The 576,716-nt window shown below is 42.0% G+C and overlaps 15 protein-coding genes, 11 non-coding genes and 1 pseudogene across 60 annotated transcripts; 9 read left to right on the top strand and 18 right to left on the bottom strand.

Moving 5' to 3' along the window:
* Window positions 1-13,337: 13,337 nt before the first annotated feature.
* SUPT4H1 (SPT4 homolog, DSIF elongation factor subunit) lies at window positions 13,338-19,181 on the bottom strand. 2 transcript variants are annotated; one of them, XM_036341711.1, is made up of 5 exons: window positions 19,023-19,181; window positions 18,413-18,519; window positions 15,060-15,115; window positions 14,411-14,464; window positions 13,338-13,733 (listed from the first exon to the last, which is right to left on the bottom strand). In XM_036341711.1, the coding sequence occupies exons 1-5, from the start codon at window positions 19,089-19,091 to the stop codon at window positions 13,666-13,668; spliced, it is 354 nt and encodes a 117-aa protein (XP_036197604.1). In that variant the 5' UTR covers window positions 19,092-19,181; the 3' UTR covers window positions 13,338-13,665. The 2 variants fall into 2 exon arrangements, with proteins under 2 accessions (XP_036197604.1, XP_036197605.1); XM_036341712.1 differs by having other exon boundaries at window positions 13,665-13,733; window positions 14,411-14,484.
* A 2,821-nt stretch (window positions 19,182-22,002) lies between these two features.
* On the bottom strand, window positions 22,003-90,269 carry RNF43 (ring finger protein 43). 5 transcript variants are annotated; one of them, XM_036341767.1, is made up of 9 exons: window positions 87,869-90,269; window positions 38,190-38,312; window positions 31,318-31,392; window positions 31,076-31,207; window positions 30,341-30,445; window positions 28,417-28,578; window positions 27,790-27,892; window positions 25,754-26,941; window positions 22,003-23,449 (listed from the first exon to the last, which is right to left on the bottom strand). In XM_036341767.1, exons 1-9 carry the CDS (start codon window positions 88,118-88,120, stop codon window positions 23,406-23,408), a joined length of 2,184 nt encoding a protein of 727 aa, XP_036197660.1. In that variant the 5' UTR covers window positions 88,121-90,269; the 3' UTR covers window positions 22,003-23,405. The 5 variants fall into 5 exon arrangements, with proteins under 5 accessions (XP_036197660.1, XP_036197659.1, XP_036197661.1 ...); XM_036341766.1 differs by having other exon boundaries at window positions 25,592-26,941; window positions 87,869-90,267; XM_036341765.1 differs by lacking the exon at window positions 22,003-23,449 and having other exon boundaries at window positions 25,164-26,941; window positions 87,869-88,510; window positions 89,562-90,269.
* An 8,037-nt stretch (window positions 90,270-98,306) lies between these two features.
* Window positions 98,307-125,328, bottom strand: HSF5 (heat shock transcription factor 5). The gene is made up of 6 exons (XM_036342122.1): window positions 124,665-125,328; window positions 119,477-119,851; window positions 112,092-112,189; window positions 108,315-108,836; window positions 106,881-107,058; window positions 98,307-100,312 (listed from the first exon to the last, which is right to left on the bottom strand). Exons 1-6 carry the CDS (start codon window positions 125,326-125,328, stop codon window positions 100,242-100,244), a joined length of 1,908 nt encoding a protein of 635 aa, XP_036198015.1. The 3' UTR covers window positions 98,307-100,241.
* A 948-nt stretch (window positions 125,329-126,276) lies between these two features.
* On the bottom strand, window positions 126,277-150,979 carry MTMR4 (myotubularin related protein 4). 9 transcript variants are annotated; one of them, XM_036340417.1, is made up of 19 exons: window positions 149,654-150,979; window positions 148,187-148,225; window positions 144,869-144,958; window positions 144,394-144,510; window positions 143,768-143,850; window positions 141,859-142,019; window positions 141,650-141,746; window positions 141,341-141,454; window positions 140,174-140,370; window positions 139,799-139,927; window positions 139,166-139,277; window positions 138,479-138,674; window positions 138,055-138,240; window positions 137,809-137,979; window positions 137,528-137,682; window positions 130,584-131,982; window positions 129,134-129,244; window positions 128,825-128,913; window positions 126,277-128,523 (listed from the first exon to the last, which is right to left on the bottom strand). In XM_036340417.1, the coding sequence occupies exons 2-19, from the start codon at window positions 148,187-148,189 to the stop codon at window positions 128,346-128,348; spliced, it is 3,588 nt and encodes a 1,195-aa protein (XP_036196310.1). In that variant the 5' UTR covers window positions 148,190-148,225; window positions 149,654-150,979; the 3' UTR covers window positions 126,277-128,345. The 9 variants fall into 9 exon arrangements, with proteins under 9 accessions (XP_036196310.1, XP_036196309.1, XP_036196312.1 ...); XM_036340416.1 differs by lacking the exon at window positions 149,654-150,979 and adding an exon at window positions 149,380-149,501; XM_036340419.1 differs by lacking the exon at window positions 149,654-150,979 and adding an exon at window positions 148,840-148,858.
* A 111-nt stretch (window positions 150,980-151,090) lies between these two features.
* On the bottom strand, window positions 151,091-162,746 carry LOC118671719 (septin-4). Of its 5 annotated transcripts, none has more exons than XM_036340425.1 (12): window positions 162,609-162,741; window positions 157,466-157,771; window positions 157,006-157,099; window positions 156,501-156,587; window positions 155,890-156,013; window positions 152,800-152,934; window positions 152,569-152,686; window positions 152,378-152,479; window positions 152,076-152,172; window positions 151,820-151,982; window positions 151,569-151,668; window positions 151,091-151,311 (listed from the first exon to the last, which is right to left on the bottom strand). In XM_036340425.1, exons 1-12 carry the CDS (start codon window positions 162,609-162,611, stop codon window positions 151,252-151,254), a joined length of 1,389 nt encoding a protein of 462 aa, XP_036196318.1. In that variant the 5' UTR covers window positions 162,612-162,741; the 3' UTR covers window positions 151,091-151,251. The 5 variants fall into 5 exon arrangements, with proteins under 5 accessions (XP_036196318.1, XP_036196316.1, XP_036196321.1 ...); XM_036340423.1 differs by lacking the exon at window positions 162,609-162,741 and adding an exon at window positions 159,881-160,048; XM_036340428.1 differs by lacking the exon at window positions 157,466-157,771 and having other exon boundaries at window positions 162,609-162,746.
* Window positions 162,747-172,174: 9,428 nt separating this feature from the next.
* Window positions 172,175-175,419, bottom strand: LOC118671444 (uncharacterized protein C17orf47 homolog). Its single transcript, XM_036339627.1, has 2 exons — window positions 172,950-175,419; window positions 172,175-172,287 (listed from the first exon to the last, which is right to left on the bottom strand). The coding sequence occupies exons 1-2, from the start codon at window positions 175,417-175,419 to the stop codon at window positions 172,175-172,177; spliced, it is 2,583 nt and encodes an 860-aa protein (XP_036195520.1).
* A 3,360-nt stretch (window positions 175,420-178,779) lies between these two features.
* On the bottom strand, window positions 178,780-248,380 carry TEX14 (testis expressed 14, intercellular bridge forming factor). Its single transcript, XM_036341816.1, has 33 exons — window positions 248,110-248,380; window positions 245,156-245,292; window positions 238,837-238,951; window positions 232,872-233,037; window positions 232,110-232,246; window positions 230,440-230,521; window positions 229,587-229,717; window positions 228,409-228,522; window positions 227,386-227,509; window positions 225,807-225,985; window positions 220,444-220,595; window positions 219,451-219,641; window positions 218,657-218,807; window positions 215,256-216,157; window positions 214,486-214,562; window positions 211,184-211,309; window positions 210,898-210,986; window positions 209,288-209,566; window positions 208,142-208,242; window positions 206,022-206,141; window positions 204,153-204,219; window positions 200,783-200,864; window positions 198,280-198,342; window positions 197,134-197,261; window positions 196,071-196,270; window positions 194,775-194,871; window positions 192,797-192,871; window positions 189,615-189,692; window positions 188,743-188,842; window positions 183,284-183,376; window positions 181,217-181,323; window positions 179,931-179,982; window positions 178,780-179,211 (listed from the first exon to the last, which is right to left on the bottom strand). Exons 2-33 carry the CDS (start codon window positions 245,289-245,291, stop codon window positions 179,175-179,177), a joined length of 4,551 nt encoding a protein of 1,516 aa, XP_036197709.1. The 5' UTR covers window position 245,292; window positions 248,110-248,380; the 3' UTR covers window positions 178,780-179,174.
* Window positions 194,127-194,224, top strand: LOC118672512 (annotated as a pseudogene).
* LOC118672250 (transcription factor BTF3 homolog 4-like) lies at window positions 239,889-240,587 on the bottom strand. The gene has a single exon (XM_036341817.1). It carries the CDS (start codon window positions 240,585-240,587, stop codon window positions 240,282-240,284), a length of 306 nt encoding a protein of 101 aa, XP_036197710.1. The 3' UTR covers window positions 239,889-240,281.
* On the bottom strand, window positions 240,859-241,072 carry LOC118672596. The gene has a single exon (XR_004973144.1). It is a non-coding gene; the product is annotated as a small nucleolar RNA U3 (small nucleolar RNA).
* LOC118672597 lies at window positions 243,384-243,597 on the bottom strand. The gene has a single exon (XR_004973145.1). It is a non-coding gene; the product is annotated as a small nucleolar RNA U3 (small nucleolar RNA).
* Window positions 248,381-248,623: 243 nt separating the features above from the next.
* LOC118672517 lies at window positions 248,624-248,787 on the bottom strand. The gene has a single exon (XR_004973084.1). It is a non-coding gene; the product is annotated as a U1 spliceosomal RNA (small nuclear RNA).
* Window positions 248,788-251,776: 2,989 nt separating this feature from the next.
* Window positions 251,777-251,940, bottom strand: LOC118672505. The gene has a single exon (XR_004973075.1). It is a non-coding gene; the product is annotated as a U1 spliceosomal RNA (small nuclear RNA).
* A 3,383-nt stretch (window positions 251,941-255,323) lies between these two features.
* On the bottom strand, window positions 255,324-255,487 carry LOC118672528. The gene has a single exon (XR_004973094.1). It is a non-coding gene; the product is annotated as a U1 spliceosomal RNA (small nuclear RNA).
* Window positions 255,488-256,691: 1,204 nt separating this feature from the next.
* LOC118672617 lies at window positions 256,692-256,855 on the bottom strand. The gene has a single exon (XR_004973158.1). It is a non-coding gene; the product is annotated as a U1 spliceosomal RNA (small nuclear RNA).
* Window positions 256,856-262,242: 5,387 nt separating this feature from the next.
* Window positions 262,243-300,353, top strand: RAD51C (RAD51 paralog C). Of its 6 annotated transcripts, none has more exons than XR_004972830.1 (10): window positions 262,243-262,437; window positions 265,464-265,713; window positions 267,327-267,493; window positions 273,237-273,370; window positions 276,662-276,793; window positions 282,938-283,004; window positions 283,724-283,784; window positions 289,470-289,608; window positions 291,812-291,872; window positions 292,810-292,864. XR_004972830.1 is itself a non-coding variant. In XM_036340406.1 (10 exons), exons 1-9 carry the CDS (start codon window positions 262,320-262,322, stop codon window positions 292,924-292,926), a joined length of 1,098 nt encoding a protein of 365 aa, XP_036196299.1. In that variant the 5' UTR covers window positions 262,249-262,319; the 3' UTR covers window positions 292,927-292,933; window positions 300,270-300,353. The 6 variants fall into 6 exon arrangements, 4 of the variants coding, with proteins under 4 accessions (XP_036196299.1, XP_036196296.1, XP_036196297.1 ...); XR_004972831.1 differs by having other exon boundaries at window positions 291,809-291,872; window positions 292,810-292,859; XM_036340406.1 differs by lacking the exon at window positions 289,470-289,608 and adding an exon at window positions 300,270-300,353 and having other exon boundaries at window positions 262,249-262,437; window positions 267,327-267,481; window positions 291,809-291,872; window positions 292,810-292,933.
* LOC118672608 lies at window positions 289,197-289,303 on the bottom strand. The gene has a single exon (XR_004973150.1). It is a non-coding gene; the product is annotated as a U6 spliceosomal RNA (small nuclear RNA).
* Window positions 300,354-311,049: 10,696 nt separating the features above from the next.
* On the top strand, window positions 311,050-404,452 carry PPM1E (protein phosphatase, Mg2+/Mn2+ dependent 1E). Its single transcript, XM_036340402.1, has 7 exons — window positions 311,050-311,669; window positions 382,866-382,984; window positions 387,210-387,409; window positions 390,951-391,139; window positions 394,929-395,072; window positions 395,292-395,385; window positions 402,409-404,452. The coding sequence occupies exons 1-7, from the start codon at window positions 311,179-311,181 to the stop codon at window positions 403,461-403,463; spliced, it is 2,292 nt and encodes a 763-aa protein (XP_036196295.1). The 5' UTR covers window positions 311,050-311,178; the 3' UTR covers window positions 403,464-404,452.
* TRIM37 (tripartite motif containing 37) lies at window positions 333,184-488,154 on the bottom strand. Of its 9 annotated transcripts, none has more exons than XM_036340397.1 (25): window positions 487,736-488,153; window positions 485,623-485,724; window positions 478,980-479,020; window positions 477,334-477,450; window positions 474,863-474,950; window positions 472,451-472,573; window positions 470,203-470,326; window positions 469,278-469,345; window positions 466,038-466,162; window positions 462,069-462,119; window positions 460,962-461,043; window positions 459,569-459,645; window positions 451,998-452,177; window positions 448,820-448,934; window positions 446,938-447,165; window positions 444,479-444,615; window positions 441,635-441,720; window positions 438,282-438,476; window positions 434,248-434,556; window positions 430,705-430,833; window positions 430,165-430,354; window positions 427,505-427,623; window positions 419,000-419,110; window positions 417,400-417,478; window positions 333,184-333,235 (listed from the first exon to the last, which is right to left on the bottom strand). In XM_036340397.1, exons 1-25 carry the CDS (start codon window positions 487,754-487,756, stop codon window positions 333,205-333,207), a joined length of 2,928 nt encoding a protein of 975 aa, XP_036196290.1. In that variant the 5' UTR covers window positions 487,757-488,153; the 3' UTR covers window positions 333,184-333,204. The 9 variants fall into 9 exon arrangements, 7 of the variants coding, with proteins under 7 accessions (XP_036196290.1, XP_036196287.1, XP_036196291.1 ...); XM_036340394.1 differs by lacking the exon at window positions 333,184-333,235 and adding an exon at window positions 383,129-383,585; XM_036340398.1 differs by lacking the exon at window positions 333,184-333,235 and adding an exon at window positions 405,356-405,420.
* Window positions 468,644-468,750, top strand: LOC118672530. The gene has a single exon (XR_004973096.1). It is a non-coding gene; the product is annotated as a U6 spliceosomal RNA (small nuclear RNA).
* LOC118672515 lies at window positions 475,700-475,806 on the top strand. Its single transcript, XR_004973082.1, has one exon. It is a non-coding gene; the product is annotated as a U6 spliceosomal RNA (small nuclear RNA).
* Window positions 488,155-492,553: 4,399 nt separating the features above from the next.
* On the bottom strand, window positions 492,554-509,230 carry SKA2 (spindle and kinetochore associated complex subunit 2). 4 transcript variants are annotated; one of them, XM_036340407.1, is made up of 5 exons: window positions 509,087-509,230; window positions 499,086-499,172; window positions 496,681-496,857; window positions 496,551-496,601; window positions 492,554-493,224 (listed from the first exon to the last, which is right to left on the bottom strand). In XM_036340407.1, the coding sequence occupies exons 1-5, from the start codon at window positions 509,117-509,119 to the stop codon at window positions 493,156-493,158; spliced, it is 417 nt and encodes a 138-aa protein (XP_036196300.1). In that variant the 5' UTR covers window positions 509,120-509,230; the 3' UTR covers window positions 492,554-493,155. The 4 variants fall into 4 exon arrangements, with proteins under 4 accessions (XP_036196300.1, XP_036196302.1, XP_036196303.1 ...); XM_036340409.1 differs by lacking the exon at window positions 496,551-496,601 and having other exon boundaries at window positions 509,087-509,228; XM_036340410.1 differs by lacking the exons at window positions 492,554-493,224; window positions 496,551-496,601 and adding an exon at window positions 494,349-494,610 and having other exon boundaries at window positions 509,087-509,228.
* LOC118672518 lies at window positions 500,171-500,277 on the top strand. Its single transcript, XR_004973085.1, has one exon. It is a non-coding gene; the product is annotated as a U6 spliceosomal RNA (small nuclear RNA).
* A 6,970-nt stretch (window positions 509,231-516,200) lies between the features above and the next one.
* On the top strand, window positions 516,201-528,954 carry PRR11 (proline rich 11). The gene is made up of 9 exons (XM_036342047.1): window positions 516,201-516,336; window positions 517,970-518,120; window positions 518,334-518,456; window positions 522,523-522,780; window positions 523,750-523,848; window positions 524,548-524,660; window positions 525,466-525,525; window positions 525,614-525,710; window positions 527,885-528,954. The coding sequence occupies exons 1-9, from the start codon at window positions 516,209-516,211 to the stop codon at window positions 527,951-527,953; spliced, it is 1,098 nt and encodes a 365-aa protein (XP_036197940.1). The 5' UTR covers window positions 516,201-516,208; the 3' UTR covers window positions 527,954-528,954.
* Window positions 528,955-530,587: 1,633 nt separating this feature from the next.
* LOC118672510 lies at window positions 530,588-530,691 on the bottom strand. Its single transcript, XR_004973079.1, has one exon. It is a non-coding gene; the product is annotated as a U6 spliceosomal RNA (small nuclear RNA).
* A 2,005-nt stretch (window positions 530,692-532,696) lies between these two features.
* On the top strand, window positions 532,697-544,002 carry SMG8 (SMG8 nonsense mediated mRNA decay factor). Of its 2 annotated transcripts, XM_036340390.1 has the most exons (6): window positions 532,697-534,480; window positions 534,826-534,971; window positions 535,226-536,098; window positions 537,847-538,008; window positions 542,668-542,732; window positions 543,836-544,002. In XM_036340390.1, exons 1-5 carry the CDS (start codon window positions 532,722-532,724, stop codon window positions 542,692-542,694), a joined length of 2,967 nt encoding a protein of 988 aa, XP_036196283.1. In that variant the 5' UTR covers window positions 532,697-532,721; the 3' UTR covers window positions 542,695-542,732; window positions 543,836-544,002. The 2 variants fall into 2 exon arrangements, with proteins under 2 accessions (XP_036196283.1, XP_036196282.1); XM_036340389.1 differs by lacking the exons at window positions 542,668-542,732; window positions 543,836-544,002 and having other exon boundaries at window positions 537,847-538,361.
* Window positions 544,003-548,025: 4,023 nt separating this feature from the next.
* LOC118671443 (leucine-rich repeat-containing protein 37A3-like) lies at window positions 548,026-574,062 on the top strand. Its single transcript, XM_036339626.1, has 11 exons — window positions 548,026-549,580; window positions 555,441-555,512; window positions 559,168-559,239; window positions 562,891-562,962; window positions 564,360-564,440; window positions 565,707-565,778; window positions 566,383-566,457; window positions 569,131-569,246; window positions 571,810-571,941; window positions 572,199-572,326; window positions 573,961-574,062. The coding sequence occupies exons 1-11, from the start codon at window positions 548,232-548,234 to the stop codon at window positions 574,060-574,062; spliced, it is 2,271 nt and encodes a 756-aa protein (XP_036195519.1). The 5' UTR covers window positions 548,026-548,231.
* The last annotated feature ends 2,654 nt before the right edge of the window (window positions 574,063-576,716 follow it).

The raw sequence follows: 576,716 nt of genomic DNA, 5'->3' as shown, positions 1-576,716 counted from the left end.
TCTGCCCACCCTCTGCCCACCTTCTGCCATCCCCACCCTTGTCTCTGGCTCTTGGCTCTTGAAGCCTTGGACCAGCTTTCTTCATCTGGGCACCAGGGGCCATTTTCTCTCCCTTGTCCAGAGGGAAGTCAAGGCCCACAACTTTAAGAAGCTGTCCCACCACGAAGGCAGTGGACCTGAGGGTTATCGCACCGCTTTGCCTAAAGCTTTGCTGGTGAGCTTTGCAGGCACCCAAGCCCCGGAAGCCCCTCCCGAAACCATCTCCACCCAGGGCTGCAGCCCAAGCCCCTCATCGCCCCTTGAGGCCCAGAGTCGATGAGTCCCCGTTGGGGCTGAGGTGAAGGGTCAGACCCCTACCTGATGTTGCAGGGCTGAGGGGAGCAAGCCCTGTGCTCCAGGCTCCCAAGTGGGGTTCCCTTCAGGGCGGGCAGGGCTTATAACCCCAAGGCCACGTGGGCCAGATCTCAGGGCGCCCAACGGTCTTGGAGCCCGCCCCCACACGGCCTCAGAGATTAGCGTGCCCCTCCCCTCCCTGGGGAGGACAGACTGACAGGAAACCAGAGACAAGGCTGGGTACTGGCAGGAGGGGGCTGAAGAGACCATCTCACACACCCTGGGCAGGTGGCTTCCGGGACCCCAGGCCTACCCATCCCCCATGGCGCCAGCCCCAGAGGTTTGTTCAAGAGTCTGGGACTGACTCAGGGCACTGGGGCTCCTGTCAGGGCAAACTCTGAATTCTGAATTCCAGCGTAAGAAAAGGACTTTTTCCCTGACCCCAGCCCAGAAAACTCCCTTCCCTTTGGGACAGCAGTGGCATTCAGACGAAGCTGTGGCTCCTCTCCAGGTGCTACCCAGAGAGACCACGGAGGAGCAGGTGCATGAAGGGGGTCTGGGCCAGCACATCACGATGCCATCCACATAATCAGGTGACCTTAGCGCCCCACAAAGCCACCCCTCCCCAGCCCCAGCCTGCAGGAGGTAAGACCTGCACCCTCAATACATATGGGGGTCACACTTGGGTCAGGCGGATCTGTTGGCCCGAGACTGGGTGTTCATGCTTCCCTCAGGGCCTGCAGGGATAGGAGGGCAGGGCAGAGCAGTGGTGAGAACAGGGTCTCAAGCAGGGCATGGGTGCCACTGGGCTTAGAGTGGAGGGAAAAAGGCTCTGAAGGGAGGTTCTCGCAGTCACCGGATGTGGGCAGGGGCCCGCCCACCTGCACGCCACCCCCGCTTTCCCCATGGGGAAGGCAGGAAGCTGCCCATCCCAGGGTCCCTAGCTGGGGGAGGGGAGCAGGGTGTGGGTATGGGTGGGGAAGAGGCCTGGGGGGGCTGGGTCTAGGCTACACATATTCTCCAAGCCTCTCAGTGGGCTTGACTCTGGAATATAGAGGAATAGATGGGGGCGGGGAGGGGGGGGGTGCAGTGTAGAATCACCCAGATTCCTTCCCAGAAGGCCATGACCTTCTTCTCTGGGTCCCCCATTCAGAGTCAGGCCCACACACACTTGAGGGAACTCTCAGATTCAAGGCCCAGAAGAGGGTTGGCACGTGCTGGGGCAGCAGGCAGGGAGATTGCCTCGGACCCTTTCCTTCAGGAAGGCTACCCTCAACCGGAAAATTGTTAACCATCCCAGGTGCCTACATGAGACAGAGAAAGGGGGACCAGGGTCTGAAGAGACGGTGGTGAGGAGGGCGGGCTGGCCAGAAATGGGACAGTGCTCCTTTAACAACCCACCACGGCTCCCGACCCGGGGTGGAGGGGAAGTGGCTGCCCCAGGCGATAAGAGGATAAGAATATCGAAGTTGTGCAGTAACCTGGGTTCCTAGACCCCCACCCTTCAGGGCCCCTCCTCCTAGAGTATCTTGCCCCCCACCCTCTGCCGACAGTGCCTCCATGGCTATCACCTCAGCAAAGGAGAGTCGCAGGCTGGGAGCCAGGGGCCTGGCTCTAGGGCCAGCTCTGCCATAGACCCCTCAGCGTGTGACCTGCGGCAAGTCAGACCTGAGGTTCCTTCTGAGGGACACACTGTTCCCTCAAGAGTCTCCATCCCAAACCCTCTCCTGTCCTGGGCAGGGTAGGGTGTTCCTGATGCCTGCTGTCCGGTGACAACAGAGCCTGCTTTCCCTTTGCGTGTCCTCAATGCCCAAAGCCAAAAAACACCATCGATTTTTAAAATGTATTTACTTAATTTCTTGAAGTGAGAGAATGAGTCCCAGCCTCTCCACTCACAGAGCTTCTGGGAACAAGAAGTTACTGGAGGGGCTGGGACTGAGGTTGAAAGGGGATGGAGCTGAGGGGGCACTCAGGGTCCCTGTTCCCTGGAATTCTCCCCACGACCAGTGATGAATCCCAGCTCTTCTGGGCCTCAAACCAGGAGAAACGGGACGGGACCAGAGACAAATCAAGGAGGAGGAAGGGCATAGTCTGAGATAAGGACACAGAGACAATGAGAACCATCTAAAGCTTTGCTAGTAAGCCCTGGCAGGAGCACTCGACTGCTCCAGGCTGGCACGATCCATAGGTGTGGTCTGTGTGACCGACTGACGGGAAGACCAGTGGGTACACACACATACACACACACACACACACACACACACGGCCCAAAAACTCCAGAAGATTCACAGTCTCCTTTACAGAGAGGCAGAGTAGGCCCGGAGCCACACAGACGCCTGTGGGTGGCACCCAGCTCAGGTCTGTAGACACACCTTGCAGAAGGCCTGCTGCACCCTCCTGGGCACACCTGCCTGCTCCCAGAAACACCCAGGAAGGCTCAGTGGGGATCTGAGGCCTGAAGGCTTAGGGATGGCTTCAGGACACAGGCACTGTCTGGAGAGCGGTGTGACTCCCACTCCCGCCTCAGCCGCCTGTTGGCTGAGTTCCCCAGGATGAGAGAAACTAAAACCCTTGAGGATGGCCAGTGGCTGAGGGAGGAGGTGGTTGAGAGGGACGCCTCCCTGGAAGAGAGTTCAAGTTGACTTTTCAAACTCCACCCCTTGGCGGTAGGATTGGGCTCAGCCAGGGACTCGCTGGGCAGCCTTAGCTCACTTGGAATCTGCTAGACAATGTCCTCCATGGTCTGGTCCACTTCTGACATCCTAAGTCCGGGAATCAGACTCATGCTCAGAGGGAGCAAAAGGGGAGGGGAGATTTGGGACCAAGATAAGAAGGAGTGGGGGTTGGGCAGTGACATCAGAAACAAACCGAGAACAGTCCTTCCCCAGATGACAGGGCTGAGTTGGCTGGAGTCTGAGCTTGGGCTCACAATTCCTCACTCCCACCCCAACCCGCTGACCTAGGAGACAGCCATCTTTGTGTGCCAAGTTGAGGTTATGAGCAGGTAAAGGTGAGCCTGAGGAGAAAAGGACAGTCTTCAGAGACTCCCAGTCTGGTAGGCAAGACACAGGCATACATGCAGGGTATGGGAGTCTTGGGTGTTGGTTTGAATGAGCAGTTGTATCTAAAGCAGGCACGAGCTTCTGGTCCGATGGGGACACTTGGCTTCTACTTGAGCAAGCGCTGAATCTGACAGTGAAGTAGAACACGAATGTACACCTCCACACGTACCCACATCCTACAAAATTAGAGCAACAGGTGCAAGTTAGTCCTGGGTGGTGTTGAGGGTCCTGTGGGACTGGACTGATGGATGCTGCAGTGGCAACCTCAGACTCACAGAGGGCCCATCAGTAAAGGCTTCCTAGAGAAAGTGAGAATGGACAGGAGAGGTTTTGGACAGGAGAGGCGTTAGAATAGAAGCTGACTGGGCGAGGAGGAAGAACATGGAGAAAATAGTCATTTGAAGGCCTAGCACCTTCACGGGAGAGCAGGCCCAAGGGTGGGAGCAATGACAGGGCATTGTCTGCAGAGAAGAAAGCCAGGCCTTCCCTCCAGCTGCATGGCCCTGGGCGCTCACTCAGCAGCAGGCAGAGATGGCAGCCCAGATAACCTGCCTGGAGAGGAGACAACAAGAGAGAAGCCACAGGATCTAACCACTCACAAACAGGAAGTCAGAAGGCAGCACAGGCCCGCCCTCAGGGGAGCTAGACTCAGGGACAGGCCTGGCCACAAAGGAGGGAAACTGAGCCCCTAGCATTGCAAAATGAGGGCAGAAGACAATTGGAGTCAACAGTCCCAAATGTTGAGACCTTTGACCACTTTCCCTGAAGGGGCCACAAAGGGAAGCAGGTGCCAAGAGAGGGACGTGCCTCAAGAGCCTAAGCCCCACCCCCCCCCCCCCCCCCGTGTTCCCTGTAAGAGGTCATCTCAGCACCTAAGGCTCATGAGTCCCCTGACTTATCTCAGAGAGGCCCCCAGCAAGGACGGTGGGAACACTCTCCCCTCTGCACTGCCTGCCCAGATGTCCTCCAGTTTAACCTCATGCTCCCCTGGCAGCTGCAGTGCACCCCAGGGGCGGGGGCGGGTGGGGGGCAGCACAGCTCTGGGACGGACTTCTGGCTCAGCTCTCTGGATCACAGTATCCAAGACTTTTTAAACAGCAGCGTCCGCGTCAGGAAACTGAGCTGCAAACCCAGAGAGAGGTCACAAAGCAAGTTAGGACCAAGTTCAAGGTTTTGTCCACAGCATCTGGGAGGAGGCAGGACAGGCTGGGTAGGAGGAAAGGGGGTGTGGGAGAAGTCCACCCTGACCACTGCTGTGGGAGTGGCCATGAAAAGAGAAGCATCCTCCACTGGAAACTCCCAGGGACGCCAGCAGGGAAATGAGAGAGAGCTCCCTCCTGGCTCCCTCCACACACACAGGTGCCTGGGCTGACTTGCAGAGCTGCACCTGCTTCTGTTTTAACGGCTCTGAATAAAGTGTGTGTGTGTGTGTGTGTGTGTGTGTGTGTGTGTGTGTGTCCAGAAACCAGCAGGAGCTGGGCAGTAAGGTCTTTCATCAGCCAAACCCCCTGCCCCCAATATCAGGATCACCAAGCAGAGGGCAAAACCAGGGGGCAGGAGATTAGGGGTCCAGTCCCCACCCTGTGACTATTTACAGTAACTTTGGGCCAGTCACCCAATCTGCCCCCGAACTCCCAGGCTTTCTGTCTTCATCTACAAAATTGAGGAGGAGGTTGACCAAGGGCCTGTTTATATAGGAAGTCCCCAAGAGCAAGTGGGCCCTGGGACCTCAGAGGAGGAAGCAGCGAGGCCTGTGTTCCAAGACCTGCCCAGCCACTGGCAGGCCGTGGATTTCCCCAGCTGGCGGGAGGGCAGATCTCCCTTAGCTCAGAGAAGGCAGGTGACTGGGAAAGGGTCTGGAGGAAAACCCTTCCCTCATGGTGGCTGGGAATGAGGGGCGTAGGATGGGTGGACTCCTCTGTCTGTCATCCTTCCTGCCAGCACCCTGTCCCCTCAGGCCAGATCCCAGGGATAGACGGAGAAGCAGAAGGTGACGGAGAAAAGAACAGAGACTGTGAGGACTGCCCCTGGACAACTCTACATTGCTTCTTCCTTCTCTTCCAGGCCCACACGCTGAGCTGGGTGTGTGGGGGAGGCAGCAGCGGAGGCAAAGCACATTCACCTGAATCTCATTTGATCATCATGCTGACCTAGTGATGTAAACGATGGTATCCCCATCTCAGAATGAGGAACCAGCAGTAAGTTCCACCTTCCTGAAAATCGGCCAACAGTCACATAGTTTCTGTCCCCCTAAGGGACTCAATTCAAAGTGCCCTGGAAAGGACCAGGCCCGGGGGACCTCGGAGGGGATACTCCGCAGACAGTGGCCATGCAGCCTACGTCTGCTCACAAACCAGGTGAAGAAGGGAGATGGAAAAAGCAGTGGTTGGAACTCAGGGCAGCCTTCCCTGCCCCCAGGCTTGTGGGTGGGGGAGGAGAGGGGTCTAAATGGGTAACCGAGTGGTCTGCACAATCTGTCCCACAGAGAATGGCCACCCCAGCCGCTGCCCTCTGAGCCTTAAGCAGTCAGATGGGGGAGGGTTGGCCATGAAGGCTGGATCCCCAGCAGCCCCAGCAGCAGCAGCAGCAGCAGCAGCTCACAGCACTAGAGCCGTTAAAAAGTGACTCAACCAGAAAGTGCGTTTGAAGCGAGGCCCGCCAGGGCCCCAGAGCCAAACCTCAAAAAGACGAAGTGAGAAAGACCAGCCTGCGGGGGCTGGGCTGGGGGTGGAGGCCTGGCTGGGAGCCGCCTGGCCAAATAAGGGCAAATGCTCCCAGGCCGGCCAATGGGGCTCAGGCAGCCATGTCATGGGGCTGTGGCTGGAAGGGGGAGGGAGGAAGGAGGTGAGAGAACTAGGGCATAATGGGGGCCGGGGCTGGGGGCAGGAGGCCCAGGCCCCCCAGGGAGGGTCCCAGAGTGAACGAGCAGAGGGAGGTATTGTGACCCTCAGCCCCCAAAGACCTTGGTGCTGAGGTTGATAGCCCTGTACCCCACTTGCAGGCTGGGGCTCAAGGGGACAAAAGGAAGACAAGGACCCCTACCCCTGCCCCAGTTAAGGGCCCTTGATCCCCAGGTGCCATGGCAGGAGGGAAGCCGTAATGACGGCTGGGTTGAAACACCACTGTAGCCTTGCCTGCCCACTGGCTTTGGGCGTGTGATGTAACTGAAACTCAGTTTTCTCATCTGTGAAAGGGGAATAGTGCCTGAAGAATGGTACTGAGTATCAAGTGCAATGATGGAGGTGGCCAGTTTTGAACCAGAAAAGGCCACACTGATATAATAGATTATTATTGTAGAAACTCTGGCCCCAGGGCTGCTTCTCCCGCAGATTCTTGCTTCCCGGTTGCTGTGCAAGATCCCTTTGCAAGGACACCATGTGGTTCTCAGTTCTGGCCTCTGGCATCTGCAATGGGGAGGCTGTGGAGGCCAGAGTGGTCCTTCCAATCTAAGCTCAGCCCCACCTGCCACAGAAGCAAACTAGACTCGCTCTTCCCAGGCTCATCCACCGGGGCCAAACCCTGGCCACCTAAACTTCCATCTCCTCTTCCCACTTGGCTCTACTGAGCTCCAGACCCCACCCCCCTCCCCTGCTCCCCTGGGGTGCAGGGCTGAGGAAGTGAGTCTATTCAGCTGCCCAGAGAAAGTGCCAGTGCCGCAGGTGCCTGCACAGGGTGGGGGCAGCTGCTGGGGTCTCCCCGAGCCTGTGTTCACTCCCTTGCCTCAGGCCTCCCCTGGGATCACAGCCCGGGAGGAAGGCTGGGCAATGGCTGCCACCCTCTTCCTCTCGGTGGAGTTCTGCTCTCTCCCAAGCGTGGATTTGCATTTCCCCCTCTGCCCTGCCTACTCAAGCCCCCAGGGAGCAGGTGACAGTTAAACCCCCTCTTCTGGCTAGTGGCCTCAGAGCACTCATTTCCTTCCAGGTATTTTCCGGGATGGGGGTCAGCATTGAAAGGGTGGCAGTTGCTGGGTTTGGGTAGGAAGGAATGAGGAGTGCATTTTGGAGAGAAGCTGGGGTCCCCCCAACCTTGGTGTCTGAAGCTGTTCTTTTCCTTCCCCCCAGTTCTCTTTGTAGCAGAGAGCTCAGCTCAGGGGAAGGAGGGTGCAGGGGCAGGAAGCAGCACATATGAGTTCTTGAAATGGGCCTGCTAGTTCCCTGACTTCTTTCAGCCCCAGGCCTCCCTGTGCTTTGGGATGGACACCCCCTTGCCCCTCTCTTCCCCCAAAAAAGCTTGGGATTAAAACTCTTCGTCCATGACCCCATAATGCCTGTCCTCCACTCTAGGGGAGCATTGAGCATAGGAGTCAAAGGTCTAGAGGGGAGGTGTTTTCTATCATATTTCTCAGAGGATCTGGCACCTTGGTGCCAGCAGCATGGGGCAGACCTTTCTCTGCACTCAGTTCCTGCCTCCTGGGATCTTAACAAAGAGAAACCCCAGCATCTGTAGGTAAAAGACGCTGAGGCAGGCAGAGTAGGACAGACAAAGCAGCATGACCCCCTCTGGAGGTCAGGCTGACCACTGTCTCTGGGACTCAGTCTTCTCACCCATGAAGTGCAGGCCTGGCCTATGTCACGGCTCTCCCAGGTCTCACCTGCTCTGTGTGATCTGCCTTCACTTTTTCTGCAGCCCCAACACTCTGGACCTCACCCTCAGTGGCGCAGGCCTCTGAGCCGAAGGCCCAGGCAGGCAGCCATGAGCTTTCTTCTTCGGTGGAAGCCTCACAGGCTCTCCCTACGGCAATGTTGACCAAGCATGGCTGTCTGTGCTTTTAGGTCAGAGGAGACTGGAAGGGGGTCAGCCACACATGAGCGGCAAAAGTGACAGCGGACACGCTGACATGAATCCAAGAGGTAGAAAACAGTCAGTCCCAGAACCATTTCACCACATGATACGAAAATGGAGGTTTGTAACAACGACTTTGAGCCAAGTAGAGGTTAAATCACACCCAGAGAACCTCATATCCAAACAGCAAGGAAGTATATATATTTTTTAAAAAACACAAAGTCATAGAAAATGAGAGAATAAAAAGAGATTTAAAAAGAAAGCCATGCACTTGAAGGAAAATGTTTCAGTTTTGCTATGTTTATGTATGATAGGTGTATTGGGACATCTATTGACCAATGATGCCAGAGAGATGACAGTCTGGCCACACTGACCTAGAACTTACCGAGAGGTGGACAATTTGGGATCATGACAGTCTCCTAGATACAGTTAGTCATCTGCAGCTCTCAAATTGCTTTTACCTAAATTAACATATTTGATCCTCATAGCTATCCTAAGACAGGCATGGCCATCTGCATCCTTAAGGGAACTTTTAAGGTATAAGGTACAAACAGAAAAGTTTGTACAACACAAATCATGCGTGTATAACTCAATACATTTTCAGAAAGTGAACCAACCTATGTAACCAGCATCCAGATCAGAAAAGACACCACAGCCAGCACCTTAGGAGCCTCATGCCATTTTCCACCCCCACCTTTCACAGGGAACCGCTATCCTGTTCCCCAACACTAGAGTTTTTTCAACTGCATTGTATCGAGAGGAAACTTTGGTTTGAAGAAGTAAAGTGACTTAGAAAAGTCAGGGCCGGTGGGTGGTGAAGGCAACAGGGCTGGGAGGCAGGGACAATGCCCCTCGTTGGATACGTGTATTTTCATCACAGAAGTCTCACTGTTCTGGTGGAGTGTGAAGGTGCCATCACTGGGCTGGAGATGGAGGGAAGTGGCAAGTAGACGAGAGCAGGAGAGGTTAGAGCAGTGATGGCGAACCTATGACACGCGTGTCAACTCATTTTTTTGGTTGATTTTTCTTTGTTAAATGGCATTTAAATATATAAAATAAATATCAAAAATATGTCTTTGTTTTACTATGGTTGCAAATATCAAAAAATTTTTATATTTGACACGGCACCAGAGTTAAGTTAGGGTTTTTCAAAATGCTGACACGCCGAGCTCAAAAGGTTCGCATCACTGGGTTAGAGGGTATGGGCGCAGATCAGTAGATACCTAGGGGCTACTGGAGTGGAAAGCATGACTCGGCCAGGAGGGAATCGGAGGACTGACCAGTGTCCCAATACTCAACACAAGTTTCCCAACACTCAAAATCCTAAGGTTTCCCTTCTTGGGCCATTTCCCCACACTGCCTCCCTATCTTTGGCTAATTTTAGACTTGGGGATGTGAGATGTAGGTGTTGGGCATAGGGTGGTTGGGGTGCTTAACGTGCAGGGACATGTAACTTTCACTCAACAAGCTAATGCCTCCCGCTGGTTCTGTGGAATGCTCATGAAGGGAGCCATCTGCTGCATTTAGGGATAACTATGTTGGAAACAGCAGCCCCAAACTGGGTGTGGGCAATGTCCTTTTTGAGCTAAGGCTCTCGTACTTGATCATAATGAAGTCACTTTAACTCTTTGAGCCTCAGTCTCTTCATCACTACACAGGGTGTTAACTATGACACGCGGGTTTTGTGAGGATCAAATAAGATAATGGACATAAAAGCCCTTTTGTCAACTGTAAAATGCTGTTTAAATGAAAGGTTTCCCAGATACTGAACCTGAACCAGACTCCCAGACAAAGCAAGATGTTGTTAGTCTGTTCTTAAACATTACCTGTCTCTTTTCTACAGCTCAGGTGTCAGGAGGGGACTTGAGGATTAAATAGCAGATTATAGTCAGGCTGGGAGTTGGAAGGTAGTGGCCATGCCCGGGGCGGTGAGGCCTCAGTCCCCAACCCTGAAGAGCCCAGTGAGGTTAGGCCTTTGTCAGCCCATCCCCTTTCCTCTTGGGAAAACTGCTCCCCTCCAAGACCAGAATGTTTCCACCCTTGTTCTATTAGCTACCCATCCCTGCCTTGGACTGGAGGCTGCATTCAGCAATGCACGGCCCCCTAAGCCCTGTTTCTGGGACCCCCTGACCCCACAGCCTGTGGTGGGTGGAGAGTGGAGAATGAGGACTGTGCGGGCAAGGGGAAGGCAGCCTGGTCGCTATTCGGTTTCTAACCTGCCTGGTTTGAGTCTGTTCTTGTTAAATTAGGGCGGAGTCTTGCCTTTCTGAGAGGTCAAACTAGAGTGAGAGACCAAAGCCCTGGGCAGACGTGGGACCCCAACTGTCAGAGTGAAGTGGAAACTTTGACAGGCACAGTGAGCAGGGCTTGTAGAATGTACCCGAAACCTCTTCCGCACAGCGCTGCTCTCTCCCAGGGAGCCCTGAAGACCCAACAGTCCGTTTCAGCTTCTTTGGGCTCCCAGCAAGGCATGCAACTGCAGAGCCTATGACCTATTTGGGCTGCTGAGTGGCACCACCAGCAGGTTCAAGCACCAGAGAGAGCGCGAGAGCAGATTGAGAAGCAGCTCCCAGGCAGAGCCCGCATGGCACAGAGTCTGTGAAATCCGGTCACTGCAACTAGCCACCCCTCCCCCACAACCACCAGCACTTGTGTCTTTCGCTTCCTGCGAGGCTGACAGTTAAGGCCCAGCGCTGTGTGGGGCCGAGGCAGCCCGAGTGTGGTTATTTGTGTGCAGCTCCTCTTGCCTCCCCTCCCCACAACTGTTTCCATTCTCACCCAGCAGCCACGTCCGGGTCAGACACGCAGGACAGCAATCGGGGATTTCCAAGGGACTTTTCGAGGAAGCCAGTGAAAGTTGGGTGTTGGCTGCACGGCCTAGGTACTCTTGCTGAAACCCGCTTCTCCCCTCTGGGGCGTAAGCTCTAGGCTGATGGGGCTGCTTCCCCCAGCTTTCACATTGATAGGACAACAGAAACCACCACTCCCGGAGCTCTTTTAATTTGCTGGGCTTGGGAAAATCCTTGAAAAATTCAGTTGGAATTAGGGTTTACAGACCATTCCCTCAGAATTTGAAGGCATCAGAGAAAATGATTTTGCTTTGAGGACCTGTGAGGGGTGAGATGAGCAGCTGGGCCAATTCCAGCATCCTTTCCATGGGCCGATGAGGACAAGGAAAGGGGGGTGTGGAGTGGGGGTCCCTTGAGTCAGCAGCTCTCCCTCCTTCTCACACTCTAGGCCACAGGTTACTAAGACACCGACTCACTAGCAACACCAGGTGGCTAAGAGACACAAAGCCCGATGCAGGCACCTCTGCTAGTGAGTCAGAGTGCACCCTGCAGTGGTGGTTCTGGGCATTTCCCTTTTTTTAAAAAAAATATATTTTTATTGATTCAGAGAGGAAGGCGGAGAGAGGCAGAGAAACATCAATGATGAGAGAGAATCATTGATTGGCTGCCTCCTGCATGCCTCCCACTGAGGATCAAGCCAGCAACCCAGGCATGTGCCCTTGACCAGAATCGAATCTGGGACCCTCCAGTCCATAGGCCGACACTCTATCCACTGGGCAAAACCAGCCAGGGCTCCCCCACTATTTTGACTGACTGCACATTTTGTTTATATTAAAGAATGGCTAATAAAAGGAGAGCCAATTAATATTCTATATAATAAAAGGCTAATATGCAAATACTTGTAGACCGAATGGCAGAACAATTGAAAACCGGTTGCTATGACGTACGCTGACCACCAGGAGACGCGCGTGGAACACGGCGGGTGTCGGGGGCAGGTGGCAGAGTGTGGAACAAGCCGGTGTCAGCCACAGCGGGTTGGTAGAGGTGAGCCAGACCAAGGTGGGGCGCTGGTTGTTGTCATCGAGGCGAGCCTCTGATGGTTACTGAAAATTCTTTGCTCCTGCATGCCACGTTCCCACCTGGCCCTCATACCCGCTGCCAGTGACGGCCCTGCTCACGGCCCCGCTAGGACCCACTGCTGGCACCGGCCCCAATCGCTCTGCACCTTCAGCAGGTGCGAGGCCAGCACCTTCAACGCGTGGGAGCGGCGGTGGCGGTGGAAGCAGGGCTGCTGGCAGACAGGGGACCGAGGGCCACAACAGGAGGGGCCGGACAGAGGTGCGGAGGATGGGCTGAGACCCATCCCTGTGCCCCCTGCAGCCTTACGGCCCACAGTTCCTTTCAAGGTGCACAAATTCGTGCACTGGGCCCCTAGTAACTTTTATAAAACAAGTTGTATAATTTCCACATTGCTTCATTTTTATAATCACAACAATCCTGAGGTAAATTGTCAGAGGAATCATTCTCATTTACAGATGGAGAACATGGAATCTAGGGAAATCAAAATGGGGACACTAACAGGATGTTTTGTAGAAATTTAAGAAATTCAGGATTTATGGTAAGTCTAATCCCAAAACAAGTAACTCATTGATAACATGGCATCATTTACGACCCCCTTCTAGGCCAGAGGAGAAAGGGAGCAGCCCCCTTCCTATGGAGGCACAAACTGCCAGGCCAGACCCAGCAGCCACCTGGGGGTCTCCGTTAGGGGAATGTGGTAGAATATGGGTAACTGGAGGCAGAGGTCATGGGTGCCACTGGCTGACCTAAGGTATAGGAAGAGCAGCAAAAAGAAAACAGACAAGGTAGGAAAGATATTAAACATGGTCAAGTGGTAAAGAATACCAACTCTCAGGATTTCTTTAAGGGACACCTGCTGTGCTAGGTCTAGGGCAGGGGTGGGCAAACTTTTTGACTCGAGGGCCACAATGCGTTCTTAAACTGGACCGGAGGGCCAGAACAAAAGCATGGATGGAGTGTTTGTGTGAACTAATATAAATTCAAAGTAAACATCATTGCATAAAAGGGTACGGTCTTTTTTTTTTTTAGTTTTATTCATTTCAAACGGGCCGGATCCGACCCGCGGGCCGTAGTTTGCCCACGGCTGGTCTAGGGGCAGGTGGCAACCCCCAGACAACAGGCCTACCAGGATGATGGGGTTGTCTAGATTCCAAACAGTGGACCTTCCAATGAAACCCAAGGAAGCACACTACAAGGCTGCAACCCTGGAGGCTCAGACAGCAGGGGCCTCTGTTGCTCTGGGAAGTGAGTTCTTACTGCGTCCAGCTAAGAAGGAGGCAAGACACATCTATCATGGGCTATGGGTTCACGTTTATTGACATTTGATACAGAGTCCTGACCATGGGCAAGGAGGCAGCCAGAGGTGTGGGTAGGAAAAAAACATCCTACTCCACATTCAATTCACTCTATTAATCCATCAACCCACACCACTCCTACCCCAACTAGAGTCCAAAGAAGATAAAATGGCCCAGGAACACGCTGTGCTGCTCTCTCATCAGTCTGTTGAGCCTCAGAATTGGAGAGTGAGGAGTATTTGAAGCTCTGTCCATTTAGTTTCACAACAATAAATAAGCAGAGGCAGGAGGCGGTGGCAAAGACACTGGCAGCCATACATCTTGCTAGGTCTTTATAGCTGTGTCTCTGGATTTGTAGGCCACTCCTCGACTTTTCAGCTCCCTCACGATTCCTGTGATAGAAAAAGAAAATGGTACTGTGAGTAAAGAAGATAGGAAAGGTCCTTCAGCTACCACTTTGGGGGCAGGGAGGAATCCCTAGACTGCTCATTGAAAGTCCTTGGCTTGTTACCACTGAAGATCCAGGCAAGTGTGTGGTAATGACTTGGTGAGAATGAGAAGAAAAAGAGACACACTGTAGGTGTCAAAAGCAAGGATTCTGGAGTCAGAATGCCTGGGTGAAAACGCTGGCTGCCCACTTACTATATGGGTAACTCTGGGCAAGTTATTTAATCAGTTGACTACCATGCATCCAAAATGAAAACCATCCCACATGCCACGATATTTTGAATTTAATTTTAAAAAATCAATTTGCAATGAATATTATAAAAATCAATATGTTACTCGCAATTCGGATGTTCTTGAGTATTTTCAACTAAAAATTCTCATGAAAAATGATTTTAAAGTTGGCCAGGGCTGCCACTTAGGGAAAACATTTTTTTTTATAGATGCGCATGGCGTGTGGGGAAGGGCTGCCGCTTGCGTCTACAGACGCTCATGGCGTACAACGGGTTAACTTCTCTGTGCCTGGATTCCCTCAGTTATGAGGACTGGAGATAAGTCACATAAAGAACTTCCACAGAGCTTGGTGCAGTAAATAAACATTGGCTTATATTATGATGATTATTACCTTGGGGCAGGCGACCAGTGACTGACACTGCATACACACCAGGCTTAAAGTTACCTGAAAGAGAAGAAAAGAGGCTGCAGTGACAGTGAGTTAAGATTAAAGACCAAATAGAGGCTTAAGCTAAAAATAAAAATAATGCTACAACTCCGAGAAAAGCAATCACTTCTTCTGGCTATAAATATTAAATGACAGGCCCTGGCAGGTGCTCAATGGTTAGAGCATTGGCCCACACACTGGAGGGTAATGAGTTACATTCCTGGTGAAGGCACATGCGGGAGGCAACCAACCAAAGTTCATTCATTCCTTCCTTCTTTCCTTTTCTTTCCCCTTCCTTCCCTCCTTCCTTCCCCTCCTTTCTCCTTCCTTCCTTCCTTTCTTTCACTCTCTCCCTCCCTCGCCCTGCCTTCCTCCTCTTCCTTCCATTCTCTCTAAAATCAATGGAAAAAACAGTCTCTGGTGAGTATTAATAACAAACAAAATATTAAATGACAGGACACAGGATACTTTCCTTGTCTGTCCTACAACCCGGTCTTTCTCACTCTTGAGGCCACTTACCCACTAATTTAAGACCAGTCCCTGCGCCGCCCCCCAACAGACCAAGAGGCAGCAACAACACTAGTTTAGGATAAGGACAAAGGGAGATACTTACTGACTCGCTGCCACTTGGAGACCCAGCTGTCCTCTGGACTCATCATTGCAATGATTCTAGGAAGAGAAAAGAAAGTCAGCCAGAGCCTCACCTACTGAAGAGAAAGACGGGAGGAACTTGCCCCCTTTACTCTGTTCCCAGCCAGCACAACAGTTCAAGGAGAGGAAGCCCAGAACCCAGGGTTGATTGAAACTTTGATTAGGTTGCTTAGTAAGTTTTGGTTTGGTGCCATGGCTTAGCAAAAGTGACTCCATTTTGGCCTGTTGGTTATTTTATTTATTTAAAATGTTTTTATTGATTTCAGAAAGAGGAAGGGAAAGACAGAAACATCAATGATGAGAATCTTTGATCAGCTGCCTCCTGCAAGCCCCCTACTGGGAGATCAAGCCCGCATCCCAGGCATGTGCCCTGACCAAGAATGGAACCGTGACCTCCTGGTTCATAGGCTGAAACTCAAGCACTGAACCCCACCAGCCAGCAGTTTATTTCTTTAATTTTATTTTTTAATATGTTTTTATTGATTTCGGAGAGGGAGAGGGAGAGAGAGAGATAGAAACATTAATGAGAATCACTGATCTGCTGCCTCCTGCACTCCCCCTACTGGGGATCGAGCCCACAACCCAGGCATGTGCCCTGACCAGGATTTTAACCCTGACCTCCTAGTTCATAGGTTGATGCTCAATCACTGAGCCATGCCAGCGGGTTATTTTTTTAAAACAGTGCTAAGAAATTAATGAAGAAACTACCTTAAAAGGAATAAAAAAGGAATGAAGTTGGTCCACCTTGAAGGAACTTTAGCAAGTACAGTGGAAGCTCATTTCTTAAACTTAATTCGTTCCAGAAGGGTGTTCGAGAAGCAATTTGTTTGAAAACTGAATCATTTTTTCCCCATTAGAAATAATGTAAATTTGAAGCCTCGTTCCTTGAACATCTCCCATCTCAAACAGTTTGGTTCTCAACCAAATTGTTCACAGAAAAAAGCTCTCAGTTGTTGACCAAAACTTCAGTTTCTACCTGACAACCCTCTCATGCTGATACCTCAGGACAAAATGTGTCTCAAAGGCTACAAGCAAAGGAGAGAATGCTTTTGTTACTCGTGAAATTGGGGATTAGCACAATTTTAAAACATAAAGAGGCCATCAAGAGTGCTAATATTGTTAAGGGTGTGAAAGTGCTCACAAAACAGCAATCACAGGCAATTGAATAGGTAGAAAAACTGTTGTTGATTGGATAAAAAAAAAAAGCAATTAGCATGGATTAACTCAATTTACATTATTTCTAAAGGGAAAAAATGATTCCGTTTTTAAACAAATTGCTTTTCAAACAGCCCTCTGAAATGAATTAAGTTCCAGAAATGAGGTTCCACTGTAAACCTTTCCAGACCCCAAATGATTCTGTTTCAACCGTTCTCATACAGTTCATGTCTAATGTATTGTTTAATTTATAAATAAACACTTATTTTCTTAAATTTATAGAACCACCCCCAACTAGCCTTAAAGGAATTTTCCATATATCACTGCCTCCGAAATGCTATCATTGGAGAACTGTTTTTCCTTCATCCAATCAACAAGTTTTTCTATTCAATTGCCTGTGATTGCTGTTGTGTGAACTTTCACACCCAGTTTGTGTGTAAACCCTTAATTGGCCTAAGGCAGAGGTTCTCAACCTGTGGGTCGAGACCCTGTTGGGGGTCGAACGACCCTTTCACAGGGGTAGCCTAAGGCCATTGGAAAACACATATATAATTACATATTGTTTTTGTGATTAATCACTATGCTTTAAATATGTTCAATTTGTAACAATGAAATTGGGGGTCACCACAACATGAGGAACTGTATTAAAGGGTCGCGGCATTAGGAAGAACCACCACTGGCCTACGGGCAAAAGAAACCATCGTACCTTCTTTTTTTTTTTTTTTTTAATATTTTTTTTATTGATTTTTTTACAGAGAGGAAGGGAGAGGGATAGAGAGTTAGAAACAACAACGAGAGAGAAACATCGATTCAGCTGCCTCTTGCACACCTCCTACTGGGGATGTGCCTGAAACCAAGGTACATGCCCTTGACTGGAATCGAACCTGGGACCCTTCAGTCCACAGGCTGATGCTCTATCCACTGAGCCAAACCAGTTAGGGCACCATAGTACCTTGTTAAACCCCAAAGAATACTGCCCTCTGGCTCCTACCTTGGGGAAGGAAAATTGAGACCTGGCTACTTAGGTTTATCTCACTTCCTGTTCTCCCCACTGGACAATTTTGACAAGAAAAACTTATATTTAAAAGTATCAGCTTTGGGGAAATATTTTACCATCACTGTACCTTCCCTCCTCTTCATTTCCAAAAAGGATCTTCATGCATTCAACAAACATTTATTAAGCATCCATAATCTTCCAGGCCTTGTGCCAGGTCCTGGTGTACAAGATAAACACAATCCCTACACTACCATCAATGAGCTCACAGTCTAATGGAGAAATGGCCAGTGAAAATATAATGGAAGTTGCACAAGTTACTTTAAATTTTCTAGTAGCCATGCTTAAAACAGAAAAGACAAAACGGTAAAACTAATTCCAATAATATATTTCAATTAACCCAATATATTCAAAGTATTATCACTTTGGCATTTAATTAATATAAAAAATAAGATATTTTACATTATCTTTCCTTGTACTAAATCTTTGAAATCAGTGTATATTTTACACTTAAAGCATATCTCAATTTGCACTAGCCATATTTCATGTGCTCAAAGCCACACACGGCTAGTGGCTACTGTACTGGACAGTGTGTCTCAAATAACTTTGTGTTTTTTTTTTTTTTTTTAAATATATTTTTTTGATTTTTTACAGAGAAGAAGGGACAGGGATAGAAAGTCAGAAACATCGATGAGAGAGATCCATCAGCTGCCTCCTGCACGCCCCCCAGTGGGGACGTGCCTGCAACCACGGTACATGCCCTTGACCGGAATCGAACCCGGGACCCTTGAGTCCGCAGGCCGACGCTCTATCCACTGAGCCAAACCGGTTCGGCTCAAATAACTTTGATATGAATCAGAATTATATCAAAAGTCTGCCCCAGCCCTGGCGGGGTGGCTAGGTTAGAGCATCCTCCTGAACCAAAAGGTTTTGGGTTCAACTCCTGGTCAAGGCACATACCTAGATTGCAGGTTCGATCCCCCGTTGGGCGCATAAAGGAGGCAACTGTTCAATGTTTCTCTCTCTCCCTTCCCCTCTCTAAAAATATCAATAAAAACATATCCTCCAGTGAGGACTAAAAAAAAAAAAAGGTCTGCCCCACATTCACTTGGTAGTGTGGTGCAGGGGTAATGTAGAAGTGAATGAAGAAATCTAAAGGGACTTACCCATCAAAGGAAGAGCTGGTGCAGTCATATACCATCTCTCGGTTACCCTTCATCTGAAGGTATGCATCACAATTGTCACAACCATCATACTCAAACTGGTCTATAGTCTATGAGGGGAGAATTTTAAGAAGAAGATAAGTGTGAACAAGACCAAAAGAAAAAGCAGCTTTCTCCACACTCTACCTGGTCAAGTATAAGACCCGCCTACACTGGCTGTCTCATCAGGTCCCCCACTCATCACTCCCACAGTCCCTAGATTCCATCCTCACATTCCTCTGCCCTTGCTCCCAACCGTGCTTTTCTATTCCTTTCCCTCGTCTCCTCACGATCAGGCGCCCTCTCCAGCTACTCCCTCTGCTCCTGATCCCACTTCTGACTCCCAGTGTCATTCGGACCCCACAGAAGTTCACTGAAGGTCTGTTAAGGGTCAGGCCTGCGCTAAGAGTTGAGGATTCAAAGGCAGGTAAGACCGCCCGTGCCTGCCTACGGCTGCAAGATCTCTTCCTCCCGATGTAAACAATGGCCTCCAGCTGCTTCCCACACCCCGTTTCACCCTCTTTCCCCCTCAGCTTGGTCTCCACTCACCAAACCACCAGGGCCCGACACATACCTTGACCAGCGAACACAACAAACAAGCCCGCAGATGCCGCAGGTCCTTGGGCACCGTCTCCAGAGCCATCCTATCGACAGGAGCAGAACAGCGAAATTCTGCCACAGAAGCCTCCCCGCCGAATATAAACAGTGAATTACCCAGAATGCCTAGCACTTCCGGTTTCTCAGACGTCCGCTTCCGGTGTAGGAGGTCGCAGGCCCCGCCTCTACCCCCGCCATAGGAAATGGTTTCTCCCGCCTGGAGGCGGGGCCGGCCGGGAGTCACCTGGGCCGGCCCGCGCCCCCGCCACCTGGGCGGGCACGAGGGCGAGGCGGGGCGGCCGTTGGACCTGTGGGCGGGGCCTGTGGGCGGGGCGGGGCCTGGGGGGAGGGCGGCGCCGCTCGCGCCTGCGCGGGAACGCGCCGCAGCGCGGGCCGTTTGATCCCGGCGCTGGCACCAGGCCGCGCGCCAGGTCTTGGAGGAGGATCCGGGGTGACAGCCGGTTTTCTTTTTTGTCCTCCCGTTTTTTAAAAGCGCAGGGCCAGAGTCCACGGCCTCCCTCTCGACGATCTCTGCAGAGAACTAAACGAAATCCAGGGACGGCCTCTCCCTCCTGTCGGCGAGCACCGTCGCTGTCCATCCGCCGTCCACAGGAATGCTGGCCTGCGAGCGGCCGGCTGGGCGGAACACTCGCCTCTTTATTTTCTGAAACTTTACGTTCGTCTCCTCGCTCAAGCTGATAATTTATGCTTTATGTAGCTTTTAGCATGTAGACAGTTCTTTTACTTCAGAACATCTGTACGAAATTAGTGGCCTTTAATTATTATTGTTCTTATTTTCATTTTACCCTGGAGGAAGCTAAATGCCTTGCTCTGTCTGTGGTTCAAGATTGGGCACCAGGCGGCCACCACCCCTACCAAGCCTTTCCCGGAGAAGCAGGGGGGATGGGATGTGCGTGTGCAGGCGGAGAGCCCTGTGGACTTCATGCCGACATGGCACCACGTAGTCCGTCTGCAGGCAGAGCAGTCATTGGTGTTTATCTGATTGGAGCTTGGGGTACAGATAGTTTCAGGCCCTGCTGTTCTGTCCGCCCAACCAGGCCTCCTAATGGAAACAGCTTCAAGGCAGGCCTGCTTGTGGGGTCCCAGGCTGTGTGCTTGTGGGGTCCCAGGCTGTGTGCTTGTGGGGTCCCAGGCTGTGTGCGGGTGGGGGTCCCAGGCTGGGTGCATGTGGGGTCCCAGGCTGTGTGCGGGTGGGGTCCCAGGCTGTGTGCGGGTGGGGTCCCAGGTTGTGTGCTTGTGGGGTCCCAGGCTGTGTGCGGGTGGGGTCCCAGGCTGTGTGCTTGTGGGGTCCCAGGCTGGGTGCTGGTGGGGTCCCAGGCTGTGTGCGGGTGGGGTCCCAGGCTGTGTGCAGGTCGGGTCCCAGGCTGTGTGCGGGTGGGGTCCCAGGTTGTGTGCTTGTGGGGTCCCAGGCTGTGTGCGGGTGGGGTCCCAGGCTGTGTCCGGGTGGGGTCCCAGGCTGTGTGCTTGTGGGGTCCCAGGCTGTGTGCTTGTGGGGTCCCAGGCTGTGTGCGGGTGGGGTCCCAGGCTGTGTGCTTGTGGGGTCCCAGGCTGTGTGCGGGTGGGGTCCCAGGTTGTGTGCTTGTGGGGTCCCAGGCTGTGTGCGGTTGGGGTCCCAGGCTGTGTACGGGTGGGGTCCCAGGCTGTGTGCGGGTAGGGTCCCAGGCTGTGTGCTTGTGGGGTCCCAGGCTGGGTGCATGTGGGGTCCCACGCTGTGTGCTTGTGGGGTCCCAGGCTGTGTGCAGGTGGGGGTCCCAGGCTGTGTGCTGGTGGGGTCCCAGGCTGTGTGCAGGTGGGGTCCCAGGCTGTGTGCTTGTGGGGTCCAGGCTGTGTGCAGGTGGGGGTCCCAGACTGTGTGCTTGTGGGGTCCCAGGCTGTGTGCTGGTGGGGTCTCAGGCTGTGTGCGGGTGGGGGTCCCAGGCTGTGTGCGGGTGGGGGTCCCAGGCTGTGTGCGGGTGGGGTCCCAGGCTGTGTGCTTGTGGGGTCCCAGGCTGTGTGCTTGTGGGGGTCCCAGGCTGTGTGCGGGTGGGGGTCCCAGGCTGTGTGCGGGTGGGGTCCCAGGCTGTGTGCTCGTGGGGGTCCCAGGCTGTGTGCTTGTGGGGGTCCCAGGCTGTGTGCTGGTGGGGTCTCAGGCTGTGTGCGGGTGGGGGTCCCAGGCTGTGTGCGGGTGGGGGTCCCAGGCTGTGTGCTCATAGGGGTTCCAGGGTGTGTGCAGTGGGGGTCCCAGGCTGTATGCTCGTAGGGGTCCCAGGGTGTGTGCTCGTGGGGGTCCCAGGCTGTGTGCTCGTGGGGTCCCAGGCTGTGTGCAGGTGGGGTCCCAGGCTGTGTGCTTGTGGGGTCCCAGGCTGTGTGCTTGTGGGGTCCCAGGCTGTGTGCAGTTGGGGTCCCAGGCTGTGTGCAGGTGGGGTCCCAGGCTGTGTGCAGGTGGGGGTCCCAGGCTGTGTGCTTGTGGGGGTCCCAGGCTGTGTGCAGTGGGCGTCCCAGGCTGTATGCAGCTGGGCTCCGGGTCCGGTTAGCATGTCCTCGATCACTGGTTACTTCCCACTTTGGAACATGCGTTCCCTCTGTTATCTCAGGGGAGCTCTGCAACAACTGTGAGTGGGCCCATTTTATGGGTGGAAAAGTGAGGCACAGAGGATTAGCCCAAGGTCACAAAGAAAGTGGCTGATGAGTCATAAATTGTGTGAAGCAAATAGCACCCCAATAATACAGACTGAACCACCGTGAGAATCCAGTCATCCTTTCTCCTTCCCTGATCTCACTGAACGGAGCGTTTAGGGGCTTATAGCCCAGTTCTCGTTGCCAGGCCCCCCATTCCACCCTGTCTTTCATGCATCAGAGCCTCGCCTCTGAAATCACAATTTATTTCTGTCGATGTGGAAGACATGGGTGTTACCCTGGGTGACAGTCATAACAGGACAAAAACCAGGAGACCAGACTGCATTTATGGATAAATATATTAGCAAATAAATACATTTCTCAACATAGTGCCTGATTCAAGCGTCTTTCTGTCTGGTTCAGATATAAATAACCATGTGGGTGCCTCGGTACCAGTCCCCACTGACTCTGCGGGAAGAACATTCCCGGGGGGGTCCTGTGCCCGCTATGCTCCCACATTCACATTCCAAATGGGATCACGCCTGAGGGGCCAGCAATGGTCAGGCTGCCCTGGGGTGAATGTCACCCCAAGGAGGCCCCTCGGCCCTTGCCCAATCAGTACCAGCTACTCAGACCAGACTTCCTGCTCCAAATCTACTCTCGCACTCACACCTCCTGTGTGTCCCTGGCCTGTATGGCTTATACTGGGAAGTGAGCCTCTGGGAACATCTAAACCCAAGGGTCCCACTCAGATGGCCCTCTGTTCTCCCCTGTTCCCTATCCCTACTCGGAGAGAAGACTCTCAGACAAGAATTCCTAGTCCTTGTTCAGCTGTCTTTCTGCCTTTTCTACGTTTATTCCATCTTCTCTCTATGCAGTCCAACAGAAACCCTCTTCTTTCCGCCCACTTTGGGACTTTGACGTGGGAGATCTCCAAGGAAGTTATTCCCTCCACTACCCCCAGCCCCAGCTCCTGGAGAAATTGGGGCTGCTGGAGTGACAAGGAAGCTTGAAGGTCAGAAGCTCCACCTCAGGGAGAGAACCCCATACTCTGGCGTCCCAGAGCCTCCCCTCTGACTTAATATCGTGTATCTGAAAATTAAGGACAAGAAGGGAAAAACATATTCCCTCATGTACTGGGGCGGGTCCTGCAGAGTCCTCCCACCCTGCCCTGCTTTTAGTGTTCAGAGGTCACCACAGCTCTTGATCCTTTTGCAAAGAAGGAAAATGATAAGAGCCAGGGTTGGTGCTGATGCAGCAGCCTTGCCAAGGGGGAGCCAAACTGGTGTGCAGGACTCACCCAGGAAAGGAGGCGAGGAGGGGTCATGAAATCGGCTGGACACATTGGCTGGTATGAACATGAGGCTTGGGATGAGGGAGACCTGCTGGGGCTGGGGGAAGGAGCAGCACCTTTATAACACCTATCTACCCATACCTAGCTTCCTGCTCTCAAAACACAGCCTTCCGGGAAACCAGCCCACACAGGCAGCAGCTGGTTCCCTGCCGGACACAGGCGTGCTGCACCGCACCTGTGTGCTGCAGACAAGCTCTGGAGCTGGGAGCAGGAAACAAGACCTCCTGCCACCCTCCATCACCGCTCCTCTTCCAGCGGTTCCAGAAAGGACGGCGAAAAGAGGGGTGTTTTCTGAGATCCTTTCTTCTCTCGGGAGCAGGCGTCTGTGCCGGGTAGGCCCTGAGTCATCCAGAGCACACTCTTGGTTGGAGGTAATTACCCCTGAACATCTCACACGGCCTGTTCACACAGCTCCTCCAGCTCCTCCTCCGAGCCTGCATTTAGAGAGAGGGGAGGAAAGAGGTCACCAAGGGTCACACAGCCCCTTGCTTATACCACCTGCAGGAGAGTACGGCTGGGAGACAACCACAGAGAGGGAGGAGTAGAGAGTGTGTCCAGAAGGGATGATTGGATTGAAAGCTGAGAGGGGCCCCAGTGGGGATACAGGGTGGAGAAAAACAAATCTAGAGAAAGAGAACACATATAGCAACCAGTGTGTTACCAATACCTACTCTTCATTCATTCTCCCTATAAATATTTATTAAGCACTCGTGAATCTGGCCTGCCAACATGTGCCATATTGAAGACCAAAATGAATAAGTATGAACCTGGCAACCCTGTAGGAGAGAAGGCTTGTGTGCAAATGGGAATAATGCCAGTGGGACAGGACTGGGGTCTTAGAGATGAATGGAATAAGGCGAGAGGTCATGTCCCAGGGGAGTAATGAGCTGGTCCTTTAGGAATAGGTAAGAATTGGAATTATGGGAATAGGAAGGCAGCAGAATATTCTGGGCTGCAAAATCCGCAACACATGTCAAACCAGTTTGGCTAAAGCATGGAGCAGGGGAAGGGAAAGGGAAGAGTGGAAAATAAGGTTGGGCAGGAAGAGGGAGGCTAGATGGTGCTAGAGCTTTGAAGGCCAAACCAGGTTGGATTTTTCTTTACTGTGGACAAAACAGGACATTTGAGGATTTCTGGATGGCTGATTCGAGGAAGATGGCCCTGGCAGCAGTACACTTAAAAGAGTAAATGAGCTTGGCGTGTGTGGTTTAGTGGTTGAGCGCCAACCCATGAACCTGGAGGTCAGGGTTCGATTCCTGGTCAGGGCACATGCCCAGGTTGTGGGCTCGATCTCCAGTAGGGGGAGTGCAGGAGGCAGCCGATCAATGATTATCTCTCATCATTGATGTTTCTACCCCTCTCCCTTCCTCTCTCTGGAGGGGGGGGAAAAAAGAGTAAATGGTTTACACTTCTCCCCAGTAAGAGGGTAAATAGCTTAAATCACCCTGCTCAGGGAGACAGATAGCAGAAATCCAATTAGTGCCATTTGCCAACCACACCCAAGGACAGATGAGATTAAGAGAATAAATCTCATTTTGGTACATCAGCATAAAGCTGATGATTATCCTATTGAAATCCTCCCCCAAGTCCTCCCCTAAACGCCCAGTCTTAAACCCCTCAAACAAAGGTCCCAGCAAGCACTCTCCTTCCCAGGAGCACCCCCTTGCCTTTCCCCTCCAGCTCCTTCTTCCCCCACAGGCATGCTTCTCCTAAACTCTAAGGGACCCCATGAGGCTTGCAACCAGGAGAGCAATGGGCAGTGGCAGTTCATCCCAGGCAAACCCCTTGAACCTGTTCCCAAGGCTCCCTTTTCTCTGACTTCTTAGTGAGCCAAAGCAGCCCAGCCTAGGCTCATTTCCTTTGTTTCACTGTCCCCAGCTTTAATAAACAGCCTCTAAAATTCACCTGGATTCCTGTTGTGAAATTTTTCTGCAGGAAGTCAAGTACTACCAGACTTGACCATACAGTACCACCAGCCCTAGGCAGACCCTCTCAGGGACAGGTCCCCTTTCTGGTAACACCCCTGCCTGGTCCATAATTTTGTTCCTCAAAATATGTCCAGGAACCGTGTCTCCCTCCTGAGGGGGTCAACTTCAGTCCAGAACAGAATTCTCACCTGGATCTGAGGTGGAAATCTGACCCTGTCTACTTGACCCTGCTCTAGCCAGAACCCAGGAACCCAAGGCCACTCCCTCCTCCCTGGAGGGCCTGGACCCATCCACACTGAGCCACACTTCCTGACCCCCGGCTCCATTCACAACTCAGGAGTCCCGAGTCCTAGCTCAGACCTTTCCAGATGCCCAAGGTCTTCCACCCCAGGTGTTTTCTAACATCTAGGCCACACTAAGACTTCCCCTGAGACCTCCTTATGATCTGTAACCAAGGAATGACACCTGGCAGAGCCAGAGCGCTCTAGCCAGCATCCTAGGCAATGGCAGTAGTTCAGTATTTTGACTGTCACACCTGTTGTACACTTCTCAGCTCCCATCAACCCCTTGTCATTGGATTTCATTTGTTCTGCAATATACAGCTCTCATCTCCTCTCCCCACCACACCCGCTTCCCCTGAAAACTCACCAGGCTGGGCTGGCAGCACCTGGCAGTGTGGGTAAGGGCACGGCCTGCCCTCTGGGGTGCCAGAACTCCATCTGGAAGGCCCTTCCCCAGGTGGGTGTGGTCCCAGGGGCTGGCGTGGAGTCAGACACAACCACACTGGCTGTGAACTTGGGTAACAGGCACCTGGGGTTTCTGGTAGCATCCTCCTTTCTAGGCCCGGAGGTCCGAAGATCAGTGGGTGGGCCTCTGGGGACCAAGGGTATGCCAGGCTGGGGTCATAATGGGTGGAAATCTGGCAAGTTAGGTGTGTAGTCAAGTCCTGGGGACGAGAGGCTGGGGTAGGTTCTGAGGGACCCCCCCGCCGTTTCCTCTGTGAGTGTCGGACAGGGAAGCCAGATTTCTGCAAGTGGAAGAGACTGCTGGGACTGGGACTGGGGCTGGAAGCATCATTTAGGTCTGGGGCTGGCTCTGTGAGGGCCCCGGGCTGTTGTGGGAGCTGCCCGGTAGGGGCTGCTGCGTTGGATCTGGCAGCTTGCTGATCACGAGAGGACGGCTCTGGCTGGGGCTGTGTCCGAGGAACAGCAGGCCGGGACTGGAGGACCCCAGTTTCAGCACCAGGCTTCCTGCCGTGCCACTGGAAGCGCTTTTTGTAGTGGTGGTGCCGATGGCGATGATAGTGGACATGGCTGGAAACCTGGGCTTCCCCTCTGGGCACCACCGAGTCCAAAGAACGGGGTCGCGAGGTCACACTGGGCTGCGTCTCCTCCCCCTGGGGATCCCCTTCAGGGCTGCAGTAGACCAAGGGGTCAAAGTCACTGCTGAGAGAGCTGCGGAAGGTAGAACTGCTGCCATGGATGCCTTGCAGGCTGATGTCTGTGCAGTTGACCATTGAGTCACTTGAAGAGCCATGACAGGGCCCCGAACTGGAGTCACTGGCTGGCCCATCTGCCAGGTAGCCGCTGCGTTCTGTGCAGTAGCTTTCTGCAGACCCACTGCTGTCATGAGGCCTGGCCCGGCGTGGGGGTGCTGGGCAAGCGGCAGTGTGCTGTGCAGTGCACTGCAGGCGGCTCAGACCCCAGCTCTGCGCAAAGGGGTGCTGGGCCACTGTCCGATGCTGCTGCTCGCCTGGAGCCAGGGGATGTGGAGCTCTGGGGAGGCGGTGGTGCCGGGGGCCCACGCCTGGCTCCTGGGCGGGTTGGAAGGGACTAGGTCGTGTGGGCCGAGCCGCTGCCGTCCGGGAAGGGCCCAGCAGGTAGGAAGCAGGGAGGTGGTAGTGGGCATGACCAGGATGCTGACGAATAAGGTGGAGTCTCCGGCCTGGTTCCTGGTAAGACCGAGAGGGTGCCAGGGACTGGGAAAATGAATCTCCCCCTGGAAGAAAGAACCAAGAGCACAGGTGTTTGCACAGACCTATGAGGGTGCATTCAGAAAGGTGTGGCTGTAGCATACCTCTCTGAGTCTGCACAGCCTTAGAGCCCAGTCAGAATCTGGGCGACCGAGGATGTTCCTAACCTGTATGTGCCCTGGGATGCCCTCGCTCCCTCCAGTCAGGTTGTCCCCTGGGGTTTCCACTCCGCATGGCAACCCCTGCTCCCCTCAGTCATGGGGGCTCCTTCGCTGCAAGCACACACTGCACCTCTGGGTGAATTCAAAAAAGGCTTTCTTTGCCTCAAGATACTTCATTTCCATCTCTTAGGAAATTGCCATAATATCCTGGTTTTGATAGCATAGGATTGTTTATTGCCAGAAAGTTGAAATAAATATACAAGTTCAGATTTAGACTCAACAAAGCTGTCATAAAAATACAAATAATTTTTAGAATAATAAAGATGTCTGCCCTGTGAAGGGCCCTCCCCCTCAGACAAGGCACTCCCGAACAGTGCGCAGCTTAGAGAACTGTTGAGGTAGTGCTGCTTCCTCCCAGCTTCAAGGCAAACCCTTCCCCACAGGGAAACCAGGTTCTAGACCAGGGATGGGGAACATCCAGTCCATGGGCCATATGAGGCCCCAAAATCATTTGGTTTGGCCCTGCCAAGGCATTAGGGGTGAGTTAATGAAATGTTTGACCCAAATAGCAGACTAATTTTAAGTTGATAATTTTGTATGGCCTGTGAATGATGTTATAAATACCCACATGGCCCTTGGCAGAAACAAGGTTCCCCACCCCTGCTCTAGACCCATCTGCCTGTACATAGGGCAGACCTTGGTCCGCCTCCTACCTACGATGTTGAACATGCAGAGGGGACAAGTCCGATGCTGATAGAGCCAGGGGTCCACACAGGCACGGTGGAATTCGTGGAGGCAGGTAATGACTCGTAGCTCCTGGAGAGAACAAGGGGCCAAACCAAAGTTATCTGTAGCTACAGGAGTGGCCAGGAACCAGAACATCCCCCTAACTTCCTCTGGCCTCTCCTTTTGGTATCACCTACTTGCAAAAGACCTCCTAGTGGAATAAGAAAGGTATGGGCTTTGGTATAAAGTAGACCTGGATTTTGCCACTTAGCTACATGACCTTGGGCAAGTTTCTTAACAGACAGTTTTCTGCTGTGCAAAAAGGATAAAAAACTAATCTACCCTCACCCCTCATGGTCATGAGACTAAAAGGAGATAATGCATCTTAAGCACCCACTGCAGGGCCTGGCACATGGTACACACTCAACAAACAATAGTTCTCTTTCCTGGAAAACAAGGAAAATAACCAAACCTCAGGGATGTCCTCTACCTCTGCACCTTGAAGGCTACAAAGGACACAGATGCAGCCAGAGCACTCACACCAGCCTCCTCCCCCAAGCTCTAGTCTCCCTCCCCAGCCTGGTCACAGAGGTGAGCCATGGTCTCTGCCTTACCTGGCCCTCAGAGAACTCCTCCAGGCAGATGGCACACACAGGGGCTGAGCTGCAGCTGCTCTCTGAGTCTGGCCACTCAGCCCGGGCCCTCCTACAGCTGGCCTGGTACCTCCTGGTGGCCAGCTGGCTGATGGCCCAGGCTGTTCGCTGCTGAAGGGAATCCTGGGAAGAAGGGTAGGGCTCAGAATGGGTAAGGAATCCTTTTCCCTCACCCCTGGGCCCCAGCTTGTACTCAATTCCTGGTCACTCTGATAGATCATGTGGTCAATTGGCTACCTTTGAAAGTCTGTCCCCTTTGAGTTCATATATGGCTCTGCCAAGCAGGCCAAGCCCTCCCACCCCACTCCCCCACTCATCAAGCTTCCCTTCCCTTGATGACCTGATAGAGAGAGTTTTTACCCAACTGCCTGCTTAACATCTCAACTTGGATATCCAATTGGCACCTCAAACTTGGTCCAGCTTCTTCCTCAAACACCCCAATGCGCCACAAACTGAATTCCCTAATCCCAATTACCCCCCCCCCACACACACACACACACCACCACCACATACCTGCCCTCCCCCAGTCTTCCCCATCTCAGTCAATGGCAATTCCATTCTTTGAATTGCTCAGGCCAAAAATCTTGGTGCCATTCTTGACTCCTCTCTCTCACACTCCATGATCACCCCACTAGTAAACCTGTAGCTCTACCTTCAGAGCATTTAACTAACTGTCACCTCTTTCCCTGCTACCTCCCTAACCCAAGCTACCATTACCGTCACCTGGATTCCTGTAAGAGCCTCTTAGCCGGTTTCTCTGTTTCCAGTCCTGCCTCCCTGTAATCTAGTCTCCTCAAAGCAGCAAGAGGGATCATATTAAAACTCAAGTCAGATCTTGGCATTTCTTCTGTTAGAAACCCTTCAATGGCTCTCATTTCACCCAGAGTGAAAACAAAATCCTGACAATGGCCTACACAGCCCAATGCAGCTGGGCCCTCATGACTCTGTCCTCGCCTCCTGCTCAGTCCTCTCACTCTCTACCTTCCAATCACAGGGCCTTCTCACTGCTCCTCAGACATCCCGCAGGCTTCCGCCTCAAGGCCTTGACTGACTGCTTTCTTCACTCAATCACTGTCCCCAGCTACCTGCACAGGTAACTTCCTCCCCCATTTAGGGTCTTTCCTGTAATGGCATCTTCTCAATGAGGCTTCCTGGCCTTACTTTTTTAAAAAAAGAAAAATTTTTCCTAGCAAAGCATCTTTCTTTCTTTCTTTTTTTATTATTTTATATATTTTTATTGATTTCAGAGAGGAAGGGAGAGGGAGAGAGAGATAGAAATATCAATGATGAGAGAGAATCATTGATCGGCTGCCTCCTCCATGCCCCCTCCTGGGGACTGAGCCCGGAAACCCAGGCATGTGCCTTTGACAGGAATTGAACCTGGGATCCTTCAGTCCACAGGGATGATGCTCTATCCACTGAGCCAAACTGGCTAGGACCCTGGCCTTACTTTTTAACTCTGTCCCCATTGCCTTGCCTCTCCTCCTTTCTATTTTATTTTTTTCCCTAGCACATATGACCATCTAAAATACTACTAGTATATATTTTACTTATTTCTTTTTTTCATTGTCTGTCTTGTCCCACTAGAATGAAAGCTCCTGAGGGAAGGGATCTGTTGTCTTTTTTGTTCCCTGTGCTACCCCCAGTCCCTGGAACAGTGCCTGGCACATATGAGGTGGCTCAGTGTATTCATCAAATGAACGAACAAATGAGCAAACCTATGGAGCAAGGCTGCTGGAACTCACCAAAGTTAAATGCCAGTATATTCAGATGTAAACTATTTCATGGGCATAAAGGCAACTTCTTTCCTCACTTTGTTTCCTGCTCCTCACCCTCCCACACACATGCACATGCCCACCTCCACCAGGGAGCCCACCCTGCTCACCGGCCTGCTGTGGCGTGGGCGGCACCGGATACGGAGCACCGAAGCCAGGATGACCACAAAGATGGTGCCCACCACCGTCAGGAGGATCCACACATCATAATCTGGCTGGGGGAGCGAACAGAGAGGGAAAGGGTCATGTTCTGGAAGGAGCTGGGTCAACCTGGCAGGAACATGGGAGCCCGGGTGACATAAAGATTGCGAAAGGTCCCCTTGAGTCTTCTAGCAGAGGGGACGGGGTGGGAAGAACCTGCAGGTGGGGTTAGGTGGTTCCTCCCTGCCCGCAGGCACTTACTTGTAGGAGAAGGTCCTCCAGGTGTCAGCTGTGAGAGGCACTATCTGAAGACCCGCGTGCTTGGGGAAAAGGGGAAAGGGACCCCTCTGAGAGGTGGGAGCTACCTAGTGAGCCGCTGGGTGAGGGTCCTAGCCAGCAGAGAAACACCAGCCAGGGTTCAGGGGGCCAGGGGGCCAGGTTTCCTTCTGGCTCTGCTACTCTGCGCCACGAAACCACAGAGCTGAAACAGCGTTAAAACTCAGCTGGGCCGACTGGCTCTTTCTGCAGATGAGGCCCAGAGAGGAAGAGAGAGCACCCGGAGACACGCAGCTGGTGGATGAAGTTGGACTAGGGGTTTCCAAAGTCTCTCCAGGGGTCTAAGGGCTTTCGGTGGGAGATGCCAGGAGACAAAGTGAGGGCAAGAGCAGGTGCTGGCGCAGGGTCTGGAGACCAGCAGTGCTTACCCAGGTCGGGGGCTCCTTCAGCTCAATCCTCACATGGGCCTTTCGGTTCTTGTACACAAACTCCATCAGCTTCTCAGCATCATTACCCCAGATCAACACCACTGGCCAAGTCAGCCCCAGCGGCTGCTGCAGCTGCAGAAGGAAAGTGCCCACAGGGCTGCTGTGTCCTGACTTCTCTGCCCCCAGTCACTTCATCTTCCTCTGGCCAGCACCACCTCCCACACCCCACTGTCCCTGGGTACCTGCTCCGCAGCAGCTCGGTCCTCGGTGATGTCAAAGAGGACGGCGCTGGCTCCTCGCTCACCCGCCATTCGGGCCTGCAGAGACACACAGCAGAGGGCCAGCTGGGTCAGAACAGGACACAGCCCATCCACACCCCACTGTACCTCCTCACACACCCACCCCTTCCCAGGGCCCTGTACACGCCGCACCCCTGCACACTCACATGTAAGGGGTCAGTGGACCTGGGGTTCCCTACCCTACTCTGAGTTCACCCAGGTCCTACTGCCTTCCAGGACAATATTCAGGCCTTCCTTTCCTAATGGGACAAACCCTTAACAAGGGTTTAGTAGGGGTCAGGCAGTGAAAAGGCTCTGAGGCTAGGGCCAAATAAGGCAGCCCCTGTCCTCAGGGTTCCACCAGTCTGCCTTCACTAAAAGAGTGAGAGCAGAGAGTAGGGAGTGGCCAGCAGCCTAGAGCCTGAGGATGACGAGTCCCCAGTACAGAGGGAGTGGGGAGAGCAGAGAGGTGGACAGCTGCTCCAGAATAGAGTCCAGCCCTGCCTGACAAGAGGAGTCTGCTGGGGATCCCCCAGTGCAGGCAAAGTTCCAAGAGCCTGGGACACTGCTCCTCCCCGAGGTCTCCGTGCAGAGCCCCAGGCTCAGCCCGCCTCATGGGCTCTCTCCCTGCCACCTCTAGTTTGCCTGCTCTTTCTCTGACTCCAGTTCAAGGACTTGCTGGAGTCCAGTGCTTTATCCCTTCATCCCCTCCCTGAGAGGTGGCACTAGAGACTCCGGTAGGGAGGGACCTGAGAGGCCGTTCCCACAGGACACAGCCATACACATGTGCACAGGCATGCTCGCCAAGGCTCCAGGAGCAAGCTTGGGGAAGCGGAATCTAGCCAGCCAGGCGGGGCAGAGAGCAGAGCCAGAAAGAACAAAAAGCAGGGATCTTGGGGCTCTGGGTGTGGGGTAAGAGAAGGGCGATAAGAGCTAAGGGTGGGGTGGAGGCACAGGGCAAAGGACCGACAAACAGACACTGTTACTGGCCTTAGTGTCAGGTCTCCCTGCCCTGCACAGCCACCTCCAGACTCCCTCCCTACAGCAAAGGTGGGGCCTTCATGCTCCTGGGGGCCTGCTGAGTCTTGGGGGCCCTCCTGCAGGTACTGAAGGAGTTAATCCTCCTGCAAGCAGTGGTGGCAGGAAGAGGAGCCAGTGCTGGGGCTTACTCACACTCTCGGAGCTTTGATCTCTGCTTCCCTCCCCGCAGAGAGCCTGTCAGGGCAGGTCTCCTGCCAGGCAGGCCCGGGGAGCGGCCACTCTCCTGCTCCCTGCACCCTGCTCCCTGCTCCCCAGGTGGCAGCAAGGCCAGGGGCCTCTCAGAACAGGCAGCCCGCAGGCAGGGGAGCCGAGCCCGGGAGACACCAAGTGGGGCCCTGTTTTGGTCAGGAGGGTAACTTTCCTCTTCTCTCCTCTCACAGGGAAGCTGGGCTGGGCCCTCTACCAGCACCCAGGCCCAGCCCAGGCCCAAGCTGCCAGGCTAATTGACTGGAAATTCACGAGACTCCGGAATGGAGTTACTAATGACGTTGAGAGGTCACAGCCTCCTACCCACTTCCGACCAGAAAGTCCACCCCACCTAGGCAACCCCAGGTAATTTTCAGAGCCCTCCAAGCTAGAGTGTGGGAGCAGCCACAGGGGAAAGGAGAGGGACTCCTACAGCTAATCTCAGAATCCAGGACTTGGCCAAGGGGCGGGGAGGTCACCCCAAGTCTTCACAGAACTGAGAGTCCCGGATCCTCCATGCTGCCAGGGCCTCAAGTTTCTTACCCCCAGAATGAGACCCTGGACCGGCCCTGCCTGGAAAAGCATGAGGGAAGGGCACAGACTCCTTTCTCTGGAGATTTTACTTCCCCACCCCTCTCTCTTTGAAGGATTGGGGTAGAAACAGTGGAAAGTAATTACCCTGCCGTTCAAACACCCCAGCCCATTACAGCCCATAATTACAAAGTTGTAAAAATGATCAAAGAGAGAAAGTTGGCCAAGAGGAGAAACAAAAAGGACTTTCAGGCAGTGGGTGCCTGTGTCTAGAGTTCTAGGAATCAAAAAGTAAGCTCACGGACCTCTTTCTGCCCATGTTCCTTCCCGTCAGTGGGAGGGAGGGAGGAGAAGCACTTCTTCGGGAACTATAATCTGAAGGCAGAGAGGAATGGGAGGCTGGGCTTTAGAAAGACAACCCAGAGACGTCTGGGTGCTGCAAAGAGTCAGCCAGCCCCCCAGAGGGAGCAAGCAAGGCTGCCCACAGCCTCCATCAACGGAGTCAATACAGTCCAGGGCTTCTACACTACCCTCTGCACTTCTCTGGGCCTTTGATCTTCCTCTCCAGACACAGTGACAGTCTCAGTACATTTTCTCCTCATCAGAGATTGACTGAACACCTACTGTGCGCAGGGCATCAAGCCAGGGAAGGGTAGGCCTCGAGACCAACTCATAATCTAGTTTTTGGTACAGGGCATATACATAAAATTATAACGCTAAAAACAAAGAAAAAACGTTATAACACTGATGACCACATTTTTTTCTCGTTTTTGTCTTGTTTTGTTTTATATGTGTGTGTGTTTTTTAAATTGATTTCAGAGAGAGGAAGGGAGAGGGAGAGAAAGATAGAAACTTCAATGATGAGAATCATTGATCGACTGCCTCCTGCATGCCCCCTACTGGGGATTGAGCCTGCATGTGCCCTGACTGAGAATCAAACTGTGACCTCCTGGCTCAAGGTCAACACTCAACCACTGAACCACACAGGCCAGGTGATAACCACATTCTTGAGCACAAATGAATAAAATAGATCAGTAGTTTCCAAACTTTTTTTTCACTACAGAGAGCCCTTCTCTCCACTACCACCCCCCCCCCCGCCACACACACACACACACACACACACACACACACACACACACAATCTGACACAATCTTCAATACATGGAACAGATAAAAGTGAGCTGAAGTTGAGGGTAGGAGTAAGAAGGGCCCTTGGTTTCTTCAATCCACAAGGCGCCTCCATGAAACCTGGTGTGGAAAGAATGGCCAGAGACCCTGGCAATGTGCCAGGAGTGAGAGATTTCTGTTCCTAGTGGGCTAGCTGGGCTGGGCCTGTCAGGAAAGATACAGTAGAAGGAAGAGGGGGGATTAATCTGGGCTTGAAAGCAAGGGGAGGAGGAAGTAGAAGGGATATGACTTTTATTGAGACCCACTCTACCCAGACTGCTTAGGTCTGAGTCCTGAATTTGCTACTAATTATTAGCTATGACACTTTAGGCAAATCACTTAACTGTTCTGTGCCTCAGTTTTCCTTTCTGTAAGCTGGGGGTAATCATAGGACCTACTTCGCAGGGTTGTTCTAAGGACTATATAACTTAATCCACGTAAAGCCTTATAATAGTGCCTGGCACTATACATTCCTTAATTATTGGTTATTATTACATCTGCTGTTACGATGTGCTTTGTGTCCATGATTTCATTTACTCCTCACAACAACTCTGTAAGATGGTCATCGGCCCCTCTTTTTTAAAAAAATATATTTGATTTTTTTACAGAGAGGAAGGGATAGGGATAGAGAGTTAGAAACATCGATGAGAGAGAAGCATCAATCAGCTGCCTCCTGCACACCCCCTACTGGGGATATGCCTGCAACCAAGGTACATGCCCTTGACCAGAATCAAACCTGGGACCCTTTAGTCCCCAGGCCGACGCTCTATCCAGTGAGCCAAACCGGCTAGGGCTCGGCCCCTCTTTTGAGTGGAGGAAACTCAGGACTTCAGCCTGGTGAGTGCCCGCTTACCAGATAGTGGTCTCTGTAGTAAGGGAGGCAGGGTTTGTGCCCATCTGCTTGCCCTCAGAGCCAGCTCCTTCCACCAGGCAAAAGGCCACTGCTCTAGTCCAGGCACGAGGTGACAAAGGCCTGGGTAATCACGAGAATGGCTGTGGAGTTGTTTATAAAGATACAGCAAGCAGTTTGGGTGACTGGATAGGGGGAGAGGGAGTGGTGGTGACAAGAATGGACGAGTCCAGAAGAATTATGATGAGGGTTTCAGAGATCAAGAGATAGTAGTGAAAGAAAAAACCGACCTCGTCACTATGAAAGCATGGGATGATGACGACAATAGTGATGCTGCAATCGTTTATTGCATGATTACTACGTGTTTAGTGTAAGGCTAAAAGCTTCCATCTGGACCATAACTACCTTCTGACGTAAGTCCCATCATTATTCCTCTTTTACAGATGAGGAAACAGAGGTTCCGAGAGGTGAGTGAGCTAAAACGTCCAGGTAACACTGAGGGACAGTGGAGACACCAGGCTTCAGGCCCAGGGCTGCCTGGTTCGAGAGCCTCAGCTGCCAGTGGTGATGGAACCACTGACACTAACCAATATGTCAGAGCAAAGTGACTGAGGTCAGTGGTTTCCAAACTTTCCTTACCAAAGACCCACCCTTTACCTATGCAACTCCCGAGCTATTTATATATATATATTTTAACCTGATTAGCTGCACCTGTATATCTATATCACATTTTCCTATGAGATAACTTGTATGAACACACTGAGCTGTTAGAATTCCAACCAAAAGCAAAAATGGAATATTTTAGTTAAGCCTATGGGACTCTAAAATATTGGAAGGAGCTCAAAGACCCACATTATTACCTTCACAGACCTCCTTTGGGCCAGAGGATCCCAGGTAGGAGCTACTCAGTCAGGTCAAAGGTTGAGACCTGAGGGAAGCCTTGTCCCTGACCAGTGGGGCAGCCTGGGGCTAGAACAGTGCCTACAAGGTTCCCACCCAGTAATGGGGAGCTGCCAGGTGAGAAGCCAAGGGAGAGTGCAGTGGGGGAAGGAGGTGGAGAAAGCATGGGCAGGGGGCTGAGAAAGATGAGGTCACAGGAGAGTGGCCACGGTGCTTCTTCTAAATCCCTAGATTTGTGTGTGTTTGTTTTAGCTCAAGCACCATTTGTTGCCTAACATACACTATTTTCATCCTCACAATAATCACTGGGGTGGGAAATAAAAGCCCCATTTTATGGTGGTGGAAACAAAGGCCCAGCAAGGTCCAGTAGCTCCAAGAGTACTGACCACGTGTTCCCTGCCTCCCGGGGTCTGTGCACAGGCCTCATTTCTGCTACAGGAGTGTGCGGAAAGGAAGCCACCGAGTGGGCACGCCCTGACAGGGTGCCAAGTATTCGCAGGCATGTGAACTCACACACTGCTCTGGGGGAACAGCCCAGCGTCTCTGAGCCCTCCTTCCCCTCTCTTACTCCCCCTCCCCCCACCTCTACACACACACACACACACACACACACACACACACACACACACACACAATCTCCATTCACATTATCACTACCTAACACCAAGCATCTTGTCTACCAAATGAATAAATGGACATTTGCCCATAAAGCAAGGGCAATGAAATGGCCCGAAGCAGGGCAGCTTCAGCCTCACACAGTCCTGCTGCCTAAGGACCCTCACAGCCGAGCAGAGCACCACTCTCTCCAGCTCCTTCAGGTGTTCCTGTTCACCTCCCCAGGAGCCCCCTCTGCATGCGCATGGCCAGGCTGGGAGACATCCTCACCTACCTGTGGGCACCACATTTAGAACCCTGCCCCCATCCCTGCCCCCGGGGGATCACATAAGAACCCCGGCTGTTTCCTTGAGACGTGTGGTTTAGGGAACAGCCCTCAAGGAGGATCAGAAAATCCTCTGGGGACCTGGGCCTGGGCACAGGACCTCGACCCCCAAGTCCTCATGACTGTGCCGCACAATCTAACCACACTCTGGCTTATGTCCCCATGAGAATCTTTTCACGTGTGTTCAGTTTTCCCAGCCAGAATGGGAGGCAACAGAGCAGAGAGAGTAAAAGCCCATGTTTGAGACCTGGACAGGGCTCAGTTCACATCTCAGCTCCACCCCTCCCAGCTGTGTCATCCTGGCAAGTTACTTAAACCTTCTGATCCTCACTCGCCTTATATGCCAACTACGGATAATAATGTCTAGCTTTCCTGATTATTGTGAAAAGTAAATGATACCATATATATAAGAATCAGTCCCACGTCCCGCCTGGCACATGGTAAGCACACAGAAAACAGTAACGAATGTTAAAGCGGGGGTCACGGATGCAAACATTTCCAGGGCCTGCTACCCACCGGGGAGCACACAACCAGACAGCGCACGTCTGGAAAGGCTGCAGCTGCTGCCAGCTGCAGCCAGCGGTGCCCGTGGAAATGTGAGGCCACCAGTTTGCAATCTGGGAGGAAGAGCAGGAACTCTCTGAAGGTGGGGCAACGGCTTCTGTTCCTGTTGTTCGTTTGCGGTGCTAGGCAAACAGCTCCAATGGACAGAAAAGCCCTCCAACCCTTTTTGCTCTGATGGCAGAGGAGGCAGCTCAGGAACTTACAGGTGATGGGGGAGGAGATGGGGTAGAGCACATGCCCTAGGTGACAGTGAAAGGTTCTGCTGGTATGGCCTTAGCCTGGCAGCTCAGTTAGTCAGAGCATCGTCCTGATACACCAAGGTTGCGAGTTCGGTGCCCGGTTAGGGCATGTACAAGAATCAACCAATGAGTGTATAAATAAAGTGGAATAACAAATTATTCCTCTGTCTCTCTCTCTCTCTCAAAAATCCATTGAAATAAATGAAATTAAAAAAAAAAATCTAATGTTCTGCTCATAGGTGGGTAGTGGGAAAGGACAGAGGCCTGAGTTCCCACCCCTCTCAGACCTGGCTTAGGGAAACCTGCCTGGGCTGGGCACACAGCACACTTAGGAGACAAGGGGCCGGGGAGCACAGGGGCCTCACAGCCCAGAGCTGGGTGACGTTCAGAGTGTACGTGGGCTCCAGTGTGAATCTACCTTGCTGGCCAGTGACAGGCAGGGGCGGGGGGCCCGTTGGGGACTCTCCAGCTTGACGATGCTGATGAATCCAGGCTCCAGATTGTCATCATCACTGGCGTTGCACAGGTACAGGGGGTGGGACTGCAGAAAGAGAGAGAGGATTGGTTAGGGAGGCTCTAGGAAACAGGAGGAAGCTGGGAGAGCCAAGCACTTCTCCATGGTTCCATGCAGGTAGCAGGCAGGGCCTTGTGCTAGGAGAGAGGGAGCATTCTCATTAGATTGCCTCATAGTAAGCTAATAAGTGTCCATTGCCATTGCCAGGGCCAAGCACATGGAGATGGGGGCTAGGAGTGGGCAGCGTCCAAAAGGGGGACCTAACTGAAGAGCCCGCTGCAAAGCAGCGCAAACAACCCTCAAGCCCTGGTTTTCCAAACAGGTCAGGGGCAAAGGGCTCTTTCCCCAGCCCTGCCTCTCCCACCTCCTAATTCCTCTACCTGCCCAAGCACCAGACTAAGCCATATCAGTGCTTCCAGATCTTGCCTTCCCTCCTTGCCCCTGCCCAGGACAGTGCTGGGTTTTGCTGGTGTCTCCTGCCCCCTTGCGATGCCCCCCGGCAGCTGTTGCCTCATAAAGTCCCATCTCTCCTGGGCTTGGGTCTTCTCACTCAGTGCTGCCTTGCTCTCCTCAGTATCCCCCTTTGCCCCTGCCTGTGACCATCTGAGATTAAGCAGGGTGCTGACAGGGAGAAGAGACTATTTGGGGGTGTGGCTTGGCTAAGAGTTAACCCTTGAACAGCACAATTCCTAGGGGCTCATCCTGTCCTCCAGGAAAAATGCAGTGGGATGGAGCCAGCTCAGCCATCGGCTCTGAAGGCTCTGAGATCTAGTCCAAGACCTGAGCCTCCAGCCCTGCTGGTGCTGAGCAATGAGCAAGGGGGAAGTGGGCCCAAAGGTGATTGTAACAGAGACCAAAGGATCCCCTCGTCACAGGGACGAGACAGCCCTTCTATGTACTCTCTTCTCATTCAAAGTGATTCAAATACCCATTTGAATATAATTTTCCCAGAGTGCTGTGAGAACAAAGTATGATTTATCTGGCCCTGGATCATCCTATGGACCAGGGGTTCCCTCATGGTGGAAACCCAATGTGTCCTGGCAAGAAACGGGATTTCCTACCAGGGAGCTGCCCTCTCTTCCCTCTCTGCTGCTGTCGAAAGGACTTCCAGAAAGGACCATCAGAGGAACCAGGGAACTTTGAATTTATGAAGATGACAATGTCAGTGATGGATTTAAAAGCACACACACAAAATAAAATAAAAGCACAGTCATTGGTGTGTGTGTGTGTGTGTGTGTGTGTGTGTGTGTGTTTTAATCCTGACCCAAGGACATTTTTCCATTGATTTTCAGAGAGAGTGAAAAGAGGGAAAAACAGACAGAAATATCAATGTGAGAGAAACAAATCGATTGGTTGCCTCCTGCATGGGCCAGGGAAGAGCCTGCAATGAGGTACACAGGCCAATGCTCTATCCACTGAGCCAAACCTGCTAGGGCAGTACAGTCATTTTTTGAAAGCACTTTAAGGCTGTGCCACCTCAGTCCCTGGAACATGGTAGGCTCTCAATAACTAGGCCCTACCTTGCTTTGAACTGTATGCTTGTGAATGAAAATCTTTGGGCAGGGGATGTTGAGATTGGAGGGAGTTCCACTCATGCTCCTAGAACTTAAGGACTAGTGGTAGTCTAGTGATCATGGTTTGTATGGGGGGAAAAAGCTTATACACCCCTCACTGCCAGAAAAAGGCTGGGGCACAGGCTGGGTGCTCTCACCTCAGTGAAGCTGCAGCCCCTGTCTCAACAAGCTCCATTGGTCTGTCTGTCTGCCCATCTGCCCAACCATGTAGCACTCATTTCTTCATTCTACCAACAAAAGTCCCCTGGTGCCAGGCACTGTACAGAACATTGAGGAGTCGAGGATGAATCAGACAGGCCCTTGCCTTAGAGAAGCTCCAATGACTAGTGTACAAACATATTGTGTTGTGATGTTATAACGCAGGTGCATGCGACGGCCTGAGGAAAGGCATAAGGCCAGGTGGGGTGGGGGTGGGGAGGACTAATGATCCCATGCAGGAGGGCAGGGACACTTCAGTGCTTCCTGGGGACTGAATAGCTATGTGTTTGCAGGGGAGAGTGCCTTCCTGGCAGAGGAAGCAGCCTGTGCCGAGGCATGGAGGCACAGTCACAGGGCTGGGAGGGACTGTGGGAAGTAGGTCTAGTGCGAAAGAGAAAGCAAGAGATTGGGTTGAAAAGGTCAGCAAGAGCCAGACCACAGAATTGCATTTGAGAAGGATCTTCCTAGTGACAGTCTGGTGTGGTGAGTTAAAAGTCAACTGCTCGAACAGAACAGATATGAGACCTTCCTTCAGGAACAAGTTGCAGCCACAAACGTCTGCTGCTTGGCTTGACCCATTCCCTCCTCCCCAACCCCATCATGCTACCCATGGTACAGCTTTCTTGAGATAACACCAAGACATCTCTCACTGACCAGAGGGTCAATTGGGAGAGGGGAGAAAGTCACTTTGGAGAAAAGCAGTTTAGAGAAGGATTTGCAAATATTTAACCACCTCTCTGCCCCCACCCCACGCCTCCATAGTGATACAATGAAGGATGCCTCTGAGGAGATGGAGGGGAAAAACTTGGTGTCAGAGTCACCAGGCTGCCCTAGTCTTGAACGACTAGGGAAGAAGGAAGGGGAGAAAATGAACCATTAGTCAATGCCTCTGGCGTGCCAGGGCCTTTAGATGTGATCTCACTATGAGGTAGGTATGATGATCCCCATTTAAAGAGGAAGAAGCTTGAGGCTCGAAGTTAAGATCAGAACCCAGCTCTGTCTGACTCCATCCTCTGGAGTCACGTAACTCCAAATGAACCACATAGTCAACCCTCCACTGTTGATGATGATGTTGATGAGAGTTTACATTTATTGAATGGACACAGTGAGCCATTGATTGTTTTGAGCACTTTTGTGCATTAACTCTTTTCATCCTCATAGCCCTATGAGGCAGAAACTATTATTGTCTCCATTTTAAGGATGAGGAAACAAAGGCAGTAAGAGGTTAAGTAACATGCCTAGGAGTATGCAGCTAAGATCAGAAGAAATGAAAAGAAGTATAGTATCAGATAGGTTACAAAAACAAACAAGCACAATTGAGAACAATTTCCATTGGATTTTGACAACATGATACCTTCCCTCAACTCATGACCAAGAAATTTTACTTTTTTAATTCCACGTTCCTAAAGCATAAGGGCCCAAACATGAGTCCTTAATATATTAGTGGTGTCTTCCAGGATTCTGTCCTAGATCCTCCTCTCTTTTCACTCTCCGTGGTGTCCCTGGGTGACCCAGACAATCCTATGGCCATGTGGTAGTTTTCCACACAGAGGCTGTTAATTACAGATATGCAGCCCAGACTTCTCTTGAGTTCTAGACTCATATGCCCGATAGGCAGAGCCTAGACGTTTCTGCCCGCAGAAGCCTCAATGTCACATGTTCAAAATGGAACTAATCATTTTGTCGCTCAAAACTCCTCTAGTGCTCCCTGTTTTAGGGATTGGAATGACTATCTTCAGATGTTGTCCCCCTGCCTCCTCTCCTTTTCAGCCCCTACCCCCACCACCAATGTGCAATGACCAAAAAATTCTAGCAGTTCTGTCTCCTCGATATTTCTCTTTCCCCAATTCTCACTATGGTTACCCTAACACAGGTCACCATCACTGCTCTTCCAATTCATTGAAATAATCTTTTAACTGGGGTCGCCTCACCCCACTCAGCTCTCTGTACTAAAGCCAAAGTGGTCAAAAATGCTAACTTGAGCATGTCACTTCCACTATTAGCTCTTTTTTTTTTTTTTTTTTTTTTTTTTTTTATTTTTTTTTTATTTATTTATTTTTTTTATTGCTTAAGGTATTACAAAGGGTATTACATAAGTGTCCATTTTATCCCCCCGCCCTAGACAATCCCCTAGCCTCCCCTATCCCCCAATGTCTTATGTCCACTGGTTATGCTTCTATGCATGCATACAAGTCCTTTAGTTGATCTCTTACCCCCCTACCTCCTGCCCCGCAACCCTCCCCGGCCTTCCTGCTGCAGTTTGACAATCTGTTTGAGGCAGCTCTGCCTCTGTATCTATTATTGTTCAAAAGTTTATAATGGTCTCTATTATCCATGAATGAGTGAGATCATGTGGTATTTTTCCTTCATTGACTGGCTTATTTCACTTAGCATAATGCTCTCCAGTTCCATCCATGACGTTGCAAATGGTAAGAGTTCCTTCCTTTTTAGAGCAGCATAGTATTCCATCGTGTAGATGTACCACAGTTTTCTAATCCATTCATCTACTGATGGGCACTTAGGCTGTTTCCAGATCTTAGCTATGGTGAATTGTGCTGCTATGAACATAGGGGTGCATATATCCTTTCTGATTGGTGTTTCTGGTTTCTTGGGATATATTCCTAGAAGTGGGATCACAGGGTCAAATGGGAGTTCCATTTTCAGTTTTTTAAGGAAACTCCATACTGTCTTCCATAGTGGCTGCACCAGTCTGCATTCCCACCAGCAGTGCACAAGTGTTCCTTTTTCTCCACATCCTCTCCAGCACTTGTCGTTTGTTGATTTGTTGATGATAGCCAGTCTGACAGGTGTGAGATGGTACCTCATTGTTGTTTTGATTTGCATCTCTCGGATGATTAGTGACTTTGAGCATGTTTTCATATGTCTCTTGGCTTTCTGAATGTCCTCTTTTGAAAGGTGTCTATTTAGGTCCTTTGCCCATTTTTTGATTGGATTGTTTATCTTCCTTTTGTTAAGTTGTATGAGTTCCCTATAAATTTTGGAGATTAGGCCCTTATCGGATATGACATTGGCAAATATGTTTTCCCACACAGTGGGTTTTCTCGTTGTTTTGTTGATGGTTTCTTTTGCTGTGCAGAAGCTTTTTATTTTGATGTAGTCCCATTTGTTCATTTTCTCTTTAGTTTCAAGTGCCCTAGGAGCTGTATCAGTGAAGAAATTGCTTCGGCATATGTCTGAGATTTTGTTGCCTTTGGATTCTTCTAGAATTTTTATAGTTTCCTGTCGTACATTTAAGTCCTTTATCCATTTTGAGTTTATTTTTGTGTATGGTGTAAGTTGGTGGTCTAGTTTCATTTTCTTGCATATATCTGTCCAATTTTCCCAGCACCATTTATTGAAGAGACTATCTTGGCTCCATTGTATGTTCTTGCCTCCTTTGTCAAATATTAATTGAGCATATTGGTTCGGGCCGATTTCTGGGCTCTCTATTCTATTCCATTGATCTATATGCCTATTCTTGTGCCAGTACCAGGCAGTTTTGAGAACAGTGGCTTTGTAATACATCTTGATATCTGGTATTGAGATCCCACCTACTTTGGTCTTTTTCAGGATTGCTGCAGCTATTCGAGGTCTTTTTTTATTCCAGATGAATTTTTGGAGAGTTCGTTCTAGATCTCTGAAGTATGCCGTTGGTATTTTAATGGGGAGTGCGTTGAATTTATAGATTGCTTTGGGTAGTATGGACATTTTAATGATGTTGATTCTACCAATCCATGAACACGGTATGTTCTTCCATCTGTTTATGTCTTCCTCTATATCTTTTTTCAACGTCCTGTAGTTTTCTGAGTAGAGGTCTTTTACCTCTTTAGTTAAGTTTATTCCTAGGTAGCTTAATTTTTTGGGTGCGATGGTAAACGGGATTGTTTTTATAATCTCTCTTTCTGAAAGTTCACTATTGGTGTATAGAAATGCCTCGGATTTCTTGGGGTTAATTTTGTATCCTGCTACATTGCCAAATTCATGTATTAAGTCCAGTAGCTTTTTGATGGAGTCTCTAGGGTTTTGTATGTATAATATCATGTCGTCTGCAAATAAGGACAGTTTTACTTCCTCTTTTCCAATTTGGATGCCTTTTATTTCTTCTTCTTGCCGAATTGCAATGGCTAACACTTCCAGTACTATGTTGAACAGGAGTGGTGAGAGGGGGCATCCCTGTCTTGTTCCTGTTCTTAGGGGAAATGGTGTTAGTTTTTGTCCATTGAGTATGATGTTGGCTGTGGGCCTGTCATATATGGCTTTTATTATGTTGAGGTATGATCCTTCTACTCCCACCTTGCTGAGAGCTTTTATCAAAAATGGGTGTTGAATTTTGTCAAATGCTTTTTCTGCATCAATTGATATGACCATGTGGTTTTTTTCTTTCAATTTGTTTATGTGATGTATCACGTTTATTGATTTGCGGATATTGTACCATCCTTGCATCCCTGGGATAAATCCTACTTGGTCATGGTGTATGATCTTTCTGATGTACTGCTGGATCCGATTTGCTAAGATTTTGTTGAGGATTTTGGCATCTATGTTCATGAGGGATATTGGCCTGTAATTCTCTTTCATTGTGTTGTCTTTACCTGGTTTGGTATTAGGGTGATGCTGGTTTCATAGAATGAGCTTGGAAGTGTTCCTTCCTCTTGAATTTTTTGTAGTAGTCTGAGGAGGATAGGTTTTAGTTCTTCCTTGAATGTTTGGTAAAACTCCCCTGTGAAGCCGTCTGGTCCTGGGCTTTTGTTTGCTGGAAGCTTTTTGATGACTGCTTCAATTTCTTCCATAGTTATTGGCCTGTTGAGATTTTTAGATTCTTCCTGATTGAGTTTGGAATGTTGTATTTTTCTAGGAATTTGTCCATTTCCTCCAGGTTGTCTAGTTTGTTGGAGTAGAGCTGTCCATAGTATTTTTTAACAATCATTTGTATTTCTGTGGGGTCTGTTGTTATTTCGCCTCTATCGTTTCTGATTTTGTTTATTTGGGTCCTCTCTCTTTGCTTCTTGGTGAGTCTGGCTAGAGGTTTGTCAATCTTGTTTATCCTTTCAAAGAACCAGCTCTTGGTTTCATTGATTTTCTGTATTGTTTTTTTGGTCTCTATGTCATTTATTTCTGCTCTAATCTTTATTATCTCCTTCCTTCTGCTCACTCTGGGGTTTTCTTGTTGCTCTCTTTCTAATTCTTTGAGTTGTAGAATTAGATGATTTACTACCATTTTTTCTTGTTTGTTGAGATAGGCCTGTAGAGCTATAAACTTCCCTCTCAGGACTGCTTTCATTGTGTCCCATAGGTTTTGGATTGTTGTGTTTTCATTGTCATTAGTTTCCAGGATGTTTCGAATTTCTTCTTTGATTTCATTGGTAACCCAATCAATATTTAATAGCATGCTATTCAGCTTCCAGGTGTTTGAGTATTTTGGGTTGTTTTTATTGTAGTTTATTTCTAATATTATGCCATCGTGGTCTGCGAAGACGCTTTTTATGATTTCAATTTTCTTGAATTTGGGGATACTTTGCTTGTGACCCAATATATGGTCTATTTTTGAATATGTCCTATGAGCATTTGAGTAGAATGTATATTCCCTGGCTTTCGGGTGAAGTGTTCTGAAGATGTCTATTAAGTCCATCTGATCTAGTGAGTCATTTAGGATTGCTATATCTTTGCTGATTATTTGTCTAGAGGACTTATCCAGTGCTGTCAGTGGTGTATTAAAGTCCCCTACTATGATTGTATTGTTGTTGATGTCTCCTTTGATATCTTCCAGGAGTTTTTTTATGAATTTGGGTGCTCCTGCATTGGGTGCATATATGTTTACCAGGATTATATCTTCTTGTTGTATTGATCCCTTTAGTATTATGAAGTGGCCTTCCTTATCTCTTGTTATGGCCTTCACTTTGAGGTCTATTTTGTCCGATATAAGTATTGCTACCCCAGCTTTCTTTTCCTTTCCATTTGCCTGAAAGATATTTTTCCATCCTTTCACTTTCAGTCTGTGTGAGTCCCTTCTAATGAGGTGGGTTTCTTGTAGACAGCAGATGTATGGGTCATGTTTTTTTATCCATTCAGCCACTCGATGTCTTTTGTTTGGAGCATTTAGTCCGTTTACGTTTAAAGTTATTATTGAAAGGTACTTGTTTGTAGGCATTTCTGTTTTTGTGTGGCTGTTTTCTTTCTGAGCTTTTTATTTCTTATTTTTATACCAGTCCCTTTAGCATTCCTTGCATTGCTGGCTTGGTGGTGATAAACTCCCTTAGCCTTTTTTTGTCTGTGAAGCTTCTTATTTCCCCTTCAAGTTTGAATGATAGCCTTGCTGGATAGAGTATTCTTGGATTCAGTCCTTTGCTTTGCATCACTTTGTAAATTTCCGTCCATTCTTTTCTGGCCTGATGTGTTTCTGTTGAGAAATCATTTGACAATCTAATGGGAGATCCCTTGTATGTAACTTTCCGTCTCTCTCTTGCAGCCTGTAAGATTCTCTCTTTGTCCTGAACATTTGCCATGGTAATTATGATGTGTCTTGGTGTGGGTCTTTTTGGGTTCACCTTGTTTGGGACTCTCTGGGCTTGTGTGACTTTTTTCTTCCCCACCTCTGGGAAGTTTTCTGATATTATTTCTTCTAATAGGTTTTCTAATCCTTGTTCATCCTTCTGTTGTTCTGGTACCCCTATTATTCGTATGTTGTTTCGTTTCATGTTGTCCCAAAGCTCCCTTAGGCTCTCCTCCTGTCTTTTCATTTTTTTCTCCAATTGCAGTACATTTTGGGTGTGTTTTGCTTCCTTGTCTTCTAAATCACTAATTCGGTCCTCCGCTTCTCCTAGTCTACTGTTGATACTTTCAATGGAGTTTTTCATTGCAGCTATATCACTCTTCATATCTTCTTGGGTCTTACTTAAGTTGTTGATTTTTTCATCTGTTTCTTCTAGCTTCTTCCATATGTTATCGATTTTTTCATCTGTTTCTTCTAGCTTCTTCCATATGTTATCGATTTTTTCATCTGTTTCTTCTTGCTTCTTGCTGAGGTTGTCGATTTTTTCCTCCATCCGGTTTATGCACTCTAGGACCCTTATTCTGAATTCTTTTTCTGTCATGTTGCATGCCTCTGTATTACTTAGCTGCTTTTCTGGAGAGTCCTCCTTCTCTTTCCTTTGGGGGTTTCTTTGTCTACCCATGTTTGATCTCACTGACATATCTAGACGTTGAGTCGTTCAGTGGCTGCTCCCTTGGTGGCAGTGACTCCTTGGTCTGCGGTTCCTCTTCGGGCGGTTGCGGTAGCAGCTGCTCTTCAGTTGGCAGCAACTCCTCTGGTGGGTGCTGTTCACAGCTGTGGTGGCTCTTCTGGCTGGTGGGCGAGGTTTCACGTACAGCTGCTGTTCCTCAGCAGAGGGTGTGGTGCTCAGGAGGTTGCTGTTGCTTGGATCTTTGATTTTTTGTTCAGTGGCCTTCTTTTGAGCAGCTTCCTTCTTTTTCTTGTCGTCTTTTTTCTTTTTCTTTTCTTCCATCAACTGTTCTTCTTCTTGCACTAAATCCCTGCTGAGACTCCTCTCCACGTCTTTGGTCGCGTTAGCTTCCAATTCTCTCATGTGTAAAGTGCACGCGCGAGTGGGGCGGGCGAGCGAGGCCGCGAGCCTCAAGCCCTGCGCAGCGCCGCGGGGACAGGCCCGAGCAGCCGCGCCAGCGCCATTTTCTACACCGACCCGCCGCCGCCGCCGCAGCTACCACCGCCGCCGCAGGCCCCAGGCCGGAAGTGAATCCACTATTAGCTCTTAAAAGGCTCCTTACAGCTCTTGGAATAAAGTCGGTGCTTTTAAACATAGCTTAAAAGGCTCTGTCTGCTCCGGGCGCGGGCGTGGCCCTTCATGGCCTGCCTGGAGGCTTACCGTCCCTTCCCACACCTCCTTCCTCCCTTGCAGCCCATGCTCCAGAAATAACTGTTTCATGGCCCCACATTTGGCATTTGTTGCTCTGTCAGGAGAGGTTAGAGGCCTCTCCTCTGGGTCGCCTCAGCACCTGTATTTCCCAATCATAGACTTACCCCATGGTATTTCAGTTGTCTGTTATGTCCCTCTCTTGCCCAGGCTGTGACTGATCTTCATCGCCCATTCGGTACCTGCTACCTGGTTTCTTCTATTAAATATTAAAGGTCTACACCCAGATTAGTGATCGCTAACTTTAAAAACAACACAATGCACACCAAGATCCTGATCATGGTGGCTTTGGAAGAGGAACCAGACAAGAGATGGTGAAAAGAGGCTCCGGTGTTTTGCGGTGAATCCTTCGATCATAGGATAATATATTAAGATACTGAGTTTTATGTTTTTGCTGTTGTAGAAGAATAAAAAAGAATGAGAACTATTTACATTCACTCTGTGTCTTTTTCCTCTTCCCATTCTAAGAAGATAGCCTCACCTTCTATTTGCCTGCCTCAGGCACATTTATTTGCCTTAAGCAAATGTTGCTAAAGACTATCTTCCTGGCTTTCCCAAAAGACTGACCTCATTGAGGAAACACAAAAGACTGAACTCTTTGAGGAAACGTGAGGATCCTGAAGGCAGAAAGCAGTGGGGGTGGCGAGGGGGCAAAGGGTTAGAGTCCCTGGAATCTGAGGGGTGGGGGGTGGGGGGGGTCCTGAGGAAGAGCGCCAAGTTGTGGGAATCTGTAGCCTGTGCCCCAAAAGGGGTAGACCTTGGGAGGCTGGACCCTGGTGAGAAAAAGATGGGCTTACGTGCAATTCAAGAGAATACTTGTGCTTGAGCACCGGCATATTTGTGTGACTAGCATGGACATATATCAGAGAGGTCCCTCAGATATTTCGGTTTGGGCTACTCTATGTGGGAAAGCACTCACAGAAACAAAAATCTCCACCCACCTAGTGGAACAGGGCCTTGAGATCAGGTTTAATTTGATAAAAAGAAAATACCGTATCTTGTATAGTCATAATTGTGGCATGAAAACCGCACTCACTACACTTCTGTATGGTTTGACTCTTTTACAATGGGAGTTTTTCAAGCTGTTTCAGGTTAAAGACACACACACAAAGTCAGGCAACCAGGGTGCTGTCCATGCCTAGCAAGGCTAAGGCATGCTAGTCTTCTGGGGTGTGTGTGTGTGTGTGTGTGTGTGTGTGTGTGTGTGTGTGTGTGTATGTGTGTGTGTAACACAGAGGCTGCCTCTGCCCTCTCCTCCCAGGAGGTTTCAGCGGGGAAGAGAGCTCCCAGGGAGAAAACAGGTCCACATGCACCTGCTTCCTCTCCTAATCATGAAGATGCACACGATTTCCACCCTGGGCCACCTACCCGCTTTCTGGCTCCAGGAGAAACGGGCTGGCCGGATTCAGGGAGGGTGGGGCTGGGGAGGCTCCCGGGAACTTCGTGGACTTAAGGATTCCTTATCTTTGTCTGCGTCTTCCTGAAAGCACAGGAGGTGTAAAGCCCTGTCCCAGAGGCTGCCACGAGGGGCAAACTAAGACGACTTGCTCTCAGGGTGCAGGCCCCTCTGGCTGAAACTCAGCTTTGCACACAAGTTTTGTACACTTTTGTAAAGACGTGCGTTCTCTCCTTCAGTGGCGTGTGATGTGTTTCATATTCTTGAGTCTGTTCTCTGTGTCTCTGTCTTCCTCCTTAAACTTACTTGTTCTGATTTTCCACCCTTCCTCCAAAACAGACCTGAGGTATAACATTCTGACTCCATTATTTACCTGTGTGACCTTGGGCAGGATACTTAGCCTTTCTGGGCCTCCTATTCCTCACTTCAGAATGGGGTACAAAATGCCTCCTGATTATCACGAGGACCAGAGATACTGGATATAAATGTCAGGCACAGAGCACGACACAACCAGCGCTCACTGACTGATGGTGTTTTTATTATTGCATTTGCAATAACATCCCTCCTGACTCCTGGAAGGGACAAAGCTCTCTCTGACTGCTCCTCCCTTGGCAATCTCAACAGTGCCTCTGAATGCCAGGGTTCCACGTTCCGCGAGGCGCAGCCAGGGACAGCTCATTGTCCACGGTCACTTCCCTCCTGCACTCGGTCCTCCAAACCCACTGAACAAGCTCTTCCAGTTCCCAGCCCGCCCCCTTCCCATGAAGGCGGCCATGTGATCTCATTACCTCCTCACAAAGGGCATTCCAGGGCTCAACTGAGCCCCGAACTTAATGCTGGGCTTACTTTATCCTTGGCATCTCCTCCTCCTCCTTGGGGGGGGGGGGTGGGGGGTGGGGGGTGGGGAGGGAGTGCTTTTGCGAGCAATTCTTTACTGTCTCCTGTTTCCCAGCCACCCGCCTCCCCCACCTCTGCTGTAATAGTCTCTTACTTCTCTGATTCCACATACAGACCTTCACCCAGGCCTTGGACAGGTAACTTTACTGCCTGCTGCAGTTTTGCCTTTGTAATCAGGAACGTTGGCCAGGCATCAAAGGCATCCTTCTCCCCATTTCCTCTTTTCCGATTTTATAATCATCCTCTCCTGTGCAGCCTCCATTACCTGAACTTAGAACTACCTAACTTTTATCTCAAGCAGCAGGACTCACCAGCAGTATAAAGTCAAGCTCCTGTGGAGAGGGGGTTGGGAGAAACCAGATTGGCCTGCAGTTGCTGCTTCCGGCTCCCAGCACCGGAACAGCCTCTGAGGCCTAGTTTGGTCACCTGGCCTTTATTTAAAGAGGTCGGTACTAATCTACAGGTTAATCCTACTGGTGATTGCTTAGGCTTGGATTTGGAAACCTCTAGACCTCATTTCCATCCTCACCTTAGCCTGTGGCTACGTCTTTGGGATCGCTGAGTTCCCTAATGAATTAAGTCAGGAAGCTAGGGAATTGTCAAGAGGATTTTCCTGTTGTCTATTTTGCTAAAAAAATTTTTTACAAGGAAAATGTAGTCCTGTTTAATGGTGTAATTTTTTTAAGATAGGAAAGAAAATAATGTTGGTGGGATGAGAGAAGCATAACCGTGGGCTACCTGATGGGAAGGTAGAGGATAGATGGCAGAGGCCTCCAGTATTTCTTACTTGATCCAGAAAACCTTCCTGGAGGGGACTGAGGCTGGTGAGCAAGAGGGCTGTCAAGTGGAACGTGCCACTGTCTAGTGGGGAACAGGGTGACAAAATCTGAGAGGGCAAACCGAGCTCATCGAAGGTCCAGTCTGGGGCTTTGCATATTGTAGGCCCTTATAAACAATACTCAGTTTAAATCCAGTTGCCATGCAGTTTATAAAAGAGATATGAATTGCTAAGAGCTGAGCCTGGTTCACACCTGTACTGGACGTTCAAAGCTTGCTTTTTAAAGATGAGGAATGCGAGACACATTACCAACTGCCCACGGTTACCCAATTAGATCAAGGGGGTTGAGGTCTCCTGAACTCAATCCCAGTGCCCTGTCTACTCCACATGCCCCCTCTCCAAGGTATGCATGCTGGGAAGTATTTTGTGTGGTACAACAAACATTAGCCCAGTATTCTAATGCATGAATCAAAGGCCTCAGGACCTCCATTTCTAGAATTTTCAAACACGAATAGTTCTTAGCAATAAGACAGGAGCAAGGTCTGTCTGCTCCTTTTCCCTCTGGGCCTAGGCTCTTTCTGCCCAGCAACCTCAGCTTCCTTCCTCTCCCCTAGGGCTTATCTCATGTCTTCTAGCCACAACAAAGGCAGCCAGACCCAGACGCTGCTCAGAAATGCCTTCCCAGTGAATAGTCCCTGTTTGTTTAGGATGAGAAAGGTGTGCCCTGAAATCAGAGGTCACAGAAGCTCAGACCCAAATAATGGTCGTTCAGTCAGACTACAATTTCCCTTACTGAATCACCCCATACTGAAGACTTCATTCTTCCATTTAAAAATTCACTTATCCTTGTCTCAGACTGTGCCCAAGCTCCATGATGTCAACTGGACCTCTTTACCTTCCGGTAGCCCCCATGGTAGGGTTTTCCTACCCTACACTCCGCTTGACGTCTTTGTGTGGTTATAGGGTCATAAGCAGAGTTATAAGAAGGAAAAAGAACGGGAGGAGAAAGAAATTAGTTGCTTTTGAAATAAATTGTATCAGAGAAGAGAACTTACTTGGCAGTAACCAGACAGAGAGAAAGAAGGAGAAAAATCTCAACCAGCCAAGAGGTAGAGCTTTTGTCCATTCCATTCCATACAGAAATAGGTCTTGTCCTGACCTCTAGTTAAAGGGGCACCAGGAAGCTATTCATGAAGTTAGGAGCAAAGGAGAGAGAGCCCATCAAGTATCATTTTAGTTGAGTCAGTGCTCTTTGGAAGGAAGGCTATGAACTAGGGTAGCAAAGTTCTGAAGCACATGAAGGTCAAGGCCTTAGAAAACACGCCAATCTTGTAGTTTGAACTCCCTCCACCAGGTGAGGAGCTCAGGGCTCCAACCACCAAGAGTCCTCTGAGGAGGCCCTGAAAGGTCATCTGAGTTCTGCCACACAGAGACCACCACCCATGGAGATCTTGCCACCTTACTGACCTTCATCCTATAGACTCTATAGTATAGAGAGCCCCACTTGAGGGACCTTGTTTAGCTGCCCGGTTCAAAGTGGTCCTCTGCAGAAAGGCTGAGGTCTTGATGCAGGTGATAGTACTGCTAGGGGTAATACCTACTCCTTACACTTGCAAGATAAGGTCTAAGAAGGCTTTTACCAGGGAGCTTCCGAAGCATGGCCACAATGAGGAAGGTAACTGGACTCTCACATTAGCCCGATGTGCTGTTTGCAAACAGCCATTTCACAGGGTGCTTTCTGATGCTACCTACTATTCTTGTTCCAGCCAAACTCATGCAAGAGATGACAAAAATTAGAAAAGTGATGGAAGCAGCAGTGTTTGTTTTTAAGTTATGATTTAGGTTATGATGTTAATGCTGAAAAAGCCAAAGACGAAACCCAGACAATCCTTGGGGGGTGGGGGGTTGGGGGGAGGACCAAAGAAATGAAACTGGAGGAGATGAGATTATTTCTTTAAATAGATCAGAGGCACAGCAGAGCTACTCAAGTGTTGCTAAGTGTGGTGATTTCAATGCAAGGGTGTGAAATGGCTAAACTCATCTGGTTATTTCACACACATTCCATGTCTTTCGGGCCTAGTCTCCTGCTCAGAGCTGGCAGGGATTTCCAGTTGCCCTGCAAACTCTGCTCCATACTGACTGCTGTCTTCCATGCCTGGCTTCTAAGCCCTTTGAGGACAGATAGTGCATCCAATATCTGTCATGTTATGTGTGGAGATGGGGTGGGGTGAAACCATGGAGTTTGCTGGGCCGATCCCCAACTCCTGGGCAGTAACACACAATATTGCATTGACATTGCAAAATGGAAAAACTATGGAACATGGAACTGAGCTTCAATAAAGAAACAATAGAAGGGATGGAGGGGGTAGTACACTTAGAATTACAGCAGGAGGAGGAGGACAAAATTATTCAAGTCACCAGCCAACTCAGATGCCCAGAGTCTCTCCTCAGAAGCCATGAGGGGTTGAGATCAGGCCAAGGAGGCTTCTGTTCAGACCAGGCAACAGTCAGGAGAGGCTTGTGTTGGAGAAAGCCCAAGGGCTCCAGCCGGACCGCTGACAGCCCTTTGACCACAGCTCTGAACCCCTGTCCATGGGGTGGCCCTGGGGAAGAGGCCTGCTTTGGGGGGACTGTTTAATGATTTGCCAGCAAAGAACAAGGCAAACAGACTTCTGGCAGCTGCCTGGATGCAACAGGAGAGTAGATTTTTATTCCCACCCACGGCGCAGCCTCCAGGCAAAGGATAAAAGAAAAAGTGAGGGTGATGCTGTGAGAGCTGGGGAGGGATTGCCATTTGGACTCAGCATTTCCCTGCGTCTCTGTGGATGGTGCCTGGATATCTTGGCATTGGTGCCACTTGGTATTTCCATCCGCTGAATATTTTAGTCATTCCTAATAGCAGCATCTCTCGAGCTCCTAGGAACTAAAGAGTAAGATCTGTGTACGTGGCCTCTTAGGGCAGAGGTCTGGGCATCACAGAGAATGAAACAACAGAAGAAAAAAACCCCACTGTCTTTGCTCTTAAGAAATCTTTTACAGAAAATGAATGAAATGGGAAAGCAGCTGGTTCTCTGCTGAATTCCTTTTACTTTCTCTCCCCGTGAGCCTTCCCTATCTCCTTGGCTCTAGAGAGGAAAAAAGCATGGCACCTCTCTGTCCCCTGTGAGCCTAAGCCTCCCCGCTCTAAATCCTGCAGCTCCCCACTTATTTTTCCCCTCAACCTCCAAGCCCAGCCTAAACTAGGTCCTTCTCTAATCCTCTGACCAGCCGTCAGCCCCCAGAACTGAACACTTTCTCCCATACAGTCCCCTAAAGTGATATATTCAAAATTATTAACTGACACTTTTACAGTTAGTTACATCAGTCAGGGTTCCACTGGGACCCACCGGCTTACCCATTCCCACTAGCAGAATGCCTGGTGCTGAGATCTTTAACAAAATATACGATTCCTTTCCTCCTCCCTGTAAAGCGCCCAGAGCCCTCTCGTATCAGGGCCTGGGTCTTATTCATCCCTCGGCAGAATGCCAGGCGCAGAGTCGGTGTGGGGAGGGGGAAAAATATGCTCAATTACCTGTTTCAATAAACAAATGTGAGATCAAATAAATAATGTGGTGGCTGCACTGTCATTTGACCAGGATATGATTATTTTCAGATTTCTGCTTTCTCTTCAGAAATCTTCTGTATAGTTTCTATAAGTTTCTGATCTCTAGGGAAGACAGAGTCCTCCTCCTCCCTTTTTACATCATGCCTAAATCTCCCCTAGAGCCCTGAACAAAACTCGATTCTTTCCAGAAACCCTCCTGCTTAATAATCTATCCCTAGTTACTCTTTTGTCCTCACTCGTATCAATGTGCTGAGCAGAGCATAATCCTTAATGGGGGAGAAAGCATCTCTCCACCAACAAATGGGAAGGGCTCCTGCTCTCAAGAGACTTGAACTGTACTGTAGGTCTATAGCGATGCATTCACATGCTCATGCACAGGGTTTTATAGCCATTTGTCAAATGACACAGAGAATACAAACGCGCAGAGCACAGCATTCACATGGTGGGAGAATGTGGACTGAATGGCCAACTTACTTACACTTGCTATACTGCTTTGGATGTATTCTTCAGTCATTTGGGGCCTTTTAGTCTATCTCGCAGATCTGATGGGAAGCTCCTCCAGGCCAGGAGCCATTTAGAAATTATTAAAAACAATTTTAATTATTTTTGTATCCCATAGAATTGACTCAACCTCTTGCCCGCCACTGGCTCTATGCCATATAGTGTTGGCTGAATTTCCTAGGTGAATGAACTTCAGTTCCTACTAGGATTTTATGAGGATTTGACCAGTGATCTGCATGGAAAAGTCTAGAAAAACTCAGACTTGATTTACTCCCAATAGTATTTCATTTTTTTTCTGAGTGGGTCTTTTTTCTTACTCTTAGTGGAATAAGAGATGAATTCTATCTTTTTTCTCCATCCATTATACCCTGAAAAACTGATGTACCTGAAGTCCAAATTTTAAAGAGTTCAGTTGAGATCTTCACCTCTCCTTTGTTTTGGCCTCCCAGCAGCGTGACCCCCTGTCCAACCTACTCTGGCTCTGAGAGTGGACGTAGGCCATATGCTCAATTATTCCAAACACCCCTGGACTTGCTCTTTGTGAACTGTGAGTTCCCTGTTACTTCCTAATTGCTCAAACCTCTTTATTTTTCTTGTTAAGTGCAGACTGTAAGAGATACAAAAAGATAATCAAAGTGCTGATAAATGGAAGAGGAATCTTCTCAGTTATCAAGTTGGCTCTGCGGAATAGCAGTTCCTGTTTGCATTTGTCAGGAGATTCAGAAGGTGCCATCACCGGACTCAGTGGGTAAGGGAAGTACTTAGAGAGCTAGGGAAGGGAGCCAGATCCCTGGGCTGAGAGTTCACAGGGCAGTGAGGATCAATAGCAGCACTTTTGATTTGCACACTGTTATCAAGGTACAGAGCAACACTACCCTTTGTCCTTTTTATTTTTACGCTGCTAATGGAACCCTTTACCCCAAATTAGGACTATTACTCAGCTCTGATGTTGTATTTTATATTAACAAAGTGCTTTATAATCCTTCATTAGCTATTTTATCCTCCCTTTATTAGTGCCACCCATTTCAGAAATTAGGTGGAAGAGACAACACAATGCATATTGGGCTTGCAGCCAGGAATCATGAATTCTGGACATGGATTTCATGTACTAAGTACAATGAAAGGAGACTTGATGGACCACAGAAAGAGTCACGGAGCAAATGAACAGAAACACCAAAATTTTAAGAGTCTCTTGGGAACTAAACCTCCAATGATTTAGAGCAAGACTTGAACATTTTCTTTATTTTGCTAGCAGGAAAACTAAAAGCCGTTACTAGCTTAAATTTAAAATGTGACCACCAAACATATCTTTAACAGGAAAACAGTTCCTTGATTGCCTGATTTCCTCCATCACAGAGAAGAGCATACAGAAAAAAGGACATACCTGCACCTAATGTGCAGGCTGTTTCCTAAGGTGATTGATGCTAAATCAAGATAAATATTCCTAAGTTAGTTTGACCTGTTGAATACCCCTTCTTGACACTCTTCTCTCTTTATCTTTGTCACAAATGCTATTTTAATTCTTTTTTTAAAATATATTTTATTGATATCTTACAGAGAGGAAGGGAGAGGGATAGAGAGTTAGAAATATCGATGAGAGAGAAACATCAATCAGCTGCCTCCTGCACACCCCCCACTGGGGATGTGCCCGCAACCAAGGTGCATGCCCTTGACTGGAATCGAACCTGGGATGCTTCAGTCCACAGGCCAACGCTCTATCCACTGAGCCAAACAGGTCAGGGCCTATTCTAATTCTTCCACTTCTCTGACTGCCCCTCTTTCTCTTCCGCTTTCTTCCTCTCATTTAAATATAAGAATATAGTCTCTGATTTTTATTATCTGTCTCTGAGGCTCTAAGTCATTCCAATCTTCCATGAGAATTCTCAACTTTGTCCAAAGCCAAGTTCTCCTGCACTTCAAAGGCCTGCAGACATTATTTCTTTGTATTCTTACTCAGATATACCAAACCTACCTATCTTCTCCTTGCACACCACCCTAAACCCATAACCCCTCTTGACCTGTTTTTGCTCATGGCACCATCATTTTCAAGAGACCCAGGCTGAGCACCTCAGGGTCATTTGATTCCTTAAACTTGCCTTTAGAAATATACCTTTTCTATATCTCTGGAGTCTGAATCATTACAGTAGACTTGTAACTATTCTCCAGTCTCTCACCATTCTAAGGCTCTTTATATGTCTCTGCAAGAACAATCTTTCTGCCCTGACCGGTTTGGCTCAGTGGATAGAGCGTCGGCCTGCGGACTGAAGGGTCCAGGGTTCAATTCCAGTCAAGGGCATGTACCTTGGTTGCGGGCACATCCCCAGTAGGGAGTGTGCAGGAGACAGCTGATCTATGTTTCTCTCTCATTGATGTTTCTAACTCTCTATCCCTCTCCTTTCCTCTCTGTAAAAAATCAATAAAATATATATTTAAAAAAAGAACAATCTTCCTAAATATAGCACTGATCATATCACTGTCCTACTTAAGTACCATCAAAAGCTCTCCACAGCCTTCTGAATTAAATTCGGCATCCTCAGCCTATCAAATCAAGGCTCTGCACTGGTGTGGAATTAGACAACTTGGTTTCACATTTCAACTCTTCCACTTACAAGTGTGATTTTGAGTGGGTGGTCTAACCTCTTGGGTCTTGGTTTCCTTGTTGGTAAAAAAAAAAAACCACAATACAATACAATACAATAAAATTTAAAATGCAGATACTACCACTGACCCAAGAAGATCATTATAGAGATGAAGTAAAGTAACATATTTAAAGTACCCATAGTTCCTGCACATAGTAGGCACTCAAAAATAATTAATTCCTTCCTCTTCCTCTCTACCTTTTCAGCTTTCTCCCCCTTCCTTCCTATTGGTACTGTACTACTTGTCCAAACCAAAGTATATTGCTCAGTATTCTCTCACTTCTCTTGGAATGTCTATTACTTGTATGCTGCCACTTTTTAAAATCCTACTTATTCTTCAAAAGCAAGTTTATATGCTACCTCTTGCATGAAGAAACTCTTCTTCGTTTGCAATGTCCCAATCAACTTGTTTGTATGTATCGTATGGCACTTTTCACCTTCTGCCTCATAGTCTTATCTACTAAACTGAGGGCAGGGATTTCTTTACATCCCACATGGCACAATGCCCTAAAATAAGGCAATCAATAAATATGTGCTGAATTAATATTGAAAGCTTGAGCTTTTGGTCTCCCCAGAGTCCGTTCATTTGTGATTCATACTTCACACTGAGAACTTTTTAGAAACAATCTCTGGCGGGATATCAGAATTTCAAACAACTTTAACAGAGAAGCTGAGTCAGTCTAGGATTAAGTTCAGTCCTAGGGCAGCCAACAGGAATTGTCTGGACCCTGTTCCTGTTTGAGATATCATAATTTGGCAACTTGTATGAGCCATGGGAGCTCATCAAAATACATTTAGATGAGAACATATTTGTCTTTGGAATAGGCCAACAAAAATGCATGATACCTATAAAAATCAACCACTGTTAGGCTGACAATGACAATGGCTTCACTGGTATAAAAAGGAGTCCCAAAAAGCCATTTGATTCCATAGGTTCGGAATGAGGTTCAGCTAAGAGGTTTAACTATAACCTTACTTTGGCTTTCATCCAATGTATTTCCTTTTGGCCCAGTTAGCAAGTGGGTAATTATATGACATCAGCCACCATGGGGTGACTGGAACACGAGGTGGTTTCATGGTGCCATATAATGTGGCACCAAGTTTCTGAATCACCAACCACAGGTGCATCAACTCTTCCCCTCACCACTACCCCCTCTCCATAAAGTCCACCTTATCTAACATTGCTGTTGACACAGTGACTATGCTTAGGTCCTGGGCACTTTCCTTTGCCTCTTCTTAGTGTTTGTTCGGGTGGGTACTTCTGTGCGGGGATGCCTACAGTGCGTACTTACGGAGCAGGAGTAATCACCCAGTCATCAGGTCATGCTTTTGCCTTAGGTAGGCTCACCTCAGAATGTAACAGTGTATCTACTTGCTACTCCCACACCTACCTGAAATGCTTCAGAGGCTGAACTCCCTTCTTAGCCAAACACCTAACCAGTGGAGTTGCTGTCAATCACTGAGTTTATTCTTAACCTGGACATTATCAGGCCTGTTTCTGGAGCCATCTTTCTCCCTAAAACAGCAGCTTCTGCATTTTCCCCCCAAATCCTTTGTAACAGAGAAAATCAATAGCTCCCAAATGTTCCTTGTCAAGATGTAGTCACTTGAGCCTTGGCCGGTATGGCTTAGTTGGTTGAGCATCATCCCAGACACCAAAAGGTCTCCCGTTCAACTCCTGGTCAGGGCACATGCCCCGGTTGTGGGTTTGGTCCCAATCAAGGTATGTATGGGAGGCAGCTGATTGATGTTTCTCTCTCTCTCTCTCTCTCTCTCTCTCATCAATGAAAACACACACACACACACACACACACACACACACACATATATATATATATATATATATATATATATATATATATATATATATATATAAAAGATGCTGATGGGTACCCATGGAGATTTCCCCATGGCACATCAGAATGGGCCTAAAATCTGACCACTTAGTTGGCCTACTGTTTGATGAAAAACCTACCTTCTTCCCAAAATTATGTTAGGTCCTTCCCAGGAGTTATAGTCTTACTGGGAGATAACATCTACATATTCACAAACAAAATGGTGGTACAAATGACTATTATCAAGTGTCACATTGTGTGATACACTCAATAGATCCTGTGGGCTTTGTGGGAGAGATGGATCTTGAGCTAGACCTTAAAGAAGAAAGAACGCAAATAGGAGAAAAATAACCACATAAGTAAAACAAGCAGGATCTGGCCCATAGGCACCTGTCAAATGGATTTTGGGAAATTCCCAGCTACAGACTTTGGAAAAAAACAAGGGGCCAAGTGAGAGAAAAAGTAGGGTTCTTGACCAGTTTCTCCCAAGTTTTCAAGGTATATGAAGACTTGTATGACTGAAAAATAGATCAGCAGAGACAGTCTGGATAATTGAGGCAGGTCAAATTCTGAAGGCCACTGAATGCCAAGATAAAAGTTAGGCCCTCAGAGCAATTTAGTACCAGAGTAGAAACTACAGAGGAATGAAAAGAAAGCTGGTGGTAGGAAAACCAGTTTGAAAGCTATTCCAGTGATCTAGTACTGGCATGATGAGAGCTTGAACTCTGGTGGTAACAGTTAAAAGGCAAAGAGATGAACTGAAGAAATTATGAAGAAAGCGTTGAAAGCACATGTGGACAGATTGAACTGTAGGCATGAATGAATTAAAGGTTCTAAATCTGAACAATTGGAGGGCGGGCGGGGGGGGGGGGGTGCATCAACCAAAAAAAAAAAAAAAGGAATATTGGGGAAAAAAGCTAATTTTGAGCAAGCAAACTTTAATTGTCTTGTGAATACTGAATTAGAGATGAACATTTAAATCCTACCGGCAATTTGAAATAAGAATTGGAGTTGAGCAAAAAGACAGGGCTGCGAATACAATTTTGCTGAACACTGTTTACATCTTCAGATATAATATTATTGATGTAACATTTTAAATGTTAAGTTTAATGCATAAAAACACTTAGAAAACATTAGAGGAGGGAACCAAGATGGCGGCATAGGTGAACGCCGGAGTTTGCTGCCTTGAACAACTACTTCAAAAGTGAAACTAAAAAACAGAACGGACATCACCCAGAACCACAGGAACGCTGGCTGAGTGGAAGTCCTGCAACTAGGAGGAAAGAGAAACGCATACGGACACTCAGAGGAGGCGCAGTGCTGAAGTCAAATTCTGAGGTGCGGAGTGCGCGGAGCGGGCTGGCGGCGGAGGGCGCGGTTGGCGTTTTCAATCGGGAGGGAGTCGCAGACTCTGAGCTCCAGATACAGGCGAGTCTTTAGGGACCCAGACTCAAACGGGAGAAGCGGGACTGTCTGGCTTTGGTCAGAGCGAGTGCAGCTTTCTCTCCGAGGTTTGCAGCGGGTGCTGGGACTCAGAGAGGCAGAGCCCCTGGGGACAGGACTGAGAGCCGACATAACTGCTCTCTCTGGCCCACCCTGTTGATCCTGTGCGACCCACCCTGCCCAAGCCCTGCATAGAGGCATTTGCCAGATAGCCTCAGGCAAACGCCAGATTAGCACCTCCCTAGAGGACAGAAGTTCTCTCACTGCAGACACAGCTGATTCTCATAGCCACTTGGCCTGGAGGTCAAACCCTCCCTGGTATTAGCTACAACAATCAAGGCTTAACTACAAGACTGCGCACAAAGACCACTGGGGGGTGCACCAAGGAAGCATAACAAAATGCGGAGACAAAGAAACAGGACAAAACTGTCAATGGAAGATATAGAGTTCAGAACCACACTTTTAAGGTCTCTCAAGAACTGTTTAGAAGCCGCCGATAAACTTAATGAGATCTACAAGAAAACTAATGAGACCCTCGATGTTATATTGGGGAACCAACTAGAAATTAAGCATACACGGACTGAAATAACGAATATTATACAGACTCCCGACAGCAGACCAGAGGAGCGCAAGAATCAAGTCAATGATTTGAAATGCAAGGAAGCAAAAAACACCCAACCGGAGGGGCGGAATGAAAAAAGAATCCAAAAATGCGAGGATAGTGTAAGGAGCCTCTGGGACAGCTTCAAGCGTACCAACATCAGAATTATAGGGGTGCCAGAAGATGAGAGAGAGCAAGATATTGAAAACCTATTTGAAGAAATAATGACAGAAAACTTCCCCCACCTGGTGAAAGAAATGGACTTACAGGTCCAAGAAGCGCGGAGAACCCCAAACAAAGGAACCCAAAGAGGACCACACCAAGACACATCATAATTAAAATGCCAAGAGCAAAAGATAAAGAGAGAATCTTAAAAACAGCAAGAGAAAGAAACTCAGTTACCTACAAGGGAATAACCATACGACTGTCAGCTGATTTCTCAATTTTGCAGGCCAGAAGGGAGTGGCAAGAAATATTCAAAGTGATGAATACCAAGAACCTACAACCAAGATTACTTTATCCAGCAAAGCTATCATTCAGAATTGAAGGTCAGATAAAGAGCTTCACAGATAAGGAAAAGCTAAAGGAGTTCATCACCACCAAACCAGGATTATATGAAATGCTGAAAGGTATCCTTTAAGAAGAGGAAGAGGAAGGAAAAGGTAAAGATACAAATTATGAACAACAAATATGCATCTATCAACAAGTGAATCTAAGAATCAAGTGAATAAATAATCTGATGAACAGAATGAACTGGTGATTATAATAGAATCAGGGACATAGAAAGGGAATGGACTGACTATTCTTGCGGGGGAAAGGGGTGTGGGAGATGCGGAAAGAGACTGGACAAAAATCGTGCACCTATGGATGAGGACAGTGGGTGGGGAGTGAGGGCGGAGGGTGGGGCGGGAACTGGGAGGAGGGGAGTTATGGGGGGAAAAAAAGAGGAACAAATGTAATAATCTGAACAATAAAGATTTAAATTAAAAAAAATAAAATAAAAATTAAAAAAAAAGAAAACATTAGAATGGCTGCATAAGTGAATCTGATTAAAACTATACTTTGTGGTTATTGCTTCACTTGAGCTGGTCCCACTATAATAAATCCAGAAGGAAGGATGCTGTGTAGCCTGCTACGCTAGAGTGAAACTCAAATCACTTAGCTTCTTAAATAAGCTAATGTACAAGGTAAAAGGTTCCATAGCTCAGGAAAGTGGAAAAAAAGAAAAATGAGAATTTCTAAAGGCAAGGAAATCTTAAAATCTTTTTTGAGGATGACATAAAAACCAATCAAAAGCATTGGTTTTATTCTCTTTATGTCATATCATTTGTTCTGTAGCCCAGCTAATAGTTGCTTTTGTGTTTTTTTTTCCCCTAAAGCAAGTTCCCACCTGCTAGCTGCTGCTTGAAAAAGTCAGTAAACCATTTGCCAGGTGCCTGTAGGTAAATTACCTACCCTTCAGGTCACTTAATCTTTGCAAGTAGGACAAATCTCTCATAATTAAGTGTTCCATTTCAGACATTAAAGCCACAGTCCCTGTGACACAAGTTGGATGCTCTGGCCATGTGAAGGCAGTCACTCTGTTAAAGTCATCGTGGTGGTAAAGTAGGCAGTACCCTTGAAGAGTGGATCTCAAAATGTGGTCCCCTGGACCTAGCAACAGCAGCTTCACCTGGGAATTTGTTAGAAATGCAAATTTTCAGGCCTCACCTCTGACTTACTAAATCAGAAATTCTGAGGGTAGGGTCCACCAAACTGTGTTTTAGCAAGCCTTCTAAAACTGATTCTGACACATGAAAATGTGTGAACCATTGATCTAGAGCAGTGGTTCTCAACCTTCCTAATGCCGCGACCCTTTAATATAGTTCCTCATATTGTGGTGACCCTCAATCATAAAATTATTTTCGTTGCTACTTCATAACTGTAATTTTGCTACTGTTATGAATCATAATGTACATATCTGATATGCAGGATGTATTTTCATTGTTACAAATTGAACATAATTAAAGCATAGTGATTAATCACAAAAACAATATGTAATTATATATGTGTTTTCCAATGGTCTTAGGCGACCCCTATGAAAGGGTCGTTCAACCCCCAAAGGAGTCGCGACCCACAGGTTGAGAACCGCTGATCTAGAGGGACTTAAATCATTCTAGGTAGCTTCCTTACTGCACGTACAAGGAAAGCAATGAGAGTGGGGAGCTAAAATTCAAGACTGATCGTTTCCCAAAAGAAAAACTATATATGCAGGTAGAAGAGCAGGGGCTTCCTCCATTATTTCCCAGTCATACTGAATCTGTAAGTGGCCTTAGAATGAACCAGGGCATTGAAATGGGTGGATCAGATAGCATGCCTCAGAGCTTCCCTGTCAAAGTACCTTCTAAATCTTGCATTTCTATAATTCTACTGTATAAATGAGATTCAACACATCCTTTCAAATAACCACCCTTCGGTTTACCACGAACAAATAATGATGCTGAGCAAATGGTAAAGGAACTTGATGTAGTTTTCTCTAGTGCCTGTTTTCTTCCATAGAATTTAATTTCTGCTCTAAAGATTGAGCTGCTTTTTTTCTGTGAAGTAGGGAAAGGTACCAGTCATCCTAGGCAAGAGAAAGGCTATGCTGGAGGGCTCACCCTTGGCCAATAAGTAAATCAGAAGCAGAGCTCGTGATGGAGCCAAGGGTGCAAATCCTCATGCCACACCTTCTCTTCTCTTTTAACCCTGCTCCTCCAGAGCTACGTTCAGAATCGGCAAAGAAAACTTGGGTTGTAAGACAGAGACCAACCCCAAAACCAAGACATGTAAAGGGAATGGAAGGGCGGCCCAGAAAGCTGAGCAAAATAGAAAACGAAACAAAGAAAACAAGCGGCATGAGATCAGAACTTTCTAACTACTAAGTTACGAGGACTCCAATCAAGCTAATTATACAGCAGGTCCTCAAATAGCATCATTTTGTTCAACGTTGTTTCCTTATAACGTTGATGAGAGAGAAAAACATCTGATTCCCAGCCAGGGCCACTGTGCGGAGTTTGCATGTTCCCCCGTGTCTGTGTAGGTTTTCTCCAGGTGTTCTTGCTTCCTCCCACATCCCAAAGATATGCACGTGAGGGTCGTTGGTGTGCCTCAATTGATCCAGTCTCAGTGTGTGTGTGTGTGTGTGTGTGTGTGTGTGTGTGTGTGTGTGTGTGTGTGTGTGTGTTTTCCCTGTGATGGAAGGGTGTCCGATCCCACCTTGCACCCTGAACTGCTGGGATAGGCTATGGCCATCTGCAACTAGAATAAGCAGCTTGGGAAAGAATGACCTTATTTGCTTTTATTCATCTTTCTTAAATGTATGGATGGCTCACATTTATTACCTGCTTAATTTAAAAGTGTCTTGGGTCTTTATTTAGAATTTTGGTGATATTTTTATAACCGGAAATATGCCATAGAAACTTAATTCTTGTTTATATCAATCAGCCTATGGTAGCATTGGTTTCGTTATAAGTTGTCTCACTTAAAGTCGCAGTTCCCAAGAACCCATCAATGACATTAAGTGAGGACTCAATGTATAAGGCAGTGTACAATACTTCCAAACTTTTTTTGGAGGAAGAGTGTCTTATGATTCTATCATTTCCTTCAGTTAAAGTAAGTGGGGTAAGTGTTAAGCTATTGTTCGTAGGGAAAAAGAGTCTAGAAGCTTTACACTTGGGATTCTGGTATAAGGAACAAAACCTGGGTCTTCGATGCTAACCTTGAATATAGTGAGTATAGGATTTTATTCCCTTGCTTATTTAAAACCTACAGCCTAGCCCTGACTGGTTTGGCTCAGGGGCTAGAGCACCGGCCTGCGGACTGAAGGGTCCCAGGTTCGATTGCAGTCAAGGGCATGTACCTTGGTTGCAGGCACATCCCCAGTAGGGGGTGTGCAGGAGGCAGCTGATCGGTGTTTCTCATCGATGATTCCACCTGTCTATCCCTCTCCCTTCTTCTCTGTAAAAAAATCAATAAAATATATTTAAAAAGATAAATGATAACTGCAACTTTAATTAGAGCTAAAGAGAAAAAGCAACTGTTAAAATAAATAAATAAATACAAATAAAACCTATGGCCTAAACTAAATTTCGCTCCTGCGCAATGTGAACAAGTGGCTTCAGCAACAGTCGCCTTCAAAGCAATCTGAACATCATTGAAAATATTCATCAACATCTGCAATTAAGATGTTTAGAATCTGTTGTGCTTGGTTTTCCTGCACCATCTTTTGGAAGCAGAATACTCAGTGGGGAGGCAGGTCTCATAACTCCACCTCAGCAAAATTCTACTCCGAAATGCTTCCATTTTCTAAGTGCCTAGAACACTCCACATGTGCCTAGCAAAATTAGCAATTTAATGAAAAAGGCAAAATAAAAGGAGTGTGAAACATGAAGGAAAAGCAGCTAATTTTTTCAGCCATTCCCCAAACCCCCTCCCATCCGGCAACCGTCAAAATGTTCTCTGTATCTATGAGTCTGTTTCTGCTGTGCTTATTCATTTATTTTGTTTTTTAGATTCAATTATTGATAGCTATGTATTTATTGCCATTTGATTTGATTGTTCCTTTTTTTTTCCTTTTTTGCTTACAGCGTCAACCAGGTACAGAACGAAGGAAATGAATGATTTAGGCGAGGTCCAAAGCTGAAAGTCTGGAATCAGTCATTCGGAGCAGGTTCCATTGTATGTCCCTGCAGGTCTTGGACCTCGCCGGCTGTGCAGAGAGTACCATGGCTTCCATGGCCACAGTGGGGGCCAATGCTGGACGCCTGGCTTCTAAGCAAGAGAGATGAAAGGCCTCTAATGTAATAACTGACCGCCTCTCAGTGCCGTTTGAACTGTTTACAGACTGAGTTAACGATTACAGGCAATGTGTATCTTGGCCAGGTGCCCAAATTTCTTACCCACCCGCCAGATATTATCAAAGAGCCCTTCCATGCCTGGCTGGAGTCCTTCCAAAGCACCTCACAGAGATGCCGACACAAAAGAAGTGTTCAGAATGTGCTCGCTCTCTCCTGAGGCCTGAGCAAGGAAGTCAGAGTATCAGGCATGAATTAGGTGCCAGGGGCTCAGTTTCCAGGGCTGCTCAGGACTGGGGAAGGGGTCAAGGTCAGCACTGGGGCCAGGAGGGCCAGATTCTTTTCTAAGCTGTTTGGAAGGTGTAGGTAAGAGTCTTCACAGCTGGCAGCTAGAGGGCGAGGGGGGAAGGAAACAAGACCCTTGAGATGAAGCAGGATTCTGCACTACCCATGACACAGAGGCCCTACCACAGCAGATCTGTAAGGCCGGGTGGATTATTTGGCGGCAGCAGACAGAGGAGGGAGGAAAGTATATTGTTTTTCCGAGCAGTGCACAAGCTGAAAGAGAACATCATCTCGAGACTAAGATAGAATAAATGACTTCAAAAATGATAGTAAATGAAGTTGGGGGAGTTAAGAGGATCCCTCTTTATTGGGGTGAGTCCCAAGAGACTGAATAATATTGGTTACAGCATTATCAAAATGTTTTTCACAGAAATACACAAGTATTAATCATGAGATTTAATGGGAAACTGGCTAGCTTACGACAGAAAAACAGACACCACCAATAATGTCAGTAAAGCTTTCTTTAAAGCAAATATTTAAAGAGCACTTCACCAGGGAGAACTGAGTCCAGTTATTATTTAATTCTGTGTTAACTTATGGACAACAAAAGGAGATAGAAATGTCTACCATTTCTTTATTAGGTACTTATTGGCCTCTGGGTACATTTGAAAGTGGAATAAAAGGCAGCTCCTAAAACTAAGTCATTATATAAGATGGTTGCATATTCACCCCAAAATTATCATTACTACAACTCTCTTGAAGGGAAACACCTGTCTTCAAAATCTAAGCAGGGGTTATATGACTTTTTTATTTCCATACATGGCTTGATGTTGAGGGAACAAATATAACTTATTACAAAAGGCTCTCATAAGAAAATCTGAAGACAGTGGCTGTAATTCATGTTCTTTTATCCATATATGAATATAGTCATCATCGTTACATTGTTTCCTTGAATTTCCTTTGCAGCATCAATTGGATATGGTTATTTTATTCTCCTGTCCTAACTTGCTGGGTAATGTTGCTATTATGGAGCAGCTGGTGACCCACCCTGTGTAGTGGGGGATAGGCCTTCATGTTCAAAGACTATTCTTCATACTATCCACCGTGAGGTGGAGATGAACATGACATCACTCTTTTAATGACAGGGTAGGTCAGGAAACTGATCAATTAGATTTTTGAGATTTATTGTAATGTTTTATATATTCTACAACAGACCACAATCCATGTGCACTTACTTGCACTATGCTTTGAATAGAAACACAATTGGATATTGTTAAGTTGCTTCATAGAAGCACTTCTAACATTTTCTAGGCTCCCATCTACCGGGGATACTCTTTTCTCCTGGAAAAAGATTAGCATTCTGTTTGATTCTTAGAAATCAAAATCTTGCTTGCACTGAAGTTGTAGAAAGGATATGAGTCAGCGATAAGCTCGAAACTACAAAAGTAAATCCTATCAGTTGATAGTGAATTTTATGAAGAAGTTCCAGATAATCCCTTAGAATTTGGTCCCACACTCTTCTAGAAATAGCCTCAAAGAGGGAAGAGAACATTTCTCCAGCTTCTCTCTATAGGTGGTTATCAATGACTTGATATCAGATAGAATGAAGAAAAATAATGCATTAGATATTGTACAAATGGAGAGAGCCAGGGCGGCGTGGCTTAGTGGTTGAGCATCAACCTATGAACCAGGAGGTGATGGTTCAATTCCTGGTCAGGGCACATGCCCGGGTTGTAGGCTCGATCCCCAGTGTAGGGCTTGCAGGAGGCAGCTGATCAATGATTCTCAATCATCATTGATGTTTCTATCTCTCTCCCTCTCCCTTCCTCTCTGAAATCAATAAAAATATTTTTAAAAATGGAGAGAAATAATTTAGAAAGCTACTAAGGAAACAGAAAAAATCAAGTGAGCAAGAACTTAGAGGGTGATGTTATTGCAGAAACACAACATTCAACAATCCAATGCACATAGCGTGGGTGAGAGAGCACGCCTGGAGTACTTACTATCCAAAGTTAGAGCCCTTACTTTGTACAAGAGATTAATACACAAGAAGTTCAAAGCAGGCCGACAAAAGGATAGGTGGACTTGAGATGATTCACTGGGAAGGGCAAGGGCCACCTAGACGGAACACTTTGAGGACAACAACCGGAAGGCTAGAGTGCAATAGCTACCTCTGCCGTGACTGGGCTAGTCCAGATGCACTGGCTCCACTGGAGCAGCAGCTGTGTCTTTGAACTTTAGGACTCTTGGGGGCGGAGAGAATGGCCCTCTTTCATCCTCCCAACTACTCTCACCTTCAGGTTGTGAAAATCTATGGACACACAATGGTTTAGCTATTTTCCAGATATTCCACCTTATCTAGGGAGCCAAAACCCTACCGCAGCATTCTCCAAAGTGGGGCATGGTGCTGCGCAGGCAAGTCTATCAAGAGGAAAACAAAGTTCCTTATCAGTTTTCCACATAATCAGTTTGCTTGCACAGATTGACAGTATATGGAAAATAGATAAGAAACCCTGATTTCCTTCTTCAGGTGATTACTACTACAACCTCTCTGTCTTCAGTACCTAACAGAACTAGCAAATATTAAACAGGATCTGGAATTCCTTTGGGGAAAAATATAAGGTGATGGCTTTGAGGCAGCCAAATGGTCTGTCAGAGCATGACCTTATCTAAAGATTATGGCAAAGGTATTGCCGATATGAGGCAGCATAATGTGACGGAAAATTCCCTAGCTGTGAACATACACGATTCAATTATTTCAGAGGTCCGAATCCATGGTAAGATCCAAACCTACTATCACAGCAGTAGCCATGAAGTTAGTCCTTCGTTAGGGCGCTACTTCATTATTATACCTACTTGAAATTGTCACAGTTCCCTGATAAGTAAATCTATCATGGCAATGAAATCAGAAAGCCATCAAGCACAAAAATCTGAAAAACATTCTTTCGCAAGGGAGATCATATAACTTAGTCCCTCATCATAAAGATCAAGTGTTAAACAAACAAACAAAAAAGATCGGACTGGTTCTGCAGCTTAAGAAAGAAAGGAAATGTGGTTTCTCTAGCTAAAAATTTTCTAGATGATCCAAGAACTGCTGCTTAGAAACTACTTTCTAAACAAATGGCCAAGGGATGAGTCTAAACATTTCATCAACATATTACAATGAAGTCCTCTAGGAAGCTGCCTTACCATTAAGGACAGAGAAAACCACAGATGCTGTGATTTCAGTTCTTCTCTTTCATTTTCTGTATTTTGTCATTTTCTTTAAAAATCTAAGCTTTCATTTGCTAGGGAGGTAAAAGGGATCTTTTTCCCATGGGAAGACACAGCTGTCAGCATGTAACCTGGCATGCACTTGCCTATTAATTCAGCCTGTAGAAAACTGTCTCCAGATGAACAATAGCAGCAACACACCCACTGACTCAACAGAATAATGGTTATTTTATGACATTTACCGAACACATGCAGCGAACACATGTACTGGTGCAGTACATGGTATAGACGGAAACAGGCCCAACCTAAGTAAGACCAACAGAATTCGGAAGATACAAAAGTGATAACTTGCCATAGTGAGAAGAGACAGTTAATTTGACAGTGGGCACAGATTTTTTTAATGACCCCAAAATGAAAATGAGAGAAAAGAAACAGAGATTCTTAAGGAGAAAAATAGCAAACTAAACTAAAGAGAGATAAATGAGCAGAGCTAAAAGGAAAGAAAAGAAACTGAGCTCCAAAATGCTGAATTTGAGACAAGGCTGAAACAGAGAGCAGGTCATTGTTTGTGAGGAGATTAGACATGATTGTTTCCTACTAGGTGAAATTCACTAAAATTACAAATACAGAGAAGGGAGCTGCCCTAAGGTTATCCATTCTGCATGTGACCATTTTCTCAATAGGTGAAATTTCAAAGGCCACATATCAATTTGGCTTCGGAGTCTCCAAAGCCAGCCATTTTCAGAGGCTGGTCCAAGGTTTGCTGAAAGGAAGTAGCTTCCCCTAAAGGTTTGAAAATAAGCATTTAGAATATATACGGCCCTAGCCAGTTTGGTTCAGTGGATACAGCGCCAGCCTTCAGACTCAAGGGTCCCAAAGTTCAATTCCGGTCCAGGGCACATGCCCAGGTTGCAGGCTCGATCCCCAGTAGGGGGCGTTCAGGAGGCAGCCAATCTATGATTCTCTCTCATCATTGATGTTTCTATCTCTCTCTCCCTCTCCCTTCTTCTCTGAAATCAATAAAAAAATATATATATTTTAAAAAGAGAATATATACATATATACTACATTCCATATTTATGGTCTACATAGAATATGAATACCATATCCTATATAATAAAAGGCTAATATACAAATCAACCCAAAGGCGGAATGAGCGGTCGCTATGACGTGCACTGACCACCAGGGGGCAGATGCTCAATGCAGGAGCTGCCCCCTGGTGGTCAGTGTGCTCCCACAGGGGGAGCCAGGCTCAAGACTGGCGAGTGCAGCAGTGGTGGCGAGAGCCTCTCCCGCCTCCGCGCAATGCTAAGGATGTCCAACTGATGGCTTAGGCCCACTACCCTTGGGGAACAGAGCAGGCCTAAGCCATCAGTCAGACATCCCCTGAGGGTTCCCGGACTGCGAGAGGGTGCAGGCTGGGCTGAAGAATCTCCCCCCAACCTGAATGCACGAATTTCATGCACCGTGCCTCTAGTATTATATATATAAGTATATATATATTATTTATAAGTACATATAGAATACTAGTGGCCCAGTGCATGAATTTGTGCACATTGAAAGGAAATTAATTAAAAGAAATATTTTAATATTGCTATTCGCCCTTTCTCTATAATAGGAGTGTCAGAGATGAAAGAAAATTAGTAAAATGTATATGAAAATAATAAATTGATTAATAAATAAACAATAACATGATATAACAACAAAGACATAATATAAAAACAACCAAATTCATGATAAACAATGACAGGTTGAAACACACGTGTGCTATTGGCGCCAGCGAGAGCTTTGTATGTATTGTGCATGCACGAGTAAACATTTATTTTTAAATTGCCAGTGCGTGTCATATGGTATGTACCAGCCAGTAGGTTGGTCGGATAGTCAGATAGGCGGACAGTCGATCACTTAGCCTTTTATATATATATAGATATTTATGTTTATATACACAGAAACACATATGTTACCATACGTAGTCTCAAGGTGGTTGCTTTTGCATGATGTTAATTTTAAATAATTTTGTATTAGTAGTTGGCATCCTTATCTTCAATTTCCTGAGCAGGGGTCCTCAAACTCTTTAAACAGGGGGCCAGTTCACTGTCCCTCAGACCGTTGGAGGGCTGGACTATAGTTTAAAAAAAAACTATGAACAAATTCCTATGCACAATGCACATATCTTATTTTGAAGTAAAAAAAACAAAATGGGAACAAATACAATATTTGTATTAGCATGTGGCCCGCGGGCCGTAGTTTGAGGACCCCTGTCCTAGAGTATTTGTTGAGTTCCTTTGGTTTTGATGAAAACTTTCAATTTTTTTTCCTACTTTACATTTATGTGGGGAAAGCTAGATTTAGAAATTTAAAAATCTGTATGTAGAGATACATAAATTAGGAATTTAAGAAGATAAACGCAACTGAAAAACTGGAGGGGAAAATATACATGTGTATAAGCAAGTTTTATTGTAGGAAAACCATTTAAAGTCTAAAGCAAATAATTCACCAACTAGGGTTATGAAAAATATGCCCTTTTTTACATAACAACATAGCAACCGCACAGAAGCATTTTCAAATACAGCTGCCAATCAGGGAATTGGATAGTCTGATTATCAAAAGTCCTTGAATATAGAAGTCACAAAATAAAAGTTTGTGATTTATTTAGCTTTCCAAGGATAAGCAGGAACTCCTTTTAAAATTTTAATCTATACTACTGAAACCCTTTCTAAAATGTATTGGTGTACTTTCTTGACTAAATACATTATACTGAAGAGAATTAACCTTTATTTGGTATCTTTGGTCTCTTATAACACTACAAGAATATCATTATGGTCATCTTTAGTATGAAATAATTTACATTCTGAAGAATAGGAGATAGGGCTGAACTTATGGTATCCCTAGAAAGTCCTTAGAAAGCTCTTGTATTATTTGTTTTTTAGATCCTTTATATCTGCTTCTTCTTTAAAATTTAGCTTTGATTCATAAGCACAGCACAGAAAAAAAAATCCCAGTTAACTTGGTATTTATTCTACTTGATAAAAATTTCTTATAAAACTCTGGTTCTAGCCCTAACCAGTTTGGCTCAGTGGATAGAGTGTTGGCCTGTGGACCGAAGGGTCCTGGGTTCGATTCCAGTCAAGGGCACCATACCTTGGTTGCAGGCTCCTTCCTGGCCCAGGTCCTGATCAGGGGGCATGAAGGAGGCAGCCAATCGATGTGTTTCTCTCACATCAATATTTCTCTGCCTTTCCCTCTCTCTTCCACTTTCTCTAAAAATCAATGGAAAAATATTCTCGGGTGAGGATTTTAAAATTTTTAATAAATAAAAAATAAAACTCTGGTTCTAAGGTAAAGAATAGAATTGGAAATAAAAATTCAAATGACCAGCTATGAAATTAACTTTGCCACCAAGGTTGCCAAATTTGAACAAGGTATCCAAAGACTGAACTATTTACCTTAAACACATTTTCAGACATTCCAACCATAAAAATGGAGGCTGGCAGTCATTCATTTTTAACACCCCACTGCTTAGGATCTCAAGACTTTGTCCAACAGCTTCAATAAATGTATAAAGATATCAAGAGGTAAAGGTCAAAAAAGGAACCATGAACATGAAACTAGGCCGCTGGAAGTGACCCAAAACATCACATGCTGGGTTTTCCTTTTTAATGATAATAACAGTGATACTGAGTGTTTATCCATGCCTTCCCTTCAAGCACTTTGCAGACTGTCTTTCACTAATTTTTATTAGGTCTTGGGAAGAAAACAGTTTTCCCCAAGAAGTACCATCAGGCAGGGAGGAAGCTTCCCAAAAGCAATAGAAGGGAAACATTTGCCTCTCTCCATCTTCCCCCATACCCACTTGTCTTCTGCCTCCCACTATGCTATCACACTCTGATTGAAATGGATTATAATACCATGCAAGTGTTGAAAAGATAATAATGGTAACTGAGTTGGTTTCTAAAAAAGCTATAAGCTCCGTGTGTTTAATCATAACAGGGAAGAGGTGAGTAGATGAGAAAACCCATAATTACCTTTATCCCATTATTTACCTATTTGGAGGGGGGGGGGGGCTTCAAATTGGTAAAGTTACAGTATGAAAAACAGATTTTCCATATTGCAGAACATTATTAGTCTCTGAAATGACTCGAGGGATGATCTTTACCTCAAAATGATTTCTGGGCCACAAATATTTGGTAGGTGTTATGACTGAAACTGCTTAGTCTCATCTTGATCTACTACTTCTCAGATGGGGAACTGGAAGTCTCAGGGGCTTGTGGGATAATTTCCAGGTAGGTTATAGAATCTTATTGGCCGAGCTTCAAAGAACTACATGTTGGGGCCAGCATAGCACGAGTATAATGAACTGGGTAAATTAGTTCCCTTCACAATCCTGAACTCCCTTCCTTTGAGCTCTTAGAAAACGGCTGCAAAGGTGGACAGGAAGCTGAAACTTCAGCATTCTGAGCAATTCTTTCAGGGTCGCAGCAATGAAAAGAAGACTCCAAAATTTCAAACTGAAAAGTTCTAGGATCCCTCTGACTCTAAGAAGTAAAATCTTAGAAAATAGCTGCTTTGTGTTGTGTCAGTGATCATGGAAGGACGAGAATGGGCTTACCATTGTAGAACAACCACTTGTACAAAGATCTAGGGAGGGCAAGTGATTCACCCTGGCACAAGCAAGGCGGTAACAGAAATTAAGTCCCACCCTAGAACCTATACACTATTAGTCATTCTCTAAGACACTAAGGCTACTTGTTACCACATTATGGCAACATTTAATCAGTCCTTTGGCCCACAAAATTTGGAATTAAATCTTTGTCTTTTTAGCTACATAAAAAATACAAGTGGTCTTGCTTCATTATTTTAAGATAATGCCAAATTGAATTCAAATAGGTTAACTGGGCCCAAATCAATAACCTCTAAACTTAGTATTTCTTACAGTAATTAGGTGGATAAGAAAGAATTCGAGTCTAATTATAATTGATAACAATAAAACCTTACCTTTGCAATTTTCAAAGACACTTCTCATACGTTATTTCATTTCACGTAGGCAGACTATTTATTATTATTATCCCCATTTTATTCATGAGGACACAGGCTCAAAGAGGTTAAGCAATTTTCCTTAAGGTCATAAAGCTAAGAAGGATCAGAGCTGACATTAAAACATGACTACTGAGAGCTCTTTTCACCGTAGGATGTTGCAACTCACTTTAGAATGCCCTTTATGCCTTATTATCATATTATATCATTATATGTGGATACTGTGCAAAGAGCACTATTTGATGGGCACATTATCTTCAATTATCTGATTGGTGATAGAAATTATGTTCTTAGGCCAGAAGGCCTCCAGTTATACATAAAGTTAGAAGATAATGAAGTAACTCTATCCTAAGGGAACCCAAGAAATACTCTGATAATTCAAAAGGAAAAACGGCCTCATTCAGGAAGTTAGATTGCTTCTGAAACAAGTGCCCAATCAGAGAACATTCAACTGGTGGCCAATAAGGGTAACTTACATTCCTGAGAAAAGGAAAAAAGCAGCAGGGACAAAGGTAGGCTCTCACTTCCAGAAATGCTGCTTGATGTTCTAACTTTGGAGATACGTCTATGGCCTCTTCTGGATTGATCATACTCTCCTCCATGTTTACTAGATATGTAAATGCACTAGGCAATTTCCAAATACTAAATTGCCAAATGTGTCATTTCCATTAATATATCTGCACACAAAAAACCTTGAAACCCGAGTGAACCAGAAATTTACATTCTCTCCATTTGATTAAACAGTAAATAATCACTGAATGCAATGCAAACACTACCTTACAAGTCAATGGAAGAGCTAGTACTAGTCATTCTGCAATGGGGATATCCAAGTTTTGGAGTATATGTACCCACTGCTTAGGTGCCAGATACTAGATAGTTTCTGGGTCGAGTTTGGCTACAGGAGAAAATCAGGTCTCCTGGCAGCACTCACAAGGCAGGTGCAGTCATATAGAACGACTTTTGATTCTATTGTCTCTGTCAGGACAGGTGGTTTGGCAGAAGTATGGAATCCTGCCAGACAGGCTCCAGCTCAAACTTCTCTTTAGAAACAAAACAATAAAAATGGAAACAAAATGCCAAATCCCATCCCATACCTTGAAGACTGATATTGTTGAAACACCAGGGCATTTTATATAATAACACTAATTTGGTTCAAGCATACATCAACTCAGGAGAAATAAGATTACAAAAATGAAAGGTCAATTGCAGGTTGGGCTCTTCCCTTATAGTTCAATTCCCTCCCTAGCCCCCTATATAAGCTGAAGGGACACTTACATTTCAGTGAAATTTACACAGAAATTCTTAGTGTAAAAAAAACTCCTCAAACTGTAATCTAAGGCCTACACAGACAAGTTAGCATTGCTGAGCGGGATAAAAACCTTTGGCAAATCCTGCCTACCCGACACATGCTCACTTACCGTCCTAGAACAAACTAGTGCATTGAAAATTTTGTAGACTTGGTCAGTTGATGATTCCATCAAAGAGACAGTCTTTCTCTAAAACAAAACTATAGCATGTTATTTCAGAACAAGAGTAACACTATGAAGGATGGCTTCTGGTGGCAAAGATAGGCAACGGACATTTTTACCAGGTCTGAATCAGAGCGAGCCTTTGTGATTAAGGATGGGGGCTCCTAGCCACCACAAGGACACCAGAGGCGGCTCTGAGGAAGAGTGCTCAAAGAATCTCTGTGGGGGCACTGTAGCTGCCACTCTTGGAAATTGTGAGCATTTTTGGTGTTCTTGGAATTCTTATTTCCAACCACTACTTTGTGGTTGCAATGAAGGGATAGGAAGAGATTGGACGTCTTTACTTTCTTCTGTTCATAATCACAGAGCCAAGATTAAAATAAGGAGAATGTACTTTGCCTGGGGCATAATTCTGCCTGCATCTGTCTTACCCATCACTTTATTTTTCCCAATTCTTGTTTTGGTTGTTGTTAATTTGCTCGAGGAAGGAAAGTTAGATCATCTATAAAGGGGTTCCAGAAAAGCTTGGAAAAATTCATGGATTCGGAGGAGGATATTTAAGAAGGAGCCATAATCTCTGAGAACAACGCCCTATAAATGTCCCAAAGTGCAAGAACCAAAATATTAAATGAATCATTGTTCTTACCCAGAAAATAATTTCTTAAAGTTACAGTCTTAATTCTCTCTAAATGACAAATGGTCTATTCAGGCCCCAAAGATGAGGCTGTGAAGCCAGTACTTAACGTGGTTGTGCCTCTTTATGCCTGACTCAATCAAACAGTTTAAATCCAAAAGTAAGTTCCTCTTTCATTTACCTGCCAAGACCTGAGTTCAGGCCCTCAGGGTGCAGAGGTTTTCCTTTGTGGGTGAAAATTACATCATCAGAGACAGTAGGGTATGCAGGGAATGTGGCTCCCAACATTGTGATATCATCAACTGCCCTGGGAGCTGAAGTACTGAAGGTTAAAAAATGTGTTTTTGTTGTTGTTGTTTCAAGCTTATTGTTAGAATCTAATGTTTCCCAATATTAGGTTTTAAAAGAGCAGGTAGAGGAAGGGTACTTCTTCCAGTAAGGACCTCAAGAACTGAACATACAGAAGTTAGGTCCAGATAGAGCTTAGGGGCAGATCTTAGGGGTGTACCCAACCGAGGAAGAGCAGAGACTTAGTTATATTGGGCTCTCTCCCAGCTCTGAGATGAGTATATTCTTCGGGGGACTTGCTAATGTTGCAAGTTTGCATTCAAAATAAATTCTAGGCACTCACATAATCCCCCAGTCTCCTCTGAACTTTCTTTGATGTCCAACAACTAAGGACAAGAATCTTTGATTATAAAACAATTTCTCTGGCTGGAAGAAAATTCTTTGCAGGGCGTAAATAGCAAGAGAAAGAAAAGATTTTTCTGAAGTGCAAACTAGTTGGAAACCCCCTGGGGAAAGAATCTGATTCCCAGTCTTTGAGAGGACCGGGCCTGCCTGTACAAGCTGCCTCTGCGGCAGGCCTCTAAGAAGACGCTTTTGTGTCTACTGTATGGCCCTCAGCAACAGCAGCAGCCCTTCGAGCTTTTTTTTCTTTCTTTATTTCTCCCCCCTCCCCCCCCCAACAGAAGTTTTCCAATTCCGGGGACAAACAATGCAAAAAGTCACGCTTTAACAACAAGCTGTAGTTCCTAATCAGATGGCCCCATTTCTACTCCTTCCAGACGCCTCCAGGTGCTTACACACTAGAGCTCTAAACCCCCAGCCACCGCACATCTACTAGCTGTTCTGAAATCTTAATTCTAATGTAATTATTCAACTTATCTCTAAAAATTCAACTTCATAAAGTATTTTAGAATCAGACGCATCCTTCTCCTTCTACTACTATGGCCCTTTCCAAAGATGCATATTCACTTAGATGTAGGTTTGTGATGGAAGTGATTGAAGTCAGTGTGGTTTGGCCAGTGGGGCAGCCTTGATGAAGGATTCAGAATAGGGGTCCTCAATCCAGTACAGATATTTTAAAATAGAAAACTCCAGAGAAACACTCCCTTTTGAGTGTGTTAACTGAATGTAAAGACAGTATAGAACCAGAGGAATAGGAGTGCAGCTGAGTCTGATGCTTAGTTTTGCTTAGTTGTGTGACTTTAAGTAGTTTGGTCAGATTCTTTTGTATCAATTACCAAACAAACTTTATCTCAGGGAAAAGAAATAAGTAAGCAAGTTACATGTCCCTTTAGTATACTACTTCTAGAAAAGCATAAGCTCTAAATGTTTAGAGTTGTTGGGGTGGTGAACACACAATACAATATACAGATGATATATTATAGAATTGTACACCTGAAACCTATATAATTTTATTAACCAATGTCATCCCAATAAATGCAATAAAAAGTTTTTTTAAATTAAAATATAAATATATAAATGTTTAGAGCTGGAAAGGATCCTAGAGATAAGCTACTTCACCAACTGGACCCCAACAGATGAAAGGTTAAGTGGCCTGCTTTTACTTTTTAATGGACAAAAATCACCTATGGACTATTCATATACCTAAAGGGGACAACTACATTCCATAATTTCATATAATCTCTAATGATAATATATATATAGTACACCATCCAGTTTACTAACTTTAGAGCAAGTAATAACCTAATGTCATAACAGATATGTACATTCTTCTTGAGTTGGTCTTTATATCCTTCATTTAATACTAAAACCAACAAATTTCAGAGAATGGGAATAACAGATATTAATGACTAAAGTCAATAATTTTAAAAAAAACACCTTGGTATTAAAAACAGATTTTGCTGAATTGAGATGACATTCATATAATCTTCACATTCTACATAGTAATCCTAGTATTTATTTCTTCCTTATACAGTTTGTGAAGAATTAAAAGCGAGTCTGTGAGATTATCAGTTCAAACAGAACTCCCAATATGTTGAATTCTATTTACAGCTCAACTTTCTTTTTTTAATTTTACTATAATTTAGCAGGAACTTCTGGTACATTTTAGAAAGTCAGTTTGCAATTTGAAAAGAAAGCCATGATGTTTAGTTATTTCAACTTCTAAAGAAAATGCTACAGATGAGTATTATACATACAGGAATATTCATGCAGGCAATATTATAACCTCTATTTAATTGGTAACAGAGAAAATTAGAAGGTCTGACTGTTTGGGTTTAGTTGTCCTCTAGCTTTAAGTTGCCTGGGTTAAAAATTTATATTTTGGGGGGTTTTTCTAGTCATTGGGGATACCTTGAGACAGAATTACCAAAGGCATTTGAATGATTCCTTAGAAAATGAAAATCAGCATTCTAATGTGTCTATGCCTGCACCCCTCATTTGGCAGTCATCACATACCACCTTCTGCTGTTTAAGTTGAATCTCCTCCATTGGGCTGGGCTAGGGGGTTGTTCTTTGTGTTCCTATAGGACCTGCCACAGCATGTGGTACAGAGTAAGAGACCCACGTTATAAGACATGGAGAGACTCCAGTGCAGTCCCCACAGTCAGTAAGATTCCCAGCCTACACTTCATAGACTCTATTGCTGTGCAGTGATTCTATGGCAGAATAAATCGCAGGTGTACCACATAAAGTAACGCTTAAGTTGCAGCAAGGTACTTTTTGTTCGCTTGTTTTAAAGTATACCTTCTAATCTGACTAGGGGTCAAAGAGGAAAGAGACCCTATGGCAGTCTATAATATCTTCTTAATGGAATGTTCAGGAGAGAAATATCTGCTGGCATCTGCTTTTTAATCTCCCTGCAATGACCCAAGACAATTTAAAATAAATAAATAAGGTTTACTGAAAATACTGGCCAGTAAGATATGGCAGTAGATTGGCAGTTCTTTGACCGGCAAACCACTAATATCTCCGAGTCTATGTCTTCCTCTGTACAATGAAATGATTGAATTAGGTGTTTCTTCTAGTTTGAAATTAGATGATTATATTTTACAAATGGAATAGCCCATCCCTCTATCCCTCAACTCCTTCCCTGCCAAAAACCTGTATTTGACCCTTGGAATGGAAAACTGAATAGGACTTAATTCCAACATAAGGCCAATAAAGTCCTTCACAAAGTTTTAAGAAAAATACTTGACCACAAGAATTTTAAAGTCTGATAACCAATATGATTCTAAGTAGAAGATATATAAATAAATAAAAACCATGAACCCTGAATCATGCAAAAAAAAATTTTTTTGCAGTGGATAACACATAAGACTGTAGAAATGGCTTAGGGGAGAAATAATGGGAATCTGTAATCATTATTTGGGAAATACCAAGATTAATAGGCATAAAATTTAAGGCTTTCAGTTTCATCCAAATTTTCACTTAATATTTGGAGAGCACATTTTTTTAAATACACATAAGTCGATCTTTGTCAGATACCAATGTTTACATCTAAGATGATCTTAGTTCAAGCTAGTCTTATAGTTCCATCATAATATTGTCTGTCTGACTTTAAATAATGTATACAAATACTTTTTAATTAAGTAAACTGACAGTAAATTAGTTCTGAGAATTTGGTTTCATTTCTTGAAATAATTGGGATTATTCTAGGATAGCAGCTTTTATTCTGGTGCCCTCAAATCTCTACACCTGTTTCAGAGATTCTCAACTCACTGAGATTTTATGTACAATTGTATGTTAAGTACATATGGCCAATAACTTTCATCACATTCTCACAAATCTTTCATCACAAGTCTTTCTTGGAAAATCAAAATTTCCTAAAAAGCAAGGGTTGAACTCTTAACCCAAATAAATGCTGTATAAAAATACTGTATAAAAGAGCACCTCAAACATATTGTTTACAATTTGGAAATAACAATCAGGGAGACACTGTTGGTAAGATAGAGGAGCAAATGAATAGAGCATGCTATATCAAACCCAAAGCACTCAAAATAATTGTTCTCATGGTCTACTTAAAATATGATGAGGTAAATACATCCGCTTCATCCTCAAGTTATCCCTCAACTATCAGTTAGCACCATCATAATGTTCCTTATTTTCATTTAATAAATATTTCTTAAGTACCTACTATGTTTCAGGCACTAAGTATATACTAAGGCACTAGTCCCAAGAATACAGCTCTGAACTAAAGAGACAAAAATCCCTGCTTCACAGAGCTCATAATCTATGAGGGAAGACTATAGAAGTAAAACATTACAGTATGTCACATGGCAATAAAGAAAAATAAAGCGGGGGAAAAGAATACGACTTAGGGGGTTGTAGGAATAGGATGGTCTAAACAAACCTCATTAAGAAGGAATATTTGACACTTGGGGGTGACATTGGAAAGACTAAGAAGAAAATAACTGGGTATGATTGGGACTAGCAGTAGAAAGGCCCTGAGGTGGAAGTATGCCAGGTTTAATTGAAGGACAACAAAGAGGTCAGAGTGGCTGGCATAGAGTGAAGGAGAGAGCAGGGGAAAGGTAGGGGTGCCAGGCCAGATCCTAAAGAGGCCTACAGCTCACTGTAAAGACTTTGGCTTTTACTCTAATTACAATTCTCAAAAGAACAATGAATGCAGGTCAGAGCATTAGCTCATAGGGTTTTTTGAGACATAAAGTTGGCAAACAGCTTCACCAATACTTTTTTGACTGAATTATCACATTGAGCAACATATGTCCAAATAGAGGAGATCTTAGCCACTGACAATATTTTAGCTTTTTAGGGTTCTCACTCAGGAGAATTGATCCCTGAGCATTCCACATCCTCAGATACATTGTAGATTGGATTACTCATCTACTTCCCACAAAGCAGACTGGGTCCATCTCTGTGCAGCTTTGTTCTTGGATAATTTACTTGCTTTCTCTTCCCCATTATATTTTCCTTTCTGTAAACTGAAGTAAATACCACCTGTTCTTATCTGGCTTGCACATATTAGTGAATCATTTTAAGCTTCTTGGAAGAAAATATAAATTCGATGGAACATCATTATCACATTCTTCTCTAATAATATCCTGTTACCGAGTCTGGTTCTTGACAAGACATTTATAATAGTAGATTGGTCATTGTAACATCTTTTTCCTCTACTGTACTTAGCAATTTGAAGGGAATAAGAGAGAAAAAACAAAACAAAATAAAAGTTCCCAAAAAACACTTTCCAGTGAAAAAAATATAAAGACAAAACCTATTAAAAACAAACAAACCCAACCATATGCCCCAGGAATATCCTTAATACTGTATTATAAGTAAACTATGGCTAATTTTTATAAAGAAAAGGACAACATACACTTTACAAAAAAAAAAAAAAAAAAAAAGAGGCAATGCCTACCCCCAGAGTCAGCTGACTGAACACCAAATAGACTGAGAGAGACAATAACCAGGGACACAGCTCATTCATTACCCACAACTGACCACAGAAATTTACAAATTTGAACTCACAAAATTTTTGCGGCAATCGACATGAAGTGTGAAACTATTATCTATACAAATCTGTTTAATGGTTGCTTACAAATGAAATATCTTCTCAACTTGAAAAATTCATTACAAATATCCTGCAGCTTCCTTCTCTCCTCTGGGTGCCAAGCCAAGAAGGCTCTGAGCTGGCACTGCAGAAGGCAAGTGCCTAAGATTGTTTGTGCATACAGAGGAATTACGTCTGTTGGTGTACTTCTGACTATGTTCCAAAGTCAATTATAAATTAAGTGGATTATCTGCACCTCAATTAACATAAATAACTGAGAGTTGACTATACCTTGAATATGAATACTTCTTTTAAAGGCTGGTCTCAAAGCGAAATCACAGAACCTTTGAGATCTCTGCTTCCAAGGAACTCTAACTTGAATAATGACAGTTAAATGCATGCTGTTTCAAAGTTTATATGTCAGGTTCCTATACTATATACTTTACCACAGACTGTTATAAAATGAAGAGAAAGACAATGAAAGGTGTTAAATTAAAACAGAGATACTGAGTAAATAAACATTCTGCTTTACAAATACCTTTGCAAATGAAACACAAATGGGAGAATAGAAGAAATACAGAGGTTATTAGAAGTTAGCAGGATATTATGTTTTCTGGATCAATCTCAGAGAATAATGTTCATCATTTTCATTCCTTTCTATTGTAGAAAGGAATTAATCATTTATATAAAGCCTACCCTGGTGTTCTGTTCATCTATGGCATTCTTAGATGTATAGAGTTTTAGCGCTGGAAAAGTACCGGCTCTAGGGTTCAAGTTCCAACTATGCCACCTACTAACTATGGCCATGACCTTGGCAGATACTAACAGTTCGGGCCTCGGTTTCCTTATCTGTAAAATGTGAAAAATAAAGTACTGCATGAAGTTATTATGAAGAGTAAACAAGCTAATACTTGTAAAGTTCAAAGCACAAGTTGGTTACACACTGTTATACTGCAATCCCTCAATCTTACAGATACAGAACCTAAAGCCTGGAAAGGTGAAAATCATTTTGTCCCAAATCACCCAGCTACTCAGTGGCAGAGTCAGAACTGAAAGTCAGTCCCTTGAGTCACAGTTTAGTCACTTTATCAACTACAGTTTTTCCGTATAGCATTCTCTCCCTGGTTTTGTCCAGAACTTTATAATAATAAAGTTTTCTCTCCCTCCTCAAATAATTCATTTCAGGACCCAACTACAAATAAAGTAAAAAGTGCAAAGTTGGGATAAGTAGGTGCTGACTACTAGGTCAATTAAGGGGCAAGCGGAGACATCGTGCAAGGGGGAGTGTGTGCAGGAGGTGCTCACGGCTGCTGCCCAGATGCTAAACACCACAGCTCCATTGTAGTGCTGAAGCCTCAGGGCAGTACATTCTAATCTTGATCATCACTTGATCCTGAGTCTAAGAAAATCCACGACAACCAGCTGAGCAGGAAGAGTGTGATAGCTGAACTGGTGACCTCTCTATGCTACACTAAGATCCTCTAGCACTTTTGCTTTTTTTTTTTTAATCGTGCTTTTATTTTCCAATTACAGTTAACATACATTATTGTATTAGTTTCAGGTGTACACCCCAGTGAAAGATTAATTTTGAGTTGTCCCTCTAATTAATAACATTTATGAATAAGGAACAAAAATTGAAAAAGAAGATAGGACGGTAATTGTTTTTACAAGTGGTAGCAACCATATTACTAGAAATAATACAAACAAGCCTTGAAAAGAGGTAAACAAACTAAAAACTGGACAATTAGACAATGCATAAGCTCCAGCACATTTCCCATCTACAGTGGTATAAACCAGGAGAAGAACATATTCAAATGAAAAATAAAAACTGTAAGAAGTAATAACCACTATTAGTCTTCTTTATCAGTCACTGCCAAGTAATTAGGAAATCTGAAAAGTTTCCTTGAAATTGATTTTTTTGGTCTCCCACTTTCTGTCTCTCTTTTTTAATTGAGATATAGTTAACATATAACTTTATATTAATTTTAGGTATACAACATCATTTGATACAGGTATACATTGTGAAATAATTCCCACAATAAGTTTAGTTAACATCCATCACTACACAGAGTTACAAATATTTTTTGACATGGATTGGTGGTGGCTACTTAGAAAAATACTGATTAGAATAGCAGTGGAAGGTTATCCTAAATATAAAAATAAAGTGGAAATACAGACAGAAAAGTAGAAAGAAACTAGAAGAAAGGAAGAGACAATAATTGTGGCAAATGCAGGGCCAACATAAGAAGTAGACACTAGAGACAATGGCAAACACGCACAGAGATGTGTAATGATATGGTAATGCAAAGAGGCAGCTCTTGGGCAAAAAAGAAAGAAAGAAAATTAATTTGGTCAGGGCTAAGACGAAGAGTTATGAAATAGAAGAAAATAGCAAAGGCAACATTTCCTTTTCTATTTTGACTTTCTTCTAGTACTCCAACAAGAATATTACAATTTAAAACTTTAAACATATCTTGGATATTACTGTTGGTAAAAAGAAACTCAAGCATAAAGGATCAGGAAAAAAATTTACGAAGGCCTGGCCTTCAATGTCCTTGTACTAGTATATGCAGCCTCAGATGAAATTGAGACAAGCAAACTTATTTCAGAGAAAATTCTATGGTTCAGCTACAATAATTCATTCATAGGTAGAAGGATACATAGAATTATCCCTTTGGATTTGTGACACCAGGGTACAGCTGTCCACCAAGAAAGCTAATGTGCAGCAAAGCACACCTCAAGGAGACACAAACGGAACTCCAGTTCAATGGAAGGCTTGGCTAACCACAGCTGAGTAATACTGAGTTGCAGTGTAATCTGATAAGGAAGGAACAGCGTGGATTCTAGAGGTGTAAAACCATGTGTCCCCAATACACTGGAGTTCTCTGAAAGAATTCATCAAATACTGGATAAAGAACAACTGACGCTTATCATTCAAAAGGTTGTCTTTGTGTTTTCATAAGCGACTATTCAGAAAATTTAGTAAATAGTGTGGATTAAAAATTGATTAATAGACAACAAACCAGAAGCAATAGTGAAAGTCTCCAGAGACTAATACTAGGCAAGCTTACAAGTTTATTAATGACCTAGAAGAAGCTTACGTGGACAGAAAAGGTAAAGACCGAAAATTGCCAATGATGCAAACCATCTACCGTAAAGCCTGAAAGACCTTGCTAAATAACAGATACAATGAACTTCCCTCTTCACAAAATGAGGAACCAATACTTAAGAGTATACTAATAGGCCCAACATTAACAGTTGAAAAAATTAGCAAATTTCACCAGGGTGAGAAAAAGAGAAGCTATAATAAATATTGACAAAATAATGAATGGCAAAGAGAATGCCAGCTAGTGCTTCTTATATACTTTTTCCTTTGTGAATACACAGAAACTTTATGTAGAGCTTTATGACAGAAGACAAAAAAGTTTAAAATAAAAAGGACACTATTTTATGCAGTATATAATTAACCTACTGAACATGCTGCTGCCACAGGACATTAATAAGGCACAAACCTTCGTACGTCTCCCAAACACCTCAGAGATTAAAATATATTTTTCTACAATAAAAAAAGCTTAGGGTAAAAAATTAAAATGGAGCGCATACTTCATGATTCAGAGTATTAACTAGGCAAGTCAGAAAGGAAGTTTCCTTTCCAATTGCTCCAATTGTTGTATTCAAAATGATTTATGTTTCAACTTTAAAATGTGCCTAATTCCATTCTAGAGTTCAAATTAAATGATTATAATCTTATCCAAAAATTATTATGCCATTTTTCCAGATACATTCTCTTCCCCAGTTTATTTTTCTAAATAGCAGGGCCGTCCATTTCACCCAATTCTTCTTCCATTTCACTTATCCCAGCTACAAAATAGTTATTGCCTAACAGTCATGAAAAACCACTAAATCATATATGTAGAATTGCATGTTTGGAAAAGAGAGTTCTATAATTTGTTAAATTATCTCACCTTCTCTCTCAAAATAGATCAGAATTTAAATTCCTATAATACTTTGGTTCTGTTCATATCACAAAATAAAAATCTGAGCTTGGGTACTGAGATAAATCATATTTAATGACATTTTAATTTGTGTCCAAGATCTACAGCAAGAGACAAATAAAATTTAACCAATAAACAACATCACTTTATGGAATTAGACACTGGACAGACACATTAAAAAGGTACAGCCCTCTGGGCTCTGTCTTCACATGGGGAATGAGCAATTCCCCTGTGAAATGCTATGGCCCCGGTCGGTTCATAAATTCAACACATAAAGAGTTATTTTGTCTATGAATGAGTTATAGGCAAAATTCACAGCCTGAAAGCCTGAGAAGCTGTGTCCAAAAAACTTTGTGGGTCAATAAAAAACATATTAAAATTTTAAATTTTGAAAATAATAAAACTATGTGGAGACAAGACCGAAGTGACCAGGAGGCAAGTTGGCCCCTTGTGTCCATTTTGTAATCTAGTCCTCTCCATTTTGGGCTTAGCAATAGGGTGCCACACGTGGTAGAAAGCCAGCCAGAGCATTCAAGCTTGACTGAATTTTAAAAGTGACACAGTGATCCAATATGCTCCAGGGTGCTGCTGGCCATTAAAAGCAACCTTCTGAGTGCTCACTTCAAATTCAAACATTGTTATAAAGTACCATCCTCAATTAAATACAAGCCCATTTATTTCATCTATCAAAAAATTGTGTCCAGAATGTAACACTTGCAAAGAAAGGTCTTATTGTGCATCTTAAAAGGCAATGTAATAGCAGAGCTAAAAATAGCAGGTGATCTTCTAAAATGTAGGATTTATATGTTTCTTCTTGAGTATAAAATAAGAATTTGCTTTAGAATGCCAATGAGGCAACATCACTGAAAGATGGAACAAATAAAAAAGTTAAGCAGTAGAAGCCCTTGAATAGTATTTGGTTTGGGAGACAAAAGAAGAAAGGCATATTCCAAACAGATGGAAAGTGAAATAGAAGAAAGGTATCCTTACCTGCATTAATTTTCCTTCTGCTGGAGTTATTTCAGCAACACCAGCAAACACACCTTCCAAGGTGAGATTCAGTTTTCCTGTGGGGTCCATTTTCAAGGGGATCACTCTGATAATAGCTTTCTGCTCTGCTGATCTTTCAGACTCCACCGCTGCTGCCAGTACCAGTCCTGTGCGTCCGAAGCCTGCCTGCAGGGTAGCCATCAGCAGCCAGGGCCAGAGGGCAGCCAGCTGCAGCTGGTGGCCACCACTCATGCTACCAGCTGCAGCAATGCACTTCGGCCATACATACTGCTTCCACTAGCTAATTCCAAACGCAGGTTCTCAGATCCAGACAATTGGAGGACGAGAGAATTTATGCTTTAGTTTCAGAAACCCAAGTCATAGTTTTGGCCCTTCCTTTTTCTAAAGTATATTCCCAAGAACAGGTGGCATTCCTGATCTGGCGAGAAGAGGGTGTTTTCAGCCCACTTCTGCTGCAGGTATGTCATTTTCTCCCATCTTCACTATTATTAGTAAGATATCACCACTTCTCTGTGGAATTTCCAACTTTGCTTGAGACTGAATGTCACATTCTGAATTTTTTTTTTTTAATGTCAGATCTCTTGCTGCTGGTCTTCCATATGCATCAAAGTTGTAGAGCCACTAAACCCAATGTTAATGAACAAAACAAGGCAAAGTAAACACTAAGGCCATGCATTAAAGGTGAGAGTGAAAAACTCCAGCGTAAAAAATGAAGACATGGCCCTTTTTAAGCGACATAATTTGTCAGTGGTAAAAGGCTAAAGATCACAGAGAATTTTTATTTTAAACAGGGAAGGAGAGAGAAAATTTCAGGTCACACCTGGAGAAATATCCAAAGATGCTAGCTACAACATGTATTCATAAAAGTTTGTACACTGAACTGTATTTCGACGTGGCCAAAGTTCTAGGCCCGTTAAATTTAGAATATTTTTCATGAACTTAAAATATACTATAACTTTTAAATGTTCTACCAAATTTGCCTGTAAAATAGGTGGTAATTTGTATGTCTTCTCATATACAGGATAATCCTGAACTTCACAACCTTTTCCAACTTTCAAATGAGAAGACTATTTGAAAAGGTTAGCTTTCCAATTATTTTCCCCAGTTAAAAACTGTATTTCTATCTTTATTTTTCTTTCTCTCTGAGGGATTCCAGCTTGTATTCTCCTGCTTGAGAATGCCAAGCACTTTGATTTCCCATGAGATGCTTTTGGAAACTACTTTATTATCCCGATTTTATAATCTGTAATTTTCTAGGTTCATAAGTAAAACAAAGGACTATTCCTAACACGTTTTTAAATTCCTTGAGGGGGTGGGGTATAAAAGATAGGGGGAGTAAGGAGGTGATTAGTCTACAGGCTCTAAGTAGAATGCCCTGGAAAAGTAAAAAGCCAGAGCAGGGTAGATCTGTGCAATTTCTAAGCACACTTCAGAATCAGGGTCTTTGTACAAACAAAAATCTTATTCTAAGATTTTAAAATGTGCACCCTTAAGTAAATATAAATGCACTCCAACCACAAAGCCCACTGTGGTCAGAGGTCAAATTTTTAAAATCTTATACAGTCTTCAGAATAAGTGCTGAAGAGCCAAGCAATTGAACATGAACCTGTTATACAGATTCTTTTGCTGAAGCAGAGGGAGGAAAAAAGAATTTCAAAAGAAATCTGCAAACCTGTTGCGCTGTCGGGCCCACTGGAATCCACGGGGGTGAAACAAATTCAATTATGCTTTTATAGATCCTGCTCAAAAAAGATTTCAACAGTTTAACCAAGTACAGCTCATTCTTCCACCTTCTTACTCGGCAACCAAACCAAGTGCCCCACACTGCAGGTAAGTGCTGAGAAATTCCACAGCCTGAAAAGATAATCCATGCAGGTCAAAGGCAGAAACTTACTCCAGGGTTAGAGCTACTGTCCCCAGGAATTCTAAAACACTTATAGAGGATCCAAAGTCATTTCTGAAATCTCCTTTCTAACAAAAGTTCTTTCTCTCCCCGAACAGCATATAAAATGATCAAATCTTGAAAGAGAAGAGAAGCAAAGCAACAATTCACTACCAGGAACACAGAAAATCCCAGAGGGAGAAGGCAATATCTCTGAATCATGGATGGACTTGGAAAGTTCAGAAGGATTCGAGTGCTTCTCTTCCAGAACGACAATTCTGGATCAACTCCCTAGAGGAGGAAGCCTGTGGTTTGTAATTGGTGTTCTAGCTCGGCCTCCCTCCCCTGAGACTGCAATCACGCTCTCTACCTGCTGACACAAAGTGAGGGTGGAGCAGCCAGAGGCAACCACCCCTCGTCCAGCCCCTCCTCCTCTGGCTGGCTAGGGCCCGGGCTTGGGCGCGCACACTGAACCAGACACGTTCTTTGGCTTTTTCTCTCAGCTCCTCTGCTCCCTCTATTGAACCGCAGCCAAACTGCATCCAATTCAATCCTCAATTCCTTTCTCTGGGTAAACCAGCTACCACATGTAAATCACGGCCACTCAAACAGATACCTAAGCAGATTCTGCACCTAAGAGAGCATGATGGTATGAGGAAAAAAAGAGAAAGAAATAGAAAAAAAGAAAGAACAGCAGAACATAAAAAGAATAGACACAGTCCTAGCCGTTTTGGCTCAATGGATAGAGCATCTGCCTGCTGACGAAAGGGTCCCGGGTTCGATTCCGGTTAAGGGCACATGCCTGGGTTGCGGGGCTCGATCCCCAGTAGGGGGCGTGCAGGAGGCAGCTGGTCAATGATTCTCATCATTGATGTTTCTATTTCTCCCTCTCCCTTCCTCTCTGAAATCAATAAAAATACATTTCATACTAATAATAAATGAACTAAGGGTTTTTGCAAACATAAGTTCTAAGAGATCTCTGCTCTTTCTGGGTTTTAGTGTCTATAAATGGCACAAAGCCAGAATAAAGTGAGCCTGTGCTTTAATGCTTACTGACTTATTGTTCTCATGTCTACTACCCTGGCAAGAACTCTATTTTATGCATAGTTTTTCTTCAGCTCTTACTAATTTAAATTTAATAGCTCGTTTCTAACCCGTGCCTCAATGGAACTTTTAGATCAGGTTGATGTCAGAGGTCTGGAATCTGTCATTTTCTCACATCTTTGGGAGGTGCAATAATACTATGGACCAGATCTATGCCCTCAATGTAAGGCTGCAAGTAAGTCTATGTCATGAGTACAAGCAAAGGGGTAAAATATATATGCCTAAAAAAAAGAAAACTAATTTTCAGCTAATTATCACATTCATGAACTAATACCTTTCCAGGAACCTTGTCATTAGAAATAATGCATTTCTAATATGTTTCTAAAATTTGAGTCTTCAAATCTACCAGATTATTTTTAACTGTGGCTAGACATTTTCTGACCTATTGCCAGTAATCTTTCCAAATTGTACAAATGTACAATGATGCGAATGTGGTTAACACTACTGTACACTTAAAACAGGTTCTTATGCTATGTGCTTCTTTAAATTGTGGTGAGAAGCACATAACATCAATCTTAAAAGATTTTTTTAAATTGTGCAAATGAATTATACAAATTGATCATTTGTAAAATATGGATAATAATTGCATTGTAGGCTTATCATAAAGATTAAATGACATAATGCCTCTGAAAATAAAAAATTATGAGTGGCCTATTCACCTTGAGCATTTTTTCCCTAAGGAAGGTTTTTGGGGAGCCCAGCTAGTGTGGCTCAGTGATTGAGCATCAACCTGTGAACCAGGAGGTCACGATTCGATTCCCAATCAGGGCACATGCCTGAGTTGTGGGCTCAATGCCCAGTGTGGGGCATGGGAGAGGTAGCCAATTAATAATGTTCCTCTCTCATTGATGTTTCTATCTCTCTATTCCTCTCCTTTCCTCTCTCTCTAAAAATCAATAAAAAAATTTTTTTAAAGGTTTATGGGGATAGTTTTGACATTTTAGGCCTAACAAAGCTAACCCTAAAGCAGAGAGATAAATTCTAATGTAAATTCTTAGCTTAGCACTTTTTCTTCATTGGTTGGACATTAAGAACATAATGCAAGTAGAGACCTCTATAGCTCCTTTCTAAAGAATAGAAATAGATCTAATTCTTCTAGAGAGAAATTTTTAAAAGTCTGTTAGGGGCCCAATGCTGCCAATTTAATGGTTTGATAGCTACCTCCTTTTACCAAAACAAGATGGTCACCTTTGGGAGGAACATCTCAGTGTTTAAATCTCCCTTTAAAGTAGAAGATAGATTCAAGCTTCCAGAATTGAAACTAATTTGTTTAGATATTTTCAGGCTGGTGAATGTTGTTAGACATTTCTTACATAGTGCCACCAATGATCTTTTTATCTTTCACTTCCTTGCAAGGCCAGGTGGCAGCTACATACACCTGTACAACACTTTGGGAGCCTGTTGTCAAGGTAACCTCCAATTCACGAGGCAGGTAGCCTTAGAAAGTGTCGTATCTTAATCAGTCAGTATCATGTCAGCTAACTGGAGGCATAAAATGAGGAAAAGTAAGATGGCAGCAAAGATATCTCTCCTTATGCTTATTTTGGTTGTCCTGCAGTAGATTAAGTTGACTACTCTGTCCTTAGATGCAATAATTAATGTAACACTAAAAAGGATGTTTGACTAAAAGAAGAAGAGGTAGAGGAGAACCAAGATGGCGGCATAGGTGAACGCCGGAGTTTGCTGCCTTGAACAACTACTTCAAAAGTGAAACTAAAAAACGGAACGGACATCACCCAGAACCACAGGAACGCTGGCTGAGTGGAAGTCCTACAACTAGGAGGAAAGAGAAACGCATACGGACACTCAGAGGAGGCGCAGTGCTGAAGTCAAATTCTGAGGTGCGGAGTGCGCGGAGCGGGCTGGCAGCAGAGGGCGCGGTTGGCGTTTTCAATCGGGAGGGAGTCGCAGACTCTGAGCTCCAGATACAGGCGAGTCTTTAGGGACCCAGACTCAAACGGGAGAAGCGGGACTGTCTGGCTTCGGTCAGAGCGAGTGCAGCTTTCTCTCCGAGCTTTGCAGCTGGTGCTGGGACTCAGAGAGGCAGAGCCCCTGGGGACAGGACTGAGAGCAACCATAACTGCTCTCTCCAGCCCACCCTGTTGATCCTGTGCGACCCGCCCTGCCCAAGCCCTGCACAGAGGCATTTGCCGGATAGCCTCAGGCAAACGCCAGATTAGCACCTCCCTAGAGGACAGAAGTTCTCTCACTGCAGACACAGCTGATTTTCATAGCCACTTGGCCTGGAGGTCAAACCCTCCCTGGTATTAGCTACAACAATCAAGGTTTAACTATAAGACTGCAAACAAAGACCACTAGGGGGTGCACCAAGGAAGCATAACAAAATGCGGAGACAAAGAAACAGGACAAAATTGTCAATGGAAGATATAGAGTTCAGAACCACACTTTTAAGGTCTCTCAAGAACTGTGTAGAAGCCGCTGATAAACTTAATGAGATCTACAAGAAAACTAATGAGACCCTCGATGTTATATTGGGGAACCAACTAGAAATTAAGCATACACGGACTGAAATAACGAATATTATACAGACTCCCGACAGCAGACCAGAGGAGCGCAAGAATCAAGTCAATGATTTGAAATGCGAGGAAGCAAAAAACACCCAACCGGAGGGGCGGAATGAAAAAAGAATCCAAAAATGCGAGGATAGTGTAAGGAGCCTCTGGGACAGCTTCAAGCGTACCAACATCAGAATTACAGGGGTGCCAGAAGATGAGAGAGAGCAAGATATTGAAAACCTATTTGAAGAAATAATGACAGAAAACTTTCCCCCACCTGGTGAAAGAAATGGACTTACAGGTCCAAGAAGCGCGGAGAACCCCAAACAAAAGGAACCCAAAGAGGACCACACCAAGACACATCATAATTAAAATGCCAAGAGCAAAAGATAAAGAGAGAATCTTAAAAACAGCAAGAGAAAGAAACTCAGTTACCTACAAGGGAATACCCATACGACTGTCAGCTGATTTCTCAACAGAAACTTTGCAGGCCAGAAGGGAGTGGCAAGAAATATTCAAAGTGATGAATACCAAGAACCTACAACCAAGATTACTTTATCCAGCAAAGCTATCATTCAGAATTGAAGGTCAGATAAAGAGCTTCACAGATAAGGAAAAGCTAAAGGAGTTCATCACCACCAAACCAGGATTATATGAAATGCTGAAAGGTATCCTTTAAGAAGAGGAAGAGGAAGGAAAAGGTAAAGATACAAATTATGAACAACAAATATGCATCTATCAACAAGTGAATCTAAGAATCAAGTGAATAAATAATCTGATGAACAGAATGAACTGGTGATTATAATAGAATCAGGGACATAGAAAGGGAATGGACTGACTATTCTTGGGGGGAAAGGGGTGTGGGAGATGCGGGAAGAGACTGGACAAAAATCGTGCACCTATGGATGAGGACAGTGGGTGGGGAGTGAGGGCGGAGGGTGGGGCGGGAACTGGGAGGAGGGGAGTTATGGGGGGGAAAAAAGAGGAACAAATGTAATAATCTGAACAATAAAGATTTAATTTAAAAAAAAAGAAAATAAATAAATAAATAAAAGAAGAAGAGGTAGCAAGTTTGGGAGTCTGTAATTGAGGAGCCCATTTGTTATTGGAGAAAATCTTTTGTTAAAGGATTTGAAGGACATGAACACAAGATTTGGAGTTACTATTCCCAATATGTATATTAACTTTGCTAGTGACCCATACTGCCCTAGACAGTACTGCTATTTAACCTTTGCTTTCTAAGGACTTTCCAACTGATATTTGGGGACTTAAAAAAAATGTTTTAATGAAAATCAAAGAGAACAGAATTTGCTTTTATATTTGTAATTCTTTAGAGCATCCTTTCTCAAATCCGGGGAGAGGTGTCTCAATTCTTGAGGGTACTCTGGGCAAAAAGTATTTTTAGGTACAGGATGGAGTTTAAATAAAATCAGAAGTTTCAGTGGGGGAAGCATCTAAAATTTACTTTCTCTTTACAAGGGAATAATTTGCTTTAAAAAGTAAGTCATGCTAGGCTAAGATTATGGACGACTACTTGTTAATCTTAAGGGAATGTGAAGTATGGAATACACTGGCATTTGGACTTTTAAGAACAAGAATTTTAAAGTAAATTTGATGGAGATAGTTGAGATGTGTTTAAGAATAGTGTTTCTGGAATTTGAATGTTAGACTTTGAAATGTTGAACCTAAAAAATGACAACAAAAAATTAAACTATAGATCTTATATTCACACATTCAGTTCTCAAGAATCCAAGACACCTTAAATTTAGTATCTTGGCTTGTTTTTACTGGATTTGGCCTGACACTTTTTCATGCTTGAGGATGGCTGCTTGCAGCTCTGATTCCTCAGCCCTGTTTTGTTTAAAGCTATATATTGATTATGCAGCAGCAGACAAGGCTTTAAAATTTTTTAAAACATTTTTATTGGTCTTTTACTTTACTTTTAAAAAAATCTTTGTTGAAAGTATTATATATGCCCTCCTTCTTCCCCATTGACCTCTCTTAGCCCTCCCCTGACCCCTACATCAGGCCTTCACCACCCTATTGCCTGTGTCCACGGGTTATGCATATATGCATACAAGTTCATTGGTTTATCTCTTCCCACCCACTCACCCTCCCCTGCCTTACCTCAAGACTTTTTTTTAAACCAAACATCTGTATTTGCAGTCATCACTGGGGCCATTTCTTGCTGCCTATTTGTTTACTGGCCTGCTCTTCCAGCTGCAGAGCTGAGAAGTGCTTGGCTTGCTGGGCCAGGGCAAGCTCCGCCTTGTTCACAAAGGTCTCCAGATCATAGTCTGGCTACTCTGTCATCTTGGAGAGCTCAAGCCAACCTGGTCCTTGCTGTTTAATCTCCTTGAGCTCTCCCATGGTCCTCTCCTCCAGCTCCTTTATTAACGTTTTTGAAAAGCAGAAGGTTAAATTCAGACAAATCACACTGCCCTAAGCATAGAAAGTGGTGGGTGTTTCAAGGAAGACTCGTTTAATCCTAACAGAGCAATATTTAGTATGAAGACATTGTTTATTTTCAGAATTCTGCCAAGTAAAATAAAAACTACCAATAAAATAATCAGTATTAAAAAAATGCCATGCAATCTTCTGGCAATCTTCTCTATTTCTGAGAAACAGGCACTTAAATGTCTGTGATCCAAATGCTTTGCCAGATGCAGAGATACAGAGATGAAAGAGAATGCCTGTCCTTGAGGGGGTCCCATTCTAGGGGTGGCATTACAGAATTCATTAGTGTGCCCATTATTAGTTTAACCTACGTCAACATATTTTGGTATTCCTACTGGTGATTATAGACCAGCCTTTGGGCACTTTAAAGAGCAAAGTATGCTATACCTTCTTTTATTCTTTTAAAGTAAGAAGTTAATGTTTCCCAAGATTATAGTCTTATCAGTATAACTTTTCAAGCATGCAAAGTAATGGGATGTTTTTCCTCTTTACTTTCCCCTGGATGAAGGCACTTTCACTGTCTGTCATTGATTAGCAGATACTGATTTGCTGCCATTAAGTAAACTTGATTTATTTGTGCTCTATAAAGATTTTCTGTATTTTTTTTCTTGGTGTTATTTTTTCATTGACTTAAAAATAAATTTAATGTATGTAATTGTCTATGCATTTTAAGTTAAACTGCCTAAAATATGATTTGAGACATATACATTTGTTTGTATTATGAACTGTAAGCAATGTGTTTGAGACTTTAGGTCTTACCACCTGCTGCTGTATTTGTAAAAAAAGACAAATGTTGCTTTAAGAAGTAATTATAATTAGGACTAGACCAGTGGTCGGCAAACTGCGGCTCGCGAGCCACATGTGGCTCTTTGGCCCCTTGAGTGTGGCTCTTCCACAAAATACCGACTTCTGCGCATGGGCCACAAAGTTTCAATCTCACTGTACATGCGCGCCCGCACATGGTATTTTGTGGAAGAGCCACACTCAAGGGGCCAAAGAGCTGCATGTGGCTTGTGAACCACAGTTTGCCGACCACTGGGCTAGACTATGGCTGTGATACTTGATATTTTTAAAGATAAACTTTTTTGCTTTTGTGTATGATACATGAAAACTTTAAAAATACAAAATAAAGTCTGTTATGGTTTAATATTTTTATTTTATGTATGCCATGTAATAGTAAAGCATAAATAATGCAAATTAAACATTACTATATATGACATATGCCAAATTATACTGAAAGTTAACTAAACAAAAAGGAAGCTACTAATGGGCTTTGCCTAACTTATTCCTACTTGAATCTTACAAAGGAATTAAGAAAATCAAGCCTAAGAGTTCAGACATACACTTAGTTGAAAGAAGAAAAAAATATAAATGTGGTTGCCCTCTTTTAAGGAAACTCCAAGATCTTGGAATGATGATAATATGTATCATGAGCCTGGGTACGCTGAGATACTCCGAATCAAACCAAACAGCTCTACGTGATTTAGTTCACTAATATACTGTATTTATGTCACCAAAATTGACAAGCAATATAAATTATTCTTTGGCTTTAAAGTTTTGGAGTTATCTCTCAGGGGTTGACATACCACAACCTTCACAGAGATGCCCTCACTGTGGTGGTGAACCGCCCACCTCCCTGACATCTACCACCCAGTCTCACAAGTCATCCCTCGGGATCTACTTTCACATTTGGATGGGTTACAGTTACTGAAGACCATACATCCTCTTCCAAAAAACTAGGTTTCTAAAAACATGGCCAAGAATTGTCCTTATCCTTGCCTGGCTGGCATGTCTCAGTGGTTGAGCGTCAACCTATGAACCAGGAGGTCACAGTTCAATTCTCAGTCAGGGCACATGCCCAGGTTTCAGGCTCCATCCTTAGTGGGGGGCATGCAGGAGGCAGCCAATCAATGATTCTCTCATCATCACTGATGTTTCTATCTCTTTCTCTCCCTTCCTCTCTGAAATCAATAAAAAATATTTTTTAAAAAAAGAATTGTCCTTATTCTTAGTGGAATTTTAAAAATCTCTATTCAAGTGCAAATTTAAAAATTAGAAAGCCAGTACACATTTTCTGAAAAAGTCAGATTCTTTAAAAAAGAGTACATTCTCTTTTGAACTTTATTATTATGATTAAAAATCATAATGACTGAGGTTTCTAATAATCACCAATTGTAAAAACAATCAAGACACAAGTCAAGTTGAAACACTCACTTTATTGTTGACTGATTGAAATTTATCATGCTAAAGGTGCTGAAACACTGAGGTGCTAGTCAGGAACCTTTTTAGTAGGCGCCAGACCCTACTGCCTAATTCACACAAAGATTTTATTTTATCTTTTTCCATTTTACCGAAGTCTGTGACGATAGCTTTAGTTGATAGGCAGCAGGCATATGAGAACAGTGGGAGATTTAGCTCCTTGGTCTTTGTATTCATATACAGAAAAAAGTTTGGAAAGTTGATAAAAACATTTCATTTTATTAAGCCTTAAAACCACTGAAACCAAATCCATGCCAAGGTTCCTACTTGACACATGTTCCTCAAAAGATATTATTTCCTTCAACATATACAAAGGTAAGAAAGGCATATTTAAGGGAAGAAATATCACCACGGTATATTGGCTTTTCAACATGACAGAGAAAAAGTAAACTTCCTTCATTTAGAAATTGGGTCTCCTCTTCACATACTCTGCCAAAAGACAGAGTCTGGCCAAAAGATGTAGGAGTCTGATAATCTGTTCATCTTTTAAACCTTGCTAATAAAGTTGAATAAATGCCCATTACATAGATATCAACTTATAGAATCAGATGGACCAAACAGATTACTTTTCAGAACCTACTTTCATATCACACTGAGTCACCATACAGAGCTCATCCTCTAAAAAACACAAACAAAAACCTACTATCTCTGTAACACTTCTAGGTTTTGACATCATTGGGAAGGCACAATGCAATTTAATGAATTGTTATACCCACAATGTTAACACAGTACTCTTATCATATCACCAAGTGCATTTTCTTTTTAATTACTTTCATATTCCTAGCCTTTCCTTTTGTTTCTGCAGTGCTTATTAGGAAAAGTAAGCAGAATTCAGTAAGAAAGTTCTAGTGAATTTCAAAGACGTTAAATCAGAGTTTCCTGCTGTCCTTGGATGAACAATTGTGGGATCAAACACAGAAAGTGGACAACCAAGATACCTAGTCTATTAAAAACCAGTCCCACAATCCTACTCGAATCTAGAATCCTACAGAGGGAACAAGATAAAAATGTTATAATATATCCCACTATCCAAAATTCTCTCAGAAGCTTAAAACAAACATAAACTATTAAAAATATCAGCGGTAAAGCTTCTATTAACTGACTTCTAATCAGTTTCTCCCAAAATTTGCACACAATATCTTATATAGGTGATAATTTATACTTACAGGATGTAAAAAAATCTAAAATAAGAAAGCACTGTGTTAAATCTCTTAATGTTTTTGTGCGCACATTGCACATTTCCCCCTCAAAGTAAAAATATTACACATGCATCCTTTATCCTTCTATCTTGAAATATTAATAAAAATATAAAGCTTTAAAACGTTAAAAATCTACCAGCATTTATAAATATATTAAACCAGTTGAATACTTTTCTTTAGGAGACATTTAAATAAGTGATATATTAACAAAACCTTATCATTTATAATAATGTACCATTTAAAATTAAAGAAAGATATGAAAATAGAAGAATGCTCCCATAAATATAAAATAATTAGAAGCTGTTAAGTGTGATGGATGGTCCAAGTCCGATGCCTTGCTCTTGAAACAGAATGCTGGGTTAGAAAGTTAAGATCATTTCCTAGTTAATCACTTAGAAAATCAGCTCTTTCCCAGAGTTTCTTCCCTGGAATTCCTGAACCATTTAGACCTGCGGTCTTGGTGACCTTACATGCCTTTGTGTCTCACACAAACGTCTCTAAAAGAATCACACTGTGACTTGAAACAGATAGAATGAAGTCCCCACTGGAGTTGTGCTGACCATAATTTGAGAGGGGCAAGATAACAAACCAGCACACATCCACACACACATTATCCTCCAGTACCATAGATGCAGCAGTTTTTAGATGCTTCTTGATTGTAACAGAAGGCCAGGACTTTTCATTTGAAAGGGATCCGAGCAGCAAAAAAACAAACAAAAAAATGGCTGCTAGATGTTTAGTAGTTTGTCAAGGTAAATAATCTGAACTGAACAGTTGTAATAAATACCAAATTTCCAATTAACCAAATTCTCAATTAACAAAACAAAAATATATTTTTCCTTAACAGAACTGAAAAAATCCCAACAGTGTGTCATGTGCAAGGCTAGTCTGCTTCCAGCTACAGCTAGTGCACAATGTCACGTGTCATCCATGCCTCACTCTTTTAATTCTTCCTCCTTTGGAAAGTGCTCTTGCTTGCAGGCCACATCCACCAGCAGATGAAGATCTAGAAAGAAAGGTTTGTTTACTTACTCTTAGCCTCTCAGACTGTAGGGTTCAATAGACAAGTCTTCAGACAAGAAGAACAAGTTGCTTATGTGTCTGAAATCATTATCTTATCAGATTCTCCATGTAAGGGCATCCCTGTACCTCTAAAGCACACAGATGCAGCCCATTTGTTAACCCAACAAGACCAACAAAGTTTAAAATTTCTATCCCTTTAGTGATGTGGCCAAGCCTTTTTTCATTTAAAATGCCTTTAATTCTAAGTGAAAAGTTAAGTGTCAAAGGAATCAATTGAAAAATAGACATGAAAATTCATTTTTTTGATGCTTTAAGAATAGGTGGGTGGGTTGTGGGAATATGAAAAAGTAATACCTTCAGAAATACAATATTAAAATAGGTAATCACTACTTTTCCAAGTTACATGCCCCATCAATTTTTCACTTATTGACTAACATAGCTGATCTCTTATAAAAACATCTATCTGAACTTGTCTGTTAAAAAAAGCATACCCTCCTGACAGAGGTCAGGAGGCAAAGAATAGTTGGTTCATTAAGAATGAAAAGAAGTGCCCTAGCCGGTTTGGCTCAGTGGATAGAGCAATGGCCTACAGATTAATGGGTCCTGGGTTCAATTCTGGTCAAGGGCACATGCCTGATTTGTGGGCTCAGTCCCCAGTGGGGGACGTGCAGGAGGCAACTGATCAATGATTCTCTCTCATCATTGATGTTCTAATCTCTCTCTCCCTTTCCCTTCCTTTCTGAAATCAATTAAAAAATAATAATTACAAATAAATAAATAAGAACTGAAAAAAGGTAAAAAACTAAGCTTTCAGCTCAGGTACGAGGTTGTGTAACACAAAAAGCTAAGACCATGTATAGACGTAGACTAAATGGCTTATGTGAGTAACAGACAGAAATAAAAGGATGCTAATGAGACTTCTAGATTCAAACTTATAAACTCATAACATGGCTAGGGAGCCTTTTTAGGTTGGTTTTGAAGCTTACAATTTTGCCCTAGTGGCATTTTAGAGTTAAACTAAAACTATACAGCACAAATCCTTTATTTCATTCTGGATAAACAGAGACTTTTGTCACTATGTTTGTAGAACACAGCCTCTGTGGGATTAGTCCACAGCCTGAGTGAGAGAGCGGATTCAATAAAATAATTCTACTACCACCTCCAAAAATCTAGAAAGCATCTGAAATAGTACATCATTTTTGCCATATTTTGTAAAAAAAACCAGTCACTAGGGGCAGGCACTCACTCATCTAGTGAAGTCCACCTATAATCGATCCATAAAGAGCAAGCAATTCATCCAGATGAGTATCTTACAGAGGAAGAATAGACCATCAGTTTAATGGTAAATTGGCTTCTTGCACATCCATGATCATGGCAGCATGATTCACAATAGACAAAAGGTGGAAGCAATCCAACTGCCCATCAACAAATGAATGGGTAAACAATAATAATTCACTGCATGTATTGCACGTAGCACATACATGCAATGGAATATTATTCAGGTTCAAATAGAAAGAGAATTCTAACACATACTACAACATGAATGAACCTTGAAGACATTACACTAATTGAAATAAGTCAGTCACAGAAGGTCAAATACTATGTGATTACACTTATATGAAGTACCAGGAGTAGTCGAATTTATAGAGACAGAAAGTAGAATGGTGGTTGCCAGGAGCTGCAGAGAAGGGAGTTACTGTGCAATGGATCCAGAGTTTCAGTTTGAAAAGATGAAAAAAAGATCTGGAGATGCTAATGGTAGTACAACAATGTGAAAGTACTTAATGCAACTGAAATGTACACATAAAAATGGTTAAAATGGTAAATTGTATATTATGTATATCTTACCACAAAATGGCTTCTTTACAGTCTAAATAATGATAATGGTACTAATACACATATATATATCACATCTTTTTTTCAAGTAACTAAAATTCACTACTATAAGGTCATCTAATTAATACGGAGGAGTAAATAGATACTCAGGGAAAGAACCATTAAGCTATATGGCTAACAAGTAAAGTCAGTGGTTTCTAAACCTTGCTGCACATTGCAATCCTTAAAAACAATACTGATGCTCATGGCTCCTACCCCATAAATTCTGATTTAGTCGGTATAAAGTGCAACCTAGGTATCAGGATTTTTTTTTAAATCCTCACCCGAGGTCATGCTTTCATTGATTTTGAGAGAGTAAGGAAGAGAGAAACATCAATGTGAGAGATAAACATTGATCAATTGCCTCATATATGCGCCCTGCACGGGGATCAAACCCTCAACCTTGGGTATGTGTCTCGACTGGGACTCAAACCCTCGACCCTTCAGTGGACAGAATGGTGCTCCAACTATCCAGAGTGACATCTTTTGAAAGCTGACCAAAAGATGTAGAAAGAGAAACACCTACTTATGATCATTCTCTGAACACCTCAGCTCCATATCAGACAAAAAGGACGGGCCATATCGTAATGGAAAATACTAACATAAGATTTTGGAATATGAATAGACCCCATTGTAACCCAACTTTGAAAGCAGAGCAGTAATTCTTGATCATGACAAAGGTAAATACTATTAAAGCAACTATGCAGTGGAGGCTGAAGGACAAAAGCAATAAACTCTATTCTTTTTTTCAGTGAACAAATGTCATTTATTTAACTACTTAAGACTCTATTATATTGATAGGTTCAAATTATGGACAAGAGCATATCACAGATAGGCATGTTTAAAATAACAGTAGATATAAGGCTCTATAAGAGCCTTGAAGTGAGTTATGTAAATTAGTGAGCAACAAACCCTCTTAATCTTAATGCTTGGCTTTAAAGTAGCATTTGGCACACAGCTTCTAATAACAAGCATCTAAACAATAATTTTATTAAAGTGAGTTTCCTTAATTAGCAAAGGAGTTAGAATCTATAGACCAATAAAAATACAAAAAGACATACACCAGCCTGGTGCTAATAGAGGTTTATATGACTTCATTCAGAAGAGAACCTTGCATACTCATCAGAGAAGGTAAGTATTTGGGAATCACAGCACCTTCGTTGGTTTGAGAGCTGAAAGGCCTTGAGGGACAAGGGCACTGTATTTATTTGGGAATGTTAATTCTTTTTAAAAAAAATATATTTTATTGATTTTTTACAGAGAGAAGAAGGGAGAGGGATAGAGAGTTAGAAACATTGATGAGAGAGAAACAGCGATCAGCTGCCTCCTGCACACTCCCTACTGGGGATGTCCCCGCAACCAAGGTACATGCCCTTGACCGGAATCGAACCTGGGACCTTTCAGTCCGCAGGCTGACGCTCTATCCACTGAGCCAAACCAGTTAGGGCTGGGAATGTTAATTCTTATTGCAAGCACTCTCCAGGGTCTTGGGGCTATTACTTTAATGAAATTTCACCCATAATCCAACAGGCACAAAATTCCTTTCTTCAGGAATGAACTGAACTCTTAAACATTCAGTTTCCCTTAACTATAAATATCCCATCAGAATATAGGATAGTGTAGCTTCCACAATAAGATTACTATTTGGGTATATTCAGTTTAGGGTAATATCATTATAGAAATTGGAGGTACATGATTGAGTCTAATTTGATTTAACTCTTGGTATTTTTAATCCATAAGTTATTTCCTTTAAGTCTACTCAAAAGCATGGCAATGCCTGATTAACAACCTCCTTCTAACAAAATGCATATCTATTGAGATCAACATGTGGATACAAATCTAACTGAAGTCACTTATTAAAAAAAGATTCAAAGAAATCTTGAAGTATGAGGAGATGCCCCTACCCTAAACAGAGCAGATTTTCAAAGTAGGTCAGTTATAGAAGGGCTCTGAATAGAAGTTCTGGAATACAGAATGCTCCTGTTCAACAGGATACTGAGCAACATAATGACATTCCCACATTTAATGGTAGAAGGAGTAGCAGAATTTGGAGCCAAAGAAGTCTTGAAGGTGGTTTCTTAAAAATATAATGTATTATGAGAGCTGGAACCTTTGTTTGTTTGTTTGTTTGTTTGTTTTTATTTTAGAGAGCAAGGAAGGGAGAAACGTTGATTTGTTGTTCCACTTCTTTATGCATTCATTGGTTGAACCTGCAACCTTGGCATATAGGGCAGTGATGGCGAACCTTTTGAGCTCGGCGTGTCAGCATTTTGAAAAACCCTAACTTAACTCTGGTGCCGTGTCACATAGAGAAATTTTTTGATATTTGCAACCATAGTAAAACAAAGATGTATATTTTTGATATTTATTTCATATATTTAAATGCCATTTAACAAAGAAAAATCAACCAAAAAAATGAGTTCGCGTGTCACCTCTGACACGCATGTCATAGGTTCGCCATCACTGATATAGGGACTACATTCTAATCAACTGAGTTACCCAGCCAGGGTGAGAGCTGGAACCTTATTGAAGCTCCACTACTATCATTACTCTTAATGATAGTGACAGTTGAAATTTTATATTTGGTTCCTATCATTTAATCATTTATCTTTGGAGTTCAGTATCTATCAAAATAAAAAACATTTGTGGTTTTGGTTTTTCAGTTAATCCTCACCTGAGGATGTTTTCTCCATTGTTTTTGTTTGTTTGTTTGTTTTTTAGAGAGAGTGAAAGGGAGGGGGAGAGACAGAGAGAAACATGGATGTGAGAGAGACACAGGGATTGGTTGCCTCTCGCACACACCCGACCAGGGCTGGGGATCGAGCCTACAACTGAGGTATGAGCCTTTGACCAGAATCAAACTTGGGACCCTTCAGACAGCCTGACACTCTATCCACTGAGCCAAACCAGCTATGGCAATAAAAAACATTTGGGCATCTACAAGAACTAAACTGAATACTAGTCCATTGTGAACCCTCTCCACAAGTACCTTCTTACTCTCTTAAGGGCTTCTCTGGTCATCAATGATCAGGGCTGTGAAAAGATCAGAAGCTAAGCACAAAGACTTTCTAATACAAGGTGCAATAAACTGAATGCCCAATTTATACGTTGAAACATAACCCCCAATGTGATGGTGTTAGAAGATGGTTCCTTTGGGAAGTAACTAGGGCATGAGGGTGGAGCCCTTATAAATGAGATTAGTACCCTTATAAAAAAAATCCCAGAGAGCTCCCTTGTCCCTTCTGCCATGAACGGACACAGTAAGAGGGTGGCCATCTATGAACCACGAACAGGGCCCTCGCCAGACAATGAATCTGTTGGTGCCTTAATCTTAGACTTCCCAGCCTCCAGAACTGTGAGAAATAAATTTCTGTTGTTTATAAGTCACCTACTCTATGGTATTTTTGTTATAGCAGCCTGAACAGAACAAGATACAGACAAGCAAACTTTTTCTGTAATGAGCTAGATATTAAATATTTTAGGCTTTGTGGGCCATATGGCTGGCCTCTATTTCAACTAATCAACTCTGCTACTGTGGTGTAAAAACAGCCATAGATAATATGCAAATGAATGCCTGCGGCTGTGTGTTCCAATTAAACTTTATTTATGAACACTGAAATTTGAATTCCGTATCGTGTGTCGTAAAATATTCTTCTTTTGATTTCCCCCCAACCATTTAAAAGGTAAAAACCATGCTTATCATGCAGGCCACATAAAAACAGGCAGATGATAGACTTGGTCTATGGGGCATAGTTTACCAACTGCTATACTTAAGAGAAATTTAACCAAAACAGGAGAAGATTTCATCAAATAAAATATTGGTATAATAGTTGTCAAAAAATTATCTTTTCTCCAAATGGTCAACAAGCACATGAGAAGATGCTCAATATAGTTAGCCATTAGGAAATACAATCAAAACCACAGTGAGAAAGCACTTCATACCCACCAGGGTGGCTACAATAATAATAAAAAGTGGAAAATATCAAGTGTTAGAGAGGATGTGGAACAATGGGAAGCTTGTATATTGTTGTTGGGAATGTAAAATGGGTCAGCTATTACAAAAAACAACACCAGTTTGGCAGTTCCCTGACCCTATTAAAATGAAAATGTAATCAGATGTCATAATATTGCCAATATTTCACAACTTTTCTGCCTAAAACAATAATTAATTCTGGGCTCCTACAAACTGCAGGAGAAGCAATCCCACTGATAGAGCCATACTTTATACTATCTTTATAATATGCTCAGGATAATGTTTTTAATGTTCATCTAATTTTTTCCTGCCATAATTTAAACACTTTCCTGCCATATTTAAGCCTGTTAATAAGAGAACAAGTACAACTATAATTACAAAGTCTATGGAATCAGAAGCAATTATGAAATCACCTTTCATCCTTGCCTTCTCCAAGTTAAATAACCCAAATTCCTTTGCTTTTACTTAATATGTACTATCTTTTTGAAAGCTCAAATTCTTACATGAAATATTCTAAAAAAAAACTTTTACATACTTTACAAGGATAATTAAGAAAAATAGTTAAAATTACAGCTATGTAAAGTAGCAATGTGATAAGTAAAATACAATTAATAAATAATAAAGATCCAGAAAAATTGTTGTTCATATATTAATTCTACACCATGGTTCTACTTCTAACATTCTAGAGCACAATAATCCTTACCAGGGGACTTTCCTTGCTGTGAGCTGCTTCTTCGCTCCCTGTATCTGACTGGAGTGGATAAATCTGTGTCTTTACTAGGCTTGCTAGCAGGCCCCATCTCTGAAATAAGGAATCCCATCTGTTCTGAAGGCAAGATATTCTCAGGTGGATTGGTCTGGCATTTTATACTGGCATCCACCTAAAATATTAAACCCACTCATTATTCTGAATTTCTATCAAATTATCAGAGGAGTTCTATTATAGAAACATGACCCAACAAATGTAAACTTCCTTATGAATGATATTACCTTTGATTTTGTTGATTTAATCTGAATATTCAGTAGTAAAATGTATATTTCCCTATACACAGACTGTTAAAATGTATGTGGAACCAAAACATTTACTTATACGAAACTTACTAAATTTTTTTTTTTTTTGGTAAAATTCACACACACAAAAATTTACAATTGGTTAAAGTTATCTTTTTCCAGTCTAGCATCCCTTTTCATCAGGTTGCCCCTCGGTTGGTTATGCTGCAGTGGCCATAGGCATAATCCTGTTGGATTATCAGTGAGGACACTTTATTCTCCTAATTCTGTATTCTTTGTCTTAAACAGGCTCTTAGTCCCTATAAAATCTAGATCTGTCCTGCTTATGAGATATGAGTTTCTTTCTTGGAGCTCCTAAGTTTTCGTTGGAATGTCAAATCCCTTTGTCAAGGTGACCGAATTCTGAAATACTCTATTTTGTGTATTTTTTTAATACTCTATTTCTTTATGAATTTATTTTAAAATAGAACTATATAATGCAATAAAGCTTATTAATTCTAAAAACGGATTTTAAATATATGTACTTTTATTTAGAATTGAAGTTTACTCATTTTCTTGTCAAAAACTAGCAGCAATAAAGAATTAGCCTCTACCTTGAGAATATATCTGTCAAACTAGAGTCAGAGTTCTGCTTTAGGAATGCCGATATTAGTAAAGAAGTTCAAACAGAGTACTCACAAGTCAATTAGAATTCAGTAATGCTGTAAGAAAGTATAAAAAGATTTCCAACCATCTCTTTATTTCCATTCTACAAATGGCTAGGAAGTCCTGATATTATCTGTCAGATAAACCATCCCTTCTGAGTAGTGGAATTTAATCAGCCAAGCATACCTAGTCCATCCAAATCAAGATAGGAAGCAAAACTCAAAGAATGCTTTTAACATGTAAATAAGTCTTAAACCACAGTGCTCAGTCAGACTGGCTGTCTAGAGGTTGACTTCAGACCACAACATCGTGAGAAGAGGCCTGCGAGTTAAGGTTACTTCTTTCTGAATCTTTTGTGCAGAACCACTGGGACAGGATCCTTCTAAAGCACAACCCAAATAAAATCTGAACAAACTCTCCACTAGAACAGCAAGAAAACTAGGTACTTAAGCTTTATTAGCACTTCTTCTTTTCCCCTTACCTGGTGTGGGCTGAACGGTAGCCCTTCCTGCACAAATACTACTGAAGGTGGAGATGGATTATGACTTAGATGCTCCTTCAGTTTGACATGAGCTTGTTGGATGGCTGCAGATTCCTGCATTGTAGTATTTTCAACAGGCTGAGCTGTGTGGATGGTATACATGTACTCAGGTGACTGTGGTAGAGAGCAGGTAATTGCTTGTTCTGTTCCGACCACAAAAGATGTAATATCTGAACCTACAGGAGTAAGTGGCTCCAGCTGGCTAGCCTGACTTGTGGAAGATGGATTGTTATTGCTTGAATTAGCTAGGATATGTTGGCCTCTGTTAGACTGAGATGTTGGGCACTGATTCTCAACAGGCTCCACCTTTACCATCTCCAATTTAGGGGAGGAATGCAATTCATCTAAGATCCGAAAAACAGCCTCTAGGTTTACTTCTGTCTTTTTATTTTCATCAGTAGTACCACAAGGCCAATTAGAAGGCAGAAACTCAACTGGATAGGAGGATGGCATTGGAGGATTCTGGGAAAAGAGAAAATAGGACTGTTTGGATAGAAAATTCAAATATGAGGTTAAGGAGGAAAGAAACAGCATATAGACTGATGAATGCTAAACATAAATAGATTAAACTTAAAGCTTATTTTAAAAAAACTTGAACACTAATCAACTTTTCAGCAGTGATAGCCTCAATTCTATTTTCAACATTTACTTAGCAACTATTATGTGTCAACCACTATACTAAGTTTAATACTGGAATGGATCAATCATTTTCAGGGCTAAAATATACAAAATCAAAAGGCTATAGTACCCCAAAACTTAATTTGCTGATAAAATGTCTATATATCAAGTTCTTCCATATAGGTTGGCAGACAAAAACATCACTTGTATCTATTATATATTTGTATCTATCATATACTACTATAGGAATGTAGTAAGGAAATTTCAAACACAAGACGCTCACAAGTCCACCAAGGCTTCTATAGATTCAGGGGGAGGTACTGTTCCAAATGATCTGAGAAAAAAATGGATGGAATATCGACTGGCCTTTGGTTCCTGAGATTATTTTTAATAATAAAACAATAGATTTAAAAATAGCTGTCACTTCTAGATTGATCTTTAAGATGTATTCTCTTATACATTGTATTTTGCACAGAGTAGGCATTCAATTACATGTTTGGTGATAAATGAACTCAAGCTATGATATGAAATACTGAAAAGTAATGATTAAATAAAATGTAATGAATTGATGTTGCCAAATGTAGAGCTTTGCACAGAACAGGCATTCAATAAAAGTTTGTTGATTATCTCAGATTATAAACCTAAAATACAGAAAAGTTATGATTAAATAAAACATGTAGTGTGTCCATGTTGCCAAATACACTAAAAAGACTGTCAATAATTTAAAGAACACTAATGCCAAATAATGTAAATTTAATGTTTAATTTTATGTCTACTTATCTTTATTTTCCTATAATAAACATGCATTGTCCTGTAGTAACAAAAAGTCTTTAAAGATGTTTTAAATTATTTAAGACAAACATAATCAAGATATGAACATTGTTAGAATATCGCCAGTATGATTCAGGGAGAGGGTTCTGGATCCACAAATAAGAGCATCCATTTTGTGTGACAGATATGTCCTTCTAGTAAAGATAAATAGATTGGACTATCATGATTGATGATATCTGCCATTAAAAATGTCCAACTAAGCCTGGCCCATGTGGCTCAGTGGTTGAGTGCTGACCTATGAAGCAGGAGGTCATGGTTCAATTCCCAGTCAGGGCACATGCCCAGGTTGTGGGCTTGATCCCCAGTGGTGTGCAGGAGATAGCCAATTAATGATTCTCTGTCATCATTGATGTTGCGCATGCACTCTCTCTCTCTTTCTCTCCCCCCTTCCTTTCGGAAATCAATAAAAATATATTAAAAAACAAAAAAGGGGACTATTTTTTTAAATGTCCAACTAAGCCCCCTGATCCACTTCTATACTCTCCAAACAACAATCTAACTATAATTTGATACCCATGTAGACTTTTTCAAAAAAAAAAAAAAGGAATGTTCTTTTGGAATGCCACTAGTAAGATATTCTCTTAAGAATGGAAGCTATTTTGGCTACATAATATCAAAGGCAAACACATAATTCCAATCTTTAAGCAATTATAGCATAAAATACAAAGCACAGAATTTAATCTTATCTAGAAATAGCAATCTAAAACAACTGTTTCTTAATAAATAATGAGAAACTAATTGAAGTAAACAAAATTTTTAAAGGGAAAGGATTTCAGATGTCATTTTGGAAATAAGTGCATAAGTTGGACTGTAGGTATTGGTGAGAGTACACAAATGGTCAGTATATTGTAATGGTCTACAACTTGGAGGCTGAAGGACCACCACTTAAATTTCTCGTTTTTTAATATCATTTTTCTTTTCTCCTTAAAAAAAAAGTAATTATCCACTCATCTGCTGATGGACACTTAGGCTGTTTCCAAATCTTAGCTATGGTGAATTGTGCTGCTACGACCATAGGGGTGCATATATCCTTTCTGATTGGTGTTTCTGGCTTCTTGGGATATATTCCTAGAAGTGGAATCACTGGGTCAAATGGGAGTTCCATTTTTAGTTTTTTGAGGAAACTCCATACTGTTCTCCACAGTGGCTGCACCAGTCCGCATTCCCACCAGCAGTGCAGAAGGATTCCTTTTTCTCCACATCCTCTCGAACACTTGCTGTTTGTTGATTTGTTGATGATAGCCATTCTGACAGGTGTGAGATAATACCGCATTGCCGTTTTGATTTGCATCTCTCATATAATTAGTGACTTTGAGCATGTTTTCCTATGTCTTTTGGCATTCTGTATGTCCTCTTTTGAAAAGTGTCTATTTAGGTCCGTTGCACATTTTTTGATTTGGAAACAGCCTAAGTGTCCATCAGCAGATGAGTGGATTAAAAAACTGTGGTACATCAACACAATGGAATACTACGCAGTAAAAAAGAAGGAATTATTGCCATTTGCAACAGCATGGATGGAACTGGAGAGCATTATGCTAAGTGAAATAAGCCAGTCAGAGAAAGATAAATACCACATGATCTCACTCATTTGTGGATTATAGAGAACAACATAGACTGATGAACAGGGACAGATCCAAAGACAGAGAAACAACGATCAGACTATCAATCCCCAGAGGGAAAGTAGGGGAGGGAGGGGGTAAGGGGAAGAGATCAACCAAAGGACTTGTATGCATGCAAATAAGCCAAACCGATGGACATGGACAACAGGGGGATGAGAGCATGAGTGGGGGGCGGGGGGGAGGTTGGGGGTTAATGGGAAATGAGGACACATTTGTAATACCTTAACCAATAAAGAAATTTAAAAAAAAAAGTACACCACCTCGAAACAATCTGTCATTTGGTGACATATATTTTAAGAGTTACCTGGTATTCATTTTGCCATGGGAGCACCAAGAATAAATGTTCCAAATAGCCTATGAGACTACAGAGCACTTGAAATGTGGTTAGTATGACTGAGGAATAAATTTAATTTAATTTTAATTTTAATAACCACGTGACTAGTGCCTACTGTATTGGACAGTGCAGGCCTAGCAGAATCCTCAGACATCATTTATGTCAACTCTCTATTTTTAAAATTGCGAAAACTGAGACCATAATCCACAGCTTACCTGTGGTTACTCATTAAGATAAAATTATACTTTGAAATTCTGTAAGGTTAATACTATTGCATCTGATACACAGAGTATGTCCATTGTTCCAAGATCTTACCTGGAAGTAGTTGCAGTGTGCATAGGTAGAGGCAGTGGGAGTGACACAACTGCTGAGAGCGTCCATGTGGGTAGAAGGAGAGCAGCACTGTAATACAGCTGCAACGAATTCAAAATACAAAGTCCATCAACCAAAATAAACCTCTATAGCAGCGGTTCTCAACCTGTGGGTCGCGACCCCTTTGGCTGTCGAACGACCCTTTCACAGGGGTCGCCTAAGACCATCCTGCATATCAGATATTTACATTATGATTCATAACAGTAGCAACATTACAGTTATGAAGTATCAACGAAAATAACTTTATGGTTGGGTCACAACATGAGGAACTGTATTTAAAGGGCCAGAAGGTTGAGAACCACTGCTCTATAGCATTCAAGGTACTCCCCTCTTTTATCTTGGAAAAGAGTACTTTCCTTTGTGGGTGCAATAAAATATATTTAGTCAGTTAGGTGCTATCGTTTGTTGAAAACATGATACAAAATTAATTTTAAAAGTCACTTAATAGTGTCATGTCTAATTTTATAAATGATTTCTTAGCACCTAAACATTTTTGTATCTTTCTAACCAAACATTAACTGTTATTAAATGTAATTTCTTTTTGTTGAAAATATCAGGACATATTTGGAATCCCAAAATAATTATTTCAATCATTTTAATAGTAGTACACACTTGGAGGAGGAGGTGTTTTTAAGGATAAAATAAGTATGAAATACTCTCCAAACAGTTCTACCATTATACAATGCATCCAGTGAAATCTATGAAAAAAAAATGTTTTAACCATGACAAGTGGTTAGGAATTCAGATCCTAGCATCAGACTGCCTAGCTTTGGACCCCAGATCCAAAATTTAAAATATGGGTTTTTTTAAATAATCAATCCCCTTATTTTTATTTATTTATTTTTAAAATATACAGTGGGGCTTTGACTTACGAGTGTCCCAACTAACAAGTTTTTTGAGATACCAGCATTGAGTTGACAGAGTAATTTGAGTTAACGAGCTCCTTAACGAGCTCCTTAACGAGCTCCTTAACGAGCTCAGTCTCAGAAGGAATTAAACTCCTAAGTCAAGGCCCCACTGTATATTTTTATTTATTTCAGAGAGGGAGAGGGAGAGAAAGATAGAAACATCAATGATGACAATCACTGATCAGCTACCTCCTGCACATCCCCTATTGGGGATCAAGCCCACAACCCGATCATGTGCCCTTGATAGGAATGGAACCCAGGACCCCTCAGTCTGCAGGCTGATGTCCACTGAGCCAAACCAACAGGCTAGAGTTATCTTTTTTAAAAATAGTATTTTTTTAAAATGTACTTTTATTGATTTCAGAGAGAGGAAGGGAGAGGAAGAGAGAGAAACATCAATGTGAGAGAGAAACATTGATTAGCTGCCTTCTGCACACCCCCTAGTGGGGACTGAGCCCACAACCCAGGTATGTGCCTTGATTAGGAATCAAACTGATGACCTGTTGGTAGATGGGACGATGGTCAACCAATTGAGCCACACCGTCCAGGGCGAGATCCAAAAATTTAATAGCTGCATAAACTTGAGCAGGTTAATCTCTTTGGCTTCAGTTTCTGCATCCCATTAGAATAGGGATGACAATAGTACCCACCTAACATGTTTGTTGTGAGGAATGAATGAGTTAATATGCATAAAGAACTTAGAATAATACTGGCATACAGTAAGCAATCAATCAATAAATAGCTAACACTGCTATTATTTTACTGAAAAAAAAAAAAACATTTTCCAAAGTTTCTCTTTATAGCAGGTTACCATGAAAAGATTGAACTCTTTATACTGGGATAGTTATACTCACAGATGCAGTCTTAAAAATAGGTTGAGTCTTCTCTTTTCCAGAGAGAGACTCTCCAAAATGAATGAAAATCAGTTATTATATCATACCTTTGGATTAAACAGAGGATGATATTTATTGAGCACCTACCATGTTGCAGGCACTGTACTAGTGCTTTACATATATTAGCTCATTTAATTCAAACAACGATTGGATGAGATATTACCACTAATTTATAAAAATAAGGAAACTAAAGCTCAGAGACATGAAATAATTTGCCAAAAGTCACAAAGTGGGTAATGATAGATGCACTGATCAAAATCCAAAATATGTTTTCTTTAATAACTCACAATACTTCCCTAATCTTCCTTCTTCCTGAAATGTACTAGAATTCTACTTGAACATTTTTAAAGTGTCTTTATTACAAGGTGCAACTCTCTTTTTATACAAATTTTTCATATTTCCAGTGCTCTAATACTATTACTAAATAGCCTGGCCAGTGTTGCTCAGTGGTTGGGCATCAATCTGTGAGCAGATGCTCACAGTTCAATTCCTGGTCAGAGCACATGCCTGGGTTGCAGGCTTGATCCCCAGTAGGGGGCATGCAGGAGGCAGCCGATCAATGATTCTCTCTCATCATTGATGTTTCTATCTCTCTCTTCCTCTCCCATCCTCTCTGAAATCAATAAAAATATATATTTTAAAATTACTAAAAAATCTCATTCTATAATCTTTGAAAGTAAATTAGCCCAAGGATTGTAAAAATGCATTGAAATGTTTTCCTATTTCTCCATTATTGACTACTGATATTTAAAATGTTATAAGTTCATAAAGGTACACTAGAAATAAATATTTTCTTATATCAATGTGCAATTTAAGACATCAAATTTTGCACATGTAAAGAAAAACTTGAAATAATGGATAGAACTCTAGTTTAGATATAGATATTGCTAAGAAGGTCACATAAAATTCAGGCTGTTGAGACCTGCTTTATCCTTGAAGGTTTTTAAAATTTACAATTAAAATGTTATGTATCTGAATTTGGTTTCCCAGAATATTTAAAGGCATTAATATCCTGAGAAATAAGTTAAACACCGAGGAGGGGTCTGCATGGTTTGCCAAAACTCTGAAAAAAATCAAGACTTTTTTCTAGTGTTTTAACAGCTAGGGAAAACCTAGCCCCCTAGCGGCAGGAAAAGAGTTAGAGGTTCAGGTTTACACCTATCAGGGCAACATTAGTGTTTCATTAAAAACATATCAATGATGTGAAGGGATTAAGAAAAAAACCCAAAACACATTATATATACACAAACAACAGTGTGGTATTAGCCAGAGGGGAAAAGGGATGTAGAGGCTAGTGGAGGTGGGCAAAGGGGAAGAAAATGGGGATAGATAGAGACTGCTTTAGGCGAAGGGCACACCAGCAGAGCACAGACGTTTTGTTGAGTCGTACACTTAAAACCTGTATGGTTTTGTGAACCAATGTCATCCCAATAAAGAAAAAAAATAAAGCGATGAAAAATTATTGGCTTTATTTTTCTGATATTGCTATATCTGACTCCATTGGTTATACATTTTAAATAGTTGTTAAACGTGTACTTTAAAATAAATTTCTTGGAGAAATAAAATAGAATATACAACAGAGAAAATATTTGTAGCTGATAACTGATTTGGTATCTAAGAAAACAGCATTATAGTGAATGTCCTTTAAGGAGTCCAGTAACAAATGAAAAGTAGAAAGTTACCTCATGAAAAAAAGGAATAGATAATCCAAAAAGATTCCTCAGTGGCTATTTCCTTACCAATGCAGTCCTACTTTGTATAGTTAACAAAACAAAACAAAGCCAGGTGCATATCAGTAAGCGTATTGAATATGAAAACCTAGCTACAGAAATGTAACTGTGTCCTTAATACACGAAAAATTAATCTAGTGTGTGTTATGAGTTTATCACTATGTCCTAAAACACATTCTTCTCTATAAAAAAACTTCCAGTGTCATCCTGAAGGCAGTATTAAGGCATTAAGTTGCATGTAGGATGAAAAGCTAAAATAATGAACAAGAGTCTATCTCAGATATAAACATGAGGTGATTACATTTTTAAAACAATCCTAGTAACTAAAAATAAACCAGATTATTAAAAATTACCTAAAGGTAAATTTTTTCAAAAAATAATAAAGGTAAAAATTTTCACTCCTACTATGAAAATAACATCATAGGGAAAAAATTGAATTCAAGAATAAGACAAACGTAAAAAGAGTCAATTGATAATGAATCTACTTTTTGTCTTTGAAGGAGTGACAAGAAGGAAAAAAATGTAAATGAGCTAGGCAGAGAAAACAGACGCTTCAAGAGAGGAATGAAAAATGTAAGGAAGATTCAGATGAGTCATTTTATGAGTCAGTCTGATGGCAATTTTTTAGTCTCAATATTTGGCTTTACTAAAGAAATTAATTTATGAAATATAACAAACTTCAAAATTTACTGGTTATGCTATAGAAAGACCAGACCCAAGTTTATTTTCAATATAAGTAATTTTTAAATGAAGTTGGATGTTGTTGTTTTTTACTAAAATTTAATTAAAACCTCCCCAAGTCATATAGCTCACTTCAAAAGTATGACCATTATTCCAAAATTAGTTACTTTATTAGGACTTAGAGAGCTGGATTTTGGAGTGATTATTATCCTGCCTCTGAGAATAATATTCTATGTAACTTTGGGAAAGTTATTTGGAATGCTCTTCATAAATACGTATTTACTAAGTTATTGGTTAAATTGCTTACTACTTTTTGCTTCCTTACCCTAAAGTTTGAAAGAATTATTTTCACAGTATTTTTATGGTATTTTCTTTTCCACAGAAGGTCTTTTATATTTAACAGTACAACTTTTTATTTATAGCGTACTTCAGAATGTTCAAAGCAGTTTTGCCTACATTATAGCATAGAACTACTCATATATTAGAAGTCATCATGAGGTCTCTTATTCTCATAACCTCAGAAACTTTATAGTCATTTCAATTATTGCTCTTAAAGAAGACAAAACAAAAATTCAGATAACAAGCCGAAACCGGTTTGGCTCTGTGGATAGAGCGTCGGCCTGCGGACTGAAAGGTCCCAGGTTCGATTCCGGTCAAGGGCATGTACCTGGGTTGCGGGCATATCCCCAGTGGGAGATGTGCAGGAGGCAGCTGATCGATGTTTCTCTCTCATCGATGTTTCTAACTCTCTATCTCTCTCCCTTCCTCTCTGTAAAAAATCAATAAAATATATTAAAAAAAAATTCTTTAAAAATTCAGATAACAAGATTCTATTTCATAAGCACCATACACATCAAAATATCAGCACTTAGTTATTTTACTTTATTTATTTATTTTTAAATATATTTTTTATTGATTTCAGAGAGGAAGGGAGAGGGAGAGAAAGACAGAAACATAAGTGATGAGAGAGAATCATTCATAGGCTGCCTTCTGCATGCCACACACCAAGGATCCAGCCCACAACCCGGGCATGTGCCCTGACCAAGAATTGAACCATGACCTCCTGGTTTATAGGTCGATGCTCAACCACTTAGCCATGCTGGCTGGGCCTTACTTGTTATTTTAATGTTTCTTTCCTAGTCCTTGCCTTGAACTCTTGGAGATAATTTTCAATTTATAAATTTATATCCAAGCTAACATAAAATATTTTTAGCCTGCAGGAGACAGATGATCAATAATTCTCTCTTATCACTGATGTTTCTCTCTCCCCCTCCCTTCCTCTGAAATCAATAAAAAAATATTTTTTTAAATATTTTAAAATAACATGTCCTAAATCATAATTTTAAAAATAATATTTCTATAATGAATGATAATAATATTAACTATTTATAGTGTTTTCTGATAAGTAATATATAACTGGTTCTCAAAAAATTTAGAACTAGGAGTTTCCAAACTGGAATTTGGAATACATTTTCCCATAGAAACATTATACAGGCTAGTTTGACTTTTCAGCCAGACTGTAACCATCTGTACCTTAAGTGTAGGAATATAGTAATAGCAATATAGAAGCTAATATCTAATATGTCCATAGAAAATGCCTCCAAAATTCCAAATTGGAAGGCCAAACACATTTCTACATCTCCCTGCTGCAGTCTTTCCAATTTTCCACTCTCCATAAGCTTTTGAGTCTCTAGTAAGTTTAATGAGGAGGGTTTGAAGGGGGTTAGGAAAGGAAAGAGAAACATTTCTTGGTAAAAGGAGAGGAGGTAGGGTTACTGTCTAGTTTATGGGCTACAGAAAATAAAGCAAGTGTATGGAAGTCACAGACTATCTCTATGTATATATTCTATGGGAATACAGGGAATGTAACCAAAATTGTAATGTAGACAGTCATGCCTAATGTGTTTATTAAAATATTAGATTAAACTCACTAATAAAAACCTGGCCCTATTTGTTGCTATACATAAGATATATAACTTAACAACATAAAATTTGTCATCTTCTGTTTTTAAAGATCACACAGATATTTTTGTTCTTCAAAGAAGTAGCTGACAATCTGGAAAAATACTAGGCCTCGTCTAGTAATTCCCTTATCTAATTTACATTCCTTCCATTTATTTTAGCTTTTGATGTCATTCTGCCTGAGAAAAATAGTCTAACAAATACTTCTAGAGATTGCTTCCAGATCTATATATCTTGAGTCAATTAATTTGCCTAGAATCTTAACTCATAGGGCAAAAAAATGCCCCCTTCTTCTCTCTGGTCTTTTCTGAAAGTCTTGACCCTTGTCTTGTTTCTATTGCCCCATTTCATCACTATGTAAAGCACACTACATGATGAAACACACACTACAGCTATGCTGCTTCTGCAAAATAGACTATACATTTGAGTACAATGGTAAGGCTATTACTCTGCAAAAATGTCTTTCCCCCTCCAAAAAACCCACCCCCCCCCCCCAAGCTAAACTGATGGTCACTATCATAAGGATTCCCAATTAGCGGTTTGAGATCTACCAGTATGTCTTCAAAACCTTTGGTTGAGTTCTAAGTCAGTTGTCATTGTCAGGTCCTCCTCTCTGCTATTCCCCAGTTCTTAGTTGGCTGGGACTGTACTGTCAAACCACACCATCACATTTTTACTAAGAGAATATAATTTAGTTTTAAGAGATGGAAAGTATGCTCTTTTATTAAATAAACTTCACTAATAAGATACTAAAATGACTTCATTATGAGGTAATCTCACCTATAAAATTAAAAATATGTAAAACATATAGTATGTGTATATTTTTAAAAAGAGAAAATAATTCTGCACCAAGGACAGAGTTATAGTAAGGTTCAGTGTACTTAATCTTAATTTCATTACTACAACAGTTTGAGGATACAAACATTTCACTAAAAATATACACCTTTATGCAAGAATGGAATTTTTACAATCCTTAAGAACACATGAAATTTTATATATTGTTTAAAAATATGTCTTGATGAGAAATCTTTGACATTTCTTAGGAGCATATTCCTAGTACTTTTGTTTAAGCATGCAGAAATGCATTTAAACATATAAATGCTCCTTAGAAAGTTGTGCTTTAAGAGAAGCCATTGAATTTGAATTTCTCATACCTGTTGGATAGTAGGCTTGGGAGTACTGTGCTGAGGGTGTGTAGTTACTGTATTTTTGGGAGGAGCTGACCATTGTTTGAGGGCCTTGCTGAACATGTACGGATGTGGCGCTGGGCTGCAGAGTATAGGTAACTTCAGTTGGAAACCTCTGCAGGACAGGAAATGGAACCCCTTTATCTGAAAAAGTGGGAGACGTTTCTACTTGTCCTGGGTGCATTCCAAGGGAGTTCTGCCATGTTCTAGGAGGAATCGGGGTCCGATCTAAACCTTTCAGAGGAAAGGTACTGTGGTTGTGGGATGAAGTTGATACGTAGGAATAAGGAGACAGACTATCACGCCGGAATGACCGATGGAATTGTCCTACAGCCACTGGTCCTGCATAAAAGAGGAAAAGCACATTTACTAATTTTAAATTACACCCTGGACATAGTAAACCAAAAGTCAAAAAATACATACTACTCTTCACCTGTGAAATGTTGAGTTTTCAGTCATCTTTAACACAACAGAAATTAAGTATTGTAAAAACAAGCTCAGAATCCAGAATATGAGGTTACACATAAAATGCTGAAAAAATAATCAAATAAACTTTTTGTTTGGTTTTCAATATGTCATAAGAGACAAAGTGACCAAACTTTTAAAATTAAATCAAGTGTAAATCAATATTCAATGTTAAAAAGCCTTTTATAAATTATTCAGTCATCTTACCTTTTACCTCAATTGATTGACCCAGATTTTTCCAATCTGTAAGTTACTTCCTAGAAGTTTTAGAAATCCCATTCTGTCTTTAAAATCATTTAGGAACCTTAATAACAGGCACGAAAATAAGCGCTCAACCATATACATAAAAGAAATAAGTGTGGAACAAATAAGAAGTATAATACAAACCAAAATAAATTTAATCTTCTTTGCCTCCTTTCAATTTTTTTTTTTTATTATAATCTTCACCCTGGCCGGTGTGGCTCAGTTGGTTGAGCATCACCCTGTGCACCGAAAGGTCACTGGTTCAATTCCTGGTCCCGGCACGTACCCAGGATTTGGGCTCAATCTCAGTCAGGCTGTGCGCAGGAGGCAGCCAATTGATGTTTCTCACATCAATGTTTCTCTCTCTAAAATCAATTTCAAAACACATACTTTAAAAATGATCATCTTTGCAGAAAAGTCAGGCTTGAAAACTTTCAGTTCTCTTTTTCATTCCTTAAATCAATCAATAATTTCCATGGTCTTTTTTTCTTCAAAGTATCTCTAGTAGTGTCCCTTCCTAGATATCAGTGGCTCTCAAAAACTGATTTACATTTGAGTCACCTAGAGTTTGTTTGTTAAAAATCCACATATGCAGACCCATAAATTCTGATTATTTGCTTTCTCTTATCTTGCAAGGTAGAAAGAAATTAAAAAGCGGATATGAGTAAGAAAAAGGGCAATACTATGTAATGAGAAAAAAAATATATGTCACAAGCTGAACTTATTTTATAGACTGAGGTTCTTGAACATAAACAAAGCTAGCCTAATTTATTCCTATGGAGGGCTTTATGTATTAAGTGGTTCACAAATGCCATTCAATTGATTTTATTTTTGAAAAATCCAGCCCTGGCCAGTGTTTCTCAGTAGTTAGAGCATCCCTCCTTGCACCGAAGAGTCTCTGGTTCCATTCTCTGTCAATGGCATGTACCTGGGTTTCAGGGTTGCTCCCCACCCCCTATTGGGGCGCATATGAGAGGCAACCAGTTGATGCATCGCTTTCACATAGATGTTTTTCTCTCTTTATTCCCCCCTCCTTCCTTTCCTCCCTTCCACTTTCTCTGAAAAGCAATGGAAAAAATATCCTCGAGTGAGGGTTTACAAAAAAAAAAAAAAAAATTCCATAAAACAGAGGGGAAGTCTAATTTATATCATACTCATCTGTTAAACTACCTAGTGAAAAATGGCACTCAAATACTTAACCTGTAAACTTATTCTACATGTTACACACTATTCATTTTATTTCTATGGTGTTTATTTCCTCTAAAGAATAAAGCATTAGAGAGTGCTTCTAACTACTCCTGGGCCTAGCACCTGGTGCTGTTTTTCCACCGCTAACAGTGCTAAAACAACATATTGCACAATGTGCAATAGCTCACTAATCATTTTTGTACCCTCTTCAGGGTTAAGCTGTTGTTGAATTTTTAGACTATCAATAATATAAGCAGCTAATTAAAGAATTCTCTATCTTGATTTCTCAATTTCTGGTTTAGGTATGAATTAAAATATAAATTCTACTCCTAGCAAGGTAAAGTCTGAGTGATGGCCAAATATCTACTTATTTTAGATGCTAACATAAGGACACTGTTAGGATTCAAAGGACATTCCTTCAAATTTGTTTTTTGAAATAAAAATCTAAAACATGTTCAGCTCTTATTTATTCTTCTGTTAAGGGATATCTCAGAGGGTTGTACTCCAACTTTACAGATCATACCTATATGTCTTCAGAATACCTTAATTTGATATATTTGGCAAAGTTTAAATCCAGAATTATAGAAATGTAAGGCAGGATGAATTTCTGTTCTTAGAAATTCTATTCCTTCTGTATAAATGAATCTAAACTAATCAATCCCCAGGAAAAATTTGTCTCTTGTCCAAAACCTGCCTCTTGAGAGTTTGGTAGCCTCAGGCAAAGACAGATTATCTACCACTCAACTTTATGTGACTTAGTTTAGAAAGTTTTAACAAATATTTTAAAAATTGCCACTAAAAACAAAATAATAAAAGTGGACAAATGAAAAAAGGAAAAACATGTGATCCTCACATTTCTTATCAAGTACATTCTCAAAAAGTATAAAGGAAGCTGGCTCAAGGATCTAGATAAGAGAACTAGATCCTAAAACAGGGGATTGTACTGTGAAAGAAAAGCTTTCAAACCCTAAATTGCAGAACACAAAAAACAAAATGGAAACTAAGAAGTAGCAGTGTAATCAGGCATTTAACCAAGACAATTCAGGCAGAATACAGGTTGGGCTAGGAAAAATAGAAGAGCCAAGGACTTATAACATGGAATTAAAGCAAAACAAAATTGGGCCAGTATTCTTGAACTTAGAATTACATTCCACCCAAACTAGTAACACAATTCCCTAGTGAACCAAGCCTATGGTGTAGGCAATCCACATGTGACATACCACCTGCACATATGAACAGGTAAAATGGTAAAAAAAAGAAACAACAAAACAGGAAATTCATGAAAACTACAATAACCTAGGTATGTATGGATTGATGTATTAGCCTGAAAAAGTATGAATTACAAGTTTTTCAACAAATAATCTTTAAAATGCTAGCCAACTGAAATAGAAGTGAAGAAAATCAGATCCTAGATAGCCCCTGTGTTTCTTTAATTAAAATGGATTCTGTCCTTAGACTACAATTGGGTTTAGGATACGGGAGGGGAAAAGAAAATCAGAGAAGAGAAAAAAGTAAGCAAGAATTGGTTCTTAGGTTTATGTACATAAGTATGTATGTATGCTTGTTTAAAGTGGTTATCCTGCCTAGCCAATTTGGCTCAGTGGATAGAACGTTGGTCTGTGGACTGAAGGGTCCTTGGTTCCATTGTAGTCCAGGGCACATGCCCAGGTGGCGGGCGTGCAGGAGGCAGCCAATCAATGATTCTCTCTCATCATTGATGTTTCTATCTCTCTCTCCCTCTCCCTTCCTCTCTGAAGTCAATTAAAGAAATAAAGTGGTTATCCTATTGCTCCTCAAGAACATATTTTTTCCCCTCTCTCTCAGATACACAACCTGAAAAACAAGTATAGATGGCAGAGATTCTGCCAAATGTCTGCCATGGTACTGTCTCCACTGCCTTTCCCCATCGGATTCCCCATCAAAAGCAATGGCCATCATATGGAAGTAGCTTAATAGTCCTTCAGAATTCCTTTGGAACACTCCTATTCCACTGCTATTTCTCCAACTTGTTGCTAGAACTCTAACCTAATTCCTTATCTTCTAAACTCCACAGACACAACCTAATCCCTTATCTTCTAAATTCCAAACGAACAAAGTGCCGCCTCATTCATAACTCCTGGCTTACATTAAGTTGAACACAGTGTTCTTTTGTTTGTATATTTTTTAAGTTTTCCAAAACTGAAAAGTAACCCAGGAAAATTTCTATGTTAACATGCTGAAAATGTTTCTATTGCTCTCTAATATTGCCGCTCTTCCTGGAACAAGAGGAAGAGCATCAGAAATCAAGTTTATAAAATAATTTTGTATCAGAGAGGATTTCTGAACTTTTAGTAAATACAGATTTATAAACACAATTTTTTTTCAAATAATGAAAGATTATATCCAATCGTGAACAATTTAAAGGTCATAATGTGAGCTTTCTAACATTCTGTGTCATTAAAACTTGACAACTGTACAGAAAATCACTTTTGCCTTCTGTGTGTCCTACCATAGCCTCTTAAAATAAGCATCCGCTCTGGGCAGCTACAACCAAAGACTGTTCAGCCAGCTCCTCCTACATAGGAATAATACCAGGTTGAATAAGGAAATATCTTTTTGCTCTTAAGATATATAAACAATGCGTTATTGTTCTACACACTAGTTGGGGCCTAACATATGATTATTGTCAGAACATGTCTCCCAACATCTCTTAGCTGTGTGTGTCAATGGGTGGAAGATGGCGTTGTCTCTTCAACGACAAACTTCCACTCTGGGGACCTTGTTCCCTTCCCCTTGGCTGGGACAAGTGGTCTAATCGGCTGTGACCGTGTTCCTTCCTACCTTCATCTTCGTCACACACGCTCACCCCGTCCAGTGTCCCCGTCCTGCTTCCCACTGGGGCAAAGGCGGCCCTGCGTTTCTTCCGGGCCCGGCGCTACCCATTCCCGCTGCTCACGGGCCGCTCGGAGGTCAATGGCTCCGGGAGGACGGCGATCAGGGGTGCAGGGAGAGGAGCGCCTGAAGCGAGGCGCCTGTGGCTGCCAGTGGGCCCGGACGGGGCTAAACGCCTGTGGGCTCTTCCCAGAGGAGGTGCTGGTAGAAAGAGGGTGCTGTCGGGAGTGAGAACCATGGCGATGGGACCTATTTCTGGGGAAGCCCGCGGGATCCGTCCAAGATGAGGACGTGCCGCCAGGTCTCGGAGGGGCGGCTGCTCCCTGAGCCCATGTGCCCTGCGGTGGGCGAGGGCACAAGAGGCCGGACGGCGGCGGGCGGGACTCACCGTGCGGATCCGGCCGGGGCCCCGCGGGCGGCGGCGGCTCCTGGTGCTGCAGCGGGGAGGTGGAGGCGGAGGCCGAGGCGGAAGCCGAGACGGAGGCGGAGGCCGAGGCGGAGGCCGAGGCGGAGGCCGACGTGATGAGGAGTCTCTGGAAGCGGTTGGGCGGGCGGCAGGGCACCTTCAGGCCGGCCGCCAGCTTGGCCTTGTTGGCGCTGGTGAGCCGCTTGAGGTGCACGAGCAGCTGGGGCTGGTCGCGGCGGAAGTGCGGGCTGTGGAAGTGGTGGAGCGGCCCGTCGCCCGCCGGCCCGCCGCCCCCCGGCCCCGGCCCGGGCCCCGCCGCGCCCGGCCCGCCCAGCACCACCTTGCGGAAGCCGTAGAGGTTAAGCTGGCGGATGAAGCTGGTGAAGTTGGTGGTTTTGAAGAGCTCCGGCTCGGCCGCCGCGCCCCCGACGCCGCCGACGCCGCCGCCCCCGGAGCTCCCGCCGCCTCCGGCTCCCGCCCCGGGCGGGCTGAGCAGTTCGGCCTCGAAGAGCGGCTGGTCGATGAGCAGCCCCTCGCCGCGGCCGTCCCAGCGAATCGAGCGGTAGCGAGGGCTGTTCACCAACCGCCACAGTTTGGCGGGGAAGTTGTTGGGGTTGATGGGGGTGGAGAGTAGCGCCTCCTCCATCGCCCCCGCCCGGGCCCTGGGCCTCGCCCCGCCGAGCCTGGCTCTGCTATCCCGTTCTCGATCCCCCCCGGCCTTCGCTTCGCCCTGCCCCCTCCTGCCGGCGCTCGGCCTTCACAGACCCGGACCGTTGGCGTCCGAGCCCCGTGGCGCCGTCCAGCGCGGCCAATGGGGCCTCGAGTTCCCACCGCGCGCCCGGAAGAGGTGCCCCCTCGGCGGGCACCGCCGACCCGCGGGACGCGCATCGCCCAGCCACGTGCCCACGCGTGGGACACGACGGGAGAAAGTCACATTCCCTCGAGCTGGGGTGGCTGCCCACCAGGTAGGGTGAAGCCCGCGAGGAAACGAGCCCAGTGACCCGCGTGGAACACCAGGGTTCGCGTCCTCACCGTCGGGCCGGCGTGCGTGCGGGGAGGTGGGATGCGGCAAGTGTGCGCTGGGCCACAGGGAGGCCACCATTCCCGAGAACAAAGGGCCCAATTCTGTCATCTCAGGATGGCAATGGAATGGCTCAGCTCTCCACAACTAAAAATGGCGACGGTGGGCTGGTATCCTGAGGAAACAAAGTCGCCGTTTAGATAGCATCTTATGTACTTTCCAGTACACACTTGGAAGCCAAGACTGTGCTCAGGAGTCTCCTCAAGGTGGGAGGGAACTGAGGCGGCGGGGAATATCGGCACAACAATCCTGTGCGCCCGATCAACCAGCGGGTGAAATCCTAGACCTTAGAGAAGTAAACCTCATGAGATGGGATAGAATTCTACTGTATCCATCAGGTAACTAACTCCCTGGGTCGAAAAGTAAGAATGTAACTGATAAAAAGTCCATAAAAAAGTGGAAAATGTTGGACAGGGTGTAACGTTTTAGTCCTTTCTCATGATCAAAGAAAAAAATGAGTATGCATTAGGTTTTCTTAGAAGTTAAAATGAATAAAAAGATCCAACAAAGCAGCACTAATATAGAGATTTTATTTAAATTGTATTGAGTTTTTACAGCACATTGCATGTTTGTCACAACGCAACTGCACAGTTTGGATTTTTGGCCACGTCATGTCACTTACACCCACAAGAGCTCTGAAAGGAGTATGTGATGCACACATCTGAGCTGAGAGCCCAGTCTCTCTCCAAGGCCATGCAGTATGTTCACTGATGGGATAGTCCCTCCAAATAGCCAAACAAGAGAGACAGATACAGTCCCCGCAAAGGTTACTAATTTTACTCCCCATGTGCAATGGAAATCAAGTTAATTAAAAAGCCACTCACAACTGGCAGTAAGTTTTAATGATTACGAAAATGCTTAGAAGAATTTTATGTGTCAGAGACAAGGGATAGTTTGTTACTTTTTCAATGATCTCAGGGATTTCCCAAACACAAAATCTCCATTATTCAACTTCATTTAAATCAAAAAGAGTTCTGCTAGGTTGACCTAAATACGCCAAAACTTTTTAGGTTACATCCATGGCAAGTATAAAAGCACAGATGCTTCTCTGTAGGATTGAAGAAAAGGTCAGGACAAATATGATTCTTGTTCAATTATTTTTCAAATAAAATTTTTTTTTTCTAGGAAGCAACATGAAAGTAGCAGACAGCTACCATAGTAGTTTTAAAACAGGATAAGCCTAAGTGTAATTTACCTTTTATACACCAACAAATTAAGAAAAATGTATAAAGGAAATTCTAGTGATTTTGTTATAGGTTAAGAAAACTGTATCTGTCTCACCCACAGTACATGGCTATATCACTGTATCTTTTGGTTAAGTGCCACTGGTACATATTAATATGAAAAAAAAATGAAAAAAAATAAAACAAGGTTTGGTCCAAATGGACACATTTTCTCTCCCAATTTTGGTATCAAGGCTTTATTCTCTTCTGTTTGGGTTCCATTGTTAAGTGCACAGAAATAAACAGCAGCATTTGTACTGAAACCCTCACATACCAAACAGCATATTCTAGGAGGTAAAAACCAAACACTAAATTCTACCCTCAAGGTGTCAAGTGTTCAGGATAAGAAGCAGTGTGACCCAGAGGAGGCAGCAGCCAAGGGAAAGACAACATGAGGAAAGTGGGCAATGGAGCAACAACAACAAAAAAACACCATGGTTTTATTTTCATGCCAGGAGAGGATCAAGGTGTAGCTCCTGTGTTAGCACCAGGACAACTAGGAAGAGTCAGGCGCAAAGGGCAGGGCACAATCAGCAAATATTTCACAAGGATAATTTATGCGTTTCCCTTCTCATTCTTCACAGTGCATACCTCAAGAGCCATCACTGAATGACACAGATGACTGCCTTTATAGCTCAAAATAACTGACTTTTGCCAGGACTGAATGAACATCAGCAGAGTTTTTTCTGCTCCCAAAAATGTCTCGCTCCCTAGAACTGTCCCCCTAAACTGAATATTCACTGATGCTGGCCGATGAGCCAAGTGAAAAATACAGCAAAACCTCCACTTGCTGAACCAGTCTTAAAACCAAACTCCACAGAAAGACAGAACTAATGCAACTAGAGGAAGTGCCTCTAAAGACTGAGCCTTCATGCACAGACACAGAGCACAGAGGTACAGGATATAGTTCATTTCAAATAGGATAGGAATTCCTATTTTATATACTATAATCTGCTTTATTTCAAGGTGGAGGAGAGATGGATCTGGTTATCACTTGGAGTTTGGTTATACATATGCCTTTCTATTGCTGTTTGGGGCACACATTACCAGGCAGTATCAATGAAATCATTATCTTGTGACTCCCAGGAGAAAGAAGCTGGAGTCACCAACTCAACGTTAAGATTCCAGACTCTGGGTCTGGGTCAGGACCATTACCCCACGGTGAGGGTCTCACCCGTAGTAGAGGACATCCTGTCAAATTGGAATTCCTCTGCTCCAGTCTCATGATACCAAGGATTTCTCAAGATGGTATCTTTGAACTCTGTGATTTCATGAGCCACACCAAGGAACCTTCAAAACTATACCAGAAGCAGATTCTCCCTTCCAACCTGCTATAATTGGATAGGTCATCTCTGGCATTCAACTGGAAGCTGTAGCAATGGGTTTCTTCAGATGTTGGCTCATAAGTTCCCTGGCACGAGATACTTGGATATGTTCGTAACATGAGTTACAGACGAGAACTGGGTCATAGAGTTGCTGATCAGGAATGGGCAACTTCAGGTGGCAGCAACCGGCACAAAATACATTCCCACAATTTCTGCCAAAGCACAAGGAGGAAAGAGTTCATCAGAAATGCCACTATGCTGAACATCTGAAACTAACACAAAATAATACTGAATGCAAACTGTAATTGAAACATTTTTTAAATAAAATAAATGCCAATACATTGAGAATGAATGATACTCTAAAAGGCATTACATGAGTAAATAAAGAGAAACATCGGAAACAAGCAAAAATAGTTCCTATAAAGATGTCTCCATTTTCAGATTAATTCAATTTCATTCATATATGTGTACCTCACTTTTTCGAGCCATATCAAATCATATAAAACACCTTACCTGCAATGGTGTCTTCGTTTGGCCAACCAGAATTCACAGTCACAGTTATAGCAATGTGATGCCATATGGTCTGGAACCCAGCGAGTCACCTAACAGAAGGGACAAGAAAAAATTCCAGGTCCTTGTCAACAAAGCAGAACAACAACATTGCAACAAGGAGAGTGTCCCAGGAGGAAAAGACAAGGCCTGTCTTTATAGTTGGCCACTATTCACCTAAAAAGAAGACACTCAGTCTAAGCACTTCACTCATCTCTGAGAAATGTGAAAACACATTGGCTTGCATAAGGACCCATATTTGCAAGGACATACCTCAGTCTCTTTCTTATCAACAGGTTCCCAGCTTGCTTCTGAAAGGCAGTCTTCACTGTGATCAGAGCCAAAATCTTCTGTATCACTTCCATCCGACTCCTTCAAACATGTCTGAAGAAAAAGCGAAGACATCAACATCATCTTCATCATCTTTAGTATTTATTATTATGCATCACATGCTGTTCTAAGTGCATTACATGTGTGTCTTCGGCTGCTTCTGCCAAGTAGCTGCAAAGGAGACTACGTGTCCCACAAAGCCTAAAGCATTTGCTATCTGGCCCTTGACCAAAAAGTTTGCTGACTCCTGTTCTAAATCATCACCCTGAATGGTAAGAAGTTGTTGGCCCTGCCCATCCCATCCCAACAAGTAGGTAGCAATGAAGAGGGAATGTCTTAACAGGAGGAAGTAAAGTGCCTGTGTAGATGACAAGATATTATGGGCAAGAAGCTGACTCCTAGAAGCTCCCCAGGGACTGTAGTGCCAGAATCTGAGGCCTCCCCCAACACAGCAAAACCTAAATGGTCCTCATTTCTCACCTGGATTATTCTGAAACATCCTAACCAGCCTCCCAAACTGAGTTTCAATTGCCTCCTCCATTTGATACACTATTGCTAGAGTAGTATTCTTTTTGTTTTGTTTTGTTTTTTTCTGTAATTTTTCTTTTTTTCTTTATTAATTAAGCTATTACATATGTGTCGTCATCGCCCCATTGCCCCCCACACACACCCCCACTCATGCCCTCACCCCTGTTGTCTGTGTCCATTGGTTAGGCTTATATGCATGCCTACCAGTCCTTTGGTTGATCTCTCCCCCTTACCACCACCCTCCCCTAGAGTAGTAGTCTTAAAATACAAATCTGATCACATTACTCACTGGTCAAAAATATTATTACCTTGAAGGTAAAATCCAAACAATAAGGGAACTCAAACTGACCTTTCTGATCCCTGTCTACTTCCCCAATATCACCTCCCACCGCACTACCCAACTGCCTCCCTTGCCATTCTAGCACAAGTATACATGTACACACACACACACACACACACACACACACACACACACACACACCATTTGTTCAAGCCATACTATTGGAATACCTATTGCCTCCATGCTTCTACAAATGGTTATTTCCTTTTCACTGTCTACCAAGCTACATATGCCACATTTTCCAGCTAAGCATTATCTTCTCAGGAATGCCTTCCCTGACCTTTCACTCTACCCCAGGCCCCAACATCTGATGCTTCCCTCAAATAGTATTAAGAAATAATAATTCTAATTGTTTGTCTCTTCCAATAGACTCTTGAGTTCCTTGAGAGAAGGTTCTATGTCTTTCATCTTATAGCCCAACCACCTTTCACAGTGGCACACAGCAAGTACCCATGAATGAATGTTGAATGGAAGGCTAATGGACAGAATAAATGAATGGATGGGTGGCAGTAGGTGAATACTTACAAAATCATCCTCATAATCCATGGGAGGTTCTGCTGGAGGGGCACAGCAGTGACGGATATCCAGTCTCATTTGCAGTTCCCGCACCTGTCGACGTAGCTGCTCCACCTCTTGCTTGTACCCTGCTTCAATTTGCCGTAGTCTATGCTGGATCACATCCGTGGGAAAGGGGAGTCCATCATCATCCAGATAGAGAGGAGGCACTGGAGAAGGGCAGCTCAGTGGAACAGGCTTTGTGCTGGAGACCTGCTTTGGGTGACCGGACAACCATATCCGGTTTTTTCCTCCTGGACCAGTACAGTGTCCATTGGAATGACTAGAACAGAGAGGTGACTTCACCCCTTCTCTCTGAACCCACTGGCCCCCAAAGCAGGGCCCTATTGGCCGCATCTGCTTACTGCTCGACCTCTTGCTACAACAACCATAGGAAAGCAGCCGCCGAGGAGTGGTCTCCCCACTTGGGAATGAAGTCACCATCCCTTGGAAACTGTCCCAGTTGGACCCTAAAAAGGAGAACTCACTGATCTGGCTCTGAGAAATTGGCTTTCGGGCCAAATCCAATGGCACTTTCCCAAAGCGAGGATTTTCCAATAACTGCCCATTCCTATTATTCCCTTTTTTGTCAGTGTCTTCCTCCCCATCAATCAGATCTGGCACAGAACTGGGATGTTCCTGGTGGGAGATACTTGCCACAGACTCTGGGGGATCTTGGTTGAGAAAGTCAGTGCTTGGGTCCGGAGGAGTTTGGCAGGTAGCACTCGGTGGGTTGCAAAGGGTGCCCAGACTGTGATCTGGAGCAGATCTGGAGGGTACACCTAGCACAGAGCCTAGCTGGGCCTGTTGGGGGGCACCTGTAAGGGAGTCCTGGGAAGACTCAGGAAAATCACAAATTCTATCACACTTGTTGGAAATTACTTTAGAGAGTGCACTAACAGCTTCTTTTTCAGGGAAATGTTCAGGTGGCTCCTCTGTGCCATCTAAAGTCCTACACAGCACCTCCTGGGCAGGAGGGTCTGGAGGTGATGCCTTGGTCTCTTCCATGACTTTAATCTCAGGATCAGAGGAGTTGCTCTTCATTTCCTGGGGCGCTGTGGCACTGAGCAGTTTGTAACTTGGAGAACAGCTTTTGTGACTCTTGAAATGTTTATTGCTCAAGTAGTCTTTCTGGCTGCTGGGCAGAGGTGAGGGAAGACCCATTTCTCCTACAGTCTGCTGAGGACCTCCTACCCCAGATTCCACGAAGGCTGTCTCTGATCCCTCGGGATTGCTATGCCAGGGCTCCAGGCCTGCTCTGGTCTCTTGACAATGGTTATTCAGGTTAGGGTCACTGGATGTGCGCGTCAGAGGGCTGCTTGTGTCACAGGCAGAAAGAAGATCATCCATAGATCTGGTTTTAGGTAATCTGGAATGACAACACAATGCCACCAGGTCATGAAATGGGAGCCACCTCCAATATACAGAATCAGATCATCAAAGCAACATCAAAGCCAGAGTTCACAAGAAATAATGGCATTTAACATTACAGATAAACAATGTTCACTACAAAAAGTGTACTCTGCAAAAAAGTACAAGAACCCTGTCCTCAAGAACCCTGTCCCAAGCTTTCATCAGTCCTCACCCTACACAATCTCCCTGGGCAATCTCAATCACTCCCATGGTTTTAACTTAGCCTTCTAGGCTGATGCCTTCTAAAGCTACTATTCCAGCCAGGACTACACCTGAGCCCAAACCTAATGTCCAACTGCCTCTATCACATATGGTAAGACAGAAAGATGGGTTTTGGAGCTAGACAATACTGGTTCTGACACTTAGTAGCTATATAAGTAAGGTATTTAACCCCTCCGACACTTGGTTTCCTCCTCTATAAAATAATAATTATAACTTACAGAGGTGCTGATTCAAAATATAGGCAACCAACCACAAATGATTAAGACTACACTTACAACTCATTTTTACAACTTTTTTTTTTATAAACTAGAGGCCCAGTGGACGAAATTCGTGCACAGCGGGCGGGGGAGGCAGTGTCCCTCAGCCTGGCCTGCGCCCTCTCACAATCTGGGACCCCTCACTCTTAACTGCCCGCCTGCTCACTCCTAACCACCCCCCTGCTCACTCCATACCGCTTGGCTCACCGCTCTTTACCACCCACCTGCTCACTCCTTACTGCCCACCTGCTGGCTCCTTACCACTTGGCTCCCAACACCGCTGCTGCGCTCGCCAGTCGTGACCTCGGCTCAGTGAGCCCGGCTTCTGGCTGAGTGGCACTCCCACTGTGGGAGCACACTGACCACCAGGGGGCAGCTCCTGCATTAAACGCCTGCCCCCTGGTGGTCAGTGCATATCATAGTGACCGGTCATTCTGGTCATTCTGCCTTAGCGGTCCCTGGGCATTCGTTCATATATATATATATATATTCCCTCTTTCACAGTAGTAACCAACACAGCTTTTTACAACAATTAAGCAACAGTGTTCTCCTGAGTCCCAAGTCATAATGGAAACTTCTCCTAGTACACAGCATTCAGAAAGTTACAAGGCATTTGTGCATGCCAGATGTGTAACATTTTCAAGAATGAGCTCCTTGATTTTTAAGACAGTTCAAAAGTCCTTAGAGCAACTAAAACTTCAGAACAATTTGCCAGGGAACAGCGGAGACATCACTGGGCTCCAATTTTCAGATACCTCTGACCAGCTCATATAGAAAAATCTCCTGAAGGCAGAATTACAATATAGCTCGAGTTTTCTAAGTGTTTGGTTTTTGAAACTTATTATGTTTTAAAGGTATGTTTGTGTTTGATTTTACTTTTGTAATCAATTTTGATTTTTTCTGTGCCATGAAATTCCAGCAAGGTGATAGCAATGGTTATGATTACAGTCTCCAAGTCCCATAGCAGGGCTTGAATCCCAACTTGGCAACTCTTTTAAGTGTTTGGTTTTTCTTAATAGGAACTTTCAAATATGCAACAGAAGTAAAGTAGACAAACGAATATAAGTAACTCCCACGTATTTTACCCAGATTCAACAATATCAACAGCTTAATTCCTATGTGCACCAAAGGCTTAATAAAATAATGCTGGTAGAGACAATAATGCCTGAGAAGTTTGGAACAAGGAGAGAACTCATATCCAGCTAAGGTGGTCAGGGAAGGCTACACACAGAGGGTATGATTTCAGCTGGGGACAGAAGAATGTGCTGGACTTTAATGGAAGAAGAGGAAAGAGGCCAAGACATTTTTGATCTAGGAAATGGTAGAACCAAAGGTACATCAGGTCAGCTTTTAGAGAAACTATTTCCTTTAAAACCTTTATACCACTTATTCTTCAAAAATCCAACTCTCTACCTTGAATTCCTACAGCTCCGCTTTACTGTCAACTAATATTTCAATCCCAACCTGCCTATATCTCCTCTTCCTCCCAGAATAGACTCCTCAACTTTACAATGTCTATAGGTGGTACTGATATCCTCCTGGTTTCTAAACTCAGGGACTTAGCAACTCCATAGCCTGCTAATGACTTCTCTACAATGTCTTTTAATTTAATTCTTATCTTTTCCCTGGATTCTTCCTCTTACATCTAAATTACAACAGTGCTAGCTGGTCTCTGGGCCTCCAACTGCCAGGCTCAGTGACTAGTTCTCCCAAAATCCCAGTGTCACCAGGTCACAATGACTTCCTACAGCGATTTACTATTGACAAGGGAATCAAAATAAACTCCTCAGTGTAATGTTCAAAGCCCTCAATTAACTATCGTATATTTATTTTTATTCCTCAAAATAGCCCCTTCCCAACCCCTGCCAGCTCCAGAGAGCTGCTTCTTTTTTTATAAAACTCTCTCATGTATCCAATTCCTTTGGACCCTCTCCACTAACCTTGCTACTAAGCTCACAACTCCCTTTACTCCATTCATTTGTTTGTTCATTTAAGCATTTACTAGAGCACCTATTATGTGCCAGGCCCTGAGCCAGATATTACAGTACAAAAGAGCCATGGTTCTTGCCTAGTCTTCCATGAGTTCTCTGAGTACATAGTCACCAAATGGCCTTTTTCTTACTTCTCATTTCTCTAACAGCTTTGAATTATACATTCTTATTTGCTTAGATGCTGACTTATAGAGTCATTCTCCAATTGTCTTATGTCTTATCTTACAGCTTTTTAAAATATCTTAAATAGGGTTAATGGTTTCTATTTCTTTGGTATAGCCCATAAAACCTAGTATAGTACCAGGCAACTTGTAGGTATTAAAACAACATTTATTGATGCAAAAAATTGTATTGATTTTAAGGCAATAATTATTCAATAGGTCACAGAACTTAGAGAATCTGATAAAAAGTTATGGCCCCTCTCTCTAGAAAAGTAAACTTATAAACCGATACCTACATTCTACATAGTCTGGGGAAAGAGAAAAATCACATAATTCCTGAAACCTATCCATGGGCTCCTGATGGACTCAGCTCCAAAATTTCTAAAACCAGTAATTTAGGAGGTTAGCCTTTTTGTTTTCCTTTATAATATTCAGCCACTTATATAAGTTATATTTTATTTTATTTATTTTTTAAAAAAATATATTTTATTGATTTTTTACAGAGAGGAAGGGAGAGAGATAGAGAGTTAGAAACATCGATGAGAGAGAAACATCGATCAGCTGCCTCCTGCACATCTCCTACTGGGGATATGCCCGCAACCCAGGTACATGCCCCTGACCGGAATCGAACCTGGGACCTTTCAGTCCGCAGGCCGACGCTCTATCCACGGAGCCAAACCGGTTTCGGCAAGTTATATTTTAATTTTAAAACTTTCTGCCAGTATACAAAGATCAAAATTTGAAATGTACATTCCTTTGAACCCATCATTTTCATCTCCAGGAATTTACCTGGCAGAAATACTGGCACAAATACAAAGGTATACATATAAGGTAACACTACTAACTGTACATTTAAAAATAGTTTTGGCCCAGTCAATGTGGCTCAGTGATTGAGTATCGACCTATAAACCAGGAGGTCATGATTTGATTCCCAGTCAGGTCACATGCCTGGGTTGCAGGTTCGATCACCAGTAGGGGGCGTGCAGGAGGCAGTCGATCAATGATTCTCAGCATTGATGTTTCTCTCCCTCTCCCTTTCTCTTTTGAAATAAATACATACCAAAAAAAAATTAAAAAGGGTTTAATGTTAAATATTGTGTATTTTACCACAATTTTTTTAAAAAGATACACATATAAGGATGTTAACTAAAACATTCCCTATAATGACAAAAAATGGAAATTACCAAAATAACCAATAGAAAACTGGTTATATAAACTGTAATATACTCTAGCCTTAAACTATTATATAGCCACTCAAAACAATAAAGCAGTTTTATATTATCATGGGGTGGTAGTCTAGCACAGAGTGGGAAAAACAATTTGCAGAACAGCATGCAAAATACGATTCTGTTTTTGTATTTATTTATCTTTTTAAATATTTTTATTAATTTTAGAGAGGAAGAGAGAGGGAGAGAGATAGAAACATCAATGAGAGATAATTATCAATCGGCTGCCTCCTGCATGCACCCCACTGGGGATTGAGCCCACAACCCAGGCATGTGCCCTTGACCAGAATCGAACCTGGGACACTTCAGTACGCAGGCTGATGCTCTATCCACTGAGCCAAACCAGCTAAGACTATTTTTGTATTTTAAAAAAATGTTTCTATATGCCAGTGTGAGTGTGGACATATCTATGTAAACAACTGGAAAGACATGCACCAAAGTGTTAGCAGTGGACACCTGTGGGGACAAGGATCGGAACGAGAGGACGTTTATTTTCTACTTTTGTATTACTTGACTTTTTCCTTTAAATAAGGGATATATATCACTCATAATTTAACCAACCTCCATTCTACTTCCCCCAAAATATTCAACAAAAAGGTAATTTTAACTTTTATGTCTCCCTTTTAATTCTGGCCTTGTTCTGAGAAAGTAATGTGAAGGTCATCCATCACCCTTCGGGGAGCCTGTTCCCTGAGAGTCAGATGCTTCTGAAAGCTAATGTCGGACACAGCAAAGGTTATTACTAAGATAACAAGCTCCCCTCACCTTCTATGAGTGAACAGAAGACCATTCCCACAAACCTACCAAAACAGACCTTCCTGTCTTGTTCTCCTCCCTGCTTGGGTATGTCACACAAGGTGATAGGAGTTCCAGGAAAGAAGGCAACCAGTCTTATCTTAAGCGAGGACCTCGAAAATGCACACAGTGTGCTCCAGGCTAGATACAAGTTCTGGCCAAGTTTATCCTTCACCCAACTCAGGAAGTTGCTTTTAGAGATCTCATTTTTTTTAAAAAGGCTAATACAACCCTAGCCCCATGGTCAGCAAACTGCGGCTCGCGAGCCACATGTGGCTCTTTGGCCCCTTGAGTGTGGCTCTTCCTAAGCCTTAGGAGTACCCTAATTAAGTTAATAACAATGTACCTACTTATATAGTTTAAGTTTAAAAAATGTGGCTCTCAAAAGAAATTGCAATCGTTGTACTGTTGATATTTGGCTCTGTTGACTAATGAGTTTGCTGACCACTGCCCTAGCCGGTTTGGCTCAGTGGATAGAGCATCAGCCTGTGGACCAATGTGTCCCGGGTTCAATTCCAGTCAAGGGCACATACCGTGGTTGCAGGTTCCTTGGCCCGGGCCCTGGTCAGGGCTCGTGCAGGAGGCAACCAATTGATGTGTTTCTCTCACATCAATGTTTCTCTCTGTCTTTCCCTCTCTCTTCCACTCTCCCTAAAAATCAATAGAAAAAGATCCTCAGGTGAGGATTAACAAAACAAGCAAACAAATAATAATAAAAAAAGACTAATACAAAATAATATTGAACGTAAACTATAATTTAAAAAAAGAGAAAGAACAACATTTAGGCAAGACACAAAGCAATTATTGCCTTCTAGTAAAGAGGAGAGAGAGTAAGAAGGGCAATCTTACCTGTCCAGAGAGCGACCAGAGAACTCCTGGCTCTGAGCCACTGGGGAAAGGTAAAGATCCATGTTCTCCTCCCCGAGTGTGCATGGAGATGATGCTGGCAAGTAAACAGCTGTCCAGAGGTGCAGGGCCCGGACGTGACACACGGGATGCAGGACCTAGGGAAGAAGGCCCACGCTAGTGCTTTGTGAGATGTTCCAGGGCCTGACATCCTCCCCACTGACTCAGCCTATTCTCCCTATAGGTCTCAAAGCAGCACCTACAGGACGAGGGTTCAGGCTTACCATGTCTGAGCCAGGTGTGTAGAGAAAGTTATGAAAGTTCTTATTGCCGGCTCGCAGGAGGGCCCACACAGAGCAGGTTCGCTTGTAGATGTTACGCTTTTCTCGTTCACAGGGGTTGTTGGCCAGGAACGTGCCGTAGAGGCAGGAGTATGTGTGCTGCACCAGTTTGACCTAGGGGGCCAAGACAGCTTGCACCTGGGGGCCCCAGCTGCCACCCCCACCCTTGTCACAGGCTTTAGATCTTACCAGGAATGCTTCGTTAAACTCAAACAGGCAAGGGAACTGCTTGAGCAGCTGATGAACAGAATCAAGCCACTGGAGGAACACAGGACACTGTTCATTTTGGTCCTCTGCATTCTCCTGGTGGCCGCAGCGATCTCCAAACTTGTGTCCAAAATCCAGCCAGTCAGACTCTACTAATACTTGGAAGCCCTGCAAAGAAGACAGAGTTCAAGCACAGGGCCTCTGTGAAAAGGCTAGTGTGATGCTTCCAAGGGGCTGCCCAAAGCAAGAAGCTGGCAGCTTTAGAGAACAGGAATGAACCTAGAAGAGGACTCAAAGCTCCAATGACCTCTACTATAAAATCCTCGATAGATGCAGAGGGCCAAACACCTCCCCATCCCCCCACCCCCTTCCCCTCTGTCCTTTCCCACCCCACCCCTCTCAATACCTCCAATGTCCTGTAATATGGGTCCAGTAGTATTTTGGCCAGGGCTACAATCTGTGGCGTCCGATCCCAGCCATCTGAGCAATGCACCAGCACAGGCCGGCCTTCCCGGTCTACTGTATTAGCCACAAGCACAGCTGCCTTTAGCATCACCGACAAGTGCTGCAGCCATTTGGTGCTCTCCAGTGCTGACAACCAGCTACACAAGAGCAGAAATCAAGTATGTCACTAACAGCACTGAGGCTACAACAGTCTTTCCACCACCATGGCCAGCCACACCTAACAAAGTCCCCAGTGAGGGCTGAAGCAAGAGCCCAGCTGATGACCCTTCTTCCAAGGGTTATCAAGCAGGAAGGTAGGGAAGACAGGACCTGAGGCGAACAAGAGACTCTGAGGATGAACAGTAGAACTAGGCAGCATCACATGCACATTTAGCCACTTTCTGTCCCCAGTTCTCTGTGTTCTTTAAATAGACAACTGACTCAAACAAAAGGAACCCAGTGTCCTATGGCCGTGCCAGAGTGTTGGCTGAGAACTAGAAGTATTCTTGGAAGTGGCTCACTGCACCCAGGCCCTCAGGTCTCCTGCACCTGCACACTTCCCATATCCCATCTAATCTTCCAATAACAAGAAGTACTGGGTGGGGGATGAGATGAGAGGAAGGATGGAATCAAAGCAGGGAACACCTACTTGCTGGGGTCTGGCATCTGGCTACACACAGCGCGGAGGTACTGGAAGCTGTTCCGGATGGCATGGATGTTGGCCATTCCCATGAACACGACCTCACAGTTGGGATAGTACTCTGTAGGCATGAAAGAGGAGAGTGGAGCATAATGGCATGTCCTGGAAACAGCATGCAGGACAAGGGCAGTCCAGTGAGCAAAGCTTCCGTAGCAGGGCGAACACTCCAGGATGGGAACTAAATATACTCTGGAAATCTCAATCACCCTTTTATCTCTGAATACTCAGATGCAAAAGACTAATAGTAGTAATAATATTAATGACAAATGATAGCCATAGTATTACTAGTAATGACAATGTAGAGTAAATTCTCAATAATAGTAGTTGCTCTGTGCCAGCAATTTTATAGATGTAACCTCTAATCATCCAACAACTCTGCAAGGTATGCATCATCCTCATTTTACAGAGAAGAAAATAAAACTTAGATTAAGGAACTGAAGCATAGTTACAGCTAATAAGTGGCAGAGTCCTGATTCCAAGCGAGGTTTGTTTGGCATCTTTTACACAGTGGGCCCCTGCTCGCTCCTCACCAAGACCACCCTGAGCACAGGCTGGCTGCAGACATTGGGAGAACAGCAATACCTTCGCATTCGCAACCTCCACCCTTAGCCCGGTTAGCCACTGCCGCAGTGTAGGACCGAGCATCCAGAATCAGTAGCTTCTGGGGAGCCGCTGTGCTCTCCACTCCAGAGCATGCAGTCAAGGAGGAATCTAAAAACACATCAGGGAAGACCCTGGGTCAGCCAGCCACCCAGCCTCACCCTACACTGGGGTACACCCTTTCAAAAGAATATACAACTTGGAACCCCTCTCACCCTACAGCCTCTCAAAAGGCAGGGACCAGGCACCCTGCATATTATCATCTTCTTCCCATCTTCTCACTGAGGACTCCCTGGAAGCCAATGAGGCCAAAGTGGGGGCCTGCTCTCCAGAGGGCCAGCACCACCCACACCTTACCGAAGTCAGTGTCACATGCCTCGCTGGCATCACTATTCCCAGTGCCGAGGGAGCCCCCAGTGGCTCTTGTCCCTGGATCGAGGGCACAGGCTTTAGCGATGGATGTGACCAGGTACTCATCGTCAGCATTGCGCCAGCCCCACCAGCTGATCTCCGGCTGGCTGCAGCGGGCGATGGCAGCCCCATTGCGTAGGTGTCTGACAGAGCAGAAAAAAACCATCATGCCCTTGGCATTCATAGCCCCCTGAGACTCCGGGGGACAGACTAAGATCTCCAAAGCCAGCAGAAGCTACTAGTTCATACAGGCCATGAAAATAGCAACCAAAAGCCCCTAGAGGGCTTTATAGTTTACAAAGCACTATCACATACATTTTTCAAATGGGCTCTATATTCCCAGGGTGACCTTGACTCATCAAACCTGCACAGCACCTGCTCCAGGTACAGACACCCAGCAGGAGAACAAGCCTGAGCCCAGAGCATGAACAACTCCACACCTCAACACCTGTCGTCTCACTCCATTTAGCTACAATGCTCTAGTCAGGGGTCGGCAAACTTTTTCGGTAAAGAACCAGACAATAAATTTTCAGCTTTGCAGGTCACAGCCCGTCTCTGTCACAAATTCTTCTTTTTAAATATATCTTTATTGATTTCAGAGAGGAGGGAGAGGGAAAGAGAGATAGAAACATCAATGATGAAAGAGAATCATTGACTGGCTGCCTCCTGCACGTCCCCTACTTTGACCAGACTCAAACCTGGGACCCTTCAGTCCGCAGGCTGACGGTATCCACTGAGCCAAACCAGCTAGGGCTGTTTTTGTTTTTAATAATTATTTAAAAATATAAAAACAATTCATAGCTCACAGGCTGCACATGAAACAGGCTTCAAGCTGGATTTGGTTCACAGGCCATTTTGCCAACCCCTGTTCTAATGCAGTATTTTATACATACATACACACATCCTCAAAAAAAAAAATGAAATTGAATAAATTCTCCAAAAGCCTCAGCCTTAGGAGAGAAGAAACTGAGACAGTTTTTGTTTTAAATTAGTTCATAGCCCCTTCCTTGCAGGGTGTCAATTCTCAGTCAACCACGCTGCTGCAAACCGCCACTTTTGATTCCTTCCTTATTGCATAAAAAAACGTCCTATTTGCAGCCCCCATTGCCTCACCTGTACACAACCACGGGGATCCGCTTCCATGAGCGGAAGGAAGCTACATTCTCCAGCTCCTTATCTGTGATCCACACAGGAACCAGCAGCTTCTGGGGATAACTTGGGCACAATCTGAGGAGAGACCAGATGGGGTCACCAAGCTTGATCTAAGACAGGTAATAACCCCCAGGGCTGGCTTTGTAGGAAAAGGGATGGGGAGCCCTTCTCCCCACAGAGCCAGGGAAGCTATGCCCACCATGCTTCATCATATGTGCAAGGGGCCTGGGTCTGGAAAGGTGTTTGGTTCCCCATCCCCTGCCCTCTCACTTGTAGTTGCTGTTGATGTGAGAGACTCTCCAGACATTCTGCAGGTCAAAGCCCATCCTCACCAGCTCAGCCTCCTGCCGACATCGTATGTGTTCTCCTGCAATACAGCCCCCACGTCTGTCAGCATCCAAGAGCACCATGTCCAGCGATGGGGGAGGGATGAGAACCAAGAGATAAGAAATCCCACAAAGAAAATAGCCTGGCCTGACCTGGCTGACACAAGTGGGTATGCTGATCCTCCTCAGTCAGCCCCAGGCACCAGGCGTGGTAGGCAAAGGCAAAGAGGTCCTCAGGCTTGGCAGGTCTCGCTGTGGCCCGGCTTAGCCGTGACAGCCACTCTTGGCACTGCTTGAAAGTGGAGAAGTGGCACCTGCCAGGCAAGAATCCACAGAGTGAGGCAAGAGGCAGGTGTGCAATGGGGCCAAAAGGGTCAAAAACGGCCAAGGAAAGCTGTGGGGAGAAGAGGCTGCAAAGCAGGCGGTAACAGAGACCCTGGGGAGGAGCAAGTACACTAACCAACACCCAAGAGAAGTTGTCTTTGTGACAATTCTTTTCCCAAGAACTCTTGTCCTTGAGACACATCTGTCTCCTCTAGTAGGGCCCCAACATTGCTCATTTCAAATCTGAAGGCTCTCACATGGCCCTGAAAATTGCTACTCTTTGTGTTCTCCCTCATGACTCCTTAACACTAACCTTCTGCTTCAGGCAGAAAGTCTTGCTCATACTATTCCTGTCTCCTTGGTTTTTTTTCACTTCTGCTCGATAATGTCTTCCCTCAGCCTAGCCACATCCTACTGATCCTTTGAAGATAGTTCCAGTCCTGACTCTTCCTTGAAACCTTCCCAGCCTACTCCATTCCACAGATTCTTCCTTTCTTATTCTTAATGTGCTAGGAGTATGAAACAGCAAGTTTTTCCACAGCATACTGCCACATGTCAAATCTTCCTTCAGAACTAGACTTTAACCTCCTTGAAGGGAAGGGCAATGTGGATTCTCCTCCTGAATCCCTATAGACTGAGCACATGGCAGGCTCTAAACTGGGCATTCTTTTAATAATCCTTGGAGTCATCCCAGACTCCTTTTTCACATATCCAATCTGTAAGCAAGTCCTGTCATCTCTGCCTTAAAAAATCTGACCGCTTCTCAGTTTTGAGAATAGTACAGCTACCGCCCTACACAGGCCAGCATGATCTCTCACCAGGGTAACTGCAATAGCTTAACTAGTTTTTCAGCTTTTGCCCTTGCTTTTGCCCCTGTCCCCTTCCAACTATTCTCAATATAGCAGCCAGCATGATTCTATAAAACATTAATCAGATCACATCACTCCTTTGCTCAGAACCCTCTAGTGGTTTTTCATTTCCCTCAAAGTAAAAGGCAGTCATATGAAAGCCTGGCACCCCCCTGACCTCTCAAGTCTTCTATCCCAGTACCCTCACCCACATGCACTCCATTCCAGCCAAGCTAACCTCCTCATCATTCTTTCAACATGCCAGGTACAAACTCACCCCAGGGCTTCTGCACTCAATTACCTCTGTTTGGCACACTCTTCCCCAAAATATCCACATGGTCACTTTCTTCAGGTCTTGACTCAAATGTCACCTTTTCATTGCAGTCTCCCAAAGCACTTTGTCTAAAGCTACAATCTTCACCCACATAGCACTCCATATCCTCTTTCCCTGCTATATCTTTTACCTTTACACTTAGCAACACGTAACATATTTTATTCACTGCTAGTATCTCCCCACTATAATATATATAAGCCCCATGAGGGCAGAAAATTTTGTCTACTTATTCCCTGTACTATCTCCAGTGCTTAGAACAGTCTGAACAAACAAATGAACCAACAATAAAGGTTATCATTCTATGTGCTTTCCTACATATTACCACATATAATCCTTATGACAACCCCATGAGCTAAGTATTATCCCCATTTCTTCAGGTCAAGATACTGTGGGTCAGAAAATTGACCACCCAACCCAAATAAGGTTTTCACCTTTTATTTCAAATTTGCAAAAGTGAGGCACTACCTTTCCTTTCTTGCTCCACAGGAAGCCTGCAGCAGAAAGGTTAGGGCAAGATTAGGGTGAGAGGACCTGAGTGAGGCCCCGTTGTTCTCACCTCACCACTTTGGAGTCCTTGCAGGCAATGTGCAACTGGAACATATCACGGCTCTCCACACTGTCAATCATCCGGAGGGGGACCTTTAGAGAGGAAGGGCAAACTGAAAGCTTAGATCCCCACTGTCCACAGCACTCTTCACCCCCCCCCCCCCCCAGCCCAGATGCTGATACATTAACAGAAGAAAGGAAACCGACATTTACTGAGTGCCTATTAAGTTCCTGCTAATTGTGCTGGGTCCTCTACATATGTGACCCCAGTTAATAATCACAAGAACCCTGCAAGGCAAGTCTTTTCACCTCATATTATTAAGAAGGCAACTGGGCCTCGGATGGGTGACTTGACCAAGGACATATAGCTGGCAAGTTGGCAAACTTCCAACAATTCCACTATGCCCCTTAGAAATCCAGCAACAGAATAAGGGGAAGAGAGAAGAGAGGAAGAGAGAATAACTGAGACAGAAGACCTATAGCTGGAAGAATGAGGCAGGAAAACAAAAAGTTAGTGGGAAAAAGAAGGGAACCCCAACTTCTTGGAGACGTGATCAAGTACAGCATTGGGGCAATTCCACATTGCACCTCACAGGGATTCTGGCTTGGTTGTGGGAGAACAAGACAGGTACTCACGTTGATGACAGAATCCTTGAATTTGATATGCAGCCGGTAGTTGGAGATGGCAATGAGGGCATCAGCTGCCCGGCCCAGGAACTCCACTCCCTCACCCTGCAGCACTGTGAAGGGCACCTGGCAAGGGGCAGAGCATCCTTCAGTCCAGATCTGAGTCACTCTTCCATTCCCCTCTCCAGCCCCTGACCTGTGGGAATCCCTCTAGAAAAGCTGGGCCGAGGCAGGACAGAAGAGTCCTCTCCATAGTAACAGTACCAGGCAACAGCTATACAGGAAAGCTGCCTTGCCTTCCCTGGGGCCAAAGGCTCCATAATGCAATGCAGACAGACTCCACAGACTGCCTTACCTTCAGAGACTGGGGAGCAGGAAGCCAGAACTCTGGTACTAGATCCCTTAGAGATACTTGGGGGGAGGGAGGGTATTTTTTAACCAGGCAGGGAGCTCCACCCACCCTGGGCCCCCAACTCCTCCTTACCTGCAGATTCTCCTCCTCTTTCACTAGTTCCTTGGGGGGGAACAGATCCTTGGCTTGGATGTACTCCAGGCTGGGGGGCCCCTCCTCACCCTGTGGGGAAGGCCTCAGTCCTAAGTCACCAGCTCCACTTGACCCCTCAGGCCTCGTTCTACTTCCTTCCCCTCAGTAAACCCACTTATAGCTCATGGACACTGATAAAGGTCCTGGTCACCAGAGGATGGAAAGGAGGCCTGGCTTGGTGAGAGGGGTAGGGTGAAGGGGGTACTCAAGCCTAGTAAGCCTCAGGGAAGAGTAAGGTCCAAAGAGAAAGGAATCTATACTCCTCAAAGGGGGGATCTCCTATAGAACCAAAATTTCCCCCGTGGAGGAGAGAAACCTAAGAAAAAGAAAGACTAACGTACAGGTAAGACAGAAGTGGGAATGGAAAGTGCTGCCCTGAGGAAAAGGAACCAGGTGTGGCAGCCGGTTAGAGACAAGAGGGAAAGCAGGCACCTAAGCCGCTGAGGCTTCAACCTGGTGGGCGAAGGAGACAAAGAGGAGTGGGCCAGGGGATTCAGTGCTGTGCCTCTAGAGGGCCGTCATGGGTGCTTTCCAAAGGAGGACATGTTTGGAGCTGAGCTTATCTTCCAGTTAGGCCCACACTGCTAAGCAGCCCCCAACACCCACCAAGCCACCTGCCCTGCCTGCTGATCAGAGGGGAATTCCTGAGGATACCCACAGCGAGCAGAAGTCACTCTCCCAACCACCAGGGAGGGGAAAGAGGGGATCCGCACACCTAGAAGACACAGGGAGACCCAAGGACAACCAGGGTAGAGAGGCCTGGCAGACACCCACAGCGGGTGAGGAGGTGAGGGTGGGAACATCTGAGAGGACAGATGGGGAAGCTGGGAAGGAGCATTAGCCAGAGGGGAGGAGGGGAGGGCTGGAAATGATGCAGAGGTACGGAGGCCTGCAGAGTCAGGGAAGATGGAGAACAGAGGCTGTCTGGGGGACAGTCAAGGAGAAAAGACTGGCGTGTTAGGTGAGGGAAGGAGTGGTGGAAGGGGGAGGGGACTGGAGCCAGGGAGACAGCTCAGACATCCTGTGTCCCCCAACCAGCCCCCTAAAATCCCAGGCAGCCTACTAGCCACATCCCACAGCCCCTAGCAAGAATGCAGCGGGTGGGACCAAGATGGAGAGGCGGAGGGAAAGGGATGTACCCCTGCAGGGCGGGGCCTGGAGATCTGCAGTCAAGGGCAGTGGCTGCGGGACCAGCACGAATCACAGAATTTCCATCCCCGGGCTTCGACAACCCCCAACACCCGAAGATCAAAGCAAATCCAAGAAAGAAAAAGAATACCCCCCTTCTCCTGCCAGAATCCTTGAGAAGGGGGATGGGCTGAAATTCAGAATCTCGAGGGCTGGCCCTGGGCGGGGCTGCGGGTGCAGCAAGCGCTGGGGCCCCGGGCCCACGCAGGCGGGCCGGCACTTACAAAGCAGCTAAGCATAGAGCAGGAGACGCGGGCGGTCAGGCTCATGGTCGCGGGAGGTCTGGGCCAGCGCACATGTCCCCGGAGCCGCTGCGCTGCCCGCCAGTCCCGGGCGCTCGCCGCATCCCGGCTGTGGGGCCCGCCAGGTGCAGCCGCGGAGGCCAGGAGGCAAGCGCGCTGGCGGCGGGGCCTCGGCGGGACTCCCGCGCGCCTCTTCCCTCCTCTCCACAATGGAGCGAGCCCAGCTCCGCCCTCCGACACGCGCGCGAAAGGGAGGGGAGCCAAGAGAGGGAAGCGCCCGAAACCGCGCGGAGGAAGGCGGGGGCGGGCCGGGTCCTCGGCCCCACCCAGATGCACAGACTCCTCCCTCCCCGCAGCCCCTCGGCGTGGGAGGGGGTCCTCCGGGATATCTAGGGGCTTTCGGGAGGCTGGGTTGCGGGGCTGTCCACAGACCGCGGGAAAGGGGAAGGCGAGACGCCTACATCTTTTCATTTCCCATCTTCCCAGGTGAGCCACCCCACATCCCTCTTGTTACAAATCCGGCCCTGTGCCCCCTCCCCCCACCACCCCACCGCTGAGTTCCCTCAATGCCTGTGAATTCCCACGATGGAGTTCACCTACATCCACCTCATGTTCTTTCCAGTTTCAAGGCTTCGTCATTTCCCTCCAAAACCACCACCCATCGGACCCCTGTCCATCAGGGTCCTCCCATCCCCCGACCTCACTAAATCCCACTCCCTTTTTTGCCCATTAAAATGGACACTGGGCTAGTGCTAGGTTGGTCATTCCACACTCCAGAAAGAGAAATTCTGTGTTTTATTCCAAGGCCTCTGCCCAGTCCTACTCATTCCGCTCCTTCTCTGCCCTGTCTCACATTCTCAGACTTCTGGGTAAGAAAGTCTTTCTTGGAAGAGAAAGGATTTCTCAGGTTGAGACAGAGAAAGGCTAGAACTGTGGACTGCAAAAACAAAACTTGAAACCCACGGGTATGGGCCTGGTGGGAGTTGGGTAGAGGGCCACGGAGCAAGGAGCAGTGATAAGAGGCTCAAAATGTCCCCAAGAGTCAAAGAAGGAGCTGGCTGGAACCCCACACTTCTTGTGCCTGGTAACTTTCAAGGTTTTAGTTTGGATTTGGGTTTGGGTTTTGGAGGAAGGGAATGGGAGAAATGGGAGAAAACCTGACATTTTATTAAGCATCTACATTTTATCTCACTAAAACCTTTCAACTCCCCAAAAAGTAAGCCTTATCTTGTTTTACTGAGAGACTTCAGGCTTAGAAGAAAGTATGCAGTTACAGTTAATAGAAAACACAAGGGAACATTATAACCACTCCCCGCGATATTCTGGGCACCCTGAGCGTGCTATCCTGCCATGTATCCAGTCACCTGTTGCCTGCAGGAGCTTAATGGACAGCAGCACCTTGGAGCTGGAGAAGCCCCACAGTTTTGGAGAGGCCACTCCTGACATAGCGCCCACAATATTCAAGGGCCCCACTAGGAAGTACAGGATCTTGAGATAAAGGAGGCCTGGCTTTTCAGACCAGAACAGAGAGCTTCTACCAGGGATCCCAGAGAAAGGCCATTGTGAAAGGCTAAGAGAGCCAGTGGTAGCGTGGTGAAGGCATAACATATGCAGAAAACGATTTCTAAAGGCTCCCTGTCCCAGTGTCGTATACCGGCTGATGTTTTACAATCTAAAGAAACTTAGTTTATCTCCTGAGCAGATGAACCTGTTTAGGGCCTGAACAGAGTAGCCTGGAGCTCAAGGTCCAGGAGGGGTGGGCAGCTTCACGGAGAAAGACACAAGGATGACAGAACACACAAATTCTGTGGGAGAAGAGAGTACTCACCATTCTACCGTGGTGAGGGTCCTGGCTGCCTGCTTTTCACTGTAAGGAGACATAAGAGTAAAGAACACCATTAACATTACCATGGAATCAACAAATGCTATACATATACATCTACTCCTGAACTTCTCTACAATCCTTATTCTCATTCCTCACCGAGAGTCCGGCCTCTCTACAAGTCACCATGCCAGACAGAGGCAATGGCAGGTACACGGGGAGAAAGCAACAAGTGATTCTGCAGGGTATGAAGTCAGCCACGAAGTTCTGGAGCAAGAGTAAGTATCATCCAAGATTATTCAGCAGAATTCAAGAGTCCTGATTTCCAAGCCCAGAAGAAGTGCAAAACACTCCAACCCCCTGTTCTTTACGGGAGAGCAAAAGAACTGCCACCTCTGACGAGACAGAGGCTGCTCAACCAGGACTCACTCCTGGCCCTGGTGGGGACATGAATCCACGGGAATGCTCTGCTGGCCTCTGAGACTGGGAGTAGTACCCACCTGACCTGTCTACTGGGGGCAGAGTCCAAGGCAGAGGGCAGAGGGAGGAGAACACAACCTGTGATCAGAAGGCAGCGGGGCTGCACAGCTACTTGACACTAAGTGGGTTAGAGAGAGGAGGCCCACAGTAAGGACAGAATCAGGCCTCGGAGACAGTACCTGTCAAATGGGCACAAGCAACAAATTTCAGGATGGGCCTTCATGGCCCACTGAGGGCGCAAGGCCCGGTTTCACTGACACTTTCTTTCATGCCTGCTCTCTGAGCTCGGGCAGTCTCGTAGTACCCGCTTCTTCCCAGGGAGCAGGATAAAAGCCTCCATCTGTATTCCTGCCCACCACCCTGATCACAGCCCACGCTTCCTCATGGGACAGCCAGCAAGCGGCACGCCAAAGGTGCTGCCTCACCGCCCACTGGCACGCAGCCTCAGGGAAACGGAGGGAGAAACATGGACCAAGTCTGGGAGGCCCAGGGTTCCTAGACCTAAGGGATCTAGCCCTGGGGGTGTCGGGGGGAGGCGGGCCAGGGTGGCAGGGGAGCCCAGGTGCCCAGGTTCTAGGGGCGGAGCCTAAGGGCCCGGAGGCGGAGCCCCGAATGACAGAGGGCGGGGCTCACGAAAGCCGGTGGGGTCGGGGCGGAGCCGGGTAAGACGCGGTCTTTGCGGTTCCCAGACTGGGAGTGCACGGGGCACGGTGACTCACCCAGGCGGCGTCCGCCCGACCCTCCGAGGCCGCGCTCTCACCACTTCCGTCTCCCGCAGCTGCTGAGGCCGCGCAGCTACAACCCCACCACGGTGCCCCTCTCCCCAACCAATCGTATCCCTCGTCTGTGCCCGCCCTGGCCAATCGCCACCCCAAGTCCCGCCCTGTCTTCACCACGCAGCCACCGCCCTCACCCTTCACGCCGCTCATTGGTCAAGTTGGGCAGACGCCCTCCCAACCTTACCCTATCGGGTGCCCGAAGACAAGACTGTACCTGGAGGGATGAGGCGCGGGACTGGAGAAGAGATGCGACCAATGGGAAATCACAGCGCGTCCCTGCGGCAGCCAATGGGAAAGCAATAAAAGCGGGGCTGCTGGCTAAGGCTCCAGGGGCCGGAAGTAGGAGAGGCCCGTCGCCTACTGGTAGCGCAATTGAAGGCGGGGCCTTGTAGGGTCATAGGCCTTTACAGTCACTTCCGGTGACGACCTCTCCTTGGGAATATTTGTCAGAAAGGTCTCCTGTCCCCCCTCAGTCTATCCATTTCCCGTCTTGGTTTCGCGGCGGCCATCCCGTCCCAAAGCGGAAAGGGAGGAGAGGCCCTGCAGGCTAAGAGAAGGAGGAGGGCTTGGGCCTGAGGCTCCGTCTCTCTCTCTCTCTCCTCCGTCTGCGGCGGGGTTTTCCCTCTTCCGCGTTTTGACCCTCACTTTTCATCGGCGAACGGGCCCTGCCGTCCTTCATGACCTGCATGGCTCCTCTGTCACTCCTGAGTTAAAGACCTCACGTCTGAGAGAGGAAATCCGGACCTGAGACTGCCATTAGCTAGCGGCCACCGCCTAGTAGTCTGTGCTGGGAGTGGTGAATGGGACTGTCCCGAGGACCCGGCTCTTCGCTCCGCCCTTCCTCTCCTGGGGAGCCAGGCCGGACCGCGGGGCGGAGGGTGGCCGCTGGGGGGCGTCGTGGCCGCGGGTACCACGAACCCTGACAGAAATGGAGAACAGTTGTTGATTCAGAGTCTCAACAGATGGCTTGAGTTTGGAGTGGGCCCCAGTGCTTTAATGCCAGCTCCCGCAGCCAAAATGTCTTCACGTGTCTGCTTATAGAACGCTGGAACTTCTCCTGCAGTTAGTAAACGCCGTGAGAACAGGAACCTGGGCTGGGTCTAGAACAGTGTCTGCATCCTAGGAGATGCCTGATAAGCATTAGTTAAATGCTGAGCTCTTCCAGGGCAGTGGCTTCTCGGTTCACTCCCAGCGTTTACGGTAGTGTTTGGTGATGACAGCGGTTTCCACATGTGCTCAGTGCTCTGTCACAGCTTCCTAGCGTACAGAGCTTAATTCTGTGTATCCCTTTCCCCAAATCAGGGGAAACAGGAAGGCAGGAGGCTGCATGAAGTCAATTCCATGTTTTCCCAAAGGCAGATATCAGATCCAAAACTCCATAGAACTGAATGTACTATGTGGGGAAAATGGAGAGGCCCAGGCCCAGATAGGAGAGGCAGGAGAGAGATTGGTGAGTAAAAAAGAGGGGCCAGACTATTCTAGGCAGGGACTGAAGCCTGTCATGGGGGAGGAAATTTCCCCTCCTCCCCCCTTCCCTACTAGACGCCATAATCCAGCACCCTCCTCCAGAAGCCTGTCAAAACTGGGTCCTAGGATCTTCTTGATCTCCGGGAGGTGGTAGAGATACAGACAGTGACACCGGGAGCCACTATATATTTGTTAAACTTTATTTCCTCTGAGTCTCTGGGAGGCAGCAGGGATGTAAGGCGAAGTGGCAGTAGCTGCAGGGGCCTGAGCAGAGCTGGTGCTGGAAGGGGCTGGCATGGGCAAAACGAAGAGGAGAAGATTTAAATATCCAGGGCTGACCATCAGCTAGTGGGTCTCCTTCATCTGTCTTTGGATTTTGTGCAGCATCTCCTGCATCCGCCGCAGCTGGAACAGGCACATGGCATCAAAATGGGTACTTTTAGAGAGTCCTATCATGTTGGGGAAGTGTTCCTACGCTCTGATCCCTTGAGCCAGGGGTAGCCTGGGGTGTGCCAGAGACCCTGGGTAGAACCACTAATCCACCAATGCAGGACACAGATATGCACCAGAGCCAGGGATCTTCCTATTCCCAAACCAAGAGACACTAAGGTTTATGATCAAGCAGGGGACCTCCCAGGCTGTCAACCCCATACCGCTCTCACCTCCTCATCTTTCTCTCGTATCAGCCTCTCAGTTTCTGGATCTGTCCCTGGTGGGACAGCAGGGATGGGGAAGTCGGTACCACTCTCTCGAGTCAATTTGCTAAGGGAAAGGGAAAGGGGGCTTGGTAAGGCTAAGGGGACCCCAACACCTGCTTGGATTGAGGTGTTGTAGAAGAGGAAGGGCTCAGTCTCACCCAGAGTTGTGCTTGGGATTCCCCCCCTGCCAGCTCTGCCCTGGCTTTTGACCATACTTGCGATTCCGCTCTTTCACCACCAGGCGGGTCATGCTCTGGATACACTGTGCCCGGTAGTTCTCATAATGTGTCTCCCGTGTCACATCCTTCAAGTCCTGCATGTGAGTACGCACCAGCATTGTCCTCAGCTTCACAAAGTCGCAGTGCCCTGGGTTTTCCACTGCATAGCAAGGCTAGGGGTCAGCCAGGGGCATGGGTAGGGGAGAGTCACTGAGGGCAAGGAGGTTCCCTGGTCACAAGCTCAGTGCTTTACCTTCCACGATGCCCCAAGGGTAGAGACGGCCCCTGACTCGTCGCCCTCTGGCCTCTACCACGGTGTTGCTGCCAATTACAGCAAATGGGATGCTTTCCTGGAAGAAGTTTGGGGTGTCTGTCAACACCCCCCTGCCCCCATTCTCACCTGTTCCTTTCCACCTATGTCTTCCATCATTTCTGTTCCTCTCTAGGAAACCAGGGTCCTCCCACCCCAAACAACCCACCCTTATATAAAATTCTACTTCTTTGTTCTTCCCAGAAGAAACAAGATGGGAAAGGGATGCCCTGGGGTGGCCACACCTTTAGGGCTTGGTCCTGTAATTTGAAGTCCTCATCCTCATCAGAGTCACAGTCTGGGAACTGGTAGATCTTGATTCCAAAGTGCTCTATCTCCTCCCGGATCTGGCAAACACATGAGGGGCCCACAGTTCTGGGGACCCCATCCTTCCCAGAAGCCCACCTGCTCCCCTCCCTGCACCAGCTCCCCTCACTTTGCGTTTCTTGTGCTCCACTTCAGGAGGTGTCAGTGTGTCCGCCTTAGCCAAGATAGGCACGATGTTGACCCGCTGATGCAGGGCCCTCATGAATTCAACATCCAATGGCCGGAGCCTGGGGAACAGGAATCTGTGACCACCTGCTTGTGGCAGCCCTGCCCCTGGTGCTCTTGGCCTGTTCCCTTGGCAGCACCCGGTGTTGTCAGGAGCCTCAGGCTCGGACCATACCCGTGGCCGAAGGGTGAGATGAAGTACAGGCAGCAGTGCACCCTGTTGTCTTGGATGTTCTTGCGGTTCAGGCCACTCTCATCTCGGAAATACTGCTCAAACTGCTGGTCGATGTATTCTGCCACAGGCTTCCAGCTGGAGCAGGGACAGACAAGCAGAGAAACTGTGGGAGTGGGGGCTGCCGAGTGAGCTCTGGGGCTGCAGAGTAGCCCCCACCCTGAGCAGTGTTTTCAAGACTTGGTTATTCCCTGGCTTGCTTCACTACTTCAGAGAGGTCCCTGGTGGGACAGGGGTGCATCCCATGTCCTGACAGAAAACAGGCTAAGCACAGAGGCAGGGTTCAATAAATACTAATTTGATGGGAGGAAAAGAGTCCAGGTGGCAAAGCAACTGGGGGAAACCAAGGCAGCCCTAAGTCAGGTTCATGGTCCAGCCTCTCCTCCACCTCTTCAAACCTACTCCATCCTTCAAGGCCATATCCAAGAACCATCTTTTCCACCAAGTCTCCTTTGATTACACTAACGCACACTCTCCCCTTCTCTTCACCCCACAGTGAGATAGATGATAGGTAGGTAGGTAGGTAAATAGATAGATAGGTAGAAAAACTGAGGTTCTTGAAAATATATATTATAGAGAGATTATATAATCTCACTCTGTGGTAAAGAGAATGGGGGCACATACAAATTTATATATCTATAGATATAGATTCAAGAACCTCAATTTTCCAGTACTTTCCTCTTCTTTTATCTCATTGAATCCTCACCGATAGGTGACCTGATTAGAGGACATTCTGAGCATCGTCACTGTCATTTTATACATGAAGGAACTAAATCCAGAGCAGCTAAGAGATTTGATCCTGATCATCTTTGTTGGGAAATTCTCTACCCAACGGGGTCCCTGGCTTTCTGATTTTCAGCTCAGTGTGTTTATCACTACATTGCCTGACCCATTTACTAATTTGTTACCCAACTGATGCACATATTAGAGAACTACTGCTCCCCACTCACCACTGCCTCTAGACTACAAGCATTTTGGGGACAATGATCATTCATACTTGTTCTGCATCCCTTAAAACGTCGAACACAGGCTGGACACCTAGTATATGCTCAATAAATTCTTGCTGGTTGACTAAATGAGTATATGTGGAGGAGCACGGAGCACAGTCAGCTGTGAGATGCCAGACAAATACAATATTATTATTATGGACAATAAGAGGAGGGGATGGTACAGTAGGAACCAGGTATTGGTTGGAGCTAGAGTTGCAGGGCAAGCCCAGTTTGCGGAGACGTATTCCTAGAGCAGGAAGAGTGATGTTGACATGGAGGCCACCTCAATCCATCAGGAATATTTGTGGAGACCACAAAACATGCACTAGCACAGTGATGCCGGAAGAATGTAAGAAATGGCCCTTCCCTCAAGGCTTAGACTGTGAAACTGAAGATGAACCAGTGTGCTGAGCCAAAGTCCATGCTGTGATGATGACGAATGTAATGAAGGTTCAGAGCACAGAAAGGTCTGTAAGGGTCTGATTAGCCTGTGAGGTGATTATCCAGGGTCAGCTGCATGGGCGTGCAACCTGTGTAGTCACACAGGGGCGGGGGTGCACTGGTTTGATTCTCTGTGGCCATCTAGAAGTTCTTAATAATTTCGAACAAGGGGCCCCACATTTTAATTTTGCACTGGTCCTGCAATTATCATCTTAAAATTCATGAGTATAATGTAAACAGCCCTTTACAGGTTCCAATGTACATTTACATGCATCATTCTAGGCCAGTGATGGCGAACCTTTTGAGCTCGGCGTGTCAGCATTTTGAAAAACCCTAACTTAACTCTGGTGCCGTGTCACATATAGAAATTTTTTGATATTTGCAACCATAGTAAAACAAAGATGTATATTTTTGATATTTATTTTATATATTTAAATGCCATTTAACAAAGAAAAATCAACCAAAAAAAATGAGTTCGCGTGTCACCTCTGACACGCGTGTCATAGGTTCACCATCACTGACCTAGATGATTTTCAGATCAGCTGGGTGAGGGGTAAAGGCCAGTGTTTTTCAATGGAAGAAGTAGGGATGCAGTTATTTGCTCAAGACTTTGCAAGACTTGAACTCTCCATCTAGAGGTCTTAGCACTGCCCTGCCTAACTTCTTTTTTTTTTTTTTAATATATTTTATTGATTTTCTACAGAGAGGAAGGGAGAGAGATAGTTAGAAACATCGATGAGAGAGAAACATCGACCAGCTGCCTCCTGCACATCTCCTACTGGGGATGTGCCCACACCCCAGGTACATGCCCTTGACCGGAATCGAACCTGGGACCTTTCAGTCCGCAGGCCGACGCTCTATGCACTGAGCCAAACCGGTTTCAGCCTGCCTAACTTCTTCATCAAAGGCACCACCCTTTCTCCTGTGTTTATCACTCATTCTCCTCCTCATCTACTCACTCAGATCTGACCATTATCCCTCCAGTTGCTGAAAAAACCAAAAAAAAAAAAAAACAAACAAAAAACACACACACACACACACACACACACAAAACAAAAAGCAGGGATGATGGGGTGGGAGATGGTATGGCAAAGCCACCCTGTCTTTTAGCCGGTAGCCTAGAGTGTGCCTGGAGTTGAAACGAAGTTCCACTTTCCTCCTCTGCCTCTTCTTTCTCCCCTTCCATTTACTCCTCCCTCCATTCCACTCTCACCCCTTTAATAACTCTTGTTTGCGGCACCTAAAGTGTTGCTGTAAAAGGAGAGGAAGAAGGTAGGGTGATGTTTATTGAGCACTTGCTATATGCCGGGCCCTGTTCTACCTGTTTTCACGTGTGTTTGCTTGTTTGAGGCTCTTCTTTCTTATCTTGTGTCCTCACTCCCATTATAGAATGATGGGTCAGAGTCAGAAGGAACATTAGAGATCATCTATTCCAATCCTTTCCCTCTCGCTTTACACAGACAGCTTCCAGAAAGGAGCCGTGGCATGCTCAAGGTCACAACCCTCTTCCTCCTAACAATTTTGAATACGTGTGCACCTGGGTGTGTGTATGGAACAGGTGGTAGGTGGGGAGGCAGCTGGGGTTGTGCTTGGTCAGACATACCACTCTGTGTTGTTGACTGCATCCCCGAAGCCTGGTGTGTCCACAATGGTGAGCCGCAGCTTCACGCCCTTCTCTTCTATGTCTACTGCATGCTTAGTGATCTCCACAGTTTGCATGATCCTCTCTGGAGAAGAGGGAAACTGAGGCCAGGGCAAGGACCTGCCCCATCAGGATAAACTGCCCACCCCAACCAGCTCGGCTGCCCAGACTGCCTCATCCACACTGCCCCCCTTCCAAGCCCGAGGCTGCCGGGGGCCTGTTCTCTGGGAACCAGCAAGGAGCACATTTCCCAACACAGGAAATGCCGGTGGCTGTTGGCTCAGGCCCCAGCCTCTTGCTGCTCTCTGCTCTTTTCTTGGATTCCTGGAATCCTTTGGGGGTCAGAGACTCACTCAAAGGGCAGGATTCTGGTCCCTGCCCTGCCTCGGCACCCAAGTCTTTAGGGAGCTGGCTGGTGGGCTGCCAGGCTAGATAGGCCTGTAGAGAGATGCTGTCAGTCTAGAAGCCGTGGTTTCCTGTATGCCGGGGAAGGCCCCATCCCCCAGACTCTGGAATGAGTTTGTTTTCCTAAGTCAGGTCTGCCTACTGGTCATGCTCCCTTGCTTCCTTACCTTCAGCACTGAGGAGTTTCCGGTCCCTGTGGAGATCAGTGAGGAAGAGGCTATTGACAAGAGTGGATTTCCCCAGGCCAGATTCTCCTGATGGGGGAGAGAGGACAGAAGTACCAAGTCAGAAGATGAGATCTGTAGCCAAGAGGCAACCCCACTAGATCAAGGTGTGAGGGAAGCTGCTGCTTATTTAATTGGGATGAGATGAACCAAACCATGGCATTTTAGAGCTGAAAGGAAACAGAACAGCTTGTCCAGCCTTCTCATTTGAATGAGGCCCGGAGAGGGTCAGAGACTGCCCAAGGTCCCCCAGAAAAAGGCAAACAAAAGAAACCTGTTGGTGAAGTGTTCTTTGCACCACTTTACCCCGAGCACAATTTCGGGCACCCATGGCTCCTAGCTATTTTGCAAAAAGGTATAGGCGCTTGCTGCTTTCCCCTTCTCTACCACATACATACCATCCCCACCTGAAAAACCCCAGCCCAGCCCAACCCGGCCCCCACTTTACCTGCCACCATGAGGGTAAAGTCAAAGCCTTTCTTCACGGACTTGCGGTGAACTTGATTGGGGAGGGTCGCAAAGCCCACATACTCCTTGTCATCCTAGTGTCGGGGAGATGGAGTGTATCAGGGAGAGCGAGAGACAGCAGGGGCCCCAGGACCTAACACGGGCCTTCTCCCTCCCTCCTCAGTCTTTGCCCAGCCTTAGAGGAGCAGGGCCAGACCCTACCAGCTGGGCTGCTGATCCTGCTGATACTGTCAGTTTTCAATGCATATTGGGGCCAACTCACAGAGCTGGGGCCACACAGGACAGAGAGAAGCCCTAGCTCAACATGCATGAACTAGTGTGCACCCACACATGCGCACAAATGTGCATATGCACGCGCTCACACCGGGTTCTCTCTGCTCCCTCCCTGGGTCTTCCTGCACCAGCCCACTGAAAAGTAAGGACAGGACTGGTGTCTCTACCTCAGAGGAGTCATAGGGATCAAGCTTGCCCCACGGGCTGCGGGGCCGGGCTGAGGCTGAGGCTGAGGGGCTGAGAGGGGCTGAGGCAGGGAAGTACTGCTGGCTGTCAGAGGGTTGGGGCCACAGGGGGGTTCTGAAATCCAGGTCATCTTGGTAGAGGTCTGGGGCCTGGGGCCTTGGCTCCGGAACTTGGGGCCTGGACACCCAGGTCTTGGCCTCTGGTTGGTGGCAGCTCTCATTTCCTGGGAAATCCTTCACGAACTTGTTCAGACTTATATCATCCGTTTCCTCCAGGAAGCGCTTGATCTGGGGGGGTGGGGTGGGGTGGGGTAGGCGGGCAGGAGGCAGGAAGGGAAGAATGAAGGAGGAAGACAGGAGAAGGCAAGAGGAAGAGAGGAAAGTGCTTGTGGTTAAAAGGCAAAGAAGCAGCCAAGCCAGAAGTATTCATCCTCCCTCCCTCCCTCACCTGTTCACACACACAGGTCTGAGATGCCAGGAGAGGCCCTAGGGTCCAGGAGCAACTCCCGGGAGCCCTGAAGCCTAACAAGAGCTCTTGAGAACTGAGTAGCTCCAGTCCTGAGCCCCCGCTCAATCAGGTGCTGGCTGAGGCTGCCCTTCCTGGGGGTCTGGCCAAGCCCAGGGTCAGGGATTCCCCCAAAGGCCAGAAAGTCAGACTGACTAAGGGGAGCAGATAGAGGCATCAGAGCTGAGAGGAGAATGTGGCACAGGATTCCAGGAGAGCGCCTAGATTCAGAGGGGCAGGGGCAAGAGGGCAGGAGGGAGGAGAGAAGGGAGCTGCCAGCCATGCACAAGAACCAGCAGGGAGCTCCATGCCTCCTGCCACTGCAGGTCAGGGAGCTCTGGGACTGACAAGCAGACTCCGTTGGGAGTGCTCACTCCCAGGGCTCACTGCCCGGAGCTCAGTACAGCTGACCTGACTCCCTCTTATTCCAGACAATGAACCACACCAGAGCCTGGGCCTGGGCCCAGGGGAGAAGGATAAACCTGCCAGTGGATGCTGTGTATGGGTGGAGGGAGTCTAGGAGGGGCCAGGTGATGTAGGATGGGAGGACACTCAGATTGCAAATGTGAGGGACATCGAGGGGGAAGCACCCCTCAGTTGCCCTTTGTCCCCTCTGCCTGGAGCTGGGCTTTACCCACCAATGCCGGAGGGGATCTGGCCTGAACTGGGAACCACAGGGATGGTGGGCAGAGAATGGCTGGTTCCTCTGTAGAGACCAGTTCCAGCTTAGAAGAGAGGCCGCTCCCCTCCCTCTCAACCTCAGCTCTAGACCCGAAAGCTTCCTCTCTCCTTTGGGGGACAGTGCCCTTTGTGGGGTGCCTGGCAGTGCTGGGCTCAGCTCTGCCTTACAATAGCCACGTGCCACCCCAAGACAATGGACAAGGGCCGGCTTCAGAGGCTGACTCAAGGACAAAGGGATGGCCATGCCAGTGGGGGCTACCCTGGACCACTGTGGCATCCCAGCCAGGGTTGGAGGAGGTAAGATGGCCACAGTCTCCCTGCAGGTCCCCATTTTACAAAGGGAAAAACTGAGGAGGCAGACTCACACACTGCTAGGTTTGTGCCAGGGGGAAGGGGTTGAAATAGGGAGGCTAGAGGGAAAAGTCCCCTCAGACCGACTTCCAGGCTGACGCCTCCAAAGTCCCCACACCTGCTTGTAGCCATAGTCTCCTGGGATCGCCCGGATCGGGGAGGAAAAGAGGCCCTTTAGCCTGAAACTGGATCAAGCATGTGGGGGCTTACTGACCAGAAGAGGCTGTCCTGAGGCAAAGCCTGACCTTATAGGCTTTTCTCGCCCCTATTATTTATAGGGTCCAGTTTATGTTTGTTGTCCAGTGATTAATTGTGCCCCTTTCCACTCTCAAAAGTCTCCCAGCTTGGATGGATGATGAGTTATATGAGAATAGAGAAGGGCTGGGGCTAGAGGCAGGGGGGAGGAGAAGCAGGTCTTGTTTGCTGACAGTTAAAAAGTCTGGGGAATTCCAGGAAATCCTGCCCCTTGTACAACCTCGCAGTGGCCCAGCAGTCGGTCTGGGCATCAGATGAAGGGGGAGAGAGGACTATGCTCCCCGGACTATCTCCACAGGGTGCTGAGCAGGGAAGAGAGGGGAGGCACCGATGGAGACGCCCCCTCCACCCCACTCTCTCCCAGCAGAGCCTACAGGGAGCCAGCACCATTCTCCCTGCCACCCCTGGCTGCTTGTCAGCATGGAGGGGCCCACAGGGGCTCCAGACAAGGAGTCAGGACACCAGGGTCCTCCCCTCCTGTCTGTCCTTCCCCACCCCCAGCTCTGCCAATGACCAAATGTCATATTCTGACTTGGAGCCCCAGTCCCAGACAAGGCAGGGGGAAGGCGGGTCAGGTCCACCCATCTCCCAGAACAGCACCTTACCCCAGCTTCAGTCCTGTCCTCAGGGACAGAGCTGCCTTGACATCCCATTGAACGGTCCATGTCCCAGGCTTCGGACTCCCTGTCGGCAAGCTCTAGGTCTAATTGTATCCCTCAGGCAAAGTTCCTCACACAGAGACACAGCCTGGTCTTGATGCTCTTGTTGTAATCCTGTGCCCTGGCTTGCTCCTTTCCCTTTCTATGTAACCCCCCTGTCTCTGCCAGGGGCCAAAAAAGCCTGTGGAATGTCCTTCCCCACCCCCTCATCCTCCCCTTCTCTTGGCTCCCACCCTCCAAGGACAGCTCAGCTGCAGCAGGATCACTGGGTTTCTCTGCAGTTCCCTCCTCCTCTGATTGGCTGCCCCAGGATGCCTGCCGGCTGCCTACCCTGGTGGGCACAGCACCAGCCTCCCAAGTCTGTCTGCAGCACAGGTTCTTGATCTACTTGACCTCTCCTGTTAACCTCCAAGGGCACCGAGACCTGTTCAGAGGGTCGTGAGCTATCCCCAAGGTGACCTGGCCCAGATGTACATGGGGCTGCTCTCCAGGAGACCCCACTCCCAGAGTCCAATCTCTCTCTCTCATCCTAACTTTAAGCAGTGCTGAAGTAGGGTGGGATGTCCTATAATCCCCTGGCCATAGGTTCTCATGGAAGTGGATCCAGCAGAGAACCCCACTATCTTCAGAAATCTGCACCTAGATTCCCCTGCAGAGAGCCCCAGAAGGGCTCCTCCCACCTAAAGATGCCCTTGGGGACATGTGTCCCTCCATCACTGGCAGAGAGGCAGTGGGGCAGCTGCTAGCACTTGTTCTCTGAGGGGCATGAGTTCAGGCCAACAGGAGGCTGGCATCCCAGTGGTTTTAAAGTTGACAATTAGGTGGGAGACAAATTGAGGGGCCTGGCTGGGAGTGTGCAGATGGAGCACTTGACTAGGAGTCAGGAGCCCAGTGTTTCCGGTTTGGCCAGAAACACCCTTTGTGATTTTGAACAGTGTTTTAATTTCAGGGCCTTAATATCCAATTGTGAATGGCCCTTCCTTGACTCCCAGGAAGGATAGGGAGAGAAAGCACTCCCAGGTGAGATACCTCAGACTGCTTTGAGCCTGAGGAGAGAAGGTGCATCAGAAATCTCAGGATGGTTATTAATGGTGGCCTGTCCTTTTTGCATGCAAATTAAACCCCCCTGGGGCTCCTGGGCTGGTGAGTTCTCCCCACTGATCTCCTTTCAAAAAGAGACCCTCACAGAGGAGGCTGGTTGGACATGAACCGGTCAGTCTGAGGACTGGGCTGGCTTGAGGTCAGGGGCGTGAGGCTGAGGACTGTGAGGGGGGGTGTCTTTAATTAGGGAGGAACAGGGTAGCCTCAGCCAAGTTGAAAGCACCAAGACCTCAGCTGAACTGAACTTAGTGTGTGGCGGAAAAAGCCCCTCTTGGCTTCTGTTGCACTTGGCACTGGGGACAATCAGTGCTCCCCCAGGCTTCCATCTCCGGAACAATCCGTCTGTCCGTCCCCATGTGGGGAGAAGGATGGAGGCAGGGATAAAGACAGACACCACTTGGCCTCTCCCAGGAACCCCCCTGTGGGGGAAGTCACAGGGTCACCAAGACTTCCTGGCCAAGACTTGGGCCTCAGCCTGGACACAGCTTGAGAGACAAGAGCCCAAAAGGGTGGCCTTTCCAGACCCAGAAACTTCTGATTCCCTGGGGCCCAGGAAGCTCCCTTCTGGAGGCTGCCCACAGCCAACATCCTGCCCCACACGCTGGTCACAGATCTCCTCCCGCTGTAAACAGCCTGTGCCTCCCAAGGCAGAAGGCTAAGGGGGGGGCGGGAAGGGGGGCGGTTCCAGACTGCAAGGAGAAGCTGGCACCGGGCCTGAGGCCCTGACACCTGGCATAGGGTGCTTGTGGCAGGCTCTGGCAACAGTGGCAGGAGAAGAGCGGGCCAAACATCCAAACTTCCCACCTGGGGGCCTCCAGGGAGGCTGGCTGGGGCTACTGTTTCTCCTCCCACTACAGGCAGGTGGCAGGAATGAGTTCCTCCCACCCCCCACCACTGCAGAGGGACCTGGTTTGGAAGGGGGAGGGAGGGTGCAGGATGCTGCAGGAGGAAGCTTTCCCTGGGTTTCTCTCTCAGAAGTAAAGGGTACAGCTGATCCCACCGAGTAGGAGTCTGGGCGGAGGACCCTGTGGAGCAGAGGGCTCAAATGCCGCCCTTGCCAGGCCGTGGAAGGAGGGCCCAAGAGGCTCCTCATCCCTCTTGAAGAGGCAGGAACTGTTTGTGGGCCTCCTCTGTGTGTTTTCCAAAGGAAGTTGGTGCTGGCCCCGAGCCTAGGAAAGCCGGGTGAGGAGGGTCACCCAGGTAATAGCTGACCCCAGCAAGGGCGGGGACGCTCACCTCGGCTCATCGCTGACGCGCCCTCCCCGGCAAAGCATGCGCTTATCAGCCGGCGCGCCCCAAACCCCACCACGGACCCACCCCTTCGTCCAAGAACACGGGCAGTACCCCGGGGGTCGGGGTCCGCTGCTAGCTGCTCAGATCAGGAATAGAAACTTGGCAACGGCGACAGAGCAGTGCCTGCCTATGCCCACGGCCGGCGACGGCGCCTCCCGCCCGGCACATCAGGGCTGCGGCGCCGCGGGTCCCCGCGAGCCGCCCGGGAGTGGCAGGCCCTGCGCACCCCGGTCTGGCCCCGCGCCCCGACCCCACCCTTCCCCCCCGCCCCCAGCCTTACCATGGCTGCAGCCCGGGCAGGGCCGGCTCAGCTTGGACAGCGCCGGAGGGACCCGCGGCCGGAGCTGCGTGCCGACCTCGCCGCACCGCCGGCCCCCGCCCTCCGCCCCGAGTGTGGACCGGCCGGGGGCGGGGCTCGGGGCGGGGGCGGGGCGAGTCAGCCCCGGGCGGGGTCTGCACCTCCGCGGATGGGTAGGGGAGTGAGGGCGCACGCGGGACAGGCGGCTGCCAGCCTCGGGGCGAGCCTTGCAGCCCGCGACCACCAGAGGCGCCGGGAGCGGAGAGGCGCTCAGGACAGTGCGGCACTGTCACCTGGCGCTGTCTTACTCAGCCCCTAAAGAGTGGCCTCTTGGGGCAGCGCATCACTATCGGCGCTTGAGCCAGACCCCAAAGAAAAAGAAAGGGCCCACCTGGCATCCCCAGGAGACGCCTTGGGAAGGAGAGGGGGGTTTGCCCCACGAGTTGGAGAGAAACCACTAATCCCCGCCTCCTCCCAGTCCTCAAGGTTTTCAGGATGTGAATCTGACTTATGTCCAAGTTACTGCTTATCCACACCCCCTCACACCTCCTACGGGGGAATGGCAGACGTGCTCCACCTCCACCCAAGCTGTGAAGAAGAGATGGGAAATTCCCTTTGTGCAGGGCCCTAGATTAAAGATTAAAGAGGATTTGCTGCATAAATTATCCAGGGATCATCAGCTGGAGGGAGGGAGGGAGAGGCGGAGTGGTCTTTGGGGCTTGCCCGGGGACTGAGGAAAGCAGGGAGCCCCCGGAGAGCCCCCCCCTCGCCCCCGTCCCAGGCAGGCTGGGCAAGCAGGTGAGGAGCTTGGGGACAGATGCCCTAGGAGCCTTAGAGGCATTAGAGGTTCAGAGGGTCAGCGGCAGTCAGAGGAAAGAAGATGCTTAGGGGGTGGCGAGTTGGTGGGTATTTCCTGAGCTAATACAGGTCTGAGCTGGTCAAGCTTGGGTGGAAGTTTCCAGAAGCATGCCTGTCCCTGACTCCCCAGAGCCCTCCCTGACAGCAGGCTGACTGGCCTGAATCCACTTGGGACAAAACGGAAGCCCATAGGCATGGCCCTCTCTATTGGTACGAGCGCCAGAGGCCTGCCTACCTTATTTCAGTATCATCTGTGGCATGGCTGGGCTTAGTTAAAACTCATCAGAGGAGAGAGGGGAGCCTGGATAGGCAGGTAAGGTCAGGCTCAGAAAATAGGGCTGCTGTTGGAGATGGTATCGGGTACGTGGCATGAGTGGGCGGCAGGATGGAAAGGGTGGTTGATGCTTAAAGAAATCAGTTCATGCAGAGGAACCTTTCCAGCTGGGTGACCCTGTTTCACCTCTCTGGGCCTCAATTTCCACACCCGAAAATGAGGGGATTAAACTAGGCTAAGAGTCAGCAGTTTGGCTCCAGTGAGACAATGAGAAAGTCTCCTGCCCCGGGGTAGATCGGGAGATCTGAAGCTGTACTCAGGAAAACAAAGACATAAAGAAAGAAACCAAAGGCTGTTGGAAGTCTGCAGAAGCAGCAGTTGCTGCCGTCAGACCCGGATGTCAAACTTGGGCTACACAAAGCCCCACTATTGGGAACCAGCTGGAGGCCACTGGTCCTCATGCAGGCACTCAGAAGGATACCTCTGGGGTGTGCCACCAGCAGTCTGCATGGCCTGCGCTGGGGGTGCTGGGCCCAGGGGAGAAAGGCCCCATCACAAAGTCTTTTTTTTCTACAATCATAACATTCCTCCTTCCCCCAGCCCAGCTTCAGCCCAAGTGTGAACACAGACACACCTCAGAAGGCTGCTCTGCGAGCTCATCCTCAGCTAGGGCTGGAATCCCAGCTCCATGCTGGCACCTGCTGCCCACGCCCCACAGAGCCCTGCGTGTCCTGAGGCACGTTGGAGCCATCTTGCTTTGAGGGAAGTGAGGCCCTAAGAGACACCAGGGACCATGGAACTCATCTCTAAGCCAAGGTTCTTGGGGTCTTGATGGTCAGTCTGTCTGTCATCACTGCACCACAGGCCCGACCTGAGGCATGTTGGGTAAAATTAAAGTTGAAGACAGACTTTGAGCTGTTCCATGTGTACATGGAACCCACATGCTAATCCGGCAGCATTCAGGGATCTGAGAGAACTTGGTCTGGGCATCAGTCCCCATGGCAGCTTTGATGATTACTGCACTGCCTGAAAGTCCCTACTCTTCCCTGGGCCTTTGTTCCCCCTAATGAAAGAGAGGACCGGACTCCCCCCAACTCCATCTCTGGTGGTACAGGTACAGTCTGACACCTGATGAGAAGCAGAACTAAGATATAGCTGCTCTTGTGTGAGTCACTGACCACTGACCACTCTTCCCCACCTTCAATCACCAGGTGGCCCAGCCAACCTTGCCTCCGTGCCCCTTGGCTCTTGGAGCTCTGGTTCTCCTTGAAATCCAACATCCCACCAGGCGCAATCCTTACCAAGAGCACAATTTCTCGGGCACTGCTGGGGTGGGGACACTTAGTTTGGCACAGAGGGTGACTCTTCTGGGAAACGCAGACCAACAACCACAGCTCCAGCCTGCTGTCCTGGGTTCCCTCTGCTCAGGTCAGACAGACATGGTCTATATGGAAAACCTTCTGGCCCCCTCCACTGGACCTTGCCTGCTCACCCATCAGTGAAGGTTATGGACCACAGAGCTAAACAAGAATGCTACACTTGGGCCAAGCTAGGGCCCAGGTTCAAAGCCAAGAATAAAGGGTGAATGCCACTGGAAATCAGGATTCCAGATCTGCCTGACTAGCGAAGACCACGTTTCTCTGACGTGGAATAGGAACTAATTGTACTTCCCTTCCCCCAGAGGTGATGAGTCACTGATGACATAGTCAGAGAGCCCTTGTGGGGTCAAAAGGCTATCATTGGGTGGTGTCTTTCAACGAAACCTTAGCCAGTCTGTCCAGCAAGGTCTGTGCAAAGGCAAGAAACCAAAATACTAAGTCCTACTTGTCCCCCTACTGCTTCTCCTGTCCCATGATCCTAGGGCAGGTGTGAGATGTGGGCGACAAGGCCAGTGAGCACTGTGTTTCCTGGCACCTGCTGAATGGTTGTAGTTCTAGAGCTAGCTGGCAGGATGCTATAAGCCAGCCAGTGGGCCCTTCCAACATCCTCTCTATGGCAGGGCAGGGCACAGGAGCTCAGGGGTGGAAGGGACTTACATCACTCCCAATGCCACTACCCACTGGAGTAAGACTCCCTTCAAGGACCCCCTGACCTCCCACCCTCCACTTGAATTCTTCCTGTGGCCAAAAACTCACTCATTCTGACAACTACCTTTCCATATTTGGGCAGTGAGCTGCCAAGGTCATTATACTGAGCTGAAACTTGCCCTCCCCCTTACCTTTACCCTCCAAGTGCCTCCATGCCAGAAATTGCTCACTGATTTCGCTGGACTTTGTTTTGTTCTTTGATGTTCACACCCTTTCAAGGGGCCCATCTGTATACTTTTCTCTCCCAAATTAACCACAAGTCCCTCAAGGACAGGGAATATGTCCTCTATTTTAACTTCTTTTTACTTCTGATATCTGCCTGGGTGAGTGACCAGGCATCTGCCCCCAGGAGATGTCTGATCAATATGCACTGACTGAAATAATTCATTAATTAGTTTTCCACTCTGATTTTGGAGCACAGACAAAATCAAACTTTTTTGACCCCATAACCTGCCCTTCATTCTGGCTGCTCACCAGCTCACGCCCCCAGCCTCCGAGTTCACATGGGAAGACATAGATGTTAGCCCCACTAAAATTGTTCCCTTCACCATTCTTGATCTCTAAAGGTGCTGCGGAAATATTGATATGGCTACAGAAGGAGGGTTTCTCCACCCTATCTGAATCCCTGAGGCAGGATGCTCCCTAAAGTGCTCCCAGCTTTGATGAGCCAGCTCTGAGCCTCTGTTTCTTCACAGAAGAGGGGGGAAAAGTTCACCTCATAGGGGTGCTATGAAGGTTCACAAAGGTAACCCATTTAGGATGGAATAATCACTAAAACGAGTGGTAGCTATTATCTCAGCTAACGAGAAAATTATTGGTACCGAAGCAGCAACTGTCAACTGCGACATTTCAAGTGCCTTTCCTCCCAAGGAGTGGACATATGCAGGTATATGTAGAGCGATGGGAGGAGATCCTTAGACTGAAGTGACATGGGAATGACCATGCTGCCACCAACTGTGGGGTCAGCTTCTCCAGCTAGCCGCCTCTTTAGCTAGCTCCATCTTTAGAAAACAGGTCTGAGTTTCAGACTCACTGAGCAGAATTCCCAAAAACAGCCGCTGTGGGGACTCCGGGAGCCCAGTGACTTTGCCTGTGGTGGGCGTGCCAAGGAAATGACCTTGGCTGGCCCAGTCTTCCCACCTACAGTGTCAGAGCCTGACTTCTCTCAGGAACTGCCTCAAATCCTGTCCCCCTCCTCCAGGCCTCCATTCAGCCCCCAAGGTGCAGCTGTCTTGTGCTTCTGCCTTCATGGCAGCTGGGCCAAAGGCAGCTGAGCAGAGAAGGGCGAAGGGACATGGTCATTTCTGTCACTCAGGACAACCTTCCTTTGGCTGAGCAGCTGTCAGGGTGGCTTCTGGGTTATAGATTGGCTTCCTCACCCACGTGTGCACTCTGCCCTCGGAAACCAAGCTCCCTAATCTAGCCAGCACCCCACCTCCCGTTTCTTCTCTTACTTGAAAAAGAAAAAAACATTATGAGACTTCTCCGACAGAAAGACATAGTATAGGAGATGGGTTCCAGGCAGAGAAGCGAGTAGCTTCTGGAAATACAACAGAAAGCCCACAGTGGATGTGGCAGCTTCTTCCCTATGTGGGACTATACTGGGCAGAACAGAAAACTAAGGGATTCTGGCCTCAGTTCTGCCATCAAGCCTGAGAAGGAGGCATAGCATTTTCCCGCCCCCATTTATAGGTCGCAATCTGCCCAGGTCTCAGGCGACCGGCAGGACGGTATCCCTCTGCCCTGAACTTCCAGGTGCATCCCAGCCTGTCCTGGGGTGACCAGTTGCCCCAGTTTGCCCAGGGCTGAGGGAGTTCTCAGGATGCAGCACTTTCCATGCTGGAATTAGGAAAGTCCTGGGTAAACCCTGATGAGTTGGTCAACTTAGCCTGTCCTCAAAATAGCAAGTCTGGGCTAGAGATCATCAGCCTCCTATCCTGCTCTGGACTTGAACGAGGTACCATCTGACAGGAAAAGCAGCTGTGCGGTGAGGGTCAAGCTGCTATGAAATGCCTCCTGAGGTGCCCTGTCCCATTTCCAGCATCTCTGCTTCATTCTTTTAACAATTCCCTTTCCTCTCAACTACCAGTCTCTGTACAAAGCAAGAGAAAATGAGAAAAGTGGGAGAGATGGTTCCAGGTTTCCTTTCTTTTAAAAAAAAAAAAAAAAAGTTTATTGATTTCAGAGAGGAAGGAAGAGGGAGAGAGATAGGAACATCAATGATAAGAGAGAATCATCAATTGGCTGCCTCCTGCACACCAACTGGGGATCGAGCCCACGATGCAGGCATATGCCCTTGACTAGAATGGAACCCAGGACCCTTCAGTCTGCAAGCCGACACTCTATCCACTGAGCCAAACCAGCTAGGGCTCCAGGGTTCCTTTCTGACAGCTCATACCCTAGGATTCTGTTAACATCCCCATGAATGCAGAGCCTCTCTGTGTTCCTCCTGGGCTCTGGAATTTTGTCTAGGAAATCTACATGAGCAAATCATCCCTGTGGCTCAGGAGCCAACAGGAACCTGGCTGTCCCATCTCCCAGGGGCTAAGTGACATGTCACCCTGAAGATACTGAAGTCTGCCTTAGGTATCACTGAGATGGCCTCCTCTAGTTTCTGGCCTATTTTCCAGAGTTGGTTTCTTCCATAATTGATAGATATAGCAGGGAGTAAAACACCTTGTCCACGGACAGCCTGGGAAGTCACATCCAAGGGCAAGTAGGTTATGTGGCTTGAGGACACAGGCTCTTGGGGCCAGGGTAGCCCCATCCCATCAAGAGCTATTTTATTCCATAGAATTCCCCAGGGCTGTGTGAGAAGACAGCTCCTACTGACCCCATAGGGCACCCTAAGGACCTCCCTATTGAGCTTTGGCTAGTTCTGCTATGAAAAACAACAACTAACAAACAAAAAAACCATCAGGCCCTAGCCGGTTTGACTTAGTGGATAGAGCGACAGCCTGCGGATTGAAGGGTCTCAGGTTCTATTCCAGTCAAGGGCACATGTCTGGGTTTTGGGCTTGATCCCCAGTAGGGGGTATGCAGGAGGCAACCAATCAATGATTCTCTCTCATCATTGATGTCTCTATCTCTCTCTCTCCCTCTTCCTTCCTCTCTGAAACCAATAAAAATATACTTACAAAACAAAAACTATCAGGAACGTGTCCCTCAGTCCAGCATAATCACCTCTGGGAAGATTCCAGCCCCTAATGTCCCAATCCAAGGATGAGAAACATCTGTCCACCCCACCCCTTAGACAAGAGGGTCTTGAGGAGTTTGGAAGGAAACTGACACACAGAGATGGGCTGATTCGTGCTCCATTCCCAGCTGCAGACCCTGTAAAGCTCGGAAATAGACATGCTGCAGTCCACGAGCCAGGCCAGGCGCTGTGGCTGGGCCATGAGAGAATTCCTGGCTGGGAATGGAATCTGGACCAGACTCTACCGTCAACCATTCCCAGATCAGAGTAAACAGAGAGCCTTGGACACCAGCACCCCAGAGTCTCCATCTGACAGGACCACCTGTGGCCCTGCAGCTTCAGAGGCAGGCTGGGGAAGACCTAGCTCTCTCACTTTGTGGGCACAGTACCTGGCCCACCTCCATGCCACTCCACTCCCAGAGAGCCAGGAAGACTGGCAGGCCTAGCTGCCTGCGCGTCTTCTCTTCCCAGCTTCTGGGGAGCAGCTCTGCTACTGCACAGGGCTAGAGAGCTGCAATTATCCAGACAGGATAAGAGCTATTTTGGGAAGGAGCTGTCCTGCTGCCAAGGCATTTGACTTCCTAAACTAAAACAAGATGGGGCAGAATAGGGAGGAACTTGCTCAATCAAAAACATCATATCCTGAAATAGAGGAAATACCCCTTCCCAAAGGTATAGATCTGCATCAAGGGGTGAGCAAGGGGTTAGCTGTCGAGATACCGCCCCTCCTGACTTTGGGAAGGAGGGGGGAAACCTGACCCCATCCAATTCCCGGCTCACTCCCTCTCTCCTAAGACCATCCAAGAGCCTCTATTAAGTCTGTTGCATTGACTTGGACATTTGAGTGCAGACTATTTCATATTGTTGTTTCCTGTCCACCTCTTATCTCCCCATCCAGATGGTAAGTTTTTCAAGGCCAAAGAATGTGTGTGCTATGGGGCTTCAACGCTTCCCCCAATAGTGCCTAGAAGAGTGCTAGGCATCTGAATAAAAATTGTTTGTGGAAGGAAGGGAGAGAGAAAGGGAGGAAGAGAAGGATTTACTGTCTTGCATTGAAATAATCTCTAAAAGTAGCTGCTCCCACCCAGAGCTGAGCTCAGGGAGTAGGACTGGATAAGAAGCCATGGCAGAGGGGGTGGCAGCCACATTTCTGGCACCTCCGCTGCAGCTGTTCCGTTATCTGAGCTCAGACTGTCCTGCCCCTCCCCCGACTTGTTCTTCATATGTAGTAGTCAAGTGTCCATCCTGGGCTAGCCCATAGATGAGACCCATTAGAGGTCATGCTAGGCTTTGGGGAAGAGAGAGAGATGAGAGAGAATGGAGGTAAGAAGAGCTTAGACTATCTTATCAAACATTGGGCCAAGAAGAACTAAAGTACTTAAGGGAGCAATGCACTATGAAATCAGGACACTGCCAAATTCAGGACACAGGGCTGCTGAGAGCAGAGTTCACCTTGTGGCTCTCCAAGGTGAGGACTCAAACAGTGTGTAACCCAGAAAAGCGTCCCGTTTCTGGAGTGCCCTAGGCTGGAGAGGGGAGAGCCAAGTAGGGACCAATTCAACCTATGGCTTCCCAGACAGCCTTCCCACAGGACGCTTGGCAGGATTCAACACTTGCCAGCAGGTTTCTACCCTTTCTCTCCAGGGCTGTAAATTCCCCTCTGGGGAGATGCAGCCCTGGAGGAGCACAACTTGGCAAGTGGAATGCAGGCTAGATTTTAGCCCCCACTTGCCTGCTCTGCCAGGTGGCCTTGTGCAGCAAACACCTGACCAACAATAGGGAGCAGCTTTCATTAGAGGGTAAGGCAGGGACTTGGGTAGGGAGAGCACAGGAAGTTACCAAAAGTAACTTCCTAGGGGCATTCTTACCTCCTCATCTGTCATAATGAAGATGTAGAGGCCAGGCATTCCCAGTGGGCAGCAAATGGAAATCAGAGAGTGCCAACAGGAAGGGAAAAAGAGAATTTTACTGAGGATGTGCAGAGGACTCGGTCATTACCTGGCCCAAGTCCCTTCCTAGTGCAAGTGGCCCAAATGACAACAGCTAGCATTTGCTGAGTGCTCACCATTGCCAGGCACCATACCACACTAAGTGTTTTACATGTCATAGCTTGGCCAGTCTTCATAAGAACTCTAAAAGGAAGCCATTGTTCCCATTAACAGATGGGGAAAAGGAATGATTAGAGAGGTCAAATACTTACCCAATGTCGTAGTTAGAAAATAGTTGTTGGGAGGGAGGGGGAGAGGTTAATGGGGGGAAAGGGGACATATATAATACTTTCAACAATCAAGATTAAAAAAAGGAAATAGTGGGCACGGGGCTCAAACCCAATAATATGACTCCAGAATCCATACTCTACTAAACCTTTACTTCACGGAGCTTTGCTGTGAGGCAGGGCTGCCCTTCTCTGCTGAGGGCTCATGCTGGTTGGTATCGCACTGCATTTCCAGGGCTCTCTCTTCCCTAGTAACTTCCTGATTCAGAGCCCTGGCCTCCCTCATGCTCATGGGGCTGGAGCATATTTTGGACCACAATCCTTGTAGCAGAAACTCCTTGCCACTAAGATTCACGTTTAAGGGCTGGTCCTTACGTTCCCTCCCACCACAGAAGTCAAGATACAAGGGGAGTCAGGAGGGTCACAGGCCCTAAAGGCACTTCTCTTAGGACTTTAAAGTTGGCTGTAGGACCCACTGACCCCTCAAGGCGAAACCCAGACATCCCTGGAGATCCTTCTGGGCAGCAGCCAATAAGGACCTCCCAGGCCCTGGAATAGGGCTGTGAATAGGGTTCTGAGGAACCAGAGATACACATGAGGAGACCCCCAACCTGAATCAGTGTGGGGTCAGCCCTGAGTTAGACTGTGAAGCAGGCAAGTTGTTTTTTGGGGGGGTTTGTTTCTTTATCACATGATAGGTAACATCAGCTAAGCTGACAGGCCATGGGCTTACATCTCCATGCCTACTATTCTCCAGTGACTACTTCCCATTATAAGGAAACTCTTGATCATGAAAAAGGTTCCAAGTCCCAAAGGAATAACTAATGGTGACAAGATAAGAAGTTCCTCTGTTCCTTCAAGTCAAAGCCCCAGCATGCACCATGTCCTAACAGACCTAGCTCTGTACATACATCAAGGCTACCCTCCGACCTGTCCTCCTGCCCCCCAAACCCCCACAATAAACCATGGGAGGGAAAAGCACAGACCTTTTAGCCACCAGATGACACGATTGAACATTTCCTCAGAGACATCTGAAAGTAACAGAGATTGGTATGTTTTCTCTCTCTCTCTGTCTCTCTGTCTCTGTCTCTGTCTCTCTCTCTGTGGGATGCACACTCCCTGCCCCTCGCTACTTCACATCTCCCTTTCTAGCTCCACATTTCTCCACCAAGAAGAAGGAGCTCTCCAAGAAGCTCCTCCTGTCTAGGACTAAACGTCACACTCCCACTCTCCCTCTCCCTTTTCTCCCAGCCTCTGTGTCACTGTTAATGCCTTGCCCCTCTTGGAAGGCTCATCTATGCCTCACCTTTGTTTCCAGGATATTTACTAGAGGACCTTATTCTCTTTACTAGGTCTTACCAGCCCTCACCCCAACTGAGTACTTCATGTCCACTCTCAGGAAGCAGCTTCCCCACCCTGCAAACCACTCTCTACTACCTTCCATTGAAAGGTTAAGCGCGTTGCCTGGAAGAGTCAATGCCTGACGCCGACCCAAGCATCGTCATCGATGTCATTAGCTTGGAGCTCAGAGAAGCTGGCGGGGAAGGAATGGAGCAATGGGCTCAAGGATGGGTCTAGCTTTGGCACTGGCAGGAGAGTAGCTCTAAGGCCCAGAATGAAAAGGGGGCCTTCCCTGCCATGTCCCACCTCACTAAATCGGGGTTGCACCTGGGCAGTCTGCTTCTTCACATACCCAAGAAGAAAGCACTAAACCTTTGAATGGGTTGTTTGGAGGTGTGCTTGGGAGCCTGTGGCACTTCCCTCAATGGTGCCCAGCTTGGAGGCTCCGTTGCTGATTGTAGTGGTGGTGGTGGTGGTGGTGGTGGTGGTGGTGGTGATGTTGCTGGTGCTGGTGGTGGTGATGGACTTGCCTTCTCTCGCTGGAGCAGCAGATCGTCACAGAAAGGGCTTGAGTCCATTTCAAAAAAGGACAATGAATAGTCTGCAGGAAGCGGGGATTTAGGCTCCAAATCAGGTGTTGTTGGCCGGCTTTGAGGCATTTCAATGTCAGGATTGAGTAAGGGCCACCATGAGCAGTCAGGCCCATATTTAGGTAAGGACCGAGGGGGTAGGGGCCGAGGGGTCAGTTCCATTTTCGCATGAGCAGAGTGACTTGGGGAGGGTGCTGGGGACATGTAGACATTTTCTGAGGGTTTTGGGGTACGCTGCTTACTGACAGGCTCAGGAGATTTGTGGGGGCTCTCAGACACTCTCCGAGGTGTCACATGGTGGGCTGGCTGTACTCCTGAGTATATGGTGACTCTGCGGCTGACCTCGTTATCTCCTCGCACTGGGGACTTCATGTTGGCCTCCACTTCTGATGACATCAAGACTTTTGGGGAGGGCTTCGTTTCAGTGTGGACAGACTGCTTATGGATAGGTTCACGCATAGAAACTCGGTGTCCACCATCCAAATCTTTAAGGATAGAGAGTCTGAGGGATGGTTCCACGTTCTTGTTCCTGTGCAAGGGCTTGGGTTCTATATAAATTGAGTTGTAGTGACCCGTTTCATAATCTTGGTCAGGGATCCTTCTCTGAGCTGTCCGAGGGTCTGCATAGGTGCGGCTGTAAAGATTTGTCTCAGACTCTTGGTCAGGGATCCTTCTCTGAGCTGTCCGAGGGTCTGCATAGGTGCAGCTGTAATGATTCGTCTCAGACTCTTGGTCCGGGGTCCTTCTCTGAGCTGTCCGAGGGTCTGCATAGGTGCGGCTGTAATAATTCATCTCAGACTCTTGCTCCGGGGTCCTTCTCTGAGCTGTCCGAGGGTCTGCATAGGTGCGGCTGTAATAATTCGTTTCAGACTCCTGGTCAGGGATCCTTCTCTGAGCTGTCCGAGGGTCTGCATAGGTGCGGCTGTAATAATTCGTCTCAGACTCTTGGTCAGGGGTCCTTCTCTGAGCTGTCTGAGGGTCTGTGTAAGTGTGGGTGTAATAATACGTTTCAGACTCTTGGTCCGGGGTCCTTCTCTGAGCTGTCCGAGGGTCTGCATAGGTGCGGCTGTAATGATTCGTCTCAGCCTCCTGGTCAGAGATCCTTCTCTGAGCTGTCCGAGGGTCTGCATAGGTGCGGCTGTAATGATTCGTCTCAGACTCTTGGTCAGGGATCCTTCTCTGAGCTGTCCGAGGGTCTGCATAGGTGCGGCTGTAATGATTCGTCTCAGCCTCCTGGTCAGAGATCCTTCTCTGAGCTGTCCGAGGGTCTGCATAGGTGCGGCTGTAATGATTCGTCTCAGCCTCCTGGTCAGGGATCCTTCTCTGAGCTGTCCGAGGGTCTGCATAGGTGCGGCTGTAATGATTCGTCTCAGCCTCCTGGTCAGGGATCCTTCTCTGAGCTGTCCGAGGGTCTGCATAGGTGCGGCTGTAATGATTCGTCTCAGCCTCCTGGTCAGGGATCCTTCTCTGAGCTGTCCGAGGGTCTGCATAGGTGCGGCTGTAATGATTCGTCTCAGACTCTTGGTCCGGGGTCCTTCTCTGAGCTGTCCGAGGGTCTGCAGAAGGGCGGCTAGAGCTGCGTTCCGGGCTGGAGGCTTTCCTTGGAGATCTGTTCGCAGTAATAGTTATGCTCTTTCTGGTGGGCTCAGTTTGGACTGCTTCATCCTTTGGGCAAACCAAAGGCCTACGGGGAACTCTGACCCCTTGTGGGTTCTGGACCTTGGAGGGTGGGTCTTCTGGTAAGATTTGTATATTATCCTTCTGGTCTACAAAACTCAACCGGCGAGAGGATTTGACATTTGTGGTCGAGTAATGATTCAAGTCCTGCCCTCCCTTGCTCTCAGCCCTTTTTCGTGGGGATTCCTCTTTGTGAGGACTACTAGCCCGCTGCACATGAACAGCATAGGAAGTTGATGGCTGAGTTTGCTGGATCTTTCGGTGAAGAGAGGAATGGTGACATGCGTCTGATTTTGATCGACTCTCAGTTCCTCTAGAGATGGGTGCTCCAGTGAAGCTGCTTCCTGGGAGGCTAAAGCGATGATCGTCTTTGGGAATGATGGTATGCCCGGGTTCTGATCTTCGATGGATAGGAGGGCTCATGGTGATTACAGCACTTCGATGGGTTGAGGCAGCAATGGACCCAGGTCCCTGATGAGGGGTTGTGCTGGTTATCTCAGCCCCTTTCTGTGTTGAAACTATTACCTTAGTCCCAGTTTTATTTGTCTTGACCATTTGATAGGTGGTGCCCCTCTGGGTAGAACCCATATTTTACCGGCTGGCTTGGATTCAGGATCCTAATGAAGCCTGAATATGTACCCTCAGTTTTAAAAGCTGTTCTTGCACTCCCACAAAAGTGGCTGTTGTTCTAAGAGTGTCTCAAACAGTCCCCTTAGCTACCTGCCTGGTGATGTCACAAAGGAAGGAGCTTCCTATTAAACATCCTGGCAAACAGCCACAATTCTTCAGCGAATCTCAAGCAGTGACTGCAAGGAAACTCGATGTCTTTGGAGTTGACATCAGCAAGGCTTTGACTAAATTCTTAGCAAAATCAGGATTTCCTGGTGTATAGGAAAGCTCCATGCCCTCCCCTACTCTCCTGAGATTCCATAAATTCCCAGAGACTCATCCAAGGCAAGGCTATTCAATCAATCATGCTGTATTAGCCCCAGTCTTAAGTAGGTGCAAGGTCCAAATTTGTCCCAGTTTGGTTTGGAACTACACTGTATACAAGTAAAAAATATAGAGTACATACAACCTTTTTCAGGTTTTGTGGGTGGTTTGGTTGACCCAGGGGTAAAAATTCAAGGTCATAAATTCTCACATTCTTGGCTCAGGAGTAAGGGTAGGATTTGCAGAAGGGATTTGGAGTTATTTATTGGTTTCAGTCATAAGTGGCTACTTGTGCACAAGTTACTTGGCTTGCCTGAGCCTTGGTTTCTTCATCTAGAAACCACTGACTGGTAGGTGGGCATTGCCCAATGCTAGTGCCCTTTCTCACGATCCTTCTCTTAGCTATCCTGATCAGCTGGGCCTCTGGTTCTTTCTTTATTTGAAGAGTGACTTTCCAACTTGAATATCCATTTTGGATAAGCAAGACTCATCTTTCCCTTTCACAAGTTTCTCTTTGTGTCTTTGTCTGTCTCTCTCTCTTTCTGACACAGACCCTACCATATCCAACATCTATTTCCCTATTGACTCTGAAGGGTCATCACAGTTCTGATATGGTCAGATTCATTGTTTCTGGATCTTTAAATTCAGCCTAGAGACAAAGATGAAACAAAAACCACACATTTTTAGGTAGTGGGGATCTCAATAAATTGAGAAACTTTGAGCTACTGATACAAAACCTTAGAATGTAAAACACTAGGCTAGTCTATATATATATATATATATATATATATATATATATATATATATATATATATATAAATTTTTTTAAAAATAGAAAAGGATAAAAGTAGGAGAACCTTTATAAGTCAGATATTTTGAAGATACTACAGGTAAACCAGGTTGAAGTAAAGATTGTTCTTATTCATTTACTAGAGGCCTGGTGCATGAAACTCACGCACGAGGAAGGGGTCCCCTCAACCCAGCCTGCACCCTCTCCAATCCAGGACCCCTCATGGTCTCCGGGATCGGGCCTACACCGGCAGCCGGACATCCCTTTCACAATCCTGGACCACTGGCTCCTAATCGCTCACCTGTCTGCCTGGTCTCCCCTAACTGCCCCGACTCCTGCCGGCCTGATAGCCCCTCACTGCCTCTGCATGCCAGCCTGACTGCCCCTCACTGCCTCTGCGTGTCGGCCTGATCGCCCTTAACTGCCTCCCCAGTCACCCCCAACTGCCCCCCTCTGCCAGCCTGGTCACACCTAACTGCCCCCCTGCCGGCCTGGTCACCCTCAACTGTCCCCCCACTGGCCTAGTTGCCCCTCACGGCCCCCTCCGCCAGCCTAATTGCCCCCATCTGCCACCCCTGCTGGCCTGGTCACCCCCAAACTTCCCCCACTGCCAGGCTAGTTGCCCCATGCAGCCTGCTGTTCAGTTGTTTGGTCATCCCTCACTAACCCCGTCGGCCTGGTCACCCCACACAGCCTGCTTGTTTAGTCATTTGGTCATCCCTCACTAATCCCCTTGGCAGCCTGGTCGTAGGCAGCCATCTTTGTGAGGGCGTGAGGGTTAACTTGCACATTACCACTTTATTATATAGGATAGTTATTTGCTAGCTTATCATAAAATTGAGACTGGCTTACTTGAATAAAGCTTTCCTATGAGATTCTACTTTAAATAAGATGGTTTACTGATATATAACCTTTAACCATGACACTATAATGTGCATTTGTTGAGTTTTAGGAGTTCTCTGTTTTCTGATTAATCCCTCATCAGATATGTGGTTTTCAAATATTTTTAAAAATATGTTTTTATTGATTTTTAGAGAGGAAAGGAGAGAGAATAGATAGAAACATCATTGGTCAGCTGCCTCCTGCATGCCCCCTACTGGGGATGGAGCCCACGATCCGGGCATGTGTTCTAAATAGGAATTGAACCAGCAACCTCTTGGTTCATTGGTCGATTTGCAGATATTTTCTCCCATTCTATGGGTTGCCTTTTTACTCTGTGGATAGTGAAATTTTAAATTTTCATGAAGTGCAACATGTCTACTTTTTCTTTTGTTGCCTGTGCCTTTGGTGTCATATCCAAGAAATCATTGCCAAATCCAATGCCATAAAGTTTTCATCCTGTTTTATTTAAGAGTTTTATTGTTTTTGGTCTTACATGTAGGTCCTTATTCCATTTTGAGTTAATTTTTGTACGTGGTGTTAGATAAGGGTCCAATTTCATTCTTTGCATGTGGACACCCAGTTTTCCCAGCACCAATTGTTTAAAATATGGTCCTTTCCCCAAGGTCTTGGTACCCTTGTCAAAAATCACTTGGCCACATGTGAAAGGGTTATTTCTGGATTCTCTTCTATTGTGTTGATCTACAGGTCTGTTTTTATGCCAATATCGTATTGTTTTTATTACTATAGTTTTGCTACCAGGAAGTCTGAGTCCTCCAGTTTTGTTCTTCCTTTGCAAGATTATTTTGGCTATCCAGGGTCCACTAAACTTTCATAGGAATTTTAGGATTGGGATTTTGATATTGAATCTGTAGATCAATATCTGTAGATCTGTAGTACTGACATTTTAAAAATATCGTCTTCCATTATATAAATATGGGATGTGTTTTCATTTATGTCATCTTTAATTTCTTCCAGCAATATTTTGAAGTTTTCATAGTATAAATGTTTCATCTTTTTGGTTAAATTAATAAGTATTTTATTATTTTTGGATGCTTTGTAAATGTTTTTGTACTTTCCTTTCAGATTGTTCATTGTTCATGAAAATGCAACTGATTTTTGTGTATTGCCTTTGTATCCTGCTACTTTGCTGAACTCATTTAGTCTAACAGGTTTTTTTGTGGAATACTTAGGGTTTTCTACATATAAGCTCATATAATCTGAAAATAGATAATTTTTCTTCTTCCTGTCTGCTGTGGTGCTTTCTCTCCCAATAATTAAAATAAACACATCTTACACAGCTAAAAGCTAACTGCTATTAAAAGTAAACATTTTATTACTTAACAGAAGTACAAGTTTTCAAAAATCTATGTCAATAAAACCAAAGCCATTCTGAACACAATGAGAGATTTTTACAGTCAACAACACCACTTTTCACTTTTCAGATAGCTAACTGAAAACAAATGATTACAACTGCTGTGCTGAAATAAAAGCTCAAAATATATCTCTGAAAAACAGAAACAAAAACAAATGGTTACATGTGCTATAAACAGACACGACCAAAGTCTTCATGTCTATTGTGCCAGCTGAACAAAGTGTGAATTAGGGATCCATTACTCTAATGGTGACTGAAGCAGACCAGGGAGAAGGGAGCTCACAAGCAGGTGCTCAAACTTGGACCAGGAGTCCATCTATGATCCAGTTCCGGTCAGTCTGACAAGTCACTCTGATCCAGTACGATTATCCTGTGTGTGTTTTTTTAAAAAACAAAGAAGGGAGTTTTGAGTTGATGTGTACATTTTTAAAAGACAGAAAAAACAGACTCTTTCTATTCAACTGAATTTAAGGAAAAGGAATTTTTATTTCTTTTAGTTAAAAAAAATTTTGTATTAAATTTATTGACCTGGCCAGCGTGTCTCAGTGGTTGAGTGTCGAACTATGAACCAGGAAGCCACGGTTTGATTCCCAGTTAGGGCACATGCCCTGGTTGTGGGCTTGATCCCTGATGGGGGGAGGGGGTGTGGGAAGCAGCCAATCAGTGATTCTATCTTATCATTGATGTTGCTCTCTCTCTCCCTCTCCCTTCCACTCTGAAATCACTAAAAATATATTTTTTAATTTACTGGAGTAACACTGGTTAATAACATAATTTTTATAATCAAAGGAGATATGCTCAACTAGGGTATCACGCAAATGCAAAATGACTGCAAAGCAATTGATAGCAGCATCTTCTGGACTCCCTCCATCTAAAACTGTTCTGCTAATTCTACCGATTACTTCACCAAAGTTAGTGTTCGTTTTACCTTATGTTTTAAGTATAAATATTAATGTTTTAAAAATTGAACAACTTTGAATTCAAGTCTCTGTCACTAATGTTTATTAAGATGCTGATAAATGTTTAAAGTCTGCCCATGTTGTTTAGAAATAATGAACTCTGACCTACAAACAGCTGGTATCTCATTACCTGGATGGTTCTGACCAACTCAGTCGCTTCCCAAAACAAGATTTCAGTTCCTCTTGATGAAATATAGGAGGAAGAAAAAACAACCTGATTACTTGCTAGGTCAAAGGGTACTAGTATTCTGAAGTCACATTAGTACTCTCTCTAGCTTAAGGTGAACTGTTTTACCTAGATTCTTTCTAAAAACAGTTCATTGGTTTTCTCTTCTAACACTTTGCAGTTCCCTGTCATAGCTATGGACACTATGATGCTAATTCATAAAGCCTCTGTATTATACTCTCAGTGAACTGAACACTAGCTCAATGCTCACACACGCTGGGCTCTGTCCCAGTTAGGGTCCTGAAAACAACAGAATGCAATCCCAGGACCTTCAATGAAGTGATTACTTAGAGAGATGTAGTCAGAGTTGAGGGAGCAAAAAAGGGATGGAAAGCATCCAGTGACTAGCAGCAGTGGGAAGCCATTATCGCTAATCTGAAAGAACTGGAGGGTGGAGGTAGGGCAGGATGGTTACTGGAACCCAGTGAGAGCTGGAAATGGGAAGAATGGGCTGTGTTTGTGGAGGGACACCACCTCTAGGCAGAGATGAGGTGCTGAATTAGACAGGCAGGGGAAGTAATACCCCAACTGCTCTCCTGCCCTCTGATATGCTGGTGCCTCCCACTGGCCAACGGGAAGACAGCTGGCCAGGAATCCCAGGAGGTGCAGGGTCAGCATCCTGGAGCACATAGCAGGGCAGGGAGAGCAGGAGAATGCAAATGGACTGGAGAAGGATGAAAGGGGTACCTGATCTGAAAGAGTTAATGTCTCTAACTTCCTGAGTAGAAGGAACTTAAATATAGGCAGGGATCATTTGTGAATGGCATTTTAAAGCTCTATCAAATTGTTTTGATATTAAGGTTAATTTATACCTTTCACATTACTTGTAGACTCCATTTAAATGACACAATTTATGATTTCTTATTGGATTCTGCAGCCTGTGTGTGAGCTAAATTTAGAACTCTTTTGAAGGTACTAGACAGTTAGAAGCAAAATATCTTTCCAGACAATGTGCAAGATAAGGATGATGAGACTGGCCGAAGGCTTGCTTTAGAAATGAAATTGGATGTTGTTACTGTTTTGTGATGAAGACATGATTAGCAATGAACAGAAATCCTGGGCTGAACTACAGGGGAAATGTGTATGAGAATTATGTATAGCATCTGGAAAACATTTCTAAGTAACTCTGATATGCATCAAAGCCCAAGGATTCCCAGCTACACTGTAAGTGATTATTCACTCATACATACCTTCTTTAGAAGCCCCTAGAAAGCTCTCTGATGTCCTCTCTAGCTTCATGCCTTCTTCCACTTTCCTCTTCTTTTCACCAACTTCTTGATCCTTGGTATTTGTCTCCCTTCAATAACAATGATTTTCCGTATCAAAACATATACGCAATAGCCAAGGGAACAGGACTATACTCCAAAGGAAACATAATAATAGCTAGCACTAATGGAGTGTACCCTATAGGCCAGACATCGGTTCAAGGGCTATAATATATATTAACTCAATTCTCATCACAACTATATGTGCCTCATTAAGTGATAAGGAAACTGAGGCACAAAAGTTAAATTACATGCCTAGTAAGCCCTGGAGCTGGTCTGCCTCAGACTCTGCTCTCAATCACTAGGCTATATTGTCCCAAAGAAAAAAATCATTTCACTTATGTTGCAATTGGTGTCCTTTTACAACCAGCACTTCATTACCTCACCTTCATTTCCTGAAACTCTCTGAACTGAAATATCTAATTAAAGTATCCAACAATTTAAGACCACATTTATCAAACTAGTAAGCAAAAAACATCTCTCCCATTCAACTATAAGCTCTTAAGGGCAGAGACATCCCTCTGCACCCAGCCCCTAGGCACAGCGCTAGGATCGAGGTTGGTGCACCACAGATGCTCGCTGAACCAAACTGGCACTGTTCAGATATTTCGCTTCTGTTTTCATTTGGTGGATATTCAAAACAAATATGTAAATGAGAGAGGAAAATAAAGCCTGGTAGGGTGAGAAGGACCTTTTCCTCCTAACCTCTCATCACGAATAGAATCATAGGCTCTAGAGTCCATAGCAGGCCTTCAGGTTAGCTTCTACCTCTGTCCAAATGCCTCTGAAACTAAACTAACAGTCAGCCTGTGCTTGAAGGGAAGGAGCTGTTGTTGAAGTAAGTGTGAAGGCATCTGTTTTCTCTGCCAAATAGCTATGGCTTTGAGGAGGTTTGTGCTTTACTGAATAAAACCCCCTTACACTGCAGTTTCTAGTCACTAGCTCTGTCCTTTGGGGCAGAAGCAAGTAAGCTGACTCTCTACTTTGCGTTATTTCAGGTATTTGAGGGGAGCTATCAAATTCTCCGCCCCATCTGCTCTTCTCGGGCCGGCCTCCCCAGCTCCTTCAGCTGTTCTCATATGACAGGGTTTCCCGACTCTTCAATGGCCGTCTTCTTCTATTTGTGAGTGTCCCTTTTAAAATGTGATGCCCAGAAAGGAGCCCTACTCTGTGTCATGCCAGTGTGAGGCGTTACTTTGTTCTGGTCAATACATTTCTGTCTACTCATCATGAATGCTGTATTGACCTTTTTATTTTTGTTTTTCACTGACCTTTTTAGCAACTGCATCAAACTGAGGGCTCATGGAGTTGCTGCCCATGCCTTCTTCAATAAGAATTTCTTGAATTCTTACTATCTCAAAATGCCTGCTAAATGCTGGGCATGTAAAAATAAGACTTACTCTCTCTTTCTTTCCCCCCTTCCCCCTCTCTCCCTCTCCCCTCCCTCTCTCTCTGTAAGTAAATAAATGACACACTTCCTGCTTTCAATGAGATTACAGTGAGTAGGATCTTCCAAAAAAAATTCCACATTAGGTCAGATCTCTCACATTCTATACTTTTGGATGCAAATGCTCAGCTTCATCTTTAGAGAAATCGAACATTTCCACCTGTCAAGACCATTTTGAATCCATAGTCTATCACCTATCACATTTGTATTCATTTTAGACTAGTATTATCTAAAAGTCTGATAAGCATGCCTTTTTTATTTAATTCAAACAACTGATGAAAATGTTGAAGGTGACAGGGCCAAGATATAGCAATCGTAGAGGCCTCTCTCTATACTGATATCCATCTGTTAATCAATATCTTGAGTACTATGGGTATTTGGAGGAAGATGGGCAGACAGGAGTCAGGGCTGGCTTACCTACAGCAATGTAATGCCATCACCAGACATTCATTCCTCAAAAAGGCAAGATGTTTTTTAAAAACTAAAATCTAGTCCCCCTTCCAGAGAAAGAGAAAATGATCCCCTGATGGAGAACAGTAAATGACCTTGCAGAGCCCTTGGGGAGGTCCTGTAGCACTGTGATGTCCTCAGGTGGCTGTAGCCATCTTTCCAGGTCCTCATCGAGAGAAGAGTGAGCTCTATCCAAGGGCAAGTGAAGAGAATTGAGACAACAGTCATTTCCTGTCTCCTCCAGAAGGAGCCATAGCACTTTACAGTGTGAAAGGACCTTCAAACTTGTGCTTTCATTACACATACAAGAAAATGAGAGCTTGCTGTAACCGGTTTGGCTCAGTGGATAGAGCATCGGCCTGCGGACTGAAAGGTCCCAGGTTCAATTCCAGTCAAGGGCATGTACCTTGGTTGCGGGCGCATCCCCAGTAGGACGTGTGCAGGAGGCAGCTGATCGATGTTTCTCTCTCATCAATGTTTCTAACTCTCTATGTTTCTCCCTTCCTCTCTGTAAAAAATCAATAAAATTTTTTTTTTTTTTTAAAAAGAAACTGAGAGCTCACTGAGATTGTCCGTGGAGTTGTAGAGATCACCTAGACCCGATTTAAATGTGCACAAAATCCTCCTTTAAGCCTCTTGACAAAAAGCTTCAGCACCCAGGAGATCAATACCTTCCAAAGTCTGATGACAGACTGTCTCAATTCTTTTTTTATTTATTGATTAAGGTATTACATATGTGTCCTTATCCCCTCATTGCCTCCCCCTACCCCCGCTCATTTCTTGATCATTAAGTCAATTTCCACCTCAGGCTAGAACTGTACCTTCATTTCTACAAGTTTTTTAAATTAAGAACTGCCTCTGGGACTAAGTGATGCAGAGTGTGTTTTCAGAAGGCCTGCAAAGTCCCACCCATCTGAAAAATAGCTTCCACTCTGGCTTGGTGCCGAGGACTGAGATGACGGAGCATCTGTGGGCATCTCTCTGTGTCCAGCACAGCCAGCCCTTTTGGAAAACGAAGAGACAACAATAACAGTAGCTAGCTTTTGATCATGTGACTTTATATAATCAAATGTAATTCTGCCTTCTTGAACTACTCTTCTTATGCCTTGAATAATGACATGGATATTACTGGGGATGTTTTGGGGAGATGGAAGGACTAGAGTTACATCATACATTATAATCAAAATGTTTCTAAAACTTAAAAAAATATATTTATCTCCCTCCCCCTTTCCCCTTTTTCTTCTCTGTCTCTCCCAAAAACCTTTCCCCACTTCCTCAAAGGTCCCAGGGGCTCTTGTCTCCTCCTCCACTTCACAGACCTTCCCTTCCAGGTCCCTCTCTTTTCCTTCCTTATAGAGAATTATTTTACCCTTGAAGAATGTGACAAAAACAGGATTCACTATCGAAAAGCTGTATCACTCTTCTCCCTTGCCTTCTTCTTCTACGGCAGCTAAAAAGTTAAGGCTCAAATTCCATTCTCCCCTGTAACTGAAGATGGTCACGCATCCCATTTGGCCAATGATATATGGTGGGCATCTGCTGGGAAGGGCTTCTGGGAAAGATTTTGCTTCCCAAATAAAAAGAGACCAAGTCAGCTAAAATATTCCTTTGCCCCACTCTCTCATCCCTGCCTGGTCTGTGGACAGGGGTCATGCAACCAGGAGGTGACTAGCCTGAAAATAAAGGCCAGCATGCTATGCTGTTGCTACAGATGGCACACCAGGAAGATCAAGAGAACCATCCTTTGATGCCCTACCAACCTGTGGGCCTCTTGTCATGTGAGACAAACTCACTTAAGCACAACAGTGGGGTTTTCTATCATTGCAGCGGAGAGAACTCTGCAGGGCCACCTTAAGGACTCACGGGAGCAGGATTAGGATGAAGCAAGTGGTGCAAAGGCAGAGTCAGATCCTGTCTTTCCTTAAAATTCAGATATTTTATTCATCATGGATTCTTTTTTGTATTAATGTCTTTTTTTTTAAATATTGCATTAGAATACCAGCTGAAGAGAGAACCAAGATGGCGGCATAGGTTAACGCCGGAGTTTGCTGCCTTGAACAACTACTTCAAAAGTGAAACCAAAAAACGGAAGGGACATCACCCAGAACCACAGGAGCGCTGGCTGAGTGGAAGTCCTACAACTAGGAGGAAAGAGAAACGCATACGGACACTCAGAGGAGGCGCAGTGCTGAAGTCAAATTCTGAGGTGCGGAGTGCGCGGAGCGGGCTGGCGGCGGAGGGCGCGGTTGGCGTTTTCAATCGGGAGGGAGTCACAGACTCTGAGCTCCAGATCCGGGCGAGTCTTTAGGGACCCAGACTCAAACGGGAGAAGCGGGACTGTCTGGCTTCGGTCAGAGTGAGTGCAGCTTTCTCTCTGAGCTTTGCAGCGGGTGCTGGGACTCAGAGAGGCAGAGCCCCTGGGGACAGGACTGAGAGCCGCCATAACTGCTCTCTCCGGCCCACCCTGTTGATCCTGTGCGACCCGCCCCGCCCAAGCCCTGCACACAGGCATTTGCCAGATAGCCTCAGGCAAACGCCAGATTAGCACCTCCCTAGAGGACAGAAGTTCTCTCACTGCTGACACAGCTGATTCTCATAGCCACTTGGCCTGGAGGTCAAACCCTCCCTGGAATTAACTACAACAATCAAGATTTAACTATAAGACTGCGAACAAAGACCACTAGGGGGTGCACCAAGGAAGCATAACAAAATGCGGAGACAAAGAAACAGGACAAAATTGTCAATGGAAGATATAGAGTTCAGAACCACACTTTTAAGGTCTCTCAAGAACTGTTTAGAAGCCGCCGATAAACTTAATGAGATCTACAAGAAAACTAATAAGACCCTCGATCTTATATTGGGGAACCAACTAGAAATTAAGCATACACGGACTGAAATAACGAATATTATACAGACTCCCGACAGCAGACCAGAGGAGCGCAAGAATCAAGTCAATGATTTGAAATGCGAGGAAGCAAAAAACACCCAACCGGAAAAGCAAAATGAAAAAAGAATCCAAAAATGCGAGGATAGTGTAAGGAGCCTCTGGGACAGCTTCAAGCGTACCAACATCAGAATTATAGGGGTGCCAGAAGATGAGCGAGAGCAAGATATTGAAAACCTATTTGAAGAAATAATGACAGAAAACTTCCCCCACCTGGTGAAAGAAATGGACTTACAGGTCCAAGAAGTGTGGAGAACCCCAAACAAAAGGAATCCAAAGAGGACCACACCAAGACACATCATAATTAAAATGCCAAGAGCAAAAGATAAAGAGAGAATCTTAAAAACAGCAAGAGAAAGAAACTCAGTTACCTACAAGGGAATACCCATACGACTGTCAGCTGATTTCTCAACAGAAACTTTGCAGGCCAGAAGGGAGTGGCAAGAAATATTCAAAGTGATGAATACCAAGAACCTACAACCAAGATTACTTTATCCAGCAAAGCTATCATTCAGAATTGAAGGTCAGATAAAGAGCTTCACAGATAAGGAAAAGCTAAAGGAGTTCATCACCACCAAACCAGGATTATATGAAATGCTGAAAGGTATCCTTTAAGAAGAGGAAGAGGAAGAAAAAGGTAAAGATACAAATTATGAACAACAAATATGCATCTATCAACAAGTGAATCTAAGAATCAAGTGAATAAATAATCTGATGAACAGAATGAACTGTTGATTACAATAGAATCAGGGACATAGAAAGGGAATGGTCTGACTATTCCTGGGGGGGAAAGGGGTGTGGGAGATGCGGGAAGAGACTGGACAAAAATTGTGCACCTATGGATGAGGACAGTGGGTGGGGAGTGAGGGCGGAGGGTGGGGCGGGAACTGGGAGGAGGGGAGTTATGGGAGGAAAAAAAAGAGGAACAAATGTAATAATCTGAACAATAAAGATTTAATTTAAAAAACAAACAAAAAAAAAAAGAATAAAAAAAAATATATATATTGCATTAAAATAGCACTCCTCAATTTTGTGCCCAACGAGTGTCTTACTCATCTTGCCCTGAATGGCAGGACAAGGCAAGAGAAGTCAGGAGGCAAAGGGAGATGAACGGCAGTGGTTTACCTTACAACACAAGTTAGAGGAGAGCTCTGAATCAGGGCGAGAATCGGGTTTCTTAAGGCAACCTAGTGTTTTTTACACTGCATTGTCTAGGTGACTGCCCCGTTTCCTCGTAGTTGGCTAGAAAGATCTAACAATTCTCTTCCAATGCTTTAAGTCAAATGTCTTGAAAGAAGCTGAAACCTGTATTTGCCTTGCAAAATGAAGTAAAAAACAAACAAAAACACAAAAAACTTGACAAGAAAAAAAAACTATTAAAAAATGGGCAAAGGAGTCAAATAGATATTTCTTCAAAGAACATATACAAATGGACATCAAACACATTTGAAAAAATACTCAACATCACTAATGATAAGGAATATGCAAATCAAAACCACAATGAGGCCGAAACCGGTTTGGCTCAGTGGATAGAGCGTCGGGCTTGCAGACTGAAAGGTCCCAGGTTCGATTATGGTCAAGGGCATGTACCTGGGTTGCGGGCACATCCCCAGTGGGAGATGTACGGGAGGCAGCTGATTGATGTTTCTCTCTCATCGATGTTTCTAACTCTCTATCTCTCTCCCTTCCTCTCTGTAAAAAATCAATAAAATATATTAAAAAAAAAAAAACCACTATGAGTATCACCTCATATCCTTTAGGATGGCTACTATAAAAAGAAAACAAACAAAAAACGCCCAGAAAATAGTAAGTATTGGCAAGAATGTGAAGAAACTGAAACCCTTGTGCACTGTCAGTGGGAGTGTAAAATGGTGCAGCTGCTGTGGAAAACAGTCTGGTATTTCCTCAAAAAATTAAAAATAGATTTACCATACGATCCAGCAACCCCACGTCAGAATATGTCCAAAAGAATTGAAAGCAGGGTGCCTTGAAGAGATATTTGTCTACCTATGTTCATAGCAGCATTATTCACAATAGTCAAAAGGTGGAAGCAACCCGTGTCCACTAACAAATGAAAGAATAAACAAAATCCAATACACATACACATAAACATACTAGTACAATGGAATTAAGCCTTAAAAAGTAAGAAAATTCTGACACATGCGACATGAATGGATCTTGAGAACATTATGCTAAGTGAAATAAGTTAGTTACAAAAAGACAAGTACTGTATCATTTCACTTATGTAAGGGCATCAAAAGGCCTCGAAGTCATAGAAACAGAAAGTGGAATGGTGGTTGCTAGGGACTGGGGCGGGGGGGGCGGATATGAGGAGTTGTTTAATGGGTATAGAGTTTCAGTTTTGCAACATGGAAAAGTTCTGGAGATTCGTTGCACAACGATGTGAATATAATTAACACTAGTGAACGTAAACATGTTATGTTATGTGTATTCTATGACAATTTAAATTTTTTTTAACATTTTAGGAATAGGGGCTATTGGGATAGTATGAAAAAAGAGTATTTCCCCCCTTCTTCTTAATTGTCAATAGCAGAACAAAAACTAATACAGTATTTTAAATCCTTTCAAAAGTCCAGCTTTTTATGTTACCTTTCTGTGTCCTCTTCTAGACCCTGAGTTTCTTGGGTCCAAAGCACACTGCCATCTTCTTTTGTACTGCTAGTTTCTTGTTCTTCTAAATGACTTTGATCTAAAAACAGTTGAAAAACGTCACTTTATTTGAACAACAAAAAAACAATAATTCAAAATGACTGCCTTAAATGGAGTGCTTTATAAACGTCGGGCTAGTCAGTGGCCCCTGTCGTCTGCAAAGCACTAGTTCCTTCTTCCCCAGGAGAGCAGGTGCCAGGCGGCAGTCTACAGGGGGCCTGTCTCCACAGCAGCTGCCGCAGGGTCCTGGGAGCTCTTCAGTGCCAGGTGAAGCTACAGGAAACCCTGCCTGTGCCAGGGCTCAAGAGAGACAGAGGAAGCAGAGGAAAGAAAGGGAACATAAAAGAGGAAGGAAGAGACCCTGAAAACAAATCACACAGATTTTCTTGAGGGCCACCCTGTTCTCATTTGCGAGATGTTTCTAGGTTGGAGCCCCAGGGAAAATATTTGGGTGGGGAAGAGTAGTGCCCTTTAATGTATGCCAGGCATTTTACACATGCCATCTTGTTCCATCTTGCCAGCTGTCCTATGAAGGGAAGGGAACTAACATTTGTTCAGTGTCTTACAATGTACCAGGCACTGTGTATGAAACTATTATGTACATCATGGAGTAGGAATGGTCATCCCCATTTTACAGGTGAGGATGACTGAGGTTCAGAGACATTAAACAGTTTGCCATACAAAAGCAGTGGAGTCAGAATCAAGGTGGTTATGCCTAACCTCAAGGTCCACTCTCCCAAATGTACCACTGTACTGCCAAGGGCAGCACCACAGCAAGAACCCGATGAGAAACATCTGGGTAGTTGGCTTACCTTTTGCAGTAACGCCCAGAGGATTTGCTGGGTCCTCACCCAACACGGCGGATGAGGCCTGCTGCCTCTTCAAGTGCTCTGTCCAATACAAAAGCAGAAGGAAACTTATTTCTTCCTTTGCATGTCACACCATTCTCTAGGGCAGTGGTTTTCAAAGGGTGGTCCTTAGACCAGCCACAGTAAACCTGAGAACTCATTAGATATGCAAATTCTGGGCCTCATTCCAGACCCACTGAATCAAAAACTTGGGGTGGGGTCCAGCAATCTGTACTTTAACCAGATGATTCTGGTGTCTGGAAACCACTGCATGAGGACTTTCAATCCCACACAACAATAAAAATAAAACCGATGATGATAGGAAAGATTTCTAGAGCCTTAACTATCATTAAGTCAAGATCAATGTTTGCAGTTAATTCTCACAACAACCCTATGAGATTGATCACATTGTTATTCCTGTTTAACAGATGTGGAAATGGAAGTAAAAAAGGGTTAAGGAGGAATTTATCTAGAATCACAGAGAGTAAGAGGAGGAAATGGAATTTAAACCCAGGCAGTCTAGCTCTAAGGTTTATGCTCTTAATCTCCATTTTCTAATCTCTCAAACAGTTTGTAACAGAATCAGAGCAACCCATAATTTCCCCCATCCCTATTGGACTATATTTTTACCTAGTTAATGGGAAAGACAGAAAGCAAAGAATATAATTTCCAGCTCCTAAAGAATTGCTCACTAGACCAAGACAAGCATCTGCTAAGCTCAGCACACTGTCTTGCATCTGTTAGGTGTTTGGTCTCCTCCAAGTGCTCCCAGAGCAGAGCAGTGACAGCTGGGAGGCAGCACGGACAGGAGCCCAGGGCTCGCTCACCACACGGCCCTGCTGTGTGCAGAAACAGGTCTCACCCTTCCTGTAGGTCAGTTACAGGCCCTACCTGGTAGCTCCTGGGCATCATGGGGCCTTACAAGATCATTCAATATTATTTGAAATAAAAAGCTCATTTTATCCTTATTAAAGTAGTCCTCTGTTGATCTTAAGGATCCCCTAGGATTCTAAAGCACCTCCCCTTTACGCCCTTGCCAGAAGCCCAGGGCTTTGGATGTGGGCGCTCCAAAAGCAGAGGGATCAGCTTCTGGTCACTCCTGAGGGGGAACAACAGAGTGACGATGTATATAACCAGCGGAGAGCACCCATTATTAGGAGAAACTACCCAGATGCCCTCTGCTCTTTTTCTTTCTGGAAAATTACTGACCCGTCTCCAAGTACAGACATCACCTAGAAACCTGGCCCAGATCAGTCCTGTGAGCAACACGAGGGAGGGCCGCACACAGTGCCCTGGGACTCAGCAGTGCCATGAGGCTGGAGCCCGGGAAGAGACCTGGTGACACCTGCTGAAACGGGGGACTCCGCGTGGTGACTGAAGAGAGAAGACAGCAGAACCCAGAGGAAAGTTTCACTCAAGTCAAACCTCAAAGGAGCCTACAAGTACTGCTGATGCCAGGACCAAGGCACAGAAGACACCCTGTAGGGTGTGTGGTGACCTCTATCGACTCACAAGCAGCAGTTCTATTGTATTAAGAAGAGCATGCCTTGGCTGGTTTGGCTCAGTGGACAGAGCGTCGGCCTGCAGAGCAAAGGGTCCCGGATTCAATTCCGGTCAAGGGCACATACATTGGTTGCAGGATCCTCACTGGCCCAGGCCCTGGTTGGGGCTCGTGCAGGAGGCAACCAATCAATGGGTTTCCCTCATATTGATGTTTCTGTCTTTCCCTCTCTCTTCCACTCTCTCTAAAAGATCAATAAAAAAATATCCCAGGGTGAGGATTAACAAAAAGACCAAAAAAGAAAAAAAGAAAAAAAAAGGAAGAGCCAAGTGGCCAGGCTGGCATGGCTCAGTGGTTGAGCATTGACCTATGAACCAGGAGTTCACAGTTCAATTCCTAGTTATGGCACATACCCGGGTTGCGGGCTCAATCCCCAGTGTGGGGCGTGCAGGAGGCAACTGATCAATGATTCTCTCTAATCATTGATGTTTCTATCTTTCTTCCTCTCCCTTCGTCTCTGAAATCAATATATATATATATTTTTTTATTTTTTTATTTTTTTAAAGGGCAACTGGAGAAGAGGACTTTGCAAGGACTCCCTAGGGAGTTCCAGAGCAGACCATGGGGGTGGTGCCCTGAGAAAACGGCCCCAAGATCCTGTGACCTGTATGACCCTGTGGCATCAGGGGAGGGGTGCAGTAGGCAAGAAGGGCCTATGACTACAGAAGAAGACCTTAAGGCAGGTTCTGGCAGCTCTGACTGACTCCACCCAAGTTCATCAGGCCAATGGGGCTGGGGCTTGTGACAACATAGACGGTAGCTTTCGGTTGAGTCAGACCAGGTAGGTCCTCATTCACCTTCCTCTTCCTGAATGCAGACACACAAAACCTCTGAGACCCTGAAAACCAAGAGGTGCCCCTCAGGAAAATTTCTAGAGGCCCCATCCTAAGGATTGAACCATCAGAGGTCTCACAAGATGAGGGTGAGGCTGGTGGGCCAGGCTGTCAAGAAAAGAGCAGCCGGGTCTTTTCTGGGGAAGCAAACCACCTGCCCCAAATGTCTCTATAGCATTTACGTCCAGCACCTACTCAGCTGGGAAAGGCCAGCCAATCAGCTACAATTACAACTGAACTGGTATTGCTCAGTCTCTTCCTGAAATGGAAAATTCTGGTCACATTAGGTCTTGTGCCACTGACTTCTCTGCCCTCAGGAAAGTGATTCATCCACAATGCCAATACCTTCAATACCTCCTGCTAATGGCTGAACTAAAAGAACAGGGTGTCTTGGATTCAGTAACCAGACATCAGGCCTCCAAGATATGTCTGGGTTGGTTAGAAAAGGAGATAACAATTCCTTTAATAACAGAAGTTCATCATAATAAACCACATGAACGTTGTTATTTTCTCTTACTAGTAGAATCATTACCAGGCACCCTGTAAGAAACAAAATGATGACACAGGCCAGTTATCCTGGCCAGGCTTCGACAGTAATCCGAGGTCCACTGATTTAAAACCTGCCCCTTCCTGAATTCTGTACATTCATAGGGCCTTCTGCATTAGTGCTCATTCCCAAGGCAAGGAACCATATTGCGGTCAGTGACCACAGCTAACAGGGCCACCGACATTCTGTATTGAGCATCCCTTACCAAGTTCATCAAGTAGCTCCTGAGATGGAGGTGGTAGCTTGTCAATGTGATGCTGCGAGATGGCTTCTATTAGTTCTTTAAAAAGATAAAAGAGGAAATGACTTAACACTCTCCTGGACCTAAAGTGGGTTTTCTAGGTTCCCACATGGATTTGATTTAGGATTTCCCAATGTGAAACAACAAACTAAGGCGGAGAAAAGGCCTCTTACAATAACAGGCCTAGTTGACACCTCCAAACATGTGAATGGCTTTACTCCCCCTTTCACTCCAAATCCTTTCCTATGTTACCCCTACCCCAGTACTGCTTAATCTGTGCCCCTCATTCCCCAAGGATATTCGGGGTATGTGAAGTACAAATTCTTCCTGAGAGGCTGGGAGCACAGTCCAGAACAGGGCTGATAAAGGGATATAGAGAGAGGCTCTGGACCAGTCAAAAGGAACAAAACACAAAGTAGACAGATTTCTCCATAGATTATGAGGCCAGGGCACATAGAAGCAATCATACTTTGGGCCTGCCCCTAAGTGCTCAATTATAACATCAACCACACCCTCTCAGCATAATCCACAAAATCCTTATCCCCCAGAGGGAGATTCTAAGAGTTGTACCAAAGATGCAAGACATTAAAATTAATGTGGCAGTGCTCGCTTCGGCAGCACGTATACTAAAATTGGAACGATACAGTCTGGCCAGTGTGGCTCAGTTGAGCATCGACCTATGAACCAGGAGGTCAGGGCATCAAACTCGATCCCCAGTGTGGGGTGTGCAAGAGGCAGCCAATCAATGATTCTCACTCATCACTGATGTTTCTATCTTTCTCCCTCTTGCTTCCTCTCTGGAATCAATAAAAATTAAAAATAGTAACAATAAGCCCCTAGCCAGTTTGGCTCAGTGGATCGAGTGTCATCCTGTGGACCGAACAGTCCCGGGGTTGATTTCAGTCAAGGGCACGTACCTCGGTTGCAGGCTCCTGGGCATGCCAGTGGCAACCAATCAATGTGTCTTTCTCACATTGGTCTTTCTCTCTGTCTCTCCCTTTCCCTTCCACTCTGTCTAAAAATCAATGGAAAAAATATCCTCAGGTGAGGATTAAAAATAATAATAAAAATCCTACATAATAAAGAGGTAATATGCAAATGGTCATTATGCTGTGATGCGTAAAGACCGATCAGCAGGAGGGCGGGGCAGCGAGCTACAAGTGACGGCAGAGAGCTACAGGAGGGCGGGGCAGTGAGCTATGAGGGAGGGGGAGCTATATGAGGGCGGGGCAGCCAGCTCCGAGCGGTGGTGGGCGGGGCAGCGAGCTACTCGTGCACGGATTTGTGCGCAGGGCCACTAGTAATAATAATAAAACTGGAACGATATAGAAAATATTAGCATGGCCCCTGCAAAAGGATGACACGCAAATTTGTGAAGTGTTCCATGTTTTACAAAACATTAATGTGGCAAAGGCAACACGCCTGTCTAAGAGCTGTTAACACACTGGAACTGTCCTCTAAGCTTTCCTAAGGAAAGGAGCCAAGGTGCAGATACAGATTTTTGCACAGTCCTTCAACATAAGGACACAGTTATGCAGCATATGTAGAATGGACTACTATGCAGCCATTAAACATATTTACAAATAATTTTTACTGAAGAGGAGAAATCCTCAAAAATATATCATCAAAGAAAAAAAGCTGGCTAGAACTGATGTAATATATAATCACAACTATGCTAAAAAAAATGTGGGTTTTTTTTTTTGTATATTTCTAAAAATATAGAAAAGATATGTACCAAAATAGTGCTGGTGGTAGAATTCAATGTGTTTCTTTTTTAAGCTTTTCTTTATTCTCCACGTTTTCTATAATGAGTATGTTTTACTTTTATATTGGGGGGAAATAATATTTTTGTTAAAATCAAATGTAGCATCAAAGATGAGACTATGGCTCCCTTAAATTGCCTTTCTATTATAAACTTGTGTTTTGATATTAAACAGGGTACCTCTTGGCAGGCTCCTTCTCTGGATGGCATGGGATGATTTGTCAGACACCTTAGCACTTCTGGAGGAACCAGTCCCAGTAAATGTAGATGATCTTTTCTATAAGTAAGACATAAATATGGTAATTAACACATATATTGAGCTAAAAAGGCCCATATAGCTCAACCATTTCCAACATTAAGGCTGTGTATCATCAGTGGAAGAAACCAGTTGCTTGTTGATTGAGTCAAATTCATTCAAATGCCACCTCCTCCAGGAAGCCTTCTTACCCCTCTTGCCTATGCAGCACTCAGCACTCCCTCTGTATTACAGTCTTTCTCACTAGGTGGTGAGCTCCTTCAGGGCAGGGACTAGGCCTTTTATATTCACATTTGGATGCCTTGAAGAGGGCTGGGCAAGGTGTCTGGCATTTAGAACCTGCCCAATGAACAGTCTGATGAATGAAAGCATAAAATTCTTTATTGCCCTACTTCAGACTGAGACCTTTTGTGAATCAAATGCCCAAAGAAGGTAACAGTTGGTTTCTCACCGAGGGCCAAAGCCAATAATCAATCTACTATAGCATGGCAAGTCAACGGGTTCTTTTTGTTTTGTTTTGTTTTTTAGTGAATAAACACAACTGTTTTATTACTCGATTCTGGGAGGCAGCGCTCAGCAGGAACTGCTCCATATGCCGCCAGTTGGGGTGATAATGGTTTGGAGAACTCCAGAGGGTTTCATTCACATGTCGGAGGCCTGGAGGTGGCAGAACCGGCAAAGTTACATTGCAGAGGGACAGAGCGACAGGTTCTCAATGCACAGCACCAAGGAAGAAACTTGTCGTTTTCTTGAAAAGACTACACGTGCAAAATATGAGGGAGGAGAGAAGACGGTGGCATAACAACTGAGTGTTTTCACTACAGACTATGCGTTCAGGAGTTCAGAGAAGACTGAATATCAATCACAACTCTTAGGGAACTAAACAGAGGAGGCTTCAAGAAGAGGAAGAACTCAAACCTCCTCAAGTAGGTAGGATATGATCAGAGAGAAAAATAATGCAGGTGAAGGCGGCATCATAAACTATGGCAGAGTTTGGCTCCTAGAGAAATTGCCAAACATTACCTCTAGGCGGCAGAGAGTTGGGGGAGGGAGGCACAAAACCCAGGGTCTATCTTACAAGACAGTCTCAGAGAGAGCCCCAGGGAAGCTGGAAAGGATGCCGCTGGCTTCTTGCTCTCTTTGTAACATGGATTTGGAGAATTCATGGCACTCTGGACCATTGGGCTGACTCCATAGGAATGCAGACCTGGCATACTTACGTGATCAGTCAGTCTTGAAGGGAGAGTTTCAGAGGAAGCAAAAAGGGACTCTAGGCTCTTTACTTTCTCCTGGACAGTTGTAAATTTATCAGACAAAGTGGATTCGTGATAGCTCCAGCACGAGGTAGACTCTGTTTTATCCTGAAACGTGAAGCTTTCAAGGCAGTCTTTATAGTGACTATCAGATGAAGAAATTGACTCTGTTGTAGAAAAGAGGGTAGTCAGTGTCTGAATCCTTTATATTATTTAAAAACAAAAACAGAAAACCTCACACAACCATATACCTATACCAGGCAATCTCCAAAATGTTAGCAACCGAAGTAATCACTGATCTGAGATGCAGCTCCTCCAAGTATAAAAAAATGACAGTCTTGCCCTGGCTGGTGTAGCTCAGCGGGAGAGCATCAGCCCTCGCACTGAAGGATCATGGGTTCGATTCCTGTCAAGGGCACTTGGGCAGGTTTGTTCCTGGCCAGGGTCAGGTGTGTGCGGGAGGCAACCAATCTCTCTCTCTCTCTCTCTTTCTCACTCTCTCTCTCCCTCCTTCCCATCCATTCTCACTAAAAACAAAATCAATGGAAAAAATATCCTTGGGTGAGGATTATCAACAAAAAATATAAACAAACAAACAAACAAAGTCTCCAAACTTAGTCACCAAAATAGAGGGAGAACTAAGACAGGAGGATGTTGGTGCTGGCTATAGACAGCTGCAGGGCTCAGAACTACACATGTTTAAGCACAAGGGACTGTTTGAAGTTACAAACTCTAGAGAATGCAATGTATTTGTACTAAATTCAATAGTGCTCAGGGTACAGAGCAGTCTCTGCATTTGCATGTCTCTCCCACTACAGTAAAAACACCTCCTACAGCTGCTTAATGACCACCAGCACCACCCTTCCCCAGCCTCCCATGGGGTTGTCCCTTCAACTCTGGCCCTAAAGAATACCTCTGCGCTGCGAGAAAGCACCTTCCAGGTCTGCTCCCAAGGCCTGGCTTCCAGAGCCAAAGGCGCTGGGGCTGTCGCTCCCTCCCCCAAAAGCTTCTCCTCCCTCCAAGAGATTACCTGGGCTGAGTGGAGTGCTGACACTAGGAGGCGCATGGTTTACTCTGGGTGTTTTGCATGAGACTTCCTTAAAAGAAGCATCTTGTTCATAGGAGATACTAGACAGGTCTTGAATGTCTGTCAATGATCTAAAAAATTAAAAGCACACAATAATTGGGAGATGTTTGGAAAAATCTAACAACATATTCCTGAGAGGTACTTTTTAACCCACTGTACGCCATAAGCATCTGTAGATGCACATGGTAGACCTTCCCCACACGCCAAGCGTGTCTATAAAAAAAAATGTTTTCCTTAAGTGGCAGCCCTGACCAACTTTAAAATCATTTTTCGTGAGAACTTTCAGCTGAAAATATTAAAGAACACCCGAACTGTGAGTAATATATTTATTTTTATAGTATTCATTGCAAACTGATCTTTTCAGTTAAATTCAAACTATTGTGGCATGTGGGGATGGTTTCCATTTTGGACACGTGGTAGTTAACTATTTAAGGATGCTCTTGCCCTGACTAGGTTGGTTCAGTGGATAGAGCATCGGCCTGCAGACTCCAGGGTCGCAGGTTTGATTCCGGTCAAGGGCATGTACCTTGGTTGCGGGCACATTCCCAGTGGGGGGTGTGCAGGAGGCAGCTGATCGATGTTTCTCTCTCATCGATGTTTCTAACTCTCTATCCCTCTCCCTTCCTCTCTGTAAAAAATCAACAAAATATATTTTTAAAAAATAAAGATGCTCCTGACAAAAATCTTTATTTGGCAACAGGCCAGAATTAGAGAATATCTTTGAATATCTTATATATATCTTAAAGAGGATATTGGAGAGTATCTTACAAAGAGATACTAACTTTAAATATATCGCAGCAACTAAAAGTAAACTATGTCCATAGATGAAAGTATATGTGTGTGGGAACCGGAATTAATCCATTTATATAAATAGGTTTATGCCTCAAGTAGAAACACATAGTTGTTATTATCACTGTATTTCCTTGATTGCAAGATGCTAGTAATTTAGATCACATCTTCTTGGTGAAAGAAGAAACAGGTTCACAAAGAAATGAGAAGAATGTAGATTCTTACAAATAAGGAAATACTATTTCCCTAAAACCAAAACCAAAACCATAGTATCCTTAGGCAGCCCTTTGGTGGCCATACATGTCTTTCTCGTTCAGTTCCTTGGGTGACTCCTTTAACGTCTCCTCTTGTTCACCTTCAGGACTGTAAGAGAGAAAGTGAGAAGTTAAATGAATGGCCTGTCAGCTGAGTGCACTAAGTTGGTACAAGGGACCAGTGTGAGAAGCAGCAAGAAGGGCACTAAGCTCAGAAGTAGGAAGTGTGGGCTCTGGTCCTGGCTCTGCTACCAACTAGCCACATGTTCTCAGGCCAGTCTGGGCCCTGCTCTGTGCCTCGGTTTCCTCTTAGAGACTGAATAAATATTCTCTAAGGGTCAGCCCATCTGAAATCAGCTGCTGATGTTATAGGACAGTGAGCAAGTTCCAGAGGAAACCAATGGAGCGCAGGAACTTTGCTGGAGATGGAGGCTGGAGCAAGGGGCACAGTCATGGGGCCTGACCATGTGAGATAGCTTCCAGGCACAGAGTGGCCAGAAAAGAATACTGAAGACAAACTGGACCTGTTTCTACTTGAACTAGTATTTAGGATTCAAGTTCAATACTTGTTGAACACAAACTACAAGCCAGGACCCACCTAAATCCTTCCATGTTTTCACATTTTTCATCTTTGCAACAATCCTGTGGGGCCAATGGTACAAAGGAAAGAGCATAGACTTTGACTTTGAGTTGTGTCTTTATTAATTCTGTTCACTAAAATATTTGTTCTCCTTCCAAGCACACAGTAGGCCAGCACTTTTTGGCCCTCCTAATTTGCATAAATGGCCACATGACCTGCTTTAACCGGTGAAATATAAGTGAAAATGATGTGTGTAACTCTTGGGAAGAAACTTTAAAGGACACTGCACAATTCACTGTCCCCTCTTTGCCTCCTCATCAATTAAGGATGCACAGGATGGACCCTATCCTCAGCTTGCATCTCTGATAGAAGGGAACACAGCACAGCACACTCCTGGCTATCCCAGGATGGACAAGGAGCAGGAGCAAATGATAAACTTGCATTGTTTTAAGCCACTAAAACCTGGGGATTGTTATGTAGCATAAATCTAGCTTCTCTTGACTGAAATAGCCACTCACCAACTGTTCAACCTTAGAAAAAATACTTAAACTCTCTGAACTTTGCTTTCCTTACTGGCAACATGGAGATAATAGTGTGTACCTCAGAGGGTTGTTCTATGAATTAAATTTGACAAAACAGAGTACCTGCACATGGGGGCTGCTTAGGAAATACTAGCTACAATTATTATAGATAAGGAAACTAAGGCTCAGAGAGGGGAAAAGTAAAGTGAATGTTATTGTATTAGACCCTTTACATCTATTCATTTTTTAATTAAACTTTCTTTTGAGATAACTATATTCACATGCAGTTTTAAGAAATACACTTTACCCAGTTTCCCTCAATGGAAACATCTTGCAAATCTACAGAACAATATCACAACCAAGAAATGGACACCGATACAATCAAAACAGGCATTTTCACCACCAATGTTGCCCTTTTATAGCCATGCCTACTTCCCTCCCACTACCTACCTCCTCCCTAACTCCTGGAAACAATTCATTTGTTCTTTATTTCTATAATTTTATCATTTCAAAAATGTTATATAAGTGAAATCATTTAAATAACTTTTGGGGATTGATTTTTCCACTCAGCAGAATTCTCTGGAGATTTATCCAAGTTCTCACATGTATCAATAGTTCATTGTTTTTCCTGGCCGCGTAGCTCAGTTAGCTAGAGCATTGTCCCGCTACACCCAGGTTGTAGGTTTGATCCCCAGTCAGGGCATATACAAGAAACAAAATATTTAAAAATAAATAAATAAATGTGGGTTTTTTTGTTTTTTTTTAAGAGAGAGAAGTATTGATCTGAGAGCAGAACATTGATCGGCTGCTGCCTACATGCCCCCTACCAGGGATCGAGTCCTCAGCCCAGGCATGTGGCTTGACTGGGAATTGAACCGGCAACCTTTCAGTGCACAGGATGACGCCCAACCAACTGAGCCACACCAGCCAGGGCACTGCTCATTCTTTCTTATTGCTGAAGAGAATTCCATAGTATGGATGTATCACAGCCTGTTAAATCGTCCCCTTGTTAGATAAAATCTGGGTTTCCAGTTTTTGGCAACAAAAAAAGTAGCTATAATTTTCATGTGTGTATTTTTGTGAGCTTAAGTCTTCATTTCTCTGGGATAAATGCCCAGGAGTTATATTATTACTTTTAGTCCCTATGTCAACATTCTCAGTAAAGATTCTTATTTCTGTTTTACAAACAGGGAAATAGAAGAGAGGGCTTGAGAAACCTGACCAAGGTCACACGGACAGAAAGCAGCCAGGATCTGAATCCAGATAATGACTGCCTTTCATGACCACTCACATTCTGAACAAGTCCTAACAAAGCTCTTTTGCCAGAGCTAATTTTTAGAACACAGGGCTAGTACATTTTAAGATGATATTATATAAAAACGGGGTGTTATCACCAATCAACTTTACTTCTATGAGTCTGAGACTGTGAAGAAAATAATAGCACATACCTTCGTAAAGGTTGGAATTGAGACCTGGTCAAAACCTCAGCATCCTTTCCAAAGCTTTGTCTCCTTTGGGCCTTTCTTTCACCTGAAAGAATACAGCAAATGAATTTTTTATTTGATTTTTGCCAACCCAGATTATTCTTTTCATTCCCTTCACTTTCCCTTGGTCTTGTTCAGATGAGAAATACTCTGATAAACAGAAGTGCTTCCTAATTGGGTTTGGATTGAGTGCCGCAGAAGGGGTTTTTGTTCCAAAAGTTTGTTTTTCTTGCTCAGAGGGGAGAACTCTGACACTCAGAACACAAGCAAGCCATTTACTGGCCTTCCAGTCATAACCTCACAGTTATTTTTGGAGACAAATGTTGTTTTGTCTTTTGAGGAAGGCAAATTGATCTGGTTCCTGTCAACAGACACCAGGGGGCGTTGAAACCAAGAACTGTTTGTTCACTAAAGAGCCCAAATAGGAAAAACCATTAACTGAGCTTTCCCAGTGCTAACTGTGCCTCTTGGCCATCAAAACCCACTTAAGGAGTAGGGCTGGGGTCTCGAGTACTAAGGAGCTAATTCAACTGTCTTCTGTCCTTCCGGATGCTCAGAGATACTGTGCAGACCTCTGGACAGACAGGGCCAGTGTCCATTTTCCTTCCCACCACTGTACTGCTGTGGCTTACAGAGAAGGGGCAGAGCAGCCGGCCCTACTGGCAAATGCTCATGACCCCCCTCCCATCCCTTAGGTCCAGGTAGTCTGGTAGGCAATGGGAGGCCCAGAGAACAACGCCACCGTAAGCAGGTACCAAGGAGCTCTGAAACCCTATCAGTGAAGGCACACGGGGGTTCTTCCTGTGGCCCTCTTTCAAATACTAGAAAGCATAAATGAATTCCTAATAAGCACAATTCAGAGCAGGAGGGGAATTTAGAGATTTGAGTCTGACCATCTTCTTTACTTTATACAAAGGGACAGTGCAACCTCAGTGAAGTGACTTGCCCAAGGTGATACAGAAAGAAAGAGCATCAGTGGCAGAAGTGGTCTTGGAAGCCAGCATGTGTCCAATTGTGACCCTTGTTTCATCGCCTGGTGTGGAGAGCGTATGTATCAGAGCCCTAGCAGAAAAGTGGGAAGAGAGGCCGAAAGAATGAAACAGTAGACATCAGAGGCTTCTTCGTGGACTGCAGATGTCTGGATGGAACTAGCCCAGGTTTTCTGACCTGTCTGCCCCAAACTTCTCTATTCCACTTGACCCTCTTCCAAACATAAGCGAAGTGGCCGTGTGCCGGCCAGGCTCACCCAGAAAGTGATCATGGATAGAGGCTCCTCAAAAAGAAGTGGGTGGCCCAAGACCTAGGCCTGTGAACTTTTAATACTTATTATCCTGAGACTATAACTGTTCATCTAAAACAGGGTGGGGAACCTTTTTTCTGCCAAGGGCTATTTGGATATTTATAACATCATTCACGTAATATAAATTTATGTTGCTATGAAAAAAGCTCCTAGATTTATTGAATTTCTAGTCCACCTGCAGTTGCCCTGGCAGGCCAGACCAAATGATTTCCAGGGCTTTATACGGCCCACGGGCTGGACATCCCCACCCCTGAATTCTGTTAGCTTACAGCTTCTTAAAATGCTTCCAGCTTTGATTAGAGCCTGGATCAGGTTAGAGATGGAAGCTGGAGTGTGCAGCAGGAGGAAGAGGAGTTCACAGCCCAAGCCCGCCCTGCCTGGCTGGAGGCAGAGTGTTGAGACATGACTGTGGACAGCTACATGGCTTGGTAGGTGGATAACTCTGGTTTTAAAACAGATGGTTACATACCTTAAGAGAGCAAAAGTATACAATTTTCAAATGTCTGTATCAGAATCAGGGATTCACTTATATCTTGTCTTGTGATCCAAGGTTAACTTGCCATGTCACAGGAAGCAGTCGCTAAGCTAGATAGAACTGAAGCCCTCCCAAGGGGAGGATGTTATGCTGCTGACTCTGCACTACTGGCTGTTATTAACTCTTTGCTAAGATGCAAAGCAAGCAAAGGAAAATGACGGTGAAACGCTGCCTTTCAGAGTGGAGAAAGACATAGCAACCAAGTTCTAGTTCTGGTTGTGTCAATAACTAGCTCTGTGGGCTGGGCAAATCCTTCAGGTCAGCTCAGCAAAGATAACTGATCACCTAGTATGTGCCATGAAGAAGCCTTAAATCTAGTGAAAGACTAGAGGGAAAAAAGAAACAACTTCAATGCCGGAAGCCGGTCCATCCTTGCTGCTTGACACAGTCGCTGCAGGAAAGAAACATCTGCACAGCATATGTTTCAAGGGACCTGGCGTATATAGCATACTGTTCTTAATATGTTTGCTCCCCTTAGCGCTGTGTGTTTTAACCAAGGTCACCTCTCCAAGAAAGGTTGTTTCCCCAGGTAGGAATTTTTCCCTGAAGTCAGGGAGGGGATGCCTCTCCTAGAAAGGTTGTTTCCCCAGGTAGGAATTTTTCCCTGAAGTCAGGGAGGGGATGAACTAAGTGCCAGGTGGGTAATTAATCACTTTAACTACAAACAATCATGCTTAAGCTACATAATCTTTACTCCCTGGAATGGAGATAAGAAACGCCCTAACCTTTGAAATAGAGATTGATAGGATTGGAATCAACTGGTATAAATACAGATGTAAGAAGACAGAACGAAGAGAGACAGAACCTAGGCACAGAACCTACACAGAACGTTCTCTAGAGACAGAAGAACTTCGCTGGAGAGAACATGGCAAAAGATCCCGGACAGAAACTGGCCTCAGAACCTAGCGAGAGAACATGGCAAAAGATCCTGGACTGAACCTGGCTACAGAAATTGGCAAGAGAACCTGACTAGAACCTGGTGACTGAACCTGGCTGGAGAACCTGTCGAGGGAACATGGCTACAGAACCTGGCTGGAGAACCTGAAGAACCTAGCAAGAGAGAATGGACACAGAACCTGGCTGGAGATCCAAAGCAGAACTTCGCTGGAGATCCAGACCAGAACTTGGCTGGAGATCCTGGCTGGAGATCCTGGCTAGGCTGCTGATCAACTGAACACTGTCTCCGTGTCCTTCCTTCTTCGCCGACTCCATCCACACCTTTGGGGACCCCTGGACCTGCTGGGATTGGACCCCGGCACTTCAACACATGTCATAAGAACTCAAGGGGAGGTATAGATAACATGTGGATGGCTTGAGGCAGGTGAGGGGCAAGAGATTCATTCTAATGAAGGGAAATCACTGAGCCTAGGTTTTCTAATTTGTAAAATGAAAGGCCTGGAGACATTATCTCTAAGGACCGCTCCTACTCCAAACATCCGTGTTTCGACACAAAGTGAAGGCAAGTGATTCTCAAAGGAATCTGCCCTAATGGCTATTACCAGAGACTTGACATTGAGCAAATGCCTCTTGCATTCCTTCGAAGTCCTCTTCTATGGGACTTGAGGTCTACAAAATAAAGAAAGGAGGCTCAGTGGAGGCAGACATTATCATCAAAAGGTTGAGAATTTCCAGATGTCCTTAAACATGGAAAATCTTTGTAAGATTCCTGAATATTGTATAGAAAAAAGAATAAGCCTGCTTTGCAGACACTAAGTACTTTATGTTCCTCCTCAACAAGGCCTCCCCCCACCTTCCATTGTAACGTGACTTTCCCTTCATCATTATACACTCCTCACCCCAACTTTCCAACAAAGATGTTCTGATTTCTGGGAGCTTTATCAGAAGAGCTAAAGAGCTGAAAAAATGGCCCAGACTGCAAAGCTATTCCATGGGATAAGAAGGCAGAACACTGGTTCCTTTGAAGGGAGGCAGTGATGGGGAGGAGGCACAAAGTGGGTCTTTTCCGGAACCAATAATGTTCTGTTTCTTGATCTGGGTGCTGGTTACATGTATGTATTCACTTTGTGCAAGTTCATGAGCTGAACACTTGAGATTGGTGTACTTTTTCTATGTTATACTTTTTATATATGCATATACTCTGTATATAGACATATGTATTCTATCTTTTTATTAAAGATTTTCAGCCCCAGCTGGTTTGGCTCAGTGGATAGAGCATCAGCCTATGGACTGAAGGGTCCCGGGTTCGATTCTGGTCAAGGGCACATGCCCGGGTTGTGGGCTCGATCCCCAGTGGGGGGCATGCAGGAGGCAGCCAATCAATGATTCTCTTTCATCATTGATGTTTCTATCTCTCTCTCTCTCCCTTCCTCTCTGAAATCAATAAAAATATATTTTTTAAAATAGATTTTCATACTGTCCCAGTCTGCTCACAGTAAAATCAAGAATGTTGAAAGGATTAATAATGGAAACTGCTCTGAGTTTCCACTTTCTCTGAAGTGCAGACAAGTGGAAGTAATGCTTTTTGATGCATCACTGAATTCTTATCAGTCAAATGCTGTGACTGACATGGACGATCTTCTCTTTCCTCTACCCACCTTCCATACTGGTAAAAGATCTAACAAGGGTGGCAGATTAGTGAGGAGCTGAGGTAGAAATTGTATAAGTAAATCCAGTGAGTTTCATTTTATAAAAGAAAATACTCTGTACAAATAGGTTCTTGCTAAAGCTAGATTCCCGAGAAAACCCAGTGTGCTGGACAGATTCACATTCGCTGAGGGACCCTTGCTCTAATTCTGGCTCTCCCACCAACAAGCCCGGTAGGCCAGGGCTAATTCCCCACATCTCCAATCACCAGTTCTTCTTTACAGAAAAATAATAGCGGATCCTTTTTCTGTCCCCAGAAAGGATATGTGAATTAGATAAGATAAAGTGCTTTGAAAAAAGTGCATGGTGCTATATAAATAAATGCAGGGACCATGCATTTGGGAGAAAATACATTTGACCTTCCATTCTCAAAAGTCTTATTTTTCAGATTTTTTTCAAAGTGCATGAAAATACTGATTAAGTTGACATTATATACTTTTATATGTAATCTATTTTTCCCCAATAGAAATAATTTAAAAGGAATAAGGCACCCCACTGGCATAGCTTAGTGGTTGAGCCTCGACCTATGAACCCAGAGATCACAGTTCGATTCCCAGTCAAGGGCACATGCCTGGGTTATGGGCTCAATCCCCAGTAGGGGGCGTGCAGGAGGTAGCCAATCAATGATCTTCTCTCATCATTGATGTTACTCTCTCTCTCCCCATCTCCCTTCCTCTCTGAAATCAATTTAAAAAATTTTTTTTAAAGGAATAAGGCGATGGAGAAAGCTGAAATGTGCCTTACTCTGAACTGTAAATTCTTACCTCTAGAACTAAGTTTTCTTGAGTCGTTGGGGAGTAAGAATACTCTTTGTCTGGTGTTAAAAATTCATTTCTTATGTCCTCCGAAGACTCCGGTGAACCAACTGATGGCCAGGACTGATCCTATTGGTAATGTAGGACATTGCTTTTAAGTTGGTGCTCATGGTAAAGAACACCAACTTAAAGGCAATGTCCTACAGTGGGATGCAGTGTGAATAACAGGGCAGCTAACATTACCCGGCAGTTAGGGTGACCCTCTCTGAGCTGGCCCTTCCCGCCTGCTTGCACTCCTGCCTCTGCTCTCCTTCCCCACCGCGAGCTGTGAACAGAAGGACCATCCTCATCCTCAGTCTCAGCGTCCTCACCTGCACAATGAAGGGGAAAAGGGCTGGGCAACCTTTCTGCTCCAAAATTCTCAGAAAGAGGAAAGGCCCTGGACACCTCAAGCTGAGGACTGAATTTAAGTGCCCTGATCCTCGCTCATAGCCGCAGTCCATATGCTGGCATAACCCTCCAGATGAGAAGGCTGAGACTGCTCGGAACCGGGGAGTCCCTCGGGTGTTGTTACAGTTTAAAGGCAGGGGAGGATCATAATTTTTAAAATAGCAATGCAACCTCAATAGTGAAAGCAAAAAAAAAAATTTTTAATTATTTTTTGTTAATCCTCACCCAAGGATATTTTTTTCAATAATTTTTAGAGATTAGAACCAGGACTTCTTGGTTCATGGGTCAATGTTCAACCACTAAGCCACACGGGCCAAGCCCCAAAATTAAACATTTTAACATAACAGTTATTTCTTCAGCATCTCTGCTCCACCCCTTCCCTTTCTGCTCATTTCTCTACGTTCAGGCCCTGATCCTCACATGGCAGGCAACTGGCTCCTTTCCTCACCTTCAATCATTCCTTTGCAGAGGTTTTGTGGTTTATTTCCTTGGACAATGCGTTTGCCACGTTTCCTCTTTCTGGGCACTTAGTCGCTGCTCTCCTACCCCTCATATCAAATTGAAACTTCTCAGGCAAGCCCGGCCCCCCATCCCTTCCCCACTTCCCTGACAGGCCTGCTTCTCTAGCCAAGCCAGTCTGCTTAATACAGCATGTCCTTCTGGCCGCCATGTGATAGAAGGGATAAATTATCCTGTGAGTGGGTTATGTGCAGTGTTAAAATACTGTAGTAAGTTCTTTGAGAGACCTAAAATGTTATCACAATTGTATTTTTATAATGTTTCATTCTCAATTGCTATTTATATTCTTTAAGTGATTCTGGCCCCATGTCAACAATGATAAAAAATTTTGGTTTCTTAGTCTGGCTGGACTGTGGCCCAATTGCAGGCTTCAAGGATGTGTTAAACCCCTGAAGCAAAGCTGTAACCTCAATGCAAATGCCAGGAAATGACTGAACCCCACAGGTCCTGCTGGGGCGCAGTTGTCAGGCATGAACATATTCCTTCCACTGAGTTGAGAGCGGAATCTGGGTCTTAGAGGACGTCCAGGTGAAGGTGCTCTCATCATAATCCTGTTCTTGCTTGTCCTTCTCCAATCTGGCCTCAGTCACCTGCTGGGCCACCAGCTTTGGTATCTAACCCACGCTGTGTTTCCAAGTTGGTCCTGTCCACCCAACTAGACGGGAAGCTCTAGAGCCAGCGCTGAACCCGACGCTTGTCTGTGTTCCCCCCAAGCTCCAAGAGACACAATGCTTTGAGTTGAACTGACTCAAAAAGTAAAGGGCAGGGAGGTAAAGACTTCATTCACGTCAGAGACATGAGGGCACATACTCCAACAAGAAAGTACTACTGCCGAAACCGGTTTGGCTCAGTGGATAGAGCGTTGGCCTGCGGACTGAAAGGTCCCAGGTTCGATTCCGGTCAAGGGCATGTACCTGGGTTGCGGGCACATCCCCAGTAGGAGATGTGCAGGAGGCAGCTGATCAATGTTTCTCTCTCATCGATGTTTCTGACTCTCTATCTCTCTCCCTTCCTCTCTGTAAAAAATCAATAAAATATATTTTAAAAAAAAGAAAGTACTACTACACATATTATTTCCATGTCATAATACGTAGCAACACCTCATTTCTACTTTATTAGGTCGTTGGATTCAACTTGGCTCTCTGGAACATATTACTTACGTTGCAAGATTTCTCAGTGGCCACAGACGCTTCAGAACGTGCTTGAAAGACTTCACTATGCTCGGGCTCCTCACTTTTTCTGGGGGACGGGTGACTGATACCTAATGGTTATGACACAACCAAGGCCACAGTCATTCTGAGGTTTTCAGATGGCACGAAAGGGCAAAGGGCAGCGTGAGAGAAGTGATGCATGCATATTCTGCTCAGCATGGCCACATCCCATGTGGCGTGGTCAGGTTCAGTCTAGAGCTGGGGTGGGGAACCTTGTTTCTGCCAAGGGCCATTTGGATATTTATAACATCATTCGTGGGCATACAACATTATCAACTTAAAAATTAACCTGCTATATTTGGTTAAACATTTAATTAACTCACCCTCTAATGCCTTGGGCAGAGGCAGACCAAATGATTTCATGAACCTTATATGGCCCATGGACCAGACATTCCCTACCTCTGGTCTAGAGAGTGGAGTCTGTTAGCATAGCCTGGCCCCAACATGCATTCCTGAGTCATCCACCCAGTCAAACTGGGGCTTGACAAACTCTAAAAAGTACCAAAAAAACCCAAAACAAAACAATAAAAAACCCGTAAGCCAATAGATTTTATTCCTAAAATAGATGATCATTTTAGATGTTCCTTTCTTTGACTTGTAAACAACTGTGAAATAACATCCTATGCCTTGATTGCAAGCAAATTACCAGGTGGAAATACACAGCCTGCAGTTTTAACGTAGAAATCTATAAAGTGATGAGAGCCAAAAGTTCCTCTGGCATAGACTCTCTGAGAGCCAGTGGAATTTTCCAGCTTAAAGTGCAATGCAAAGAAATGGACAGTAGGAAGGGCTGTCCACCACTGCCCTCCTTGCTAGGTTACACCCAGCCCCAGGTTCAGTGCATGGGGATTATTTTACTGGATTTGAAAAAATGGGTAGGAAACAGTAGAAAAACTCAAGAATCTCCCGATTTCTTTACCTGTGGGAGGAACAGTGGGATCAAAAGGGTATGTTGCTTTCCCCTCGAACACAGGGTTCCCAGGCAGTTGGGAAGGAGAGGACCAAGCAAAGGAAACATTCCAGGAGGTTCTCTTGGCTTTGAGAGCTGATTATGTGATAGAGTTCGCCCACCCCAATTCCTCCAACTGAACTTACTGGGGAAGCTTCCAGGCTGTCTGCCACGCTGGTCGTCCTCATGGTCACCACTGTCTGTTTTGTCACGCCTGCCATTCCCTCCTAGCGCATTTTCCCTGGAATACTCTACAACGCGCCGCCAAGTCACATTCTCAGGGTCCCTAATGGGAGGCTGCAGCAAGGGATCAGGCTCGTTCTCAGCCTCAGCCTCATTCTCTAAAGTCGAGCTACTCTGAGGATGCCAAGGAGGTACAGCCAGCTGCCCAGCAGCTGCTTTCTCCGCCATTTTTTTAACCTCCACTGGATACAAAAGAAAGTCGTTATTTAAAACAGCACCATGGACATTGGACACAAAAGCTTTTGATTCTTAAAGAGCTATATAATACTTTTATAGCTCGTATTGTCACAAAAATATGCCTTTTTAGAATTGCATCACCTGTAGCTTACCCTGTTTTGCTTGAAGAGGGGAGAGAATTGATGACAGAGTGAAGACAGGGCAAAAGAATTTGTTAGTTACAGCCCTTGTTACTGAATTCTAGGCAGATGGACCTTCTTGCTCTGAAGATGTCACAAGGAAGTGACACCTAAAGCCCCCAGTCTGTAGAGATTCCACAGGATTCTGTTTGAGTTTGTCTAGGCTTTCTAGGCCATGATGAGTTCATATTTTGGAGGTGGGCATATATGTGTGTGTTTTCATTCCAAATGTTCTATACTTTTGCTAATGTACTTAGCATTAGTGTTTAAAAAAAAAAAAAAAGCATAAACATCGTGCCTAGCTGGTTTGACTCATTGGTAAGAGCATCAGCCTGCAGACTGAAGGGTCCTAGGTTCAATTCTGGTCAAGGGCACATGCCTGGGTTTCGGGCTCAATCTCCAGTGGTGGGGGGGTGGGAGTGGGGGTGCAAGAGGCAGCTGATCAATGACTCTCTCTCATCATTGATGTTTCTATCTCTTTCTCCCTCTCCCTTCCTCTCTGATATCAATAAAAATATTTTTCAAAAAAAAATTTTAAAATATATTTATTGACTGTTTACAGAGAAGAAGGGAGAGGGATAGAGAGTTAGAAACATCAATGAGAGAGAAACATCGACCAGCTGCCTCCTGCACACCCCCTACTGAGTATGTGCCCACAACCAAGGTACATGCCCTTGACCGGAATCGAACCTGGGAACCTTGAGTCCGCAGGCCGACGCTCTATCCACTGAGCCAAACTGGTCAGGGCTAAAAATATTTTTTAAAAGGCATGGACATCATATCCTTTTAAGCTTACAAGATAAAACTGACACAAAAGGATAATGCCCACAGGATATGTGAAAGTGACACTGCAGGGTTTCTAAGTTAATAATGGCGTATCTCAAATACCCATATTGTATATGTTTACTACACTTCTTATGTAATTTACATCCGAATATAATAGAAACATTTCTTATATGGCCTAGAAGTGAATAAAAAGCACTTCTCTTCTGCAGTTAGTAATCAGAAAGGCTTTGCTTTTAAAATGGAACAATCTTATGGAGAAAAGAATGTGGGAGGACAGTGCAGTATAGGCTGTGTACTTAAGAGATACCAACCAGGTTAAAATATACTTTAAATTTCATTTTGTCCAACAGAACCCATGACTTTATACTCACTTTTCCATTTTAAGTGTACCTTTCCAACATCTTCATGATTTCTTGACTTTGTATTATATATTTCAGAAGACACGGATTCCATGTTGATCCTAAATTGTATAGGTTTTTTGAAGGGGGAGGGGAGCAGGGTGGACACAAACACATCAGTTTGCTCAAGTTCTTGACACCAACGACCTTAGCCCACCAGCCCACCCAGAGGACTGAACCATTCCTGGGGCTGCACCGACTCCTTCTTGCCACCAGAGGGCGCCAGACTCCTCAACATTAAGCTAGCAAGACTCCTTACCTGGCAGAACCCTGAACAGGGGTGGCTGTCACTGGTGGTCCCTTTGGGTGGTTTGACATGGTGAAGAGTGAACTATTCAGCTGTGCCACTTTGGCCTGGGCACTGGACTCTCTAGGCTGTCCCTGGCTAAGAAATGAAAGGACTGGGTCAGATGGTCTGGTTCTTTTTAATTTCCAAATTCAGATTTCAAGATAAAAGTGCTCTTGGGAGATTGTAGAAGAAACCAATTAAAATACAGTTTCACCAGACAGAATCCTGGTCCTTAGGCTGCTGCAGACCCTCTCTTCCCCTCAGTGCCACAGAACACAGTTATGGCTCAGTAACTGCTCCTGCCCTTCCATCAGAATTCTCTGGTAACAGCCCCACCTACGTATCAGTGAGAGCACAATAACTAACCTTTGTAAAGATAGACTTAAGGCACCAGGGATCGTAAAGACATTCTGAGATCGTAAGCCTAGTTTCATTGAGTTCTAGACCCTGACCTGCCACTGGCTGGCTGACTTTCACAAACTTCACTCTCTTTGGGCCAAGCAAGGTTTCCTCATCTGCAAAACAAGGGAGTCTCTTTTCCTCTCAATATCCTCTGATGGTGTATTTTTTTGTTGTCCATTACACTAACTCTAAAAAATGTATGTGATCTGTGCATGCATATGAATCCCGCTATCCAGAATGCCCTCTTCTCCCACTGCACCAGGCAGCAGAGAGACTGTTGGCATTGGAAAGGTCAGAGCTGATCAGCTTCTTTAAAGAGCAATTTGGTGCTCTAACCGGTGTGGCTCAGTGGATAGAGCGTCGGCCTGCGGACTGAAGGGTCCTGGGTTCAATTCCGGTCAAGAGCATGTACCTGGGTTGTGGGCACATCCCCAGTAGGGGGCGTGCAGGAGGCAGCTGATCGATGTTTCTCTCTCATCGATGTTTCTAACTCTCTATCCCTCTCCCTTCCTCTCTGTAAAAAATCAATAAAATATATTTTTAAAAAAATAAAATAAATAAAGAGCAATTTGGCAACAGCTGTCAAGAATGTTTAAGACATTCAAACCCTTGACCGTGCTTCTGGGAATCTATCAAGAACCTAACCCGAAATCTAGAAAAAGCTTTACTGACAAGTCATTATGGCCCTATTCATAACAGAAAAAGTAATGAAACAACCCAAAATTCAACAACAGGGGAAATCCAACAATTTCAAAGTAAGTTTACATTACAAGGGCGTTTTTAATAATGTTCTAATGTAAAGTGAAATATCAGGGTGAATACCATTATAATTAAAATTATATAATCAAAATATAATCAAAATATATGCATGTATTATAAAGTTGTACACCTGAAATCTATATTGTTAATCAATGTCACTTTTAAAATATAATTTTATTGATTTCCGAAAGGAAGGGAAAGGGAGAGAGAGAAACATCAATGATGAGAGAGAATCATTGATCGGCTGCCTTCTGCACACCCCCTACTGGGGATCAAGCCCGCAACCTGGGCATGAAATCGAACCTGGGACCCTTCAGTCCTCAGGCCTATCCACTGAGCAAAACCAGATGGGTGGGGCTCAATGTTACCTTAATAAATTCAATTTTTTTGAAAATATACACATGTGCCCTAACTGGTTTGACTCAGTGGATAGAGTGTAGGCCTGTGGACCGAAAGGTCCCGGGTTCAATTCCGGTCAAGGGCATGTACCTTGGTTGCAGGCACATCCCCAGTAGGAGGTGTGCAGGAGGCAGCTGATCGATGTTTCTCTCTCATTGATGTTTCTAACTCTCTATTCCTCTCCTTCCTCTCTGTAAAAAAATCAATAAAATGTAAAAAAAGAAAAAGAAAATATATACATTTGTATATAATTTTTGTTTTTTAAAAGTATACAAAAAAGACTAGGTGGACTGGTAGCAAAATGTTAAGCTTTGGTCTGTTTTTTGTTCTTTTGGAGAAAGAGGGTGGAGCTGAGCCGGGAAGGCCACAACCCTAGTTTAGCTTTGTTATCTAATGGCTATACTGGAACTCCATCTGCCTCTATCAATGACATGAGTGCTAAACCTTCTGATGTCAGGGAGGTGCTTTTTCAATAATTCCCTTCTTTGCCTCAGCTGATTTTGCTCAGTGGTTAGAGCATCAGCCCATGGACTGAAGGTCTTGGGTTTGATTCCGGTCAAGGACACATACCTTAGTTGCAGGCTCGAGCCCCAGCTGTGGGTGTGTGCAGGAGGCAACCAAAAGATGTGTCTATCTCACATCAATGTTTCTGTCTTTCCCCCTCCCTTCCACTCTCTCTCAAAATCAATGGAAAAATATCCTCAGGTGAGGATTAACAAATAATAATAATTCTTCCCTTCCTAAAGATAAAATATACTAAATTAAAATGTCTGGTTTTCTTTGATGTTCCCTTACTGTACATTTTTACCAACATGAAAGGAGCAGCAGACTCCTGTCATTCGTCTCAGTCACCACTGAGGGAGAGAATAAAAAATCTTTCTTCTAGTACTAATTCAAAGCTGTAGATAAATGCTGTCATTTAACCACAGAAAAGGAAAACTAAAATTGACATACTAGTCTATCTTGAAAACCATCTAATGCTCCTTTAATAATTCCCCTCCCCAACCATAACATTATTTTCGTTGCTACTTCATAACTGTAATGTTGCTACTGTTATGAATCATCATGTAAATATCTGATATGCAGGATGTATTTTCATTGTTATAAATTGAACATAATTAAAGCATAGTGATTCATCACAAAAACAGTATGTAATTAAAAAAATAGTAATTCCCCTGATGCCAAATAAATTAGCTTTGCCTAAGTTCTTAAACACCCAGGGCACACATATGCTCTTCTCCCAGTGGTCTGTGCTGACTCGACTTCATTTAACCGATCCGGCTGGAAATCAGAGGTTGCAGGGTAACAGTGAGAGTGCTCGACGCCCTCTTTCTGCCCTCCTGTCAGTCACACTCATTTTGAACCGAACAGTTTGATTTCTGGAGCACCGGCAAAGGGAAGGCCTGCCATTTCTTATAAGAAAAGGCATCGGGGCAGCTTTGGAAAGGCGAGGTGCTTTGCTTTTGCCAGCGGATGAGCTCTGTCTGATTCCCCTGCCAGGTGCTTTACCTTTGCTGTCTCCTACAAGTTCCCATTACACTGCTCTTTTTGCTCAGTGAACAGAGGGAACCTGCCAGATCTGTTTCTGTGTCACTAACCTTCGTCACTCCCAGACTCTTTGTCGCTAGAGTATGAAGATCATTAAGTGGCCTCAGAGTCACAGGGGAGTCTAAAGGCTTGGGGATACAAAGGACAATAGCACGTTAACCCACCTGCAAGTATTTTGGTTTCTGTTTCCTTCCCAACTGTCTCTGGCTCCTTGGGTGGGCTGGAATTGTTCGCCTGGGCTCTGTTTTCCAGGGCCACCAAGGGTCAGCAGGTTGAAAAGAAGTAAACATGTGTCAGTGTTTTGATGAAGGAATCCTCCTCTTTATTCTCCATTCTGTTTTTAAAACTATTCTTGCTAAATGTGTAGAAATAACCAGATCGACCAAGATAATTTCCCTTTGCATGTTTCACATGTAGCACGTCATCTCTTCACATCTCTTTACATAGAAATCTTGGCCCTCAGCAACCCAACCCAGACAGGGCACAAATGAAGAATGAGCAGAAAAACAGACATTAAAGATCCAACAACTCTCTCCTCTATTATATTAAGGCAGCAAGCTTTGGGGCAGGGACTGAATGATTAAGCAATTTTGAATGGGGATTAATACTTGCCCAAGATACCATAATTAGTAAGTTGAATCATGTAAAATGGTCAGTCCTTTATTATTTTGATCTATAAAACAGCAATTTCATGTGGTTCAACAGAAAAGGACGTGAGCTTTGTGTTGGGTTTGGAATGGAAGGTGAAGAGTAAGTACCTTGGCATTCCATCCTGGAGGCCTTATTTCCCAAAGCTAAGAGGAGCCCCCCACAGCTGAGGACCTCCCTATGAATTGGCGGTATGTATGTCCATCCTGCCATATGGGTTAGGGGCAGTGTTGAACCCGGCTCCAGGTCCTGCTCAGATGCCCTACCTCCCACTTCTTAGCTTTACCTGATGGCTTTTTTCTGATGAATCCCCGGTGCTTTCTTCAGAGACTTGAATGAAAGCAGTGAAAGGTTTCCAGTCACAGCTACTTCTTCCCCTGGACCTTTTGCCAAAATGTTCCCCTTGAAAGTCTCTCACTGTTCTTGGAGACCTTGCTAGGGTCGGGCAATTGCCACCCACATCTGGCTTCTGGCCCCTTGGCAAGACAGGAGGAATATAAACGGAAGATGGGGGGCCCACTGCCGCAGGCAAGTGAGAGAGGTTAGGAAACATTCTTGAAGAAGCCCACAGAGACATGCACTCCTCCTGCTCCTTCAGCCTCCTCTCATACTCGCTGAATTTCTGCTTGATTTTCTCATTATTCTGGTTCGCCATTGCCTGTGCGATCTTTACATCTAGTATACACTTACTGATGTACATGTCGGTCTTGGACCACTTGCTCACCTTGCACTTGGCTTCTCTGGCTGGCTTAGGTGGGCTGGGGGAACTAAGTGAACCATTTTGTTGGTCCCAGTCCTCAAAGGAGACCTCTGTGTCAGCTTCCGAAGAGCTCTCACTCTTTTCAGAAAAGCAGCATGCCTCTCTCTCCATCTTTTCCAGCTCCTCTTCCAGGGACGCCAGCTCACCTCCCTGGTTTTGGCTGGCCCCCTCCAGAGATAAACCAACTCCTGGGGGCTCTTTCTCTTTGTCACCTTCCGTGTCCAGGCAGCGGGAGTAGATTTCGTTCATTTCGAAGCTGCAAAGGCTTGACGGCCCTGAGCTGGGGCTCCTGGACTCTCCGGCCACAAAGCAAGCAGGAGGAGCAGCATCTTGCCTCTGAGCCTCCTTGGCCATCAAACTGGGATCTGGGACCTGAGGATCTGGTGTGGCCTTCTCGCTGGGATTCCTTGGTGAATGAAGCTGACTGCCTGTTGAAAGGAGCAGTAACATGCAAACGGTTGAATGATCACATGCAGCAGCTAAGCGCCTTGGTGGTGCTCGAGTGACATGAGAAAGCAGAAAGCAGCTTTCTGTTTTCCCACTCCCTTCCCAGGTGTGGAAGACTACCAGACAACACTCACAGCGGGGCACAGGGTGTTTCTAAGAGAAAGTTCCCATTTTGACATGGGCTGAGGTAGAAAATCTGGGAGGGACCAAACCCTGGGGGAAATGTTCTAAGCTTAAGGTGCAGTGTGCTCAAAACATGCATAACTGCCTGGCCGGTGTGGTTCAGTGGTTGAGCATCATCCTATGAACCAGGAGATCATGGTTCAATTCCCAGTCAGGGCACATGCTCAGGTTGAGAGCTTGATCCCCACTGGAGGGGCAGCTGATTGATGATTGATTCCTCTTTCATCATTGATGTTTCTATCTCTCTCCCTCTCCCTATCGGAAATCAATAAAAATATATATATTTTAAAAACCTGCATAACTGGACACTTCCACTTAGGCTCCGTGGTTGTGGTTCAGGAGCTCACACCTGGGATTGTCATTCCAGTTTTGCTCTTGAGTCCAGAAAGTTCCCAGAGCCACATATATACCCTCTTGAATGCCCCTTTGTTAGTCATATGTGGCCTGAAACAGTTATACAAGAATCCTTTGATAAAAGCAAAAGCAAAGTAGATTATAAGGGTGCAGACACAAAGGGATTAGCAACAAAAGGACCAGCAGAAATCTCTGATAAGAAGACTAAGGTGATACTCTCAGAGGAACTCATTGTTTTCAAAATGAACCTGATAATCTGAAGCACTTCTTCCTAATTATCTCTGACCTTTTTTTAAGATCAGAATTCAAGATAGACAGTTTAGATATTTACTTGGTACTAATCAGGAAATACATGTTATTTATATTTAAAATGTACTTAGTTATATTTAATGACCTCATTCCTGAGTTCCTTTCTCATTAACGTAGCTTTCATTTCTATTACTGCAGCAGTTTAATCATGTAAATCAACAGAAGGTTGGTTCCAGTAGACACTATTACTAAATCAGTACTTAAACATCCTTGGGCCTCTGGCTCTTTGAATTTGAGTACAATATATTTTACTGTGAGACTGTACAGTGAAAAGAAAGGAGTTTCTGGAGATGATAAGGACTTAAAATATAAAGTTATAATTAATGCTTAACACAGATGAGCAACTTATCTACAAAAGTAGTAATTACTATTTATTGCTTTGAAGAATATAGCAAAGACAGGGAAATGGGGGAAATTTCTTTGGAATAAAATGGAGCACCTCTTACATAAAAGTCTAAAGTATATTATAAAATTCTAACCTTGTCGCATTCCTTCTATTCCTACAGAATGTATTATTCAGTTTAAAAAGAAAACATGCATGCCCGGCCGGTGTGGCTCAGTGGATTGATGGAGCATCATCTTATGCACTAAGAGGGTGATGGTTCCATTCCATGTCAGGGCACATGCCTGGATTTTGGGTTTGATCTCCAGTAGGGGGTGTGCAGGAGGTAGCCAATCGATGTTTCGCTCTCATTGATGTTTCTCTCTCTCTCTCTTATCAATAAAAACATATTTTTAAAAACATGCATACCTGTCAGGACATGCAAATTCCAGGCCCCTGACTCTTAAGGACTAAACTCACAGACTTCTTTACACACATAAGAGTTCAAATATTCATGTCAGTTAAAGTTATGCTCTCGGTGAGCATTTGATAAAAGTAGACACTGCCTAAGACTCCACTGTATCATGGGAACAGTAAGACCTCAATAAGTAACGCCAAGACTGACCAGCCATCACCCCTGGTTGATGGTGTACAGCTCGCAGAGAACAGGACAGAGGAGCCAAAACAGTGAGAGCTTGGAGAACCACTCTGTAGGCCTCTGTCCCTGTCCAGAAAGAGTCAGAGAGAGTGGTCACGTGGCTTGGGTTCCAGCTCTGGAATCTGGAGCGAGCCACGACCTCTCTGACCCTTGCTTTTCTCATTTTTCTCATTTGGAATGTGAGCGCATTAAGGATGACTGCAAGGCGCTTTCCAGCTCTGAATTCAAGGTTTAGAAATGAACTTAAAAGCAAAACATTAGAAGAAACACCAAAATATTAACAAATTATTTCTAAGTGGCAGAATTAAAATGCTAAGTAATTTTATTCTTTGTACTATCTCCATTTTTTATAAGGAGCAGATAATAGTTTTAAATTAAGAAATCATCATTTTTATTTGTGAAGCAATTAGATAAATTCCTAAGGATAATCATGCTAGAAATTAACTGGTTGCTACTGCTTAGTTCTGGATCCAACCAAGGTGTATATGGAGCTCAAAATTTTTAACTTAGTAATTCCAAGGATCTTGATTTTTCTCTCCTAAGGCACCCATCTTTTCCCAGTGTGAGTGGCATGGACAGTTTGGAGGAATTGATTAGTTGCAACCTGTGACTCTCAGAACACATTCATGCCAAACCTGCGGGGTAAGGCCATACCCGCTTCCTTCAGCTCTTTTATTTCCAAGTCAGGGTTCTCTTTCAGATGTTCTGAAGTCAGTCCTAGGTAGACACCGACATCAGGATGGTGTTCATATCTCTGCACCCTGGGGCTCTCAGTTGGCTGAGTTCTCTGGGCTCCAATCAATTCCTGTGACAAGGGAAAAATTATCAAGGACATTTGCAATCATCTGAATGTCACTGGTGTTCCTGAAACAGATCTAGGTATCAAATAAACTCTCTCCTGTTGAGTAGACTGACTATATTCCCAATTAGCTAATTCATTGTTATTATTATTTTATTTTTTTAATCCTCTAAAAATTCATTGACTTTTAGAGAGTGGAAGGGAGGGAAGGGGGAGGTGTGGGGGGACATAGAGAAACATCGATGTGAGAGACACATCAATTCGTTGCCTCCTGCATGTGCCCCGACCATGGCCAGGGATTAAACCTGCAACTGAGGTACGTGCCCTTGACCAGGAATCGAATCTGAGACCTTTTAGTCTGCATGCCAATGTTCTAACTAGTGAGCAGAACTGGCCAGGGCCACTGTTATTATTATAAAAGTAACAACAGCTGCCATTCACTGAATCTCACGCTGTGCCCCAACTACGTATGGACTCTCCCCAGCTTCCCTCCATCAATTCCTTGCTGCTCTCACACAGAATAGGTGTAATAAAATGAGGATTTCCAAAAATTCTTACCACTCGGCCTCTAGCTTCTTCTTGGTTTCTAACTCCCTACTCTCCTGAGATGAGCAAGCAGAAATACACTCCTAACAGCTTCAGAGCTTACCTTCAGGTCATTCTTCAAGATGTACTGGATATCTTGAAGGTTCATAGTTCGGTCTTTCTGTCTGACCTGGATGCCTGACTTAACAATATCATAGTATGGTTTGGGAAGCCTGAAGTCAGCTTCCAAATAATTTCCCACGACTATGGCTCTTTTAATAACTGAGCCATCTAAGCCATCCCAAGGTATGTTATCTGTTAAGGAAAGAGTCAGAAGGAGTAACATTAAGAAATCAGGTGAAATGGGGTGTCCTTGGTCAAGTCACTCAACCCCTTTAAACATTAGTTTCTGTAGAAAAACTACCTGAAAGTCCAATCACAAATGAGAGACCACTTTCCCCATTTACCAGGGGAATCGCTGCTGGAGAAACAGGAAAAAGTAGTCACAGAGTCATGTACACATGAGTTTCCCACTGGCAGACCTGGGGACCACAGGACTATTTCGTGCAGTCAGGCTGGGTCACCAATGCATTCCATTCCTCTCACGGAAGGTGTGATTTTGCCTCTGGGACTGTAAACACTGCTAACTGGGGTTTTATGGGTGTGTGTGTGTGTGTGTGTGTGTGTGTGTCCCTCTCCAAAGGATTCCTTCTGTCTGCAGGTACTGATCATGTCTTTAAGTGACACTGATTATATATACAAGGAACCTGGGTGTGTTTAACTTCACAGTTTACTTCTCAGGGCCCAGTCTTCCTCACTCATTTTCAAATTCTTCAGGGGCTTCTATATTCAGTTTAAAAACTTCGCTTGGATTAAATGCATTACCACCGACAAGCTGATAGAGAGGCTTTGCTGAGTCTTAACAAACAGGTTAAAAGAGGAAGATTTCTCTGAGGTTATTTTATATCTTCCATAAGCAGAAAGAAGTTTTCTTGAAGAAATCTTTTTTCCATATCCTGCATTTTCATCAAACTAGGTAACTCTTGAGGTGGGGAGAGAGAGAGAATCCAACCTAAGAATAGGGACTTTGGTCAAGTCAATGTCCTCTTTGATCTACCTGTTAAAATCTCCTGTATGATCACAGAAAAGCTGTAGATGTCTGACTTCACTGTGATTTCCTTCTGCAAAATAACTTCTGGGGCAGCCCACTTGTACAGCTGGGCTGGGAGGGGGACTCGAGTCAGGTCCCTGTGTACATCTCTGTCCTGGCTGCAGAAGGAAACACAAGGAAGGGCTCATGTCTTAAAGGATCATTGCAATCATCACACAGTACATTTGTAAAAACATGAGCCTCTGAAGACTCTGGAAGCTCAGCTAGACCCTGAGCTAACCTAGCTGCCTGCTAGTCCAACACCTGCAATTCTCCACCATTCCTACCCTGTGGGCCTGCCCATCCTCCCACCACACCTGGCTGCTCTCTCCTGCTCACTTACTCCCCTCATGTCTCAGGAACCCTCTTTCAGTTTCTCCAACATGCCAGGCACATCACCACTTCTGGTCTTTGCACTGGTGGCTTCTTCTGCCCAGTATGTTCTGCCCACAGACGCCAAAGTGACTGCTGCTTCTTGTAACCCAGGTATTAGCTTGAAAATCACCTCTTCAGAGAGGCCTTCCTGACTACCTAATTTAAAGTAGTCCTGCTTTATTGGTTTCAGGGCAGTTATTATCTTAATTTCTTACTCATTTATTTATTGTTTATTATCTGTCTTCCCTCCACCAGAGTCAACTTCGCGAGGGCAGGCAGGCACCTTATCTGTCTTTTCTATCGCTGTATCTCAACTTACACCAGGGCCTCAGCACTTACTTTTGACTAAGACTCTGTCAAGACCCTCCTGAAGCCCAAGCTGCTTTATCTAAGCCGTCTGGGACCCCTCTAGCTCCTTCTGGTTGCTCCTTTTCTGAACTCTGCTCTCTTGGGAATGAGCCCTCCCAGTTCAGCACTAAAGGTTCACAGATTTGCTTAAATAACTCAATTTCCCCCTGGCCCGGGTAGCTCAGTTGGTTAGAGCATCGTCCCCATATACCAAGGTTTCGAGTTCAATCCCCATCAGGGCACACACAAGAATCGACCAGTATGCCAGAACCGGTTTGGCTCAGTGGATAGAGTGTCGGCCTGCGGACTCAAGGGTCCCAGGTTTGATTCTGGTCAAGGGCATGTACCTTGGTTGCGGGCACATCCCCAGTGGGGAGTGTGCAGGAGGCGGCTGATCGATGTTTCTCTCTCATCGATGTTTCTAACCCTCTATCCCTCTCCCTTCCTCTCTGTAGAAAATCAATAAAACATATTTAAAAAAAAAAAAGAATGGACATAAGACACTGGGGGATAGGGGAGGCTAGGGGACTGTCTAGGGCGGGGGGGAAAAATGGACACATATGTAATACCCTTTGTAATACTTTAAGCAATAAAATAAAAAAATAAAAATAAAAATAAAAATAAAAAAAAGAATCAACCAATAAATGCATAAATAAGTGCAGCAACAAATCCATTTTTCTCTCTCTCTTTCTAAAATCAATAAATAAAATTTATTTTAAAACAGCAAACTCAACTTCCCAATCAGACTTCTCAAGAACTAAAACAGAGCGTCCTAAATGTATTCTGAGCCAACGAGAGTCTTCAGAGTGAGGTCAGCGCTGAGTTCTACACCCAGCTATCATGAGCATCAAATGAGATCATGTGGGGAAACACTCTGTGAGCCATAAAACACTATGGAAGTTAGAAATTAATATTAATATTGCAGTAGGCATTTGGTAAAGACTTGATGACCGCTGGTTGATAATTAAAAATTAAGTTTTTTAAAAGCAAGTGACCAGCAGTTCTTTGCTGGTCTGGCAAAGAATAGATTATAGAGGATGGGATGTGTTTCTCAGGCTTGGGACAAACTTCCCTAAATAATATTCTTTCTAGCAGAGCTTTTGATAGATAGCAGTGAGTTCAGGAAGCCACCAAGTTACAAATGCTGATACTGACTTTTAGTGGCATCGCTAGTAAGTTAGATGTGGCCTGTATAGAGCGAACAGCGTGGGTACACATGCCAATATTGTATTAGTGTCACGGGAAAAGCAATGGTGTGTCCTATGGTCAGAGATCGATCCTGAGGATGGGCACACGTGGCTCTTTATCTGCAGGAAACAGTCACCTAGCTGGTCAGACCTCTCAAGCTTGTCTAAGGCTCTCGCAGGGGACAAGTCACTTACAACCAGGATTTATATTCTTTCTCCTTTACTTCCTTCCACTCACCTTCCTCTCTTACAATCCCTCTTCCTTCTCTGTTAAAGCTAGTTGAGGGAGGGTTTCTTTTCTGGCTGTCATTCTAGGACAGTTATTTTTCTGGGCTTCAGCCCTGACATCATTAAAAGTACATCTGGCTGCGGCTATTTGATACCACTGGCAAGGTCAAGTTCAGCTCTCAAGAGTCCATTAGGGCCGAAGCCGGTTTGGCTCAGTGGATAGAGCGTCGGCCTGCGGACTGAATGGTCCCAGGTTCGATTCCGGTCAAGGGCATGTACCTGGCTTGCGGGCACATCCCCAGTGGGAGATGTGCAGGAGGCAGCTGATGGATGTTTGTCTCTCATGGATGTTTCTAACTCTCTCTATCTCTCTCCATTCCTCTCTGTGGAAAATCAATAAAATATATTTAAAAAAAAAAAAAAGAGTCCATTAGGAAGGAGTCAAAGAACAGGAGAAACTGCTGTTATCATTTTTACACCAAGATGGAGGGTACCCTTGACAATGACATTCAACAAACTGACCTGCTCAAATAGAGTGTCTTCAAAAATAAGTGTGGGGGGATGAGGACACATTTGTAATACCTTAACTAATAATAATAAAAAAATAAAATAAGTGTGGGACTAGAAGCTATTTTGGATTCTTGTAGAGTCAACTGGTGTCATCAGATGTCAAAGAAAGGTACACTGCTATGGACGCAACTACTTGCTGACCGACATTTCTGTCTGAAGTTCCATTTTGAGATCAATTAGCCCAGTGGTTCTCAACCTTCCTACTACAGTTCCTCATGTTGTGGTGACCCCCAATTTCATTGTTACAAATTGAACATAATTAAAGCATAGTGATTAATCACAAAAGCAATATTGGCCTTAGGTGACCCCTGTGAAAGGGTCGTTCGACCCCCAAAGGGGTCGCGACCCACAGGTTGAGAACCACTGAATTAGCCCAAAAGAGACTCATACCTTCCTACCCAGTTGCCTTCCAGACCCTCCCTCGACCCAGCTCCTCAGTGCCTCTCACATTTCCCTTCTATTTTGGCTCCTCGGTCACCACCAGGCCCTGCCCTATGGCCTTCTAGCTAGTCTTCCTCCGACCCACCCGCCCCTACAGCCACAGCTGGATAACACACCATCTCTTCACCCCTCTGGGCCTCTGTTTCCTCATCTACACAAGGACAGGTCAGGCTGGGCCTCTCCAAAGCTCCCTTTCACGCTGGGATTCGCATCTCCGAGGAGAGCTCAACAGCAGATGGCGCTCCATCACCGGCAAACAGCTTGGATCCTGTCACAGCCCCCCTGAGAAGCCTCTGCCATCAACAGCAAATGTGTCCAAACCCTTCCGCTTCCACCGCTCCTGAACACACAGCCAAAGTGATCAGCCCTATCCTAACCCATTCCCAGTTTTCCCTTCACCTACACTCATCCATTCCCTTAATAAACACGTACTAAGTACTCACTGGGTGGCGGGCCCCGCCCCATGCTGGGTGCTGAATATGAACAAGCCATGGTCCCGCCCTCTCAGAGCCTGCCATCTGGTGGGGCAGACTCACTTGGCTGCGGAGAAGTGAAATAGGCAGTGCTGTGGGGACAGGGCTTCAGTCTAGGCCTCGTGGGATGTGGTGGGAGACTGTGTCTGGAGTGAGTTTAAAAAGATAAACACTGCCCTAGCTGGTTTTGCTCAGTGGATAGAGCGTCCGCCTGTAGACTGAAAGGTACCAGGTTCGATTCCAGCCAAGGGCACATGCCCAGATTGCAGGCTTGATCCCCAGTAGGGGCTGTGCAGAAGGCAGCCAATCAATGATTATCTCTCATCATTGATGTTTTTATCTCTTCCTCCCTCTCCCTTCCTCTCTTAAATCAATAAAGAAATATATTTTTTTTAAAAAAAAAGATAAACACTGTGAAATAGCAGGCTGAAAGTGGCTTCAGAGGGCCAGGCAGGGAGTGGGAAGCCATGAGGTTGGCCATGTGGGCGGAGCCCCACCCTGGAAGGCTTCCACACCCTGCAAAGTGCCTAGACTTAATCGTGTAGGTGATGGTTTTAAAAAGGAAAGGTTTTCACTGGGATTGAGCTTGGACCAGATCTGAAGCTGAGCAGCTCAGCTGGAGATGGTGCTCCGGCCTCCACCGGCTCCACGTGGAAAACTGCTCCAGTCCCCTCACTGTCCCTGCCTCTCTCTTGTCCCATGATGGCCCCTGCACACGCAGGAGCGAGGGGATCTTCTTCTCTTTCCTCGTTAATCCTCAGCTGAGGACAGTGGAAGGGAGGGGGAGAGACAGAGAAAAGGGAAACATCAATGTGACAGAGACACAGGAGACATCGATTGGTTGCCCTGCATGTGCTGACCAGGGCCAGGGAAGTACATGGCCTTGACCGGAATCAAACCCGGGACCCTTCAGTCCTTGGGCCGATGCTCTATCCACTGAGTCAAACCAGCCAGGACAATGAGGGTGTTATTTCTGTCACTGCCTTCCTCACTGCACTGAGACCCTTGAGGGCAGGGAACACCCTAGTGCCCCTCTGGACCAGGACTGTAAGGCTGAGCACCCATCGCCTTCCTCTTCTTCCAGAATGCACACCTATGGTCCTTCCAGAATGCACACCTATGGCCCGTTTCCCAGCCTCCCTTCAACTGAGAAGGTGACTGGACTCTGGCCACTCCAAGCAGGAAGCAGTGACATACCCACTAAAGCAGTGGTTGCCAACCGGTGGTCTGCAGACCACTAGTGGTCCATGAGGTCCAAAAGGTTGGTGACCACTGCACTACAGCCCACTGTGTGCCCTCCATGCTCTTTCTTGCTCATTGACCGGTGCTGCAGAAGACACGGTGGGGGACTGAGGCCTGGGTGATGGCAGGGCCACGGATTGGAGGAACACGGAACACCGTGAGTGTCCCCCTCCAACACACACACTAAACTGCATTGTGAGTGAGAAACACACCTTGGCTGTCTTCAGCCACTGAAAATTCTCTAGTGGACAGTTAGAGCGTTTACACACGCTGGCTCATCGGTGCTCCTGCTTGTTAAATGGTTATTAAAATGAGAATGTCCTGAGCACAAGTAACTGTCCCAAAGCCCCTCTAACCTTGGCAGACAGAGCATGTGGGAAACCTCTTGCCCCACTGATGGACAGTGCAGCCCACCAATGGGGAGAAGCCCCGCCCGCATTGGAAGTCATGATCCAGGTTCACCTACCTTTCCAGCATGTACTCCAGGTTGGTCAGCCTCGCTTCCCCCGTGGAGACGATGTGGACGGCATAGGAGCTGAGGGCGCGGTGGATAAACCCCCAGGAATGCAGGTATCGCAGGGCCTCGGAGACCTGGAGCAGCAGGTGCACGATCTCCTCCATGTGCAGCAGGGGGAACTCGGCGCGCTGCAAGCAGGAGATAAGCTGGCCAGGAACAAAGGGACTGGGCCCCCTTTGCTTTTTAGCTTCCAAAGTCTTTTCAATTGATCGCCACAACTACTCAGCGCTCCCATGTTACAGGTGGAGACCTAAAGCTTGGTGGGGCTCAGTGACTGGCCTGAGGACCCACTGACCCAGGACCCCTGGCACCAAACCTGGGCTCCTTTCCCGCAGCTCAGCTGCTTCACACCATGAAAAACGAGGAGAAAGTTCTCAAAGCCTGGCCAGGCCATCCAGGGTGGGCTCCCCACCACCGCAATGAACCTGCCCTGCCCCCCGCCCGCGCCCAAACCTGTGCTGCTGGGAGAACCTGGAACCTTAAAGGACCCATCCTGCCCCTACTCCAGTCAGATGCCGAGAACGTTCCTCCTAAGAGCACAGAAAATCTCTTCCACCGCTGCACCCAGATGATTAAAGTCATACCAGGTCTCTCCCGAAGAGGTGGCATTTCCAGTTAATGCCCGCACCCAAGGAGAGGAAAGGGAAACCAGGACGCTGACAGGAGGTCCTCGGGCAGGAGGGATGGCTTTGGGGAAGGGCCCTTCCCGGAGGGTCTCTGCTCATTTCTGCCCAGGGTCTTTAGGGCAAAGTCATGGAGGGGAAATGAATCTCTAGGACAGGGGTGGGCAAACTTTTTGACTCGAGGGCCACAATGGGTTCTTAAACTGGACCGGAGGGCCGGAACAAAAGCATGGATGGAGTGTTTGTGTGAACTAATATAAATTCAAAGTAAACATCATTACATAAAAGGGTACGGTCTTTTTTTTTTTTAGTTTTATTCATTTCAAACGGGCGGGCTCCGGCCCGCGGGCCGTAGTTTGCCCACGGCTGCTCTAGGACTTCTCTGAAGCCACATCTCAGCCCAAAGCATACTTGTCAGGAAATCTGTGGGCCGGGGAAGATGCACCTGCTCCCAGGAAATCAAAACAGTGAGAAGGAATTGATGAAGGCCTGTATATAAACAGGCCTTTCTCTCTAGCCAAGGTCCTGCAGGGCACAAGTGGAAATACAGGAAAGTAAGACCAGCGGCTATTTGAGTAATTAGCTAGAAATGTGTCTGTGTCTCCTGGGTCTGCTAAGCGCTTAGACCCAGAAGGAGGACTAACAATAGTAAAGTCGCAGTAGGTCCAATGCACTTAGCCTTAAATGGTGCATCACAGAGCCAACACGAAGTAGGGAATTAAGATTTATCTTCCAGAATGAAAACAAATTACAAAGAAATAAATGTCTTACTGCTGTGGTTTTTTAAGATTTATCTTCCATGCGTGCACAGCTGCACAAATGGGAGCTCTCCGGCTCAGGCAGGGGAAGGGGCAGGGAGAAGTGGGCGGGCAGCCAGGGAAAAGCCCATGGAAACAGCCGCTCACCCGTTCATGGAGGACACTAAATAGTGTGCCGACGGTGATGCGCTCGTAAACCAGGCGGGTCTTCTCCAGGTCCTGGGACAGGCACACAGCCATCAGCTGCAGCAGGTGGCGGTGCCGCAATTTGCTGCAAAAGATGCTTCAGATGAGGCAGAGGCAAGAAGGACATGCAAAAAAAGGGCGTTTTCCTTTCTTCAGGGCCCCCTGAATACATTCTAAACAAATACCATTTTCCACACAATGTTTTTCTAAGAAAACAGGATGGGGTGGGTGGGGCTGTCTGTTGGAATCTGGGGCCTCTCACTGATCAGCTCCTTAGGGCCGAGTCATCAATGACAATGTCACTAAGAGCTGCTGAGCAGTTATCATACATCATCTCCGTCCTAACAACCACCTGCAAGACCTGTATCCTTTAGAGATGAGGAGACCAAGCCTTCCAGCCTTGACACACTTGCGGCAGGAGTTTGACCTTGCCCGGAAAGAGCTCGACGAGCCAGGTCCATTCCATGGCCTCCACAGCCCTGGTGCGAACCACAAATCAAGCTCCTGCCTCAGCAAGAGCCGAAGGACTTACCCTGGGGCCACATAAGGTGCTAGACCCATAGGTGGGCCTCAATAGCAGACACACAGTTCCTCAGACATGTGGATCTCACGCACACCCAGTTCTATGAAATCAGGACAGCACATGTCCTGATGGGTCCAGGGCTGAAAAAGGGGCCAAGCCTCGGGGGCTGTAGCAGGAGAGCCAGTGGGCGTGGAGGCTGGATCATCAGAGAGACCGGTTACAGGGAGTCAGTCAACTGACAGAACCGACCCCCTCACCACCACCTCCACCACTCCTCAGGCTTTTCGTTAATTCCTCTTTTTTTTTTTTTTCTTGGCAGCTCTTGGATGTCAAATCAACCAACAGTCAGGAAATGCTGAGGCTGAGGGGAGTGGTCTCCACATCCCAGGGAGTCCTGCACAGCCCTGAACCTGCGTCTGTAAAGAGCCTGGGCCTGTGCCGCCCTTGGGCTTCCTGCTCACCTGCTGTGCTCCTGCTCAGCAATGAGCAAGTCGGCCAGCCGCAGCTTGCTGCAGTGCGGGTGGGTGGGGAGATGCAGCTCCTTCACTGTGACCCTGCTCCCCTTCCACACCAGGCTGCAAGGGCAGGAGAGAGTTGGAGCAGAAGGCGGTGAGTAGCCAGTTCCCCAGCCAGAGAAGAGGCAGAGTTCACACAGAACCTGCGAAGCCCCTGTCCAGTCTTTCCTCCCCGCGCCCCCCCCTCGCCCCCCGCGGCCCCCCCAGGTCCTAAAGTACCTTGAGGAACTTAGGACAGGTGGCAGGAAGTCGCTGAGAGATTTGAGGGAGTAACTCCCTTATTTTAGAAAGACAATGGTACCAGCCGTGTGGAAAATGGTAGGCAGGGGTGGTCTGGAGAAGGGGAAGCCAGTTAGGAGGCCAGTCTAGGTGAGGGGCAGTGATGACCTGGGCAGAGGCCACAGCAATGGAGAGAGAGGAGGAAGGGACCTGATGACGGGCCGGTGGCCTGCGCAGGAAGACCCATGTCTGCAGGGACAGAGAGCCTTTTCAGAAAGGGGTTTCTTCCACGCAGGAAAGTGTCCAGGTTGAAGGCGGCCAAGAGACCTTGGCCAGGACAACTCCTGTGACCCTGCAGGAGGCAGGTCTCCCGGGGACTTCCGTCACAGCCAAACTCTGTCACTGCCACCTCCGCTGCATTTGGTTGGTGAGGGCTGTAGTTAATACCTGTTCCGGCTTCTATGGGCACCTCAATACCCTCTGGCCTGTATCAGGGGCCAGACCGTTCCTGTACGCTGCCTCTAACTCTCTAGAAAGCAGAGAGGTTCAAACACGGCCGTGAGTCGTCTTTCGGAGCAGTTGTTCTCAACCAGGGCCATTTGGCAATGTCTGTAGACACTGACTGTTACAACCACAACTCGAGGGGGTGGCAAAGAGGGCTGCCACTGGCCTCTAGAGTACAGACCAGAGTGGCTCCTGAATATCATACAATGCACAGGACAGCCACCATCAGCAAAGGCTATCCGGCCAAAGACAAGTATGTCAATGGTGCCCAGGCTGAGAACCCCTGATTCAGACCTATGTCCTTCAGTGTTAGGCTAGAACCCTCCTCGCATCAGGAAGTCGCACAAAGCCCATGCTCCCCATGGGACTCGCTCACAACTCCCGCGGGCCACTCTGCTTACTTGGTCATGACCATGTAGGGGCCACTGCAGAAGGAAAAGGCAGGCTCATCATCAGCTTGAATTATTTCCTTTTCTCCAATGATTGGAAGAGTTCCTAAATAGGTCACCCGTGTCCTCGCTGAAAGACAAAACTAAAAGCAAAAACACAGCTTTGACCTGCAAAGTTCGAATATCCTTCCCCTTCTACTAGTGGGGAAACTGAGGCTCATGGAAAGAGCTCAGACACTTGCCTGAAGCGTTGAGCAGGGTCCCCCACAGGACCAGGCCTGTGTGCAGTCACCATTCCTCTCCCCCCACATCCACCCCAGGCTACCTTGGCACAACCAACAGACTCAGGACTGCGGTGAGTGTCAGCAAACATTACCCAATCACCCAGCAACATTTCCTAACTCTCTTTCTCCCATGGGCAGAACCAATGATCCAAAAGATACTCAAAACATTTCTGTTTAAAATGGCAATTCCTTAAAAATAAAATAAATAAAATAAAACATCAATTCCTTAAAGGCATGCCAACAACACTCATAAACCACAAATAAGGCTCACGGGGTCGGCGCAGCTCTCTGCCTCTCTACAGGGAGACCATGTTTGGTGCCTTTACTGGGAATGTAAAGGATCATTTTCTAAACTCCCGAAATCTAGCTCAAGGAATCTCTGTAGAGTTTCCACCTTTTTTTTTCCAATAAGGAAAGCAACAGGAAAAGGCACTTGTCCTGCAAAAGTGGTAAAGAAGAAAAAGAAAACCCACTTTGGAGACGATGAGACAGAGGAGCTGCACAAAGCCGCCAGACACAGGTCCAGAAGGAGGGCCAGGTGACTCTCCTGCAAACACTGGCCGTCAGAGGCAACCTCTTACCTTCCCAAAGCCAAAGCTGTGGATGCTTTGGGCAGAAATGACTCCAGTTTTACGCGGTCGTTTAGAAGGGCCATTCGGGCTTCTAGAAATATTTAAAAGAGGAGATAAATAAGGATTAATCACCCAGATCCAGAGGAACAACGATGAACCAAGTTTTCAGAATGCGTGGTGGCTTTTGACTTTACCACTTAACTTGTGATCATGGAACTGCAGGGGATACGAGCCACCTCTCAGAGGGCACCTGTGAGTCTCACCTCCTAGAAATCAGGCCCTCGTGCAGCCCCTCCCAGGACAGACAGAGCTGGCCTGGAACCCAACAGCGTATTGCAGAAATGACTGGTGAGATTCCCAAGGCTAAATCCACCAGCGCTCCTGCCCTGATCTCTCGTAGGTCACTTGCTCTGGATGAGGCACCAATAAGGAAGCCTGACACCCAGCCAGGTGAGTGTGCCTGCCGCCTTGGAGCTGGATCCTGCAGCCCCAGTCATGACAGCCCCAGCAGACATCTCTACTGAAACTTTTGGAGAAACCCTGAACTACAACCACCCAGCTAAGCCATTCCCTGATCCCCGACCAACAGAAACTATGGGAGACACAAATGATCACTACTGTTTGAAACTGCTAAGCTGGGGGGTGGGGGTGATTCATTATGTACCAATAACGAGCACGGATGGTCAAAGTTGGAAAGAATCATAAAGCTTCTCTTGTCCACCTTTCTCATGTTACAGATGGGGAAGGTGGAGCTTGGGGTCACAGAGCAGCAGCAGGGACTACGCCTGGGCCCTAGGTGGTCTGCCAAGACCCTCCAGGCTGGCCAGGAAGTGTGAGCATTGGAACAGGCGGGGGCACAGAGGCCAGATGAGGAATGTGGGCGTTTATCCTGACAGTCATGGGAAAGACCCTAAGAAGGTTTTTTTGTACAAACTGAGGGGCACAACCCAACTTCCATTTTTCACAGGTCATTCTGGATTCTGGGTGAAGAACCGAGACCGGCAAGAGAAGCAGCCGGGGGAGCAGTTCGGCATCACTGCTCAAAGGCATCTCTGACTCATCTCGCCTGAGAAGCCAGCAGCGTCCTGGTCATCAGAGGAGAACCAGGACTCCATGTGCACAGAAGGACAGGATGGGGGAGCCCTCCAGAGTGTGACGAAGCTAGCCACCCTGATGACAAAGACAGCCAGCAGAGAAAACCAAAATGAAAAGGGTTCTCTGACTACAAACCCTAAGGCAATAAAGTCCCGAGAATGTAAAATAACTGAGCCTGCGGCCCGTCTCCTGCAGCTGCCCACCCCAAGTTAGCAGCAAGTCTCTCACGCCAGCTCAAAACAGCCTGAGGAACTGTAAATTAAGTATTTGTGGTCATTTGCAACCTTAGTAATAAAGAAATATGCTTTCCATAGTTCAAGATATCAAAACAACAACTCCATCCAGAGGTTCTGAGAAAGGCTTTCTGCTAAGCTGCCCAGACCTGAAGAGTTCCTTCTCTGCTGAGCACAGGGCATCTCCACTGGAGCCCAGAACTCATTGCCCTGGACATTCCTGGCCGGGGAATGGCCATCCTTCTCCAGTGGCCACACCGCCTTCTGAGCTCATCCCTGTGGGTAAGCCAGAGGCTGGAGGGACTTATGTGGCCCACGCTCCGGGGGCCTGTGAGGGGAGGCAGCACTCACCCCGGCATGAGGCCCCCGAACCGGGGCAGGCTGCAGATGAGCCGCTCAGTGGAGTCAACCTTCTTCAGGAGGTCACAGGAGAAGTCCTGGAGGACGGCCTGCATGTGCGAGGCGCAGCGATGCATGAACTCCACCATCTGCAATACCACAGAGGGGCTCAGTGCCGCACAGCAAGGGGCTCCCGCCCTTCAGAGGAATTGTGAGGTGGTCTGAGGTGCATGGTCTAGGAGCCGGGAGCCCCCCAACAGGAAAGGGAGGGTCTAAGTCAGCGGTTCTCAAGCTGTGGGTCTCGACCCCTTTGGAGGTTGAACAACCCTTTCACAGGGGTCGCCTAAGACCATCCTGCAGATCAGATATTTACATGACGATTCGTAACAGTAGCAACATTACAGTTATGAAGTAGCTACGAAAATAATTTTATGGTTGGGTCACAACATGAGGAACTGTACTTAAAGGGCCAGAAGGTTGAGAACCACTGGTGATTTTCCAAAGGTATGACATGTTTTCAGGGAGATGTTGGCAATAATTTCCTCCAAGTGCCTCCCCCTTCAACAGATAAACTAGGCAGGAAGAGTGAAATGATTTGTCCAAGGTCCCCCAGCTAATGAGCGGAGAACCGGAGGGAGGGCAGTGAGGGGAGGAAACTCTGTCCACCTCCCCTCCCCTTCGTGTGCTGTCCCAGGGCCAGCCTCTAGCCTGGGCTCCTGGCTCCCAGCCCAATGCTCGGCCTTGAGGGTGGCTGCAGAGGGGGCCCACGCTTACCACAGTGCTGCACTCCTTCCCGGCTGTCAGGGCCCAGGCCTGCGGGCTTTGACCCCTCTCGTCGTGGAGTCGAAGGTCACCCCCTGCATCCAACACTTTGCTGAGGATCCACTGATTGCCTGAAAACGCTGCTGCGTGCACAGGGGTGCTCCCATCAAAGCAGCGGCTGGAGGGGGATACAAGGAGTGTCCATGGCAACACCCTCCCTTCCACAGAGCAGGGGGAATTCAGTGGGTGACAGGAGGCTTCCTTTCTACAGAGGCCACCTTTGGCGATGAGGATTATAGTCATGCCATTTGGAAGGTGTCCGGTCTGTACCAAAATGAGCTTTACACACACACCCTTTCTCCATCCTCACCTCTACCCTTCAAGGCACTATCACTTCCCAAGAATAAGCGAGGAACCAAAACGGCAGAACTAAGGGCCACAGCCCGGTACGGGTATGGTTCCAAATTGGTGTTCTTTCCCCCTCTAACCCCTGACACTGGCTGCCCTGAAAACAATTCATGTTTGCTGAGTCCTGGGGTCAGGCTGGTGAAGCACAGCCTAACCAGAGACTGTCTCTCTCGTGTGGGAATGTCTCTAGCTCCCAAGTCCTATGGTAGAGGCCCACAGACCTTGGCATGAGCAATCTGGGCAAGAAGGATCTAGAAGTCAGAAAAATTTAACCAAAGCCAATAAACTATCTTGGCCCTTATTGTGTCCAAGATATAGTGAGATGTGACCTGTAGCTGTGATTCCTAACTTGGCTGCAGGACAGAATCACCTGGAGAGCTTTCTCTCTTTAACTGAAAACAAAAACAGCCGACCCGGTGGGGCTCGGTGGTTGAGTGTCGACCCATGAACCAGAAGGTTGTGGTTCGAGTCCCGGTCAGGGCGCATGCCCGAGCTGCAGGCTTGATCCCCAGTAGGGGACGTGCAGGAGGCAGCCGGTTGATGATTCTTCTCATCATTGATGTTTCTATCTCTCCCTTCCTCTCTGAAATCAATAAAAACATTTTTTTAAAAAGAAAAACACAAATGGGGAAAGAGAAGTCAAATAAGGAGGAAGAAGAGATAAGAAAAATAAGAAGGTTCTTCCAACTCCAGACCCCACCGATCTCCTGCCCAGAGGCAATTACTATGTAAGTGTATTCTCCCAGAAATTTCCTGTGCATATACAGGTAGGAATAAGAATGTGTTATATATGCCCTGACCGGTTTGGCTCAGTGGCTAGAGCGTTGGCCTGTGGACTGAGGGGTTCCGGGTTCGATTCCGGTCAAGGGCATGTGCCTTGGTTGTGGGCACATCCCCAGTGGGGGGTGTGCAGGAGGCAGCTGATCGATGTTTCTCTCTCATGGATGTTTCTAGCTCTCTGTCCCTCTCCCTTCCTCTCTGTGAAAAGTCAATAAAGTATATATTTTTTTTAAAAACAGAATGTGTTATATAAACTGTTCTGCACTCAATATATATGTTGAAGAAATTTCCATTTGAGACCATACAGGATAGGGAAAAAGTAGCTCTGCAGTTGTTCCTATGGAAAATAAAACAACAATTAATGAACAATAATATAAGAATAAACTATTTCACGTACTCACAAATGTAAACCTACTTTTTTTAAAAACTGCTTTTTGTTTTTATTGGTTTTAGAGAGAGAGGAAGGGAGCAGGAGAAAGAAACATCGACATCAAAACTGATCGGCTGCCTCCTGCATGCCCCACACTGGGGATCGAGCCCGCAACCCGGGCATGTGCCCTGACCGGGAATCGAACCCTGACCTCCTGGTTCATAGGTTGATGCTCAACTACAGAGCCACACTGGCTGGGCAGGAATGTATATTTTTTACAAGTTCCCCAGGTGACACCAACATGCTGGCCTGTCCCCAGGCATCTGGGAACCACTGGGATGGCTCATGTTGAGCCAGCTTCTACTGCTGGGTTTGACAAGCAGTGTAGTACACTGTACTTTGAAAACTGTAATATCCTCTCTGCTCTAAAAACACATTTGTATAATGTTTTACAATCTTCTCATCATTCTTCCCATAAACAGTAAGGAGGGATGGGGGAAGAGAGAGGACATTATTTTTCATTTCTCATGAATGCTAAAAAAGAAAGGAATAATGTTTTTTATACCAAAATAAACCTTTTACTTAAAATTTCTGGGTATCAGTTCCCTAATCTGGAATATTAAAGATTTTTCTTCTTCTTTTTTTATTTATTTAATTTTGAGAGAGAGAGAAAGAGAGAGAGAGAGAGGCGCCATGGACTTGTTGTTCCACTTATTTACATATTCACTGGTTGATTCTTGTTATCTGTGTCCTGACTGATACAGGATCTGCAATCCTGGCACACTGGGATGCTGCTCCAACCAACTGACCCACCGGGTCAGGGCTGGAAAACTAGAGTTGAATGATTTAATCTTTAAAGAATCCAGTACCCTGGCTGGATAGCTGAGTTGGTTAGAGCATCATCCTGATATGCAAAGGTTGCAGGTTCGATCTCCCCAGTCAGGGCACATACAAGAATCAACCAGTGAAGGCATAAGTAGGTGGACCAATAAACCGATGTTTCTGTCCCTCGCCCCTTCCTCTCTCTCTAAAATCAATAATCAATTTTAAAAAAGAAGAAAAGAGCAATAAACCTCTACAAAACAGATGTAAATGCAAATGCCTGGAAAATGTTGCATTTTGGGTTGTGGAACCGCAGGGAGTCCCGGATTGGCCTCCCTAGAGAGCTGTTTTCTGCAAACATCAGGTGAGCGAGTCCTTTATTTCTGACCTTTGAAATTAAACAATACACTAGAGACAGGAGAGTGGTATATGTTAGTCCAGAGAAATTCTGGATGGAAACAAAGCAAAAATTTTCTTTGTATTATCTCTTGGTTACAGAATTCTCATACTGATTGTTTTTTGAGGGTTTTTTTTCTTTGTCCACAGTTTTCTCCCACTAAGTAAGCAATCTTATAACAGAAAAGAGAACAACAGCAGAAAAGTAAAACTTTCTGACACCAATATGGCTTGTTAAATACCTTGAACAGGACCTCTTTATGTAATACGGGCAAACTACTATATGACTTTTATGATTGGTTCACATTCTGGCAGAACTATGAAAATCAGATAGAACCATGTAAGCATTCAAAGCCTGTTGTTGCTGCCCAGTGTGGACTGTGAAAATACATGCTGTCTCATCTCTGTCGAGGAGCCAGTGGTAAAGATCCAGAGAGCTGAGTGTCTGGAACGGCTCTGGGAAAATCAAAAGTGTTAAGCAAAGAAAAAGGATGTTCACTATAAGGCTGGCTCATTACAGTGTGTTGCTGTTCCATATTAAAATTTAGGCCAACTATTAATCGCAGATTCTTTTAAACCACAACTACAAGAGCCAGGCAAAAATCATCCTGATAAAGTGATGCCAAGTATATTAATTGGTAAAAACCACTTAAATAAAGCATACAAATTATAACCTGGGGTAAAATATGAAAAGCATGGGGAAAAACTAAGATGGCGGCATAGGTAAACACCGGGAAATGGTCGCCTCACACAACAATTGAAAATTACCGCAAAGGACAGAGCAGACATCATCTAGAACAACAGGAAGGCTGGCTGAGTGTAAATTCTACAACTAGAAGGAAAGAAAAGCACGCTGAGAGCCAGAGGCGCTGCGGAGGTGAAGTGCAGAGGTACGGCGGCTCGCGCGCGCGAGGAAAGGGGGTGGCGCCTGAGGACGCGGCTGTCTTTTTGAATCACAAGCTCCCGATTGCTCTGAACTCCGGTTCCGGGAAGTCTCTGGGGACCCAGGTCTCATACGGGGAGAAGCTGGACTGTCGGGCAGCGGGCAAACTTGAGTGCGGCTTTCCCTCAGAGGTGCTTGCAGCCGTTACCGGAACACTGAGACGCGCGACTCCGGGCGGAGAATCGGCCATAGCTGCTTTCTCCGCCCTTTGACTCCCTGAGACCCCGCCCCACCCAGGCTGCGGCAGAGGCTTTTGCATGTGAATGTACCTAACTGCAGCCGAACCAGGCAGACCCTGAACTTCCAAGAGAAGGCCCAAGGCCCCACAGCCGCTTGCATTGCTTCACAGCTGAGCCTCTTCGTGGCTCCTGCTGTGTGGCCTCAGGCAGAGGCTGAATTAGCACCTCCTTAGATCCAGGAGCCACTGTACCCAGTGGTCAGAGGGGGACCATCCAGACTGCAACTCCTCAGATCCATAAGGGACACACTCAGGGAGCAGACTCAGTGAGCACCAAAGCCCCACTGAAGCAAGTCTTGCCCCAGAAGGGTGTCTTCAGCACAGAAGTTCTCCCACTTTAGACACAGCTGATTCTCACAGCCAACTGGCCTGGAGGTCAATTCCTCCCAGTGATTCTATAACAACCAAGGCACCAAGAGTGCACCAAGAGTGTCCACCCCAGGTAACTGGGGAGGCTGAGCTACTGGGCCCTACAGGACACCTGGCGCACAGGGCCACTCCATCAACACAGGGAAGCTGCCAAAATGCGGAGACAAAGAAACAGGTCACAAATGGCAGAAATGGAGGAAAGGAAACGATTGGATATAGAGTTCAAGGCCACGTTTATAAGGTTTTTCAAGAATTTTATGGAAACCGCCGATAAATTTAATGAATCCCTCAATAAGTATAGTGAGACCATGGAGGACATGAAAAAGGACCAACTAGAAATTAAGCATACACTGACTGAAATAAAGAATAATTTACAGAGATCCAACAGCAGACAAGAGGATCCCAAGAATCAAGTCAAAGATTTGAAATACAAAGAAACAAAAAATACCCAACCGAAAAAGAAAAAAGAAAAGAGATTCCAAAAATATGAAGATAGCGTAAGGAACCTCTGGGACAACTTCAAGCGTACCAACATCAGAATTATTGGGGTACCAGAAGGAGAGAGAGGGCAAGATATTGAAAACCTTTTTGAAGAAATAATGACAGAAAACTTCCCCTACCTGGTGAAAGAAATGGACTTACAAGTCCAGGAAGCGCAGAGAACCCCAAACAAAAGGAATCCAAGGAGGACCACACCAAGACACATCATAATTAAAATGCCAAGAGCAAAAGATAAAGAGAGAATCTTAAAAGCAGCAAGAGAAAGACAGTCAGTTACCTACAAGGGAGTACCCATACGACTGTCAGCTGATTTCTCAACAGAAACCATGCAGGCCAGAAGAGACTGGCAAGAAATATTCAAAGTAATGAATAGCAAGAACCTGCAACCAAGATTACTTTATCCAGCAAAGCTATCATTCAGAATAGAAGGTCAGAGAAAGAGCTTCACGGATAAGAAAAAGCTAAAGGAGTTCATCACCACCAAACCAGCATTATATGAAATGCTGAAAGATATTCTTTAAGAAGAGGAAGAAGAAAAAGGAACTCTTACCATTTGCCACAGCATGGATGGAACTGGAGAGCGGATAAATACCACATGATCTCACTCATTTGTGGAATATAATGAACAACATAAGCTGATGAACAAGGACTGATCCAGAGACGGAGAGGCATTGATTGGACTGTCGGGACTTGGAGGGAGGGTAGGGAAGGGTGGGGGTAAGGGGGAAGGATCAACCAAAGGACTTATATGCAAGCATATAGGCCTAATCAATGGACATGGACAACGGGGGGGTGAGGGCATGAGCGGGGGGGGGGGGGGGGTAGAGGGTAACGTGGGGACAAGGACACATATGTAATATCTTAATCAATAAAAAATATAAAAAAAAATATGAAAAGCATGCTGTCAATGACTAACTAGTTAATAAATGAATGAATGACTAATAAGTTTCACTTATTTCATAGGGCCAAGTAAAACTGCGTTTATTAACATTGAAGGTATGTTTCAACATACACATACAACTGTATGTCATTGACGTAAGTTAGTAAAAGTTATTTTACTATCTTGTCAGATTAGTTTCCAAATGCCTAACTCATCTTAAAAGCATACACTACTATTTATTTTCTAGATAATAGAAAATTATCTACTTACTGATTTGGATCTGATCCATAATCCACCAGAATATCCACTAGTTTTGTAAGGCCTAATAATGATGCCAGGAAAAGCGGCGTCTGGCCCAAGGAGTTAACTGCATCAACGTAAATTCCTGCAAAGCAAATACCAGGATCAATGTAAAGAACAGGACATTTCCTGAGATAAAACTAGGAAAATTCATACTAAGGGGCAAAAAATCAAAATTCCCTTACACAGCACTTATATGTATTACTACTGCAAACTGTTTCTCAAAAAAGAAAAGCTCTACGTGAGCTTGTTTGACTCAGCGGATAGAGCATCAGCCTGCAGACTGAAGGGTCCCAGGTTCGATTCCGGACAAGAGCACATGCTTGGGTTTCTCTCATCATTGACGTTTCTATCTCTCTCTCCCTCTCGGAAATAACTAAAAAAATATTTTTAAAAAACAAAAACGTCATTTACTGCCTGGCCAACCTATGAAACAGAAGGGCATCCCCAGTGAGCAGGAGGCAGCTGATCAGCGATTCCCTCTCATCATTGATGTTTCTCTCTCTCTCTCTCTGAAATAAATTTTAAAAAAACACGTTATATACTCAGGAAGTTGCACTGAAGTGTTTTACCACTTCATGTGTGAAAAAAAAATTTTTTAACCTACAGAGGGCATGAGGAATGGGGTGGTGGTAATAATGATACTGTGTAAAGGTGAGGACAGTAATATAAAATAATTACTTGAAACAGTAAATTTATATTTATATCCCATCCCACTAAAACAGAAACTTAATTTGATGGGGAAAGAGGTCAATGCCCAAATTTTATTTTATTTTATTTTTTTTTAATATATTTTATTGATTTTTCACAGAGAGGAAGGGAGAAAGATAGAAAGTTAGAAACATCGATGAGAGAGAAACATCGATCAGCTGCCTCCTGCACACCTCCTACTGGGGATGCGCCCGCAACCAAGGTACATGCCCTTGACCGGAATCGAACCTGGGACCTTTCAGTCCGCAGGCCGACGCTCTATCCACTGAGCCAAACCGGTTACGGCGCAAATTTTATTTTTAATGTAAAGATGTGTTTTATTTCTACTGGGGAAAAGAGGAGGATAAATAGAACTGTTTTCCAATTTGCTCTCCAGTGTGTACGCACATACCCACACACATACAAAAACATATACAAATGCACACCAAAAATACCCCAAACAAAAAAACAACAACCCAAGAATCAAAAATCAAAACACCCTCAAAGTGCACCAATACTACTTATTCTGACCAAAAGAAAAGATACTAGGAGGAAGTGCAAAATCAAATGATGGAAATGCTGAACAAACAGCATTGTGAATATACAAAATATTTGTATTACTGAAGTAGTAACAGTTGATGTTTTTTGTGTCGGTAAAACTTTGGAGCCACATAGCTGATTTGTTCAGTCTAGTCCATGCCAGCTTCCAAAAACCAGAAAAGATTTTAGTTAGCTTCCTTGTTTGATGCCTCATCAAAATTTTCTACAAGATGTGGAACAACATCATCATCTTCCTCTTCAATGTCTTCTGGTTTGGGGCCTTTGCTATCCAACACTCGCCCAGGGAATTGTTCTGCTAACTTCCGAAAGCTTGTTAAGCAGTCAGCACCAAGCTGACATGATAGTTCAGGAACCTTTCCTGTGAATGGTTTGGCTTCTGCATGACCGGTAATTGTAAAGGTGTTAGCAGAAAGGGAAGCTTGGATTTGGGGATTATTGAAATAAGTAACTACCCCATCATCTCCAAGCATGCTTACCTCTTCTACACCAACTCTATTACTCAGAGCCAGTCTTTTGTCATCAGCTGTAGCTCTTCTATGGACCACCCTCTGTCTTGGAGCTGGACCTTAGATGCCCAGCCCGGGCCTGACCCAGAAGTTAAACACACCTCCATACCCTGAACCACGCTGCTTTAAACAGGAAAAAAAAACTCCACCCTAACGAACAGTAAAACCGGCATAACTACTTACACGCTAAACGCTGGTTAAAAACCAATTAAAGCTTTATTTGTACCTTAAAGAAACCACTCAGACTGCGTCCTCTCCCTCTTGCCCTCCCGAAGGAGAACAAGAACGATCATCAATGGCAAGTGGCAGTTGCAGAAGCAACACCAAGAGCCGGCTTCACGCTCAGGAGAGAACGCTGCGCCTCCTCCTCGTGGTTTCGGGTGCTCTACACGATCAGAGAAACTTCTCTAGTAACGAACTATAGAAATGATCCCTGAAAGTATAGTCTTAACTCAGCACCGCGGGCGTTTCCGCAGTGAACGAAAGCCACACATATTACACTGATGGCGAGTTTTTCTAACGTGGTACTATCTTACCCATATATATACTGCCATGTATTCTCTCAAAAATTTTTCATTCAGAAAGCTCGACAAAGCGTTTTAAATCCTAGCGTTTCCGAAAAGTTAATTACAGTTCACTGTAATTAACATGCAATTGCTAAACAGCCAATCACACGCCAGTAATTACCAACCCGCCCCGCTTCCCCCGCGGTCCCGCAGCGCCGTTCACCACGTAAACGCTGTCTACATCCGAGTGCGCGGGCGCGTCGGGGGACAAGCCTCTGTTTAGACTTCTGCGTGGAAGCGGAGACCTTTCACAAGAAAAACATAAAAGCGGAAGATAAAAGCGATGACCCAAAGCAGAACTCTGACATTTGCAAAGCACTTCCTATTTTTTTATTTTGTCCTGTGATCCAAGTGCCAGACATATAAATGTTTTCCAAATCAAGTGATCATTAGGTACACAGGAACTGTAAATTGTGTTTAAACAAGCAGGACAGTACATCTGTTTAAAGAAAAAGAAAAAGGGAAAACCCGACCCCGGCCAGTGTGACTCAGCGGTTGGACGTGGACCTATGAGCCACGAGTTCACCACTGGGGTTTCCCGCTCCATCCCCAGCTGGGGGCCTGGGAGAGGCAAGCAATCCACCCTTCTCTCTCATCACTTATGTTTCTATTTCTCCCCCTCCCTTCCTCTCTGAAACAAATAAAAAACATTCTTTTAAAAAAAGAAGAGGCCAGCGACATAATTTTAAAAAACCTTCCCTTTCTCTTTCCCCTAAGAAAGTACATCCCAACCCAAAATTAACCTTTCTTTTCTTTCACTAATAACTCCTTTAACCCACCCTACTTCCTATAAAAACTTTCTATTTTGTACCCCTCAGAGAATGGGCTGATGCCTAATTCATGAATCACTTAATAAAGCTGATTAGGTCTTTAGATATACTTGTTTGAATTTTGTGGGTTTTTTGTTGTTGCTAATTCTCAGGATATTTTCTTTTCCGTTGATGTTTAGAAGGAGGATGGGGGAGGGAGGGAGAGAGGTGGATATGAGGCATTGATTAGTTGCCTCCCGCAGGCGCCCGGCACACCTGAACCCAGGTATGGGCCCTTGACCAGGAATCAGACCTGCCCCCCTTCAGTGCTCAGGTTGACACTTTTACCACTGAGCAAATCTGGCCAGAGATGAATTTTGTTTTTAAACAAATCATTCCCCTAGTTAAAGCTTCCTAGCTCCCCAGCTCTTGGGCCAAAAATGAAACATATCTTGCCTGCTTGGTGTGGCTCAGTGGTTGAGCATCTACCCCTGAACTAGGAGATCACATGCCCAGGTTTCCCCTCTCCCTTCCTCTCTGAAATCAATAAAAACATATTAAAAATAAATAAATAGAGCCTATCTAAATAGCTTATAAAGCCCTGCATATCTGTCTCCCTACCAGACCGTCTCCCTAATCTGTATATAGGGTAGGGACTTTTCTCATTTGCTGGAGGCAATCCATCCATGTTTCGCTGTCTTTCTTCCCCAATCCCTTCAATAAAACATATCCTTGGATGATTAAAAAACAAAACAATGAGAAACAAACCAAACCTCCAGATGCAGAAAATTAACAAAGGATTGTGCCCCAAAGATATGGATATTAAATGCTAAGTAATGGTTGGAAAAAATAACACAGTGTGAGCGTCTACCTATGAACCCGGAAGTCACGGTTGGATTCACATGCCTGGGTTGAGAGCAGATGATCCCCAGTGTGGGGCTGCTAACCAATGGTTCTCTCTCATCTTTGATGTTTCTCTCTCTTTCTCTCCCTAAAATCAATAAAAGCTCATCTTAAATAAACAAGCAAACATAAATAAATAAACAAATAGACATGATAAAACCAAAGGTTACACACTTTGACTTGGTTGGAGCCTCATCCCATGCACGGGAACACAATGCTAATTTTAGAATGCCTCACCAGGGGATGGTACATACAAGAACCAACCAATGGAGTAAGTAACAAGACACTCAGGGACATTACCAACTATACTGACATTATAATGTATATATAATTGTTTTTTTTACAGAGGAAGAGAGAGGGACAGAGAGTTAGAAACATCCATCAGCTGCCTCCTGCACACTGCCCACTGGGGATGTGCCCGCAACCAAGGTACATGCCCTTGAACGGAACCTGGGACCCCTCAGTTTGCAGGCCGAGGCTCTACCCACTGAGCCAAATCGGTTAGGACAACTATACTGACATTTAAACAGGAAGAATCAGAAGCCACTCAGACTGCGTCCTCTCCCTCTTGCTCTCCATCAAGGAGAGAAGAACGATCATCAATGGCAAGTGGCAGTTGCAAAGGCAACACCAAGCGCCGGCTTCACGCTCAGGAGAGAACGCCACGCCTCCTCCTCGTGGTTTCGGGTGCTCTACACGATCAGAGAAACTTCTCTAGTAACGAACTATAGAAATGATCCCTGAAAGTATAGTCTTAATATTGAGCTCCCAGCTTCTGGTGGGTCTGTGGCAGCTACACACATTTTAGTCATGGTGACATTATTTAGGTAAATTTAACCTAACAAATTATGTGCTATTTAATATTTTATAAAAATGGAAATGGAAAAGTTTAAAACATCACTTTCACTTGTAAATTCACCAGAAACACTTCAAAACAACAATATTAACATAGGGCTTATTAGCATAGAGCTTTCTACTAGCAGCCAATCACATGTTGCAGGCGACTTACTCCCACCCAGAGCGAGATGCTATTATCCTACCCACCCCACCAGGCACCACCTGGGTCCAGGGGGTCAGGCCATCTCACTACAGGTTAAGGAAATGCTGCTCTTGCTATTGGTCAGGGTGAACTGCCTGCTACAGAAGTACACCAGCTTGGGGAGATCAGGTTTCCTTTGCCTTGAAAGAAACAGGAGGGTTACTGGATAGCTTCAGGAGAGGGGCTGGTCAACAGAAAAACCAAGACCATGCCAGGGTTAGAGGGTTAGAGCTTTCTGCTCCACACTGCCCCTCACCTCAAACCCCGCCCCCACCTTTGGCAGGGAAGAGGGACTGGAGGTTGAGTGGAATCACCAATGGCCAGTGATTTAATCAACCCTGCTTAGGCAATGCAACCTCCATAAAAGCCCCTAAGCAATGAGGCTCAGAGGGCTTCCAGACTGGTGAACACATGAAGCGCTGAGGTGGTGGTGTATCCGAATAGGACATGGAGCCTTGTATCCTCTATAACAAACCAGTAATGGTAAGTAAAATGTCTCCTTGAATTCTGTGAGTCACTCTAGCAAATTACTGAACCTGGGTAAGGTTAAGAGCAGATTAGATATGACAGAGGAAGAGTCATCAAACTGACAATAGAAGAAAATTCTTAACAGAGCTTTGAGGATTGTGGGACAATACCCAAAAGTCTGACATAAATATAAGTGGATTTCCAGAAGGTGGGGAGAGAATGGAACAGAAAGGGTGTCTGAAGAAATAATGACAGAAAGGTCCCCAAATTTGTAAAAGATTAATTTGCATATTCAAGGTAAGAAACCCACGTAGGAGAGATATAAAGAAAATCACCCCTAGACCGCCATAATCAAACCACTTAATTTCTTTAAAGTATATATGATTTTTCAAATCGAAAATTATAAAGTTATATTATGGGGTTCAAAATTCATACAAATATAACACGTATGGAATCTTTATAATAAAGGACAGGGGAAGGGGAGAACTGAGCCTGTATGGTTGAAATTTGTATTCTGTGAAGTGGTACAATATTAAGTAGACTGAAAAATTAAAGATGCATTATGATACTCACTAGAGTAACCACTAAAAATATGATACAGAGAAGGATAGCTAAAAAGCCAGGATCAATGGTTCCCTAGCATAAGACCTCTATTAAACAATATGACTGCATTGGTGGGGAACATCTCATCTGATTTAACTTCTGATTTCCCCAAGAATTCAGTTTTTAGGAATGACCCGTTTTTCCTTCCAACGCTTATCAGAAATGTGGACCCAGTTGCATCTGCCATTTCAACACAGTGCCTACCTTTCTTAAGAATCTTCTTCACTTTTAGGTAACTCCCTTCTCTAACATATTCATGAAGCTGAGCTTCCAAGGAGTCACCTTTTAAGGAACCAAGCCGCACGGGACAGGGAACTGGAAGCTGAACTGCCCGAGACATCCTGTTTCAAAAGAAAGGAACATGCTTAGTCCAACTGGATCGGAAATGCAAGCAAGCAACTTGGATTCTTTCACCATTTTTTTTAATTTTAAAAAATTTTACACACATTTCTGTAACATTTTTTCCATTTTCATTTATAATGAACAGGATTAGGGAAACGATTACTGAAATTCTACAAGATTAACCTTTATTCTCAATGTTACCGTTGAAATTAAAGAACTGAATATATTTGTTATTAATTCTCAGGACTGAAATACTAGTGACTACTAGGAAGCAAAATTAGAAGTAAACATGTTAGTGTCTGGCCGGTGTGCTCAGGGTTGAGCATCAACCTATGAAGTAGGAGATCATTGTTCAATTTCCGGTCAGGGCACTTGCCTGAGTAGCAAGCTCAATTCCCAGTAGAGAGGAGGGGGTGCAGGAGGCAGCGGATCAGTGATTCTCTCTCATCATTGATGATTCCATCTCTCCCTCTTCCTTACTCTCTCTGAAATCAATAAAAACATATACACACACACACACACACGCACACGCACACACACACATAAACGTGTTTGTTGTATCATGATAAGTAGGAGAGTATTAACTCTGAAAGGTCAGTACACAAATGCAGTCATTATGTAAATATTTAGACAGTATAACATGGTGGGTTGGGTACACAGTTCAGACTCTGAAGCTCTGTTGCTCCCTAACTATGTGCCCTTGAAAAAATTATTTAACCTTGATAGCCCTCAAGTTTTCCTCTCTAAGTGGGGATAATAATAGTCTGCGGGTTGCCAAGATGTTTACATGAGCTAATACGTGTAAAAGGGCTTAGAGCTGTGTCTGGCTGGCACCAAGTAAACTGTGTGGTTACTGGTTACTGTATATGCTATGAACCATGCTGAGAAATTTTAACTTTCTACATGTGGCATCCACACCTGACCATCATGCAATCATGTGTTTGTGCGACACCTATCATGTGTCTCAAGTGTGACAGTTGCTATGTAAGACATCTAAAAGTGGATTGCTGCCATCGCAAGGGAGAGACACAGAGGGTGTGATATGAGGTGAAGGAAAAGGAGAAGCCATGAAGGCTGACACATTTGGTAGGTCTTCACTAGCCAGGAGGCTTTAGGTTACTGTGAAGTAACTCTTATTAATTTATCCACTGGCAAAAATGTGGAAAATGCTAATATTTTGGGTGTTCTCAGAGTGTGACTGTATTTGCAGATAAGGTCTTTAAAGAGGTGATTAAGTAAAAATGAAGCTGTTAGAATGGGGTCATAATCCAACATGGCTGGTGTCCTTACAAGAAGAGGAAGAGACTTCATCTTGAGGGTCGAGTGCAAAGGAGCCACCATGTGAAAAAGGCAGAAAGGGGGCAGCCATCTGCAAGCAAAGGAGAGAATCCCCGAAGAACCCAACCTGCTGGCACCTTGATTGGACTTCCAGACTCCAGAGCTGTAAGAAAGCTAATTTCTGTAGTTTCAACCACCCCATTCTGTAGTTTTTTATGGCAGCTCTAGCAAACGAATACACTAAAAATAGCAAGTTATGTCATATGTCTTCTTCTTCTTTTTTTTTTTTAAAATATATTTTATTGATCCTCTACAGAGAGGAAGGGAGAGGGATAGAGAGTTAGAAACATCAATGAGAGAGAAACATCGATCAGCCGCCTCCTGCACACCCCCACTGGGGATGTGCCCGCAACCAAGGCACATGCCCCTGACTGGAATCGAACCTGGGACCCCTGAGTCCGCAGGCCGACGCTCCATCCACTGAGCCAAACCGGTCAGGGCTATATGTCTTCTTGAAAGGGCAGTCTACGGTAACTATCTCCTCCACTCCATTCAGCTGGGTTGCCACCGGCACTGAGGGCCTGTTAATGTGGTGTTTGTTCTTCCCCATACTCCTGACGTTGGGTTGCTGAAAGAAGTCCCCACTATCTTCTTAGAACTGGACAAACCCAACTTGTATTTTCAGGCTCTGTCATACGGGAATGTTCACCTGCATGTGACACTGCTGCTTAATCTTTTATTGCTTATTTTATTGAGATAAAACATATACAACATAAAATGTACCATATTAAACATTTTTCAGTGTTCAGTTCACTGGCATTGAGTATATAAACGCTGTTGTGCAACCATCGGCCTCCAACACTTTTTTTCATTTTCCCAAACTGGAATTCCATACCCATGAAACACTAACTCCCCATTTTCTCCTCCCAGCCCTGGGCAACAACCATTCTACTTTCTGTCTTTATAAAGTTGACTATTCCTGGTACCTCACATAAGTGGAAACATGGGAACATACAGCATTTGTCCTTTTGTGACTGGATGACTTCACTACACCCTCAAAGTTCATTCATGTTGTAGCATGTCAGAATGTCCTTTTTAAGGCTGAATAATATTCCATTACATGTGTGTATGGATACACATGCACACCCCCATATTGTTTATCTATGCCTCCACTGATGGACAGTTGTGTTGATTCCATCTTTGGCTATTGTAAATAATGCTGCTAGCTAGGAACAGGGATGTACAAATAACTCTTCAGATCCGTTTTCAGTTATTTTGTGTCTATATCCATGATGGATCATATGGAAACTGCATATTTAATTTTTTAGAGGCACTGCCATACATATTCTATGTGGTCATTCCATTTTTGTATTCCCACCAGCAGTGCACAGGAATTCCAATTTTTCCAGATCTTCACCAACACCTGGCAGTTTTCACAGGGCGTTTCAGCTACAAATACATTTCACTACTTTAGACTCAATAGTGTCCCTTCTATATAACCGTTATTCCACAACTAGAGTGAAAACTTAACTAGGGACCTGGCAAGGTAACTCGGTTGGAAATCTTCCTTTGCGACACATGCAGAAACCAACCAACTGGATCCATGTTTTCCTCTCTCAAATCAGTAAGAAAAGGTTCCTATTATAACAAAAACCTAAGAGTAGTGAGCCAAAATACCACAAGTTATACCCACGAACAAAAGAGGAGCCTTTAGAGAGCCACATAACTGTTTGCACCCAACTTACCCAAAATAAAAAAAAGCTATTCTCAAGAATACTGTATTTTTAAAAAAATATATTTTATTGATTTTTTACAGAGAGGAAGGGAGAGGGACAGAGAGCTAGAAACATCAATGAGAGAGAAACATTGACCAGCTGCCCCCTGCACACCTCCCACTGGGGATGTGCCCACAACCAAAGTACATGCCCTTGACCGGAATCGAACGTGGGACCCTTCAATCCGCAGGCCGACGCCCTATCCACTGACCCAAACCGGCTTTGGCTCTCAAGAATACTTTGAATGCAAAATTCTATCTTTACAAAACCAAGTTATCAGGGGAGAGCGCGAACGCAGTCCCCCACTACCACAAATTATGCAGTCGAGTTTCCCACATTTGGGGAAATCGCAGGGGTCAGCACATCCGGAGTGCAATGGATAAGCCTCGCCCTGGGAAAACCACCTTCGTGATCATGGTATCTCCCCTGCCAGGTAAGTATGAGTTGTCCATTTTGCCTGGCACGTCACCATCATCTTCAACACACTTTTAAGTCATGGTTAATTATGTTGAGAGTCCTCTGCCCTTCGTTTCTAAATTGCAGTGTTATGTATATGACAGAGACTAAGATACATTCTTTTGGGTACCCAGAGGAAATTTTGTCCCGTTAATACACTCGTACCAGCAGTCACCGCGCTGCTCATCTACATATCCCCGCCTCTCGTCACTTACGTCACTCTGATACTTGAAGCAGATACGTCCGCTCTATTTTGGTTGGATTCCAGTCAAGGGCACATACCTCGGTTGCAGGCTCCTCCCCGAACCCAGCCTTGGTCCGGGCTCGTGCAGGAGGCAATCCATGGATGTATTTCTCTTACATTCATGTTTTTCTGTCTTTCCCTCTCTCTCCTGCTCTCCCTAAAAATCAATGGAAAAATATCCTTGGGTGAGAATTAACAACAATAACAAAAATTAATTAATTAAAAAATGGTCCCAGCTGGATAGCTCAGTTGGTTGGAGTGAAATCCCAATGGGCCAGGGCTGTGGGTTCAATCCCTTGCTGAGATGCATACAGGGGCAGGCAATGAGTGCATGCATGGATGGAGGAGCAAGTTGATGTTTCTCTCACATATCAATGAATAAGAAAATAAAAATTATAATTAATGATTTTTAGGGTGACTTCTAGTTGTTTCCCCTATTATTTTAATACTAGGGGCCCAATGCACAAAATTCATGAAAGTGGTTCGGCCCTCGCAGCCACAACGGCTTGTCTTTGCCCCAGCAGCCCTGGCTGTGTCCGAAAGGTTGTTCGGCTGTCTGGTCTAATTAGCATATTACGCTTTTATTATTATAGATGTCAGGCATCTTAAGTGCCTTAAATTACTGGGGTGAGTAGAGGTGACATATAAATATTTTAAAATTTTTAAGAAACTACTTACCCTGATTCCTTTAATCGTTCAAAGTCTAGATTCTTTTTTTTATTTCATAGTCCATACTTAATTATAAAAAGAATTTCAAGTTAAGAATGAGAGGGAAGCCCTGGCCAGTGTGGCTCAATCGGTTGGGCATCATTCTGTGCACTAAAAGGTCGCTGGTTGGATTCCGTGTCAGAGCACATGCTCAGGTTGCGGGTTGGATCCCCAGGAAGGGGCCTGCAGGAGGCAACCAAGGCAGATGTTTCTCTCTCTCCCTTCCTCTCTTTCTAAAATCAATAAAAACATATTCAGCCGAAACCGGTTTGGCTCAGTGGATAGAGCGTCGACCTGCGGACTGAAGGGTCCCGGGTTTGATTCCGGTCAAGGGCATGTGCCTGGGTTGCGGGCACATCCCCAGGAGGAGATGTGCAGGAGGCAGCTGATCGATGTTTCTCTCTCATCGATGTTTCTAACTCTCTATCTCTCTCTCTTCCTCTCTGTAAAAAATCAATAAAATATATTTAAAAAAAAAAAAAGCAAAAAACAAAACAAAACAAAAAAACAACATATTCAAAAAAATAAAGAAAAAGAATGACAGGAAAGACTAAATTGTATAGTATTGTATGCAAAAAAGAGCAGCATATGAAATTGAATGTATACTATTGATTATAATGGTATTACTCTGATTTAAACTGTTTCTAAAAAGGCAAAGTTTGAGAAACTTAAAGGAAATATACCAAAATGCAAACTAACATAATTTTGTTAGTGTCAATAAGAACTATGGACTAATGTTTCCCCTCTCATAAATATTCTGTAACATGACTTTATTACTTATAATAAAATTAAAAAATGTAACCATAATTATATACATCTAGTGCCAAAATATGTTCACACTGTTTGACTTAGAAATTTCTTTTAATTGGCCTAAAGGAAGTAATTCTAGAGAAAGACAATGTCCTACACACAAGGGTATCAATCACAGATTTACCTATAATTGCAAAAAAAACCAAAAAACAAACTAAAATCACTCTCAAACTCTAGATATCAAAGTAACAGAGAAGTGGATTATTTACCCAAGATAATAGTAATATAAAAAACAACATGAAAGCCGAAACCGGTTTGGCTCAGTGGATAGAGCGTCAGCCTGCGGACTGAAAGGTCCCAGGTTCGATTCCGGTCAAGGGCATGTACCTGGGTTGCGGGCACATCCCCAGTAGGAGATGTGCAGGAGGCAGCTGATCGATGTTTCTCTCTCATCGATGTTTCTAACTCTCTATCTCTCTCCCTTCCTCTCTGTAAAAAATCAATAAAATATATTTAAAAAAAAAAAAAAAACAACATGAAAAATTTTTTTATAAGGTTAACAGGAAAAAAGGAGATGAAATATACGTATACGATGACTGCAATTTTGTAAAAATATGTATCCTTAAGGAAAATTACTAGAAAAAAGTACATTAAAATGATGTTACTGATTGTGAGATACAGGTTACAGATTTACAGACTTTCAATAATATCAGACTATATTTTTCTTCAGAATGAGGGGACCAAATCCGAAGGCTATTTTGCATAGTATTTAAAGTGTGAAGGTAGGGTTTAGCATCAGATAGACATAGCTTCAAACTGATTTTTACCATCTTTTAGTTGTCATTGTTTTAATTTACCCTCCAGGAATGAAGACATTATCAGTAATTATTACTGTAGTTGCTTGTGCCCCAGAATAAACCAACCAACTACAGTGACCAAGTCAAAGACCACAAATAAGCCAATATAGAATAACAACACAGCCCCTCAGCACAAGAATTATTTGAAGAGCTCCTGCACACCTACAGATCTTTCAGATCACTGCTACCCTGCCAATTCAGGTTGTATTCCAACAAACACTGCTCTTCAGGGTGTCTTCCAGCCACTAACCAGAACCAGTTAATAAGAACAGTTAACCTTTTGTTTTTTAGCCTTGTCTATTTCAGCTGTAAATCTTAAGCCATAGGAAAGAATGTCACAAAAGAAGAACTCGCTGCAGCCTAAACAGAAAATAAAGGAAAACCCCAGTAGACGTCTATCATTCACACACAAAACCAGGGGAGAGCGCGAACGCAGTCCCCCACTACCACAAATTATGCAGTCGAGTTTCCCACATTTGGGGAAATCGCAGGGGTCAGCACATCCGGAGTGCAATGGATAAGCCTCGCCCTGGGAAAACCACCTTCGTGATCATGGTATCTCCCCTGCCAGGTAAGTATGAGTTGGGCCTGTCCCCGGCACTTCCTGCTGCCGCGTACACCACTGAACGCTTCGGGTCACTCCTGCAACCACTCTAATCGGCCTTCATCTACATATAGCGACTATAAACTCATATTTTCGTACTATATCTTAGTATTGGTAACAGCGGAACATAATGCCTATCTTCCAAGGGAACACGGTTCCCAATAGCCCTCAATCTGTAATCTACATACTCCGCCTCCCGGCGTTACGTCACGCGCACCTCGAGGGGCGGGATCGGCAGCTGCGCACTATCGCGAAGGACTGGAAGATGGGTTCCTTCTCCCAGTCGCCCGATTTAAGTGGCGTCTACCAGGCTATTTTCCCGACCCAAGTCTCCCCTCTCCCAACTTTCGCTGTAGCCGGAGGTCTTCGGATCTCCCCGGGTGGAGTCCCTTGAGCAAACGGACACGAAGCCGTTGTAGTCGCGAGCCGGCTTCACAGGTCCCTGGAGACCAACTGTCCACGCCAGCCCCGTCCCGCTTCCGCCTAAGAAGGGAGGAGCAGGGCATCCAGTCGAGAATGCCGTGGCCGCCTGCTAGTGGGTGTATCGCAAAGAGCGAGTTTTGGAATCCAAGATCTGGACTGAAATTCAGAGTTCACATATTATGCTTTCTTTCTTTCCATTTCTCCCTGCTCTACCAAAAACCGAAAAATTACTGGGTTTTTCCAAAGGTCACAAGTGACTAACGATCATGAAAGTGCACATACTCTGCAAGCCCTCAGCACCATCAGCAGTGGCCTTTTCTTGGAACACCTAACTACATGCTCACCTCTGCTCTTTCCCCAGCTTCTTTCAAGGGCTTCCTTCTCCTCTCTTGCTCTAATTAGGGCAATCCTTCAAAGGCCAGTCCTTGGCTAGTGTTTTTCTCAATTGGCATGCTTCCTTCTTCAAAAATCAATCAATCAATCAATAGATAAATAAATAAATAAATATGCACCCACTTTTCTGATGCCAACTTTGGTATGAATTCAACTAGGCCTTTCTATAGCTCACTTCGAATGTTAATCACACCTTTGTCTCAGCCCCAGCAGAGATCTATAATATTCAAACAGCATGCTCCCAATCTCGGCTGCTGGTTCACTAAACGGCTTGCCATCCCTTTAATATAAACAGCCAACAGTAGACTCCAAAGGAATTTCAGACTTACTGTAACTAAACACTGCTTGGAGTGGGAATGGCAGAGCATCTTCTGGACTAGACTTTCAATAGACCATAACCAAAAGCAAGTCCAAATACCAGCGTCTGCTACAATAAACTAGTCTTTGGAAGGGTCATTGAATGAGCTGCAAACTCAGAAAGCTATTTTTTGTTGTTAATCCTTACTGGGGGATATTTTCCATTGATTTCTTTTAGAGGGAGTGAAAGAGAACAAGAGGGAGGGAGGGAAACAGGGGAGAGAAAGAAACATTGGTGTAGGAGAGACACATCGATTGGTTGCCTCCCACATGCTCCCCTACAGGGGCCAGGGATTGAACCTGCAATCCACGTACATGCCCTTGACCGGGAATTGAACCCTTGACCCTCCTTTAGTGCAAGGGCCTATGCTCAGTGGTGTTCCACTGAGGAACACCAGCCAGGGCCAGAAAGCTATTTTGTGATCTCTTCACAGTCACAGTTGTATGACCTGGAATTTTCCCATTTAAACTCCATAGTAATCACCATATTTTGCATATTCTTTCCCCTCCATTCCCATGCATTCACCACTTCCCAAAATATCTGTTTTTGGATTTTTAGAAATAGCAGCATAGCCTGGCCAGCATGGCTCAGTGGTTGAGCGTCAACCTATGAACCAGGAGGTCACAGGTTTCCCAGTCAGACACATGCCCAGGTTGCATTGTGGAGCTTGCAGGAGGCAGCCAATCAATGATTCTCTCATCATTGATGTTTCTATCTCTCACCCTCTCTCTTCTCTGAAATATATATATATATATATATATATATATATATATATAATACAGTAATACATTTTCATGACTTTAGGTTAGGAAATGGTTTCTTTTTGTAATATATTTTTATTGATTTTACAGAGAGGAAGAGAGGTATAGTCAGAAGCATCAATGAGAGAGAAACATTGATCAGCTGCCTCTTGCACGCCCCCTATTGGGGATCGAACTGCAACCAAGGTACATGCCCTTGACCTGATGAATCAAACCCGGGACACGCTTCAGTCTTCAGATCAGTGCTCTATTCACTGAGCCAAATCAGTGAACACAGGAAATGGTTTCTAATATCTGACATCAAAAACACAAGTGACGCCGAAACCGGTTTGGCTCAGTGGATAGAGCGTCGGCCTGCGGACTGAAGGGTCCCAGGTTCGATTCCGGTCAAGGGCATGTACCTGGGTTGCGGGCATATCCCCAGTGGGAGATGTGCAGGAGGCAGCTGATCGATTCTCTCTCATCGATGTTTCTAACTCTCTATCTCTCTCCCTTCCTCTCTGTAAAAAATCAATAAAATATATTTAAAAAAAAAAAAAAAACACAAGTGACAAAGAAAAACCTAGATAAAAGACTTAACCAAAATTACAAACGTTTGTTCTTCAAAGGACACTGACAACCCACAGAATGAGAGAAAATATTTGTAAGTCGTATATATATATCTAATAAGGAATTTGCATCTAGAATATATAAAGAATGATTACACCTCAATAGAATGACAACCCAATTTGATATTTAAAAATGGGCAAAAGACCTAAGTAGATTTTTCTTCAAAGAAAATATACAAATAGCCAATGAGCACATGAAAAGATGGTTAGCACCATTACTCATTAGGGAAATGTAAATCAAAACCACCACGAGATATTACTTCACACCCAGTGGGATGGCTAGAATTAAAATGACAGATAATACAAATGTTGGGAGGGTGTGAAAAAAACTGGAACCCTTATACACTACGGTAGGAATGTAAAATGGTGCAACCACTTGGAAAACAGGCAGTTTCTCAAAAAGTTAAACATGGAGTTACTCTATGACCCAGCAATTCCACTGCTAGCCACATACCCAAGAAATATGAAAACGTTTGTCCACACAAAAACTTGTACATGAGCCTTGTCCATTAGTTGGTTAGAGCATAGTCCCCATACACTAAGGTTGTGGGTTCAATCCCCAGTTAGGGCACTTATAAGAATTAACCAATGGATGGAACCGCAGATGTTCTCTCTTCCTCCTTCCCTTTTTCTCTCTTTCAAAACCAATAAAAAAAAAAAAATTAAAAAAAAAATGCAGCCTGGCCAGTGTCGCTCAGTGACTGGTCAACAGAATAATTACACCCTACTCTGCTAGACAATTTGGTATATGTGAATCAACATGCATGCAGTAACCCTTGCTCACACCAGAATACACTACTGTTGAACATAGAAAACAGGGGAAAGCAGAAACGCAGCCCCACGCTACCACAAATTATGCAGGTGAATTTTTCACATTTGAAGAAATCACAGAGGTCAGCACACCTGGAATACAATGAGTGAGCCTCACCGCGGGAAAACCACCTTCATGACCATGGTATCTCCCCTGCCAGGTAAGTATGAGTTGCTGGAGATTCCAAAACTAAACACATACAATCACACTCTTCATGCTATTCCTATACCATCACTTACAAAATAAAGACTTCTCCAAATCTCAGTAAAAGCCAGACAATAACATTTTGGATACTGTAATATTTGCAAAAATCACAAACGTATGTACAATGTGAACAAGACACTGCGCTTATTTACATAGTAAAGAGCACCTTTCAGTGTCATAACTGTCGCTCCAGACAAACCTGCCTTTGGGTTTTGTTGATGGGGTAGGCTGAGTAATAGCCCACCAGAAATATCTAAGTCCTAATCACTATTATTGCTGTACTTTGTGGCAAAAGAGATTTTGCAGATGCGATTAAAGATTTGAGAAGGAAGAGTACTTTGAATTATCCAGGTGGACTTAATGTAACCACAGGGTCCTAATAGAATGGAAGAGGGAAGCAGGCAGGCCAGACAAACAAATGTAAGGACAGGACAGAATGATAACAGCCTAGAGAAGTTGCTAAATTGCTGACTGTGAAAGTGGAGAAAGGGACAACAAACAAAGAATATATAAATGTAGTCTATTTTAAAATTTTTTATTTGAATTGAGAAATATCCATGAGAAACATAAATGTGCTGTTCCAGTTATTGATGTGTTCATAGCATATCAGGACAACACTCTAAGCAACCAATCTCATTGAGTTGTGGGTCAGGACTTAAGACTCTTGAAACAGCAGAACAGGTAAGGGGGCAAATTCTCCTCTATAAGAAAGGTAGGCCTGGGGCAGGGGGCAGTAGCGGGCTGGAGGGGGGTGAATGGGGGAAAAAAGGGGAACATATGTAATACTTTCAACAAAGAGACTGTTGAACCTCACAGGGAAGGCAGGGGAGGGTAGGTGCGAAGAGATCAAAGAACTTGTATGCATATATGCATAACCCATGGACAGACAATGGGATGATGAGAGCCTGGTGGGGGGAAAGGGAGCAGGCTGGAAGAGGTTGATGGGGGAAAAAGGAGGATCTATGTATGCAATACTTTCCACAAAGATTAAGAGAGAAAAAAAAGGAAACAAGATTTATATAAAAGGAAGGTAGCCCTGTAACTTCACTTCTGATCTCCATAACCACTTATAAAGCTGTCTTGCTTCCTTGGCAACTTTCTGCAATGATAAAACGCTTCAAAGCAAAAAGAAGAACCTCAAGATCTTTTTTTCCCAACCTTGTTGATTCAGGGGAGAGCGCGAACGCAGTCCCCCACTACCACAAATTATGCAGTCGAGTTTCCCACATTTGGGGAAATCGCAGGGGTCAGCACATCCGGAGTGCAATGGATAAGCCTCGCCCTGGGAAAACCACCTTCGTGATCATGGTATCTCCCCTGCCAGGTAAGTATGAGTTGACAGTGTTGCCTGGCACTTACTCCCCAGATTCAAATCACTTTCAAGATAGGATCACTTTTATCATGCATCCTACTGACCCTCTTAGTTCTGCAGTAGAGTTTTCAAACTATAGTTACCACCCAGCAATAATTTGTATATCTGGATACTTCAAGATCTTAGGAAATATATGTCTGTTGTAAGCATGACCAGCAGTCACTGCGCTTATTTACATATTCCACACCCCTTTTGATGATCTCACCGAGTCCTTTTCCTAGTATAGTCGGTGGTGCTGTTCAAATAAAACAAAGGTAAAGACACTCGGCAGATTTAAAGATAAACGATATGAATTTGTTCTTTCCTTCAAGGGCTTGGAGCTAATGACATCACCGTGATGCCTGGTGCAGGTTATCAAGGTGTTCTGTACTTAACTGAAAAAGCAAGTCTAAAAAGATGAAATTTGAAAGAAAAGATGAAATTTTGCAAAACTACATTTAAAAATCCAGTACAAGTATTGCTAAAAATAGGTAGTCAGTTCGAAGTTCCAAGGACATGTACAAAACATGCTCTTTCACATATGTGGCAAACGATCACCCTTACTTGAAAGACCAGTTGCACAAACACTAATTCTAATTTTAAACCGAGAAAACTAGGGAAAAGCTCACCCGACAACCCCTCCTACACTCACACATTTGAAACAGTCAAAGAGCTCCCCCCAGTGGGAGTGTGATCATGGCCCTCACAGTTGGAAATCCACCTTCATGATGAGTGTCTTCCGTCCCGAGCAAGAATAAGTGGTGTTTTGACACATCCTTAAACCTTTACGATCTCGGCACTGCAAGGGTCAACCTTTTGGTTTTTCACAGGTGCCTATGAAATCCAGAACAAGACTACCAGAGAATCCATCCTACAAGAAACTCCAGCGCCCTCTTAAAATCATAATACAACTCGAAAAGAGGATATCCTATCTTAGGCAATGGTATAGATATAGATATAGATATAGATATAGATATAGATATAGATATAGATATAGATATAGATGTAGATATAGATGTAGATATAGAGGTAGATATAGAGGTAGATATAGAGGTAGATATAGAGGTAGATATAGAGGTAGATATAGATATAGCTATAGATATAGCTATAGATATAGATATATATAAAATCAACCTTCTCAACCCTCTCCTTCCTGCATCATTGTAAATTAGAATTGGAGTTTCCAAGTTTACCTGTTCTTTGTCTCTAGAAGATTCACACCAGAATCACTCTATTTTCCAAAGATTTTTTTAAAAAATATTTTATTGATTTCAGAGAGGAAGAGAGAGATAAAAACATTAACAATGAGAATCATCGATGGGCTAATAACTCCTACATGCCCCTCACTGGGGATCAAGCCTGAAACCAGGCATGTACCCTAATCAGGAATGGAACTGTGACTAGGTCCTGGTTCTTAGGTTGATTCTCAACCACTGAGCCCCACCAGCTGGGGTCAGCTCTTATTTTTATATTCCAGGAAAGTTATTTTACTCTCACTGTTTAACAATAACAAAAAGAATAACAAAAAATCCTTGTATACCTTGTTTGAGTGGAGAATTTTAATGTTTTTTTTTCACTAATCATTGTAAATTTTTTTTTATCCTCACCCGAGGATGTGTTTATTGATTTTAGGGAGAGAGAAACATCCATCAGTTGCATCCTATATGTGCCCTGACCAGGAATCGAACCATGACCTCCTGGATCATAGGTTAAAGCTCAACCACTGTGCCACGCCAATGTGCTTGATCAAGAGTTTTTTAAAAAATATATTTTATCAATTTTATGAGAGAGAGAGAGAGAGAGACACGAAGGGAGAAGCATCGATGAATGTGAGAGCGAAACATGAATCAGCTGCCTCCTGCACACCCCAACCCAGGAGATCAAGCCCTCAACTCAGGCATGGGTCCTGATCAGGAAACGAACAAGCAACCTTCCAGTGCACCAGACTATGCCCAGCTGAGCCACACCGGCCAAGGCCAGAGTTTTTTCAAATTAAATCACATCACATATGTAAAACAACTTTTCTCTGGCACTTTACAATTGTAGGCACTTTTTATTTTTTTCTTTCTTTTTAAAAAAATCTTTATTGTTGAAAGTATTGTCTATGTCCCCCCCCCCCCCCAATCAACCCCCTCCAGCCCACCCCACCCTTACCCCAAGCCCTCACCACCCCACTGTCTGGATCCATGGGTTATGCATATATGCATACAAGGTCTTTGGTTGATTACTTCCCACCCACCCACCCTCCCCTGCCTTCCCTCTGAGATTATTTTATTTTTAAAATGTTTTTATTGATTTTTCAGAGGGAGAGAGAAAGAGAAATACTGATTTGAGAGAGAAAAAAAATCGATCAGCTGATTCCTGCACACACACCCTCCACCCCCCAAGGAGGATTGAGCCTGCAACCTGGGCAGGTGCCCTGACCAGGAATTGAACTAGGAACACTTTTGGTACACAGGGTTCCAACTGAGCCACACCTAGAGCTGTAGGCACTTTTTAATTTTCTTTTTAATTTTAATTTTTTAAAATATATTTTATTGATTTTTTTACAGAGAGGAAGGGAGAGGGATAGAGAATTAGAAACATTGATGAGAGAGAAACATCAATCAGCTGCCTCCTGCACACCCCCCTACTGGGGATGTGCCTACAACCAAGGTACATACCCTTGACCGGAATCGAACCTGGGACCCTTGAGCCCGCAGGCTGATGCTCTATCCACTGAGCCAAACCGGTTAGGGCTGTAGGCAGTTTTAAAAAAAGTCTCACAGCATTAGCACTTTGTTGAGCTAGGTTTCATTCAACTGAATACACATATTAGAACATTTTTAAATGGAGAAACTAAGATTTATTACATACCTTCTCTGTGCCAAATACTTAATATGCATTCATTTAATCTTTCCAACAACCCCATGAAATAGTAACCTTCTACTTGCAGGTAAGAAACCTGAGTAAACTTGCTGAAAGTCTCACAGTTGGTAATTTCCGGAGATGTGATAAAAACCGAATTTGTATGACTCCAAAGCTTATATCCATCATCATGCCTCTCAAACTTTTTCAACAAGTAACCCCCCTTGCAAAGAAAAATAAAACCATATACCTAGGAGGCGTTGGGAGACTACTGAAGTGTCCAGTTTAAACAGGATCTTTCTTCAAAGTCTTTATCTTAAAATGTATTTTTTATGTTTGCAGTTCACTCTACAATATATTAATACTTATTCAATAGAAAATGGTTTACCAATTAAATTACTCAACTCTTCTCTCTCTCTCTAAAAAAACCAAAAAAAAAAAACTAAAAAAAACCCCTAGCTGGTTTGGCTCAGGGGATAGAGCGTCGACCTGTGGACTGAAAGGTCCCAGGTTCGATTCCGCTCAAGGGCACATGCCCAGGTTATGGGCTAGATCCCGAGTAGGGGACATGCAGGAGGCAGCCGAACAACGATTCTCTATCATCGTTGATGTCTCTCTCTCTCTCTCCCTTCCTCTCTGAAATCAATAAAAATATATATTTTTAAAAAAAAACATATTTGAGAAAACCTGATACTACAGGAAGGAAGATGCACCTTCCGTATAAATCCTATAGTTCTGTTAGTTCCTGGAGCCTGGCCTCATAAACTTGGATCCTAGTTTGAAAGCCTGATTATACAGGCTTTTTAAAAAACTTAAGAATGATGGTACAAACAATAATTGCAGGCAACTCAAGGGTCAGAATAAGATATAAACAACACATAATTGTATAGCTACAGATAGAGTTAACTAATTTCTTAACTCTCCAATGCCAATGAAACAAAATTCTAAACACTGCCAATCCCACTGAATTTGACCAAACTAACTCAAGAACTATCCTTAACTATGTTGACACCATCCCAAGACCCCAGTTGCTTTACAAGCATAAGCACAAATCCTCCCTGTGAACAACTTTATGAAATGCCCACGGTGTGCCCTGCTGTGGGTCAGACTGGAGGTTAAGCAACGTACTGACCGGCAAACAAACCACATTTTGGTCAGTCCTGCCCGACTTCTCTGACCTACCAACTAGGGGACAAACACTTCTCGAATTCACCCCCACCCCAAGGGGGGCTCGCGATCTGCAAGTAGCTCGTGGTAGAATAAAAAGGGTACGAGGCTTTAATTTTGGCTTCAAGAAAAACGGTGCTATGAGCTACCGTGTTTTTTGGGGGTGTTTTTTTTTTTTCCAGCGGACCGGTAGCGAGCATTCGAAACGTGAAGGATTTGCTCAAGTGGCCCACATAGGTTGGCCCGAAAGAAATCATCGCTCACCTAGGCAAGGACAGACTCAGGAAGCCACGGACTTTGTCTTTTACCAGCTCTGCTCCCGAACAGGAGCTCTTGCGTACCCCAACGACTGCATCTTAGAAAGGGGAGCCCACGCCAGCCCACTCTGGGGATATTACCCGCTTACTTTTCCAGCTACTTCTTAAGCCAGCAGGACGTTATGGACTAACGGACTCGGAATTCAGCTTGCTCCGAACTGGACTCGCAGAAAGCCTTGTGGGGGTAGGGGGGGTGGACTGGACGCAGCGCGGTCTCTGGAGGAGGCGGGCTGGCCCATAATCCCTCGCGATGGCGAGGGCGGGAAAGGCAGGTGGCGGGCTAGTCCACAGTCCCTCTCGATGGCGAGGGCGGAAAAGGCAAGGGGGACGAGCGAGGGAGACAGCAAGCGAGAAAGCCTATAACGTTATAGGCTGGCACCCTATAACGGGGACCCAGATTAATCCTTATCTGTCCGTTCCATATCCCCAACCGGTAACCGCCCAGTGTGTGTGCCCGTTACTCCCACTGGGGTGATCATTCTGATGAACCACCCTGAGATTTCACCCGTGGGCACAAGTGAGGAAATGTGGTGTGTAGAGCCCACTGGGCCTGGCTCTCCATCCTGCGGTCTCCACCTATCTTTTTACTACTAGGATGTATTTAAATATATATATATATATATATATATATATATATATATATATATATATTTATTCAGATTCTTTAGAGAGGGAGAGGGGTAAAGAGTTAAAAACATGGATGAGAGAGAAACATCCATCAGCTGCCTCCTACATGACCCCCAACTGGGGACCAAACCGGCAACGAAGGTCCATGCCTTTGCCCAGAATTGAACCCGGGACCCTTCAGCCCGCAGGCCGAGGCTCTACCCACTCAGCCAAACCGATTAAGGCTGTTAGGGTGTATTTTTAATGGGGAAACCATATTGGGCTTTGACAGATCCACGACAGAAAGGTGCGTTCTTGGGGAAATTGAGTATATGCCTTCACAGAGTCGCAGAACCCCAGGCCGCGCGCAGCCAGGCCGAAGGCCCCGCCCCTTCCGCTTTACGCCTGACGTCACGCGGCGCGGCGCGGACGGGCGCGGGCGTGCGGAATTCGGCGTCTGGAATTCGGCGGGTCTGAGCGCCTATGTGCGTAGGCGTCCGGCTTTGAAATGCAGCGGGATTTAGTTAGTTTCCCCCTGTCCCCAGCGGTGCGCGTGAAAATGGTGTCTGCAGGTTTCCAAACTGCTGAGGAGCTCCTAGAGGTGAAACCCTCCGAGCTCAGCAAAGGTAACGACTCCCGACGTTAAGCTGTGGTGCACTGGCCGCGTTCTGTGCCGCTTCCATCTCTTCCCTCGCCTGCAGTCTCCGCACATTGGGCTGCCGCCTACGGCTGCGTTTACAACGTGAAAAGCCTCCTTACTTATACTTAAACCTGGTTCGGACGGTTAGAACTGTGGTCTCGGAAACATTTACTGATTGCCTTCTCTGCCAGTCCCTGCCCAGTGCTCTGAGGATTACGTCGTTTATACCCCAAAGAGCCCTCCTTTGCATGGGCCATGCCCGATATGCAGACGAAGGAACCGATGCTTGGGGAGGTTAAGTCACTTTTCGTAACGACTGGGCTAGGAAGTTGCAGAGCCAGGATTGGAGCTCATATAGGCCATTTAATTCCCGCTGTTCCCAAACCCCAGGGACAGGGATTAAATTTGAAAAATGAAGGATTCGTGATGGGACTCTAGAGATACTAAGAATGAGAAACGGGGTAGAAAGAAGACGGTGCTTCTTTTTGTAACTCCCTGAGGAAACCCTAAGCCTCACCTTCCAGAACATAGATAATGCGTCGGTGGGGACCACCGCATCCTGAGGCAAACAAAAACAAAGCTGTCTGCGTCAAACTGGCTGAGCACATGGCTCGATGGTATGCCCAGAATTATAATATCAAGATAGAACCGAGTTTTAAGTCATTGCCCTCAACAATATAAAATGAGGAGGTTTCAACTAGTCACTCAAGAATAACTAACTAACTAACTAACTAAATAAATGTAGACCCAATGTTAATTATTCGTTTTAAATCTTACACCTCGCGTGGTGTCCCCCAAAGTTTGATGGGCTCTTTTTCTTTCAGCAAGTTGGTTTTACAAAAAGGGAAGGAGAGAATATGAACGATAAAAAGCTAATGATTGCCTTGGCTGGTTTGGCTCAATGGATAGAGCATCAGCCTGTGGGCTGAAGGGTTCTGGGTTCGACTGCGGTCTAGGGCACATGCCTGGGTTGAGGGCTTGATCCCCAGGGTGGGGCATGCAGGAGGCGGCCGATCGATGATCCCCTCTCATCATTGATGTTTCTGACTCTGCCTCTCCTTTCCTCTCTGAAATCAATAAAAATGTATTTTTTTTAAAAAGCTAACAATTACTGAGCATTTTGGATGGCCTGGTTTTCTACCAAGCTTTTTACATGTATTGTCTCATACCCATTTTGTAGAAGAAAAAAAATCTGAGATGCAAAAACGTAACTTGCCCAAACACGGCGACTACATAGTGGTGCGGCCAGGCTTCACAGACCCAAGTAATTTGACTCCAGAGTCCAAGCTCTTAAATTGGATAGGATTTTCCTTGCCTTATCATTGTTGTGTTTTGTTAGCACCAAATGTATATTTTATATCCTTACCAAATCAAGCACTGATATATCAAACTCTTTTTTTTTTTTTTTAAAATATATTTTATTGATTTTTTACAGAGAGGAAGGGAGAGAGATAGAGAGTTAGAAACATCGATGAGAGAGAAACATCGATCAGCTGCCCCGGGACCCTTCAGTCCGCAGGCCGACGCTCCATCCACTGAGCCAAACCGGTTTTGGCGATATATCAAACTCTTAAGTGATGTCCTCACAATTATTTCTCCCCTCCGCTTGTTTGTTTGTTTGTTTTATAAATATGTTTTTATTGATTTTAGGGAGGAAGGGAGAGAAAAACATTGATGAGAGAGAAACATCGATCTGCTGTCTCCTGCACACCCTCTACCAGGGATTGAGCCCACAAGTTAGGCACTAACCTTCCTTGCAGGGAATGGCGGCCGGCCGTCTGAGCCACATCGGCCAGGGCAGCCGCCTGTTTTGTAATTACTGTTTTATCTTCTTAGGCCATATTATCAGACAGGAATGAAACTGTGTAGTTAAGGAAAGTGTAAGCATATTGTTTAAGGTATTTGTGCATAAAATTGTTACTCTCATTAAATAGAACGATACATGAATTTTTCATGCCAGTGTTCCCATGAAAAGTTTTTATTATGAATAAAACATGCACTTTTTTTTTTTTAAAGCAAGTTCTTTTTTTTTTTTTAAATTGATTTTAGAGAGGAAGGGAGAGAAAGAGAGAAACATTGATGTGAAAGAAATATTGATCAGTTGCCTCTTGTACGTACTTGGACCAGAGGTTGAATCTAACACCTTTTAGTGTGCCGGAGGACACTTCAAGCAATTGAGTCATACCGGCCAGGGCCACATGCACTTCTTTTATTTTTATAATATATTTTTATTGATTTCAGAAAGGAAGGGAGAGGGAGAGAGAGAGAGAAAAAATCAGTGATGAGAGAGAATCATGGATTGGCTGCCTCCTGCACATCCCCCACTGGGGACGGAGCCTGCAACCTGGGCATGTGCCCTGACCAGGAATCAAACCCAGGATCCTTTCAGTTCCTAGGCCAGTGTTCTCACCACTGAGCCAAATCAGCCAGGGCTCAATTCTGTTTCTGAGGTAATAAATTTTTTAAGTATGTGAGGACTGAGAAAACATCAATCCATTTATTAACTTGAAAGGTTAAATAGTTCATGGAATGTTACATTTTTTAATGGCCCTAGCTGCTTTGGCTCAATGAATAGAGAGAGCACCGGCCTGTGAACGGAAAGGTCCTGGGTTCGATTCCAGTCAAAGGCACATGCCCGGGTTGCGGGCTCAATGAATAAAAATATATTTTATTCATTTTTTACAGAGGAAGGGAGAGAGATAGAGAGTTAGAAACATCGATGAGAGAGAAACATCGACCAGCTGCCTCCTGCACAATCCCCACTGAGGGTGTGCCCGCAACCAAGGTACATGCCCTTGACTGGAATTGAACCCGGGACCCTTCAGTCCGCAGGCCAACGCTCTATCCACTGAACCAAACCAGTCAGGGCAGAATGTTACATTTTTATGTTTCTCTATTCTTGGCATCACTCTTGCTACCTAAAAATTAAAATTAATAAAGAAAACCAAGTAGCATAATACACTGTTTCAAATGTCTCAAAAATCTGTGTGTTTTTTCTTACTCTACTTTCAGAAGTTGGGATATCTAAAGAGGAAGCCTTAGAAGCTCTGCAAATTATAAGAAGAGAGTGTCTCACAGATAAACCAAGACATGCAGAGTCAGGCAAGAAATGTACAGCATTGGATCTTCTTGAGCAGGAGCATACCCAGAACTTTATAATTACCTTCTGTTCAGCACTCGATAATATTCTTGGGGGTGGAGTACCCTTAACCAAAACAACAGAAATTTGTGGTGCACCAGGTGTTGGAAAAACACAGTTATGGTAAACTAAAATGTTCCCTTCTTAAGGGTGGGCTTAACATTTTATGTAAGTAATAGAGTATTGTGCTATGGGTCTATAGTCAGACCGAAAAAGAAATGTATGTATTCACAAATTTTTGTGTTTGCGTACATGCATCAAACAAAAACCAACTTAATATTTGTATTACTTTAGCATTCCATTTTGATAAATTGATATGTTTCTTTTGACATAAAAAGTGTTTCTTTTACAACACTGTTATGTAGTCGTTAGGATAAGAAAGCAGTCTTCTACTTTATTACATAATTAATTCCAGAGAATATATTTGAAAATCAAACATTTGAAAGTGGAGCCTGGTCGCTGTGGCTCAGTGGTTGAGCATCGACTTAGGAACCAAGAAATTGCCAGTTGGATTCCTGGTCAGGACATATGCCCAGGTTGTAGGCTCCATCCCCAGTGGGGGTGCATGCAGGAGGCACCCGCTCAATGAAGTTCCTTTCTCATCAATGTTTTTATCTCTGTCCTTCTCTCTCAAAATCAATAAAAACTTACTTAAAAAAAAAATCTGAGACTTAAAAAAGTAGATTTATATATAGTAAGAAAGGGTTCCATTTCCAGAGGCCTAAAAAACCACTAAAATTCCTTAATCATGATTTTATGAGCACACCCTTTTCCTAATCCAAGAATCATTGATTCACGTATACAGGGTGGGGCTCACAGTAGTTTTTATGGAAAATAATCCTATCTAATAATAGACAAAGATTGAAATTGACCTTACCTTCGCTACGCCTCCCATTGGCTAATCAGCGAGATATGCAAATTAACCACCAACAATGATGGTGGTTAATTTGCATACATAGGCATGAAGTGGCGGAGTGAGGACTGAAGGCGGCTCCGGCCGCTGGAGCCACAAGAGGCTTGGAGGCGCCTCCAGCCGGAGCGAAGGCCTGGGTCCCAGGTGCCAGAGGAAAACCTGTGCTGGCAGCCAGGGGAAGGGAAGGCCTATTGCACGAATCTTTTCGTGCAATAAGCTCTAGTATAATAAATAATACAAGATAAAACTTTTAATAATAAAAATAGTAGGTTTACAATAGTTTGTATGGAAAATAATATAATCTATAATAAAAGGCTAATATGCAAATTGATCAATTGGCAGAATGACTGGTCGCTAGATGTGCACTGACCACTAGGGGGCAGACACTCAATGCCCCCTGGTGGTCAGTGTGCTCCTACAGGGGGAGTGCCACTCAGCCAGAAGCCAAGCTCAATGCTGGTGAGCGCAGTGGCGGGAGTCTCTCCCACCTCTGCTGCAGTGCTAAGTCGTCAGTCAGACACCCCCCAGGGCTCCCGACTGCAAGAAGGTGCAGGCCGGGTTGAGGGACCCCTCTCTCCCGCCCTGAGTACACGAATTTCGTGCATCAGCCTCTAGTAAATAATAATACAAGAATAAACTTTCTTGTACTCCCAATTGTAATTCTACTTTAGCCCCATCCTTTATTTGGAGTCATGGCGAAGCAGCCATCTCTCTTGTCTGGGATGTATATTTGCATTTATAAAACATTTCGTGATCTGGAGTTTGAAAAACACTATGTTAGAAGATCATTATAATGATTTGTTTGACTTCTTTCTCTTTATAGTATGCAGTTGGCAGTAGATGTGCAGATACCAGAATGTTTTGGAGGAGTGGAAGGCGAAGCAGTTTTTATTGATACAGAGGGAAGTTTTATGGTTGATAGAGTGATAGACCTTGCAACTGCCTGCATTCAGCACCTTCAGCTTATAGCAGGAACAGGTATGGAAGAGGGTAAGTTAGCAAGTGATTCTCTTTTTTCTGTATAGTAAAAGAAATTTGCATTTGTACTCATCTGAAGTCTTAGCAAGAGACCATTTTGGAAAGTGAAGCTTAATGACTTGATAATGTACTGGTGTTAAATTCTCATAGCCTTCTTAAAAATTAGAAATGCCACAATCTGAATTGGCCTGTTCTTCCCCTTTTATGGCCCTCACTGCAGGAGCTCTAAGGCAAAATTTGTGTATGTATTTCAGTGTATGATTTCAAATCATACTTTGACCTGCCAGGGGTAAACTAATTTTGTTGGAACTTTACTATAAGTATTGTCTCAATGCACTCACTATATTCAGTGCATTTAGTGTTTTGACTTTCATACTGTTTTTTCCAAAAACAAAAACTATGTTTGGAAGTATTTGGAACATTAAGCTGATTGACCTATGGGGCTATGAGTAGTATGTAAATGACTTCATGACTATGTTAATTGTATTGCTAAAGTGTTTGGAAGTTTTTTGTACTTACTATGTGCAAAGGAAGTTTTTTTAAAAATGTAAAGGTAATTTATATTCAAGTTCACGTCCTTTCAGTTTCTTATAAAATTAAATGGTTTCTGGTTTGACTTTTTAAAAAATTTGCTTTGTTTTATCTTATTCTTTGGATGTACAGTCTTTAGTTTTTTTCTCTAGATGTTTCAAAAACCAATGCTTTTCATATATGCTTGTATTTCCTTTAAATGTTTGTAATCAACAGGATTTTAAAAAATATATATTTTTATTGATTTCAGAGATGAAGGGAGATGGAGAGAGAGTTTGAAACATCAATGATAAGAGAGATTCATTGATCAGCTGCCTCCTGCACACTCCACACTGGGAATCGAGCCTGCAGCCCCGGCATGTGCCCTGACTGGGAATCGAACCATGACCTCCTGGTTCGTAGATGGATGCTCAACCACTGAGCCACGCCAGCCGGGCTGTATATTTTTATTTTAATGGAAGTGCTGGGTGTCCTCTTTAACTAATGACCAGTATATCTGCTGAAAGTCCTTAAAGCTACCCATGTCACAATGAATATTTGTGACATCAGATAAGAACGGGTGTATTCAGGGTGGCATGGCCGTAGACACATGTATATTTGTAATAGTGTTTTGTTTTGTTTTATTATCATCTGAGGATATGAAGAGAAAGAGAGAGAAACATTGATGTGAGAGAGAAACATTGATTAGCTGCCTCCTGTATACACCCCAACTGGGGATCGAACCTGACACCTAGGTACCTTCCCTGATTCGGAGTCTAACTTTTTGGTGTAGGGGATGATACTCCAACCAATGGAGTCACCCCACCAGGGCTGTAATAGTGTCTTAAAATCTTATTCTAAATATTATTGGTATAAAACTGGGATATAAAGTTTTTAATGAGTGGTATATGATTAAGGTGTCATTTTTTTGGTTAAAAATGAACTTTTAAAATGTATACTTGGCCCTGGCTGTTGTGGCTAGTTGGTTGAGTGTTCTTTTATGCACCTCCCTGTCAGGGCACATGCCCAGGTTGCAGGCTCAATCCTTGGTGGGGGACTTGCAGGAGGCAGCCTATTGATGTTTTTCTCTCTCTCACTCCCCCTCTCCCTTCTCTCTCTAAAAATCAATTTAAGAAGAAGAAAAAAAAGACAAAAAAACAATAATAAAAATCAAGTGAAAATTTAATATATTTGTAATAGGCAATGTTTTCTGAAATTTAATTTCTTGGGGTTTATTTTTCAATGTTAAAACGTAAGTACATTTTAAAATGCAACACTTTTTAAGTGGTTTTTCTCTGAAATATGTACAAATCCAAACTGCTTATTTATTTTTTCTTTTCCTTTTTTTTATTGTTTAAAGTATTACATGTCTCCTTTTTTCCCACGATTGACCCTCCCCCCCAGCCACTCCCACTCCCAAGGGAAAGCCCCCACCACCCCAGTGTCTGTGTCCATTGGTTATGCTAATATGCATGCATACAAGTCCTTCGGTTGATCTCTAACCCTCCCCTCCCCTGCCTTCTCTCTGAGGTTGGGTGGTGTGTTTAGTGCTACCTTGTCTCTGGATCTATTTTTGTTCATCAGTTTATGTTGATCATTATATCCCACATATGAGTGAGATCATGTGATACTTATCTTTCTCCGACTGGCTTATTTCGCTTACCATAATGCTCTCCAGCTCCATCCATGCTGTTGCAAGTGGTAAAAGTTCCTTCTTTTTTATAGCAGCATAGTATTCCATTGTGTAAACGTACTACAGTTTTTGGGGTTTTTTAAAAAACCTTTATTGTTCAAATTATTACAGATGTTCCTCTTTTCCCCCCATAGCTCCCCTCCACCCGGTTCCCACCCCACCCCAGGCCCTCGTCCCCACACTGTCCTCGTCCATAGGTATAAGCTCTTTGTCCAATCTCTTCCTTCACCCCCCCATCCTCTTCTCCCCCACCGAGAATTGTCAGTCGCTCCCTTTCCTTGCCCCTGATTCTATTACATTCACCAGTTTGTTCTGTTCATCAGATTTTTTATTCATTTGATTTTTAGATTCACTTGTTGATAGATATGTATTTGTTGTCACTTTGTTATTCATAATTTTTTATCTTTACCTTTTTCTTCTTCTTCCTCTTCTTAAAGAATACCTTTCAGCATTTCCTTTAATACTGGTTTGGTGGCGATGAACTCCTTTAGCTTTTCCTTATCTGCGAAGCTCTTTATCTGACCTTCAATTCTAAATGACAGCTTTACTGGGTAGAGTAATCTTTGTTGTAAGTTCTTGCTATTCATCGCTTTGAATATTGCCCCTCCCTTCTGGCCTGCATAATTTCTGTTGAGAAATCAGCTGACAGTTGTATGGGTACTCCCTTGTAGATAACTAACTGTTTTTCTCTTATGCTTTTAAGATTCTCTCTTTGTCTTTTGCCCTTGGCATTTTAATTATGATGTGTCTTGGTGTGGTCCTCTTTGGATTCCTCTTGTTTGGGGTTCTCTGTGCTTCCTGGACTTGTAAGTCTATTTCTTTCACCAGGTAGGGGACGTTTTCTGTCATTATTTCTTCAAATAGGTTTTCAATATCTTGCTCTCTCTCTTTTTCTGGCACCCCCATAATATGGACGTTGGTACATTTGAAATTGTCCCAGAGGCTCCTTACACTATCTTCATAGTTTTGGATTCTTTTTTCCTTTCGCTCTTCTGGTTGGGTGTTTTTTGCTTCCTCGCACTTCAAATCTTTGACTTGATTCTTTTTAAAAAAATATATATTTTATTGATTTTTTACAGAGAGGAAGGGAGAGGGATAGAGAGTTAGAAACATCGATGAGAAAGAAACATCGACCAGCTGCCTCCTGCACACTCCCTACTGGGGATGTGCCCACAACCAAGGTACATGCCCTTGACCAGAATCGAACCTGGGACCTTTCAGTCCGCAGTCCGACGCTGTATCCACTGAGCCAAACCGTGTAGGGCTGACTTGATTCTTGGGATCCTCTAGTCTACTGTTGAATCTCTATATTATTCTCCGGGACGCAGCCCACGGCGGAGCTGCTAAGGCCGTCCGGTTCTCTCCCCCCACCCGCCCCCACCACGTCGTGCTCTTCCTAGAAGATTCTTGAGTAACCTTATGACTGTGGTTTTGAACTCTATATCCAGTATTTTCCTTTCATCCATTTCTTTCATTTGTGACATCTTTCTTTGTCTCCGCATTTTGGCTATTTCCCTGTGTTTGTATCTATGTATTGGGTAGCTGCTAGTCTGCTTGAATTGATAGAGTAGCCTTGTGTGGTAGGTGTCCTATAGGGCCTGGTGGCTCAGCCTCTCCAGTCACCTGAGGTGGACACTCTTGGTGCATCCCTTTGTGGGCAGCGTGCACAATCTTGTTGTAGTTAAGCCTTGATTGCTGTTGGTATCACTGGGAGGAATTGACTTCCAGGCCAATTGGCTGTGAGGACCAACTGTGTCTACAATGGAAGCGCTTCTGTGCAGGAGACACCCCTATGGGGCAGGACTTGCTTCAGTGGGGCTCTGGTGCTCACTGAGTCTGTCCCTTGAGTGTGTCACTTATGGATGTGAAGAGTTGTAATCTGGTATGGTCTCACACTGACCACTGGTTACACTGGCTCTTGGATCTCCAAGGATGTGCAAAGTCAGCCACTGCCTGGGGTCACCCAGCAGGAGCTACGGAGAGATCTGCAGATTCCTCCTCTTTGTATTGGCTTTGGAAGTGCCCAGGTGAGACCCAGCTGTGTAGCAAGGCAGGCTGCTGCTGGATTGATTGCTTTGGGACTCCCTGACCCAGCTGCTGCCTATCTGACAGGTTTTAGGCTGACAAAGGACAGGCCATTCATATGCAAAAGCTGCTGCACACAGTTTGGGTGGGGTTGTAAATTGGGTGGGCCGGGTCTCAGGGAATCACCAGGGCAGAGCAAACAGCAATGGCTGCCAGGCAGCCCTGCACTGGAGATTCTCCCAGGCAGGAACAGTGACCACTGCGCACACCTCTGCACCTCCGTCTGAAAGAAAGCCTCCCTCACGTTCCTGTCCTGATGCCAGACAGTCCAGTTTCTCCCTGTATGTGTCTGGGTCCCCCTGAGTCTCTCCTGGAACTGGAGTTCAGAACAAGCGGGAGTTTGTATCTCCCTCCCGATTAAAAAAGCAGTGCACCTGGATGCCAGCCCGTTCAGTGCCTCCACACCTCCTACCAGTCTCAATGCGCTCTCTTCTTTACCTCTTTAGTTGTAGAACTTCCACTCAGCCAGCTTTCCTGAGGTTCTGGATGATAATTGTTCTGTCTTTTAGTTGTAATTTTGATGTGGTTGTGAGAGGCAGCAAGTACAGGTGTTTGCCTATGCCACCATCTTGGTTCTTCTTCTGTACCACAGTTTTCTAATCCACTCATCTGCTGATGGGCACTTAGGCTGTTTCCATATCTTAGCTATTGTAAATTGTGTTGCTATGAACATAGGGGTGCATATATCCTTTCTGATTGGTGTTTCTGGTTTCCAAACTGCTTATTTTTTAAATCCAATCTAAGTAGGGAATTTCATTTTATATCATTGGTTCTATTTAAATTACCAAGTTACACTATATCATTTAAGGGGGGAAAATACTTCTTTTGAACATTTTTCCTTTCAACTGTTAGTTTGTAATCCTATGAAAAAAAAAAAACAAGAAAGAGAAATTCCAGTATGTTACTTCTATTGAGTGGAAGCCAATAACTAGAAATATGAAAAGACAGGCATTAAAAACTAGTTGTATATGTGTAGAAACAGTTTCTAGATAGCCTAGTACATTGATGGCAAACCTATGACACGCGTGTCAGAGGTGACACGCGAACTCATTTTTTTGGTTGATTTTTCTTTGTTAAATGGCATTTAAATATATGAATATATAAAATAAATATAAAAAATATAAATCTTTGTTTTACTATGGCTGCAAATATCAAAAAATTTCTATATGTGACATGGCACCAGAGTTAAGTTAGGGTTTTTCAAAATGCTGACACACGGAGCTCAAAAGGTTCGCCATCACAGGCCTAGTATGTAAGGAAACAGTGGAAAGGATGAAAGAAGAGGACAGGAATTGTGAAATGATAGTTTATAGCGATTTTGCTAAAATTTTGTCATCTTTCAAATAAAGTCGAGAGTTTTGTTCACAGTGAAGAATTTTGTTATTCAAAGGTATTGTTTTTCTTTAGTCACCAATATATCAAAACAGGTAACTAATTATTTTAAGATTGTTTTGTTGTTTATTTCAGCGCACCCAAAGGCTTTGGAGAATTTCACTCTTGAAAACATTCTTTCCCATATTTATTATTTTCGTTGTCATGACTACACAGAGCTACTGGCACAAGTTTATCTACTTTCAGAATTCCTTTCAGAACATTCAAAGGTATGGTTCAAGCTACTGAAATGTAATTTACCAATGTAACTAATATTTCTTAGGAAGTGTCTGGTTAAGCCAATTCAGAAAATTTATTTATTCCTTGCCCTATAATTTATTTATGTTTACATTTATTTAGCATGTATATATTAATATTATGCCTAAAGTAAGAAATTGAAATAATATAAAAAGAGGTTCCACCTCTAGTAATGGTAGAATAGCTCCTATCAAACAAACTGTATAGAGTGGTATAAAATGAAAAATAACATTTCCCTTCTGCTATCGCTTCTAGTACCTCTCCCCAAAGTTGACCACTATTAATAGTTTCTTGTGTGTCTTCTCAAAAGAGCATAGATAATAGTAAAATATAAAAAAATAGGAAGGAGTGATTTTTCAGTATTTATTATTCGTATTTTATTTTATTTATTTATTTTTAAAATATATTTTATTGATTTTTTACAGAGAGGAAGGGAGAGGGATAGAGAGCCAGAAACATCGATGAGAGAGAAACATTGATCAGTTGCAGCTGCCTCCTGCACACTCCCCACTGGGGACGTGTCCGCAACCAAGGTACATGCCCTTGACCGGAATCGAACCTGGGACCCTTGAGTCCGCAGGCCGAGGCTCTATCCACTGAGCCAAACCGGTTAGGGCCGTATTTTATTTTATCCAAATACTTATATGACTTATTTATTCATAAAATTTATATAGTTTTATTTTTAATGGCTGTATTTAATTACTGATTTGCAAAATTTCTGAAAATTTAGTTTGGCTTACTAGCCCATAGGATTTGGCTTTAGCTCACCACTGTACTTTCCTGATATAATTTACTATCATTCCCTCTCACTACATTTTTTCCTGACCCTTAAACATGCCAAACTTGTTTGTGCATTAGATCCTTGCCCTTCTGACTCCTTATACATAGATTGTCTTTCCCTCTAAGAGGTTCTTATCCAGGACTCAGTTCTGTTGCCTGACTTCTCAATGATGCTTTCCCTCACATTTAATTTAAGTTAGCCTCCCTCTACCTTAACAGCTACTCGTTCTTTGTCATTTTATTCAGTTTTAGTGTCTTCATAACTCCTATCATTATCAGAAATTGTTTTATTCAGTATGTGTTTGTATGTTAATTGTCTCTTACTCCACTAGTACATAAGCTGCAAGAGAACTTGTTCTGCAGTGTCTGTAACAGTGACTAGCATATAGTAGATGTCAATAAATATTTGCTGGATGAATAAATGAATACTCTAAGTAAAAGATATGAAAATGGCTTGTACATTACTTCACAAAAACCTCTTCTTTAGCCTAATCCTTATTAGATAGAAAAAATATCTTATAGTTTTTAAAAAAAATATATTTTATTGATTTTCCACAGAGAGGAAAGGAGAAGGATAGAGAGTTAGAAACATCAATGAGAGAGAAACATCGACCAGCTGCCCCCTGCACCTCCCAACTGGGCATATGCCCACAACCAAGGTACATGCCCTTGACTGGAACCGAACCCAGGACCATTGAGCCCGCAGGCTGACGCTCTATCCATTGAGCCAAACCTGTTAGGGCTCTTATAGTTTTTTCATTTGTTTACTCTAACTTCACTGTAGGTGCCATTATTTGGATTATATTCAAACTGAAACTGTCATGAAAATGTTTATCATCTGTAAGTAAACCTTGGGGATTATAATTTAAGACCAAATTGCATCATGCTGAATTCTGTATTATAATAGATTCTGTAGTGGTTAGTTGCCCTATAGTATGTTTAAAATTAAGGGGGAAAAGTATACCATTAAGTTTTTGAAGAAGGTGTGATAATTTAATATTTGAAGAGATGAAGGAATCCTGAAGGTAAAAACTAATGTATTTAACTGAGAAATTTGTTTAACTAAGACTTAAAAAGGGCTTTTTGTCAATAAAATACCCCTGTAAAAGACAATGTGTAATGGCAACTGATAAGAAAATTGTAAGTGCTCCTTTTTCTTTTTGTTGAATTACTTTTTTAAGTGGATAAATTACCCAACCAGAGTACATTTTAACTTCTGGTAATTAATACAAAAGCATTGGATGAATTTCCCTAGCCAGGTGGCCCAGTTGGTTGGAATGGCATCCTATACACTTTAGAGGTTCCTGGTTCAATTCCTAGTCAGTGCACATACGTAGGTTTTGGGTTCAGTCCTGGTCAGGGCGCCTGCAGGAGGCAACCGATTGATGTTTCTTCTTTCTCTCTCTCTCTGTCTCTGTCTCTGTCTCTGTCTCTGTCTCTGTCTCTTTTTCTTTCTTCTCTCCCTTCCTCTCTCTAAAATCAATAAAAATATCCTTGGGTGAGGATTTAAAAAAAAAAGGAATTGGCCCAGCTGGTGTCTCTGGTTGAACATCAACCTGAACCAGGAGGTCACAGTTTGATTCCCAGTCAGGGCACATGGTTAGGTTGAGGGCTTGGTCCTCATTAGGGGGCATGCAGTAGGTGGCCGATTGATGATTCTCTCTCATCATTGATGTTTCTCTCTCTCTCTCTTCCTTCCTTTCTGAAATCAATACAAACATTTTTAAAAAAAGCATTGGATGTCCTAGCTGGTTTGGTCGGCCTGTGGATTGAAGGGTCCTGGGTTTGATTTTGGTCAAAGGCATGTACCTCTGTTGCAGGCTCCTCCCCGGCCCTGGCCCTGGCCCTGGCCCTAGTCCTAGTCAGGGCGCGTTCAGGGGGCAACCAATCAATGTGTTTCTCTCACATCGACATTTCTCTTTGTCTTTCCCTCTCTCTTCCACTCTCTCTAAAATCAATGGAAAAATATCCTCGGGTGAGGATTAAAATAAATAAATAAATAAATAAAAAGCATTGGATGAATAGATATAATCAAAATAAAGCCTTTGTAAAGTTGGGAATAAAACTGGATTTTAAGGGTTTTTTAAAATAAATTAATTTATTTTTTTAAATTATTAAATCCTGTATATCTATTTTTTAAAAAATATATTTTATTGATTTTTTACAGAGAAGAAGGGAGAGGGATAGAGAGTTAGAAACATCAATGAGAGAGAAACATCGATCAGCTGCCTCCTGCACACGCTGTACTGGGTATGTGCCTGCAACCAAGGTACATGCCCTTGACTGGAATCGAACCTGGGGCCCTTGAGTCCGCAGGCCGACGCTCTATCCACTGAGCCAAACCAGCTAGGGCATTAAGGGTCTTTTTTTTATACAATGGGCTGTGATTTTTTAATATCAATTTTATTTTTTTATTTTTATTTATTTTTTTTCAATTTTATTTTTAATACCAAACCTAATATCATTATTTCTTCTGTATTTAGGTTCGATTAGTGATAGTGGATGGTATTGCTTTTCCCTTTCGTCATGACTTTGATGACTTATCCCTTCGAACTCGATTACTAAATGGCCTAGCCCAGCAAATGATCAGCCTTGCAAATAATCACAGATTAGCTGTAAGTATAATTAGTTAAGAGAATTCTATAATAGTTAAGAAGATTGTATCAAATATTAATGCCTACAAGTAGCAGAATAGAATTTCTCAGGTCAATAAAAAAGGACATATTAATGTACACATAGTTTTAAATGTAGTTTTGTTTTGGCTTGGTTATTATAAAAAATTAATTCCAGTCATAAGTGTTGTTTATTGGTTTTCCTGGAAAAGAATAAGCATAATTAAGATGCCATATTTTAAAAATAGACTTTGGTAATTGCAGTGTTTTCTTTGTTTAAATATACTTGATGTGTTTTAGGTAAGCTCTTCCAACATTCCCATTTTTCTTTTGAGTCTTTGATTATTACATAATGTATAATCATAGACTCAGAGGGATAGGAAAATGACATATTGTAAAGAGCCAAGATGTTTGGAGGTGGAGGTAACTCTTAGATTTGAAATGTGAGGAGAAAGGTAAAGGTAAGTTCAAAAGTGAAGCGATAAAAAGGAGTTAAAAACTTTTTTTTATTGCGTTTGCCAGCACTTCCCATTCTGCAACCCTATTCCACCACTGACACGAATATACACACTTATATGTGAGGGAGATGGGAGGTCAGACTGCTTAACTTGATTTTCTTATCTTTACCCAGAGTCCTTAGCACATGCCTGTAATACATCATAAGTACATAAAGAATTCCTTGATAAAATAATTTCAAAACTTACATCTTTTCTTTTGAGCTATTAGATTTTTTTGCCATAAACTGAAAAGCATAGTATCCTGTCTTTGAATTATTTTTTCCCATTAATTTGTACGTAATTTTATGCATTCTGTTAATATCCATGAAGAACCCCCACTAGGGGGCACTCAAGACTAATGAGTTGCCATAGTTCCTTAGGTTTTTGTTTGTTTTTAACAAAAATATCCTATCTTTTCTGATTAAAAAAATAATGCAACCCTGGCTGATGTGGTTCAGTTGGTTGAGTGTTGTCCCATACACCGAGTGGTCGCAGCTGGTTCAATTTCCAGTCAGGGCACATCCGTGGGTTTTGGGCTTGATCATGCAGGAGGCGGCCAATCAAAGTGACCCTCTCACATCAATGTTTCTTTTTCTCTCCCTCTCCCTTCCTTTCTCAGGTCAATAAAAAAGGACATATTAAAAATAATTATAAAAAATATTTTAAAAGTAATGCAAATAACATGAAAAACTATGCAGTATTTAAGTAATATAAGCATTTGCAAACTCACATGAAACAAGATATCCATATATATGATTAAGTGAAAAAATTCAAGTTGTATAATAATAAATTTAATGGATTCCACTTTTTTTTTTTTTTTTAAATATATTTTATTGATTTTTTACAGAGAGGAAGAGAGAGAGATAGAGAGTTAGAAACATCGATGAGAGAGAAACATCGATCAGCTGCCTCCTGCACATCTCCTACTGGGGATGTGCCCGCAACCCAGGCACATGCCCTTGACCGGAATCGAACCTGGGACCTTTCAGTCCGCAGGCCGACGCTCTATCCACTGAGCCAAACCGGTTTTGGCAATGGATTCCACTTTTGAGAAAAGTAAAAATTATATATGAGCATTTATGTCTATGAAGAAAAATACTGAAAGGACTAAAACATTAACAGTGGTTATTTCTAGAGCTAAGATTTTTTGGGGGCTAAGGGCATACTTTACTCTATTACTTTATAAATTCTTTTTTACTTAGCAGGTATAGAGGCATGTCTGACCTTTGATAATAAATACATTTTACAACTTTAAGTTATATGCTTGCTGTAAAAAAATTATAAATCATCAAAATGTAAATAGTTATATTATCTATTACTCAGAAATGATTATTGTTGAGTTTGCCGTACATATTTTTCCAAACTTATTCTATGCATACATAAACATGTTTTAAAGTAAGATCACATTATGCATGCTATTATGCAAAGCAATATTTTGTTCACTTAATATATTGCAAATATCTTTCCATATATATCCTATATAATAAAAGCCTAATATGCTAAGTGTCCAGTCATCTAGTGTCCTTTCAACCAATCAAAGTTTAATATGCTAATGATATGCTAAGGCTGCTCCACCGCTCGCTATGATGTCCACTGACCACCAGGGGGCAGGCAGTCGACTGGTCAACCAGTCACTATGACGTGCACTGACCACCGGGAGGAAGACACTCCAACCGGTAGGTTAGCTTGCTGTTGGGGTCTGGCTGATCAGGACTGAGCGAGACAGCCCTGGAGCCCCCATGCGGTCCCTCCTCGGCTGGCCAACCTCCCACATTCCTCCCTGGCCCCAGTTGTGCACCGGTGGGGTCCTTCAGCCTGGCCTGCGCCCTCTCGAAATCTGGGACCCCTCGGGGGATGTTGGAGAGCCGGTTTCAGCCCAATCTCGCAGGCCAGGCTGAGGGACCCCACTGGTGCACAAAGTCATGCATTGGGCCTCTAGTTACTATATAAGTTTACCTTACCTTAGCTACATAGTATTTTGTTGTATGACTGTAGAAGTTTTTTTAACCACTTCCCTATTGATTATCTTTAAAGTTGACTCCAGTTTTTCATAATTTAAAACACTGCAATCAACAACTTTACATATACTTCTTTGTCCATTCGTCCAGTTATTTCTGAAAGTATTAAGCCAAAGGAATATCTGTTTAAAACATTTTGTTATATATTATCAAACTAGAGGCCTGATGCACGAATTTGTGCACTGGAGGGGTCCCTCGGCCTGGCCTGTGGGGATCGGGCCAAAACTGGCTCTCCGACATCCCGAGGGGTCTCAGATTGTGAGAAGGTGGTTCTCGGTGACACACTCCGGAATCGGACTCCTTCCTGTCTGGTTCCAGTGCATCACCTGAGAACCGCAGCTCCCAAGTGAATGCAGCTCGACAGTTCCTGCGTTGAGCATCTGCCCCCTGGTGATCAGTGTGCATCATAGCTACTTGTTGGTCGGCCAGTCAGCCAGTTGGCTGGTCGGCTGGTCGCTTAGGCTTTTATATATAGACTAGAGGCCTGTTGCACGAAAAGATTTGTGCAATAGGCTTTCCCTTCCCCTGGCTGCTGGCACCAGTTTTCCTCTGGCACCCGGGACCCAAACCTTAACTCTGGCCACCGCCTTCCATCTTCGCTCTGGACACAGTCTTTGCTGTGGCTGGAGCCTTCAGTTTTTGCTCCTTGCTCCGGCGGGAGTCTTCAGTCTCTGGCCAGAGCTGCTCTAGTAGCTCCTTCCGCCCCCTACCCTCCCCCTCATAGCTTGATCGCTGCTTCACCTGCAGACCTCGCGGGCTCCTGGGTTCCAGGGGGCTGCCTTGCCTCTGGCCTGGCTTTCCAATCAAGATCATGGCCACAGGTAAGGTGTCTCCTGGGTCCCGGGGTGCTGCCTTGCCTGCGGCCCAGCTTTCTGATCGCGATCACTGGCTGGGGGGCGGGCAAAGGCGGCCCCGGTTCTCTGATCCAGGGCCAGGGGGCAGGGCAAAGGCAGCTGCCACCCAGCTCTTGCCTGCCGCCTGGGTTTCCGATCACCGTTCTTTCGTCCTTCCCCTTTCACCTCCCATCATTGCGCCTACGTATGCAAATTAACCGCCGTCTTTCTTGGCAGTTAATTTGCATATCGCCCTGATTAGCCAATGGGAAGTGTAGCGAAGGTACGGTCAGTTACCCTGTTTGTCTTTTATTAGATAGGATTATCCTCAGAAAACGTGTTCCAAAGTATGTTGTCTTCAGCAATGAATGGGAATTCTTGTTTTTCCACATCTTTACCAATTTTGAGTCTTTTAAGTCTTTGCCATGCTGATGTGGAGAGAGTCCTTTTATTTTTTAATTTTTTAAATATATTTTTATTGATTTCAGAGAGGAAGGGAGAGGGAGAGAGAGATAGAAACATCAATGATGAGAAAGAATCATTGATCAGCTGCTCTTACATGCCCCACACTGGGGATCAAGCCTGCAACCTGGGCATGTGCCCTGACCAGGAAATGAACCATGACCTCTCGGTTCATCTGTCAATGCTCAACCACTGGACCATGCTGGTCAGGCAAGAGTCTTTTTAGAAGTTCTGTATCAGTTTCAGCTTGCAGTAGTATCAATCTTATATCTAGAGGGAAGACCTGTATTGGAAGAATATTTAAAATAACCATTTTTGGAGAATTTTGGATAAAAATATGCCAGATAATCTGATTTTTACTGTACTAAATCAGCCTCAAACATGTTCATTTTCTCTACTATAAAGCTACTACTTTCATAACATGGGATTTTTTTCTATAGGCCACTATTTAATCCAAAAGAATTAGCAATATTTTTAGTCTTTAGTGCCATCTGTGACTAACGTACATCTGTATCTATTATTAGTAGACTAGCATTTTCACAATTTGGGGTCATTTGATCTGATTACTGTGTTTTATTTTCCTGCAGTTCTTCTACTTTTACTGTACATTCTTTGACTTTAGGTCTTTTCTCATAATTCTTTGCCTTGGTTTCTTTTTTATTTCTGTAAAATCATAAATCATAATTCTATATTTATTTCTTCCATAAAAATGTAAGCATTGAGTTATTAAGAACTTTATATTCTTTTGAATAAATATATTCCAGAGAGGCCACAGTGCTAAAGAGCACAGACTCAATCTTTCTAAGCTTTTGATTTATTATGTGTTAAATTGGAATAATAATAATAATACCTCATTCATAGAGTAGTTGTGGAGATTAGATACGATAATGAAGGTAAAGCACTTAGCATGGTTTCTGGCATGTATTAGGTACTCAAAAGTTTATTACTGCTGTTGGACTGGTTGTTCCTATTGGCTTATACAAAACTTAAATTTAAAAGCTTGGATTTTCCTGATTCTCGCATTTATGAAGTTTTTGTTCATGCTCTCTTTAGGCCATTATATATTATCTATTATATCTTTACTAGAGGCCTGATGCATGAAATTTGTGTGGGAGTTAGGGGGGAGGTCTCTCAGCCCGGCCTGCGCCCTCTCGCAATCTGGAACCCCTCGCTTCTAACCACCCCCCTGCTCACTCCTTACCATTGGCTTGCCGCTCCTTAGCACTGCCACGGAGGCGGGAGAGGCTCCGGCCACCACCACTGCACTCGACAGCCATGAGCCCCACTTCTGGCTGAGCAGTGCTCCTGCTGTGGGAGCGCACTGACCACCAGGGGCAGCCCCTTCGTTGAGCATCTGCCCCCTAGTGGTCAGTGTGAGTCATAACGACTGGTTGTTCTGCTGTCAGATTGAATTGCATACTACGCTTTTATATATATATATATACTAGAAGCCCAGTGTACAAAAATTTGTGCACTGGTAGGGGGGTCCCTCAGCCCAACCTGTGCCCTCTCACAGTCTGGGACCCCTCGGGAGATAACCACCTGCTGGCTTAGGCCTGCTCCCCTGGTGGCAGTTGGCACACCCAATCCCACAGTGTCTGCCCCATTTCCCCCGGTCGCAGATGGCAGGCCTGGATCCTGCGCTGGGGCGGGTGGCAGCTGAGGATCGCGCTGCTGCCCGCCCCGCCCGCCCTACCCCGCACACGGCAGGCCAGGATCTTGCACTGGGGCAGCCAGCGGCTTGGGATCGAGCTGCCACCAGCCCCAGGCAGGGCGGCAGAGCACGATCTGCCTGCCGTATGCAAATTAGCAGCCATCTTTGTTGGCAGTTAATTTGCATATCGTGCTGATTAGCCAATGGGAAGCATAGCAAAGGTACGGTCAATTACCATGTTTGTCTATTACAGTGGGGCCTTGACTTACGAGTGTCCCGACTAATGAGTTTTTTGAGATACCAGCTGTCTCTCGGCGGTTTTTTTGCATTGAGTTGATAGAGTAATTTGAGTTAACGAGCTTCTTAACAAGCTCGGTCTCAGAACGAATTAAACTTGTAAGTCAAGGCCCCATTGTATTAGATAGGATAAATTCTTCCATTTTCACAACAAAGAACTTCTTTGTTCTTGTTTGTTTAAAAAAAGTTTTATGTTCAGTAGACATGTTTTCAGATAACTATTTATTTTTATGGGTAAGTTTTAAAAATATTATCAGAAAGGTTTTCATTACCTAAATAGTATTTCTTTAAATTAGATTATATTCAGAATAATAAAATCACAAGACTATTTACTTGTTAAGTTTTAGGGGAGACTCATCTAATTTTCTCACATTTTGTTTTTGTAGGTAATTTTAACTAATCAGATGACAACAAAGATTGATAAAAATCAGGCCATGCTGATACCTGCGTTGGGTGAGTAATAATCCGATAAACATTTTCAGTTAAACACATTTTCTCTACTTCTTTAATTTGATGCTTATTGAGTACGGTAAACTTCATGACAGCAGAGACTGTATGTGTCTTATTCACTGAAAAATCTTAGCACAGAGCACTGTGCCCTTAGATCTTGACTCATCCTTTCAGTTAACAGACATTAATTTAGCATCTACTATATAGAAACTGTTGTGTCAGGTACTGAACATAGAATATTTATATGGTGATTCTTGCCTTCAGAAAGCACACAGTCTTAGGCAGGAGTAAGGGTGAATCCATTCAAATACAAATTACACTATAGTGAATAGATTTATTTTGTTTTTAACCTCAATCATGGTCTTGTTAGAATATAATGCTTTAAGTTTATTTATCCTAAAATCTTTAAGAATAGTATCTCAGAGTTTTTGCTTTTTTTCTGGTGGTTAGAAATACATTGGTCTTAATATATGGAAGATTGACAAATACGTTAATTCAAACTATAAAATTTTCTAAAAGTAAATAGAAGATATTGATCTGCAATATTTTATTAGGTATGTAAACATCCATGAATCTCAGGATGTTATCGACATACCAGTTTTATTTGAAATCAAGTATACTCTCATGTTAAATCAAGCAAAGTAAAAATGTATTTAGTCAGATGCATTCTGAGAGACTTATAACCTAGGCAATATACAGTTATTGTGTTCTTCTTCCCTCAGGGGAAAGTTGGGGACATGCTGCTACAATACGGCTGATCTTTCATTGGGATCAAAAGCAAAGGTCAGTGTAGAAACAAGTTAATTAATCTAAATATTGGGTTAACTATACTAAACACCAGTCTCTTAGAGCTAGTCCAATGGATGAAATCTACAGTACCCCATGAACTAAAGCTTTTGTTACCTTGTCCTTAATCACCTAGAGCAAACAGAAACATGTTTTTATCTGCATGTTTAGCTACATAAGAAATGCTTTGGGATTTTTAATGATGGGCTGCACCTGAAATGAATAGTGGGCCAAAGAATGCTACCTTCTAAAGGTCTTAGAAATCAAGTACCATTAGCCATGCATAAGGGGGTGGGGACTCTGTGTTCATGGAAGGGATTGAAAGAATACAATAGGGACAAAATGTTAGCTTTGGGACTAATTTATGTGGAAAATAGGATGGCTTTTCTTAGTTATTGCTTAATATATTTCTTGTATAAAATTGTGTTTACTTCTGTATTTTCCTACCTTGCTTTTGTTATTTAATTACTTACCTGACTTTTACTGGTATTGTTCTTTAAAATAAAACTATGACAGCATGAAACCTTTGTATTTGTTTTTAAAGCTGCTGAGCAAGTGAACAAACCAGCTTTTATTTTCTTTAAAAATAGGCAATTGAAAGCTGCAGAATCTTTTATTCTGCACTTCTAGAAATGTCAGATTTATGCTAGACTCTCTGCTTTGAGATTAATTGTCATAACCTAGAGAACTTGGTTTTGAAATGCTCTAATGAAAGGGGAAAATTGAGACAGCTTGTGGGCAAAGATAGAAAAAAGGATTACTTAAATACATATTGGGTCTGGTCAGTGGTATTGTCTATTTCTTTATTTACATTTCTTTGTTCTTTTAGAAAATGTTTTTATTGATTTTATTTTTTTAAATATATTTTTATTGATTTCAGAGAGGAAGGGAGAGGGAGAGAGATAGAAACATCAATGATGAGAGAGAATCGTTGATTGGCTGCCTCCTGCATGCCCCCACTAGGGATCGAGCCCACAACCTGGGCATGTGTCCTTGACTGGAATCGAACCCAGGACCCTTCAGTCCACAGGCTGACGCTCTATTCACTGAGCCAAACCGGCTAGGGCGTTTTTATTGATTTTAGAAAGAGAGAGAAGAATGAGGGAGGGAGAGAAAGAGAGAGAGAGAGGCACCAAAGTGAGAGAGGAACATTGATCTGTTATCTCCCGTATTCACCGAATGATGCTCCAACCAATTGAGCCACACCAGCCAGGGCTGCATTTCTTTGTTCTTGCCTCACCAAGTTAGGTTTTACTGACTCTGAGCTCATAGTAGAACCAATCACCCTTACATACATCTTTTACAACTAACTCATGCAGTTTGTATCTCTTTTAAAGATGGCACTTTCAGATCTCAGGTGACTCTTCTCCCCCGCAATTATACAAAGTGCTGTACAATTGACTCCCATCCTCCAACTGAATTCACAACAGGAATTTTTTTTCTCAGTAACAAACACTATTGTAAAGGTTTGGCAATTTCTCCAGATGAGTCTTTAGAACATACTGCTTATACTTTCCCAGATTGGGGTGTTTTGCAAAGTGCATCCACTAATATTGTTAGGAATTTCCCTTGAGCTAGTGTACAATAGTAATCTTCCACTTTTATTAAATACTCACTAGTAGAACACATCAAAAAAAATGAGAAAAATTGCCCTAGCCAGTTTGGCTCAGTGGATATAGCATCAGCCCACGGACTGAAGGGTTCTGGGTTTGATTCCAGTCAAGGGCATGAACCTTGGTTGCAGGTTTGATCCTCAGCCATGCTCAGGGCACATGCAGGAGGCAACCAACCAGTTGGTATATCTGTCTCACATCGATGTTTCTCTCTCTCTCCTTCCCTTCCACTCTCTGTAAAAATCAATGGAAAAATATCCTCAGGTGAGGATTAACAAAAAAGAAAGAGAGGGCAGGGGGAGGGGGAGAGAAGAAAAATAATAGGAGTAGTGCAAGATGTTTCATGTTTTTATACATTCATCAGAAGGAGAAGTTTGCCGTTATCTAACTGTAAGTTAGCATTGATTAGGTACCCATGAGATAAAAAAAAATCATGCTTACTTTAAAAAAAATGTTTTTATTGATTTTCAGAGAGGAAGGAAGAGGGAGAGAGAGAAACATCAATTGGTTTCCTCCAACGCACCCTGACCAGGGATTGAACCTACGACCTGGACATATACCCTCATCAGAACCAAATCCCTTTTGGTGCATGGGGTGATGCTCAACCAACTGAGGCACACCAGCCAGGGCAATCATACTTAATTTTTAAGAGTTAACCATTTTATGACTTCAGCTTTTTACTAATCCTTTCCAAGAAATTAGAGAATAATGTAGAGCACTGACATTAGATAGATAGATTTAGGGAAAATCTTTTCTATAAAAATTTCCCAAATCCCATTTTATCATTTTAGTGAGTGCTTTCTTATGCGAGGTATTTGACTGGCACTTTATGTATAACATTTTATATATTCCTTCAATAACTCTGAAGAATCTATATTTTTAACAGTGAGAAGACCAAGGCCCAGAAGATTGACTAGTAAATTCATTGAATATTTATTAACTCTCCTTTATTATGCTAAGCACTGTGTGTATAAAATTTCATTTTATTTTCCAGATAACTGTGTAATAGATAGTAGTATCCACATTTTTTAGCAGACGATCCTAGAGTCCATTCTTCTCCTATAACTACTGTTTCTAAAATGTAATTCTAGTACTGTGTTAATTGCCAGCAAATCTGAAGCTCTTATCCACCTTTTCAGGTAAAATTCTTTTTCTTCAAACTGTTTTTTCCAGACGCTGTGGATATATAATAAGTAACGTTCATACTTTATTATAACTAGAAGAAGTTGACCTTACTTAATAGAATTAAAATAGTCTTGTTCTATTTAAAAAATTTTTTTTTTTATTGATTTCAGAGAGGAAGGGAGAGGGAGAGAGAGAGATAGAAACATCAATGATGAGAGAGAATCATTGATTAGCTGCCTCCTGCACACCCCCTACTGGGGATCGAGCCCAAAACTCGGGCATGTGCCTCTGACCTGAATTGAATCTGGGACCCTTCAGTCTGCAGGCCAACACTATCCACTAAACCAAACCAGCTAGGGCAATAGTTTCGTTCTTCATGGTTTGACACCAGCTATCTTTAAGTCATTAAGTTGCATGACATCTTGTATGTGCTTTAAATTTTAGTTTACCTTGAGAGGATAGAATTCACACTGGAGGAAAACAGTTATGAAAATGAACACTTCGAGTTTGAGCAGAAAACTAAAAAACCTTGACTAGCCAAATATATATTGAGAATTGAATTTAAGTATCCCATCTTATGACTCAGTCCCCACCCTTCACCAGGAACACCTGATTTTTATCTTTTGACTAATAATGGAATTATATTCTAATAAAAATACTGAAACATTTTAGTAATGGAATATCATTCTAAAAAGATTACTTTGGTCTCTATCCTGCATATTGTGCATGTTTTCCTTCAATTTATATATTCATGATAATATGAAACTGAGATTGTTCAAAATTATACCACTCTTTGCCAAGAAGATCTGGTGGTAGAGTGGAGTAATATAGCAACACCCCACATAGTGTTTCATACGTGCTTTAGAGCACAAATTGGGCTTCTGTCTTGTTTCTTCCTGACCCAGACTATGTAGTTTAGCCATATGTTAAGCTTCATCTCAGCTGGGGCCATGAGCCAAATGATTCTTTGGTTTAGTTTGTTGTTTAAAAGATCTGTTGAGATGCAGACATAAAATATAAAATTTTATATTTTACTTAGAAATTGGAGGAAGGTTTTTAACCTGAATACTAAGGCCCATTTGACTTTAGGATTCTTTTTTTATTACTTATTTTTATTTATTGATTAAAACATATTTTTATTGATTTCAGAGAGGAAGGGAGAGGGAGAAAGATAGAAACATCAATGATGAGAATCATTGATTGGCTGCCTCCTGCATGCCCGCTAGGGATTGAACCTGAAACTGAGGCATGTGCTCTGACCGAGAATTGAATTGTGACCTCCTGGTTCATAGGCCAACGCTCAACCTCTGAGCCACACCAGCCAGGCAACTTTAGGATTTTAAAAATATATTTTACTGATTTTTTTACAGAGAGGAAGGGAGAGAGATAGAGAGTTAGAAACATAGATGAAAGAGAAACATCAATCAGCTGCCTCCTGCACATCTCCTACTGGGGATGTGCCCGCAACCCAGGTACATGCCCTTGACCGGAATCGAACCTGGGACCTTTCAGTCCGCAGGCCAACGCTCTATCCACTGAGCCAAACCGGTTTTGGCAGGATTTTTAATAAACACATACATGCTTCTTAAAAGCTTATTTACTTGTTAGTGTGACTGGTGTGGCTCAGTGGTTGAGCATCGACCCATGAACCAAGAATTTACCAGTTCCATTCTTGGTCAGGGCATATGCCCAGGTTTCGGGCTTGATCTCTAGTGGGGGGCATGCAGGAGGCAGCCGCTCAATGATGTTTCTCTCTCATTGATGTTTCTACTTCTCTATACTTCTCCCTTCCTCTCTAAAAACATATGTATTTTAAAAAGCTTATTTCCTTCTTAATGATTTTCTCAGAAAAATCAGATGAACTAGGTACTTTTTTGGATATGGTATTAGATACTCATTTTTCAGAAGGTTAGCTAATTTTTGTTATATTGAGTCAAAAAGAGAATTTTTTTTTAAAAAACTATTTTATTGATTTTTTTACAGAGAGGAAGGGAGAGGGATAGAGAGTTAGAAACATCGATGAGAGAGAAACATCGATCAGCTGCCTCCTGCACACTCCCCACTGGGGATGTGCCCGCAACCAAGGTACATGCCCTTGACCGGAATCGAACCCGGGACCCTTGAGTCCGCAGGCCGATGCTCTATCCGCTGAGCCAAACCGGTTAGGGCCAAAAAGAGAATTTTTTAATAAGGTGGGTTGAAATATACCATGCTTCTATTTTTCTGTTATATTTTGCATTAATATGGAATAGCGACTCTAAAAGCATTGTACAAATTTATAATTTCACTTCCTTCTCAGAGCTATTCTTATATTACGTATTACTTAGCAGTTATTTTATTTATGCATACAGTTTCAATTATAGAATAAATGACATTTTGGATTCTGCTGTTTTCATCCTGGAAGTACAAACTTAAAACATTAAGCTAATGGACCATGGTCTCTGATTGCCTCTCTTTTGAATTGTGCCTTATTAGAGGGGCAATTTCAAAATTAAGAGAGTAACAGATTTTTTGAAAACAAGTAAACGTTGTTATATGTAAATAAATGATCCTTTTAACTCTGAGAGTCTATGATTTTTCTCTAAGTTAGTGCAGTTATATCAGTTTTTAAAATGTGTGTAAAGTATACATAACTGAAAACTTAACATTTTTTTTTTTTTTTCTTTTTTTAAAAAATATGGAACGCTTCACGAATTTGCGTGTCATTCTTGCGCAGGGGCCATGCTAATCTTCTCTGTATCATTCCAATTTTAGTATATGTGCTGCCGAAGCGAGCACTGAAAACTTAACATTTTAACCAGTTAAGTGTACAGTTCAGTGGCGTGAAGTATATTCACATTATTGTATAATCATCACCAGCATCCATCTCCAGAACTTTTTCATCTTCCTATACTGAAACTTTGTACCCATTAAACACTAATTCTCCATTCTCCCTTCCCACCAGGCTCTGGCAACCACTATTCTACTCCTCTCTCTATGAATTTGCCTACTCCAGGCACCTCAAATAAGTGGAATCATACAAAATTTGTCCTATTGTGACCAGCTTTATTTCATTTAGCACAATGTCTTCAAAGTTAACTCTAGTATGTGTCAATATGTTTCTAAGACTGATTAATATTCCATTATATGTATATACCACCTTTTTTAAATCCACTCATCTATGAAACATTTGGATTACTTCTACCTTTTGGCTATTATGAATAAGTTATATCAGTTTTAAATTAATTTTAAAAGTTTTTGCTTATATTTGTTGCTGTTATAGTATTTGAACATCCCAAAGAGCTTAGAATTTTATTTTTCAACTATTTTCAGCTTTCAATTTTATGTTACTTACTTTGTACAGTACATAATAAAATCCTACCTAAATAGATCTTGTTCTTTCATGACAGTGATTTTTCTGGATATAATCCTTTTGAAAGAATGTGTCTTCCTAGCTTATTTATCTATATATATAAAAGCTTAAGCGACCATTCGACTGTCTGGCCAGTAGCTATGACACACAATGACCACCAGGGGCAGACGCTCTGACCGGTAGCTATGACACACACTGACCTCCAGGGGTCAGACGCTCAACACAGAAGCTGCCGAGCTGCGATGACTTGGCAGCTGCGGTTCTCGGGTGATGCACTCGAAACCAGAGAGGAGGGAGCCTGATTCCAGGGTGCGTCACCCGAGAACTGCCCTCTTGCAATCTGGGAACCCTTATGGGAATGTCGGAGAGCCAGTTTCAATCTGATCCCTGCAGGCCAGGCCAAGGGACCCCACTGGATTCATGCACTGGGCCTCTAGTATTAGTATAATATGAGTGTGTGTTTCTTATGTATATCCCAAGAAATTGTCTTAATACTTCTGTAATACACATAAAAAAAATTATTGCAGAAAGTTTGAAAAACTTAAACAAACCTTTATTTAATAACTTTTAATTGTAGTCTTCTAGTTTTTTATATATGTGTGTATACATACTCATAAATGCAGGATCATACAGCATAACTTTTACTTAATGTAATATTAAAATTTTCCTTTTCATTAAATGTTTCTTCCACTATGTTTTCTTAAGCATCAATAGTATCTTGTCATGTATAAAGTAGTTTATTTCAGTGATTTTCAGCCTTTTTTATTTATTTTATTTTTTATTTTTTAAAATATATTTCATTGATTTTTTTACAGAGAGGAATAGAGAGCTAGAAACATCGATCAGCTGCCTCCTGCACACTCCCCACTGGGGATGTGCCTGCAACCAAGGGACATGCCCTTGACTGGAATCGAACCTGGGACCCTTGAGTCCGCAGGCTAACGCTCTATCCACTGAGCCAAACCGGTTAGGGCGATTTTCAGCCTTTTTCAGGTCATGGCACACACAAACGAAGTACTAAAATTCTGCGGCACACCAAAAAATACATTTTTTGCCAGTCTGACTAAAAAAATAGGTATAATTTTGATTTATTCACACTGGAAGGCTATTGTGTTAGTTGTTGTGATTTCTTATTTGACAATAAAGGAAAGAGGTCAGCGCAACAAAGCTGGTCAAGTATTACATATTTAAAATTTTTTTGCAGCACACTTTGAAAATTGCTGGTTTGTGTGGTTTTTTTTTCATTTTTAGTTATTGATTTATTACCTTTTTATCAGAGAGAGGGAGGGAGACAGAGGAACATTGATTTGTTGTTCCACTTATTTATGCATTCATTTTGGTTGCTGCTTGTATGTGCCCTGATGGGGGGATAGAACCTACAACCTTAGCATATTGGGATGATACTCTAACCCAGGGGTCCTCAAACTACGACCCGCAGGCCACATGCAAATACAAATATTGTATTTGTTCCCGTTTTGTTTTTTTACTTCAAAATAAGATATGTGCAGTGTGCATAGGAATTTGTTCATAGTTTTTTTTTAAACTATAGTCCGGCCCTCCAACTGTCTGAGCGACAGTGAACTGGCCCCCTGTTTAAAAAGTTTGAGGACCCCTGCTGACCACTTGAGCTATCCTATTAGGGTGAAAGTTGCTGGTTTATTTGAATCAGTCACTGGACTTTTAGATTGCTTTAAAATTTTATTTATATGAACAATATAAGTAATTGTTAATATCTGTAATAATTATTACTAGTACATGCATACATATAGTTATTGTTTGAAGGGAGTACTTCTGATATTTCTTTCCTTTCTGTATCCTTAGAGAACAAAATAATAAAATTATATTTTAAAAAATTATAAATTTAAATGATCAAATCAGTCACCTGAACTAATTAAGATTATGTGTTTGTGTATTTTTTTTTCCCCTCTAAGCAGGTTGGCAACATTGTACAAATCACCAAGCCAGAAGGAATCTACAGTACCGTTTCAAATCACAGTCAGTATTATTATACTTTAAAATATGTTTTTATTGATTTCAGAGAGGAAGGGAGAGGGAGAAAGAGATAGAAACATCAGTGATGAAAGAGAATCACCAATCCACTGCCTCCTGCATGTCCCCCCACTGGGGACTGAGCCTGCAACTTGGGCATGTGCCTGACTGGGATTTGAACCATGACCTCCTCCTGGTTCATAGGTCAGTGCTCAAGCACTGAGCCACACCTGTGGGCAGGATATTAAATATTTTTAAAGTGAAAGTTGTTAAAAATTTTCATGAAAGAAAAAGTACCAACCTTTCTAATTTGGGTTTATAGATATTATAGATCTGTCATAGTCACCAAATATGTCCTACTTTAAAATGCTAATTTTCTTGCAATTGTACATCATAAAACACAGTTTTTATTGAACTATGCATATTTATCAATAGTTTTGAGCCAAAAATATTCTTGGCATCTCATATTTTAAGGACAAAAACAGAAATAGAGATTCTGAAACTGAGTTATCCACTTAGCCTTTGCATTGCCTGGGTGCATTTAAAGTACTCTAATTGGAAAACTCTATTTTAGAGTATTGTGAAAATAAGTTTGTAAAACACCTAAGTAATTTTTACATGCTGCTTTCTTTCACCTCTTCAATAGTGTCACCACAAAGTTTTTTAGGGTTGTCTTTTAGAGAACATTTCTCTAATGCAATGTTATTTCTGTGTGTATGTGTATGTATAAATAAATAAATATAAAATACTTTAGATATAAAATACTCTAGTACAACCCTGGCTTGGACATCTATCCGTGAGGTTTATCCTCTTCATTCACAGTGGTTGATAACTTCAATCCCAAGAATAAAGTAACACTCTTATCAATTACTTAAAATATTTAAAAGACCAATCATTATTTTAGATGTTCTTAAAGCATACTTATATTTTTTTCATCTTACAGACTCAGGGATTTAGAGATGCTGTTGTTGCTACTGCATGCTCATTGCAAACAGAAGGTTCATTGAATTCCCGGAAACGATCACGAGAATCAGGGGAAGAACAGGAATCCAAATACTAGTCTCAAAGTATGTGTGTATATGGGTGTATATATGTATCAGACATATTTCTTTAACATATAAACACACACTGTGGCATAAATGAATCAGGAATATATCAAACGAAATATAAATATTCTTAAATGAATATGATTCTCTGAAAGTTTTTCTGAAGCAGCGTGTCTTGTTTTCATTTTTAGTAACCATCAGTAGGAATGATATAGGTATTATATTTTGCAGATGTGGAAAGCTGATCTCATGTAGCCAGTCAGGCTGTATTTTTTTTGTTCTTTTCTAATTGTCTAGAAAATCCTAGGGAAATAAAATTTTTGTAAATATTCCTTTTGTGCTCTCCTCTTTAAGTATAGCTTTGATAATTCTTAAAATGAACCTTTTTTTATTATTATAAACCCAGCATGCTGAGTCAACATATCATTATATTGTTTTATGGGTAGGGTACACATTTTAGATGACCAATCTGATTTTAGTTGCCTCAATCCTAAAATCTAAGCCATTTGTTTATTTTTAATTTATTTTATAATGTTAAAGGAAAGACTTTGGAACTGTTATTCCATTTAGAAATTGTCTGGAACATACATCTTTCAGAATAGTCAAGTCAGTAAGCTCACAGTTAATTATTTCTATATTCTTGAATTCTAGGTGTATTTACATTTTCCTTTGAATAATTTTAACTACTTTAAACTTATTAATAGTTAATAATTTTAACTACTTTAAACTTATTAATAGTTAATAATTTTAACTACTTTAAAATTATTCAAAGTTAAAAATTTGGAACGAATGGTTTAAAAATCATCTAAAAATGTTTTAGCATCTGATTCTTTTTATTCTCAGTTCACTCACAAAATTTACTTTGATTCCACATGGAATAAAATTATTTAAATAATTTATTATTATATACTGTGACAACTGTATTTTCCAGATTTTAGTGACAGTTGGTATTTCCTGTCCCAGACTGAACACTAAATTTATAAAATATTAAATATATGATTACTATGTAATTGACTATATACTTAGAATAACCATAGTTTGCCAGGACTTTTTGAGAGTGAAACTGGGTGCTGTTGACAATTATTTGAGGGCAGTGGACATAAACTAGGATTCTCCCAGGGAAATCATGCATATGGTTATTCCAATTATATAACACTAATTTGAAATGATGAATGTAGGACAACTGATTGTAACTCTTATTTGTTAGGTTTAAAGCGTATATTTTTATTATAATTAGTGCAGTCATTATAAAAAATTACCCATCATTTTATATTCATTTTGCTCTAATCATCAAATCTAGGGTTGGGGATGTTGTGAGTAGTGAATAGCAGTGTTACCAGGCATCATATACAATAGTATTTCACTTTATAAAGCATTACAAAGAACTTTAGTGCCTGGCCAGTGTGGCTCAGTGGCTGAGCATCTACCTATGAACCAAGAGGTCATGGTTCGATTCCTGGTCAAGGCACATGCCCGGGTTGCAGGCTTGATTTCCAGTAGGGGGCATGCAGGAGGCAGCAGATCAATGATTCTCTCTCATCGTTGATATTTCTATCTCCCTCTCCATTCCTCTCTGAAATCAATAAAAATATATTTAAAAAAAAAAAAGAACTTTAAAGACCTATAAGACTCTGAATATAGACAAAGCCCAGTGTATTTGTTTGCAACTCTTCTGGTTGCTATGCTAAAAATATATTTATTTTTCCAGTTAAAAATATAATATACACTTAAATTTTAGTCTGCTTGGGTTGCAATAATAAAATAGCATAGAATTAAAACAACAGAATTTTCTCACAATATTAGAAGCTACAAGTTCAAAATGAGTGTGCCAACACGGTCTGGTTCTGGTGAGAGCTCCCTTCCCTCCTTGCTTTTTCATTGTGTTCTTATAAGGCCTTTCCTTGGTGAATGGTTCATGGAGAGAGATTTTTCTTCATCTTTTTTTTTTTTTTTAATATGTTTTTTATTGATTTTCTACAGAGAGGAAGGGAGAGGGATAGAAAGTTAGAAACATCGATGAGAGAGAAACACCGATCAGCTGCCTCCTGCACACTCCCCACTGGGGATGTGCCCGCAACCAAGGTACATGCCCTTGACCGGAATCGAACCCGGGACCCTTGAGTTCGCAGGCCGACACTCTATCCACTGAGCCAAACCGGTTCTGGCTTCTTCATCTTTTTTATTGTTTAAGAACTTTTAAAAAATTTATCTTAGAGCAAGAGAGGAGAAAGAGAAAACATCAATTTGTTCTACTTGTTTTTTTTTTGTTTTTTTTTGTTTTTTAAATATATTTTTTATTGATTTTTTACAGAGAGGAAAGGAGAGAGATAGAGAGTTAGAAACATCGATGAGAGAGAAACATCGATCAGCCACCTCCTGCACATTTCCCACTGGGGATGTGCCCGCAACCAAGGTACATGCCCTTGACCGGAATCGAACCCGGGACCCTTGAGTCCGCAGGCCGATGCTCTATCCACTGAGCCAAACCGGTTCTGGCTTCTTCATCTTTTTTATTGTTTAAGAACTTTTAAAAAATTTATCTTAGAGCAAGAGAGGAGAAAGAGAAAACATCAATTTGTTCTACTTGTTTTTTTTTTTCTTTTTTTTTTTTTATTTTAATTAAATCTTTATTGTTCAGATTATTACATTTGTTCCTCTTTTTTTTCCCCCCCATAACTCCCCTCCTCCCAGTTCCCGCCCCACCCTCCGCCCTCATTCCCCACCCACTGTCCTCATCCATAGGTGCACGATTTTTGTCCAGTCTCTTCCCGCATCTCCCACACCCCTTTCCCCCACAGGAATAGTCAGTCCATTCCCTTTCTATGTCCCTGATTCTATTATAATCAACAGTTCATTCTGCTCATCAGATTATTTATTCACTTGATTCTTAGATTCACTTGTTGATAGATGCATATTTGTTGTTCATAATTTGTATCTTTACCTTTTTCTTCCTCTTCCTCTTCTTAAAGGATACCTTTCAGCATTTCATATAATCCTGGTTTGGTGGTGATGAACTCCTTTAGCTTTTCCTTATCTGTGAAGCTCTTTATCTGACCTTCAATTCTGAATGATAGCTTTGCTGGATAAAGTAATCTTGGTTGTAGGTTCTTGGTATTCATCACTTTGAATATTTCTTGCCACTCCCTTCTGGCCTGCAAAGTTTCTGTTGAGAAATCAGCTGACAGTCGTATGGGTATTCCCTTGTAGGTAACTGAGTTTCTTTCTCTTGCTGTTTTTAAGATTCTCTCTTTATCTTTTGCTCTTGGCATTTTAATTATGATGTGTCTTGGTGTGGTCTTCTTTGGATTCCTTTTGTTTGGGGTTCTCCGCGCTTCTTGGACCTGTAAGTCCATTTCTTTCACCAGGTGGGGGAAGTTTTCTGTCATTATTTCTTCAAATAGGTTTTCAATATCTTGGTCTCTCTCATCTTCTGGCACCCCTATAATTCTGATGTTGGTACGCTTGAAGCTGTCCCAGAGGCTCCTTACACTATCCTCGCATTTTTGGATTCTTTTTTCATTCCGCCCCTCCGGTTGGGTGTTTTTTGCTTCCTCGCATTTCAAATCATTGACTTGATTCTTGCGCTCCTCTGGTCTGCTGTCGGGAGTCTGTATAATATTCGTTATTTCAGTCCGTGTATGCTTAATTTCTAGTTGGTTCCCCAATATAACATCGAGGGTCTCATTAGTTTTCTTGTAGATCTCATTAAGTTTATCGGCGGCTTCTAAACAGTTCTTGAGAGACCTTAAAAGTGTGGTTCTGAACTCTATATCTTCCATTGACAGTTTTGTCCTGTTTCTTTGTCTCCGCATTTTGTTATGCTTCCTTGGTGCACCCCCCAGTGGTCTTTGTGCGCAGTCTTGTAGTTAAGCCTTGATTGTGGTAGCTAATACCAGGGAGGGTTTGACCTCCAGGCCAAGTGGCTATGAGAATCAGCTGTGTCTGCAGTGAGAGAACTTCTGTCCTCTAGGGAGGTGCTAATCTGGCGTTTGCCTGAGGCTATCCGGCAAATGCCTCTATGCAGGGCTTGGGCAGGGTGGGTCGCACAGGATCAACAGGGTGGGCCAGAGAGAGCAGTTATGGCGGCTCTCAGTCCTGTCCCCAGGGGCTCTGCCTCTCTGAGTCCCAGCACCCGCTGCAAACCTCGGAGAGAAAGCTGCACTCGCTCTGACCAAAGCCAGACAGTCCCGCTTCTCCCGTTTGAGTCTGGGTCCCTAAAGACTCGCCCGTATCTGGAGCTCAGAGTCTGCGACTCCCTCCCGATTGAAAACGCCAACCGCGCCCTCCACCGCCAGCCCGCTCCGCGCACTCCGCACCTCAGAATTTGACTTCAGCACTGCGCCTCCTCTGAGTGTCCGTATGCGTTTCTCTTTCCTCCTAGTTGTAGGACTTCCACTCAGCCAGCGTTCCTGTGGTTCTGGGTGATGTCCCTTCCGTTTTTTGGTTTCACTTTTGAAGTAGTTGTTCAAAGCAGCAAACTCCGGCGTTAACCTAAGCCGCCATCTTGGTTCTCCAAAAAATCAATCTGTTCTACTTGTTTATCTCCTTTTTTTTTTAATTGGTTAAAGTATTACAAATAGTTAGAAGCATAACCAGTGGACATAAGACATGGGGGGATAGGGGAGGCTAGGGGACTGTCTAGGGCGGGGGGATAAAATGGACACATATGTAATACCCTTTGTAATACTTTAAGCAATAAAAAAAAAAAAAAAAAAATAAAGTATTACAAATAGTAGTATATATGTTTCCTTTTTTTCCCCCAATTGACCTTTCCCCAGCCTCCCCTACCACCTGGCACATGCCCTCACCCTCCTCCCAGTGTCTTGCGTCCATTGGTTATGCTTATATGCATGCATACAAGTCCTTCAGTTGATCTCTTACTTCCCCCCGACCCCCCAACCCTCCCCAGCCTTCCTGCTGTCGTTTGACAGTCTGTTCAATGCTTCTCTGTATGATTCCACTTATATGAAATATATACAATAGGCATTTTCATAGAAACAGAAGTGGATTAGAGATTACTGGGAATTGGAAGGAGAATGGGGTATTATTACTTAACTAGAGGCCCAGTGCACAAAAATTTGTGCACTTGGTGGGGTCCCTCAGCCCCGGCTGTGCTCTCTTGCAGTCTGGGACCCCTCGGGGGATGTCCACTTGCTGGCTTAGGCCTGCTCCCCGGGGGATCAGGCCTAAGCTGGCAGTCAGACATTCCTCTGGCAGCCCGGGAGCCCTCAGGGGATGTCCACTTGCCAGTGGGGAGCAGGCCTAAGCTGCAGTCGGACATCCTTAGCGCTGCTTATTTCATTTAGCCGAATGTTTTCAAGATTCCTCTATTTTATAGCATGTGTAAGAATTTCAATCCTTGTTATGGCTGAAGAGTAACTCATTCTATGTATATACCACATTTTATTTATTCATTCATCTGTTGATGGACATTTGTGTTGTTTCTAATAGAGTTTATTTTTTTATTTTTTATTTTTTTTTATTTTTTAATATATTTTTTATTGATTTTTTACAGAGAGGAAGGGAGAGAGATAGAGAGTTAGAAACATCGATGAGAGAGAAACATCGATCAGCTGCCTCCTGCACATCTCCCACTGGGGATGTGCCCGCAACACAGGTACACGCCCTTGACCGGAATCGAACCTGGGACCTTTCAGTCCGCAAGCCGACGCTCTATCCACTGAGCCAAACCGGTTTCGGCTTATTTTTTATTTTTAAAATATATTTTATTGATTTTTTACAGAGAGGAGGGGAGAGGGATAGAGAGTTAGAAACATCGATCAGCTACCTCTTGCACGCCCCCTACTGGGGATGTGCCCGCAACCAAGGTACATGCCCTTGAACCTGGGACCCCTGAGTCCGCAGGCCTATGCTCTATCCGCTGAGCCAAACCGGTTAGGGCTCTAATAGAGTTTAAATGGTTTATAAATTTATATGAATTACACTTTTGGTTTCTGAACTTTTTTTTTTTTAATATATTTTATTGATTTTTTACAGAGAGAAAGGGAGAGAGATAGAGAGTTAGAAACATCGATGAGAGAGAAACATCGATCAGCTGCCTCCTGCACATCTCCTACTGGGGATATGCCCGCAACCCAGGTACATGCCCTTGACCGGAATCGAACCTGGGACCTTTCAGTCTGCAGGCCGACGCTCTATCCACTGAGCCAAACCGGTTTCGTCCGTTTCTGAACTTCTTACTGACTTTTACTGCTTATCAAGTTTGGGACAGTTGATTGGTCTTTGCAATATTTTCAAGCTGTTGCTACTAGTTTAAATTTTAACCCTAATAGATTTATTTTCATTCTTAGATCACCTATTTTTATTTCTTTCTAGTCACTATATCTTATTTTTCTAGATAATAGTTCTCACTAAAATATTTACAGCTATTTACTAGGGATAAAATCCTATATAATAAAAGCCTAATATGCAAATTGTCCCCTCGGGTGGTTGTTCGACTGGGAGTTTGACTTGGACGCAAGGAGTTCAACCGCTTGCTATGATGTGTGCTGACCACCAGGGGGCAGCGCGGAACACGGCGGGTGTTGGCAATGTGGCACTGGCAGTGGGCACTCAGGTGCCGGATGCCCGCAAGGAGCCCACCTCACCCCTGTGCGGCCTCTTCCTGGTGAGCTGGGCTGCAGTCGCTGGTACTGCAGAGGCTGGTCGGACTTTCCATGGGTTCACGCAGGATCCAGTCTGTGAGGCTGGTCAGGAGAGAGCACGCTGCCCACCAGCTTCTGTGTGGCACGGCTGCACTTACCGCATCTCTGCATGGGTACTTGAGCACCGTGACTCAGGCAGAGGGGGTGCGCATGGGGACCCGGGGGCCCAGGTGCTGCCCAGGGCCCAGAGGTCAGCTGGGACCTGCCCTTCCAAACCAGATGCTCGCGCTTCGATCACCTGTCAAGCCTAGGGACCATACCCATGCACGAATTTCATGCTCCGGGCCTCTAGTAGAGTATAAAGGGGTAGAAAGAACGTAGGACCAGTGTCAGAAGACCTGCATTCTGATTTCAGCTGAGACATTAATAAGCCGTGTCAATTTTGGCATCTTTATTTTTTCATGCCTTTCCCTTATTAATTTTTAAAATCAATACTAGGGTTTCTATTTCAATACATTACATTTCAGTTTTGAGACATGATGTTGAAATGTTCTATTGCTTAAGAAAATTAGTTACAGAAGAGAGACTAGCTGTTCATAATATGTATTTTTAGTTAACATTAGTACCTAAATTTACTATTACTGTTAAGATTTACAGAACAGTTTGTACCCTCAGAACTGATTTTGACCTAAAATATGTTGACAAAATTTCATGTATTTTTTACTGCAATATATTCTTTTATCTGTTTTCAGATTTAATTCACCATTGACATAAGCCTTTATTGTGCTTCAACTATGCATTTGACTCTCATGTGTAATAAGATGTGAGTTTTTTAAACATATTATTCTGATAGTAATTTTATGTGTAGCCTATTTTATGAGAATATAAAAGTTGGATTCTCTCAGAAATGGTTGAGAACTTAAAGAGATTATGTTCTATTTTCAAAATTAAAAAATTCACACAGATAAAAGGTAAAAGCAAAGTAACAAAGTAGAGAGAATTTGTATTGAGGTGTAATGTGAATCAAGGCAAAGAAAAAAACTTAATTGATTTATATAAATCACTTGGTCTAATGATAAGGAGGTATACCAGTTCTTAAAGAGAAAATGTATTTTTGGCCTTTTTAAAAATTTGTTTTTTAATATGTGATATTTGCACAGGATTTTAAGTGTAATGAAAAGTCTTTTTTTTCCTCCTGTTCCTTAGTCACTCAGTTTATTTTTAGAAGGCAACTATCATCAGTTTCTTTCTTCCTTTCTTTCTTTTTAAATATATATATGTATATATATATACGTATATGTATATATATATACATATACGTATATATATATATATTTTAAAAATAAACTTTTTTATTGATTTCAGAGAGGAAGGGAGAGGGGGAGAGAGATAGAAACATCAATGCTGAGAGAGAATCATCTATCAAATGCCTCCTGCACACCCCCTACTGGGGACCGATCCCACAACCCAGACACGTGCCCTTGACTGGAATCAAACCCAGGACCCGTCAGTCCACAGGCCAACTCTATATCCACTGAGCCAAACCGGCTAGGGCAGGGGTGGGCAAACTTTTTGACTTGAGGGCTACAATGGGTTCTTAAACTGGACCGGAGGGCCGCAACAAAAGCATGGATGGAGTGTTTGTGTGAACTAATATAAATTCAAAGTAAACATCATTACATAAAAGGGTACGGTCTTTTTTTTTTTTTTTTAGTTTTATTCATTTCAAATGGGCCGGATCTGGCCCGTGGGCCGTAGTTTGCCCACGGCTGGGCTAGGGCCATTATCAGTTTCTTGTGTAACCTTCCAGAGCTATTCCAGGTATCTATAATAATAAAAGCATAATATGCTAATTAGACCGGACAGCCAAATGACCTTCCGGACGACTACTGGACGAAGCCAGGGCTGCGAGGGCCAAGCGCCTTGCATGAATTTCGTGCCATCAGGCCTCTAGTCTATCTATCTATCTATATATATATATACACACAGATAAAAGTGTAATCTGCAAATTGACCGGGCGGCGGAACAACTGGGCGGCTATGATATGCACTGACCACCAGGAGGCAGTTGCTCAATGCAGGAGCTGCCCCCATCCCACAGGCCCCAATTGGGGCCTGCCAGTCAACCTTTCAGTCCCTCTCCCCGGCTGGCAGGCTCCAATCGCCTAATGGGGAACCAGGAACCGGGGATGCGTGGTGGCGGCGGCGGGTGGCTCCGAAGCCTGATCGCCCTGCGGGTTGCCACACACACACAGGGCGACTGGTGGTGGTGGCTGGCAGCCAGGGCAGATCGGCCCTGATCTCAGGCCAGGCCTAGGGATCCTACCTGTGCAAATAAATATATGTGAAGGATCTAAACTTATTTTGCATAGATATTTTGCTTTGCTGCCTTTGTGCAAATAACTGCAGTTTATTGTACTGATCTTTAGGATTATGGAGGTTCATCAAATCTTAATAGTCCTCAACTTGCAGCAGAATTACTGGAAAAAACGTGGCAATATTGGTGCCAGAAATGTCATTTATAGCTCACTCTTTCATAAGGCAGAAAAACACTTCAAATGCCCAAATCATTTCCTTTCTGGAGAAGATATAGTATTGTGTCAGCATGCTTACCACGTGTGGTAATTGGTAATGTCTGTACCGCATGGCTTACTTTTAACCTTGTCCAACACAGCTCTTCTACCTCCTATGATTACCATATGTTACAGCACTAGGTTAATGGAATCATTTCCATCTTCCCTTCTAGTCACAAATGTCATTGTGGCTCAGTTCCATCAGCACCACACTCAATGAAGAATAGAGTGTTCAGTACTCTGGGCATAGAAGACACCTTTGTGAGGAATTTTCATATTTAGTGGCTTGCTTAATTTTCATTTAAAAAATTAGCTGGATTTTTAAATGAATGCTCCACTGTGGGGAATGTGTGTCTGCTAAATAAAGTAGAAAATGATCATGTCATTCTCAATTCTTGCATGTATTTATTCTAAGTAAATATATAAAGGCAATTAAAAGTTAGGTGATAATGATTATTTTTTATCATCATAAAGCACTTTTTGTTTTTTTAAAGTGAAAACTAGTAGCAAAAGATTGAAGTGGATTTAAAAAAACAGAGTCAATTTATTCTAGAAGAACCTTTTATTATAGAAGGATATACCGTGTTAGCCATTTGTAAAGTATCTCCATCAGAAATTTCCATCCACCTCTGCCCGCTTTCTCAGAGTATGTCTTCTCCATGCCCTTTTCTTCAGAAGCATGTCTGAATATGTTAGAAAATAATCTTGATTCCTCTAAGAAGTAGGCTAGCTAAAAACAAAAGATTATTACCATTAATGAATAAAGCATTTTATTTATTTATTTTTAAATGTTTTTATTGATTCCAGAGAAAGGAAGGGACAGGGAGAAAGAGATAGAAACATCAATGATGAAAGAGAGTCATCAATCAACTGCCTCCTGCATGAGCCTGCAACACAGGCATGTGCCCTAACTGGGAATTGAACCAATGACCTCTTGGTGCAAGGGACTATGCTCAACTAATTGAGCCACACCGGGCAGGCAATAAACTTTATTTTTAAAGCAGTTGTCAATTAAAAAAAAAAAGAGTGGAAAGGACAGAGGTCCCATATAATGCTCTCTTCCACCCAAATTATTAACATCTTATATTAGGTCATTTGTTACAATTGATGAGCCAATACTGACATATTACTATTAATTAAAGTATATAGTTTACATTAGGGTTCATTCCTTGTGTTATACAGCCTATGGATTTTTTAAAAAAATATATTTTATTGATTTTTTTACAGAGAGGAAGGGAGTGAGATAGAGAGTTAGAAACATCGATGAGAAAGAAATATCGATCAGCTGCCTCCTGCACATCTCCCACGGGGATGTGCCCGCAACCCAAGTACATGCCCTTGACCGGAACCGAACCCGGGACCCTTGAGTCCGCAGGCCAATGCTCTATCCACTGAGCCAAACCGGTTTCGGCCAGCCTATGGATTTTGACGAATATCTAATGATATCCACCACTGTAATATCACACAGAATAGTTTCTGCTGTCCTAAAAATCCTGCATTCCACTTATTCATCCTTTTCTCCCTCCACTTGGGCACTATCAACCTATTCATAACGTTGCAATTCTAGGAAATAATTTACTACTGATTTCAAGCAAACCCAATGTTCCAGTAGTACCTTTGAAGACCGAAACTTACTTTAATGTCAGCTTAATCTATTTATAGTTCTTTTATGTATTAATCCATTTTATAGTCCTTTAAAGTATCATTTGTTACTCTATCAATCAAAATACAGTTAAGGAAACAGGGAACTGGTTACACAAGTGATAGAGGAGCTACTAGTAAAAAGCCAAAGGGAAGGTGAGTCAGTATTTTAGTTGGTTTGGGCTGCTATAACAAAAATACCATAAATAGAGTGGCTTATAAATAACAGAAATATTTCTCACAGTTCTGGGGGCTTGGAGGTCCAAAAACAAGGCTGATTCAGTGTCTGATTCACAGACAGCCATCTTTTTACTATGTCCTCACATGATAGAAGGGGAGAGGAGTATCTCTTGGACTTTTTTTTTTTTTTTAAATATATTTTATTGATTTTTTACAGAGAGGAAGGGAGAGAGAGATAGAGAGTTAGAAACATCGATGGGAGAGAAACATCGATCAGCCGCCTCCTGCACACCTCCCACTGGGGATGTGCCCGCAACCCAGGTACACGCCCCTGACCGGAATCGAACCCGGGACCCCTCAGTCCGCAGGCCAACGCTCTATCCACTGAGCCAAACCAGTCTCGGCATCTTGGACTTTTTTAAAGGGTACTAAATGCCATTCATGAGGGTTTCACCTTCATGACCTTATCACCTCCCAAAGGTCCCACCTTCTTTTTTTTTTTTTTAAATATATTTTTTTATTGATTTTTTACAGAGAGGAAGGGAGAGGGAGAGGGATACAGAGTTAGAAACATTGATGAGAAACATCGATTTAGCTGCCTCTTGCACGCCCCCTATTGGGGATGTGCCCGTAACCCAGGTACATGCCCTTGACCAGAATCGAACCTGGTACCCTTCAGTCTGCAGGCCAAACAGGTTAGGGCAAGGTCCCACCTTCTAATGCCATCACCTTGGGGGGTAGTATTTCAACATATGACATTTTGGAAAACAAAAATATTTAGTCCATAGCAGGCAAGATTAGGAAGCTAGAAACCTAATGGAAGAAGATATTTTTAGAGCTCAGGGTCTGGTGCCAAGGGCAAGACCTAGAATCCCAGTGGACATGATCAGGGCAAGCAAAGCTACAAAGGAAATTCAGCAGGAATGAGGACTGACATAGGGGACAGGGAAGAAATATCTTGGTTTTTCTTTTTTCCTCCCCACTTCCAATTCCCTGCCAGTGTCTCCCACTGGGCAAATCTCAGCTGAAAGTCAGCTGTCAAGGAACATGGTGAATACAATCTGAAAGGGTCAGTCCCCCCAAATACAGAACAGAACAAGGAAGAAGGAATGGATATGAAAGCAAAAAGGACAAGGAGTAACGGTAATCAATTATTTTCACCTTTATTGAGGTATACTTTGCATATAATACTCTTAACTAAAATGTACACTTTGATAATTTTTGACAAATGAATACACCTATATAACCACCTAGTCAAAATATAGAATAATTATAATCCCACAAAGTTCCCTCTTAATCTTTTGCCATGAACCCTCTACCCCAGCTCAGTCCCAGGTAACCACTAATCTGCTTTCTTTCACTATAGTTTTTTAACATTTATCTTTATTATTGAAAGTAATAACATATATATCCTTTTTTCACTATAGTGATTGCCAGTACAAGAATTTCATATAAAAGGAATCATATAGTATGAACTCTTGTGCTTGGAGTTTTTTTGGTGTTTACTCAGCATGTTTTTGAGATTCATCCATATTGTTGTGTTTATCAGTAGTTCATTTTTTATTTTGTTAATCCTCACCCAAGGATATTTTTTCCATTGGTTTTTAGAGAGAGTAGAAGGGAAGGAGGGAGAGAAATATTGATGGGAGAGAGACACATCGATTGGTTGCCTTCTGCATGCACCCTGACTGGGGTTGGTGCCGGGGTCCTGCCCCAGCAGGTCCAGGGGTCCCCAAAGGTGTGGATGGAGTCGGCGAAGAAGGAATGACACAGAGACAGCGTTCAGTTGATCAGCAGCCTAGCCAGGATCTCCAGCCAGGATCTCCAGCCAAGTTCTGGTCTGGATCTCCAGAGAGGTTCTGCTTAGGATCTCCAGCCAGGTTCTGTGTCCATGTTCTCTTGCTAGGTTCTCCAGCCAGGTTCTGTTGCCAGGTTCTGTCCAGGTTCTCCAGCCAGGTTCAGTCACCAGGTTCTAGTCAGGTTCTCTTGCCAATTTCTGTAGTCAGGTTCAGTCCAGGATCTTTTGCCATGTTCTCTCCAGCGAAGTTCTTCTGTCTGTAGGTTCTGTGTAGGTTATGTCTTCTTAGTCCTGTGTTCTAAGTTCTGTGTTCTAAGCTCTGTGTTCTAAGTTCTGAGTTCTAAGTTCTGTGTTCTAAGTTCTGTGTCTTGCTGTCTTCTTACATCTGTATTTATACCAGTTGATTCCAATCCTATCAATCTCTATTTCAAAGGTTAGGGCGTTTCTTATCTCCATTCCAGGGAGTAAAGATTATGTAGCTTAAGCATGATTGTTCGTAGTTAAAGTGATTAATTACCCACCTGGCACTTAGTTAAGAGGTTTTATTCCCTCCCTAACTTCAGGGGAAAATCCCTACCTGGGGAAACAACCTTTCTCAGAGACCTTGGTTAAAACACATAGTGCCAAGAAGGTGAGCAAACATATTAAAAAGAGTATGCCATATATGCCAGGTCCCTTGAAACAGCAAGCATGGACCGGCTCCCGGCAAATTCCCCCTTTTTTATTTTTTAAAAGCAGGCATTAAAAAGAAAAACCTGAAATGCTCTCTTGTATCCATTTTAAGAGTAGGATTGGCGCTTTCCGCTATTACCTGAGTCCTGATCTATCACCCCAGGGAGAACTTGCCAATCCTGCACTTTCCCAGGGTGGAAAGGCTGCAGTGGGGTTAAGGATAAGGCTCCTTGGGCCTACCTTCTCCCATGCCTCTACATTTACCTTTCTGGCACCTTTCCTTCCTCAGAAAAGCATGGACGTATTTCTTGTATAAAAATGTTCCATCTGACTGGGAGTAACCTTAACTCCTCTGCTAGCAAGCATATGTGTTAAAAGATCAATACGGAGTCTTTTTTCTTTAGACTCAGTATGGCACATCTTCTTAATCTAAAGATCAATACAGAGTCTTCTTTCTTTGGACTCAGTATGGCACATCTTTTCAATCTAAGAATCAATACAGAGTCTTCTTTCTTTGGATTCAGTATCGCACATCTTCTCAATCTAAGTTCTGTACTATCCACCTTCTTACCCTACTTATTCTTTATAGGGGGGTATGTAGCACCCTGGTGGAGTCCTATCCGTCCCGAATGTGGGGGTTCTCAATGGGGGGGGGGCTTACCTATGGGAATCCTGTTCCAGGGGTTCCCAAAGGTGTGGACGGAGTTGGCGAAGACTATCCACCCTCTTCCTATGGTGGAGTCCTATCCGTCCCGAGTGCGGGGCACTTACCTAGGGGAACCCTGTTCGGGCGCCAGATGCCGGGGTCCAACCCCAGCAGGTCCAGGGGTCCCCAAAGGTGTGGACGGAGTCGGCGAAGAAGGAATGACATGAAGGCAGCATTCAGTTGATCAGCAGGCTAGCCAGGATCTCCATCCAGGATCTCCAGCCAAGTTCTGGTCTGGATCTCCAGCGAAGTTCTGGTTAGGATCTCCTGCCAGGGTCTGTGTCCATGTTCTCTTGCTAGGTTCTCCAGCCAGGTTCTGTCCAGGTTCTCCAGCCAGGTTCAGTCACCAGGTTCTAGTCGGGTTCTCTTGCCAATTTCTGTAGTCAGGTTCAGTCCAGGATCTTTTGCCATGTTCTCTCGCTAGGTTCTGTCTCTAGGTTCTGAGGCCAGTTTCTGTCCAGGAACTTTTGCCATGTTCTCTCCAGCGAAGTTCTTCTGTCTCTAGAGAACGTTCTGTGTAGGTTCTGTGCCTAGGTTCTGTCTCTCTTGGTTCTGTGTTCTAAGTTCTGTGTTCTAAGTTCTGTGTCTCTTGGCTCCCGGCAGGTTGGGGATCAAATGTGCAACCCTGGTAAGTGCCCTTGACTGGGAATTGGACCTGTGATCCTTCGGCAAGCAGGTCAATGCTCTATTCATTGAGCAACAGTTCATTATTTTTTTTTGGAGGTGGGGTGCAGGGAGGTGACTTCACCCCCCTACCCCCCAGTGGCTGCCAGCACAAAAGCCCACAACCTGGGGACTTAAAAAAACAGAAATTTATTCTTTCATAGTTCTTTTTTTAAAATATATTTTTACTGATTTCAGAGAGGAAGGGGAAGGGAGAGGGATAATCATTGATCATTGATTGGCTGCCTCCTGCATACTCCCAACTGGGAACTGAGCCCGCAACCTGGGCATGTGCCCTTGACCGGAATCAAACCTGGGACCTTCAGTCCGCAGGCCAATGCTCTATCCACTGAGCCAAACCAGCTAGGGCAACAGTTCATTTTTTTATTGCTAAGTAGTATTCCATTGTATGAATTCGCCACAACCTATTTACCCATTCACCTATTGATGGACATCTGGATTATTTCCAAGTTTGAGCTATTAATGAATTAGCTATTAAAACTATTGTGAACATTACATACAAGTTTTTTTGTGGTATGTGTATGTTGGGTGGACATATTTTCACTTCTTGTGGATAAATATCTTGGAGAGGAATTGCTGGGTCATATGATAAGAACTATCAAGCACAATTTCTTTTAAACTTATAAACGTCATCATTACCATAATTATCCATAAAAGGACATTGTACATTTTCTCCAAAGAGCTATGGCTTAGAGAGGGAACAATTCTTATGAGAAAAATATCTCAAAAATTGAAATACCTTTGATAACATGCTTTTCATAGCTCAGTGTTTTAATAGTAAGAAAAGGAATTAGGGAAGTTTAAGAAGTGAGGAACTGAAAAAGAAAGTAAAGCAATGCAAAATAATGACTAAAAAGATTCTTTGACAAAGGCAGAATCATCCTACACAGCTGCTCTGAAATCTCAGCACTGCTGTCAGCAACCTTCTGGCAAAGCTACTCTGTCAAATGGATGCACTAGGATTGATCTTTTGTGAAGTAATATCTTTATTAATATAAGCAAACACACCTCTCATTTATTGTAATATAGCGGTGTGGGCTTTTTCTTTTAGTAGTAATGTTTCCCCAACATATAACACTTCCCTTTGATATGTGGGCTGAGTCATAAATTAATGTCACCTAGATGACGAAGGCAACCACATTACAAAGTAGGAAGGTGTAGCTTGATATGAATTGCTACAGTTGAAAGCTATGTACTCTTGAACTCAATGTCATTATGTCAGATTCTGAGATATTAAATAGTTGTTGGAATGTAAAATTGTGGACATTTAAGTTTGCAGTCTTAAAATGTTTTGTCAGTCTTTTCTAGACATTCTGAAATGGAAATGAACAGGTGGATTGAAAATAAAGACAAGTGAGTTTAAAGACTTCTTGGCATCTCATAGAGAAGTTGCTGTACACTGGTGATATTTTTAAACAAATCACATATAAATACATTGAACTTGTCTGGAAACAGACTTATTTATTGGGTCTTTATATTTACCTTTGAGACAAAAATAGTTATAGAGGACTCATGTGCATTACTTACTATACACTTTTACCATGTATTATTTAATCTCCAGCTGGGAGAGAGTGTGTATTTTATGTGATGCCATAATGTACATTAGTGAGCTCACTCACTTAATCTTAAAATAACAGTATGAGGTCAGAGATTTAGAATACAGTATTATATTAAAAAAGTTGGCAGGGAGACTCTTTCTGCTATTTAACTGACTATAAATGGCATTTCAAACCTTAAATCCAACTGAAACCCAGAAACAATGGAGAGGATGGGCAGATAATTTATGAATATGTTTTTTTGATATGGAGGTGAACATATTTTTCAAAGTAGAAAAAGAATCATATGTTTGCTGAATTATATGTTATATGGACATAGCAGTATGTAGAAAGGCTGTTATCATCTATACAGCTGTATAACACAGCCTCTCCCTTTCCCAAACCCTCACTCAGTAAGGCTTGAAAATAATAGGTTTGTGAGTAATTTGGTAAGAAAATTGGAATCATTTAAAGTTCCAGTTTAAATCTAAAAGAAAAAAGACTGGGGAGATGAGGAAGAAGAGCTAACAAAATGTGGAAAAAATACATATTATGTAATAAAGTATAGTGTATATTATGCAGAGACTAAAGAAGGGTGTGCTGGAAAACTAATGTCTTTGCAATGAAAAGATCTGGATTTACTCCTTGTTGCACCATTGTGTATGACCTTGAGCAAAGTCACAATGTCTGTAAGGCTCAGTTTCATCTATAAAATGGAATCATAATGGTAGTGTCTTCTACCTTGAGGCATTATTGAAAGGATTAAAGGGATGAAAACCTATAAACTACAAAGCCTCAAAGATGCATAAAGAGCCCTGGATGGTTTGGCTTAGTGGATGGAGCATCAGCCTGTGGACTAAAGGGTCCCAGGTTCGATTCCCGTCAGGGGCACATGCCCGAGTTGTGGGCTCAATCCCAAGAGGCAGCTGATCGATGAGTCTCTCTAGTCATTGATATTTCTGTCTCTCCTCCCTCTCTGAAATCAATAAAAAATATATTTAAAAATGCATACAGATGAGGCTTTATAGACATATTGCACTGTTGAATCTTCAGAAACAGAGGAAAGAGGGAAAAAATGTCTAACAGGCCTTGGAGTCTGATAACCTGGGTTCTTATTTCAATGTCATAGCTAGTAGCTATGACACCTCGAATCAAGAAAGTACGTAATTCCTGCTTTCCTCTTTTTGATAAATGAGTATAACAGAATCAAATGAAAGTACGCAAAGGAACCTACCACTGGGATGTGTTTGATGCCCTCCACTGCCCCAAACTACTTATTAATGTCATCCACAAATTATTCACACGGTAGCATCTTTCAACAGATAAAGACGCTAAGGCAAGGCAGGAACAGATAAGGAAACCTTGAGGTAAATCTAGTCAAAGTGGGAACCAACAGTTAGCCTTGGAGATGCCTTAGTTCACTTGATGCACTTGAGGCCAGGGTATCCATACAAAAAAGACGTTCGGAGTTGGAGAGAGGGCAAGTCAAGTGTCCGTTCGACTTCGGAGACTCGACGGGAGGGACCCTGAAATTAATGAGCGCCGGTTGCCATGGCGACAGTCTCCAGGCAGCGTGGGCTGAGCTCTCTGTAGGGCTAGACTAGAGGATGGGCCTCCGCTGGACCCCGAGCGCGTGCCCGCAGCCAACTTTCCCTCCAGATCCCCGGAGCGGCGCGCTCCGCCCCCGCGCCGCGCACGTCGGCCCTCGGCGGCGCGCACGCCTGCGGGAGCCCTCTCCAGGCAACCCGGTGCTGATCGCTCGTGCCGGTGCGGCCGTCAGCGCCCTTGTGGGAGCCGAGGCTCAAGAGCAGCCCCCTCCCCTTCCTGGGCTTCCCCCACCCACTTCCCGGTCGGCGCCGGGGCTAGAGCAGCGATGGCCGGCTGCGGTCCCGAGGAGAAAACTTACCGGCGCTTCCTCGAGCTGTTCCTGGGCGAGTTTCGCGGACCCTGCGGCGGCGGCGAGCCGGAGCCGGAACCCGAACTCGAGTCGGAGCCCGAGCCCGAGCCGGAGCCCGAGCCCGAGTCCGAACTGGTAGCGGCTGAGGCGGCCGAGCCTTCGAGTGAGGAGCCCGGGGAGGAGGCGGCCGCGGTAGCCGCGACGGAGGAGAGGGAGCAAGAGCAGGACCAAGACCCCGAGCCCGAGCCCGAGCCCGAGGAGGAGGCGGTGGAGGACGAGGCGGCGGCGGCGGCGGAGGGCGACGAGGCGGCGGCGGCCACCCCGGGGCAGTCGGCCGTGCCGCCGCCGCCACCGCAGCCCCAGCTGCCGCCGCTGCCCCCGCTCCCGCGGCCGCTGTCGGAGCGCATCACCCGGGAGGAGGTGGAGGGCGAAAGCCTGGACCTGTGCCTGCAGCAGCTCTACAAATAGTTAAGTAGCGGGGCTCGGCGGAGGTGGGCCCCCGTCCCTGCCGCGGCGCCCCTCGAACTGCTCTCCTTTCCGCTCTTCATCCCCCACCCCCGCGACTGGCGTCGCCGAAAGCGCCCCCGCTGCTCTGACTCGGGCGGGCGGCTGCGGGCTGCCCACGCCCGCCGCGGCCCCCGCGCCCTCCCGCCCTCCCGCCGGGCCGGGCCCCCGCTCCCAGTTCACCCCGACCTCCCACTTCTCGGTCCGCTTCACCATCCCTATCCCCTTCGTGCCTCGGGAGGTCCGAGGGCGCCCTCTTCCCGGTCCCTTCCTCCGGGCGCTCCTTCCCCGCCCGGGTCTGTCTGTCGTTCCGGTCCGAGTGCCTGGTTGTTGGGCGGCGGAGACGCGCGGCTCGGTTCTAGGCGGATGAGAGGTGACCCCGGCCCGTGGCCGCAGGAGCCCGGCGGGGGTGGGCTCTCCCGTCGGGCGCTCCGCGGTGGAGGGAAGCGCGCTAGGTGCCTTAATGCGCCGGAGCCCAGTCTCCCGGTTTGAAGATATTTGATAACTCACCATTGAGGGAAGTGGGTGGCATCGTGGGGGAAGGGTAAGCACAATTTTACAAGCGAGCCTTCAGGTGAGAGACACCTGAAAAAGCCCTAATTCGTTCAAGTGGGAAAGTCAGGCTGCTTGGATAAAATTGCAATTAGGTGCAGTGTTTTCAGTCCATTAAGTAGATGGGGTCGGAGAGACAGCAGATGGCTTAGCTACACAGATGAAAGTCGAAAATAGAAAGGTCAGGGCTTTTGCCTTTCATCCCAGTTCTGGTTTTTATGGGCTTGAAATAGAAACGGTTGACAATCGCGTCTCTTTCCAAATGGAATTGTTCTGGAATAATGACAGGAGAATACTAACAAGTTTCTGGGAACATTGGTAAACCTGGGAATCCTTTGCCATTCTGCTGATGGTTGTAATGAAAGGTGTTAACTTTGGTCCCCCCTAAAAGTTTTCTACTGCAAGATTCAAAGCAATTAAATTCAAACTCACTTCTTGGATCCTCTCAAAGGCCTAAATTAAGAGAAGGGCCTGGAAAGTAAATCTTTTGTCTCAACCTAACAGATGGCTGATCAGAATTTTCCTGTTAAAGCTTAAGCTTATCAATAGGTAAGAAACATTTAACATATTGCTATAGAAATGGACTGTGTTGATGCTCCACACTTCACAAGCGATTTAAATTTTAAAATACTCTCCAATTACCAAAGTAATAATGTTTTTTGGCGAATGAAAAAGAAATGGCATGTAATACCACCACCCATGTGGTGGTATTACAAACAGTATTAACATTTTAGAGTCTTCCTAGTGTTTGTAATTTGCCATTGAAAAGGGCTTCCGAAATGTCATTTTTTAACACTATATAAAAACACTTAAAACTTCTTTTAAAAAAACAAAATGAAAACGTGTAATAAAGTGGAAGAATTTACTTCAGAATCGGACTGATTCTATTTGGACAGTTCTTACCTTTACAAATGCTGTTGCAGAATTTAGAGAAACATTAGAGAAGTTCCATTAAAAAGAGAGTCATTAGTTCAGAATAACTATAAACATTTGTCATTCAAGGCTTTTAAAATAATGAAATCTGCTCTAGCCTGTTGGCTCAGTGGATAGTGTCCACCTGGGTCTTTGAGGGGTCCTGGGATGGGTTCGATTCCCATCAAGGGCCAATCAGTGATTCTCTCTCATCATTGATGTTTCTGTCTCTCTTTCCCTCTCCCTTCCTCTCAGAAAATCAATAAAAAAATATATATTTTAAAAATAATGAAATCTGTATAAAGATGATGACAAGTAGATGTGTGTTTTTCCGTATCGAAGGGCAGTGAGATTAGTTTCGATAACTGTGTAAACTAGAAAAAGTATTCAAATGATACAATGGCTATGTAATGAAGAATAAAGTTTGAATTTGAAGTAAAACTACCAAAATTAAAGTTGGAAGATATTATTTTGCTTTAAATCAAATTTCGTCATTTATACTGTGTTTTGTGCAGAGGCCATTAACCTATTTTTATTCATATATAAAATGGCTGGTTTGTTTATGTAAACTAACTTCAAGATTTTTAACAGATAAGCCAAAAAACTAACCCTCCTCCCCCACAGAACTTAGAAATACTTTTAACGCTTTGTTTTTATTTATAAAAGGAAATCATATCACTTAGTTACAAAAATCAATATTGGAAGACATGGTAAGGGTAGATCATTTTCTGCCCAAGCACTTTATTTTACAGATGAGAAAACTATGGATTCAGATTCAGAAATGACAGATTATGTACAAATAATTTCTACATTTCTCAATACAAAACTTCCCAATATGCCAAGGTTGTGGGTTTGATCCCTGGTCAGGGCACATACAAGAATCAACTAATGAATGCATAAATAAGTGGAACAACAAATAAATGGAAAAACTCCTTAACATATTTGAAATGTTGGGTTCTCAAATTTCCTAAGAAATATTCTTAAATAACTTTGATTAGGAATTTGTTGGAATTGCCTATTTGGGGAAGGTGAAGATTGTTTTTCTAAGTATTTTCTCAAATACCATACCCACCTACTCTGTTTATTTTGGGAATTCTTAATATTCTTTAAAAATTATCATGCTTGTCAAATGCATGCTTAAGTTCTTAAGTGAAGTTACCTGAAATATATATTCACCAATTTGATAGTTGGGACTAGTGTAATAAGAAATTAACAGTGTTTAATGCCAGTTTCATAAATCTCTAGTGTGTTTTTTTCTGTCAGTATTTTAGAAGTATACAATATGTAGCTGCTAAATACACAGGTTCTCTGAAGAAAAAAAATAAAGGTGCTTATCTTAATACTGCTTTTCGTATACACTAGTTGAAAGTTTGCTTTTAAAAAACATAGTAAAGGTTTTTTTTCAACATTTTGCTTCTCAAAAGACTTTTAGAATAAGAACAGCAGATATACTTATCATTCATCATTTTGGTAAATTCAAAGCCCAGGACTAGCTTGAGATAAGCAGTTACTTAGAGGTAAATAAAGGATCAAGGTTTAAATGGACAAAATATAGTTATAATTAGTAACATCAGAGTTTTTCAGAGCAGTATTTGGGATAACGTTTTTGCCATTAGTCTTAAAAATGGGAAATATGTACTTAGATACTCCTCTACTAGATAACAACATGTAACATTTTGAAAGAAAAATAATGAAATATTTTCTAATGACATGAGATTAGGATTTCTGAGGTCAGTGAGAGAGTCTCTTTTAAAAAGAGGTAGTGACACCCAGCCTGCATGGCACAATGCTTGAGAGTCTACCGATGAGCCAGGAGATTAGGGAACATGCCTAGATTGGGGGCTTGATTTCCAGTGTGGGGTGTGCAGGAAGCCACTGATCAGTGATTCTCTGTCATCATTGAGGTTTCTATCTCTCTCTCCCTCTCCCTCTCTGAAATCAATAAAAATATATTTTAAAAGAAAAAAGTGAGATATTTTATAGCTTTGAAATAATTTGCAAATACAAATTTTATAACTGGTCTTACAGTGGATGTGAATATGAGGCTACTTGTATAGGTTACATGGGTCAATACTGTGCATTTTATTTCTTTGTATTATACTGAGGATAAATCTATTTTAATCTGGAAGAAACACTCTTAAGTTGTTACTAGAGGTACATGTCACTACATTTTTAGAGCAGTATTTCCTCAGTTATGCATTTGTCTGCGTGGATTTCTCAAGGCGGGGGAAGACAGATATCCCAGCCACTAGTTGAAAATTACCATGCTGGCAAAGTTAAGTAGTTCCAGATGGCTTACAGTAGTAATGAGGGGTGTGTATTTTAAAAAGGGCTTGGAAAATAAAATCATTGATTAGAGACACTAATAATTCAGTTATATTGAATTATCCTATACAATAAAAGGTTAATATGCAAATTGAGCAAATGGCATAACAACCGGTCGATATGATGCGCACTGACCACCAGGGGGCAGACGCTCAATGCAGGAGCTGCCACCTGATGGTCAGTGTGCTCCCACAGGGGGAGCGCTGCTCAGCCAGAGCCGGGCTCATGGCTGGCGAGCCCAGCGGCAGTGGCGGGAGCCTCTCATGCCTCCACAGCAGCGCTAAGGATGTCTGACTGCCGGGGAGCGGGCGTAAGCTGACAGTCAGATATCCCTCAAGGGCTCCCATACTGTGAGAGGGTGCAGGCCAGGCTGAGAGACACCCCCCACCCCATGAGCACATGAATTTTGTGCACCGGGCCTCTAGTGTGAATCATGACTTTGAGATAGGCCAGAAAACCATTAACATTTGTCTCACAAAGTTGAAAAATACATGGATGGGAGTTATAGTAATAATTTAAAACTACATATTTTTCTTATTCTAAAGTAACTAGAGGCCCAGTGCACAAAATTCGTGCATGGGTAGGGTCCCTAGTGGCTGCTGGCTGGTGCCTCCCTTCCCCAGCTGCTGGCTATTGGTCGGGGCCTTCCTTCGTTCCATGCTGCCCCCTGGTGATCAGTGCACACCATAGCGAGTGATTGAACTCCTGGTCTCCTGGTCGAACTCCTAAGGGGACACTTTGCATATTAGGCTTTTATATATAGAGAGATGTTCATTATAAGAAGAAAATGACATTAGCAAAAAAAGAAGAAAATAAATACCAATCATTCAGTGTTAACTGTACTTTTCAGGTTCTCCTACCTCTCAGGCTGCCACTTGTTCTCTGAGTTTTTAATATATTGCCTTTTCTTTTATTATTGGTCCTTGGCCTTTCAAGCCTGGCTGACTTGTCTCCCTTAGCTTTGGTAATTGTAGTTATACTAATGTCCTCCGATTTTATCTCCATCCCTGCTTTGACAGATAATGGAACAGTCTACCTAGATGTCTAAAATGCTTTTCAAATTAAACTGTCCAAAATTGAGTTCAGTTCTCCAACTGCAACCTGGGTATGCGCCCTAACTGGGAATCGAACCTGCCACTTTTTGGTGTACGGGACAATGCTTCAATCAACTGAGCCATACCAGCCAGGACTGATTTTTCTTAAGAGTATGTTTCTAGTGTTGGACTATGTTAAAGGATATTGACATATTTTTTAAAGATGTTAAGGAAGACTTTATTCAAGAGGAACCACTGCAATGGGGGAGAAAGATGAGGCTCAACTCTGAGACTAATTTAAAAAAGTTTTTGAGAGAGAGAAAGAGAGGGAAACATGGATTGGTTGCCTCCCTTATGTGCCCTGACCTGGGATCGAACCCACAACCTGACTTTTGGTGTACTGGAAGAAGCTTCCACCCAATGGAGCCACCTGGCCAGGGCAACTATGAGACATTTGATCATAGTTTTAAAATGTCCTCTAATAAGGTTTTGCTAGTTTACCCTCTAAGCAGATATATATAAGAAAAAACTTCCCAATACGCCAAGGTTGTGGGTTTGATCCCTGGTCAGGACACATACAAGGATCAATTAATGAATGCATAAATAAATGGAACAACAAATCGATATTTAACAAACAAACAAATAAATAATAAAGCCCAGCCGGCATAGCTAAGTGGTTGAGCATCAACTTATGAACCAGGAGGTCAGGATTCGATTTCCTATTAGGGCACATGTCTGGGTTGGGTTGCAGGCTTGATCCCCCAGTATGGGGCGTGAAGGAGAGAGGCAGCCAATCAATGATTCTCTTCCATTATTAATGTTTCTGTCTCTCTCTCCCTCTCCCTTCCTCTCTGAAATCAATAAAAAATAAAATAAAATAATACATATTAAATAAAAAGATTTATAGGTATTATGAAATAATGTAAACCTTTAGCAAATAATGGAAAATAGTAAAGCAAAACCCATATACCCACCATGCAGTTTTAATAAATTATCATAATTGTTTAAGATTATTTTAAGGAAATAAAAATTTCATATGGAATTGAAGACTTTACTGTCATTCTCTTCTCTGAACCTATTCCTTTTTCTTTCTTCCCAGAGATAATCTGAAAATTCTGAGACTGTATCCTTCTGGTCTATATTTTTATGCTTTTACTACAAATGAGTTTGTCTGGAGATATTTTTTTCCATTTTATACTTTACTAACCCTGTAATAGATTTTGATTTTTTAATTTCAATATTAATTATTGAAGTAATCAAGGGCACCTGTTTTCTATACAGTTTTAACTCCTAATGTAGTAGTCATCTATTCAACATAGTGTCTCTTTGGGAAAGAAATCCTTTTTCATTTTAAAAAAATTAAATAAAATGAAGAGAAATATTTTTGCTCAGTTTGGAGTCTGTATTAATGTCATGTATCCAGTATGAGATTTTTTAGAAGCCAGTAAAATACATACTGGTTATAATAAGCAGTGGGTTATATAAATTAACACAAAGCAATGACCATTTGTATTCTACAAGTGTCATGGTATACAGTTCCCACCATTGGGTTCATATTCTATAGCATAGTTTGGATTCATTATCATTGTAAAGTTCTTATTCCATTGAATGATGAATTTAAAAATGGCTCAAAGTAAAGGTTGTACATCAGAGTCAGAATTCCATTTTATATGTAAAAATACTCAGTTTATGTTCAACATGTAATACTAAAGTAAAACTATCCTTGACTATCAAGGAAAGGAGGAAGAAATAGGACAAGTATTATATCAGCTTCTAGGGCAGATTTGTAAAAATAATTTAAAGATTAAAATATATTGAAGATCAAATATAAAATGAAAGCACTCCCAGAAAGAGGCCTTACCAATACTCTTACTCAAGCCAAATAATTAAATATTATAATGAAAAGGTCCATTAAATATTACATTAAGTAACTAGTATATTTTTATATTCTTAAGTCAAAATTTCCAAACCATGAAACAATTTCTTCTCATTTCCGTAAGGAGTATAAAAGATTTTAATTAAGTTTTGCTATGTTTAAAAATTTCCTCAGTTTTAAAAAGTTGTCTATTTTACTGTAACTTTTCTAAGTGGTTGTTTAAATAAAGATAGCCTTATGTGTTACTTGGTAATTTTATGGTTAATATACACTGAGTGGCCAGATTATTATGACCACGTGATGTTTGTAGGCATATTAGCTATAATTTCGCGCTCAAGTTGTAGACCATTATAAATAGGGAAGCAGGTTGTTTACCATGACAGTAGAAGTGATTTTTTTTCTGAAGATATGGGTAAACAATGCGATTTAACAGCCTTTGAACATGGGATATAATTGAACGTGAGTGGCCAGATTATTATGACCACCTGACATTTATAGGCAAATTAGCTGTACACTGCATCGTATGGGATATGGAAGCCGAAGGCCTGTTCAAACACCTTTGCTGTCTGCAGTTACCAAGATAAAATGTCTCCAATTCGCACAGGATCATAAGGATTGGACAGTGGAGCATTGGAAAAAGGTCATGTGGTCCGATGAATCACGTTTCCAGTTGCATCATGCAGATGGCAGAGTGAGAATTTGGCAGAAACAGCATGAAAGCATGCACCCCACATGCATGAGTACAACCCTTCAAGCTGGTGGGGGCAGTGTTATGGTTTGGGGCATGTTTTCCTGGCATGATTTGGGCCCTTTAATTCGTGTGGAACAACGTCTGAATAGCACAACATACCTAAGTATCGTTGCTGATCAAGTTCATCTATCATGTTGATGGCGTATCCCAATGGAGATGGCTTCTTCCAACAAGACAGTGTGCCATGCCATGGTGCTCATATTGTGCAGGAGTGCTTTCAAGAACATGAGGGAGACTTTACCTTGCTTAGGTGGCCCCCACAATCACCAGATCTCAATCCAATTGAGCATTTGTGGGACGAAGTTAAAAGAGCCATAAGGCAGCTGGTTCCACATCCATCAAATCTCACAGAACTGGACAGTGCTATTCATCAGGCATGGTGTCAGCTTCCTTCATCACCTTTCAACATCTCATGGAGTCAATGTCAAGAAGAATCGCTGCAGTATTGAAGGCAAAAGGTGGCCCAACGAAGTACTGATGGGGTGGTCATAATAATCTGGCCACTCACGTTCAAATATATCCCACGTTCAAAGGCTGTTAAATCGCATTGTTTACACATCTCTTCAGAAAACAAATCACTTCTAACTGTCGTGGTAAACACCCTGCTTCCCTATTTAGAATGGTCTGGCCCTCTAGCAACTTCAGCGCGAAATTATAGCTAATTTGCCTACAAACGTCAGGTGGTCAATAATCTGGCCACTCAGTGTAGACAGTGAAAACATTATAGGTATTCAGTCCCTGAGGCAGATGTGATCAGTTGCGTTGAAGTAAGATACTAAATCATTTGGTATTTCGTAACATGTATAATTAACAGTAAATCCTAAAACCAATGTAATAAAGACCGTTTCCATTTTTGAAACTGACATTAATGGAGTTCATTTTCTTTAGTCACTTGTTTTCCATCTCATTACAGAAAATATTTCAAGTGGCAAATTAATTTTACTATATTGGGAGTAATATTTATTAAGTCATCAAAAATTATTAAGTGCCTACCATGTCGCTTACACAGAAATAAAATACTTGTTCCTTTCCTCAAGAAGTGTGTGGTTTAGAGGAAAAGTCAGAGACGCTAACCTGCAAGTACAGTACAATGCGAGTATAATAAGTTATTAAATCTGTTATGTATGAGGTGATATTCTAAGCAAAATGCTGTCATTTTCGGGTTTAAAATCAAGAACTTAATGTTTAGCAGCATCCAAGATCACACAGTAAGTGTTAGAATTATTATTTGAATTCAGATGTGTCTGACTCTGAAGTTTATCTTACTGCCTCTATATGCGTACTGATAAGAGTACACAGCGATACAGAGGATTTTATGGGGACACTGAGGGAGATGTGCCAATGTAGGCTGTTGGATCCTGGAAGGTGATACTTAAAATTGAATTTAGAAGACTAAATAGGAATTAGCCAAAAGGAGGAGGGAGCTGAAAATCATTCTAACAGAGAGACTATCATGTGCAAAGTCATGGAAATGAGAGAACATAGACCATTTGGGACTTGTCTGACTCACTGTTATTTCTCTGAATAAAGGAGGGTAAACCTGTAAGAAAGACCAGAGAAGTACCCCAGAGGTTATTCATTCATTTATTCATTCATTCAGTATTGGGCACTATAGACTTAGTATTCACTGCATCTCTGGAAAGATATTGGAATTTTTTAAACTATAAGTCATAAAAATGTCACTAATGTTAAACAAAATGCCACATAATCAGGAAACTGAAGAACCTTATGCTTTTTCTTCTGCCTTCTAATTTGTCTTATTTGGCTTTTAGAACAATTGTTAAAACTTTCTCTCTTTTTTCCTGATTATTTCTCTCCTCAATGCTACCTGATGCTAATCTGCCTCAAGTGTTCTCATTTAAACTATACTTAAATCCTACTTCCTGAAGATTTATGAAAGGGTAAGCATGTTTCTCTGTATCAGATCCACTTTATCTTTCAGAGGATACATTTAGTAAAAGTACTAAAACATTCTTTCAAAGATTATTTATAGTAATATCCCGGTTTCTTTAATTAAAATGAGTTGAATGTCCAAAGATTGTTTTTGTGTGCCATTTTTGGTGTTTATGATTGCAGTAGATAATCATTTGTGGTAAAAATAAAAAAATGTCTGGATGCAAATATTTACATCTTTAGCACGAATTGAATCAAGTGAAAGTTTAGTAATTTTAATTTTTGAAGTATTGGAACACAACAGATTTTTATGAAGTAAAAAAGCTAGATAAATTTCCATACTAATGATTTAAAAATTATGTTTAAAAGATGTTTAGTAATATACATTCTTTCTGATAAAGCTTACTAAATTCTTCTCTATAAAAAGTGCATTTTTATTGATGTTTCTGTGGCACACATGAATAAAATATTATTTGATGTGTGTTATTTCCTCATTTTTAATTCTACACATTGGTCATTTTAGGTATCATTAATTGCTTTGTTTCAATAAATAAATCCTGAAAATGATTTAACTACCTTAGGCTATGTTTTAATATGTTGGTAGTGTTTAAAAATCTGTCCCTTTGCCTGGCTGGTGTGACTCAATGGTTGAGTGTTGACCTATGAATCAGGAGGTCTCAGTTCGACTCTTGGTCAGGGCACATGCCTGGGTTGTGAGCTCGATCCCCAGTGTGGAGCATGCAGGAGGCAGCCAATCAGTGATTCTCTTTCTCCCTCTCTCTTCCTCTCTGAAATCAAGAAAAATATATTTAAAAACTGTTCCTCTTTAAGAAAAAAATCGGTCCATTCAAAACATTAATGTGTTTAAAAGGTTTAATTGAATTCTACCAGTATCCTATATAATAAAACCCTAATATGCACACTGAGTGACCAGCGGAATGACCTGTGGAACGACCGGTTGCTGTGATGCGCACTGACCACCAGGGGGCAGATGCTCAACACAGGAGCTGCCCCAGGTTGGGGCCGGCAAGTGGGCGGCACCAGGCTGCTAGCCAAAGCAGGTGCCAGCAGGTGCTCTCCCCCCCCACCCCCCCGCATCGCCCTGCCTACCGGTCACCCCACAGATAGGCCCTGATCGCTGGCCAGGCCTAGGGACCCTACTTGTGCACGAATTTCGTGCACTGGGCCTCTAGTCTCTTATAATTAGGAAACTTAAATTAGAGAGAAACTCAGAATGGAAAATCGAAAAGAGATTTTAACTCCTAAAGGGTTCTAAATAGTGAAGGTGGGCTGTAGGAATAATACTGTTCTTTTTTTTTAATACTATTCTTTTTATGAGTATTCTGCAATTCAGTTATACCCCTGTTATTGGAAAAATTTGTTTTTTGCAGTATTTTGCCAGTAGGTATAAGTTTTAAAATTTTGTGTGACCATATTTAGAAAAATCATGCCAGTTTTAATAAATCATTGACAAAGTATTAAAATGAAAATGTCTTTATCATAAATTTTATAGTTGCAATGATAATGTACTAATTATATTTTGTCTTTTCACTTAATATTGAATATATGATACACAATTTCCATATCGCAAAAAGATTTCCAAATTATTTTTTTTTGTTGCCAAATTTTCCATCTATAGGCTATACATAATATAATTTTTGTGCATGTTATGCTATTAGTCTTCTGTTGAATAATTTTCTTATGTAAATTTCTGGAAGTGTTTCTTCTAAACATATATTTAAAACTAAAGACTAATTATATAATTTTGATTTGGGGAATTCTGGAGTGTGTGTTACATTTGTTGTTGGCTCATTTAATATAATAATAGCAGCTGATACTTCTGATTGAGTCAGGCAAAGTGCCAAATACTTTGTGTGTGTAGTTGTATTTAATTTTCTCACAAATTGTATTAGGTACGGGATTCAAGGATCAGAAAAATTTGACCACTTGCCCAAAGTTGTACAACTAATAAATACCTAAAATGGTATACAGAACTGTGTGACTCCAAAACTCCACTGGCTCCCAGACTGAACACTTAACAGTTAAATGGCAAGATTTCTATAGTATAGTAGGCAAGATTAGATTAGCTATTTTGTGTGGAAGTTCTTTGAATACACATGACTTGTATATTCAGTATACTAATGCATTATTCAATATACTCATGCATTATTGGCCTAAAATTTGTTTTTTAAAAATGAGAATCTAAAAACTGACTTTTCTTTGTAGATTTAATAATTCATTATTCTTGGGGACCATGAACTATTCATTTTACATTGCTCCCATTTTTACAGTGTTTGACATTTCAAAGGGTTTATTTGGGGAGCATACATAACCACTACAGAAATTGTTTCACTCAGTGAATAAATGCTGCAATAAAAATGAAAATGGGAAATGAATTAGAAATCTTTAATACTCAAATAGAAATCAAAATTTCCTGAGATCTTAAAGATATAAATTTTAGTATTTGGGGGAGAATATACACAATAGCATTTCTGTTCAAGACATCTAAGTCCTATATAATATACACTGAGTGGCCAGATTATTATGACCGACCAGATTATTATGACCACCCCATCAGTACTTTGTTGGGCCACCTTTTGCCTTCAATACTGCAGCGATTCTTCTTGACATTGACTCCATGAGATGTTGAAAGGTGATGCAAGGAATCTGACACCATGCCTGATGAATAGCACTGTCCAGTTCTGTGAGATTTGATGGTTGTGGAACCAGCTGCCTTATGGTTCTTTTAACTTCGTCCCACAAATGCTCAATTGGATTGAGATCTGGTGATTGTAGGGGCCACCTAAGCAAGGTAAAGTCTCCCTCATGTTCTTGAAAGCACTCCTGCACAATATGAGCACCGTGGCATGGCACATTGTCTTGTTGGAAGAAGCCATCTCCATTGGGATACACCATCAACATGATAGATGAACTTGATCAGCAACAATACTTAGGTATGTTGTGCTATTCAAATGTTTATAATGGTCTGGCCCTCTAGCAACTTCAGCACGAAATTATGGCTAATTTGCCTACAAACATCAAGTGCTCATAATAATCTGGCCACTCTGTATATTTGATAGTGTTCAGCTGTTAGTAGCTATTTCAATTATAGAATTATTAAATATGTTTATTATTTAAAATAATGATCTATAACTCATTATTCTTTTTTTTATAATATATTTTTATTGATTTTTTACAGAGAGGAAGGGAGAGAGATAGAGAGTTAGAAACATCGATGAGAGAGAAACATTGTTCAGCTGCCTCCTGCACATCTCCCACTGGGGATGTGCCCGCAACCCAGGTACATGCCCTTGACCGGAATCGAACCTGGGACCTTTCAGTCCGCAGGCCGACGCTCTATCCACTGAGCCAAACCGGTTTTGGCACTCATCATTCTTATAATCTGAAATATGAAGAGGAAAATCACAATTATAAGAATAAAGTGATACTTAAGAAACAGTAATTTTGAAGTGCTGGTAGTCTGAAAAAAAATGGCTTCTGTCACATTCAGAGATAACACAGTTTCCTTTCAAGCACAAGCATGGAAATACCAGTTCTTTATACAAATTCTTATTCCAGGTTCCTATTTTTGCAACCTTTCAGCACATCAAACTGCATAAAGTCTCTCCTTCCTTGATTTTTATTTAAAGATACTATTTCCTTTAGATTAACAAGGCAATTGGAGCTATTTGTATGCCCTAGAGCCAGTGGTCGGCAAACTGTGGCTCTCGAGCCACATACGGCTCTTTGGCCCCTTGAGTGTGGCTCTTCCACAAAATACCGACTTCTGCGCATGGGCCACGAAGTTTCAATCACACTGTATATGCGCGCCTGCACATGGTATTTTGTGGAAGAGCCACACTCAAGGGGCGAAAGAGCCACATGTGGCTCGCGAGCCGCAGTTTGCCGACCACTGCTAGACCAAGCATTTCAAACTCAAAGGCTATCATGGCTTAAATAAACGAGGTTTAAGTTTATGGGGGCCGCAGAAAAACAAAAGCTTCAATTTTCATAGAAACAAAGGTTTATTTTGATAGAGACATGCTGAATACAAAGGGCTAAAATAAGTAATCGTTAACATAAAATAATAGAACATTTTAATAAAAATTAACATTTTTTCTTGAACATTAACTTACCAGACACTGAATAACAGCACAAATTAATAAGCGTAATGCAAATAACCTATTTTTCTTGTTTTCAGGAAGTGAAATATTTCCCGTTGCACACACCAAACAAATTAGTACAAGACTAACGATGTGGCAATCGGCTGCTAAAATATTCACTGCTAGTATTATTGGTGAGAAATGGTGCACCTGTGCGTAAGGCGCGTAAGGGAAATGAATGCAACACAATTATAGTAATCGGTCATTAATGAATGTTGTAGTTCGTTATTAATAATTATGGCCGAAACCGGTTTGGCTCAGTGGATAGAGCGTCAGCCTGCAGACTGAGAGGTCCCGGGTTCGATTCCGGTCAAGGGCATATACCTGGGTTGCGGGCACATCCCCGGTGGGGGATGTGCAAGAGGCAGCTGAACAATGTTTCTCTCTCATCGATGTTTCTGACTCTCTATCTCTCTCCCTTCCTCTCTGTAAAAAATCAATAAAATATATTTTAAAAAAAATAATTATGCATAACAGGATATTGTAAAAATTAAGTTACGGCATTTTTATTAAAACGTTTCTTACGCCGAAACCGGTTTGGCTCAGTGGATAGAGCGTCGGCCTGCGGACTGAAAGGTCCCAGGTTCGATTCCGGTCAAGGGCATGTACCTGGGTTGCAGGCACATCCCCGGTGGGGGATGTGCAGGAGGCGGCTGATCGATGTTTCTCTCTCATCGATGTTTCTGACTCTCTATCTCTCTCCCTTCCTCTCTGTAAAAAATCAATAAAATATATTAAAACAAACAAACAAAAAAAAACGTTTCTTACATACCATTATATTGGCTGGGCCACAGAAATATTGGTTGTGGTATGCATGCGGCCCGCAAATTTGACATGCTTGCCGAGGCAGAAGAGTGAGCCTCTTCAGCCTGGTAGAATGGTTCTCTTTCATGAAGATGTAGTTTTAAGAGGGATTCATATGTAACTGTGAGGGAAGAAAAGTAGCTGAAGCAGTCCATTTCACAAAATGGCAATTTCCTAAATTTGTTTGTTTTTAGTTAGTTGATCAGTGTTCATGTTCTTTGTAACATTTAAAAGAATGTTCAATTTGCTTTTGCTCTAATTCCTTGCTGCTATTGAGGTGGACAGAGAAGGATTTTTCATATTCAAGAATATAATTGCAATGTATGTATTCTTTATTAGTGGAGAATTTGAAGACTCTAGGCCTAGTCCTCTTTCTTCCTTTGCCTCTCAATCTCTGGCGACAGAAGCAGGGAATTAGGGTGAACAAATTGAACATTCTTTTAAAGTATTATTATGAAAGACAAATCCTGTCAACTAAAATGTTAAGGTGGATTCAGTGAATTTGCCTTCAGATAAAATATTTGACATATTTAGTTTTGATCAATGACCCAGACAGAGCTCACCCAACCAGCCAGATCAGCTGAATTAATCATAATAATGAGGTGGCAGATGCTTCATCTAAGTTGCGTTCATATTCTCAAAATTGAAAATTTTCATAGACAGACCACAGAAATGGACTATTAAACCTAACATACAATGTACATCTGTTTTGGACTGAAAGATGGCATAGTAAAAGCAATTTAATGACCTTTCTCTTTTTTTTTTCTTTTTTTTTTTTTAAAATATAGTTTATTGATTTTTCACAGAGAGGAAGGGAGAGAGATAGAAAGTTAGAAACATCGATGAGAGAGAAACATCGATCAGCTGCCTCCTGCACATCTCCCACTGGGGATATGCCCGCAACCCAGGTACATGCCCTTGACCGGAATCGAACCTGGGACCTTTCAGTCCGCAGGCCGACGCTCTATCCACTGAGCCAAACCGGTTTCGGCAACCTTTCTCTTTTTTTATGGTAATAGACATACAGCTCTACCCTTATACTCTTACTGGAGCTCAAACTCATATTTCCAAGATAATATAGAAAACATGATCACTTTTCATTCAGTACACCCAAATGAAGATTCTGCCTCTTTCTTCATCAAATGGCACTTCTTTAGAATTTCTAAAAATTAATAGTCATCTCATTATTTTCCATCCCTCCCCCCTATTCAGTTATTCCTCAATTTCATTGTCACTTTTAAAATTAGGTCTCAGATTCTCTCCATTCTTATTGCAACCACCTCAGTTGAAGTCTTCATTACTCTGCCTTCTAGTTGCTTTCCTGCTTATTCTTCTCTCTAGTAGGTTAAATTTACACCTACTTTCATCCTATGTCTTTCTGAGGTGATCCCAAAACTGCAAAAGTCAATTGCTAACCTTTCTGTCTCAATGTAAGATGTAACCAGAAGAATCAGCTATCACCTTGTGGTGCTTTTGCTAATTTGATATCTACCTGCTGTCTGAACAAAAGGCATCTTTATCCTTATACTTTCTACTTATAGGACTTCTAGATGTGATCTTTTGCATAGTACTTATGGCCCTAACCTTTTACCTTCTCCTGACTTGACACAGAAGAACCCTGATGCCCGTTTTAGGTATTTAATAAGTATTGTAGTTTATCTAATCTCATACTCTCAATTTATCACGTAACCCAGTTCTCAGACTTCAGTTAGATATCCTTAGGATCTCTTCCCTGACTACTGTCACCCTGACCCCCGACTTCTACTACCCAAGATTGTGGGTGTTCTATACAGCATGTATCACACTGTTTTGAAATAGCCAGGTTTTTAACAAAATTGAAATGTAGTTGACATATAACATATACAACCTAATTATTAGATGTTTGTATATACATCACAAAATGATCAACACAAAAAGTCTGATGAACATCCATCAGCACATGTAATTAAAAATATTTTTCCTTGTGATAAGAACTCTTTAGATCTACTCTTTTAACCACTTTAAAATGTACAATAGCCCTAGCCGGTTTGGCTCAGTAGATGGAGCGTCCATCTATGGACCGAAGGGTCCTGGGTTCGATTCTGGTCAAGGGCACGTACTTGGTTGCAGGCTCCTCCCCTACCCGGGTCCTGGTCAGGGCACATGCAGGAGGCAAGCAATCGATGTGTTTTTCTCACATTAATATTTCTTTGTGTCTTTCCCTCTTCCACTCTCTAAAAATCAATGGAAAAACACCCTTGAGTGAGGAAAAAATAAATGTACAATTGTCACCGTGCTGTACATTACATCCCCATGACTTGTTTTATAACTGGAAATTTGTATCGTTTGACCCTCTTTACCCATTTTGCCCACCTCCCACCCCTGCCTTTGGCAACCATCAGTCTCTGGGTTTGTTTTTTAAATTGAACATATATGTGAGATAATGTTATTTGTCGGACTTATTTCACTTAGCACAATGCCTTCAAGAGCATTCATATGGTCACAAATGGCAAGATGTCCCTCTTTTGGTGGCTGAATAATATTCCGTTGGGTTTGTACCACATTTTCTTTAGTTATTACCCATCAATGGACACTTAAGTTACTGCCTTGTCTTGGCTATTGTATATCATGTTGCAATGAACATGGGGATGCATAGCTTTTTGAGTAATGTTTTCATTTCATTTAAATAAATGCCCAGAAGTGGAATTGCTGGATCTTCTGGGAGTTCTCTTCTTAATTTTTTGACATTTCCTTCTTCCTAAAGTACATTCTTTAGAATTTTAGAAGTTCAGTTAAAGACAGTCTTTTGTTTGTTTAAATATGTCATTGTTTGCTTCCACACTTTAAAGATCATTTTCCTATGTATTTCAACTCCAGGTTGATAGTTATTTCCTTTTAGTTCTTTTTTAGTTATTATTTCTTTGTCTTCTGAGTTTTATTGTTGCTATTGAGAAATCAGTTGTCTGTTCATCAGATATCTATCTTTTCTCTCTTGTGGACTCTAAAATATTTTCTTTGCCTTTGGCGTTTTCCAGTTTCACAACAACATTTAGGGTGGTTTTCTTTTTATTTCCTACTAGAGGCCCGGTGAACGAATTCATGCATAGGTGGGGTCCGGCTGGCTGCCCCAATGGGGGCCCATCAGGCTGGGCCAGCAGGGAGAGGGGCTGCGGGCGGTTGGCAGCCGGCCCCTCCCCTGATCAGGGTCTTGGGGGCCAATCGGGTGCCGGGCCAGCTGTGGAGGGGCTGATCGGGGCCCAGATCAGGCTGGTTGGCTGCTGCAGTACGCATCATAGCCACCAGTCATTCCAGTCATCCTGGTCGTTCCGCCTTTCCAGTCACCGGGCTTTTATATATATGTGTGTGTGTGTGTGTGTGTATACATCTGCTCATGATTTGTTGGGCTTCCTGAATCTGAGAATCTATGATTTTCTTCAAGCTCAAAAAATTCTTTAACCATTGTTTCTTTAAACATTGCCTCTTGATTATTCTTCCTGTTTTCTTCTTCTGGAGCTCTGTTCAATTTATTAAAAATTTTTACACTTTCCTTTTCTGTTAACATCATCTCTTTTATGTCTTAATTTTGCATCTGAGGAAATTCTTCAGATATCCTAGTTCAATCTATGTATTCTCACCTCTGGTTCATCTGCCCTGATATTTAACCTATCCACCAAATTTCTAATTTTAATTATTATATGTTGTTTCTAGATATTGTATTAGGTTCCTTTTCAATCAGTCTGCTCATTGAATAAAATCTGTCTCTTTAAAAGTTACTCTGTAGCAAGTAATTCCACAGTCTTTGTGGGTCTGAGTCTCATGTTTAGTACTTCTGCTGGCCCTTAATCATAGTGGCTTGCTCATATATTTTGTGATTTATTTTATTTTTTAAAAAATATATATTTTATTGATTTTCCACACAGAGGAAGGGAGAGGGATAGAGAGTTAGAAACATCGATGAGAGAGAAACATCGATCAGCTGCTTCTTGCACACCTCCTACTGAGGATGTGCTTACAACCAAGGTACATGCCCTTAACAGGAATCAAACCTGGGACCTTTCAGTCCGCAGGCCAACGCTCTATCCACTGAGCCAAGCCTGTTAGGGCATATTTTGTGATTTAAAAAATGTTTTTATTGATTTGAAAGGGAGAGAGAGAGAGAGAGAAAGAAAGGGAGAGGGAGAGATAGAAACATCAATGAGAGAGAAACATCAGCATTGGTCTGCTGCCTCCTGCATGCTCCCTGCTGGGGATCAAGCCCACAACCCCAACGTGTTCCCTGTCCAGTGAACCGGTGACCTCTCAATGCATGGGTCAGTGTTCAACCACTCAGCCACACCTGCTGGGCTGTTTTGTGATTTTGAATTTATGTTTATTTATCTCAAGATAATTTTCATAGTTTAGTTAGCATTTTTATGTGACATGTTAATAGGGGTTTTACCAGTGTAAATTATTTTATTTGCCTAAAATGGAAGATATGAAATGCTTTCCATTAACTAGGAAAAAAGTAGTACAAATAATGTGTCTATAGCAATATAAAATAGGATTCTGGCTTTTGAAATATAAATTTTAGAATTTATTTTTGGAGTTTAAATTCTCTTACACATCTTAAAAATCTCTTACTATTTTTATACACTGTGCAATCAGAATAAAATTAATAGGAAAAAATGGAGAACATTTTTGTGTGTGTTAACTGTTATCTTAAACTGCAGGCATCTATGTGACTATGAAGTGTTCTGTTTTACCAGTTTCTATAAGATGCTACTTATTTATTAGCAGGTATAAATTGAATGAATTCCTGCTGTTCCTCTAATAGTACAGTTTTATTTTTGTAGTTCATATTGTTAGCTGGAGAAGAAAAATATATATAATACCTTATTCATTACCATTGTTATCCTTTGTCATTAAAAGACGAGGGACTAAAGATAAAGGCAGGACAAATGTCTTAGAATTTTATTTATTTTTTTAGTCTCTAAACCAGTGATGGCGAACCTGTGACAGGCGTGTCAGAGGTGACACGCTAACTCATTTTTTTGGTTGATTTTTCTTTGTTAAATGGCATTTAAATATATAAAATACATATCAAAAATACACATCTTTGTTTTACTATGATTGCAAATATCAAAAAATTTCTATATGTGACACGGCACCAGAGTTAAGTTAGGGTTTTTCAAAATGCTGACACGCCGAGCTCAAAAGGTTCGCCATCACTGCTCTAAACCCTAAAAATGAAGATCTCTAATATAGTCTTCGCAGCATGTTTATGATGCCAAATTCATAGCAAAATATATGATTGATATTAGTTTTACATTATGTTGTAAGAAAATGGCAGGAGATTGCGAAGTTTCATATTTTTAGTCCAAATGTAATCTGCTCACCTCAGGTAATTCAATTATTTTTCTACCTTGTTTGAGGGGATGTATTTTGTTTTAACAATAAATGGCACAGATTTACTCTTCAAGGTTCCTCAGGTCCTTTCAGAAGCAAGTAGAATACAATTCATGATAAATGAAAACTAATTTCCTTCTTTTTCCCTTCAATTTCTGTGGCTCAATATTAAGGACCAAATAATGTTGCATGGTTTTTTTTAGGGAAGTAGTTATAATAATTTGTGATATAGCAGTGACGTGAGAGAATATTTTGAATCACTGCTTATAAGATATGATGTTTATTATTATTCCCAAGTTATTTCATGTGTTTATTTTTTCTCCCCCAAAGAAAACCCAAGCTCTTTAACGGCAGAGACTTCTATTTTGTTTATGTATCTCGATCCTCTTTTTGTCAAACCAGGCCCATATAAATCTCTATCTTATTCAAAATAGTTTTGTCTTGGCTAGTTTGTATAATGGAATTTTTTTAAAGCTGCTTTTTCTTGAAAACCTTTCTCATACCTTGGAGTTTCTTTATCATAGAAAAATTGTGCACATGGTGGAGAAAAGCCCAATTTAAGTTGACTTAGTGGGACTTCCATAGTTGTGAAAAATCCTAAGATGTCCTTCTGGGCCTTTGGTTTTTTAATATATACAAATTGTTCCTTATCTCAGTGAAAATAGATATAGGAGACTACTGTATTTAGCTAATCCTTTAATTCTTGCCAGGATAGTAGGGGTTGTTGTTCATTTGTGAACACATTCTGCCGCCAACATCTGAGTTGGAACATTGTGTTTATTGTGAGAGGATTTGAGTATGAACAATTTGGTTTAAAGATTAAATGAGGAAATAAATTCTATTGGTAAACCTGATACAATCATTAATCTTTTCAAGAAATATTACTGAATTATAGAGAGGAGTTCACATTTAAAGTTTTGAACATCATACTGAACATTTAAAAATTGAAATTTCTATGCATATTTCATTTAGAAGAGTTTTATAGCTTTCCTCTTGTCTTTGAGCAGTAGACAGATGATCTGGAGGCAACCTCGCTTGGTGTGATAAGCAACAGATTGGAACATAGAGCAGAGCTAGGTGTACAATGTCAGGGAGTACAATTCATTGTATATTTATAATATATAAGGAACTTTGATAGACACTTGGAGGTTGGGCTGGATATAAGAATGAAGAAGAAATAGTCTCTTAAATAATGTAAAATACGGTGGGAGAAATAGCCCAGTAAATTATAGAAAATAGAAAGAAACAGATGCTAAAGACTTCACAGTAACATGCTGTAGGGGAACATAGGAAAGAGCATGAAGATTGATTAGAAAATCAGAGAAGGTGTCACTAAGAATGTGGCATTTAAGTTGATTCTAGAAAAGGAGGAGTATTTGGATAGAGTGATGATTTTGGGAATAGGAGTGTGAATTACTCATTTTTTGAGGGATTGGTAAATATGGAGGCATGCATGGTTAAAGCCTCAATTTTGTGAAAGGAAAAAGAAGAATGAATATAAGGCCAAACTATGTAAGTGTTTGATTTTTATTCTGTAATAATATTAATAATAGCAACTATTTCTCAAATATTTTCATGTACATTTTAAGGCTTATAAGAAAAGCTATGGGAGGTGTTATTACTGCCTCCAATGACATGGTCTTGTGTGATTTAGTGGAAAGATCTGGATTTGAAAGTTGACTTTGTCACTTAAAATCTGCACAACATTAGACATACTACTTAATATTACTGAGTATTAGTTTTCTCATCTATTAATACCTCCTTCAGTAGATTGTTTCAGGGCTGCTGTGTAGCCTCTGTATTGTATTATTCCAGGGATGGCTTTCACCTAGACAAGTGCAGGCTTTCTTTTTTCCTGTAAAGGACAAGATAATAAATATTTTAGGCTTTGCAGGCCATAACGTATCAGTCACAGCTGTTCAACCTTACTGCTGTAGCACAAAAATAGCCATAGGTAATATGTAAACAAATGAGTGTGGTTATATTCTAATACAATTTTACTTATAAAAATAGGTGTTGGGCCTGTTTGCTTGCCACCAACATAGACCAGGATATGAATGGTACACCCTTGAACTGTGTGCAGTTATGTGACACAGGTTGTTTTTAAGGAATAAATTACATGAGCTATCAGAAATATCCTAGCTTAGTACTAGTATATGTTGGATGCTCAATGAATGAAGTACATACACTTTCCCATCTTCCCTTTTAAAGTTATTAACATTGAATTCTTGTGTAAATTACTTAAACCTTTGCCCTTAACTTCAGAATTCTCAGTAGGAAAATAAAAACTACCCTTCTACCTATTTTTTCTCTGAAATAAATAATTGAGAAGAAGCACATGTTCTGGAGATATCCAGAAGGGGTGGGGAGAATATGGACTTTCTCTTGTTGTTGTTAATCCTCACCTGAGGATATTTTTTCCCCATTTATTTTTATAGAGAGTTGAAGGGAGGGAGAGGGAGAGGGAGAGAAACACTGATGTGAAAGAGATGCATCGGTTGGTTGCCTACTGCACTCACCCCTAGGGCCTGGGATTGAACCTGCAACCCAGATATGTGCCCTTGATCAGGAATTGAACCCTCAACGCTCCAATGCATGGGCCAATGCTGTAACCACAAAGCAAAACCAAAAAGAAGAAGCTGTTTGATTTTAATTAAAAGATTCCTACATTCAACCCCCTTTTTCAGTGGATGCCACTGAGAGACCAGAATAATCACACATTTTTGTTTAGATATACACACTTTAGATGTTTGATTTAACTAAGCTTAGGGCAGGGCAGATACTTTCCCAATGTAATAGAAATGGAATCCTTCCATTGAAGAGCAAATATGAGGGCCTCAAGAAACTAGTAGAAGTGATGAAATTAGAATAGTATTGAGGTTCTCTTCAATAATGAAAGGAACTTATTTATTTATTTTTTAATATATTTTATTGATTTTTTTACAGAGAGGAAGGGAGAGAGATAGAGAGCCAGAAACATCGATGAGAGAGAATCATCGATCAGCTGCCTCCTCCACATCTCCTACTGGGGACATGCCCGCAACCCAGGTACATGCCCCTGACCGGAATCGAACCCGGGACCTCTCAGTCCGCAGGCCGACACTCTATCCACTGAGCCAAACCGGTTTCAGCAAAAGGAACTTATTTTTATGAGTGCATAGATTAGTGAAAGGATTTTCCTGGGCTTACTAACTTAAAAAAACAAACATATATATATGGTTGATTGCAGAGAGGAAGGGAGAGGGGGAGAGAGGGAAAAAAAATCAATGAGAGAGAATCATTGATTGGCTGCCTCCTCCACACCTCTCTTCCCCTGCTCCCAGAATCGAGCCCACAACACAACCTGGCCATGTGCCTTGAGTGGAATCGAACTGGTTCATAAGTCAATGCTCAACCACTGAGCCACCCATCTGGGCTGGGTTTACTAACTTCATTATTTGTTGCTAGAAGCAAGGAGGTGGTTGAGGTGAATTGTATGAAAATTGTCGTTTCCCAGTTTCCCATTCTGTCTGAAATGACACCAGCTATTGAGTTATGCACCTTTAATCAACTAGCTTTTTTAATAACTAACTGAGATGCATCAAGGTAATGAGATTTTGAAAGGAGATCAAGGGAAAAGTAAGAGAGATCATTTTAAAGCATAACTTGTTGAAGAAGGCAAGGCTTTAATTGGGAATTGAGGTGGCAGTGTCAGGAAGGAAGCTGGCAAGCAGAAGACAAAGACAGCTCAGGTAGAGATGAAGCTTATTGAAGAGTAATGGAAAGAAAGATCTATATATATAAAAGCCTAAGCGACCGAATGACTGAACAGCCGGTCGACCAATCGCTATAATCCACACTGACCACCAAGGGGCAGATGCTCAACGCAGGAGCTGCCCCCTGGTGGCCAGTGTACTCCCCAGCGGAAGTGCCACTCAGCTGACCGACCCATCCTGGCGGCCCACCAGCCCTGTGGCAGCCACTCACTCCCTCAGTAGTCCAATCTCTGTAGAACAGGCCAGGCACCAATAGACTGGAGCTGCCAGCATGACCTCGACGGAGCTGCCAGCATGACCTCTACAGAGCTGCCGACCTCCTGGAAGTTGGCCTCGGGCACTGCAGCCACTTCTCCTCCCTAGATGCTCAGCAAGGAAGAAAGGATACAAAAGCGGCCGCCATGTGGCTCCCCACAACAGGATGGATCCGGATCCAGGGTCAGCAAGGGTGTCTCCCTGCCTGCCCGGAGGGCTGATCGCATCCTGGCCGCTCCCCACCTCCCTCGGGATGGGCGCCAGATGCAGGGCTCACGGCTGGTGAGCGCTGCTATAGCGGCGCGAGCCTCTCCCAATCAGGACTGACTGGGTGCGAGCCAGTGGCAGGTGCAGTGGGGCCAGGATGAGCAGGAGTAGCAGGCAGGAGCAGCAGGCAGCATTGGACTGCCAGTTTCAGCCCGATCCCACAGACCACCCTCAGGGACCCCACCCGTGCACAAATTCGTGCACAGGCCTCTAGTATAATAATGGAGGTGAGCTAGTAACGGCAGCAGAATAGTGGAAAATAGAAAAAAGGACGGCACTGAAACATGGGACCAAATGAGATAAATATGTAAATAAGAGCAGGCATTATAAAACATGAGCAGCAGTGTTATTTAAAAGTACAGTTGAGAAATATGATTTTTTTTGGAAAGAGAATCCCAAATCTCTCTTTTTTTTTTTAATATTTTATTGATTTTTTACAGAGAGGAAGGGAGAGAGATAGAGAGTTAGAAACCAAATCTCTTTCTTCAAATGAAGAGAGAATATGAGCTGCTTTCTGATTTTATTATGGGTTTAACTAATAATTATGGTTAGAACAACTTATATGTTTGTTATATTGTTATCTGGCAGGAAGAATATCAAAGATGGAGCCAGTTTATATCCCATTTGTGTTCTGGCTTTATACTAGGCTTAAGTGTTTCCTAAAAATAGAGTGTGTTCACATTCCTAAAGGTGTAGTCCATAGGCATTTGTAAACTTGCTCTTTGAATTAAGATAATTCATATTTTAAACACTAATTGGCCATGACAGGGAAATGCAAAAATTTGTATCTAATTCATGGTTCTTTTATGGAATACGATGTGCTTTTTTTTTGGGGGGGGGAATTATAATTATATCAAGCATAAATTTAAGCCTATGGTTGATAATGAAAGCTATGATATCAGACAGATGTGCCATACTGCCAGGACTTGCTGTTGGAGAATGTAGATTGTAATTGATTGTGTTGTTCAGGGTCTGTAACAACTGCAGGCTGCCAAAGTCAGTTGCCCCACTTATTCCTCCTTGTCACTTACAAAATAGTGAGGCAGCAGAGTGTTGTGAAAAGGGTTTGTCAGGAGAGCTGAGTTCTGATTATTATTGCACTTCTTGTTTGACCTACAGCAAACCCTTCTAGCCTAATTTTTTTTTTCTGATTTTCAAGTTGACAATAATATCTCTCTTATGTCAAAGCATTATATGTCCATCAGATAATATAGTTTTATGTGAGCACTTTTAAAACTGTAAATGCAAAATATAAAAGTAAATTCTTATCCTCATTTCTGTTACACAAGAAAAATTGTATTCAGTTGAAGAGAAGCTGAAATGGGCATATTCCTGTCATGTAATAATTTCTGATAAGTTGTTCAAGGAATTTGGAATGGGCAGGAAAGGAAATATAAAAGTAATGGGAAAATAATCATGTGGGCACTTGTATGAAAGACAGACTTACTTGAAATTCCAGGCACAGGAATGGTTTCTTAAGGGTTGTGATAATGCTATTCTTTGAAGATTTAGGTAAAAGGGAAAAGACCTCATTTAATAATTGGATATGCTTTATGTCAAAATACAGTAGTAATGAATATAGGAGAATGGTTTTTATGCATCTGTAGACAATCCTTTGAAATTTGGAAATAACATTGCCACTGCTATTTGGATTGCCTGTTGTTTGGTTCTTAACTTTTGTCTTTAGGAAATTGTCTTTTGTACATTATTTAATTACTACAAGGCAATTATTAGAAAATTTAGTATATATTAGATTAAATGTAAACAAGGTGTGAAATAATAACTTTCATACAAATTAATAGACTATTCCCAAATATACTGATGTACAAGATATTACAGGAGTTGGCAAAAGTAGATTTACAGTTCGTGTGGAAAATACAGTAATTACAATAAATAATAAACTGTGTTTTGTATACTCACAACTATAACCTACTTTTGTCCATCCCTGTATATATGCTTTAAAAACATGAATTATAGTTAGGGAGAGGGGGTTGAAAGGAGATGAGCACATAGATGAAAATCTCAATCCAGGCTAAAACTGTATGTAATGATTATCAGTCAATAAATTTATTTATACATAATTGAAAACTTTTTTTGTGTGGGTAAAAACATAGGCTGTTCTAACTATAATAGTCTTAATCTGGGTGATCTATTAGCTAACACTTTCTGAAACTCTAACATGGGCACAGATCCTCTCTAAGAAGCTTCTAATCAATTGCTACATGCTACAGTATAAACCTTTTATTTTTAAATCATGTGTACTAAAAAACTCATATCAGTGAATATAGACATTTCTCCAGCCTAATTATTATTAGTCATTTTAATGGATCCATAACAATCATTTTGAAAAGAAACAGGATTCAGTTCCGCTGTTTCTCTAAATTCATTTATGTTGCCTTAACTGCTGATAAATGTTGTTTTATGTAAATGCTAGTGTTTACTTATTTGTGTATTGTCTTGCATTTCTTAATTACAGAGAGAAGAAAATCATCTAAGTATAATTTCAATTCAGAAAATGGTTGAAAATTTAGAAAGCTTTGCGTTAACATATTTCTTCAGGAACTACTCCAATGAAAATGCAGTAATTTTCCATTTTCTGATTTATTCTATATGTTTATAGTTTCACTTTTAATGGTCCCTGACATTTTTCTCAAGCTTATTCAGAGCAAATGAAAACTGCTTTAGTGTCTTATAAAAGAAAGTTAGCTGGACAGATCCAGCTGTTGCATTTAAAAATAGCTACAGATGTCTGAAGCAATAAAGGTTTACTCAGGTTGTTATGGCAACTAAAATTTAGCAGAACCTCAAAGATAAGCTATATTGAAGGAGGAGAGTATATTAAAGATACATTTGCCCAGCTGGTGTGGCTCAGTGGTTGAGCATCAACCTATAAACCAGGAGGTCACGGTTTGATTCCCGGCCAGGGCACATGCCTGGGTTGCATGCTCGATCCCCAGTGGAGGGCATGCAGGAGGCAGCTGATCAATGATTCTCTCTCATTGATGTGTCTATCTCTCCCTCTCCTTCCTCTCTGAAATCAATAATAAAAAAAAAATGTATATAAAAGATAACTTAATCCTATTATATGATAAAAATTATTGCTTGCTATCATTTTAGATTAGAAGAGAGAAATTAGTTTTAACTTGTCAATGTAACCTATTATCCTTAATGTACAAAGATTTTGTTACTTATTTGTCTGGATATTTTTTATATACTGAGGAGGTTTTTCGCAATGGTAATGGACTGTGCAGACTAGTATTTATTTATTTATTTGATCTTCACATAAGGATATTTTCCATTGATTTTAGAGAGAGGATGGGAGAGAGAGGAAGAAAAACATCGATGTTTGAGAGAAACATCCATTGGCTGCCTCTCATACGGGTCCTGACTGGGGATCAAACCTGCAACCTAGCTATGTGCCCTGAATGGGAATCGAATCCACAACCATTTTGGTGTATGGGACAATACTCAACCAACTGGTGTATGGGGTGATGCTCAGGCTTGTACTAACCTATTTAAAATCTTTCTCAGTCCTCTAGATACTACCTAGTCTTCTATATTATAAAATTAGTGATAGATAGATGGATTTGACAGTGATAGAACCATAATCCATATTTTTTTAAACATTAAATACTATCAATTCAATGACATCCCTTAGTCTGCCTGAATATTCAGTAATTCAGTGGCAATTTTAGTTTCTTATATTTGTCATTTTAGAAAAAAATGGTCTTGGAGGTTAGTAGACAAGTGATTTAAAAATTCATTAATAGTGTAAACCCCAAGAGTTTTCAATAAGGGATTGTGTGACCATCATTCAGGTTCTAGAACAGTGTTTGCATTTAGTGTTAAATAGTAGTTCCCCCATCTGATGGGATGTGTTCCCAGACACCCAGTGGATATCTGGAACCACAAAAACATTCTAAAACATTTTTTTCTCTGGCTCTATTTTTGTTCATCAGTTTGTTGTTCATTATATTCCACAAATAAGATTATGTTATATTTATTTCTCTCTGATTGGCTTATTTTGCTTAGCACAATGCTTTCTAGGTCCATCCATGTTGTTGCAATAGTATAGCAGCATAGTATTCCATTGTATAGATGTACCACAGTTTTTTAATCCATTCATCTGCTGATGGGCACTTAGGCTGTTTCCGAATCTTAGCTATTGTTCATTGTGTTGCTATGAATATAGGGGTGCCTATATCCTTTCTGATGATGTTTCTGATTTCTTGGGATATACTAGTATTCCTATAAGTGGGATTACTGGGTCAAATGGGAGTTCTATTTTTAATTTTTTGAGGAAACTCCATACTGTTTTCCACAGTGGTTGCACCAGTCTGCATTCCCACCAGCAATGCACGAGGGTTCCTTTTTCTCCTTATCCTTGCCAGCACTTGTTTGTTGATCTGTTGAGGATATCCATTCTGACAGGTGTGAGATGGTACCTCATTGTTGTTTTGATCTCTCGGATGATTAGTGACTGAGCATGTTTCCATATGTCTCTTGGCTTTCTGAATGTCCTCTTTCAAAAAGTGTCTATTTAAGTCCTTTGCCCATTTTTTGATTGGATTGTTTATCTTCCTTTTGTTAAGTTGTATGAGTTCCCTATAAATTTTGGAGATTGAACCCTTATCTGAGATAACATTGACAAATATGTTCTCCCATGTAGTGCGCTTTCGTGTTGTTTTGTTGATGGTTTCTTTTGTTGTGCAGAAGCTTTTTACTTTGATGTAGCTTCATTTGTTTTTCTCCTTAGTTTCCATTGCCTTAGGAGTTGTATCAGTAAAAATAGTGCTATGACATATGTCTGATATTTTGCTGCCTATGGATTCTTCTAAGATTTTTATGGTTTCCCCTTTTTACATTTAAGTCCTCTATCCATTTTGAGTTTATTTTTGGATATGGTGTAAGTTGGTGGTCTAATTTCATTTTTTTTTTTGCATGTATCTGTCCAATTTTCCCAACACCATTTATTAAAGAGACTATCTTGACTCCATTGTATGCTCTTGCCTCCTTTGTCAAATATTAATAGAGCATAATGGATGCTTGGTTCAATTTCTGGATTCTCTGTTCTGTTCCATTGGTCTATATGTTTGTTCTTGTGCCAGTATCAGGCAGTTTTGAGAACAGTGGCTTTGTAATACAGCTTGATATCTGGTATTGTGATCCCTCCAATTTTGTTCTTCTTTCTTAGGATTGGTTTGGCTATTCGGGGTCTTTTTTTATTCCATATGAATTTTTAGAGAGTTTGTTCTAGGTCTGTGAAATATTCTGTTGGTATCTTAATGGGGATTGCATTGAATCTATAGATTGCTTTGGGTAGTATGGACATTTTAATGATGTTGATTCTACCAATCCATGAACACGGTATATTCTTCCATTTGTTTATGTCATCCTTTGTCTCTTTTTTGAACATACTATAGTTTTCTGAGTACAGGTCTTTTACCTCCTTTAAGTTTATTCCTAGGTATATTAATTTTTTTGTTACAATCGTAAATGGGATTGTTTTTTAGTTTGTCTTTCTGTGAGTTCATTATTGGTGTATTTAAAAAGCTGTAGATTTCTGGGTGTTAATTTTGTATCCTGCTACATTGCCAAATTCATTTATTAAGTCTAGAAGTTTTTTGATGGAGTCTTTGGGGGTTTTCTATGTACAATATCATGTCATCTGCAAGTAATGACAGTTTTACTTCTTTTCTGATTTGGATACGTTTTATTTCTTCTTTTAAAAATATATATTTTTATTGATTTCAGAGAGGAAAGGAGAGGGAGAGAGAGAAACATCAATGATGAGAGAATCATTGACTGGCTGCCTCCTGTGTGTCTGACCTAGCCTGCAATCCAGGCACGTGCCCTTGATCAGAATCAAACCCGGGACGCTTAAGTCCGCAGGCTGAAGCTCTATCCACGAAGCCATACTGGCTAGGGCTATTTCTTCTTCTTGTCTGAATGCTATAGCTAGCACTTCCAGTACTATGTCGAACAGGAGTGGTGAAAGTGGGCATCCCTGTCTTGAACCTGTCCTTAGAGGAAATGGTTTTAGTTTTTGCCCATTGAGTATGATATTGGCTGTAGGTTTGTCATATATGGCCTTTATCATGTTAAAATATGCTCCCTCTATTCCCACTTTTTTGAGTTTTTATCAAAAATTAGTGTTGGAGAGAAACCAAGATGGCGGCATAGGTAAACACCTGAAATTGCTGCCTCGCACAACCACTTCAAAAAACACAACTAAAAGACAAAATGGACATCATCCAGAACCACAGGAAGGCCGGCTGAGTGGAAATTCTACAACTAGAAGGAAAAAGAAAACCACACTGAGACTGAGGAGGTGCAGAAGTAAAGTGCAGAGGTACAGAGGCACATGCGGAAAGGGCTGGCAACAGAGGACGCCAGTGTCTTTTTCAATCGGGAGGGAGTCTCAATCTCCCTATGGCTCTGAACTCCAGTTCTGGGCGAGTCTCTGGGGACCCAGACTCATACGGGGAGAAACTGGACTATCTGGCAGCGTATGGAACTCGAGGGCGGCTTTCTCTCAGATGTGCTTGCAGCGATTACCACAGGACACTGAGACCTGGGGCTTCTCCAGGTAGGGCTGAGGGTCAGCCATAGCTGTTTGCTCCGCCCTGTTGATTCCCTGAGACCCTGCCCCACCCAAGTTTTGAGCAGAGGCTTTTGCATATGAATGGGCTGGCCCTTTGAGATCTAAAATTACCTAACTGCAGCTGGGTCAGAGAGACCCAGAACATCCAAAAGAAGGCCCAAGGCCCCACAGCAGCTTGCATTGCTTCACAGCTGGGCCTCATCTGTGCACCTCCAAACCCCAAACAAGGAAGAGGAATCTACAGATCTCTCTGTACCTCCTGTTGGGTAGCCTCAGACAGAGGCTAAATTAGCACCTCCTTAGAGATCCAAGAGCCCGTGTACCCAGTGGTCAGATTGGGACCATCCAGATTACAACTCCTCAGATCCATAAGGGACACACTCAGGGGGCAGACTCAGTGAGCACCAAAGCCCCACTGAAGCAAGTCTTGCCCCATAAGGGGGTCTTCAGCACAGAAGTTCTACCACTGTAGACACAGCTGATTCTCACAGCCAATTGGCCTGGAGGTCAATTCCTCCCAGTGATACCAACTACAATCAAGGCTTAACTACAAGACTGTGCACACAGCCCACAAAGGAGTGCACCAAGAGTGTCCACCTCAGGTAATTGGGGAGGCTGAGCCACTGGGCCCTATAGGACACCTAGCACACAAAGCCACTCTATCAACACAGGGAAGCAGCCAAAATGCGGAGACAAAGAAACAGATCACAAATAACAGAAATGGAGGAAAGCAAACTACTGGATATAGAGTTCAAAACCACACTTATAAGGTTTTTCAAGAATTTTCTAGAAACCGCCAATGAATTTAGTGAGACCCTCGAGGATATGAAAAAGGACCAACTAGAAATTAAGCATACACTGACTGAAATAAAGAATAATATACAGAGATCCAACAGCAGACTAGAGGATCCCAAGAACCAAGTCAAAGATTTGAAATATGAAGAAGCAAAAAATACCCACCCGGAAAAGCAAAAAGAAAAAGGAATCCAAAAATATGAAGATAGTGAAAGGAGCCTCTGGGATGAATTCAAGCGTACCAACATCAGAATTATAGGGGTGACAGAAGAAGAGAGCAAGACATTGAAAACCTATTTGAAGAAATAATGACAGAAAACTTCCCCTACCTGGTGAAAGAAATAGACTTACAAGTCCAGGAAGCGCAGAGAACCCCAAACAAGAGGAATCCAAAGAGGACCACACCAAGACACATCATAATTAAAATGCCAAGGGCAAAAGACAATGAGAGAATCTTAAAAACAGCAAGAGAAAAACAGTTACCTACAAGGGAGTACCCGTAAGATTGTCAGCTGATTTCTCAACAGAAACTATGCAGGCCAGAAGGGAGTGGCAAGAAATATTCAAAGTGATGAATACCAAGAACCTACAACCAAGATTACTTTATCCAGCAAAGCTATCATTCAGAATTGAAGGTCAGATAAAGAGCTTTGCAGACAAGAAGCAGCTAAAGGAGTTCATCACCACCAAACCAGGATTATATGAAATGCTGAAAGGTATTCTTTTTTTTTTTAAATATATATTTTATTGATTTTTTACAGAGAGGAAGGGAGAGAGATAGAGAGTTAGAAACATCGATGAGAGAGAAACATCGATCAGCTGCCTCCTGCACATCTCCTACTGGGGATGTGCCCGCAACCCAGGTACATGCCCCTGACTGGAATCGAACCTGGGACCTTTCAGTCCGCAGGCCGATGCTCTATCCACTGAGCCAAACCGGTTTCGGCGTGAAAGGTATTCTTTAAGAAGAGGAAGAAGAAGAAAAAGGTAAAGATAAAAATTATGAACAACAAATACATATCTGTCAACAAGTGAATCTAAAAATCAAGTGAATAAAAAATCTGTTGAACAGAGTAAACTGGTGAATATAATAGAATCAGGGGCATAGAAAGGGAGTGGACTGTCAATTCTCTGGGGGGAAAGGGGTGTGGTGGTTGTGGGAAGAGACTGGACAAAAATCGTACACCTATGGATGAAGACGGGGGTGTGGGGGGTAAGGGCAGAGGGTAGGATGGGAACTGGGTGGAGAGGAGCTATGGGGGGAAAAAAGAGGAACAACTGTAATAATCTGAACAATAAAGATTTATTAAAAAAATTAGTGTTGGATTTTGTCAAATGCTTTTTTTGTGTGTATTGATATGATCATGTGACTTTTGTCTTTTAATTTGTTTATGTGATGTATCATGTTATTTGCGAATATTGTACCAGCCTTGCATCCCTGGAATAAATCCCACTTGATCATGGTGTATGGTCTTTTTAATATATTGCTGGATGTGATTTGCTAATATTTTGTTGAGGATTTTAGCATCTGTGTTCATCAGGGATATTGTAGTGTCTTTATCTGGTTTTGGAATTAGAGTAATGCTGGCCTCATTAAAAGAGTTTGGGTTTTCTGAAATAGTTTGAGGAGTATAGGTGTTAGTTCTTTATTTGAATGTTTGGTAAAACTCCCCTGTGAAGCTATCCAAACCTGGGCTTTTGTACAGTGGGAGTTTTTTTATTACTGCTGCTATTTCATCAGTTGTTATTGGCCTATTCAGATTTTTTGATTCTTCCTAATTCAGTTTTGGGAGATTGTATTTTTCTAGGAATTTGTCTATTTCATCCACATTGTCCAGCTTGTTGGCATATAGTTGTTCATAGTATTTTCTTACAATCCTTTGTATTTCTGTGGTGTCAGTGATTACTCCTCCACTTTCATTTTTGATTTTATTTATTTGGGTCCTCTCTCTTGTTTCTTGATGAGTCTGGCTAATGGTTTATCAATTTTGTTTATTCTTTCAAAGAATCTGGTCACATTTTCATCAACCAGTCAATACAATCTTGTGTGTGTTTCTGCTTAAAAGTATCTTATTTGATGTATATTGTTGATTTATTAACATTGAACTCCAAGCCAACATTACTATAACTCATATCTGAATGAGGCTATTAAATACTAGAAGTCCAGTGCACAAAATTCGTGCACGGGTAGGGTCCCTAGTGGCTGCCGGCTGGGGCCTTCCTTCGTTCTGCGCCATCCCCTGGTGGTCAGCGCATGTCATAGTGAGGATCGAACTCCTGGTTGGTCGAACTCCTGAGAGGACACTTTGCATATTAGGCTTTTATATATATAGATATGGATTTTCTCCATAAGGCATATTACAACCTTCTTGTGCTTGGGAACACTAGATAGTACTTTAGCACTATACTTGGGGACCATTTTAAGCAGCAAAATCACCGACAATAAGCACAAAAATTTGAAAAAAACACCAACTAGACTGGAAAGGACACTTGTTTACAGTATGATAGCTAAAACAAGAAGGCAGAGTGTTGCCTTCTTTGATCTCAGCTGGGAATGCATGCTTCAGGCAACTCCTATTTTTTTGTCACTTTGTGTATGTCCATGAATGACTATGAAAGTGATATTAAGTTTAGGGTTACAGATAAATTTTAATGAGTAGGTGGATTTGCAAATACTGATTATGAATAATGAGGACTGACTGTATACATACATGTTTTTTCATTTCTGTGTGAAACATATTATGCTCTTTTCTGTTTACCTTGTACTCATTACTTAAGTCCCACCTCACATGTCACCTATCTCTCAAACCTTTCCCAGACAGAATTAACATTCTCTCCAATACTCATTGAATGATTTCATATCACCTTGTGCATTCCTTTTTATAACATCACATTTTATGTTAATTCTTTGTCAGGATTCTTTAAATTGTGAGCTCCTTAAGAATAGGCACCTTTTCTCATTCATCTCTGTACTCTTTTTTTAAAAAATATATTTTTTATAGATTTCAGAGAGGGAGGGAGAGAAGAGAGAGAGAGAGAAACAGCAAAACAGCAATGATGAGAGAAATCATTGATTGGCTGCCTCCTGCATGCCCCACACTGGGGCTCAAGCCCGCAACCTGAGCATGTGCCCTGATCAGAATTGAACCTGTGACCTGGTTCATAGGTTTACACTCACGAGCTATCTCTGTATTCTTAGTACTTAACACAGGATTGTTACATGATTGAAACTAAATTTTAAGTGAATGGATCAAGCCTCTGTACTGGATGTATATATTTAGATAAATGTGTTTTATTTTAATGGGTCTGTCTTAATTCAAAATTGCAGACTATATAAAATGGAAATAGTTATATATTTTATACCAGTGAACATCTCTCGTTATTTCCATTTTTCTTTTTTTGTTTTTCATTTGGATGAAGTTGCTTTATTTGGAAAGGAATGAATAATGAACCAGATAATCAGTTTTTCCATTACCTTTTAAGTTGTCCTATACAAACAAAGACTTACTGCACACAGTAATCCACTAGGCTATGTATCAGCGGTCTCCAACCAGTCGTCCGCGGACCACTGGTGGTCTATGAGGTCTGAAAAGTTGGCGAGCGCTGCTCTGTATCAAACTATCCTGGTTCTAAACTGCAGAAGAGAAATTTATAGTCAGGTAAAAACTAGGATACATGCTTATGCCAGATTTTAATTTTGAAATATTCCAAAAATAGAGATTGGCATTGAAAAAATAACAAAGCAAACATCCATACACCTACCGCCCTGTTTGTCATATTTAATTTTTGGCCATATTTGTTTAAAGATTATTTTAAAACTAAGCACAATAGATCCAAGTTGAAGGACTCCTACATACCCTTCCTTAATCCTATGCCTGCCCCTTCCCTTCCATTGTAGACACTTTCCTGAATTTGATAGTTATCTTTCCCAGCTAAGACTTATATGGGTGGATTTAAGGATGCTAGAGATCCTTCACTGTTTTTGTTTTGTTTTTTAATAAAAATATATTCATTTAGATGTGGAGCATTTCTGAAAGGAGTCATCATTCTCTGTCTACATATAGGCCTTTCTAGGGAAAACTTAATGAGGTTGCTTTTTCCTTTTCTACTTCTTCAGATGTTTTGTTTGCAGTCCCTGAATCCACATTATTAATTTATCTTGCAGTATTATACTTCTTGTGATGAGAAACTTCTTACTGACAGCAATAATCAATTCTGCCATAAAGCCATCATTGTTTTGCTTCCAAAGGAAAACTTTTTAGACTTTCAAAATGCAACCATTTCAGTTATTCTGCTATAGGGGTTGTGAAGCACAAATAACATAATGAACAAGAAAATATATTAACGTATATTAGAAATGTACAAATCCATATTGTGTTTAGTTGAATTACTTATATCGCAGATTTATATATTCAAGAAATATGAAATTATTTTATTTCCTATAAATTAAATTAAATCTGACTTTGAATTACTCAACCTGGTAAGATGGGGATTCATTTCAGTCATTATGGGAGCACGTGAAGAATAAGGCTTCCTTCCTTTCTTTCCTTTCCCAACCCACTTGTTTGCAGTTTATCATGGTCACACATATCTTTATTAAAATAAATCCATGTGTTTCTTAAAGTAAGATGACTTTACTGCTTTTTGGCCAAGCTTGTACACAGGAGTCTCTGCTGACTGAGTCCCCAGGACCTAGAGTATAGTTTCCAAAGGTGCTCCATGTAATCATTCTCTGTAGTTTCGTCATTTCCTTTAAGTACAGCCAGGAAGTAGGATTCAGGTCTCTACTATACCTGATATTATTGAACCTTTTCCAGTCTTGGGAAGTTGGGTTTAGGAGGCTCTTTCCCTGACAGCCCTCAAAGGCTTTGCCTTTAACTTAAACCCCCAAAAGTGAAAGTTAGAAAGCAGTTATCCACAAGTAACTTCGATTTTTTTACTCAGTAATTCAAATCTTTCATAAATATTGGAACCCCCAAACCTGGTTACCTTCTTAGAATGGGAGAAAGGAAAAAATTAATGGAGAACAAAATGCAAATTTAGATCTTAACAAATTACCCTGCCTCTTACATGTACACCTATAGACATACACATGCCACCCCATCTCTCTGCCAAGGGCTACTTCTAAGTTTTTCAGTTTTTATTGAGTACTGGTAGGAAGAGGCTTTAGATTATTATAGATGATTCTATATTTATAAACAATTAAAACAGGATTGATAAAATGAGTGACTTGGATATTATATTTATCTCTTATTGCTGTAAAAATCAGAGTAAAACATCCTGTTACATAGGCTTTTCCCCCTTAAATGGTAATATCTTCCGAATAAAATATATTATTATTGTGCATTTTCAGGAGACATTAAGGAATAGCAAAGTACCACAGATCTATAATGAGTCATATAACCTAGATCTGATAGTATTATCATGACTTTTACTTGAATTTGAAATAATTTCTGGAACACTCAGCAATCATTAATTGAGGCCTAGACTATTCTAAGAGCCGAGAAAAGAATAAAGTTGAATATATTATGTTTTCACCCTCAAGGATCTTGCAGACTAGTGAAAATATGAGTAAATTAATTAGAGTACAACAAATGAAAATGATACTATTATGAAAGTATGCAATTGGAGCCTGGCCGGTGTGGCTTAGTGGTTGAGTGTTGACACATGAACCAGGAGGTGACAGTTTGATTCCCGGTTAGGGTACATGCCCAGTTTGCGGGCTTGATTCCCAATGAGGGATGTGCAGTAGGCAACCCATCAATGTTTCTTTTTTTTTTAAAAAATAAATCTTTATTGTTCAGATTATTACAGTTGTTCCCCTTTTTCCCCCCCATAGCTCCCCTCCACCCAGTTCCCACCCCACCCTCTGCCCTTATCCCCCCACTGTCCTCATCCATAGATGTACACTTTTTGTTGCCAGGTCAAAGGTCATACACATGAAAAATAGCTATTTTCATCCGTGACGTGTCCCTGTGTTTGGAAAGGTCTCTCACGACTTGTTCATGCTCTACTCAGAAAGGGTACGGAGACACGTAACGGCTTTTTAAAATAATGTGTCCTCTTATGTTTAAAATGAGGATTTCGCTACCAAAAGTGAAGAGAAAGCAACACTATAGCTGCTCTCACCCCTCTCGCCCTTAGGGTGATAGTTGTGCTTGGGGCTGCGCGCTGGGTCGCAGGCTGTTGACAAAGCCATCTGGGTGGCTTGCGAGGTTCCACCGGCTTCCCAGGGGCCTTCGCAGCCTCGCAGGGGGCGCCGCATCCCACGTTGGGGGTGAAGGTGTGAGACAGAAACTCCTCTCGTTGTCTCCTGCTGCTCCCTTGCGTATCGCCGATGCTGTAAGTTTCTGAGAGCAGTCTGCAGGTGCTGGACATCATACTTTAACTGGTCAACACGAAGTTTGGCAATCTGTCTTTTGTTGGGGGGCTCCTTGCTGTACAAAATCTCCAGGCGTTCTTGCTGGCTGAATATCTGGTATGCTTGCTTGGATTTCGTTTTCTACTAAGTGCACAGACTGCTTGTCTGCTGTCTCCAGGCCTCCCTTGAGAGACTGGATCTGGTGGACCTGCTTGTGTGTTTGCTGGTACAGCGGTTCCATGTAGCCGGCCCAGCCGGGTGCGGCTCCGGCTTCCTCCAAACCTGATTCTGCTTCTTGAGTGTGTCCCTTATGGATGTGAGGAGTTGAAATCTGCAGTTTCTTGGGTTAGGCTACAAAAGCACAGGTGGTTCCTTTTGTGCCACTGGCACAGCTTGGGTGGGGATGTAAATTGAGTAGGGCGGGGTCTCAGAGAATCACCAGAGTGGAGCAAACAGCAATGACGTCTCCGCAACTCCTCCCCTCTCCATGTCCCCGAGTGCCCGCGAGCAGCTCCGGGAGAAAGCCACCCTCGCTCTCCAACCTGCTGCAAGGCCGTCCCGTCTCTCCCTGTAGGGGTCTGGGACCTCAGAATCCCGCCCCAAACAAGCTCAGTGGATTCGAGTTTGTAACTCCTTCCGATTGAAAAAAACCACGTATCCAGTTGCAGCCCACGTGGCGTGCGACTCCGTACCTCTGTTCTTGGCGCCTCTGCACATCCTACTCAGTCTCAATGCTCTTCTTTCTTTCCTTCCAGTTGTAGGACTTCCACTGGGCCAGCTTTCCCATGGTTCTGAATGATAGCTGTTTTGTCTTATAGTTGGTATTTTCAATGTTGTTGTGGGAGGCAGCACGCACAGGTCTATACCTTATGCCACCATCTTGGTTCTCCTCAATGTTTCTTTCTCATCATTGATGTTTCTCTCTCTCTCTTTCTCCCCCTTCCTCTCTGAAAATAAATAAGAATATATATATTTTAAAAGTATGCAACTGTAAGGGAAGGTGTCAAAGAATGCTTCCTGAAGCAGTTAATGCTTTAAATGAGTTTTTTAAGAACCCAATAAGGGTTGTTGACTAAATGAAGAAGAAAAGGATAGTCCAAGCTGAGAAAATTTCATTTGTGAGTTTGTGTTAGCATAACACAGTGTAACACATAGTTATGTTATATGGCTGGAGCAAAGGGTTGAATGGAAGGAATAGGTTGAAGGCAGGGAGATAGAATGGGCCAGATACGCTAAGTGAAGGTGTTTGGGGGCCTTTTGCCTTCTGTTCCTATAATTTTACACTGAAGACCTTCTTAGAGAAATAAACCTGAAAGAAATTTATTATATATAAATAGAATTTTGTCAAATTTACCTTAGTTCTTATGTAGCTAATTTTAAGTTCCTTTAGGGCTCTCCCATGGAGGAAATATCTCTTAGCATCATAATGAACTCCAAATAAAAGCCATATTTCATTATCTTATTGCTAATCACTTTTTTATTGTATGTAATTTCATTCTGTTGAAGCACTATTGGCAAACATGTTATCAAGTAATTGAAGTAATGGTGTTTTACTCAGTAGAATGGAATATATTGAGAGAAAAAGTGAAGAAAAACAGTTAAAAGAATGATTTCTATTAAACAGCAAGATTAATATAAACCTACTAGAGGTCTGCCAGGGTCCAGCCCCAGCGGGCCAGGGGTTCCCAAAGGTGTGGACGGAGTCAGCGAAGAATGATTTACACGGAGACAGCGTTCAGATGATCAGCATAGCTCTCTTTAGTCTCCGTGGATCTTCCCTGTGCCTGGCTGAGGCCACAGAGAGAGATCCAGAGGCAAGCTGAGCCTTTATTTTATAGTCAGAGGTAAACAAGGTAGTGGTTACCATAGTTACACTGTTCTTGTGAGTTTCACTTGTTTTGACCATAGTTACACTGTTCTTGTGAGTTTCACTTGTTTGGGCCACTTCCTGCACCTCCCTCAGCCTATTAGCTTCCCAGATAAGATCTAGGGAGCGTTATAAGGTCAAGCCTAATTATGCTAAGAGAACTGTGCCCTCTAAGCTGGGACTTGTTTGTGACTTTGCCAACAGGTCAGTCCGAGGCTTAACCCTATATCGGCTCCCCACATCTCACCCTTCTTTTATTTTTAAGCTACTATAATGAAAGTTTTTAAGCTACCATAATGAAAGTAAAACTTAAGCATCAAGAACAAAAAGCTACCATAATGAAAGTAAAACTTAAGCATCAAGAACAAAACTCTGACTATTAAAACAATAACAAAACAATGCCAATGCAAAACCCAAACTACAGACCATAATGAAAGTAAAACTTAAACATCAAGCACAAAGCTCTGGCTATTAACAAAACAATGCCAATGTGTTAACATTTTTAAAACTAGTAAGAACAAAATATGCCAATACAAAACAGTAATAAGTGAGAAATCAAACTACAGTAACATTTTTCTACTAAATGAAAGTTTCTTTTGCTGATTTACTCAGAGTCCTTGGACATGGCTGCTCAAGACTGGCAGCGGACCAATGCTAACATAGCCAGAAACATGGTTGAGGGAGTAGCTTCCACTTCTTGCTTTGCTACCATCTGCTGGGCCTCAGTTGTTAACTTCTTCAGCTGACCCCATGTTAGCACCTCGGTCCCTTGCGTAGCCTTCCTTTTCTCCTTTTTTCCACTTTTCTATCATTGGGGCAACTCTCAGTCTTTGAACGATGGGATAAGGAGCTTCTCTGGGTCCATTGTGGATGCACGAAACGCTCTGGCACCCAAATTGGCTGCACTGCTCCTTCTGGAAAGATACAAAACACAACCTCTTCCCCACATCATTACTAGATCTCATAAAACTCTTGGCTGGTTTGTGTATCCTTCTAGTGGGCTAAGTCGGCAGAGGCTATTGTACAGGAGGCCCAATGCCTTTTGGCTGCTGTACAACCCTCTGCATTGTAATTTTAAAAAATTTAACATATAACATTCTTCTCCCCCTTTTTTTGTTTTTATAGAAAGGGTTTATATTGATGGAATTGTCAGTTTTTCTTTTTGTGTCAAGAGCTAACTTTGATGTGTTAAAACTAAGTAAAATGCATTTACTCAATCCAAAACAGGCATTAAAAAGAAACCCCCGCCGAAACCGGTTTGGCTCAGTGGATAGAGCGTCGGCCTGCAGACTGAAAGGTCCCGGGTTCGATTCCGGTCAAGGGCATGTACCTGGGTTGCGGGCACATCCCCAGTAGGAGATGTGCAGGAGGCAGCTGATCGATGTTTCTCTCTCATCGATGTTTCTAACTCTCTATCTCTCTCCCTTCCTCTCTGTAAAAAATCAATAAAATATATTAAAAAAAAAAAAGAAAGAAACCCCCCCGCCCCTGCCCTAACCAGCTTGGCTTAGTGGATAGAGCGTCGGCTTGCCGACTCAAGGGTCCCAGGTTCGAGTTCGGTCAAGAGCATGTACCTTGGTTGTGGGCACATCCCCAGTAGGGAGTGTGCAGGAGGCAACTGATCGATGTTTCTCTCTCATTGATGTTTCTAACTCTCTATCCCTCTCCCTTCCTCTCTGTAAAAAAATCAATAAAAAAAAATTAAAAAAAAGAAAAACCCCAAATGCTCTCTTGTATCCATTTTACTAGTAGGATTGGCGCTTTCCTCTATTACCTGAGTCCTGATCTATCACCCCAGGGAGAGCTTGCCAATCCTGCACTTTCCTGGGGTGGAAAGGCTGCAGTGGGATTAAGAATAAGGCTCCTTGGGGCCTACCTTCTCCCATACCTTTACATTTACCTTTCCTTCCTCAGAAAAGCATGGACACACTTCTTGTATAAAACATTCCGTCTGACTGGGAATAACCTCAAATCCTCTGCTAGCAAGCATATGTGTTAAAAGATCAATACAGAGTCTTTCTCCTTTAGACTCAGTATGGCACATCTTTTCAATCTAAGTTCTGTACTATCCACCTCTTACCCTATTTTATCCTTTGTAGGGGGGTCTGCAGCACCCTGGTGGAGTCCTGCACCTCCCTCAGCCCATTAGCTCCCCAGATAAGATCTAGGGAGCATTATAAGGTCAAGCCTAATTATGCTAAGAGAACTGTGCCCTCTAAGCTGGGACTTGTTTGTGATTTTGTCAACAGGTCAGTCCGAGGCTTAACCCTGTAGCTGCTCCCCACAGAGGTCCAGTGCATGAATTCGTGCATGGGTAGGGTCCGGCTGGCCCGCCCCAATAGGGGCCGATCAGGCCAGGCCAGCAGGAGGGAGGGAGTGCAGAAGGTTGGCCAGTCAGCCCCACCCCCGATCAGGGTGGGGGGGTGATTGGGGCCGGGCCAGCTGGGGGGCGGAGAGTGTGGGAGATTTTTTGGCCCCACCCCCGATGGGGGGGTGATTGGGGCCACACGGGAGGAGGGGCCACAGGCGGTTAGCCGTCCCATCCCGCCCCTGATTGGGCCAGTTGGCTGGGCTGCAGTGGGCGTCATAGCGACCTGTTGTTCCAGTTGTTGCAGTGTTCCAGTTGCTGGCTTTTTATATATATATACTAGAGGCCCGGTGCACAAAAATTTGTGCACTCGGGGAGGAGGGGAGGTCCCTCAGCCCGGCCTGTGCCCTCTCGCAGTCTGGGACCCCTCGGGAGATAACGACCTGCTGGCTTAGGCCTGCTCCCGGGTGGCAGAGGGCAGGCCCAATCCCTAGGTGCAACGTCTGGTCAGGCTCAGAGCAGGGCCGATTGGGGAGATGGGGCGCCTTCCCCTGTCATGCACAGAGCAGGGCAGATTGGGAGGTTGTGATGCCACCCTCAGTCACGCTCAGGGTAGGGCCAATTGGGGGGTTGGGGCACCGCCCCCTGTCACACTCAAGGCAGGGTCGATGGGGAGGTTGCGGCGCCACCCCGTCACGCACAGAGCAGGGCCCATCAGGGGGGTTGGGGCTCCGTACCCTGTCATGCACAGAGGAGGGCCAATCAGGGGGTTGGGGCACTGCCCCCTGTCACGCCCAGAGCAGGGCCCATCAGGGGGGTTGGGGCTCTGTACCCTGTCATGCACAGAGCAGGGCTGATCGGGGGTTGAGCTCCCCCCTGTCACTCACAGAGTAGGGCCGATAGGGGAGTTGGGGCACTGCCCCCTGTCACACTCAGGGCAGGGCGGATCAGGGGGTTGGGGCGCCGCCCTCTATCACCCACAGAGCAGGGCCGATCAGTGGGTTGGGGCGCTGCCACTGTCACACTCAGGGCAGGGCCATGGGGAGGTTATGGCTCTACCCCATCACACACAGAGCAGGCCCCGTGGTGGGGGGTTGGGGCGCCGCCCTCTATCACCCACAGAGCAGGGCCGATCAGGTGGTTGGGGTGCCGCCACTCTCACACTCAGGGCAGGGCCGATGGGGAGGTTATGGCTCTACCCCGTCACACACAGAGCAGGGCCCTTGAGGAGGGGGGGGGTTGGGGCGCCGCACCCTGTCACACACAGAGCCGCAGGGCGATCAGGGGGTTGGGGAGCTCCCCCCTATCAGGCACAGAGCAGGGCTGATCAGGGGGTTGGGGCGCCTTCCCCTGTCACGAACAGAGCAGGGCGGATAGGGAGGTTGTGGCCCCGCCCCCTGTCACACACAGAGCCGTAGGGCGATCAGGGGGTTTGGGCGCTGCCCCTTGTCACGCTGATCCCGGTGCCAGGAGGCCTCTCGGCTCCGCTGATCCCGGTGCTGGGAGGCCTCGCGGCTCCGCTGATCCCGGTGCTGGGAGGCATATTACCCTTTTACTATATAGGATAGAGGCCTGGTGCATGGGTGGGGCTGGCTGGTTTGCCCTGAAGGGTGTCCTGGATCAGGGTGGGGGTCCCCACTGGGGTGCCTGGCCAGCCTGGGTGAGGGGATGATGGCTGTTTGCAGCTGGTCACACACCCTTCAGGGTGGGGGTCCCCACTGGGGTGCCTGGCCAGTCTGGGTGAGGGGCTGAGGGCTGTTTTCAGGCTGGGACTGAAGCTCCCAACTGCTCCTTTCTTTTTTTTTTTTTTTTTTTATTCTGGGCCAGCTTTAGCTCTGGCTCCAGCTCTGAGGCCTCTGCTGCTGAAAGCAGGTATCTGGTTTGTTTGGGTTCTATAATCGAAACAATGTATAACTCCAGCTCTGAGATCCCGGGCTCGCTGAAAGCAGGTTTCTGGGGTTTTGTTTAGCTTCTATATTTGTTACAGTGTTTCTTAAACTGCAAGCTCAGAGGCCGTCAAGGCAGGCAGGGAATGTTGGAGTCCTCCGTCACTGAAGCAAGCAAGCCTCATGTTAGTTTCAAGCTGCCTGGCTGCTGGCCGCCATCTTGGCTGGCAGTTAATTTGCATATCTCGCTGATTAGCCAATGGGAAGGGTAGCGGTCGTACGCTAATTACCATGTTTCTCTTTTATTAGATAGGACTAGAGTCCCAGTGCACAACATTCATGCACTGGGGGTGTGTGGGGGGTCCCTCAGCCTGATCTGCACCCTCTCCAATCTGGGAGCCCTCAGGGAAGCCCTCTCCAATCTGGGAGTTTCTGTCTGTCTTTGCAATCATATGAGCGAATTGTCTGAGATCCCAACTCAGTTTGGTTTGTTGCTCACAGAATAATAGAGGCTTTTTTTTTTTTCTTTGCTTCATTGGTGGAGATTTCCTGGAAGTATTAGGATATTTTCCCTTTAATTTTTCCTAGACACTCTGATTTTACTTATGTTTCTCACCTTTGCTTTCCCTCCATCCCCCACCGCAACAGTAACTTGCCCCAGGCTCACTTTGCTCTAGTGTCTAGGACAGTGATGGCGAACCTTTTGAGCTCGGCGTGTCAGCATTTTGAAAAACCCTAACTTAACTCTGGTGCCGTGTCACATATAGAAATTTTTTTATATTTGCAACCATAGTAAAACAAAGATTTATATTTTTGATATTTATTTTATATATTTAAATGCCATTTAACAAAGAAAAATCAACCCAAAAAATGAGTTCACGTGTCACCTCTGACACGTGTGTCATAGGTTCGTCATCACTGGTCTAGGAGATCCATCTGCCACCAGAAGTACAATTCCCAGCATTCCTGGTGCTACCCGTGCTCTGGGCTTCCACTTCTGGTCCTGGGGCTGCCCCCAAAACTACTATTCCCAGAAATCCTGGTGCACCCCGCGCTCTTGGTTTTTCCTTCCTGCTCTGTCTCTGTCCCATGGCCTCCCACTCTGCCAAGTCCTCCAAGCCACCAGCTCTCCCTCTTTGCTTTCTGTCTGGCAGCTTGGGGAGCCAAGTTCCCCAACCGCTCCACTCTCCACCAGGTCTCCCGCTCTGCTCTTTGCCTGGCACCTGTGCATGCAAATTAACCTGCCATCTTTGTCAGGTTAATTTGCATACTCACCCCTGATTGGCTGGTGAGCATAGCAGAGGGACAATCAGTTTACATGTTTTTCTTTTATTATATAGGATGGATACGGTGAAAGTGACAAAATTTATGTGAGTACATGAGAATTATTTTGAATCATCAGTCATTTCACCCTAACCATTTGTTAAAACTTTTCTCTAGTTAGCTATCAAGTAGTTTCTTTACAGTTTATCCTTTACACCTTACATAATGTAGCATTGTACAGCTAAGAAAAATACCTATATGTCTTAGATGCTGTATTTTGAAACAAAATGTAAATATATAGAGAAGGATGATTTATTTTCATTTTTTTTAGTTTAGTTTTGCCTGTTGTTTTTTTTTTAAATTCTTTATTAGTTAAGGTATTACAAATGTGTCCTCATCCCCCCCATTAACCTCCCCCCCTCCCCCCACTCATGCTCTCATCCCCCTGTTGTCCATGTCCACTGGTTTGGCTTATATGCGTGCATACAAGTCCTTTGGTTGATCTCTTCCCCTTACCCAAGAGGGATGATTTCTTGATACTAAGGAGCAATTTTTGAAAACAAAACACAGGATAGTAGAAATGATTTTATATTAGGTTTTTAAATAAGTTTCAGTGAAAATTGAAGAAATAGACTTCTTTTTTAGTTAATGATGTTATTAGGAAGAAGTCAGATTATTTTGGCTTTCCAAATTAACTGAGTACCAAGCAGAGAAAAATCAGTGTTCTGTTTACCTTCTTTAAGTTCCTTTAGATAGTTGTTAATCAGCAGAGAAACTTACAAGAATAATAGAACATACCTTTTGCTTTCCACACCAGTGTAAAGGTGGGGTTTCCTCAGAGGAAAATGAACACAAGGAGACTCCTGCACTATCCTATCTTAGCGGGTTAGGTGAAATAGTGTTTTGAAACTGCATCTGCTTTTATGCCATCTCCCACTGAGTTCCAGATGACCCTCCTTTATATTCTCTGCTTGACTCTCATATCCTCTGTGGTTTTCTTATAAATATTAGACATTTTCTCCTAAATCTGGCTGCTTGTTCTAAAGATAGTTCTAGCAACCAGGAATAGTCAAATGTCTTATAATAAAAATCAGTTACAATTAGGAGGTATTTTAAAATGTCATCCCCTGGAAAAGCTATTATACTCATATCTGTAACCATTTGTCTGATAAGAAGGCTACTAATTATAATTAGCCCCTCTGTCCTTGTCCAAAACAAACAGGGTCAATGTCTTTGGCTTCATTAATTTAAGCAATGCTTACAGATGGGTGTGCCCACTCTTCCGATTGTAGCTAGTGGAAAGGTAAGGGAGATTATAGTTATGATGCTGCTTAAACTAGATGAAGTGGTAAGCAATTTAGATGCAGTGAGAAACTAATGAAATTCTTAGGAGACAGAATAAAGTTGACAACTCAGCTAAATTTTTCAAAAAGTTTATGTCCTTCATTTTACATTTTGTATGTCTTATCTATTTTATTTTATGTAGAACACCAATATTTTTAGAATGAGTATAGCAATACTTTCCTAACCAAACACAGTAAAGATATTTTCATTTTGAAAAATATGACAGTTTGAACTGATAGGAAACTTTCCTTTTCCATACATAAGTCGAAACTAAAATTATATTGTTGATATACAGTAAGATAATTTGGGATTGAGGTGTTTCTCACTTGTTCAAAAAATAGATATAAAATTTGAATTGCCCCAAATGCTAGTGTCTCTATTTCTCTTGTTTTTCTTTTTCTTTTAATATATTTTTATTGATTTCAGAGAGGGAGGGAGAGGGAGAGAGAAGCATCAATGATGAAATAGAATCATTGATCAGTTGTGTCCTGCCCACCCCCTACTGGATATGGAGCTTGCAACTCGGGAATGTGCCCTGACCAGGAATCGAACCATGACCTCCTGGTTCATAGGTCAATACTCAACTACTGAGCTACACCCTACACACTCTGGGCTTTTTTTGTTTGTTTTCTTAATTCTCACCCAAAGATTTGTTTTTTTATTGATTTTAGAGAGAGAGGAAGGGAAAGCGAGAGAACATTAATGTGAGAGCGAAACATTGACTGGTTGCCTCCCATACATGCTGCAACCAGGGTCAAACCCTCAGCCTAGGGATGTGTCCTGACTGGGAATTGAACCTGCAACCTTTTGGTGTGTGGGACCTACCAACAGCTACTGGACCAGGGTGAGAGTGGACATTCTTGCCTTGTGCCTGAACTTAGTGGGAAAGCTTTGAGTTTTTCACTATCAAGTATGATGTTAAATGTAGGTTACTCTAAATGTAGAGTTCTTATCATGAATGTGTACTGGGTTTTATCAAATGATTTATCTGTATCTACTGATATGATCATTTGATTTTTCTCTTTTAATCTGTTGATGTGATGGATACATTAATTGAGTTTCAAATCTTGAATCAGCTTCACATACCTGACATAAATACTATATCTTGCTATATACTTTTGTACTTTTAAAATTTGATTGGTCAATATTTTGTTGAAGAGTTAGGTTCTTTTTTTTACATATATTTTTATTAATTTCAGAGAGGAAGGAAGAGGGAGAGAGAGAGATAGAAACATCAATGATGAGAGAGAATCATTGATTGGCTGCCTCCTGCACACTCCCCACTGGGGATTGAGCCCACAACCTGGGCATGTGTCCTTGACCGGAATCGAACCTGGGACCCTTTAGTCCACAGGTTGACGCTCTATCCATTGAGCAAAACCAGCTAGGGAATGAAGAGCGAGGTTCTTAATTTATAATATAAATTCCTTCCTTCTAGGAGAATACTTAGTTATAAAAGCCACTTTTGTGCTCTTCCATTTAAAGAAGTATTTTGATTGATTTCGAGAGACAACTTATTGAAGTGGCTAAGAGCAAAATGCCCAATTTTTGAGTCATGTGACCTTTTGTCAAGTTACTTACACTTTTATGCTTCAGTTTCCTTCACAATAATATCTCAGAGAATTTTTTTGAAGATTAAATAAGTAATATGAAAAGCACTAAGACTAGTGTCTGAAACATTGTAAAGGTTGAATAAGTATTAGTTGGCTTATTAATATATTTATGGCACTAGAGGAAAAGAGCAAGCCTAAGAAACAAAGAAAAAATACTTTAAAAAACTAAGAGGTATCACTTCTTATAGGAAACTTTGTTAGTAATCTCACATTTCATATTAAGATGATCTGTTCAACTGTATACCTCTCAGAAGACTTTAACATTCTCAGAAGAGACCATGTCCCATTCATTCATTCAGCCAGTCAACAAATATTTCAGTGCTAGATACTAGGGATAAGTAGTGAAGAAAAAGAAGACCCTGCTTGCCCTGGCTGGTATACTCAGTGGTCAGAGCACCGGCCTATGCACCAAAGGGTCTCAAGTTTGATTCCCAGTCAAGGGCATGCAACTGGATTGCAGGTGTGATCCCAATCCCTAGTTGGGGCCCCTGTGGGTGGTAACCAATCGATGTGCGTTTCTCACATCAATGTCCCCCTCCCCTCCCCTCCCCTCCCCTCCCTCCCCTCCTCTCTCTCTCTCTCCCCCCGCCCCCTCTTTTCCCCCCTTCTCCTTCCTCCTCTTCCACGCTCTCTAAAAGTCAATGGAAAAAATATCCTCAGAGGATTAACAAACAAAACCACAAAACAAACAAGTAAGTTCCTGCTTGCACTGGATGTATTCTAAAGGAGGAAGCCAAATAATATAAACCAAAATAAGACCATTACATATTTTAATAAGGCTATGATGGAGTGGCCAGGAGTAGAGGTTTTGATGGGTTGGCAGAGCATAAAACAGGTTTTCAATAACATTTCTTAAATTAATTATGGGGGATAAGAAAGGATGAATTATTAATTGATAAAGAATAAAACCCCACATAATTATTACCACATGAAACCCTCTAGATGAAATAATGTTATCACTTTTAAGTATCCACTCTAAGCCAGGCATAATACTAATAATATAGCTCTGTTTATTAAGTACTACATGTTAATTATGCCATTTAATTCCCGTAACAGTTCTGAAAAATAGGTAGTAGGCTCATTTTACAAATGAATAAAAATCTCAGTTTAAGTGACTTGTCAAGGTCACATAGTTACTTAGTAAATACCAGAACACAGATTTTAACCCAGATTCAAGGCCAATGCTTTTAATCATGACATAAGACATGCTGAATTCGTTTAGACATGCAGCTAATCTGGGTGAAGGGTAGTGGTGTGCCTGTGGGAAAGACCTTTTGGATTTGGGGCAGAGTTAAGACTGTTATAGATTAAGCATATAAATCAGATTCAAAGTTAAAAAATACAAGCTAGTTGTAGGAAAAAAGATTTCTACCCTTGCTAGAAGTAATTTCCCCTCCTCTGATCTCCTATATATTATGACTATACTATTCTACCACTTGCTTCGTGTAATTGGGCAAGATTCTTAACTTTTTCAGCTTCCAATTTCTTCATCTGGCAAATAGAGATCATAATACCTGCCAAGCATAGTCAAGTGAATGATGTTTTAATTTTCTTAATGGACTATATAAACTACTTGAGGGTGAACACTGGAATATATATGTCTTTCTATGGCCCACAGCACAAAAGGGATGATCCTATGGTATGTGTTTGCGGGTATTTCATAAATATTAGTTGAATAAATGAGTGACTCATCAGGCTTTTCATCCACTTGTAATATAACTGCAGCAGAAGCATGGAGATAGGCACAGCTTTGTTAGTAATTCCAGTTATTTTGATACCTTTGAGTTTACCTGACCTGTACCTTGAGGTTTTTTTTTTAATTTAAATTTGTTATTGTTCAAAGTATTACATAAGTTTCCTTTTCCCCCCATTGACCTCTCCCTGGCTACCCCACCCCTGAGCACATGCCCCCCCTCCCCTCCTCCCCACGTCTGTGTCCATTGGTTATGCTCATATGCATGCATACAAATCCTTTGGTTGATCTCTTACCCCCTCCCACTCACCCCCCGCCTTTCCTCATAGGTTGGACCGTCTGAGTTTTGAATGTAATAAAACACTTTTTGCTTCTGAAAACCATTTTAGTAACCTTGCCTGAAGCATAACAGTTTGGCAGAGAGTGGGGCTGTGATATAGTGGAAGCAGTTGTCTTGTTGACACAAGAACACTGGAGTTTGTGATGCTTAGATGTAGGTACGGTTGAGATACCATTTCAGATGCCCTACCGTTCCTGTTAGAAACAGATTTTAATATGACTTTCAGAATTAAGCTAGCTCTTAGGCTTTGGTCTTCCAAGCTAAAATATGAAATTAAAGAATATAATATGATTTGACACCATTATTGTTTGAATGACATATGCTCTTTCCAAATCTGAGAAATCAGTTTTAGATATAGAGCCCTTCCTATTTAAAAAATAGCACTATTCTGAAGTTGTTTGAGGGTGTCCTCTCTATAAGGTACGTATAAAAAAGAGGCTTGAATTTACCACTTTGGCTCTGATTGTATTAACTTAATCCCCCCACATTTCTTCCCTCTAATTTCATTGTAACAGAAATAGGGGATAACGTTTAACCACATTCTTGTGTACTAAAGAATGGAGTGGGTCTTAGGACCAGATGAATAAGCACTAATCTACATGATTTCAGGGGATGGTTTGAAAGGTGTTCTGTTGTATTTATAAATGCTTCTACTGGTTAATAGTGATATATAAAATTACAACAGCAGGGGTTTGTTCCTTTGGTTTAAGATTTTGTTCTTGTAAAATATCCCTGAAGAATTTTTAAAATCTGTTTTTAATATGAAGTAATCCATTTATTCAACAAATACTTAATGAGTGCCTACTATATACTAGGTGCTGGCGATAAAGCAGTGAACAAAATTGACTGCGCCCCTGTGGAGAACAGGAGGGAGACAGACAATATATTCAGAAATAAGTAATAAGAAAGACGGTAAGGAGCTGTGTTTTGTTTTGTTTTTAAAAAAACACAATGGGTAAAAAAGTCTTTAGTAATGTTACATTTGAAAGAGACATGAAGGAAGTGAGGGGTATGAGCCATATGAGTATCTGAAGGAAGGTCATTCCAGGCAGGGTAAATGATGCGCAGTACAGAGGGCCTGAAGTAGGTGCATTATTGGTATATTTGAGGAGTAGCAGGAGGCCAGTATGGCTGGAGTGGATTGAGGAAAGAGTAGAATTGTAGGTGATGTCAGTAAGGTAATGAACGAGTTTATAAGCATGTACCCGTGAACATATTTTTAAAAAGTAAACTCTTTTGTTTTGAATAATTTTAGATTTACAGGAAGCTTGTAAGATAATTTCCCCAGTTACCTCTTACACAGTTTCCCCTAACATTAATGTCTTACGTTACCATGGGACCTTTGGCACATTAATATTAACCAGCATTGGCACATTAATATTAATTAAACTCCAGACTGAATTGGGATTCATAGTTTTACCACTGATGTCCTTTTTGTTGTTCCAGGAACCAATCCAGAATCCACATTGCATTTAATAATCATGTCTCATGGCCTCTTCTAGTCTATGACGGTTGCTCACTCTTTCCCTGTTTCCTATGACCTCGACAGTCTTACAGAGCTCTGACCAGGTGTTTTATAGAATGGTCCTCGATTTGGGTTTATCTGATCATGTTTTCCAAATGAGTAGACTAGAGTTATAGTTTTTGAGAAGAAATCACAGAAGTGAATTGCCTTTTTCCAGGAGATGGAGTTAACCCATCCCCATCTTGAGGGGTGACTCACTTCTAAATTAAAGAGTTTAGAGACCTGGAAAACACTGTCTTATAACCCAAGTGATCAAGGTTAGTATTACCAGTGGTAAGTTATGTTAACATGATGTGATGAATTTAACAGTTTTTGATATAGAGATAACATTGTGAACAAGACCTGATGTTTGAAAGTTTTGTCCACTTAATTTTCCCTAGAATGTACTTATTAAATAAGTATATGTAATCTGTGGCAAAGTTAATTTAAACCTAGATTTTTGACATTTCTTCTTATCTCCCACAATTACTCACTACTTACCATCAAAGGTTGTCATTTTGTGGTATGTGTGTTTGTGAAGAGAGAGAGAGAAAGAGAGAGGGGGGAGAAAGACAGAGCAAAAGGAGGAGAAGAGGGTGGGGGCGATGAGAGACGAGGAGGGTGGACTTTGTGCCTGTTTTTGTAGTAATCCACAAGTATATCAGTTGCAATGGCCAAAATCAATAAGTTCAAAAAAATACATACGACACTATTATTATATCCCAAATAGTTTTATTTTTGTTGTAAATTTAAGAGACTTTTATAATATTTGTTTCTATTAAAATGCATTGTAGCCTTAGCTGGTTTGGCTCAGTGGATAGAGTGTCAGCCTGCAGACTTGAAGGGTCCTGGCTTCAATTCACAGTCAAGGCACATACCTCAGTTGCAGGCTCCATCCCTGAACCCTATGTGGGAGGCAAACAATCGATTTGTGTCTCTCCGCCCCCCCCCCACCCCCCTTCCCTTCCACTCTCTCTAAATATCAATGGAAAAATACCCTTGGGTGAGGAAGAACAAAATAATAATAATAAAAATAAAATGCATTGTAGCTCACAGACTTCGCAATGTGGAATGAAATTAATATTGGATTAGTAGAGTGAGAATCTGTATTCTAGGTCCTGCCCCATTACTTACTAAATGTGACTAATTCACTTAACTCATTTCCCACATCTATAAAATGGGTATAATCATGTTTTATCTTTAGCTATGCCTACTATTCAACATGTATTCTCAGAAGTGCTCTATTTAAATAGATTTTAAAGGTCATTAAATAGTTTGGGGAAAAATAGATTCAAGCAAAATATTCCAATTAAGCAGCTACTAGCAGCTCCTTAAAAGTGTTGTAAGGATCATGTGCCTAGCACATGATAAATTCTCAATAAACAGAAAATAGCTGATAGAGGTAGAATTTTCTGTTGCCCTGTTTTCCTGACCCTATTTAAGTAAACACTCAGCAGATTTTTGTGGATGACCTGCTGCTCTCCCATCCTGCTGGCATTATTGGAATAAATGCTCATATATGATTCAACTTGTCTCTGCTTAATTGGCTCAAGTAAGGACAGGCAGCCCAGACCCCTTGTTGTCCAGTGACATATTCTATCGACCCAGATGGGACACAAGCAGGGAAGTCCTCTTGAGTGAGTACCGGGGATCCCGCTTGCTGCCTGGACTAGGGTTCCCAGGGCTGAGGCTTAGATCTTACTTGGAGCGCTGCCAGGAATTTTCCTGTTTCGAATCCCATTGTCTCACCAATCCCCATTGTCTTCAGCAATCCCCATTGTCTCACCTAAAACTTGAGAATTGAGTGTACTGTAACTTCGTAAAATGGGGAAGTTAGTTGTCTGTAGCTCCCTGTCTGGGGCGATCCTGATCAGCTGCTGGTTGCAAGTAGCCTCTCAAGGTCCTTGCTTGGTTATCCTGCCTGGCTGTGCATGGTAAGCCACAAACGGTTATCTGTCTGTTGTGCGCACTTGTAAATATTGTATATTAGGGTGATTTTGCCAGGTGTAACTTTGCCTGTAATCTTGCTTAAATTGTTCAGGGATGGGTGCTGCTGGCTCGATCACAAAAGACAATCTCTTGGGACAGATCTTGGGGGATTGGACTACTTACACTTATCCACCAATGAAAAAAAAGGAAAATGGTGTTTTATTGCAATACTGCTTGGCCTGTGTATGCTAGATTCTGGGGAAAGGTGGTTATTAAACGGGTCTTTAAACTATTATACTTAGAATTGTTTTGTCAGAGGTCGGGGAAATGAGAACGCTGTATGTTTGCGCCTTTATGTCTTTGCATAATTCTGACCCAAAAGAAAATCGAGAAGGAGCTAAATTGATAGTTTAGACAAGCCGTGGGCAAACTATGGCCCGCGGGCCGGATCCGGCCCATGTGAAATGAATAAAACTATTGGAAAAAAAAAAAGACCGTACCCTTTTATGTAATGATGTTTACTTTGAATTTATATTAGTTCACACAAACACTCCATCCATGCTTTTGTTCCGGCCCTCCAGTCCAATTTAAGAACCCATTGTGGCCCTCGAGTCAAAAAGTTTGCCCACCCCTGGTTTAGACTTTAGAGAAAAGATGCGCTTCCTACATACAAATAGATAGAAAGCAGGAGAAGAGGGAGGAAGAGAAAGAGGCTGCAGTTAGCAGACCTACACCAAGTATTCCAGGAGCTGGGAACTCCCTCCTTATCCTGGACTGCTGGGCACGGGAAATAAGTAAATACTCAGCTAACCCTTGTTCATTTTTCATATCCCTGTCGTTAAAGAAATTATAACAGAAACTAACGAATGTAGTCAGATATTAGCGATACTATAGAGAGAAATTCCTAACTGCAAATTGAAGGTTGACGTCTATGGTTCCTTCAATTTTTTTTTTACATTTTAATATCTATTATACCTACCTCACAGGGTTTAATAAGAGATAGCCAATGTAATATATGTGAAATCTTTTGTAAACAAAGTTCCATACAAATACGTGTACTATATATTAATTAGCTAGCAACAGAGTAAAAGAATTGTCTATATTCATTGGAAATTAAAGGGTATACCTGATGCATGAGATTTTCCCCCATTAGACCTAGAGTTAATAATTTATTTATTTTTATTTTTTAATATATTTTATTGATTTTTTTACAGAGAGGAAGGGAGAGAGATAGAGAGTTAGAAACATCGATGAGAGAGAAACATCGATCAGCCGCCTCCTGCACATCTCCTACTGGGGATGTGCCCGCAACCCAGGTACATGTCCTTGACCGGAATCGAACCTAGGACCTTTCAGTCCACAGGCCGACGCTCTATCCACTGAGCCAAACCGGTTTCAGCTACCTAGAGTTAATAATTTAATTGTTGCTTATTATTACCGTCTATTATTACTGTTTATGTTTGTTTTCCTAGCTAGAAGATTGAGCACTTTTTTTAAAAAAATATATTTTGTGTGATTTTTTACAGAGAGGAAGGGAGAGGGATAGAGAGTTAGAAACATCGATGAGAGAGAAACATCAATCAGCTGCCTCCTGCACATCCCCTGTTGGGGATGTGCCCGCAAGCAAGGTACATGCCCTTGACCGGAATCGAACCTGGGACCCTTCAGTCTGCAGGCGGACGCTCTATCCACTGAGCCAAACCAGTCAGGGCGAGGATTGAGCACTTTTAAAAAAATATTTTTATTGATTTCAGAGAGGAAGGAAGAGGAAGAGAGAGACAGAAACATCAAAGATGAGAGAGAATCATTGATCAGCTGCCTCCCCACCCCCCCCCGGGGATCGAGCCCGAAACCTAGGTATGTGCCCCTGACCAGAATCAAACCCAGGACCCTTCAGTCCACAGGCCAGCGACCTGTCCACTGAGCCAAACCAGCTAGGGCTGTAGCACTTTTTTATACAGCATACATTCTTCTATTTTTTTCCAATTCATTTACTTTTATGACAGTTTTTCTTAAGGGGATGCCCAGACGTGTTGCTAAGGTTATAATTCAGCATTTCCATTAAGGAGACATCTTTTCAAAAACCATTTTAAAATAGAAAATAGCTCTCTGCAATCATATTCGCTCAGCTTGATACCACTACTCTTCTTTTAAGTTATGTAGCACAGAACCAATTTTATGGTGACTTCAGAAGGGAAACTATAGCTGGAAAGTAAAATGATTTTGAATCCTGTTATGGTGTCTATTGCCAATTATTTCTTCTTCTCATTATGAATAATACATACTTTGTGCTGTTACGGTTCTCCTCCAAAAAAGAAAAAATGCTTTATGACCCATCTTTTTGTTTTACTTTTGTTTTTTAAGTTTTCACTTATTGACCCTACCAGATCATTTTGAAGTCCAATAGTAATTTTATTCTCTGGTTCACTAAAAAATAGCATTTTAAAAAAATGGTAGCAAATTCCTCTATCTTTACTCTGAATTTTATTCTACCATTATGAACAAATGCATTTTCCTAGATATCTTTATATAATTCATGAAAATAGTTTTTCAGATATTTCTCAGTATCAAAAACCAGGTTGTGAATCTCATTTTGTCCCTAGTTGCTATATTTTGTTATTTTCTCTGTTAGCATTCCTTTTTTTTCTTCTTCTCTACTTTATTTTCTGAATTTAACAGTGGGGAATCCACTTGACTGTGCTCACAGCAGGTAATAAATACCATGATAGTCACTGGATTGGTTTCTTTGGACGATTAAAAGAATAAGAGGGTAATTAAGCTTTTCTGAAGCTGCCAACCGTATTGGGGGTTTGGTGCTTATCTATGGCTTATTTAAAAATAGTTCCTTCAAAAATTGAACTATTTAACTGATAGAATTCCTAAGGGCATATTCCTTTCTCAGGTAGAGATTACTTAGATGACTGGAATTTGTGTCAAGTAGAAGAAAATCCTCTTTTATGTAAGGCTAGATCTAATGCTGTACTCATTCTGATTTATAATGTTTCATTTATTGTTAGTGGGGCACTTTTTACCTACCATAAATTCCCTGAAATAGTTTTGGTTTTCTTTTCTTCACACCCCCCCCCCCTTTTTAAAACAAATAATGCATATTTTAAAGATGCAGGTTTCTAAAAACCTAAATAAGAACTATTTATTCAAGGACTTTTAAAGATTTGGATTTAGCCATGTTCATTGCCTCTTGAACCCAAAATCTAAATATAAAATACCAAAAATAAATAAATAAATGAATAAGTAAGTAAATAAATAAATAAAATAAAATACAGAAAAGACATTGTTTTTATGAGCTACAGTTATGAGCTAAATGTTATCTAAATAACTGGGATGTTGATATCTTTAAGACTCCAGCCTTTCTAAGTGAACCATAAATGAGAACAGAGCTTTCACCACTTCTAGGCAATAGAGTACTGCCTGCTTTTCCCACTTCTTTTCAACACAGTGCTGGAAGTTCCAGTCAAAGAAATTAGGCAAGAAAATGAAACAAAAGGCATCCAAATTGGAAACAAATGATAAAATTATCTGATGATGATATGTGCTTAAATGTAGGAAACCCTAAAGGTTCCAGAAAAAACAAGCAAGCAAACAAAAAAACTGATAGAACTAATAAATGAATTTTGCAAAGTAGCAGGGTACAAAGCCAACCCACAAAAATCAGTTGTATTTTCATACACAAACAATGAACAATCTGAAAAGGAAATTACAAAAACAATTCAATTGACAGTAATACGAAAAAGAATAAAATACTTAGGAATTAACCAAGGAGGTAAAGACTTGTACAGTGAACTACAAGTTGCTGAAACAAATTAAAGAAGACATTAAATGGGGAGACATCCCATGTTCATTGATTGGAATATGTAATACTTTTAAGATGTCAATACTACCCAAAGCAAAATACAGATTCAATGCAATCCCTATCCAAATCCCAATGATTGTTTTTTTTTTCAGAATAGAAAAACCTATTCTAAAATTCATATGGAATCTTAGGGACCCCAAATAGCCAAAACAATCTTGAAAAAGAACAAAACCAAAGGACTCACAATTGCTGATTTAATGTAATGCTATAGTATTTAAAACAGGGTAGTGCTGGCATAAAGACATACAAACCAATGGAATAGAATAAAGAGCCCAGAAATAAACCTTTGCATATATGTCTTTGTGCACTGTGCACGAAAAGTCATGTAAAGATGTTCACTAAAGCACCATTATGGTATTAAAAAATTTAAAATAATCTAAATGTTTATTGATAGACAAGCTATGTAGCAGCCTAAACTAACAAGTTAGGTGTGTGTGTGTTGATATGGAAAGTTCTCTAAAACATATTCTAAGGGAAAAGTACATTTTATAATGATATATATGTCATTTCATTTATGTTAACAATAAATCGAAAAAACAGCTGTATTTTTCTGTTTGTAAATGCATAGAAAAAAGTCTGGAAGGGTATAATATATAGTAAACTGATAACTTTTACCTTTACTTTTTACTTTATTCTTTGAATTTTTTCAATAAGAATGTGGCATGTATTACTTTTTAATTAAAATAAATGAATAAATATATACGTTATATGCGGAAAAACTAGAGTAAGGGCCCAGAGTTCAGATAATATGTTTCCTGTGTCACTGTGTTGTTAACTAGCTTTTTTTAAAAAAAACATTTTTTTCTTTAAAAAATATATATTTTTTGATTTTAGGAAGGAAGGGAGAGAGAGAGAGAGAAACATCAATGATGAGAATCATTGATTGGCTGCCTCTTGCACTCCCCACACTGGGAATTGGGCCTGCAACCCAGGCATATGCCCTGACCAGAATCAAATCATTACTTTCTAGTTCATAGGTCGACGCTCAACCTTTGAGTCACGCTGGCCAGGCTACACAACTTTTATCAATTATCTTGTATCTGTTTTCCCAATCAGTAGAAGCTGAATAATTCATTGCCATATATGTTCTTGGCATAAACAATTACAGGCATACCTTATTTTATTGTGCTTCACAAGTGTTGCCTTTTTTACAAATTGAAGTCAAGATTCTTCACCTACAAAAAGATTACCTACCATTTGCTTTATTGCAATACTCACTTTATTCCAGTGGTCTGGAACTAAACCCACAATATTTTCAAGGTATGCTCATATATATATACTGTTAGAGGTTTACTATATAGCTTTCTGAACTTATAAATCTGGGTTTTAAATGTGGTTCTACTATTAACTTATCTAATTGTTAGGTTCTTCAGCTAAGAATTTCAGATACATTGTATTTCATATTGCTATTATGAGAATTAAGAGAGACAAAAGAAGTGAAATTTTTAGTACATTAACTGGCATGTAATGAAAATTCAAAAAATTGTAGCTACTTTTATCATTCTCCCTGAAAACAAGATCCTATATTAAAAAAGCCTAATATGCAAATCGACCAAACGACCAGTCGCTATGATGCACACTGACCACCAAGGGGAGATGCTCAATGCAAGAGCTGTTCGCAGGCCTAAGGCCAGCCAAGGTGGGTGCCAGTGGGGCCCCCCTGCCCTCCCATCATCCCACTGGTTGCCCCAAGATCAGCCCTGATCGCCAGCCAGGCCTAGGGATCCCACATATAATTGTCATCAGTATTATATTCAGAATGAATATGGAACAGGTTAGGACTTAAGTTAATATCCAGAAATAGTAACATGGATTTCTAGAACCATTAAATAGGGTTCTATTTCTAGTTGTCTTTCAAAGAATAATTGTGTATCATTTTAGTAAAGTCCCTAATTTCTTAAGACTAGTCAATAATTTCAAAATATTGATTGAAGTAGAGTTCCTATTTAAAAAACCATACAGCCCTGGCCAGGTGGCTCCATTGGTTGGAGTGTCAGCCCCATAATACACCAAAATGTTGCAGGCTCAATTTCTGGTTGGGGCATGTATAGAAGGCAACCAATAGATGTTAGATGTTTCTCTCTCTCTCTCTCTCTCTCTCAAAAAATCATGTCCTTGGGTGGACATGGATTAAAAAGGTTTTTTAAGCCATGAATACTTTTGAAATTTAAATACATTATCTTTTATTGAGAAGGATTAAAGTCTCTAATATAAATGAGACTTCAGCATACACCAGTTATTTGAGTTGGCAACAAAAATGTAAATATGACCTTAATTCCTGTTTGCCAATGGTTATCACCCATTTACTGATACTACCCAAGTTTTATAGCATGGATACAAATTCAATATATGTTACATAGAATACTCTTTTGTAAATATATTGATTTTCTACTCTTAAGAAACATTCATTATAAGGAGTTGGGGAATGCTTTAAGCACATATAAATCAGAAGTTTATTCATTCAGTAAATATTTATTGATCAGTGTACTAGGCACTGATCTGGCCATTAAGTCTCAATGACCAAAAGCACACAGAAAACATTTGCAGTCTAGAGAGAGGAAGAATGGAGACATAAAATAAACAGTAAACAAAGTAATTTCATGTAGTGTACAAGAAACTGATAAAGGCTATGAAAACACGTAAAAGAGTCGCAACATAGTGAGAGGAGTTACAAGCGCAGGAAGAGGAGGAAGAACCATCAGAGGAAGACTGAGAAGACAGAGCCTGTAACAGAAGGCATGGTGTTCTGGAATCCTAAAGAAAAGTGTATCAAAGTGGAGGGAATATCAGTAGTCAGATGCTCCCAAGTTTCAGTAAACTTGCTATTCCTTTTGGTCATGGAGGAGGGTGACAAGAAAGATAATTACTGCTAAGCTCTCATTTTTTGTGGACTTGTGGCACTACCGGTAGTTTGACCTTTGGTAAGTGCTTAACATTTAGATTGCTATTCACAGAAAACTTAGGATACTGTTGGCTTTGCTTGAATGTCAGCCTGGTCAGTGTGAACAAGTGGTTGTGAAAATTACATTAATAGTAGCAGTAGGGAATGAGCTTTCTGTTGTGAGGATCTCAAACTCAGAACTGCAGGAACTAGTCATTTGGTAAACTGAAAGAAGCTGAGAGAATCTGTGAAGTATGGGTACCCAGGTGGCATTCCTAGAGGTTGCTGTGGAAAGAAAGAAAATAGCTTAAAGAGGAAAAAAACTTAGTGCTGAATTTAACTTCATTTAATCCACTAAGAAAAATAATACCAAGTCAGGTGGATAATTTGCCTTCTTTATTTTTAGGTTAATGGGTCATTCTAGGTTAACTTGGGGGGAGGTGATCAGAAATTCAACATTTAAGTGCTGTTCCCCCAGCAAGGGCATAATGAGTAGATAGCATCATAATATGTGGGCTATGATGAAGCTGCTCCAGATGAATCTTTCTCAAAGTTAATTGATGGAAGCTTCCCACCTTCAAGAATTTTTATTACCTTAGCAATGTTATGCCAAGGCTGCCGAAACACAGCTGTGGGTGCTGTGCCAACGCCTACATTGCCAGTGTCAGGAAGGATGTACTTTCAAACCTCTAATTTATCTAATAATGTCTTTAGTGATTTGTGTAGGTTTGGCATTGTGATGAAAATGCTTCCTGGCTTGGTTTATAACAAGAATTCAGTATGCAGTCTTGAAATGTGTATTGTCTTAAAATGCATGTGGAAGGTACTAACAAGTCAACTTAGAAAAAGATCCAAATAAAATACTATCCTATTCATCTAACAGAACTTAGCCACTCTTTATACTTGAAAAATGATGCAAATTAAATGTGTTTTTATGCTAGAATAATCTATTGTGGTTTCTGCTTTATAAATCAATATAGCAATATATACTAGTAGTGCTGAAAGAGAGCCAGCTTTCATATTCAGTTACAATCTGACACCTTTTCTCTAATGAGAAACCATAATTAAAAATAAATTTAAAAAGAAAATGTAGATTGGATTATATCAGCCTATAGAATGGAAATAGAATAATAAGCTCTCGTAAATAAATATTTATAAAGAGGCAGGAAATAGTACTCTCTTATTTGAAATAAATATAAAGTTTCATAACCAGTTGCTAACTATTATTTTATATGAAGCTTAATAAGCATGTCTCTTTAAGAAAAAAAGTTACACAAAATCTGAAGGATTTTTTTCTAACTAGTGGATTTGCTGCAAAGATTGATTACATTTATCAAAATAAATATACATCCAACTTTTAAGAATACACCTAGTCTGTAGAGTACCCCATATTGTCTACAAAAGGAATATATAGAGTTTATTTCCATTCTGCTGGCCTGTGTGAAAACATTGTTTGGATCAGGAGTGTCTTAATTTATACTTTTAAACTGCCTTTGTCCTACCTTTGAAATTAAAAATGTTATTTGAAATAAAATTATAGAATTAGAATTTTAGTTTTTAGACCTGAGACTTTAGAGTTATTTTATTACAATTTCTTAATTTTCCAGTTGAAGAAACTGAAATCCAGCATTTAAGCATCTTTTATAAGGTTACACAGCTAGAATTAGAACATGGCTTTCTAACTCCTTATATTTCTGCTATAACCTCCTGTCACCAACAAGTTAGTTGAATAACAAGTAAGTTGTCAGAAATTTTAGGCCTCCCTCAGTGTGCAACTATGTATGTCCAGGCTTCAAAGTCAGTAGTGATTCTTAATTACTCTTCATTGTTAAAAAAAAAATCGTATAGCAACATAGAGAAATCACAATGTTTAAATTATGAGCTAAAGTGATTTCTGAGTAACTGAGATATATTTATGTAAAGTCTTTTTTTAAAAATAAATCTATTTTTTAATATATTTTTATTGATTTCAGAGAGGAAGGGAGAGGGAGAGAGAAACATCAATGATGAGAGAGAATCATTGATCAGCTGCCTCCTGCACGCCCCCTTACTGGGGATTGAGCCCGCAACCCAGGCAGATGCCCTTGACCAGAATCAAACCCACGACCCTTCAGTCCGCAGGCTGACCTCTATCCACTGAGCCACGCCGGCTAGCAATAGTCTTTAATATCTTTAGGTAACAGCCAAAGCAATATTGAGAAAGAAGAACAAAGTTGGAGGTATAATGCTACCTGAAATCAAGCTATACTTTAAGGCTATACTAATTAAAAGATCATAGTACTGGCATGAAAACACATACATAGGTCAGTGGAACAGAATAGGAAGCCCAGAAATAAACCCACACCTATATGGTCAGTTAATTTATGACAAAGAAGGCAAAAATATACAATGGGGTAAAGACAGTCTCTTTAATAAGTTATGTTGGGAAAACTTGGCAGATGCATGCAAGAAAAAATGAAATGATACCACTTTTTTAAACCATATACAACAATACGTTCAAAATGGATTACAGACTTAAATGTAAGCACTAAAACTAAAACTCCTAGAAGAAAAAATAGGCAGTTAACTCTGGCATTGCTCTTAGCAATATTTATTGGAAATGTCTCCTTAGGAAGGAAAACAAAAGAAAAAATAAACAAATGGGACTACATCAAACTAAAAAGTTTTTTCACAGCAAAAGAAAACATTAACAAAACAAAAAGACAATCTACTGAATGGGAGAAGATATTTGTCAATGACACACCTGAAAAGGGGTTCATATCCAAAGTACATGGAACTCATACAACTAACTTAACATAAAGCCAAACAATCTAATTAAAAAATTGGCAGAGGACCTCAATAGACACTTCTCCAAAGAGGATGTACAGATGGCCAACAGATACATGAAAAGACGTTCAGTGTCATTAATCATTAGAGAAATACAAATTGAAACCATAATGAGATATCACCTCACACCTGGAGATTTCTCAGAAAATTAAAACTTGAACTACTATGTGACCCAACAATTTCACTTCTGGGTAGTTATCCAGAGAAATATCAAACAATAACTCAAAAAGATATTATGTGCCCCATGTTCATTGCAGCTTTATGTACAACTAGAGGCCTTGTGCACAAAATTTATGCACTCGAGGGCTGGGGGAAATCCCTCAGCCTGGCCTGCGCCCTCTTGCAGTCTGGGAGCCCTGGGGAACAGGCCTAAGCCATCAGTTGGACATCCTTAGCACTACCATGGAGGTGGGAGAGGCTCCTGCCACCGCCACTGCGCTCGCCAGCCGTGAGCCCAACTTCTGACTGAGCGGCACTCCCCCTGTGGGAGCACACTGACCACCAGGGGGCAGCTCCTGCATTGAGCATCTGCCCCCTGATGGTCAGTGCATGTCATAGTGACTGGTTGTTCTGCCATCAGGCCGAAACCAGCTCTCTGACATCCCCCAAGGGGTCCTGGATTGCAAGAGGGCGCAGGCCAGGCCAAGGGACCCCACTGGTGTATGATCGTGGCTGGGGAGGGACGTGGGAGGTTGGCCAGCCGGGGAGGGACCGTGGGAGGGTTCCAGGGCGTGTCTGACCCATCTCGCCTAGTCCCGATAGGCCGGACCCCAGCAGCAAGCTAACCTACCAGTCAGAGCGTCTACCCCCTGGTGGTCAGTGCACATCATAGCGACTGGTCAACTGGTTGACTGCCCCCCTGGTGGTCAGTGCATGTCATAGCGAGTGGTTGAGCGGCCTTAGCATTCATTAGCATAGTATGCTTTGACTGGTTGAACAGCTGACTGGACGACCGGACACTTAGCAAATTAGGCTTTTATTATACAGGTTAGCCAATATATGGAAACAACCTAAATGTCCATCAATAGATGAATGGATAAAGAAGATGTGGTACATAAATACAATGGAATATTACTCAGCCATAAAAAAAGAATGAAATCTTGCCATTTGCAACAACATGGATGGACCTAGAGGGTATTATGCTAAGTGAAATAAGTCAGCCAGAGAAAGACAAATTCCTTATGATTTCTCTTAAATGTGGAATCTAATAAAGGAACAAACAAAACAGAAACAGACGTATAGATACAGAGAACAAATTGATGGTCGCCAGATGGGAAGGCGGTTGGGGTGACAGGTGAATATGGTGAAAGGGATTAAGGAGTACAAATTTCCAGTTATAAAAATAGTCACAGGGGTGTAAAGTACCACATAGGGAATCTAAGTCAATAATATTTTAATAACTATTATGTGTCAGATGGTACTAGACTTGAGTGATCACTTTGTAAGGTATATAAATGTCTAATTGCTATGTTGTACACTTAAAACTAATATTTTATGTAAACTAATTAGAAAATAATTAAATGAAGAAACATAAAAACATATAGGTAACAAAGACCCATATATAATAGTTAATGCCTCCATCCACTAATTATAAGGATTTGAGTAGTTTCCATAATGATTGTCTTAGTCTGTTTGACCTGCAGTACAAATTATCATAGATTGGATGGCTTATAAATAATAGAAATTTATTTCACACAGTTCAGGAGGCTGCGATGTTCAAGATCAAGATGCCAGTAGATTTGCTGTCTTAGGTGTGTGCTTTGTGGTTCAAAGATGACTATCACCTTGTATCCTCACATGGTTTAAAGGTTAAGAGTACATTTATTTATTTACTTATTTAATCCTCATGCTCAGAGAGAGCAAGAGAGAGAAACATTGATGTGAGAGAGGAACATCAATACTAGAGATCAAACCCACAACCCAGGTATGTGCCCTGACCAGGAATCGAACCCACAACCTTTTGGAGCACAGGCCAATTCTCAACCATCTGAGCCAGTCCTGCTGGGCAGGGTGAGAGCACTTTAGTAAGGGCACTAATCCCATTCACAAGGGCTCAACCCTCATGACCTAATGATCGTTCAAAGGTTCCACCTCCAGTGTTGATTAGAATTTCAACATATGAATTTGAGGGAGGAGGACTAAACTTTCAGTTCATAACAATGATTTAACATCTGCTTTATCCTTAAATACTGCTCCCAGATATACTATATGGCTTTTTAAATGTCTAATTTGGGAAAAGACTGACAAAGTAAAATAAAATAATTTATATAAACATTGATAAGTAACTGAACTGTTGAAGATCATTAGAATGCAGTCGTGTTTTTAAAATTCAAATCTTCTACCAAGCATGTTTTGTGCTGTGGTTATTTTTGAAATAAAATTGAAGAGTTAAGATTGATTTTGTGTGTATGAAGAATAAAACTTGTGCTTTGTTTACAGAATTCAGTTTGTGAATTTTAACAGAGTCTGGACTCTTGCTTTATAATGTATAACATTGAGAAAGTCAGTATATACAGAAATTCAAATACATAATTCATGTATTTGTGAACATAAATAGCTTTAATAAAGTAGAATGTTTATATGACTAAAAATTAAAACTAAATGGACCCCTATTAATATTTCAATATTGCTTAGAGTTATTTATGCATATAGTTTATATGTGACTTAGACATAAATGAGACAAAGATTTTTATCTATGAGTATATAAAATCTATACTTTGATGTTTAAAACAAAGTAACAAGTTGGTATGAAATACATTTCCTTTTATTCTCAGGACATGAATTACTTAAAGATAGGAATGGTAAGCATCTCAGATAATATATGTTAACAAATAGCAAAGGCTTGTTTTTGGACTATATTTAAGGGGCCTGACAAGATTAATTTGACTTCAAAAGAGCCAGTCCCCCAAAATGACATACACTGGAAAAATTAAAAGACATTTCTAATCATACTCCAGCAACGTTCTCAATATAATAACATCTGTACCCCAACCCTCCAGATTGCCAGGAGTATTGGCCCTCCTCTGATATTTGCTATGCAGTATATTTACCTAACTTTAAAACCTTCTGTATAAGGATCTTTCAAGCACTGAATGAGAAATGATGGGAAAAGGTGGTTTGCTATGTTATTATCTTGTTACTCACTCCTGGTAATTCTCTTTAAAATGACAAGCTTTAATTATAGCCTTCTATTTGAGTTGTATCAAATATTCTGTGATGTGACTATGTTTTAAAATACATTTTGCAATTCTGACTTTTTAGAAATAATCACTTTCACTTCAGAGTCAAAACCATAAGACTACTCTACTGATAGCTTTCTGACATGTAGGAATATCGGATGTGGGTGAAGCGTCTAGCTTGATGTTTTATATCTAGCTATTAGTCAGCTAATCCTCCTCCCTACTTCACTGAAAATATTTTCATTCTGTCTGACAAAAAGAAAGAAATTACATTAACTGTGACTAAAAATGTATTTGCAGATGACACATTACTGAGACTAATAGTTCTTGCTGTATTCTCAAAAGTTTTACCTTTAGTGAACTTAGATCCAAATATCCTTTTTTTTTTTTAATCCTTGGAAACAAGATAACAATAAAGATTTTTTAGATGGTTTTAAATATAAATTTTAAAACAAACAGAAGGACCAAGTAAATGTTAATACTGTTAGTATAAAGTCGCCTTAGGCAAAATATTTGGGTATCTCCAGTTACTTCAAGTAAAGCGTGATTGAAAGGTAAAAACAAGCAGTGCTGAAGACAGTTTAGGTGTATGAAGGGAAATTTTGACTCATAAGGAAGAATTCAGTTAACCTAGCATGAAAGGAGAAATGGTAATACTGTTTATACAGCATTTGGACTTCAAAAGATGCCACCAATTTATTTCATAATTATGAAGGCAGTAATTGCCTATTCTGGAGTTGTTTTTTTCAATTTTTTCCCCATCAAAATCAGGAATCAACACACACACACACACACACACACACACACACACACACATATCTAGAATACTTAGCCTTACTTCATATATCCTATTCTATTTTTTAAAAAATACTGGTCACAATTCATAAATTGATTTTATTACTCACTAATGGATTATAACCTACAATTTGAGAAATACTGATAAAAATAAAGAGAATTTCTAGTCCCCTTTCCCCTTAGGGACATAAACCTTAAACATTGTCACTTTATCTGCTTCTAAACCACTAATTTTCTTGGTCTCACCTAAAACTTGTCATCACAAAAATTACACCAGCTCCAAAATCATATAGAACATTCTGTTCTCAGACTACAACATTCTGTCCTAGGTTATGTGCTCAAGTACTCCCACTACAGTTTTAAAATTACATTTAGACCACATTGATTTGCAACTCATGTCTGTTCTTTCTTAGCCAATAGTACATGGTCGAACATTGTAATCATGTCCTTAAAAAGATAATCAGTTCCCATGTCTCTTCTTTACTTTTATAGAATCACTTTGCAAAACCTCAAATCTTGATGAACAATTTTTTTTTTTATTTTTTTTTTTACTTACACATGTTCCAGCACATGCAACCAGAAAGACTGGTTTCATTAAAAAATTGTCTCAAACTTCCAATAACCTCTTGGCACTGTTTGACAGTCCTACTACTCTCTGATAAGATTATTTCATATTTATTTTCTCTTCATCCCTCCTGCCCCATGTGCTTTCTGCCCTCACCACCCAGTTGATGACATCACGCAATGGTTCTCATTGGTGTGCTCCCCAGACCAGCAGCATGAACATCATATGGGAACTTATTAGAAATGAGAATTCTCAGGCCCTACTCCAGGCCTGCTTAGTCAGAAACCCTAGGGTTAGGGCCCAGCAATCTGTGTTTTAACAAGCCTGCAGGTGATTCTGATGCAAGCAAAAGTTTGAGAACTACTGGTCTAGCCTTATACTTCATTGAGAAGCCATTGTCTAGAACAGTGATGGTGAACCTATGACACGCGTGTCAGAGGTGACACGCGAACTCATTTTTTTGGTTGATATTTCTTTGTTAAATGGCATTTAAATATATAAAATAAATATCAAAAATGTAAGTCTTTGTTTTACTATGGTTGCAAATATCAAAAAATTTCTATATGTGACACGGCACCAGAGTTAAGTTAGGGTTTTTCAAAATGCTGACACGCCGAGCTCAAAAGGTTCGCCATCACTGGACTTAGAATGTAAGCTCCAAAGGCAGGGGTTTTTGTCCTTTTTGGGCATCTATGTATCCTGTGGAGTAGAACAGTGCCTGGAACATTGTGAGCCTCAATAGCTATTGTTGAATCAGACCATTAGATGTGAATTCCCTTATTTTCCTACCAAGAAATTGGAAACCTACTTGCATCTGTCCCTATTTTTTCCCTTTTTCAATTAAGGAAATGTGCCTCGTCCTATCAAAGGTCAATATTTCTGTATATGAACCGGATATCATCCCTCCTTGCCTTCTCAGGAAATTTGCTCCTTTGTTCCTTCCCTCTCTCCTGCATTAGCTATCAATCTTTCTCTACTAGGTCAAATCATTTAGTATGCAGTCAGATTCTGCACCATTCTAAAACTACAAACTTTCCCTGTTTTCATATCCCCTTTCAGTCACTGTCTTTATTCAGTGGTTCTTGACAAAGTCAATGACTTTTTTAAAGATATAATTTACATACTGTAAAAATTGCACTCTTAAATTGTACAGTTCAGTTGTTTTACTAGTAGTGTATTCAGAATTGTTTAACCATCACTACAGTGTAAGATGCAGAACATTTTTATCACCCCAAAAAGAAACCCCCTACCCATTAGCAGTTCCTCCCTGTTTGCACCACCTCCCAGCCTTAAGCTACTCTCCTCTACTTTCTGTTACAATAGATTGCCTATTCTGGACTTTTCATATAAATGGAATCATCCAGTATGTGATCTTTTGTGACTAGTGTCTGTAGCTTACCATGTTTTCAAGGTTCATACACATTGTAGCATGTATCAATACTTCATTCCTTTTATGGCTGAATAATATTCTATTGCATGAATATACTGCCTTTTGTTTATCCATAAGCAGTTGGTGGACATTTGGTTGTTTTTACTTTTTCGCTATTATGAATAATGCTGCTATGAACATTCATGTCTGAGTTCTTGTGTGGAAGTATGTTTTTATTTCTCTTGTATATTCCACTCAAAGGAATTGCTGAGCCATGTAGTAGCATTGTGTTTAACATTATAAGGAACTGCCAAAGCTGTTGCACCATTTTACATTCCCACCAGAAATATATGAGAATTTGAATTTTTCTACATGGTCATCAGCACTTGTTGCCTCTTTTTTTTTATTACAGTCATCCTACTCAGTGTGAAGTGGTATCTCGTTGTGGTTTTGATTAGCATTTTCCTAATGACTAATGATTTTGGGTATCTTTTCTTACGGTTTTCTTCTATTTATAGATCTTTAGAAAAATATTAATATCCTTTGTCCATTTTTAAATTGGGTTGTGTTTTCATTATTGAGTTAAAATAGTTTTTTATATGTTCTAAATACTAGTCTCTCATCAGATATAATTTGCAAATATTTTCTACCATTCTGTGAGTTGTCTTTTCACTTTTTTTTCACTTTCTTTTTTTATTGATTTCAGAGAGGAAGGGAGAGGGAGAGATAGAAACAATGATGATGAGAATCACTGATCGGCTGCCTCCTGCATGCCCACAACTGGGAATCCAGCCCACAACCTGGGCATGTGCCCTGACTAGGAATTGAACCATGACCCCCTGGTTCATAGGCCCATGCTCAACTGCTGAACCACACCGGGCTGGGTGTCTTTTCACTTTCTTGATTTTCGGTCCTATTTAATTCTCTTATTTCGTTGCTTGTGCTTTTGGTTTCATATTTAGGAAAACCATTGCCTAATTCAAGGTCATGAGGTTTTACTGCTATGTTTTCTTTTAAGATTTTTATAGTGTTAGCTCTTACATTTAGGTTTGTGATCCATTTTGACTAAAATTGTGTATATGGTGTAAGGAGAGAGTCTAACGTGATTATTTTGTATGGATATCCAGTTGTCCCAGCACCATTTGTTGAAAAGACTTGTTTCCCCCATTGAGTTGTCTTGGTACCCAGTGATTATATGGTATTAAATTCAATATCCAGCTGTAGCCTAATGGCTCAGTTGGTTGGAGCGGCGTCCCATACACCAAAAGGTTGCGGGTTCGTCCTAGCCGGTTGTCAGTGGTTAGAGTGTTGGCCTGGGATTACAACTGTCTCCTCAGTGGTTACTCACTCATTTTTGCTTGCTTCCAATTTCCTTTGACACAGCAAAGCAATATTTTAAGTAGTATTATTTTAATAATATTTTAAGTAATATTTTAATGGCATTCTCTTGCTCACAATATTCAGTGACTTCCCACTACATTTTGAGTAAAATCCAAATTCTTTTTAAAAAAATATATATTATTGAATTTTTACAGAGAGGAAGGGAGAGGGATAGAGAGCTAGAAACATCGATCAGCTGCCTCCTGCACACCCCCCACTGGGGATGTGCCCACAACCAACGTACATGCCCTTGACTGGAATCAAACCTGGGAACCCCCCCCCCCCCCCCCAGTCCGCAGGCAGACGCTGTATCCACTGAGCCAAACCGGTCTGGGCAAATCCAAATTCTTACCATGGTTCAAAGATGCCTGTTCCTCTGACAATATTCCCTGTCATTTTTCCCCTTACGCACTATACTTCATCTTCTTTGGGCCTCATTCAGTTCCTCAAACATACCAAACTCTCAGAAAGGGTTTGTACACGTTATTTTCTCTGCCTGGAATATTCTCTCCAAAATTCCCACCCCTACATAACTGAGGCTTTCTCATCCTTCAAGGCACGGCATTCCTAAACATTCTAAGGAGTTACCCCTCTTTTATTTTCTTTCACTGTACCCCATTTGTTTCCTTTATAAAACTTGTTCCAGTTTTAAATTATATCCTACTAGAGGCCTGGTGCATGAAATTTGTGCATGGGGGAGAGGGGGCAGGGTCCCCCTCAGCCCAGCCTGCACCCTCTACAATCCGGGACTCCTAGAGGAATGTCCAACTGCCGGTTTAGGCCCAACCCCCTGTTTCCTAATTCTTAGTGAAATAGCCTTTTATTTTTCTTTCAGTAATTGCCCTTCCTTTTTGGCTGCTGCTTTAGCCAGAGCCACATCAGATGAAGTCCTTCAGAGTGATCTTTCTGCACATTACATCCCAAAGGAAACGGATGGCACAGAAGGAACTGTGGGTGAGTACCATTCTACATTATTTGTTTGAAAATATAAAATATTCTCATGTGTAGTGATCCACAGAAAATGTCTGCCAAATACTAACTTTAATTATGTTTACCCACTGGTTAATTGTATAGTAGAAGCATGGATCATTTTACTTCTTTTTTCCAGGCAAATTATGAAGTTTTATTTATTAAAGAAGGTATATTTACTAATGTATTAGACTTATACATATTAGATAAGCTAAAGAAATACCGATTTTATAAAAATTAGGGAATGACTACAAATTGTTAAGGAATTTAAATATTTCATTCTGTTTGTTCTATTTCAAGCATTTGCCCTTCAACATGGTGCATAAGGAGCAAAGCATATATTAATGAATCAGAGTAGCTAGGTTCCAGAGAATCTGAGGCAGATATAACAGTAAACATTCCTGTTCTTCCTTTATCTCTCTAGATCATTTTGATAGAAAATTGGCAAGGAAGTAATTCCTCTGCTTGTTTTTACTGAGAGTAATTGGTTCACTTGGAACCAAATTATTCCAGAATCAAGTTGGATGGAATTCCTGCTACAATGCATTGGTCTTCCTTCTGGTACTGATGCAATAAAGTAAAAGCCCTGTAATGAAAAGATAAGGGAGATTAAATTCTGCTTCACTGCAGCCAGGCTGATGGCTGACTCAGCTCCAGCTCAGTTCAGTGACATTAAGACTGATGAGTAATTTACAGCTGTTAGGGGGTGGACTACTGCTTTGAACAATTTTCTCACCCTTTTAAATTATTTTTTCATTTCAGGCAGCAATTATTTATACACTAATGTTCTATACCGCTCCCCACAGAAGGAGAATACCTAAAGTTGCAAGATTGAAATACTGCCCTACATGCCTACTTTGTAAGAATTTTCTGACATCCTCCCTCTCCCATAGGATAGCAAAAGTGAAATGAAGGCATTTTTTCTTTTGGTGGATATTACTGGTCGTTTTGATTGTATATTTTTCCAAGAGATTACCCAGTAATGTATTCTCCATGCCACTGCTGTGATTCAGCATGATCTATTGTAATTCGGGACTGTTTGCAAGCCCTTAATCTATTTAACCCAAATCACTCAATATGAACCGCACTGAGAATACCTACAGGGCAAATTGTGTTTCTCCATATATCAGAGTGGGAAATGAGCATATTGAATAAGGCCTGCTGTCATTGAAATGCCTTTTGTCTCTTTAGTTGTTTCCAAAAACAGGTTTAAAAAAAAAAAGTTCTTTTCATGTTTATATCGTCCCTAACAATGTTTGTTAAACAACCCTGCATATCTGTTGGTACAAATTTATTTAGTAGATGTAATGCCTGTCCAGATAACCTAAAATCCATTTGAAATATCCCAATGTAAACATTAAAAACAAAAAGGGGAAATTTATCATTAATACAAAAGAAATTAAAAGAATTATTAAAATACTGTGTGAATGCATTTGAAAATCTGGATATTTTCTGGAAAAATACAAGTTAACAAACTTTTCGTAAGAAGAAAGAGATTGAGAAGATTGTCAAGAAGCTAGCTATTTTCCCCAAAGGACAAAGAGCAAGTGATTCTCCAGGTGAACAATTTCAAACAATCAAAGACACATAATTCCAATGCTTTTGAAAATGAATTATTCGATTTCATAAAAAGGAAAATTTGCACAGCATAACACTGACACCAAAACTTAGACAAGCTGTCTAGGACAAGATTTAAAAAAGAAATGGGATCAATCTTAATAATAAATGTTAAATAAATTAAGTAAAATATTGGTAACATTGAGTACAACAGTTATTTTGATGAGTCTTTTATTGAAAGCCTACCATATACTTAGCGTTTTGCTGGCAAAATAGCAGTGAACAAAACAAAAATATTGGGAAGTCTGTTAGCATAATTTATATATTAATAGGTCAAAAGTAAAAAAACACAGAATAATCTCTACCTGTGTTGTCCAGTGCAGTAGCTACTGAGTGTATGCAGTTATTGAGTACTTGAAATACAGCTAATATGACCAAAATACTGAATTTTAAATTTTAAGTAGCCACACTGCAGCTAGAAAAGTATTTTATTGAACAGTCCAGGTCTATAAAATAAGAGTAATATATAAACCAAAGAATGATGTAATGGTTTATATTATTATCAGTTATTTGTTTCCGAATTCATTTATCATTTTGCAATCCTCTGTTGTGACTGAGTCAAATGCATATCCAAACACATATTTGGAGTGATACACATAGGCAACTGCTGGCTGAAAGAGACAGTGTCTGGCAGCTGGTGCTTAAAAAAAAGATTGGAGTTGCTTAAAACCATCAAAATGTGTTTTCTCTTGGCCTCAGTTTCCCTCTTATATACACCTCCTCAGGTTTTACTTGTTCTTTCAAATGTACCCTTGATTTTCAGTTATATAAAAATGTCAAGGGGACAAAACCACAAAACATAGTTTACCACCCTGGATTATGTTAATGAGAAAAACAACAAAAAACCTTGAAGTCACTTTCTGAACAGTCATTTTAAAAAGAAATTTGAATAAGAAAACAAGTAACTGTAGTCACAGATTTAGGCAATGTCTGGGCAAGGAATATAAAATGAGACTAAGTTCCCAGGACGTTCTAAGAACACACAGTCTCTCTTTGGGACTTGTATTGTAGATGGCAAGAGGCATGCACAGCCATTTGCCATCTGGCACACATTTTCTTAGGCTGTCAAGCTATATGTGACTTAGTAAAGTAAAACAAAAATTTGAGAATTGTAATTTTTTTTTTTTTACCTGGGATGTAAGTAGAACCTCTAATGCCGAAACCGGTTTGGCTCAGTGGATAGAGCGTCGGCCTGCGGACTGAAGGGTCCCGGGTTCGATTCCGGTCAAGGGCATGTACCTGGGTTGCGGGCACATCCCCAGTGGGAGATGTGCAGGAGGCAGCTGATCGATGTTTCTCTCATCGATGTTTCTAACTCTCTATCCCTCTACCTTCCTCTCTATAAAAACTCAATAAAATATATTTAAAAATAAATAAATAAATAAAATACTGTCCTGAGAAAACCTAATCTCCCGTTGGTTATTTCAATAACTGCAGCTTGAGGAGAGGACAACTTGAGTGGAGGTGATGTGAGACAATAGGGTCAATACTATTCAGTGTTGCTTAAAAGGCTTTCTTTCATATCTGTCCATACACTGAGGGATGCAAGTCAGTCTCAGAAACCAGCTAATAGGTTGAGTAGTAGACTTAATAGCCTGGGAGTAGAGAATCCTTTGATTGATATCTCTTTTTTTTTCTATCCAGGGTTACACACATAGAATATAAGTATTTTTTCCTTAGAGAAATAAAAAACGTTGTTAACCTATTGGCTAAACTATTTAAAGCTACTGCCTAAAGCTTTAAATAAATAACAAAAGACATCAACAGCCCTAGCCAGTTTGGCTAGTGGTTAGTGTCGGCCTGAGGACTGAAGGTCTCTGATTCAATTCTGGTCAAGGAAGTAGGCTCCATTCACAGCTGCCAGTCAGAGCGCATGTGGGACCCAGTCAATTGATGTGCCCCTTTCACATCAATGTTTCTCTCTCTCTCCTCCTCCTCCTCCCTTCCACTCTCTCTAAAAAAATCAATGGGGGGAAAATATCCTTGGATTAGGATTAACAAAACAAAACAAATCAACAAAAATAATTTATTTCTGAGTTATAATCAGTTACAGAAGAGAAAACGGGGAACTGGAAAGAGGAAAAGAGGCTAGGAAGGGGAGACAAAGACAAATGATAAGGTAAACTCTTCTGGTCCCTGTAGTTTATAAATAAATAATGTTGCTCAGAGGCCTTTCATGTTCTAATCAGTTGGAGAGCCACTGTTTGTATTTCACTCATCTAAGCACAGGGGGCTTGGCCTTCCAGATGATAACCATGGCAGCCAACTGAGTAGGAAACGGCCCTGAACTAGAGAGCCGTGGCCAGAGCATTGGGGGCTGACAAAACCCAGGCATGGCCAAGACCCAGCCATGAACAGAGCTTTCTCCTCATGAAACAGGATCATCATAGTGGCAGCTGCTGGATGATTTTCTAATAGATAGGTTGTCATTTTCTCTTTTCAGAAGCAATACTTCGTTTCTCTTGAGAAGAAGGAATTTCTTCTATTAAGGAGGAGCTTAACCGGTGTGACCTACTTCTGTCTTTACCAATCAGGCAAGTGAAAAGCAGCTTTACAAGACTCTTCATTGGGGGTTTCTGTGTTTCTTTCACAGAGATTGAGACAGTGAAATTGGCCCGTTCTGTCTTCAGCAAACTACATGAGATTTGCTGCAGCTGGGTGAAAGACTTCCCTCTCCGCCGGAGACCCCAGCTTTATTATGAGACATCAATCCATGCCATCAAAAACATGCGCAGGAAAATGGAGGACAAACATGTCTGCATTCCTGACTTTAATATGCTCTTCAACCTAGAGGTAAAGGGCACTTCTGAGGTCAATGAGATTTTAAAAAACACCGTCATGGTTTTCTAACAGAACTCCTAATATACAGGGTGGGTCAAAAGTAGGTGTATAGCCTGGCTGGGTGGCTCAGTGGTTTAGCATTGACCCATGAACCAAGAGGTTACTGGTTCGATTCCTAGTCAGCCCACATGCCCAGGTTGCTGGCTCAATCCCCAGTAGGGGGCATGCAGTAGGCAGCCAATTGAAGTTTCTCTCTCATCAGTGTTTCTTTCTATCCCTTTCCTTTCCCCTCTCTCTAAAATCAATCAAAAAAAGTGGGTTTACAGTTGTGAGTACAGGAGTTGTTTTTTTTTAAAAAAATATATTTTTAAAAATTGATTTCAGAGAGGAAGGGAAAGGAAGAGAGAGAGAAACATCAATGATGAGAGAGACTCATTGATCGGCTGCCACTTGTATGCCACCTACTAGGGATAGAACCTGCAACCTGGGCATGTGCCCTGACCAGGAATTGAACCGGTAACCTCTTGGTTCATAGGTCTATACTCAACTGGTTGGGTGGGAGTTTATTCTTGTATTATTAATTACTCTATTATTTTCCATATAAACAACTGCAAACCTACTTTTGTCCCACTCTGTACTTCTTATAGTATCTGATATGTCTGAATAGGATTCAAGGCAAAGTGGCACAAATTTGCTTGCATTAGACAATAGAAAAGGAATTTATTTTGAATAGGTAATGCATTCACATGGTTTAGAGTAGAAAAATAAAATCTCTCTTATCTTTGTCTCTCAAACACTCAGTTCCCTTCCATGAAGGCAAGGGAATTACCAGTTTCTTGTGTAACTTTCCAGAGCTATTTTATAGACATACAAGTAAAAAAGAAAACTGTTATATCACTATAAAGCTGTGTGTTTTTTAAGGAAACTATTTTGATAGTATAATCAAGTGGTATTTATTAAGTTCCCACATTATGTTGAAGCGCAACACAAAACACAAACATAAAAGAATGAATTTGAGACTGAGACAGTTTTCTGATTTCATGTGGTTTCCTTTTTTAAATCTTGGTTTCTGATAGGAAAGTAGCTGGAATTACATTTCCTGAATCTGTGACTGACAAATTGGATCATATGAGCCTTGTCAACTTAATAACCATGTTCTTGTCATATTCCTCTTCTCTTTCTATTAAGTATATTATGTTAATGCAAACAGAGGTAGGTTTGTTTTCTTTGCCTGTCACTTACCTCTTTCCTTCACTTAAGTCCATAACTTAGAAATTACAATGTAGTCATTTCTACAAAGCACAATACTTCCTTTATTTAGCAGTTAAATTTAAATTTAAGCTGACTGACTGTCAAGGTCTGATAAGCAGTGATGGTGGTTTAGTAACTGGTGCTTATATTACAAGATAGATGAGGTGATATCTTTGTTTCCAAATGTTACCATGTCCATGCAAATATAACCCAAAGGATGTTTTGTTTGACATAACTCTTTTATAAAACATTGTCAATAAAAAATGGAAATGATCTAAAGTATTGCATATAGGGAATAACTATGATATGTTCATAAAATGTATAGTACACATACATTTAAAGTTATGTCTTTGAGAATACTTAATGACATGGGGGAAATGCAGGATATAAAATTCAATGTATAATATGATCCTAATTTTATTGAAAAATGTATATATGTATGTATGTAAAAGACTGGTTACCTGTGGATGGTGGGATTATAGATATTTACTTCTTTACACTTCTTTATCAGGCCAAAAAAATGTACACCATCTTTATAATAGAGAAAACATCAGTATTTTTTAAAATTTAAGAAGCTATACTAATTATTTAAGAAATCCATTAGACTTCTTCTTTTTCTTCTGATGCTATACTAAGAATCTCTCCACAGATTCACATTGTTTAGTTGCAGTTTCAAATCCCAATAAAGGAATTATTGCCCCCTCCATGATAATCCCACAGCAGCTCATTGCCCATCATTTAAAAACTGCTTATATATGCTGTTTTTCTATTTTACCCTTATCCCGCCAATTGAGTTGTATAAAAATGAGTACTACTCTTCAGTACAGGACTGTTTTTCTAGATTAGTGATGGCGAACCTATGACACACGTGTCAGAGGTAACACGCAAACTCATTTTTTTGGTTGATTTTTCTTTGTTAAATGGCATTTAAATATATAAAATAAATATCAAAAATATAAATCTTTGTTTTACTATGGTTGCAAATATCAAAAAATTTCTACATGTGACATGGCACCAGAGTTAAGTTAGGATTTTTCAAAATGCTGACACACTGAGCTCAAAAGGTTCACCACCACTGTTCTAGATAGATCGATTTAGTCAGTTAACCTTGCAGGTGGTGTTCATTAGACTGCTAAATTAACTAGTTGTAATGTCTGTAGTAAGTACAGACTTAATAATATTTGGGTGTAATCATTACTTTCTGGACATTTACATGTGGTACTTATATAAATGTAGTATACTCTTTAAAAGAACTTTTCCAAAGTACAAATATACCTGTTGTTTTAGTAGTCCTTCCAAATCCCCATGAGATAGCAACTCACCCCTACCTAATAGATAGGAAAACAAGCACAAAATAATTATATGGTTTATTTTGGATATTTGTTTGAATGACATTTGAATGACAGGACCTAGACTCATTCAAGCTTCTAGAGCTCAAGGAATGTCAAAAACTTACAAATGAAAATCATTAAATACTGTTATCTAAAGAGAGTCCAGGACTCAGAGTTCAGTGAGTTATATATCCCCTAAGCAAGCTAGATCTGAGATTTAAATACTTGAGTTGAAGAAGCAAATTACTTAATGGTTTTAATGTAATCTTGTGATTACGCTTCCTTTGGCAGGACAAAGCACAGGTTTGGAAGCCCTTCCTCTGGCAGTTGTTGGGGGCGGGTGTGTGTGTGGGGGGGGGTGTCAAGGAAATGGGAAGCTGAATCCTCCAATAGGGGACAAGGAAGTGTTACAGTGCATTTGGACATCTGTGTGGTTCAAGTTTTGCCAACCAGTTTAGACTGTGTTATTTATGGTGAGGATTCAATGTGACTATGAATGATTTATGAGGGCGATATTATAGTTTAAAAGTATGTGTATGCTTTCATTATCTCTATGTATTTTAAACAACCTAACATAATTGGACTTGTGCTGGAAGGCCAATTATTTCCTATTGTTTGTAGTTTCTAATTTTATGATTAAAATGCTTTTCTTTTTGGAAACATCACTCAATGCAGAACAGTTTTTGTTCAATCCCTTATACCTTCTTTTTCCTTCCTCTCCCCTCAAAATTGTAGTAGCAATTTTGAAGCAAATACATGTGGGTGGTTTCCATGGTGCAAGACAACTTTCACAGAGAGAGGGCACTTCAGCCTGAGCTAATTGGGCATGATGTGTTCCAGCATTCTGGTGTAAACACATATGCCCTAGTATTGCAGGTGTTTTAGCAGTTGATCAGGCATATCAGAAGAGGGAAACATTTAATCTCATTAATCTGGGCCACAGTGCAAGGGGCCTCTGTTTCTATTGACAGGACCAGGAAGAACAAGCTTACTTTGCAGTGTTTGATGGCCACGGAGGAGTGGATGCTGCCATTTATGCCTCCATTCACCTGCATGTTAACTTGGTACGCCAGGAGATGTTCCCCCATGATCCTGCTGAAGCCTTGTGCCGGGCCTTTCGGGTCACTGATGAACGGTTTGTACAGAAAGCAGCCAGGGAGGTATGCCTTTTTCTCATAAATTCTTGTCATGACTGCACTGGCTGAGCTCAACTGATCTGTGGTTAAAGGGCTATTTGTATTTTCCCTTTTGGGGCAGGCATTATTTAAAGTTCTCTTCCAAACTGTTTTTGAGCCACAGTATTGGATTCTGTTGTAGTTCTAATTCTCTCTTTAGAAGAGTTTTAGTGGGGTGCTATGATGTACAGTATAGAAACTCCCAAGCTATAATTTTCTACAAAGGCACTCCATTGCTGGATCTGGCAGATGAGTTTTGTCTTTCATATTCACTATTACCTGTCAGGTTCACATGAGGACCATCTCTCTAAGCTGACTTTTGCTGATAAAATCTGGAAATGGAGATTAAAACAGTGGTCTAAAAAAGAAACCGAAGCTGGGATTACTCCCATGCATTTAGTTCTAAATGGGTTGGCAGTGTTTTGCTGTGTATCTGTTGAGGGAAAATTTGCTTGGAGACAGTGAATCCTTAGATAGTCCTTGAACTGATTCTCTCTCTCTCTCTTTTTTTTTTTAATTAAATCTTTATTGTTCAGATTATTACATTTGTTCCTCTTCTTTCCCCCCATAACTCCCCTCCTCCCAGTTCCCGCCCCACCCTCCGCCCTCACTCCCCACCCACTGTCCTCATCCATAGGTGCACGATTTTTGTCCAGTCTCTTCCCGCATCTCCCACACCCCTTTTCCCCCCAAGAATAGTCAGTCCATTCCCTTTCTATGTCCCTGATTCTATTATGATCACCAGATTATTTATTCACTTGATTCTTAGATTCACTTGTTGATAGATGCATGTTTGTTGTTCATAATTTGTATCTTTACCTTTTTCTTCTTCTTCCTCTTCTTAAAGGATACCTTTCAGCATTTCATATAATCCTGGTTTGGTGGTGATGAACTCCTTTAGCTTTTCCTTATCTGTGAAGCTCTTTATCTGACCTTCAGTTCTGAATGATAGCTTTGCTGGATAAAGTAATCTTGGTTGTAGGTTCTTGGTATTCATCACTTTGAATATTTCTTGCCATTCCCTTCTGGCCTGCAAAGTTTCTGTTGAGAAATCAGCTGACAGTCGTATGGGTATTCCCTTGTAGGTAACTGAGTTTCTTTCTCTTGCTGCTCTTAAGATTCTCTCTTTGTCTTTTGCTGTTGGCATTTTAATTATGATGTGTCTTGGTGTGGTCCTCTTTGGGTTCCTTTTGTTTGGGGTTCTCTGCGCTTCCTGGACCTGTAAGTCTATTTCTTTCACCAGGTAGGGGAAGTTTTCTGTCATTATTTCTTCAAATAGGTTTTCAATATCTTGCTCTCTCTCATCTTCTGGCACCCCTATAATTCTGATGTTGGTACGCTTGAAGCTGTCCCAGAGGCTCCTTACACTATCTTTGTATTTTCGGATTCTTTTTTCATTTTGCTTTTCGGGTTGGGTGTTTTTTACTTCTTCGCATTTCATATCTTTGCCTTGATTCTTGCGCTCCTCTGGTCTGCTGTTGGGAGTCTGTATAGTATTCGTTATTTCAGTCCGTGTATGCTTAATTTCTAGTTGGTTCTTTATCATAACATCGAGGGTCTCATTAGATTTCTTGAGGATCTCACTACATTTATCGACGGCTTCTAGACAGTTCTTAAGAGACCTTAAAAGTGTGGTTCTGAACTCAATATCCTCCATTGACAGTTTTGTCCTGTTTCTTTGTCTCCGCATTTTTTATGCTTTCTTGGTGCACCCCCTAGTGGTCTTTGTGCGCAGTCTTGTTGTAGTTAAGCCTTGATTGTTGTCGGCAATACCGGGGGTGATTTGACCTCCAGGCTAACTGGCTATGAGAGTGAACTGATTCTCTTAACAGGAAAAGTCAGAGCTCATGTCCTAATTTCTTGAGGTTAATCAGACATAAGGTTTTTACTTTGAATAAATGACAGGGGCTCTATATTAAGATCTAAAAGTAAAAAATTTAATTATCAGTCTGGGTATTGGTACATAATTAACTATGGTATTCTACATTCATTTCTAACTGGGGCCCAATAGAAAGAATAATTTTTAATTTTAAATGTAATTACAGTATTATATGATCTAAACATTAACTCTTCAAAATGGTTGGAGAGAACAGGGTAATCATTTTAATCCATTTCTTTGATCTCATAGTTATGCTATACAGCAGCAGTGGGGCTTTAAATTAATTAAATAATTCAGAGCTATTTGTTATTAGGCAAGAGAAATAGTCTATATTTCCCATCTATACCCCAGATTTAGATTAATAGGTAAATCCACCATCAGCAACCACTAAGGTCTACATATAGAGATGTGGGCTATCTTTTGAGTGCTGGCACTGTCCAGCTGTTTGTCATCATTCTGACTGAGGACAAGACCCGGCCCCTGAGAGATGATCTGTAATCACCATCGTGAAACTAAGAGAATCACTTGCCTTTCTCATCCTCTGTTCTATCCTTTTTCCTCTGTGTACTCAAAAGTATGACTTTTTTCCTGACCAAGTTCACTTTATTTGCGTTGCCAGTGACCCTAGTTTATCTCAGTCCTGCCAGTAGTTCTCTTGAGTAATTTAGGTTTGTCTCAACAAACAGTTAAGTTTTCTCCTTGTGCTTCCATGTGCTGCTAACTGCTGGGAAGAAAGCAGCTATTCCTGTTGCGAAGCAGCCCTGCCTCCTGTTCTCTCCAGGGCATATGCACTGCAATGTCTTTATCATGTGTTCCAGGGGGCTGAGTTTTTGAACAGTCTGTGTGGGAAGACATTTTATTGGTGGGTGAGGATTTATAACAAACTATCCCTATATAGGGAAAATGAGTTGTTTTTCTCATTGGCTACAAGGGGCCTTTTACCACCCATGACGCACTGGTTCTAATTTAGGACAAGTTCTTAATAACAGAAAGTCATGCTCATTTGGTGGTGACTCATGTCAAATGGAGATGTCATATTAATATAGTAGTATCAAGAGCATTAAGTAAAGTGATACTGAGCTATTGCAGTGAAATTCCAGGCTGTTAGTTCTTTAAGCAATGTTCCAAAAACAGTTTACAAAGTCCTCACTTCTAAAATTATTTGTTTTAAGGTATCCTAGTAAGCATCTTAGTACTAACTCCAGGGAATGTATGTCATCCCTCGGCTCCTATCTCACTATCCAGAGTATGGGAGCATTTGTGTAGCAGTCAGATGCTTTACATGTTATTCTGTAAAGTGAGGACTCTCCCCCTAAACATACAGTATATCAGTAACAAAACAGAGCCCACAATATGGCAGTCTTTACTCTTAGAGTTGTTATAGTGGATTCAGCACTGGACTAGCAGGAAAAAGAATTTCATTTCTCTTATGTGTACTAATCAGTTACCTGCCCTTGGACAAGTCACATAACCTATCATTGTTTTCTTACCTGTATATAAAATGGAATAATTATCCCTGCCTTGCATATCACAGATAAATGGATCTATATGTGTGCACATTTAAGTACATACATGCATATCAAAATGAGAAATTCAGATTTAGAAATAGAAATTGCTATTTATTTGTGAAATCAAGCTATTAATAATCTAGCTCCCAACTGAAAGGTCTGAATCAATTATAAATTGCTTCTCAATGAGAATGGTATCTACTTATTTAAATTTTATTGTTGACAGTATTATGGGAAATGCCTCCCTTTTGCCCCCCTCCACCCAGCCCTCACCCCACTCCAGGCCTTCCCTATACTATTGTTTATCAATGGGTTATGCATATATGTTCTTAGAATTTTATATCTATGTATTTTTACTGACTCTGGTTTTATTTAAACTGTTTTCAGAGCTTAAGATGTGGGACCACAGGAGTGGTGACTTTTATCAGAGGCAACATGCTACATGTAGCCTGGGTGGGTGATTCCCAGGTTATGCTTGTGAGAAAGGGCCAAGCTGTTGAACTAATGAAGCCACACAAACCAGACAGAGAAGTAAGTATGGTCTGTTCCACAAAGGCAATTTCCTGGTTATTAAGATTGTCTTAATAACATAATTATCACCATTATCTCAGCATCCATGCCCACCTTCCAAAGGAGAAATAAAGAGAAACTTTCCAGAAAGCTGATGAATATATCTGTTGTTTACTGTTAAGGTAGAAGAATAAATCCTGAATCTAATTATTTGCTTCTTTTCATTGCATTGCTGTTTAGGATGAAAAGCAGCGAATTGAGGCCCTGGGAGGTTGTGTAGTCTGGTTTGGTGCCTGGCGAGTGAATGGAAGTCTATCCGTCTCCAGAGCTATTGGTAGGAAAAACCAATTAATTTTTGTTTCTCTAAACTGTCCTCTTTTGGCTCATTGTCTTATGTTAACTCTGATACAACAAGGAACCAGAGATGATAATTTATATTATCAGTGTACTTTTTATTATTTAAAACAGCAGTTGGATGGTGGCTCTGTAAATTATTTAATTAACCTACTCATTTATATGCTTAAATTCCATTACTAAAAGGGAACTGTATTAAGAAATGTAGAATTTATTAGTTTTATCCTCATTTTTTTTAAAAGGAAGTCTTTAATCTTTGGTACACAAATCTACATGATCCTCATTTCATTTTGGGTCATATTTAGTTTAAATCAGTGTTTTCTAGAAAATGGAAACCTCCCCCCATATTTTACCTTACTAATGTCTTTATGTCATTCATTATGAATTTTTTTTTAATTTTTTAAAAATATATTTATTGGTTTCAGAGAGGAAGGGAGAAGGAGAGATAGAAACATCAATGATGAGAGAGAATCATTGATCGGCTGCCTCCTGCACGCCCCCCACTGGGGATTGAGCCCGCAACCCAGGCATTTGTGCCTTTGGCCGGAATCGAACCTGGGACCCTTCAGTCCGCAGGCTGACGCTCTGTCCACTGAGCCAAGCCGGCTAGGGCATCATTATGAATTTTTAAATGACTAAACAACAGAGAACAAATCCATGGGGAAAACAGTGCTTTTTAGATGAAAATAATTTTCTATATGAGTGTAATAATTTGCCAGATAATCCTGGGGTTTCAAAGAATTTGCTCCCTGGGACCTAAATTCTTCAAAAGAAGGGGAAGTCAACAGAATTGAGTTATAGTCTACTTTCTGTCTTTGTTTCACTTTCACGCCTGAGTTTATTTTAGGTTTCATGCCTTAGCTTTATTTTCTGTTGTTGTTGCTTTTAAAGAATAAATCAATGTGAGTGCCTATATGGGGGATATGCATATGTGCATATATACTGCAGTTCTTAGTCACAGCTTCCTAAAGAAATGAGGTAATCTGACATAGGGATAACATGGATTAATGGAATTTACCTCTAATCCCCAACTTTTACTTATCATTACCAAAAATCTCAAAGGACTGATTCAATTTCACCACGGATGTGAGTTGTTCCTCCCACTCTTTGGGAAGGTACTGGCAAGCTGTGAAGTGGCCCAAATGTGGGTAGCAGAAGGCTGAGAGAGAAAGAAAAATTCTGCAAATATCTCCTAAAAAAGTGAAAGTTGGCTTTATCTTATGACTGAGGGAGTTATTAGGAACTCTGGCATAAGGCCAAATAGGGAAAACTTCCCATTTCTAAAACATTCTATATAGAATTATTTTTTGACAATTCCAACCAAAGACCTCTTCCTCTTGATCTTCCCATCTTTGCCAGTGTTTGAGAGGTACCTTTAATGCCTGTTATAGAACCAGCTTTACTAGGGAGATACTTGTTTCTAAAAATGTAACACATGGGAACTAAAGCAGGGGGAGAATGTCCTTGACTAAGTGACAGTCTAGGACAGAATAAGCAGACTTCACAGAGGAAGTGGCTTTTGTGTTGGGCATGGAGGGTAGTATTCAGGGAGGAAATCCAGGTACAGGGGGATATAAATACATGGGCGTCTGAAAGAGCGTTGTGTTTTACGAACAGAGGCTGGAGCAGAGGTGGAAGTGCTGGTGCTAAGTTGTGAAGGGACTAAGTAGTCTGGGCTTTACCAGGTGATAAGCAGAGGGGCCCATATGATCTGGTTTGTAGTTATATTTGTAATGGTTTGTAAGACAGTCTAGAGTAGCAAACCTAGATGAATGATCATTCAGGAAGCTATTGATAACATTTTTACAGAGATGAGGCAGCTAAAAAGGGATACAGAGGAGGGTATAAATTGATGGGACAGAAATGACAGTTTGTGGGGGAAGAGGAAAGCTAACTTCCAGGTTTCTGACTTGTGTGACTGAGAAAAAGTATTTGTAATAAAGCAGCAGCAATTTGGTGGGTGGGGAGCAGGGCAGATGATGAGTTCATTTTGGATATATTTTATATTCTAGGTTCCTCTGAATTGGAGATAGAGATTTGGGAACGCATCCCATTTTGGCAATAATATATGCAACCTCTGAAGTAACATATATATTAGTTAAAACTATGGGTATGGATGACATTGCCCAAGAAAAACCTGTAGTATGGAAAGAGAGAGCCTCATTCCTTAAGGTAGAATAACATAATGAAGTCAGCTCTCTGGGTTTGTATCTTGGATATGCCACGTTACAAGCTGTAGGCCTTGGGAAGTTTATTTCTCGGTTTCTATTTGTTTTTTGTAATGTGTGAACAGTAACAGTACCTAAGTTATGAAGTTCTTGTATTAAATAGCACAGTACATGCACACACTCAGAGTTCTGTATGTCACAGTCGTAAACAGTGATTGTTAGTGCTATTTTTATTTAAGATTCTAAAATTGACTTTGAGAGAGAGAGAGAAAGGGTGAGGGGAAGAGAAACATCGATGTGAGAGTGAAGCAATCGGCTACCTCCTGCACGCCCCCAACCAGGGACCGGCCATACCACAGGCACGTGCTCCAGCTGGCAGCTCTTTGGTGCACAGGAAGATGCCCAACAACTAAGCCACATGGGCCAGAGCTGTTAGTACAATTATTATTTTTTAAAATATATTTTTATTGATTTCAGAGAGAAGGGAGAGGCAGATAAAAACATCGATGAGAAAGAATTATTGATTGGCTGCCTCCTACATGCCCCCTACTGGGGATCAAGCCTGCAACCTGGGCATGTGCCCTGACCAAGAATCACACAGTGACCTGATGCTCAACCACTGAGTCACACCAGCTGTGCTGTTAGTGCAATTGTTAAGTGAAGGAGCGAGTGAAGAAAATAAAGAGGGGATGAGGGTTTTAGAAGTGGGGTATCTCAGACGCTAGGGGAAGAGGGTTTCTAGGAGAAAGTAGTGAACAGGGTCAAGTGCTGCAGAGGTCAAGTGAGAAGTGGGTTAAAAAAATAAGACCTGGAATTTTGAAAATAGGGAATACAACAGGTCCTTGCATTATGTTCTGTTTACTGTCATTTTGTTATAACGTTAATGAGGTGCTGTATGAACTTGCTCTTCTTTGTATTCTAAGGCAGTGGTTGGCAGACCGCGGCTCGCAAGCCACATGCGGCTCTTTGGCCCCTTGAGTGTGGCTCTTCCACAAAATACCACGTGCAGGCGCGATTGAAACTTCGTGGCCCATGCTCAGAAGTCGGTTTTCGGCCTGGGCGAGTCTATTTTGAAGAAGTGGCATTAGAAGTAGTGGGGGGTGTCAGTGGGTCGGGCAACGAGAGACGCAGCGCATCGCGGGGGAGGCGCACGCGATTCATGCACGAGTTGAGTGAGCCAGTCAGCAGTCTCATTGTGCAGTGGTTAGTGCTAGTCACGTCTGCAAATCGTGCGCGGGTTACAAAAGTAAAGTTTATTAAGTTAATTTTAGGAACGTTGTGGAGTGAAAGAAGATGTAGTGTCGAGGATTGAGAAAGGTATGTTGAGATGGTTTGGACATATAGAGAGGATGAACGAAAGGAGATAGAGTCTATCTGATAGACGAAACAAGTATACAAGACGCGTGTGGATAGGAGAGTTGGAAGGGGTTGACCTCAGCGAACGTACCTCATCAGATTGAGGATGTTTTTAGCAAAGGCCAGCTTAGGAGTACCTTAATTAAGTTAGTAACAATGTACCTACCTATATAGTTTAAGTTTAAAAAATTTGGCTCTCAAAAGAAATTTCAATCGTTGTACTGTTGATATTTGGCTCTGTTGACTGATGAGTTTGCCGACCACTGGCCTAAGGTAAAACTGGTTTCCTTTTATCATTTCACTTAGTCACAGAAACCTATAGATGACATTAAATGAAGGCTTACTATGATTGGTAACATCTGAGATAAATGTGTTGGATCAGTAGGCACACAAAGCAGAAAACAATCAGGTGAGGGAAAATGAGCAGTAACAAGAAGGAGCATGTGCAGATTTGGTTTCTTGGACAATATGGTGGTGAAGGGAGACAGTGTGGTGACTTGAGGGAAAAGCTGATTTGGGAAAGTGTTGCTTTCATTGTTTTTGGTTTTTTTTTAGGTGAGATTTTAGATCAGACCCTGTTTATACAATTAAGGAAGAGAGCAAGTAGTAGAGAAATTGAACAGGGGAGAGAGAGAAGCCAGGGTCCAAATGCACAGGTTAGCTTTGAGAAGGGAATGGACACCTTTTACTCTGAGAAATGGTAGCTGATATGGGTGAATCTCTACAGATTAAAAAAAAACAAACAAACAGAAGAAATGGGTGGAGAGGAATTGAGGAAATTCAGGATTAATAAACTCAAATTATCCTTGAAGTAGGAAATTAGGCCATCTACCCAATCCAGTAGTTTAATTGGAAGAGGGAGTTGAAAATGAGAGATTTAGAAAGCTCATGGCATAAAATAGAGGGTTAAATGTGGACAAGAAAAAGGATTCCTAAGCAGAGTTCCTAAGTTGACCTCTGCTTAGGAAAAAATGACTCTTAAAGCTTTGAAAATTAAAAGCTTTAAAGCCCTTCAAATGTATGATCCAAAGTTGACTGAAGCATGATGTTTCCTAGCATATGGAGAGAGGATGTTGAAGACAAAAGGATGTTGCCATTTCTGCCATGAAATGGATAATCATGACCTCCTACCAAATTGGGGGTGAAATGTCATGAATTTGGCATCCAACAGTAGAGTAAGTGAAAAGCCAGAATTCTGGCAGCATTTCTTTTGCAAATTCTTTGTATGTTCTGTTCTAAACTAACAGTTGCAGTAGCCTTTTACTTGACACACTAAAACAAGATTTTTGGGAACAGCATGACTCAGATCACATTTATTTTTAGAGTTGGAATTCAGAAAATAATGATAACAATACAGTGAGGTGAAGTAGCAGAGGGGGAGATTTGTGAAGTAGACTGGTAGAGGACACTGAACCCCATGATTGGAAGTTTTAACTAGTTTTTATAAACTAGCTAATTAAAAGGCATCATAGTATAGAAGTGAAACTGACTAAATCAAACCATGCTTGAGGAAGACAGTTCTGGCTACTGTATGAAAAAGATAGTTTACCTTGTAGATAAACTAAGGCAGGTAAATATATTCAGTATTTTTTTTAGGGTATCCCTTTCAAAATGCTGGGTGGGGCATGTGGCCCACTGTTGGTGCTAGCGGAGTTCTCCATAGGGTTCCTATTCAGCTTTCTGGGTCTACTTGAGGATTAAAAGGGAATGTGAAACATTGGGGGAAACCTATATCAGATACCAGAAACAGTGACAATATAGCCAGATCACTTAAGTATATTTATCTTTATCTTCCACTTCTCAAAATGTCCAGTTTTAGTGCAATGGAAAGGCTAATAATAATTGATGAGGGTTTTTAACAAGTGCTAGGATTTGGACCCAGGCAGTTGTGACTCATGCTGGCATCCTTAAACCACTAAGCTATGTCTGTCACTGCTTTACAAATGATAAAAGCACTTTATAAATTTTTAAAAAGTATTATCGATGCATTATGATGCTCTAATCTAAGAATTACTGCTTAATACTCTGTGTTTGTTTGTTTTTAATGTTAAGAAATGAGTATCCCTTGTTGTAAGTAATAATCTATTTGGTTACCTAATAGGGTAAGGACCCTTTTTGCTAGTTCTCTCCAAATCCCTAAGGAAAACAATGAATGTAAACAATGAATGTAGCCCTAACTGGTTTGGCTCAGTGGATAGAGCGTCGGCCTGCAGACTGAAGGGTCCCGGGTTCGATTTCGGTCAAGGGCACATACCTTGGTTGCGGGCACATCCCCAGTAGGGGGTGTGCAGGAGGCAGCTGATCGATGTTTCTCTCTCATGATGTTTCTAACTCTCTATCCCTCTCCCTTCCTCTCTGCAATAAAATATATTTTAAAACAACAACAAACAAAAACAATGAATGGAGTTGGAAGTGCTCTGGATCTGGAAGTTCCAAACTGCACTATAGATGATGGCTTGTCTTCATAATCTGTGATGGAAACCTACCTCGGTGTGTGGCCCTAAGGTCTCCAGTCTGTCTGTACTCCCAGCACCCTATATTCAACTACATATTAGTCTCTAACAGTTCTCTCAACCCAGAACCCTTCTCTGCCTGGTGATAACTTCTTCAAGGCCCAGCTAAAATGTCATTCTGTAAGTGGATGAGCTGAGCAAATAGGGTTTTGGGGGTGCGTATAGTTGTTCACAGGTGTGAAGGATGACTAATAGTAATAAAGATAGAAGGGGGGTGATCAGAAACAATTTGAAGAAAAAAGCAAGAATACGGTAGTCCCTGAAGATGAGAAAAATGATCATACACATTCTGACTGTTCCCTAGAAGTAATAAACAAAGCAGAATTTAAAAAATAGAAAGCAAATTGGACTGGGAATTGAGCCTAACATTCTAGTTCACTTGTCTGAGGCTTGGGATGACTTTTCCTGGCTTGTGGGAGTTGGACTTGATTTTTAAAAATCCCTTGTAACTCAAGCCTTCCTTTGTGTTCACAGCATGAAACTTGATTTCTAAATAAGGATATAATAAGAAGTGTTTAATAAAAAGAAGTGATCAGAACTTTGGTTTGTTTTTCAGTGTGGACCTGTTCTCAAATCTCAATTGATCGAAGTTAACCACCAGTAAAAGAAAAGATCTACTAAATCCACGTTTTCCTACGCAGGACTCAAGTTTCCAGTACAGCAACAAATTTAGATGTGACATTTGTTGCCATGCTCAGCTAAGCCTATGTCATAGCTAGGACATAAAATTCAGAGTCTAAGCTAGATAAGAAATTAAGCCCAGTTAATGGCAATTACACAACTGAGAGTGAGGCATAAGCAGCATCTGATTAACAGAGAATTCAAGTATTCTCTCAAACTAGATTATAAATTATTTCCAGTAATTCAGATCACAATTGCAGAATGTAGTCAGAGTCATAGCATTGGCCATCCACATTCTTACAAGCAAGGTAAACCAAAATCTGACCTGTGTTCTAATTCCCACAGGAGACGCTGAACATAAGCCATATATCTGTGGGGATGCAGATTCCGCCTCTACTGTGTTGGATGGAACTGAAGACTACCTCATTCTGGCCTGCGATGGCTTCTATGACACCGTGAACCCTGATGAGGCAGTGAAAGTTGTATCTGATCACTTGAAGGAGAATAATGGAGACAGCAGCATGGTTGCCCACAAATTAGTGGCGTCAGCTCGCGATGCTGGGTCAAGTGATAACATCACAGTTATTGTGGTTTTCCTGAGGGACATGAACAAAGCTGAAAATGTTAGTGAGGAATCAGACTGGACAGAGAACTCCTTTCAAGGAGGGCAAGAAGATGGTGGGGATGATAAGGAAAATCATGGAGAGTGCAAACGCCCTTGGCCTCAGCACCAGTGCTCAGCACCAGCCGACCTAGGTTATGATGGGCGTGTGGATTCATTCACTGACAGAACTAGCCTGAGCCCAGGGTCCCAAATCAACGTGCTGGAAGACCCAGGCTACCTAGATCTCACACAAGTAGAAGCAAGCAAACTTCACAGTGCTCAGTTTTTGCCACCAGTTGAGATGTTTGGTCCTGGTGCACCAAAGAAAGCAAATCTTATTAATGAGCTAATAATGGAGAATGAATCAGTTCAATCATTGTCTGAATGGAGCGGTGCTGGAGAGATTCCCTCTTCCTTTAATTTGGGTTCAACAGGGCAGCAGATATACAGAATGGAGAGTGTGTCTCCTGTCTGTTCTAGGTTGGAAAATGAACAGTTAAAATTCCTGGGAAATAGAGTTTCTAGATTATCTCATTTACGCTATCACTTCTCAAAGAGGTGGCATGGATTCAGGTTTAATCCAAAGTTTAATTCATTCCTTCCTGCTCAAGAGCCTTCCCACAAAGTAGGCACAAGCCTATTTTCACTTACTTCAGGTGGGAAAAGAAATAGGATGTTAAGAAGTTCTCTTCCATGGAGGCAAGATAGTTGGAAAGAGTATAATGAAAACATGAGGAAGCTCAGAAAGAGTAATGATATTCCATACCCAGATCTTCCCTGGAGCTGTAAAATGTAATACCTTGTCTTTAGAGTAGGCTAGCTAGCTCTCCCCCAATAAAACCACCATCAGAGTAGAAACAAGGTAGACATTTCTGAAATATGTGTTCATTATGAAATCATAAATGGCTCAATTCTTAAATGTAAATAGATCTCTAGGAAACTCAAAATAGTGATTTCAATCAAAAGAAGTTTTTTGGCAGTTTCATTAGCAAAATTATACAACTGATCCCTGTAATGTATCCACATCTACATACAACCCCTCCCCACTGCCTCTTCACACCATTAGTGGAAGCTTGCAAGGTACTTATTTTTGTCAGGATACAGTGTTGAAATATGGTCTGATATGCCTAATATATCTTTGGAAAACTTAATGTAGAATTGATTTAGTTGAGGACTGTTCCTCAAAAGACTCGGGACTATGAGGGAAAACCCTACCTTCCCCACTTTTTTGGTAAGTAAAAGACTATAAGCCATACGGGTTTTAATTGGTAACAATGGAAGTAGAAACCTAGTGTAAAAATGTCATATTTTCAGACTTGTGAGGCAGCATAAACATTTACTGATTTTTTTTTCTTTTCTGTAACATAAAGGACAAAGCTTTTTAAATTATTTCCCAGGGCTGTAGCTATTTGGGAGTTTCATAACCTGTTATGGTGCTTTTGGTGGAATTTTTATTATTTGTCAGAAGACCACTGTCAACTGGTTTCAACCTATGATGCTAACATGTTTTTCATTGTACCTTCATCTCAGGAATAACACTGGTTTAATGGAGATGTCAGGTACATTTGAATAGAATAGCATTGCTATTTTTTCTACCCTCCCCCCCCTTTTTTTAAAGGTCAAAGACAGCAAAGCCATATACCACTATCAAATAAGAAGTGGTGCCCTAGCTGGTCTGGTTCAGTGGCTAGAGTGTCGGCCTACAGACTGAAGGGTCCCAGATTTGATTCTAGTCAAGGGCATGTACCTCAGTTGCAGGCTCGATCTCCTGCCCTGGGCGGGGGCGTGTGGGAGGCAACCAATTGATGTGTCACTCTCTCTTCCCCTCCCTTCTACTCTCTCTAAAACTCAATAAATATCCTCAGGTGAGGATTAACAAAAATAAGTGGTTTTGGAGAATAAAAAATAACGAGTTTTAACTTCTCTAAAACTGTTTCCCCCAAGGGAATGAATTGGTGTGAGAGGTTGAAAGTACTGCTTAAGCGAGCCTGGAGGCCAAGGACAAGGGAGAGTACAGACTACCGAGACCAAGGTCTGCTTAGTTAGAAATGGAGAACACCCCAGAGTTCTGCTACATGCAACTTCATGCAGAGAGAATGTGTATCTCTCATTTCAATATGTATTTATATTTTAAAATTGTCTGCTTTTTGCCATTTCTGCAGTTTCAAGTCAGAAGCACATCTTCAACTAAAGGCAGCAAATAGAGTAATAATCAGATTCATTCAATGAAGCAGCCTGATTCTGAGAATCATGAATGTCTCCACATGACATGTTACCCTCCCCTAGTCAACTGTGGACCAGACAAGCCAGTGGACAGGAGGTACCTGCTATAGTGCTCATCACTCATACTATGGGATACTGGATACTCTTGCTGAGAAGCGCCCAATGCCTAACCATGTTTGTACATAATGCAATTACTTTATGTTCTCCAGATCCACAATGGAGGAGTAAAACCCCTGGATTTTAAAATCAGATACTTTGGGTAAAAACGTCTTCACTGTAGTGATGATCACATCATTAATTTACAGATTTTATTTTAAAAAATTGAATGTAATTAGACATTTTCAGTATTTGTTTTCCCTTGGTTTGAAGTCATTCTCTTCTTGAGGCTTGTGACCAGAATCTCACCAGCCTAATATTTTTAAACACCCTCCCCCACCCCTCCCATGCACCTCACTCACATCTTTCATTTTCTCAAGCCTAGATCTTGTTAACAACCCATCAGGTGCAGTATCAGTTTCGAATCCAATTATCTAAGGAGATAAGAAAACAGAGGCAGCAGAATATTGGTATGTTATAGTCCAGCATTTAGCTAAGTTAAAAAAGAAATTAAGATTTTTCTATAACTAACGTTTTGATCAGAATGAAGCTGGTGAGAGGAAATAAGGTACAAGTGATAGTTTTTTTTCAGTGGGGAAAATGGTTGGATGAAATTGGGATGAACACAGACCACATCTTAAGGGTCTGGATCTTGTAGGTTTGACTACATAAGCAGTGTTAACTCCATTTTCATACCAGTAGCCCTCTAGAAAATAAAGCAAAGTAGTTCTAGTATGATCAAGTTATGAAACAGTATTGTAAAAAATAGCAAATTTTCATTTGTCCACATGCATATTTATAGAGTAGTTAGGTACCATTTGTAAGGTAAGTCCTTTAAAATTCTATAATACATATTAAAGTAGTGGTTATTGGTCTGATATATGCTGCTCTTGGTTCTATAAACCAGATAAAAGCAGTTCTTTGTGAAGTGCAGTGTTATATCTTAATGCCACTGGTGATAGAAAGTAGTTCCCTTCGGTTCAAATCCTGTGCCCTTATTTGCTGCTTGCTGATGTGAGCAATAAGTATCCTCTAACTAATGGTTTTTACACATTTCTGTAACTTGTACTTTAAGATGGTGTATCTGGTGATTGTAAAAATATTAGATAGATATAAAAGTATCTATATAATATATATTAACTGTTAATGCTGAGGTATAGTCTGTGAACTCTGTGTTTTGTACTTTTACTCACTGTGTAATTTAGTGGTGGTGAGAGTTCTGCACTCAGTCTTTAAGAGTGGCAGTATCCCTTTTTGAATTTAACATGATCTGCATCAATTTGTTTGCCTGCTAGTTTTGTTAGAATAGGAAATAGTAAAACAGTGTAAACAAGAAAGTATAGTATTGGTTAGGGAAACAGACTTCAAGTCACCAACTAAAGTGATTATAAATGCCTGTACATTCACTGTGAGTTTCAAAGGGAATCACCCTAATTTGTTCACTTTCTGGATGTGTACTGTTGAGAGAGAGCTGATGTTAAGCAGCACTATCACATCAAACACTGGGGCTCTCAGTACCAGTTAGGTTTCTACTAGAGGACAGTGGAAATACACATGTATATACCTTTACTTTGCCTAAAAATGCCATCCACTGTCCTTAAGTTAATAAAATTAAAGTTACTGTTTTATTTAAGAGGATCTTGAAAGTAACACCTTTTCCAAGGACAGTGTCAGCAACATCAATGTCAATAGTGAGCCTGACCATTTAAAGCGGTACAATGTTCACATGGTGGTACGGTGCATCTCCCTGATTATCACATTCCATTTTGGAACACTGTGCCAGTAAGAAGTGCAACATCCAATGGGCAGATGAAAACGATACAGAAAGTTCAGTGTTTACAGATAAAACTGCTGTGGTTCAAGCACTTCCTTCCCCATCAGAGGCTGGCCAAGGCTTTGCAAGAAAGTGATCTAAATAATTATTTTGATGTTTAAACATACTTTGTTCACTCAATGGTCATTCACACCTAAGCAAGGCCATAAAAGGTGATACCCACCAACTCTTCTATTCCGACCTGTGAATAGCTTAGATGTTTTCAAAACAAGATACCACCAGTATTATAACACAACTATTTTCCAGATAAATGGTACTGTGTTGAAAAACAGTTACTTCCTCTAGCAGCATTTTATCTTCTATTTTGAAGATTATTTATTGTACTAATTAGGAAATATGAAATAAGATAGGGAACTCCAGACTGACACAGTAGTTGTTCTGAAAAAGGAACTACTCTAGTAAACTCTGATGTACTGGATAACCCAATGATATACCATCAGTAACCTACTCTGGGTGCTCTTTGGTGAGAGACAGGCTTTGTCCTCTTGTTCATGACATTTCTCTGCAAAGAAATTCTCTATGGAGTGAAGCAAATGAAGTAAACATTTCTTACCAAGTAAATTTATCAACTTAAGAACCTGCTCTACATCTCGCTCTTGAGTTCAGTCGCAATCACCAGTGATCCTTCATACTTTATTTATTAAAACTGTTCATTCAGGTGAGAAGTATGTTGAAATTTTGCCAATATCTTAATAAAGCCCAGCAATTTAAAACCACTAGTCATTTGTCTTTTTATCCAAAGGAAATATATTTAGTGCTGGAATTTAGCTTGATTCCCTCAGAACTGAAAATAAAATCCTGAGGTGGTAGTTTTCTTAAACTTTAAAGTAGAAATATTGTTTTTAAAAAGTTGCCATAACTGTTATTTCCTTCCCTGAAAATACATAAGATATGTATTTCATCTTCTATATGTTTTCCCTGTAAGTTTAAATTGGGGGGGGAGGGGAAGTAGAGGGGTTAGTATCCTCAAATAGATGAGGAACAGGACCTGCCAAAGGCTAAGTGTTAACTCCTCAAATCTACCAACTACTTTAGTCTTTAAACTGCATCCAACCAGTTTTTCCCTTTCACTTTATTCTTTCCCTTTTGTTTTAAACTGTAAAGAAAGGAAAATAATCAGGTGAATTGCACTTGAAATTCTGTCTGGAGGTTTGCTGTTAAGAGAGTTAACAGGAGATAGAGACAGAAAGGTTGGGGGTGGAAGTGAAGCTAATAAAGCAAGACACCTGCATCTAAGTGAATGGAATTAAACATGCAAAACAAGTATATCTAATTAATAAACTGCACTGTTTACACTCTTCTCCCCACTACTAAGTCCAGAAAGAACTTGAACCCCTAATTCCCTAAATTCATTCAGCACTTAGTGTGATTTTATATGGAAATGAAAGAAAGCAAGAATTGAGAGAAAAAGCAGAGGTCTGAAAGAATCATATTTGAAGTTTGCTAAAGCTGGGAATAAAAGAAAAGGAATGTTGTGATAGTATTATTTATACTTGAAAAAAAACCCCTAATACACCATTTACTTAGTTCAAAAGAAACATCTCTTTCCGAAGGAAACAACCCATAGAAGAACATATAAGAGCTGTGGGACAATATCAGTTTAACATATGCATAATTAGGATCCTAGAAGAGAAAGACAATGGGCAGAAGAAATAATGGCTGAGAATTTTCCAAAATTAATGATAGACACCAAATGATGATAGACCCAAGAAGTTCAGAACACTAAGCAGGTTAAATACCAAAAACACACTCCTACAGGGTGGGGGGAACACAACACCTTCCAAGTGGTTTCATTGGCAAATTCTGATCAAGGGTAACACCAATTCTATACATTCTTTCAGAAAAAGAGATGATCATTTTATTAGGACAGCATTAATCTGATACCAAATTAGATGAAAACAGAACTATAGACCAATAACAATCCCTCGTGAATATAATGCAAAAATCCTCAGCAAAATATTAGCAAACTACATACTTACTAGAGTATCACTACACACATACTAGAATAACTCAAAATAAAAATAATGACAGGGCCAAGTGTTTGTGGGATGATACTGGTACCCTCATTATGTTGCTGTTGGGCATGCAAAATGGCAGTGCTACTTCTGGAAAAGTTTAGCACATGACTCAGTGAAATGACTTCTGTCACCAACTTCACAAGTTAAAGGCAAAGTCCTCCACGAGACTGCTCTTACTTCAGATGCCAGGTTTGGAAGTCCCAGGCCACCAGTTGGCTACAAATTTGGGAGTTCCCACCAGTGCCCATTAGGTTTGGTAAGTGGCTTGAGCAGCTCTCAGAACTCAGGAAAATACGTTGCTTACAATTCTTTTATAAGGATACAAATCAGAACCAGGGAAAAGGAGAGACACAATAGGCAGTGGTTCTCAACCTGTGGGTCGCAAACAATGAAAATACGTCCTGCATATAAGATATTTACATTATGATTCATAACAGTAGCAACATTACAGTTATGAAGTAGCAACGAAAATAATTTTATGGTTGGGGGTCACCACAACATGAGGAACTGTATTAAAGGGCCGCGGCATTAGGAAGGTTGAGAACCACTGCATAGGGTGAAGTGTAGGAGAGTCCCAATGTGAAGCTCCCTTGTGATCAGGGCATGTTACTCTCCTGAACCATCAACACATGACAATACAGAGTATTGCCAAGCAGGGAAGCACATTCAGAGCTTCAGTGTGCAGAGTTCTTACTGGGTTTCACTCAGTGGCCATGACTGACTCACTGGAAATAAGAACGAACTATTCAGGCTCATATCATGTGACTCTTAGCCCCGATCTTCTAATCACAAGGTTAGTCTTTCGGCATGGCAGCCACATCCTGAGTCATCTCTTTAGCATAAACTATCAGGAACCATACTCCTATCACTCAGAAAATTCTAAGCACTAAGAGGCTATATCCCAAGAACCAGGGACAAAAGCCAACCAAATTCTCTATTACACACCCAGCAATCCCACTCCAAGGCATATATTACCTTATGGAAATCACTGTTCACACAAAAACCTATACAAAATGTTTATAAAGTTCATAATCACCCCAAGACTGGAAATAACCCAAATGTCCCTCAACGGTTAAATGAATAAACATTTATACAGTGAAATATTACTTGGCAATAAAAAGGAATGAAGTACCAATTTACAGAAGATGGATGAGACTTAACTGCATTTTGCTAAGTGAAAGGCTACAATAATTCTATATGAGTCTGGAAAAGAGAAAACTATAAGGACAGAGAATTACCAGGGGCTGGGTGGTGGGGGATTTTACCTATAAAGAGCCAACACAAGGGAATTTGGGGGTATTGAGCTGTTCTGTACAGTAGCAGATACATGACTGTATTTGTCAAAAGCCACAGAACTGTATATCACAAAGGCAATTTAATATATGTAAATTAAAAAACCAACCAGGATGTGTGGGGGAAGACAGAATGCAGATTAACAGATGAATCTAACTATTAAAATGAGCCACATAATCACACTGGAGAGACTAGGAAAACAAGAAACTAGTGTAACTCTGAATCGTAATATCTAAGTAACTTTGGAAAAAGCGTTTTGACATCACACTCAAAGGCTAAAATCTGTACAAAGCACTGTACTGCAGTTGGTGAATTTGTTTCTCTTAAGAGTATAGGTCAACAAATCTTTGTTTCTAAATACGATTGTCCAAAAAAGGGGGCAGGGTGCCTGGAGCATCCTGTGGGGGGGGGGGGGGGAAGGGAGGGAGGGAAGGAAGGGAGGGAGGGAGGGAGGGAGGGAGAGGGAGGACAGGGAGAGAGGGAAGGAAGGAGACACAGGGAACGTATCAAAAGGATACAACAGGAGCCAACCTAAAAGAGCTTCAAATAGCCAAAACTGGAACAAACTGAACTGCAAAATAATGACAGTACTGGAACACAATTCAAAGAATAAATATCCATGAGTCAAAACTCGTGTAAATAAGTAGCTGGGGGGAAAAATGGAGAAGGGACTTTTCCTTAAGAATTCTAATAATAAATGTAGAAGAAATAACAAACCACCATTAGAATATTGCAGTAATAACTGCCATAGGCAAGATCCACTACTGGATGCTAAAATTAGCTGTTAAGAACAGAAATATTTGCACAGTCTGAGAAGTATTTGCCATAAATATTTAGTAATTACAAAGGGAAAAATATTAACGGGGGGAATTTTGACAGACACCACCATAACCAAGTAAGATTAACATCACCAATAATAAGCATCTGCACCAAACAGCCCCTGATCCGACACACTTGGAAGGGTATATCACCTCTGTGGTAGCCTTCCCAATAACACACAAGCTCAACTGAAAATGAGAAAATATCAGACAAATCCAAATAGAGAAACATTCTATAAAATACAGTTGACCCTTGAACAAGACAGTAGTTAGGGGCAGTGACCTCCCACACAGTAGAAACTTCTGACTCCCCCCAAAACTTTATTCATCCCTGGGTATCTGGGAGATTGGTTCCAGCAGTCGTCAGAACCCATGGATGCTCAAGTCTCTCATATAAAATGTCGAAGAACAATGCACACAGTCAGCATACTGTTTTTGATCCTTGCTTGGCTGAATAAGCAGGTGTAAAACCCAGAGACACAGAGGGCCAACTATATACTTATTGGGGAAAAAACATGCATGTAAGTGGACCTGTGAAGTTCAAACCCATGTTTTTCAAGGGTCAACTATAACTGGTTGTCTTCAACAATGTCAAGGTCATGAAAAAAAAGAAGAGACTGAGGAACTGTCACAGATGGAAGGAGAAATGACAACTAATTGCATTGTGGCATCCTGGTCTGGATCCTGGAACAGAAAGAAGTGTGTTAGTGAAATTAACTGGAGAAATCTGAATAAATTCTGTAGTTTAGTTAACAGTATTATAAACGACTAATTTCTTTGTTTTGTTCACTATTCTGTGGTTATGTAAGATGTTAACAAAAGGAGAAGCTGGGTAATAGGCATACAGGAACTCAAGTTTCTTGCATGTCTCTTGTAAATCTAAAGTCATCTAAAAACGTTTTAAAAAGTCACAATCTTTAGGTCTTTAATCATGAGGTTTTAAAATGATGGGTTTGGTTCAAGTATGGTAAATTGGAAAAAGTACTAGACTAGCAATTCCTTCCATTCTTGCCAATGGTGTTGAACCTTGAGAGAACCACACAACTTCCCTGAACCTATTTCCCTGCCAAAATGGTCTGATGCACAACTTATCTACCTCAAAGGTTACTTCAGGGTTCAATGACACAGTTGGTCCAAGTTGTACAGAAATGATATGCTTGTGCAAAATGCAAGTGTTACCACTGTATCTTTAGGCCTAAAAGAAAACAGTATTGAGACATTTTCTAGGAACGAAAAGATAAAAATATTAAATACTGAGCAAGGTGATGGTGGAAGCAAAGACTAAGACAAATTATGTTCTTCCGCAAAAGAGGGAACTTTTTTTTTAAAGGTGGGGACTCTGTAATGGTACAGAGTGGAGCAACGGATTAGAAATTGGTTCCTTATATCGATTGTGGGTGATGACAGCTATACCTGGGAAAATGGGAGAGATCTCATTTGCACCAGATCTTTTGCAGACCAGAACAAGAACAACCAATGGGGAGAGGGGAAAAGAACTGGTATCTTCCCTCATTGCTATCTAAACTTTAGCACAGCCAAAGCAGGCATACCACATCAAAGAGGGAAAGCATGAGGGTGCCTGGCACCACTGGGGACTTGGATGCAGACTTAGTATGTAACACGGCTAGAAACAAGGGAAGGAATCACATTTCCCAAAGATCCCACTACTAAAAGCTAACAGGTACTTCATCTTTGAAGAAATTTTTTGATCTGTAGGTTTATGATTCTAGAATGATGGGATAGCAGCTGCCTAGCCATCGTCCTGTATCCACAAAACTAAGCACAAATAACTAATTAAATGTTCAATCTTTTTTTGACTTAAAATCATGCTTTCTTAAACTTAAGCATTCCCCTATCTTCTCTATATTGAGAAAAAGTGATACTCCCATAAATTCTAATGACAGAACAGAAGTCAGCAAACTATCTCTTAAAGAGGTGAAAGTAAGTATTTTAGACTCTGGGAATCAGGTTTTGTTAGCAGCTACTCAACTCTGTCTTTGCAGGGAAAAGCAGCTATTGACAATCTGTAGATGAATGGATGTGGCTATGGTCCAATAAACTTTATTTACAAAAACAGACAGTGGTAGGGACTTGGCCCAAAGTTAGCTGTTTGTCTCCCCCTTGAAAGAATGCTAGGTAGAAACTTGCTAATTGAATCCCAGACATTTTCCTCAATGGATTGTGTGAATGTGTATATATATTCTGCATATTTCTTGCTATTTCATAATTCACAAATATTAGTTGAGGTGAGATGGAACCCAACAAAACAGGCATGATTTTCTTCATCATAGGAGAATGCTTTTGAGTACAGTAAGTTTTTATTTAACATCATCAGTAGGTTCTGCAACATTAAACAAAACAACATAAAACGAAACAAATTTGCCCTAACTGGTTTGGCTCAGTGGATGGAGCATCAGCCTGTGGACTCGGGTCTCAGGTTCGATTCCGGTCAAGGGCATGTACCTTGGTTGCGGGCACATCCCCAGAAGGGGTGTGCAGAAGGCAGCTGATCAATGTTTCTCTCTCATCGATGTTTCTGGCTCTCTATCCCTCTCCCTTCCTCTGTAAAAAAAACAAAAAAACAAAAAATCAATGAAATATATTAAAAAAAAACACGAAACAAATTTTACCACAGCCAACCATATACTCAAAAGTCGAGTTCCTATGTTAGTCCCTATGCCATCGAACAAAATGATGTTATCTGAGGCCCTGCTGGACTGAGCTCATCTTTTAGTTCAGGGGTGGGGAACCTTGTTTCTGCCAAGGGCCATTTGAATATTTACAGCATCATTCGTGAGCCATACAAAATTATCAACTTAAAAATTAGCCTACTATATTTGGCCAACTCACTTCTAATGCCTTGGCAGGGTCAGATCAAATGATTTCACAGGCCTTATATGGCCTGTGGGCCAGATGTTCCCCATTCCTGCTTTAGGTACTTACAAATTTGTTTTTCTTTTTTGGTGAAACCTGTTGTCAACTTTAATTACAAAAATGGAGATTTTTTTTTTTTACTAGGAGGTAGTTAATATCATTTCTTTAGAAGCCTAGTTTTTTTGAAGGGATAGATTTTATTGTTAAACATGGAGTCAGAATATGCTATAAATGCGTTAGGTTCCTTGAACACAGAAGATAATATACCAATTAAGTTCAAATAATTTCCCGTACAAAATTATTGTGCAAGCAGAACAAGTAATACCTTCTAATTTTCCTATAGCCATTAATAACCAAAAATAGTCTTGCTGACATAGTGAACTCAAACTCCACCAATTTAAAAGGGTCTCAACTAATTCTCCATTCATCTAAAATAAGGGCAGCACTCCTGACTGTTTTTATACATAGTAACCTGAGAGGATAAGAAAAGCCAAAAAAAAAAAAAAAAAAAAAAAAGAGAGAGAGAGATCCAAGTGTACTGTGATCTAAGTATCACTATGAAATTTGGGGAATTCAATGATTTTAAAAACCTCAAGGTCATGAAAAATAAGAGCAAAATTTAAGAACACTTCCTATATAATAAAAGCCTAATATGCAAATTGTCCCCTCAGGTGGTGGTTCAACCAAGAGACTGGGAGTTCAACCGCTCGCTATTATGTGTGCTGACCACCAGGGGGAGGCGCGGAACATGGCAGGCGTCAGTGTCGAGCTGTGACCTCTCGCCAGCTACCTGGGGGCGGGGGTGATGGGGATAGAGGTGCGGTGAAAATGCGAGATGTCTGCCTGAGCTTGCTCTCACTCCCCCTGCTATCCTCCCCCAGGCTGCCAGGGCTCGCATGCCACCCCCCACTGCACTCAGGTGCTGAGCGCCCGTGAAGAGCCCGCCCCACACTCGTGCCACATCTTCCGGGTGAGCTGGGCCGCAGCTGCCAGGACCGCAGGAGCCGGTTCACGCAGGAGCTGGTCTGCGAGGCTGAGGGAACATGCTGCCCGCCTAGCTTCCATGTGGCGCCACTGGGCAGCCCAGAGGCCCATGCTGCACCCTGGCCCGTGGCGTCTGGCTGTGCTCACCGCATCTCCGTGTGGGGACTTGGGTACTGTGACTCAGGCGGAGGGGAGCGCATGGGAGCCCAGGTGCTGCCCATGGCCCAGAGGTCAGCTGGGACTTGCCCTTCCATGCCAGACGCTCACACTTTGATCGTCGGCCAGGCCTAGGGACCATACCCGTGCAGGAATTTTGTGCACTGGGCCTCTAGTATGATTACAAACTATGTTCCTATATGTACATTTCTATGCTAAAGTTTCATTTATAAATTAGGCAGATTAAGAGATTAACAACAATAAAATAGAATAATTATATTAATACTCTCCAGTAATTCTTCTATTTTTCAGTCCAAACCTATTCCTGAATCTACTTGATGCCACTCATTTCAGGGGGCCCCTTGCTTAAGTCTTCCTATGGGCTCAATTCTTGCTGGTGCAACACAAAGCAGGATGGCACCAGATTTTATCATGCTACAAAACAGCGCACAATTTAAAATGTATGTTTCTATCTGGAATGTTCCATTTAATATTTTTGGATCATAGGTAACTGAAATCATGGAACACAAAACTGTGGATAAGGGGATACTACTGTATATAGATTAATGACCCAAGAAAATCGCATGGCTAAATCACTCATGCTAAGAAGCTCTTACAAGTAAATTCCCCCAAGTGAAGAATCTATTCCCAGGCTTCTCTTATTTCTTAAACACATGCAGTTTCACATATTTTGAAAAGAAATAGAATTACAAAGGCATATGGAAAAGTACTCAGTTCTATATCAAAACTACATAGGTCAAGAAATGGCTAGGCAACAGTGAGAGATTCAAAGTGTCAATCACTTATGTTTATGGATTTATTTTTTAAAAAAACCTCATTTTTCACAATGGTTTGCTCTCAACACTAAAGGTGCAAAATTCTTACATTATATTTTCATCTATTACAATGTAGTTAGAGATAAGAAAAAGCTGGATTAAAAATATGATCTCATCAAAATGTAATGACCATGAGCACATTTCTATCTAATAGAAAATGTTAGATCACTGCATGACAAACTACATAATAATTATACAACAGCATGCCAATTAACATGTTAGTAAACAAGTGCTAAATTTTTACTTTTCCTAAGATGATAGTTCTTAAATATTTTCAATTAACTTTTAAAGAGAAAAGGTAACCATACATATTAAGGACATTATAAATAAGTCTCTTAACTTCCCATGCATTTACTAACAGTCTACAGAGCTCAACAGCCTCTATAATATGCAGGCAATATAAATAGAAAAAATAAAAAAGGAGGCTTCCTGTCCCACTTCTAATAAATTGCAGAGGCATAATATTTTCTCAAGTTCATTTTATTAACAAAAAGAGCAAACTGTTTTGAACAAAAGCAAACCATGAATCATAGCAACTGGCAACACATTAGACATGGAAAAGTGAATATTAAGTAAAATATAAGCAGATGAGACGCCTCTCACATGTATATATATTCATGCTTTTTCAATAGTCTCAGTCAACTTTCAGTGTAATTTTCACCAACAGTCTAGCAGCTCAAACACAAATGCAGGAGCACAATGGCAAAAGTTTGGCAACTACTTTGGGCTCATTGCAAGTATGAAAGAAACCTATACCACAGTTTCATGCAAACCTGCAATTTGTATTTCTTTAAATGTCCCTGACATTGAAATCAATCAATGTCCAACTAATGAAAAAAAGGAGAACAAGAGGACATTAAATACTTGTACTTTAGAGGCAAAAAAAAAAATGAGATACTTTAAATGATCTTATACGCATTCATGTAACCAGGAATATAACCAATCCACATTAACTTATTTACTAGTAAAAATACACTTGTAAAAGTCACACAATAGAAAGATTATGAGCCATTGATCAGTGTGCCTGCACTTGAATAAACACACGAAAAGATAAATAAGTTAACTTTAGTTAGTGTAGTGTTACTTCAGTCATTCACATAATAAAGTATCTACGGGACAGAATCTACACATAAGTAATTTTTCTGTTCACTAATCTACAGGCACTAATGAAACTATACACTGGTTAAGACCCAAAAGCCAGGCACTTAAACACAACTGAGCACCTAGCCAAAAACAGGACAGGACCAGGAGCCAACATCACTGAGCACATGCACGTCTCTGGGGACATTTTTCGGTAGTTACTTGCTCTTCTGTTGTAGTCGACAAACTGCTCTTTAAGAATATACTACTTTACTAAATTAATTAAGGACTACATATTTATTTACTACATCACACAGAATTCTTCCCACACTTTTTTTCCTGTGTACTAAAGTCTTCTAGTAGAATTGTGCTACTTTCTAAAGTTTCATAATTATCATTTCAGGTAGATATGATGAAAAAAAATTAGACAAAATCTGATAGATGACAATTTGAGCACCAACTTCAGCAAATTTCAGGGTCAAGATAGCTTGCAAGTCAGTTCTCTTGGTTTGAAAATTACCTTCCACTGTTGTCTTCAGTACTGAAGCTGAGATCTTCAAGGCCTATTTGTTCACCATCAGGAAAACTAGAATGTGTATCTAAGATAAAAAAGAAAAGAAAAACATTACATTTTCTAATGACCAGTATTTTTTTGCATGTCTTTAAATGATCTTACCAAGTATGGTATTTAAGCAATAAAGACTTGCTGGGTTGTGAACAAAGCTGTCTTTAGGGAATTTGTGACCTGAGTCAGGTGCAAGCAAACACAAGGGGAAATAAAGGAGAAAAGAAAGGTGCAATAGATATCCATAGTTAGAAAATGAAAGGCATTGCCTCACTTTGTCCTCCAGGGACACTGTGGGGGCAGCTGAAGAAGGAACATGAAGTGGTGATGTACACTCTGAAGACTGTATAAACATAAAACGTATTGTAAAGCCAATTAAATTGCACATACAAATATCACGACAAACACCTACCAGCATTCAAAAACTTGCCAAAAGTTGGCTGCTTCTTTTGGAAGGAGAAAAAACTACTAAAAGTGTTTTAATACTTAAAAATCATCAAATGCATGGCTCTCTATTAGACACTAGATAGGACATGAGGGAAATATGTAAACTATAAAGCTGACAATTAGCACAAGCCTGGCAACATTCGCATCCCAGGAATTCTTCTGAATGCTCAGATTGACCATTAAGGTCTCTGGATAAAATTAACAGTGGGTGATAGATGTTAACTAAACTTACTGTGGCAATCATTTTGCAATACATACATGTGTATATACACAAAACATTATGTTTAATACCTCAAACAAACCAAAAATATTAACAATGTGTTTCTCTCAGTGAGTTTTTTTCCTAAGACATTTTTGGGGGGAAGAGGGAATAATAACTTATGATTCCATTATCTGCATATATGTCTAGAAAAATCAGAAAAAGTTCTAGGCTATAAATATTTCTAAAAAGAAAAAAGTCAAACATCTGAAACCTCCCTAGGGGCTGGCAAACATCTACTACAAATGGGCAGAGAGTAAATACTAGTACGTAGGTACCACAGGCCACAAATGGACTCTGTTTTATAACTTTACAACAGAAAAGCTATTTTTAAAAAAAATTTTTTTTAATATATTTTATTGATTTTTTACAGAGAGGAAGGGAGAGAGATAGAGAGTTAGAAACATCGATGAGAGAGAAACATCAATCAGCTGCCTCCTGCACATCTCCTACTGGGGATGTGCCCGCAACCCAGGTACATGCCCTTGACCGGAATCGAACCCGGGACCCTTCAGTCCGCAGGCCGACGCTCTATCCACTGAGCCAAACCGGTTTCGGCAGAAAAGCTATTCTTAAAGGACCACAGGCTACACTGGAGCAGGTTCCCGACCTCTGCTTCACTCAGTAAGTAGCACCCATTAGGTGTCTGACCAGCCAAATATTACTTACTAATTTTCTTCAGTTCTCACCATTTAGTTTACCCCATATATATTAGTATTGTCTCATAAATGACAATAATTAAAACAGAAAGAGAAGCAGAAGTAGAACAGAAGCAAATCAGCAGCAGCAGCAGCAGCAGCAGCAGAATTGGCTTTATTCATCTCTGTGAAGTGACACCAGGCTCTGCACCTTCATCTGGGGGCTGTGCTGTGAAAGAGTCGTTGAATCCGCCCAGGCTGGTGTGCTCTTCCTGCTCCTCGTTCTCGGTGTCACATTCCACATCACTGTCGCTACTCATTCCTGCCAGGAAAGAAGGGAAGAACATGTCTCTGACAAGCAGCCACTTCATGTGAAAGGCAGAGGAAATCTTACAACTAAACTGTGATTCCCACTGAATTTTACATTGAATGCCAAGACAATATAAGACACAATGCCAAGACACAAAACAAGGAAAACCAACCACACAAACCTCAGTTCTAATTATTAGAGCAGTGGTCTTATTTTTGTCCTCAAAGACTAAAATTAACCTTTCCACAGTACCTGAATTTGAAACCAGTATTAATTTCATTATACTGAGAATTTTTTTTTCTGAAGTCACACTGTATTTTCTAGAATCATAAGCGATAATAGTAACTCTCAATCCCGACTGGACATACATATAATTGTTTCTAGCCTAAAACATATAAACATGTTATGTAAACAAAATACACATTTATCTGTATATGCATGTTTTAAAAAATTCCAGTAATTCTAGCAATAAATGAGTTACTATCCCATTGGGCCTCCAATTTTGTATTTGTGTACTTAAGCTGATTTTTAAGAGAAAAAATCTATAGAAAGTATTTCTATTACAAGAAGATAATGATCAAGAAAATCTGAAAATATATCTGCTACACACCCTTATAAATGGTGGAAAAAAAGTAACCTTAAAATATTATTTTAACTAAGAGCCACATTTAAAAGAAAGAAGTGAAAAAGCCACAGCTGCCAAAAGGAGCAGGAGAAGGGAGACCAGTGGGTCCAGCACCACAGTTGTCCAGAGGGTGTAACTTGAAGGTCTTTCACACTCCCTTGGAGATTGGGGAAAAAAAAATCTTTGGACCTACCACAGAAGGGAGTCGATACTGAGACCAAAACTCTGCCGACTGGCATAGAAAGACAGCAGGGAATTTTGTCTGTTTTTGCTAGGCTCAGTTCATATAAGAATTCAAACTAAAGCCTGTGTACTTAAACAACTTAGGTTTGGGATTTAAAGTTAAGGTTCAAAGATAAGGAAATTAACATAAAAATTGGCTAGCAGCTAGGGTTATTTGAACAAAGCAAATGCAAAATCCTTTGAAGGGAAGGCTCTGGGTAAAGGGAGTAAGCACATCCCATCCAGTCTTTCCCACTGAATGGAACTATAAATGTGGACAGAATGCATGAAGCCGCTATTTAAGGACTCTGAAAAGTAAATAGAAACAAGCATATTGGTGTAGACCAGAATTTGAAGTACCACCAAATTGGTAGATTTAAACAAGACTCCGAGTCTCATAAAATCATATTAAAAATGCCCAGGATACAATCCAAAATTACCTCAGCAAATGAAGAACCAGAAAAAGATAATCAACAAACATCAATGCTGAGATGACAGAGATGTTGAAATTATCTAACAAAGAACTTCAAAGTAGATATAAAAATGCTCATGAACACTCTTGAAACTTGTTAAAAACCTCTCTGGAGGAATGCTTCCACAATCCAGGTACAAAATTATCACAGAAAAAAGAAAATAAAGAATTCTTGAAGGGTAGGGTTGGGAGTCTCAAAAAGTTGTGTTCCAATCAAAATTTACAAAACAAACAAACAATGTGGATTACAACATTACAATCCTGAAGAGTCAAGCAGATATACAGACAGAACAATACCATGAATCTTTCACTATCATGAAATAACTTGTAAAAGACTAATGTGGAAAACAAAAGGATACTTTTTAAATTACTAAGTACTTCTAGAAATGAAAGATATAGTCATTTTAAAATTAAAATATTAATAGATGAATTTAGAAAGTTGAAAAACAGGTTGCAAGCTTAAAGACAGAACTGAGGAAATTACCCATACACCGAAGAAAAATGAGATGAAAATTATAAAACAGAGGTTTAAGAAACAAGGGATAAAAGGGAATGTTTCAAACATACTGCCACAGAGATAGGGCGGGGGTCCCCTCAGGTCAGCCTGCACCCTTTCCAATCCGGGACCCCTTGGTCATACATCCCTTCTCACAATCCTGGACCACTGGCTCCTAATCGCTCACCTGCCTGCCTGCCTGGTCCTCCCTAACTGGCCCCCCCCCCCCCCCCCCCCGCCAGCCTGGTCGCCCCTAAGTGCCTCCCTCTGCTGGCCTGGTCGCTCCCAACTGCTCCCCCTGCTGGCCTGGTCAGCCTCAACTGCCCCTCCCCATCCTTGCCAGCCTGGTCGCCCTTCACGGCCACCACGCCACCCTGGTTGTCCCACGCAGCCTGCTGTTCAGTCGTCCCTCACTAACCTCCCTGCCAGCCTGGTCGCCCCACGCAGCCTGCTTGTCCAGTCGTTTGGTCATCCCTCACTAACCCCCCTGCCGACCTGGTCATTCATAGGCAGCCACCTTGTGAGGACGTGAGGGTTAATTTGCATATTACCTCTTTATTATACAGGATAGGCTATTAACTGGATTCTTTGAAACTGACCCAGTTGTTTCAATTGCTCTCCTTGCCTCCCTCCCACCACCCACACACATAGGGGTGAGGAAAAGTAGACTTACAGTTGTGGGTATGCAAAACATGGAATTTTCTTGTATTATTATTAACTAGAGGCCCGGTGCACAAAAATTTGTGCACTGGGGGGGGGTCCCCTCAGCCCGGCCCGTGCCCTCTCGCAGTTTGGGACCCCCTCGGGGGATGACCACCTGCTGGCTTAGCCCCGCTCACCGGGGGATTGGGCCTAAGCTGGAAATCAGACATACCTCTGGCAGCCCGGGAGCCCTCGGGGGATGTCCACTTGCCAGCAGGAGCAGGCCTAAGCTGCAGTCAGACATCCTTAGCACTGCTGAGGAGGCAGGAGAGGCTCCCACCACCACCGCTGTACTGGCAGCCGTCAGCCTGGTTTGTGGCTGAGCAGAACTCCCCATGGGAGCGCACTGACCACCAGCGGGCAGCTCCTGCATTGAGTCTGCCCCCTGGTGGTCAGTGTGTGTCATAGTGACCAGTCATTCCCAATTGTTCTGCTGTTAGGCTCAGTTTGTATATTACCCTTTTATTATATAGGATAGAGACCTGGTGCATGGGTGGGGGCTGGCTGGTTTGCCGTGAAGGGTGTCCTGGATCAGGGTGGGGGTCCCACTGGGGTGCCTGGCCAGCCTGGGTAAGGAGCTGATGGGTGTTTGCAGGCTGGTGGTCACACCCCCTTCAGGGTGGGAGTCCCCACTGGGGTGCCTGGTCAGCCTGGGTGAGGGGCTGATGGCTGTCTGCAGGCTGGTCAAGCCCCCCCTCCCAATGGGGACCCTCACTCAATGGAGGTTTGGCCAGCCTGGGTGAGGGACTGATGGCTGTTTGCAGGCTGGCCACACCTCCTTTAGGGTGGGGGGTCCCCACTGGGGTGCCTGGCCAGCCTAGGTGAGGGGCTGATGGCTGTTTTCAGGCTGGCCAATCCCCCTGGTGACGGAAGCTTCCAGCCTCTCCTTTTTTTCTTTTTCTTTTTTATTCTGGGATTTATTTACTTTCTATAATTGAAACTTTGTAGCCTTGAGAGGAGCTCAGAGCCGGCCAGGGCGGGAGGGAGGGAAGCTTGGTTTCCTCCATTGCCAGGGGCAACCAAGCTGCCTGCTCGCTCCAGCTCCGTGGCTACCGGCTGCCATCTTGGTTGGGTTAATTTGCATATAGTCACTCTGACTGGCTGGTGGGCGTGGTTTAAGGCATAGTGAAGGTACAGTCAATTTGCATGTTTGTCTTTTATTAGTGTAGATTCTTGTATTCCTTATTTTTCCTTTTTGAACAACTATAAACCTATGTTTGCCAACCCCTGTATATCCAGTATACTGGAGAGCTATCACCTGCTCCCATTTGTAATCAGGAACCACTCTGGCAAGTAATTTAAAAATATATATTTTTTTAATTGATTTCAAAATGGAAGGGAGAGGGAGAGATAGAAACATGATGAGAGAGAATCACTGATAGACTGTCTCCTGTATACCTCACACTGGGGATTGCGCCTGCAACCTGGGCATGTGCCCTGACTGGGAATCAAACCATGACCTCCTAGTTTATAGGTCGACGCTCAACCACTGAGCCATGCTGGTGAGGCAGGCAAGTAATTCTTAAGGAGTGGTCATCCCTGGTTGAGTCATTCAACTGAACCAGTGGCTCTCAACTGGGGATGACTGCCTCCATGGAGACATCTGGCAATGTCTGAACATTTTTGGTTACTGCAACTCGGAGGAGGTAGTACTGAAACCTAGTGGGTAAAAACAGGATGCAGCTAAACATTCTACAATGCACAAGGCAGCCTCCTACAACAAAGATCAACTGGTCCAAAATGTCAATAGTGCCAAAGTAGAGAAACCCTGAACTAGTAGGTTCAGAAATTATCAGCAACATATGCAATGCCAGGCAAATTAGAAGTATTTGTCATAAATGCTGCATTAATAAAAGGAATTCCAGTACATGCTGTAGTAATTTAAGACACTATAGTTTATAATCATATATATAAATATAGGCAAATAAACAACTACAGGTCCTTTAAATAAAGAACAATCATAATATTTCTTTCTTAATGTTTTAACAATCAACACTTCACTTTTAAAATCCTTTCCATTTTTTTTTTTAAATATATTTTATTGATTTTTTACAGAGAGGAAGGGAGAGGGATAGAGAGTTAGAAACATCGATGAGAGAGAAACATCGATCAGCTGCCTCCTGCACACTCCCCACTGGAGAGGTGCCCGCAACCAAGGTACATGCCCTTGACTGGAATCGAACCTGGGACCTTTCAGTCCGCAGGCCGATGCTCTATCCACTGAGCCAAACCGGTTACGGCATCCATTTAATTTCTTCTACTGAAATAATGCTGCTCACACCATAGGAATACCTACTAAGAAGGAAGACCAAAATGTTGAATGTTCTTTCACTGAAAACCTTGAAAATGCCACCACCCACATGCCCTCTCACAGGGTAGCCAGTGTGCTGGCACCTGTATGCATGCTTTTAGCTACAACTCATCAATCACTGAAATTAAAATAAGTGCAGAGGTGGAAGGTGGCAGTTTTACTGAGATTTTTAAAATTTTCAATATCAAATATTAATGAAGTTGACTCGTAGTTCTGTTAACATAAAAAGAACACAGCAAGGGCAATACACATAAGCCCTGTTTCAAACACCTTCCATATTACAAAATGTCGTCTATACTTTTACATAAAGAATGAGGAACCTGAAAGAACATGTAGAATACTAGAAATGTAACTGAAAATGAATTTGCAGGTTTTTTTTTAAAAAAATGGTTAAAGTATGGAATACTTCTACAAGAGCAAAGCAGTACAAACGTTAATCAAGACTCACTTTAAAAGATGAAGGATTGGGGGGAAACCAAGATGGCGGCATAGGTAAACACCTGAAATTGCTGCCTCGCACAACCACCTCAAAAATACAACTAAAAGACAAAACGGACATCATCCAGAACCACAGGAAGGCTGGCTAAGTGGAAATTCTACAACTAGAAGGAAAGAGAAAAGCACCCTGAGACTCAGAGGAAAGTAAAGTGCAGAGGTACGGAGGCGCACGCGGAAAGGGCTGGCAACTGAAGACGCAGTTGTCTTTTTCAATTGGGAGGGAGTCACATGCTCCTGCTCTGAACTCCAGTTCCAGGTGAGTCTCCAGGGACCCAGACTCATATGGGGAGAAACTGGACTGTCTGGCAGCGGGTGGAACGCGAGGGCAGCTTTCTCCCAGAGGTGCTTGCAGCGATTTCCGAGGGACACTGAGACCCGGGGCCTCTTAGGGCAGGACTGAGGATCAGCCATAGCTGTTTGCTCCGCCCTGTTGATTCCCTGAGACCCCGCCCACCCAAGCTGTGTGCAGAGGCTTTTGCATATGAATGACCTGGCCCTTTGCAATCTAAAATTACCTAACAAACTGCAGCTGGGTCAGAGAGACCCAGAACATCCAAAAGAAGGCCCAAGGCCCCACAGTAGCTTGCACTGCTTCACAGATGGGCCTCATCTGGGCACCTCCAAACCCCAAACAAGGAAGAGGAATCTACAGATCTTTCCGTAGCTCCTGCTGGGTAGCTTCAGGCAGAGGCTAAATTAGCACCCCTTAGAGATCCAAGTGCCAGTGTATCCAGTGGTCAGAGTGGGACCATCCAGATTACAACTCCTCAGATCCATAAGGGACACACTCAGGGGGCAGACTCTGAGCACCAAAGCCCCACTGAAGCAAGTCTTGCCCCATAAGGGTGTCTCCAGCACAGAAGTTCTCCCACTGCAGACACAACTGATTCTCACAGCCAATTGGCCTGGAGGTCAATTCCTCCCAGTGATACCAACTACAATCAAGGCTTAACTACAAGACTGTGCACACAGCCCACAGAGGGGTGCACCAAGAGTGTCCACCTCAGGTGATTGGGGAGGCTGAGCCACTGGGCCCTATAGGACACCTAGCACAGAAAGCCACCTTATCAACACAATGAAGCAGCCAAAATGCGGAGACAAAGAAACAGGTCACAAATGACAGAAATGGAGGAAAGCAAACTACTGGATATAGAGTTCAAAACCAAACTTATGAGGTTTTTCAAGAATTTTCTAGAAACCGCCGATAAATTTAGTGAGACCCTCAAGAAATCTAGTGAGATCCTCGAGGATATGAAAAAGGACCAACTAGAAATTAAGCATACACTGACTGAAATAAAGAATATTATACAGAGATCCAACAGCAGACTAGAGGATCACAAGAATCAAGTCAAAGATTCGAAATACGAAGAAGCAAAAAAAAAAAAACCCAACCGGAAAAGCAAAAAGAAAAAAGAATCCAAAAATATGAAGATAGTGTAAGGAGCCTCTGGGACAACTTTAAGTGAACCAACATCCGAATTATAGGGGTGCCAGAAGAAGAGAGAGGGCAAGATATTGAAAACCTATTTGAAGAAATAATGACAGAAAACTTCCCCTACCTGGTGAAAGAAATAGACTTACAAGTCCAGGAAGCACAGAGAACCCCAAACAAAAGGAATCCAAAGAGGCCCACACCAAGACACATCATAATTAAAATGCCAAGAGCAGAAGACAAAGAGAGAAACTTAAAAGCAGCAAGAGAAAGAAACTCAGTTACCTACAAGGGAATACCCATACGACTGTCAGCTGATTTCTCAACAGAAACTATGCAGGCCAGAAGAGAGTGGCAAGAAATATTCAAAGTGATGAATACCAAGAACCTACAACCAAGATTACTTTACCCAGCAAAGCTATCATTCAGAACTGAAGGTCAGATAAAGAGATTCACCGATAAGAAAAAACTAAAGGAGTTCATCACCACCAAACCAGTATTATATGAAATGCTGAAAGGTATTCTTTAAGAAGAGTAAGAAGAAAAAGGTAAAGATAAAAATTATGAACAACAAATACATATCTATCAACAAGTGAATCTAAAAATCAAGGTAATAAATAATCTGATGAACAGAATAAACTGGTGAATATAATAGAATCAGGGGCATACAAAGGGAGTGGACTGACAATTCTCGGGGGGAAATGGGTGTGGAGGGTGCAGGAAGAGACTGGACAAAAATCGTACACCTATGGATGAGGACAGTGGGGGGGGTGGCGGTAAGGGCAGAGGGTGGGGTGGGAATCAGGTGGAGGGGAGCTATGGGGAAAAAAAAGAGGAACAACTGCAATAATCTGAACAATAAAGATTTAATTAAAAAAAAAAGATGAAGGATTAACACTTAATATTCTAATTACTGTTTTGCATGTCTCCCCCATAAGACTGAATATATTTAATTTCATCTTTGCATTATCTAACAAAAACTCAATGACTGTCATGTAGGTAGCTTAATATATTAACTAAGCAGATAAACTATCCATAAATTTTCCCCTCCTGTAAATGTCTAGTAAGACATGTCCTTTAATGTAATCAAGTATCCATTTTGTCTTCCCCTTTGCTTAATGACCTAGTAAATAAAATTCAGTGGCACAATAGATGTTGTGTTTAGATTAAGGACATCAGATATTGCCTCAATAGCTTTTTTTTTAAAATATACTTTTATTGATTTCAGAGAGAGAGGGAGAGATAGATAGAAACATCAATGATGAGAGGGAATCATTGATTGGCTGCCTCCTGCATACCCCCCGCCCACCACTGGGATCAAGCCCGCAACTCAGGCATTTGCCCTTGAACGGAATCGAACCTGGGACCCTTCAGTCTACAGACCGACACTCTATCCACTGAGCCAAACCACTCTATCCACTGAGCCAAACCGGCTAGGGCGCCTCAATAACTTTTTAATTAACCAGTTAACTGCCACACATCCAAAATGGAGACCATCCCCATATGCCACGATATTTTGAATTTAATTGCGTCTATACTTGCCTATGGCATACAAAGGGTTAAACCAACCAATCACCACCACCAGCACCACCACCAAAAAAGGTCATTATTCCCACCTCCTGCCTAATTATGACTTGTCATTCCTTACCTTCCTCAGGGGCAGCTGAAGCTCCTTCAGGCAGTATAGCCTGTAATTCCCCAGTTTCAGAATTATTTTCCAAGTCAGTCATTTGCATTCCTTCCAGACGACCTCCTTTAACATTAGTCCTCAAAAAAGAAAACAGCTTGATATTTTTCTATAAGTACTCACTAACAATTGTATATTTTCTTCTCCTGAAACTGAGGATATATGCCACTCATGTCTAATAGTAAATTTCAAGTTTGTTTATTTTTCAAAATATATTTTTATTGATTTCAGAGAGGAAGGGAGAGGGAGAGATAGAAACATCAACGATGAGAGAATATCATTGATCGGCTGTCTGCTGCACGCCCCACACTGGGGATCAAGCCTGCAACCTGGGCATGTACCCTGACTGAGAATCGAACCATGACCTCCTGCTTCATAGGTCGAAACTCAACCACATCGGCCGGGCTCAAGTTTATCTTTAAAAATTCACTAGAGGGCCGAAGCCAGTTTGGCTCAGTGGATGGAGCGTCAGCCTGCGGACTTAAGGGTCCCGGGTTCGATTCCGGTCAAGGGCATGTACCTGGGTTGCAGGCACATACCCAGTGGGGGATGTGCAGGAGGCAGCTGATCGATGTTTCTCTCTCATCAATGTTTCTGGCTCTCTATTTCTCTCCCTTCCTCTCTGTAAAAAATCAATAAAATATATTAAAAAAAAATTCACTAGAGGACTCACTACAAAGGTTATAAAATGGACTACATCGGTGTCAACATCATGGCTGTGATATTGTATTAGTTTTACAAAGTGTTATCATTAGGAGAAACTGGTTAAGGAATACAGGATTCTATGTATTATTTCTTTTAACTGCATGGAATCTACAAGAAAAATTTCAATTAAAAAACAGAAGTCCAAAATAATATTTTCTCAGCAATATGGAAAAACTTTTTAGATATATTATTAAGAAAACAAATGCATCTTTTGTATTAAAAAAGCTATATACTCACAGTTGCTTAAATATGCATAAAAACTGAGAAGACACATACATCCTATATAATAAAAGGCTAATATGCAAATTATCCCCTTGACCAGGAGTTAAACCAAGGGGCGGGGCTGGACTGCCAAACACTCATGGCCGCTCCCCCCAGTCAGCCTGGCCAGATTGGCCCCAATCGCGGCGGGCCAGCTGGACCCCACCCGTGCACGAGTACGTGCACCAGGCCTCTAGTCATATACAAAAAATTAACAGCAGGAATGTACGTGGACAGGGGATGGGAAAACTAAGCAGATGGAAGACAAAAATGGGAAAATTTTCACTTAATAGTCTTTCTTTTGTTGACTTTTCTGAACCACTATTATTTAAAATTTTTGCTTACACTACTTTAAATCAGGAAATGAAAAGAAGACCCAAGCTGATGATACAATTAACTGTAAAATGAGGGTTAAGAGCTCCAGTCACTTATAAAGAATTTTACAGTCTAGAAAAAAGTCTACGTTTATATACATATAATGTTTATGGCTAAAGGCAGACAAATATCTCCATCATAAAATGTAAAAGCTAGTTGTAGCTTCAAAGTGAAAGGAACATGTATAAAATCAGGCTAACTAATGGAGAGGACAAGTTAATCACCAATGATTACAACACCTTTCCATTGCTTCAACTTGAGCCAAAACAGAAAATTAAACTACCAGCTATCCTTTTAGTTTTGGTAATTGTCCAGATCTTAAAACTGTATGAAGTTAATACATAAGAGATGTAAATATTTCTCTAAATTTAATTCAAAGTCTCCAAAGTAGAACCATTCCATTTTTTAATTATAAATGTACTTAATATCCATAAAATAGATCAGCAGATGGATATTATGTAAAGCTCATCTGGTACATTCATAGACAATCACTCTATCTTTTGAGGGGATGGAAGTTTAATTGACATGGCTGGGGTTTGAGCTTAGATAGATAAAAGTGCTGACTATTACATATATCATTTTGGGAAATTCCAACTATGAATTTTGACAACACTTTTATAAGAGGAGAGGAAAGGTGAAATAAAAAAGTGTTAAAATAAAATTTCCAGAAGTGCTTTGTTCCACACAAAGTATGTGTAAAAGGTCTATGAGGTACAATATAGCCCAGCAAAGATATCTTTGAAAAGTGTGGCACAGATGGCAAAAAAAATGGCTGACACACAAAAAAATATCAGAAGGCAGAGGTCATATAAGGTTTCACACCATTATTATCCTAACTTCAGTGAAAATGAGCTCCAACATAAACTAAATTTCTGGTACTATATCATCCCATTAAGAAAAAAAAAGTAAGGTTTTAGATACTTTTTTATTTATTTAAATCCTCACCCAAGGATATTTTTTTTGATTTTGAGAGAGTAGGAAAGAGGGAGAGGAAAAGAGAATGAGACAGAGAGAGAGAGAGAAACATTGATATGAGAAAGTCACATGGATTGGTTGCCTCCAGCATGCATCCCAACTGGGGCTAAGGATTGAACCAGAGCCCCTCTGGCATGGGGGCAGCAACTGAGCAACACTGGTCAGGGCAGGTTTCTGATACTTTAAAAGTTGCACTTTAATACAACAAATGGACGTTCTCTCTGCTAAAAACTTAACATACTAGAAATTGATTTTGTTCGTTATGAAGCTATTATTTCATTTCATAAACAAAAAACTTAATTTACCCCAAGGTGACCATCTTCCTCCTTTTCTCAACAGCAGGTAAGCCATTGATAACTGCAACCACAATAGCATTTGAATCCAAAGCCTGACTCTGCAGGTCTTCAGATTTCGGCAGAATATCACCGAAACTGCCATGTGTCAAGGCTCGAGGAGAACTGTGCCTGCTCCCAGACTGAGAGCTTCCTGGGGAAACTACAGAAAAGGAAGGGGATATTCAGATAAAAGGAAAACAAAATGTTCTCTCTCAGATTTCCACTTCAGATCTTATCATACATTTTTAAACTACAGGAAAATGCAAAAATAATTTTAAAATATATCATAATCTTTTTGATGCCAACTGTTTAAAATTAAGGCATCCAGAATATGCAACCTAATGGCTGCATTTTTTTTTTTACTGATGGCTCCAATTAATCTGTTGTGAGATCAAGGAAGTTTTGAATCACGTTTCAGCATTATGGTAGAGTCTAAAGCTATATGTAAGATCAATTCTGAATAACAGACTTCTACCCATGCAAATTACATTTTGAACTCTTCAAATTTACCTTCAGACAGAGGTTGACAGTCTCCCCTTGAATAGGTATTTTCCCCAGGGTCTACTGCTCTTCGAAGTGATAGACTACCTGCTATACTGGACCGAGCTGGCTTGGGTGAATTACTCTTCTTATTTGTGGCTGCAAAGACATTTAAAAACATTTCTGAATATGATAAAATAGCACAAAACTCACTACCTAGCCAGTCAGAGAAAGGTTTAATCTTAACATGCAAGAAAGGTATTCTAGCTACTATGTCAAAAATAAACAAAACAAAACAGAGGATGCTTTGGTCCCAACTGGTTTATTAGGGGTTTTATTCCAAAAGCACTCCTACTCTGCTGCTTGTGGAGCAGTGTTAACTTACAAATCTAAAAAAATAAGTAAGTCAGAAACTTCAAAAGAAAAATCATACCAGACATAGACTCTAATCTCCATGTAATTAAACTAGTATTAATAATAAAAATATAACCGGTAAACACTTGGAAATGGTAAAATATTACTGGTTTGGAAAGAAAATGCTTAACTAGTAATGAACCACAATTATAATGCTTTAAGATGTTTGTGGCTAAATCAGTAATTAGCAGAAATGGATGGCCTTAAAATGAATTAGAAAAAACTGATACTAAATGGCCTAACATGCAGAGACTCAAGAAGCTATAAAAAGAATTAATTTTTTTAAGAGAATAGATGCATTAAAAGGTAATAAACAGGTTCAGCAAAGTAGAACCATATATGACCAATAATCAATTGTGTTTTAATCCAAAAATCTGAGAATGAAATGTAAAAAACAATTCCATTTTGCAAGAGCATCAAGTAGAAAACAGAGGAAAAAATTAAGCAAAGAAATGTAAGACTTGTACACTGAAAACTATACACGTTGAAAGAAAAAAAAAAAGATAGGAAAATATTGTGTTCACTGATTGGGAGACTTAATACTGTTAATATGGCAGTACTCCCAAACTTGATCTACAGATTTCAACACAATCCCAATAAAACCTCTAGCTATCTTTTTTTTTCCTAATGGCTGAAACTGACAAACCAATTATAAAATTCACATGAAAATGCACAAGATCCATTACACCCCCAAACCATCTTGAATGGAGCACTCATAGTTCCTATTGTAAAACAATAAGCCTGGCTAGTGAGGCTCAGTGGTTGAGCAACAACCTATGAACCAGGAGGGATTATTTCCTGGTCAGGGCTTATGCCCAGGTTTCAGGCTTGGTCCCTAGTGGGGGACGCGCAGGAGGCAGCTAATCAATGATTCTCATCATTAATGTTTCTTTCTCTCTCTCTCCTTTCTCTCTCTCTCTCTCCCTCTCTCCCCCTTCTTCTTTGAAATCAATAAAAATTATTTTTTTAAAAATAAAACTACTCATTGGAACATACAACATATTTTAAACTTGAGAATAAAAAAACTAAAGGGATTTCTAAATAGAGTTGAAAAACATTGCCGGGGTCCAGCCCCAGCAGGTCCAGGGGTCCCCAAAGGTGTGGACGGAGTCGGCGAAGAAGGAATGACACGAAGACAGTGTTCAGTTGATCAGCAGCCTAGCCAGGATCTCCAGCCAAGTTCTGGTCTGGATCTCCAGAGACGTTCTGCTTAGGATCTCCTGCCAGGGTCTGTGTCCATGTTCTCTTGCTAGGTTCTCCAGGTTCTCCAGGTTCTCCAGCCAGGTTCTGTAGCCAAGTTCCCTTGCTAGGTTCTCCAGCCAGGTTCTGTCCAGGTTCTCCTGCCAGGTTCAGTTACCAGGTTCTAGTCAGGTTCTCTTGCCAATTTCTGTAGTCAGGTTCAGTCCAGGATCTTTTGCCATGTTCTCTTGCTAGGTTCTGTCTCTAGGTTCTGAGGCCAGTTTCTGTCCAGGATCTTTTGCCATGTTCTCTCCAGCGAAGTTCTTCTGTCTCTAGAGAACGTTCTGTGTAGGTTCTGTGCCTAGGTTCTGTCTCTCTTCATTCTGTATTCTTAGTTCTGTGTCTTGCTGTCTTATTACATCTGTATTTATACCAGTTGATTCAATCCTATCAATCTCTATTACAAAGGTTAGGGCGTTTCTTATCTCCATTCCAGGGAGTAAAGATTATGTAGCTTAAGCATGATTGTTCATAGTTAAAGTGATTAATTACCCACCTGGCACTAGTTAAGAGGTTTTATTCCCTCCCTAACTTCAGGGGAAAATCCCTACCTGGGGAAACAACCTTTCTCAGAGACCTTGGTTAAAACACATAGTGCCAAGAAGGTGAGCAAACATATTAAGAACAGTATGCCATATATGCCAGGTCCTTTGAAACAGCAAGGATGGACCGGCTCCCGGCAAAACATTACAAAAATTCTATTATTGCTAAGGCACAGCACAGAACTTCTGGCTGGACTTCTTCCATGACAGGAAGAGATGAGGCACTGGGAACCTGGGGCAGCCTTCTATTTCCACCCTAATAAATCTTACCACCAGACCTCATGCCCTCATGTGGCTTCCCAAAAACGCTTTTGTCACGACACCACAAGGACTGACTCCATTTCCACTCTCAACCCTTTTCAGTTCCTTCTCCACCCAACAAGCAAAGTAATCTTTGTAAAAAGTAAATCAGATAATAAATACTCCCTGATACCTATTCTTTAAAGACTTCCTCCTAAAACCAGAATAAAACACAAAACTCTTTATTGAGGTCTTACCAAAAACCCTACCTGAGCTAGATCCTTCCTACCTCTCTGCTTATGTCCTATTATTCTCCCCCGTGCTGTGTTCACCATATTCAGCCATAAGGTCTTCCTTCGAGCCTTCAAATATGCAGAGCAAATCCTTTATCAGTGACTTTGCATTTTCTGTTGTTTACCCAGAACACTTCCAACAGATCTTTGCATGGCTGTCACTTTCTTAACCTTCAGGTCTCAGTTCAAATGTTGCTTCCTCAGACTTTCTCTGACTACCCTAACTAAAGGAGCACATTCCTCACCTGTTCTTTCCACCCACTCTTCTGTTGTTTCCTTTATAGTACTCTTTACTTTTTATCAACTGCAATTATCTTTACTTCTTTACATATTTTAATGTCCAATCCCCACCATATAAATACATGAATGCAAGATCCATAAGGTTAAGGTTTTTGTGTTATTTATTGCCCAGTACAGAAAAAGCAATCAAGAAAAGTTAGCTCTATTATACAATTGAAAATATAGTCTGTTTTATTTTTTGTTAATCCTCACTGGAGGATATTTTTTCCATTGATTTTTAGATTGTGAAAGGGAGGGAGGAAGGGGCAGAGAAAAACATGAATGTGAGAGAAACACATCAATTGGTTGCCTTGTGCACATGCCCCAACTGGGCCAGGAATCAAATCCGAGACCCTTTGGTGCTCAGGCTGATGCTCTAACCATTGACTACAACAGCCAGGACAAAAATATAATCTGTTTTAGATAGGAGAAAGGGTGGTATATATCTGTAGTCTCAATTCATTGTAAGAGAGATTTTAAAGTATTATTACTCTGAAAATAACCTGTCCTCTAGCTTCCCAAATGACATGTGGAGAAAAGACACTAACAGGCTCGTTTTCACTTACAGTTTCGTATGTAGCAACTGGCAACTGATGACTTTGCCAAGAGCTCCATTCCCAAATCCTGTAATCTGCCAGAGTTTTCAGTTCCACATGCAGCCAGAGCTGCCTGGTCAGCAGAAAAAAGGCTTGTCTGCATGTCTCCAGAAGGAGCATTGCTGCTTTTTATTTCTGAAAGTGGATTCTTTACATCAGTCTTCATACATCGAACTTCAGCCATTTGAGTTTTCAGTCTTTTTAGCATCTTTAAGTCAGAGGGAACTCGCCACATTGCCTGCTGTTTCCTTTGATCTTTATCTTTTCGACAATATGAAACTTGAGAGACAGAGAGAGAGAGAAAAGAAGAGAGAGAGAGAAACTCATGTTAATATAGATGTTAACATTAATAAAACCATTCTGGCCCTAGCTGGTTTGGCTCAGTGGATAGAGCATCTGCCTGTGGACTGAAGGGTCCCAGGTTCAATTCCGGCCAAGGGTACATGACCGGGTTGCCGGCTCAATCCCCAGTAGGGGGTGTGCAAGAGGCAGTCAATCAATGATTTTCTATCATTAATGCTTCTCTCTCCCCCCCTTCCTTCCTCTCTGAAATCAATAAAAATATAAAAAATAAAATCATTTTGCATTGTGAAATATGCAAATTTGATGTGTAAATAAGCTACTTTAGGTGGTGTCAACAATAAATGTATGTATTACATGCCATTAATTAAAATAAATATAGTCACAAATATCTTAGTATTATTCATACCTTCAAAGTTATAATCTGGGTCACATTATAATCACCCAAATCTGTACTAATATTGAACTCTAAAGTTTAAAAAGCTGCACTATTTCCTGTGCTTTCTTCTTTACATTTCTCTTCTCTCAAATTTTCTACACTGAAGTTTTATTATATTCACTAGAGGGCTGGTACACCAAATTTGTGAACTCGGGGGGTGGGGGTGTCCCCGAGCCTGGTCTGTACCCTCTCGCAGTCCGGGAGTCCTCAGGTGATGTCCGACTGACTTCTTAGGCTCGTTCCCACAGCGGGCCTAAGCCGGCAGTCGGACATCCTTAGCGCTGCCACGGAGGCGGGAGAGGCTCCTGCCACCGCTGCTGCGCTCACCAGCCATAAGCCTGGCTTCTGGCTGAGCAGCACTCCCCCTGGGGGAGTGCCTTGACCACTAGGGGGCAGCTCCTGCATTGAGTTTCTGCCCCCTGGTGGTCACTGTGGGTCATAGTGACTGGTCATTCTGCCATCGGGCCAAAACCAGCTCTCCGACATCCCCTGAAGGGTCCTCGATTGCGAGAGAGCGCAGGCCAGGCCGAGGGACCCCACTGGTGCACAATCATGGCCAGGGAGGGATGCAGGAGGTTGGCCAGCCAGGGAGGGACCGCAGGAGGGTTCCAGGGCATGTCTGGCCCAGGGCGGGTTCCAGGGTGTGTCTGGCCCTTCTAGCTCAGTCCCGATAGACCGGACCCCTGCAGCAAGCTAACCTACCCAGAGCATCTGCCCCCTGGCGGTCAGTGCACGTCATAGTGACTGGTTGACCGGTTGACTCTCTGCCCCCTAGTAGTTAGTGCATGTCATAGTAAGCGGTTGAGCAGCCTTAGCATATCATTAGCATATTACCCTTTGATTGGTTGACCGAATGACCAGACACTTAGTATATCAGACTTATTATATAGGATAATTTTAAAACATAGCCAACTACTTAGCCAAATCTGATATAAAAATATATATATTCTAACTAAATTCAAAATGTTGATTTACCGAAGTACTAGCCAAGCATATGTAGTTATTAAGTGCCACAGAACATCACAAAAGAATAGTTCCCTGCCACTGAGTCTACAGCCATTAAAGTAACAATGTTTTCTTTCTTCCCAGAGAAAGTAGTTGAAGCTATTTTTAACTTTTCCCCCTACCCAAATATTAAAATGAAAGCTATGAGCAAGGAAAATACACTTTCCTCTCAGGAAGGAAAAGAGCTAAATATTTTGGAAATCAAAGAACATTATGGCTGACTTAAAGCAAAATGAAACTAAACCAAATAAACACACACAAAACACAATACCTGCACACACATAACACATCCCCAAATGGGGCCAACAGGCACTCAAACCAGACAAAGAACAAGTCCTTTATTAGCAGAAATGGCTACAACAGCCTTCTGCCATAAATGAGGACATACAGTAAAAGGTAGGTGCTGTAGTGTATCAGCCATTTCCCCTTGCACAAAAAGGATTCAGACTGTATTCAGGTATCAGGTGAGCAGCAATGCGCTCAGGGAGGTTAGGTCCCTCCCTTTGGCTCCAGTAGATATGGGTCCAGGACTGGTCTAAGCTCATTCCTCTTTGATAGTGGACATAAGACTCAGTCTCAACCAAAAGACTGGGGGGAAGGGGAAGAGAAGTAACTTCTGGGAAGATTTTCTATCATGATTTGTTGTATTTATTTAACAAACATCTATAAAGTGAGTATCAAATATTTTTAAAACATTAAGTCATTTAATCCTCTCATATCAATCCTCTGAGGTAAGTACTATTACCTCCATTTTATAAATGAGGAAAGACACATAAAGGTTACCCAACATAATACTCAAGGTAACACAGCTAATAAGTAGAAGAATTATTGTATTATTTTCCATACAAACAACTGTAAACCTAGTTCTGCCCCATCCTGTATTTGTTGGATAGTTTCAAACTCTGATTTTTCTTTGGAATATACTCCTAAAAGTAAAGTTACATGATTCAAAGACAGAAATATTTTTGAGCCCAGCCACAGTGGTTCAATGGTTGAGTGTCAACCTATGAACCAGAAGGTCACAGGTTTGATTCCCAGTCAGGGCACATGCCTAGGTTGTAGGCTTGATCCCCAGTGTGAGACTTGCAGGAGGCAACCAATGATTCTCTCTCATTGATGATTTATCTCTCTCTCCCTCTCTTTCTGAAATCAATAAAAACATATTAAAAAAAGAAATATTCTGAACCTACTATAAAATTTTCCTTCAAAAAGGTTAAACCAATATACATTCCTACTTCCAGAACCAGAACTTGTCTGTCTGTTTCACTAGGTCTTTGCAAATATTGCCCACAGTTTTCTACAATAAAAACGCCTCAGAAAAATATATAAAATCATATACAATGTGGTAAGTGCTACAAAAGTACAAATATAATACAAAATGTACTTGGGCATCATAGATAAAAGCAATTGTTTTATAACTTGGTTGTAAGCCTACAGAAGTATACCTTAGAAAGGAAAGGGCCTAACTTAATCCAACCTCTGAGAGTCCATTCCCCACTAGGTAGAACAGCTCTAATTCTCTGATTTCTACATGGAGGCTCTACCTTAGACTTTGTTTGAAAAATGAGTTCCACTGCTTTAAAGAATCAAAATCATTGTTTTAAGCCACGGATTTAATTTGTATAGTGCTGTTGTTTAAGAAGGTAGGAAAATGTTTGGTATATTTTTTAAAAGCTTTCCAACAAAAATAGTTTTTAAAATGTGTCATTTAAAGGTAAATCCTTAGCTATTCAAAATGACCATGCCATAGCATTTTGAAAAGTCAAACTTTAATATGTATGCGTATAAACTGTATTACAGTAACACAAATGTAATTTCTCTTCAACAAATAACCTTTGTACCTAAACACTGCTGCTAGCTGGTTTAGGTTTTTTGGCTACCGAACATCAAAGTGTGGGTAAACCATCTTTTTCTATATTCAACTTAGACAGAGTTCCACTTGGAAGTTACGGTATTCGTGAGTTGTGCAAAACTCTAAGTCCACTCATAAAGAGGAAAACTGTATTTCATATGGATCAAACTGTCAATTACATACAATTTAAAGGGCAAACCATTAAAAAACCAATCCTCCTTACGGGCATTTTGACATTATTTTCACACGAAATACCTTTGAACAGTAACAAAATATTAATTTGATTAATATAAATGTCATTTTATGACTTACCATGAAAAAATCAATTTGCTACAGAAATATACCGTATTTGGAATAAGAGTTCTTTTGGGGAACCACGAAAAAGGAAAATCACTGTTAATATTTTACCTGTGGGCTGCAACAGTGACGCAGGTGGGCGAGGTTGTAAGCCCCACAAATTTTCCATACTGTTCCGGCCCTTAAGGTCCAACAAATGCATTAAAATGAAAGGATCAATGTCTAATAAATTACTTGTAGTAGCAGAACATAAGTGTGTTCTTCTTGACATTCTACTACTGGCACCAACATAGCCATGGTTACCACCTGCAAAAGAAAAAAAAATATAGAAAGTGCATGCTATATATGTGTACAAATTTAAGTATACTTAAAAGAAAAAAGTAAACTGCTTGATGTTTGAATACTTGTCTCTTAGGATTTTATTTTCATAAGAAGAAGCACAATGAAGAAACCAGATTGCCGTAGAGGTGTACACAAAGCACAGTGGCTGAGCACTGGCCTCATTACTATCCAGAATTCGGGAGCAACCCTCAAACTCATCCTGAGCCCTAGAAATAAAAAAGTGACAATGTATACAGTATATACAATTAGTGGAATGAGAATTAGGAAAAGCTAACATATCTCATAACCCAGTGGTCTTGGATTAAAGACAAATCTCCATAGTATAACAGATTCCAAGAACTAGACACCAAAATAGGAATCTTCTCCAGGTCTCTGGATAGCAAACTGTACAGATCTATGACATGTTTGGTAGACTTTTTTTCTAGCTTAAGTACTGGAACACAAGTTGAAGTTTTTAGACCGAACTTGTTACTGACTGATGGCATAGTACAGACTGTGAGCAAAAGTCCTATTTGTATCACCTATGTTGAACTAAGCTTTAGGCCAAGAAAACCACCTGACTTTTCTCTAGTGCCTAGTACAATGCCTAGCAATATTGGATTATGAAAATATTGGTTAAAAATCAACCTTTAATAAAGCTATTTAAATATATTTTACACTGTAATACCTGGAAGCAAGTCACTAAGCATAGCTTACATTTAAGGATGGAGAGTTACACTTCACCTCCTTGCAGAGGCAATATATAAAAAAATTATTTGGAATTCTTTTGTATGTGCATGGTCTTATATATATTAGTTATATATCTATTCACCTTCAGATTATAAATTACTTAAGAGTAACTCTTTTTCATTGTATTTTCCAGAAATCTGGAAATAGGAAAGAATTTCAATAAATGCCTACCTAATATATAAAATTCCCCAAAGCACAAAATACAAATTAACTGTTTGATTTACTATTGTATCCTCAGCATCTAGAATTCAATGTCTGAACTATAATAGGTGCTCAATAATATATATATATTGAACTAATAAATTATAATTTCAGAATTATAGAACATGAGGTCCATGAGAACAGGGACATCTTTTTTCCAATACTGTAGTTCCTGAAAGTAAAACAGTATTCAGTTTCAGTTAAGTGCTCAGTAAATATTTGGTGAATGAATAATTGAAAAAATATAACCTCCGCTTACTCAGTGTCTAAAAATGTTATATATAAGAATTTCCCTACAATACAGTTTAAGAAAGGAAATCAGATTTAACCAAAAAAAAAAAAAAAAAAAAGTCTGCCCTAGCCAGTTTGGCTCAGTGGATAGAGCATCGGCCTGTGGATTGAAGGGTTCCACCAGGTTCAATTCTGGCCAAGGGCACATGCCTGGGTTGTGGGCTCAATCCCCAGTGTGGGGTTTGCAGGAAGCAGCCAATCAATGATTCTCTCTCATCATTGATGTTTCTATCTATCCCTCTCCCTTCCTCTCTTAAATAAATAAAAATTTTTTAAAAAGGCTGAAAGCCCTAGCCACTTTGGTTCAGTGGATAGAGCATTGGCCTGCAGACTGAAGGGTCCCAGGTTCGATTCTGGCCAAGGGCACATGCTGGGTTGCAGGCTCGATCCCCAGTAGGATGTGCAGGAGGCAGCCAATCAATGATCCTTTCTCATCATTGATGTTTCTATCTTTCTCTACCTCTTCCTTCCTCTCCAAAATCAATAAAGAAATATATTAAAAAAAGAAAAGGCTGAAAATATTCAGTAACCTTGACGCAGTACACTCATCTTCCATTTTATACCAAGATGGCCTCTGAATTTTTATGCACTATTTAGAACCTTAAAAATTACACTGAAAACTTAGTAATAAAGTGTATTTACTCAATGTTTATGTGAAAAATATTAAATGATCCCTATTATACTGTTTAAAGTGCTAGGAATACAAAATTCTGACACACATTATATTGCTTCATGGAGTTCAGAGGTGAAAAGCAAAATAGCTATATAAGCAATAAGAATAATGTTTAACATAGGTTAAATAGGTTCTACAGATTCTAATTGGTTAATGTGAGAAAGCAGAAAAGACACCCAGGGCAAGCAGTCTAGGAGGGCTTCCAGTAAGAAATGAAATAAAAGCAAAAATAAGGAGAAGGTAGAAGGAACAACACATTGGGAAGCAAAGATGTGAGAAATACCATGGCACATTTAATGGGCTGAAAAATGATGCAGAGGAGTGTAAGCAGGCTAAAGAAATGAGCAGAAGCCAGCACATAATGGACCTTCTACACCATATTAATGAGTTTGGATTTTATCCATAAGTAACTGGAATCCAATAAATGGTTTTAAGTAGAGAAGTTACATGATCAGATATCAATTTGAAGGAAAAATCACACCCATTCTGAAGTCATGCTGTGGGAAACAGAATGAAGGGGAGCAATAATTGATACAAGGAACCCAGATGAGAGGCTATTTTGAAAGACAGTAGCCTAGAATCTCACAGACTTTTTAAAGTAAACTAGGGGCCGGGTGCACGAAATTAATACACTGGAGCGGGGTGGGGGGGTGTACCCCTCAGCCCGGCCTGCGCCCTCTCACAGTCCAGGACCCCTCGGATGATGTCCGCCTGCTGGCTTAGGCCCAATCACCCCCTGGGGATCAGGCCTAAGCCAACAGGTGGACATCCTTCTCACAGTCCGGGATCCCTCGGTCCTTACCACCTGCCTGCTCACTGCTCCTTACTGCTTGGCTCACTGCTCCTTAGCGCTGCCACGGAGGCAGGAGAGGCTCCTGCCACTGCTGCTGCACTTGCCAGCCGTGAGCCTGGCTTCTGGCTGAGCGGCACTCACCCTGTGGGAGCGCACTGACTACCACGAGGCAGCTCCTGCACTGAGTGTCTGCCCCCTTGGTGGTCAGTGTGCAACACAGCGACCAGTCGTTCTGGTCATTCCACCATAAAGGTCACTTAGGCTTTATTATATAGCTGAGATAAGGTACACAAAGTGCATTTGCCTGGTACATGAGTACATATCAAATAGCTATATTATTATTTTAAGAGCTAGTGGCTGCCACATATTAAAATATGATATGGTCAAAAAAGAACAAAGGGAAGACAGAATGGCTTATGGGCTTGACCCTTGTACCTGGAGGTCCTGCAGCAGCCGAATCTTCCATCAGTTCCCCCTCTTCCAATTCCATGTTGTTGTACTCCACATCATTTTCTCCAGACCTAAGAATACACAAAATTCATTATTCCCACAAAGTTAAGCAAAATTAACATTATTTATCACACCTCAATGAATTTTATAACAATAATGCACAGCTTTCTCTTGTGAAGACAGATATTACTAAATACAAAAATGAAGAAAAAGACTTTGGTCATTATCACATGTATAGTTAGTTGTAATACTCAAACTACCTTTAAAAAATACCAAAATAGCTTGGAAACATTAAATGTTTAAAAGAGAAAATCTGAGAACCATTGTAGAGCAAAAGATTATAGCTTTAAATAATATGTACCTTAATGATAGTAACTTAGGCTTAAAATACTACATTTTAGCCATAGCTTGTCTGGCTCAGTGGATAGAGCGTTGGCCTGCAGACTTGAGGGTTTCAAGTTCGACTATGGTCAAGGGCATGTACCTCGGCTGCAGGCTCGATCCCGGTCCAGGGCCATGTGTAGGAGGCAACTAATCCATGTGTCCGTCTCACATGGATGTTTCTCTTTTTCTGTCCCCCTCCCCCCCACTCTCTCTAAAAATCAATGGAAAAATATCTTTAGGTGAGGAATAACAAAACAAACAAAGCACCACTACATTTTAAGGTTAAAAAAGAAAGATGCTCAAATTACTGCATATATTAAATATTTTCCTAAAATATTATTTCAGAATAACTGGTAATATCCTCTTATCAAAGTCCTCAAAGTATATCATACCAAAAAACACTATTACCTTATTTTATTTTTTTATATGTAAATTTTTATTGATTTCAGAGAGGAAGAGGGAGTAAGAGATAGAAACATCAATGATGAGAGAGAATCATTGACCGGCTGCCTCCTGGACGCACCCCACTGCAAATCGAGCCTGCAACCCAGGCATAAGCCAGGACTCTTTAGTCCGCAGGCTGACACTCTATCCACTGAGCCAAACCAGCTAGGGCTTTTTAAATCTTTTTGCTATTTTGTTGGTATTTCCTTTGAAAAATGGGCTGATGCCAGGGCTGGAACAGAGAAAGTACAAGGTGAACCTGGAATGTCTTTTAGTGCCAGAAAATAAGAAAGTGCTTTAAAAATTATGAGGACATCTCAAAGGACACAGGAGTTATCTCTTTAACAGGCTCCCATTGGCTAAATCTTAGATAATCTGAGTAATAAATTATGATAATAAATGGGTTAAATTATTTAATATAAGAATCTGTGAGTCCATACTAATGAAATTAATCAATTAATTAATAGGGAAAGTTCTTCCTTAAAGTAAAATTCCAACTAAGTGCAGAATGAATAATGGTATCATCATCTGGCAATCAACACAGTAATCTTCTCCAAGCTAGTATCATCAATGGATGCTAAAATTAATGGACAAAAGTACAATGAGAAAAAGTTATTTACAGTCTCAAATTATGTTCCCAAGAGATATTTATTATTCACAAAAGGAAAAAGTCATAATTGTAGAGAAGGGAAATCAGGAAGACACCCTCTTAACCAAGTATCTAAATCAATCAACCCTAATGGGACAGATTAAAGACATGCCTCCACTTCCCCCTCATACAATATACTGAAAACATTACCTCACCACTCTGTAGTGTTCTTCCCACAGGTGCATAACCTCAGTCTAATGGTGAGGAAACATCAGACAATTGCAAACTGAAGATTTTCTACAAAATAACTGCTATGTATTTCTCAAAAGTGTCAAAGGCATATAAAACAAAGTAAAAAAAAAATGAAATAAAAGACTAAGTGACCCCAATTGGGGCAAACTAAAGAGACTTAACTAAAAGCAACATTTGATCCTGCACTGGATCCTAAACCAAAGGACATCACTGAATGCAAAAATTTTAAAAGGTCAGATTATAATATTACAGCAATGTTAGTCTCTTGATTTTGATAACTGCACTGTAGTTACATAAGAAATATACTTGTTTTCCAGAAGTACATAATGGGAAGTATTCCCACCTAATCTCAAATGTCTCACAAAAAAATTGTATGGTGAGAGAGAAATATAAAGCAAAATATTAACATGTGAGGAAAGAATACAGGCAGTTTTTTTAAATAGGGGAATTCTTAGTATTTTTTGAGACTTTTCTTAAATATGAAATAACGGCAAAATTAAAAGTTAAAACAAAAATTAAAACTCAGGCCCTGCCGAAACCGGTTTGGCTCAGTGGCTGGAGCGTCGGCCTGCGGACTGAAGGGTCCCAGGTTCGATTCCGGTCAAGGGCATGTACCTGGGTTGCGGGCACATCCCCCAGTGGGGGATGTGCAGGAGGCGGCTGGTCGATGTTTCTCTCTCATCGATGTTTCTGACTCTCTGTCTCTCTCCCTTCCTCTCTGTAAAGAATCAATAAAATAAAAAAAATAAAAAAAATAAAAAAACTCAGGCCCTGGCCAGGTGGCTCAGTTGGCTGGAGTGTGTCTCACACCAAAAGGCTGCAGGTTCAATTTACGGTCAAGGCACATACCTAGGTTGCAGGTTTCATCCCTGGGACAGGAGGCAACCGACAGATGTTTCTCTCTCTTTCTCTCTCTCTCTCTCTGGCATGCACGCACAAATCAATAAAATATATATCCTTGGGTGAGATAAAAAAGAAAAATTAAAACTCAGTTTGGAACCCAGAGATGAGAGAGCGAAAACTAATTCAAGTATCTCCTTTAAAATCCTTTATTTATAAAGATTATCAAGAAAAAATGCTAAATATCCCCACTTTTAGATCTAGTTAATATCCAATTATCATGTAGGTGTTTTATATGGTAGTTAATGCACAACACTCACATAGTTTCTTCATCAATGTCATTTTCCTCCGTGTTACTTGTTGCTGTGGAACTGGCAGAGGAACTGCTACCATCGAGGTGGTTTACTTCATCTTCACCAACAAGATCGAGATCCAGATCCCCATCTGAAAGCTCATGCTAGAACAAGGGAAAGAAATAAAGACTTTTATCTCAAAGAACAATTGAGTATGGAGCAAGCACCAAATAACAATGCAATCATCAGAATTCTCTGCTCGTGTGCCCAATCACCTAAGCCCCGTAGAAAAAAAAAAATCACACAACCACATTACCTGGTACTACTGATTTATTGCTGCCAATTTCAGCGGGGCCCTTAATGTAATTGGAAATGCTTCCGGTATTCCATGTTAGCTTCCAGTAAGGCTCCATACAGAGTAACATTTCAAATTATCATTCCTCAAGTCCTACCTAACCTCTATTATCCACAAGGTCATTGTAAAACCTGCACCTACCTGCATAGAAAAGCACACTGGCTATTAAACACAAATTACTCCAACTTTCAGCTGCCCTACATGTAAACTCCATCTTTACCTCACCCTATCAAAAGATTAATGCAAGTGCTCAGTTCCAGACCCTATTAGTTTCCTTATATACTTGGGATTTGTCAATACCTTAAACTTATCTTTAGTCTCCCTAATGGCTCCTTCATTTTTTTTTTTTTTTTTTTAAATTCTGGCATCAGTCTTTATTATTCCTTCAGAAACCATGTCTCCATTACCTCAGAGAAAGCATGTCAAATTCAATGGCTAACAAGGGCCAAATAAACAAGGTTTAAGTTTATGTGGGCCACAAAAAAACAAAAGCTTCAATTTTCATAGAAACGGAGGTTTATTTCAATAGAGACATGCTGAATACAAAGGGCTGAAATAAATGAGTAATCATTAACATAAAATAATAAAACATTTAAATAAAAATATTTTTTCTTGAACATTAACTTACCAGACACTGAATAACTGCACAAATTAATAAGCCTAATGCAAAATAAACCTATTTTTCTTGTTCTCAGAAAGCAAAATATTTCCCATTGCACACACCAAACAAGTCAGTACAAGACTAATGATGGGGCAATCGACTGCTAAAATATTCGCTGCTAGCATTAGTGGAGAGAAATGGCGCGCCTGCGTGTAAGGCACGTAAGGGAAATGAATGCAACACAATTATAGTAATCAGTCATTAGCGAACGTTGTAGTTCATCATTAATAATTATGTGTAACAGAATACTGTAAAAATTAAGTTACGAAATTTTTGTTAAAATGTTTCTTACATACCGTTATATTGCCTGGGCCACAAAAAATATTCCCTGTGAGTTTGACATGCTTGCCTTAGGGCAACGATTCTTTTTTAAAAAAATAATTCCTTATTGTTGCATGTATTACATAGGCCCCCCTTTTTCCCTCATTGACCCCCTCCAGCCCACCCTCACCTCCCACCCTCACCTCCCCATTGTCAGTGGCCATGGGCTATGCATTTATGCATACAAGGTTCTTGGTTGATTACTTCCCACCTACCTACCCTCCCCGACCTTCCCTCCAAGATTCTGCCCTCCGTTCCCAGGCTTCCATGTCTCTGGATCTACTCCGTTCATCAGTTTACTTTGTTACTGAGATTCCACATATGAGTGAGATCATGTGATACTTGTCTTTCTCTGATTCACTTATTTCACTTAGCATGACACTTGCCAGGTCCCTCCATGCTGTCTCAAGGGGTAAGAGATACTTTTTTTTTTTTTTTATTACTGCACAGTATTCCATGGTGTAAATGTACCACAGCTTTATCTACTCATCTACTGATGGGCACTTAGGCTGTTTCCAGACTTTAGCTACTGTACATTGGGCTGCTCTGTAGGGGTGCATACATTCTTTCTGATTGGTGTTTTGGGTTTCTTAGGATATAGATATTCCTAAAAGTGGGATCACTGGGTCAAATGGCAGTTCCACATTTAATTTTTTGAGGAAACGCCATACTTTTTTCCATAATGGCTACACCAGTCTGCATTCCTGTCAGCAGTGTACTAGGGTTCCCTTTTCTCTACATCCTCTCAAAAAGCTTTTCTCTGTATCCCTATCTTACCTCAAATAAAAACAACCACTCCTTGAATTCTCATTCTGTTCATTATTTAGCTGTGACAAAACCTGGCTATCTCCCAAGTCCTAAATGAATCTATCTACATATGCAATGACAAGGCATTTACTAGTTTCAGTGAATAAAAATACAACACATTTTAAAAATTCACAATCTATAGTTTCTAGAATGTACATCAGTTTGTTGTGTAGAATGTAGTTTTCTACAATAAATTAATTTTAAAACTTTAAACACTTTGATTCAGCAACTTCTGACTTGACTAACAGATAAGATTTTTAGCACACTGACTCCTCTACATCACATGATAAAAACCATGATCTTATTAATTTCTCTTATCAAACACAAAATAAATCTAAAAACCTGGTGTATTACATGATAATCCTCATTCTGAATCTTCTCCTCATCTTCATCCTCTTTGGCCTCTCTTACAGAAGCTGAAATAGGACCATCCTGGAGAAGCATGTCAGCACAGGACCCAGACTTCTTAGATCGTGTCTCAGGACTGTCATCATTTTGGGGGCTAAGATGATTAGCTGGTGGTGACAAATCTCTTGATTTCTGAGTTCGAGATAACTCAATAGTAAGTCTCTTTTAAGACAAAAACAGCACGAATAAACAAGTTATAAGCGTGTTTCTATGGAAAAGCAAAAAAGATTTAAAAAATATATATGTTCTTAAAACCATTTCTTGCACCATCTCTCTCACCACCTGCTGCCTTTTGCTTATGGAAAAATCTGTGACAAAGAAAAACAGCCCACCCTGGCCAGTGTGGCTCAGTGATTATAGCGTCAGCCTGAGGACTGAAGGATCTCGAGCTCAATTCCTGGTCAAGGGCACATACCTGTGTTGCAGGTTAGACCCTGGCCCCAGTCAAAGTCTGGGTCAACTACCTAGGACTGCTTTACAGTTCCCCAAAGAGTGTCATGTTCTAAATAACCTATATTCTAAACTGTCACATCAAAGTCTCTCTCTTCTCTCCTTCCCTTCCCTCCCCTCCATTCTCTCTGGAAAAAAGAAAGAAAAATTGCCTAATTTATTCTCATCCTTCTCCTATCCAGCCCAAGCTACAAGTACAGTGAGCGAACTCTAAAGTAAATATAGGCAGTTTTAAATAGTACATATAACATGAAAATCTCTGAAAGTATGTATTTATTCATATATTACTCCCTGATCTATTAGCCAATTTTGGCACTTCAAAAGCTTCCACCCCATCTCATTTTCAATTGGCAGAAAGAAACATTCCTTACATATTTAGTTTACCGTGGTAAAATAAAAATTAATTAACTGATTCTCCCCAGTGCTCAATTCAACAATAGTGAGAATTCAAGATGGGGCAATTTTCAGTTGTTCTATAGCTTTGAATCCTCTAAATTCAAGACAGCATGGGGAAGAGAAATACAGAAGTCACTGAAAAAAACACAGAGAGATAACCTCAAGCTAGAGCAGCACTGTAATACAATTTTATGCAATGATGCAAATGTTTCTGTATGCAATGCCCAATATAAGCATTTAAAATGTGGCCATGCCCTAGCTGGTTTGGCTCAGTGGATAGAGTGTCAGCCTGAGGACTGAAGGGTCCCAGGTTAGATTCCGGTCAAGGGCACATGCCTGAGTTGTGGGCTCGATCCTCAGTAGGGGGCGTGCAGGAGGCAGCCAATCAATGATCCTCTCTCATCATTGATGTTTCTATCTCTCTCTCCCTCTCCCTTCCTCTCTGAAACCAATAAAAACATTTTTTTAAAAATTAAAAAAATAATAAAAAGAAAATGTGGCCAGTGCAACTAAGGAACTGCATTTTTTTTAAGTTTACATATTTATATATGGCTAGTGGCTACTGAGCAGTAAAGACTTACAGGTTCAAAGGTGGTAAGAATGGACAACAGCCGAAACCGGTTTGGCTCAGTGGATAGAGCGTCAGCCTGCGGACTGAAAGGTCCCAGGTTCGATTCCGGTCAAGGGCATGTACCTGGGTTGCGGGCACATCCCCAGTAGGAGATGTGCAGGAGGCAGCTGATCGATGTTTCTCTCTCATCGATGTTTCTAACTCTCTATCTCTCTCCCTTCCTCTCTGAAAAAAAATCAATAAAATATATTTAAAAAAAAAAAAAAAAGAATGGACAACAAAATAATTGGACTTTTCTACAAAATTACAAACAGCAAGAAGTACCCCAAATCTAATTATAAATGTTAACAGGCCAATAAGATAAAACACTAAACCCAAAATATGTATTTTTGTCCTTACCTCTTTAAGGTTATTTATTTGTTGGATATAGCTAGTCTGTGCAGCCTCCAATTGAGTAATATACCAATGCTGGTCCCGGCATTTTTGAAAGAAAGTTGGTGAACGAACCTGAAACCTTAAAAAAAATAGCTGCACATGAAAAATAATCCAAATAATAAAATATCATCAAACAAGCCTTGAATCTATAACTATAAATTCTAAAATTTTAAGTTTCATTATCATGTGAGGCCAAAATTCAAAATGTACTCAGAGCTCTTCATATTTCCCATTTATACATGTACTTTACAAATTATAGTAAAATAAGGTTCTGTAAAGTCATCTATAAATCAGTTGTCTAAACTTAAACTGTAGAGTTCTAAAGAAATACCATTACATATCATGGTTAACCTACTAAAGCATTATTTGTTATAATAATCTAGCTAAAATACAAGGTTGATCATGACTCAAGAACAGGACCATACTATGCAGGAAGGAGGAAGCTAACATTTCTTGACTAGGTCAGGCCCTAGCAAAATAGGTAGTTTTTAGGCACTGCCCTTTTTCCTTCCTTCTTCCATCTCAATTTCCCTATTTCCTGTTCCTCAGTAAAAAATGACTTAAAAGGTCAACTGCCCAGAACTGCTTTACAGTTCCCCAGTCTCATGTTATAAATAACCTATATTCATGTTCTAAATTATATTCCCAACCCCTCCAGAGAGCAACACAAAATCAAAACTCTGCATATATCACAATATAGTATATTTTAGCTAGAGTTAAGAAAAAAAACAAATATCTAAATTAATGCCTATGGTGAATAAATGACAGGGTCTTAATCTATTCAGAGCTATCTCTGTATTTAAAAAGCTAATATGCATTAAAGCAGGGGTCCTCAAACTTTTTAAACAGGGGGCCAGTTCACTGTCCCTCAGACCATTGGAGGGCTGGACTATAGTTTTTAAAAAAACTATGAACAAATTCCTATGCACACTGCACATATCTTATTTTGAAGTAAAAAAACAAAATGGGAACAAATACAATATTTGTATTTGCATGTGGCCTGCGGGCCGTAGATTAAGGACCCCTGCATTAAAGCAAAAGAAGCCTTCCACCTTTGTTATATAGCCTAATATGACTCCAATTACAGTGGAAAAAAATTACAGTAACATATAAAGATGTTTCTAAAGAGTAACAAGAGGCAAGGCTGATTTGGAAGCTTGCAAATCCTCTATCTAGTCTTGCCAATCTTATGTTAACTACCATCCCATTCTTTTCCTACAATTTTACAGCTAGTGTAAGAAGCTACTGACCATCTAATAGTTGTCTGCAGCAGGTGTCTATTTTCCATAAGGATATTCATGTAGCAGAGAGTGGAAAAAGTTTACTGGACCACCATTCTGAGTGGATAATGCCTAGTCAGTATCCTATATAATAAAAGCCTAGTATGCAAATTGTTTGACCGGGAGTTCGACCACTCGCTATGACATGCACTGACCGCCAGGGGGCGGCGCAGAACATGGTGGGCGTGGGCGATGAAGTGCTGGAAGCAGGCGGGCAGTGGAGTTGCTGCCGGCCCCGATGGGCCCCGACAAGAATGGGACTGCAGCGGGATAGTGGAGGTGAGTGGGCGGTGCCAGGCCAAGGTGGGTGTGAACAGGGGCCCGATTACCCAAAAGACAGCGACAGCGTCAGGAGGCGGGGTCACCACCTGGCTCCCAGGCACTGAGGGAACTGGGTGGGCAGCCCGGCCACAATAGATCATCCCACCAACGGGATGGTGGAGCAACCAAGCCACAGTGGAGTGCCAGGTGAGGCTACAAGGCTAGGAGTGTGAGCTAGAGCCCAATCCCCACAGGCTACCCCGAGGGACCTCACCCATGCATGAATTTGTGCACCTGGCCTCTAGTACACGAATAAGATCTTTGAATGACTAATAAAAGCATGGTCAATCCTCAACATTTTTAGTGCCAAAACAAAAGCAAGCAACCCTGACCAGTGTCTCTCAATGGTTGGAGCATCAGCCCACATGCCCAAGGGTCAAGGGTTTAATTCCTGGTCAAGGGCACGTACCTAGGTTGTGGGTTCACTCCCAGTCGAGGCATATGCGAGAGGCAACTAGTCAATTTAACTCTCTCACATACATTTTCCTCTTTCTCTCTTTGTCCCCCACCCCTTCCACTCTCTCTGAAAAAGGAATGGAAAAAATATCCTCAGGTGAGGATTAACAACAAGAACAACAAAACGAAAGCAAGCAGAAGATAAAATTCCTTAACTTTCTTTTTTTTAATATAAAATAAATTGTTATTGATTTCAGAGAGGAAGGGAGAGGGAGATAGAAACATCAATGATGAGAATCATTGATCAGCTGCCTCTTGCATGCCCCCTACTGGAGATCAAGCTAAAACTTGGGCATATGCCCTGATTGGGAATCAAGCTGTGACCTCCTGATTCATGAGCCACACTGGCTGAGCTACACTTTTTTTCTTTCGTTAAAATAAAAAATAAATACATATCTATATGCTAATTGTTCCTCCAACCATTTGACCAGTCACTATGATGTGCACTAACCACCAGGGGTTAGACGCTCCAACCAGTACAGAGTCTATTTTTTAAGTATGCAAGTCCCCATTTGTAACATCAAATTAAAACATCTTGTAATGATGCTCAAAATTTCTGACTTGTGACAGTTACCCCAACATTAAATGGGGCTGTTGTGGTATGATAGTGTTTATGTTCTGTCCTTTCTTGCAAATAACACACTAACTAGTATCACTTAGTTTGATTCATCTCTATTCCCTTACTTTTCATTTGCTGTTATCTAGAAGGAACTGAAAATATTTTTGTGAAATTCAGCTTATAAAACCTGTCACCTTAATGTCAAGTGAAGAAAAAAAGCAAGTGACCGTGTTTTTGATTTGCAAATAGTGAGGTTGCAATAAGTTCAATGGATAAATAGAACCTTACTATATTTATTAGAAGTAGTAGTTTCCTTTTTATGGAATTACTAACTAAATGTCAACATTTCTAACTTAAATTATTCACTGACTACACAAGACTCCTGAAAGAAATGGTTAAGAACATAGTAAGATTATAGTTGGTATGAATTTCAATATTCACCTTTGTTAAATAGGCTTTTAAAATAAAGTTCTGGTGACATTATTCCCTCATGATAAAAACCACAATATCAAATGTTACCTATTACCTTAAAATTACTGTATCATTTTGTCGATTCAAGTATCCTTCATTTGCAAGTAAGTCCAAACGGAAAAATCTATTATAACCCCAGCATTCTCCAACTTCAAAGTCAGATGCAAACTCTCGAATGATGTTTTTCGTAGGATCATTGCAGGACTGATGAACCATTTCTACACGATATTCATATCTAAAATTAAAAAAACTGAATATTAATATAGTTGGTAAACCAGAATAAAAAGACTCATCAAAACATTATGGTCATTAATTACCTGAGAAGAAACTTTATATACAATTACATTTCTTTCAGAAGGATTGTATTATTTATAAAGACAGCAGTGTTATGAATGGCCTATCCCAACATGACTGGCAGTAGGTCTCTCTTTCCTCCCATATTGTTTATCAATATAGCAGGTGTAAAACATCACCTCAGTAAATAAACAAATTTGTATAAAATAGTACTTTCAAAGTTACTTTTGTTTGTTTTAGCAAAGCTATATGCTTTTTCATATATTCATTACCAATATTTCTTCACATGTAAAAATTCTGCCATTTCCTTTGAGATTTATCACCATGCAATTTTAAACTAAACAGTAAATTTTAAATACTCTATTTTTCCAATTCAAGTTAAAATAAATTAACTGTGCATTCAGAAATTCAAGCCTATAAACTCTTCTAACAGAAAATAAGTATAAATTGGTAAAGCCAATATATTCAGATTTCCCTATCTTATAAAGTATAAAACTTTCAAGTCTCCAAACTCATTTTTACTAAGAAAGCATTATTACAAAAAGAAAGAAAAGTGAAGAAATAAAGATAATCAGAAGGAAGACTCAACACTAATGTGGACAAAAAAGAGGTTCTATGAAAAATAACATCACAGGGTAATATGATCATAAATTCCTAAGTGCCCAGGTCATGGTGGGTAGTCATGCAGCAGGCCTATAATGTCTTTAAGCAAGGTTTTAAGCCAGCCCTGTCCATTGTTCTTGTGCATCTAGGTTAATACACTTAGAAGTAATACCCCCTGAATACAATCTTAACTATCCTTTAATCCATTCCCCACCTTGCTTTCTCCAATCTTTCTCCCCTCCTAATTTCAAATGCATAAAAGCTGCTGCAAGCCTGCTATTCTTGGGAGCATTTGAAATCCTGTTCACCAGCATATGTCATCAGTCTGGCTCAAATACATTTTTATAAAAATTCTCTACAAGTTTGCACATTCTTACATCAGTAGTAACCAAAATGCTTCTCCTTTTTGGCGGAGGTAAATTTTGTATCTGTGTGTGTGTGCTTTTAATTTAATTTTTCAATTACAGTTTACATTCAATTTACTTTGTATTAGTTTCAGGTGTACAGCAAGGTGGAGGTAAAAAAATTTTTAAATGTGTTTTTATTGATTTCAGAGACAGGAAGGGAGAGGGAGAGAGAGAGATAGAAACATCAATGATGAGAATCATTGATCGGCTACCTCCTGCACATCCCCTACTTGGGATCTAACCCACAACCTGGGCATGAGCCCTGGTCAGGAATCAAATCATGACCTCGTGGCTCATGGGTCAACACTCAACCACTGACCCACACCAGCCAGGCTGGAGGTAAATTTTTTAAAGAAAAACACAATAGCTCAACCTATTTCTGCTGGCAAAGTAGACATAAGAAAAAAAATTACAGCTCCTTACCTACAAATACTATGTGTTAGTATTTCTTTAAGCACTGTCAAATTATTTTTATATTAGTGTCTCTCATAATGTGTTATCTAGATTGATGACACAAAGAACTAACCAGTACAAAAGCTGTGATATTTTTTTGACTGTCTACATTTTATAGAAGTCATGAAGCCAGCTCCATAGTACAAAGGGTACCACTATATGTCCAGAAATAAACTCAAATATTGATGCACAATTGATCTTTGACAAGGGTGCCAAAATCTTTCAATAGAAAAAGAAAAGTCTCTTCAACAAAAAATTAACTCAAAATGGATCAACAACCTAAACATAAGGGGTAAAACTTACTTTCAGAAGAAAACATGGGGATACATCTTTATGAATTCAAATTTGGCAATGGATTTGTAGATTTGACTCCAAAAGTATAAGCAACAAAAGAAATCATAGATAACTTAGACTTCATTAAAATGAAAACTTTTTGTGCCCCAAAGGACATTATCAAGAAAATGAAAAGATAACCTACAAAATGGGAGAAACTATTGTCAAATCATATACCTGATAAAAATTTAGCATATGAGATAAAGTATACTTATAACAATTTAATAACAAAAAGACAAGCAACCCAATTTAAAAATGAGCAATGAACTTGAAAAGACATTTGTCCAAAAAAAGTTATATACAAAGGCCACTAAGCACATAAAAAGATGTTCAGTTTCACTGGTCATTAAGGAAATGCAAATCAAAACCACAATTAGATACCACTTCATACTAGGATAGATATAAAATATATTTTAAAATGGAAAATAAGTGTTGTTGAGGATGTGGAGAAATACAAATTCATGTAAATTGCCAGTAGGAATGTGGAATGGTACAGCCATTGTGGAGAACAGTCTGGCAGTTCCTCAAAATGTTAAACACAGAATTACCATATAAACCAACTATTCCACAATTAGGTATACATTAAATAAAGAAAGCATATGTCCCTATAGAAACCTGTACATGAATATTTATAGAATTATTCATAATAGCCAAAAAGTGAAAACAATCCAAATGTCCATCAACAAACCAATGATTAAACAAATTGAGGTATATATGTACATTGGGTATTATTCAAACATATTCTCCTATATAATAAAAGGCCAATATGCAAATCAACCGGACAGCAGAAAGATGGGTCACTATGACGCACACTGACCACCAGGGGGCAGATGCTCAATGCAGGAGCTGCCCCCTGGTGGTCAGTGCGCTCCCACAGGGAAAGTGCCACTCAGCCAGAAGCCCTGAGCCAGGCTCATGGATGGTGAGCACAGCGGCGGTGGTGGGAGGCTCTCCTGCTGCCACTGTAGTGCTAAGGATGTCCAACTGCCAGCTTAGGCCTGGACTGCAGTAAGACGCAGGTCAGGTTGAGGGACCAGCCCACCCCCGTCCCTGCCCTGACTGCATGAATTTCATGCACCGGGCCTCTAGTAAAGGAATAAAGTTGATACGTGCTACAACATGAGTGAACCTTGCAAACACTATGCTAAGCCAAACACAAAAGTTACAATATTATATGAACTTTTATATGAAATATCCAGAATAGGCAAATACAGAGAGAAAGCAAAGTAGTATTTGTCTAGGAATGGGCAGTGCTTACTTAATGGGTATTCTGGGGTGAGAAAAACATGCTGAAATTAGAGAGAGGTGGTAGGTGTACAACACTGTAAATGCACTGCATTTCACTGAACTGCATATTTTTATATGGTTAATTATATTTCATGTAAATTTCACCTAAAAAATAAGTTTTTTTACTATTTTAAAAGTGCGTAGTGAAAAACTCAAAACTCACAGAGAAACAATCAAGAATACTGAAAAATTCGGGAAGATATTAATGCAGATGGTCAAATACATCCAGGAAAAGGATAGGTAGAAGTTTAAAGTCAATATAGAAGTTTTTGAAAAATCAGTCCCTTTGTATGAAAAATCATATAATGCTTGAAAAAAAGTCATTTTTTCACTGCATTAGTTCTTTAAAATCATGACTAATATAGACCTATTTTTCTAATAAATATGGCAATTAATCCAAGTTAAATTACACAGCACCTCAACTTCAATCTTAGATAAAACGAAAAACTTAAATTGGAACATTCCAACTTAAATTCTTTCCTTCTATCAAACTGAAAGTCTGAATAAATTTAACAACTGTTAAGTTAAAATTTTAGTCTGACTAAAATTACTCCCCCAGAAAAATTCTACTCTTTCCTTCAACCACTCAAATTCCTGTTTCTAAAACAAGTCACTCAGCATATACTGTTAAGAGTCAATTCCAGGATGTCACTCAAGTGCAGATTTCCTCTGAAAGCCCACACATATGTGAATGCTAACACATGCCTATTGTATTGAGAAACTTAAGCATAATAAAATTATGGAAAAGTACTTCTGCAGGGTCCCAGGTGATATTAAAATCTACTAGACAATGATACAATAATTTTTTATTCCTTATTTTGACAGTTAAACTACCTCAACTGTTAAACTCTTAATTGCATAATTAAATGACATTTCAGTATTTGATGAAAAAGTATTCAAAACTCTTCTCTAGGATTACTGAAGCAGTAAGAGAATTAACAGATAATAAGATATCTTTTTTCAGAACTTATCACCATCTAGCTTTGTTATTATACCACTGCATATACAGTATCAGAACCATGTTCTACCATCCTGTCCTTTATGCTTTATTGTCATGTATTTTACTTCTACATTTATAAACCGTAAAATACAATGTTAATATTTGTTGTTTAAATAGTAAATTATCATTTAAAGTTATCTTAATAGTAAAAAATTTTTAACTTAACCAAGCAATTTCCATTTCTGCTGTTCTTAATTTGTTTAGATTCAGATGTCCAACTAGTATTATTTTCCTTGTATGTACAGCAGGTGCTTTAACATTTCTTATAGTCCATGTTTGAAAATATGCCTGAAAATGTCTTTACCTTACCTTTATATTTTAAAAGATATTTTTGCGGGGTACAAAATCCTAAATTTTTTTTTTCCATCAGCCTTTCTAAGACGTCCCTTTATAATTCCACTGGTACTGTTCCCAGTGAAAACTCTTGATTTTATCCTTACCTTTGTGCCTCTATAAATGCGGTTTTTTTCCACTACTAGTTTTTTTAAATATATTTTTATTGATTTTTTGCAGAGAGGAAAGGAAAGGGATAGAGTTAGAAACATCGATCAGCTGCCTCCTGCACACCTCCTACTGGGGATGTGCCCACAACCAAGGTATATGCCCTTGACTGGAATTGAACCTGGGACCTTTCAGTCCACAGGTAGACGCTCAATTCACTGAGCCAAACTGGTTAGGGCTCCACTGCTAATTTAAGATTTTCTGTTTATCAATAGTTTTGAGCAATTTGATTATAATGTGCTTTGATGTTCCCCCTTCATGTTTCATCTGCTTGTAGTTCATTGAGTTTCCTAAATCTGTGTGTTTTAATTTTTATCAAGTTTAGAAAGTTCTCCCCATTTTTTCTTTATTTGTTCTTCTGATTCCCTCCTTTAAGGAATCCAGTTATCTATACATTAAGTTGTTTCAGGTTGTTCTGTTTTGGAATTTGTTTTTCTATGCTTCATCTTGGACAGTTTCTATTGCTATGCCTTCAAGTGTGAGTAATCTTTTCTTTTGCAATATCTAACCTGTCATTCATGCCATCCAGTGTACTTTTCATTTCCAATATAGTTCATTTTCAAGTTCAATTTGAGTCTTTTATATATCTCTACTTAACTTTTGAACAAGTGGAATAGTTAGAACTGTCTTAAATGTCCCTGTTTCCTACTTCTCACATGAAAACCAAGCTCTTTTTTAAAGCCAGACATTCAAAGATTTCAAAAAATCTAAAACACAAGCTTCTCATCAAATATTATTTCACTTCAAAAAAGTTATATTCATGAAAATGGTCTTTATGTTAACACATAATTATAATTTTTAAGTGAATTAATAAAATTTTTAAAATCTTGTTTTAATTTCTAATTCAGATAATATCAATAGATATAATCCACATAAAGAAAAAGTTCTTGCTTAATTTTGACTGAGTATTCTCATTATTGGTTATGTCTTCCCATCTCTTTGAATGCCAATTAAACTTTGATTGAACAGCACATATTGAATATTTTACTTTGTGGGGTGCTGGACATTTTGTGATCTTACAAATTTTCATGAGCTTTGCTCTGGGGTACAATTATTTGAAAATATGATCCTTCGAGATTGTGCTTTTATTTTTTAGGTAGGTCTAGAGCAGTGCTCAGTCTAGAACCTAGCTGTTCCCCTCTACTGAGGCAAATGCCTCATGAATTATAAATTTCTCCACTGTCATAATGGGAACAGACAGATCCTGGCCCTGTATGAACACCAGACACCACTTCATGTAATCCTTTCAGATTATTTTTTCCCCAAACTCAGCTTCCTCACAAATGAGCCCTAAACGGTACTCTTCTGAGTACTTGAAGGGAACACCCTACAGATCTCTGGAGCTCTCTGCCTATGCAGCTCTCTCCTCTCTGGTATTCTGTCCAATACACTCAAGCTACGTCAGTCTTCCTGGACACTCAGCACTGTCTACTCCATGCAGGGAGTCTGCCACACTATCTCAGTTCACCCTCCTGAAAATTCTCTCATGGCTGTAAACTGGGGTAATCATAGAACTCATCTGTCCATTTCTTATCTATTGGGAATTGCTTCCATTGGTTGCCTCATGTCCAATGCCTAGAAAATGTTTATTTTTCTCTTTTCTTTTTGGTTATTCCAAGAGAAAGGGTTACTCTTCTATTACTCCATTATAACTGAAAGCAGACATTTCATATCACATCAATACATTTTAATGTAATAAAGTCAAATTTACTAATATGGTTTTACATTCCACATTACAAATTACATTTACCAACCAAGCACTCATTCAATTTGGTGTAATGTCAAAGAAGAGTCACAATTATCTAAAACTGCTTTTTCAAATGTTCCTCCCTTTTAACCACAAGAAAAATTTCTTTTTATAACTTTGGTAACAAAGACTTATTGTTATTGATCATTTCTCAGTGCATAAAAATACTGAATTATTATACTGCACACTTGAGACTAATATAATGTTATGTGTTAATTAGACCTCAATATTAAAATAAATATGTTTATCCTTAACAAACAAAGGAGATTAGTGGTTGCCCGGGACAGGGAAAGAGGAATAGGAAGTGACTGGTAATGGGTATAGAATTTCTTTGTGGGATGATAAAAACGTTATAAAATCAGATATTAGGGATGTGTTGTAGAACTTGGGGAATAACACACACAAAAAATCTACTGAATTGTACACTTATTTATAAGATAAATTTTATGGGAGTTAAATCATATCTCATTAAAAAAAACTTTTCTCAACTGCATGATATTCAAAATCTGTGAGGCTAGATTTTATATATAGATTTCAACCAACAGAACTTATTGCACACAAATTAAATATAGAAGCAGATATGGGAATCCAGCCATCTTCTTTTTAAGTATATATCAAGAGATTTCCAAAAGTGCAAAATACATATATTTTTATCAGGAAAAAAATATTTATGTTAATATACAATAGGTTATTATTTTTAAATTAATACAATTTTTGTATTTTTTTCCTCTGTTTTAACTTCTAATTCAGAAAGTATCACTAGATATAACACCCATAAAAAAAATACTCATTAGGGTTCCCAATAAACTTTAAGAGTATAAAGAGTCCTGAGGCCACACAATTTGAGAACTGCCAGTCTATGTCATCACCCTATTTCTGGGATATACACTTTCACAAATGTAATACAGTAATTAACAAAAAAGTTAATAAAAAAATTATAAAGAGGAATGTACCAGTATGTAAACACACACTAAACTTTGTTATTTAATCACATGTCTTACTTGGAAGTTTCAGGCAAGCCAGCTGAGAGTTCCAGAAACACAGATAAGTAGTAACCACGAACAACTCCATTTCCATCCTAAAAAAAAAAAGAAAAAAAGAAAGAAGTTATAGAAATACAAATTCCAGCCACAATTAAAAAAAAAAAATACAGACTAATATATGATATTTGGATTGGGAAGTACTTCTAAACTTAGAAGCAATAAGAAAAATAACAGAAAGACCAAAAGATTTGATTTTGTAACAATTCAAAAAACTTTTTTACATTAAGAAAAATACCTGATGGCTGCCTTTCCAGCCACTTTCTGAGCTATAGAGGCATAACATGCACTCGTGTCTTGTTGGCTGGTTTGCTGTATATGTTATTGTTAATAATAAATGTTCCCTCCTGTTCAGATTGACAACAAAGTGGCACAGAAGCCAACTTGAAGAGATTAAATATGTGTAAATCCATGAGTTCATATTTTTTAAAACTTAATTAATCACTTTCAGAGAATATGGAAAACTGGTAAATTACAGGAAAGAATCCTGCCTCTTCTAAATGAACTGTTATTGATTAATCAAATAATAAAGGAAAGTATCTCTTTATAAAAGTATGACAACTACTAGTAAAAACAAAACAAAAAAAACCCATAAAATGAGAATATCACAGTTTTTGTTTTGAAATATATTTTATTGATTTTTTACAGAAAGGAAGGGAAAGGGATAGAGAGTTAGAAACATCGATGAGAAACATCGATCAGCTGCCTCCTGCATACCTCCCACTGGGGATGTGCCCGCAATCAAGGTACATGCTCTTGACTGAAATTGAACCTGGGACCCTTGAGTCCGCAAGCCGATGCTCTATCCACTGAGCCAAACCGGTCAGGGCAGAGAATATCACTGTTTTGAGTGATATAGGCAATGAGCATCAATAGCTGCCAATACCACAAAGAGATACGACTAGACATCATGTGATTTAAAAAAACAGCACTACTTATATTCTTGCCATAGGAATGAACTATGTATCTCATCATGCCACTGAATCCAGCTGCCAATTTACAGAAAATACATAGATCAAGGGAACATACTGAAATTTACAATGAGTATGCAATTAGCATACGTATGCTCTGATGGCTTTCTGTATTTTATTTTTAAAAATGCTTTTAAAAATTTTAAACACATCTTCTGAAGACAAGAATCTTCATACAAACAAGAAATAAGAGTCAACAATGTCTGGATTCATACTGTTCATATTTAATTCACTTTTCTGTAGAATTAGTAATAGAACTTATAAAGAAACATTAAAATTGTCTTTAATTTCTTACTCCACCAAAAAAGTGAACCAGTGTACTACAGAACCCTGAAAGAAAGATCTTGGGTTTAAAAGAATTATTAAAAATATGAAAAACTTACTGGGTAAACTTTTAATCTCCAACAAAGTCCTGAAACTTGAAGAGGTGGACTGTAAACAGGATCTGCTCTCTGGCGCAAAGTGCTAAAGTAAAAGAAAACCAATCAAATCAAAGGATCAAAACCAACCACTTTACTTATGTTACTTACTTTAAGCCATGGACAAAGTAAAAGGTGACTAATCAAGTCAAGATTAGACTGGATAAATTTATATATAGTTGCATTTAGAAATAAAATAAAATTTAATAATACTGAAATATTCAGCAGTATCTTCAGTTTTAGGTCACCTCAAAACTGTGATATTTAAGAGAAAAGGGAAAATAACTAAGTATACTGAATTTAATTAACATTTCAACAAGTAATCTTTCACCAATAAAAAAGAAAAAAAAAGCCTCTCTTCCTCATATCCCTGGTAGTATAATTACCCTTTTTTTTAAAATGGAAAAACAAAAAGAGCTTGTGCTAAATCTTAATGTATGTGGGGAAAGTCTTGGAAAGTTTATATTTTAGCCACAAAATTATCCCATAAGAAAAACAAATTATGTATGAAGTGGTATAAATTCTCAGTTTGCCTTATTTTGATGGTTAGCACCTCCTGGAATTTTCCTCCCCAGGCAAGACCTTATATTCTTGGTTTGCAGCCCTTGAAGACAAATTTCTAGGACCTTTTTTTTTATGGTCTTCATTCATAATCTTAGAGAAAAATAATGGCTAAAAAAAAAAATTAACATGTAAATTACAAAGCTTAAAATAATGACTTCTTGTCCTCACTTTTGAGTTCAGAGAAAATGGACCCAAATGGACTTGTTATTCTCACTTTTATTTCTAAAGATGGGTAATGGGCTCATTGACCCCTATCATCCCATTCACCCCATCTTAACAAAGGCCAAGTGGACCCTATTGTATAAGACATGACTCCCTTCCCCTGACTAGAGAAGCAATTGGTCCTGAAGAAATAATACAATCCAAACAATTGACCATTATGCTTCTAATAGGAAATTTGTTTCTGCTAAGACAACACTGAGTGTCACAGTTCATTAGTCTATATCCTACCCTGGAATAACACCTTCCTGGTACATACTAAAATCCAGAGTTGTCAAAAACTCTTACCTGAAATTCTCTAAAACAAAAGTAGCTGAATCATAAGATGGTACTAATTCACTAAAAAAAAGGAAAGGCAAATTATTATTTGGCTTCTGTAAGTTTAACGTTTCATTTAGTTAAAAAACAGAGTCCCTTTATTGAATTAAAATAAGTCCCTAAGAAAATTCTTAATCCTCATTAAAAATAACATAAAATCAAATAAATTCATAAAACCATCAGAAGATTAATTACATCAAATGTTTGCAATGAAATAGAGGACTAAACAAATACTTTATAAAAAATCTTTTTTTACAAGGCAATATATAATTAAGTATTAAAATAAGAGACAAAACAGTACTCATAAAATAGGAAAAGGAAGAAACTGATGCTTAGGCTAGAAACCTGAAATACAGAACCAATATAAACAGATTTAAAAACCAAAAGAAACAACAAAAACAAAAGACATCACAATAAATTCCCAAACTTCCGTCTTCAGAACAAATTATGAGGAATACTGAGAGACCCTAAAGAGAATTTTTACTAGGAAATAAACCTATGCAATATTATAGGATAAGAATACATAATCACAAAAGGGGCAAGCCTTAGGATGGACTAGCACATTAACAGTTCTTGGCAAAGCAAGATTACCTCAGGCAACTTTAGTGTCATAAGGGCTTCTCCAAAGAGAAATGAACTATGATCACATAAGGTAGGCACAATGATAGACCACCTGGCTGCTAAATATCCTTATATCATGAGAATAGTCTGTAGCATTTTCATTAGAATACCATAGAGTCACAGTCACTAAAACTTTTATGATACAGACACTGCCATACATAGTACTGTAACACAGTGTTATACATTTAATATATAAAACTATAAATTTACCATTAAGATAAAACTGTAAGCCATTCACATCTGCCGATCTACTTATTGAAGTTCAATTCATGAAAATTTGTGATTACCAAAATAAGATATAAGATCCATCCATACCATTTTCACACTATTATAGTGCCTAAAAAAATTTGTGGTTTGTGCCCTAGCCGGTTTGGCTCAGTAGATAGAGTGTCAACCTACGGACTGAAGAGTGCCAGGTTCGATTCCGGTCAAGGGCACATGTCTGGGTTTCAGGCTCGATGCTGAGTAGAGGGCATGCAGGAGGCTGCTGATCAATGACCCTCATCATTGATGTTTCTATCTCTCCCTCCCTCTCCCTTCCTCTCTGAAATCAATAAAAACATATTAAGAAAAAATTAGTGGTTTGCCAGTAAAAATATAGATTAAAAAATTCATTATTGTTTTTTTTTATGATAATAGCTCACATCTTTTTTTCATCTCCTTCAGAGGTTATCTGAAATTGTGCCAACGTTAACCACTCGGCTTACAAGTAAGGTACAGCTTTATCTTCTCAGTTTTCTTTATTTCTTTACCTCCTCTACTCTGGTCTTTAAGATGACTGAATTTATTACTTTAAACAAAAAATTCTTATCTTTTATGTTCTACCTGAGGACAACTATACAGTCTTATTTCCTACAACACCCCACCAATAGTCCTACAAATTCTGGTTGAAATAATTTCCTTGCTATCCTCCAAATATAGCAGCTCCTATCACATCCTAAATGTTTCAAGATCTTCTATGATTTCTTTCTAGATTATAAAGTTTTGACCACACTAGTCTTTTCAGAATTTCTGACAGAAGAGTATATAACTGAGTAACACATACTGGAATTTAAGTTACAATTCTCTACTATTTAATTTGAAATATATACTCAGTAAATTAGTTCCTCTTCCATGTCTCCTTTGCAGCACCCACAACAGCACTGAGCACATAGTCTTGAATAAATAACATTGCATTTGCTTAATGACCTTTTATTCTCCATTGTGGCTCCATCACCAATCATCAATTGATGGAATTTCACCCAGTCCCATGATCTTAAAGCTTAGAACATTCACCACTGCTTTGCACATCTAAACTTTGGTCTGTAACTTAATGTCAATAAATGCGGCCTTTCTTATTTGGCCCTCTTTCTTTGCTGATCAATGCACTAACATATGAACACACCTGTTTCCTGTGTACTGATTGCCACTCATAAACTAAGTTTATAATAAAAATTATGGTTCAGTTATAAGACAAAATTTCCAGTAAGAATAAGCATTCCTGGTGAGAGGGAGTACTACAGGGACCTTCACCCATGGCAAGCTCCCTAATTATCAGATTTGTAAAAAAAAAAAAAATTTTTGGTGGTTTCTTCTTTATTGATGTGCCTTCTACCGAAACCCTCACCCCCCTGGTGTCTGTGTCCATTGGTTAGGCCTATATGCATGCATACAAGTCATAAGGCTGTTTCTTAAATGTACCACAGTTCTCAAAATGCTAGAAATACTTGATAGTATTTCATAAGCCATGTCTAAAGTTTAAGATGAACTAAAGTCTGTCATACCAATGTATTTCTCTGAAGCAGTGGTTTAACCTCTCATCTCAGGAATAAGCTGAGTTAAAAAAAAGAAAAAAAGACTACAAACTCCTACCTGTAGCCAATGTTACGGACTGAATTATGTCCCCCCAAATTCATATGTTGAAGCCCTAACTTCGAGCATGACTATATTTGGAGACCTTTAGGGAGATATTTAAGGTTGAATGATGTAGTAAGAGCAGGACCCTAACCCTAACCAGGGTTTGTTAATTAACAAACAATATGCCTCGTTTCTTTAGAAGAGGAAAAGACACCAGAGAAAGACACCTTTTCTATGCATGAAGATAAAAGGTCATGTTGAGAACAGAGCAAGGAGCCAGCTGTCTACAAGCCAAGAGGAGAGCCTCAACAGAAATCACATTTTCTAGCACTTTGATATTAGACTTCTTCACCCCCAGAACTGAGCAAATAAAATTCTGCTGTATAAGCCATCCATTTGTGGTATTTTGTTATGGCAATCCAAGCAAACTAATACGCTCACAGAGATTTTATTTCAAATGTCCTGGGGGTATGGGCCAACAGTGGTAAATTTCCAAAAGAATCCCAAGTGAATCTAACATACAACCAGTGTTAAGAATCACTGCTCTTAACAGCACAGGGTAATTTAAACATGCTTAAAAAAATATGCTGTTCAGAAGAATTCTAAGACTGCCCAGGGTAAAAACTAAAAAGATACATAGAAAGCAACCAACTATTATTTCCAGATTTTTTAGGATCTGGAGAGAACATCTTATCACCATTAAAATCTTTTGGCACTTCATGCTTTATGTGTTTTCCTTTTGAGAACATACATGTAAATGAGTTATAGTCACTGTGTAATAAGATATAAGTAAACTCAAAGGTAAATAAAAGGATGGATATGAGAAAACACGGCTGGACCTTGAGAACATTATGCTAACTAAAACAAGTCAGACAGAAAGAAAAGTGCTATATGATCTCATGGATATGAGGAATCTTTAAAAGAGAAGTCAAAAGGTACCAACTTCTAGTTACAAAACAAACAAGTTTATAGAACTATATTTTACAGCATGGTGATTATAGTAATAACACTGTATTGCATATCTGAAACCTACTAAGAGAGGTCTTAAGAAAAAAATGTTTTCTATGTATGGTGATGGATGTAAACTATAATCTAGACTAATTGTGATAATTTCTCAGTATATAAAATATATCATTATATCATCCTGAAACAGGATGTTATTTCAAGTAAGAAAAGGAATGAACGGACAGACATGAAATAAACTGTGATCAATTATTTCTTCTCTACAGTATGGAAGATGAAGATCCAGGAAGAAACCAATTCCTAATTCACTACCACCCTCTCTTTTCACTAAAAAATGCATAAGTCCACAAGAATTTTTTTAAACCAGATTTATATGCATAAACTAAAGTTCGCTAGACCACATCATTATAAACAGAACCTTAAAAAATGAAGCAAAGAAAAACAGCGTTTTTTAAAAACGATTATGTGCATTTGCACATAAACTTAATATGAAAATGAAATTTAAAAACTGTGTCATACCTGGTAAAATCTGGTGGAACAGGAGTGGTAACAAAGGATGCCATGGGCTTGCGATGAACTTGCTGAAACATCATGAGGATCTCTGAGCTCTTAGATATCAACTCACTCTTACTACAAGATCGTAACTGTGTGAGGAAACAAAGTACCTGACTAAATAAACAAAATTACTGTTCAGTGGCAAATAAAAATTGTTTTGGTTATATACTGAAAAAAATTAGGTTAAAAAAATAGAATGACTTAAAGTGGGTTTTAGAATGAAAAATCTACAAAAAAATCTAGGTTATTTATTTCTATTCTAAACAATATAGTCAGGGAGTAAGTGTATTTGATTTTAAAGCATTTTTCTCTCCTCATATCTTAGGGTAAATCCAATTTTAAAAAACTACAAATATACTTTGCACTACAGTGAAGTCATTAGGTATATTAATGAACAAACTCCTATAGGTTTATAGCCTTCAAATAGGTTTTCTCAAAATGTATTCCAGGGACCAGAGAAACATTAAGATGTAATGCACACACAAAAAGTTTTAAGCTATATCGATTTGGGAAACAGCCAAAGGTAAAAAAGTGGTAAATCCAACTTTAGTAAAATAAGCATGGTAGTTAAGACTACTAATTTTGTATTCAAAACAACTAGTTCGAAGTTCTAATTCTGCTACAAACTAATTATATGATGCTGTCAGTTCATTTGCAAAACTGAAATAATACCTATGATTGTTTTGCTGGGTTTAACAATCATGAAGCTGAATGTGAAAAAGCTTTGTAAACTATTAAGAGCTAAACTGTGTCTCCCCAAAACTCTTATGTTGCAGTCCCAATTCCTCAGAATGTAATCGTATCTATCTATATATAAAAGCCTAATATGCAAATTGTCCCCTCAGTTCGACCGGGAGTTCAATCTCTCGCTATGACATGTGCTGACTACCAGGGGGCAGTGCAGAACAAAGGAAGGCCCCAGCTGGCAGCCTGGGAAGGGAGGCCCTGATTGGCCCTGATCGCAGGCCAACCCTAGGGATGCTACCCTGCATGAATATCATGCACCGGGCCTCTAGTTTGGAGATAAGGTCTTTAGAAAGCAGAGAGAAGGCAGCCATTCACAAACCAAACTGAAGGACCTCAGGGGAAACCAAACCTGCCAATATCTTGATGTAAACCAGCCTCTAGAACAGGGGTGGGCAAACTTTTTGACTCCAGGGCCACAATGGGTTCTTAAACTGGACCGGAGGGCCGGAACAAAAGCATGGATGGAGTGTTTGTGTGAACTAATACATGTTAACACTGCTGCTGGTGAAGGAGCGGAGGGGAGAGCAAGAGAACCCTCTGCTCTTTCGGCTCCGCAGGCCAGATAGAACAGCCGAACAGGCCGGCTCTAGGCCGTATCCGGCAGGCCGTAGTTTGCCCATGGCTGCTCTAGAACAATGAAAATAAATTTTTATTGTTTAAGCCTCCCCCGAGGATGTTTTTATTGACTTTGCAGTGGTTCTCAACCTTCTGGCCCTTTAAATACAGTTCCTCATGTTGTGACCCAACCATAAAATTATTTTTGTTGCTACTTCATAACTATAATGTTGCTACTGTTATGAATCGTAATGTAAATATCTGATATGCAGGATGGTCTGAGGTGACCTCTGTAAAAGGGTCGTTCGACTGCCAAAGGGGTCGCGACCCACAGGTTGAGAACTGCTGCTTTAGAGAAAGAGTAAAGAGTAAGGGGGATAGAAGGGGGGAGGGGAGAGGGAGTGAGAAAGAGAAAGAAATATTGATGTGATAGAGAAACATCGATTGGTTGCCTTCTGTACATGCCCCGAAAGGATCAAACCAGCAACCCAGATATGTGCTTTAAAAAAACAACACTTTTTTGAGGAATAACTGACATAAATGATGTAAGATAAACTGCATGTATTTAAAGTGTGTAATTTGATTAAGTTTTGACAAATGTATATGCCTGTGAAGCCATCACCATAGTCAAGATAGTGAACTTTACCATTATCTCCCAAAATTTGTTTGCGCTTGTTTGTAAGCTCTCCTGATTCCTTCCCCCTCCAGGCAACCTCCTATCTGCTTTCTTTCATTATAGATAAGTTTCCATTTTCTGGAGTTTTATGTAATTGTAATCATACACATTACGTACTCATTCTATGTCTGCCTCCTTTTTTGAGCAAAATTATTTTGCAATTTGCTCATATATCAATTGTAGCTTTATTTGTAAAAGCCAAAAAAAAAAAAAAGAAAAAGAAAAAGAAAAAGCGCAACCCAAACAGCCATAAACAGCTGAATGAAAACACAAATCATGGTATATAACATATAATAAAATACTACTCAGCAATTAAGAAGGAAAAGCAGCCCTAGCTGGTCTGGTTCAATGGTTAGAGTGTCGGCCCACAGACTAAAGGGTCAAGGATTCAATTCTCGTCAAGGGCACATACCTTGGTTGCAAGCTCAATCCCGGGCCTGGTTGGGGTGCATGCAGGAGGCAACCAATCAATGTGTCTCACATTGATGTTTCTCTCTATCTGTACCCCTCCCCTTCTATTCTTTCTAAAAAACAATGGGAAAAAATACCCCAAGTAAGGATTAACAAAAAAAAGGAAAGGCAGATGAATCTTGTCCCCTCTTTAGCAGCACATATACTAAAATATGAACAATACAGAAAAGATTAGTATAGTCCCTGCACAAGAGTGACACGTTAAAAAAAAAAAAAGACGACTATACCAAATAGTTATGTAACACTACACAATTATTTATTCATTCACTATATACTTAACACTCACCTACCAGCAAACTAAAATATAAACTCTATGGGGACAGATTTTTTTACTATTTTGTCCATTGCTATGTTCCAAATACCTAAAACAATGCCTGATCTTTGATACTTAACTAAAATGTACTTAATAAATAAAAACACTAAGTTTATAATAAAAATCACATAGTATATATAGGTAATAGGCAATAATATTCTGTCTCAAAGGCACCACTTAAGTCACAAGGTCAGAGATTTTAATCTTTTATAGACTTAGATGCTATGCACCATTCTTACAAAACAGAATAAATCTTAATTTTATTTAGTTCCCAAACCTGATGGAGAAAACATAGAATCAGCTAAATCCTATTTCATAAAAATCCCTAGTATAGCACATAGATCACAAGATCTTTTGATCTTATATAATCGCTATCAAAAAGAATTTTAAAGTATGTGGACAAAAAAGGGTAAAGACTTCATTACATTTAATATTTCATTACCTGGTGCTCTACCTCCTGAAGTAAGGATTCCAAAAGCTCTGTTTCTTGTGTTAGAGAAGTCTTCTGACCTATTTAAAAATAACAAAACACCAATACTCATGCTCATTATTATTTTAATAAAATTAACTTTCACGAAATACATTCAATTACAAGAAATTAATTTTAGGAAAGCAAAACTTCATTACAGCTATCCTAAAAATTTTTCTCAGAGCTTTAAGAGGTTGATTCTAAATTCTAATAGCTCTGACAAGAGGATTTCAGAACCAACCCTAACTACAGTTTTAAACAAAATGTAATTTAGATTTTTTATTAAATTCATCTAAGAAATATACAATGACAATATACTTTGTAAAGAAATTAATGTTACTGCTTCTTCTAAAAGGGCTATAATGATTTAGAATAGTAAACTTTTTACTCAGTCAACAATTCTGAAATAATTCCTCCCCAAAACTTAAAGTGTTGGCATAAAAAAAAAAAAGTAAGTGGGCCATATATTTATGTTTACTGTCAGCAAAAGGTTATGTTCTTTGAACATAAGAAGAACCTGTAAAAAAAGAATGCCCCAAAGTTCTCAAGAAACTGGAAAAACACAGGAATAAAGGAATCATTATTACAGAAATTACTACCAAAAAGGAAGAAAGAAACTGCTTCATAGGTTAAAAAGAAAGTTAACAAGATAGGCATACTTGCCTAATCAGACCATTGTCTTTTTAAATCACAAAGTCTGAAGAGCTGGAAGCATATCCAGTGAGGCTAATAGAAGTTATATTAATTTGGAGTAATGTTTTTGATAAGGGGAACACTTAATAGGAGGAATTTTTATTTTTAAACCAATCTTTTCCTAGCATAAAGAACTCACCAACCTTTTCTCTTCAAAGATTGAACCTGAGCCCCAGTTACTCCAGCAGCATAGAAAAACACTCACCCATCAGTGTTATAAGCTTATTCTTCAGCTGCGTGTCTAGTCGTGCAATCATCATCTCCACTGCATTCCTAATTTCCCGAACACGCTCATCTTTTGCATTTCTTACAGCTTCTACATTTCTTTCCTAAAAAATAAACAGGTAGCAGGTTCAAATCCCAGTCAGGGCACACACCTAGGTTTGGGGTTCATTACCCAGTTGGGGCACATACGACAGGCAACTAATCGTTTTTTCTCTCTCACATCGATGTTTCTCTCTCTCTCTGCCCCCCCCAACCCCCCACTCCTCTCTGTAAAATCAATAAACATATCCTCAGGTGAGGATTACAAAAAAAAAAATAATAAAGAAAAAAAAAGCATAAGCTAATAATCCTTTTTAATTATTCATATATCATAGAAAAATCATGGCCTTAAAAACATTGTACATTGAAAAGAATCAGGAAATATATTTCTTAAAATTAAACAATAAAGCTGGGCTGGTGTGGCTCAGTGGTTGAGCGTCAACCTATGAACCAAGTAGGGGACATACAGGAGGCAGCCAATTGATAAATCTCATACTTGATGTTTCTATCTCTCTTTCCCTCTCCCTTCCTCTCTGAAATCAATAAAAATATTTTTTAAATAAACAATAAATAAACCATAAACAATAAATAAATAAAGTATAAATAAAAGATAGGTATGTAATTACAAAAATTGGTTTAGGTAACATACAGAACACATACTCAAAGCCCCAATTATATCTCTTATAAGAAACCATTTCAAACCAAAAGTTTACTAAGGGGAACACTTAATAGGAGGAATTTCACATCGTGCAAAACCCTAAAATAATTTAAAAAATTTTTAAACCATATCTACAGAGTTTTTTTTTTTAGAAGAAAAAAATAGATTTTCAAAGACTGCAGAGTACATGGAGATTTTTTAACAGCAAAACTCAGAAAAAAGCATCATTTCCTATACTTACTATTATTATAAATACAAGCAGTAAGAATCGCAACCTAGAATACTCTTCCTAATAACCACATTATAATATTGCCAAGAGAAAACAGAAAAAAAAAAAAGGTAAAGGCCAAATGATTTTGTAGATAGTATACATACAACTCAAAAACATTACTTTCTGTATAAAAAAAGTTATAATGATCTGAAACTTTATTCCTGAAGGTGGATAAAGATGACATCTTAAGTTAGGAATGGTCCACAAATCTCATTTATAACAATTATCAATCTGGCAACTTTAAACAAAATATATTCCAAAAGTATATATAGTATTTAAATGTTTGAAGCTTAATGAATTTTCCCACAGAACTATTATAAATGGTAAATAGCTCACCAAAACTGTTTGACCCATACAGCATCCAAAGAGTACTATTACATATTACTCTTTTAATTCTGCAGAGTTCTAATTCAGGACATCAGAAATAATTCATTCCTTCGCAGCAGAAACCCCAAAAGCTGGGGGCCCAAAGAATGAAAAATTTAATGACTTTCTAAAAGTCAATATTGAGTGTATAACAAAACAGGCTTATTTAACTCATTAACTGATTCCAGACAATTCTCTGGCTCCAACTACAGAACAGGCTAGGGGTTTAGACTCTAATTCCTAGGCTAGGGTGACTATAAATATATCCTATCAAATTTTCAAATTTTGCCTGGCTGGCATGGCTCAATGGTTGAATATTGACCTGTGAATCAGGAGGTTACGGTTCAATTCCGGTCAGGGCACATGCCCAGATTGCAGGCTTGATCACCAGTGTCGGTCGGGTGTGCAGGAAGGAGGCAGCTAATCAATGACTTTCATCATTGATGTTTCTCTCTCTCTCTCTCTCTCTCTCTCTCTCTCTCTCTCCCTCTCCCTTTCTCTCTGAAATCAACAAAAAATATATTTAAAAATATATATATGCCTAAAATTATTTTAAATCTTAATTTCAACATCTGATTGATTTATATTATAAAAATATATAGTATAGACTATAGTATACATAGTATAGACCAGGGGTGGGCAAACTTTTTGACTCGAGGGCCACAATGGGTTCTTAAACTGGACCGGAGGGCCGGAACAAAAGCATGGATGGAGTGTTTGTGTGAACTAATATAAATTCAAAGTAAACATCATTACATAAAAGGGTACGGTCTTTTTTTTTTTTTTTTTAGTTTTATTCATTTCAAACGGGCCGGATCCGGCCCGCAGGCCGTAGTTTGCCCATGGCTGGTATAGACTATCAAAAGGATAATCATCTTTTAGTAGTAGTCTTACCACTTCTTGAACTAAGCTGATTAGTTCCATGAGACGCCGACGAAGTTTAGCTACCTCTTCATTCACTTTAGTAACATGCTGCTCGTATATTTCCGCCAAAGGTTTAAAGGTATGTCCACCGTGCTATTTAAATTAATAAAATAGTTAAAAAAACATCTTCATATATCTCATCTGCATTTACATTCCTCTATTAACACTCTATGAACACTAATATACTGGCAAATATTTCCAAATGAATTTTATTTTTTTGGCTCCCTTTGTTAAAGTAAGTCACAGCTTGCTTAAAGTCACTTGGCCCATGTAAAAAATCCTTCAATTGTGGATAAAGATCTTAAGCAAAATGTTTACACTGATCTGGAAATCTTCACTCATTAGAGAGAACCAAGATACTTAATCATGGCTCAAAGCAGCTGACACAACCTCATTTGTCACTCTTCTCTTGATCAGCACTAGCCTTCTGTCCCCCCATCAGGCCTTTGCAAAAGTAGCTCGTACTTATTCAAAAATAATTCTCCATCTTCCCTCCCAAACTTTCCACCTCGTAACTCCTACTCATCCTTTGGAACTTAGCTCAGAATTAGAGGGTCAGGTCTCATAGTTATCCATTCTTATCAGACTGTGTACTTATTCCTAATATCTATTACAACAATTAAGTACATAGCTAGTTATTTGATATCTATCTTGTTTTTCACTGAATACCTAGTCTCTAACACAAATGAATAAATTAGAAAGACATTTGAGGAAAAGACCCATGGTACACTATTAGCAAAAGCAATAAACCCATTCTTCATGCCACAAAGAGTTACTGCAGAGACAGAAGGCCCATACAATTTAGACTTACAAATCCAGCTGTATTCAAAGAACAACTTTTTAAAGCTAACAGCCTAAAATCAATTTCCTATCCAATTTATGTACTGTATTTCATCACAATCTCTGGACTGGTAAGTAGAACTTAAATTTCTATTACAAGGAATTTCCTGTAACAGAAAAGTACTTATTAGAATTGTCTTATTTGCCCAGCCACTATGGCTCAATTGGTTGAGCCTCGGGCCATGCATCAAAAGGCCATCGGATCGATTCCTAGTCAGGGTACATGCCCAGGTGGATGGCTCGATCCAAAGGAGGGGGCATGCAGGAGGCAGCTGATCTATGTTTCTCTCTTATTGATGTTTCTATCTCTCTCCCCTTCCTCTCTCTTTAAAATCAAAACATTTAAAAAAAAAAGAAAGAAAAAAGAACTGTCTTATTCAACCAAAACACCCAGCCATGGTCTCTAAGAAAAAAATGACATGGATTTTTGCATGTCCACTTAAAATATGAAAAATACTGTTTCCATTGCTTCTTACAAAGAAACATTTATTTAAAGTACTAAGTTGTGGGACATAAATTTTTTCTAGTCGGCACAAGAGTATTCAAATACCAACAGAAAAGCTCTCTAGCTGGTTTGGCTCAGCGGATAGAGCGTCTACCTGTCAAGGGCACATGCTCAGGTTGTGGGCTCGATCCCCAGTAGGGGTGAGTGCAGGAGGCAGCCAATCAATGATTCTCTCTCATCATTGATGTTTCTATCTCTCTCTCTCTCTCTCTCTGAAATCAATAAAAATATATTAAAAAGCAAATATCTACAGAAAACTCTGAACTGAGTTCTACTCAACCAACTTGCCTGGCATTCTCTCCCAAAAATGTGCAAACTGATGACCTAAGAATGATTAATTCTCATTGCTAACAGACACCTCTAGATGTCTGCCCCCACTATGACTAACTTTCCCCACCAAGAATCTACTGTTTATTCTCAAACCTATTTATGCTTATTGTACTTATTATTGTAAGTATATAATTTAATTTTAATTAAACAACAGGACACAAATATAAAATAAAAAGCTACTTATAGGAAAACTAACTTCAATGTTTTAGACTTGATAAAGATAGATAACTTTAAAAAACTATTTTGAATTAGATTGGAAAAAATAAAAATTTAAAAAAATAAAAAAACCTTAATTACCTAAAAAACAAATCCTAAGATCTAGAGTTTACATTCATATTTTTCACAAAGTGTTGTTACATTTTAAATAAACCAAAATTGAAAAATTGTGGCCAGGACATGAGATCAACTGAACTTTAATGAAATAAAGTAATTTAAAAAGACCTTGATCCTACAACTAAAGATTTGCAGATGAATATATACATTTTATAATTAAAAGAAAATATTTATGTAGGGGGTATACATCCCACATCAAAATCTCCCACAAGGGCTGTTTTTCTGACATAACAGAAAGAATGATACCTTCTGCTATAAAGGAAAATAATTTAATTTTCATTCTATAAACAAAGTAAAATATTATTTTCTTATCTAAATCAAACAAGTATTTCAGTGTTTTTAGTCTCTAAGCAAAAATAATTTGTTCTGCTCACCATTCCTCCCCAAAGTGCACACTGATGGCAGATACACTTCTTACAGGTCCAGCAAAATACACTAAGTTTTTCATGATGATTTTCACATCTATATATTATGAAAAGAAAATACAGCTATAAATTAAACTAAAATTGAAAAATAATTACCTTAACAAATTCCTAAGTTTGGGTAAACAGGTTGGTCAATTTTAAACAATTATATCTCAGGAAATAATATAAAATGTGTTCCATAGTTTCTTCTGCAAATTAAGCTAAATTACAATTTTCTTAAAATTCTGTTTTCATTAATCTATAAGAACTTGAAATCACATGAAAAATGCAGACTAGTTTTTGAATAAAGCACAAATATAACATCATTTCCCAATATTACTATAGATCAGAAATTTTCAACCCTTTTTATCTCATGGCACACAAACTGCTAAAATTCTGCAGCACGCCAAAAAATTTCTTTTTTGCTGATCTCACAGAAAAAAGTAGGTATAGTTTTGATTTATTCACACTGAACGGTTATTGTTACTATTATGTTAGCTGTTGTCATTTTTTTATTTGATAATGTAGGAGAAAAGAGGTCAGTGCCCCTAACTAAATAGTCAGATACTGCACATTTAAAAAATTCTTGCGGCACACCAACTGAAAACCACTGCTATCGATAATAAATCCTAGCCTGCTACTACACTTTGGGACAAATCAGATTATGTGTTTGTATCTACATGAGCATGTATGTACGCACAAATACTTTCCCTACATGTGGTCAATGCTAACAATAAGACACGTGATTAACTGCACAAAGTAATGCCAGGTTCTTCTGAAAAATCAACTCAATTTTAAAGTTTTCCCATGTTCACTTTGGCAGCATATACACTAAAATTAGAACAATACAGAAGAGATTAGTGTGGCTCTTGTACAAGGATGACACACAAATTCATGAAGCATTCCATATTTTAAATAAAATAGCCCAGCCAGTGTTGTTCAGTGGTTGAGCACTGACCTATGAGCCAGGAGGTCATGGTTCAATTCCCAGTGAGGGCACATTGTGGGCTTGATCACCAATGGGGGACATGCAGGAGGCAGCCAATCAATGATTCTCCCTCATCACTGATGTTTCTCTCTCTCCCTTCCTCTCTGAAATCAAGAAAAAAATTAAAAAATAAAATAAAATAAAACATTTTCCCTTAAGTTGGAGATCTACATGCAAAGGAATGAAGATGTACATGGTTATTAACTGAACTGCATTCGCCACGTCCCAAATTCCTATGTTGAGAGCCCTAAGATAACTGTACTTGGAACAAAGACTTTAAGGATGTTAAATAAGGTCATAAGGGCAGAGGCCTAATCCAATAGGACTGATGTCCTGACAAGAAAAGAAAGATGCCAAAAGTGTATGCAAACAGAGAAAAGGCCATGTAAGAACACAGAGAGAAAAAGCCATATCCAAGTCAAGGAGAGAGGTCTCACCAGAAAGCAAACATGACAATACCCTGACCCTGAACTTCCAGCCTCCAATACTGTTTAAGGCACCCAGTCTATGCTATTCTATTATGGCAGCCCTAGTGGAGATTAGTTGGGTGACAATGTGAACATACTTAACACTACTGACCTGTACACTTAAAAATGGTTAAGATAGTAATGATGTTATGTGTATTTTAGCACAATAAATTTTTTTTTTAAGTTTTCTCTTGCTGCCTGACAAGCGTGGCTCAGTGGTTGAGTATCCATCTATGAACAAGGAGGTCGTGGTTCGATTCCTGGTTAGGACACAGGCCTGGGGTTGCTGGCTCGATTCCCAGCAGGGGGCATGTGGGAGGCAGCTGATCAGTGATTCTCTCTCATCATTGATGTTTCTCTCTCCCTCTCCCTTCCTCTCTGAAATAAAAAAAATATATATATATTTTTAAAAAAGTTTCCTCTTGCCTTTAAAAGAAACAGTGTGCCTTTAAAAGAGACAGTGTTGCATTTGTTCTGTTCATCATTAAGCTTAGAGAAAATACCTAAATAGGTCTACATTTTATATTTTCATTTATAAGTAATATGAATATCCAATAGAAAATCAATAAAAGTATGAAGAAACAGCAGATTAGATACTGTCTGGAGGCTAATTTAGAATGATTTCCACACCACCAAATTTAGGATACATCTTTTAAAATATAGGAAATTTATCAGAACAATTCTTAATCAATGACCTATAGGCAACTTCAGCAAACCCAAGGAGAGCCAGTAGGCATCAAGAGGCAAAGAAGAGAAATTATTAGCACACCAGCAACTATGGCAGTTCCACTCCTTTTATGAAAGCCTCTGATAAAAGAAGCCATTCAAGAGTTAGAAAGATATTTCCAAATAGTGATACCCACACAACATCAAATGAAAACTATCTGTGTTCGCCTACAAAACTAAAAACTAAATATCTTTAAATAGTTTCATTAAAATAACATGTACCAAAATATATGAAATACTTAAAGAAATTGAGGACATACTTGTCCTTTTCATTTTCTTCATGTTTGGTGAGACTACAGAGTTGAAGAGTATCAAGCTGTTGTGTTACTTCTTCTGCCCAACGACAGTTTACTAGTTCTCGTATCTGGAGTGGAGCACTAGAGAGAAGATATATATATATATTTTTAATTCAGGAATTTGAGTTAATTTTCTAAGACAAACACATTCTAGCCCGACTGGTGTGGCTCAGTGACTGAGTGTCGACCTATGAAACAAGAGATCATGGTTTGAGTCCCAGTCAGGGCACAAGCCCAGGTTGTGGGCTTGATACCCAGCAGGGGCTGAGTAGGAGGCAGCCAATCAATGATTCTCATCACTGATGTTTCTATCTCTCTCTCCCTCTCACTTCCTCTCTGAAATCAATTTTAAAAAGATATTTAAAAAAAAAAAGAGAGATACAATTTTCATCTAGCAAAAGGACAAAAAAAGATAGATTGGTAATATACAATATTGGCAGGAATGTGAGGAAAAGGCACTTTTGTATCTTTTATTAGGAATGTAAAATGGTAAAAACCTATTCTTCAGCACAATCTGGCATCATAATTTGAAATTACCAAAAGTGGAAACAATCTAAATGTATCTCAATATAAGCATAAATAAATAACATATGGTCACATAATAAATAAATCAAACATTTTTAAATTTAAATGACATGTGTACATCAAGAAAGATAACACTATATTTTATACTTAAAAAACAAAACAGTACTATATCATTTGTGTTGTAAGAATACACACACACACACACACACACACACACACACTAGAGGACCGGTGCACGAAATTCATGCACGGGTAGGGTCCCTAGCCCTCCCCAACGATCAGGGCCGACTGGGGCCTCCCAGCTGCCAGCTGGGGCCTTCCTTTGTTCCACGCTGCCCCCTGGTGGTCAGCGCACGTCATAGTGAGCAATCGAACTCCCAGTCTCCTGGTCAAACTCCTGCAGGGACAATTTGCCTATTAGCCTTTTATTTATATACCAGAAGCCCGCTGCACAAAGATTCACGCAATAGGCCTTGCTTCCCTTGGCTGCTTGCACCAGTTTTCCTCCGGCACCCAGGACCCAGGCCTTTGGTCCAGCCACAGCGAGGCTTGGCTTCTCTTCAGTCCTCGCTCCGTGCCTGCATATGCAAATTAACCACCATCTTTGTTGGGTTAATTTGCATAGTCACTCTGATTGGCTGGTGGGCATAGCGGAGTGACACCAATTTGCATGTTTCTCTTTTATTAGTGTAGATATATCAGTACACAGAAAAATGTTTAGAAGATTAGAAACAACCCCAATAACTTCACCTGAAAGTGTTATTTCATGACAAGACTAGGTGAAGAATAACAGAATCAGAAGACTTTTAAGAAATATTTACCTACACTATTAAGATTTTTTAAAACCAGAAACCTTTATAAGTTAAACATGATTTTCTAAAATAAGGTAAAAAATTTAATGCTATGTAATTCTAAGATAAATTAGTTTATGCTGTATCTAGAGAGATTATTTTCTTTTCAGCTGTATTCCCAAAGAGGCAAAATGAAGCAGATTACAGAAAGAATCTTATTAATATTAGGGCACACTCCAACTCCATTACCTTATTATTTTCCAAATACACAAATAATCATAGCAAAACACTTACCGGCAATGAGGACATTGAGCTCTCTGCTCTGTCAGCCAGCGCTAAGGAGGCAAAAAAATAAATTAGCTTTGATTGTAGAAACACCACAATTTTAATTTGTACATATTGAATACTTATATACCAAATTTAATAAGTTTAACTTTTCTAGTGCCTGCATTAATTATAAAGATATTTATAGAAATAGTAGACACCTACTGTCTTCCTCTCATTATCATATTGACCAGGACAAACTTTCGAAGGGACAGAACTCATCCCCAAATAGTTAAGAAGCTATTCTGGCATAGGAAAGAAAGTGATTCTAGGGCTATTTGGATCTCAGAGGGAAGATGTGGATAATCTTCACAAAAATAATGATATGGTCACTACCATCTCCAAACATAAACCATAGGGTTTTACTTCTAACTAACCCACCATACTTCTAACTAACCTACCCTACAATCTGCAAGGAAGTTTAACTAACTAACAAACCATAAAATCCCCAAGGAAATTTAAGGTACTAATACATTTCTTTTTAGAAAAGCAAATTAATTTTGAAGAACATACACTATAGATATAAATTAGACCTAAAATATGAATAAGCAATATAGCAAAACCATTTTGTATCTTGAGTTCCACAGTTCAATAACTTTTAAACATCTACATAACTTTGCTTCCTCATAATTATGAAAAGGTTTTACAAACCCTTTTAACTGCAAAATGTCTCCACTAAACCTCAAATTATATTAATTTAATCACTGTAATTATTACTGAGTAGGAAGCAGTATCACACCATATACAAAGGAGATGCTAAGATTTTCTGAATGCTTTCCAAAAAAAACCAATATTTATGGTTAAATATTTTTGTTTTAATAGTCTGGTAAATTGGTTCAGAGGTAAATGAATGTATTCCAGTATCTGATATTTCTGTTTATCCCTATGTACTTTTATAAAAGAACATAAACTTTTACCTAAAGTCAATTAATTAACTCAGAAATAAAATTGCCAAGGAAACCTTAAAGGACAATAAAAATTAGACAATAGGGAAAAGGTACCTCACAGCAAAATCCTATATAATAAAAGGCTAATATGCAAATTGTCCCCTGGACCAGGAGTTCAATCGGGAGTTCGACCAGGGGCGGGGCCGGCTGGCCAATCGCCCATGGCCCCTTCCCAGAGCCAGCCCAGCCCCATTGGCCCTGATCGGGGTGGGCCAGCCGGACCCCACTCATGCACTAATTTGTGCACCAGTCTTCTAGTAAAGAAATAAAGCTAGAAGAAGAAAATACATGGAAGAGGATTCCTCCATTCTTAATAACCTTGAAAATTATTTCTTCAGTCCCTTGGTAAAAACAAAATTTGGGTGAAGTTTCTTCCGCTGAAAACTCTACTAAAGTCATAGCACCTCCCCCCAGGGTTGTTTTCAGCCCACACCTCCCTAGCCTAGTCCTCTACCTCAACCTAGGGCAGGGGTGGGCAAACTTTTTGACTCGAGGGCCACAATGGGTTCTTAAACTGGACTGGAGGGCCGGAACAAAAGCATGGATGGAGTGTTTGTGTGAACTAATATAAATTCAAAGTAAACATCATTACATAAAAGGGTACGGTCTTTTTTTTTTTTTTAGTTTTATTCATTTCAAACGGGCCGGATCCGGCCCGCGGGCCGTAGTTTGCCCACGGCTGCCCTAGGGGAACCAGCAAAGTTAAACCTTTAAATATATTTGGTATCTCTCTGCCCAGGGTATTTGTCAATACCTCTCTTCAAATAGTTTATTCCTACTCATCCTTTAGATTTCAGTTTATAAGCAACTTCCTTCAGAAAGCTTTCTGACTCTACAGCAGTGGTTCTCAACCTATGGGTCACGACCCCTTTGGGGGGCGAATGACCCTTTCACAGGAGTCACCTAAGACCATCAGAAAACACATATAATTACATATTGTTTTTGTGATTAATCACTATGCTTTAATTATGTTCAATTTGTAACAATGAAATTGGGGGTCACCACAACATGAGGAACTGTATTAAAGGGTGGTGGCATTAGGAAGGTTGAGAACTACTGCTCTACAGCAAGCATATCAAACTCAAAGGCTAGCATGGGCCAAGTAAACAAGGTTTAAGTTAACGTGGGCCACAAAAAAACAAAAGCTTTAATTTTCATAGAAACACAGGTTTATTTTGATGGAGACATGCTGAATACAAAAGGCTAAAATAAATATGCGTTAACATAAAATAGAACATTTTAAAAAAAATTAACTTTTCTTGAACATTAATTTACCAGACACTGAATAATTGCACAAATAAGCGTAATGCAAATAAACCTATTTTTCTTGCTTTCAGAAAGCGAAATATTTCCCTTTGCGCACATCACACAAGTCAGTACAAGAATAATGACGTGCAATTGGCTGCTAAAATACTTGCTGCTAGTATTTGTAGAGAGAAATGATGTGCCTGCATATAAGGCATGCAAGGGAAATGAATGTAACAGGATTATAGCAATCAGCCATTAGCGAACGTTGTAGTTCCTTATTAATAATTATGTATAACAGGATATTATAAAAATCAAGTTATGAAATTTTTATTAGAATGTTTCTTACATACCATTATATTGGCTGGGCCACAAAAATTATTCGTTGTGGGCCACATGTGGCCCCTGGGCCAAGAGTTCGACATGCTTGCTCTATAGACTATTTTAGATACCACTGCCATGCTCTACCACAGCAACCTACACTTCTCCCTTCATTGTGGTTGTAGTCTCCCCTCCCCTGCTTCACAACAAGCTCTATAAAGGTTGGGACCAATATATTTTTTTAATAAACTTCTCCCATCCAAAAGGGCTATTGTTGCAATATATACCACTCTTGACATCAGGACTGTCTATTTGCTTATATAGTCCCTCTCTCTATGCGCTCTCACATAAGAATATCCATTGGTAATAACCATAAAACTTTCCTGCCTATCCCAAGCTAGTGACCTTTCCCTTCTCTATATATATGTAGCATTTTTACCTTGTACATATCACACAATCTAACTTAATCACAAAATAAATGTGGCAATTTTCATACTTTGGGGGAAACAATGTTTCTTCCAAACCAAAACTCAAGGTAAAAACCAGTGAACAATATTAATGCACAAGAAATATTAAAGAAACATCTTTATAGTAATTCCTTCACAATCAACTGAAGAACTGATTTCTCTCCCTCATTAAATGGAAACACAAGCTTTAGACAGTATTCAGACCTCAGTCTGATTCCTAGTTCTAGCACTTATTAAACATATGAAATAGACAAGTGACTGAGCTCAAGTTTTCTTGATTATACGCCATGACCAAGTGATTTATTCCTGGAATGCAAGGACAGTTCAACATACAAAAATCAATTAGTGTAATATATCACATTAATAAAACAAAGGAAAAAAGGCATCTGACCAAATACAATATCCTTTCATGATAAAAACACTCAAGAAATAGGAATAGGAGGGAACTTTCTCAACTGATAAAGTCCTTATTTTATTGTGATTGTTAATCCTCACCTGAGGACATTTTTTTAATAATAATTTTTTAAAATATATTTTATTGATTTTTTACAGAAAGGAAGAGAAAGAGATAGAGAGTTAGAAACATCGATGATGAGAGAAACATCGACCAGCTGCCTCCTGCACACTCCCCACTGGGGATGTGCCCGCAACCCAGGTACATGCCCTTGACCGGAATCGAACCTGGGACCTTTCAGTCCGCAGGCCGACGCTCTATCCACTGAGCCAAACCGGTTTCGGCATGAGGACATTTTTTCATTGATTTTTAGAGAGAGTGGAAGATAAGGGCAGAGACAAAAAGAGGGAAACATCAATGATGAGAGAGGATCATTGATTGGCTGCCTCCTGCACACCTTTACTGAGGATTGAGCCTGCAACCTGGCATGTGCCCTTGGCCAGAATTGAACCTGGGACCCTTCAGTCCACAGGCCGACGCTCTATCCACTGAGCCAAGCCGGCTAGGGCTAAAATCCTTATTTTAAAAACCCACAGCAAACCATATTCAGTGGTTAAAGATGGAAAACTTTTCTGTTAAGACCAGGGAAAAGACAAGGATGCCTGCTTTCAGCACTTCTATTCAACATAATACTGAAAATTTCAGCCAGAGCAATTAAGGAAGAAAAGAGAAACAAAAAGCATCTAAAATGGAAAAGAAATAAAATTATGTTTATGATGACACATGATCAGATATGTAGACAATCCTAGATTTCACAAGAAACTTAAGTTAAAGCTAATAAATTCACCAAAGTTGCAGTATACAAAAATCAACACACATAAAGCACTTTTATTTCTATACACTAGCAAAGACTCCAAGGAGAAAATTAAGGAAACAATACATTTACAATAGCATCATAAAGAGTAAAATATCTAGGAATAAATTTAACCAAGGAATTGAAAAAACTGTATGTGGAAAACTACAAAATATTGCTGAAAGAAATTAAAGAAGCCCTAAATAACTAGAAAGACATCCCATATTCATGGATTAAAAAAATTAGTATTGTTAAGATGGCAATACTACCAAAAGCAATCTACAGAATCAATGCAATTCCTATCAAAATCACAATGGTGCTTTTTTTCAGAAGTAGAAAAACCCCATCTAAAATTCAAAAATAATCACAAGGGACCCTAAATAACCAAAACTATCTTGAATTTCCTAATTTCAATTTACGACAAAGCCATAGTAATCAAAACAGGTTTGTACTGGCATGAAGACTGAAAGAGAGACCAATAGAGAGCCCAGAAATAAGTACTAAAAAAAATGTATTGTATAATTGGGTTTATATGAGGTACTTAACTAGTCACATTCATAGAAACTTAAAGAATGGTGGTTACTATGGGTTGGGAGAGAAGGTAATGGATAGAAGTAATGAAAGCAGGCAGCCTTGTCTTTTTCCCGATCTTAAGGGGAAAGTTGAGGTACCCTTACTAAAATTCAAGACTGAACAAACCAAGTGTTGGCATTAATATGGAATTAGCACTCTTATACATACCAGCAAGAATGTAAAATGATAAAGTCTGACAATATGTTAGAAGACAGTCTGACAATACGTTAAACAGTTAAACATCTACCTTATGATCTAGATTCTAGATACTCCATTCCTAATTATTTACCCAAGAGAAATGAAAACTGAAGTTCATTCAAACACTTGTATATAAATGCTCATAGCTCTATGTAAATGCCAAAAGCTAGAAGCAACCCATGTATCCATCAACAAGTGAATGTGTACAGTATGGTGACTGTATGTTAATAACAATAGTATTATTAACATATAACCGTAACTATGGTTAATAGTATGGTTAATAATATGTACTACATATTTGTAAACTGCTAAGAGAATAGATCTTAAGAGTCCTCATCATAAGAAAAAAAAATTTTGTAACTACATCTAGTGATGGATGTTAACTAGTTAGTGTAGTCATCATTTTGCAATATATACAAATACATACAAATGTTGAATGTAGAAATATGTTGCACATCTGAAATTAATATAATGTTTTAAATGTCAATTATACCTCATTTAAAACAATAAAACATGTGAATGGATAAACAAACTATGGCATATGCATACAATGCAATGCTATTACTGCGCAGTAAAAAGGAACACTATTTATACACTTGACATAGGTAAATATTAAAATAATTTTGCTGAATAAAAAAACAGACACATAAAAGTATATATTATAAGATTCCATTTGTAAAATATTCCAGAAAATCCGCACATATCTATAGTGGCAGAAAGCAGATCAATTGTTGCCTGGGAACCAGATAAGCAGGAGACATTACCCAGAGACACAAAGAAACTGGGGGGTTGTAGATATATTCACTATCTTGACCATGGTGATGGTTTCTGAGGTATATACATTTGTCAAAACTTATCAAACTGTACACTTTAAATGTGTAGTTTATTGTATGTAAATTATATCCGATTTTAAAAGTGTGCAAAATTTAAGACAAAACAAAGTCAATAATTGTAGGCAAACATAAAGAGCTACTTATGCTAAAAATCAAAAAGGGATTAAAAAAAAAAAAGAGAGAGAGAATTACAGGGACAAAAAAAGGGGGCAGAAAACAAACAAAAAAATTAAAAAACACACAAAAAAACAGGTAGTAAGAGAGAATCAACTAAGTGTAGCTAGATAATTGAAGATCTAGTCTGAAAACATAGCCAAACAAGTATAAACTCTCCCTCCTCTGGGTCTCACAAAATTCTGTTAGTGTCTCTTTATGACGGTACAGAAAGTCCATTCTCTTTATTAGATTTAAGTTCCCTCAGAGCAGGCACTTTGTCATTTATCTTCATATCCCTCAACCTCAAACACAATGGAGGCCAGCCCTTTGTAAGTACTTGTTAAATGTGCAATGACTTAATAATGTAAATATATTAGAATTTTAGTGGATTTTGGTTTCCAGACATTTCATTCATGGCAGTTATCATTTGATGATTATTCATCTCCAGAGTACTAAGCAACATACACTGATGGTCTCCCTATTAAGGAACATTCATTGAAGACATTTTTTTAAAAGGACACAAAATCTAAAATGAAAAGATAAAGGAAATGATTAATTTTTACCATTTTATTTACCAATTTATCCTACATATGCTAAATGCATGTGGAAAGAAAAATACAGCTTACCCTGATACAGCTGAAACAACAAAGCTTGGAGCAATGAGGACACAGGCGTGCATCCCGCAATTTCTCCATACAGATGAAACATCGAAAAACCTCAGCAATGCTCTGAAAATAATAAAAGATGTAAGGTCCACCAGGTTAGGCTACTGAATGAAGAGTAAAAAGCATGATTAAAGTAATTTGCTTATTTACATTTATTTTAGGCTGATAACATCTCAATTTTAAGTTTATTCCATATCAGGACTTGTTAGCCAAGATGGAGTACCTCAGAACATCTAAGCTTCACAATGGTTCTATTCTAAGGAAAGGATATGAAATGCACAAATATTTTTACTGAACATTAATTATAATGGCAAGAATCTGGCTGGTCCAAATATTAATTACCACAGTTAACATAGATTACATTAGTCACTACAAATATTTCTTCGATTATTTAATGATACAGAAAAAATGCTTACGTTTAACAGTAAGAAAAAAAAAAGGCAAACTACACGATTAAAGGAACAATATGAACTTCTTACTTTCTCTGCAATTTCACAAGGAGGATGAATTGCTATGATAAGTTTTTAAGAGATACATATCCTAAAAGCTGTGAACTTTGATCAATGCCCTGGATAGGTAGCTCAGTTGGTTGGAGTGTCATCCTGATTGGCCAAGACTGTGGGTTCAGTCTGGTGAGGGGACTTAACCAATGGATGTATGAATAAATGGAACAATCACTAAAGCCCTGGCTGGTGTGGCTCGGTTGAGCTTCCTCCCATGCACCAAAGGGTCTCGGGTTTGATTCATGGTCAGGGCACATGCCCAGTTGCAGGCTAGACCCCCAGCAGAGGGCAAGCAGCAGCTGATGGATGTATCTCTCTCAAATGATGTTTCTCTCTCTTTCTCTCTCCCCTCTCCTTCCCCCCTCTCTCTCAAATCAATAAAAGCATATATTTTTAAAAAATCAATAAAAACATTCTCAGGTGAGGATTAAAAACAATTTTTTTAAATTTACTTAAAGAAACTAACTCAGAATCCAGAAACCGGAATTTCTGCCCTGATACTGCAACCAGGTAGCTACTTACTTGAGCCTGAGAGTCTACCCCTATTGAGAATTTTAGTGGCAGTTCTCCCAATGCTTTGGGAAGAAAAAAAAAGATCACGTAAATTAGGAGAAATAGGAGGCTTGGCAACAAGCCTCATATGAATCAATTTAGGAAGTAACTAACAAGAAAAAGAGATATAATTAAATGTAGGTTATTAGATATTTTAAGTTCATTTTTATAGGGCAGGAGAATTAAAACTCTCATAAAACCAAGGTCAAGTTACCAAGCCTGTAAAATACTTTCACATGCGAGTCTAATCATGACTGCAAGCCCGAAGAACCTGGGCGGTGCAGACGCTGGCGGGGAGGGGATGGAGGTGGGGGCGTTAACACCATTGGGTGAACTAGTTTAAAAAGCCCTGTCACATCGCTGCCCTTACTAAGAACGAAGCAAGGATTCAGTGTTTTAGTATTTCGACAATTAATACAGTATTTGACAATTATTACACAATTATGTTCAATAACCAATCTTTTTTTAAATTGTCCCTAGCCTTTATGTAAATACCCCAACACTTTTAAATCAGAGCTTACAAGTGCCAGGTATAATAAAAATGAGGTTGTTCTGGCAAACTACAGCCCAATAAGATAATCAGAGAATATGCTCATTCAACCTAGGAAGGGCAGAAGTCTACAAAAATGTACCGCTAGGAAGAAAGGTTATCCACTCGGAGGGAGATTTGGATCCGCGCAGAAATCACAAGCACTGGTTGCGAGTGTCAGGGCACGTCCCTGTAATGAATCTGCAGTTTTGCTCTGCACAGGCTGCAGTCTGCAAAAGCCCCGTGGGGATGAGTGCCCGGGCGGAGACAACCTGAACACGCCAAGATGCGCACCACCTGCCTGCGGGAGCGGCCGCAGCACAGGCACCAGGGGCTGCAGCACCCGCCGCCGTCCTTCGCCCCCGGCCCGCCTCTCCACGGCGGCGGCGGCGTCCCTACCCGAGAGGACTAGGGAAAGGCGACCCGCTTAAAAAAACACTCAGCGGGTAGCATGGGGACACGAACCACCAACCTCCTCAAACCTCCTCACCTCTACACTCTGTTCATCCATTGCCTCCGACTCGCGGCGGGGCCTACAGCGACCCGCGGAGTCCGTGATCTGACCTCTTAGGCGCCGGCCCGAGGTCGCCAGTTCAAACTGCCGCGGCGAACCACCCCGCGCCCACCTCAGGAGGCTCCAACGACCGCCCCGCGAGTGCGCCCCATCGCTTCAGGTTCCGCGCCAGCTACCCCCACTTCGCCATTTTATCCGCGTGCCCGCCCCTAGAGAGCAGTAGGAGGGCGAGAAGTGGCCGCAGATCCTCCCTCCCGGCTCAGCCGCCCAACGGGGACCGCGAGACAGCGGCGGGCGGGCGGGCGAGCGCGCGCGTGTCGAACCGCTACTGAAGCCTGGCGCCTCAGGTCTCCAGCGAAGCAGGCGCTGCAGGGAATTCACAAACACCTACGGTAACCAGGGCAGCTGGAGGCGCGGCGGCGCAGAAAGGCTCTGGCGCGCATGCGCGCAGGACGCAGCGTTAGAGGAGCGGAGCCGAGAGGCGGGCACCTAGTTCCCGCGGTGCGGAGGCGCACACGAGATTTGGCTGCTCCCTGCGGCAAGGTAGCTCGCCTTCGACCCCAGGATAAGGCAGGCATTGGCAGGGCCCCGCCCCTTCAGGGGAGGGGCGTTGCCCCACCGATCTCAAAACTTGCGCGCGAACGAGCAGAGCCACCTGGAGTGCATGTGAAAAACGTAAATGCAAAGCCACGCCCCTAGGTATTTAGACTCTGATTCTAGGGTAGAGCCCCACTAAATCCGCACTTTCAACAACCTCTCTCGGTGATGTTGGCTGCAGGCGGTGTATGGCCCCCCCCCCTTTGCAAAACCGTGGTGCAGAGGTTACCTGGCTAGTGATTTTTTTCTTTGGGAGGAAGCCTAGACTCAGGTTTTTAAGATTTCTGCTCCACCTGAAGCGAAGCTCCAGACTGTGAAGCCTAGAGCGGTATAGCTTCTCATTTCAGGGCTGGGAGAACGGGACCACAGGTTATGTAGACTTAAGACCCACACCACACCAGGATTTCTTGCCACGTGATGTGCGCGGTTGCCATGAGACTACAAAATGAAAAGCGGTATCAGCTGTATTCAGCTTTCCTAGATTGGAGGCCGCTTTCTACAATACTGTATTGTAGTTTAAAAATTGCAGGAGTTGAAGGTATGAGACAAGAGGTGTGCATCAAATTCTTGATTTGAATTTAATTTTTTCTTTCTAGTTTGTTGCAAACAACTATTACACTTAACCCAACCTAGAATGCACGTGTAGAGAATCAACAATAACCTAGAAAGATATTGACTATTAAAGCATTTGGATTTTATTATAATTAGTGGGCAACAACTTTATGTGCCAAAAATTATTTATGTACAGGAACTTTATTAATATTAATTGCCTGAGCATTGAAAAAAATGAATATCTGTTACTAAAATGTAACTGTAAATTAAAGGAGGGCTTTCTGTTCTTGACATATTCAAACTGGACAGGACAATTTTAACTGGAGCTACTCTCCTAACCCTGTTTGTCAGTTATTGTAAGTTGGCCAATGGACATACATGATCATAAAAAATTCTTAAAATTATATTAAAGTATAATTCTACTAGAGGCCCAGTGCACAAAAATTTGTGCGCTCGGGGGGGGGGGGGGAAGGGGGGGGTCCCTCAGCCCGGCCTGTGCCCTCTCGCAGTCTGGGACCCCTCGGGAGATAACGACCTGCTGGCTTAGGCCTGCTCCCGGGTGGCAGAGGGCAGGCCCAATCCCTAGGTGCAGCCCCTGGTCGGGCTAAGAGCAGGGCCGATTGGGGAGTTGGGGCGCCGCCCCGTCATGCACAGAGCAGGGCGGATCGGGAGGTTGCGATGCCACCCTCGGTCACGCTCAGGGTAGGGCCAATTGGGGGGTGGGGGCACCGCCCCTGTCACATTCAAGGCAGGGTAGATGGGGAGGTTGCGGCACTACCCCGTCACTCACAGAGCAGGGCCCATCAGGGGGTTGGGGCGCTGTCCCCTGTCATGCACAGAGCAAGGCCCATCAGGGGGTTGGGGAGCTCCCCCCTGTCACGCACAGAGCAGGGCCCATCAGGGGGTTGTGGAGCTCCCCCCTGTCCCTCACAGAGTAGGGCCAATAGGGGAGTTGGGGCACCGCCCCCTGTTACACACAGAGCAGGGCGGATCAGGGGGTTGGGGCACTGCCACTGTCACACTCAGGGCAGGGCCAATGGGGAGGTTATGGCTCTACCCCGTCACACACAGAGCAGGGCCCGTGGGGGGGTCGGGGCACCGCCCTCTATCACCCACAGAGCAGGGCCGATCAGGGGGTTGGGGCACCGCCACTCTCACACTCATGGCAGGGCCGATGGGGAGGTTATGGCTCTACCCCGTCACACACAGAGCAGGGCCCGTGGGGGGGAAGGGGTTGGGGCGCCGCACCCTGTCACACACAGAGCAGGGCCGATCAGGGTGTTTGGGCGCTGATCCCGGTGCCGGGAGGCCTCGCGGCTCCGCTGATCCCGGTGCTGGGAGGCATGTTACCCTTTTACTATATAGCATAGAGGCCTGGTGCACGGGTGGGGGCCGGCTGGTTTGCCTGAAGGGTGTCCTGGATCAGGGTGGGGGTCCCCACTGGGGTGCCTGGCCAGCCTGGGTGAGGGGATGATGGCTGTTTGCAGCTGGTCACACACCCTTCAGGGTGGGGGTCCCCACTGGGGTGCCTGGCCAGTCTAGGTGAGGGGCTGAGGGCTGTTTTCAGGCTGTCAGGTGACTGAAGCTCCCAACCACTCCTTTTTTTCTTTTTTTATTCTGGGCCAGCTTTAGCTCTGGCTCCAGCTCTGAGGCCTCTGCTGCTGAAAGCAGGTACCTGGTTTGTTTGTGTTCTATAATCGAAACTCTGTATCAACTCCAGCTCTGAGATCCCGGCTCGCTGAAAGCAGGTTTCTGGGGTTTTGTTTAGCTTCTATATTTGTTACAATGTTTCAAACTGCAGGCTCAGAGGCCGGCAAGGCAGGCGGGGAATGTTGGATTCTGCTGTCACTGAAGCAAGCAAGCCTCATTCATGTTCGCTTTAAGCTGCCTGGCTGCGGCCGCCATCTTGGCTGGCAGTTAATTTGCATATCTCGCTGATTAGCCAATGGGAAGGGTAGCGGTCGTACGCCAATTACCATGTTTCTCTTTTATTAGATAGGATAACCTGCAGACCTAACATTTTATGTATTTTTCCTAGTCGTTTCAATGCCTCATTTTTATTACATATATGGAACTATCATTTATTGAAGGATTACTAAATACAGTGGGGCCTTGACTTACGAGTGTCCCGACTAACGAGTTTTTTGAGATACCAGCTGTCTCTCCACCGATTTTTTGCATTGAGTTGATAGAGTAATTTGAGTTAACGAGCTCCTTAATGAGCTCGGTCTCGAAACAAATTAAACTTGTAAGTCAAGGCCCCCCTGTATCCTTCAATATTTATCCTTCAAAACCAAACAACATTTCATTGTGCTTCCCACCATGCAGGCACAGAGAAGTTAAGTGATTTGCTCAGGGTAAAACAGCTGGAATTTAAAACCTGCTATTTACATCTCAGATATGATGTCAGAGCCCAATTTTAACTTCAGAACAGCAATATCTGCTTCCATTCCCCCATTCAGCATTTCCCTGAACATTAACAGTAATAATTTATAGGCAAGTCTGGCCTCCTATTGCATAGATACATCATGATATACACCAGCCAGATGTGTCTGTATTACTATTGTAAATAATCCTGTGATTACCATTTATACCAAGATCTGTCCTGTAATTTGGACAATTACATTATTGTCAAGTTATTTAAAAATAAATAGGGATATACATACAAACACACAAAACTAGCAAGCAGCAGTTGGCAGTACTCTTCTGATTTCAATTTCTTAGCTTTCATATAGAATAAACAAGTACAATAATATAGGCTGGAGGAGAACAAAGGCTGTACTGAAATACAACAGGGGAGAGTCACAGAAGGAGATGTGACAACAGAAACAAAGCCAAGAGGGAAATCGTCAGATGTTATGCTGTGGAAGAATGCAGGTAGCCTTTAAAATGGAAAAGGTTGACTTCCCTTCCCACCTACTCAAAGTATCCAGAAGGAGTTTCTGAAGAGATTATGTCAATTATCCAACATAATAAAAGGGTAATATGCAAATCGGCCAAATGGTGGAATGACCAGTCGCTATGATGCACACTGACCACCAGAGGGCAGACGCTCAACGCAGGGGCTGCCCTCTGGTGGTCAGTGCGCATTCACAGGGGGAGCACCGCTCAGCCACAAGCCAGGCTGACTGCTGGTGAGTGGCCCTAAGCCAGGGATGGGCAAACTTTTTGACTCGAGGGCCACAATGGGTTCTTAAACTGGACCGGAGGGCCGGAACAAAAGCATGGATGGAGTGTTTGTGTGAACTAATATAAATTCAAAGTAAACATCATTACATAAAAGGGTACGGTCTTTTTTTTTTTTAGTTTTATTCATTTCAAACGAGCCGGATCCGGCCCGCAGGCTGTAGTTTGCCCATGGCTGCCCTAAGCTGTCAGTCAGACATCCCCTGAGGCTCCTGGACTGCAAAAGGGCGCAGGCCGGGATGAAGGACCGCCCCCCCCCCCCCCCCCCGCACGAATGTTGTGCACCAGGCCTCTAGTAGAAATAAAGTTGCTATATATTCTATTTTTTTTAAGAAAAAATTTTTAAAGCAATCAAAGGACTACATTTTATCAAGAAAATAGCTCAGTAGAGAACAAAATGATGAAAATATTGATTTTAAATATTTTTCTAAAAAGAAACACAATAAAGACAACCTAAAATAGCATTTGAAAGCAGAACCTTCATGTTGCTCAACATTAGCAAGCAAAAGGAATAGGACAAAAATAAAAGAGGCTGTCACAGAGAAACCAGCTTATTACAAAGGTTAGGTTTTATGGGACACTATAGGTCACTTAGCAATCTCACTAATAATGTGACCACATCTTCAATTAAAATTTTCAAAAATAGAAAATTTATACATATATAATATATAATACAAATATTTTTCCATCTTTAATTTCCAATGCACATTCATTCACATTTGACTGATAGTACATAATCATTCTTTTATGATAGGACATCTTTGTTATCCTGATTATACAAAAACAGATGCAAAATAGTGTTAAGACTTTCTTGCCTGAAATTGCAAAACTAAGTGTGCATATATTTAAATCCTTTTCCCATTCCATCCTTTTGACTGAAATTTACTCATATCTGTCCTTATATTTCCCTCTTGTGAAAGGCATCACTATCCAGTCACCCAGGCCAAATTTTCTTTCACCATACCCCACCTCTAGTTACCATATGCTAACAAGACATCTTCCTAAATCTCTCTGGAATTGATCTCTTCTCCACCAGAGTTCCCTTTTGCAAGTCCATTTCTTCATAAATCTGACATGTGAGATTTTAATTGCTGTACTGCAGTTTTCTCTTCTTCAGTCATTGGTGACAGCTAGAAAACAAATGACAAAGTCATTTTTTCCAAAACCTTTAAAAGCTTCAACTATAATTTTAACAAAAACACCTTTAAAGACTGTTAATTTAATTAACTTCTTAAATATATATATATATATATATTAACTTCATATATATATATAATCTCAGAGAGGAAGGGAGAGGGAGAAACATCAATGATGAGAAAGAATTATTGATTGGTTGCCTCTTGCACATCCCCCACTGGGAATCGAGCCCACAACTGGGAATCGAACCATAACCTCCGTGTTCATAGATCGATGCTCAACCACTGAGCCATGCCGACCAGGCTAGTTAACTTCTTTATCACAACAATAAATGTTTCCATAAGCTCATACCATGTATATGATACAAATTTCAGAAAGCAGGAGAAAAAATACATTAGTTGGCTACCTACATACAAAGTGCTTTGATGTTTGAGCTTCCAAAGAACTTGCAATTAAGTTGAAGAAACAGCCCTAGCTGGTTTGGTTCAGTGGGTAGAGCTTCAGCCTGCGACTGAAGGGTCCTGGGTTCCAGTCCAGTCAAGGGCACATGCCCAGGTTGGGGGCTCAATCCCCAGTAGTGGTCATGCAAGAGGCAGCTGATCAATGATTCTCTCTCATTATTGATGTTTCTGTCTCTCTCTCTCTCTCCCTTCCTCTCTGAAATCAATAAAAATATATTTTAATTTTTTTTTTAAAGTTGAAGAAACAAGACCAAGATGTCAAACAATTTAAGGACTATAATTGGACAGAACCAAAGAAGTCAAGTCTGAATGCTATATGTAAAAGTATTTTGATAAAGAAAGTAAACAAAAATAATCTGGAAGTTTCCTCAGAAGTAGAAACTTGGGCTAAATTTTGAAGGATAATTAAGATGCTTTTAGCTGCAAGTAAAAGAAACACATTTCAAAATGGATAAGTAATACAAGTTATTATTACTGCAAAATAAATAGGACAGACTTTAGGGCTGGTCTGTTATCAGATAAAGACTCAGTTTTTCCAATCTCACAGCTCTGATATTCTTAATGGTAGCTTTATCTTTAAGAGGTGATGCTGGGCATCACCTTTATACAAAATGTTTATACAAGGTGTCCGCGCAGGCGCGCCCCTCGAGGCGGCGCGCTCCAGGCGGAAGTGAAGTCCGAGGCCCGGCTGCGCAGCTTGGGCGGGGAGCGCGGGCTGTGGAGAGGCAGGCCAGGCGGAGGCGGCGGGGTTGGCGGAGACGGAGCTACAAAGTTCAACCCACGCAAAGAAGCAAGCCTCGCGGTGTTTGTCCCTTGCGGAGCCCCTTCGCCAAGCCGGTCCTCCAGACTCAGGACGCCACCAAAGCGCGTTCTCAAAGTCATGAATCCTGTTTATAGTCCTAGTTCTTCTGGGGTTCCCTATACAAATGCCAAAGGAATTGGTTATCCAGCTGGTTTCCCTATGAGCTATGCAGCAGCAGCTCCTGCCTACTCCCCCAACATATACCCTGGAGCAAATCCTACCTTCCAAACAGGTTACACTCCTGGCACACCTTATAAAGTGTCCTGTTCCCCCACCAGTGGGGCGGTGCCACCATATTCCTCCTCCCCCAACCCATACCAGACTGCTGTCTACCCTGTGCGAAGTGCCTACCCCCAGCAAAGCCCATATGCACAGCAAGGCACATTCTACACACAGCACCTGTATGCAGCACCCCCTCACGTCATCCACCACACCACAGTGGTGCAGCCCAACGGCATGCCGGCGACAGTGTACCCTGCTCCCATCCCTCCTCCAAGAGGCAACGGGGTCACCATGGGTATGGTGGCTGGGACCACTATGGCCATGTCGGCAGGTACCCTGCTTACTGCCCACTCCCCAACTCCTGTCGCCCCCCACCCAGTCACTGTGCCCACCTATCGGGGTCCAGGAACGCCCACCTACAGCTACGTGCCCCCTCAGTGGTGATCACCTGCAAATGTTTGAGGATGGAGCTGTGCAGTCACATCCTGGATATTCCACAGCTGGTGCTGCAGGCCTTGTGCCTCCAACCAGGACTTTCTCTTCTTAATGCTCTCGACACTTAGCTAAATACTACTATGGTCCAGCCTTGCAGATCTCAGCACCATTAGTCTCCAACTAACTATGGGTTGGTCTTAAAGCAAGTCATGTTTTGGGGCTGCCTGGCAATTTTTTTTTAGCTAACTGTAATGATGAAAAGGGAGTATTAATGTATTCTGAAATCATATCTAGTTGAATGCATGTTTAAAAAAACAAACACAAAAACAAAACTTGCTCAAACTACTTGCAGTGATTGATGCAAAACCTTCATATGCAAAATCCAAAGGAATGGAAAATATTTTATAACTTGTATCACTAATGCAGTGTTGTAATGTATGCAGAGTCTTAAAGATGTAAGTGTTAAAGTGAATTTCTTCATAGAGCATCTGAAATCTCTAAAGTGATTCTTCATCCTTTGGGGTTGATGTAGGTTGCCAGTTGGAAACATGAAATTTTAGTTTTTAGCCATCAGTTTATTTCATACTGATTGCACTGGGAGAGAGTTGTAGGGTCTGGGAGAGTATAGGGTGGGCCACAGCTACTTGGGGTAGCCAGGTTAATGGGCATCACTATCTTTTCATTTAGGCTTGCGGGGTCAGTTTGATGTAGACATTCTTAAAAGATTATCATGAGAGACTAGAGTTGTATGGCCAGTACATTTAGGGGCAATTTGCAGTTTGTCCATCAGCAAACCAGTTTTCTCTGGATTGCTATGTGAATTACCATTACAAAGCTCTTTACAGATCGAGATGCTGTTTTCTATATCTTTATTGGAAAAGCCCTATGTAGAATTAAGTTATTTTCCTAGGATGGAAGATAAGTGAAATAAACAGAAAAACTTGGAGGAAAAAAAAAAAAAATGTTTATACAAAAAAAGTTTTCACCCTGGCTGGTTTGGCTCAGTGGATAGAGCATCAGCTTGCGAACTGAAGGGTCCCAGGTTCGATTCCAGTCAAGGGCACATGCCCAGGTTGCAGGCTCTATCCCCAGTAGAGGGTGTGCAGGAGGCAGCTGATCAGTGATTCTCTCTCATCATTGATATTTCTCTCTCTCCCTCTTCCTTCCTCTCTGAAATCAATAAAATTTTTTTTTTTTTTTTAGAGAAAGAAAAGTTTTCTCTTGCCAAGTCTCTCTCATTAGTGAGGAAACTCTTCCTCATTTCCCACTTCCAGGCTCCCTCTTCACATGTCAGCTGGGTTACAAACCCATTCCTGAATTAAGTTTACTTAAAGGAAAATCCATTCCCGTTGCCAATCAGGCACACACTGAAGCTGAGGATAGTGCCAGCTTTATTTACCTCAGGCATGAGGCTGTGAGGGACAGCACACATCTCAAGAAAATCAGTACTCTGTAAGGCAGGAAGGAAGAACATAAATGCTGAGAAACAACCAGCGAACAGTATCCAACATGTCAATTGAAAGCATTACCTCCAGGTCTGTTTGCTTTTGTAGTTCTTGTATCATGGTCATAGTCTTATTGAAAGTAGCACAAATGCAGCTCTTAATCTCTTTCTGCTCATCAGCAATTGGCTTAAAGCGTGCCTGCAAAGTTTGATATCGGGACTTTATTGCTGACAATTCCTGTAAGAGTGTAACTGGATTTTTCTATATCAGGAAAAAAAATTAATATATATTAAATTGTGGAAGTGAAAAATTAAGCTTCTTTTAATAATTAAAATTTATGCAACACATTTTACCGTCCATTTAATCAAACACTGTATTTTATTATACAACTGTGTAACAAGGATGGAAAAGGGGAAGAAAGAAGTAAGACCTAGATTCTATTCTAAAGAAATTTAAAGCCTAGGTGCAGAAGTACAGCATAGGGAATATAGTCAATAATAGTGTAATAATAGTGCAACCTGTATGGTGTCAGGTGGGTACTAGAATTAATGGGGGGAATCACTTCGTAAATTATATAATTGTCTAATCACTATGCTATACACTTGAAAGTAATATAAAATAATACTGAAATATCAACTATAGTAAAAAATAAATTAAAAAAAATAAAGCCTATGTACAGAAATAGCTCACAAAAAAAGCAACATGAAACAGCAAATAAGGTCACTTTAGATACATATTTGATGCATAGTTCACAACAATTAATTACATAATATTTCTAAAATACAATTCTAAATACTATTCAGAAGATGATTAAAGGAACTATATTAATTTGTCATTAAAGAATAAAACAACTTGAAGCCACTTATAAATTCTTAAACATACTGCCATGAGGCTTAAGTATGTATAAATACTAATTCATTGACTTCACTATATAAAATTCATGTCAGCTCAAGCAACTGTATTTATAAAGGGTGTCCCAAAATTCACGCAAGATTTGAATTTAATGGTGCTCGCTATCGCAATATGATAATCTGTTTTTTTGTGCCTAAATTGCAAGATATGGATGTGGATGACATGTGGTTTCAACAAGACAGTGCCACATGCCATACAGCCCGAGAAACAATTCAATTACTGCACGAATCATTTCCTGCACCAAATTACTGGTCGTGTAATTTCCCGTTTTGGTGATCAGAATTGGCCGCCCAGATCATGCGATTCAATGCCATTGGACTTTTTTCTTTGGGGTTTTTCGAAGTCTAAGGTTTATGCCAACAAGCCCACGACCACCCAAACCTTGAAGGAGGAAATTGAGCGCTGTATCAAGGAAATTCAGCCACATTTATGCAAAACGGTCATGGAAAATTTCAACAAAAGAGTGCGTATGTGCCAGCAAAGCCGTGGAGGCCATTTACCCGATATGCTATTCCATACATAACCCTATACTGTATACTTTGTGAATCAATAAAAAATTTACAATTTTTGATTATAAACGTGTGTTTTCTATCAAAATTACTTCTTGCGTGAATTTTGGGACACCCTTACATTACATTGGTTTTTCAAATTCTTTTTAAAATATAGCCACTATTCCATAAAAGACATTTTTTACTGTATTTTTCCAGTTTTTCTACTGGAGATCTTTTATCCAATACAATGTCCAGTATCTAGAAACATGGTAGAAAATCTACCCCTAAGGGTGAGAGGGGGTGTATAATGAGTAGATACTCCTAAAGGCATCTTAATATATATTTGATGCTATTTATTATTTCTTTGACCATAACAAACATACTAAGTATTCTTTTTTCATGGTGTCTATCTTCTGTTCCTTTCCTACTTGTAATGGCCATGCCATAGGTCTTGATAATTCTCTGCAGAATTATTTTATCAGTCTTTTTTTTGTAGTATATTTTCTATTTATTAAACTTTTAAATATATATTTTTATTGATTTTTTACAGAGAAGAAGGGAGAAGGAGAGTTAGAAACATCGATGAAAGAGAAACATTGGTCAGCTGCCTCCTGCACACCCCCCACCGGGGTTGTGCCCGCAACCAAGGTACGTGCCCTTGACCAGAATCAAACCTGGAACCAACCCCTCAGTCCGCAGGCCAACGCTCCATCCACCGAGCCAAACCAGTCAGGGCTATTTATTAAACTTTTATACAGTCGTTCGGTCGCCAACAGTCACTTAGGCTTTTATATAGATAGACTGTTCTAGAGGTACCTATATTCTCTCACAATTTCAAAGGCTTCCACAATGGTTCGTATCTCCTGACTCAATAATTCTTTTATAAGGGTTAAAAAATAACCACAAATTTCCTTGACCATGGGTATAAAAATATGCTGTGACCAAGTTTCCAACATAAAAAGATTTTAAGATTCTTTGAGGTCAGTACTTAATACTGTAATTATTATAATCACTATTATTAGAAATACTATCAGAAAATCTTTTGATAAAATATTCTGTTGAAAAGACATTGATTTTGCAGATTACCTCGCCTGCTGAATCAGGATGATTAGTCTTGATTTCATATTCCAGCCTGTATTGAATGTAATCCAGATCAGAATCAGCTTTCTGGAACTAAAAATCAGCATAAATCATTATTCTGTGAACCAAAAGTCATATTAATAAACATGATCCTGCAACTATTCTTCCTTTTCTCTTTATATTTTTTAGTATTTTAATAATGTGATATACAACTCATTTTGAAAATATGGAAATAAAAAAGTATAAAAAAAAACGTAAATGGTCTATAATAACCAGGCTATATTAAAAATTTCTTAAACTAGTTAACATTTTGAAAATCATTTCTCTCTGCATGTGTCTTAGATTTTGAGCCAAAATTTAAATACCAAGAAGCCACCACCATCATATATTAATACAGTAACTAATAATGTCTTCAAGAACTCCCTAGGGTCACTGACACCCTCATCAGTGAGGCAGTGGTTTTTCCTCTCTTGTAGGAAATGAGGTTTCAAGTTAAAACACAGAACAAATTTATTTTCAGGGATCCTCACAGTTTCCATGATCTGCAACCCTATTAACCAAAAAACTACAAATTAATGCTACACAGACCAAAATTAGAGAGCTTAAAGTCACAAATTATGCAAGGAAAACTACATACTATAGGCCACAAAGGTAGCCGTCTGAATAGACCCAATTTATTGAACATAGGTCCTAGGATAGAACCATCATCTGTAGTACACCTCTCGGGGGGAAAAAAAAAAAAGGAAAAGCTACCACAGACCTAAATATGTATATGTACATATAGAAAAGCTGGAAAGGAAATCTAATAGAAAAAGTAGTTTAGTGCTCGCTTCAGCAGCACATATAGTAAAACTAGAAGCCCAGAGCACGATTTGAAATTGCACAGCACCGCCCACCCTCGAGTTGCCGGTCCAGCCCTGCCTCGCACCCCGGGCCCAGCAGCAGCCACTGCCGGTATGGCCCTGCCTCCCTCTCTGGCCTTCGAAGCAGCCGCAGCCGCTGCTGATCAGACCCTCCCCATGCCGCCCCGCATCTGACGCTGCACATGCAACCTCCTCCTGTCTGGTAGACCCATTACGGTGTCCCGGCTAATTAGCATATTTCTCTATTATATATACAGATTGGAACAATACAAAGATGATTAGCATGGCCCCAGCTCAAAGATGACACACAAATTCATGAATGATTCCATATTAAAAAAAAAAAGAAAAAGTGGTTTATATCTGAATGTGTTTAATTTATAAATTATTCTTAACTTTTCAAAATTCCGCATCTTTTATATTATTTTAAAGCAGGTACTGCCTTGAATTTATCAAGGAAACATCCATGAGTTTCCTATGGAAGGCAAAACATGATTTCCACAGGGAAATTGCCTAGCCTACAGCGTAGGAGACTGCTTTGGGGATAGAGTTTGGACCTTATTATGAACTTAAGCTCTGAACTAAAGATTGGTTCTTCAAATTTTGAACCCTTAGTGGAAAGAGTAAAAGCCAAAAAAACCCACTGTAAAAGTAGTTCTCAGGTCTAATGAGAAACAGTCTACAGATATTTCATTACACAAAAGGTAGATTAAGGCCTCTACTTTGGAATATAAAGTAAGATAAAATGGCTCTCAGAAGTTCAAATGCTTATAAGATCAGGAACTGTCATCATTGAACAAAATTTCAGAAAGGGATATACTGAAATTTCCATCACCAATTGCTCTCATCATTGACCTAAATTTGAATGGAAAATTTTGCAATTACCAAAGTTCTATCTTTATAACCAAAAATTTTTAGAGTGGAAATAAAAGGAGAGAGAAAGCCAGTTTTTGCTTTTAAATTTTTTCCAAAAATCTCTTAACAGCAAAGGAGTTGCTAATGAGCCTAAAAAACAAACAAACAAAAAATGTAGACATTGTTAATTTAAAAAAATTTTAAAGTGTTTTCCAAAAAATAGAGGTGTTTTGTAATCTTTGTCCTACCCTATATAAGCAGCTGGCTTATGGGGGGCTGCAGAGCAGATTTTTGTGGATGACCTGCTGCTCTCCTATACTGCCAGCAGTATTGGAATAAATGCTCATATATGATTCAACCCTGTCTCTGCACTTAATTGGCTCAAGTAGTGGCAGGCAGCAGGGACCCATTGATTGTTTGGTTACAAGGGCACATGCCTGGATCCTCAGTGTGGGGCATGCAGGAGGCAGCTGATCAATAATTCTCTTTCATCATTGATGTTTCTATCTCTCTCCCTCTCCCTTCCTCTCTGAAATCAATAAAAAAAATATATATTTTAAAAATCCAAAAAACAAAAAGAGGCTTTTCATGTCTTATATACTGGTACTTGTTAGATTAGATGCCAAAAGTAAATTAATTGATAATAAGACTTTATAAACATACTAATAATTACTATATATGTATAGGTATGTATAAAGAAATTACTGTTGGCATAATTTCCCATATTAGAATATGTAGGGGATTATCTTTTCCTTTATATAAACAGAGTGCACAAACCTATATAACATGTGGATGGAGAGTATGGGGAGGGGGGTAGAGGAGAGGGCAAATCAAATTAAACAAAGGCTCTAAGTGTTCAAGTACTGAATTGGTTTAATTACTGAAATAGACCACAATTTCATAGCTTTATATATAACACAAGGTTTTACATGACATTCTAAAGCATAATTTTAAATAAAAGTTTTTAAAACAAATTACCACAGAATTCTTAACATTATGGCATTTGTGGCTTTAGGGTTACTTTAAAACAATCTCTAATCTGGAAGCCCTGAATTGTTTATGAACCAGAAACTCTTAGGCCTATGAGGAGTCCTTTAAAATTATTTTATTGATTGATTTTATCAGAAACTCTTTAGAGAGATTTGTTATTCCACTTATTTATGCATTCACTGATTGATGCTTGTATGTTCCTTGACCGGGGATCGAACCCACATCCTTGGCATATCAGGACAATGCTCAACCAAACGAACTACCTGGCCAGGACCAGGACCTATGTGTTTTTTGTTTTGTTTTTTAAATATATATGCATATGTATTTATTTAAGAGGGGAAAGGAGAGGGAGATAGAAACATAAATGATGATAGAGAATCACTGATGGGCTGCCTCCTGCATGCCCCTCACCCGGGGATGGAGCCTGCAATCTGGGCATATGCCCTGACCAGGGATGAACCATGACCTCATGCATAGCTTGACACTCAACCACTGAGCCACAACGGTTGGGCCCTCTGTGTGTGTTTTTAACTCAACACTTTAGTTCTGCTTAAAGTTTAATTAGCATAATCCCATAGTCCATTTAACAATGTCTTCTTGTTAAGAGAGTAGTTTCAGCTATGACTTCCTGTAATACCTGGAGGGCCATCAAACATGCGCTAGCTGGTTTGGCTCAGCGGATAGAGCATCAGACTGCGGACCGAAGAGTCCCAAGTTCGATCCCAGTCAAGGGCAAATGCCTGGGTTGCGGGCTCGATCCCCAGTTGGGGGTGTGCAGGAGGCAGCCAATCAATGATTCTCTCTCATGACAATACAAAGTGTTGGTGAGGATGTAGAGAAACTGAAATCCTAATACATAGCTTTGGAAGAGAATTCAACAGTTTCTTATAAGATCAAGCATATATTTATCATGCTACTCAAGAGAAACAAAAACATTATGTTTACACAAAGACTTGTAATTCAATCTTCATAACAATTTTATGCATAAATGGGTAAATGCTGGAAACAACCCAAAGTTGATAATGTGATATTCTATACAAAGGAATATTACTCAGTGACAAAAAACGGTCCAACTATTAATACATACAAAATGGTCAAATCTCAAAAGCATTATGTTAAGTGTAAGAAACCAGACAGACACACACACACACACACACACAGACTGTATGTTGCATACAAGTACATTTACATGAAATTCTAGAAAAGGCAAGTGGTTGTCAGGGAATTTGGGAAGAAGAGGTTGACTGCAAAAAGGCATAAAAAGGGCATGGTGGTTACATGAGTATACACATTTGTTAAAACTCATCAAATTGTACTCCTAAAATTGGTGAGTTTTAATGTATGTAAACTATATCTTAATAAAACTGATTACAAAAAAATAGTGCTGATTCATACTTTATTATATCTCAATTACAAAGAAAGAACTTTAAATCAAGAATTCTTAAGTTTTAAATTTGAGCACTTACTACACGATGCACAGATTAAGATATAGGAAAAGTTATCATAGGAAATATATAACTGGCATTACTTTAATCACTTACTAATTCATTTTAAAATTCATTTAAATAATACCTAAGATTTGCCAGAGCCAATCAAAATCTGTTACAGAAAGTAGCAAATTATAAAGTACTACTCATTTAGACTAGCCTAAACAACTTTAGCTATAAAAATTATTCTCTTAATGTATTTCATAATGCAGTGTTTTTAATTAGTTAAAAACTTTTCTTCAAATTATGACCTTTTTAAAACACTTTTGGTAATAACATTTTTTGTAATACAAAAAACGTTTTCAGGAACAAAGATTTTGGTAAACTACTCACAGATATTGAAGATGCAAGGCAAGAATCAAAATTCTGGTGTGCATCCTGCTTTCAGATGCTTTGACAATACTATTGCACTGCTAGTGTCAAGTACAGTAGTGCAATAAAGTCAGAGCATTCGTTAGCAGTAAAGGTAGAAAAGGAACACAAAAGCATCTTGCAAGAGTTGAAGCTTCAGTGAGAAAAGAATTTAAAGAAGAATTGCCATTTTGGACAGAAGACATGCAAAACCTAAGAACATTTTTATCAATGTTAAAAATTAAAAAAAAGAATCACACTTAAACATCAAAATGAGGTTGTTTTTTATGACTAACCTATGATTAATATTGAAATTTAAACATACATTTAGATAAAGTAATTTTGTAAATATGTCCTAAGTTTTACAAAGTTCAAAAATATTTCTGTTCTGCTGAGATATATTGGTTAGCTCGTACATAGCAATTGATTAACTGCCATATAAAACAAGTCTTTTGAATAATATCAAAGAAAAAAAAAAGTAAAATAATGTTTCCCAATCTCTATATACCCAATCTATCTCTGGAATATGCCCTAATATGCAAATAGACCAAATGGTGAAACAACTGAACAACCAGTTGCTATGATGATGATGTGTGCTGACCACAGGGGGTGTGCGCAGAACATGGCAGGTGTCTGCAGCAGGCGGCAGAGCGTGGAACATGGTGGCATCAGCTGCGGCAGGATGGTGGAGCAGGTGAGTGGGGGTGCCAGGCCAAGGTGGGGCACCAGTTACTGTCATAGGCGCGAGTTTCTGGTGGTTACTGAAAATTCTTTGCTCCCACATCCTTCGGTCCCACCCGGCGTTTGCACCCGCTGCCAGCACCCGGCACCAGTCCTGATTGCTTGGCGCCGTCAGTGGGTGCAAGTGGCAGCTGCCGGACCTAATCACCCCTGAGGGTTTCTCCACCTCCTCCTGCTCCTTAGGGTGATCGGGGCAGCAGCTGCCGCTCGCACCCACTGATAGCGCGGGCCCCACTCGCACCCACTGCTGGCACCGGCCCCAGTGGCTCCGTGCCGTCAGCAGGTGCAAGTGGGATCAGCACCGTCAGCATGTGGGAGCAGTAGTGGTGGGTGCAGGAGTGTCGGAAGACAGGGGACCAGGGGCCACAACGAGAAGAGCCCAGTGGGGACATGGAGGATGGGCCGAACCCACCCCTGTGCCCACCGCAGCCTTGTGGCCCACAGTTCCTTTCAAGGTGCATGAATTTGTGCACTAAGCCCCTAGTTTAATCTATAATACAAAAAGCGCTTACCATCTTAGGGCTTTTTATCTAGTTTACAGACTTCCAGGGAATCAACGTATCCTAAACATGACATCATTAGCCCTACCTAGCTGAATATTATGAAAGGGCATTTTCAATTTTCAGTTAACCCCTAAAACATCAAAACATCTTTCTTAAACTTAAAAATCAAAGAGGCCCAGCTGGTGTAGCTCAGGTTGAGCATCAACCTATGAACCAGTAGGTATGGTTCCATTCTGGGTCATGGCACATGCCCAGGATTGGGGGCTGGATCCCCAGGAGGGTGTGTGCAGGAGGCAGCCAATCAATGATTCTCTCTCATCATTGATGTTTCTATCTCCCTCTCTCTCTGAAATCAATAAAAATATATATTTTTAAAAATCAAAGAGAGCCCTAACCGGTTTGGCTCAGTAGATAGAGCGTTGGCCTGCGGACTGAAAGGTCCCAGGTTCGATTCTGGTCAAGGGCATGTACCGTGGTTGCGGGCACATCCCCAGTGGGAAGTGTGCAGGAGGCAGCCAATTGATGTTTCTCTCTCATCGATGTTTCTAACTCTCTATTCCTCTCCCTTCCTCTCTGTAAAAAATCAATAAAATATATTAAAAAATAAATAATAAAAATCAAAGAGAAAATAATAATGGAAAAATGGGCAGGTGGTGGGCGAGAATGGGAGGGTGTCCAAAATGTAAATATTTAAGTATCAGGTTTCCTTGAATGCAAGCCAATTGACATCCTAACTGGTAAGAAATCAATTCAAAAGTCAGATGTAAGCCCAGAAATAGAAATAGTATCACACTATACTACCTTTTGTGTACAATCAGTGGTACCACAAAAGAAAGACACTAGACAAATACCCCTCATTAAGTGAAGGAAAAAGTTAGAGAATCCTACAATAAACTTATTTTCCAATTAATAATGTTGACTGATGAAAAAACACTTTCCATTATTTTCATTAACCTTCCCTTAAATCAGCGGTTCTCAACCTGTGGGTTGCGACCCCTTTGGCAGTCGAACGACCCTTTCACAGGGGTCGCCTAAGATCATCCTGCATATTAGGCATTTACATTACGATTTATAACAGTAGCAGCATTACAGTTATGAAGTAGCAATGAAAATAATTTTATGGTTGGGTCACAACATGAGGAACTGTATTTAAAGGGCCAGAAGGTTGAGAACCACTGCCTTAAATGGTCCAGTTCAACTACTTAGTTAGATTGAGCCTACGAAGAAATGAACAAAATTCAGGACAGCTGGAACATGTCTTAACCTCAAATTCTGGGCCACATAAATCAGATATTAGAATATTTCAACTAAAAATCAAAGGATTGCATCAAAAATTATTTACCTGGGCAAAGGATCTAAATAGACACTTTTCAAAAAGGACATACAGAAGGCCCAGAGACATACGAAAACATGCTCAAAGTTACTAATCATCCGAGAGATGCAAATCAAAACAACAATGAGATACCATCTCACACCTGTCAGAATGGCTATCATCAACAAAGAACAAGTGCTGGTGAGGTTGTGGAGAAAAAGGAACCCTCGTGCACTGATGGTCAGAATGCAGACTGGAGCAGCCACTGTGGAAGACAGTATGGAGTTTCCTTAAAAAGTTAAAAATGGAACTCCCATTTGACCCAGTAATCCCACTTCTAGGACTATAAACCAAGAAACCAGAAACACCAATCAAAAAGGATATATGCACCCCTATGTTCATAGCAGCACAATTTGCAATAGCTAAGATTTGGAAACAGACTAAGTGCCCATCAGTAGATGAATGGATTAGAAAACTGTGGTACATCTACACAATAGAATACTATGCGGCTATAAAAAAGAAGTAACTTTTACTATTTGCAATAGCATGGATGGAACTGGAGAGCATTATGCTAAGCAAAATAAGTCAGTCAGAGAAAGATAAATATCACATGATCTCACTCATATGTGGGATATAATGATCAACATAATTTGATGAACAAGAATAGATCCAGAGACAAATGGCAGGGGAGTGTGTGTGTGTGGGTGGGGGGTGGGGGGGTTAGAGAGCAACCAAAGGACTGGTATGCATGCATATTAGCATAAACAATGGACACAGACACTGGGGCGGTGGGGGCTTGCCCGGGGTGGGAATGGGAAGGGGGGTCAATTAGGGAAAAGGGAAATAAAAAAGACAATAAAAATAAATAAATAAACAAAAGCAAAAAAGAAAAAATTATTTACCTTTAGAATCTTAGAAACATAACTGGTTCACAGATGTAAGGAATTCAAGAAGAAAGACCTTTCTTCTCTTCCTCTTTTAAAAAGATTGTTTTAAAAAATACCCCATCATTCAAACATCTAAAAGTTAGAGTCTGGCTACCACATAATTCTCTAAAACCTACTTTTCAAGATGTACACTTAATCATTTTTTCCTTAAAATAAAATATGTTCATTCTATAAAAAAAAAAGTCCTATGAGAATATTGACTCAATATATTGCAAAGTCCAGAAAAGGCTTAATTGGTACCTCAAATAAACAGCCAACTTGAGGAGAGAAAAACTGTTAAAAGCAAAAGTAATATCACTTAAGCATCTTACAATTACGCAAAAGTGTGGATATGGAGGGAATTCAGAATGGGGGAGAAGAGCAAGACAATGTAAACATTTATGCTGTAGATAGAATCAAACTACTAACAATTCTTTAACATGTTTTTGTGGTTGGGTTTTGTTTTGTGTTTTTTTTAAAGAGAATTAATGATAAAAATAACAAAACTTTGAACTAAACGTTCATTATTACTGCTTTGGAAAGCTGCAGAAAATCCTTTTTCTCTGCCATTTCTCTTCCTATCTCCAGCACACACACACCCCACTCCCCCAAAATTTAAAGCTCAAAACACTAGAAACAACTGAAAGTTCAAATCGAATTTTTATATGAGGCACTACAATTCATTAATACATCTAAGAAAAATAAGTTATATCAAAGTCTCACATGTTCTGGGGGGTGGGAATAGGGGCGAGGATGGTATTCAGTTTCTTCCAGGATCATGAATTACATGTGCGGATGGTCAAGCAACCCAAGATTCAGCTTGGAGAGGGCAACACAGGCAAAAAAAAAAAAAAAAAAAAAAAAAAAAAGATACCTAAAAAGTAATGACAGAGGAAAGCAAGGCGAGAAGGGGAGGATTGCGGGTGGAAAAGATTTTGGCTTCTCAATCTTATTTTTCTTTAACGGAAAAACCGACGGGAGCTCAAGGATGGGTGTGTCTTCCAAACTGCACGTTTTAAAGGAAGCCAGTCCACTCAAAAAAGCTGGTAATGCAGGTGAGAAAGGAGGACTGGAGATACGGAACTAAAAAGAGAAGGAAAAAGCGCGGGCGATCAAGCTGGCAGTCCAGGGACGGGAGGGAGAGAATAAAGAGGGCAAGAGAGAGGATCCATAGAAGAAAACTGGGACAGCTCTCCAGCGAGGCGCCCTCGCGCAGGCCAAGCAGCAGAGGGAGTCCTTTCCAATGATTTGCCCCCGCCCCCAACTTTCACAAATGAATGAAACCCGGAGACTGGAGAGCAGGGTGCCTTCCTGGTCCCAATCCTGCCCGCGCACCGGGAAAGGAGCTCACGGTTCAGGCGCCCACCGCTCCTTCCCCCATCCAAGGGCTGCCTGCCCCCTTAGGACCAAACAAAAACTCGTCTAGAAGCTTTCTTGGCCTCTAGGAAGTGGAGCGCGCAAGTCTAGCATCCTTCTCAGGCTTTTCAGCCCGCCGTGGAGGATGCAAACCTGTTCAGCCCTGAAGGGGTTTCCCTCCACCGCACTCGGTTTATCCCCACCCAAACCCACCCTCCATCCCTCTTTTCTGGGTGTGAACGACCTCTCCCCTTCTGGGACGTTTTGGGACCATTCCAGTCTCATCTTTTTGGTAGAAATACAAGCGTCTGCACCAGCCACAGGTCCGTAAGGTGCGGAAAGGTGAGGGCAAGGAACAAACAATCCCACTGGCCCCACACCCTCGGCAACTCCCGCCATTTCCCTCACCAGTCTCCCGGATGTAACCCTTCCTCCTCCGCCCCCCTCCCCCCGCGGCGGTTAAAAAACCAGACGGCGGCGACTCCCTTTGGTGCAGGAGGAGGGAACTCGGGTCTAGTCCAGCCTCCGCCGCCCAGGGTTTCCGGCGACTCTGAATTGCTTCCCACTTTGGAGGCCACAGGGGAAAAAATAAACTACCCAGCAGATATCCCACACTTTACACTCACCATCAATTCCAGCTTATCGACCTCCTCCTCCATGTTGAATAGTTGACATTCCTCAGGCCCCGGCGGTGCTTAAGGCGCAAACCGTACTAGCACTGAGCGTCCCTATTGGACAGCTGTCACTCAACATCTTGCACTCATTGGCTGCTCCGCTTCACCGGCGCCCGCCCATTGGCGATTAGGCAACGCCTCTCCTCATGTAACACCTTTTCCAGTTGGGCAAAGACACAAAATGCCGCCGGAGGGTTGGTTGCTGTATACTTATATTTTTACATTGGCTGCATCCTCATCTCTACTTTCAATTTCATAGTTAGGGCTCAGCCGAGAAGACTGCGATTGGTGCCATCGGAAGAAGAGCCAACCAATGACACAAAGGCTTCCACAAAGAGCAAACGGGAAGTGACACACCTTCTTTCCACTCCTGCCTCTCTTCCCCTTCACTCCCGCCTTCTCCTTATTCATACGAGAAGCGCCTCAGCTCTAATTGGCCGAAGCGTGTTGTCGTCTCAGCCAATCACAAGCCAGGCCGTGCTCCTACGTTACTGGGAGACCTGTGCGTGGGGAGACCGAGACTACGATTGGTCCCTTCTCCGTCAGGTTTTAATTTTGAATTTTTCTTCATGGCGAGGGCGAGGCCACTGCCTGGACTTCATCTAAATCCCCGGCTCTTAGACTAGTAAGTACAGGGATATCTTTTCTTTGTCACCCGGGCTCGCGGCTTCCATGGCTTTGCCTGTTGCTGCTTGTGTTCCTAACGGTTTACGGAGGTGGGGACTTTGGCTGGACTCGGAGGGGAGATGGAGCGGGGCAGAGGAGGTCGAGTCGGGTAAGAAGTGGTCCGCCTGGTGCCACCCTCATCATATTTCTATTTAATTAACACTCTGAAAATTATGTTTTGGGGGAAAGTATCTGCCTTCCTTTTGCACAGTCCTTTACATCTTTGCTACTCAAAGTGCGGTCCACGGACCTACGGCATCTACATCACTTGGGGAGCTTGTGCACAAAGCAGATTATTGGACTGCACCCAAGCTTACTGAATCAATAATGCGTTTTAACAAGATTCCTCACTTACACAGACACAGTGATTCTCATGCACATTAAAGTTCGAGAATGTTAATTTCTTGACAGGTAGTATTACTATAATCCTTTATGTAGTCTTACTATCATCCCACAGTCAGTGAGAATGTCAACTTTAGAAGTATGCCCTGTATACTATGTACCTAATACTGTGTCGGACTAGGGTTAAAGAGCTTTAATTTCTTTTTTTTTAAATTAAATCTTTATTGTTCAGATTATTACATTTGTTCCTCTTTTTTCCCCCCATAGCTCCCCTCCTCCCAGTTTCCGCCCCACCCTCCGCCCTCACTCCCCACCCACTGTCCTCATCCATAGGTGCACAATTTTTGTCCAGTCTCTTCCCGCATCTCCCACACCCCTTTCCCCCCCAAGAATAGTCAGTCCATTCCCTTTCTATGTCCCTGATTCTATTATGATCACCAGATTATTTATTCACTTGATTCTTAGATTCACTTGTTGATAGATGCATGTTTGTTGTTCATAATTTGTATCTTTACCTTTTTCTTCTTCTTCCTCTTCTTAAAGGATACCTTTCAGCATTTCATATAATACTGGTTTGGTGGTGATGAATTCCTTTAGCTTTTCCTTATCTGTGAAGCTCTTTATCTGGCCTTCAATTCTGAATGATAGCTTTGCTGGATAAAGTAATCTTGGTTGTAGGTTCTTGGCATTCATCACTTTGAATATTTCTTGCCATTCCCTTCTGGCCTGCAAAGTTTCTGTTGAGAAATCAGCTGACAGTCGTATGGGTATTCCCTTGTAGGTAACTGAGTTTCTTTCTCTTGCTGCTTTTAAGATTCTCTCTTTGTCTTTTGCTCTTGGCATTTTAATGATGATGTGTCTTGGTGTGGTCCTCTTTGGATTCCTTTTGTTTGGGGTTCTCTGTGCTCCCTGGACCTGTAAGTCTATTTCTTTCACCAGGTAGGGGAAGTTTTCTGTCATTATTTCTTCAAATAGGTTTTCAATATCTTGCTCTCTCTCATCTTCTGGCACCCCTATAATTCTGATGTTGGTACGCTTGAAGCTGTCCCTGAGGCTCCTTACACTATCTTCGTATTTTCGGATTCGTTTTTCATTTTGCTTTTCCAGTTGGGTGTTTTTTGCTTCTTCACATTTCGAATCTTTGACTTGATTCTTGCGCTCCTCTGGTCTGCTGTCGGGAGTCTGTATAATATTCTTTATTTCAGTCAGTGTATGCTTAATTTCTAGTTGGTTCTTTATCACAACATCGAGGGTCTCATTAGATTTCTTGAGGATCTCACTACATTTATCGGCGGCTTCTAGACAGTTCTTAAGAGACCTTAAAAGTGTGGTTCTGAACTCAATATCCTCCATTGACAGTTTGTCCTGTTTCTTTGTCTCCGCATTTTTTATGCTTTCTTGGTGCACCCCCTAGTGGTCTTTGTGCGCAGTCTTGTAGTTAAGCCTTGATTGTTGTTGGCAATACCGGGGGTGATTTGACCTCCAGGCTAACTGGCTATGAGAGTTAGCTGTGTCTGCAGTGGGAGAGCTTCTGTGCTGGATCTCTAGGGCGGTGCTAATCTAGCGTTTGCCTGAGGCTATCCAGCAAATGGCTCTGCACAGGGCTTGGGTGGGGCGGGTCCCCGGGGATCTACAGGGCGGGCCGGAGCGGGCAGTTATGGCTGCTCTCAGTTCCGTCCCTAGGGGCTCTGCCTCACAGAGTCCCGGCAACTGCTGCAAACCTCGGAGATAAAGCTGCCTTCGAGTTCCGACTGAAGCCAGACAGTCCCGCTTCTCCTGTTTGAGTCTGGGTCCCTAGAGACTCGCCCGGATCTGGAGCTCAGAGTCTGAAACTCCCTCCCGATTGAAAACAACAACCGCGCTCTCCGTGGCCAGCCCACTCTGCGCGCACTCCGCACCTTAGTATTTCACTTCAGCACTGCGCCTCCTCTGAGTCTGGGTATGATATTCTCTTTCCTCCTAGTTGTAGAATTTTCACTCAGCCAGCCTTCCTGTGGTTCTGGATGATGTCCGTTCCGTCTTTTAGTTGTTTTTCGAAGTGGTTGTTCGAGGCAGCAATCTCTGGCGTTAAGCTATGTCGCCATCTTGGTTTCTCTCAAGAACTTTAATTTCTAAAGAAAAAAAAAGAGCCAGGAACTTAAAAAGCAATGCTGTACAGCATGAAATGTAAAATTAAATATATGAAAGTACCAGAAAAGCCCTAAGGATGTTCAAGAGGAATCAATTGAACTGGTTGGTAATGGAATTTGATTAATGGACTGAAAGCTGTTTATGGGAAAGTGTAAGAAACTTCCATAAAAATGTGTTTAGGAAGATATATGACATAAAATACATTATATTGCACGCACACCTATACAGAAAGAGATAACAGATAATTGGTGAATCTAAGTGAATGATATGAGTGTTTAGTACCCTATACTTTAATTTTTCTCAAGGTTTGAACATTTTCAAAATAAAAAGAATAGATGAAAATAGGTTATAGCAAAAGACAAAAACAGAAGAAAGCCCAGGGAAAAGATGGTAAAAGCACCTGAAGTTAGAGGACAGAAGGGGAAGGGATGGTAAGGAGAAGGAACAGAATTAAGTTAGTCAGAGGAATATTTATGACTCATATATGAATATATGTATGTGTGTCTTATATATAATACTAGAGGCCTGGTGTACAAATTCATGCACAGGTGGAGTCCCTCAATGTGGCCTGCAGGGACTGGCTGAAACTGGCAGTCCAACCCTGCCTGCCGCTCCTGCCTGCCACTCCCGCTCATCCCAGATCCCAGCCGCTCTGTGCCTGCAGCTGGCTGGAGTCCAGTCAGTCCTGATCGTAAGCCCTGCGTCTAGTGCCTGTCCCTAGGGGGATGGGAGGGGGGCCAGGACATGATCAGCCCTCTGGGTGGTCGGTGGGATGCCCTTAGCGGCCTGGGATCTGGATCCGTCCCTCTGATGTTCGCTCCGGTTGTTGGTTGTCAGGAGCCACCTGGCAGCTGCTTTTATATCATTTCTTCTTCGTGGAGCGTCTAGGGATGGGAGGCAGCCGGTGCCTGAGGCCTACTTACAGGAGTCTGGAGGCACTGTCGGGATTGTGCCAGCAATGCCAGTCCATCGGTGCCTGGCCCGTTTTCTAGAGATTGGACCTGCAGGACTACTGAGGGAGTGAGTGGGCTGCACCAGACTGGTGGGCCACTTGGACCGGTCAGTCAGCTGAGTGGTGCTCCTGCTGTGGGAGTGCACCAACCACCAGGGGGCAGTTCCTGCATTAAGCATCTGCCCCCTGGTGGTCAGTGCACATCATAGCAACCAGTCGTTCTGGTCCTTCTGCCCTAACCATTGCTTAGGCTTTTATTATATTGATACTTTATATATTCTACTCTACAATGGAGTATCCTAATTTCTTCACTTATTTTTTTTATTTATGTTGTGGTATAGATTCTTTGTAATTGGCCTTAAAATCTTCTCAAAACAGGGCACGTAAAAAGGAAGGAAGAATACTTTTCAATTAAAAAAAAAAAAGGAAAAATGCTTTGAGTAATCATGGAAGAATGAGCTTCTACCTAGTATTAGTAATTGGAATCCCACCTAACCCAGCAAAAAGAATTTGTATGTTTTTATTACTCTTTTGGAAAGGGGACAGTTACGGTATATGTGTTTTTAATCCCAAGGAAAATTGCTATATAGTCTTTCAATAGGATAGTTATCCTCTACAGAGTAGAAAGGATATGCTTATTGATGAGAGAGAGAGAGAGAGAGAGAGAGAGAGAGAGAGAGAGAGAGAGAGAGACATCGATGTGAGAGAAAAACATCGATAGGTTGCCTCCCATATATGCCTGACTGGGGATCGAGCCCTAAACCTTTTGGTGTACGGGACAACACTCCAACCAACTGAGCCACACAAACCAAGGCTGTAGTAATTTTAATAAAGCAATGAAAATAAAACAAACCTTAGCTTGCTGAGTCCTTTGTCCTGTTTGAGGTAGAAATTAATTATCTTTAATTTTTGGAAGAGCTGTGATTATTATTTTTAGGTATATTTTATTGATTTTTTACAGAGAGGAAGGGAGAGGGATAGAGAGTTAGAAGCATCAATGAGAGAAACATCAATCAGCTGCCTCCTACTGGGGATGTGCCTGCAACCAAGGTACATGCCCTTGACCAGAATCGAACCTGGGACCTTTCAGTCCATAGGCCAACGCTCTATTCACTGAGCCAAACCTGTTAGGGCGAGTTGTGATTATTTTTGAATGGAATATTAGTCTAAGAATTATCTCAGATTGCACCTTTCTACATTGACAGATTTGACATAGTCTCTAAATTGTCTGCATGTGCTAATTACTATATTTAATTAGAAGACTATTAGAGTGAGAATGACCCAGAGCCCAGGACACACACACACACACTCTCTCTCTCTCTCTCTCTCTCTCTCTCTCTCTCTCTCTCACACACACACACACACACACACACACACAGAGCCAGAGGAGAAAATATGACTTAGTTCCTAGATTTTTTTTTTTAATTGAAAAATAATCTTCACAGTGGCATGCATTGGCTTTTGTTGGACTCTTAAGAAATGTGAATGCATGGGTACTGGAACAACCACCAGGAAAGAGCTAAAAAGAGATGGCCCAGTTTCAGAATGGTGGTATTCTATTTTTCAAGCTAATAATATATTCTGAAGGTTAACTGTCAAGTACTAATACAAGGCTTATTATAGTTAGAACAAACAAAAAATGGCAGTTCTCTAAATTACCTATAATCCTGGTTCCCACTTGCCAAAGGCAATACTGTCCACTCTTGTAATTTTTTCTGACATTTACCTCCATCTAAATAACATTCTTATAATAACGTTTCTCTCTTTTTATTTTTTATTTTTTTTTTTAAATATATTTTATTGATTTTTTACAGAGAGGAAGGGAGAGGGATAGAGAGTTAGAAACATCGATAAGAGAGAAACATCGATCAGCTGCCTCCCGCACATCCCCCACTGGGGAAGTGCCTGCAACCCAGGTACATGCCCTTGACCGGAATCGAACCTGGGACCCTTCAGTCCGCAGGCCGACGCTCTATCCGCTGAGCCAAACCGGCTTTGGCAGTTTCTCTCTTTTTAAAAAATTTTTAGACACTATATACATTTAGACAACTACTAAGTCCTACTTTTCTTTCTTCCCAATATACCCACATCATCATTTTTGGTTGAGTAAACATTCAATATTTACACTATTAAATATTTAACAGTGGAACATATAGTAAGTATTACTATGATTATTTTTCTTCTTGCACAACTTTTTTTCCTAAGCATTTTTATATGCTTATATTTTTTAGCTCTTAGGAGTAATCTGCCCCCAACTTTACAAAAGTACAGTCAAAAGTAAATAGTTAATTTTCTTTCTTCTGTTACCAACTTCACCTATTACAGTAGATGCTAAGTAAATGTTACTGGCAAAGAAAGTTAATTCTTTTGAGTCACATACCATAATCCAACTATAGCTATTTTCTCTGTTATAAATAAAGGGAAATTCACTTAATTTAATGAAGAAAATCAAGACAAGCAAAACAAAATTAGTAATGTAATGCCAAAGCCAAAGCCTCTAGAGATAGTTTAAATATGGACTTAAATTTTTCTCTACATTAGAAGACTTCTGGGATGCTTGTAGTGATCTATTTTCTAACCGAGGTGGTGGTTACAGAGTAAGTTTAATTTAAGTTTAATTCATTAAACGATACACTTAAGATTTGTGCATTTTATATACGTACATAGTAGTCTTCAAGAAAAAAAATTTTTTTTTGTTAATCTTCATCTGAGGATATTTTTTCCATTGATTTTTAGAGACAGTGGAAGGGAGGGGGAAAGACAGAGAGAGAGAAACATCGATGTGAGAGAGACATCAATTGGTTGCCTCCCCCATGCACCTTGAATCAGGGCCAGGGATCCAGTCTGCAACCAAGGTACATGCCCTTGACTGGAATCGAACCTGGGACCTTTCAGTCTGCAGGATGACACTCTATCCACTGAACCAAACCAACTAGGGCTTCAAGAAAAAAATTTTTTTAATATATTTTTTCTCTACAGAAATCATGCTCAAGTTCAAGCAACAAAGAAGGAAGCGAAAAGTAAAAGCAAAAAGATTATTTAAAAAAAAAGAATTCTCTCACTTTCAGTCCAAGCTAGTTACACCTCCCCCTCCACCATCCTCAACAGAAAGGTAAGGCATAATGTGGAACAGAGAAAAATATTAAAAATCCCATCAGTTTAAGATAAAATTACTAGATTTAGCAAGTGAAGATACAGAATGCCCAGTTAAATTTGAATTTCATATAAACAATGAGTTTTTTTCTATTGTCCCATGCAACATTTCTAATATACTTATACTAAAACTTATTCAGAAATTGAATTTTAACTGAGCATCCTTGAATTTTGTGTGGCAACTATAGTCTACGAGTTGAAATGAAGTAATGATCACAAGGAATTGTGTTGGAGGTGCACAGTAACTATTTTCTCTTTTCCTACTCAATTTAATTGCATAAATATGATAACCAAGCAATGAAAGCGAGGTATAATATTGGAATTTAAATCTCAGTTTTGGTAAAGTTTGGTCAGTATTCTCTGGGACTCAAGGCTTAAATGTGTTATTGAAAGAGACTCTAAGTTCTAGGGACCCAAGGGTACTTTGTCACAATAACAATTTATACATTTTGTTGTTTTAGCTCTCTTTACAGACAAAATTTAAAACAAACAGGCCCTCAAAAAGCAGTTACCATGATATCATTCTCTTTTCCATTTCTCCCCAATATTGAGAAAGTCCCTAACTGGTCTTTCTGCTTCTGCCTTTTTGCCCTCTTCAGTAAGCCTGTTAAAATCATGTCATATTGCTTCTTTACTTAAAGCTTTTCAATATCTTCCTCTCTCAGAGTAGAAATTAAAGTCCATAGTATGACCCCCAAGGCCTTTATGATCTGACTCTGACATTATTTCTTAATCCTTCTCCCTTCTATTTCTCCACCCAAGTCATCCTGGCCTCCTTGCTATTCCTCAGACATCTCAATGAACTTCCACATCAGGGCCTTTGCACTCGCCCCTGATGGAATGCTCTTCTTCTAGATATTTGAATTGCTAGCTTCTTTATTTCCTTTAGGGTTCTCCACCCCCCACCCTTCAAAAGTCTCCTTCTCAGTGAGACTTTCCCTGGCTACCATATTGAAAATTTCATCTCCACCCAACATTTCACATTCCCCCTCTCTCTATCTTTTTATTTTTTTTTAATATTTTATTTATTTTTTTACAGAGAGGGAGGGAGAGGGATAGAGAGTTAGAAACATCGATGAGAGAGAAACATCGATCAGCTGCCTCCTGCACACCCCCTACCAGGGATGTGCCTACAACCAAGGTACATGCCCTTGGCTGGAATCGAACCTGGGACCATTCAGTCTGCAGGCCAACGCTCTATCCACTGAGCCAATCCAGTTAGGGCCTCTCTCTGTCTTTTTCTTCTTAGCATTTATGCACTAACAACCCACATATGTTATTTATTTACTTATTTTTATCTTTCTTCCATTAAACTGTAAACTCCACGAGGGTAGGGTTTTTGTCTATTTTGTTCATTACTAAATCCCTGATTCTTATTTATTTATTATTTCATTTATTTTATTTGTTATTATTTATTTACTCAACAAATATTTGTTGCATAAGTGAATCCCAGAATTCTAGAATTACTGAAGAATTTGACTTTAGGAAGTCTCTGTTCCTGACTTCTACTATAAAACTAGCTTGTTGTTTAATTAGGGGCTATGATTCCAACTCAGGAGTTTTTGCTTTATTTAGTTTTGTTTTTCCCACAGAGTGGTTATTTCTTCAACAAACACACCTCCTATCAGAACCTGGCTAAGATCATCCTGGAATTTCAAATTTCCCAGTATCAAAGATGCAGTCAAACTTTGGACAAATAGAGGACGGTTTATATACAACTGGTGCCAGAACTGCATAGCCCAGGTATGGGTTTGACATACCTGTTTCCAGCACTACACACTTGCTGTGTGTGTGCACTCAGGTCAGCACAGCATTCAGGCTAAACTCAGATAAGATGAAGTTATGGGGTCATGTCTGCCTTTGTTTCTATAAGAAACAAGACCACTTTCTTGTCCTCTTTTCTTGTCTTTATCTTATTGCTCATCAGAATCAGGCTTGTGTATTTTTTAATTTTAGAGCTTAGAAGTATTGAAAAACACCATCTTTCCTTCCCGTTTCTGCCACCAAGAGCTTCAAAGTCTAAAACAACAGTTTTGCATTTTGGAAAGTGAATTATGCAAGCTCCAGGAAGCACTGAAGGTTAGTAACCTATATAATAAAAATCTAATATGCAAATCAATGGAATGGAGGAACGACCTGGTAAGCAGGGGGTGGGCCCAGCAAGTGGGCGGCTCCAGGCCAGCCAAGTCAGGTGCCAGCGGGCAGAGGGAGTGGATGGTAATCAGGGGTCAGCGGCAGAGGAGCGGAAGGGCCGGCCACTCGCCGGCTGACACCATCCTCCGATCGGCCTGCTGGTCGCCTCCTGCAGAGGAGCAGGCCTAAGCTGTCAGTCGGACATCCCCCAAGGGCTCTCGGACTGAAAGAGGGTGCAGGCTGGGCCGAGGGACTCACCCGAGTGTACAAATTTTCGTGCACCTGGCCTCCAGTTATCAAATAAAAAACAAATCTGGGTCCTTAGCTGGTTTGGCTCGGTGGATAGAGCGTCAGCCTGTGGGTTGAAGGGTCCCAGATTTGATTCCGGTAAAGGGCACATGCCCAGGTTGCAGGCTCATGCCTAGTAAGGGGTGTGCAAGAGGCAGCGGATCAGTGGTTCTCTCCCATCATTGATGTTTCTAACTCCTCCCTTTCCCTTCCTCTTTGAAATCAATAAAAAATATATTCAAAAAAACAAAAAATAAATCTGGGATTTGGTAAGGAGGGAAGGGGTTGTCTCCCATAAGAATCTCAATGTGCTTTTAACTAGAAAAGGAGTGACTGCAGGTGAGTGCTAATCCTAGGCCTGTTTGCCCTCAGATCTGTTCCTTAAAACACTGAGGTTCTGCTCCATATTGCAGGGATGTTGGCCCCTTTAGGTTACATTCCCCAAGCTCCGTGTCACCTGGTTCCTGGTTGTGCTAGACTAACAGTAGACATGGATGAGAGACTAGAGGGAGGGAGAAGATAGGGCAGTGATGGCGAACCTTTTGAGCTCAGCATGTCAGCATTTTGAAAAACCCTAACTTAACTCTGGTGCCGTGTCACATACAGAAATTTTTTGATATTTGCAACCATAGTAAAACAAAGATTTATATTTTTGATATTTATTTTATATATTTAAATGCCACTTAACAAAGAAAAATCAACCAAAAAAATGAGTTAGCGTGTCACCTCTGACACGCGTGTCATAGGTTCGCCATCACTGAGATAGGGTGTTTTTCCCCTTTCATTTTCTGTGTTGGGCGATTTCCCCAGCAATGGCTGTAATTGTTTCTCAAATTCCAGCTCCCTCAGGTAAGTCTGCCACATTTCTTGATTCTCTGGGTTAACCTAGCTCCAGAGATCTGCTTCTACTGCTCTTTCCTTTGTCCTTCTATTCGCAGGATATTCATAGCTTTCTGCTCTTGAAAATTTCTGGGCTGCCTCACTGCCCCCTGTGTGCTTCTCATCTCTTCCAGCAACAGTGGCACCAACTGCTTTCATTACATTCCCCATCTTTGAAATACTCAGGGTGTTTTTATTTTCTTGACTAATAAAGGCAGGAAAGAAAACACCCCAAACTGTAAATATCCACCCCCTTCACTCTCAGGAGCAAGGCCTCTATTCTCAATGTCCAAAACTCAAAAGAATAAACATTGTACTCATTGGTTTAGAGAGAAACCTCTGAGGTTATATCCCTGCTCCCAGAATTTGTACCTCACGATGAACTGGCCCCATGGTCGGCAAACTGCAGCTCGCGAGCCACATGCGGCTCTTTGGCCCCTTGAGTGTGGCTCTTCCTAAGCCTTAGGAGGACCCTAATGAAGTTAATAACAATGTACCTACCTATATAGTCTACGTTTAAAAAATTTGGCTCTCAAAAGAAATTTCAGTCGTTGTACTGTTGATATTTTGCTCTGTTGACTAATGAGTTTGCCGACCACTGAACTAGCCAGATAGGGGAAGACAAATCACCTCTCAGCCTCAGTTTCATTATCTCTAAGTGGGGATGATGCCATCTTTAGTGGGCTGAGTGACGGCCCCCCAAAAGATATGTCCAAATCCTAATCCCTGGAACCTATAAATATTAGCTTATTTGGGAAAAGGGGTCTTTGCTGATAAAATTAAGGATTTTGAGATAAGGAGGTCATCCTGTGTTACCTGGGAAGAGACTACATCCAATGGAACTTCATAGTCTAAATAAGACAACGATTTTGCATTTCGACAAGTGAATTGTCCTTATAAAAGAGACACACAGCCCTAACCGGTTTGGCTTAGTGGATAGAGCGTCAGCCTGAGGACTCAAGGGTCCCAGGTTCGATTCTGGTCAAGGGCATATACCTTGGTTGTGGGCACTTCCCCAGTAGGGAGTGTACAGGAGGCAGCTGATCAATGTTTCTCTCATTGATGTTTCTAACGCTCTATCCCTCTCCCTCTCTGTAAAAAATTAATAAAATATATATTTTTTAAAAAAGAGACACACAGAGCAGAATACACAGAGAAGGAAGAGCAGTGGGACCACAGAGACAGAGGTTGTAGCGATGCAGCTTCAACCAAGGAATCTACCAGAAGCTGGAAGAGGCAAGGAACGGATTCTTCCCTAGAGCCGTGGGAAGGAGTGCAGCCCTGCTGACACTTTGATTTCGGACTTGTAGGCTCCAGCACTGTGAGAAAATGAATAAATGAATTTCTATTATTTTAAGCCACCAAGTTAGTGATAATTTGTTACAGTAGCCACAGGAAACTAATATACCATCTTACTTCATAGGATCATTTTATTTGTTGCTAGGGCTACCATAACAAAGTAGCACAGACTAAGTGTCTTATACAGCAGAAATTTATTTTCTCACAATTCTGGAGGCTACAAGTCCAAGATCAAGGTTGGGTTGTTGTTCTTTCTGAGGCCTCTCACCTTGGCTCGCCTTCTCACAGTGTCCTCACATGGACTTTGCACCGTGCACGCCCATCCCAGGGGTGTCCTATATATTCATACTTCCTTTTTTATAAGGACACCAGTCAGATTGGATGAAAACCCACCCTGACAGCCTTATTTTACTTTAACCACCTCTTTAAAGACCCTATCTCCAAATATATTCTGGAGTACTGGGAATTAAAACTTCAACATATGATTGGGGGCGAGGGGAGTGTACACAAATCAGTCCATATGGTCATGTTACAGCCCCTTGGCCTTTTTATCAATTTCTTGAATATACTATACTAGAGGCCTGGTGCATGGCATTTGTGCACTGAGGGGCGGGGGCGCAGAGGAGGGTGTTGCAGCCTGCCTGTGCCCTCTCACAATCCGGGACCCTTCAGGGGGTGTCCAACTGCCGGCTTAGGCTTGCTCCGTGGCCAGGTAGTCAGACATCCCCTAGGGGTCCTTAGCACTGCTGCAGAGGCGGGAGAGGCTCCTGCCACCACCACTGCACTCGCCAGCCATGAGCCCTGCTTCTGGCTGAGTGGCACTCTCCCTGTGGGAGTGCACTGGCCACCAAGGGGCAGCTCCTGCATTGAGTGTCTGCCCCTGGTGGTCAGAGCATGTCATAGCGACCGGTCATTCGGCCGTTGGGTCGATTTGCATATTATCGTTTTATTATATAGGATTCTTGGCTGCTAAGTATTTTCCCCTCTGCTAGGAATTCTCTTTCCCCAGTCCTTATCTTCCTTCACATGATAAATCTCAATTCATCCTTAAGATTATAGCTAAATGTTGCTCCCCAGGCTTCTCACTCTTTATGCTCTCAGCACACTTCATTACTCTTATTATTATTTTATTTGGTTTTGAGCATATCATATGTGTTTAATGTCTGTGTTCCTCACCAGACTGTCAGCTCCATGAGGTGGCACACAGGGCTCTCATTGGCCTATAGTGCCTGACATATTGCATACATAAAACAAATGTCTGAATGAAATTTAAATATATCATTCAAGATTGCCACTGTTAACATACTATTATTTATAATTCTAATCTTTTTCTAGGCATATAATCTATTGTTTATTATACTAAGATACATAATTGATTTAACTGAATAACTGAATGAATGAATGAACTTGTGATAAATGAGAAAATATTATGAAACATGATGTACTGAGAAAGTATTCTATATAGTACCTTTTTCTTGAATGACCCTCGGCTACAAGAACCAAATTAACCTGTTATTTCTTTGCCAAATGTAATGTCTTCTTTCAGACTATCTCAGAAAATTCTTCCTGTCCGAGCTGTGGTCATCCCTGTTACATGAATGGTAAACTTACAATAGTGCCTGCCTGTGCTGTAACCACCCCTGGAGAATCGGGAGCCGTACTTCCTGCCACACTGCCAAAGCCAGCAGGCCATCTTCCTCCTCCACCCCCACCTCCCCCCCCTCCACCTCCACCTCTGCCTCCCCCTCCACCACCCACAGCACCTTTGCTGCTCAGAAAATCCAATCTCACCAAAGCACTTCAGGTAAAAAACAATCTAGTAAAGGTGTGTTTTGGTCAGTATGTAATGGAGGCGTAAAGACAGGTGTCATTTTAAGGCTGGCCTAAGGACTTTAACAGGAAAGCTATATTCTGATTCCATATCTTAATTATGTCAGTTATTGTGTTTATAAAAAAATCAGTCCCCTGGGAACTCACAAAAGCTGGATATAGAAAAACAAGTGATTTTGTTTAAGGATAAATAAATATAATTTAGTAGAATAGAAGATTTCTGTTGGCTTCTCAGCATATCTTTTATTTTTTTTCTCCAACTAAACCAGTAAGTTTCCCTTGAAAAATGTCAGCATATCTTTTTACCAAAAGGAAAACCTCCCTGAGAAACCAAATTAAGAACAGAAGATAGCTTAGTGAGTGAACTCTGCATAAAAAGAGTTGGTGGATCCAGAGAACCAGTCTCCATTAGGTTTACTTATCTGTCACAGGGACTGAAATATTTGTAAATCACTAAGATAGCCGTGATCCTGTTTTAAAATCTGCTGAATTTTCACTATGGATACATTTGATTTATAATGGCTGAGTTAAATCCAGAGCTTACAGCTATATTTGCCCTAATGTATACCTCTCTGACTATACATTTTTGCTGTATGGGAACTGGATCATCTTTTTACGTAGTTCAGGTAAACGTCATTTGATTTGAGGAACTATTTCAACTCGTATCTTGTAATGACTACTGAGGAAGATGCATAATTTCAGGAACGAGTAGCTCATCTCTTATTATCAAAGTTGTACCGTTTGATGAATACCTTCAATAGCCTTAGTATCTTTGGGTACTGAAAACAGGATCATTCTTGATTAAGTGATAAGAATTTGATAGGTTCCTAGGGTAAATAAGGGTTAACTTTTAACTCTAGGTCTTTGAAAACTATATTATGATTTGCATTTGACTAGATATCATGGCTCCGAATTGAATTTTAATCTTTCCATGTATTTTAAGGCTGGACCATTGAAAAAAGATGGACCCATGCAGATAACAGTTAAAGATCTAATGACTGTGAAATTAAAGAAAACCCAGAGTTTTGATGAAAAGAAAAAGGTAAGATATCATTGATCATACACAGAGTCTTTAAGCTATTAGCCTGATTGTCCCTTTATGGAAACAAAATATAAGTCTTATGTATAGAAGCTATCCCAACGTAAGTACTTGATATCTTATTTAAGTAGTTGTGGATCTCTGCAACAAAATATGTAGATTCCAAGGAACTGGAGAAGAGACTGTGATTGATGCTCTGTGTGTGCCTGTTCAACTGGACACCCGCTTTTTGGAGACCGTATTAAAGTCTCGTTTTCCCCCAGCCGGCGTGATTCAGTGGTTGAGCAGCAACCTATGAACCTGGAGGTCACGGTTAGATTCTGGGTGGCTGGCTCGATCTCCAGTGGGGGGCATGCAGGAGGCAGCTGATCAATGATTCTCTCTCATCATTGATGTTTCTCTCTCTTCCTCTCTGAAATCAATAAAAATCTATTTTTAAAAAAGAAAAAGAAAAACAAAACAAAAACAAAACAAAACAAAAATATGTAGATTCCAAAATTATTTAATGAGGCAGTTTTATGTGCCAACCATTAATTAGTCTGAAGAGGTAGAGACATACTTTGAAGTTTTACAGTAAAACTTAAGTAGAGTAGTGGCTATATCTTATGCATATCCAGCACTCAGATATTCATTGTTTCAGCATGTTTACATTTTGAATATTTTTAATGTGTTTTTTAATAATGTCTCATTTTGCAATTAAAGCTTGTTCCATCACCAGAGGTACGGAATCCGCTAGTTACCGTCTCTGACCTGCAGCGCGTTACCCTGAAGCCCAACTCCAAAGTGTTATCAACTCGAGTTACAAACGTCTTAATGTAAGAAATTGCACCGTTATCCTCTACCACTACTTAAAAAATGTGTTTTTTGCTTTTTTCTAACTTTAAAAATTATATATGTGCATTGTAGAAAAAATGGTATCTACAAAAAAATTTAAAGAAGAAAACAAAAATCATCCAACTAAATATATCATTAAAGATTCCTACTGTTAACGTACTATTATTTATCATTCTAATCTTTTTCTAGGCAGATAACAGATTTTTGGGGAAAAACAATTACTATCAAGAGTTTTAGTAACTTATATACCTCAATAAAATAAATTTTAAAGCAGTTCGATTTCAGAAATAATAAAATATGAAAATTAGTGTGTCTTAGAATCAAGGAAACATAATATATGTGTGTATACCTGTGTATAATCATATTGTAGATACAGTTACGACTTTTCCCATTCAGTGTGTCATGAGCTTCCCCCATCTTATTAAAAATTAATTTAAAGCATCATTTTGATTTCTTAAGTACATATTGTTTATTATATATAAATTTCATAGATAAAATCCTGTTTTGAGACATTTAGGTTGTTTATGCTTTTTTATTTCAATGAACATCCTTATCAATCATCTGTATGCATAGCTGAGTTTTCCCTAAGGTGGATTTGTATACATGTAATTACTAAGGCAAGAAGTATTGCTCTGAAGAATTATTATATCATCTTATGCTCCTATCAGCAATACCCACTGCTATTTTTTACTATTTCTAGGATGTTGCCTATAAAAATGACTGCTTTGCTTTGGGAAAAATGATAATATCTAGCAAGTTCTAATTTTGATGTCTTTATTTTATTAGTAATCCTGGTAAAAGTCAGATAGACCTGCGGAAACTACTTAGAAAAGTCGATGTAGAGAGGTAATAAACTCTCTTATCTTTATGTTTTCTAAATCTACATGGTAATTGGCATAAAATACAGTTTCTAATAGTTTTATTACCTTTGCAGGAGCCCAGGTGGGACCCCTCTTACCAATAAAGAAAATATGGAAACAGGAACTGGACTGACTCCAGTAATGACCCGGGCCTTAAGGAGAAAGTTTCAGGTAAGCCTTTAGAAAAAAAAAAAAAAAATTGGGTTCCTTTTCTTTAAAATCATTTATTTAGAATCTTAATCTAAAGCAGCTTTCTTTTTTTTGCATATATATATATATATTTTATTGGTTTCAGAGAGGAAGGGTGAGGGAGAGAGAGATAGAAACATCAATGATGAGAGAGAATAGTTGATTGGCTGCCTCCTACATACCCACTACTGAGGTTTGTGCCTGCAACCTAGGCATGTGCCCTTGACCAGAATCGAACCTGGGACCCATCAGTCCGCAGGCCAATGTTCTATCCACTAAACCAAACCAGCTAAGGCTAAAGCAGCTTTCTTAGTAATAATAATAATAATAATAATAATCTTTAAATGATACTTTATGCGTTACAAAGCACTCACATATTTAGGCTTCATAAAATTCTATGAGATAGTGAAGATTATCATCTTCACTTTACCAGTGACTGGTTTTTAAAATTCTTTTATTAACTATTTATTAAACCTCATATGCCAGGCACTGTGCTGGAGTATCAGGGATATAGTGATAAGCAAAACAGACACAAATCTACTGTTTTGGAACTTACAGTCTAGTGGGGAAAATAGATGTTTACCAAATGATCACATATATGGATAATTGTGCACGAAAATAAGTGCTGTGAAGGAAAGGAATAGGGTTCTGTAGAGCCCATGATTTAGGAAGGATTTTCTTAGGAAGTGATGAGGTGAGACTGGAAGGGTGAATAGGCATTCGCTGAGAAGGGTACCTATGTAGTATGGGGGTGGGCCTCCCATGGATGTCATGGAAGAAAAAGTACCGAACATAAAGAACAGCATGTGAGAAGGTCTCACAGTGGGAGGAATCATGGCCGTTCAGAGGAACTAAAAAGTAGCCAGAATGGCTGCTGAGAGAGCAAGTTTATCAGTGGTGACAGACAGGGATGGAGATGTCGCTAGGAGTCAGATCATGCAGAGTTGATAGGAAAAGGTATTGGCAGCTTTTTTCTTTGTCATCTACATGTATGCCCACTCACCAAAATCCAGCACATCAGTTCGCCTTGTGTGATTTTTTTCCAAACCCCGTTTGTCCCTATCATTTCCCTGATCAGATCTGTACGGAATAGCCATCCTTCTGCCACCCCTGCTAGAGTGCGGGGACACAAGGCTGCTGGCCTCTTTGGCTATGAAGCTTACATTTCTGTGACCCTCTGGCAGCAAAGACGCACCGTAGACTTCACTGCTGACACTTCACCCCAACACTGTCCTCATTAAGAATCAGTGCCTTTTGCAGGACAGCTTGGTTTCTCTCTTGCCAATTCAGCTGGGTCCTCCTGGGACTACATGGTCTTCTTTGGAGGTGTGGCCAGATTCCTCTCTCCTCCAATAGGGCTCTACCTCTGGATTACCTTCCTTGGTGATAACACAGATTGTGAAGGACAGGGGCAGAAGGCAGAGGCCTCACCGAAGGACTGAGCCCCTTCCTTCCCTTCTTCAATTCTAGGATCCTTTTTGTCCCAGTGGGCTGGGTAATGTAGAAACAAATAGAAATATAATAAATAACATATCCACATATTTAGCAACAACATCAAAAATCACAGATAGTCCCTATGCCCTATATGTGCTCCTCAAAAGTCACTTGCTAGGAGGATGTCTAGTAAAAAACTGTTGCGCATAGAATGACTTTTCCTACCCAGCCCTTAGGCTTCCTTCCTTTACCTTTGAAGCAACTGCATTCGTTAGGTCTTGCATTTGGTTGCAGGTAACAGAAATCTGACTACAGTGTCATAACCAACGAAGGGCTTTTTTTCTTACCTACATATTCCCTTGAGAAGCAGGCAGTCTAATTGGTACAGCAGCTTCACCATGTCATCACTGCTTTCCCATCCTTAATGTGTGGCTTTGATTAAGGTGCAGAATGACTGTACTTCCTGAAGACTCATGTCTACATTCTAAGCAAGATAAAAAGTGCAAAGGACAAGAGGGTGTGCTAGCTAAGATATCCCTAATCTCTTTAAACAGGAACTTCTGATTATATCAGGGAAGTCGGGAAAATTGTTTTTTAGAATCTGGATGCATTGCTTCTTTGTACAAAACCTGGGTTCTGTTAATAAGGAAGAAGGAGAACTGTGTTAGCTACAGGAGCATAATTCACATTATAATTGAGACTTTTCTTTCTTTTTTTCATAGCTGGCTCACCCTAGAAGCCCAACTCAAACTCTGCCACTTTCTACAAGCAACTATGATGAACAAAACTGATGCCAACTCTGCCTGACTCCATGTGATCATCCATAAAATATCCATAAAATCACTCCACTCCTTCTTTAAAAATGTAGTATGTATAAATAATTATTCTAATTTATAATTCCATTTAAAGAATTACAGTATTATGGAGCCCATATTTACTGTAGATACTAGTAAAGTGGGTATTTGGATATTTTCTGGTTTACATGATCAATAAGAGAACAGAATGGAAAATACAATCTCCAAAGTGATGTTCATCCTGGAATTACCCAATTTAGGTTGGAGAAGTTTTTTAAATTTAGCTAGATAACTAATTTGTACTCTCTAGGTGCATTTATGACCTTAAGACATTAACCTAGTTCCCATTCATCTTGGGTATTCTCAGGTAATTGAAAAGTATTTCAGCTTTTAAAGCGCATGCATTCATTAAGTGCTACAAACTTGATCAATAAGAAAGACCTCTAGGTTTTATTTATGTTCATTATGAACAGTTAAGAGATAAGAGCATCCTACATCCAAACCCACCTATTTTCCAAAAGGTTTGAAAGCAAAAGGTCCAATGTGATCTTAAAAATTAGAATATATCATTTCTAGCCTCTTAGGTAGGGAGTCATATCTGGCTCACTGAAGTCTGAGATATTCATTATTTTGATGTCTGCTGTCTACATTCATACAGCTAAATATAAATTTCATGAAGACTTCAGCCTGAACCTTGTATTGTCCACAGTGCCCTAGCAAGGATTCTTTGAGGTCCATAGCAGGTTCACTATAAGACCTGATACCCTGTTGATTCAATATCAATAATAATGTACACCTAACTGGATTTTTGTTCTTTCCTGCCAATCCAGGTTTTCCAGATTTAATAAATATAAATATATGACACCAATCAAATTTGAATTTCAGATAAATAACAAATAACTTTTCAATATAAATATGTCCCATTAAACAATGAATACTTTGTTTAGTATAATATTGCATGGGACATATGTATACTAAAAAAAAAAAAAAAAAAAAAAGTCAGCTCTGGCTGGTGTGCTCAGTGGTTAGAGCATTGGCCTGAGAACCAAAGGATCATGGGTCTAGGGTATGTACCTGGGTTGCAGGTTTGATCCCCGGCCCCAGTCAGGATGCATGCAGGAGGCAACCCATCGATGTGTCTCTCTTACATAGATGTTTCTCTCTCTCTCCCCTTCCTTCCACTGTCTCTAAAAATTATTAGAAAAAATATCCTGGGTGAGGACTAACCAAAAAAATTCATTGTTTACCTGAAATTCAAATTTAACTGGGCATCCTTTATTTTATTTGGTGACCAACGAGTCAGTCTCCTACAAATTTGCCAGGTATTTCTGGGAGGCCCCAGTTTGTCAGACACATCTATTTAACAGTGAGCACGATTATAGATTTGTCAAGGATCCCCATTACTAACGCCCTAAGTGTCATGGAGGAAGGGAAACTCATTAGTGCGAGTGTGACTGAACATGCAGGACTGTCTTTAATGCTGTAACCTCCACTGCAGTTCCAGAAAGGCGGCTAGTAGTTCTTCATGGATAGGGACCCAGGGGTTTCAGCTACATAGATGATATCCTTGAAATAGTCCCTGGTTAGCTTAGGCTTAAAAGGTATTTTAGCATTTTCCAGAAATGCTTGTATTTCCACAGGTAAATATGGCTGTGAGGTGCCAAATAGTGTTATAAAAGTCACCAGACTGGAAAGCAGACCTGGGGATACTGTTTTGTTTTTATGAAATCCACATTTATGTTTACAGCACATTTATAAATAAAAATTCAACAGATGTTAGTTAAGAAACGTATGTGCTTCCAATAAATTTTTTTTAACCTGCTAACTACATTTGTATTATGTGTGAATGATCACTGAGAATAAAGTAGTTGAGCATTTGTACAAAATATTTTATTAGGCACTCATAATGTTTCTAATATTAATAAACCACTGTGTACTATATCGATTTTAAATTATGTAATCATTCTTGTAGAATACAGGTTTATAAAAACATGTTATAGAAATTCTATAGATAAATATTTGTAAAGCTGCTATTGCCATTATACCAGTATTAAATTGTATTCTATGTTGCATCATTTAAAATTTTTATGGCAGATTTTATATTGTACCCATTTGAGAATCCCGTAAATGTTATGGCTTCATTAAACTGTTGCTGATCATATGTTCCCAATGTTTATTTTGAGACTAAATGACAACCAAAGAATATAAACTACTACCATGGTACATCTGGTTATGTTTTTAAATAAAGAGCAATAAAAGAGCCTTTAGTTTTTCTCTTTTTTAATGTTTTCACCAGAACAATAGCACATAGAGAAAGGTACATAAAATGTAAGTAAATAAATTAACAATTCATAAAGCAAACACTCATCTAACCAAGAAAGAGACATTATAAATGTCTTTAGAAGCCCTGACTGTCCCCCTCCCATATTATAATCCCTTTCCTCTAAAACTAATTACTGACATGCTTGTTACAATAAATATTTATTGTTTAGTCCTTTTAAGTATGCCTCCCTAAATGTGTGGTTTATTTTGCTTGCTTCTGAACTCTTATGTAAATAAAATCATACATTATTCTTCTTTCATTAATCCTCAATCAGAGGATTTTTTTCCCGCATTGATTTTTTATTTATTTAAAATACGGAATGCTTCACGAATTTGCATGTCATCCTTGCGGAGGGGTCATGCTAATCTCTGTATCATTCTAATTTTAGTATATGTGCTGCTGAAGCAAGCACTCCCATTGATTTTTTAGAGGGGAAGGGAGGGAAAGAGAGAGAGAGAAACATTGATGTTAGAGAAACACATAGATTGGTTGCCTCCTACATGGTGCCAGGGATTGAATCTGTAACCCAGGTACATGCCCTGGACCGGGAATCAAAACCATTACCCCCTCGCTCTAACCACTGAGCACACGAGCCAGGGCTCTTCTGTCTTCTTTCAATCGACATTTATTTTTTTAAGGTTCAACCGTGTTGCCCCAGCTGATAGAGCATCGGCCTGTGGACCGAAGAGTCCCGGCTTCGATTCTGGTCAAGGGCATGTACCTGGCCCAGGCCTTGGTCGGGGCTCCTCCAGGAGGCAACCAATGGATCACATCAATATTTCTCTCTTTCCCTCTCTCTTCCACTCCAAAAATCAATGGAAAAATATCCTCAGGTGTGGATTTTTTTAAAAAAGGATTCAATTATGTCATTGTGCAGTGCTATAAATCATTATTTTTGATATGTGAATCTAGTTATCCATTCTATTGTTAATGAACATCAGGGTTATTTCTAGTTTTTGGCTATTATGAAACTGCTAGGTTACAAAGTGCCTATTTTGTAGATAGTGTCAAACTGGATTTCCAAGTGATTGTACCAATCTGTGCTCCCTTCAGCAAAGTGTAACAGTTGTTTCTCCTGTTTTCTTCAAGAGAGTCTTTTCTATTTGGTTTTTCAACATTTTGCTTACTTGGGAAAACTATACAATGTGTGAGGTTAATATACACTATTTTTCCTGTATTTATAAGTCAAAGAATTGTTAAAATAATATGTCAGCAAAGTCACTTACTAAACATAGCAAATAATCTCCATGTTGAGGACCACAATGTAATTTATGTGGATGAACGTGTGGATGTTTTCATTTTAGTTGGCTTTTCAAAGAAAAATAGGATCTGGATATGTAGAAGGGAGGGAACAAGTAGAAAAATAATTTAAAATAAATTTTAAAAACCCACCACTACTCCTTTCTAAAATCTTACAAGTTGGTTGAGAAGAATTACTGGAAGCCAAATATAGCCTAATATATTAAAAACACCAAAACCACCCACCACAACTTAGGGTCCCACCATTTTATTGAGATACAACTAACATATAACAGTAGTAGTTTAAGGCACACAACATAATTATTTGATATATGTATATATTGCAAAATTATTCCCACAGTAAATCTAGTTAACATCATTACCTCATATAGTTACAATTTTTTTTCTTGCAATGAGAATTTTTAAGATGTACTCCCTTAGCAACTTTCAAATATGTAGTACAGTACTATCATCTATAGTCACTATGCTATAATTACATCCCCAGAACTTTTTATTTTACTGCTTCAGTATGTACTTTCTGATCACCTTCCCCCACCTCCTGCCCTCCCGCCCCCCAATCTGTTCTCTGTTTCACTGTTAGGTGTTTTTCTTTTTCCTTTTTAAAATTCCACTTATAAGATCACATATAAATGAGATCATTCCTGTGAGGATATCCTTTTCCCCCACTGATTTTTAGAGAAAATGGAAGGGAGGGGGAGAGACACAGAGAGAAAAACATGGAAGTTAGAGAGTCACATCTATTGGTTGCCTCCCACACGCACCCCGAAAGGGGCTGGGATGGAGCCTGCAACCGGGGAGGTACGTGCCCTTTGACCTGAATGGAACTGGGGACCGAAGTCCGCTGGGGGCCTACACTCTATCCACTGAGCCAAACTGGCTGGGGCATTGGCACACTTCTTCTGCAGTGTTTTTAAATATCTTGAAATGCAAACTAATTGCTTCTGAGTGTCTTTTTATATGATATCTCAAATCCTACAGTATCGGGTTGAGGAAAACCTTAAATGGCTATTTTGCAGGACTAGGGGAAACCTTGGAGAAAAACTAGGAGGGGAGGTGCGAGCGGCGGAACCTATGATGAAAGGACAGCAGGAACTGAAGGAACGGAGGAGGGATTTCAAGACAGGACGAAGGTCGGTTGGGTTTACCCGGCGGACCGGAAGGACTGGAGAGAGTCTCAGCACCATGGCGGGTCCTGTCAGCTTGCGAGAGCTTCTAGTGGGAGCTTCCGCCTGGAACAGCCCTGAAAGCACGGAGGGGGCCCCTGCAGAGGGCGGAGGGAGCGCGGCGGGCGGACCGGAGCCGCCTTGGCGAGAGGATGAGATCTGCGTGGTGGGAATCTTTGGCAAGACGGCTCTGCGACTGAATTCCGAGAAGTTCTCACTTGTGAACACGGTGTGCGACCGACAGGTCTTTCCCCTTTTTCGCCACCAAGATCCTGGCGACCCAGGGCCTGGAACCAGGACCGAGACTGTCGCCGCCGGGGAGGCCGGTGGAGCGGGCGACCCTGGGGCTGGGGCCGCGGATCCAGTTCGGGGGGGTGTAGCGGCCGCGGAAGGTAACCAAACTGGGCCAGGCCCCCAGGACTACAGCCTTCTGCAGGCCTATTACAATCAGGAAAGCAAAGTTCTGTACCTTCTTCTCACGTCCATCTGTGACAATGCCCAGCTTCTGCGGGCTTGTCAGGCCCTTCAGAGTGGGGAAGCTGGAGGTGGCCTCCCTTTACCGCATGCAGAAGCACACGAGTTCTGGAAACATCAAGAAAAACTGCAGTGCCTCAGTCTCCTCTACCTTTTCTCCGTCTGTCACATCCTGCTTTTGGTCCATCCCACTTGTTCCTTTGACATCACTTATGATCGAGTATTCAGAGCCCTGGATGGACTAAGACAGAAAGTACTGCCCCTCCTCAAAACAGCCATTAAGGATTGTCCAGTTGGCAAAGACTGGAAACTCAACTGCCGGCCTTGCCCACCTAGACTTCTTTTCCTCTTTCAACTCAATGGAGCCCTCAAAGTGGAGCCCCCTCGGAACCAAGACCCAGCACATCCAGACAAACCCAAGAAGCATTCTCCCAAGAGGAGACTGCAACATGCCCTGGAGGACCAGATTTATAGAATCTTTCGGAAGAGTCGTGTATTGACTAATCAGAGTATCAACTGCCTCTTTACTGTGCCTGCCAACCAAGCTTTTGTGTACATAGTTCCAGGAAGCCAGGAGGAGGACCCAGTAGGCATGTTGCTGGACCAACTTAGGAGTCATTGTACTGTGAAGGATCCTGAATCTTTGCTGGTGCCTGCGCCCCTTTCTGGTCCCAGGCGATACCAGGTGATGAGGCAACACATCCGGCAACAACTTTCTTTCCACGTTGATAGCAGCAGTTCCAGTTCTTCAGGGCAACTAGTGGATTTCACTCTTCGGGAGTTTCTGTGGCAGCATGTGGAGCTAGTCCTAAGCAAGAAAGGTTTTGATGACAGTGTGGGTAGGAACCCACAGCCTTCTCATTTTGAACTTCCCACTTACCAGAAGTGGATCTCAGCAGCTTCAAAACTGTATGAAGTAGCTATTGATGGAAAAGAGGAGGATCTGGGGTCTCCCACTGGGGAGCTAACAACTAAGATTTTAAGTAGTATTAAAGTCTTGGAAGGGTTTTTGGATATCGACACCAAATTCTCAGAAAACCGGTGCCAAAAAGCTTTACCCATGGCCCATAGTGCCTATCAGTCAAATTTGCCTCATAATTACACAATGACTGTTCATAAGAATCAACTTGCCCAGGCTCTGCGAGTCTACAGTCAACATGCTAGGGGTCCAGCCTTTCACAAATATGCCATGCAGTTACATGAGGACTGCTACAAGTTTTGGAGCAATGGCCATCAGCTCTGTGAAGAGAGGAGTTTAACTGATCAACATTGTGTACATAAATTTCATTCATTACCTAAATCAGGTAAAGTTTTCTTAGCATTTTGATATCAAAACTTTTGAGCTGTCTTTTTATTCTGGTTTTAAGGGTGTTTGTTCACTATGTATTGATATATTTAAAAAGAACCCCACAGAAATGTAGGCACATTGTATTTTTTCTTTCCTTCTGTAAAAAGAAAAGAATCAGCTATGCCTACTAATTATTTTCTTGTATTTAGAAAATGAATTCTAAGGGATTAGGAAATGAGAACTGTTAAAGAATACAAAATTTCATATTAACATTTTTGGGGTTAGATGTTATAGAATGCAAAATAAATTTGATTCTGCTTTTTGTGTGTACCAAATTAATAGTGACTCTTATATTTTCCAGGAGAGAAACCAGAGGCTGATAGAAATCCTCCTGTGCTATATCACAATAGCAGAGCTCGATCCACTGGGGCCTGTAACTGTGGAAGGAAACAAGCACCTCGAGATGATCCTTTTGATATCAAGGCAGCTAATTATGACTTTTATCAGGTAGACTCTGGATTTTTTTCTTGTTTCTTTTTCTTGCTTTCTTTTTATTCACTACCAACTGAATAAAAATACATATTTTCAGAAGTAAAATATCTAGAAAAGTAAATGTGACTATAGTGAGATATGTAGACAAAGGAAAGTACTTGCTTACTCATTAATTGTTGATTATGCTTTTTAGAGTGAAGACTAACTTTAAATGAAAAATTCACAGGATTTTTTGTTTGTTTTTTTCTTTCCTCCTTCTTTCTTTATAGCTTCTAGAAGAAAAATGTTGTGGAAAATTGGATCATATTAATTTTCCAGTATTTGAACCAAGTACTCCAGATCCTGCTCCTGCTAAAAATGAATCTTCTCCTGCCCCTCCAGATACAGATCCTGATAAACTTAAAGAAAAAGAACCTCAAACCCAAGGAGAGAGCACAAGCCTGAGTTTAGCTTTGAGTTTAGGTCAGTCCACAGATAGTTTAGGTACCTATCCAGCTGATCCACAAGCAGGAGGAGATAATCCAGAAGTCCATGGTCAAGGAGAAGTTAAAACGGAGAAGAGACCAAACTTGATTGATCGACAGGCATCCACAGTTGAGTATCTCCCAGGCATGCTACATTCAAATTGCCCTAAAGGTCTCCTACCCAAATTCTCGAGCTGGTCTTTGGTTAAACTAGGCCCTGCTAAGTCTTACAACTTTCATACAGGTTTGGATCAACAGGGCTTCATTCCAGGAACAAACTATCTTATGCCTTGGGACATTGTCATCAGGACCAGAGCTGAAGATGAAGGAGACTTGGACACAAATTCTTGGCCTGCTCCAAATAAAGCTATTCCTGGAAAAAGGAGTGCAGTTGTAATGGGAAGAGGAAGACGGCGAGATGACATAGCTCGAGCATTTGTGGGCTTTGAATATGAAGACTCTCGAGGTCGGAGGTTTATGTGCTCAGGACCTGACAAAGTGATGAAAGTACTGGGAAGTGGACCAAAGGAATCAGCTTTAAAAGCCCTGAATAGTGATATGCCCTTGTATATTCTGTCATCATCTCAGGGTAGAGGACTAAAACCACATTATGCTCAACTTATGAGGCTTTTTGTTGTGGTTCCTGATGCTCCTTTGCAGATAATACTGATGCCTCAGGTAAGAAATACAACTCTGTCTTCAGAAACAGAAAATGCTGATGCTTGTTTTTTGTTTTTTAACTTTATTTATTGAGCTCTGGCTGGGTGGCTCTGTTGGTTGGAGCATCATCCTCTGTACATCAAAAAGTTGCAGGTTCAATTCCCACTCAAGACACATACTGTACCAATGTTTCTCTCTCATATCGATGTTTCTCTTTTTTACTTTCTCTCTCTGAAATCAGTAAAAACATATCCTCAGCCCTAGTTGGTTTGGCTCAGTGGATAGAGCATCAGCCTGCAGACTGAAGGGTTCCGGATTTAATTGCAATCAAGGGCACATGCCCGAGTTGCAGGCTTGAACCCCAGTAGGGGGCAAGAAGGAGGCAGCCGATCAATGATCCTCTCTCATCATTGATGTTTCTACCTCTCTCTTCCTCTCCCTTTCTCTCTGAAATCAATAAAAATATAGTAAAAAAAGAAATATATATATATATATATATATATATATATATATATATACACACACACATATATACATATACACACACACACACATATATCCTCAGGTGAAGATTTAAAAAAATTGTTGATTGATTTTAGAGAGAGAGAGAGAGAGATAAAGAAATGTTGATTTGTTTTGCCACTTATTTATGCATTTATTGGTTGCTTCTTGTATGTGTCCTGACTGGAGATCGAACCTGCAACTTTGGTATATCAGGATGATGCTCTAACCAGCTGTGCTACCCAGCAAGGCCTGATGCTTGTTTTGATTGTTGTTGTTTTTTAAATATATATTTATTTCAGAGAGAAAGGGAGAGGGAGAGATAGAAACATCAATGAAGAGAATGAATCATTCATTGATTGGCTGCCTCCTGCATGCCCCCTACTGGGGATCAAGCCCACAACGTGGGCATGTGCCCTTGACTGGAATTGAACCTGGGACCCTTCAATCCATAGGCTGACAGTCTATCCACTGAGCCAAACCGTCCAGGGCTGTTTTGATTATTTTTAAAAAGTACAGGATAATGTCAAAGTAATTATTTCATTAAACAAGGCTTAATTTAAATACTTTTTTGCCCTGGCGGGCATGGCTCAGTTGGTTGAGCGTTGTTCTGTGCACCAAAAGGTCTCCTGTTTGATTCCCACAGTCAGGCACATGCCCAGGTTGGGGCTCGATCCCCAGTTAGGGTGCTAATCAATATTTTTCTCATACCAATGATTCTTTTTCTCTCTCACTCTCCCTTTCTCTCTAAAATCAATAAAAACAGCCCTAGCCAGTTTTGCTCAGTGACTAGAGCATCGGCCTGCAGACTGAAGGGTCTCAGGTACGATTCTGTCAAGGACACATATCTCAGTTTCAGGCTCAATCCCCAGTGCTAGTCAGGGTGTGTGCAGGAAGCAAACAATTGATAATTCTCTCACATCGATGGTTCTCTCTATCTCTACCTCTCCCTTCCACTCTCTCTAAAAATCAATGGGAAAAATATCCTCAGTGAGGATTAACAAAAACAAAGTAAAATAAAATAACATTAAAAAATGTTTAAATACTAATATTGTGTGTTCATCTGTTCATGCCATCAGGTCACATCGATTGGTTCAGAGGCAGAACTTGAAGTTATAATCTGTAGAAAAGGATAATATTTGAGTTTAAACAGTGAAATATTGGAGTGTACTATTACCTATAAACCTATTGTTTACTATGGCATTTATTTTCAGGTGTTTCTTATTGAAAAATGTAAAAATAATTATATTACCTGTGTTCTTCAGGTTCAACCAGGCCCACCACCGTGTCCAGTATTCTATCCAGAAAAACAAGAAATCACTCTCCCACCAGATGGCCTCTGGGTTTTGAGATTTCCTTATGCATATGTGACAGAGAGAGGACCTTGTTTCCCTCCAAAAGAAAACGTGCAATTAATGAGTTACAAGGTACTCCGTGGGGTTCTTAAAGCAGTAACACAATAAGTGTGTTCCAACCAGTTCAATTCTTTTCTTCAGCTAGTTTTTGTTTGGGGTGTATATGGAGTGTTTTCTTTGGTATGTGTATATTGTGTTTTCTTGAACCCAAAAATGTGTTTTGGTTACAGAAGATCAGTATTTGGACAGTAATTGTTCTATTTCCTGATATTGTTGATATTTATTGTCAGTGAGGCTATAACTTCCTAATAAACATTGGTTATTCTAGAAAAGGATTTTAAAAACATGATTGATACTTCTGTTTTCTCTTGTTTCTGTTTCACTGCCCATAATTAAATATGTTTTTATTAAAACTGAATGTTGCATAATCTTGTTGAGCCAAAAGTTTGTTTTGCTAAAATTGTGTTTTAACTGTGATTTTTCTTAAGATGCTGCTGCTGAAATTATCTTCAAAACAAGCCCTGTTGTTTGGTTCACAGTTCCTTTACCTGAGTTAAATTTGCTTGATAATTACAGAATGATTGTTTTTTTCTTACCATTTTATTCTTGGACTGATGAAGTACCATATTGTAAATGAATGCTATCTGAGCTAAAGCTTTTTTTTTTTTTTTTTTTAATATATGTTATTGATTTTTTACAGAGAAGAAGGGAGAGGGATAGAGATCCAGAAACATTGATGAGAGAAATCGATCAGCTGCCTCCTGCACGCCCCCCAGTGGGGATGTGCCCGCAACCAAGGTACATGCCCTTGGCCAGAATCGAACCTGAGACCCCTGAGTCCGCAGGCCGACACTCTATCCACTGAGCCAAACCGGTTTGGCATGAGCTAAAGCTTTTTAATCCAAAATATTCACACACTCTCGGAGGGAAGGCAGGGGAGAGTGGATGAGAGGGAGGTGATCCAACTTGTATGCATATGTGTATAACCCATGGACACAGACTATAGATAGTGAAGGCGAGGGCAGGTTGGAGGGAGTTAATGGGGGAAAAGAGGGGACATATGTAATAGTTTCAACAATAAAAATTTTTTAAAAAACCACAAAATATTAACACACTGTATTCTTTTTTAATCCTCACCTGATATGTTTTTATTAATTTCAGAGAGAGAGGAAGGGGCAGAGAGAGAGAGAGAAAAGTGATCAATTGCTTCCCTTATGCACCCTGACTCCAACCTTGGTGTATCTGGATAATGCTCTAACCAACTGAGCTATCCGGCCATGGCATGGAGTGCTTACTATTTAAAGGACTAATATGCTAAATCTTTTTGTAAAGTAAATTGCATTATTCTAACTTTTAAAATGGCTTTTCCTGTTGGTTTATTTTTCTATGAAGTGTTTTTATTTTACTTTATATTTTTTAATATATTTTTATTGATTTCAGAGATGAAGGGAGAGGGAGAGAGAAACATCAATGATGAAAGAGATTCATTGATCGGCTGCCTCCTCTACGCCTCCCACTGGGAATTGAGCCTGCAACCTGGGCATGTGCCTTTGACCAGAATCGAACCTGGGACCTTTCAGTCCACAGGCCAACACTCTTTCTACTGAGCCAAACCAACCAGGGCTCCTGTTGGTTTATTTAAAGTTAGGTTCCCTTTATTACTTAAACAGTGAATCTGTATCTTTGGAAAGAAAGGAAGGAGGAAACAAAAGAAAAAAGGAAAGAAAAAAAAAAAAGAAAGACTTCCAAGGAACAGAAAACAAAAGTAGAAAAATCAGGGAAGCCTGATTTATAAAGATAACAGTAGCTACTCTTTATTGAATGGCACACAATAATAATAACTACTTCATGCAAATCTACTAAGTAGATTTGTTAGGTACTTTACTAGGTATTTTTTATACATTGCCTCTAATTCAAACAGAGCAAAATGTTATCCTTATTTTATAGATCAGGAAATTAAACATTGAAGTGGTAAGTAATTTGTTCAAGATCACATAGCTAGAGAGTAGCAAAGTTAGAATTTAAATTGAGGACTGATTTCAAAACTGTACTCTATGTTCTGCCTTATTAGAAAATATAAGAATGAAACTGCATGTCAGTTCCTTCAACTGAATTTTTTAACTCTGGTCTTAAGACATGTGAATGGGTGAGTTTTGAATGTCAGAAAAAATTAGGTATGATATCCTCAAAACATCTTAGTTTCTCTTAAGACTGAATCTTTAAAACTATCATTACATTCGTATATTCCTTCTTATTTTATATTTTTTTCCTGTATAAAACTGTACTGTAATAGAGCGAAGCAAAAAAACAAACAAAAAAAACCTACCATTTAAAAAATTGGACAATTAACTTAATTATTGAGTGTTAGTTTTTCTAAAATGTTAATAATTATTCCTGTGTGTCACAGCGGTGGTTGTGAGGATTAAAGAAGTATATGTAATACTCTGGTTTCTCTTCAGATCGCATAAATCTTTCGTCTTTTACTAAAGAAGTATATGTAAAGCTCTTAATAGAGGGGCACATAAATTTTTGATGATAATTATTTATCTTAAATTCATTTTAAAAAGAGACTCATATTCTAACAGTTTGTGATATAGTGATTAAGTCTTGATTAGTTTTAGTCTTAGTTTTGTCATCAGGTAAACAGTACCTAGTGTATGCCACTAGTGTGGTAAGCACCCATGGCATAGCAGTTTTGTAGACTTGGTTGGTACCTTTCCTCTTGTATCTTCCTGTGGTCTTTTTAAACTGGGTGTACCTTTGTTAGTTTGTTTATGCTTCAAATTAAGCAGCTTGTCAAATCCTTTGGCAATTTAATTTCCCCTTTTCTGTTCTGTATCCTACAACTTTAAGCCTGTGCTAAGATGTGGCAAGTAGAACTGCATTCAGTTTTTGTAACACAGCCTACTTTTCACAAAGGCCAGCTAATACTCTGTTTATGTTTATTTTTCATTACGCAATAACGTTTATTGGCCTAAGTTACCAGAGCAGCTCACTGGATTCATGTCTTGAGAAAATAGTTTATTGCATCTCCTAACATTAGATCCAGGGTAAAGCTTAGGCTTGTTGATCAGTAAAATAGGGATATTAATGTCTTTATCTACCTCAAAGGATAACTGTGATTCAAACACTTACACATGGTATTAATTGAAGTCCTTTACAAGTTCTAAATTGTTTTATAAATATAAGGGACTAGAGGCCCAGTGCATGGGATTCATGCACTGGTGGGGGGCGTGGCCCACTGTGAGAGTACCGCTCATCCAGGTCACTGGAGTGGCTGTGGACCTACCCTCTGAGCAGCTGCTCCCTAGTCCAACATCTTCCATGGAGTTAGAGCACTCGCCTCTCCAGAGTACTCGGTCGGGGCATGCCCAGGGACAATAGCACTGAGAGGCAGCATAGTAGGCCTCAGTCCTGTAGTGGCCATGAACCCGCCTCCCAGCTTCCGGGGTCAGCTCTGTGAGCTGGGCAGCAGTGCTGCATGGGCCTGCGGGTGTCTGGAGGAGGTGGCAGGAAGCGAGGAGAAGGAGCCTGGGGTGAGGAGGCTATGATTGCAGCCCTGGTTCCTGCCTTTTGACCCAGTGTTTGCAGCAGGAACAGCCAGCCACTCATCCCAGTCCGCCAAGCAGCGCTCCCGCTGTGGTAGTGCACTGACTACCGAGAGCAGCTCCTGCATTGAGTGTCTGCCCACTAGTGGTCAGTGCATGTCGATTGGTCTTTCTGGTCATTCTCATTGTTCCGCCATTCGGTCACTGGGCATTTATTATATGAGATAGTTATTTCTTGTTTGTATCTGACATCTTGGATCCAATCATCTTCTAAATACAATTTAAATATTTCCTCAAACCATCTATACTGCAAACCCTTCCCATAGGTATAGTAATAAAATTTTCTATTTGAATAGGTATCAGACAATTTTCTAAAATGTAAATTAGTTCCCTGGTTCCTTTTTATTCCAAACACGTTTAGAGGATTCTATTACATTAGTTGATCATTACTTCATTTATCTTACTATGCTATATGTAACTTGAGTCGTGGGTGAATTTTATCCTACATTTTATCCTACCTGTTTTCTCATTGTAAATCCAAGACTACCTGGTTTATAATCCCACTTAAAACATTGATTTTATTTTTTAACATAACTTGGTTGTTTTTGTAAAACTAACACATATTCATTATGTCTGTTATTGCTTAAGAATTTTTTTAAACAAATAAAGGAGTAAGTTACCTGAAATTCCCTTGTTCTGCTAGTACTGTGCTAAGCGTTTGCAACAATTTAGTAAATATCTTTCTAGACATCTTTATGCACATAAGTGTATTCAAATTTACATAATTGCAATCATAGAATACATCCTGTTCTGTATCTACTTTTTTTTTTTATTTTTTAAAATATATTTTATTGATTTTTTACAGAGAGGAAGGGAGAGAGATAGAGAGTTAGAAACATCGATGAGAGAGAAACATCGATCAGCTGCCTCCTGCACATCTCCTACTGGGGATGTGCCCGCAACCCAGGTACATGCCCTTGACCGGAATCGAACCTGGGACCTTTCAGTCCGCAAGCCGACGCTCTATCCACTGAGCCAAACCGGTTTCGGCCTGTATCTACTTTTTTAATTTAACAATATGCAGTAGACATTTTTCCTGTAAATAAATTAGTCTATTACTAATGGCTGCATCTTTTTCCTTATCATGATTTACATAACCTGTCTTTTATTGTTTGATATCTAGGTTCTTTCCAAAGAAAGGCTTCTTTGAATAATGGTGGGACACCATGGTGCATACATCTTTTATTGGTACTTATGAAATTTTTTTTACAGAATAAATTGGTATGGCTGGGATTGATGAGTCAAGAGATACATACATTTTACATTTTGAAACATATTATTAAATTCTCCTACAGAAAGTTGAACCATACTCTAACCTAGTGATTCTCAGCCCTTTTCATCTCACGGCATATATAAATTACTAAAATTCTGTGGTACACACAAAAATATATTTTTTGTTCACCTGACAAAAAAATAGGTATAATTTTGATTCCATTAACACCAGATGGCTATTGTACTGGCAGTTGTCATTTTTTAAATTTGACAGTCTAAGGGAAAAGAGATCAGTGCCCCTGACTAAATAGTCAGATGTTACATGCTTTAAAAATTCTTGTGGCACACTGGTTGAAAATTGCTGCCCTAAAGCATCAAAAACGTTAGGATTTGCATTCAGAATACATGACATACAGAGAACATTAAACACTCAGTCTAATGTAAGTAGTTATAAATCAGAGTATATAATGGCTCACACTTTCTGTTTTACGTATTTACACTATTGGGGTAAGGGGGACTAAGATAATTTCATAATATATAAAATGTGATCTACTTAATGTTCATTATAAATAGGATTATATTACATAACTATGGGGATTTTTGAAAGCAAAAAATATAATTTAATATTAACATGTAATAAAATATTTTTAAAAACTAGGGCTGCCCTAGCTGGTTTGGCTCGGTGGATAAAGCGTCAGCCTGTGGAATGAAGGGTCCCGGGTTCAATTTTGGTCAAGGGCACATGCCTGGGTTGCAGGCTCAATCCCCAGTGTGGGGCATGCAGGAAGCAGTCAGTCAATGATTCTCTCTCATCATTGATGTTTCTCTCTCTCCCTTCCTTTCTGAAATCAACAAAAAATATACTTAAAAAAAGGTAATAATTCTTTCATTCTGTAAAAATAAGGAAAGTTATACACAATGATAGTCCCAGGAAATGATTAGGAATGTGTAAGAAACACTTGAAATACAAGTAAATATAGCCATAATATCTCTATGGCCGTGTTCAATCACCGAGATTAAGGTAGAAAGCTGTGAAATGATGAGAATACTGATAATATTTACAATTCTGGCTACATTAGTTGGCGTTTTCAGAAGAACGTGGTTTCAACCATTAAGAATTCCTGTTAAGGAGAAACCAAGATAGTGGCATAGGTAAAAACTGGAAATTGCTGCCTCCGACAACAACTTAAAAAATACAACGAAAAGACAAAACGGACATCATCCAGAACTACAGGAAGGCTGGCTGAATGGAAATTCTACAACTAGAAGGAAAGAGAAAAGCACACTGAGACTCAGAGGAGCTGCGGAAGTAAAGTGCAGAGGTACGGAGGCTCGAGCGTGCGCAGAAAGGGGCTGCCACCTGAGGACGCGGCTGTCTTTTTGAATCGGGAGGGAGTCACAAGCTCCCAACTGCTCTGAACTCCAGTTCCGGGAAGTCTCTGGGGACCCAGAACTCATACGGGGAGAAACTGGTCTGTCTGGCAGCACGCAGAACTCGGATCTTGAGGGCGGCTTTCCCTCAGAGGTGCTTGCAGCAATTACCAGGACACTGAGATGCAGGGGGGCCCTTTAGGGCAGGGCTGAGGATCAGCCATAGCTGCTTGCTCCGCCCTGTTGATTCCGAGACCCTGCCCCACCCAAGCTGCTGCAGAGGCTTTTGCATATGAATGCCCTGGCCCTTTGAAATCTGAAAATTACCTAACAAACTGCAGCTGGGCAAGACAGACCCAGAACTTCCAAGAGAAGGTCCAAGGCCCCACAGCAGCTTGCATTGCTTCACAGCTGGGTCTCATCTGGGCACCTCCAAACCCCCCCAAAAAGGAAGGGGAATCTGCAGTTCTCTTCGTAGCTCCTGCTGGGTAGCCTCAGGAAGAGGCTAAATTATCACCTCCTTAGATCCAAGAGCCAGTGTACCCAGTGGTCAGAGTGGGACCATACAGATTACAACTCCTCAGGTCCATAAGGAACACACTCAGGGGGCAGACTCAGTGAGCACCAAAGCCCCACTGAAGCAAGTCTTGCCCCAGAAGGGTGTCTTCAGCACAGAAGTTCTCCCACTGCAGACACAGCTGATTCTCACAGCCAATTGGCCTGGAGGTCAATTCCTCCCAGTGATACCAACTACAATCAAGGCTTAACTACAACAAGACTGTGCACAAAGCCCACAAGGGGGTGCACCAAGAGTGTCCACCTCAGGTAACTGGGGAGGCTGAGCCACTGGGCCCTATAGGACACCTAGCACACAAAGCCACTCTACCAACACAGGGAAGCATAAAACATGCGGAGACAAAGAAATGGGTCACAAATGACAGAAATGGAGGAAAGCAAATGACTGGATATAGAGTTCAAAACCACAGTTATAAGGTTTTTCAAGAATTTTCTAGAAACTGCCAATAAATTTAGTGAGACCCTGGAGGATATGAAAAAAGACCAACTAGAAATTAAGCATACACTGACTGAAATAAAGAATAATATCCAGAGATCCAACAGCAGACAAGAGGATCCCAAGAATCAAGTCAAAGATTTGAAATACGAAGAAACAAAAAAATACCCAACTGGAAAAGAAAAAGAAAAAAGAATCCAAAAATATGAAGATAGTGTAAGGAGCCTCTGGGACAACTTCAAGTGAACCAACATCCGAATTATAGGGGTGCCAGAAGAAGAGAGAGGGCAAGATATTGAAAACCTATTTGAAGAAATAATGACAGAAAACTTCCCCTACCTGGTGAAAGAAATAGACTTACGAGTCCAGGAAGGGCAGAGAACCCCAAACAAAAGGAATCCAAAGAGGACCACACCAAGACACATCATCATTAAAATGCCAAGAGCAAAAGACAAAGAGAGAATCTTAAAAGCAGCAAGAGAAAGAAACTCAGTTACCTACAAGGGAATACCCATACGACTGTCAGCTGATTTCTCAACAGAAACTATGCAGGCCAGAAGGGAGTGGCAAGAAATATTCAAAGTGATGAATGCCAAGAACCTACAACCAAGATTACTTTATCCAGCAAAGCTATCATTCAGAATTGAAGGTCAGATAAAGAGCTTCACAGATAAGAAAAAGCTAAAGGAGTTCATCACCACCAAACCAGCATTATACGAAATGCTGAATGGTATTCTTGAAGAAGAAGAAGAAAAAGGTAAAGATAAAAATTATGAACAGCAAATACATATCCATCAACAAGTGAATCTAAAAATCAAGTGAATAAAAAATCTGATGAACAGAGTAAACTGATGAATATAATAGAACCAGGGGCATGGAAAGGGAGTGGACTGACAATTCTTGGGGGGAAAGGGGTATGGGGGTGCAGGAAGAGACTGGACAAAAATCGTACACCTATGGATGAGGACAGTGGGAGGGGTAAGGGCAGAGGGTGGAGTGGGAACTGGGTGGAGGAGAGCTATGGGGGGAAAAAAAGAGGAACATCTGTAATAATCTGAACAATAAAGATTTAATAAAAAAAAAATTCCTGTTTATAGAGCTCAGAATTTGTGTATAAAGCCTTTAAATGACGAGAATACTGTTTATATTTACAATTGAGGCTTAATTGCTTGGCATTTTTTGAATAAAAGAGTTTAAATCCTGAAGATTCATTTATATACTGCTAAGAAAACTATCTAATTGTGGTAAAACTCTTAAAATACACAATGATAGTCTCGGGAAATGATTACGAACATGTAAGAAACACTTTAGATACAAGTAAATAGAGCCATATTTGTATATGTCATTTTCATGTTAGCTTTATATTAATCAAGAGACCTGAGAAGATTTCTAAATCCACTAATCACTGAAGTTCAAAACCATTCCTGGCTTTGACTGGTTTGGTTCAGTGGATAGAGCATTGGCCTGTGGACCAAAGCGTCCCAGGTTCTATTCCAGTCAAGGGCATGTACCTTGGTGTGGGCACATCCCCAGTGCGGGGTGTGCAGGAGGCAGCTGATCGATGTTTCTCTCTCATTGATGTTTCTAACTCTATCCCTTTCCATTCCTCTCTAAAAAATCAATAAAATATATTAAAAAACAATCAAACAAAAAAAACCATTCCTGAAGGGTAGTTGGAGTCTGTATTAGTTTCATAGGTCTACTGTAACCGAGTACCACAAACTTAGCTTAAACAACATAATATTATTCTCTCACAGTTTGGGTGTATAGAAGTCCAAAATTGAAATGTTACGGTCCAATATTTATGTCCCCCCAACCCAAATTCATATGTTGAAACCCAAGGACCAATGCAATAGTATTATTTCATTTGGCAAGTAGTTAGGGTTAGATGAGATCATGAGGGTGAAGCCCTCCTGAATGGGAATAGTGCCCTTGTAAGGGTCATGAAGAGCTTGTTTCCTCTCCGTCTACTCTCCATGTGAGGATGCCATGAGATATCAGACGTGTACTGTAGGCAACCGATATATTTCTCTCTCATATTGATCTTTCTCTCTTTCTCCCCCTCTCCCTACCCCCTTGTCTCTCTTTAAAATCAATAAACATATCTTTGGGTGAGAATTTTTTAAAAATCTAACATGGATATTGAGAATTTCAAGGAAATGGCAACATTTTTAAAAATATATATATTTTATTGATTTTTTTACAGAGAGGAAGGGAGAGGGATAGAGAGTTAGAAACATCATGAGAGAGAAACATCGATCAGCTGCCTCCTGCACGCCCCCTACTGGGGATGTGTCCGCAACCAAGGTACATGCCCTTGAACGGAATCGAACCTGGGACCTTTCAGTCCCAGGCTGATGCTCTATCCATTGAGCCAAACCGGTTAGGGCTGGCAACATCTTTGAACTGTAAAGTGTGTCCCACTCCACACCGCTCTAACTGGTGTATTTTGTAGGTCAGCTACTTTTCCAGAAAGCAGTATGGCCATTGGGAGGAAGACTCAGATTTCAGCTTTGAGGAGGAGCTCAGACTGCCAGACTGGACTAGCTCTTCTGAATTTCCTAAGATGCCAGGCCCTGCGGCTTTCTTGGAAAGCTCTTCAATACTCCCCAACTCCCACCTTCTTTTACACCCCCTCCCCACATCCCACCTTGCCTGGGCTCTGGGGCCACCCAAGTGTGCAGTCCAAATCCTGCCTCACTGTGAGTGGAGAGGGGAGACCCAGAGGGAGATAGTTATCTTTTCTGCAGGTGAAAAGAACCACTTGGTCCCTGGTGATTTTGGGGAAAAGGCTCACTCTTCTATAGTCACTTCAGCCCAAGAATAATAAAGATTGCTTAAATAAAGGTTAGAACTTGAGGTGGGGGAGGGGTGCTTGGTTGCTAAGGGGCACATGCAGAACAGGGCTGCCAATTGTGACATGGCTGCCAATTGTTGGGCTCCTGCTCAACGCATAGTACTTGCATCCCACTTGTCTGGGTCGCTCATTGTGCTCCATTCTTTTGGATCGCGTGTTGTGCCCTAGTCTTCTGGGTCACCCTTCTTGCCCCATTTGCCTTGGTGGATCACTGTGCCCTGGACCTCTGCCTGTAATGTCCGGGCTGCACATGTGGGCCCCACAGTTCCTGTTCCTGTGGCAGCTGTTGTGGCTGCAGATCCAGGCAGCTCCGATTCCGGAGTTGGCCATGGACTCTAGCCAGCTGACCTCCATCCCCCTGGGTCCCACCAAGCCCTGGTCTTGGGATCAGCAGACTGCAGCTCCTCCACTAAACCCTGGGGTGACATTTCCACTTCTAGAGCCTAATCAGGCTCAGCAGCCAACCTTTCCACCATTGGAACTGGAAGTCCCTGTTATTCCAGAACCTACTTGGGAGGCTGGTGCTACAGCCCTGCAGCAGACTGTAGCTCCTCCAAAGCACCCTGCGATGACACTTCCACGTCCAGAGACTGTTCAGGCTCATCAGCCAACCTTTCCACCTTTGGACCTGGAGCTCACCATCACTCCAGAGTCTACAGTGGAGACTGGTGCTACAGCCCTGCAACAGACTACAGCTCCTGCAAAGCTCCCTGAGGTGACACTTCCACCGCCAGAAACTGTTCAGGCTCCTCAGGCAACCTTTCCACCTGTGGACCTGGAGCTCACCATCACTCCAGATCTGACTTTGGAGGCTGATGCTACAGCCCTGCAGCAGACCACAGCTCCTGCAAAGCCCTCTAAGGTGACACTTCCACCGCCAGAGACTGTTCAGGCTCCTCAGGCAACAATTCCACCTGTGGACCTGGAGCTCACCATCACTCCAGAGTCTACGGTGGAGACTGGTACTACAGCCCTGAAGCAGACTACAGCTCCTGCAAAGCACCCTGAGGTGACACTTCCACTGCCAGAGACTGTTCAGGCTCAGCAAACAACCTTTCCACCTTTGGACCTGGAGCTCACCATCACTCCAGAGCCTACAGTGGAGACTGGTGCTACAGCCCTGCAACAGACTACAGCTCCTGCAAAGCTCCCTGAGGTGACACTTCCACCGCCAGAGACTGTTCAGGCTCCTCAGGAAACCTTTCCACCTGTGGACCTGGAGCTCACCATCACTCCAGAGTCTACGGTGGAGACTGGTGCTACAGCCCTGCAGCCTACCACAGCTCCTGCAAAGCACCCTGTGGTGACACTTCAACATCCAGAACTTGTTCAGGTTCAGCAGGCAGCTTTTTCTGAAGTCACAGCCACAGTTCTATCGTTTGACCTGGAAGTTACCATAACACAGCCACCAGCGTCATCAGAGACAGTTCCTCCAATGACTGAACAGAGTGCCACCGTGAACATATGTGAGCTCTGTTCCTGCAGTAATGGGACACTGTCATGTATTGGTTTTGGCTCAAAGCGGAGGCTCACCAGAGTGCCAGTACCAGAGCCCAGCACCTATAATGGCACCTTCACCATCTTGTAAGAATTGCCTTTCCTCATTTGCTCTCTGCATCTTGGCTGACATCGCAGCCTTTTCGTTGAGGTCTTCCTGGGCCTTCCTCATCTCCCCCAGCCGTGTTGAATGACTTTGTTTTTATCTTTGTTTGACAACTATTCCTTATCTTTATTTTTCTTAATACTATTGTTCCCCCTTAACGAGTCTTTTGCTTGTAATTGCGCATATTATTTTTCCAAATTTTTAGCCCTAGCGCTTCATTCCTTAACCTCTACTGTCCTCCCACCTTTGCTCCATTCTTTTTACAGCAACATGGCCCTCTCCCAGACTCATTGGTGGTGATACAACAAAGTGATTAGGAGTAGAGATTCTACAGCCAGAGTGACTAGGTTTGAACCCAGTATGCCTTTATTAGTGTTAAGACTCAATTTCCTCACCTGTAAAATAAAGATTAGTTACCATTACATAGATTTGTTGTGAGTTTTAGAAGAGTGTGTGTATGTATGTGTGTGTGTGTGTATATATATATATATATACATATATATATGTATATATATATATATATATATATATGTATGTATATATGTATATATATCTTATACAATTTCCTAACATATGTCTGTGTTGGCTATTATTATTTGACTAGAGGCCCAGTGCACAAAAATTTGTGCGCTCGGGGGTTGGGGGTTACCTCAGCCCAGCCTGTGCCCTCTAGCAGTCTGGGAACCCTCGGAGGATGATCACCTGCTGGCTTAGGTTCGCTCCCTGGGGGATTGGGCCCAAGCTGGCAGTCAGACATCCCTCTGGCAGCCTGGCAGCCCTCTGGGGATGTCCACTTACCAGCAGGGAGGAGACCTAAGCTGCAGTTGGACATCCTTAGTGCTGTTGAGGAGGTGGAAGAGGCTTCCGCCACCACCGGTGTGGTGGCAGCCATCAGCCTGGCTTGTGGCTGAATAGCGCTCCCCCTGTGGAAACGACTGACCACCAGGGGACAGCTCCTGCATTGAGCATCTGCCTCCTGGTGGTCAGTGTATGTCGTAGTGACCAGTCATTCCCAGTCATTCTGCTGTTAGGGCCAGTTTGCATATTGCCCTGTTATTATATAGGATAGAGGCCTGGTGCACAGGTGGGGGCTGGCTGGTTTGCCCTGAAGGGTGTCCTGGATCAGGGTGGGGGTCCCGCTGGGGTGCCTGGCCATCCTGGGTGAGGGGCTGATGGCTGTTTGCAGGCTGGTCTTGCCGCCCCCCGAGTGGGGACCCTCACCCCATGGAGGTTTGGCCAGCCTGGGTGAGAGGCTGATGGCTGTTTGCAGGCTGGCCACACCCCCTTTAGGGTGGGGGGGGGGTCCGCACTGGGGTGCCTCGCCATTCTGGGTGAGGGGTAGAGGGCCGTTTTCAGGCTGGCCAAGCCCCCCGGCAATGGAAGCTCCCAGCCTCTCCTTTTTTTCTTTTTTTTTTTTTATTCTGGGATTTATTTAGCCTCTATAATTGAAACTTTGTTGCCTTTTGCTGAGGCTACTGCTGGCTGCGGGAAGCTGGGCATCCTCCATCACATCACTCCAGCTCCATGGCCACCGACCGACGTCTTGGTTGGGTCAATTTGCATATAGTTGCTCTGATTGGCTGGTGGTCGTGGCTTAAGGTGTAGCAAAGGTACAGTAAATTTGCATGTTTGTCTTTTTTTTATTATTTTTTTTATTTTAGTAAATCTTTATTGTTCAGATTATTACATTTGTTCCTCTTTTTTTCCCCCCCATAGCTCCCCTCCACCCAGTTCCCACCCCACCCTCTGCCCTTACCCCCGCACTGTCCTCATCCGTAGGTGCACAATTTTTGTCTAGTCTCTTCCCGCATCTCCCACACCCCTTTCCCCCCCAAGAATAGTGAGTCCATTCCCTTTCTATGTCCCTGATTCTATTATAATCACCAGTTCATTCTGTTCATCAGATTATTTATTTACTTGATTCTTAGATTCACTTGTTGATAGATGCATATTTGTTGTTCATAATTAGTATCTTTACCTTTTTCTTCTTCCTCTTCTTAAAGGATACCTTTCAGCATTTCATATAATACTGGTTTTGTGGTGATGAACTCCTTTAGCTTTTCCTTATCTGTGAAGCTCTTTATCTGACCTTCAATTCTGAATGATAGCTTTGCTGGATAAAGTAATCTTGGTTGTAGGTTCTTGGCATTCATCACTTTGAATATTTCTTGCCACTCCCTTCTGGCCTGCAAAGTTTCTGTTGAGAAATCAGCTGACAGTCGTATGGGTATTCCCTTGTAGGTAACTGAGTTTCTTTCTCTTGCTGCTTTTAAGATTCTCTCTTTGTCTTTTGCTCTTGGCATTTTAATGATGATGTGTCTTGGTGTGGTCCTCTTTGGATTCCTTTTGTTTGGGGTTCTCTGCCCTTCCTGCACTCGTAAGTCTATTTCTTTCACCAGGTAGGGGAAGTTTTCTGTCATTATTTCTTCAAATAGGTTTTCAATATCTTGCTCTCTCTCATCTTCTGGCACCCCTATAATTCTGATGTTGGTACGCTTGAAGCTGTCCCAGAGGCTCCTTACACTATCTTCGTATTTTCGGATTCGTTTTTCATTTTGCTTTTCCGGTTGGGTGTTTTTTGCTTCTTTGCATTTCAAATCTTTGCCTTGACTCTTGCGCTCCTCTGGTCTGCTGTTGAGAGTCTGTACAACATTTATTATTTCAGTCTGTGTATGCTCAATTTCTAGTTGGTTCTTTATCACAACATCGAGGGTCTCATTAGATTTCTCGAGGATCTCAATAACTTTATTGGCGGCATCTAGACAGTTCTTGAGAGACCTTAAAAGTGTGGTTCTGAACTCAGTATCCTCCATTGACAGTTTTGTCCTGTTTCTTTGTCTCTGCATTTTTTATGCTTTCTTGGTGCACCCCCTAGTGGTCTTTGTGCGCAGTCTTGTTGTAGTTAAGCCTTGATTGTTGTAGGTAATACTGGGGGTGATTTAACCTGCAGGCCAACTGGCTGTGAGAATCAGCTCTGTCTGCAGTGGGAGAACTTTTGTCCTCTAGGGAGGTGCTAATCTAGCCTTTGCCTGAGGCTATCTGGCAAATGGCTCTGCGCAGGACTTGGGTGGGGTGGGTCTCACGGGATCAACAGGGCGGGTGTAGGGAGCAGTTATGGCTGCTCTCAGTCCCATCCACAGAGGCTCTGCCTCTCAGAGTCCCAGCAACTGCTGCAAACCTCGGAGAGAAAGCTGCCCTCGCGTTCCGACCAATGCTAGACAGTCCCGCTTCTCCCGTTTGAGTCCGGGTCCCTAGAGACTTGCCCAGAACTGGAGCTCAGAATCTGAGACTCCCTCCCGATTGAAAACGACAATCGTTTCCTCAGCCGCCAGCCCTCTCCGCATGCACCTCCGCACCTCTGTATCTTCCGCACTGCGCCTCCTCTGAGTCCCGTATGCTGTTCTCTTTCCTTCTAGTTGAAGAATTTCCCCTCAGCCAGTCTTCCTGTGGTTCTGGGCGATGTCCGTTCCATCTTTTAATTGTATCTGTGAAGTGGTTGTTCGAGGCAGCTAACTCCGGTGTTTACCTATGCCGCCATCTTGGTTTTCCCCTAGAATGCATATCTGCATGTTTGTCTTTTATTAGTGTAGATTCCTCAGTCATATCTAGAACTTATCTTTGCCCCCTGGCTTTCTATATAAATCACCCATTTTGTGCCCAGCCCAGGTCTAAGTACTATGGGAGTCACAGGAGTATGACATTGTCTATGGAACATGACAGTGGTAGGTGGGAAGAAAGGGAATATGCATTAAAAAAGTAGGTGATATATAATTAAGTACTAAAAGAGATACAGGCCAGAGGTGCTATAATTCAGCAGAATCTGTAGTTATTAGGGTATGGAAGTCGGAATGCTGCATGGATAAGCCAGAAGTTTAGCTGGGACTTAAAGGGTGGCTATGGTTTGATAAAATAGTACAGTTTAGGGCAGGGGTGGGCAAACTTTTTGACTCGAGGGCCACAATGGGTTCTTAAACTGGACCGGAGGGCCGGAACAAAAGCATGGATGGAGTGTTTGTGTGAACTAATATAAATTCAAAGTAAACATCATTACATAAAAGGGTACGGTCTTTTTTTTTTTTAGTTTTATTCATTTCAAAGGGGCCGGATCCGGCCCGCAGGCCATAGTTTGCCCACGGCTGGTCTAGGGCAAAGGCATGGCTACAGGAATGATCAGGACTTAATAGACCAGACTGGTTATAAAGAATTGGTTTAGGAAGCAGTGAAAAATATGGTTATGAAAAACCTTGACTATCAGCTCTAGAGGTTTGGAAGTTACACTGAGATAAGGAGACCCACTGAAAGTTTTCAAGTGAGAGAGACATATGAGTAAAATAAGAGGATTATTTTAGATTCCATAAGTAGAGCAATCTAGAGAAGTAATTTTGACTCAGAGAGACCAATTAGAATACTCTAGGAGTCCAGTGAGAAGACGCTGAGTCAGAGTGGTTATGATAGGAGTCGAAAGAAAATCCTCGGAACACTATAAAGGAAGAACTGACAAGGTTTAGTAACTGACTGGAGTGAGGGATGGGATGTACAGGAAAGAGAAAGATCAAATATGACCCTGGAAAATTTCTGTCCTGGATGATGAGGAGAATGATGGTGAAATGACAGGTGGGCATACAGCAGTTGGGAAAGAGAGCCAGTTTGAGGTGAGCTCAGTTTGGGCTTCTTTCATTGGTGAGCATAAAGCAACAAGAAGGCTTCTGCTTGAGTGGAGATGTCCACTGGGCAGAGGGCAGACAGATATCTGACTTTTTCTGACCCTCCTGAAAAATACGTAAACTGAATAGGTAAGTTTTTGCTGAGGGAAGAGGACAAAGCTAAAGATTCAAAGTCATCACAGAATTAGTGTTTGAAACTGAACCTCAGGAATTTAACAGCTTCTTTTAAACACTTGTAATTCATGGACACATTTTCACTGTTTGTGGTTTGTTTGTTTCTGAGTGTCACAGAATTATATAGGATATAATGTGAAAATCCCACCCAAATCTTTCTAACACTCCTGTTATCGTTTTGGTGTGTATCTATCCTTCCAAACTCTTTTCTTTTTGCATTTCCCCCCTAATGAACTAATTCTTTACTTCTTGCTCAGTGATTTGTGCTATTTTTTTTCTGTCAAATATGTCTATAACAGCCTTAATTTTAGTCCCCTCATTTCTAACTGCCCTTATTCTTCTAACACCTGGAGAGATTTCCACAGAGGGCACTGAGCCAAACATTCCGTGTGGCATGGCATAAGGTTTCTTTATATTTTTTTTCTTAAAATGATACATTTTTAGCCATTTTTCTTTTTTGTTCTTCTTTTCTCATTGATTTCTAGGAGTCATTTTAGAAACAAGTGATTTTGGAAAAAATGCATTCAAAGTAAATAACTGGCATTACATATCCAAGAGAAGAAGTTCAGGTTCTGAGGAGATGCCTCAATTTGTGCCAGGGGCACCACATTATGCTTTTATAAATGTATTTTTATTGATTTCAGGGAAGAAGGGAGAGGGGAAGAGAGATGGAAACATCAATGATGAGAGAGAATCACTGATCGGCTGCCTACTACACTCCCCCTACTGGGGATTAACCTTCAACCCAGGCATGTGCCTTTGACTAGAATTGAACCTGTGACCCTTCAGTCTGCAGGCTGAAGCTCTATCCATTGAGCCAAACCAACTAGACTAGAGCTTACATTATATCTTTATTAATTGTGCAAACTGGGAGGCGGATAGTTGTGGAAATTAGAAAGCTTGTGTTTTCTGCATTTGAATATCAAGGTTACCATGATTGTTTTACTTATTCTGTTCATTCATTTCTTACCTATTCAATGATATTAACTGTGTTTCTTTATAGAAACTTGCAAGGAAATGCTATTTCTTACATTGGAAAATGTACATGGAAGTCATACTCTTTGGTTGAGAAACTGTGAGTATATTCCCTCCAAAAATGAATTTAAAAACTAACTGCATTGTGAGATCCTTCTTGGTCCAGAATTTTGAGGTCAGTAGCTCTGAGAAAAGGTATTTCCCCTCTGTATCCCAAATCAATGTCTACTGATTGCAATTTTGTTTATTTGAAAAATTAAATTTGGTAGGCCCTCTTTATAATCAGAGTCAATTTAAACTTATTTTCCATTATAACAAGTAATACATGATAATTTTTTCAATATATAAAAATGAAATAGCAGGTATAGTGAAAATCCTGCTTGTGCCCTCATCCTCACCCTCAGGTAACTGCTACACTTTGTTTACTATATATCTTTACAGACCTTTTTCCATGCATTTGCCTACTCACATATTTACAGATAGTAAAATAGGTATGTTATGTGATTTTCGTATCTTTTTTTTTACATAAGTGGTAACATCCTACCACTTGATTCTTTCACCTCATATCTTACACGTTGTCTCCTTGATAGAGAGAGGGTTACCCAATTCATTTAAACTATTTCATAATATTCCATAGTTTAATAATCTCCATATTGATGTTTAGATTATGTCCAGTTTTCTTGTTACATGTATTTGATGCAACATACATTCTTTTTGTAAAATTTATTTTTCCATATTATATATTCATTTCAGAGAGGAAGGGAGAGGAGAGAGATAGAAACATTAATGATGAGAGAGAATCATTGATTGTCTGCCTCCTGCACACCCCCTACTGGGGATTGAGCCAGCAACCTGGGCATGTGTCCTTGATTGGAATCGAACCTGGGACCTTTCAGTCTGTAGGCTGATGCTCTACCCACTGAGGCAAACCAGCTAGGGCACATGCATCTTTGGGATCATGGGCAGGTATTTGTGTAGAATAGATATTTAGAAATGGAACTGTTGGGGTGAAACTTTATTGATACAACATTTTAGTTGCCCTCCAAGAAATTATGCCAACTTACACTGCAATCAGTGGGCAACTACAGTATGTGTTTTCGTCTATCCTTCCACCACTAGATAGTCTCCATTTTTTTTGGCTGATCTAATGGGTGAATAAAGGCGGTCCCACCTAAGTTTGAATTTATCTCATTACTTGTGAATTCAGATACCTTTATATATTTTTTGAAAATTTATTTCTTAAAAATATTTTTTATTGATTTCAGAAAGGAAAAAGGAGAGAGAGAAATAAAATGCTGAGAGAGAATCGGCTGCCTCCTGCACACCCCACACTGGGGATTGAACCCGCAACCTGGGCATGTACCTCTACTAGGAATCAAACCGTGACCTCCTGCTTCACAGGTTGACACTCAACCACTGAACCATGCTGGCCAGGCAGGTTTGAAGATTTCTAAGTCAGCTTGGGATTTATACCTTGTAAGGAAGAGGTTTCTAACCTCAATGGACCCCCCAGGGCACCATTTCTTACGATTTTTCCTCCCAAATTTCTCTTTGGTGATCTGCAGAAGCTTCTTTTCTTTTTTAAAAAATATATTTCTTTATTGATGTCATAGAGGAAGGGAGAGGGCGAGAGAGAAACATCAATGGTGAGAGAGAATCACTGATCGGCTGCCTCCTGCACACCCCCTGCTGAGGATCGAGCCCACAGCCTGGGCAACTGCCCTTGGCCGGAATAGAACCAAGGACCCTTCAGTCCACAGGGCGACGGTCTATCCACTGAGCCAAACCAGCCAGGGCAGAAGCTTATTTTCTTGAGTACTATGTTTTAAAACCATTTATAAGTTAAAATATATATGAAAATAAAGGGAATCTATTATAAAATGAAGATTTCAAAAATATATTTTTATTTTTCTATTCTTCCTCCTTTTTTAATCCTCACCCGAGAATATTTTCCCATTGATTTTTAGAGAGAGTGTAAGAGGGAGGTAAAGACAGAGAGAAATATCGATGTGAGAGAGACACATCAATTGGTTGCTTCCTGCATGAGTCCCGACCAGGCTGGGGCTGTGGAAGAGCCTGCCTTCAAGGTATGTGCCCTTGACCGGATTGAACCAGGGACCCTTTGGTCTATTGGCGGACGCTCTATCCACTGAGCTACACCAGCTAGTGCCAAAATATTTTTTAAAAAAGATTACTGATAGGCCAGCCAGTGTGGCTCCGTGGTTGAGTGTCATCCTATGAACCAGGAGGTGATGGTGGGATTCTCATTGAGGACACATGCCCGGTTGTGGGCTCAATCCCCAGTGTGGGCTGTGCAGGAGGAAACCAATCAATGATTCTCTCTCATTATTGATGTTTCTCTCTCTCTCTCTCTCTCTCTCTCTCTCTCTCTCTCTCTCTCTGTAAAGTCATCTGTAAAGTCAATAAAAATATTTTTAAATTAAAGCAATAAAAATATTATTGATACTACTCTTTTTTACATTTTTCTTTAATCCTTGTCTGAAGATATTTTTTCCATTAATATTTTTCAGAGAGAGTGGAAAGAGGGAAAGAGAGAGAGAGAGAGAGAGAGAGAGAGAGAGAAAGACATGAGAAAGAGATATCGATTGACTGCCTCCTGCTGGTTTGGGGCGAGGGATTGAACCTACCACCAAGGTATGTGCCCTTGACTGGAAATTGAACCCATGACCTTTTGGTTTGTTGGCCAACACTCTAACCACTAAGCAAAACCAGCCATGGCAAATCTGCTCCTCTTATAAGTAACACAAGCTATAGTGGTTGATCTAATAACTATTATAACTTCAATGTAGTGATGAGAATAAATGTTATTTTGAGATATCTGCAACAAATATATGAAAACATCTGTGATTTTATTGGAGACCCAATGAAGAACTATACTGTTAATCTAGTATGGTTTGTTGCCTACATTCACAATTCAGGGCAATGCTAATTTTTGGTAGAGGTTTGTGAAAATTTTATTTCCCATTCAGGTTTGACCCCTGAATTCAATCCATACAATGCTATTCACCGACTATGGCCTGAAGGGGTAATCAGCAAATGGAAATTACATGCACACTTTTGCATGTATTCAAGAAAGTGCAGTTTTCTAGGGAAAGGGTCCATAGCTTTTATGAAATTCTCACAGGGCTCTTGTCTCCAAAGATTATTAGTCACAAATGTAAGGGAGAAGACAGACAGTTCTTTGGCTATAAAGCTGTGCTTACCCTCATGAGTGATAGTAAATGGATGATTTGTTTTAAATAAAAGTAGTAGACTGAAAATGATGTTTGTCATTTTCTGAAATCATGGAAAAAGTATTTATGGAACATCTGCTACTTGCCAGGAACTGTTTTATGTACCAGGATTACAGGCCCAAGAACAAAATAGACAAATTACGGCAGTTCTCAAGGGGTTCACAAGTATATAATATGAAAATGAATATATGTATATATAAACACACATATATATGTATTAACTAGATAGATGTAATTTCAAGTATTGACAAGTTCTTTGGAGAGAAAGAAAGCTGAGGAAGGGAAAGTGAATCAATTCTAGAAAGGTCCATTATTTGCACAAAGAAGACGTGAGAAGAAAGGTTTGAATTTAAAAAAACCCAGATTATTTTCCTTCAATTAAATAAAAATTAGGGTATTTCAATGGCACCATTGCCCAGGTTTCCCCATATATATTTCTGTACAGTAAATAGTTGTAGTTATTTTGCATTTTGATCCAGAAATAACCTTTTCATTTTTCAGAAATCTCAGTGGAAATAATTTGAGAGAATTACGTAAAGATTCATTTGAAGGCCTGCCTTCCCTCCAGTATTTGTAAGTTAATTGTATTTACTTATGAGTTTTTTTAGTTATATTATCTATAAAATAAATAAGGGGTTCAAATGAAATAATTTCTACAATTTCTCCCAGCAATAAAATTCTACAATTCCATAAGTCTGTGTAGCTCATCTCTAGCATTTAATGTCTCCTATGGATTTTCAGTTTTACAATCCTCTAGACCAGTGGTTCTCAACTTCCTAATGACGCGACCCTTTAATACAGTTCCTCATGTTGTGGTGACCCCCAACCATAAAATTATTTTCGTTGCTACTTCATAACTGTAATTTTGCTACTGTTATGAATCATAATGTAAATATCTGATATGCAGGATATATTTTCATTGTTACAAATTGAACATAATTAAAGCATAGTGATTAATCGCAAAAACAATTATGTAATTATATATGTGTTTTCCGATGGTCTTAGGCGACATCTGTGAAAGGGTCGTTCAACCCCCAAAGGGTTCGCGACCCACAGGTTGAGAACCGCTGCTCTAGACAAAATATAGGTAGGAAAAACTCTTCAGTTATGGAGTAAAAGTGGTGATGAGGTCTGAGTAATGATACACACCCATATGAGCCTTGTTGTATAAGGGTTTATATAGCCTCTGCTTATATTTATATTTCGTTTAGGGCCCATGAATCAAATTGGGCCTATGATTGCTCATTTCTGTTTTTTAATGTAAATTCTTTATTTTTTAAAGTATTACATAAGTATCCTTTTCCCCCCATTTACCTCTCCCCGGCCGCCTCCCTCTACCCCCAGATTGTTTGTTTCTTACAGCACATAAGTTAAGAAGGATTTTCACACTTTTAAAGGGCTTTGAAAGAAAAGAAACAAAGAAGAATATGCAAGACAGACTATTTGTGGCCTGCAAACCCTAAAATGTTTACTGTCTGACCTTTACATAAAAGGTTTCAAAATGTTGATTTAGTCAAATGAGAGGAATTTAGCTTAACCTCAAATTGCCTCCTATAGGACAAGAAACTATAAAGCATTTACATTAATTTGAATGCCATTAACCCATAATTTTTTGATAATTAAATCTAAATTAGATTAACATTTACAATTAAATGTTTTAGCAGATGAATTATGTAAACAATATTATTAAGAACATATTAAATTACGAAGAAAGCAGACTGGTGTTGAGGATTTCAATGCAGGAATTGTTATACCAATACAAAAAGGAGATGTTTAAAATGATGGCTAAGTGGTATTGTTAGGAATGTCTCCACTAAGTAAGTATATCAGAAATGCCCCTAACTTTACTAATTACAAAATAAAAATCTCTTCAGCCTCCTTGTCAAGGAGAAATGCTTGCCTAGTATTCTATTTACTTAGAAATAGGGAGATGTTCTTTACTATAAAAACTCAATTATGATTCTTTGTCCATGGCACCTAGAGCTGTGTATGTCATTAATCCTTATTAAGCTAATTAATGATGCTATTTAGCAAATGGATTCTCTCTGCAAATATGGAAGGCTTCAGGCAAGTAAGTATAAAGCGCCTCACATGACACTAAAAATAGTCATTTGTATTATCAAACCTTTCAAACTTCAGAGGGACATCCACTTTTATATTGGTCTTCTTGCTATCTCGCTTCCAAACCTTCCATACAGTTTGGAGGAAATAAAATGAAATAACTGCTCAATAGGTTGGGTGCATGGTCGGCAAACTGCGGCTCGTGATCCACATGCGGGCCTTTGGCCCCTTGAGTTTGGCTCTGCCACAAAATACCACGTGCGGGCGCACACGTGCAGTGCGATTGAAACTTCGTGGCCCTGTACAGATGTCGATTTTCGGCCTGGTGAGTCTATTTTGAAGAAGTACTGTTGATATGTGGCTCTGTTGACTAATGAGTTTGCCGACCACTGGGTTAGGTCATTCATTACTTCTACTGTGCAATACTTTGTAAGCTACCTATTTCATGTTAGCATAAAGTATTCCCATCCATTAAAAAATGCCAATCAATAAGCAAGCTAAAACAGAACATGCCAAGCACTGTACCTAGAACTATAGGCACAAGATAGGTACGTCAAGGTTCCTACCCTTCTGATAATTCATACTCTCATAGAGAAAATAAACATATCAACTCAAACCATAGAGCACAAGTAGTAAATGGAAGACTATGTGCTGCAGTGGCACACAAGAGGGAGCCATGAAATAATAAAACTACATTTCTTTTAAAAGTCATTTTTCTGTCTCTACTTGCCAGCTATTTGTTTATTTGATAAATATTTCAGTTTGCACCTGTTCACATGTCAGTAGACAATGCTGACGAGCAAGACCCAGTCCATACTTTAAGGAGTTTATACTCAGAGGAGATAGGATGCAAAATAACTCTATTAAAATTTTGTAAGAAATGGATATATAAATTTGGTTTTGGTGACAGCAGAGGGAAAAAAGAGTTTATGTTGGATCAGCAAAGATGTCAGTAGAGCAATGCTGTTTGAACAGGACCTTGAAGGGTTTTTGTGGATCAATGGACAGACATCTTGAGTAGAATAAGCTTGCAAAAGGAGCCTGAGAAAATATACCTTGAGTAGCTATAGAGTACACATAGGGGGAGTAGGAGATTAGAGCCAGATCTTCTAGTACTTTGAATGCCAAGTACTACGTTATCAAGGCATTGCTCAAAGAGAAACTTTAGCCTCCAACAGAGTCACTTGGAGGGTTTGTTCGAACTCAAGCTGCACCCGCAGTCACTAATTCAGTCAATCAGAGTCAGATTGAAAATTTCCATCTTCAATAAGTTCCCAAGTGATCCTGGCTGGTATTTGAGAACCACTTCTGGAGTGTTAATCTGGTGACTGTGTGCAGGATGGTTTAGCCAGGGGGAGATTATAGATGGAAACACCAGTCAGAAGACAGTTAGAAAAGTGAGGAGAAAAGTGAGAAAAGTGAGGGACTAAAGTGGAATCAATGGAAATAAGACAGTCAATTATAGACAAGGGATGGTGTTTTCAAATAAAAATCCAGCACCATGTTGTGTTCTGTTGTCCGACCACTGTACAACTGAAGCCATTAAATACATAGGTATTTAAACAATGTAAAATAAGAAATGAATTGCTATTAGTATAATAGAAAGTATCATTAGTTCAAAGTTCTGTATTAGTTTAAAGTTCTGTATTATTTAGAGTAGTCACTTCCTTTAAGTTATGTGAAAAGGCATCTTTTATTTCTTCTGGTATTTGAGAACCACTTCTGGAGTGTTAATCTGGTGACTGTGTTGAATTTGCCTAGAAAAACAGAAGTAAACCAGGAAGGTGTGTAGATGTGAGACTATTTCTTTTAATGTTAGAAATTTATAAATATACACGAAGATATAAACTTTGAGCTCATAATCTAAATTTTATGAGACCACAAATGGTCCTCTAACCAATTCTTCTGCTCTCAGGAAAAATTACCTTCAAAATCTATCAAGATCTGTAGTTGTGTGTTGTATTTATGAAGATCCTGTAGGTGATGCTCTTAAGAGAGGTGAGGGCAGCGTAAAAGGACTGGATGATTGAAATCACAATTCCTAAGGTTTAGAGTTTAGACTAAACCGAAGTATTCAATATTATTCTATCCTCTATCAGTTATTGCTACTAATTAGATACCTAATTAGTAATTGAAGCACTATTTTTCTTTTACTTTTTCTAGGGACTTGTCCTGCAATAAAATAGAATTTATTGAAAAGAATGCATTTGAATCATTACCTCTTTTACAATATATGTAAGTTATAAATATAACTTCTTCATCGTGTTTAGAAATTTTATAAAACATAATTGTAAACCTCTTTGTTATTTGTTTTGAAGTATGATTAAAATTTTATTAGTAGAAAGTTACTAAAGTTACATAGCAAATTCTAATTGTCTCTAGCATACATTAGTGTGAGAATTCTGTCACATTTAGAATGAAGCATTCTATTGCAGTGGTTCTCAACCGGGGTGATTTTGCACCAGGTGACACTTGGCAATAGCCAAAGAGAGTTTTAGTTGTCAGAACTGTAGATTTGCTACTGGCATCTAGTGGCAGAGGCCAGAATTATTGTTCAAGGCAAAGGACAGTTCCCCATAATAAAGAATTATCTAGCTAGCCCAAAATGTCAATAGTGTTGAGATTGTGTAACCTTATTTCAGAGAAATATAGATCAGTTTAATAGAAGCATTTTTTTGTATCTAATGCACCACATGTATAAACATGAAAGCATAAACCATAAGCAAATATCTCCCATAGTAAGAATTTTAGTGTATATTGCCGAAACTGGTTTGGCTCAGTGGATAGAGCATCGGCCTGCAGACTGAAGGGTCCCAGGTTCGATTCCGGTCAAGGGCATGTACCTGGGTTGCGGGCACATCCCCAGTGGGAGATGTGCAGGAGGCAGCTGATCGATGTTCCTCTCTCATCGATGTTTCTAACTCTCTATCTCTCTCCCTTCCTCTCTGTAAAAAAATCAATAAAATATATTTTAAAAAAAAGAATTTTAGTGTATAGAGGGAGTATTGAGGTTGTTTTATCATATACTAGAGGCCTGGTGCATGGAAAATTCATGCACTGGAGGAGGGTCCCTCAGTCTGGCCTGCCCCCCTCACAGTCCGGGAGCCCTCAGGGGCGGGAGGCGACCTGATGATCAGGGGAAGGTGATTCCCCCATCACACCTCTGCTGCTGCCACTGCTGGCAGCACAAGCCTTGGCCGGCCCTGGTTACCTGAGCCTCGGGTGGCCCTGGGTGGCTGGGCAGCCACCATCTGAGGCTTGCCTACATCTCGGGCCGGCCCTGGGTGGCTGGGGGGCTGAGGGGACTGGGGGGTCTCCTGAGGCAGGCACACAAAACAGCTGGGCCTGCCTGGGGTTGGGCCCGGCCTTCCCGCATGCCTGCCACCCCAGCAGGGCTCAGGGGCCTGGGTGCCACCATCTTGTGGCTGTGGGTGCTGCCATATTTGAGGGTGGGTCAGTCAATTAGCATATTCCCTCCTTATTGGCTGTGGGTGCAACCAACTTTGCGACAGTGTGAGGGTCAATTAGCATATTCCCTCTTTATTAGATAGGATAAATTAGAATCTCTGCTAAAGGATAAGTATCCTGAATGAATTTTTTTCTCTTCTTTTGCTTGTGTCTTTTTTAAATAGAAATCTTGGTTGCAATTTAATTACAAAAGTGAACTTTGGAACATTTCAGACCGGGCATGGAATGCAGCTGTTACACAAGTTGTAAGTGAAATAGAAGATGAACACATGTAAAAAGCTATGTGTAAAAACTTCATACAGTGATTGGTTGGCTGGGTATAAGCTCAGTTTGAACTCGAAAAGAATGGCTTAAGAGCCATTCTTTTTTTTCTTTCTTTTTTAAATGAGGAAACTAAGGTACAAAGAGTACAAGAGACTTGTTTAACTGACATATGCCATGCTCTGCTTTCCCAGAACTGACCTTTGGCATGGGCTTCTTTGTTTTCAAGAATTGAGTTGGGGCCGGGGGGGGGTAATACTGAATTGAGAGGAAAATTTATTTCAGCACTGGGAATAAAAGTTTGCGTCAATTAAGAAATTTATTTATTTATTTGATATGTAATCAAAATATTATTTATTTTTTAAACAAACATCCATTAAATTCCTAGTAAATGTCAGGCACTCATAGTCCAAGAAATTGACAAGTAAATAGGTGATTACAATCATTATAAGAAAGACTGTGATGCAAGAATACACATGGGAGTATGTGATAGGAGCATGGCTTTCACCTGTTCCTCTTACATCTATACCATTTGTGGCTCCAAAAGCAAGAAATTAGGTCTATTTTTCTCCTTAACTGGGTGGTTTATACTGGATTTTAAAAAATTTCTGGAGATGAAAGAAAAGCACCTTGAATTATGAGGACATTAGAAATGGTATTTCCTGTAGAGCAGGAGCTTCCTGTCAGCATAGTCATCAATAGGGTTTTCAATCTGAAAGGTTCTTCAGTATATTTTTCTTTGCTATCCACTTCTTTCCTCTTTTTTTTTTTTTTTTTTTTTTTTTTTACTTTTTTTTCTTAAATTTATCATTCAGAGACTTGGATAGTTCCCCAATTAAGAACCCTTTATAGCCCTGGCCCGTGTTATACAGTGGTTGGAGCATTGGCCCATACAACAAGGGGTTGCGGGTTCAATACCTGGTCAAGGGCACATAGCTGAGTTATAGGTTCTATCCCTGGCTCTCATTGGGTCATCTGGTGGAGGCAACCAACTGATGTGTCTCTCTCACATCGATATGTTTTTTTTCTCTATTTCTCTCACTCTCTCTAAAAAAAGAAGTGGAAAAAATATCTTTAGGTGAGATTAACAACAACAAAAGAGAATGCTTTGCAGATTCTAAGGGTGACCTCTGGGAATAGACAGAAAATGATTTTTTTCAACCTTCACATTGTGAACCAACAAAATGAATATAAACTTTAATGGCAGTTATTAAAAATGCAGGAAATTTTAATTCTATTGCATTTTTCAGAATTCTCCATCATAATCCTCTGATGACTGTTCAAGATCCATATCTTTTTAATTTGCCAGCGTTGAAATATTTGTAAGTATTGCAACAATTTCATGGCTCATGAGATGATTTCTGTTCTTTCTTACTTTTGTTCAAGATGAACAATTTTGCATTTTGACAAACAAACTCATAATTTAAATTTTAACTGGGTTATTTAAAATGATTTATTGGCACAGAAAAATGATAAAGACTATACAAGGCAGAGGAAGGGAGCAGTGTTGAAGAACACATTCAGACATGTAGATGCATGTAGAAATACCATGGATCTCAGAAAGAAAACAGGAATAAGTTGTACATTCTGTGCTTTTTTAAAAGAGTGATCACATAGTAGTTGGAACAGAGAATGAGAAGTAGGATGATGATAACACAAAAACAAAATAACACATTGTACTGTTAACCCAAGTCATTAATTTGATGATGCAAAGACATTAATTTGATGATGCAATACATTTAATTTCTTCAAGAAGAGCTCTCTAAAATGATTATCTATGGAAAGTAAACTAAAGTACCCTGAATTATGGAGCTGGCTTGACAGAGAAGCCAGAATTTAGGTAAACAGATGTTGTTAAGTGTCTTTTTAAGAATAGAATTTTTGTCTTTGGGGTCATATCATGCATGTTTGGTCTTTCTCCTTCAGAGACTTGGGAACAACACAAGTGACATTGACAACACTTGATAACATTCTCATGACAGCTCCTGAATTAGAGAAACTGTAAGTTGATTTTTCTTATATTTATTTTCACTTAGTTCTTATGGTTTGCTTTTTTATTTTCTTAAGTCAGGTTTATTGAGGTATAATTTGTATTTAATATAATTCTCTCTTTTAAAGCGTACAGTTTAGTGAGTTCTGATAAATGTGTAGTCTTGATAAATGTACCACCATCACATTAGAGATCCAGAACACTTTTATCATCCCCACGGGGCCCCTCATATTTCTTTGCAGTCAGTTACTCCTCCCATCTCCAGCCCCTGACAAGCACCAGTCTGTTTTTTTAATGTTATAGTCCTGCCTTTTACAGAGTGTCTTATAAATGAAATCATGAGAGCAAGTGTGTCAAACTCAAAGGCTAACAGGGGCCAAATAAATGAGGCATGTGTCCGTGGGCTGTGAGATTGACATGATTGATGTAGAGTGTAGCTTTTTTTTTTAAAAAAAATATATTTTATTGATTTTTTACAGAGAGGAAGGGAGAGGGACAGAGAATTAGAAACATCGACGAGAGAGAAACATCGATCAGCTGCCTCCCGCACACCCCCCACTGGGGATGTGCCTGCAACCAAGGCACATGCCCCTGACCGGAATTGAACCTGGGACCCTTCAGTCCGCAGGCCGACGCTCTATCCACTGAGCCAAACCGGTTAGGGCGAGTGTAGCTTTTTATGTGTTGGCTTCTTTCATGTAGCATGATCCTTTTGAGATCCATCTTAGTTGTTGCATCTATCAGTAGTACATTTCTTTTTTTTATTGCTGTGTAGTATTCCAATTGTGTGTATATACTCGTTTGTTTCTGTAGCTATCAGGTAATGGATATTTGAGCTGTTTCTAGTTTTTTGGCTATTATGAATAAAGATGCTAAAAATACTCACATGCAGGTCTTTGTGTGAACATACGTTTTCATTGCTTTGGAGTAAGATACCTAAGGGTGGGGCTGCTGCATTATATGCTGAGTGCATATCTAACTAGTAAAGAAACTGCTAAACTGTGTTCTAAAGTGGTTGTACCATCTCGCCTTCCCACCAGTGGTAGATGAGAGTTGCAATTGCTCCACATTTTTCATCTGATCTTTATATTTCTGTTTGATTTTTTAAATTAGCCTTTCTAGTAGGAATGCATTTGTATTGCAGTGTGATTTTAACTTGCATTTCTCTAATAGCTGATGGTGTGGAATGTCTATGTGAAAATATATTTTTCAATGGAGTGTCTGTTCAAATCCATTTTAATTTGACATTTATCTTATTATTGAGTTTTAAGAGTGTTTTATATAAAGTCCTTTCTGTAAGATATGTGTTTACTAAATACATTCTCCAAGGTTTTGTCTTCTATTAAACGTATCACTGAAGACCAGAAGTTTTTAAAAATACATATTTTTTATTTTAGAGAGGGAGAGGCAGAGGGAGAGAGAGAGAGAGATAGAAACCTCAATGATGAGAGAATCATTGATCAGCTGCTTCCTGCACGTCTCCTACTGGGGATTGAGCCTGCATCCGGGCCTGTGACCTGACCCGGAATCCAACCGAGACCTCTTGGTTCATAGTTCGATGCTCAACCTCTAAACTACACCAGCAGGCTGGGCTGTTTTTTGTTTTTTTTAATACTCACCAGGAGATATTTTTCCTATTGATTTTTAGTGATGATGGAAGGGAGCCAGAGAGTGGGGGTGGAGGGAAGAGAGATAGAGGGGGAGAGAGAGAGAGAGAGAGAGAGAGAGAGAGAGAGAGAGAGAGAAACATCAATGTGAGAGAGACATTTCAGTTGGTTGATTGGTTGCCTCCTGTACACCACAAAGCCATCATCAAAATCAAACTGTCTATAACCTGAAAAAGCTGTATCATGTCCCTTTTATAATATTTTCTTCCCACTCCTCCTTGCCCTCCCCAATTTCCGTGCAACCATTGATCTGCTTTGTGTTGCTATAGATTAGTTTGCATTTTCTAGAAGTTTATATAAATAAAATCATATAGTATCTACTCCTCTCTTACTGGCTACCTTTACTCAGATGATTATTTTAAGACTAGAGGCCTCATGCACGAAATTCGTGCACTGGAGTGGGGTCTCTCAGCCCAGCTCTCGGGGGAATCCCAACTGATGGCTCCCTGTAGGAAGCGGGCCTAAGCCAGCACTCAGACATCCTTAGCACTGCGGATGCAGGAGAGGCTGCAGCTACCACCATTGCACTCACCAGCTGTGAGCCCAGCTTCTGGCTGAGAGGCGCTCCCCCTGTGCCAGCGCACTGACCACCAGGGGGCAGCTTCTGTGTTTAGCATCTACCCACTGGTGGTCAGTGTGCATCATAGTGACCAGTCATTAGGTCATTGGGTCGATTTGCATAGTATCCTTTTATTATACAGGATTAGTCCATGTTTTTTGCATATCAATAATTCATTTTTTATTGCTGAATAGTATTCCATTAAGAATGGATATATCAGTATTTTTAAACATTGATGACTATTTGAGTTGTTCCAATTTTTGACTATTACAAATAAAGCTATTGTGAATATTTATGTACAAGTCTGCTCATGGAAATATACTTCAATTTCTCTTGATAAGTGCCTGAAAGTGGAATGGCTATGTCATACAGTAGGTGTATGTTTAAGTTTTAAAAAACAACTATTTTCCAAGTAACTCCTTTGTCACTAATATAATTCTGTATGTTTCCATTTATAGTATCTTACCTAACCATTTGGCCTGCTGCCTCTGCCAATTTAAAAATAATATTGAGGCTGTTGCCAAGACGGTCAAACTGCATTGTGAGACCGAATGTGTGACCGACACACCTTGTGGTGAGTCTGAATTGCACAATGACAGACTTTTTTTTATTTTATGTTTTCACTAGAGGCCCTCTGCACAAAATTGTGCACAGGCAGGGGGTCCCTAAGCTTGGTCTGCACCCTCTCTAATCCGGGACATCCCTCTCGCAATCCGGAACCACTGGCTCCTAACTGATCACCTGCCTGCCTGCCTAATTGCCCCTACCCATTCTACCTGCCTTCCTGATCGCCCCTAACTGCCCTCCTCTGATAGCCTGATTACTCCTAACTGCCTCTGCCTCAGCCCCTCCCATCGTGGCTTTGTCTGGAAGATGTCCGGTCTGATTAGCATATTACCCTTTTATTAGTATATTTGTAATCAATGACAATACATTTTTAGACAAATAAAGTAACTGTATCATTTTTATTCATTTAATCAGAGTTCAACTCTAAAATTTTAAGAACTACTCTTTGCTAAAAGTCAGGTGAAGGGAAGGGTATTTCCATTAATGGCCACATCGTGTGTGTTGTGCTCTCTGCTGGGTGCTTTACTTCCAAATGAGAACTTGTTCATTAGTGTGTCATAGTTTGTAAACTCTTTTGTATGCATTAGGTTTCAATTGCCCTTTGCAGTGTAGACAGATATAGATACATTTTTATTTTTTTTGTTTTTGCAAGTTTATGAAGAGTACAAAATGGTGCTGTTTTATGTAAGTTTTATTTGGAACCTGAGAGTTTTTGGATCCATCACCAGAAGCTGCTACCCAGCCCTTCTAAGGCATGGGAGGGCTCTTTCTTTTTAGACTGTCCAACTCTGACCTTGCTCTGAAGCACAAGGTGTTCTATCCACCAAACAGTGGTGTGCTTTTAAGTATTTTTCTACACATTAGGTTTATTGGCAGCTACTTGATAACTTCCCAAATGTGCTTTCATGCCCAGATAGCTTAAATACAGATTTCCATCGTGACCTGGGGCACATCAAAAATAATACTGCTGTGCTACTTACATGAAGTCAGTGTAGCTTATTTTTCAAAACAGTGATTCTACCAATTATATTATTCCCTTCTGTCCCAACAGTGGGCAGAATAGGCATTTTAATCTTCTTTTACAGGTAAAAAAAAAACCAAGATCAGAAAGGGCTAAGAGCTGTCACCTAGGGCCCAGGTCTCCAGCTCCCAGTTTGGGGCTCTCTGTAAGCCCATGCTCTTTCCCAGGACGTTACCTCCTTCTCTCACCCTTATCACCACCAGCAATACTTTTAATTCTTCTGAAAATTCTTGTGTACCAGCTGCACAATGGCACACTTGACCTTCACACAGTCAGAATCTTTGGATGGTTCCCCAAGTACAGCTAAAAATATAAGAAATGGCATGAAATGATAGCAAAGTAGGCAACTGACAAAAGTTGTTTCTCACTTCTGGACCCCAAATATTATTTCATAGATTTATTGAACACTAGAGGCTCAGTGCATGAAATTCCTGCATCGGGGGGATCCCTTCAGCCCAGCCTGCACCCTCTCCAATCCGGGACCCCTCAGGGGATGTCTGACTCACAATATGGGATCACTGGCTCCTAACTGCTCACCTTCCTGCCTGATCACCCCTAACTGCCCTCTCTGCTGGCCTGGTCACCCCCAAATGCCCCTCCTGCCAGCCTAGTTGACCCCAACTGCCCTTCCCCAGCAAGCCTCGTCGCCCCTAACTGCCCCTCTGCCAGCCTGGTCGCCACTTACTCTCCCCCTTGCCGGCCTGGTTGCCTACAACTGCCCCCCATGGGCCTGGTTGCCCCATGCAGCCTGCTGCTCGGTCGTTTGGTCGCCCCTCACTAACCCCTCAGCCGGCCTAGTTGCCCCACACGGCCTGTTCGGTTGTCTGTTCGGTTGTGATGGTTGCTTAGGCTCTTATATATAGAGAGAAGATTCCACAGTGGTACACAACCTGGCAAGTCTCTTAACGTACATCCCGAGTGCCTACCTGAATCTTAAGCACAGAGCGAGGGTAGACATATTGTTTTTTCTGTATAGAGCCATCGGTTATGGGGCTGGCATATGTGGAGGCAGGGCCCAAGTGAGGAATCGGTGGGTTAGTGGAGAAGAATGTGTCCAGATGAGGACGTGTTAGCCGCGGGTGTTAATCGTGGTCATCTGTGATGGTAGCAAGAACACAAGCATCCTGAAGAGTGGAGAGAGGAAGGCTCAGGCTCCCTCTGCATCTGAAGCAGGACAGGATGGGTGCGTGAATGTGAGGAGGCACAGTAGACCTGCAGAGCGTCTGACTGAGTGGGTCTTCCAGCCCTGGCTTTTCTCCAGGAAGCGGCAGTTGGCCCTTGGGACCAATGGAATAATCCTAAATATGGTCACCAAATGTCATGCTATGGAATGTTCTAAGTAAATACTCACTTAAAAAAAGACACAGTTTCTCCTTTTGTTTTGTCAACAATCATAGCTGTAAGTCGGGGCTTATTTTTCTCCTCTCCAAATGGCACTCAAATATTTGCTGATTCCCTATATATTGCACTGGGATGTATGGCTGTGGACTGACAAATAGCTGTCCCATGAGTCTTTCAATATCAAATGTGATGTCTTCTTTTTTGACAGATGAAGAACTCATAATAGAAGGACCGCTAATGAACACATTTCAGGGTCGACAGAACACCAGCACTGAGCTGACCATTGAGCCAGAGAGGACATCCTCTATCAAAAATAGCGACACTTCCTCATCCGTTATGAGTGAGCAGCTAGACTTTAATGATAAAAGTGATGTTAATAGTGCACTAAATTAACAATTGCCTTATTTCTTGGAGGGAAATCTAGAAGATATAGAATCAACTTTATTACCATTCATTAAACTGCCTCTTTCAAATGTAAAAGATGCAGATATGTCCCTGAATCATCTGAAAAACAACAGAAGGAATCCTTCTCTTAAACCTGAACTTAACCATTCAAGTTTCAAAAATTAACCGAGGAAACTCTATTTTCTGGAATAGGCCTTCTAATGAGACTGCTCACTGGGCAGCAGGAAGTAAAGATATCCAACGCAGACTGGGATGCGGAACAATGGAAAGATGAGAGGATGCATGCCCTCAGGAAGCAGGAAGAGAAGGAGACTAATGAGGTAAGGACAGGTCCTGAAACACCTGACCTGGACTGATAGTCAGTTTAGGACATGCCATGAAAGTACCCAGGTAGGAAGACCAGGAGCACCTCCTCTCAATCGTGTCTTGATCATGTGACTTTGGCTTAGACAGTGATCTTCCACTTTGCTCATTTAGAGATTTGTGCCACTGTTCCTAGGGTAGATGAGAAGAGGACCTAAATTCCAAGATAACAAATTGTACAAGAAAATGCTAATGATCAGATTACATAACACATTAGATGTGATATGTTCTTTAAGAACCTATAAGATTTGGCATGTTCCTTAAGAACCATGTGGAAGGGTGGGGTTTTAGAGTAGTAGTCAAGAATATTTAGCAATTCATTAGAGTAGGCTTGAGAATAGTTCATTTTTATGCTTTCCGTATCTGCGACTTTTTTTTTAATGTTGTTGTTTTCTCCTCCTCCTCCTCCTCCTCCCCCTCCTCCTCCTCCTCCTCCTCCTCCTCCTCTTCTCCCTCCTCCCACTTTTCCCCACACTTCTTTCTCTCCCCATCCCCTTTCTCCCCTCCTCTTCCCTCTCCTCCTCCCCCTCCTGCTTTTCCTTTACCCTCTCCTGCTCCTCCTCCTCCTCCGCCTCCTTCTTCTCCTTCTTCTTCCTCTTCTAGCTCAGAAAAGAAGTTCCAGGATATAAAAACAAAATGATCATGGCAGCACCTGTGATTGCAGTAACAACATTTTATTTTATAGTTTTCTGTCTCATTGCGGTAAGACAATAGTTAATTCAGATTTCCAATATATATTCCATCTTTAGAGGAGGTTCAGAACCCACAACCTGAAAATCAAAGCCCCTGTCCCAGCTACTCCTGCTTGATACCCTTCTTTAATCATGAGCACTGAGATATGCTTTATTCTTTTTTTTATTATGCCTTTGCTCATGTAAATTTCCCTTATTTTGCTCTCCCTGGGGAAGTCTTGTGAATCTCCCAAAAGCCAGCTCAGGTTCATCTTTCTTTATGAAGCTTTCCCGGAGTCTTCCAGCCATGCTGTTCCTAGTTTTTTTGTGAGCTGTGTCACTATGTTTCTTTAGGGTAATAGTAAGGCATTTGCCTCCCCTGAGAACTTAAAATTATGGTAAACTATTTTTTAAAATGTGCCTCCCCAAGAGAGAAATACCTAAATGAACACATCATGGAGCAGAACAGAGATGTGTAAAGACCAAGCAGCTTCAGACCTATGTGTTCCTAAGACTTTTGAAATGTCACATTTTAATATTCTAATCTTTAGAAGAAAATGAAAAATGGGAATAGAAAAACTACTTTACTCTTTGAGGGGAAAATAACAGCAAATCTATATTCTCATCTTAAACAAATATATTTACGTAAATGTAAAAAAAAAAAAATAGAACCTGTATAAGTACTAGAAGAAAATAGAAGCAATATATTTATAGTCTGGTGGGCCGGAAACAGCTTTTTGAGCCTGATACCACAGGCAGAAACTTTGATAGATTTGACCACCTTGTCTGTGACACCATTAGCAAACTTAGCACTGGTTGATGCCAAGCACAGATGAAGATTTTTCCGTATACATTTTTTTCCATTGAGTGATTCAATCCCCACAATCCTGTGAGGAAGATAGTACCACCTTTTTCCATAGATGGAGATCGACTTAAGTTCCCAGTGGCAAAGTCAAAAGCAGGACCCTGTTTTGCCTGACTGCGAAGTCCGTGCTTCTTACCCCACTGTTCTGTCTCCTTAAAGACAAAAACACAGGCCATGGCCGCTGTTGCTCAGTAGTTAGAGCATCAGTCCAAGCACCGAAGAGTCCCAGGTTGATTCCAGGACAAGGGTGGGTACCTGGGTTGCAGGGCACCTGCCATGCAGGAAGCAACCAGTTGATGTGCCTCTGTCACATTCCTATTTCTCTCTTTCTTCCCTCCTGCTCCCTCTCTTCCACTCTCTCTGAAAAACAATGGAAAAAATATCCTTAGGTGAGGATTAACAACAACAAAAAAGAACACTGGGGAATATTTGAAACATTGAAATTCAATGAAAGCCACTAAGGATTAAGTTATTTAATGTAAAAAGAGTTCCATAAATCAACAGGAAGAAGACAACCCAGGGTGGAAGAGGGCAAGGGCTGTGAAGAGTAGGCTGTGTGTAGACAGTCTGTCACCATATCTGTCGATCTTCTCTTGGTTTATGGGGTGTGGATTTTATTAGCGAGGTCTTTGACCCCTCACAGTATGAAAGTAGTCTGATATTTTCTTCTAGTCCTTTTTATAACATTTCTTGTTTTTTCAAATTGAAAAAAACAACTATTTACCCTTCTATAAGTTCAGGGTGCTGAACCTACATACACGTTACATCAGTGGTTCTCAACCTTCCACATGCCGCGACCCTTTAATACAGTTCCTCATGTTGTGGTGATCCCCAACCATAAAATTATTTTCATTGCTACTTCATAACTGTAATTATGCTACTATATGAATGGTAATGTAAATATCTGATATGCAGGATATGTTTTCATTGTTACAAATTGAACATAATTAAAGCATAGTGATTAATCACAAAAACAACATGTAATTATATAGGTGTTTTCCGATGGTCTCAGGCGACTCCAGTGAAACGGTCATTCAACACCCAAAGGGGTCGCAACCCACAGGTTGAGAACTTCTGCCCTACATAAAGATCCAATTGTCTTAAAATGTTTTATTGAAGATCTCATTCTTTCTTCACTGATCTGAAATCTACCTTTCTGTGGACTGTATTCTGTTGACCCAGTTATCTTTTTTTGTACCAGTAGCAGTATCTAATCTAATAAAAGATAGACATGCAAATTGACCATACCTTTCCTACACCTTAAGCCACCAGCCAATCAAAGTGACTATATGCAAATTAACCAAACCAAGATGGCGGCCAGCAGCCATGGAGCTGGAGCGAGCAGGAGGCTTGGTTGCCCCAGTGATGGAGGAAGCCAAGCTTAGTGCCTGCCGCGGCTTTCTCTGAGCTCCACTCAAAGGAACAAAGTTTCAATTATAGAAGATAAATAAACCCCAGATACCTGCTTTCAGCTGGCTGTGGCCACGGAGCTGGAGCGAGCAGGAGGCTAGGGTTGCCCCTGGTGATGGAGGAAGCCACGCTTCCCTCCCGCCTGCACTGGCCAGCTCTGAGCTCCCCTCAAGGCTACAAAGTTTCAATTATAGAAGGTAAATAAACCTCAGAATAAAAAAAAGGGAGAAGCTGGGAGCTTCCGTCGCCAAGGGGGCTTGGCCAGCCTGAAAACGGCCCTTAGCCCCTCATCCATACTGGCCAGGCACCCCAGTGGGGACCCCCTGCCCTAAAGGGGGTGTGGCCAGCCTACAAACAGCCATCAGCCCCTCACCCAGGCTGGCCAAACCTTCATGGGGTGAGAGTCCCCACTGTGGTGGTGGTGGGGGGGAACTTGACCAGCCTGTAAATAGCCATCATCCCCTCTCCCAGGCTGGCCAGGCACCCCAATGGGAACCCCCACCCTAATCCAGGACACCCATCAGGCCAAACCATCCCACCCCCACCCATGCACCAGGCCTCTATCCTATATAATAAAAGGGTAATATGCAAACTGACCATAGCAGCAGAACGACTGGGAATGACTGGCCAATATGACACACACGGACCACCAGGGGGCAGACGCTCAATGCAGGAGTTGCTCCCTTGTGGTCAGTGCACTCACACAGGGGGAGTTCTGCTCAGCCACAAGCCAGGCTGATGGCGGCCAGTACAGCGGTGGTGGTGGGAGCATCTCCCGCCTCCTCAGCAGCGCTAACGATGTCCAACTGCAGCTTAGGCCTGCTCCCCACTGGCAAGTGGACATCCCCTGAGGGCTCCCGGGCTGTCAGAGGGATGTCTGATTGCCAGCTTAGGCCCAATCCCCCAGGGAGCGGGCCTAAGCCATCAGGTGGTCATCCTCCGAAGGGTCACAGACTTTGAGAGGGCACAGGCCGGGCTGAGGGACCCAGCACGAGTGCACAAATTTTTGTGCAGCGGACCTCTAGTCACTATATACACACACACACACACACACACACACACACACACACACATATTGATTACTGAGAAAAGGGGAGCAGGAGAGAAAGATAGAAACATCAATGATGAGAGAATCATTGATCAGCTGCCTCTTGCACATCCCCTGCTAGGGATGGAGCCTGCAACCCGGGTATGTGCCCTTGACCAGAATGGAACCCAGGACTTCAGTCTTCAGGCCAACGCTCTATCCACTGAGCCAAACTGGCTAGGGCCTGTGTCACTATATAATTCCAGTTCCATTTTAAATTCCTTTTTGGCAGTTAAACTCCTCCTTTTTGATCTTTTTCATACATTTCATTGCATATTTTCTCTACCAAATGTCAGTTGGTCAGTTTATGTTTA

This window comes from Myotis myotis, unplaced genomic scaffold (genome assembly GCF_014108235.1).
Source record: "Myotis myotis isolate mMyoMyo1 unplaced genomic scaffold, mMyoMyo1.p scaffold_m19_p_17, whole genome shotgun sequence".
NCBI lineage: Eukaryota > Metazoa > Chordata > Mammalia > Chiroptera > Vespertilionidae > Myotis > Myotis myotis.
Note: the sequence above shows the minus strand (reverse complement) of the source record. Positions and strands in the feature narration are given on the sequence as shown.

Bases quoted from the DNA above. Each gene is read 5' to 3' on its own strand.
- SUPT4H1 (XM_036341711.1), bottom strand. From the start codon at position 19,091: ATGGCTCTGGAGACGGTGCCCAAGGACCTGCGGCATCTGCGGGCTTGT. The intron at 18,520-19,022 runs GTATGTGTCGGG...CTCCCCTCATAG, and splicing joins TGTTGTGTTCGCTGGTCAAG to ACTATAGACCAGTTTGAGTA. The intron at 14,465-15,059 runs GTAAGTATCTCC...CTTCTCTTTCAG, and splicing joins CTCCAAGTGGCAGCGAGTCA to GTAACTTTAAGCCTGGTGTG.
- RNF43 (XM_036341763.1), bottom strand. From the start codon at position 88,120: ATGAGTGGTGGCCACCAGCTGCAGCTGGCTGCCCTCTGGCCCTGGCTG. The intron at 28,579-30,340 runs GTGAGCAGGGTG...CCTTCTTCCCAG, and splicing joins GCCCACGCCACAGCAGGCCG to GATTCCCTTCAGCAGCGAAC. The intron at 27,893-28,416 runs GTAAGGCAGAGA...TGTTCTCTCCAG, and splicing joins AGGAGTTCTCTGAGGGCCAG to GAGCTACGAGTCATTACCTG.
- HSF5 (XM_036342122.1), bottom strand. From the start codon at position 125,328: ATGGAGGAGGCGCTACTCTCCACCCCCATCAACCCCAACAACTTCCCC. The intron at 119,852-124,664 runs GTGAGTCCCGCC...TCTTTTATGCAG, and splicing joins GCCCCGGCCGGATCCGCACG to GACCAGTGGCTGTAGGACAA. The intron at 107,059-108,314 runs GTAAGGGGAAAA...TTAATATTTTAG, and splicing joins TACCGTTCAGCCCACACCAG to GTGGATGCCAGTATAAAATG.
- MTMR4 (XM_036340414.1), bottom strand. From the start codon at position 146,385: ATGAGCCTGACCGCCCGCGTCTCCTGCTCTATGCTTAGCTGCTTT. The intron at 138,241-138,478 runs GTATTGAGAGGG...TCTTCTTTGCAG, and splicing joins CATATTACAGGACATTGGAG to GGCTTCCAAGTATTAGTAGA. The intron at 129,245-130,583 runs GTAAGTATTCAC...CTTTTTCTTCAG, and splicing joins TGGATTATGAGGATGATTTT to ACATGTTTGAAGGAGTCGGA.
- LOC118671719 (XM_036340423.1), bottom strand. From the start codon at position 159,940: ATGGACCGTTCAATGGGATGTCAAGGCAGCTCTGTCCCTGAGGACAGG. The intron at 157,772-159,880 runs GTAAGGTGCTGT...CCACCCCCCCAG, and splicing joins AGGACAGGACTGAAGCTGGG to ATCAAGCGCTTCCTGGAGGA. The intron at 157,100-157,465 runs GTAGAGACACCA...CCCCGACACTAG, and splicing joins ATCCCTATGACTCCTCTGAG to GATGACAAGGAGTATGTGGG.
- LOC118671444 (XM_036339627.1), bottom strand. From the start codon at position 175,419: ATGGTCAAGACAAATAAAACTGGGACTAAGGTAATAGTTTCAACACAG. The intron at 172,288-172,949 runs GTATGTGAAGAA...TGTTACTTTCAG, and splicing joins GTTTAGTGCTTTCTTCTTGG to ATGTCTCTGAGGAAATGTTC.
- LOC118672250 (XM_036341817.1), bottom strand. From the start codon at position 240,587: ATGCTTGGAGATGATGGGGTAGTTACTTATTTCAATAATCCCCAAATC.
- TEX14 (XM_036341816.1), bottom strand. From the start codon at position 245,291: ATGTCTCGGGCAGTTCAGCTTCCAGTTCCCTGTCCCGTGCGGCTTGGT. The intron at 230,522-232,109 runs GTGAGTGCTGCC...AAATATTTCTAG, and splicing joins TTCGGGGGCCTCATGCCGGG to AAGCCCGAATGGCCCTTCTA. The intron at 210,987-211,183 runs GTAAGGAGTCTT...TATACAATTTAG, and splicing joins CCTGTTCAGGGTTCTGCCAG to GATCAACATGGAATCCGTGT.
- RAD51C (XM_036340403.1), top strand. From the start codon at position 262,320: ATGCAGCGGGATTTAGTTAGTTTCCCCCTGTCCCCAGCGGTGCGCGTG. The intron at 276,794-282,937 runs GTAAGTATAATT...TTGTTTTTGTAG, and splicing joins CAAATAATCACAGATTAGCT to GTAATTTTAACTAATCAGAT. The intron at 283,785-291,808 runs GTCAGTGTAGAA...TTCCCCTCTAAG, and splicing joins CATTGGGATCAAAAGCAAAG to CAGGTTGGCAACATTGTACA.
- PPM1E (XM_036340402.1), top strand. From the start codon at position 311,179: ATGGCCGGCTGCGGTCCCGAGGAGAAAACTTACCGGCGCTTCCTCGAG. The intron at 382,985-387,209 runs GTGAGTACCATT...TTTCTTTCACAG, and splicing joins TGGCACAGAAGGAACTGTGG to AGATTGAGACAGTGAAATTG. The intron at 395,073-395,291 runs GTAAGTATGGTC...ATTGCTGTTTAG, and splicing joins CACACAAACCAGACAGAGAA to GATGAAAAGCAGCGAATTGA.
- TRIM37 (XM_036340394.1), bottom strand. From the start codon at position 487,756: ATGGATGAACAGAGTGTAGAG. The intron at 459,646-460,961 runs GTAAGTTTTTCA...TTTTTTTTTTAG, and splicing joins GGAGATTAAAAGTTTACCCA to GATGGAAATGGAGTTGTTCG. The intron at 444,616-446,937 runs GTTTTTAGATTT...CCCTTGTTCTAG, and splicing joins ATTATCATGTAATACACCAG to CATGAGCTTTCAGATGGGGA.
- SKA2 (XM_036340407.1), bottom strand. From the start codon at position 509,119: ATGGAGGAGGAGGTCGATAAGCTGGAATTGATG. The intron at 496,858-499,085 runs GTAATCTGCAAA...TTCCTGATATAG, and splicing joins ATCCTGATTCAGCAGGCGAG to AAAAATCCAGTTACACTCTT. The intron at 493,225-496,550 runs GTAAATAAAGCT...TTTGTTTTCTAG, and splicing joins CTCACAGCCTCATGCCTGAG to CTGTCACCAATGACTGAAGA.
- PRR11 (XM_036342047.1), top strand. From the start codon at position 516,209: ATGCTCAAGTTCAAGCAACAAAGAAGGAAGCGAAAAGTAAAAGCAAAA. The intron at 523,849-524,547 runs GTAAGATATCAT...TTGCAATTAAAG, and splicing joins GTTTTGATGAAAAGAAAAAG to CTTGTTCCATCACCAGAGGT. The intron at 525,711-527,884 runs GTAAGCCTTTAG...TTTTTTTCATAG, and splicing joins CCTTAAGGAGAAAGTTTCAG to CTGGCTCACCCTAGAAGCCC.
- SMG8 (XM_036340389.1), top strand. From the start codon at position 532,722: ATGGCGGGTCCTGTCAGCTTGCGAGAGCTTCTAGTGGGAGCTTCCGCC. The intron at 534,481-534,825 runs GTAAAGTTTTCT...TATATTTTCCAG, and splicing joins TCATTCATTACCTAAATCAG to GAGAGAAACCAGAGGCTGAT. The intron at 534,972-535,225 runs GTAGACTCTGGA...CTTTCTTTATAG, and splicing joins CTAATTATGACTTTTATCAG to CTTCTAGAAGAAAAATGTTG.
- LOC118671443 (XM_036339626.1), top strand. From the start codon at position 548,232: ATGTCCGGGCTGCACATGTGGGCCCCACAGTTCCTGTTCCTGTGGCAG. The intron at 565,779-566,382 runs GTAAGTATTGCA...TTTCTCCTTCAG, and splicing joins TTGCCAGCGTTGAAATATTT to AGACTTGGGAACAACACAAG. The intron at 571,942-572,198 runs GTGAGCAGCTAG...TTTCTGGAATAG, and splicing joins CACTTCCTCATCCGTTATGA to GCCTTCTAATGAGACTGCTC.